The sequence below is a fragment of the Homo sapiens genome, chromosome 1, assembly GCF_000001405.40.
Source record: "Homo sapiens chromosome 1, GRCh38.p14 Primary Assembly".
NCBI lineage: Eukaryota > Metazoa > Chordata > Mammalia > Primates > Hominidae > Homo > Homo sapiens.
In genome coordinates this window covers 121,055,786-121,591,801 of record NC_000001.11, presented here as the reverse complement: position 1 = coordinate 121,591,801, position 536,016 = coordinate 121,055,786, and the positions used below count along the sequence as shown (strand labels likewise).

General features: G+C 40.3%; 3 protein-coding genes, 3 long non-coding RNA genes and 7 pseudogenes across 23 annotated transcripts, besides 17 other annotated features; 7 read left to right on the top strand and 6 right to left on the bottom strand.

The window, feature by feature from the left end:
• Positions 4,043–4,870: an enhancer, noted in NCBI's record as "H3K27ac-H3K4me1 hESC enhancer chr1:121328730-121329557 (GRCh37/hg19 assembly coordinates)". NCBI's record gives its function as "activates a minimal SCP1, AML or CMV promoter by ChIP-STARR-seq in naive H9 embryonic stem cells {active_cell/tissue: H9 hESC(naive)}" and the evidence as "EXISTENCE:reporter gene assay evidence [ECO:0000049][PMID:30033119]".
• EMBP1 (embigin pseudogene 1) lies at positions 19,914–72,690 on the bottom strand (annotated as a pseudogene). Its single transcript, NR_003955.1, has 8 exons — positions 72,343–72,690; positions 35,106–35,292; positions 34,783–34,871; positions 29,447–29,574; positions 26,889–27,165; positions 26,005–26,038; positions 23,601–23,655; positions 19,914–23,026 (listed from the first exon to the last, which is right to left on the bottom strand). The product of NR_003955.1 is annotated as an embigin pseudogene 1 (transcript).
• Positions 32,880–33,381: an enhancer, noted in NCBI's record as "NANOG hESC enhancer chr1:121300219-121300720 (GRCh37/hg19 assembly coordinates)". NCBI's record gives its function as "activates a minimal SCP1, AML or CMV promoter by ChIP-STARR-seq in primed H9 embryonic stem cells {active_cell/tissue: H9 hESC(primed)}" and the evidence as "EXISTENCE:reporter gene assay evidence [ECO:0000049][PMID:30033119]".
• Positions 33,024–33,224: a silencer, noted in NCBI's record as "peak398 fragment used in MPRA reporter construct". NCBI's record gives its function as "represses an SCP1 promoter by STARR-seq MPRAs in K562 erythroleukemia cells {active_cell/tissue: K562}" and the evidence as "EXISTENCE:reporter gene assay evidence [ECO:0000049][PMID:32103011]".
• Positions 53,763–54,472: an enhancer, noted in NCBI's record as "NANOG-H3K27ac-H3K4me1 hESC enhancer chr1:121279128-121279837 (GRCh37/hg19 assembly coordinates)". NCBI's record gives its function as "activates a minimal SCP1, AML or CMV promoter by ChIP-STARR-seq in naive and primed H9 embryonic stem cells {active_cell/tissue: H9 hESC(naive and primed)}" and the evidence as "EXISTENCE:reporter gene assay evidence [ECO:0000049][PMID:30033119]".
• MTIF2P1 (mitochondrial translational initiation factor 2 pseudogene 1) lies at positions 87,885–89,477 on the bottom strand (annotated as a pseudogene).
• On the bottom strand, positions 128,673–196,230 carry LINC02798 (long intergenic non-protein coding RNA 2798). 5 transcript variants are annotated; one of them, XR_007066532.1, is made up of 3 exons: positions 194,498–195,239; positions 163,738–163,820; positions 128,673–131,783 (listed from the first exon to the last, which is right to left on the bottom strand). XR_007066532.1 is itself a non-coding variant. In XM_047438024.1 (2 exons), the coding sequence occupies exon 1, from the start codon at positions 195,916–195,918 to the stop codon at positions 194,875–194,877; it is 1,044 nt and encodes a 347-aa protein (XP_047293980.1). In that variant the 5' UTR covers positions 195,919–196,230; the 3' UTR covers positions 128,673–131,783; positions 194,498–194,874. The 5 variants fall into 5 exon arrangements, 2 of the variants coding, with proteins under 2 accessions (XP_047293980.1, XP_047293977.1); XR_007066534.1 differs by lacking the exon at positions 163,738–163,820 and adding an exon at positions 194,015–194,181 and having other exon boundaries at positions 194,498–194,879; XR_007066533.1 differs by lacking the exon at positions 128,673–131,783 and adding an exon at positions 161,484–162,772 and having other exon boundaries at positions 194,498–195,370.
• Positions 171,514–172,015: an enhancer, noted in NCBI's record as "NANOG hESC enhancer chr1:121161647-121162148 (GRCh37/hg19 assembly coordinates)". NCBI's record gives its function as "activates a minimal SCP1, AML or CMV promoter by ChIP-STARR-seq in primed H9 embryonic stem cells {active_cell/tissue: H9 hESC(primed)}" and the evidence as "EXISTENCE:reporter gene assay evidence [ECO:0000049][PMID:30033119]".
• Positions 189,469–190,057: an enhancer, noted in NCBI's record as "NANOG-H3K27ac-H3K4me1 hESC enhancer chr1:121143605-121144193 (GRCh37/hg19 assembly coordinates)". NCBI's record gives its function as "activates a minimal SCP1, AML or CMV promoter by ChIP-STARR-seq in naive and primed H9 embryonic stem cells {active_cell/tissue: H9 hESC(naive and primed)}" and the evidence as "EXISTENCE:reporter gene assay evidence [ECO:0000049][PMID:30033119]".
• Positions 190,058–190,646: an enhancer, noted in NCBI's record as "NANOG-H3K27ac-H3K4me1 hESC enhancer chr1:121143016-121143604 (GRCh37/hg19 assembly coordinates)". NCBI's record gives its function as "activates a minimal SCP1, AML or CMV promoter by ChIP-STARR-seq in primed H9 embryonic stem cells {active_cell/tissue: H9 hESC(primed)}" and the evidence as "EXISTENCE:reporter gene assay evidence [ECO:0000049][PMID:30033119]".
• On the top strand, positions 193,897–231,646 carry SRGAP2-AS1 (SRGAP2 antisense RNA 1). The gene is made up of 4 exons (NR_104189.1): positions 193,897–194,039; positions 194,136–194,321; positions 228,914–229,050; positions 229,609–231,646. It is a non-coding gene; the product is annotated as an SRGAP2 antisense RNA 1 (long non-coding RNA).
• Positions 195,859–196,153: a silencer, noted in NCBI's record as "tiled region #13946; K562 Repressive non-DNase unmatched - State 4:PromP". NCBI's record gives its function as "represses a minimal TATA promoter and a strong SV40 promoter by Sharpr-MPRA in K562 cells {active_cell/tissue: K562}" and the evidence as "EXISTENCE:reporter gene assay evidence [ECO:0000049][PMID:27701403]".
• Positions 198,928–406,827, bottom strand: SRGAP2C (SLIT-ROBO Rho GTPase activating protein 2C). 2 transcript variants are annotated; one of them, NM_001329984.2, is made up of 10 exons: positions 406,678–406,827; positions 404,289–404,897; positions 306,807–306,999; positions 267,162–267,324; positions 226,447–226,509; positions 217,616–217,831; positions 216,848–216,976; positions 208,877–209,101; positions 205,195–205,296; positions 198,928–204,168 (listed from the first exon to the last, which is right to left on the bottom strand). In NM_001329984.2, the coding sequence occupies exons 2-10, from the start codon at positions 404,353–404,355 to the stop codon at positions 203,947–203,949; spliced, it is 1,380 nt and encodes a 459-aa protein (NP_001316913.1). In that variant the 5' UTR covers positions 404,356–404,897; positions 406,678–406,827; the 3' UTR covers positions 198,928–203,946. The 2 variants fall into 2 exon arrangements, with proteins under 2 accessions (NP_001316913.1, NP_001258801.1); NM_001271872.3 differs by having other exon boundaries at positions 208,877–209,098.
• Positions 229,182–230,027: an enhancer, noted in NCBI's record as "OCT4-NANOG hESC enhancer chr1:121103636-121104481 (GRCh37/hg19 assembly coordinates)". NCBI's record gives its function as "activates a minimal SCP1, AML or CMV promoter by ChIP-STARR-seq in naive H9 embryonic stem cells {active_cell/tissue: H9 hESC(naive)}" and the evidence as "EXISTENCE:reporter gene assay evidence [ECO:0000049][PMID:30033119]".
• Positions 242,002–242,864, bottom strand: LOC107985193 (uncharacterized). Its single transcript, XR_001738200.3, has 2 exons — positions 242,778–242,864; positions 242,002–242,050 (listed from the first exon to the last, which is right to left on the bottom strand). It is a non-coding gene; the product is annotated as an uncharacterized LOC107985193 (long non-coding RNA).
• Positions 312,455–312,749: a silencer, noted in NCBI's record as "tiled region #356 duplicate 1; HepG2 Repressive non-DNase unmatched - State 14:Gen5'". NCBI's record gives its function as "represses a minimal TATA promoter and a strong SV40 promoter by Sharpr-MPRA in HepG2 cells {active_cell/tissue: HepG2}" and the evidence as "EXISTENCE:reporter gene assay evidence [ECO:0000049][PMID:27701403]".
• Positions 312,815–313,109: a silencer, noted in NCBI's record as "tiled region #15698 duplicate 1; HepG2 Repressive DNase unmatched - State 14:Gen5'". NCBI's record gives its function as "represses a minimal TATA promoter and a strong SV40 promoter by Sharpr-MPRA in HepG2 cells {active_cell/tissue: HepG2}" and the evidence as "EXISTENCE:reporter gene assay evidence [ECO:0000049][PMID:27701403]".
• Positions 320,198–320,267: an enhancer, noted in NCBI's record as "active region_1606". NCBI's record gives its function as "activates an Ori minimal core promoter by ATAC-STARR-seq in GM12878 lymphoblastoid cells {active_cell/tissue: GM12878}" and the evidence as "EXISTENCE:reporter gene assay evidence [ECO:0000049][PMID:35858748]".
• Positions 320,368–320,417: an enhancer, noted in NCBI's record as "active region_1605". NCBI's record gives its function as "activates an Ori minimal core promoter by ATAC-STARR-seq in GM12878 lymphoblastoid cells {active_cell/tissue: GM12878}" and the evidence as "EXISTENCE:reporter gene assay evidence [ECO:0000049][PMID:35858748]".
• Positions 333,730–334,291: an enhancer, noted in NCBI's record as "NANOG hESC enhancer chr1:120765266-120765827 (GRCh37/hg19 assembly coordinates)". NCBI's record gives its function as "activates a minimal SCP1, AML or CMV promoter by ChIP-STARR-seq in naive and primed H9 embryonic stem cells {active_cell/tissue: H9 hESC(naive and primed)}" and the evidence as "EXISTENCE:reporter gene assay evidence [ECO:0000049][PMID:30033119]".
• Positions 356,148–356,922: an enhancer, noted in NCBI's record as "H3K27ac-H3K4me1 hESC enhancer chr1:120787669-120788442 (GRCh37/hg19 assembly coordinates)". NCBI's record gives its function as "activates a minimal SCP1, AML or CMV promoter by ChIP-STARR-seq in naive H9 embryonic stem cells {active_cell/tissue: H9 hESC(naive)}" and the evidence as "EXISTENCE:reporter gene assay evidence [ECO:0000049][PMID:30033119]".
• Positions 406,708–407,002: an enhancer, noted in NCBI's record as "tiled region #3361; HepG2 Activating DNase matched - State 9:DNaseU, and K562 Activating DNase unmatched - State 1:Tss". NCBI's record gives its function as "activates a minimal TATA promoter and a strong SV40 promoter by Sharpr-MPRA in HepG2 and K562 cells {active_cell/tissue: HepG2 | K562}" and the evidence as "EXISTENCE:reporter gene assay evidence [ECO:0000049][PMID:27701403]".
• FAM72B (family with sequence similarity 72 member B) lies at positions 407,462–424,156 on the top strand. 2 transcript variants are annotated; one of them, NM_001320149.2, is made up of 4 exons: positions 407,462–408,344; positions 410,454–410,531; positions 414,470–414,594; positions 422,967–424,156. In NM_001320149.2, the coding sequence occupies exons 1-4, from the start codon at positions 408,313–408,315 to the stop codon at positions 423,059–423,061; spliced, it is 330 nt and encodes a 109-aa protein (NP_001307078.1). In that variant the 5' UTR covers positions 407,462–408,312; the 3' UTR covers positions 423,062–424,156. The 2 variants fall into 2 exon arrangements, with proteins under 2 accessions (NP_001307078.1, NP_001094380.1); NM_001100910.2 differs by having other exon boundaries at positions 407,462–408,464.
• RPL22P6 (ribosomal protein L22 pseudogene 6) lies at positions 449,344–449,810 on the top strand (annotated as a pseudogene).
• Positions 473,176–532,039, top strand: H3P4 (H3 histone pseudogene 4; annotated as a pseudogene). 3 transcript variants are annotated; one of them, NR_160941.1, is made up of 3 exons: positions 473,176–473,608; positions 474,573–474,936; positions 530,876–532,039. The product of NR_160941.1 is annotated as a H3 histone pseudogene 4, transcript variant 2 (transcript). The 3 variants fall into 3 exon arrangements; NR_160940.1 differs by lacking the exon at positions 530,876–532,039 and adding an exon at positions 483,233–484,627; NR_160943.1 differs by lacking the exons at positions 474,573–474,936; positions 530,876–532,039 and having other exon boundaries at positions 473,176–474,247.
• Positions 474,510–484,627, top strand: H2BP1 (H2B histone pseudogene 1; annotated as a pseudogene). Of its 3 annotated transcripts, NR_160942.1 has the most exons (3): positions 474,510–474,936; positions 481,638–481,935; positions 483,233–484,627. The product of NR_160942.1 is annotated as a H2B histone pseudogene 1, transcript variant 2 (transcript). The 3 variants fall into 3 exon arrangements; NR_027337.2 differs by lacking the exon at positions 481,638–481,935; NR_160944.2 differs by lacking the exons at positions 481,638–481,935; positions 483,233–484,627 and having other exon boundaries at positions 474,510–475,004.
• Positions 493,537–501,513, top strand: LOC100996318 (uncharacterized). Its single transcript, NR_158169.1, has 2 exons — positions 493,537–495,209; positions 499,034–501,513. It is a non-coding gene; the product is annotated as an uncharacterized LOC100996318 (long non-coding RNA).
• Positions 493,968–494,227: a silencer, noted in NCBI's record as "silent region_1254". NCBI's record gives its function as "represses an Ori minimal core promoter by ATAC-STARR-seq in GM12878 lymphoblastoid cells {active_cell/tissue: GM12878}" and the evidence as "EXISTENCE:reporter gene assay evidence [ECO:0000049][PMID:35858748]".
• FCGR1BP (Fc gamma receptor Ib, pseudogene) lies at positions 494,641–504,457 on the bottom strand (annotated as a pseudogene). Of its 4 annotated transcripts, NR_045213.2 has the most exons (6): positions 504,377–504,457; positions 503,961–503,981; positions 502,894–503,148; positions 498,552–498,806; positions 496,844–497,128; positions 494,641–495,930 (listed from the first exon to the last, which is right to left on the bottom strand). The product of NR_045213.2 is annotated as an Fc gamma receptor Ib, pseudogene, transcript variant 4 (transcript). The 4 variants fall into 4 exon arrangements; NR_164759.1 differs by lacking the exon at positions 496,844–497,128; NR_164760.1 differs by lacking the exon at positions 494,641–495,930 and having other exon boundaries at positions 496,160–497,128.
• Positions 532,040–532,448: 409 nt separating the features above from the next.
• UBE2D4P3 (UBE2D4 pseudogene 3) lies at positions 532,449–532,959 on the top strand (annotated as a pseudogene).
• Positions 532,960–536,016: the final 3,057 nt, after the last annotated feature.

The window sequence follows — 536,016 nt, the reverse complement described above, 5'->3', positions numbered from 1 at the left end:
TTCCACAGGGCCATTGCTCTCATGTAGGAATACAATTAATTTTATATGTTTTACTTAGAACTTTTGGCATCGCTGAACTCATCAGTTCTAGGAGTATTTTTATAGGTCCCTTATTTTTTTTGTAAACCATTGTGGCATCTGCAAGTAGGAACAGCTTTATATTTTCCTTTCTAATTGATGTCTTTTATTTCCTTTTCTTACCTTATTGAGCTTCCTAGAACTTCCTGTAATATGTTGACTAGCAGTGGGACTGGAAAACACCACTGCATTGTTCTCATCTTAAGAGGAAAGCATTCTACTTTCACCACTAGGTAAGATATTAGCTATAAGATTTTTGTAAATATTCTTCATCAAGTTGAGGGTGTTTCTTTTCCTTATTTTCTGGGCTTTTATCATAAATGAGTGTCAAATTTTGTCAAATGCTTATTTTGCCTCAGTTGATATGAAAGTGTGATTTATCTCCTTTATATTGGTAATATGGTGAATTACAATAATTGTTTTGAAATATTGGACCAATTTTACATCTCTAGGATGAACTCCCAATGGGCATTATGTATAACTCTGTTTATATATTGCTGAATGCTATTTTCTAATAATTTATAAAGGATTTTTGCTCTGTATTCATGAGAGATATTAGTTTATACTTTTCTTCATTTTGTACTTTTATTTGGGTATAAAAGTAACATTGTTTCATAAAGTGATTTGCAAAATGTTCCCCCCTTTCATTTTCTGGAAGAAATTGTGCAGATCTTGTGTTATTTCTTTTTTAAATGTTTAATGGTATTCTCCTGTGAACCGATCCAGACTCAGATATTTCTTTTTTAGTAGTTTTTAAATGATGAATTGAATTTCCTTAATAGTTGTAGAGCTATGCAATTATCTTTTTCATACTGAATAATCCTTGGTACTTTATGTGGTAGTTGTATAGCCCATTTCATCTAAATTGTCAAACTTATGTGTGTAGAGTTGTTCATACAATTTCTTTATTATCCTTTTGATATCTATAGGGTCTATAATTATATTGCCTGTTTCATTTCTGGTATTGGTAATTTGTCTCTCTGTCTTTTTTTGCTGTCAGTTTTGTTGGAGCTTTGCCAATTTTATCGTTATTTCCAAAGAACCATCTTTTTGTTTCATTGATTTTCCCTGCTGTTTGTGTATTTAATTTCATTGACTTCTGCTGTTATATTCATAATTCTCTTCCTTTAGCTTGCTTTGGATTTTTGTTCTTCATTTTCTAGTTTCTTGGTGTGGGAGCTTAGGTGGATTTGAGGCTCTTTCTCTTTTTTAACATAAGAATTTAACACTATAAATGTCAGCATTGCTTTAGCTGCATGCCCAAATTTTTGATGTGTTAAATTTTCATTTTCTTTCTATCCCATTTACTTTTAAAATTTCCCCTAAGACTTCCGCCTTGACTCAAGAGTTATTTACAGGTGTGTCTTTTAACACCCAAGTGTGGATATATTTCTGTTATCTCTATTACTAATGTATAGTTTGATTCCATTTTTGTCACAAAACATACTCTATGATTTCAATTCTTTTATATTTTTTGGTGTTAAAGTCCAGGATATAGTCTATCTTGGTAAATGTTCTATATGTATGTGTGTATTCTGCTGTTTTTAGTATTCTAAACATATAAATTAGATGATGTTCATTGATGGTGTTGTTTTATATACTTGCTCTGTTCCTGTCTAGTTGTTCTAACAGTTGTTGGAAAAGGCTTGTTGATGTCTCCAAACATAATTGTAAATTTGTCTATTTATTATTTCAGTTCTATCAGTTTTTGCTGATGGTCTACCACATATTTTGCAACTCTATTGTTTAGTCTATATTTTCTTGGTGGGTCCTTTTATTATGTAATGTCCCTTTTTGTTCCTGGTAATTTTCTTTGCTCTGACATCCATTTTATGAGATATCAATATAGTCACTCTTGCTTGCTTTTGATTAATGCTTATATGGCAAATACATTTCCATCCTTTTACATTCAACCTACCTATATTGTTCCATTTGAATTGAGTTTCTTGTAGGCAGCACATAGTGGGGTTCTTTTTCATCCACTCTACCAATCTCTGTCTTATTGGTATAAGAAGCCTATTTAGATTTAGGGTAATTATTAATTTATTAGAACCTAAGTCCACGATTACTTTTATTTTCCATTTCTTCTGTTTTTCCTTACTGTTTTCCCTTCATTCCTGTGAGTTACTAGAACTTTTTTAGAATTCCATTTTGATTTATCCATACTTTCTTAGTGGTTGTTCTGGGTATTATATAACTGATTATGTAACTTTAAATATAATTTGTTACAATTTATTGATATTAAAATTTTACCAATTTGAGTGAAGCTTAAAAACCTTACCTACTTTTATGTCCCTTTATCTTGCTCCTTTATAAGTATCTTCAATATGTCCTTTACATTTACATTACATTGAGAACCAGATCAGTGTTGTAACTTTTGCTTTAATAGTTAAAAATTAGAGAAAAATTAAGAAGGGAAGACTGTCTATTATATTTGATGCTTCTACTCCCTCAAGAAAGTGTTATTTCTCCCTTCCTGATGTTCTCCAAATCCTTCTTTTATGATTCCCTCCCTCTTTGAAGAACCTTCTTTAACCATTTTTTTAAGGTAGGTCTGCCAGTTTCTTAGCTGTTTTTATTAAGGATATCCTGATTTCTATTTCATTATTCAGAGATTCTTTCATCAGATATAGAACTTTGGACTGCCTACTCTACTTTTCTAGGAGCATTTGGAAAATGTGATACTTCTTTTGTCTTCCATAGTTTCTGATGTGAAATCCACTGTCATCATTTGGTTTTCCCCAGTAGGTGAGGTATTGTTTCTCTATCTCTGCTTTTAAGGTTCTCTATCTTTAGTTTTCATAATTTTGATTATGGTGTGTTTTGACCTGGATTTCCTTCAGTTTATTCTGTTTGGGGTTTGCTCAGTTTCTTCAATGTGTAGGTTAATGGCACTTGTTAAAGTTGGGGAAATTTTCAATCGTTATTACTTTGAATATCTTTTCAGCCCAACATTTTATCCTCTCCTTCTGCAATACCAATAATACAAATGGTATATCATTTGTTACAAGTCTCACAGGGCCTGAGGCTCTGTGCATTTTGCATTTTTTTTCCAGTCTATATTACCTCTGTTATTCAGAATAGATAACCTTTATTTTCTTTATCTCTTACATCATCTATTTGTTTTCTGTCACTTTCTATTCGCTGAGGTTATTTTTCATTTGTTCCTAGCTGCTCATGATGCATTTTGATGATGGCTGCTTTAAATAATTGTTAGGTAATTCTAACATTTGATTCATTTTGGTTTTGGCATCTATTGGTTTTTTTCTTAATCAAGTTGAGAATTTCATGACTCTTGGTATGTTTTTTATTGAAACCTAATATTTTAGATATTATGAGATTCTAGATCTTATCTAAATTGGTTTAGTAGGCCTCCTCTGACACCACATTACTGGGGAAAGAGATACTCACTTCACCTTATTACTGTCAGGTAGAGTTAGAAATCTAAATTCCTCATTTTGCCTCCATTAAAAATCCAGGGTAAGAGGGGTACCTGGTTCCTCCACATCCAGAGTGGGAGTTCAGGCTTCTTAATAGGAATGAAAGGGGTTCCTTATCACCAGTTCAGGTGACAGTCTTGGCTCCCAGCTCCCTACTTGGGGAGGCTTTGCTGCTGGAGGTGGAGGTGGGGCCACAGTAGCTGTGTAAGTCAGAATCTTTTACTGTTTGTTTTATAAGACCTAATGTTGTTAGCTGTGCTTACCAGGAGTGGGGGAAAGCATATCTACTCAGTCTTTCCAGAAGTTGATCTCCCAATAATTGTTTTCTAATGCAGTCACCAAAAAACACAATTACTCACTTCCTTTAAGCTGGCCTCACATGCTTTAGAACACACACACTTATTTACCAGTCATTAATCATTTTAGCATATAAGTATTTCAAATAAGAGTCAAATAAAATACATAGTGAAATATTGTATATTCCCCTTAATATTTTTTCCTCTTAACTGTTAGAAACATTAAAATGCCCTACTTGGAATATTGATTCTCTTTTGTAGAAGTAGACATTTTCATAGAATATAAATTTTGAAATATTTTGCAAGCATTTGTGCTGAATCAACCTAAACTAACATGGCAAAATTAAAAAAAAAAAAAATTACCCAGAACAGCGGGAGTCTGGCAATATGGCCAAATAGGAAGAGCTTTGGTCTGCAGCTCCCAATAAGATCAATGCAGAAGGTGGGTGATTTCTGCATTTCCAACTGAGTTACAAGGTTCATCTCACTGGGACTGGTTGGACTGTGGGTGTAGCCAAAGAAGGGCGAGGTGAAGCAGGGTGGGCCATCACCTCACCTGGGAAGTGCAAGGTGTTGGGGAACCCCCTCTCCTAGACAAGGGAAGCCATTAAGGACTGTACTGAGCACTCTGGCCCAGATACTGCGCTATTACCACAGTCTTCACAACCCGCAGACCAGGAGATTCCCTTCGGTGCCTACACCACCAGGGACCCTGGGTTTCCAGCACAAAACTGGGTGGCCATTTGGGCAGACACCGAGCTAGCCGCAGGAGTCTATTTCTCATACCACAGTGGCACCTGGAAAGCCAGTGAGACAGAACTGTTCACTCCGCTGGCAAGGGAGCTGAAGCCAGGGAGCCAAGTGCTCTGGCTCAGCGAGTCCCACCCCCACGGAGCCCAGCAAGCTAAAATCCACTGGCTTGAAAGTCTCGCAGCCAGCACAACACAAGAGTCTGAGCTCGACCTGGGACACTCCAGCTTGGTGGGGGGAGGGGCATCCACCATTGCTGAGGCTTGAGTAGGCAGTTTTCCCTCACAGTGTAAACAAAGCCACCAGGAAGTTCAAACTGGGTGGAGCCCACCACAGCTCAGCAAGGCCTCTGAGGCCAGACTGCATCCTCTACATTCCCTCTCTGAAAAAAAGGCAGCAGCCCCAGTCAGTGTCTTATAGATAAAACCCCCAACTCCCTGGGACAGAGCAACTCTGGGAAGGGGCAGTTGTAGGCGCAGCTTCAGCTGACTTAAACGTCCCTGCCTGGTAGCTCTGAAGAGAGCAGCAGATCTACCAACAAAGCGTTCAACCTTTGTTTGAACTTCGTTCAAACTTTGTTTGAAAGTGGCTTTGTTTACACTCTGATAAGGGACAGACTGCCTCCTGATTGGGAGACACTTCCCGGTAGGGGCCGACAGACACCTCATACAGGAGAGCTCTGGCTGGCATCTGCTGGGTGCCCCTCTGGGACGAAGCTTCAAAAGGAAGAAACAGTTAGCAATCTTTGCTTTTCTGCAGCCTCCACCGGTGATACCCAGGCAAACAGGGTCTGGAGTGGACCTTGAGCAAACTCCAGCAGACCTGCCGCACAGGGGCCTGACTGTTAGAAGGAAAACTAACAAGCAGAAAGGAATAGTATTAACATCAACAAAAACGACGTCCACTCAGAGACACCATCCGAAGGTCACCGACTTCAAAGACCAAAGGTAGATAAAATCCAGGAAGGACAAAAAGGCTGAATATTCCAAAAATCTGAACGCCTCTTCTCCTTCAAAGGATAATAACTCCTCACCAGCAAAGGAACAAAACTGGATGAAGAATGAGTTTGATGAATTAGTAGAAGGAGGCTTCAGAAGGTGAGTAATAACAAACTCCTCCAAGCTAAAGGAGCATGTTCTAACCCAATGCAAGGAAGCTAAGAACCCTGAAAGAAAGCTAAATGAATTGTTAACTAAAATAAACAGTTTAGAGAGGAACATAAATGAACTGAAGGAGACGAAAAACACAGCATTGTAACTTCCTGGAGCATAAACAAGTATCAATAGCCAAATCAATCAAATGGAAGAAAGGATAACAGAAATTGAAGATCAATTCAATGAAATAAAGTGAGAAGACAAGATTAAACACACTGAAAAGAACAAAGCCTCCAAGAAATATGGGACTACGTGAAAAGACCAAATGTACATTTGATTGTTGTACCTGAAAGTGATGGGGAGAATGGAACCAAGTTAGAAAATACTCTTCAGGATATTATCCAGGAGAATTTCCCCAACCTAGAAAGACAGGTCAACATTAAAATTCAGGAAATACAGAGAACACCACAAAGATAATTCTCGAGAAGAGCAACTCTAAGACCCATAATTGTCAGATTTACCAAGGTTGAAATGAAGGAAAAAATATTAAGGCCAGCAGAGAGAAAGGTTGGGTTACCCACAAAGGGAAGCCCATCACACTAACAGCAGATCTCTCAGCAGAAACCCTACAAGCCAGAAGAGAGTGGGGGCCAATATTCAACATTCTTAAAGAAAAGAATTTTCAACCCAGAATTTCATATCCAGCCAAACTAAGCTTCATAAGTGAAGGAGAAATAAAATACTTTACAGACAAGCAAATGCTGAGAGATTTTGTCACCACCAGGCCTGCCTTAAAAGAGCTCCTGCAGGAAGCACTAAACATGGAAAGGAACAACTGATACCAGCCACTGGAAAAACATACCAAATTGTAAAGACCACCGGTGCTATGAAGAAACTGCATCAACTAACAGGCAAAATAACCAGCTAGCATCATAATGGCAGGATCAAATTCACACATAACAATATTAACCTTAAATGTAAATGGGCTAAATGCCCCAAATAAAAGACACAGACTGACAAACTGTATAAAGAGTCAAGACCCATTGGTGTGCTGTATTCAGGAGAGCCATCTCACATGCAGAGACACACATAGGCTCAAAATCAAGGGATGGAGGAATATTTACCAAGCAAATGGAAAGCAAAAAAAAAAAAAAAAAAGCAGGGGTTGAAATCCTAGTCTCGATAAAACAGACTTTAAACCAACAAAGATCAACAAAGACAAAGAAGGGCACTACATAATGGTAAAGGGATCAATGCAACAAGAAAAGCTAACTATCCTAAATATATATGCGCCCAATACAGGGGAACTCAGATTCATAAAGCAAGTTCTTAGAGACCTACAAAGAGACTTAGACTCCCACACAATAATAGTGGGAGACTTTAACACCCCACTGTCAATATTAGACAGATCAATGAGACAGAAAATTAACAACAATATCCAGGACTTGAACCAAGCTCTGGACCAAGCTGACCTAATAGATATCTACAAAACTCTCCACCCAAATCAACAGAATATACATTCTTCTCAGCACTACATCACAATTATTCTAAAACTGACCACGTAATTGGAAGTTAAACACTCCTCAGCAAATCCAAAAGAACAGAAATCATAACAAACAGTCTCTCAGACCACAGTGCAACCAAACTAGAACTCAGGATTAAGAAACTCACTCAAAACTCCACAATTACATGGAAACTGTACAACCTACTCCTGAATGACTACTGGGTAAATAACAAAATGAAGGCAGAAATTAATATGTTCTTTGAAACCAATGAGAACAAAGACACAACATACCAGAATCTCTGGGACACATTTAAAGCGGTGTGGAGAGGGAAATTTATAGCACTAAATGCCCAGGAGAGAAAGCAGGAAAGATCTGAAATCGACATCCTAACATCACAATGAAAAGAACTAGAGAACCAAGAGAAAACAAATTCAAAAGCTAGAAGAAGACGAGAAATAACCAAGATCAGAGCAGAACTGAAGGAGAGATATGAAAAACCCTTCAAAAAAATCAATGAATTCAGGAGCTGGTTTTTTGAAAAGATCAACAAAATTGATAGACCGCTAGCAAGACTAATGAAGAAGAAAAGAGAGAAGAATCAAATAGATGCAATATAAAATGATAAAGGGGATACCACCACCAATCCCAAAGAAATACAAGCTACCATCAGAGCATACTATACACATCTCTATGCAAATAAAGCAGAAAATCTAGAAGAAATGGATAAATTCCTGGACACATACACCCTCCCAAGACTAAACCAGGAAGAAGTTGAGTCCCCGAATAGACCAATGACAAGTTCTGAAATTGAGGCAGCAATTAATAGCCTACCAACCAAAAAAAGCCCAGGACCAGACAGATTCACAGCCAAATTCTACCAGAGGTACAAAGAGGAACTGGTACCATTCCTTCCTAAACTATTCCAAACAATAGAAAAGAAGGAATCCTCCCTAACTCATTTTATGAATCCAGTGTAATCCTGATACCAAAACCTGGCAGAGACAAAACGAAAAAGAAAATTTCAGGCCAATATCCCCGATGAACATCTATGCAAAAATCCTTGATAAAATACTGGCAAACCAAATCCAGCAGCACATCAAAAAGCTTATCCACCACCATCAAGCCAGCTTCATCCCTGGGATGCAAGGCTGGTTGAACATACACAAATCAATAAACATAATCCATCACATAAACAGAATCAATGACAAAAACCACATGATTATCTCAATAGATGCAGAAAAGTTCTTCAACAAAATTCAACACCCCTTCATGCTAAAAACTCTCAATAAACTAGGTATTGATGGAACATATCTCCAAATAATAAGAGCTATTTATGACAAACCCACAGCCAAATTCATACTGAATGGGCAAAAACTGGAAGCATTCCCTTTGAAAACTGGCACAAGAAAAGAATGCCCTCTCTCATCACTCCTATTCAGTACAGTATAGGAAGATCTGGCCAAGGCAATCAGGCAAGAGAAAGAAAAAAGGGTATTCAATTAGGAAAAGAGGAAGTCAAATTGTCTCTGTTTGCAGATTACATGATTCTATATTTAGAAAGCTCCATTGTCTCAGCCCAAAATCTCCTTAAGCTGATAAGCAACTTCAGCAAAGGCTGAGGATACAAAATCAGTGTGCAAAAATCACAAGCATTCTTATACACTAATAACAGACAAACAGAGATCTCAATCATGAGTGAACTCCCATTCACAATTGCTACAAAGGGAATGAAATACCTAGGAATACAACTTACAAGGGATGTGAAAGACCTCTTCAAGGAGAACTACAAACCACTGCTCAAGGAAAAGAGAGGACACAAACAAATGGAAAAACATTCCATGTTCATGGATAGGAAGAATCAATATCATGAAAATGGCCATACTGCCCCAAGTAATTTATAGATTCAATGCTGTCCCCATCAAGCTACCATTGACTTTCTCACAGAATTGGAAAAAACTACTTTAAATTTCATATGGAATCAAAAAAGAGCCCACATAGTCAAGCCAATCCTAAGCAAAAAGAACAAAGCTGGAGGCATCACGCTACTTGACTTCAAACTATACTACAAGACTACAGTAACCAAAACAGCATGGTACTGGTACCAAAACAGAGATAGACCAATGGAACAGAACAGAGGCCTCAGAAATAATGCCATGTATCTACAATCATCTGATCTTTGACAAACCTGACAAAAACAAGAAATGAGGAAAGGATTCCCTATTTTATAAATGGTGTTGGGAAAACTAGCCATATGCAGAAAGCTGAAACTGGATCCCTTCCTTACACCTTACACAAAAATTAATTCAAGATGCATTAAAGACTTAAATGTTAGATCTAAAACCATAAAAGCCCTAGAAGAAAACCTAGGCAATACCATTCAGGACACAGGCACAGGCAAAGATTTCATGATTAAAACACCAAAAGCAATGGCAACAAAAGACAAAATTGACAAATGGGATCTAATTAAACTAAAGAGCTTCTGCACAGCAAAAGAAACTATCATCAGAGTGAACAGGCAAACCTACAGAACGGGAGAAAATTTTTGCAATGTGTCTATCTGGCAAAGGGCTAATATCCAGAATCCACAAAGAATTTCAACAAATTTACAAGAAAAAAAACAACCCCATCAAAAAGTGGGCAAAGGATATGAACAGACACTTCTCAAAAGAAGACATTTATGCAGCCAACAGGTACATGAAAAAATGCTCATCATCACTGGCCATCAGAGAAATGCAAATCAAAACCACAATGAGATACCACCTCACGCCAGTTAGAATGGCAATCATTAAAAAGTCAGGGAACAACAGGTCTGGAGAGGATGTGGAGAAATAGGAACACTTTTACACTGTTGGTGGGACTGCAAACTAGTTCAACCATCGTGGAAGTCAGTGTGGTGATTCCTCAGGGATCTAGAACTAGAAATACCATTTGACCTGGCAATCTCATCACTGGGTATATACCCAAAGGATTATAAATCATTCTAGTATAAAGACACATGCATATGTATGATTATTGTGACAGTGTTCAGAATAACAAAGACTTGGAACCAACCCAAATGCCCAATGATAGACTGGATAAAGAAAATGTGGCACATATACACCATAGAATACTATACAGCCATAAAAATGGATGAGTTTATATCCTTTGCAGGGGCATGGATGACAACTGGAAACCATCATTCTCAGCAAACTATCACAAGAACAGAAAACCAAACACTGGCATGTTTTCACCCATAAGTGGGAACTGAACAATGAGAACATACGGACACAGGGAGGGGAATATCACACACCAGGGCCTGTTGCAGGGTGGGAGCTAGGGGACGGATAGCATTAGGAGAAATACCCAACGTATATGATAGGTTGATGGGTGCAGCAAACCACCATGGTACGTGTATACCTATGCAACAAACCTGCATGTTCTGCACCCCAGAACTTAAAATATAATGAAAAAAATTTAACAAGAACAACAAGAAAATTTGTTCTCTGCATCATTTTAACTTAAAATATCTATTTTTATGAAGTTCATTACTGCCTTTTAAATTGTTCAAATATATTTTGGGACATTTTGAAAATTCCTTTCTGAAAGACTTCTGGTTTGATGTGTTAAACTAGAGTCCCAGGTCTAGGTGCACTTTTTCACTAGGCTTGAGAAGGACATATTGTTCAACATGATTTAAATTACTTGTGAGTATACACAAAGAAAAACAAAACTAGTGTTTTCTGTTTAGTGCCTTTATATTCTCTTTTAAACCACTATTAAAAACAAAAAGCATGACAATGTTTTCCAATACTTAAATTTTTAATTCACAAAGTACTATTTTATTCAATTTAACTGCATATTAGATGTATCTTTTGAGTTACATGCAACAGAAAATGTTTTTTAAACATTCCTATATAGACATTTTCTGTGCTATTTACACAGTATAGAAAGCCCTCAGTGAGAATTTAGGCACACATGCTTACAAAGGAAAACATTATAATTATTAGAAAGTATGTCAAAACAAATCCATGATCCTTCACTTAAATAAAACTAAAGATTATGATATTTCTTTCTTTAAAAGCACAAAGACAGTTCATAAAATGCTATAGTTATAAACATTATGTGCTATGATTGTGCAGCATTAAATAGTATTGTTACATATGTAATAAATCTAACATTGTGCTACATTATTTTCTAAAGTAAATTAAAAATTAAATAGCAAAATCAGGTTTTTTTTGTTTTTTTATTATTATTATACTTTAAGTTTTAGGGTACATGTGCACAATGTGCAGTTTAGTTACATATGTATGCATGTGCCATGCCGGTGTGCTGCACCCATTAACTCGTCATTTAGCATTAGGTATATCTCCTAATGCTATCCCTCCACCCTCCCCCCACCCCACAACAGTCCCCAGAGTGTGATGTTCCCCTTCCTGTGTCCATGTGTTCTCATTATTCAATTCCCATCTATGAATGAGAACATGGGGTGTTTGGTTTTTGTCCTTCTGATAGTTTACTGAGAATGATGACTTCCAATTTCATCCATGTCCCTACAAAGGACGTGAACTCATCATTTTTTATGGCTGCATAGTATTCCATGGTGTATATGTACCACATTTTCTTAATCCAGTCTATCATTGTTGGACACTTGGGTTAATTCCAAGTCTTTGCTATTGTGAATAGTGCCACAATAAACGTACGTGTGCATGTGTCTTTATAACAGCATGATTTATAGTCCTTTGGGTATATACCCAGTAATGGGATGGCTGGGTCAAATGGTATTTCTAGTTCTAGATCCCTGAGGAATCGCCACACTGACTTCCACAATGGTTGAACTAGTTTACAGTCCCACCAACAGTGTAAAAGTGTTTCTATTTCTCCACATCCTCTCCAGCACCTGTTGTTTCCTGACTTTTTAATGATTGCCATTCTATTTGGTGTGAGATGGTATCTCATTGTGGTTTTGACTTTCATTTCTCTGATGGCCAGTGATGATGAGCATTTTTTCATGTGTCTTTTGGCTGCATACATGTCTTCTTTTGAGAAGTGTCTGTTCATATCCTTTGCCCACTTTTTGATGGGGTTGTTTGTTTTTTTCTTCGAAATTTGAGTTCATTGTAGATTCTGGATATTAGCCCTTTGTCAGATGAGTAGGTTGTGAAAATTTTCTCCCATTTTGTAGGTTGCCTGTTCACTCTGATGGTAGTTTCTTTTGCTGTGCAGAAGCTCTTTAGTTTAATTAGATCCCATTTGTCAATTTTGTCTTTTGTTGCCATTGCTTTTGGTGTTTTAGACATAAAGTCCTTGCCCATGCCTATGTCCTGAATGGTAATGCCTAGGTTTTCTTCTAGGGCTTTTATGGTTTTAGGTCTAACGTTTAAGTCTTTAATCCATCTTGAATTAATTTTTGTGTAAGGTGTAAGGAAGGGATCCCATTTCAGCTTTCTACATATGGCTAGCCAGTTTTCCCAGCACCATTTATTAAATAGGGAATCCCTTCCCCACTGCTTGTTTTTCTCAGGTTTGTCAAAGATCAGATAGTTGTAGATATGCAGCGTTATTTCTGAGGGCTGTGCTCTGTTCCATTGATCTATATCTCTGTTTTGGTACCAGTACCATGCTGTTTTGGTTACTGTAGCCTTGTAGTATAGTTTGAAGTCAGGTAGTATGATGCCTCCAGCTTTGTTCTTTTGGCTTAGGATTGACTTGGTGATGCAGGCTCTTTCTTGGTTCCATATGAACTTTAAAGTAGTTTTTTCCAATTCTGTGAAGAAAGTCATTGGTAACTTGATGGGGATGGCATTGAATCTATAAATTACCTTGGGCAGTATGGCCATTTTCACGATATTGATTCTTCCTACCCTTGAGCATGGAATGTTCTTCCATTTGTTTCTATCCTCTTTTATTTCCTTGAGCAGTGGTTTGTAGTTCTCCTTGAAGAAGTCCTTCACGTCCCTTGGAAGTTGGATTCCTAGGTATTTTCTTCTCTTTGAAGCAATTGTGTATGGGAGTTCACTCATGATTTGGCTCTCTGTTTGTCTGTTATTGGTGTATAAGAATGCCTGTGATTTTTGCACATTGATTTTGTATCCTGAGACTTTGTTGAAGTTGCTTATCAGCTTAAGGAGATTTTGGGCTGAGACAACGGGGTTTTCTACATATACAATCATTTCGTCTGAAAACAGGGACAATTTGACTTCCTCTTTTCCTAATTGAATACCCTTTATTTTCTTCTCCTGCCTAATTGCCCTGGCCAGAACTTCCAACACTATGTTGAATAGGAGTGATGAGAGAGGGCATCCCTGTCTTTTGCCAGTTTTCAAAGAGAATGCTTCCAGTTTTTGCCCATTCAGTGTGATATTGGCTGTGGGTTTGTCATAGATAGCTCTAATTATTTTTAGATACGTCCCATCAATACCTGATTTATTGACAGTTTTTAGCATGAAGGTTGTTGAATTTTGTCAAAGGACTTTTCTGCACCTATTGAGATAATCATATGGTTTTTGTCATTGGTTCTGTTTATATGCTGGATTACGTTTATTGATTTTCATATGCTGAACCAGCCTTGCATCCCAGGGATGAAGCCCACTTGATCATGGTGGATAAGCTTTTTGATGTGCTGCTAGATTCGGTTTGCCAGTGTTTTATTGAGGATTTTGCATCAATGTTCATCAAGGATATTGGTCTAAAATTCTCTTTTTTAGTTGTGTCTCTGCCCGGCTTTGGTATCAGGATGATGCTGGCCTCATAAAATGAGTTAGGGAGGATTCCCTCTTTTTCTATTGATTGGAATAGTTTCAGAAGGAATGGTACCAGCTCCTCCTTGTACCTCTGGTAGAATTCGGCTGTGAATCCAGCTGGTCCTGTACTCTTTTTGGTTGGTAAGCTATTGATTATTGCCACAATTTCAGAGCCTGTTATTGGTCTATTCAGAGATTCAACTTCTTCCTGGTTTAGTCTTGGGAGAGTGTATGTGTCGAAGAATTTATCTATTTCTTCTAGATTTTCTAGTTTATTTCCGTAGAGGTGTTTGTAGTATTCTCTGATGGTAGTTTGTATTTCTGTGGGATCGGTGGTGATATCCCCTTTATCATTTTTTATTGTGTCTATTTGATTCTTCTTTTTTTCTTTATTAGTCTTGCTAGCGGTCTATCAATTTTTTTGATCCTTTCAAAAAACCAGCTCCTGGATTCATTAATTTTTTGAAGGGTTTTTTGTCTCTATTGCCCTCAGTTCTGCTCTGATTTTAGTTATTTCTTGCCTTCTGCTAGCTTTTCAATGTGTTTGCTCTTGCTTTTCTAGTTCTTTTAATTGTGATGTTAGGGTGTCAATTTTGGATCTTTCCTGCTTCCTCTTGTGGGCATTTAGTGCTATAAATTTCCCTCTACACACTGCTTTGAATGTGTCCCAGAGATTCTGGTATGTTGTGTCTTTATTCTCATTGGTTTCAAACAACATCTTTATTTCTGCCTTCATTTCATTATGTACCCAGTAATCATTCAGGAGCAGGTTGTTCTGTTTCCATGTAGTTGAGCGGTTTTGAGTGAGTTTCTTAATCCTGAGTTCTAGTTTGATTGCACTTTGGTCTGAAAGACAGTTTGTTATAATTTCTGTTCTTTTACATTTGCTGAGGAGAGCTTTACTTCCAACTATGTGGTCATTTTTGGAATAAGTGTGGTGTGGTGCTGAAAAAAATGTATACTGTTGATTTGGGGTGGAGAGTTCTGTAGATGTCTATTAGGTCCGCTTGGTGCAGAGCTGAGTTCAATTCCTGGGTATCCTTGCTGACTTTCTGTCTCGTAGATCTGTCTAATGTTGACAGTGGGGTGTTAAAGTCTCCCATTATTATTGTGTGGGAGTCTAAGTCTCTTTGTAGGTCACTCAGGACTTGCTTTATGAAACTGGGTGCTCCTGTATTGGGTGCATGTATATTTAGGATAGTTAGCTCTTCTTGTTGAGTTGATCCCTTTACCATTATGTAATGGCCTGCTTTGTCTCTTTTGATCTTTGTTGGTTTAAAGTCTATCAGAGACTAGGATTTCAACCCGCCTTTTTTTGTTTTCCATTTGATTGATAGATCTTCCTCCATCCTTTTATTTTGAGCCTATGTGTGTCTCTGCACGTGAGATGGGTTTCCCGAATACAGCACACTGATGGGTCTTGACTCTTTATCCAATTTGCCAGTCTGTGTCTTTTAATTGGAGCATTTAGTCCATTTACATTTAAAGTTAATATTGTTATGTGTGAATTTGATCCTGTCATTATGATGTTAGCTGGTGATTTTGCTCATTAGTTGATGCAGTTTCTTCCTAGTCTTGATGGACTTTACATTTTGGCATGATTTTCCAGTGGCTGGTACCAGTTGTTCCTTTCCATGTTTAGTGCTTCCTTCAGGAGCTCTTTTAGGGCAGGCCTGGTGGTAACAAAATCTCTCACCATTTGCTTGTCTGTGAAGTATTTTATTTCTCCTTCACTTATGAAGCTTAGTTTGGCTGGATATGAAATTCTGGGGTGTAAATTCTTTTCTTTAAGAATGTTGAATATTGGCCCCCACCCTCTTCTGGCTTGTAGAGTTTCTGCCGAGAGATCAGCTATGAGTCTGACGGGCTTCCCTTTGTGGGTAACCTGAGCTTTCTCTCTGGCTGCCCTTAACATTTTTTCCTTCATTTCAACTTTGGTGAATCTGACAATTATGTGTCTTGGAGTTGCTCCTCCCGAGGAGTATCTTTGTGGCGTTCTCTGTATTTCCTGAATCTGAATGTTGGCCTGCCTTGCTAGATTGGGGAAGTTCTCCTGGATAATATCCTGCTGAGTGTTTTCCAACTTGGTTCCATTCTCCCCGTCACTTTCAGGTACACCAATCAGATGTAGATTTGGTCTTTTCACATAGTCCCATATTTCTTGGAGGCTTTGTTAGTTTCTTTTTATTCTTTTTTCTCTAAACTTCCCTTCCTGCTTCATTTCATTTATTTCATCTTCCACCACTGATACCCTTTCTTCCAGTTGACCGCATCGGCTCCTGAGGCTTCTGCATTCTTCACGTAGTTCTCGAGCCTTGGCTTTCAGCTCCATCAGCTCCTTTAAGCACTTCTCTGTATTGGTTATTCTAGTTATATATTCGTCTAAATTTTTTTCAAAGTTTTCAACTTCTTTGTCTTTGGTTCAAATTTCCTCCTGTAGCTTGCAGTAGTTTGATTGTCTGAAGCCTTCTCTCAACTCATCAAAGTCATTCTCCATCCAACTTTGTTCCGTTGCTGGTGAGGAACTGCGTTCCTTTGGAGGAGGAACTCTGCTTTTTAGAGTTTTCAGTTTTTCTGCTCTGTTTTTTCCCCATCTTTGTGGTTTTATCTACCTCTGGTCTTTGATGATGGTGATGTACAGAAGGGTTTTGGGTGTGGATGTCCTTTCTGTTTGTTAGTTTTCCTTCTAACAGACAGGACCCTCAGCTGCAGGTCTGTTGGGGTTTGCTAGAGGTCCACTCCAGACCTTCTTTGCCTGGGTGTCAGCAGCGGTGTCTACAGAACAGCGGATTTTCATGAACCACAAATGCTGCTGTCTGATTGTTCCTCTGGAAGTTTTGTCCCAGAGGAGTACCTGGCCATGTGAGGTGTCAGTCTGCCCCTACTGGGGGGTGCCTCCCAGTTAGGCTGCTCAGGGGTCAGGGGTCAGGGACCCACTTGAGGAGGCAGTCTGCCCGTTCTCAGATCTCCAGCTGCATGCTGGGAGAACCACTGCTCTCCTCAAAGCTGTCAGACAGGGACATTTAAGTCTGCAGAGGTTACTGCTGTCTTTTTATTTGTCTGTGCCCTGCCCCCAGAGGTGGAGCCTAGAGAGGCCGGCAGGCCTCCTTGAGCTGTGGTGGGCTCCATCCAGTTCGAGCTTACTGGCTGCTTTGTTTACCTAAGCAAGCCTGGGCAATGGCGGGCGCCCCTCCCCCAGCCTCGCTGCTGCCTTGTAGTTTGATCTCAGACTGCTGTGCTAGCAATCAGTGAGACTCTGTGGTCGTAGGACCCTCCGAGCCAGGTGCGGGATACAATCTCCTGGTGTGCCGTTTCCTAAGCCCATTGGAAAAGTGCAGTATTCGGGTGGGAGTGACCCGATTTTCCAGGTGCCGTCTGTCACCCCTTTCCTTGACCAGGAAAGGGAACTCCCTGACCCCTTGCGCTTCCAGAGTGAGGCAATGTGTCGCCCTGCTTTGGCTCACGCACAGTGCACTGCACCCACTGACCTGCGCCCACTGTCTGGCACTCCCTAGTGAGATGAACCCGGTACCTCAGATGGAAATGCAGAAATCACCCGTCTTCTGCATTGCTCACGCTGGGAGCTGTAGACCGGAGCTGTTCCTGTTCGGCCATCTTGGCTCCTCCCTCTGCAAAATCAGTTTTTATAAACAAAGTTTTTGAACATAATAAGCCAACACATAAAAAATAATATACATAGTTGTTGCAGGTTAATCATGTGATTAAAAGTAATTTTGACAATGTTATTCATGAATTATCTTCACTGACTTCATAAACAAATTTTATTGTAAAAGCATAATCACGCATTCATGATTCACTGAGAATCACACAGACATTATTATTATGACACATGAATCAGAAGATATGCAAGTCCAAAGAATTCTCCGGTGCATTCCATAGGCCAGCAAAAACATGACTTTGCCAGCTTCTCTTACAATTTGTGAATCATACTTTTGAATGCCAATAAATCTCAACCTATTAGATGCTTTTGGGAATTAATAAAACTTTAAGCTTACTAAACTGTCTCATTATAGGCAGTTTATAGTGAGACTCACCTGACATTTACTTAAAATGGCTATTTCCCTATGTTTTCTAAAAATGGCTATTTCCCTGAAAGTTGATTGTTTTATTTTTATTATTATTATACTTTAAGTTTTAGGGTACATGTGCACAATGTGCAGGTTAGTTACATATGTATACATATTTATCATTCACTTGTTGCAGATGCTACTGCTGTGTCTATGGCAGACTATCCATAATGTACTTAAATTCTCTCTGCAGGCTAAATGTATGACCAGAGAGTATTTTCTGCCTGTTGTCCTGGGGAAATCATAAATAGCACCTTCTTTCACTTTCAGTGGTTGGATGATAAATTTTATGGCCACCCTCCCAATTTATAAGTAAAATTACAAAAAAAAAAAAAAGAAAGAAAGAGTGCTAAGGCAAATAAATGTGTCTTTATTCCCCAGCACCACTATAGGGATACAAGAGTGGCAAAGCATGGGTTCTATAAAAATTCCGTGGAATTTATGATATAACTGACCAGTTGAAAGGAATAAAATTGATATTAAAAAATACAGATTATAGATAATAGCCTCATTTTCTAAGAAGCATGTAATTTGCAGGCCAAAGCTGTTCAACATAGTGGTTAATCCTAGGTTCTTCAGGAGGACTCCGTGAATGTGAATCTCAGCTCTAAACACTTACAGGCAGGGTGACTTTAGACAGCTTACCTAATCTCTCTAAGCTGGAGTTTCCTCATCTATAAAAAAGTAGATATTAACTGTTTTTATAGCATAGGACCATTGTGTGGATTAAATGAACACAACATGTCAAAGCATTTTGCACAGTGCCCATCATGTGCCATGCACTCAATGTCAGTTATTATTATCCTTAGTGAAGCAGAATTCAATTGGTAACAGGGCATGTAACTGACCTTCTGGATACAGTGCAGATACATTCCTAAGTATCATTTGAAAGAAGGGCCCATAGTTCCATTTTCTTTTTCTCAATACTAGAGTAGGATAAATTCATGGTTAATTAATAAAAATCAAAATAGACATTACATAAATCTGTATAACTTAAGAGTCTAAAATAACTGAGTCATTCTTCTATTTTTCATTCATTATTTATTCAGAATATAATACAAGTAGGTCACTTTGCCTTTAATTAATACTGCAACACATACTTGAACTTATTTCCACCTGTAGATGAACAATACTAATGAGGAATAAGTCCCCAATTCTTTGCATAAATTTGTTCAATTAGACAAAATGAAAGAAATGCTTTCAGTAATCAAAACTAAACTGTGAAACTGTGAAAATAATTCTACCTTTTAAGATGAAATTTTGAATTGGATCTGAGATATTCTGAAGTATACTGGCAGGGGAACGTGGAATGAGGTTAGTGGAGTGAACACAAACATCAACTCTCTACTGTATGATGTAAAGGAATACAATCGCTAAATTTCGGGGGGAACAGATACAGGGTCTTCCTCTGTCTCCCAGGCTGAAGTGCAGTGGCAATCATAGCTCAGTGCAGCATCAAACTCCTGGGCTCAAGTAATCCTCCCGCCTCAGCCACCCAAGTAGCTGGAGCTACAGGCAAGTACCATGCCTGGCTAATTTCTTTTTTATTTTTTGTACAGACAGAGTCTTACTATGTTGCCCAGGCTGGTCTCAAGTTCCTATCCTCATGTGATCCATCCTCCTTGGCCTCCCAAAGTTCTGAGATTATAGGTGTGAGCCACCATGCCTGGCCTAAAATTCCTTACATTTAAAAATCAATGCATTATCTTATTAGAATAAAGGATAAAAATAAGGTTTGCATTTGTACTGTCCATGAAACATGAAGAACAAAGGAAATTTAAATAAGTTGAAAGCAACACAATCTGTGTAATAGTTAGTAATAGTTTAGAATTAGAACTCGTTTTGCTCACAAGACACTAATTCATTATTACAGAAAATATGACTAGACCTTTATACTATTCTATGTGTTTTTCAAAGTAAAAGAAGCAAATACTGAAGCTATAAAAGCTTGTTTTTCTTTATTAGAATATTTTTTTCAATTCTGATTTGTCACAATTTAGATTGTTTTTCTAAGAATAAGTAGAAATTTACAAAATTTCATTTTTATTTATATATTCATCCATTCAACACACATTTCAAGACATCTGTATTGCACCCTTTCAGTGGTAGTTACAGGACAAAGAAAGAAAATAATCCAAGAGAGAGACCAACAAATGTATATTTATAACACAGAGTAATAAACACAAATAAATGTGGAGTTACTTAAGCATGTAAGATGGTACATGCTCTACTAGGTATGGGGGCTTCTCTAAGACACAAGATCAGATTAAAGTCTTGAAAGATAATCTGGGGTTAGTCAAGCAGGTAGAAGTGTGAAGAGCACTTTCTGAGCGGAATCTCCATGTACCAAGTCTAGTTCAAGAGACTGGATAGAGATTAGCAATTTGGAGAATGCAATATTAAGAAATGGCAAAGGTAAGCCTACAGAGATTCCAAAGTTGCATAGTGAGGTTTGTGTTTGAGAAAGTGGACTCAAGCAGCCATGCAAAAGAGGGATTAATAGAAAAGGAGACTGAGGTAGGAAAATCAAGGCATTAGCTGTTGCAGCTGGTGTGGGCAGAGTTGGGGAGGCAATGGGGTGGATTCATGAGCTATTAAAAAGGTCAAAGGAGCAGGGATTCATGACCCATAAGTATTAATTAATACAGAAGAAGAAAATATCAGAATGAGTTCTAGATTGGGGCCTGAGCAGCTAGATGTTGGGATAATAAAAAGACTGCAAAAGGAGAAGATTTACACTTTGGCAAAAAATGTATATGAAAGTATCTGGGAATTTTATGCCATCATTAAATCTACTTATTATGCTGAAAATCCTTGTTAGCTGGAAAGACTAAGAGAATTCCCCAAGGTGCCTAATATATAAACTTGGAGTAGTTTTCCTACTTCAGCTTTTATGTGGCTTATTATTTGCAGTCAATTTATAGTTGGTCAGTATTAATCCATTTATCATCTCTGTAAGATTGGTTAATGGAAGCAGATTAAAATCCAACAGTGGTAATTTTCTAGAAGACCTCTAGAGAGACTACAAAAAGCCAAAAAATCAACTTTAATTTTTGAGTACTTTTCCTATTTAAGGTTACTGAAATAAATTGTCTTTGCTAGAAAAAAATAAGCAGTATTGCCAATTAAAAATTCAATTTACTATAGAAATATTTCTGATTATTTTACCTTTGGGAAGCAATGCTTCTTGCTTGAAAATTGTATCAGCCTCAATGGTTAGTGGTTGTAAAATGGAAGAATGCATACTGCAGATGGGCTACGCATTTGTTTCCTTGTGTTCTATATTCCCAGTCACAAATATATTGCTTTGAATTGTATTTAGTCAAACAGCAGATTTGACTAATATTTCCCTGAATTCAAATAGTTTAGATTAATTAAGCTAACTGATTGGTTATCTACCATTATATAGATATCACCCGAGTAATGTTGTCAAAATAATAATTAATTAAACTAAAATAAATGTATGGCCCTGAGACCAGAATAAAATGAAAACCAAGAATAAAATAAAGTTTGCCATTACTGGGATGTATTCAAGTTCAGCAAACTTATATGTGTAGTTAAGATGCTTTACAACAAAATATTGCATTTTGTTATAGCAACGAAGTATTGAGCAGCTTCCAAGTCACTACCTTATGTGTATTATTCATACTAGTAATACTGGTAAACATTAGCGATATAATTTTCACTACCAAATTTTATTATATTTTTCTTAGCCAATACATGGAGCAAATTTTTATAAAGTATTTCTTTTCAAATCATTGAATTCCTCCTCCCCAACCTTTAAATCCCCTAGTCGCCAAGAATCTTGGGTTCCACACCACCACTTTTTGCTTCTGTTATTAAAGTTGTTGCCCTGTGAGCAGTGGGACACTACACCCATCAGCTCCAAGGACACATCATGGTCATTTACATTATCTAGTATCCTGTGGCATGATTTTAGTATTTCATTCAAGCACTGACAACTTTTCGTGTCGATTCAGATTTTATAAGATTTGATTACAGTGAGTTTATAAAATATTTCAGTTATATATGCAATAGAAATGAAGTATCCTACTTTTGAAGGTAAGTCTAAGGCATTCACAGCAATAAAAAAGAAGTACTTTAGTACTTCTGGACTTCAGTCAAGGGAATTATTATTGTAAAGCACTAATAATGCAGGTTTAGATATTTAACCAGTCATAGATACCAGGAAGCCAGGTGTTAAATCAAAGACAGCAGGAAACCATGAGCCACAAAAGCATCAGTATAGCAGTATTTTAAGTATTACAACTATACAGACCTGCACCCTAAAACATGAACAACGGTGTACCTTATGAAGTTCAAAACCCTACCTAAAGACTAAGAAGCACTTTAGCCTGGTGGGGAAAGCAGTGGTTATGAGTGGAATAAAGACTGGAAAATTTGCTTTTGTAGTGCAGAGCTTTAGAGCAAGCACAGTTTTATTTATTTGCCTTAAACCAATATTTCTGGATAAAAGGTATGTTTTTCTTGTGGAGATTATAGAATAACTATCATTAGCAAAGGCAGAAAGTATTCATTTCAACTTAGTAAAGACATATTTTTTCACTATCACAGAAAGATGACCTTTACATAAAAATTGTTACATATACTTCCATAGATACTAATAGTAAGCATGATTTTTTTAAAAAATAACTTTCTAAGACAAATGACAAAGGCTTTTTCATGAATTCTTTGGTTATAGACAGGTTTTGAGTGATTTTTGTTCTATGAAATATTAAGTGATTCTGCTGATATCTGTTCTGTGTGTCCTTTGGAGACCAGAATATAATTAATTTTATTCTGGTCTAACATATTTATTCTGATTTACATTGCTTTTATGTAACATAATTATAGAATGAAAATATACCTTTAGATCTGAGATAGCATATATCATTGATGAAGCTCCTGCTGAGCATGTTGCATAAGCTTTTCATCCTTTTAAAACTAAAAACTCAGAGGCTCTTAATAGGAAGGATAAACAAAGCTGAAATACGAACTCTGTATATCTTCCAATGATTCTCGACATGATGTTTTGTATTCACTGGCCCAGAGACTCCTGAGTTAAATAAAGCATAATCAAATATAATTAGTATGTTCTGGTTATTTTACAGTAACTTACTATCACTTTAGCAAAGCAAAAAATACTGGGAAGTGAGGGATCCAATCTACTACCAAAACAAAGAGCTCCTACTGTAATGTTGATGAACTAAAAATTTTGAATCTAATCAGCAAAGAAAGTTAGCTTATATGCATAAGTTTACACCCCCAAATACATGGGAATACATGAAACTAAAATAACAGAAAATCCAGAAAATTTGGGAGGAAAACAAATAAAGCTACATGAAAAATTGTAAAAGAAACTAGTCCATGGTGATAAAATAAAATATGTAGCCACTGCAAAAGATTTACTTCTAGATTGGTTGCTATGTGTCCTCTGGTGGAAAAGGAAAGTATTTATTTTTGTATAACTATACTGCATATTTTCCCCTATAATAGTGTAAACAAGCATATTTGAGCACATCATAAATGACCAGATCTTTTATGGAACTAAAAAAAGTAATTGATTAATAGATAGCCTATGTATATTGAATTTTACCTTTTATTTGGAATATCATTCAGAAGTAACTTACATTTTTTCTATGCCTGGGGACATTATTTTCTATACCATTGCTATCATCTGATTTCCTGTACAGAAAACAAAAAAGAAAATTACTAAATGCTTATATTATATAAAATTAAGTCAGTACATCACTGATATGGCTATCAGGTTAAAATGTAAAATGTCAATACAGACAGAATTCTTTCTTCCTAAAAATGTTTTACTTACAATGTTGAATTTATTTTTATGGCATTGCTTGAAGAGGAGCTGTTACCACAAATGATAGTGACAAAGGCTTGTTGATTTTATGCACAGGGAGAATTGCTTCTCCCCAAGCATAAGTGAGGACTTGGGCATAAAGACCATAACTTATGTGTGGTTTTGGAAACATGCAAGCTAATAGCCAATTAGGAGGTCAACCAACATGTGTGATATTGGTGCTATACATTTGTATGCTTATTACACTGAAATAGAGGTTTTAAAAATGGTTCTTTTTCCACCCAAAGTTTATCAGAGCAGGACTACAAATGTGGGCCTCAGATTCTAAAGATTGACGAAAACTAAATAACCAGTACGCATAATGAATACCTTGCCCTTCAAGGTCTTGGGGGCAGGCTTCAATTATCACATCATAATGCATATCATAAGACAGTGTTACTTATAATTAACTGATAATATTTTCTAAAAAAAAGAAATCCCACCTGAGTGCTTTTTTCTTTTGTGTGTACTCTTCAAAAGCAGAATAATGGCCACTAAGAAAACACCTCAGCAACTATTGCAAGAAATGGTTTGAGGGGCACCAAAAAGCTCATTGTTCTGAATGAGTTCAAGTGTCCTTGATATCTGTATACAATCTAAAGATAGTGAAATAACCTAAAGAAAAACTAAACACCTTCAGTGATCCTTATGGTGCTGTACAAGATGAGCAAAATGATGTACATTAACCCAATTTTCAGAAAAATAATTCATCTTTTACACTATAGATTGAATCCATTTTACATTGTTCAGAAGTGATGGTCCATTCCACACTGTTCTGGCACCATCCTTTCAGAGTGTGTTTTAAATCAGAATGCAACTTCCAAATGTGAGCTCAGAGGAATGGTTAGAGACAGTGGGAGGCACAGCTCAGAGAATAGAGGAATCCGAGCAAGGTATGTCAATGACTGTCACGTTTGTTATATGATGCTAAGAACAAGAAAAAGGCCAATACATGGAAACAGGAAAGATTAGAAGTTCAAATCAACATAAATAAGATGTCTACATTCTCCAGAAAGAGAAGGGATTCCCTTGGGAGAGATACAATTCCCTTCCAACTATGCGAGTCTATGATTCTAAGACAACACTGCTTTTCTCTATCTGGTGTTATAGGATTTCTGACGTAGTTATTTTGTGCCCTTAACTTGGAAGCTCATATCATATTGGTTTATTTTACCAGCCTATGTGAACAGAGTGAACATGATTATTTGAATAATGTCTACAAACATCTAAATGACAACTGTCTGCTCCACTCCTGCTATCCGTGCCTATAACACTCACTCCATAGAGCTCCTGTTGGCTGATAAACTCTAAGTGCCATTTTGTGTTAGTTATACTTGCTCAGGCCTTCCACGTCTCAGGTTTCTTGCAGCAACTTTAATCTAGCCTCGTTTTCCTGGCCCCCAGCCCTTGGCTCTATTGCTCAGGCTTTAATCCCAGTCTTAGACACCTCTGTCACTAGCCTCCATACTCAGTTCTCTGGCTTGGAGGAATCCGGAACTCCCATCTTTGCCAAACTAAATTACATCCCTGGTGATTTTATTTCCAGACCTACTCATGCTTAACTCTAAACAAAGGCTGTGTAAGAGAACCTGTGACATAATTTGTGTTCTCTGAATAATAATAACTAATAGAATTCTAGGCCAGTGATTTTCAACAGACAGAGGATCAAAACCATTTGTAGATGTCTTCAAGAAATACAGATGCCACAGACCCAACCCAAGAGGTTCTGGTCCAGGAGATTCAGCAAGGTCTGAGCAACTGTATTTTTAAAGAGACTCTTAAGTGATCAAAAATTGCCAGGCTTGAGAACTATTGCTTTAAAAAAATAATATTAAATACTTCCTGATGGTTACTGCACACCTGTGCACCATAACCTATGCTATGCATTTACACATATATAATATTCATTCCATCCAACAACCTCATATGGTGAGTACTATTATTAAATCCATTTTGTAGAGAAGAAAGCTGAAGTACAGAGAAGTGCAGGTAGTAAGTGATGAAGAAGAATTCTCACGCAGGCAGGCAGACTTGGAATGCCACTTTCCACCACCACGTGGGCATATACAGAAAATACTCCTCTGCCTTTTTTCCCCCAACTGCAAACATTTCATTCAATTTTATATTTCCCTGTATTTTACTCAAGCGAAAATTAATCTGTAAAAAATAATACTTACAGCTGTTCAATCTGCTCAAATTCTTTCCCCTCATCTGTGTAACAAAAGAAGAATTTGACTATGAAGTTGGTTTGTCATTTTTATGGAACGTATATGCTCAATTAAACCTCCTTCCTAAGTAAGAAAGTACTATGCTGTTTCTCTTGTTTGGAATGAAGGAGAGACATGCTACCTTAAACACCTACACCTCCTTTAGTTGCACTACAGACCTTATCTGCATTTCTGATCAAACATAGTTTAGTGGCCTGATATTTTCAAAAACATGACTGCTTAGTTTGTCATTATTTAAATCATTAAAAATTTAGTATAAAATCAGGAAAGAACACAGGATGTAAGGTCAATTTTCTCTAGGATTACTGCTTTATCAACCTGTAACCCATCAGGCACAGGCTGCAAAAATAGGAAATGACAGGATGGTCTCTCTTTAATGAGAACTCTGGAATGGTTAATAAAATATTTTTTAAATGATAATCTAAGTGAAAGAAAAATTGTTTCTTTGAGACTTTTTATATTAAGCTATCATAGATTTTCCGAATATTCCAGTGCCAGAATACATATCACCTAATTGGTACTTAGGTACCAGTAGCACCAAAAAAAAAAGGTGGGGGGTTGGGCAGGGGGCAGGGAAGAGAAAGAAAAAAGGCATTTTTAATACTAAGTTTTTTCAGGAATTGAAACAGGAAGACCATTGATATGTTTCCAGCTCACTGTCACCATTGTTGTAAACCTAAATACTGCTCCAAATAAGAAAATGAAGATTTTCCCCAAAAATCCTAAAGTCATTGCAATGTATCAAATCATAATCCATATCATAAGTAAATAATACTTATAATTAACTGATAATACTTTCGAAAAAAACAAAACAAAAAAAAAAGAAATCCCACCTGAGTGCTTCTTTTTCTTTTGTGTGTACTTTTCACAAAGCAGAATGGTGGCCACTAAAAGAATCACCTCAGCCACTATTGCAAGAAATGGTTTGAGGGGCACCAAATAGCTCAGCACCACAAGCTCAATGTGTTCTTCACTCTCGTCTAATTGGAATAGTGCATGGCACCAGTAAAATCCCCCATCTTCCTCCAAAAGTTGTGTTATCTTCAGCTTTGTTTCATTAGCATATGTTCCATTGATCACATATTTATTCATTTGAACACCAACAGGAACCTAATGTGAGGAGACATTAAAATCCATTCCTATCATAGTACATAAAAGATACATGATATAGTTTTTCAGTGAAAGCTATAAGATAATGCCAACAACATTGCTTACTAGAGAAAGGCATATTAAAATTTGTGAGAGGTTATCTATAACACACTTAAGTCTTATCAGAGTTTGATCTCCCAGGGAGCAAACAAAGAAAAAATGTATACATTGCGATAAGGATTTAGCACTGAATGTTTAAAACTACAAAGAAGCAAATAGGTCATCATAGCTAAGTATTATAGAAGAATTAAAAACAGAAAAATCCCAGTCATCTGAGTCTCACATTCCTATCCCTGCCTAGTGCTTTAGTCAAAGTACTTTTTCCTTCACAAGCACAGGCACATATTCAAACAACTACCACCCTGGAAGCTACTATTTCTGATCATTTCTATACAGGAAAATCGCTCACTCAGACAATGTGATTTCCCCAGGCTAGAAATGAAGATGAAACTTTCAGGCCTTTTGGAGCTGATGTAGATAGAATGGAGGGGACCCTCTGTGAGCCTGGGGTCTGAAGTGAACTGCACACCTTCTGTCTTTTCATATCTGAATTTCTTTCTCTCTCAGATAAGCTGGCTTCTAAGATTTGCAGGGTTTTCCACAGACTCACAAGGTGCCATACTAAGCTATTTGGGGCTGTTTTATTTAATCTATTTAAATTAAATTTTATTCCCAAGCCATTTGATGCTTTCCCTGCTCCATCACTCAACCGTACTATTCAATAAATGCTAATCTGCATACAAATATTCTCAGAGCTTATCCAAGGAAGAACTATCTGTGAGTATATTATTTGTGCAAAAAACAAAAAAATTACAGCAACCTGGCACCATGTGCACAACACTGCCTGGAATGTTTGGTACCGATTGGTCAGAGCTAATCAATCAAAGTACCATATTTTTAATAAGTACCCAGCTGATTCTGATGCACCTGGTTGGTCTACATTTTGAAAACGCATTTGTGCTCAAGTTTTGACCTGCGCCCTGTTCCCCAAACTTTTCTCACACTCTAATACGACTCATGCTTAGAGTTAAATTAAGAGGATAATGACTAGTATAGCAATGGACAAAAGCACCAGTATGTCTAAAATGACATTTTCAACATCTGATATAATTAGATGAAGGCTAATGTTTTTCACGTATTGTTGTACCACATACACATCAATAAATAAAGCTGTGTATTTCAAATACCACAGTTGACATTTGTTTTTACAAAATTATACTTTTTGAAAAAAAATTACATATACACAATGATTGCCTTTCCTCATCATCCATCAGAAGACAAGCAGGAGTAGGAATGGCTTCAGTCTGCATCTGTGGGATTTGGTTGGAACTATTTCATTGAAAAACTAAACCTGTTAGCACAGAGTAAGTCACACTCCCTTCTGAGTCATCTATCATCCTTCAATAGTCTATAATAACGCCAATTTTGTCTAAGAAGGAATTTAATATTTCATTGTAACATCTACACTGTCTCATATGTTCCTTCTACAATTATAGCTTGCCTTTAACAGGACTTTAATTGTAATGCTTATTAGTGCCAGGGCAGAGGAAGGGTGTCTCCTAAAGGACAATGTCCTAAATTTTCCTGCCATTAGAGGCGATTTGGGGAGAAGAAAGGAAACCAGGAATTATTTATAAAATACTCATGTTTTTCTTAATGTCAGCTCTTTGAATAGCGATTTATCTTAGTAAAAAAGCAATTAAAAGTATTAGGCTTCTCTCAGGTAGCTTGAAAAGGCCAATAACACTTACTGATAGAACCTAAGAGGTAAGATTAAGTTACAAAGTTTTCATTATTTTCTCAAATAGTGCCATTATTTTGCATTCTATCACAGATGTTTCAGGAGACAGAAGCCCAAAAAAGGTGTCTAGCATTTTTTCTAGTTACTTTCATGGAATGATTTTCAAAAGAGTATTTTCTAATGGGGTTATTCCTAAACTAGGCAACTATACACAAAATGTAATTTCTTTTCAAAGAATGTAATTAAATTGTTAAACCTAAAAAACAAAGTACAAGCTAATGAAAAGTTACGAGTATCTTCATATGTATAATGCAAACATGCCAAAAACCATCAAATGACAACTCCGTTTGTCACTGCTCTTTCTTTATGAACATAAGCTAAACAACAAGGTAACAAAAGTATAAATCATCTTAGGAATGCTGAGTCTGTTACAATCTTGTTATTTATTAAATAAATGTTTTTTGTTGTTGTTGTTTTCTTCAAATCAAGGAAATATCTTACCTTTACACTCCCATTACTACTGTACCAGGTCCAATTTAAAGGAAAACAATTTTGACATTTACATGTCAAGACAGTAGAATCCCCTACGTAAGAGATCAATGGCTTGTTTTTCCCATGAAGTTCAGGGACTGAGAATAAAATAGAGAAATGTATGTTACTGAAAGAATTTAGGTAAAGGAAATGTATTAAATGTGCAGATATTGTCTCCTTTCATTTTTTCATTACATTATTTTACATACTTTCAGTTATATATAAATGAAACTAATTTATAGTAGTTAGGGTGTAGTTAGTAGTAATAATAATAGTAGAGAGATTCAATATAATTGTCTCCAATGTATAGAAATGGAAGGTCTTCTATTATTGAGCCTAACAACAAAAGTATTGTTTCTTTTTGGATAAGTTACATGTTTTGGGTAAGAAAGAAGCTTCATATTTTCAAACCCCTGTTCTTTCTTCCCGCCTACTAAGCTACCTTAGAGTAATTACTTTCTTCAAAGTTTTGACCTCAGGTAGCATTTGAGTGAGAAGATAAAATTTCCAGGATAGGAAATCTTTAGTTGATACGAATTTATGAAAGGCCAGCAAAGAGTTAGAGAAAGTGGGAACAAGGAACAAAGGAAAATTAACAGAAAGAGAACAGTGTAAGAAAGAAAATAAGATTTAAAAATGCTTTCATGTGGTTTTGTAAAAAATATATATATACTAATATCCATTATGATAAATTTCCTAGTCAAGGAAGTTTGAAGTAGATTCCATTAGAAACAGAATACAAATGGGCACTGAATTTAGAAAAAAAATGTTTTAAGGATGTAAATAACTTGGTATATTAAAAGATAAGAGCATAAACAGTACAATGAAAAGCCTACAGGTGCAATCAGTTCCTTCTGATTGACCTTGAAGGATGTATTATAGAAGGTACACTTACACTGAAGATGTAGACTCAGCAACTAAGATTATTTTGCTAATTTTTTCTTTTACTTTTTGGAATTTTAGCAGGTTTTATGCTTCTTTTGGTTTTGTGTGTCCGTGTGTGTGCACATGCGTGTGTTTGTGTGTTTACTTTTTTCATTTATATGTTTAGTTTGCCAGTAGGGAAAGAATAGATGAAATCATGTCAACTAAAGACCTGCAGATAAGCAGAGATTGGAGCTTGGCTAAAATAGGGAATCTTTGCTGAAGCCACAAGGTTCCCTACAACCCGAGAGGAAGAGCAGCCACACTTCCTGAGTTCCATCTGAAGAGGCACAAGATGCATTAGTGCATTACTAGGGCAATGACCTCTACAGCCCTGTTAGGCTCACCTTAAAACAAACGCTGCTTTGGAGTGCAGGTTTTGCATTAGACACTAAGTAGTTAAGGACACAGTTTCCGCTTTCCCAGGTTGTTTATCTCTCAGATATCCCATTTCTCAATCTCTACATGTTTCGTTCTGGCAATTGGGTCACGCTTTAGCAGGAAAATATCCTTCCTTGACTAGGAAATTTATCATAATGGATATTAGTATATATATATTTTTTACAAAACCACATGAAAGCATTTTTAAATCTTATTTTCTTTCTTACGCTGTTCTCTTTCTGTTAATTTTCCTTTGTTCCTTGTTCCCACTTTCTCTAACTCTTTGCTGGCCTTTCATAAATTCGTATCAACTAAAGATTTCCTATCCTGGAAATTTTATCCAGGATAAATAGGTTCAAAATACCAAAATTTAGCCACAGGCTAAGAATAAAATGTGGAAGAAAGGTAATTCTTGGGGGAAAACCCGGCAGAATATACACTGCTTTTCAGTATTCCTCGAAGAGCCACCTGCTTGGGAAGCATACTGGAAGCTGCAAGGGGCTTTTCAAGAAAGTTGAGTATTCTATGAGATTTGATGAGGAACACATGACTATGTTATTAAACCATCCCAACTAAATATTAAGATCAGGCTGTAAATTGCAGGTAGCTGACAATGACTGAGTGACAACATGGAAAAGCTGAAACCAAAATTCTGTTTTCTTGCCATCTCTTCAGTTTTCTTGATTATCCCCTAGACTAACGACTAAAATACCATAAACCATGCTTTTGTTCTGCTATATATGGCTAATAACAGCAGTGTGGATTTAAATTATAAAATGCACTATGTTCAGGGAACATGACATTTGTTTGAACTATTCTGGGGTTTGGGGCCACAGCTTATATTTTGAAATATTTATTAATATAAGGACAGTGAGACAGTATTCTAATGTGCCCTGTTGACCTTTTAAGACTTTGCATAAAGTCGGATGCATAAGAGTGCTAGGGTTGGAATAAACCAGGTTTGAAGGTGGTGAAATTGCTGATTCAGGCTAGTTTCTAGGAAGATGGGGTTTGGATATACCCAGTGAAAGTAACAGCTCTCTGGAGTTGTAAAATTGGAGACTATATTTGTATATTCATGCACTAGAACAAATTGGCCTAAATGTCATACTGGTTCAAAGACTTTTAGGTATCACCAAATTAGGAAAAAAGATTACTCCATGTAGTAAAAGAATGCTAACTATACTTCAACACTGGGATCCAGGGCTGAAGTCCCAGCTGATTCTACTATGCTACCTTTCCATACTTTGAATTTTTAGATACTTCCAGGAGAAGACAGATAGTTGAGCTATGACAGGCTTCACTACATTTGGTAGTATCAAAATCTCATCATGACTTCCAAAAAGTTCTTGTTCTTTACCAATTAAATTTCTTCATACTTTCTACTAAGATATTTTAACATTGATAAATATTATGGAAGCTTTCAGCAACCACTCAGAATGTTTGATCCACTACTGAGAAACACTATAGACCATCACTCATCTTTCTCCTTCTCGGGTGGCAAGTTATCAGCAATATATTAGCAGTCACAAACTTCCAGTGTACACTTTTGCTGTCTCCTCTGTCCTAGCATCAACAGTGAAACACATAAAGTCAGCAGGTTTTTGTGCATTGAACTAATCAGTAATCTTGAGGGCCTTTTACAACCTTGTAGTAGTAAATCAACCAGCACCCTTAAAGACAGCAGCAGGGACTTTGCTGATGAATTGTTCTGAAGACTCAGGCTCATGCACTATAGGTGGCTCATGTAGTCAATGGCAGAAAAATTTATCTTTGGCTCAATTTAAAATAGAGAATAAAACAGCCTTTTCATCTACATGCAGTTGTAAGTATTCTAAGAAAAGATAATTCTTCTTCTTAGGAAAAACCATTAAGTAAACCATAAGGAGAAATAATATAATAGGACATTTATAAAAATATACACCATTTTATAAGCCTTTCAGAACTATTAAATAACTATAATATGAATAATGTACAGATGTCTTTAAATACTACTCAAGTAAAATTATTTCTCTAAGCAATATTCAATTTAGATGAATTATAGAGAATTTTTATTTTACCAAGGAAGATTTGAAAGGACCCAACTTATTAATTTTATAAATATCTTCAAGATATAATACATACTTAAAAGTTACGTTAATGTTAAATGGGCATTAAAAACAAATTAGCTAACCTACACTGCTTCAAGACAACTAGAAAAGAAAAAAAAGGAAGTATTCAGTGATTCTTTGCTTTCCTTAAAGCCTTGATTTAAATCCTAGGCCTTGAGTCAATGCTGCTGACACCAGCCAAAATCAGCTTAGTCATCTCAAAACAGCTGGAGAATCAAGAGGCCTTCCGTGTGAATACTTGCAATTCAGTGTATTGGTATGTTGAAAAGTAAAATGCTTGTTAATCTTCACATTAGACACAAGAATGATCACTTCCACATAATAATTTAAGTAATTATCAAAACTAATGAGAAAAATGTGTTATCTTCAATATTGAAAGCAGGTATTGCTAGTATATATTTCCAGAGCACAATGTCTTAGAAAAAAAAAAAATGAAAACAGTGTTTAAAGTTGAATATCTTGGGAGCATTTTAAGTCACAAGATTCTGTGAGCATTTCCTCAGAATTTGTAGGCCTTCTTTACATATTTTTTGAAAACTCAATAAAACATGTTCACTGAAATTTTGTGTGTTTAATATTTTTTGCTCACTGGGAAGAAAAAGAAAGAGAAAGGGAGGAAAAAAGGAAGGAAATGAACTCAAAAGGTGGGAGGGAAGAAAGGACAGAAAAAAGGAAAGGAAAAGAGAGATTAAGGAAAGAGGAGGGGAAGGGCAGATGGGGCAGGGGAGGGAAAAATGAAATGCGAAAGGAAAAGGAAACTGAAAGGAAATGTATATGGTGTTATCCAGTCCTTCACTAAGTTAAAGGCAAATGGAGGGAAAAAAGTTAAGAAAGAATATACATGACTAAAATAATCAAAGAATGATACTAGTTTCTGCTTTTGGAGAGACCAAGATATATAAATACAAGAATTTATTATATTCACCACACTGGAACAATTACAAAGCCATAAAAATAAAATGACTCTGTGAGTGCAGAAGGGATGCAATGAGGGACAAAGGAGTGAACCATTAGATCATGGCAATGGTGAAGCAAGCCATTCTGCTGTTGATGGAGCCTTGAGAATAGCATCCACATTCTGTCACAGCAGACAGTCGGGCTTTAGGAGTTTTAGGAAAAGTTACAATTTTCATGTTTCCTGGGAAATTAGTGCAAAGCAGAGTCCAACGTAGTTAATAGGGCAACAGATTGCATTTCCCAAATACCAGAATGATATTATGGTTCACTAATCACCACAAAATACTGGGTTTTTCAAAATGATAATTATCTAACTCAAACAACTAGTCTTTATTATGAGATTGAGACCTCCTTGAGTTTTGGTTTAATGATGGTAACAGTAAAATATTTTAATTCGTTTGTTTCCAAGGAAAAGAAATGTGGATGATATTCTGGGGCTTGTATATATCTTTAAACCTCCTTACTTTGTGAAATAAAAAGTAGGCAACCCTTTGTGCATCTCCATATTATTTTTAAGTTTTATGGATCCTAAAATCCCATGTCCTGGAGCTATGGATATAGAACATCAACCCACACTCTCAGAGGCTGGGACCACAATAACTTAGAGATGTGGAAGACTATTATAAAAGCTAGGAATTTAGAGGGATAAATAAAGAAATTCAGGCGACTGATATAATTCACTAATAATGTGGTAGGCTGGCCTTTTGAACTAAAACCTGTGCTTTAAATTGAGGAATAGAAGCAGGAAGGAAGTGGACTTGCGGGATACAAGACCATTTTCAAGGCTGCCTCTTGTGGCTCTGGAAAGCATATGACTTTCTTTCAGCTATATTATGTTTACTATTGTAAAAATAATTTAAAAATTACAGGATTGAGAAATCTAAGAACATAATGCTGAAGTTATTAACTATTCCTCAAGTTATTAATACTGACCTTTGAAATTAAATGTTCCCCTTCGTTCTTTTTCCTCTCAGAAGAAACAAGAATAACTTCCCATTTGTTTGCTGTTAATGATGGTGAACCTAAAGATAATTCAAGTTATTAATATAGGCTTAGTTCTCAAAACCTTCTTAATGAAAATGAAAAGACTTAGCCATTAATCAAAATTTAAAAAGAGAAATAATTCTGTAAATATGCAAATTAGAATATTAGCATAACATTCAAGTGGCTGCAGAGGAAAGAATGCTCAGTCAGCAAAAGTATTTAGAATTAAGCTACTTTTGGTGAGCAAGGTAGGTTAAAATTTGTATACTCACCTGTATTGGGTATATAAGGTGCTTCCTGTTGCACTGACAAGATAATTATTCTCAAGTTGTTCACTATCTTTTTTCCAAGTCACATTTACTGCATTCAAATCCCCGGATGTTGTGAACTGGCATGTGAGATTTACATCAGAAGGCCTTTCTAAAGTGATGTTTTTTTCTACTGGCATACTAGAATGTTCTATTAGCACAAAAGAGGACAAAATGTGAAAGTTATATTCAGAGGGATCTAATATATAAAACCTTTTAAATTATTAACAGTAGTGTTTTATTGACAATTTCTTAATGTAACATTCATTTGAAGAATTATTCCTCTATCAACATAGTTGGTTCCCTTTCTTATTCCCTTTTATATGCACACCTAAAGTTTTGATCCAACATTAACACAATTTAAAAAAAACCTAAAGCTGTGATAGTTATCTCCTTAAGCTCTGTACTGAGCAGAATATAGGGTAGAGAGTACCCTATAACATGTGCCATATGCTCTGACAATGTAAAAACAGCATAACTGTAAATACAAACACACACTCATGGGTGAGAATGGAATGCCTGTTTCAATAATTTTGAGTAATCATGTTGTTGGTAGTTATTATGAGAATGTTTTGTGTGTAACATGGATTTGAGTGATATATTATATTCTAACCATTCCTAGTCTTCTTCAGAACCTGTAGGGACTGGATATAGACATAGGTACAGGACAGAGAATTTAAATAAGCATCCAGTAGTTCTGAATTTTAACTGAATTTCAGTATCAGTATGAATTCATGAGGTGTTTATCTTTTTTTCTGACTTTCAAAATAGATATTTATTTTGGATTGATTAATTGATTATCATAAGAACACTTAACATTAGATCTTCCCTCTTAGCAAATTTTTTAAACTTGTACCTAAAAAGTAGTCTGAAAGGTCCTCAATTTCTCTTCCCATCTACAGGTGGGAAGAGAAGGAGCTAACCCTTAGAGAAGCTTTAGGGAAGTTGAGGTGTTTATCTTGAAAACAATACACACACACACACACCAAACACACACACGCACACACACACACACACTGAAGGGGTCCAGAATATGCCAGGATAGCATACAAATTATTTTGAGCAGAAGGCATTCGAGTTCCCAAAATAGCTACTCTGACTAAAAGCAGAGCCTTTCAAAGGAACTCCAAAAAACCTCCACTGTCATAAATCCCCTCCCTAGGAGCAATAGGGAGAATGGACACTGAAGATGAGAAGTCTTCACACCATACCTAAACAGACACTGTCACAAAACTATCATATCTTCCACCTGTTATCTAAAGGGCTCATTTATCTTTCCTAAAACTCATTTCACTTTTCCATAAGTGGCCTTTCTCCTCCTCTCCTTACCCTACTAAGATGGTATATAAGCCCCCACTTTTAACTGCCCCTTTGAGCTACATGTTTTTCTAACTTTTGTCCATATGTGATTAAATAAGCTTTTTGTTTTGCTAATCTATCTTTTGTCAGTTTAATTCACTGAGCCTGAAATTGCCGAGAATTATAGAGAAAAGGTTCCTCCCTGACAGTTTGGCAAGGAATATGGAATGGTTAAGGACTCCCCACCCTTCCACTCCAACCCCACTTCCAAAGCCTGAGATTTCAGGACCTCTGACCCAGCAGGTAAGTACAAGCTTTTTTTGCTTGCAGTCTGAAAAGTTTTGCCTATTTTATTTCATTAATTTCTTGGTATTTTATGGCATAATTAACATGTTAGTATTATTTTTAAAAACTCTATATCTTTTTATCTCTGTTCTTTTTAAAAAAACAGATTTTCTTTCTTGGACTTTCATTCTTTCACATGCACTTCTTTTTATTATTATACTTTAAGTTTTAGGGTACATGTGCACAACGTGCAGGTTTGTGCAAGGGTGCACTAGAGCAAGAGCAGTAAGAGTCTCTACTTGTCTTTTCTTTCTTCAGTTTAACCCTCAGGTTCCCAACCACTAACTCTCTAACAATACACACACACACACACACATACATACTTAGGGAAAATACAAAAAAGTTAACTTTAATTTTGAACAGTGGCAAATAAAGAAAAAATATTAAGCACGTACCTTGTTTGTCCTACACTAACTGTATCACTGGCTAACCAAACAGTAGAGAAAGTAAACGTTCTCTTTATAGAAAAATTCCAGCAAATGAATAAAAAAGAAATCATACAAATATACCATAATGATGCTGCAACCCCTAGTGAATCATGGATCTAGGCATTTTGCATCAACTGCTGCAATAATTTCAAAAACAGAATTATGTCTCTCTTGAGGAAGAATACCCCACTACCTAAGATATAGTCTTGTCAAAAAGGGTGCTGGAGGAGGTTCTTGAAACTGGTTAAGTCTCTGGATCCAATTCCCAGTTTACAGGAAATACAGATTATGGAGGAACACATTAACCTACATTTCATGAAAGTAATCAACAAAATCCAGATTCTGGGAAAATTCTACAAAATAAATGATCCGGTTTTTTCTTTTTCTTTTTTTTTTTTTTGAGATGGAGTTTCATTCTTGTTGCCCAGGCTGGAGTGCAATGGTGCTGTCTCAGCTCACTGCAACCCCTATCTCCCGGATTCAAGAGATTCTCCTGTCTCAGCCTCCCAAGTAGCTGGGATTACAGGTGCCTGCCACCATGCCTGGCTAATTTTTCTGTATTTTTAGCAGAGATGGGGTTTCACCATGTTGGCCAGGCTAGTCTCAAACTCCTGACCTCAGGTGATCTGCCTGCCTTGGCCTCCCATAGTGCTGAGATTACAGCCATGAGCCACCGCACCTGGCCTGGTTTTTTCAATAGATAAATTTTAAAAGGGAGAGAGATGTCTTTGTATTGGACGTCAGGTGCTATGTTTGGGGCACCTGAAGATTATAAGATACTCAAAAAACACCATTAAAAGAAAAGCAAAACTGAACTGTAACATTTAGGGATGCATATCTGGGTAATAAAACAATATAGAAAAGCCAGAAAGTGACTGCATAAAAATCAGAATAGTGGTAATTACTCTTAAGGGGAAGAGAAGGAGTTGTGTTTGGAAGATGGCAGTGCATCATATAAACAAATTTCTCAAGCTCTTCTCATTCTCAATAATGGAATAGTATGATTAAATGTAGAATGCAGAGCTAAAATGTAGAAAGAAAAATAATATAACTCAAATAAAATGGTCAGGTGCAGTGGTTCATGCCTGTAATCCCAGTAATTTGGGAGGCTGAGGTGTGTGGGATTGCTTGAGCACAGGCATTCCAGACCAGCCTGGGCAACATGGTGAGACCTCGTCTCTACAAAAAAAAAAAAAAAATGAAAAAGTTAGCCAGGCTTGGTAGTGCATGCCTGTGGTCCCATCTAGTCGTAGGCAGAGATGGGAGGATCTCTTGAGCCCGAGAGTTGAGGCTGCAGTGAGCTAAGGTGGCACCACTGCACTCCAGGCAGGGTGATAAAGCAGGGCCCTGTCTCAGGAAAAAAAAAAAAAAAAAAATTCTATCACTTTTAACTACATTTGAAACTTTACAAAATGCTTCCATAAGCAAGGACCAGATGCAAGGTTTGCAGATAGTGAAGTACAGCTCGTGCAAAGTGCTTTGTGAGCACATGCTTGAAATAACTGCTGGTATAATTGCAAAATTGCTGAATTGAATTTAATGCTCAAAAAGAAAAATAACATTTGATGTCTCTAGAATACATATATTACCAGAGACTACCTTATTCCTTGCAGTTCCCTTTACTGTGCTCTATTTCACTATCATAGCATATTTTAAACATTCTGCTAGCCACACCAAATAATTCCAACTACCTTTTAAATGTTGGGTGCCCATCAGGATTTTGCTCTCTGGTCTCTTTACTTCTCAATTTGGCACTCCTTTGTTGGATTCAACTATTAACTCTAATGCTCTTTACTTACAAAATTAGAATCTCCACTGAAGTCTTTTTTTTTTATTTTACAGCTCCAGGTGTCTACGGAGCATCTAAATCTGGATATCCCATGGGAACTTCAAACTCAAAATATCCAAGAGAGATCCATTAATATTCCCTTGCGCTGACCTGTAACACCGAATCACATGCAGTAGTATTTAGTTGATTCTACTGCTAAAATGTCAAAAAAATTTGCCCAGTTTTATCCAACCCTCCTATTATTGGCCTTCATTATCTTTCACCAAGACCAGGCAAATTACCTAATTTCTCTTGGCCAGCCTTTCTTGCTCCAACCAAAGCAAAACTCAAATTGTTTAACTGCCTTGATTCTATACCTTGCATTTCCAAATCAAAGTATCTTTGTATTAGACATCAGTTTCCTTATTTGTAAGGTGGGACAATAATATTTCATGAGATTGTAAAAAGTTCTTATCATAAGAAACGCCAACAGTAATATAATATAGCAATTAATAAAAGCCCGCTTACTTCTTCTCACCATTATCTCACTGGGGAATATTATAAAAACTATCATATATGGTGCTAAGGGTTATATGTTGATTAAATCATTTAATCTTCACAACAGCTTTATGAAGTAAGTATCAATGTTACAATTCCAACTTTAGAGATGGGGCAAAGAGAAGCTGACTATCTTGTCTAAGATCACACATCAAGACAAAGGCAACACTGAATCTCAGATTAGGTATGCCTGAGTCCAGATGGTGATAACCAACAGAATATACCAACTCTGAAACATATTAAATTCTCATTACAATGGAATTAACTTCATTACCTTCAAACTGTTGAACCAAGATTTTAAATAAAAGAAACTATTAATAGAAGATTAAAGAAATGTACAGTGTAGCTATATACCAATGTGAATGTAATGATAAATGAACAGTGCAATCAAAATATTTTAAAAATACACATTTTCAACTAAACATAGTTTTACATAACTTAAAATGCAACACAGTTTTTCTTAATGGTGCCATCCTCCAAGCCCTAATCGTTGTCTCACTGTTTCCTATAACACTTTGCAGGTGCTTCTGCAGTTTGCTTTCCTTCCTGTCTAGAAATCACAGCATCAAAAACATGCAAAAAGCTCTATCTTTTTACATATTTTGTGGTTAGCCAACAAACTAATGTGAGCTCAGTCAACAATGTTTCAACTTCCTTAATACTGCACAACTGCAATGCATTTTTGCTGCTTTAGAGTGCTGCAAAAACATATATGACATCTGCATTTCTAAAACGATAACAATTTGTTGTTTCTGCAACATATATTTAAGACTGTTCTTAAAACCATGTAGTAATTTATACCTGTCTAAATAATTTCTTATTTTCATAGATAACATTTTTAAAGTATATGGGCCTTTCAGCAATTTGCAGTCTTCAGAGAAATGACATTTAGATTTTCTTGGGTCTATTCAGGACCCAATCTTGTAAACCATTTCACTAGAAATAAAAATCTGTTTTGTTCTTTATTAAGAAAAAGAAAATATGGAAGAAGCCAATTAAAATTTATTGCATAGGACAGTGTTTCCAAACATGCTTTAAAGACAGAAAGTCTTACTAAAAACAGTTAAGTGAACTGTGACATACAGGACGGATCAGGTGGGACAACTCTGATAGAAGCCAAGATAGAAAATACAGAGCCCTATCAGCCTGACTTTTCATTATTCATAATGAGGTAGGAGGTGGAATGTGACTCTGGACCAGATTGAAGACTGACAGAAACAAGGAAGAGGAAACGAAAGCTCCTCCCCATAAGACACGCCCACCAGCACCATGACATTTTACCATTGCCATGGCTATACCCAGAAGTTACCATCCCTTTCCATGGCAATGATCCAGAAGTTACCTTCTGTTTTCTAGAAATTTCTGAATAGCCTGCCCCTTAATTTGCACATAATTAAAAGTAGTATAAACATGGCTGCAGAACTGCCCCTGAGCTGCTACTCTTGACACACTGCCCAGGGGGTACCCCTGCTCTGAAGGAGAAGTCACAGAGCTGTAACACCCCTGCCTCAATAAAGCTGATTTTTCTACCACCAGCTCGCTCTTGAATTCTTTCCTGAGCCAACCTTCTCAGGCTAAACCCCACTGTTGGGATTCACCTGCCCTGTAACAATTTCACCATAAAAGTCAATAAAGCTTCATGATGCAACCCAAAATGTCTATTAAACATCCAGAATCCTTACAGAAACAGAAGGCCACACTAACATGAGGCCAACACCCCTATATAAAAAGGATACAATGGATCTTATTTTTATCATTAATGTTGTGCGTCTTAAACATATGGGGTTAACTTATGAATAAGAATTATCAAAGTTTATATCCAAAATTTATAAAACATAATACTATTCCCTTGATTCTTGTAATTTCACTTCTCTCCCAAATAAGTCTCATATTGATTGAAGAATCATGATAGTTTATTAAGTGATCCTATCAACAAGTTATTTACATGCCATCTGATTAGTGCCACACCAATGTGATACAGCCTAAAACACATGTGCTTCCTGAATCCCATACACTTAAAATGTGAAATCACCAATGTGCACAGAGAAACCTGAAATTATATAAACCCAACTTGAGTAAAATGTAGTACTTATACACTTTGATACACGTTTTTATATGTATATAAAATCTCGAAGTAATCCCTGGAGACTCCCTCAAGACCTATGAACTATGTGGCTGGTGTTATATGAGCTGAGCCTATTTTCAAACTTTTAGAATTTTTTTTTTACACATACATCCTCAAAAGAAAGAGAAATACCAGAAAACGTGAATGGTTTCTACACAAATGAAGCCAGGTTTTCCAAAATAATTCATCAAAGATTTGGCAATATTTTGGAAAATGTGTTAAAATTATTTAAGAGGAGATGCTAGTTGAATTTCACTAAACAAAGCTTCTATCAGTCACTGTTTTCCTCCACTTCAATTAGTAACAGAAATTAAGGCATGTAATGGTTATTTCTCTACTTTCTAAACTGATTTAACATCATTTCAAAGAAAAACAAAAACAATTCTATTTGAATTCCAGAATTGCATGTCTCTTGTTTCAACAATGTAGTATTTAATTTGAGACAATAACATTGGGTAATAATCCAATAATTAAATATATTTTTCTACAGCACAGAGAACAACACTGCAACTATTGCGTACATCAGTTACAGGAAAACTATAGTAAATGGTTACATTGCTTTAGTAACCAAATACATTTGTTGCCACTGTTTCCAAATAATTAACATGAAGTTAATCCAACACTATAGCGGGGACCACTGATCATATTTTTGGACAACCAGAATCCGAACACCCTTCCCATCCGTGTAAGGTTTGGTGATAGGCAAAGTACTCACTCACTTCGGAAACCTAAGAACAGATATTTCTTCTCTCTGCCCAGCTGAGCACTAGGGTTTGGCCACTGTAATTATAACCTTCTACTCATGGCTTTAAAGTTAGAGGGAGGGAGTTAGGGACCTAGGCAGAACTGAAAATTAATCACAACAGCAATGGCAAGTGTCTAGCAGTGATTGTGCCTCATTATTCTTTCACTCACTCATTTAACACTTATTTACTGAACACCTACCACATGCTTTTCATTTATCCACTCGTTCAACAATTTTACTAAAAATATATTCCGTGCCTTTATTCTAGGCCCTAGTAACAAGAGTCCAGTGCCCGCAGAAATATCTTAAGCAGACTCTTCCAGTAATCCTTGCTGTCTGTCATCCTGAGGTCCTTGGCATTGCCAGAACTTGATTTCCAGTTTTCTCATCAATTCTGCTAGCCAAAATCCTTTATTCAACAAATTATTTCCTGCTTAACTGGCTATAGACTGTGTCTGGGCTTGAGATCATTAACCTAATCCATATACACCTATCAAGATTTACACTAGATACTTCATCTATGCACTCCTTCCATTCGATTAAAATTACATAGCACTGATGTCACTTGTCAGCTCACAAATATCTAGAACATATGATAATATTTGGTCCCCAGAATAAATTCTGCGAAGTGGTAATCATAGTACCAGTTCAGCACATCTGAAAGACAATACCTGAGGTTACACAGGGGACAAGATCCAGGCTGAGGTAGCAGTTCAGGACTCAGATCAGCCAGTCCCTGGCCCTGTATGCTCCCCTCCATGGCAAGTCCTGCCCTTTTGTTCTTGTAGCTATAAATCACACTTTAGTATTTTTTCCATCTCTTCTACATTTACAAATCAAAATCATCTCAAGCCATAACAACTTGCCTCCAATCCTTATATCTAATTTCTGCCTTCTCTACCCCAATAAAAAGCTTTCATTTATTCTGAACCATTTTGCACATATCCACTTCAACACAATGGAAGAAAGGAACAGCAAATGACAATGTCATATCATTTGATTCCCCAGTACAAGAACCATTTAAATTTTGAAATGGATTATTCTAATGGATTTCAAAATTATTTTAGTAGCAGAATTGTTTCAGAAATAAATCAGAGGAAAACGTAAGCAGAACCCCCACCTACACCACCTACACACACACACACACACACACACACACACAGATAACTGTATAAAACTGATAAAAAATGTTGCTACAATTAGTGAAGACTGGAGAGGGTGTGGAAAGCATTCAAGATTGGCCTCCTCATCCCTTCATCTTCTTTCCCCATCATGGTTACATCGCATGGAACAAAGGATTTAAAAGTGACACATGCACACGTATGTTCATTGCAGCACTATTCACAACAGCAAAGACACAGAATTAACCCAAATGTCCATCAATGATAGACTGGATAAAGAAAATGTGGTGCATATACACCATGGAATACTATGCAGCCACAAAAAGGAACAAGATCATGTCCTTTGCAAGGACATGGACAAAGCTGGAAGCCATTATCCTCAGCAAACTAACACAGGAACAGAAAACCAAACACCACATGTTCCCACTTATAAGTGAGAGCTGAACAATAAGAACACATGGACACAGGGAGGGGAACAAACACATTGGGGCCTGTTGAGGGAGGGCAGGGGGTGCAGAGCATTAGGGAAAAGAGCTAATGCATGCTGGGCTTACTGCCTAAGTGATGGTTTGATAGGTACAGCAAACCACCATGGCACATGTTTCTCTATGTAACAAACCTGCACATCCTGCACATGTACCCCAGAATTTAAAAAATAAAATACAATAAAAGTAACTGGATTTCATCAAAGGAGAGGTAAACACAAGCCTCAGTACACACCAGATCAAGATAAGGGCTCATAAATACCTAATGTAAACTGAAAAGCATGGCCTGCTACCTTGGTAATGAATTTCTCTAAACTGCAGGTGTTTACACCCTGATGCCAGTCCTTGACATTTAGTCTTACAATGGTTTATGTCTCATGGTATCAACTTCTAAGGTGCTAGCCATGCAGACACTCAGGGAGGCAGTACATATATTTTGTACACACCCCAAGTGACTGACTGTCTCAGGTCACATGCCTCCTTTGCAGAAAGGGCTCCTCTAACCTTACAACACTGCTAACAACAGACTCTCTCTATCACACTTCCTTTATATACTTCCTAGCATTTGGCACTGTCCAGTTTTGCCTTTCATATTAATTTGTTTACTTACTTATTCATTGCCTTTCCCACTGAAACATATACTGTATGACATGGGAGAAGGAGGGCAGAAAGGGAAGTCTGCCACGTTCAACACTGTAAACCAGGCTTTCAATAAATTTTTGTTGAAGTGGTTGTAGCTCCTGGAATATAGTACTTAAAACATGAATCACTTCTTTAGACAGATAAGGCACCTTGCCTTAGACTGAAAGTTGAAGCATATTAAAGTTCTGCCTCATGATTTATATGAGGAATTCTAGGCGGAAAGTACTTTACGGGATATGCAAGAAATGCATGAGAAGTTCTTGTCTCACACAGTTGACTCATCAATTGGCCAAAACAAATGTGTTTAGTACTTTTATATGCTGTATGTGATACGGAGGGGATTTAAAAATTACTAATCTAGCAGGGGACATATAACTCGAACATAAATAACTACAATTAACTACAACAGATAATCTAAATCAAATGAGATCTAAATCACAGATGGCAATACAATAGTATAAAAACATTAATTTTCCCCAAAATAAATCTACAGAGTCAGTGAAGAATCAGTCAAATTCCAAAAGTACTTTTTACAGAACCCAATTTTAAGAAGTGCAGCCATCAAAAAGTGGGCGAAGGATACGAACAGACACTTCTCAAAAGAAAACATTTATGCAGCCAAAAGACACATGAAAAAATGCTCATCATCACTGGCCATCAGAGAAATGAAAATCAAAACCACAGTGAGATACCATCTCACATCAGTTAGAAAGGCGATCATTAAAAAGTCAGGAAACAACAGGTGCTAGAGAAGATGTGGAGAAATAGGAACACTTTTACACTGTTGGTGGGACTGTAAACTAGTTCAACCATTGTGGAAGTCAGTGTGGCGATTCCTCAGGGATCTAGAACTAGAAATACCATTTGACCCAGCCATCCCATTACTGGGTATATACCCAAAAGACTATAAATCATGCTGCTATAAAGACACATGCACACATATGTTTATTGTGGCACTATTCACAATAGCAAAGACTTGGAACCAACCCAAATGTCCATCAATGACAGACTGGATTAAGAAAATGTGGCACATATACACCATGGAATACTATGCAGCCATAAAAAAGGATGAGTTCACGTCCTTTGTAGGGACATGGATGAAGCTGGAAACCATCATTCTCAGCAAACTATGGCAAGGACAAAAAACCAAACACCGCATGTTCTCACTCATAGGTGGGAATTGAACAATGAGAACACATGGACACAGGAAGGGAAACATCACACACCGGGGCCTGTTGTGGGGTGGGGGGAGGGGGGAGGGATAGCATTAGGAGATATACCTAATGTTAAATGACAAGTTAATGGGTGCAGCACACCAACATGGCACATGTGTACATATGTAACAAACCTGCACGTTGTGCACATGTACCCTAAAACTTAAAGTATAATAAAAAAAAGAAATGCATGTGAAAGAATGAAAGTCCAAGAAAGAAAATCTGTTTTTCTAAAAAGAACAGAGATAAAAAGATGTTTTTAAAAATAATACTAACGTGTTAATTATGCCATAAAATACCAAGAAATTAATGAAATAAAATAGGCAGAACTTTTCAGACTGCAAGCAAAAATCTATTAGTGGATCAGGAAATCAATTTAATAGTTATCACCAGATTTGTTTTTTAATAGATTGGAGTAAAAGAGAAATTATCAGAGTATAACAAGCCTATTAGGTGTAGGTGTAGGTGTTATTGGATGAATATTTTGTTTCATATGTGTGTGAACATGCAGTTGGTGCATCAGGTTACAAAGTAAAATGTACTTCTTACTTTGGGGAGTACTTTAATCACTTTGTAAAACAATGTAACAGTAGAGAAACAGAACAGAGTTTAGGAACTGAAATATGATTAGAGTGCTATTTCAAAGCTATCAGGAAAAGGAGAACGATTCAGTTAAGAGCATTGAGACGCTGGCTAACAGTACAAAATAATAACCATAAAATTAGTTCCTTCTCACATGCAAAACAAAACTATATCATAAATGGGTTAAAAAGTGAAAGGTGGAAAAGTATGCAAATAATAGGAAACATATAATGAAACTTCTTCACTATTAAAAAAACCACCTAAAAGTTTAAAGTGGGAAAAAATATTTGCAACTTCTATAAAAAGTAAAAATTCAGTATCCAAAATTTCTGCCTACCTCATTTAAATTAATTCAAAAAATAAAATATAAGCCTAGTATGTGGGTCAGGGGAAGGGGCCAACTGTCAAGATGTTTTGAAGACCAATCTGGAAGTATATATTAAAATAAAGATGTGCATAATTTCTAACTGAGCAATTCTACTTTGTGGTATTTATCACAGAGAAACATTCACAATTATGCCCAGAGAGATATATGTAGGGTGTCCCTTGCTACATGGTTTATAACAAAAAATATATTAGCCAACTAGGGTCCGTTAGGAAAAAAATGTGTAAGTAAGCTGGTGTATTTATACTGTGCATACAAGTTTTAAAAAAAACAAGCTAGATTCATATGCAATATGACTAGATCGCCAAAAGCTAATGTTGAATGACAAAAAAAAAAAATTTCAGAACAATACATATGGACTAATACCACTAAAACTAAAGAATACAAACAATACTACATAGTTTTTATGGATGCACACATACACACACACACACACACACACAGAGCATGGGAAAAAACACATTGAATAGAGTATACCACTGGAAAAGAGGAGAGAGAAGAGAGATAGAAATGGTGGGTAATTCAATGAGACTTGAACCTCATCAGTCAAGTTTTTTATTTCACCTCCTGAAGTTCTATTTGGATATTTTTCGAACCTGCTTTGGTCTTTTTAAAAAACAGTATAATATTCATTCTCATGTTTTTAATATTTCTTTTATTTCTCTACCTAGTATTTCTATAATCTGAAGCTCTGGAATGTCTAATCCTACTGCTCCTTAGCTCTGTTAGGGACTGTGTGTTTGTTTTTTATATTTTTGTTTTGTGACATGTTGAGACATGTAACAGCAGGGATTATGTCACCAGGATGGACAATGCATTCTTCCACAGAGGGTTTTTCATTGTTTTCCTGCGGAAGTACTACCTGCCAGGGTCATTTTTGTGTTATTTCTCAGCTCGGAGGCTCCTGTACAGTATAATGCAGGTAATGTAAATTTGCAATTTAAACTGTGTTGAGGACAGGCCCACGTCTTTAAATAATAAGGGAAATCTTTGGGGGTTTGGAGGTTTTCTTAAAAAATTATTTTTATTCATATTATTTTTAATTGGCAGATAACACTGGGAATCTTTTGGTTTAAATGCCTAACAAAACTTTAAAAGAAAGAAGCCAACTTGTCATCTTGTGCTGTCGGCTGATTTTCTTCCCTAAATCAAACCTTTCCCTACATTTACAGCCTAGGAAGGATAGTTTCCTGCAGGTTTTCAGTTCCAACTCTCCTCCTTGCATGAACTCAAGGCTTTCTTTTTTATATTTTTGTAGCTCTTAAAACTCAAATATATTGGCAACAAACACAGGAAACCTAACACAATATCAGTTAACGGGTTTCATGCCCTGATCACCAATTTTGATCAGTAGAAACTTCTTTACTTTTGTGTACATAGCTATATATTTAAAAGAATGTTTACTGTATTTTAGATATTCGTAGGTGTGGCAGGAGGGTTTTCAGATTTTCTAATTTACTCTAATGCTGAAAATAATGTTTTAATATTTTCAAAATGGAACTCATTTTTACTTACAGAATTAAAAATTAACAAAAATACAGTAAATACATATCAGAGAAGCAGGAACATATGTGCTTCTCTGATACGTGCTTTATTGAAGATGGGATCTTGGCTCCATTCTTAAAGAGAGGAAGGATTTGAACACCAGTAGGAGGGAGGGAAGAGACAGGTCCCACTTACAGAGTGTGAGGTCCTATGCCTGTGATTCAGCACCATTACCTAACTTTATGGTGAGATTCTTTACTAAATGTTAATCACAGGATCATTAAATCATGTGTATTCCCACGATAAGGGGATGGGAAACATGTGCAGGACTCTCATTTTTAATGTATAGAACAGTTGGGATAATTTTCAAATGGGGAAAATTTTGTCCCCCAGGGAATGTTTAGACAATATCTGGAGACATATCCAGCTGTCATAACTTAGCAGGTGTTACTCACATCTAGTGGGTAATGGCTAGGAATGCTGTTAAACAACCTACAATTCTGAAGACAACCTCCTACAACCAAGAATCTTCCAGCCCCAAACATCAATACCTCTGTTAATAAACACAAAAACAAAAACAAAAAAAAACTGATATAGAACAAAAGTTGATCACAGCCACTGCCACTTGTGGTGCTATGGGTAGATCCCTCTTCCATCTTCGCTTTCTCTGACTCTCTATGAATGTTAGGTCTCAATTTTTTTCTCTGTACATCAACAGTGTACATATCAAGTTTGATGAGTGCCTCTGAAAAATATCATAACATTTGCAGCATTGGAGTCATGCTAGAATCTTTTCTGCAACAAAGTATTTTCACTTCTTTTCTTCTTCTCAATCTTCTCAATCACCTGCCCCTAGAATCTGAGTGGTCCTAACCTAGACCTCTTGCTGGACGAGATTTAGACAATGTGGTTGGTTTTCCTTATCTTGACTAATCTTCCCGAATCTTACATTGTGCCTTAATTTGCACATCTGCACCTCTAATGTCTACTTATATTATCTCCTTAGCTCACAAGGACCTTGTGGGACAGCTGATCACATCTCAACATGTAAATAAAATGTGCCATTGGGTCAACACAGGAGAGCTGATTCCAGTGTTAACAAGTTGGTCAAGGGAACTCTCAGCTGTTTATTTTTATTTCAGTCTCTTCCATTAAACTATAACACACTGATTGAGAAACTAAACACTAATATGCAGAGAGGAAAAAACAAAAATAAAAATATATTGTGGCAATACAAACAATATAATGAATTCCAAATACCATGGGCATTGGAAAACTAAGTACAGTGATATAAAAATAGTCCATTATCAAAAAATCTGTTTTAAAACCCCTGAGAGCAGAAAAAATACTTTTAGTTTCAGTCAAGTCAATTACTTTCACAAATTTATGATTAAGCAAGTGCAATTTCTTTTTTTCTGTGGGGCAGGGGAGATGGACTCTTGCTCTGTCACCCAGGCTGGAGTGCAGTGGCACAATCTCGGCTCACTGCAACCTCCACCTCCCAGATTCAAGCGATTCTCCTGCCTCAGCCTCCCAGGTAGAAGGGAATACAGGTGCCCGCCACCACACTTAGCTAATTTTTGTATTTTTGGTAGAGATGGGGTTTCACTATGTTGGCCAGACTGGTCTCAAACTCCTGGCCTCAGGTGATCTGCCTGCCTCGGCCTCCCAAAGTGCTGGGATTGCAGGCAGCAAATGCAACTTCTAAAACAATAGCTTTATTACTAAATAAACCTAGAAATAGCAATAAACCTAGAAAACAGCTTTATTTTCATAGTTTACTACATCATTTCAAAACTAATGTCATTCTTCTTAAAATAAATATAATTGACTTAGTAATGCTGTTAAAAGAAACAAGTAACTGGGCATTATGCCCAGAAAGAAAGGCTGCAAAGCATAATGGTTAATAGCACAGACTGGGCACCAAGCTGCCTGAATTTAAAACCATAAGCTCCAACTCAGGAACTGTGATCCTGGTCAGTTCACTTAGTCTCTTTGTGCCTCTCTTTCCTCACCTGCAAATTACAAATAGTAACAGTACCCACCTCATTGAGCTGTTACAAGAATTAAGTTATTTAGAAATACAAACATGGTACATAGTCAACATCGAGTTTGTTAAGTAAATAATTAGCAATATTTTAAAAATATTAAATAAATAAGCTTTTATGAATCAAAGGCCATGTTTTCATTCTCCCAGGCACAAGAATCCATATGTTTTCCAGTCTCAAGAATCTTTGGATAAGTATGTATGTCAAGAGCCAGACCAAAATCTTTCTGGTCCAAAATTTACAATTAACGTATTGTATTTGAATCTCTCTACAAGACACATTTTATCCTAACAGACAGATTAACTTCAACAATGGCCAGAGGGAAAGAGAAAATAATAAGTAACAACATAGAAATGTTATAAGTATTGTTTATAGACAACAATGAATGAATAATGATAAAATCAATATTGATACATATCAATGTTATGAAAATATGAAAACACTCCATTTACAAATAGTAGGTTAAAAATCTTAACAGCAGTAAGAAGAAAGTCTATGGTTCATAAGGTAAAAATTGATAATCAGGAATTGGAGTTATCTTGTCATATTCAACTAAATTACAGTCCAGAGACCCAGTAAAAAAAAAAAAAAAAAAAAAAAAAAAAAAAAAAAAAAAAAAAAAAAAAACACTTGGGACACAAAGCACCTGCCCGGGGCTAATAATGCAAGCTAGCTGCTGAAATGACCTGGTATAACTTTAAGACCAGTTTTACCTAGCAGCTTCTGAAACAAACCGCCATGACTCTAAGACTAATTTACCCACCACCATCACTCACCATTCAGAGCTCGTCAGCTCCTAAAAACTTTGCTAGTGCTAATGAGTTTTCTTCCAAAACAATATATAACATTTCTCTCTAATAAAACCTCTAAGCTTCTCCTTGTTTTTCAGTCATACTGAAGACCATTCCACTCTCTGTGTATGCCCTGAACTCCAATTCTGTTCTACCAAATAAAGCATTTTGTTTAGAGATTCATCTTGATATTCTTATTTTACATTGACACTAAAAATTATAAATATATCTTCAAATTTAAATTCTGTAGTTCAGTAAAGGTAGTTTCTAAGACCAAACTTTTCGATGGGAAGGAACTAGAGCAACAACCTATATGGAAATGTAACCATTCAGAGCCCAACTCTGATATCTAATGTTTCTAAATTAATGTCAAATCTTTTCGTCAAAAACAAATCCAAAGTTAAATGAAGACATTATTATTATTATTATTATTATTATTACTATTATTATTTGACAGAGTCTCACTCTGTCCCCCAGGCTGGAGTGCAGTGGCTCACTGAAACCTCCAACTCCTGGGTTCAAGCGATTCTCCTGCCTCAGCCTCCCAAGTAGCTGGGACTACAGGTGTCCGCCACCATGCCCAGCTAATTTTTGTATTTGTAGTAGAGACAGAGTTTTGCCATGTTGGCCAGGCCGGTCTTGAACTCCTGACCTCAAGTGATCCACCCACCTTGGCCTCTCAAATTGCTGGGATTACAGATGTGAGCCACCCTGCCCAGAATGAAGACATTATTTTTAAAAAGACTATTGCAATAGAGGAAAAACCTCCAAACTTAAGATCTTCAAGCATCCCAAAAGTAAACAGAAAAGGCTATTTTTTAATATGAAGAGGGATAAGCAGTAAAGCAGGAACTTTTTTAGGGAAACTGGGCAAATGAAGGAGTGTACACAGACAGCATGATCGGGCTGCAGTCAGCCAATTATCAAGATGTTCTTCATTTTAATGCTTGCTCAGTCTTAGGGCAAGCCACGTTTCAGGGGTCTGTAAGGAAGAAAAAAGACAGACTAAAGTTTAATCAAGCCAAGGCAGAGGTAAGTAATGGATAATTGCAAACAATTAGTCTCTTTATAACAGTGGGAATATGGCTTTAAATAGCACTATTTAGAATAAAAGAATAGGAGTTAAACCCTCCAAACAGGTTAATTAAATAACCAGCCTAATAACAATTAAAAAGTCCATTTTTTGCTCCTGCCCTGAGCATTGACTGTTTCGTTTCCAGGCCCCAGCTGTACTGGTTGAGTAAGCGGTGCCCTGCTGCCAACATTGCCAGGCTGGTTAAAGAATGTGTAGATTGCTTTCTCACATGAGTCTCTTAAAGAAACATTTCATCTTAACAGAGGCAACCAACAACTACAACTTGCAAAAAGTAAAAGAACACAGGAAAGTTATAATAATTATTTTTTACAAGAATGAACTCCATACATTGGAATGGGGACATTTGGGAACAAACAAAAGCTGCACAAAGTCACAAAAATGCTCCCCCAAAAAGCTCAATGCAAACATTCCATTGTTATCAGATTGGGAAACACACAGCTGCACACACACACACACACACACACACACACACCTTCTATTCATATTAAACAGAAATAGAGAAACAGTTCATAAGACTAGAGGACAGTTAAACACTAGATGTGTATTTGGAAAAACCTAACTATTGATTTAATAATAGTTTGTGATGTTTTAAATTCTAATTATACAATTTTAATATTGTTCCTAAAACAGATTAATGACTCTTAGGAATTTAAAAGACTAAGATTACTTTGGAAACATGGAATCCAAAACTGTGAAAGAAAAAGCAGAGAAAGCAGGGCTGGGTTTAATTTTGGAGTTCCTTGGTTGCTTCTCCTTAGCACAGTGACTCATTTGATATCATCTTTAATTTCTCTGGCTAAAGGTTTTCCAACAGATATACAAATTCTCTTCTTGACCTAGAGTTATGTAATGGATGTACCAGCAGGAATTAATGAAAACATAAGAGTATCTGCAAATCAAAATTGATTCTCCCTTTTCTCAGGTATCCGTTTTCTGGGGAGCCATTCTTAGCCTTAGCATGTCTGGAATATTTTCCTCCTTTGTGCGCCCCCAGTAAAACGTTCTCACCACATTAGATTCCCAGCACGCTACTGGTATGTTTTCCCACCGGGCCAGGAACAGGGATTACCACTTCACAAAGCAAAGAGCAGTAGCTTTGTTTAAGAAAAATTGTGACACTCACCTCGGAAGTGGTTGAGCCTGTCCACCAGTCCTGTGATGCGCCCTGTAGTGAGCTCTGGATTCACAGGCTGGGGCATGTGCAGCAGCACGGACTCACTCCTGCAAGGAAGTAGGTTGAGTTGGTTAAGCTTCTGATGTCTGTGTTTAAGAAATAGATTCCGAGGGAGGAGCCAAGATGGCCGAATAGGAACAGCTCCGGTCTACAGCTCCCAGCGTGAGCGACGCAGAAGACGGGTGATTTCTGCATTTCCATCTGAGGTACCGGGTTCATCTCACTAGGGAGTGCCAGACAGTGGGCGCAGGCCAGTGTGTGTGCGCACCGTGCGCAAGCCGAAGCAGGGCGAGGCATTGCCTCACCTGGGAAGCGCAAGGGGTCAGGGAGTTCCCTTTCCGAGTCAAAGAAAGGGGTGACAGACGCACCTGGAAAATCGGGTCACTCCCACCCGAATATTGCGCTTTTCAGACCGGCTTAAGAAACGGCGCACCACGAGACTATATCCCACACCTGGCTCAGAGGGTCCTACGCCCACGGAATCTCGCTGATTGCTAGCACAGCAGTCTGAGATCAAACTGCAAGGCGGCAACGAGGCTGGGGGAGGGGCGCCCGCCATTGCCCAGGCTTGCTTAGGTAAACAAAGGAGCCAGGAAGCTCGAACTGGGTGGAGCCCACCACAGCTCAAGGAGGCCTGCCTGCCTCTGTAGGCTCCACCTCTGGGGGCAGGGCACAGACAAACAAAAAGACAGCAGTAACCTCTGCAGACTTAAATGTCCCTGTCTGACAGCTTTGAAGAGAGCAGTGGTTCTCCCAGCAAGCAGCTGGAGATCTGAGAACGGGCAGACTGCCTCCTCAAGTGGGTCCCTGACCCCTGACCCCCGAGCAGCCTAACTGGGAGGCACCCCCCAGCAGGGGCACACTGACACCTCACATGGCAGGGTATTCCAACAGACCTGCAGCTGAGGGTCCTGTCTGTTAGAAGGAAAACTAACAACCAGAAAGGACATCTACACCGAAAACCCATCTGTACATCACCATCATCAAAGACCAAAAGTAGAGAAAACCACAAAGATGGGGAAAAAACAGAACAGAAAAACTGGAAACTCTAAAACGCAGAGCGCCTCTCCTCCTCCAAAGGAACGCAGTTCCTCACCAGCAACAGAACAAAGCTGGATGGAGAATGATTTTGACGAGCTGAGAGAAGAAGGCTTCAGACGATCAAATTACTCTGAGCTACGGGAGGACATTCAAACCAAAGGCAAAGAAGTTGAAAACTTTGAAAAAAATTTAGAAGAATGTATAACTAGAATAACCAATACAGAGAAGTGCTTAAAGGAGCTGATGGAGCTGAAAACCAAGGCTCGAGAACTACGTGAAGAATGCAGAAGCCTCAGGAGCCGATGCGATCAACTGGAAGAAAGGGTATCAGCGATGGAAGATGAAATGAATGAAATGAAGCGAGAAGGGAAGTTTAGAGGAAAAAGAATAAAAAGAAATGAGCAAAGCCTCCAAGAAATATGGGACTATGTGAAAAGACCAAATCTACGTCTGATTGGTGTACCTGAAAGTGATGTGGAGAATGGAACCAAGTTGGAAAACACTCTGCAGGATATTATCCAGGAGAACTTCCCCAATCTAGCAAGGCAGGCCAACGTTCAGATTCAGGAAATACAGAGAACGCCACAAAGATACTCCTCGAGAAGAGCAACTCCAAGACACATAATTGTCAGATTCACCAAAGTTGAAATGAAGGAAAAAATGTTAAGGGCAGCCAGAGAGAAAGGTCGGGTTACCCTCAAAGGAAAGCCCATCAGACTAACAGCGGATCTCTCGGCAGAAACCCTACAAGCCAGAAGAGAGTGGGGGCCAATATTCAACATTCTTAAAGAAAAGAATTTTCAACCCAGAATTTCATATCCAGCCAAACTAAGCTTCATAAGTGAAGGAGAAATAAAATACTTTATAGACAAGCAAATGCTGAGAGATTTTGTCACCACCAGGCCTGCCCTAAAAGAGCTCCTGAAGGAAGCGCTAAACATGGAAAGGAACAACCGGTACCAGCCGCTGCAAAATCATGCCAAAATGTAAAGACCATCGAGACTAGGAAGAAACTGCATCAACTAATGAGCAAAATCACCAGCTAACATCATAATGACAGGATCAAATTCACACATAACAATATTAACTTTAAATGTAAATGGACTAAATTCTGCAATTAAAAGACACAGACTGGCAAGTTGGATAAAGAGTCAAGACCCATCAGTGTGCTGTATTCAGGAAACCCATCTCACGTGCAGAGACACACATAGGCTCAAAATAAAAGGATGGAGGAAGATCTACCAAGCCAATGGAAAACAAAAAAAGGCAGGGGTTGCAATCCTAGTCTCTGATAAAACAGACTTTAAACCAACAAAGATCAAAAGAGACAAAGAAGGCCATTACATAATGGTAAAGGGATCAATTCAACATGAGGAGCTAACTATCCTAAATATATATGCACCCAATACAGGAGCACCCAGATTCATAAAGCAAGTCCTGAGTGACCTACAAAGAGACTTAGACTCCCACACATTAATAATGGGAGACTTTAACACCACACTGTCAACATTAGACAGATCAACGAGACAGAAAGTCAACAAGGATACCCAGGAATTGAACTCAGCTCTGCACCAAGTGGACCTAATAGACATCTACAGAACTCTCCACCCCAAATCAACAGAATATACATTTTTTTCAGCACCACACCACACCTATTCCAAAATTGACCACATAGTTGGAAGTAAAGCTCTCCTCAGCAAATGTAAAAGAACAGAAATTATAACAAACTATCTCTCAGACCACAGTGCAATCAAACTAGAACTCAGGATTAAGAATCTCACTCAAAGCCGCTCAACTACATGGAAACTGAACAACCTGCTCCTGAATGACTACTGGGTACATAACAAAATGAAGGCAGAAATAAAGATGTTCTTTGAAACCAACGAGAACAAAGACACCACATACCAGAATCTCTGGGACGCATTCAAAGCAGTGTGTAGAGGGAAATTTATAGCACTAAATGCCTACAAGAGAAAGCAGGAAAGATCCAAAATTGACACCCTAACATCACAATTAAAAGAACTAGAAAAGCAAGAGCAAACACATTCAAAAGCTAGCAGAAGGCAAGAAATAACTAAAATCAGAGCAGTACTGAAGGAAATAGAGACACAAAAAACCCTTCAAAAAATCAATGAATCCAGGAGCTGGTTTTTTTGAAAGGATCAACAAAATTGATAGACCGCTAGCAAGACTAATAAAGAAAAAAAGAGAGAAGAATCAAATAGACACAATAAAAAATGATAAAAGGGATATCACCACCGATCCCACAGAAATACAAACTACCATCAGAGAATACTACAAACACCTCTACGCAAATAAACTAGAAAATCTAGAAGAAATGGATACATTCCTCGACACATACACTCTCCCAAGACTAAACCAGGAAGAAGTTGAATCTCTGAATAGACCAATAACAGGCTCTGAAATTGTGGCAATAATCAATAGTTTACCAACCAAAAAGAGTCCAGGACCAGATGGATTCACAGCCGAATTCTACCAGAGGTACAAGGAGGAACTGGTACCATTCCTTCTGAAACTATTCCAATCAATAGAAAAAGAAGGAATCCTCCCTAACTCATTTTATGAGGCCAGCATCATTCTGATACCAAAGCCGGGCAGAGACACAACCAAAAAAGAGAATTTTAGACCAATATCCTTGATGAACATTGATGCAAAAATCCTCAATAAAATACTGGCAAACCAAATCCAGCAGCACATCAAAAAGCTTATCCACCATGATCAAGTGGGCTTCATCCCTGGGATGCAAGGCTGGTTCAATATACGCAAATCAATAAATGTAATCCAGCATATAAACAGAGCCAAAGACAAAAACCACATGATTATCTCAATAGATGCAGAAAAAGCCTTTGACAAAATTCAACAACCCTTCATGCTAAAAACTCTCAATAAATTAGGTATTGATGGGACGTATTTCAAAATAATAAGAGCTATCTGTGACAAACCCACAGCCAATATCATACTGAATGGGCAAAAACTGGAAGCATTCCCTTTGAAAACTGGCACAAGACAGGGATGCCCTCTCTCACCGCTCTTATTCAACATAGTGTTGGAAGTTCTGGCCAGGGCAATCAGGCAGGAGAAGGAAATAAAGGGTATTCAATTAGGAAAAGAGGAAGTCAAATTGTCCCTGTTTGCAGACGACATGATTGTTTATCTAGAAAACCCCATCGTCTCAGCCCAAAATCTCCTTAAGCTGATAAGCAACTTCAGCAAAGTCTCAGGATACAAAATCAATGTACAAAAATCACAAGCATTCTTATACAGCAACAACAGACAAACAGAGAGCCAAATCATGAGTGAACTCCCATTCACAATTGCTTCAAAGAGAATAAAATACCTAGGAATCCAACTTAAAAGGGATGTGAAGGACCTCTTCAAGGAGAACTACAAACCACTGCTCAAGGAAATAAAAGAGGACACAAACAAATGGAAGAACATTCCATGCTCATGGGTAGGAAGAATCAATATCGTGAAAATGGCCATACTGCCCAAGGTAATTTACAGATTCAATGCCATCCCCATCAAGCTACCAATGACTTTCTTCCCAGAATTGGAAAAAACTACTTTAAAGTTCATATGGAACCAAATAAGAGCCCGCATCGCCAAGTCAATCCTAAGCCAAAAGAACAAAGCTGGAGGCATCACACTACCTGACTTCAAACTATACTACAAGGCTACAGTAACCAAAACAGCCTGGTACTGGTACCAAAACAGAGATATAGATCAATGGAACAGAACAGAGCCCTCAGAAATAATGCCGCATATCTACAACTATCTGATCTTTGACAAACCTGAGAAAAGCAATGGGGAAAGGATTCCCTATTTAATAAATGGTGCTGGGAAAACTGGCTAGCCATATGTAGAAAGCTGAAACTGGATCCCTTCCTTACACCTTATACAAAAATCAATTCAAGATGGATTAAAGATTTAAACGTTAGACCTAAAACCATAAAAACCCTAGAAGAAAACCTAGGCATTACCATTCAGGACATAGGCGTGGGCAAGGACTTCATGTCCAAAACACCAAAAGCAATGGCAACAAAAGCCAAAATTGACAAATGGGATCTAATTAAACTAAAGAGCTTCTGCACAGCAAAAGAAACTACCATCAGAGTGAACAGGCAACCTACAACATGGGAGAAAATTTTCGCAACCTACTCATCTGACAAAGGGCTAATATCCAGAATCTACAATGAACTCAAACAAATTTACAAGAAAAAAACAAACAACCCCATCAAAAAGTGGGCGAAGGACATGAACAGACACTTCTCAAAAGAAGACATTTATGCAGCCAAAAAACACATGAAAAAATGCTCATCATCACTGGCCATCAGAGAAATGCAAATCAAAACCACTATGAGATATCATCTCACACCAGTTAGAATGGCAATCATTAAAAAGTCAGGAAACAACAGGTGCTGGAGAGGATGTGGAGAAATAGGAACACTTTTACACTGTTGGTGGGACTGTAAACTAGTTCAACCATTGTGGAAGTCAGTGTGGCGATTCCTCAGGGATCTAGAACTAGAAATACCATTTGACCCAGCCATCCCATTACTGGGTATATACCCAAAGGACTATAAATCATGCTGCTATAAAGACACATGCACACGTATGTTTATTGCGGCACTATTCACAATAGCAAAGACTTGGAACCAACCCAAATGTCCAACAATGATAGACTGGATTAACAAAATGTGGCACATATACGCCATGGAATACTATGCAGCCATAAAAAATGATGAGTTCATGTCCTTTGTAGGGACATGGATGAAATTGGAAACCATCATTCTCAGTAAACTATCGCAAGAACAAAAAACCAAACACCGCATATTCTCACTCATAGGTGGGAATTGAACAATGAGATCACATGGACACAGGAAGGGGAATATCACACTCTGGGGACTGTGGTGGGTTCGGGGGAGGGGGGAGGGATAGCATTGGGAGATATACCTAATGCTAGATGACACGTTAGTGGGTGCAGCGCACCAGCATGGCACATGTATACATATGTAACTAACCTGCACAATGTGCACATGTACCCTAAAACTTAGAGTATAATAAAAAAAAAAATTAAAAACAAAAAACAAACAAACAAAAAAAACAGGTTGAGTTGAAAAGACCAGGCTAAGTGTAGTGGCTCACACCTGTAATCCCAGCATTTTGGGAGTCCGAGGCAGGAGGATCACTTGAGCCCAGAAGTTCAAGAGCAGCCTGGGTGACATAGTGGGACCTCATCTCTATTTACAAATAAATAAATAAATAAATGAAAATTTAAAAAAGAAAAAAAAAAAAATGGCTGACGGGCCACTTTGGGTTGCTATTTGTTTTCCAGCTACGGTTACCAAGAGGCATGCCCTCTATCACCTGACTTTCAGTTTCCTCTGCCTCTGTCACTTCTCTCTCCTTTTGAAAACTTTCATTAAAAAAACAAGGTTTCTATTTTCACCTCTCTCACTCTCCTCGAAGTTACTTTATTTGTTTATTTTATTTTTGTTTTTTTTTTTTTTGAGACGGAGTCTCACTCTGTTGCCCAGGCTGGAGTGCAGTAGCATGGTCTCGGATCTCTGCAACCTCCGCCTCCCCAATTCAAGCAATTCTCCTGCCTCAGCCTCCCGAGTAGCTGGGACTACAGGCGCCCGCCACCACGCCCAGCTAATTTTTGTATTTTTAGTAGAGATGGGGTTTCACCATGTTGGCCAGGATGGTCTCAATCTCTTAACCTCGTGATCTGCCCTCCTCAGCCTCCCAAAGTACTGGGATTACAGGTGTGAGCCACCGTGCCCGGCAGACGACATGGCCTACTGTTCCTTTTATTTTAGAGTACCAGACCTTACCTTCCAGGAAACTACTCAAATATATCAAAAAAGTCAGAGAAGGGGGAAAAAAGGCTTATTATTGTAAACTTGGCTGCATGATTTAAATTAAATCCCATTCAATTTAAATGAAACCTGAGCCATTTTTATTACACTTTTTAAAAATAATCTGCTCAGAAAGTTATTTCTAGTACAAGATTAGATTTCCAGTTCATTTTCTTATATGTATGAAAAATGTTATCATAGTGATCACTTTTGTTACTTTAGCTTTAGAACATTGCTTTTACAATATTGCCTAATAAAATAACGTACCTAGCAGAACCTAACTCTCCAATAGGCTGTGTTCCAAAGGTTTAATCACTTCTAAAACAGCTTTCGAAGTTTAATGCACTTTCTAAACGACCAGGGCACATGTATATCTATGTAACAAACCTGCACATTCTGCACATGTATCTCAGAACTTATAATAATTTCTAAAAAAAGAAAAAAAGTGGCCGGGCGCGGTGGCTCACGCCTGTAATCCCAGCACTTTGGGAGGCCGAGGCGGGTGGGTCATGAGGTCAGGAGATCGAGACCACGGTGAAACCCTGTCTCTACTAAAAATACAAAAAAAAATTAGCTGGGGGTGGTGGCAGGCGCCTGTAGTCCCAGCTACTCAGGAGGCTGAGGCAGGAGAATGGCGTGAAGCCGGGAGGTGGAGCTTGCAGTGAGCCAAGATCGCGCCACTGCACTCCAACCTGGACCAAAGAGCAAGACTCTGTCTCAAAAAAAAAAAAAAAAGTCCTTAAATAACATATTAAATCAGACTACCCTCTCACAATGATTATATAGGAAAATATGTCCTGAGTTTCTCACTGGGCTATCAAGTATACAAAACCTTTCCTCCAGTCACATCTAGTATTCATTCATTCATTCACTCATTCATTCATATTCATACCCATATTCTCCCATTCTCCCTCTCCTCCCATCACCCTCCTTCTCTGTCTTTTCCCCCTTTTCTCTCTTCCTCTTCCCTCCCACCCTCCCCAACTCTCTCTTTCTCTCTCTCACACACACACACACACACAAACACACATATACACACTGCTTAAAAGAAAAGCTCCCATAAATGTTATTTTCCTAATGAAAAATCCTTGTTTCTATTCTTGGGGCTAGCATACTTAGAGGTTAAAGACAAAATATTTCAGGAAGATCAAGGCAGATGCTATTCACTTATGGACAGGAAGCCAGGCGGGGGTGGATGAGAAGGAAACAGCTATTCTACTATATCATCTGTTCTGTGAAGCCTGCAAAACGTAAGCTTTGATATCTTTGCTTTCCTCTCCAGGGATACCCCACTGTACAGCAGAATACAATCTTAAGGGTTCTTATTATACTCTTTATCCCTGAAACAAGCCCATAACCTTTTTGAGATTTCCAGCATCATTTATTATTATGGTTCACAGTATCAGTAACAATAAGAGTGACATAAACTAATGAAAAAATTGCTGTCATTCTTATTCCTATTCCACTTAAGTAAATGAATATACACAGTATCTGATGCACACTTGGTACTGTTGGGGAATATGAAGCTGGGCAAGCTTGGTCCTTAAGGGGTTATATGGATCATAATAGTAGGGATTTGGGCCCACAATTTGAAATTGAGAGTCATTAAAATTTTGAGCAGCACCCATTAATGCATAGTATTGACTAAAACTAGCCAGTATATTTTATACAAATTGGCACATGAGATAGAGTGTGAAGCCTGAGCCTGGAGGTGGAAGGAGGGTGAAGATAATTCCAGGAAGATGAGCTCCAATGCTGGGGCTATTCTCCCTTACCGATCACTAGGACTTGTCTTGGATGGGCTCAACAGGGACCTGTGTCAGAATAAGGAGAGAAAATGAGTCTAAGTTTGGCTTTGGCAGAATCTAAGCTGATGACAGTTGAAGGATAGGAAAGGAAGGAAACACCAAGTTTCCAGAGGTAGGGAAGTCTGGGTATTTCCAGAATATACTAGCTGTTGAGGCCATTTCCAATTGCTGGCTCACATATTAAAAATACAATCAGACATCCATAAACCAAACACCACCAGTACCTTAACTTCATATTCCCTTTAAGGCATTAATCTTGATCAAGCTTCAGGTTCCACTGAAAAAGCCCCAAGTGCAAAAGAACACATATAACTGCTGTGTGGCTTCTGCCTTGGGAAAAGTCCCTTAAAGAGGCAATATACAGAAATGCCTTAAGTGGAAAAGCAGGACAGCCTACAGAAGGTATTAGGACAGTAAAAGAAGTTCTTTGTTTAGGCAAGCTATTTTTTAACCAAAAAAAGTGAGAATGTAAACCTTATTGCTTTTAGTTGGAGGACAGCTGGCAGGAGGCTGATTCAGCTAACATTGGGGTTTAAAGGAAATTGGCAGGAGACTCAGGCAGATGTGGTTTGAATACTTCCCTAAAAGGATTAGGCTGAGTCACAAAAAGAAGTATAAAATGAAGATGAAGGAATTTGGGGTCTTAATCCAAATTCTGTCACTGACTGTTACTTAGGGTTTCCAAACGCCATATGCCCAGCTCAGTGCTTTGAAAATATGCCTCCACTGTAAACCTCATCTGATAGGGAAAAAAATGAGGATCAGAAAAGTTGTATAAATATGAGTGATGATGCCAAGATCATAACATGCATTTCTCAAGTTATCAAACTCACCCTTTCTTAATCATTGCTAGAAAATTTCCATATAGCATTCTATATGCTATATGGAAGAGACAAAAATATCAACATGAAAGAGTAACATCAAATAGTTGCTCAAGAGATTAAAAGACTTTTTTCTCTCTTTGCAGGGCAGATGAAGCATGAGACTACTGCATCAAAGAATTGAGTAACATCTTAATTTTCACCTGTTATAATTTTCTGTGAAATAGCAAAATGGCCTCTACTTAAATGTTTTTCACATATTATATTTTAAAATATGTGTTTCTAGAAGGGCTTATAATTTATTCTATTAACACTTTCAAGTGAAATAAACATGCTATAATTCTACTTAAAGGTATTAAGGTAACATTTTCACATATTTCATTTTGAGGGCTTCATTTAATTGAAGTTGGGAAGAAAAATAAGTAACACTAGAAAACTGCATTGGGTCTTATGATTTGCTTTTTTAAATCAGGAAATAAATGCAACTACATCTCTGATTAAGAATAAACATTCTCTCTAAAGCCCCCAAAATCCCTTTATTATATGTTAAAATCTTGGAAGGGTCTGAACTTCATTAAGAAAAAAGTGTAAGAAGGAACTACTATTAAAATAAATATTATTCTTTATCTTTCTCATCTCTATACTGATTGCTATCAACATGCAGTACTTAATAAATCTTAATTTTAACATTCTGATATACAGCATTATAAATGTGCAACCCAATTACAGAAACACTGATAGGAATGAATATTATATATTATTCATAAAATAGAGATTTGGAAATAAGAATATATTTCTTCATGGAAGCAATATTATATATAACCATGTGATCCCATGCCACATTGTAAAGGCCACTTAAGCCATGATATAGTTAAACCTTATCTTTAAAATACCTAATTACTAAGTAGAATACTGATTATACACAACACATGGAGAATTATGAGTTTTAGGAACAGAGTAGCCTTATCCCCTGTCCATAAATGCAGCAGAAGGAGGAAAAAGGAAATAAGGCATCTCTGAGTCCTGGAAATTATACTCCAGAGCGATTCATCCAAAAAACAAGATAAACAAGGGGAAAAAAAAAAAAGCTTGTCAAAAAATTCTAGTTATCGGGGCCAGGTGCGGTGGCTCACGCTTCTAATGTCAGCACTTTGAGAGGCTGAGGTGGGCAGATCATGAGGTCAGGAGCTCGAGACCAGCCTAGCCAGCATGGTGAAACCCCGTCTCTACTAAAAATACAAAAAATTAGCCAGGCATGATGGATGTGCCTGTGGTCCCAGCTACTTGGGAGGCTGAGACAGGAGAATTGCTTGAACCCGGCAGTCGGAGGTTGCAGTGAGCTGAGATCACATCACTGCACTCCAGCCTGGATTACAGAGTGAGACTCCATCTCCAAAAAAAAAAATATATATATATATATATATATATATATAGTAATCCTGATGTAGACATTTATAAGTCAGACTTTCTAAGTCAGGGACAGATAATACTCCACATAGAGAACTCTTGAGCTCTTGATATTTTCTGCATAGTATGGAAGCTATTGGACAAGAAGCCTTTATAGACAAGGTTTTTTAAGGCTTACTGACAAGTACAATGTACACTTTTACCAGTCTTGTAAAACTATTTTAAAAACCAGATGGTATAGGAATGGAAATAAATTGATCTTTTTAAAAATATATAATTTTGGCAATAATATACATTTCAAAGGGCAGCATAAAAATTCTGTTTCAAATCACCTCTACATGGGTCACTAAGATACTTTAACAGTAACTTATGCCAAATAAAAACTTATTAAGAAATAAAACCCCAAAAGTTAATAACTAAGATTTCTATTCTTTCTAAAGACTATAGATTTGTTAAATGTTTCAATTGTTAGTCTATTCGATAAGAGTTGGGATTTTGTTCAGTGGCTCTCAACTAAGGGTAGTTTTGCCCCACAGGAGACATTTGGCAATGTCTGAAAGCATTTTGCTTGTCACAATTGGGGGATGATTACTACATTTATTTAGTAGGTTATATAAGTTTCCATAACAAATTACCACAAATTAGGTGTCATAACAAATGACTACAAATTTGGTGGCAAAAACAACAGAAGTGTAATCTTTCACAGTTCTGGAGGCCAGGAGTCTGAAATCAAGGTGTTGGCAGGGCCTTCCTCCTCTGAACTCTCCAGTGAAGAATCCTTCCTTGCCTCTGCCTAGCATCTGGGAGTTGCTGGCAACCTTGGCATTCCTCGGCTGGTGGTAGCTGCATTAGTCCAACACCTGCCTCTGTCTTCACATGATGATCTTCCCTCTGTATATGTCTCTGTCTCTATGTTCAAATCTCCCTCCCCCGCCTTTTTTTTTTATAAAGACCACAGTCATTAGGTTTAGGGCTTACTCTAATTTAGTATGACCTTATTTTAGTTCATTACATCTGCAAAGACCCTACTCCCAAATAAGGTCACTTTCACAGGTACCAAAGATCAGGGATTAAACATATCTTTTGGGGGTGTACAATTCACCCACCACATATATAGAGGCCAGGGATACTGTTAAATGTTTTAGGATAACAACTTTCCACGAAAAAGAATTATCCAGTGGAAAATGCCAATAGTACCAAAGTTGAAAACCTTGATTTTGAACAGATACATCGGCAACCCTGATTCTTCAATGTGATGATTCTTAATAATCTTCCAATGGCCCTGTGGCCCTAAATTCCTGTTCTGCATAGTTTAGGTGCAGACATTTTTAAAGTGTGAACATTTTTTGCCACCCTTCCCTCCCAAGAACACCCTCCTGCCAGGGGCCTATTTTGAGGACTTTTTATGAAGAAAAACCACATGCTGGATGGACGCTGAAATACAACCCAGGAAAACAGTTATAGCTGTTAGCTATCTCATTGTTTTTGGCTAAGTTACAAAAGCACTTTGAGCTTCAAGATCAATCAAACGAGGTATCTAAATTCCCTTTCAGGTTCTCAGAAGTATATAATTGTAAGGCTATTAAAAGCTTCTGGCTTGGGATTAGGGACACATTAGTACAATAACCTCAATAACTTCAAAAATGCCAGGAAAAATGCTATTTTCAAAGAAAAGAATAACAACTCTTTAAAGGTAACATTCTTTATTTCGATTCTAACATTATTTGAGATATTCTATGTTTAAATAGCGGCAATTTTTATTAGGAATAGAGCTTATTTTTAGCAAAGTGTTGTGAGGTTTGTTATCTTACATCAGCATGTATGTGATAAGTTGTTAATTTCTAACGTTCACCTTATATTGCGCAATATGTGAGACCAGCTATACAAAGTTAATGTCAAAAGATTACACTTTAGAACAAATAGCCTCAACACATGTGATTTGTTTCTGTTGGAGGGCATATACACCTTTGGAAAATGATACCTAAGAACCTTAACAGATTTCTCAACTATTGTTTTAGTTTAATGCCTATGTAAACTGAAGCTTTCTCAGGTAAACTAATTCTTTTTGTTTCTTTTCAAACAATCTCAAAGTAGCAGAAACATTTCAAGAACAGAACATTTTCTCCTCTGAACCATGTGAGAGTAAGTTTCTGACCTGATGCTTCATGCCCCACTTAAACATTACCATCTATTTCCTACAAAGGACATTCCCCATACCATCCCAATACAGCCATTAAAATCAAGAAATGAATATATACGAAGCACCATCTGGTCCCCATACCCCATCTAAGTTTCAGAAAAAAAGTCCCTACAATGGACTTGGTAGCAAAATGTTCCAGCTCAGAATCACCCATTGCCATTGGCTGTCACTTCTCTCTAATGTGGCTTCACTCTGGAACTGCAACAGTCTCTTCTGACTTTTCCATAACCTTGACACTTTTTAAAATTCCAAGACAGTTCTGCTGTAATATGATTATATTTGAGGCAGGCACCTTTGGCAGGAACATCATAGAAGTGATGCTGTGCTCTTCTCACCATATCGTCTCAGATGGCACACCATTTTTTTGGTCTTTGATCATCTGATCAAAGTGCTATCTGCCAAGCTTCTCCACTATAAAGTTACTCTTTTCCCCTTGATATTAATAAGCATATTCTGAAGAGTTACTTTGAATCTTTAGTACATTGTACCCCATCAAAGTTTTCATTGATTCATTTTTTAATTTGCATCAGTTGGTACTCATGAATCCCCATATTATTAAATGGGTTACAATCCACTAATATTATTATTTATTTTGATGCTCAGTTTTGTCCCAGATTTGTCCAGTGGGAACCCCTTCATGTTGGCCTCTGTATCTTTTTGACATGACTCATTATCCTTTGAGCACTCCATTGCTTTCTGGCACAAGATGTTCTAGGCTTATCTGCTACTTTCCCACACTAGCCCTGAAATCAGCCATTTCTCCAAGAAGCCTTGGTTACTGTTAGTAAAGAATGGTATTTAGAATCCAAGATCTGGGTGCTAAATATACTCATCACTACTGGAAATCACTGCTAAGAATACATGTGCACATATTCATATACACATACAACTTATAATGTATATCATATATATTTATGTATATGATATGCATGATATGTATTCATGATACATATATTTACACATATACTTGTTTAAATCTATATACCTATATAGACATAGGTAAAGAGATAGGGATTTAATGTCATGGATTCCCATGGATACTGCCAACTGCAATCCAACACCACAGGGTTCATTCTACTTTTTCTCTATCTTTATTTCATTCTTCTCTAGTGAAAAACCTAGATCCTATTATCTTTCCTAGATTTAATTATTTGATCAGTCACCCTGTATATTGCTAAACTCTCATTGCCACTGCCACACCTGTCCCCACAGAGATGTCTCCTTACCCACTCAGGCTCCAACCTCCATCGCTGGTCTGACCCTCCTACATGCTTTCCTCCACATCGTGTTTGGGATCAAACATCACCCATCTGCTGCTCCTGCACAAAAGCCTTGTTAACTTGCTGAACTCTGGGACCCTGTGTCAAGCTGCCCGCTGCAGGAGCACCCATTCACTGTGCTCAGGCCCTAATACTCCATACCAGGCTGCCCTCTTGCCTGGATGCCATCCTTACCAAGGTCAGCCTCAGATATCCTGATCTGGGCCCCTTGGGCTCCACCCACTTAGTGAGGATGTCTCCTTGCTCTTCCCCACCAAATAACTATAGGATCTATCGAGGGAAAGATGAGAGGGAGGAGGGAAGAGAATGAGGGTGACAGAAGATGAGGAAGAGTCAGTTGCCCTAATTCTTAACAAATGTTTTAAACATATGATTTTTTTGTGATGATAAATTTAGGGTAAAGATGTTCATGCATCACAAACATCACTATTAAACGTAGGCTTAGGCTGGGCACAGTAGCTCTTGCCTATAATCCCAACACTTTGGGAGGCCAAGGCAGGAAGATCGCTTGTGCCTAGGAGTTCAAGGCCAGCCTAGGCAACGTAGTGAAACCCCATCTCTACAAAAAATACAAAAATTATCCGGGTGTGGTGGCATATGCCTGTAGTCCCAGCCATGTGGGAGGCTGAAGTGGGAGGATCCCTTGAGTCCAGAAGGTCAAGGCTGTAGTGAGCCATGAGTGTGCCTTGGTACTCCAGCCTGAATGACAGAGTGAGACCCTGTCTCAAAAATTAAATGAATGAATGAATGAATAAATAAATAAATAAAGGTAGGCTTATGGTTAATCTGTTCCCTTTAAACAGATTTTGGTCTTTGATCATTTGATCAAAGTGTTGTCTGCCAAGCTTCTCCACCATAAAGTTACTCTTTTGCCCTTGATACTAATAAGCACATTCTGAAGAGTTACTTTGAATCTTCAGTACTTTGTATCCCATCAAACTTTTCATTGACTCCTTTTTTAGTTTACATCAGTTGGTACTCATGAATTCCCATATTATTAAATGAGTTGCAATCCACTAATATTATTATTTATTTGATGCTCAATTTGTCCCAGATTTGTCCAGTGGGAACCCCTTTAAATGTCCTTAAAGGTAAAAAACTGCTAGCATGTTCTACTGAGATATGGGCTAACAATGTCAGACATATGTGGGTGCTAGAATAATATTTGCTTCAAAAATATTTATTACTAGAAAGCTACTGTGTTTGGGGTGAGGGTTTAGTAGGGAAGGGGGTTCATAAAGGGAATGCAAAAGCCACGTCCTATGGAAGTTAAAAGGATCATTTAAAATGATTCTACTGCAAACATTTTTCAAAAGATAAACATGACCCATTTCTCCAATTTGTGCCATGTAATAGTAATAATAATGATATTTAAAAATTCCCACTGATGTATCCTTTACAAAGATATATTACATGTCTTATTTAATCAAAAAACCTTAGAAGAGTCCCTGTACCTAATTTTATTCCAGGACTCAAACCGTGTCAGCATGTCATTCAGTGCAAATCAGACATTTAAATGCGTAGGCTATGCTGTCAGTAGTTCTGAACTTTCACAGACATTTCCAATTAACTCAGAGAGACAACTGGATATTGTGTTTAAGCACTGTGTTTAAGCAAACAGGTACTGGATGGACCAATGCCAAATTTCCCGCTCTGCTGCTTAACTAAGTATGTGTACTTGGGCAATTATTAAACTAAGCCCCGATTTCTTCATCTTGAGCCCAGAAGGTCAAGGCTGCAGTGAGCTGTGAATGTGCCTCTGCCCTCCAGCCTGAGCAAAAGAGTGAGAATTCCCCAGGAGTGCAGAGGTTCTCAGAACTGCAATACTCTGAGATGAATTTTGAAAGGTGAATCAGGGATAGAAGAATTGGGGATACCCAGAACGGAGAAAAATGTCCTGGACAATTCTATTTTTTTTCAGCTGGAACTAAAAAAAATGCTAACTCGTAGGGCTATACATTTATAACTATTCTTATTATTAAAATTTGACTCAAAGTCTTAGGTTAACAGAAAACCTATGTCCAAGTGTGTAGGTCTATACATCTAGGTAAAAAATATCCAGTAAACCTCACAATATCCTTTTGCAAAGAGAAAACTGAATTTTGCAGAGATCAATACCGAATCTAGAAAACAAGCTGAGAGTGCCTGACAATTTTTAATTCTGGCTTAAATTCGATGCTAACTTCATAACTTTTGTCTTGTACATTGTTCCACAATTTTAGCTTAAGTGGAGCTAAAAGGACAGAACTTATACCATATACATAGAGGGACATCCCCTCCCCCATTCATCTTATTGATATACACCTTCATTTATTCCACTTTCATTTGTTTCCTACCTTTTTTTCTCTCTCTCTTTAGAGATCTTCTCTGCATATCAACTTAACCGTGATGCCTATGGAATAAGTATTTATCTAACAGTGCACTCTCTAGGCCATATCATTTTAAAGCTGTGGTTTTTAACCAGCTCAAAATCACATTTAAAGCTACATGGGGAGCTGATAAAACTTCTTAATGCCCACACTGAATCCCAAGCCAAACGAACCAGAGTTTTGTAGGGAAAGATCCAGGTATCAGGATTTTTCAAGCTCTCTGGTGATTCTGACATACAGTCAAGTAGAGAATCAAAGTTCTACAATGAATCCAGAATGCACTGGTTCTCAGAACCGCAATACTCTGAGATGAACCAGGGATAGAAGAATTGGAGATACCCAGAAGGGGGAAAAATGAACTGGGCAATTCTGTTTCTTTTTCTTTTTTTTTTCTTTTTTTTTTTTTTTTTTTTGAGACAGTTTTGCGCTGTCACCCAGGCTGGAGCTTACTGGCACCATCATCATCATAGCTCACTGCAGCCTCAAACTTTGGGCTGAAGCAATCTTTCTGCCTTGGCGTCCCAAGCACCTGGGACTACAGGTGTACATCACCACAACCGCACTTTAAAAATTTTTTTTAAATAAATAAGGGACCTTGCTATTTTGCCCAGGGTGGTCTTGAACTCCTGGATTCCAGCCATCCTCCCACCTCAGCACCCCAAAGTGCTGGGATTACAGGCCTGGACCATTCTTTATAAGTGGTATTATGGAAAAGAGATATGGCACAAGGAAATTTAGAACTGAAGCAACCCAAGATGTTCTGTCCAAGTTGTTAACAACTAGACCTTTTAAAAGGCATTTATAAAAATTAATAGTCTTACCTTTTGATTATCCTTCTTTCTCTATGGTGTGTTACAAAAATTCCACATATTACAAGCCCATGAAAATAAATTCCCATGAGAGTTTGAAAACTTTTTGCAGAATAATGTCCCAATTTTAGTTACTGGTGGCCAATATTTACCAACTTGAGAGGTGGTGTTTTATTACCCTTACTGGCTGTTAACAGTTATGACACAGAAACTTGCAATAGGTTGGATGGAATCCTTTCAATATGAAAAGTAATTATAAACAGGTGAAGGTACAATGGCAAATTTCGTGTTGGCTTTGGTAATGTTTTGCATATAATCCCTCTGTCAAAGTGTCTTAAATAATAAAACAAGCAAAAATCACACACACACACGCACACACACATTTTGTTTTCAAAGACCACGGTGTAAAATGAAGATACACACACGTTATCCTTTAAGTTGTGGATCTTTGGTTGGCTAGTTGGTTATGATGTTTTTTCCCCCGCTCAGCTCTAAAAAAACATCCTCGGCAAGGTGAGGTGGCTCACACCTGTAATCCCAGCACTTTGCGAGGCCGAAGCGGGCGGATCACCTGAGGTTGGGAGTTAGAGACCAGACTGACCAATGTGGAGAAACCCCGTCTCTACTAAAAATGTAAAATTAGCCGGGCTTGGTGGCGCATGCCTGTAATCCCAGCTACTCTGGAGGCTGAGAGAGAAGAATCGCTTGAACTCGGGAGGAGGAGGTTGCGGTGAGCCGACATCACGCCATTGCACTCCAGCCTGAGCAACAAGAGCAAAACTCCGTCTCAAAAAGAAAAAAGAAAAAAAAAATTCCTCAAAGCCAACCCACCTGACAAAAGGAGGGAAGGAGCTGATACTCGAGCCTCACTCTCGAATCAAGAAAAGGGAGTAGGCCTTGGGGAAATGTGGCTTTCAAAATTCATGCCACATTTGCACAAGCCAAATCGCTATCTGGTCCCTGCATCCACCCACACACCCCACTGCCGTCTTCCTAGGAAACACCAGACTCTGCCCTGATACCTACGCGCCCGACTCGCGGGGCGCTGTTTGTTTAAGACTCGCCCCCAAAGAGCGCGGGAGCGCGAGCGGCACCAGTTCCAGGGTTCAGCTCAGGTGACACAAACGTAGCCAATGGGAGGCTGCCGCCGACTCTCGCCACCCGCCCTCACCAGCATCCCCGCGCCTCTCCCCGCCAACCCTGCCCGGAGCGCCAGCGATGCCCTCTGCCCGCGGGGACCCGAGCCTCGCGCGCCCTCCGCCCTCCCTACCCTGGCCCCTGTACCCATCACACCTGGGGCACTGCCGTCCGCCGAGCTTGGGCGCGCGGCGGCGAGAAGGCACTGGAGGAGGAGAAGCAGCCGGGGCGTAGGCGCCCTCGCCCCCAGCAGGCCGGGGAGGGCGCGCATGGCGCCAGAGGGTCCGCCTCAGTTCTCGTGGAGACTGCTCCCTCAGCTCGCCGCCGCGGGTGTCCGGAATCCCTCCGCACACTCGCAGGTGGCCCGGCACCCGCAGCCAGTGCCGCGGGCAGGACGCTGAAGAAAAGGCGGAATGGGAGGGGCCCGGCCGCCTTGCCCTACTCCCCGAGACGCTCTTACCGCGCCCGGCCTTCCATCAGTTATGCAGCCCTCAGCCCGCTGCTGGCGTTCCCGGATGTGCGGTGCTACTCCCGGCTGCAGCCTCTCCGGCCTCCGCCCTCTAGGCTCTAGCAGGTCGGGAGAGAGCTTGGGCAGGTGATGTGTAGCCCATCGCGTGGGGAGAGGTTGAAACTATCCCTGCAGACTGGCCTTTGCACTTCATCTGAGGCAGATTTCACTAATTTTCGTTGATGGGACAGATGAGAGACACTTTCCTCCTCCCCGACCCCGGACATCTTTGGGCTTTCTTATGAGGGAGGCTTATTTTTGCGCAGGTGTAAGGTTTTATCCAGCTGCCAGACAACTTGTACTGATCTTTCTTTGCTTTGCCTACTAATCACACACACCCTCTCTTCTAGCCTGTGAAGACTTAACTGATTTTCTACGGATGAAGGTTTCAGTGTCCCAAGGCCCCATACCGTATCTGATTTTACTTTATTTTTGTTTGTTAAGCCTAACAGCTTCTGAGGAGCCACGTAGAGCTCAAGAAGCAAAAGCTACTGAGAGTAGATGCTATGTAAACTGCACAAGACGTTGACCTTTGTTAAATCCGAACACTGTTTAAGATAATGCTATCTCTTACCCACGAGGCTGTAGCTTGGAATATTCAGTGCTCTGAACCAAATTAAATAAATTAGTGCTTTATCCGGGAGGGGAGGAGAAATCTATGTTGTAACATTGAAACACATTGATTTGATTTCTCTCCAGGATGTTATAACGCATTAAAAGATATTTTAAATATTTTTCACGAGCTTTGTTTCCTCTCCCTTTATTTTTTGAAGTTCAGCTTTCACATTCGTAAATTCAAAATATATCAGCGTTAAAAAAAAAAAAAAGGATTGGAAATAACATAAGAGACAAATTTTGAAAATTGAACTATTTAACAAAACCTATGCTTATTCCAGGCAGGAATGGTTAATTTGTAATTGGTACGTATTACTAAAACATGTCCGTTTTTGTTTTAGTATTATATGCGCAAAACTTTGGAAACAGATGTAGATTCTTCAAGTTGGCAGTGAGAGAATATGAATAATACAATTCATTCAACCATATTATCTACCAGGTGCCAGTCATTGTGTTCAAAAAAGGCTAGATAGGCACGCATGCACGAATGCACGCATGCACACATGTACACACACACACACACAAATTAGACAACTATTTATCTGTGAATAACAAATCTTAGAAAAGCCTCTTCTCAGAAAATTATGGTCACAATGATTAAAATCTTTTGAATGAAACTTTAAAAGATGCCTTCAAGGACTAAATTGTATACACTGTTGACCCTCTGAGGGCATTGACTGGGCTTGCTAAACCCAAATTGCCTAATCAATGGCTGCTACATCACGCCTCTTTCTTTCTACCCTGCATCTGGTCTCAGGACTAACTGCACACGTTTCCCTATAATTAGGTAGAGTGTCAACACTAAGCACTTCTCACCTCAAACTAAACTCTGACTGACTTTTCCCAGTTAGTCTCATAAAATCCTTAGACACAGTATTCACCCGTCTTCAAATGAGCTGAACTTACTTAAACATTTTTTTTTCAGTTGAATCAGCCTATTTATGACAAGAAAAACTTACTTGCCCAAGTTGATGCTGATCCCCACTGTTGCTTTTGCTGTTAGAACAAAAAAGTTGAGAAAGAAATATAATTCTCATTTTGCTAAGCATTTTGAAAGTCTTTTCATCATTGTTCCTGTTCTATATTTAGATATTTGATATTTCCAGCCTTATGCACATTCCACTTTTTCAAATGCTCCATATCCTTTAAAACCAGCTTATCAACTGCCTTCCCTATATAACTTTTTCTGACCTTTCTGGTCCAAACTGACCTTTTCCTCCTTGGTGAAATAAATATTGCAACAAGCACTTTGATACTCTCATCATCATGAAGTGTATAAAGGGGGAATAAGGGTCCTTTGTTTTCTCCCCTTGAGTTGGGTGGGCTCTGTGACTCCCCTAACCTACTGAATATTGCTGAAGAGATATTGTGTGGGCTGGCCAGGCCTGGTGGCTCGCGCCTGTAATTCCAGCACTTTGGGAGGCTGAGGCAGGCAGATGACAAGGTCAGGAGCTCGAAACCAGCCTGGCCAATATGGTGAAACCCCATCTCTACTAAAAATGCAAAAAAAAAAAAAAAAAAAAATTAACTGGGCGTGGTGGCACATGCCTATAATCCCAGCTACTTGGGAAGCTAAGGCAGGAGAATTGCTTGAACCCAGGAGGCAGAGCTTGCGGTAAGCCAAGATTGCGCCACTGCACTCCAGCCAGGGCAACAGAGCAAAACTCTGTCTCAAAAAAAAAAAGAGAGAGCGAGAGAGAAAGATTGTGTGGGCTTTCTGTTCCAGACCACAAGAGCTTCCACTTCCTTTCTCTTGGAGACCTTGCTCATAGAAGACAGCTGCCTGGTGAAAAGTACTACGGTATTATCCTGAGACTGCCACACTGTGAGAAACCCAAACACCATGGAGGACCGCGTAAAAATAAAGTCAGATCAAGTAAAAAAGGAATATGCAGGTTATCATACATACAAAAGAATAGTTCACAAACCGGAAGACTTCAAATCAAAAGTAGTAAGAAACTTGACATGAGAGTTACAGTGCAGCTTATAAAGCATCAATGAGGAAGTGCATTGACCTCTATTGTGACTGGCTGTTAAAAACTTATATTCCTTTTTGGGCAAGTAGAGCTGTATAAGCTTATTTGTCTGTAACAAATTGGTTCAATTTCATCATACTAACAAGAAAGGAAAGCTTAACTTTTGTTAATGGTTAGAAATTGCATTTCAGGGAAGTCAGGATAGCTTAAATTTTGGTCATGTGGCTATGAGTGGTTAACCTAAGGATATACTGTGGCCTCCATTTTGATTATACTTTAACAAATCCCCCATACAGGACCTTAAATCATTGTTGATTGTTTCTTTTGCTGTGCAGAAGCTTTTTAGCCTGATTCAATCCCATTTGTCTATTCTTTCTTGGTTGCCTGTGCTTTAGAGGTCTTACACAAAGTATCATTGCTCAGACTAATGTCCTGGAACACTTCCCCAAAGTTTTCATCTAATTGTTTCATAGTCATAGTTCTAGGTCTTAGATTTAAACCTTTAATCCATTTTAATTTTATTTTTGTGTATGGTGAGATATAGGGGTCTGGTTTCATCCTTCTACATGTAATTACCTAGTTTTCCCAGCACCATTTATTAAACAGACACTCCTTTTCCTGTTGTATGCTCTTGGTGCTGTTGTTGAAGATGAGTTGGCTGTCAATGCATCGGTTTATTTCTGGGTTCTCTATTCTGTTTCATTGGTCTATGTGTCTGTTTTCTTGCCAGTTCTAGGCTAATTGGGTTACTATAGCTTTTTTTTTAATGTTTAATTTTTGTTTTAAGTTCCAGGGTACATGTGCAGAATATGCAGGTTTCTTACGTAGGTAAGTATGTGCCATGGTGGTTTGCTTCACAGATCATCCCATCACCTAGGTATTAAGCCCAGCATGCATTAGCTATTCTTCCTGATGCTCTCCTTCCTGCAACACCCCACCCCCAACAGGCCCAGTATGTGTCCATGCGGTCTCATCATTAAGCTCATTCAGCTGAGAATATGTGGTGTTTGGTTTTCTGTCCCTGCATTAGTTTGCTGAGGATAACAGCTTCCAGCTCCGTCTATGTCCCTACAAAGGATATGATCTTGTTCCTTTTTATGGCTGCATAGTATTCCATGGTGTATATGTACAACATTTTCTTTATCCAGTCTACCATTGATGGGCATTTGGATAGATTCCATGTCTTTACTATTGTGAATAGTTGGTTATTATATCTTTGCAGTAAATTTTGAAGCCAGGTAATGTGATGCCTCCAGCCTTTTTTTTTTTTTTTTCTTTTTTTGCTCCAAATTGCTTTGGGTCTTCAGGGTCTTTGTGGTTTCATATAAATTTTAGCATTTGTCCTATTTCTGTGAAGAATGGCATTGGTTTTTTAATAAGGATTGCATTAAATCTGTAAATTGCTTTGGATAGTATTGTTATTTTAGCAATATTAATTCTTCCAATCCATGACATAGAATATCCTTATTTAAATGTTTCGTTCAATTACTTTAATCAGTTTTTTATACTTATATTTGTATAGACCTATCAGTGTTGGTTCATAGATGTATATAATGGTTACATTTTCTTACTGAATTGACCTTTTAATCATTATGTAGTAAACTTCTTTATCCCTTTTTACAATCTTTGATTTGTAGTCTATTTCCTCTAATATAAGTATAGTTACTCCCACTCTTTTTTAGTTTCCAGTTGCATGCAATATCTTTTTTCACCCCTTCACTTTCAGTCTATCTATATGTTTAGAGGTGAAGTGGGTTTCTTATAGGCAGCATGTAGTTAGGTATTGTTTCTTTATCCATTCAGCCACCCTATGCCTTTTAATTGGAGAATCAAGTCCATGTAAATCCAGTGTTATTATTGATAAGTAGGGAATTGCTACTGCCGTTATGTTGCTTGTTTTCTGGTATTTTGAAACTCCTCTCTTCCTTTCTTCTTTTCTGACTCTCCTTTTGTGGTTAAGTGATTTTCTGTGGTAGTATGTTTTAATTTGCTGCTTTTTAATTTTTGTGAATCTATTATAGGTTTTTGCATTATGGTTACTATGAGGTTTACAAAAAACGTCTTGTAGATATAACAAGTTATTTTAAAGAGATGACAATTTATCTTAGATCACAAAGAATAGAAACAAACAAAGAAAAAACAAAACTTCCACATTTTAACTTCATTTCTCTCTCATTTTGAATTTTAATTGACTTTACATATCTTTATATTACCTATCTCTTAACAAGTTTCTGTAGCTATGATTGTTTTTGATAGATTTGCTTTTTGAGGCTTCATATTTGATTTATAAGTGGATTGCACACTACAATTATAGTATTAGAGTATTCTGAGTTTGTGTCCGGAATTTATTCCTTCTGGTGGGCTCTTGGTCTCGCTGACTTCAAGAATGAAGCTGCAGACCTCGTGGTGAGTGTTACAGCCCTTAAAGGTGGCACATACGGAGTTTGTTCCTTCTGGTGGGTTCATGGTCTCACTGACTTCAGGAATGAAGCCACAGACCCTCATGGTGTTACAGCTCATAAAGGTAGTGTAGACCCAAAGAGTGAGCAGCAGCAAGATTTATTATGAAGAATGAAAGAATAACGCTTCCACAGCATGGAAGGGGACCCAAGCAGGTTGCCACTACTGGCTCTGGTGGCCAGCTTTTATTCCCTTATTTGGCCCCACCCATGTCCTGCTGATTGGTCCATTTTACAGAGTGCTGATTGGTCCATTTTACAGAGTGCTGATTGGTTCATTTTTACAGAATGCTGACTGGTGTGTTTACAATCCTCTAGCTAGACACAGAGCTTTGGTGCGTTTACAATCCTCTAGCTAGACAGAAAAGTTCTCCAAGTCCCCACCTGACCCAGAAGCCCAGCTGGCTTCACCTGTCAATCCCCCCTCCAAATAGGACACCTCAACTGCTGTGGGAATTGGGCGATGACTACTTTAGCTACTTCCTGCTGGATAGGGGTGAAGAAGGGGGCCTGCAGTGGTAGCGTCCTCCAGAGGAGAACTCTCTAGGCCAGACAAAGGGCCAGTGAGTTGATCCAGGGGCCTCAGTAGAAGTTGTTAGTTGACCTCATTTAGGGTTCCATTTGTAAGACCTCTATAGCTTGATGGCATCCATCCTGGAGGTAACAAATTTGACAAGGAGGTTAAAAACACAGGGCCCAAAGGTAATAGCAAGATGGCTGAAACAGGACCTAGAAATGGGAGAAGCCATGTTGCCCAACTCCAGAGGTTGGTATGAGTTTGAAAGGCGTTGTCTGATTTCAGAAGCCTTTTCCTGTAAATGCCAGGCAGCATCTTCTTCTATCCCTGGCTGGTTATTGTAAAAACAACAGTCTTCCCCTAAGAAAGTGCAGAGTCCTCCTTTCTCAGCAGTGAGGAGGTCTAGGCCTTGGCGGTTTTGGAGAGTCACTGCTACCAGAGTCTATTTGGGATTGTAGAGTAAGGATAGATTTTGTTATTTTTTGCGAACTGTCTGAGAAATCCTTTGAGAGCATGTGGTAGTAGGATAATACATGTTACACTGTTAACTTTTAGCAAACTTTACTATTGTTGAAAACCTTGTAAGTTTGGGATTTCAATTATTCTTTGCTATTAATAAGACCTCGTTCAGTCCATATTAACTTAGAATTGGTATAGATGGCTCCTTCCTGATTCTGTAAGTACTATAAGGTTTGGCTGAGTGCAAACAACTGGCACGTTTGAGCAGACCAGTTATTAGGCAATTTTCCTAAATCTGCTTCTACAAGAGTTTCTTTATCACTTGCTGAATACCCATTGTGTCTTTTTCCCTTAATCACCTGGGAGGAACCATCTATCATCCACTTCTGAAGGGAGTACTTCCTAGGTCTGATAGGACCTTTGTATAGTAATTAAGATTTAGATCCCCTGTTAGGAAACCTGCTGGGTTAAGGATTTTTGATAGGAAGGCTACGGTTTTGATAGGAAGGCTATGGGTTGTCAGTGGCCTCAGTGTTTTTGGGCTACACCCTTGTTTACACTGACAACACGGTGGTTAGGAGTGTTATAGGGTTATGGAGAAGACCTTCAATTATCAATTATAGGTTTAAAATTTACCCTGGCTTTTAAAGGAATAGCATACACTGTTTTTTCTTTACTACTTCCATCTCTCTTTCTCTTTGACTTCTTCTTTGTCTCTCTCTTTCTCTCTTTCTGACTCCCTCTTTGTCTCTTCCTCTCTCTCTTTGGCTTTCTATCTCTCTCTTTCTCTCTCTCTCTGACTCCCTCTTTGTCTCTGTCTCCTCCTCTCTCTCTCTCTCTCTCTGACTTTCTGTCTCTTTCTCTCTTTCATTTCTGCTGGTCTTTGCCTGCCTCTGCCAGCTGCTTATGCTGCTGCTCTCCCCTCTCCTTCCCCTTTTTGATGGCTTCAGCAGTGTAAGACTGCCACCTCCTTGGGTTTTTGCACTGCATGCAATAACTCCATGATTTCCTTGTGGTATTTAATGGGGCTTCCCCAGAGGTTAGGAACTCCCTTTCTTTCCATATTGCAGCATAGGCATGTAGGATTAGATAAGCATACTTACCATCTGTAGCAAAGTCTCCCAGTTAGAACTGAGGAGGTGGGAGAAGTACCTGTTTACTGGCTGTCCCAGGATTCCTCAGATGGTAACGGACCTTGAGGACAGCTGTCTGGGACAGGAGATTAACACTGAGAAAGATGCACCAGTGTCCAGGAGGAAGTTAATTTCGTGGCACTCAATAGTTAAATGTACCCGGGGCTCAGTGAGGGTGATGACATGAGCTGGCGCTTGCCCTGGGCACCCTCAATCCTGTTGTTGCATCATCTGGTTGGGGATTTCTGACACAGAGAACCTTTGTCCTCTGGGGCAATGATTGCATAGGCATAATGGACATGGGCGAGGGGGCGGCTTGTTTCTCATTGGACAATCTTTTTTAAAATATCCTTGCAAACCACACTGATAACAAGCCCTACTGGGTGATTGGCCTGCTCCATTCTCTGTCCTGTCTGAACCACCAAGGTTTGTTTTTCTGAGGGCCATGACTAAGGCTGTGGCCTTTCTCTGATTTCACTTTTCCTTTTCAGCCTGTTCCTCTTGGTCCTGATTATAGAACACTAAGGTTGCCAGGTTTAATAATGCCTCCAGATTTTGTTTAGGGCTCAGGGCTCGCTTTTGGGCTTTCTCCCGATGTCTGTGGCTGATTGGGTAATAAACTTATCTTTTAGGATCAATTGATCCTTGAAGGAGTCAGGTGACAGGGGAGTATATTTTCTTAGGGTCCCCTGTAGCCTCTCGAGGAAGTCAGGATTTTCTTCTTTTCCCTGAGTTATGGTGGACATCATTGAATAATTCATGGGCTTTTTCCTAATTCTCCTTAGTCCTTCTAGAACACAGATCAACAGATGTTTGTGACTCCAGTTCCCATGATCTGAGTCTAGGTCCCAGTGAGGATCCATACTGGGGATGGCTTGCTGACTGGTAGAGAACTTGTCCCTTTATTCAGCTGTTATTCTATCATTTTCTTGACTAAGATACCAGGTATCTCCAAACTCTCAGGCTGCAGCTAAAGCCACATTCTTTTCATTAAAGGCCAGGGTTTGATCTAATAGCATGACATCTCTCCAAGTGAGATCAAAGATTTGCCCTAGACCCTGTAGGACATCTATATACCTATCAGGATCATCTGAAAACTTCCCCAGGTGTGCCTTGATCTGCTTTAAATCAGAGGGAGAAGGGGACATGTACCCAGGTTGGGCCAAATTCCCCTCCCCCTACAGCTTAAAGGGGACATAACCCATAGCCCGGGGGTTTTTGTGGTCCCTTGGAGATTTCTTTCCTTGTTTCCTTCTAGGCAGGGATAATAGAGGAGGCTTATCATTAATAGGAAGGGGAGTTATAGGGAGGCTAGGATATGGGGGTAAGCTGAGAGGTCCTCTTGTGGGATGTAAATTAGAAGCTTTGAATAGTTGTGGATTCTCCTTCAATGAAAAGAAAGCTTGGACATAAGGTATTTCACTCCATTTGCCTTCCCTCTTACAGAAAAGGTCAAGCTCGCTGACTTCAAGAATGAAGCTGCGGGCCTCACAGTGAGTGTTACAGCTCTTAAAGGTGGTGCATCCGCAGTTTGTTCCTTCCAGTGGGTTCATGGTCACGCAGACTTCAGGAATGAAGCCGCAGACACTCGCAGTGAGTGTTACAGCTCATAAAGGTAGTGCGGACACAAACAATGAGCAGCAGCAAGATTTATTATGAAGAGTGAAAGAACAAAGCTTGCACAGCATGGAAGGGAACCTGAGTGGGTTGCCACTGCTGGCTCAGGTGGCCAACTTTTATTCCCTTATTTGGCCCCACCCATGTCCTACTGATTGGTCCATTTTACAGAGTGCTGATTGGTCCATTTTTACAGAATGCTGATTGGTGCATTTACAATCCTCCAGCTAGACAGAAAAGTTCTCCAAGTCCCCACCTGACCCAGAAGCCCAGCTGGCTTCACCTCTCAAGTTTATTCATGAACATAATTTTACCAACATGCTTTATACCTTAATTTTTTTTGCACATTAATGGTTTTTTCTTTCAGAATGAAGAACTCCCTTTAGCATTTCTTGTAAGATGAGTCAGGTAGTGGTGAATTCTCTCAGGTTTCCTTTGCCTGGAAAACATTTTATATCATCTTCACAATAAGTTTGCTGGATACACTATTCTTGTATGACAGTTTTGTTTTTTAACTTTTATTTTAGGTTTGAGGATACATGTGAAATTCCTGTCATGGGATTTTGTTGTACAGATTATTTCATCACTCAGGTATAAAGCCTAGTACCCAGTAGTTATTTTTTCTGCCCCTTTCCCTTCCTCCCACCCTCCACACTCCAATAGGCCCCAGTGTCTGTTGTTATCTTCTTTGTGTTCATGAGTTCTCATCATTTAGCTCCCACTTATAAGTGAGAACATGCAGTATTTTCTTTTCTGTTCCTGTGTTAGTTTACTAAGGATAATAGCTTCTAGCTCCATCCATGTTCCCACAAAAGACATGATCTCATTGTTTTTTATGGCTGCATAGTATCCCATGGTATATATGTAGCACAATTTCTTTATTCAGTCTGTCATTGTTGGGCATTTAGGTTGATTTCATATCTTTGCTATCATGAATAATGTTGCAGTAAACATTTGTGTACATATATCTTTATGGTAGAACTATTTATATTCCCCTGGGTATGTACCCAGTAATGTGATTGCTAGGTCTAATTGTAGTTCTGCTTTTAGCTCTTTAAGGAATCACCATACTGCTTTTCACAATGGTTGAACTAATTTATGCTCCCACAACAGTGTATAAGTGTTCCCTTTGCTCTGCAACCTCACCAGCATCTGTTATTTTTGACTTTTTAGTAATAGCCATTCTGACTGGTGTGAGATGGTATCTCATTGTGATTTTGATTTGCATTTTTCTAATGATCAGTGATATTGAGCTTTTTTTCACATGCTTCTTGGACACATGTATCCCTTCTTTTGAGAAGTGTTTGTTCATGCTCTTGGCCCACTTTTAAATGGGATTGTTTTTCTCTTGTAAGTTTGTTTAAGTTTGCTATAGATGCTGGATATTAGACCTTTGTCAGATATATAGTTTGCAAAATTTTCTCCCATTCTGTAGGTTGTCTGTTTACTCTGTTGATAGTTTCTTCAGCTATGCAGAAGCTCTTTAGTTTAATTTGATCCCATTTGTCAATTTTTGCTGTTGTTGCAATTGCTTTCAGTGTCTTCATCATGAAATCTTTACCCATTCCTATGTCCAGGATGATGTGGTCTAAGTTATCTTCCAGGATATTTACAGTTTTGGGTTTTACATTTAAGTCTTTAATCCATCTTGAGTTGATATTTGTATATGGTATAAGGAAGGGATCTTCTCATATGACTAGTGAGTTATCCCAGCACCATTTATTGAATAGGGAGTCTTTTTCCCATTTTTTATTATTTTGAACTTTATTGGTTTTATACATTTCTTATGTAATTGTTTTACTCATATAACATTGTGTTTTTTTTTCCTCTGTGCATATTGCTTTTTTCTAACCTTTATTTTAAGTTCAAGGGTACGTGCACAGGATATGCAGATTTGTTACACAGGTAAACGTGTCATGGGGGTTTATTACACAGATTATTTGATCACCTTAGGTATTAAGCCTAGTATCCATTAGTTATTTTCCCTGATCCTCTTTCTCCTGCCGCCTTCTACCCTCCAATAGGCCCCAGTGTGTGTTTTTCTCCTCTGTGTGTCATGTGTTCTCATCATTTAGTTACACTTATAAGTGAGACCATGCCATATATGGTTTTCTGTTCCTGTTTTAGTTTGATAAGGATAATGGCCTCCAGCTCCATCCATGTTCCCACAAAAGGCATGATCTCATCCCTTTTTATGGATGCACAGTATTCCATGGTGTGTATGTACAACATTTTACTTAACCAGTCTGTAGTTGATGGTCTTTGCCATTGTGAATGTGTTTGCTATTGTGAATAGTGCTACAATGAACATACACATGCATGTGTCTTTATAATAGAATGATTTCTATTTCTATGGGTATATACCCAGTAATGAGATTGCCGAGTCAAATGGTATTTCTATCTTTAGGTCTTTAAGGAATTGCCACACTCTCTTCCACAATGGTTAAACTAATTTACACTCTCACCAAAAGGGTAAAAGTGTTCCTTTTTCTCCATAACCTCACCAGCATCTGTCATTTTTTGACTTGATAATAATGGCCATTTTAACTGGTGTGAGATGATATCTCACTGTGGTTTTGATTTGCATTTCTCTAATAATCAGTGATGTTGAGCTTTTTTTCATATGTTTGTTGTCCACATAAATGTCTTCTTTTGAAGTGTCTGTTTATGTCCTTTGCTCACTTTTTAATGGGGTTTTTCTTTTTCTTGTAAATTTGTTTAAGTTTCTTATAGATGCTGGATATTATATCTTTGTCAGATGCATAATTTACAAAAATTTTCTCCCATTCTGTAGGTTTTTTGTTTATTCTGTTGATAGTTTATTTTGCTGTGTAGGAGATATTTAGTTTAATTAGGTCTCATTTGTCAATTTTTGTTTTTGTTGCCATTGCTTTTGGTGCTTTCTTCACGAAATCTTTCCCTGTGCCTATGTCCTGAATGTTATTGCCTAGGTTGTTTTCCAAGGTTTGGTTTTTACATTTAAGTATTTACTCCATCTTGAGTTAATTTTTGTATATAGTGTAAAGAAGGGGCCCAGTTTTAATTTTCTGCATATGGCTAGCCAGTTATTGAATAGGGAATCTTTTCCCCATTGCTTGTTTTCATCAGGTTTGTCAAAGATCAGATAGTTGTAGGTGTGCAGCTTTATTTCTGAGTTCACCGTTCTGTTCCACTAGTCTGTGTGCCTGTCCTTATACCAGCACCATGCTATTTTGGTTACTGTGTCCCTGTAGTATAAAGTCAGGTAGTGTGACGCCTCCTGCTTTTGTTGTTGTTGTTGTTGTTCATTTGTTTGTTTGTTTTTTGTTTTTCTTAGAATTGTCTTGGCTATTCAGGCTCCTTTTTGGTTCCACACGAATTTTAAAATAGTTTTCTCTAATTCTGTGAAGAATGTCAATGGTAGTTTAGTGGGAATAGTACATTCTTCATGATAATGATTCTTCCTATCCATGAACATAGAATCTTTTTCCATTTGTTCATGTCACCTCAGATTTATATGAGCAGTGGTTTGTGATTCTCCTTGTAGAAATCTTTCACCTGCCTTATTAGCTGTATTCCTAGGTATTTTATTCTTTTTGTGGCAATTGTGAATGGAATTTCATTCATGATTTGGCTCTTGCCTTGACTGTTTTTGGTGTATAGGAATGCTGGTGATTTTTTGCACATTGATTTTGGATCCTGTGACTTTGCTCAAGTTGTTTATCACCTTAAGAAGCTTTTGGGCTGAGATAATGGAGTTCTCAAGATATAGGATCATGTCATCCACAATGAGAGATAGTTTGACTTCCTTCCTCTCTTCCTATTTGAATGCCCTTTATTTCTTTCTCTTGACTAATTGCCCTGGCCAGAAATTCCAATGCTATATTGAATAGGAGTGGTGAGAGAGGGAATCCTTGTTTTATGCCAGTTTTCAAGGGGAATGCTTCCAGCTTTTTCCAATTCAGCATGATGCCTGCTGTAGATTTGTCATAGGTGGCTCTCATTATTTTGAGGTATGTTCCTTCAATACCTAGCTTATTGGAGGTTCTTTACATGAAGGAATGTTGAATTTTATCAAGTCTTTTCTGCATCTATTGTGACAATCATGTGGTTGTTTGTCTTTAGTTCTGTTTATGTGATTAATCACACTTATTGATTTGAGTATGTTGAACCAACCTAGCATCCCAGGGCCTACTTGATTGTGGTGGATAAGCTTTTTGATGTGCTGCTGCTGGATTTGGCTTTCAAGTATTTTGTTGAGGATTTTTGCATCAATGTATATCAAGAATATTGGCCTGAAGTTTTCTTTTTTGTTGTATCTCTGCCAGATTTTGATATCAGGATGATGCTGGCCTCATAGAATGAGTTAAGGAGGAGTCCCTTCGTTTCAATTTTTTGGAATAGTTTCAGGAGGCCCATTACTTGTTTTTGTCAGCTTTTTCAAAGGTTAGATGGTCATAGTTTGCTACCTTTTTTCTGGGCTCTATATTCTGTTCCATTGGTCTATGTGACTGTTTTTATACCAGTACCATGCTGAAGGAGTTTTCTGGCTGAGACTATGGGGTTTTCTAGATTTAGAATAATGTCATCTACAAACAGAGATATTTAGACTTTCTCTCTTTCCATTTGGATGCCCTTTATTTCTTTCTCTTGCCTGACTGATCTGGCCAGGACTTCCAATGATATGTTGAATAGGAGTGGTAAGAGAGAGCATTCTTTTCTTGTGCCAATATTCAAAAGGAATGCTTCCAGCTTTTGACCATTCAGTATGATGTTGGCTGTGGATTTGTCACAGATGGCTCTTATTATTTTGAAGTATGTTCCTTGCACACTTAGTTTATTGAGTTTTTACATGAAGGGGTGTTGAATTTTATTGAAAGCCTCTTCTGCCTCTATTGAGATGAGCATGTGGCTTTTGTCTTTAGTTTTGTTTATGTGATTAATCATATTTATTGATTTGCATACGTTGAACCAACCTTGCATCCCAGGTATGAAGCCTATTTGAACATGATGAAATAGCTTTTTGATGTGCTGCTGGATTTGGTTTGCAAATGTTTTTGTTTTTTGTTTTGTGGGGATTCTTTCATAGATACTCATCAAGGATATTATTGGCCTGAGGTTTTCTTTTTTTGTTGTATCTGTACCTGGTTTGGGTGTCAGGATGTTGCTTCATGGGATGAGTTGGGGAGAAGTCCTTCCTCCTTAATTTTTGGAATAGTTTCAGTAGAAATGGTACCAGTTCTTCTTTGTACAGCCGGTAGAATTCAGCTGTGAATTCATCTGGTGCTGGGCTTTTTTGGTTGGTAGGCTATTTATTACTGATCCGATTTTGGACCTTGTAATTGGTCTGTTCAGGAATATTGTCTATTCCTAGTTTTGTCTTGGGAGGGTGTATGTGTCCAGGAATTTATTCTTTTCTAGGTTTTCTAGTTTGTGTACATAGTGGTGTTTTTCATAGTTTCTGATATCTGTTTTTATTTCTGTGGGGTCAGTGGTAACATCCCCATCATCTTTTCTAATTGTGTTTATTTGGATCTTCTCTCTTTTCTTCTTTATCAATCTAGCTAGTGGCCAGTCTGTCATAACTTTTTCAAAAAACCAACTCCTGCATTCATTGATCTTTTGAATGGTCTTTCATGTCTCTATTTCCTTCAATTCAGCTCTGATTTTGGTTATTTCTTGTTTTCTGCTGAATTTGGTGTTGATTTGTTTTTGCTTCTTTGGTTCTTTCAGTTATGATGTTAGATTATTAATTTAAGATTTTTCTGCCTTTTTGATGTGGACACCTGGTGCTATGAAATTCCCTTTTAACACTGTCTTAGCTGTGTCCCAGGGATACTGGTATGTTGTATCTTTGTTCTCGTTTGTTTAGAAGGACTTCTTGACCTCTGCTTTAATTTAATTATTTACCCAGAAGTGATTCGGGATCATGTTGTTTAATTTCCATGTAATTGCATGGTTTTGAGCAATTTTCTTAGTCTTAACTTCTATTTTTATTGCACTGTCATCCAAGAGTGTGTTTGGGATGGTTTTGGTTCTTTTTCATTTGTGGAAGATTGCTTTATGTCCAATTATGTGGTCAGTTTTAGAGTATGAACCATTTGGTGATGAAAAGAACGTATATTCTGTTGTTTTGGGGTAGAAAGTTCTGTAGAGGTCTATCAGGTCCATTTGGTCCATTGCTGAGTTCAGGTCCTGCATATCTTTGTTAATTTTCTGCCTCAATGATCTATCTAATACTCTCAGTGGAGTGGTGAAGTCTCCCACTATTATTATGTGGGAATCTACACCTCTTTGTAGGTCTCTAAGAACTTGCCTTGTGAATCTGATTGCTCCTGTGTTAGGTGCATATATATTTAGGGTATTTAGGTCTTCTCCTTGAATTGAATTATTTACTATTATGTAATGCCCCTCTTTGTCTTTTTTTTTTGTTTTGTTATTTACATTTTTAATGTAATTTTAAAATCCTGGATCCCAAAAAGTCTTGGCTCAAATTTGCTTTTCTTTATAACAAACAATTTTATTTCCCACCTTAAATTCTATATTTTCTTCATCTAAATTGATACCACAATCCATTCCAGTTTTGACAATTGAAACGTCATCTTTATGGTGTTTCAGTGAGGTTAATGATCCCTTCCAAATTACATGTCCTTTACAGGCTAATTTAATTTTTTTTTCTAACTGTCCCTTTTGGACTCTGCAGCAATCCACAGGAACTTTTTTCTTCCCTTCTGTTATAAAGAAGGTAGCTAGTATAGACGCTTCACCTACTGGGTGCTCTTCCACAGCGCAGGGTAATCTGCTGCTCACTTCCTCTTGCAAATCTCCAGCAAGACGGTAAATTATTTTGTGAAGTTTAATTTTTACTCCTTTTTTGCAGTTGACTGTTGGATAACATTGCCTGTATTCACATTAAAGCCATATATAACACCATCAAATCTTTCAGCAAGGTTAACATCATTTGCACTTATATCACCCACTCCAAAATGTACTAATTCTAGTTCACACTCGTGTGATGCATCATAGGTATCTATAATGTTCAAAATGGCCCCAACAGATCATCAACATCACTTTTAATAATCACTGGGAAGTACATTTGAATCTCTTTCCATTTTCTCTTTTGGCTTTAAGGATGTTTGTTCTTTTCTTTCTAAATACTTTAGAAATGATCTCTCCTTCCACTGCACACAGCCATACTTCTCACGGGCTTTCCAATGTGTTTCTTGATGTTCCTTTGACTTTTCTTCTATTATTTTCAGATCCTGTTGACTTTTCTCCTGTTCTTGTTCATACTTCCTCCAGTCAAAACTTCACATGCCCTTAGCTCAGGTTCTACTTCAAGAATTTCATCTCCTGCAGAAGGAAGGTCTCTCCAGCCTATAATTCCCTCTGCCATGCTGGGATAGGGCTCACAGATTGTTTTTCCATTTTCATCAAACATTAAGTGTACTTTTGCCCAACTTTTTCCAGCAACCAGAACAGAGTCTTCTCTTAAAATTCCTCTTTGAATTATAGCTGTAGTAACAGGACCTCTTCCTTTGTGACTCTATTACTGTTCCTTACACTGGACCAGTGGGGCTCTGCTTTCAATTCCAACATTTCTGCAGTTGTTCTTCTGCCAAAGCCATTAGATTATCGCCTGCAAGTGCAGAGACAGGCAGTGTTTGAACATCACCTCCATAATCTTCACACAGCACATCATAAGCCAATAGCTTTTTTTACACTTTCTCAGAATCAGCCTCAGCTTTGTCACATTTATTTATGTCAAGGACAATAGGAACTTGAGCATCCTTGGCATGCTGAATAGATTCTACACCCCATTATCTGCAGCTACAACCAAGATGACAATGTCAGTGACTTGAGCCCCTCTGCTCTCATTGCTGAGAAAGTAGCATGTCCCGGAGTATCAAGAAAAGTTATCTTTTCCCCCGAAGGCAGAGACACAAGAAAGGCACCAATGTGCTGAGTGGTACCTCCAGCTTCCATTGCTGCCACTTGAGTTTTTCTTTTTTCTTTTTGTTTCTTTTTATTATACTTTAAGTTCTAGGGTACATGTACACAACGTGCAGGTTTGTTACATATGTATACATGTGCCGTGTTGGTTTGCTGCACCCATTAACTCGTCATTTACATTAGGTATTTCTCCTAATGCTATCCCTCCCCTATCCCTCCACCCCACGACAGGCCCCAGTGTGTGATATTCCCTGCCCTGTGTCCAAGTGTTCTCATTGTTCAGTTCCCACCTATGAGTGAAAACATGCAGTTTTTGATTTTCTGTCCTTACAATGGTTTGCTCAGAATGATGGTTTCCAGCTTCATCCATGACCCTAAAAACGACATGAACTTATCCTTTTTTGTGGCTGCATAGTATTCCATGGTGTATATGTGCCACATTTTCTCAATCCAGTCTATTATTGATGGACATTTGGGTTGGTTCCAAGTCTTTACTATTGTGAATAGTGCTGCAATAAACATTCATGTGCATGTGTCTTTATAGCCACATGATTTAAAATCTTTTGGGTACATACCCAGTAATGGGATGGCTGGGTCAAATGGTATTTCTAGTTGTAGATCCTTGAGGAATCACCACACTGTCTTCCACAATGGTTGAACTAGTTTACACTCCCACCAACAGTGTAAAAGCATTCCTATTTCACCGCATCCTCTCCAGCACCTGTCGTTTCCTAACTTTTTAAAGATTGCCATTCTAAATAGTGTGAAATGGTGTCTCATTGTGATTTTGATTTGCATTTCTCTATGACCAGTTCTGATAAGCATTTTTCAGGTGTCTGTTGGCTGCATAAATGTCTTCTTTTGAAAAGTGTCTGTTCATATCCTTTGCCCACTTCTTGATGGGCTTGTTTGATTTTTGTCTTGTAATTTTGTTTAAGTTCTTTGTAGATTCTGGATGTTAGCCCTTTGTCAGATGAGTAGATTGCAAAAATTTTCTCCTATTCTGTAGGTTGCCTGTTCACTCTGATGGTAGTTTCTTTTGTTGTGCAGAAGCTCTTTAGTTTAATTAGATCCCATTTGTCAATTTTGGCTTTTGTTGCCATTGCTTTTGGTGGTTTAGTCATGAAGTCCGTGCCCATGCCTATGTCCTGAATGGTATTGCCTAGGTTTTCTTTTAGGGCTTTTATGGTTTTAGGTCTAACATATAAGTCTTTAATCCATCTTGAATTAATTTTTGTATAAGGTGTAAGGAAGGAATCCAGTTTCAGCTTTCTACATATGGCTAGTCAGTTTTTCCAGCACCATTTATTAAATAGGGCATCCTTTCCCCATTTCTTGTTTTTGTCAGGTTTGTCAAAGATCAGACGGTTGTAGACGTGTGGTGTTATTTCTGAGACCTCTGTTCTGTTCCATTGGTCTATACCTCTATTTTGGTACAGTACCATGCTGTTTTGTTTACTGTAGCCTTGTAGTATAGTTTGAAGTCAGGTAGTGTGATGCCTCTAGCTTTGTTCTTTTGGCTTAGGATTGACTTCGAAATGTGGCTCTTTTTTGTTTTCATATGAACTTTAAAGTTTTTTTCAATTCTGTGAAGAAAGTCATTGGTAGCTTGATGGGGATGGCATTGAATCTATAAATTACCTTGGGAAGTATGGCCATTTTCACGATATTCATTCTTCCTACCCATGAGCATGGAATGTTCGTCAATTTGTTTGTGTTCTCTTTTATTTCATTAAACAGTGGTTTGTAGTTCTCCTTGAAGAAGACCTTCATATCCCTTGTAAGTTGGATTCCTATGTATTTTATTCTCTTTGTAGCAATTGTGAACGGGAGTTCACTCATGATTTGGCTCTCTGTTTGTCTGTTATTGGTGTACAAGAATGCTGGTGATTTTTGTACATCGATTTTGTATCCTGAGACTTTGCTGAAGTTGCTTATCAGCTTAAGGAGATTTTGGGCTGAGACGATGGGGTTTTCTAAATATACAATCATGTCATTTGCAAACAGGGACAATTTGACTTCCTCTTTTCCTAATTTAATGCCCTTTATTTCTTTCTCTTGCCTGATTGCCCCGGCCGGAACTCCCAACACTATGTTGAATAGGAGTGGTGAGATAGGGCATCCCTGCCTTGTGCCAGTTTTCAAAGGGAATGCTTCCTGTTTTTGCCCACTCAGTATGATATTGGCTGGGGTTTGTCATAAGTAGCTCTTTTTATTTTAACAGATACTTCCCACCAATATCTAGTTTATTGCGAGTTTTTAGTATGAAGGACTGTTGAATTTTGTCGAAGGCCTTTTCTGCATCCATTGAGCTAATCATGTGGTTTTTGTCTTTGGTTCTATGTATGTGATGGATTACATTTATTGATTTGTGTATGTTGAACTAGCCTTGCATCTCAGGGATGAAGCCAACTTGATCTTGGTGGATAAGCTTTTTGATGTGTTGCTGGATTCGATTTGCCAGTATTTTATTGAAGATTTTTGCATCGATGTTCATCAGGGATATTGATCTAAAATTCTCTTTTTTTGTTGTGTCTCTGCCAGGCTTTGGTATCAGGATGATGCTGGGCCTCATAAAATGAGTTAGGGAGGAATCTCTCTCTTCTATTGATTGGAAGTTACTGGTTCCTTGTTTTGTTCATTTGAGGAGAACATGGTTTCCTGTTTGCTATTGTTTTTTGTGGATGTATGTCTGTGTCTTTGCACTGAAGGATTGGTTATGTATTCGTCTTCCTTGTCTGACTTGTTTAGGTTTTTACTGGATATATTTGCTTAGAGGTTGTTTATTGCCACGCCATTGCCTCCTTTTCAGTTCTAGATGGCACCTTAATCCCAGGTTCACCTCAGTTCTAATAAACAATCAGAGTGCTGCCCTTTGCTAATGGGAGAGGTCCAAAAGGGGATGTCCCAGCAATGTAGGAAGTCTAGTTAGGGGATCATGCCCAGGGGACATGTGGGACAAATTTCTGACAGTGTTGTGCTGCTGAATAGCCAATCTGATTTGGCATCTCCTTTGGCTGAGTGACACAGCAGAGTTTCCAGGGCTGGGGATGGTAGACATCGCTAAGCTCCTTTTGAAAAGTCTGCCCACCAATACTTCACCAGGGCTTGAATCATTTTATCAACTCCATGGTAAGTAAAAGAATGAAAATCTCAGAAGAATGACAACTTTAGGGATCCAGAAAGTACTAAACAGCTATCTGGGTGCCCCCAGAACCTCTCAAGGATTTCACAACCTGTATTAATCCAATCGTTTTTTTCTAAGACATATTTTTACCATTCTTGTAAGTTCTGAATTTTTTTTTTATGTCCTTTGGATGGATTTCACTCAAGGTGCATAGTTTATTAGTTGAGACAGTTTTGAAGTTTTTTTTGTTTTGTTTTTTGTTTGTTTGTTTGTTTGTTTGGTGGCAGCTTTAGCATGAAAATCAGCCCTGTAATTTCTCTGATATTCAGGGTCTCTTTTATAAGCAGGAGTTTTAATTTTTATGATAGCTACTTATGATGGCAGCAATAATGCAGAGATTAGCAACCTGAGACTCATTTTTGTAGGCATATCATTTGACGTTAAGGATCCCCTCTGTTTCTACAACACACTAAAATCACGGACTACTGCAAAAGCATACCTGACATCAGTCTAGATATTTACAATCTTATCTTTTGCTCTTTTACAATCTCAAGTGAGGGCAAATAATTCTGCAGATTAGACTGAATTAAAATGGGGAGATCTCCTTTTTATCATAGTTCATGTTGAATTGTAACAGCATGCCCAGCTTAGTATTTTCCTTCAAAATTTTTGGCATAGGAACCATCAGCATAGAGCAACAGTTCTGGATTGGTGAATAGAATTTCTTGTAAATCCAATCTCGGAGTCAAATTTTGAGAAATCAGTTTAACACAATTATACATCTCACTTTTGTTGGGTAAAGGTAAGATGGTAGCAGAGTTTAAATAAAGAATTGCAGCAAAGAATATGCAGATTTGAAGGTGATAGGAGCAGAATCACATAAAATGTTATCCTGCTGGCTGAGAAATGCTGGGCACAGTCACGATTTAGCAAGCTTTCTACAGCATGTGAAAGGTGTAGGCATAAGTTATTGCTTTGAACAAGTTCTGAGAAAAATTGTATAATTTGGCACCTGCAACTACTGCCTTTAAACAATTTGGATATGCTGTAGCAACCAGACATAACTGTACACTATACTAATCTACGGGCCTATTTTTTCCTACAAGTTTTTGAATGAGGACCCCTAGAGTCTGATTGTTTCATTCATGAATAAACAATGTGAATGGTTTAGAATAATTGGAGAGTCATAACACAGGAGGATTTTGCAAAACCTGTTTTAGTTCAGTAAGGGCCTCCTACTATTTTTCTTTCCAAAGAAAAGGGTCCCGATTGCTATTTTTAGTTAGTTCATGGAGTGGAGACGCCAACGTTGTGACCTGGTCTATCGTGAAATTCTGAGGAATCCTCTGAGTTGCCTTTTAGTCACAGGTCTAGGATAATTTTGAATAATATTTATTTTTTCTGGAGACAGAAAGATTACTTTTGCAGAGAAGTCGTGACCTAGATAATGTGCCACTTCTTGTGAGAATTGAAGCTTATCTCAAGAGGTCTTATGGCTCTTATAAGCTGGTTGTTATACGTATTTGGTCAATTTGTACGTCCTCTTTAGATGAAGAACAAAGAAGCAAATTACCTACATATTGAATCAAGGTAGAATGTCTGGGAAACTGCAGTGTTCAAATCTTGATATAAAATTCGTGAGAAATATGAAAGAGCCTTTAATCCTTAAGGTGTTACTGTCAAAGTACATTGTTGATTTTTCCAAGTGAAAACAAACAAATACTAACACTCTTTTTGTCTACTGGAATGCTAAAATATATATACAAAGTATAAGTCTACTATTGTGAACCACTCAGATTCAGTTGATCCCTTTGACAACGAAGTGTTTGGATTTGGTATCACTGGGAATCTTTTTTTTTTTTTTTTTTTTTTTGAGACAGAGTCTCACTCTGTCGCCCAGGCTGGAGTGCAGTGGCGCCATCTCGGCTCACTGCAAGCTCCGCCTCCTGGGTTCATGCCATTCTCCTGCCTCAGCCTCCCGAGTAGCTGGGGACTACAGGCGCCCACCACCATGCCCGGCTAATTGTCTTTTTGTATTTTTAGTAGAGACAGGTTTCACTGTGTTAGCCAGGATGGTCTTGATCTCCTGACCTCGTGATCCACCCGCCTCGGCCTCCCAGAGTGCTGGGATTACAAGCGTGAGCCACAGCGCCTGGCCGGGAATCTTGACATATAATTTTATTTGTAGCTCTAAAGCCCTGTACAAATCTCGGTCCCTGTCCATGGGATTTCTTGACAGGTAAGATAAGAAGGTCACAAGGACTAGTACACGAAATAATTACTCCTTGATTTATTAGGTCCTCTACTCTTAAAGTGAGTCCCTGATTTGCTTCAGGTTTCAGAGGGTATTGGGGTAACTTACAAAGCAGTTTAGGCCGGGTGCGGTGGTTCACGCCTGTAATCCCAGCACTTTGGGAGGCCAAGGTGGGAAGATCACCTGAGGCTAGGCGTTTGAGACCAGCCTGGCCAACATGGTGAAACCCCATCTCTACTAAAAGTACAAAAATTAGCCAGGCATGGTGGCGCATACCTGTAATCCCAGCTACCCAGGAGGCTGAGGCAGGAAAATCACTTGAACTCGGGAGGCAGAGGTTGCAGTGAGCCGAGATCACACCACTGCACTCCAGCCTGGGCAACAGAGTGAGACTTCATCTCGAAAAAGAAAATAAAGCAATTTAAAAGGGTCAATCACAATTTTAATGGATCTGATGTGTTTGATCTTTCCCACATCTGTAGAGTAGAAGCCCATAGAGTATCAGGAATTTCAGAAAGATGTATGTCTATACATTTATGGAACTTAATAGTTTCCTTAGGACAGCCAATTTGGGCCTGGAGAACCCACAAGGTTTTATTGTCTGATAAATCTTAGATTTGTAGGGTCATTTCTCCAGAGGATAACTTTATTGAGCCTCCTATTTAGGAAAACAGGTCTTTATGTAGGAGATTCAAAGGAGCAATATCACATAAAAGGAAGGCATGATTCTCAGAAAAAGGGCCAAGGGTGACAGTTGAGAATTCTGTTAAAGGAACCCTTTGAACTTGATTTGAAACTCCTGCCATTGAGATAACTTTTATTATCCTGAGAAAGTTCTTGATATATCATGGTGGACTCTAAAGTAGAAAGAGTTGTTCTGGTGTCACAGTACAAATTTCTTCAGTTAAGTTTGTTTTCTCCTCATTGATTTAAAGGAATTATTGGAAGCAGCTTACTGGGCAATTCCTTGGAACCCTATCAACATTAAGAGTTGTTAAAAGGATGTGGGGGTTGTTCCAATTTCCCCTTATTTAGCAACAGGCAGTCTTTTTGCCAATGCCCCTTCTGCTTCCAGTAACCCTAAGCATCTTTATCAATGGAGGCAAAATTGGGAACAAGATTTTTTAAAGATAGGCCAAATTCCCTGCAACTGTTGTAATTGTAGAGTCATTGGTTTGTTTACCTGATGGCTTCTTTTTTTTTAATCTAATATCCCTTCAACATGCTCTACTAGATGTTGCAGTTCTGTGAGAATTACCTCTCATTTTAGTTTAGATTTCTTCAGTAAGTCACTTATTTCTGTATGCAATCCAGGAACAAAATGGGCTAGTATAGCCACTTTATCGTCCTGGCCTTTAAAGCCAGTATTATGTGAAAACTGTCTACAGATGGGCATGATAATCTGCAGCAGATTCATTTTTTATAAGGTTAGATTATGACCCAGCCTATTCTCATTGGAAGTGCTTCAGTAATAGCGTCTAACAGTTGTTGGCCCATTTTTCTGTCCATCTGCGTTTCTTATTTAAAAGCATGCTTAGCAGGAGCCTCAGTATATCCAGATGTATTATCTCAATGGGGTTTTTCTAGCCATTTTCAGTTACTTCCTGTGCATACTATCACATGGAAAAATTGGTACAAATTAAAAGCATGGATTATAGACCCCCTAAAAAATTTTAAATTCTTCTATAAATTTGGTTGTATTTTTTTAATATCACAAAATCTTTTATAATGGCTCAGAGTTCTGTGTAAGATCAAGGTTTAAATTCAGCTGTAACAGGTACTCCTGGCTCATTTGAGTGTCTAATTTTTTAAAGGAAGCTGGTGTGAAGAGGTTTAGGTGGAAAAGCCAAAACATTAAAGGAGGTTCAGAAAAATCAATTACTGGAGGATAAAATGAAGCAGAGGGATTCACAGAAGGGTCTATAGAGTCAGGCTGAGTTTTAGCTTTTAAATTATTATTTGCACACTGGTAGACATTATTTTGGAGAGGTTATTGTGAGTCATTCTGTCTATTAAAAGCCTCTGCCTACCAGTCCAAGACTGCATTCCATTGTCTTTGAGAGCTTCTGGGTCATTTCTTTTCAAGAGTGCTTTCAGAATGAACTATTTTGTCTAAGTTGAAGATCACCCAAAGCAGCCACTGCAGCCTCACATTGACCTTTATAAAGGTCACCAATTTTTCACACACACAAAAAAGACACAAGATCCTGATCCATAGCTGTTATAAATATAGGAAGCAGGGGGTTCAGACAGATGTAAGGAAGGGATTATGGACCAGGTGGAAAGTATCTTTGCCTTGGATTTCCTCAAATGAATGTATCTATAGGGAACCTTGTACTTGTACTGCTGTCCAGAAACCCAACGGAATGGCAGGTTGTCTCCTGTTACAGACACAGGGAATAATGGGTTTTCTCCTCTTGCAGATGTAAGGATGACTTATCAAGAAACTTTCACACAGCACAGGTATGCACAACAGAGTTGAAGAGCTTGAAATGCAGAGAGTACATCTTGGATCTGAGAGTACCCTTGAGCTCCGTGTTCAGCAAGAAAGCAGTGAGCGCCATGGGCTCTGTGGTACTGGCATCAGGTTACTCACCTGTCTTGGAGCTTATCAACGATCTACTTTACATCTCATATTTGATACCAGAAACTGCTAAAAATAAAATCAGATCAAGTAAAACAGGAATAAAGGGGTTTATTGTGCCTACGGCATCAGGTTACTCACCTGCCTTGGAGCTTATCAAGGATCTAGTTTACATCTCATATTTGACACCAGAAACTGTTAAAAATAAAATAAATAAATAAATAAATAAATAAAAATAAAAAATGAGAAAATAAAGTCAGATCAAGTAAAACAGGAAGATAGGAGTTTATTGTGCCTACCAAAGAACATTTCAAAAACCAAGAGATTTCAAACTGAACGTGTTAAGAAGCTCATCTCACAAGTGTTACAGCACAGCTTATAGGTTTATAGCATCTGTGAGAAAGACATTGAACTCTATTGTAATTGGCTACGATAAATTTGTACCCCTTTTAGGGCACATAGAGCTGTAGGAGCTTATTTTTCTGTAGCTGATTGACTCAACTTTATCATACTGACATGGAAGAAAGGCTTATGGTTTGTTTACGGTTAGAGCTTGCATTTCAGAGAGATCAACATAGCTCACATTTTGTTATGGTTATGGTTGGTTGTTCTGAGTGTATATCCAAACTGTGGCCTTCGTTTTCAATTTTTTTTTAACATCCCTTAACAATGAGATGCCATGCAGAGAGAGAAAGAGAGAGGCCAAGGAGCAGTGAGGTGCCAGATTTGTGAGGGACCCTTCTTGGAGCTTTCAGGCAAGGCAAGCCTCCAGCTGAGTACCACACAGTGATCCAGTTGATGCCACTTGGAGCAGAAAAACTGCCCAGCTAAGGTCTGCCCAAACTTCTGGCCCACGTAACTGTGAGGTATAATAAAATTGCTGTTGTTGTAAGCCACTAAGCTTTGGGGTAGCTTATGTCACCACAGTAAATAATCCAAACATTCTCCTCTAAACTTAGATTGTCTATAGGATTAATGTGACAAGTAATAAGTTATAGCCTTGTGACTTGACCTCCACTGTTGGCTTAAATTTCAATTTAAATATTTTATTGTTATTCAGTTTGTTGTATGAGTACATCTTCTGTCCCAGTGAGATTACAATACTTTTTTATTACCTACAAATAGTCTTATATATAGTATTTTTGGTGAACTCTGCTTTTATTCTTTAGAAAATTAGTATAGGAAAAACTCACCTTTTTTTAACCGAAATTTGTGTTGTGTTTATATAATGCTACAAACATCTTTATTTATTTTTCCTTTTAGTATATGAGCCATCATTGAATAAAAGTGAGTGACAAGGTGATGGGAAAATGTGGAAATGAGAGTGGGAATGTGGATGTAGGTTATCTCTTATTAAAAATAATATTTGATTAAAAATCACTAGAGAAAAACATATGTCGGCCACTGAGTGGTATATAAAGTAATAAAATAAAGGTGAGAATTTACAAATGATCCATTAGTAGAAAACAAACAATAAAAAAAACCAAAAATACAAACACAAGTCCTGGGATAGTATAGCCAAAATTCTGTGATGACCCCCAAGATTACTGACTTATATAATATATATCATATTTTATAATATATATCATAACTTATATAATTCATTCCCCTTGAGCATGGAAAGGCCTGTGAATATATTGGGGTAGTCACTCCTTGATTAGGTTATATTTGATAAGGTTCCATTTTAGCCAGCTGGATGGAGAAATTCCTAGTGAGAGAGATGCCCTCATGCTTGTCTGGAAGAAGTAAATACCCACATTGTGAAATGCCTATGAAAAGGGGTAACCTTCAAAAGCTGAGCACCTTAGTCCTACAACCCCAAGGAACTGAATTCTGCCAACAACTAATGAACTTAGAAGAGGCCCCCAAAGTCTCAGATGAGATCACAGCCTGAGCTAACACCTTGATTGCAGTCTGTTGAGACTCGAGCATAACACCCAGTAACTGTGCCTGAACTCTTTACTCATAAAAACTGTCAGATCATAAATTTCTGTTGTCTAAAGCCACTAAGTTAGTGATAATTTGTGACACAGCAATAGAAAACTAATAGAGTATGATTCTACTTATACTGTAAAAAAAAAAAAAAAAAAACTAAAAAATGGTTCTATACTTGAACAACTTCAAGAATGAGTGTGGAAGGAAAAGAAGAAACCAGGTTCCTTGATGACATTATTGAACTGAGCTGCCAGCCCTGAGATGCTTACTTCCAGACCTTCTGTAAAACAATAATAATAATACCAGTAACTGTTAGTTACAGCATTGTTATTTGGATTTTTGAATAACGGACAACTGAATGCATTCATATTTGCTCTAGGACTTTCTGTGGCCTGCCTTAATTTAAATAAATATAAAGCCTTGTGCTATGCCTTAGAATTGCCATTTGAAGTCTCCACACGGAATTCTCTTTCTACCTTCTAGCTTTAATGGCTCATTCTTGCTATAAGAATAATATCCAGTATCTAAGGTCTTTCATTATGTGGGCCTTAAATAACTCTTTAACTTACCTTTCAACGTCTTCCTGCACCCAAACTCGAATTATCAAGAGATACTTGAAGTTCCTGCAAAGTCGGCTGTCCTATGTACCTCATTGATTTTACCTCTGATTATTTTGTTTCGTCTTCTTTTTTACATTTTGGCATAGCTTTGCCTGAAGCTCTGATGACTAGTTCTCAGTTCAATTCCTGTGCACCCTTCCCTTTGGAAAACTTTTCTGATTGTCCTTCTTCAAGAGCTTCTTCTCTGGCTTCCCCCAGCATCTTGCATACATCCTTATCCCAGCTCTTAACCCATTATGCTATAGTCATTTTTATCTCTATCAATTAACCCCCAAATGCTGAGGCAGTGTCTGGGTTACCTTTGTGTCCTATGTGCCATGGTATCCAGCACACAGCTGTCATTCCATTGTTATTTCTTACACAGAAGGAAATAATGAAATTCAAAAGCCACAAACAGGTATACTTTGAAAAGCAACCATCTCCTGGAGTATCTTTCATCGAGCTTCCCTGCCTAAGAGATAACAGTTATCAGTTGCACCTTCTTCCAGAGATCTTCCAAATCTATGCATACATTTTTGTTTTTCTTACCCTTCTCCACAGATGGCAGCATTCTGTGATTGCTGCCCCACACCCAGCTTTTCTACTTTAACAATATGTCTACTGTATATGTAACAAAATGTCACATATACAGCATTCCTCTTTACACAGCTGAATATTACTCCATTCTGTGGATGTTCAACTATGTATTAATCTGTTCTCAATTGACTACATTAACATTAAAACTCCCCACTTACAAATAATTCAAAAATAATTATTGTATATTTCTTGACTGGTTCTTATGAATGCATATGTAGAATATAATTGTAGCAATATTTCTTTGTCAAAAGATATTTGTGCTATACATTTTTTTTTTTTTTTTTTTTGAGACAGAGTCTTGCTCTGTCACCCAGGCTGGAGTGCAGTGGTGCGATCTTGGCTCACCGCAAACTCCTCCTCCTGGGTTCACACCACTCTCTTGCCTCAGCCTCCCGAGTAGCTGGGAGTACAGGTGCCTGCCACCACACTCGGCTAATTTTTTGTATTTTTAGTAGAGACGGGGTTTCACCATGTTAGCCAGGATGGTCTGGATCTCCTGACCTCGTGATTTGCCGGCCTCGGCCTCCCAGAGTGCTGGGATTACAGGCGTGAGCCACCGTGCCCGGCCTGTGCTATACATTTTCATAGATATTGCCATATCATTTTCCTTCAACACTGTAATTCATTTGCATTCTCACCAATGAGAGGGTTTGTTTTCCTATACCAATGACTACAGATCAAATTTTTAATCTTTATCAATCTGACAGATGAAAAATGGCATGAATTTACGGTTTACTTTGTATTTGTTTTATTATGAGCCAGGGTGAGCACTATTTATATATTAAAATGGGATGTAAAATCTTGCTGCAATCAACAAATCCAGTCTGGCTAGTTCAGCCAGAAATATAATACTTTTGGGAACACAAAAAACCATGCAATAAATGGCCTGACATGGATACCACTGGGGTCTCTTTCATCACACATGAAATGCCAGGTCTTAGTGCTCCTACATTCACTATTGCACCATCACTGACACTACCTGTGATCAGGTACTTGCCCTTGCAATTCCTGCTGCCACCTACACTAGCAAAATGGGAACACTGTTTTGCTCATCTCTAAATCAGTCTCATAGGGGTGTGTCTGTTGGTCGAAGTCTAGGTCAGCTGCCTGAGTGCTAGTCGCAAGAGAGGCTGGGTATCTGAGTTCTGGTTTTGATGGGAAAGACAGGATTCATGATATTAACATTTCCCCCAATATGCAAATGTTTTTCAAAATATGTAAAGAAGCCCTGAACATGTCAAATATCCACTCCAGAACTCCAAACCATTCTTCATACTCAGTCTTTGAAACAAAAGCAGATATTCCCCCAACATAGTACACCTTCCACTCATTTCCAATGCAAACATTCCCATTCCCAGCATCCCCCAGAAAAGGATGTCTCCTGTCTCTAACTTGTACAGGTGCATTCTAAGATCCTGGGAGAGAAGTTAGTAATATGTTTATTTCCCATATGCTTTTGTAAAATTTGCTGAAATAAACTACTTTAACTGAAATTGTTTAATACTACTATTTATTTCTACTACAAATTTTTCATTGCACTTAGTCACATGTCAGATGGTGTGCTAAGAAGAAGTTAAGGGTACATTTGTTAGGGATTTTTTATAATATAGTTTGTGTTTTGCAGTCACTTCTGTGTAGAGACAGGTTATTGCTAACCACCACAGTGTAGAAATAGCTTCAAGGCATACAGAACTTCTGCTGTGTAACTCACCCAGCACTGGGATTGAGTATTCCAACATGAAGGTGCAGTGTCACAAACCAGGTCCTGATATCCTGGTGTCACTTGCCACCAGAAGTAAGTACGGAGTGCAGGAGATACCAGGTTACAAATGTATGGAGCCAGGAGCTGGTTTGTCAAAAATTCTTCCAATCATCAGACCAGTTAAATTTAAGGGAAAGTTTCAATTCTCATCCACATTTAGACAGAACCGAAGTTTGTCCTATCAGGGATATATTTCACAATACAACATAAACAATTACAAATGGACCGTAGGTTATTTTTTCTTTTATGATGGTAATTGTGTGAAATAGAATGCTTCAGAAATGGAAGGTTAGTGGGAAGAACTAGAGCACCTGCCACACTGCAGCTGGTCTTGGCAGCATACTCAACACTTACAGTCTTCTTTTTATTCTGTTGGGGCTCAGAAACCAATACCCTAGAATATGGCACTTTGACATGCTGAACTGAAAAAGAAAGCTCTCGAGCTCTCTCTGGCCTTCCTTTGCCCTCCTGTCTCTCAATCCTCCTTCCCAAAGCACAGGAAAAAGTTGTTCTCTGAAGATCCCTTATCTGCCTAAAGTTCGAACCTGCCAAAAACAAAGAAACAAAACCAATTACTTTTGGTTTCTTCCCTGAGTTTTCATTAGCTAAATTCACATCACAGAAAGAAAGACTAAAGTCTTTAAACACATCTGGACAGACTTTTGTCACAAAACATTTTCTGTTCTGTGGGCCCAGTAGACTTTGTCCCAGGCCATTATATGTTCTTTGCGCCCATTAAATTCCCCTCAAAATTATTTTCTACCTCTTTAAAATCATCCACGCTTCTCCATCTCACTCTCCTCTTTAAAAAAAAAAAAAGAGATAGAAACTTCTATACCCCATTTAAATATTGATCAATCAGTCTATAATTCTTCCCTGTATGTGCTAATAAATTATATGCCATTTTCCTAGTAATCTGGCTTTTATAAATTAATTTTTTAGCAAAAATTCAAAGGGCAAATGGAAAGTTTTCGCTTCACTTCTACACAACTATCCAACCTGCTAGAACCTATCTGGCTTCAGTTTCTTACTTGGATGCATAACACAGACCCTCATTCCAGAGGAGCCAGAGCTCCTGGCCACTGTGCCCTTCTCAGTCCCTTTACTGTGTGTGGGTCATTCGAGTGCCAACCTTGCCAACATGCTGACTCCTTTTCTTTTTTCCATTCCTTGGTGATGATGAGGACAAAGTACTCAAGTGGCACTGATGTCTCAATGTTAATGAGACTCTTCCTGTTTTCCCTAGTGGAAGTATTTTCTCCTTGAGAACCAGGAACTTTAATTCCGCAGAAGCCTGAGTTGCAAGGGAAAGAAACACGAATTCTCTAATTTCCACTGCTTAGTTCCTGGGTTTATAAAAATTTGTTGTTTTAAATTATGCACTATATTGCAAGATAGCCTTCTATCCTCTCAAAGTCCTGTTTCTGAATTGTCACTTCAGCCATGTCTTCATAGGCAGCTCTGTACCTCCATCAAACTGACAACTTCTGGATGATGAAAATGTGATGTGACTGGTGGACCCCATGGTCATGTGCCCACTCTTACGCTTCCTTTGCTAGAAAATGAATCCCCTCGTCTGTCACAATGTTGTGCGGGACTCTAAGTCAATGCATCAAGCGTGTAGTAAGCCATGGGTGAGATGTGCAGGCTGAGATTCTGCAACCTGGAAAGACAAACCTTCACCAAAAGTACATGTCTATTTCTGTTAAAATGAATTACTGTCCTTCCCAAGGGTTGAAAGGGTCAAAGTGATCAAGCTAGTTAGCTCCATCAGAAATGCAGCACTGGCCTCTGCTATTGACAATTTGGAAATTCAGCATCAGCCAAAACTAGACCATCCTTGGTGTTGTAGGTTGAATTACGTCTTGCCAAAATTGATAGGTTGAAGTCCTAACCTCAGGAACTCGAATATGGTCTTATTTAAAAATAGGATTGTTGCAGATGTAGCTAAGATGAGGTTATACTGGAATAAGGTGGGTTCCTAATCCAATATGACTGTTGTCCTTATAAAAAAAAGAATGCTATATGAATGAAAAGACAGAGAAACAAACAGAACGACGATGATGTGAAGCCTTCAGAACTGGGAGACAATACATTTCTGTTGTGAGAGCCACCCAGTTTGTAGCAATTTGTTGTTGCAAACTAAGGAAACTAATATACTTGGCAAGTAGAGACTCATGCTGTTAACATCATTCTTAGCTTCCATCTCTTCCACCAAGTTTATTCATTTCAAATGAGCATTGTCCCAACACTGAGCCCACCCACCTGATGTCAACTGGCTGAGTGGGCATTAACAAGAAGTACAAAGACTTCACTCTGTGTGCCCATTCAGAAACGTTCATCGTCAGGCATTTTCCTGAGACCTCCTTTTTCTCAAATATTCAGTGTTTTCTATTCCAGGTTCCTGACAAATTGACCAAGCTATTTTCCACTGTCTGTGAGTTTGTTCATATGCTAATCTTGGGTTCCTTCTTTCTCCTTAAAGTTGGATGATCAAGTGAACCTCCTGAGGCTCTGCCCATTGGGAGTATTTCTCCTCACCACTGACTTACAAGGTCATCTCTGAGTGGGCCTGAGTGCAGCTGCCATCCAGGAAGCAAGCTCAGATTTATCCCTCCTCCATCAGCTAGTTATCTGGGCTTCTCAATATAACTATAATGAGTGCTGAGAGAGGTACTGTTGCAAATGCGGTGGGTGCCATGAGGCCCAATCTATCTTCTCATTCAGGTTATTGGGCCCTCTGACTCTGCTTATGCACCATCCTAGATACATCACTTCCATCCTCATTGCTGCTGGTTCTGCTCAACTTTAACACTTTGTGAGTCTTACAGTACTAATGGACTACTCTGGCCTCATGGTCTCTTACTGCACCCATCTAGAACTCCAGTGGAAACAAAAGAAGCTCTTTTTTGAAAAGTATGTAATCCTTTGGTGCAGATAACATGGCATTGCTCCAGTTCCCAAAATGTCAGCTATGTTTTTCCTATTTGGGCTTGCCATAAACCCCATGTAGCAACTTTTCCTACCAATAATACCTCTAATATCATAGGTTCTGCTCAGTTTTGTGGCCCAAGCAGCATGGCAGCCCATGAGTCTGCCTGGATATGTTGTAGAGACCTTCCCTGTTCTGGACAGTATTTCATGTCAACTACTATATGGGTCAGAGAAGTATTCTCAGCTATGGAAAATGCTGCACCTAACCTGAAAGGAACTACCAGACCTGTGCTTACTTCTGCATAGTGGACAACGAAGAATAAATGTTTCTTTTATTTCAGAAGGGTAATTCTAGCAGGCCATACATACTGGAGACCTAAAAATCAAACTGAAGTGATGAGCCCCTGAATCTCCATAGGATTTATTTCTCACCCTCTGGAGTTTAAATGTCTTACCACGGACCTTAATATACTAGCTGGTTCTTGCACATCCAATCTGATTAGCACGGTGTCATTGAAATAGACATTGATATAGACTCATGTGATAGTCATGGTGTCATTGAAATAGATATTGATATAGACCCATGTGATAGTCATGGTGTCATTGAAATAGATATTGATATAGACCCATGTGATATTCTGCAGGAGTTTGAGTTAGTCTGGGTATCTTCAGAATATATTATGACAGAAGGGAGAGAAGACAAACCTAGACTCAAGGTAAGATAGGAAAAGTACTGTTGTCTATTCCAAGTAAATATAAACTATTTCTGATTTTTTTTTGATAAGGAGGGAAAAAGATGCATTAGCTAGGTCCTGGAATTCATATGTTGAAGCTTAATCCCAGTACCTTTCAATATGGCCATATTTGGAGATAGGGCCTTTAAAAGGTAACTAAGGTTAAATGAAGACATAAGGTTAAATGAAGCCATAATGACACAAAATACACATCTATTATGCCCTCATAAAAACAGGAAGAGACACCAAGGATGTGCATATACAGAGCAAAGTCCATGTGAGAACACAAAGAGAAGGTGGTCATCCACAGACCAAGGAGAAACCAAACCTGCTGAAATCTTGATCTTGGATTTCCAGCCTCCAGAAATGTAAAATAGATAAATTTTTATGTTCTTTAAGCCACTCCATCTGTGATATTTTGTTATGGCAGCTCCAGCAGACTAACACAAATGTCTGTATTCCTGAGGCTGTGTTAATCTACTCTAGCAAGGGTACCACATCTGGCATAGCAGCTGCAACTAGGACTACTGCTTAGTTAAGTTTGCAATACTGCACTGTCATAGCACAGGAATTATATACATATTTGGGGGTGGAAAGGGTGGGCAGACTGATGAGTTAAATGGGATATGTTAGAGATCACCATTTCTCCATGCTTTAGGTGTTTAAGAATGGCAGTAATTCCTGCATGACCTTGAGACATAATATTAGTTTTGATTAACTATCTTGGTTGGGATTAGGGGAATTTTCAGAAGTTTCCACTTAGCCTTCCCTATTATAATAACTCTTGTTCTGGAGTCTAAGAATCTAACATATATATTATGCCAAAACCAAATATTTTTTTAATTATGCAATCAGAGACTAGATGAGTGATTGCCAAATGGGTCTCCAGACCCAGGGAACCCCAATGAAGCAAATTTGAACCAAGATTTTATTTACTACACAATCCTAAGTAATAATTCCTAGACAAAGGGCCTTGAGTTTTATTGGGGTAATTTCCTTTAGCCTCCTGGTTATCCATCCTTGCTTTCTTTTTATTGTACAGTTGAATACCCTTGTTGACTGCCTATTTATTTTGTTCTAAGGGTGTTATGTTCTAACTGTTTCCATAGACCTCTGTGGGTCAAGACCCTTGGCTGTCCCTCTAAGCTTTCCATTCATTACAGTAATTGTGTCCATTTAGCTTCTTTTGGTTAAGTGCCATAACCCATCTAGCCTCTATTATTTCTAATCACCACTGTTATTATCAATGAGCCTAGTTCTGTAACAACCGCTCTTACTTTGTTAGGGAGGAGAGTCACCACTGAACACTTTACTGTTGCTGTTTCTCCTCTCCCCAGGACATTTTAATTGCTGCCATAAATGGTATCCTCAGAGCCCTCCCAAGGAAGAATTGGAAAATTGTGGGTTTTTCTGGCCCTCACTAATATTTGACTCTAGCACACCTAAACCTCTGAAACTTTTATTTTTTTTCCACTACTAGATATGATAATTTATGCATGGGGCATAATTCATATTTCTAGGGACTATCCTGGTAGTGAATTTGTGCCATCTGCTTGAGTCCTGGACATTACATTAGTCCTTTATCCCAGAAGAGTGTTTTCCCAACCTAAACTCTCCTTTCACAGCCTTGTGTTCTCCCACTTGACATCCCTAATCAAGAATTCTCAGAATCCACCCTCATGTGTGCTTCTGCAGGCATATGCTGGAAATGTGAGTCATTTGCTGATGCAATACACTTGCATCTTGCTTGAGAGCTCATGCTTGATTATCTTTATTTTATCTCCAATTCATGAAAGTATGCTGCTGAACACTCATGATTTTATGACTTGATAGTTCAGATGATACTGTGTTCATGATGGGCTCAGCCTCACTCAAACCTGGTGTTTACTGAATACCTATATGTGTATGTGTTGTCACGCAAGTGAAAAGACACTCAATGATTTTCATGTTTGTATCTTAGTGAAAAGCAATGGCATTGTAGCATGTTTTCTTCATTTTGGTGAAGAAAGTCCAACATACCCCAGACTATGGTTGGCATGAAGCTCCTAAAGTTTGACTGAGGTGAAGCCACTTGTATTTAGGGAAGAGGTTATTTATCTTCTATCCTCTGGTGTGAATAATTTTACCACAGCATTTGAATACCTGCTACTTTCAGCTCACCAGATTCTATCAGCATAATGTAATTAGTATAGTAAACTACTGCAATGTCCTATTACAGTGATCGAAATTGTTACTCCTTCAGAGACCATTCCCACAAATATTCCCAGGCAGTTACTGTATTAAAAAATCACATTCTTGCAATTTGGTAGGGGACATGCTGGGATTCAACTGTGGTCATAGGTACAATATGGGTGAGGATTAAGGAGGATTAAGTTCTTTTTGTAAGGTTAAGTGCCTCACATAACTTTGTAACCAGATCTTTTTGCAAGTAAGAATCTGCTTTTTCATGAGGAGAAATAGGAGCTGCTTCTGCTAGTAAAGGATATTTCATTAAATTGGAGGATTTTAGAAATGCTCAGTCATCTGAATCTTCTCATATGTCCCCATTCTTTTTTATTTTAATGCATGAACTTCCCTCTCCCCCTCCCCCCTCTTTTTTTTCTTTTTTTAAATTATACTTTAAGTTCTAGGGTACATATGCACATCGTGCAGGTTTGTTACATATGTATACATGTGCCATGTTGGTGTGCTGCATCCATTAACTGATCATCTACATTAGGTATATCTCCTAATGCTTTCCCTCCCCCCTCCCCCTACCCCATGACAGGCCCGGGTGCATGATGTTCCCCTTCCTGTGTCCAAGTGTTCTCATTGATCAATTCCCACCTATGAGTGAGAACATGTGGGGTTTGGATTTTTGTTCTTGCGATAATTTGCTAAGAATGATGGTTCCCAGCTTCATCCATGTCCCTACAAAGGACATGAACTCATCCTTTTTTATGGCTGCATAGTATTCCATGGTGTATAAGTGCCACATTTTTTAAATTCAGTTTATCATTCATGGACATTTGGGTTGGTTCCAAGTCTTTGCTATTGTGAATAGTGCCACAATAAACATACGTGTGCATGTGCCTTTATAGCAGCATGATTTATAATCCTTTGGGTATATACCCAGTAATGGGATGGCTGGGTCAAATGGTATTTCTAGTACTAGATCCTTGAGGAATCACCACATTGTCTTCCAGAACAGTTGAACTAGTTTACACTCCCACCAACACTGTAAAAGCATTCATATTTCTCCACATCCTCTCTAGCATCTGTTGTTTCCTGGCTTTTTAATGACCGCCATTGTAACTGGTGTGAGATGGTATCTCATTGTGGTTTTGATTTGCATTTCTCTGATGGCCAGTGATGATGAGAATTTTATCATGTGTCTTTTGGATGCATAAATGTCTTCTTTTGAGAAGTGTCTGTTCATATCCTTTGCCCACTTTTTGATGGGGTTGTTTGTTTTTTCTTCTAAATTTGTTTGAGTTCTTTCTAGATTCTGGATATTAGCCCTTTGTCAGACAAGTAGATTGCAAAAATTTTCTCCTATTCTGTAGGTTGCCTGTTCACTCTGATGGCAGTTTCTTTTGTTGTGCAGAAGCTCTTTAGTTTAATTAGATCCCATTTGTCAATTTTGGCTTTTGTTGCCATGGCTTTTGTTGTTTTAGACATGAAGTCCTTACCCATGCCTATGTCCTGAATGGTATTGCCTAGGTTTTCTTCTAGGGCTTTTATGGTTTTAGGTCTAACATTTAAGTCTTTAATCCATCTTGAATTAATTTTTGTGTAAGGTGTAAGGAAGGGATCCAGCTTCAGTTTTCTACATATGACTAGCCAGTTTTCCCAGCACCATTTATTAAATAGGGAATCCTTTCCCCATTGCTTGTTTTTCTCAGGTTTGTCAAAGATCAGATAGTTGTAGATATGTGACATTATTTCTGAGGGCTCTGTTCTGTTCCATTGGTCTATATCTCTGTTTTGATACCAGTACCATGCTGTTTTGGTTACTGTAGCCTTGTAGTATAGTTTGAAGTCAGGTAGTGTGATGCCTCCAGCTTTGCTTTTTTGGCTTAGGATTGACTTGGCAATGTGGGCTCTTTTTTGGTTCCATATGAACTTCAAAGTAGTTTTTTCCAATTCTGTGAAGAAAGTCATTGGTAGCTTGATGGCGATGGCATTGAATCTATAAATTACCTTGGGCAGTATGGCCATTTTCACGATATTGATTCTTCCTACTCATGAGCATGGAATGTTCTTCCATTTGTTTGTATCCTTTTTTATTTCATTGAGCAGTGGTTTGTAGTTCTCCTTGAAGAGGTCATTCCCATCCCTTGTAAGTTGGATTCCTATGTATTTTATTCTGTTTGTAGCAATTGTGAATGGAAGTTCACTCATGATTTGGCTCTCTGTTTGTCTGTTATTGGTGTATAAGAAAGCTGGTGATTTTTGCACATTGATTTTGTATCCTGAGACTTTGCTGAAGTGGCTTATCAGCTTAAGGAGATTTTGGGTTGAAATGATGAGGTTTTATAATATACAATCCTGTCATCTGCAAACAGGGACAATTTGACTTCCTCTTTTCCTAATTGAATACGTTTTATTTCCTACTCCTGCCTGATTGCCCTGGCCAGAACTTCCAACACTATGTTGAATAGGAGTGGTGAGAGAGGGCATCCCTGTCTTGTGCCAATTTTCAAAGGGAATGCTTCCAGTTTTTGCCCATTCAGTATGATATTGGCTCTGGGTTTGTCATACATAGCTCTTATTATTTTGAGTTATGTCCCATCAATACCTAATTTATTGAGAGTTTTTAGCATGAAGGGTTGTTGAATTTTGTCAAAGGCCTTTTCTGCATCTATTGAGATAATCATATGGTTTTTGTCTTTGATTCTGTTTATATGTTGGATTACATTTATTGATTTTCATATGTTGAACCAGCCTTGCATCCCAGGGATGAAGCCCACTTGATCATGGTGGATAAGCTTTTTGATGTTTTGCCAGATTCGGTTTGCCAATATTTTATTGAGGATTTTTGCATCGATGTTCATCAGGTTATTGGTCTAAAATTCTCTTTTTTTGTTGTGCCTCTGCCAGGCTTTGGTATCAGGAATCATCCTGATCATGCTGGCCTCATGAAATCAGTTAGGGAGGATTCCCTCTTTTTCTGTTGGCTGGAATAGTTTCAGAAGGAATGGTACCAGCTCCTCCTTGTAGCTCTGATAGAATTCAGCTGTGAATCTGCCTTATCCTGGACTTTTTTTTGGTTGGTAAGCTATTAATTATTGCCTCAATTGCAGAACCTGTTATTGGTCTATACAGAGATTCAACTTCTTCCTGGTTTAGTTTTGGGAGGGTGTATATGTCAAGGAATTTATCCGTTTCTTCTACATTTTCTAGTTTATTTGCATAGAGGTGTTTATAGTATTCTCTGATGGTAGTTTGTATTTCTTTGGGATTGTATTTCTGTATTTCTGTGGGATTGATATCCTGTTTATCATTTTTTATTGCATCTATTTGATTCTTCTCTCTTTTCCTCTTTATTAGTCTTGCTAGCAGTCTATCAATTTTGTTGATCTTTTCAAAAAACCAGTTCCTGGATTCATTGATTTTTGAAGGGTTTTTTTGTGTCTCTATCTCCTTCAGTTCTTCTCTGATCTTAGTTATTTCTTGCCTTCTGCTGGCTTTTGAATGTGTTTGCTCTTGCTTTTCTAGTTCTTTTGTGATGTTAGGGTGTCAATTTTAGATCTTTCCTGCTTTCTCTTGTGGGCATTTAGTGGTATAAATTTCCCTCTACACACTGCTTTAAATGTGTCTCAGAGATTCTGGTATGTTGTGTCTTTGTTCTCATTGGTTTCAAAGAACATCTTTATTTCTGCTTTCATTTTATTATGTATCCAGTAGTCATTCAGGAGCAGGTTGTTCAGTTTCCATGTAGTTGAGCTGTTTTGAGTGAGTTTCTTAATCCTGAGTTCTAGTTTGATTGCACTGTGGCCTGAGAGACAGTTTGTTATAATTTCTGTTCTTTCACATTTGCTGAAGAGTGCTTTACTTCCCAGTATGTGGTCAATTTTGGAATAAGTGTGATGTGGTGCTGAGAAGAATGTATATTCTGTTGATTTGGGGTGGAGAGTTCTGTAGATGTCTGTTAGATCTGCTTGATGCAGCGCTGAGTTCAGTTCGTGGATATCCTTGTTAACTTTCTGTTTCGTGGATCTGTCTAATGTTGGCAGTGGGGTGTTAAAGTCTCCCATTATTATTGTGTGGGAGTCTAAGTCTCTTTGTAGGTCTCTAAGGCCTTGCTTTATGAATCTGGATGCTCCTGTATTGGTTGCATATATATTTAACATAGTTAGATCTTCTTGTTGAATTGATCCCTTTACCATTATGTAATGGCCTGCTTTGTCTCTTTTGATCTTTGTTGGTTTAAAGTCTGCTTTATCAGAGACTAGGATTGCAACCCCTGCCTATTTTTTGTTTTCCATTTGCTTGGTAGATCTTCCTCCATCCCTTTATTTTGGGCCTGTGTGTCTCTGCACGTGAAATGGGTCTCCTGAATACAGCATACTGATAGGTCTTGACTCTTTATCCAATTTGCCAGTCTGTGTCTTTTAATTGGAGCATTTAGCCCATTTACTTTGAAGGTTAATATTGTTATGTGTGAATTTGATCCTGCCATTATGATGTTAGCTGGTTAATTTGCCTGTTAGTTGATGTCATTTCTTCCTAGCATCAATGGACTTTACAATTTGTCATGTTTTTGCAGTGGCTGGTACCAGTTGTTCCTTTCCATGTTTAGTGCTTCCTTCAGGAGCTCTTGTAGGGCAGGCCTGGTGGTGACAAAATCTCTCAGCATTTGCTTGTCTGTAAAGGATTTTATTTCTCCTTCACTTATGAAGCTTAGTTTGGCTGGATATGAAATTCTGGGTTGAAAATTCTTTTCTTGAAGAATGTTGAATGTTGGCCCCCACTCTCTTCTGACTTGTAGAGTTTCTGCCGAGAGACCTGCTGTTAGTCTGATGGGCTTCCCTTTGTGGGTAACCCGACCTTTCTCTCTGGCTGCCCTTAATATTTTTTCCTTCATTTCAACTTTGGTGAATCTGACAATTATGGGTCTTGGAGTTGCTCGTCTCGAGGAGTATCTTTGTGGCATTCTCTGTATTTCCTGAATTTGAATGTTGGCCTTCCTTGCTAGATTGGGGAAGTTCTCCTGGATAATATCCTGCAGAGTGTTTTCCAACTTGTTTTCATTCTCCCCATCATTTTTAGGTACACCAAACAGATGAAGGTTTGGTCTTTTCACATAGTCCCATATTTCTTGGAGGCTTTGTTTGCTTCTTTTTACTTTTTTCTCTAAACTTCTCTCTTCATTTCATTCATTTGATCTTCAATCACTGATACCCTTTCTTCCAGTTCATCGAATCAGCTACTGAAGCTTGTGTATTCATCATGTAGTTCTCATGCCATGATTTTCAGCTCCATCAGGTCATTTAAGGACTTCTCTACACTGGTTATTCTATTTAGCCATTTGTCTAATCTTTTTAAAAATTTTTAGCTTCTTTGCATTGGGTTTGAACTTCCTCCTTTAGCTCGGAGCAGTTTGATCATCTGAAGCCTTCTTCTCTCAGTCTCCATCCAGCTTTGCTCTATTGCTGGAGAGGAGCAGCGTTCCTTTGGAGGGGGAGAGGTGCTCTGATTTTTAGAATTTTCAGCTTTTCTGCTCTGTTTTTTCCCCATCTTTGTGGTTTTATCTACCTTTGGTCTTTGATGATGGTGACATACAGATGGGAATTTGGTGTGGATGTCCTTTCAGTTTGTTGGTTTTCCTTCTGACAGTCAGGACCCTCAGCTGCAGGTCTGTTGGAATTTGCTGGAGGTCTACTCCAGACCCTGTTTGCCTGGGTATCAGCAGTGGAGGCTGTAGAACAGCGAATATTCCTGAACAGCAAATGTTGCTGCCTGATCGTTCCTCTGGAAGCTTCATCTCAGAGGGGTACCCGGCTGTGTGAGGTGTCAATCTGCCCCTACTGGGTGGTGCCTCCCAGTTAGGCTACTCAGGGGTCAGGGACCCATTGAGGAGGCAGTCTGTCCATTCTCAGGTCTCAAACTCTGTGCTGGGAGAACCACTACTCTCTTCAAAGCTATCAGACAGGGACATTTAAGTCTGCAGAGGTTTCTGCTGCCTTTTGTTCGTCTATGCCCTGCCCCCAGAGGTGGAGTCTACAGAGGCAGGCAGGCCTCCTTGAGCTGTGGTGGGTTCCACCCAGTTCAAGCTTCCCCACCACTTTATTTACCTATTCAAGCCTCAGCAATGGTGGGCACCCCTCCCCCAGCCTCACTGCCACTTTGCAGTTCGATCTCAGACTGCAGTGCTAGCAATGAGTGAGGCACCATGGGCATGGGACCCTCTGAGCCAGGTGCAGGATATAATCTCCTGGTGTGCCATTTGCTAAGACTGCTGGAAAAGCACAGTATTAAGTTGGGAGTGACCCGATTTTCCAGGTGCCTTCTGTCACTCCCTCCCTTGGCTAGGAAAGGGAATTCCCTGACCGCTTGCACTTCCCAGATGAGGCAATGTCTCGTCCTGCTTTGGCTCACACTCGATGGGCTGCACCCACTGTCCTGCCCCGACAGTTGAATGAGCCCCAGTGACATGAACCTGGTACCTCAGTTGGAAATGCAGAAATCACCTGTCTTCTGCATTGTTCAAGCTGGGGGCTGTAGACTAAAGCTGTTCCTATTCAGCCGTCTTGGAGCCACCTCCCATATGCCCCCATTCTAATTTTCACAGCCCAACTCTCTTTCAGTAAATACATTTCCTTTCACATAAGAGAACTACAGAGTATTCAAATTCAACTCTCTATAATGCAAAAACTCCAAAGTTAAACATTTTAGTTTGATTTTTAGTTACTTTAAGTTTTGAAGCTGCAAATGATGAAGTATTATTTTGCATTAAATAGAAACTTTTGCTTTTCTAACACTGACTTCAGCCAAGATTTCAGAACTTTACATGATCATTCTCTTTCTTTAGGCTCTCCAGCACAGTTGGAAATAAGCAGACAATCTCACAGTCCTTGAATTCTCAAGCTTAGCAAATTCCACACTTAGCAACACTTGATATCTAAGGCCTTCCCATCAATGACACTTCATTCTAAATGATATTTGAATCAGTTGCCTGGTCATTACATGCTTTCAAATGCCATTTGCTGTATCTTCCCAGCCTTTCTCCTTGATGAAGAAATTCCACTATGCCCCTGGAATAATCCCACTTTTTAATTTTTTGGATGTCCTTTTTCTTTGAGTACCTACATATTACCATGTCACTTGTGACTGTTAATAGAAAAGAAAAGAATCCATTCTGGCAAGTTTAGCCAGACAAGAAAACAAATCATCCTATGGGCTAGAGAAGAGCACAATTCTACCCAGCCAAGATCAACATTGTAAAACTACATTTTAAAAAACAAACAAACAAATGAAAAACTGACCTAAAGAGTATATTGCCTCTGTAGCCATTGCCTCCACCAAGCATAAGATGCCAGGAATCCAAAATATTAAAATTATCAGCTGGGTGCATTGGCTCATGCCTGTAATCCCAGCACTTTAGGAGGCCAAGGTGGGAGGATCACGATGTTAAGAGATTGATACCATCCTGGCCAACATGGTGAAACCCCATCTCTACTAAAAATACAAAAATTAGCTGGGCATGGTGGCACACACCTGTAGTCCCAGCTACTCTGGAGGCTGAGGCAGGATAATTGCTTGAACCCAGGAGGCAGAGGTTGTAGTGAGCCGAGATCATGCCACTGCACTCCATCCTGGCAACAGAGTGAGACTCCATCACAAAAAAATAAAATAAAAATAAAAATTAAAAAATTATCCTACAGCAAGCACCAATGCCTTTTTGTATCAGGAAGTGAACCTTGAAATCACTGCAACTCGCAAAAATCAGAGGCCTTTATTATCATCTATATTAGCAAAACTGGAAAATCCTCAGAGCCCATTTTCTCTTCATGTTAACTGATGAATCAGGGTGTTAAATGGGTGCTTGTGTGACTGTCAGAGGCTAGCTTACATAGTTGTGTTATACATGGGTGGGAAGACATAACACATAATTCAGTTAATTTCCCAAATATAAAAATAGGACAAATGCACATAATAGCATATGTATTTCTTTTTTAATGAACTAGCTGTTCAGGTCATTGATTTCCATTGTCTATTTAGTGTTCCATAGTAACATTTCCCAATTTGCCTTTTGTCTTGTGACATTGTTTATAACCAAAAATCATTTTGGTTTTTAGATTAACCAGTCTTAAAAAAAAATCTTATGCTTTTGTTTAAAAAATATAAAAAATAAAGATATCTTATGTTTTCTTCTAGTATTTTTTTGCTTTGTCTTCTTATGTTTGAATCTTTGATGCATTTGCAAACTTAATCTGATAATTATGACTCACTTTCCTTTCAAATTTAACCATCCTTTATTTCAGAATTTCACATTGCTTCCACATTTTTGTCAATAAAGTAATCCAGTCATTTAAATGAATTACTCATGTATTATTTTTAAATATTCTGTACTGTTTCTCTTATTTCAAACTGCCTCAAAGAAGTGACAATGTCTAATTAAAGCTATGTGGAAGGGTGGCTAACCAAACACACAAACAGAAAAGGAAAATTAAGTAATCTGAATATTTAGCCTGATGGAAGTAAAGGTTTCATAGCTGAACTGAATCTAACGAGAATCAGTTTGTGTTTGCATTTTAGAGACAAAGCAATTTATATAAGGTGAAATCAGAGATATAAAAGTCCTTATACATGAAATTTTATCTCAAGCTTTACAAGGAGGGAGTGGGGAAGGGATGAGGAAGGACATTTTTCACAATAATGATGTAAAAGTCTTAATTTGTATTCAAGTGTTTGAATTTATGCAGTTTTATCTCCAAATAGAGTCAATATATTATGTTACATGGCATTTTAACTGTTTTATTTAAACATTTAAAGGAATAAATTTTAAAAGTTATATAAAACTTGGCCAGGTGTGGTGGCTCACACCTGTAATCCCAGCACTTTGGGAGGCTGAGGCAGGTGGGTCACCTGAGGTCAGGAGTTTGAGTCCAGCCTGGCCAACATGGTGAAACCCTGTCTCTACTAAAAATACAAAAATTAGCTGGGTGTGGCAGTGCATGCCTGTAGTCCCAGCTACTAGGGAGTTTGAGACATGAGAATCATTTGAACCTGGGAGGTGGGGGTTTCAGTGAACACCACTGCACACTAGCCTGGGTGACAGATAAAGATTCTGACTCAAAAAAAAAAAAGTTATATAAAAGTAACTAGTCTCTATAATATAGTTTGGCTGTGTCCTCACCCATATCTCATCTTGAATTGTAGCTCCCATAATTCCCACATCATGGGAGGGACCCAGTGGGAGGTAATTAAATCATGGGGGTGGGTCTTTCCCATGTTGTTCTCATGAAAGTGAATAAGTCTCATGAAATCTGATGGTTTTACAAAAGGAAATTCCCCAGCACACACTCTGTTGCCCACTGCCATGTAAGACATCCCTTTGCTCTTTCTTCATTTTCTGCCATGATTGTGAGGCCTCTCCAGCTATGTGGAACTGTGAGTCCATTAAAATTCTTTCCTTTATAAATCACCCAGTCTTAGGTATCTTTATCAGAAGCATGAGAACAGACTAATACAATAAATTGGTACCAGTAGAGTGGGATGCTGTTGTAAAGATACCAAAAATGTGGAAGTGCCTTTGGAACTGGGTAACAGGAAAAGGTTGGAACAGTTTGGAGGGCTCAGAAGAAGACAGGAAAACATGGCAAAGTTTGGAACTTCCTAGAGACTTGCAGGACACAGAAGACAGGAAACTGTGGGAAAGTTTGGAATTTCCTAGAGATTTGTTCAATGGCTTTGATCAAAATGCTAATAGTGATATGAACAATAATGTCCAGGCTAAGGTGGTCTCAGATGGAGATGAGGAATTTGTTAGGAACTGGAGTACAGGTGACTCTTGCTGTACTTTAGCAAAGAGACTGGCAACATTTTGCCCCTTCCCTAGATATTTGTGGGCCCTTGAACTTGAAAAAGATGATTTAGGGGATCTGGCAGAAGAAATTTCTAAGCAGCAAAGCATTCAAGAGGTGACTTGGATGTTATTAAAAGCATTCAGCTTTATGTATTTACAAAGATATGGTTTGGAATTGAAACATGTTTAAAAGGGAAGCAGAACATAAAAGTTTGGAAAATTTGCAGCCTGATGATGCAGTAGAAAAACAAACAAACAAACAAACAAAAACATTTTCTGAGGAGAATTTCAAGCCAGCTGCAAAAACTTGCATAAGTAATGGGAAGCCAAATGTTAATCACCAAGACAATGGACAAAATGTCTCCAGAGCATGTCAGAGACCATCCCAGCAGCCCCTCCCATCACAGGACTGGAGGCCAAGGAAGAAAAAATGGTTTCGTGGGCTGAGTCAAGGGACCCCTTCTCTGTGCAGCCTGGGAACTTGGTGTCCTGCATCCCAGCTGCTCCAGCCATGTCTAAAACAGGCCAAGGTACAGCTTGGGCTATGGCTTCAGAGGGTGCAAGCCCTAAGCCTTGGCAGCTTCCATGTGGTGTTGAGCCTGCAGGTGCACAGATTCAAGAACTGAGGTTTGGGAACCTCTGCCTAGATTCCAGAGGATGTATGGGAACGCCTGCGTTTACACGCAGAAGTTTGTGGCAGGTAGGAGCCCTCATGGAGAACCTCTGCTAGGGCAGTGTGGAAGGAAAATGTGGGGTTGAAGCCCCCACAGAGTCCCTGCTGGGACACTGCCTGGTGGAACCGTAAGAAGAAGGCCAGCGTCCTCCAGACCCCAGAATGGTAGATCCACTGACAGCTTTGCACCATGTTTCTGGAAAAGCCACAGACACTCAACACCAGCCCGTGAAAGCAGCCAGGAGTGGGGCTATACCTTGCAAAGCCACAGGGGCAGAGCTGCCCAAGACCATGGGAACCCACCTCTTGCATCAGTGTGACCTGGATGTAAGAGGTCAGGAGTCAAAGGAGATCATTTCAGAGCTTTAAGATTTGACTGCCCTGTTGCAATTTTGTCTTGCATGGGGCCTGTAGCCTCTTCATTTTGGCCAATTTCTCCCATTTGGAACAGGTGTATTTACCCAATGCCTACACCCCCATTGTATCTAGGAAGTAACTAACTCCCTTTTGATTTTACAGGCTCATAGGTGGAAGGGACTTGCCTTATCTCAGATGAGACTTTAAACTGTGGACTTTCGAGTTAATGCTGAAATGAGTTAAAACTGGGGGACTGTTGGGAAGACATGATTGGTTTTGAAATGTGAGGGCATGAGGTTTGAGAGGGGCCAAGGGTGGAATGATATGGTTTGGCTGTGTCCCCACCCAAATCTCATTTTGAATTGTAGCTCTCATAATTTTCACGTGTCATGGAAGGGACCCCCTGGGAGGTAACTGAATCATGGGGGCGAGTCTTTCCCATGCTGTTCTTGTGACAGTAAATAAGTCTCATGAAACCTGATGGTTTTATAAAGGGGAGTTCCCTGCACATGCTCTCTTGCCTGCCTCCATGTAAGACTTCCCTTTGCTCTTCCTTCGTATTCCAACATGATTGTGATGCCTCCAGCCATGTGGAACTGTGAGTCCATTAAACTTCTTTTCTTTGTAAATTACCCAGTCTCGGGTGTGTCTCTATTAGCAGCCGGAGAACAGAGTAACACACTCTAAAATTAGATATTTATCCATTTATAGTGTTACTAATATCCTCATTTCTGTTTCATTAACTGTTGCAGAGAAAACATACTTTAGTTTTACCAGCATGGTGGGTGCTCTATATGTCTTCTTGAAGATGTGGCAAAATAAAGAAATAAATAGCAACATTGTTCTAGGTTCTGATACAAAGCAGCTTTGTTTTTATTCTGGACAATTAATGGTTGCTAAACAAAGTGGTTAAGTAATAAACCCAGGCATAGTTATTTATGGAAACTGATAACCAAAAGGGAAAGGCAGATAGATTAGCTTCCCTCAATGAAGAAAATTAGCAAAAGTAAAGAGGTCATGAAAAACAAAAACAGAAAAACTTCTGCCTGGAGATGAGACAGCTTTGCATATTCACACTGGTAAGAGGATGTTTGGAGGCAGCAGTTTTGAGACTCAGCACTATCACTTACTCTTTTGTGAAACCGAGAATAATCACTTAACCATTTACTTACTTTACAGGAGTTTCCTTTCCTGTAAAGTAGGTAAATAATACAGTCTGCTGGTGTTGTACAGTTCAAAAGAAAAGTTTTGGCAGTGCTACAAACTGTAAAATAAAATATGTGAATATTTGTTGTAAAGATTGTTGTTGGTGTTGTTACTATTGTTATATATTATATGAAAGTAATATTTTTTCCTTGACTAAAATGTGCAAAATGAATCCATTTGGAGCTGTGTCTTATTGTAAAGCGCAGCTCAGGAAGGACATTACCAAGTCACTCTAATGAGTTAATGAACAGATTTTAATGGCAAAACTTACAAGGTATGTGTTCACAAAAAAGAAAAGCATGCATTTCCCAATGCCTCCCTTGATTACACAAAGAGGCATGGAAAGTCAAAGTGCTCTATTAGACACCCAGTGTGGGGTCACCATTCAAGGACCCCATCCCACGGTTGATAGAGATGAACATTTTTCACAGGAGAATCAAAGATGGCTTACCAGCAGGCAGTCTGGATTTCAGCCACCAGCCACATTTTGGAGTGGTAGAGAAAACTATCCAGGTTGTGACCTTGGTATCCATGGAAAGCTAGATTTAGGCACAGCCGCCTTATTGGAAAGGCGAGGAAAGAAGAGTGAAATTCAGTGCTAGAATAAGGAAAATTGTGTGAAGTTCAAATTACAAACAGTGGAGTCCCTACCTTCATTTTATGCTGTTGGACAAATATTCCTCTCCCACCCTCAGAGAAAACTGGAGAGGGTAAAACCAAGGGTCTTTAGTCTTAGAACTTCAGACTTGATGATACGGGTACCCAGGACTGGATACATAATTTGTGGAACCCAGTGCAAAATTAAAATGTGAGTCCATCATTCAAAAATTACTAACAATTTCAAGATGGCAGTAGCAGATAATGAAATTAAGCATGAGGCCCTTCCCAGCATAGGGCCCAGTGTGACATCATGGGGGACTGACCATATAGGAAATGTACTGAAAATAAAAAGACTAGTGTTTACACACGCAATGAATGCTGAGTACTGAAGCCTTTATTAAATGACCATTACCTTTACTCTTGAGAGAGGACGTTGAAGGAATATTTTCAAGTGCTTATGAGCAGCCCAAGGGTCCTCAAAAGCATGTTACTTAAGATAACCTTCAAGTGAAGTTCAAAGTCAAAAAGTCCCACACACTTGCTCAGAATGATTAAAATAAACTTTTAATCTCCTTAATCATAAACAAAATGAACAACTAAAGATTGCCAAACACCCCAAACAATTATTTAATATGGAAAGAGAAACCAAAACAGAAGACATGATTTGTTAGTAATAAATATACAGAGAGAAGAAATTTTACAAGAAATTATAATAAAAATCCTGACAGTAAAAGATTGCATTGCAACTATGAAAAGAACTATGATGAGGACATCCAGGAGAAAAAAGGAGATCAGATTTTAAAACATCATAAGATAAATGAAATAGACATTTCAGAAAATAAAGTTGAGGAAGTCTCACCGAAATTAGAACAGAAAGGCAAAGAGATGGCTATGAGAACAGAAAAAAGGCAGTATCAATGGGTTAGTCCAGGAGGACCAACATCCAAATAACAGAAATTCCAGAAAGATAAAGAAAATGGAGGGACAAAAATCAACAATGAATAACTCAAAAATTCACTAAACTGAAGGCAATTCAAAGTGAGGCCTTCTGCAAGATTCTCAGCAAAATGGATAGAAATTAAAATGGCTTCAATTTCCTTAATGGAAAAGAAACACCTCCAACATTCTGAAAGAAAATGTTTCCAACCTAGGCCCTATTGAAATGTCAGTTAAATATGAGGATAGAATAAAAACATATTAAAGTATAAACTGTCTCAAAAAAAAATTCCCATGCATCTTTTTTCTCAGCAAGCTCCTGGGGAATGTATTCCCCAAACCTGAGAGAGTAAATCAAATTAAAGAGAAGGCTATGGGAATAGGAATCATCTTATGTTGAAGAGAGATGCCAGGATGATAAATAGGCTCCAGAAAATAGGGCACATTCAGCTCACATTGGAGCCATGTGACTTGCTGAGGGCTCCCCTGTGCATGCCTCTGCCTTTGTCCCTTGAACCTGACCTCATGATTCGCTAGGACAAAACAAGGCAAAACATCAGATAAGAGGATGGGGCCAGAAGCAACAGATCCAAGCCAGAAGAGAGGCAGAGGGAATTCAAAGCATAACAGAAAAGGAAAGTCCTAGAATGACAGCTCCATTTCTGGCCTAGAATGCAATCAGTCCAGACCCTCAGAAAGGGGCTTTCCAAGAGACTGTTTCCAAGAAAATAATTGAAATGTCTGTTTAGCTGATGTGATTGACCTTATTGAAAAGTGTACTTAAAGGCTGTTGAATGATTGGGGGTGTGCAGAGGAAATAGCAATAGAAGTACACAATAAGAAAAAGCATGAAGATAAATAAAAGGGGGGAACAAAAATATTCATAATAAACTAAAATTATCAGCTGTGAAAAATAGTTCCATAGGCCAAATACTGTAAACATTGAATATTGACTTAACAATAGAGCATAAGGTCAAGTGGAATATATTTTATAATACAAGGAAATAATTCAACATTAAGAAATATATTCATGCAATTTGCTATTTTATATTAATAGAGAAAATGTGTAATTATCTCCATATATGCTGGAAATATATTTGATAAAAATTTAACATCCACTTTTTATTAAGGTTACAACAAAAACTATTCAGTAAGCTAAAAATAAAAGGAAAGTTCTGTCATATTATTATAGTATCAATCAACAACAAAAACATATTTAAGGGTAAAATACAAGAGAAATTCCAATGAAAGTAAGATACAAAATGAATCATACTGTTACTGTTCAATATATTTTAAAGGGTATGAAATATTCTTGTTAATTTTTTTTTCTACTCAACATGTAAACCTTGATCCTATGATTTGGAAAATTTCCCACAAATAGAAGAACTCTGAATTGTGGAAAAACACACTTTTCCCAATTTCCCTTGCCACTTTGGCATGTGCATACGACCTGGGCTTAGCCAGTCAGATATTCAAACACAACCTTGAATTGGAAATAGTGCAATGGAGCAAGGACAGAAGAGAAGCCACTATGGCTTCCCAAGGAACAAAAAGGCAGTATTGTGGTGCTGGGAATGCCAGCTGTTGTTCAATAGCAATAGCAGTAATATGTTCACCAGATGGATTCATTTTGCATTTGGTTCTGACTGCTTAGTGTACTTGTTTTCCAAATGTGGTTCAATAGTTTTCCTTTGAACTACTTTTTATGTTTTGTCAAAATTAACCAGAGTCTGACTTATCCTATTGTTTAAAATCAAGTACTATGATCATTACATGGAAGTCCTGACAAATAAGAACTTAAATAAGATATTAGAAAGAAACCTAAATCTTCATTAATTGCAACTTATGTGATTTCCTACATAGAAAAGCCTGGAATATCAGTAGAAAAACTATTGGAATAAATGAAATAATTTAAGAAAGTGGCCAGTTATAAGATAAATTTACATCTTTTTAATTTACAGAAATAAATGACAAATACTTATTTTAAAATTCCTCTAACAAAGACAAAATAAGGGTATACTTATGAATTTGTTTAACTAAAGTTGTGAAGGAAAAGTTAAAATTTTCTAAGATCCAATAAAATGGAAAGATATTACAAGATGGAAACTATTCAACATTACAAAGATGCCAAATCTCCCCAAGTAAATCTTTAAATTTAATACAATTTCTATTTAAATTCTAAAAGAATTTTATTATAAAAATTGATTTTAAAATATCTGTAAAATGTAAATCAAGACAATAACCAGGGAATTTTTGAAGAACACTGAAGGAGAATTTGTCCTACTAGGTATCATAATATACTACATAGTTATAATAACTTCAACAGTGTGATATAAGTACAGGAAAAGGCAAATAGTCTAATGAAAGAGACTAGAGAGAAAAAGAAGGCACATATACACATAAGAATTTGGCATATAGCAAATAAAATATTTCAAAGCAGTTAAAAAGAGTTAGATTATCCATTAAGTGGCTGTTTATTTAAAAATCTATCTAGTTTGATAAATAAATTTAGATGTTTGTCTTATACATTTATCAGACAATAAATTCTAATTCATTAGAGTTCAAAGGATAAAACTACAACATTGTTCAAATGCTATAGAAGAATTTTAAAGTTATTTTTGGGATAGAAAAGCCTTCAGAGGCATAAAATTTAAGAATACAGAGGCCTGGCACAGTGGCTCACACCTGTAATCCCAGCACTTTGGGAGGCTGAGGCAGGTGGATCCCCTGAGGTCAGGAGTTCAAGAACAGTCTGGCCAACATGGTGAAACCCTGTCTCTACTAAAAATACAAAAATATCTGGGCGTGTTGGCGGGCACCTGTAATCCCAGCTGCTCGGGAGGCTGAGGCAAGAGAATTGCTTAAACCCAGGAGGCAGAGGTTGCAGACAGTGGAGATCGCACCATTGCACTCTAGCCTGGGTGACAGAGTGAGACTCAGTCTCTAAATAAATAAATACAGAAAAAGACTAAACGTTTTCATTACACAAAATTTAAAAGAAAGTTTATACATGATGAAAGATGCCACAAAGTAACAACAAAATGCAGATTAGGAGAAAATAGGTGCAATGTATCACTTATAAGGGGTTAATCAGCACAAAATATAAAACACCCACTTGAAAAAAAAATGTGGGATGGGGTGCAGTTGGAACAATACATAAATGAATTAAGGTTAGTCTTAAAAATTTGGATAATTAAGTAGTCTATTGCAATTTCATAGCTCTCTTTGCTAGGTTCCAAACACCACAAATCTAATTTTATAACTACCATAATGAGCTCCCGTGTGAACCAGAAATAAAAGGACAAATAGACCCATCAGCAAAATCACTGGCACAAAGACACCCAAAAAGTGACCTGTAAGTTCATTTGGATGATCGGGACCATAGGAGAGCCAGGTGCAGAGCAAATGCTGTGGGACTCAGTATCTTCCAGATCTTTGAGGGGATGAATTATATTTTCCATCTGTTTGTGGCTCGGCAGGACTCCGTAGCCAAGAAAAAAGAGTTCTATTGTCCTGGTGATGCTTTGAAAAGCATTTTGGAAATGCTGAGTCCTTTCTTGGAGAAACAAGTTCAACAGCATAAGTTTGGGGTAGGCCAGGGGAACGGTACTGAGGGTGAATGAGTTGGCCTCAAAAGCTCTGAGAGAATCTGGAGAAGTTTGTCGCAATGAGGGAGTCAAGAAACATGGTCAAACAAAAACACCTGCAGCAACATCTAGAACTTGTCACCGAGCTCTCTGCCATTGAGGGATCCTCTCCAGGACATCAATCAACTGGGCTGAGACAGCTCCGTTATCTGCAGGACCCAGTGCAAAATGTAAACGTGGGACCCCTTATTCAAAAAGCACAAAAAAATTTCCACTAAACGTACTAAACTATCAAGCTGTTACCTTTCTCCCACAGTCTCCACGTTGTTTTGTCATGTCTCTTTTATTTGCTATCTAATGTCATTCTAAGAAAAAAATTTTGATTATTACAAGGAATTTTACCATTCATCTTTGTATTGTGTAATACAAGATTTAGAATATAAGAGCATTTAATTTATATGTATAATTACTGAAATTATACAATTTATATTTCATAGTTCATATATGCATGTGTATTTTGCTCTTACCAAATTAAGAAGAAATTTTGCACCAAAGCAGTGGCACAGTTTTTATTTTACTTTTCGATACATGCACATTCTACCAACACTCTCTACCTTTTGCTACAGGCAAGTAAGAAAAGACTGAAAGGAAAAGGAACTATGGGCTGTCCTGTTTTTCCCTTTCCTTCTGTGTCATCATTTTTTATGTAAGTACTTGGCCAATATAAGAATGTAACTTAAGTAAGAAAGGGTGTAATAGGCTTCTTTGGGTATTCAGATGTCATGAAAGGCCACTGCTTTCTTTCTGCATTTGAAGCAAGGTTGTGTTCAAAGGAATGCACTGTCTCTAAAAGCCGTCAGTGTCCTGTTTCATCGCCCTCCTCTTACTCAGCCCCATATATAAAATGCTTACCTTTTATTTACTTTAAGTCTTACTGAATTTCCAAGCCTAGTGGTCCACTGAAATTCTGTGCATATGGCGCATTGCAAAGGCAATCTGCAAGTGGAGTGTCAAGGAAGCACAGCGTACATGTGCCCTGAATGTATCTCCTCTGCTCACGTGCATGTTCCATTATCCCATTAAACTCCGCTTAGAAAGCACAGTTTAAAGCAAAAGTTGTTAAGAATGTTCAGATAATAACAGCAGAGTTAAACCAGACTCAGCATCTTTCTGAGCATAGGGCTCTGTGTAACTGCACTGGTCAAATGCTCATCAGGCCTACTCTGATTTGCAGGATGAAGTCTGAAGACTGAAGTTTCTCCACACCCTGCATGTCAAAGTGCCTTGTACCACTTGACATATCAAGGCTGCAGCCCGGGTCCGAGAGAGCATGGCTTCTTTGTCACAGCAGCTTTTCCATATCTTAGAAGGCCTGGAGGAGCAGAGTGGTGACCACCTTCTTGATGTCTGAAATCTCTCACCTCCACTCCCCACCAGGCTGGTTCTCAAGCCACACATGAGGATAACATTGATTCCTGCCTTAGTTCTGTCTTTAGAGGGGCTTCTTGTGCCCACCTTGTTCTGTTCTCAGAAATTAGTCCTTCCTTCTATTCCTAAGACTTTCATAAACAATACAAAGTTTTTAATAGGAAAAAACAAGAAAGAGAAAAGGAAAGGATAAAAACAGTAATCTCCTGGAAGAAAAATTAATATGGTTAATAAATAAAAAATAAATAAATGGATGGATAAATAGATGATAAGTGATGTGTATCACCAGTGATAAGGGATATATAAATTAAACATCATTTGTCACTGATTTGTTAAATGTTAAAAAGATTGACAATAAACCAGCCTTTAAATTAATGCATAATTTATGATATTTGGATTCCTACATTGAAGACATGAATGTTTTTTCCTTTACTATAAAGACATTCATTTTAGAATAACAAACTTTAAACCTAAAGTCCAAGCTTTTTAGTTAGAGTCTGGAAATATAATTGACCACATTCCCGTGGTCAAATTAAAATACATCTTATTACCCAAAAAAAAAAAGAATGTAAATTCAACCCCCTGGTATGTTTCCAAACTCTCACACAATGCCATGCTGTTGAAGCATTCACAGTTGATGCTTTGCAAAATTAAAATTGTGTATTTCATCAGCGAAATTCTTTTGTTTTTATTGCTTTCAATTTTGTTTTGTTTTTGCTCTTAAGCATAAGCATGACTGGAAAGCACTAGTTACCATCTCGAGGAGTTTTCCAGGTACAGAAGTAGCAAAAGGGGATCAACCATTGAAGTCAAGTTGATATTTATTGGCTATAATTTTTTAAAAGACATATCTTACCACATTGAAGGCATGTTTTACTATAGCAAAAGCACTATCTAAAAAATATATGACAAACTAACAAAAATAACAAAAGTCTGAAAGTTTGCTGAGTAGAACCAAGACATCATATGAAAGAATTTTAAAAATTGGGATCTTGGAGAAAATGGCAGACAATACTAATAAACTAAACTCATCTGCTCCATTGAGCATTAGTAGTAATGATTTTTTTAATGAATAAAATCCTATATATTTGGTTTTTGACAAACCCTTTACAATTCAGATTCATGTAACATGACAAGAGAACACTTCTTTCCAACTTATTAGAATGCATTTTTTCTGTATTTTTTAAAGGAAATCATTCTGATATAACCTTTAATTTTACTATCCACCAATTTTCAGAGACCTGATTTTAGGAACAAATGTATCTGACATTGGCAATAGTTTAGAGAAAGGAATGCCTTCATATTTCATATTCTTTTTTTTTTTTTAAGTTTCACCATGAGGGTTTCGAATTCCTGACCTTCAGTGATCCACCCACTTCAGCCTCCCAAAATGCTGGGATTACAGGCATGAGCCACCACCACACCTAGCCAGGAATGCATTCATATTCTATTAGCATAAGTTCACATTGTTTTGACTTTTGTTAGAGGACAAAATGGAAAAAACTATCAAAATATAAAATATGCCAAATCTCTGACCCAGCAATCCACATCTATTGTTTAAAAATTGTTACAGTATATATTCATCCATTTTCATGCTGCTGATAAAGACATACCCGAGACTAGGAAGAACAAGAGGTTTAATGGACTTAACAGTTCTACAGGAGTGGGAAGTTCTCACAATCATGGCAGAAGGCAAGAAAGAGCAAGTCAACATCTTACATGGGTGGTGGCAGGCAAAGAGAGAGCTTGTGCAGAGAAACTCCTGTTTTTAAAACCATCATATCTCGTGAGACTCATTCATTATCACGAGAACAGTTCAGGAAAGACCCACCCCCATAATTCAATCACCTACCACCAGGTTCCTCCCATGACAGGTGGGAATTGTAGGAGTTACGATTTAAGATGGGATTTGGGTGGGGACACAGCCAAACCATGTCACACTAGTTTACAGAGGTTTATACAACGTTTATTGCAGTATCACATAACAGTTGACATCACAAACTCTGATGCCTGATTATCTTTGCATAATTCCAGTACCAGTTTAATAATTCTGTAAATTAGGGCACATTATTTAAACTCTCTGCTTCAGTTTCCTCATTGGGAACATATGGGAATAACAACCATTCCTAACTCATGAACGTATTGAGATTAGATGAGATTAGACTATTAGAGCTGTGCCTGACCCATAGTAAGTTCTTAGTAAATATCATCTGGCTTGTTTTTAGAGAATTAGTTACATGAATGACTGTATTATAACTACAGAATTCTAGGCAGTCTTTAAAAAGAGAAGTCCATTGCTACGTATGCTATAAAAGAATATCCACTATAACTTGCTGAATAAAGAAAAAATATGACATGCATATGAGCATTTTGCATATAAATTGTGTGTGTGTGTGTGTGTGTGTGTGTGTGTGTCTAGAAAAATTTCTAAGTAGCTAAAACCATATCTGTCAGTGCCACTTCCACAGTTGCACTGGAAATAGAGATAGAGTAGCCAAAGGCAGTCAATTTTATTATAAAGTACTGTATGGTTTGAATTTTTATAAAATTTAAATAAAGCAATGTTGTTTCATTGTAACACTGAAGAAAAATAAATAAATAGATTTCCAGCTGGGAAAAAAAAAAAAATTTAAATAAAGCCAATAAAATAAGATAAAAAATCTTTTCCAGCATACCCTGACCAATCCTGTCTGTCTTATCCTATGTAATACTAAAGCCTATCTGATATTCATTTGAAATCTCTTTCATTACCTCTCTTTCTTGACTGATGCTATAGATGCAGGCATCAGCACTTCCAAATAATGTAAAATGGTACATCGTATTATTACACAAGTATTGCTCTTGTCCCCACTTCTTGGTCTGAAATATTTCTCTTAGTTTCAGCTGAGTATAAATAAATAAAATGCTATACCTATTCCAGCCCAACCACCATGAACATTTCATGAAAAAACAAATGAACAAACAAAAACTAACCAAATGGTCAGCCAAGAAACATGGATTTAATTCTGGTCCTGTAAATAGAAAAAAGCAATGCTTTCCATCCTGACGTAGCCAAGACACATGACAAACAATGGAGGCCACGGTGAAGAAAAATTGCAATTACAGATTTAAGTTTATTCTCACTCTGTCATGATACTTTGCTTATGATTATTGCTACATATTGTAAAAGTGCAAGTACTGGTGTAAGAAAATAACAATGACTACCTTTCAAATGTGCATACTACCTTTCGGATGATTGAAAAAATAAGGTAAAAAACAGATATCATATCTTCAGATGAAAATATTGACAGATTACATTTATTTATTCAGTCATTTATTCAGCAAGTACTTATTGGGCACCAATGATATTCCAGGTACCATTCTAGGTTCAGGGGACAAAGTAATGCACTGAAGAAAGGTCCTACCCTGATGGAAGGGACAGAATGACAACAAATGGAAATATAATGTCTCTCAAACTGATAAAAACCCATACACACATTTAATCTTCGCAAGCTCATAAGTTTGGTGCTCTCATCATTGTCATTTTTCTGATTTTACAAGTGGAAAAAATAAGGAATAGAAAGGTTGTCACTTACATATAAGCAGTAATATAAATAGTTTGTGATAGAAATAATATTCAAACCCCAGAATTTGATGCCAGATCCTGAGGTCTTGATATTCCTGTTCAAAATCACATCACAAGGTTGTTCAGGGGACTAAATGAGATAATTTATGTTGAACCATTTTTTAAATTGTATTTTAAAAAAATATTGACATCATCATCACCATCAGCTATGGTATTTTTGTCTGGGCAAATTGCAAACTCCAAGGTTGGCATTGGAAAACAGCATCGGCTGTGCTAAATTTTTCTTAGGAATTTAGTGAAAGTCCTTTGGTATAAAACAGCCAAGAAAGCCTGTGTGTGATTCAAAGGTCCAAAAAATTCACTACATCATACAGAGGAGGTACAGAGAGACATACGTGTTCAGGGGCTGCAGTGAGGCCCAAAAACTTAGCATGGAGATTATTTGAGAGCACAGCAAGAATAATTCCACCTGATGCCATACCTTGTAGAAAGCTGCTTTTTAAAATGTTAATATAATAACAGTAAAACTAAATATCTTCATACCTCTATAAAGATGACCAAGAGAAATCTCTCTAAAAGAAAGAACTAGAAACTGAGCTATAATCTAGCTGTAAAATCACACCTCCCACATACAAATTATTTATTTCTCAGATACTGCAGCTTCTCTCACCATGGAGTCAAAGTGTAAATATCAATGAAGAATAGCCTTAACATTCAACATACATGTATTGTGAAACCTGAAGGATAATTATTATGAAAGATGGTAATTATCAAATTGAGAATGGAAGATGGAAAAGATGCTAAACTGGGCCAACTGAGTTAATAATTAAAAGGTTATTTTTATACAGCAATGATATACTTACCACAGGAAAAACAAACAGTGGATGATAATTGTCTTAGTGAGGGTTTTATCAGAGAAGCAGATCCACTATAAGTGATACAGAGTAAGGGATTTATTTCAAATTTAGAACGTATGCAACTGTGGCAGTGGTCAGACTGTCTATATAATGCCTCACTTGGCCTGAAATTAGCAGAGTTAGTGGTTGAAAACAACATTTCCTCCAGGAATCTCTTTCTGAGGTCCAGAACGTATTAGGTCTCTATAAAATTAGGACTTGTGTTTGTCTGCATCAGCAGAGAAAATGGAAATAATAATGGCTTTTAAAACTCAGGTTACTTCTCTTACATAAAGAGGTTCAGAGGTAGGAAGACCAACTTTCCATTGTCAATAGGATCCAAAACCCTCTTTCTACACCATCCTGGCACATGATTTTCATACTCAGATTTACCTCAGGTCACTATGTGGCTGCTAGAGATCTTGGCATCATGGTCATGCTAGAGGTCACAAAAAAATAGGATAGAAGAGAAAAATGGTGGTGGTCGTAGTGGGCTTGATCTCTAATTTGTGTCAGGTCTCATTAATCAGTTTTCATGGATGTCCCACACATCACATCTTCTTGCATCTCATAGATCAGAATATCATCACCTAGCTGCAAGGAAAGAAGATAAATTTAGTCCTTATTCCAGGTAGCAATGTGCCTAATAATAATAATAATAATAATAATAATGATTTAAGAATCATTATTTATGGATTCAAGTAATAAAGATGAAAATGTGAACATATTAAATATTAAATTAACTACTAAAGACTTACTTTGTATTTTTTAGACAAAAATACATCCAAATGCAAATTCTATTTTTTTTCTTGCACTCTAAACAACATTCTAGAACATCCCCTGAAATACATACAAATCACTTTGGAAGCCACTGATTTAGAGAATGGAAAAACGTTATTTGAAAGTGACAGATGATGACTAATAGTTCACATGTGTTGATTCCCAAGAGATGCATTATTTCATCCAGCATTTATTAATATAGATTATTTGGAACATTAATATTTAAAATATTATAATGCATATATAATAAACATGCATTGAATTTCTATATTTATTAGATACGATTCAAAAGATTTCAAAGAAAGATATTAAAGTTACTCATGTATAGAGTTAAATATGTCGCTGAATGATTCATGTCATATATTTGAGAGTGAGCACTAAAACACACAGACACTTTGGGTATACACACTGGCACACATACACAAACATATGCATACATACATCCATTTACTTATTCAACTTTTTCTCTAAAACTGAAAATGAATGCATTTTGAAAGGCTAATTTAAATTTCTCTCAGGTTGGCAGAACTAAAATTTATCTTTTGCTTATGATTACTATATATGCCATCTATAAGTTTTTTACAGAATCTTTATTTTTAGTAAATAAAACATTCTTTAAAGAATGTTTAATGTTTAATTCTTAATAGGAAAAAAGGAAAAAAGTGGGTCTTTATTTAACAAGACAATAAAATTTTAGAAACAATAAAACTATAGAATTCATAAAACTTTAGAAACTGTAAAAAATGTGATATTAAAAGTTAAACATTTTTACTTTAAAATATTACCAGAAATAGCTCCATAAATAAATAGCAAAAAAAATTCTTAATTAACCCTTATCTCATCTTAGAAGCTAAAGTTTTGCAACTTCTAGAGTAATTTCAAATAACTGATTTTACCCATTGATGGCCTTACACTACTTATGTTTCCTATTTCAACAGTCATTTATCTTTGAAGTGGCGTAGTTTGAAATGAGCTATTACTCCTTGGGGAAATTCTAGACTTCTGCCTTTCAGTTTCACTTCTCTAAACAACTCAACTTTATAGATGGGAAGATAGGCAACATCTTTTATATATAAAGGAAGAGAAAGAGAAAGGCAGAAAAGAAGATGGACTCTTGATAATCTGTTACTAAATAAGCTCTTTAGTGGAATTTGCTTTATTCCATAATTTACACTATTCTATTCACTTTCTACACCATTTCACGAGCATTGGTACCTGACTGGATTAACCTCTCTGCACTCACAATTATTGTTTATTTGACAGAAACAGCCACATTTTTCTCTGAAGTTTAAATTTCCCAAGGTTGCAAATACAGCCTGGTTCTTACACTGTGGAGGTGTGTGTGTGTGTGTGTGTGTCTGTGTGTGCACTCAAGCATGTGTGTGTCATATATGCAATTACTGATTATTCCCTATTAGGTAGGCTCTGCACTTTATATATCTACTACTAAATTTAAGGGAAGTAAATGCAAAACTATGTTATCAAAATTATAATATTTAACTTTCTATATTACATATATCCATCAAATAGCTATACTGCTACATTCTGCATTGTATATAAATGTATTTGGAATATAAAATTGTATTTTCCCTATATTCCCATCTAATGGGGAATTTCATCAACATTATATTAAGATAATCGCATACTATTGCACATCAGGTTTTAGGATTATTTGTAGTTATCTATTTTCTACCTTTTACTGGACTAAATTATAATTAGTCTCTAAAATGCTTTATTGTACTTTGTCTAGAGTATTTTCCTCAATCCCATTTTGTCTGCAGAAAAGAATATTCAGAAAATTTCAAAGAACAGAACAGTAATGCCCTCATGGCATGGAAAGCACATGAGATTGCCCTAAAATACACAAATTCATTTCAAGTCATACACAAATGCACATACATATGTATGTATATGTTCATATATATATAATTTCAAATTCATGTATATGACAAAATTTTCAATTTAATAAATATGTATACACAAAAAATGAAATTAGAAATATTAGAAATATTTGACTAAAAGTCCAGATTCCTCACAAAATAACACAATTCAGTGTGTATCACTCTTTAAAATATGAAACTATGTATACTACTTCAAAATTATCAGAACTTTTCTGCATATGAATCCTGTAGTGGTACTAAAATTGCAACATAATCCTTTCAAATAACAGTGGCTGTTCCATCTGAACTCTAACCTTCTCAGGCTAAGATCAAAACCTGAGCTTAATTCAACTCCTTTCTTAAATCAAACTATGTGCCCAAACAAGGCAAAGCAAAAATACACAATAGTTTGAAAACTACATATTAGTGAAGCACTCATATTGGTTGATTTTTAAAGATATTTTACTAGAAAATAATGTTAAACCACTGAAAATAAAGGCATCTCAAAATGTAACCACTGGAGCTAGGTATAATTTTAACATTATAACCAACTGTAATAATTTGGCTTAAAAATCAAGACTCAGAGTACATAATGTTCTTCTTAAACACTTCTACATTGTATTCAAGTCAGTATTGACTTTGAAAATTTTTGTGACTTCAGATTTTGTATAGTTGTTTTTCTTAGACTTTTCCTATCTTCTACATTTTGTTATGGAATAATTCAGAGCAATAGTCCAGGTTATTCTTGATGTGAGAAATAGTGACAAATAGCACAACTCTAAAAGCTGACAGTATCTGTGAAGATAAGCAGCCAGCAGCATTTTATCTTGGTGTTGGAACAGAGGCGAGGGTGTGAGAATATGGAAATTAACTTCCAATTTTGAGCCACCTCTATTGCCTTTGAAGAGATCCTTCTCCTCATTACTACCCCATACCTACCCAGTTTTCACAATATTCTTTTTTTTTAAGAGCAACCCTTGTTGATACATTTCTCTCATGTATACTATTGTATTTATAAGCTTATGATCTGATTAACACAGAAAATAAATGGATCAACAGCAAAATAATTGATAAATTGATAAACTCTTGGTGACTCCACATTGTTTTAATTGCAGACAAAGACATTAAGAAACTATAAAATTATAACATCAACATCTTTTCAAAAACAGCGGTTTGCTGAACACCCATCAAGTCAGAATATTTACTGGTATTTGATTTACAGGTGAAACAGAGGACAGCAGTAAAATGTGATCCAGACCAGGACAGATGTTTGTTGGTGCAATCCCAACTGTAGGTGTCACTAATATTCAAATAGTAGATTAGTGGCTTATACCAGACTCACAGATAGTATTTTTTATAGTTTTGGGCATGTTCATTTGACCATCAATTCATTACCATGTCCTCTAGTTGACAGTTCTCCAACCTGTTGCCCATCAAAATCAATTTTTGAAATGTCTTACAAGCACAGTTGTAAGTACAGTCTAATTCAGATCTACTTAATCAGAATCTTTGGGAAGAAAATGTAAAATTTTTCCCTCCTTCCTTCCCTTCATCCCTTTTTCCCTCCATCTTCTTTCCCCCGTTTTTCTCCCTCCCTCCAGGCATATTATATGACAAAAAAATTAATACTAGATAAAAGAGAGAAATAATGAAAATAAATAAATCAGTATTAAAAATATTTACTTAATAGAACAAAAGTAAATATTTGAATAATTTTTTGAATGAAAAATATGACTTATCAGCTCATATAAAAGTTGTACCAAACTGTTCAAAACCAGATATAATACCAAAGAAGATAACTCCATGTTTTTGTTTTTGCTTTTTTGAGACAAGGTCTTACTCTGTTGCCCACGCTGGAGTACAGTGGTGTGATCACAACTCATTGCAGCCTCGACCTCCGGGGCTCGAATGATCCTCCTGCCTCAGCCTCCTAAGTAGCTGGCACTACAGGCACACGCCACCATGCCTGCCTATTTTTTTCTATTTTTTGTAGAGACAGAGGTTTGCCATGTTGCCCAGGTTGGTCTCAAACTCCTGGACTCAAGCGATCCCGCCTCACCCTCCCAAATTGCTGGGATTACAGGTATAAGCCCCCACAACTGGCCAACAACAGCATTTTAGGCCTTTTAAAATAAGTATTTATTTCAAGGGTGAGAGGTTCCCACTATCATGTTTCTATGGCATTTTATTGAAACTTCTGAAGGTCCAATATGATTGGTTTAGTTGCCTACTTATATACATCTGTAATATGAATTTCTTAAAGGAAATTTAATAGTACTGAGTTTGTCTCTAATTTGGCCCAATTTTTCCTGCTCCTTCCTTGCTTCCACTGCCTAACACACATTTTCCCATCTGTAATTTGTCAGGGTTCTCCAGAGGAACAGAACCAATAGGATATATGTATATATAAAAGGGAGTTTATTAGGAAGAATTGGCTCACATGATTACAAAGTGAAATCCCACAATAGGCATTCTGCAAGCTGAAGAAGAGAGAAGTTGGTAGTGGCTCAGTCCAAGTCCAAAAGCCCCAAAACCGGGAATCCAACAGTACAGCCTTCAGTCTGTGGCAGAAGGCCTGAGAGCCCTGGGGAAGCTGCTGGTACAAGTTTCAGAGCCCAAAGACCAAAGAAATTGGAGTATGATGTCCAAGGGCAGGAAGAGCAGAAGCAAGCAACCAGCATGGAAAGAAAAAAGAGAGCTGCCTGCCTTGTCCTAGCTGGCCGGCAGCCAATTAGATGGTGCCCACCCACATTTAGTGTGAGTCTTCCTCTCCCAGTCCACTGACTGAAATGTCAGTCTCTTCTGGAAACACACTCAGACACACAGAGAAACAATACTTTACCAGCCATCTAGGCATCCCACAATCCAATCACGTTGGCACCTAATATTAACCATCATGCTATCTCATTCATCTCTTAAATTCCCTTTCTTCCTTCTAAATTAAGCTTGTACATTCAGTAAATAATTATTGAATGCCTATTTAGTGCCAAGAGTTGTGATTCCATAGAAAATACAAAATGGAATTAAGCTTTGTTTCTTCATCAAAGATATTACTGTCCTGCTGTTGGGAGTGATAGGTAAATAAATAATTACAGAAAGGTATAACGAAGATATGCCTGGAACCGATCCCCAATGAATATCAAGGGACAACTGTATATCATTACTATTTAGGCTTTAATGTGTCTACTTGACTGTGCTGAACTACATTTTCCAGCATTCCCTTAATTGTATGTTAGGGTGGACCACAAGGGAGACATTTGGCAGATCTGAAGAGCAGATAGGAAGCAACAACTTTTATTGCTAACACTTGTTGTTGCTGATCTTTGAAATGCAGCTAAAGCAGTATTGGGAGGAAAGTTTACAGTGCTAAAATCCTACATCAAGAAGTTAGAAAGATCTCAAATTAACAATTTAACAGTGTACTTAGAGGAACTAGAAAGAAAAGAATAAGCCAACCCCAAAGCTAGCAAAAGAAAGAAATTAACTAAAGTCAGAGCACTGAATGAAATTGAGATGCAAAAACTTATACAAAAGATTAATGAAACCAAAAGTCTGTTCTTTTATAGATGAAACAAGATTGATAGACCACTAGCTAGATTAACAAGAAAGAAGATCCAAATAAGCACAATCAGAAATGACAAAGATGTCATTACAGCTGATCCCACAGAAATACGAAGGATCCTCAGAGATTATTACGAACACCTCTGAGCACACAAATTAGAAAACCTAGAGGAAATGGATAAATTCCTGGACATGCATAACCACCCAAGATTGAACCAGGAAGAAAGTGAAAACTTGAACAGACCAATAACAAGTTCCAAAATTGAATCAGTAATTTAAAAAAACCTACGAACAAAAAAAAAGGCTTGGACCAGATAGATCCACAAATGAATTCTACCAGACATACAAAGAACTGGTACTAATTCTACTGAAACTACTGCAAAAAATCAAGGAGGATGTACTCCTCCCTAACTTATTCTATGAAGCCAGCATCATTCTGATACCAGAATCTGGCAGACACACAACAACAACAAAAAAGAAAACTTCACACCAATATCACTGGTGAACATAGACACAAAAATCCTCAACAAAGTACTAGCAAACCATGTTCAGCAGCACATCAAAAAGTTAATTTATCACAATCAAGTAGGCTTTATCCCTGGGATGCAGGATCGGTTTAACATATGCAAATCAATAAATGTGATTCACTCCATAAACGGAATTAAAATAAAAAACCATATGATCATCTCAAAAATGCAAAAAAAGCTTTTGATAAACTCCAACATCTTTTCATGATTAAAAACTCTCAACAAATTAGGCATCAAAGGAACATACCTCAAAATAACAAGAGCCATCTATGACGAACCCACAGCCAACATCAGACTGAATGGGCAAAAGCTGAACCATTCTCTTTGAGAAATGGAACAAGACAAAGATGTCCACTCTCACCACTCCAATTCAACATAGTACTGGAAGTCCTAGCCAGAGCAATCAGAAAACAGAAATAAAAGAAATACCCTTCTTGATATCAGCGATGGCTAATAATTTATGGCTAAGTCCTCAAAAGCAATTGCAACTAAAACAAAAATTGATTAGTGGAACCTAATTAAAGTAAAACACTCCTGCACAGCAAGAGAAACTGTAAGGAAGTAAACAGACAACCTGCAGAATGAAAGAATATACTTGCAATCTATGCATCCAACAAAAGCCTAATATCCAGAATATATAATAAACTTAAAGAAATCAACAAGTAAAAGATGAATAACCCCATTAAAAATTGGACAAAGGACATAAACAGATATTTCTCAAAAGACAACATACAAGCAGCCAACAAACATGTGAAAAAGTGCTAATCAACTCATTATCGGAGAAATACAAGTCAAAACCATAATGAGACACCAGATCACACCTGTCCAAAAGGCTTTTGTTGAAAAGTCAAAAAATAACTGATGTTGGTGAGGTTACAGAGAAAAAGGACACTCAGACACTGTTGGTGAAGATGTAAATTAGCCCAGCCACTATGCATTACAGAGAGTAGTTTGAATACTTCTCAAAGACCTAAGAGTTTAACTATCATTTGACGCAGCAATTTCATTAATGGGTATATACCCAAAGGAAAATAAATTAGTCTATCAAAGGACACATTCACCTGTATGTTCTTTGCAGCACTATTTACAATAGCAAAAACATGGAATCAACCCAGGTGCCTATCAACAGCAGTTTGGTAAAGAAAATGTGTACATATACACCATGGAATACTATGCAGCCATAAAAAATGAAATCATGTCATTTGCTGCAACATGGTTGCAGCTGGAGGCCATTATTTTAAGCAAACTAATGCAGAAACAGAAAACTAAATACTGCATATTCTAACTTATAAGCAGGGCTAGACATTGAATAAATGCTGACATAAAGATGGGAAAAACAGACACTGAGGACTACTAGAATGGGGAGAGGGGAAGGGAGTAAGAGCTAAAAAACTACCCATTGGATACTATGCCCATTACCTTAGTGAAGGGTTCAGTCATACCCCAAAACTCAGTGTCATGTAATACACGTTTTTAATAAACTTGCACATGTATTCCCTGATTCTAATATAAAAGTTGAAAAAGAAAAAAACATAAAAAAAGAATAGCATAATATTTGCATATAACCTACACACGTTCTCCCATATACTTTAAATCATCTCTAGATTAGTTATAATATCTAATGCATTGCAAATGCTACATAGTTCGCTATACTGTTGTATTATTTAGAAAATCGTGACAAATGGAAGAAGTCTGTATATGTTCAATACTGATGCAACCACTCATTTTTTAAAAAATACTTTTGATCAATGGTTGATGAAATCCATAGATGCAGAACCCATGGGTACAAGAACTGACTGTGTTGTTCACCTACCAGGCTACTTTAGAAGAAAGTATGCTACCTGTTTTCTCACATTTAATAATTTCACTGTATTTGGCAGACAATATCTACATTCAATGCTGGGTATTGCATTTTAAGAAGGTCATGGAGGAAATGAAATGTGATCTGAGGGTGCATTCATAATAGTCATATGAGGAAGATTCTGGTGACCCATGAGATTTTTAAAAAGTTCACATGTGGAAGATGTAATAGGCTTATTTGGCTTACTGCAGAGGATCAACAGTTAAAATGTCATGGAAAGGTAATTTTTTTTCTTTCATTTAAAGTCTAAAAACTCGTCTTAAATGCAAGCTCTACACAAACAGGGAATAGTGTATTTGTGTGTGTGTGTGTGTGTATGGTGTGTATTTTTAAAATTTCCAATGCTCAGTACATATCCACATATGTTGAAGTGATCAAAAATGTTTGTTGGATTAATCAATTAATTGATGGACAACTGAGACAGTTTCCTTGAAAAAAATAAAATTGAAGTAGTTAACTGTGAAATGGGCTATCCATATATTCCATAACTCCATTTTGTTACAGCATAAATGTGCCATCTCTTTATAAGCATATATTCTTGTAAAAAAGATGATGAGAAAATTTTAAAACATAAGCAATCTGCATAAAAGATTCAGAATATCTCAGATCTCTGAGAATTTACATTTTAATAAAATCATGAAAATAGCACAATGGCTAAAAATATTTTATTATTTCTCAGGCAATCTGAATTTGTCGAATTATAAAACTAGATGGAGGGTAAAAAATTATCTTAATTTTATTTTGTAGTAGTGTTTATTATTCCTGAATGATATAATTGACCAAAATATGATTTCATTTCTCATTTACTTTTATTGGCTTAGTAGTAACTCATTCTACATCAAAGACAAAAACATTGAGGATACAAAATAGTGGCTACTTAGGAATGTTTTTGGTTTCACATGTTTTTGGTTTCACATTTAGGTACCTAGCATCTTTTGAGCAACCCACTTGTATGCATATATACAACCAATGTTTGCATCACAGGTCGCCTGCACCCCTAGCAGCAACCTACAAATGCAGTGAGAATACCTATCAATTCTCCTAAAACAAAACAAAACATCCTGCCTTTTACTCATAATCCAAGGTCCCTTCTGCCCAATGCCCCAAATATGAAGTATTTTATTACAGTACGTGAGATGATTTTCTATTCAAAATACTTCCTGAACAGTAATAGATTTTCAAAATAAATTAGTAACATTCCATGTATTTGTAAGCATAACAATGTGAATTTAATGTTGTATATAAAAACAAAACTATCCTTCTAGAGCTTTCTGTATCCCTCATTTCAAACTGTTGTATTTTTCTTAGTTTTTTGAAATTTGGTTGCAGAAAATTGAGTTAGTTATACTCTGAAGAGTATCATCAGCACAATCAAGACCCTTTGCTGGTTGATATTGACTTTCCCCTTTCATCCCTGATCCCTGTACCCATCACTTTTCTCACCTCTTAGATTCATTTACAGCAAGTCCTTGAACAACATCATTTAATTCAATGTCACTTTGTAATAACCGTAATAAGAAAACAAATGGATTCCCACACAAGACCACTCTCCATGCAGAATTTGCATGTTCTCTCCATGTTTGCATGGATTTTCTCCAGATATTCCAGTTTCCTCCCACGTCCCAAAGATGTGCATGTTCTGTTAATTGGTATGTCGAAGTTGTTCCAGGATGGGCTGGCGTGGGTGTGTATGTGAGTGTGCCCTGTGATAGAATAGCATCCTGTCCAGGGTTGGATCCTGCCAGGATAGACTCTGGCCACCCATGCCCTGAATTGGAATATGCAAGTTAGAAAATAAATGAATGAATGAATGAATGAATACAAATTATTTTAAAATAAAAATTAGTAAACTATACAATAATCCTACAAATGCTCGACAATAAACAGTGAGGTACAAAAGCCCTCATGGAGCCATATTTGTGATTGTTTTTGAGCTGCATAGTGGTAGGACGTCCTGATTAAAACTTTCACTTTGCAACATTTATTCTTTGATTTAACCCATGACCGCTATGACTGCTGTAACTCACTGATTCACCAAAAATTAAGTAAATAATTACTTTACTTGTTTCTATTCATCTTTCTTATACGTATGTATAGCTCACATTTATTTCAATGTTTAATATAAGAAGTGTTTGGGGCCTTTATTTAGAAATTTGGTGATGTTTTTGTGTCCAGAAATATGCCAGAAATAGCAACTTAACTCCTGTTTATATCAATTAGCTTATGGTAAAATTGGTTCCAATATTCATCATTTTGCCTAAAGTCACAGTTTCCAAGAAGTTACCGACAACAGTAAGTGAGGACTTACTGGATATCCCCGCAAATTGTATTGAATTTTGGGAATGTCAGTGTTTTAAACTTTTTCCTTTGCCCTCTTCTTCCCCCCTGGATTTTCTGTCTTTTCCATGTTGATTTTCATGGATTCTTTCCCTAATCTAGATGTCAATCTAGAATATTTATTTATTTTATACATTGTAAATATCTTTTCTGAATTAGTCAACAACTGTTTAACTTTGTCTCTATTTCTTCATTAAAATAAACCTTTAATTGTAATGTAATCAAATCCATAATTTCTTTTTTTCTCCCTCCTTCCTCCCTCCCTCCCTCCCTCCCTCCCTCCCTTCCTTCCTTCTTTCCTTTATAGTTTATCCTCCTAGGGTCATACTCAACATGATTTTCCACTACCTCCAGGTAACACTTATATTCTCATGATTTTTTTTCCTTCTTAATAATTCTACTTTTCACTAATTTAATGTGTGGCATATGGCCTTAACTTATTTTTTCAATATTCTGATGCTATCTACCAAACTGTGTTTCCCCAAATCATTTATAGTTCAACTTTATTATAAATCAAATTAACACACATGTTTATAACTGCATGTTTGTGTCTATTTCTGAGCTCTCTGTTATGTCATCTTTCTTTCATCTGTGATGAATACCACACTGGTTTCATTATTATTATTATCATGACTTTGTACTTATATTGTGTCTAGCAAGATGTGTCCCCATTCCTTGCTTTTCTTTCTTTCTTTTTTATTTTTTTTTTGATGGAGTCTCACTCTGTCACCCAGGGCGGAGTGCAATGGTGCAATCTCGACTCACTGCAACCTCCCCCTCCCAGGTTCAAGCAATTCTCCTGCCTCAGCCTCCCAAGTAGCTGGGATTACAGGTGCGTGCCACTATGCCCAGATAATTTTTGTATTTTTAGTAGAGACGGGGTTTCACCATGTTAGTCAGGCTGGTCTCAAACTCCTGACCTCAGGTAATCCGCCCACCTCAGCCTTCCAAAGTGCTGGGATTACAGGCGTGAGCCACCACACCTGGCTGCTTTTCTTTAAATAAAAGTAACTAAACTATTCATAGACCTTTATTCTTCCATGTATATTTTTGAATACAGTGGCTAATTTCTTTAAAAAAAAAAAGGAAGTCTGAATTTTGTTTGAAAATAAGATGGCATCTTCTTGAAAATTGTGGCCATGCATATTTTAGATCCTTATCTGTGTGGTCCATTAATTCTGCTGACTAGGTTTTAGTTTATTGCCTTTCTTTTACAACACTGGAACAATCTCTGGTCTCCTCAGGGGCGGGGGTTTAAAATCCAGGCCCTAGCTTGTATACAGCTGATGAGGTTACAAATGGAGCAGGATACAGAGGGCCTCTGGTTTAACAATCAAGACTTAACCATTCTGGTTTAATTTTCTCCCTCCTCCCAACACTGCCATGTGGCTGGCTGACAGGCTGGGGTCTCTGCTCTCCCTACACCGAGTGTCTTCCAGTGCCTACCAGAAGTACTCCTTTCCGATATTAACTCTTCAGTGTTTGGCTAATGCAGCTACTCTCTCATTCTGAGTTCTGCTTCTTCTTAACATTGTTAATAATGATACCATCACAGGTCCTGTTTATTAGTTCAGATTGTCCATAAAACTTAATAGTGCTGGTAGTTTGCAGCATCAATAAAATACATTTTCAGACTTCTGTTTCCCAAGGTGTGTATATGAGACTGCTCCCAAAATTCCTGGCTTGCCACACAATGCAGTAAAAGCAAGGTAGGAAATTTATCATGCTAGAAGAAACTACTTGCTTCCTCTCACAGGTTAGAGGATGATTGTACACACTTTGTAATAAAATATGACACACAAAAAAGAGATTTTCATCCATGGGAAGAAGTAAGAATTAAGTGTGCAGACTGGGGATTTACTTACTTCACATCCTTGCACAAATTATTTAACCTCAGTTTCCTCATCTACAAAATGGAGATACTGATAGTACCTATCTATAGGATGGTTGTGAAATTAAATATGTGAGTGTGTGTGTGTGTGTGTATTCATCAATTTAATTAATATTATATATTTACAATTTCTACAACTGTGCTTGGCACATAGTAGGCACCTCATAAATGTTAACTATTGTTATTATTACAGTTGTCTTCAGAGGTTCCAGGGGCTTGAAAATTCAGATTCCTGAAATCCACTATTATTATATATTCTTTCCCCCTATTTTCTGCCCTCTAGTGGTAATTTCAAATATGATTTCTGTGCTTGATTTTATTTGGAATTCTTGTTAAATAAAGACCCACTTTTTTCCTTTTTTCCTATTAAGTGCAAGTTATTTTAAGTTCAGTCTTGTATATGCAGGACTGCAAACAATTTGTAACCGTTTCTCATGGAGTTGGTAAGGGATAGTTTGAATCTTGTAAAGGAAACTTTCTTTTAATGCCTATTTGTATTCATTTCTCTAAGACACCTCCATCCTAAAACAATCCCTTTCTCTAGAAACAAGAGCTCTTCTTTCACCTGACCTTACCTATGAGATTCCACCCCATTTTAAGTCCTGTAAAAGTAATCAGGTATTTTTACATTAAAGATATTACTTTCTGAAAAGTAAATATTTATCTCCAAAAATAACAATGTTCCAAAAATGGAATGTTAGCATCCATAGCTATTGAAAACTTTAATCGAATAATAATAACAATCCTTACTTAAGCTATTCATTGCCTCAGAAAATATGCTACGTCCTTCCATTTCTTTAACACAGCCTCTTTCCCAATATACTTATACTTACTCTGAATGTAGAGATAAAGATGAATATTCTTAACTGCTTTATAGTGAAGACAGATATTGTCAATTAGTGTAAACAACAACTGCCAAACCCCCTCCCCATTCCCCTTTTCTCCCAGTCTCAGAATATAAATAATAGCAAAGACTTAACTGGCATTCTGAAGAGCAGATTTGTGGTGCTTTTACAACATATATTTTTATACACAATTTTAAAATATCATCTTGGGCCATATAGCTTTATCAAATAGATATATAATGAAGACAGCTTTACTAAACTGTAAGAAATTAACTGAGTTATCAGGACTTGAAGTTTACATTTATAAATCAGGAAATTGAGTCATAAAGAACTGAAGAAGGACTGCACTGAGTAATAAACTATAAGATTTAGTGAGTGGATCAAGTATTCAAATATGATCTTGAACTACTTAATGTATCTACGTATTATTTTGTCCTTGATCAGGATAGGATCATAAATATGAGAGGGGGAAAGAACCCCCAGGCTATGTAAGTCTGTTCAGTTTGACTGATAACATTCGTTTCATGCTCCCTAAATCTTTCTCTAAGTAGTCTTTCCTTGAGCTTGGTGTAGAAAGATGCTTAATATAAATAAAATTTTATTACCTTCCCCTTCTGAGTTAGTGAAATAATGAAGACATGTTCTCCCGATGTCAGAAATGTAAGATGTAAGATTGCAATCACACCTTAGAATCAGAAAGCTAAAAGTGGAATAAAGGGAAAGCCTACCTACTCTCTTCAGAAAGGAGATGCTGGAGACACCCTAGGCATAGACAACAATGACTTTTCAGGAATATACCTAAACCTGATACATAAGCAGCTATTATTGAGCAACAGCACTGGTATTAGAAATTAATGTCTTGGTACCAATTCATATTAACTGTTTTAAATCCCAAATGCTTTATGCACAATCAATATAAGCTAATATAACTGTGCTAAATTTCTATTACTTATTAAGATTTATTTGATAAACTTAATTTCCTTTAATTCCATTGAATGGAAGAGCTGGCAAAGGCAAAAAAAAAAGAGGAAGAGATTTTGAGATTTTACAAGAATTCAAAGAAGGAAGTGGAAGAAACAGAAAAAAAAGGGAAAAAGCAAGTGGCCTAATCTTCTCAAAATAATAAAGCTAAAAGAAAATGTAAAAATTAATGCATTCAAACACATTTTATTAGTACCTTTTATAAGTAAGGTAATGTGCTAAGTCCCAGAGATAAAATAAGCAAAAAGACTTCAAATAACTTGCCTTGTGGAGTCAGTTAACATTTACCAGTGGTAATAACATCTGAGGTGAGTGCTGGAGAATAAGTGAGAGACAGAAAAAGAGTAGTGAAAAGAGTGTTTTAGGTAGAGGGAAATATGTGCAAATGCTGGGAAGTAAGAAAAAGAATGCACAAACACAAGTGAATGAGCAGGTTAAAGCAGCTAAAAGTAATTCAGTGTAGTTGGAGATTAGAGTTGTGGGGGCAGGGAAGAAAGTGATGGAGAAATCCAAGAATAAGGATGAAATCTGGGGCCAGATATTAAAAGATCCCCTAAGGTCTGTTGAAGAGTTTCTACCTTATCACACAGAGATGGGATGGGGTAATACACAGGGGGTTTAAATATTAGTTAACATGTCCGTGTGTGTGCATGTGCATGTGTGTGTAAAATGGATTGGAATAAACGAGACAGAAGAGAAAAAGAAATGAATGTATTCAAGTTATTTAGGAGAAGGAATATAAACAAATTGGGTATTACTTAGCATAAAGTATAAGGGAAAGAAAGGGAGAAGCTATTCATCTGGGGCATGGGCAGATGAGTGAGTGGTGCATCCCTGCCCCTAAAATACAACACACAAAGAGAAGGACAGCTGGTTCGTTGGGAAAATGGGACAGATGTGTTTGGTGATTAAACATCCACTCCACCTTAACTTACAGATGAGGAAACTGTGGTCTTTGTTTTAATTGAAAAAATTTTAAAAGTACCATGCTAAGATGCTAATACTTACAAGGCTTTGGCCTATTAATTTACAGGAAGTCAGGAGATAAAGTATAAATCCTGTCTTGTAATGCAAATCTGCCTGACAGGCCTTGCTAAATTCTTCTTTTTACACACTACTTTGCCATTTATTCATCCATAAACATGTGTTTATCTTTTACTATGGGCTGGCAGCATTTTAAGTGCTGGAGATATATGGGGAGCAAAACCAAAGACAGTCTTGCTTTATGAAGCCCATGTTCAGTCCAATGTCCTAAAGCGAAACTGTAGAATGAAAGTACAAAGGACATGGGGGAGCTGTATGAATCAAAGATTCAGTGCCATAGAGCTATGAAGCAAAATAATAGTAATAATGATACTGCAATCTATTTTTTCCCTCAAAAAGTGAGCCTTTGCTTCAGATTTTATTATAACCAAAAGACAAAAATAATGCCCCTGGGAAGGCAACACCTGAGCTCACCACTGGATGTATATTAAACTGTACAATGCAGTGGGATGGAAATGTTATATTTTAACAGTTCTAGTGAGTGATATTGCTTTTAAAAAAAATCTCAATTTAAATGTATACACTATGCACACATTTCCAAAGTTATCTTCTGGGAGAGTTGAAGGATATACAGTATATACTCATACCTTGATACACTCACCATGACTAAATGTTTGTTTTGGGCTTTGTGAAGTTGTGTGATGAGTGCCCTAACATATTTTTTCCTCTCAACTTTAAATAACATACAATATTGTGATTCATGCATATATCCAATTTTCTGGTAAGTGTTTTATGGTCTCATATATGTCCTCCTTAGAGTGTAGCTCACTTGTAAGGCTTAAAATCATGAGATTTTTATGTCTTTTTTTTTTGCTTTGTTTTTGTTTTTGTCTTTTTTTGTGGGATATTTAAAAGTGGGTTACATATTTTAAAGACCCTGACAAGAAGCATCCTAAGGGGCCCCACTGCATCAAGTATTAGAGTTCTCCAGAGAAACAGAACACATAGCATGTGTGTAGTGTGTGTGTGTATACACACACATATATAATATTGCATATAATTATCATATATCCTATTTTATATATTCTTATTGTACATATATTTTATATAAACACATTTATTATAAGGAATTGATTCACACAGTTATGGAGACTCACAAGTCTCAAGATCTGCAGGGTGAGCCAGCAAACTGGACACCCCAGAGAGCCGATGGTGTAGTTCCAGTGTGACTCCAAAGGAAAACTGGAGACTGAGGAGAGTCAGTGTTATAGATCAGCCTAAAGTGTGGTAAGATTGAGACTCAAGAAGGGTCAATATTTCAGTTCATGTTGAAGTAAAAAAAAAAAAAAATGCCAATGTCACAGTTCAAAGAGTTAGGCAGGAGGAATCTTCTCTAATCAGGGGAGAATCAGTCTTCTTATTCTATTCAAGCCTTCAGCTGATTGAAGGAGGCTCAGACACATTAAGGAGGAAAATCTGCTTTACTCAGTCTACTATTTCAAAAGTTAATCTAATCCCCAAAGACACATTCACAGAAACACGCAGAATAATGTTTCACCAAATATCCGGGAACCCCGTGGCCCAGTCAAGTTGACACATAAAATCAACCATCACAGTGACATCATTTCCTTTGGCTTCTCAAGCTAATAAAAATGCCATAAACATTAAAAGAAAAGAGAAAGAGTTGACACAAAAACCAACCCACTGACAAATATTTACTGCATATTTTCTGTGTGATCAGTGGGACTGCTTTCCAGGGTCTGGTGAGCTGGCTGTAAATCTAATCCATGCAATAGGACATTAAGGTAGGAGGACATGTTTCACTGGACAGTTGGGTAGGATTTAAAGAGGAAGACGTAAGCAGATAAAATAAACAAGAATAAAAGTAAGGATAAACATGACATCTTAGGAAGTTTATTTTACCTGGACAGAGATTGCCCATAGAACAGTGATGAGCAGTAAAGATAGATAGATGTGTGGTAGTCAATTTATAAAAAGGCTTGAAATAGGTAGTGTACAACTTTATTTGTATAATGCTTTGCACTTTTAAAATTGCTTTGACATACATCGCCTTTTTTATCCTTTTAACAATTTTGTGAGGTAAATAGTATCATTATTAATTTTATTTTAAAAAATTTACTATCATTTGTAGAGACAGGGTCTCACTATGTTGCCCAGGCTGCTCTCAAACTTCTGGGCTCAAGTGATGCTCCCACCTTGGCCTCCCAATGTGCTGGGATTACAGGCATGAGCTACCATTCCCAGCCCATTATTAATTTCATAGTGGAGAAGGCTTAATATTGTGCGGGTGTTAAAACTATCATCGGATTCCTACTTCAGGCCCTTTTCCCATTGAAGTTGCAATGGGTAACTATTACAGTTCTTGAGCAAGCGGTGCCAGTATAAAAATAGTGCTATAGAAGGTTTGAACATGGTTTATAAGTTGCATTGAACAATGAGACCTAGGAAGCCAAGAGGGCAGCAGTAATGCCTTGTACTTTTCTGGGCATTAAGCATTACCATGGAATAAAGGAACAAATGAAAATTGGCATACGTGGAGTCATGTTTAAAGGAAGAAATAATAAGCTTTAAAGTGTGAGATCTATGAAAATGCATGTAGTAAGATACAGAATACAGGCATGGAGACAAGAGGAGATAGATACCCACTTCAAAAACTTTAAAAGATATATTTTATCTATATTTAAGTTTACATTCAGCTTAGTTTTAAAGCTAACCAAAATGTTCAATTTCATTTTCCTCTTACATAGTCTTACATAGTCTTGTGGAATCCCCCACAGTTCAGGGGAAACAACTCTCAGAAGAGTTTATTCTCATATATTTATGTCATTTCATGGAACAAGGAATAGATTCAAACAATTTCAATAAAAGGAAGGGTATTTGTTTCTATCTTAGTTTGTGCTGCTATAACAAAATGCCTGAAACTGGACAATTTGTAAACAACAGAAATTTGCTTCTCACAGTTCTTAGGTTGGGAAGTTCAAGATCAAGGGGCCAGTAGGATCAGTGTCTGGTAAGGGCTGCTCTCTACTCCCCAGACGACACCTTCAACACTGTATCCTCTGGAGGGGATGAATATTGTATCCTCACATGGAGGAAGGGATGGAAAAGGGGAGGCATCTCTCTGAAGGTGTTTGTAGAAGGGTACTAATCTCATTTATGAAGGCAAAGCCCTCAGAGCCTACTCACCTCCCAAGGGTCTCATCTTTTCATACCATTACCCTGGGGGTTAAGTTCCAACATATGAATTTTGAAAGGAAACATACATTCAAACCATAGCAATTACTATGTCCAAAGCACTCCTCTTTTTCTTCTATACCTCCTTTTCTTCTTTTATTTTTAATTTTTGTGGGAACATAGGAAGTGTATATATTTTGATACAGGTATGAAATGTAAAATAAGCACATCATGGAGAAGGAATTACCCATCCCCTCAAGCATGTATCCTTTGGGTTACAAACAATCCAATTACACTCTTTAAGTTATTTTAAAACGTACAATTAAGTTATTACTGACTATAGTCACCCTGTTGTGCTATCAAATAGTAGGTCTTGCTCATTCTTACTATTTTTTTGCACCCATTAATCATCCTCCCACCCCTGAGCCCTCCACTACCATTCCCAGCCTCTGATAACCAGCCTTCTATTCTATGTGTCCATGTATTCAATTGTTTTAGTTTTTAGATACCACCAATAAGTGAGAACATGTGATGTTTGTCATTCTGTGCCTGGCTTATTTCACTTAACATAACGATCTCCAGTTCTATCATGTTTTCACAAATGATGAGATCTCATTTTTTATGGCTGAATAGTACTCCACTGTGTATAGGTACCACACTTTCTTTATCCATTCATCTACTGATGGACACTTAGTTTGGTTCCCCATCTTGGCCATTGTAAATAGCGCTGCAACAAACAGGAGCGCAGATAGCTCTTCGATATAGTGATGGTCTTTCTTTTGGATATATACCCAGCAGAGGGATTGCTGGATTGCATGGTAGCTCTATTTTTAGTTTTTTGAGAAACTTCCAAAATCTTCTCCATAGTGGTTTAGTAATTTACTTTCCCACCAGTTGTGTACGTCTGTTCCTTTTTTTTCCACATCCTTGTCAGCATTTGTTATTGCCTGTCTTTTCTAAGCCATTTTAAGTGAGGTGAGATGATACTTCATTGTAGTTTTTATTTGAATTTCTCTGATGTTTAATGATGTTCAGCACCTCATCATATGCCTATTTACATATAATTGCTTGCTATTTGTATGTCTTCTTTTGAAAAATGTCTAATCAAATCTGTTGCTTTTTTTTTTTTTTTTCTTTTGAGACAGAGTTTCTCTCTTGTTGCCCAGGCTGGAGTGCAATGGCACAATCTCAGCTCAGTGCAACCTCCGCCTCCCGGGTTCAAACAATTCTCCTGCCTCAGCCTCCCGAGTAGCTGGGATTACAGGCATGTGCCACCATGCCTGGCTAATTTTGTATTTTTAGTAGAGACGGGGTTTCTCTATGTTGGTCAGGCTGGTCTCAAACTCCCAACATCAGGTGATCCGCCCACCTAGGCCTCCCAAAACGCTGGGATTACAGGCATGAGCCAACACGCCCAGCCATCTGTTGCTTATTTTTTAAGCAGAGTATTAAGTCTTTTCTTATAGAGTTGTTAGGAATCCTTACATATTCTGGTTGTTAATCTCTTATTAGATGGATAGTTTTCAAATATTTTTTCCCATTCTGTGGGGTGCTCTTCACTTTGTGATTGTATCCTTTGTTGTGCAGAAGCTTTTTAACTTGATGTGATCTCATTTGTCCATTTTGACTTCGCTTGCCAGTGCTGTGGGGTATTACTCAAGAAATTTTGCCCAAACCAATGTCCTAGAGAGTTTCCCCAAAGTTTTCTCATAGTAGTTTCATAGCTTTAGGTCTTCGATTTAAGTCTTTAATCCATTTTTATTTGATTTTTTTATGTGGCAAGAGATAGAGATCTAGCTTCATTCTTCACCATATGGATATCTAGTGTTCCCAGTACCATTTACTGAAGAGACTGTCTCTTCCTCAATTTATATTCTTGGCACCTTTGTCAAAAACGAGTTCACTATAGGTGTGTGGATTTGTTTCTGGGTTCTCTATTCTGTTCCATTGGTGTATGTGCCTGTTTTTATGCCAATACCATGCTATTTTGGTTACTATAGCTCTGTAGTATAATTTGAAGTCAGGTAATGTAATTCCTTCAGTTTTATTCTTTTTGCTTAGGATAGCTTTAGCTACTCTGGGTAATTTGTGATTCCATATAAATTTTAGAATAGTTTTTTTTTATTTCTGTGACATGGATTGCATTGAATCTGTAGATTGCTTTGGGTAGTACGGCCATTTTAGCAATATTAATTCTTCCAATTCATGAACATAAAATACCTTTCCATTTTTTGATGCCCTCTTTAATTTCTTTCATTAGTGTGTTATAGTTTTCATTGCAGAGATCTTTTATTTCTTTGGTTAATTCCTTGGTATTTAATTTTATGTGTGGCTATTATAAATAGGATAACTTTTAAACTTCTTTTTCAGACTGTTCACTGATGGCATATAGAAATGTCACTGACTTTTGTATGTTGACTTTGCACCCTGCAACTTTACTAAATTTATTCATAAGATTTAAAAGTTTATTAGTGGAGTCTTTAGGTGTTTCCAGCTATAAGATCACATCATCTGCAAACAAGAATAATTTGACTTCTTCCGTTCCAATTTAGATGCCCTTTATTTCTTTCTCTTGTCTGATTGCTCTAGCTAGGACTTCCAGTACTATGTCAAATAAGAGTGGTGAGATTGGGCATCCTTAATGTGTTCCAGATCTTAGAGGAAAGGCTTTCAGTTTTTCTATATTAAATATGATACTAGCTGTGGGTCTGTCACATATGGTTTTTATTATGTTGTGTACATTCCTCTTATGTCCAGTTTTCTGAGGGTTTCTTTTTTATCATGAAGGAATGTTGAACTTTATTCAATAGTTTTTCAGCATCAATTGAAATGATCATATGGATTTTATTCTGTATTCTGTTGATACGATGTATCACATTGATTGACTTGCATATTTCGAATCTTCCTTGCATCTCAAGGATAAGTCCCACTTTATCGTGATGAATGATCTTTTTAATGTATTGTTAAATTTGGTTTGTTAGCATTTTGTTGAGGATTTTTACATGAATATTCATCAGAGATATTGGCCTGTACTTTTCTTTTTTTTGATGTGTCTTTGTCTCATTTTGGTATTAGGGTAAAAATGATCTCATAGAATAAGTTTGGAAGTATTCCTTCCTCCTCTTTTTTTTTGGAAAAGTTTGACTAGGATTAGTGTTAGTTTTTCTTTAAATGTTTGGTAGAATTCAGCAGTAAAGTCATTGGGTCCTGGGATTTTCTTTACTGGGAGATATTTTATGACAGCTTTGACCTTGTTATTTGTTATTGGTCTGTTCAGGTTTTAGATTTCTTCTTGGTTCAATTTTGGTAGGTTGTATGTATCTAGGAATTTGACTATCTCTTCTAGATTTTCCAATTTATTGGCATATAATTGCTCATAATAGCCACTAATGATCCTTTGAATTTCTGCAGATTCAGTTGTAATGTCTCTTTTTTCAATTTCTGGTTTTATTTATTTGAATGCTCTCCCTTTTTTTCTTAGTCTAACTAAAGGTTTGCCAATTTTGTTTAACTTTATAAAAAAACCAACTTTTTGTTACATTGATCTTTTTTATGGTTTTCAATTTTATTTATTTCTGCTCAGATCTTTATTATTTCTTTTCTTCACTGATTTTGGACTTGGTTTTCTCTTGCTTTTCTAGTTCTTTAAGATACGGCATTAGATTGTTTATTTGAAGTTTTTCCTCTTTTTTGATGTAGGCATTTATAGCTATAAACTTCTCTCTTAGCACTGCTTTTACTATATCCCATAGATATTGGTATGTTGTGTTTCCATTATCATTTCTTTCAAGAAATTTTTCAATTTCCTTCTTAATTTCTTCATTGCCCCACTGGTCACTCAGGAGCATATGTTAAATTTCTATGTTTGTATAGTTTCAGAAATTCCTCTTGTTATTAATTTCTAGTTTTATTCCATTGTGATCAGAGAAGATGCTTGATATTATTTCAATTTTTAGCATGTTTTAAGGCTCGTTTTGTGACTTAACATATGGTCTCTCCTTGAAAATAATTCATGTGCTGAGGAGAATAATGTGTATTCTGCAGCTCGTGGATGAAATGTTCTATAACTATCTACTAGATCTATTTGGTCTATAATATAGATTAACTCTGATATTTCTTTGTTCATTATCTGTCTGGGAGATCTGTCCAATGCTGAAAGTGGGGTGTGGAAGTCTCCAGCTTTTATTATATTGGGACCTATGTCTCTCTCTCTCTCTCTCTCTAGGTTTAATAATATTTCCTTTATATGGGTGCTCCAGTGTTGGGTGCATATATATTTACAATTGTTATATCATCTTGTTGAATTGACCCCTTTTTCATGATATAGTGACTTTCTTTGTCTCTTCTTATAGTTTTTGTCTATAGTTGTTGATGTAAGTACAGCTACTCCTGTTCTTTTATGGTTTTCATTGGCATGGAATATCTTTTTCAGTTCTTTAAGTCTATGTGTATCTTTAAAGCTAAAGTGTGTTTCTTGTAGACAACAGATCATTGGCTGTTGTCTATTGATTGGATAATTTAGTCCATTTACATTCAATGTTATTAATGATAAGTAAGGACTTACTTACTCCTCCCATTTTGTTATTTATTTTCTGTGTCTTTTTGTGTGTGCGTGGTCTTCTCTTCCTTCTTTCCTTCCTTTCTCTCTTCCTTTAGTAAAGGTGATTTTCTCTGGTGATATGATTTAGTTTATTGCTTTTTATTTTCTGGTATCCATTGTATGTTGTTTGGTTTGAGGTTACCACGAGGCTAGCAAATACTATCTTATAAACCATTATTTTAACCTGATAACAATTTAACGCTGCTTGGATAAACAAACAAGCAAAAAGAAAACTAACAAAAACTACACTTTATTTTGTTGTTTTATTTATATCATATAGTACTTCCTTTGTCTTTTTTTGTTGTTGTCGTTGTTTTGAGACGGAGTTTCACTTTTGTTGCCCAAGCTAGAGTGCAATGGTGCCATCTCGGCTCACTGCAACCTCCACCTCCTGGGTTCAAGTGATTCTCCTGCCTCAGCCTCCTGAGTAGCTGGGATTACAGGCATGTAACACCACATTTGGCTAGTTTTGTATTTTTACTAGAGACAGGGTTTCTCCATGCTGGTCAGGCTGGTCTTGAACTCCTGACCTCAGGTGATCTACCCACCTCGGCCTCCCAAAGTGCTCCTGGCGTGAGCCACCGTGCCCAGCCTGTACTGCTTATGTCTTGAAAAGTTGTTGTAGTTATTATTTTTATTGGTTCATCATTTAGTCTTTCTACTTAGGATAAGAGTAGTTTACACACCACAGTTACAGTGTTATGATATTCTGTGTACTTACTATTACCAGTGAGTTTTATACATTCAAGTGATTACTTATTGGTCATTAATGTCCTTTTATTTCTGATTGAAGGACTCCCTTTAGCATTTCTTGCAGCACAGGTCTGGTGTTGATGAAATCCCCCAGAAATCCCTCAGCTTTTGTTTGTCTGGGAAAGTCTTTATTTCTCCTTCACGTTTAAAGGAAATTTTCTCCAGATAAGCTATTCTAGGGTAAAAGTTTTTTCCTTCAGCATTTTCAATATGTCATGCCACTCTCTCCCAGGCTGAAAGGTTTCCTTGGAAAAGTCTGCTGCCAGACATACTGGAGCTCCATTGTATGTTATTTGTTTATTTTCTGTTACTGCTTTTAGGATCCTTTCTTCATCCTTGATCTTTGGGAGTCTGATTATTAAATGCCTGGAAGCAATCTTCTTTGGGTTAAATCTGCTTGGTGTTCCATAACCTTCTTGTACTTGGATATTGATATCTTTCTCTAGGTTTGGAAAGTTATCTCATATTATCACTCTGAATAAGCTTTCTACCCCTATCTCTTTCTCTACCTCCTCTTTAAGGCCAGTAACTCTTAGATATGCCCTTTTGAGGATATTTTCTAGATCCTGTAGGTGTGCTTCATAATTTCTTATGCTTTTATCTTTGTCTCTTCTGTGTATTTTCAAATAGCTTTTCTTCAAGCCCATTGATTCTTTCTTCTGCTTGATCAGTTCTGCTATAAAATAACTCTGATGCATTCTTCAATATACCACTTATACTTTTTACCTCCAGAATTTCTGCTTGATTATTTTCAATTATTTCAATCTCTTAGTTACATTTATCTGATAGAATTGTGAATTCTGTCACTGTGTTAACTTGAATTTCTTTGAGTTTCCTCAACACTGCTATTTTGAATTATCTGCTTGAAAGGTCACACATCTCTGTTTTTCCAGCATTGATCCCTGGTACCTTATTTAGTTCATTTGGTGAGGTCATGTTTTCCTGAATGGTGTTGATGCTAGTAGTTGTTCTTTGGTGTCTGAGCATTGAAGAGTTAGGTATTTATCGTAGTCTTCATTGCCTGGCCTTATTTGTAGCTGTCCTTCTTGGGAAGCCATTCCAGATACTTGAAAGAACATGGGTGTTGTGATCTAAGCTGTGACCTAAGCTTTAAGGGGCACCCCAAGCCCAGTAATGCTGTGGTTCTTGCAGAATGGTAGAAGTACTGCCTTGACAGTCTTGGACAAGATTTGGAAGAATTCTCTGAACTACTAGGAAAAGTCTCTTGTTTTCCTTCCTTACTTTCTCTCAAACAGAGTCTTTCTCTCTGTTCTGAGCCACCTAAAGCTGGGCTGGCAAGACACCCCTGTGGCTACCACCACTACGACTCCACTGGGTCAGACCTGAAGCCAGCAAAGCACTGTCTACCCGAAGCCTCCTGTAGCCATTCTCTGGCAACTGCCTATGTTTGTTCAAGGCCCTGGAGCTCTAAAACTGCCAGTGTCAAAGCCAGCCAGGCTCGTGTCCTTCCCTTCAGGGTGGCAAGGTCCCCCAGATCCCAGATGGGTCCAGAGGTGCCATCTGGGAGTCAGGGACTAGATTCAAAAACCTTAGAAGTCTACCTGGTATTCTTTTCTATTGTGGCTGAGCTGGCGTTTAAACCCAAAAGATGCAGTCCTTCCCACTCTTCTCTCCCCTTTCCAAAGGCAGAGGAGCATCACCCCCTAGTCACCACCACCCTCAGGCCAAGAGGAGTTCTGCCAGACTACCACCAATGTTACCAATGTTCCCTGAAGGCCCAAGGGCTCTTAAGTTAGCTTGTGATAAATGCTGCCTGGCCTGGGACTCACCCGTCAGGGCAGTGTCCAGGAATGTCATCCAAGAGCCAAGTCCTGGAATTGGGGATCCCAAGACCCCACTTGGTTCTCTGTCCCTCTGCTGTGGCTGTGCTGGTACCTAAGGTACACGACAAAGTCCTCTTTACTTTTCCCTCTGCTTTTCTGAAGCAGCAGTTTTGCCCCATATGCACCACAGCTGGTAATGTACTGAGTCTCACCTGAAGCCAGCAAATTTCAGAGGCTCACCCAAGGCCCTTGATGTAGTGCCTGGGTATTGCTGCTGATTATTCAGGGCCCAAGGACTCCTCTGTTAGCAGGTGATAAATATTTCCAGGGCTGGGTCCTTTCAAGGCAGTGAGTTCCCTTCTGGCCTAGGGTTTGTCTAAAAATGTCAGATGGGAGCTAGGGCCTGGAACGGGGGCTTCACTACTCTGACTGGTGCCTTATCCTGCTGTGGCTGAGCTGGTATCCAAGATGCAAAACAAAGTCCTCCCCATTTATCCCTCTCCTCTCCTCAAGCAGAAGGAAGGGTCTCTTTTGAAGCTGTGAGCTGTGCAGCCTAGGGTTAGGGGAGGGGTGATGCCAGCACTCCTTTGGCTGCCCCAGCTGATGTCTCAGTATGTCACGTGCCCCCCAAGTGCACTGTCTCTGGACCTAGTTCAGCACTAGGTCTTGCCTAAGAGTTGCAGTCTTTATGGTCTAGACTGCCTTTCAAGTTTACTTGGAGACATGTAGTGCTGTAACCCTAGGTGGCAAGGTTTGGGGGAACTCAAATTTGGACCACTAAGCTCAGGAATTCCCCTCTGGCTAGGGCTGGTTTAAATGCTCCTTTCATGGGTGGGTGTCAGGTGAGTTTGGTCTGGTTTTTCTTTTTACTCTAATAGGACAGAACTGAGTTCAATGCCTCACAATTATGTGTCCCCCCTCCCACAGCACCCAGAGATGCTCTCGACAACACGCAGCTGCTGGGGTGAAGGGGAAGTGAAGGATGGGGGTGGAGGAGGGGTAGCATTGGTGATTCAAGGCTGTTTTTGCTATCTTTTCTGCCTTTTTCAGCAATATGAAGTTAAAACCAGGTACTGTGAGTGCTCACTTGATTTTTGGTTATTATGAAGGTGTTTTTTTCTGTGTAGATACTTGCTAAGTTGCTGTTCTTGTAGGGGTAGGGGGATGATGGGTGGAGCCTTCTGTATCACCATCTTGACTATGTCTCTCTTTTCTCACAATAATAACCTTCCTTATTTTACTGCTAAATGTATCTCACAAACACCTTTGGACAATGTTTAGATATAGACTCTTTTTGTTTGTTTTTTGGTTTTTGGTGCAGACAGAGAAAGTTGGAAAATAGACCCTTAGCTAGAAAGGACTAAGAGAGAAGACTATTCTGAGAATTTAAAGATCAAAATGAAATAAATCATTAAATATCTGCCTATTTTTAAGTTACACGATGAAAACAAACTCATTTGACTCTTTCTGTCTCCTTTCTGGTTTGATACACAAGCACATGCTGTCTTAGAAAAAGGAATTGCCTAAATGAATAATATAAACTTTATTCTTATAGACTCTTAGAGCAAATCCAGTCAACTAAGAGACTCTATCATCATCATTAGAGCAAGAGTCAAAAGGGACATTGACTTTTACAGGTAGAGTTTATACTGACCAATTCTCTGATTTATTTTGTTTGACAGTTAATGTAGTGCTCTGAGAATTTAGAGAAGAAATAAAATACTCATTCTTTATTTCTTATGTAAAGATTCAGGGAATGAAAAAGAAAGCACAAGATAAATATGACATAGTTTCTACTCTTCAAGAGTTTAAAATATCTTTACTTATAAAGTGAGTATAAGAAGAGTTTTGCTATTTTTTAAGCCAAACCTACTGCATATGAACAACAAGTACAAATTAACAGTTTATCTAAATTTATGGTGTAAGTGCTGGGATGACTTAGAAAAGTCACAACCAATATCAAGCGGGGTTGAGGAGAAAATGTACTTAATGCACTTTAATATGGAGCTGTCTCATAGAAGGGAACAGATCTGAAATTGCAATGGAGAAGGACAAAACAAGCTAGTTGAGTGTAAGAAACAGCTAGAATATTGAGAGGTGTGGGTGGGATTAAGGACTGCTGCATGATTAATAAATATTCTCAAACTCAGTGGAAGTAAAAAAAAAAAAAAAAAGAAAAAGAAAGGAAAAAAAAGAAATGCCTTTGGGCAATATATCACAAGACTTCTACAGAATCAATATACTTCAAAATGAAACTGAACAAAAAAGCCAAAACTTACATATTTTTCACCAACATAGAGAAATGGAGATTCTTTCTAAAAGTATGACATTTTGGTTTTTTAAAGAAAGAAAGAAAGAGAGAAAGGGAAAGAAAGAGGAAGGAAGGAGGGAAGGAAAGAAGAAAGGAAGGAAGGAAGGAAAGAAGAAAGGAAGGAAGGAAGGAAAGAAGGAAAGAACATTTAACCCAATTAGGTCAAATATTTTGTTACAGAAATTTAGTTCAACTTCAGAGGATCTTTCTTGTTTCCTATTCCCAGGAAAAATAAGTAATACAACTGCAAGCAAATCTTAACATAGAATGTATTTTCTTCCTCATTGCCTTATGCCTAATTTAATCATGTGCAGATCATCTATTTCACCTACAAAACAAATTTGTTTTGACCTTTTTTTCAATATATTTCAGAAATAATACACTATTTGGGATTTGTATTTGATTGGCTATATTTAAATTTTTTTGAAAAACTACTTACTACATGTGAAAAATATTCCCTCCTCCCATTGTAAGCTAAATTTAAAATTGTTCAGGTGGTGCTGTCATCATTATGCATATATGAAAATCGTCACTTTTTTTACAAGCCTTATAATTTTTCCTAAAATACTGACTTTCTGCTGAGATGCTTCAAATGTAGATATACCACATTTCCGTTTTCCTTTACCCATCTGCTAATTATAAAGATCAAACTATAAGTTTTATCTAAATAATTAGAAGCAAAGTCTATACATTAAGAATGTAGAACCTGAAGAAGGAAGAAATGAGTAAGTGAATAAATGATGAATTGTTTTGTGTCTGTGTGGATTTTGTGTCTATGTGAATTTTTTCGTGTCTATGTGGACTTTTTTCTAAGTGAACTCTGAACAGCTGTTTTATAACAGGGATGAGGGAGAAAACCAGGGCAGACTATCCATGTAGCAATAATTGAAATAGCTAATATTTACTACATTCCACCCTCTTTTCTAAATATTTTACACACATTCACATGCTTAATCCTCACAAGGACCAGAGGTAGATGCTATCGTCATTCCCACTGTGCAGATGAGTAAACTGCGGCATTTAGAGGTTAGGCAATTTTCTAAGGTCATGGAACTTATAAGTGGTGGAGCTGGGATTCGAGGCTAAGGCATGTGACTCCAGAGGCCAAAATTGAAACCACCACTCCAAAAATGAAATATACAGAGAAGGAAGCCTATTACTGAGTACTGATCATACAACCATCTGACGACATGCTACATTCATCTACATTGGTGCAAAGCAGGTGTCTACCCCAGTTAACTCACATTTCTTCTTAACTTTCTGTCAGCAACTAACAAACCCTAGCATATAAATTTTACATTTTCTAAATCATTGTTCTTCTCTTATATGGGAGACCTGCTTCAGTTTTTGAATTTGTTTCTTCTTGATGAATAGGTAAATCAAACTAACCAGCAAGGACTCATCTTTCAAGATTCTCTGGCTAGGACTCTGAAACCATATTAACCTAACTCTTCGATATAGATCATCTCAACTAAGTATCATTTCCAGGAAGCTGTGCATCATGTTGGGTGCTTTCACTGTGTCTGAAACTTACTAGTTGACATGTCAAAACCTTAATTATCTTTAAAACTCTTGCTAGGATGCAAACTCCTCAATGAGATCTTCCTTCCCTATATTGCATCCATCCCTTCTACATGCTATTAGTACTGCATCGTCACTACGGATTTGCATTTTTTATATGTTGTTCTCACACTGGGTTCTCCAGTAAGTAAGTAAGATCATTAAAAATAATCATGGTATTTTGGAATGCCCTGGTCTGAGAAAAGTGCCTGGCATATATTAGAAGCATCGCAAATGTTTATGAAACCACATTGAAATGTGACTGCTATGTCAGCATTGTTGCAGGCTGGCAGGACTTTATCCAACTACCTGTACAACTTGCTTTTTAGCTAGAGTATGATTTAAGTCATACACATTGAGAAAAAATTCCTGTCATATTTTCCCCAAATTGTCCACAAAGCTATATTCTTCTAGTATATTTTGTCTCCATATACTCTTGTGACATTTTTAGTTTTACTTTAAGTCACATTTTTAATTGATTTATTAAATTTAGGAAGAAATCTACAAATTAAAAGCCATTACATATGTACAGTGGCACATTTTATGTGGTGCACATTTTAAAAACATTATATTTTAGCAGTATAGAAAACAGCATCTAATTTTATCAAAATAAGCTTGCTAGTCATTGTCATTCCCATTAAGAGGATAAATTATCTTTTCAAATAATTCTTAAAGATATACAAAATGCAACTTCAATTTTTAGCAGGATGGTTGATTAAGATAACTAGAAACTCTAAAAGTGTAAATAACTAAATGTAATATATAACATGGTTAACATATAACAAAATGGGTTGGTAACAATTAACAAAAAGTTTTAAATGCATAGCTACGTTTTCAACAAAGAAAAGGAAACCTGTAGGTACCAGAAATAAGATGGAAACCAAAAACCAAAGGGTAAGCATGCAAGCAGAACCTGAGGCGATGTACTTTTCCTCCCAGTATTTTCAAAACTCAAGTTGTATTTACAAGATGAGACAGAGGACAAGCATGGCCTATGCAACCTATGCATGGCAAAGAATGGGAACTGAGAGAATGGAGCAGAGCAGGTACCCTCAAAAGTCTACACATTTGATAGATGATTAAATTTTCTAATTGCCTAAAATCACAGGAAGATAGCAAAGAAGTTTGTCTGTCTCTGTCTAGGCTCTATGTTTTAGACGTATATATCTCCAAAGAGAAATTTTAGTCCTATGGCTATCCCAGGTTTGAGGTTAAAATGAATATACTGTTAATTTTAACAATATACATCATATTATTCCTAAGACAGGGATTACCATTAAACCACCTGGTAAATCTACTTCAAAGCTGTTTCTTAAAGACAGGCCACAGTGTTCTCTCAGATAAAATGTAGGGAAAAGCCTCAGTAAAATAAAGTAGCAATTAAAAAAGAAAACATGGAAATCGCAGAAATAAATTACCATGAATTAGATTAAGCAAACACTATAGAAAGATTAGAGTCTTGGCTGGGCACGGTGGCTCACACCTGTAATCCCAGCACTTTGGAGGGCTGAGGTGAGTGGATCACAAGGTCAAGAGATTGAGGCCACCCTGGCCAATATGGTGAAACCCCGTCTCTACTAAAAATACAAAAAGTAGCTGGGCGTGGTGTGCACCTGTAGTCCCAGCTACTCAGGAGGCTGAGGCAGGAGAATCACTTGAACCCAGGGGGCGGAGGTTGTGGTGAGCCGAGATCGTGCCATTGCACTCCGGCTGGTGACAGAGCAAGACTCTATCTAAAAAAAAGAAAAAAAAAAAGATTAGAGTCTCAAGAATGTGAGATATAGAAAGATAATTTAAATGAGAATATAGAAAAATACATATCAGTGTACAACTTTTTTTAATGCACAGAGGCATAAACATGGCTGCACCAACAGGTAATTTTCCTATAGGGGTATGGGGAGGAAGAGATCAGACTAGACAGGAAAAGGAGGATCAAAGGTAAATAGGTAAATTAGGGTAAATGAGGTCATGATCTATGTAAAGGAAACAGTTTGAAGAATAAGAATATTGTAAAAATAACCCAATTTTGGTGCATATTATAGAATCCTGAGAAATCAGGTTGAGTGGATAGAATGAGTCAATTTCAGTAGGGTAAGCTAGGCTGAAGTAAACATCTTGGTTGGTTTCCAACATCCATCCCATTACTTCTCTACTAAGTAGCTGTATGATTTGGGAATGCAATTCTATTCAAGGTGGGCTTGACTGGTCCACCCATCCCCTCCCCAAATCATGTCTGACCTATAAGACTTTAAACCCACCCACAACTTATTGGCACCTTGTGCCAGTGTAGGCCCTCTTGCTCTATTTCTCCCCACATTGTTTTCTGGAATTTATAGTATCCAGTTGAACAACAAAAAAAGACAAGCACAAGTGAAGGGCTCAAAAATATTCCTGCTGCCTTAAAAGCAGTACATGTGTAGTAGCATAACAGACATTTAGAATTCTGATTGGTGTAATGCAGAGGAAGGAAGTAAAGATAGGATGAGTAATGTGTTCATAAATGTTTAACAAAAGGGGAGAGTCCTGATTTGTAGCCTGTGATGATCCCATCGAAATGGGAGTAAACACTCTCACCATGGCTGATTTCAAGATTTAAGTAGTTTAACAAGCAACTTTCAAAATTCCTGATAATGCAGCTCTTGACTTGACAAACCATTATGAGCAGTCTGGCTCTCATGCACCATAGCTCTCAACCCACCTTTAGAAGATAGCAAAGTACCACTTCAGATGTTCTCTCACCAATGGATTATCCATCGCATTTTTCCAACTGGTTGTATTAGCCTATGGATGACAAATATTCTTCTCAGATTCTAGCAGTAGAGTTACTGTCATCCTAGGTGTTAATGGTAGTGTGAGCATTGTCTTTTTCTTATTTTAATAGAAAGTTTGGAAACAAAAAAAAATACAGAAGCTATTTTAAGTTAGACTCCCAAACTACAAAATACTAATAATATTTATAAATTTATTCATTAGTTTAACAAAAATGTATTAAGCTCTTTCTAGGTACAGTTTTAGGTTGCAAGGGTAGAGCAGTGGGGGAAAATTAAAATAATTAAAACCAACTAACCAAACAATTTCTTCTCTTCTGCTCCCCTCTGAGTTCTTCCCTAATTTGGTTTATAAAATATCTCATTTCTTTCCTTTATGTAAATGAAATATATGGCAGTATATATACACATAATTCTGAATTTGAATTCATAAGTGATGGAAGGAAATAAATGTGCTTGAAAAAAATATGACAGACCATAGATAAACATCCACAAATAGAACTAAAAAAAAAAAACTTGCGTAAGTTTTTGCAAGTCACAAGAACAGCAACCCATCTAGTAAATAAAACAATTGCAGCACTTTTTGTAATAGAAAAATATCTGAAAGATCCATCAATTGGAAAATTGATAAATAATTGTGCTGGATCCATATAATAAAATGTTGCATAACAGAGAAGATGAATAAATCCAAGCTATAGATACCAATATGGGTGAACCTTACAAATTTAAAGTTGAACAAAAACAAATGCCAAAAATATACACAGCACAATGTTTTAAATATATAATTGTAAGACCTTTAATCTATGTATAAGTACACATGTGTGTGGATAATCAATCTTACATTCATGGCAATAATAAAAAATTTCATAAAAGTGGTAGCCTCAGAAGTTGAAGAAAGCATGATGCTATTAAAGAGTTATAATCGGCTTTAGCTGTTTTCAGATTGATTTCTTTTTAAGCTGGATAATTAGCATACAGATTTTTTTATCCTACTTTTTCTTTTGGAACACATGAAGTGTTTTATACATATTTTATTTATTTTTTAAATTAATTTTTCAAATTTATTTTTTAGACAGGGTCTTGCAGAGCCCTGGGTGGAGCACAATGATGCAATCATAGCTCCTTGCAGCATCGAACTCCTGAGCTCAAGCAATTCTCCCACCTCAGCCTCCCAACTAACTGGGACTACAGGCATGCTCCACCATGAGTGTCTAATTTTTTTTTTTTTTTTTGGTAGAGCCTGGGTCTCACTCTGTTGACCAGGCTGGTGTCAAAACTCCACTCCTGGTCTAAAGTGATCTTCCCACCTCAGCCTCCCAAAGTGCTTGGATTACAAGTGTGAGCCACTTAGCTGGGCTGATAACATATTTTAATAATAGATTTTAAATATATTGACTAAATTTTTGTAGCTTCACAAGTATTTGTGTGGTTTGAACATTAGTAAACAGTGTATTATCTTATGCATAAAAACCTTCATTAGTAGTTCTTCCTTTCAAGTTTGGGAATTACTTGAATTAAATATGGAAGCTCCATATTTAATTACCAATGAGTCAGTAATGTTATTAAGGATTTTCTACCCAATTTCAAATTGTAACTTTCAGAGTAATTCATGTGCAAAAAATCAGAATTAATAATTGAGAATTGGAGACAGGAGTAATCTCACCTAGGATATAAAGAATGGTGACACAAATACAGTCTCTCTTTGTTATCCATTATCTGCATTTTGCCCCAGGAAGACCTACCCAGTTTTTCATGACCAAGATTTGTGATGTCATCTGAGTGTATACGCTGGTGTGTATGTGCACAAGCACGTGTGTGCAAATGTATGTGTATCCAGTGAAAAGTGCCTGGTATAATTTTTAATTATAGAAATGAATCCAAAGCACAGAACATAAATTGTAATCAAATAGGATAGTTTCTCTGAAACTAACTTCTATATTGATTAAAGACTCAAAGATATTGAGCTTTTGATCTAGAAATCCCTGCTTTGCCAACCTTAGAATGAAATGTAAACACTGCTGGATGGAGGTAAACACTGCTGAGATAACTCTAAATTAGCCTACAGGGAATATTTTTTTCTCCCTTCATTGAAGTTTAAGGTCAGATCTAAGCAAAAATTTATTTGCAATAAAATGGGCTTGGGGAGAACAAAAACGTAGTCAGCCATAGATTTTCCAAATTCTAGACCTCCTTTGGTCACTGACCAGTTTTGTAACCTTATTTCTCTAGTCTTACTTTCTCATATCTCATCTTTTCCCATTTGTATAAAATATCTGGCATTTTATGCATAATTATGCAATTCATCCTGATTATATTTACCTGTGCTAAATAGACCTGGAATGTTTAATAGAATTTGTTTCCCAAGGCAACCCATGACTTTACATGTGCCCCAGAATTTTCCTCTGAAATAATGAAAGTTTCCTAGCATTACAAAAACTGAAACAAGGTATTTTTTTCTGGTTTATTCTTGATGAAAAAATAAAATAAAATTAGAATACTTGGGAACTGAAAGAATCAGGAAAGTACATGCAGATGTGCTTGCCCTAAAATGAAAACAAATTTTGAGGAGAAATGGAGAAGCAGCATATAAGGTTTTACTGATGCTCGAACTTTTCTTCTTTGCTAAGACTATGCAGTTTTTTTCTTAGAACCGTATAACTAAAGGGGTTTTATCAAACACTAGCACAAGTGTACTTTAAGGAAACGAAACAATTATAAAACTCTACATGGAAAAGTGTTGATATGTCAAAAATTGTAAGTTAAGTAAGACTAGTTTACTTACAAATGCTGTAGCATTTCATACATTGTATAAGGCCAAGCCTGGTGGCTCATGCCTGTAATCCCAGCACTTCAGGGGGCCAAGGCGAAAGGACTGCTTGAGCTCAGGAGTTGGAGACCAGCCTAGGCCACACAGGGAAACCTTTGTCTCTACTAAAAATAATAATAATAACAATAATTTAAAAATCAGCTGGGTGTCGTGGTACTTGTCTGTAGCTCCAGCTACTCAGGAGTCTGAGGCAGGATGACTGCTTGAGCCCAGGAGTTTGAGGCTGCAGTGAGCTATGATGACACCACTGCACTCTAGCCTGGGCAACAGAGTAAGACCCTGTTTCTAAAATGTAAATAAATAAAAATAAAATGTAGTTCACTTATGAGAATTATATCTCCATTTAAACTTTATTAAATCTGTATTGGTTAAGGTGTTGTACAGCTTTGATTTAAAACTTATGTTAGCACAACATCTTGCGTACATAAAAATGATGTTAGATGTTGCAGTGGTTCTTTCTGTTTTTTCATTTTTAACTGAGGACTGTGTTGCAAATGTGAACAAACCAGAACCTCAATATTGGTTTTGCAGATTAATACTCTGAAATGTACAATTCTGTCATTTGATGAAGTAGTATAAGTGGACTCAGGGTGGATACAGAGTATAATAATGACATTAAAAGTAATTTAATTTGAACCTTCATGAGAAAGGCCTGTAGATTGTTTTCTTTAGGATAAATCCACAATTAGTTTCCAAATATCATTATTAGCTTGAAGCAATAAACCCCTTTCCCAAAATAGTCCAGAAGGAAAAATTTTCCTTTCTTTTCCGACCACCACTATGCAATTTCAAAAAAAAAATTGAAAAAAAAATTGTAACGTTATGTTACAGTTTCAAATGCTCAATTGCCTTCTAGACTGTTCTAATTCAGAGCATAGAATCCACTGTGTGCACCTGTCCAGATCCTCACATTCAAGTCTGCTTTGATAGCCTGCTCATTGGAACACTTCCACATCACTGTCCCTCTGGGGCCTCATCTGCTTACACTGCTGGCTGTCTCAGCCTTCCCAGGTGTCAGCTGGGCTCCAGCACAGCCCTCACTTCCTAGTCACAAGGGGACCTGCAGCAGCCCAAGTGTCCAGACCTACATTGAAGGGACACATAGGGGCTGTGGTTCTTCCCATCATGTCCATAATCAGATGAAGTTCTGTGGAATGCCTGAGACAGAACTTCCCGAGCAGCTAATGACACAACTCAGAAGTGTGGGGTGTGATGCCTCATTGTTCAGCAGCGAGAGACAGAAGAAAGAGGTTGACAAATCCAGTTTCTCAGAAAGAAACATTTAATAGTGTAAACTAAAAATAAAATTCTACACCCCCCAACAGACTGAATGGACCGTTTCTTGGCCAAGTTGGACCCCAGAGAAACCTTGAAAACTGAATTCTCAGCCATGACAGGATAGGAGGTTGGACACCACTCATTAGACCCCCTCCCTTACTAATGGCTAACCACCATTAGGCTTTCCTTCCTAGGGGCTAAAAAGAAAGGAGCCCTCTCAAAGGACTCTACCACAGATATCAACCAACCACCTGAAAAAAGACCACCGACCCCGGAGTAGTACTGACCAGTCTATGGAGAACGGGCCGTAAGGATTTTCATGTCCTCTGCTTCATCTTTTGGCGTCAGAGGGCCGAAAACTCTACCCTCGGATCATGCTAATGCTGCTGTTTTTTTGTATGTGGGACCCATGAGGGCTGAGACGCTCAACTGCACATAAGCATAGTTCTCCTTTCACAAATATACATGACTCCTCCCATACCTTATGGAATGTGTACACTTGCCACCCTGCCCAACATAGATTCCTGTTCCAGTTTTCCCTCCCTGGAAGTGTCCGTTTCTGGTTTCTGGCTATAGGCTACAATTCCCAGCCTGTCAGAATGGCACCCTGAAGGCTGCAGCCCTTTATGAGAAATAAAGCTCTCCTCTCCAAATTTATGAACCTTGTCATTCTTCAGTTGACAATTTACGAACCTTGTCATTCTTCAGTTGACTTAGGAATATTAGCCATATCTCTGGTGGTGGTGAGAGGATATGGTGGATCCCTGCACCATTCTCCCTCAGACCCAGGGTTTTTTTTTTTTTTTTTTTTTTTTACCATAGGGAAAGGGTAACGTGCTTCAAAAGGAATTTGTAAGACAATTGAAGTAATTTGCTCAAGGACAGAATTTGTGGTAAGTCAGTCAACACATCTGAGTAGCATTCAAGATGGAGTTGCTTTACCTCCACACAAACTTAGAGTAATGAGAAAAATAAAAAAGCCAGCAGATAAATTCCTGTCCTGTCTTTCTATCTCACACTTTCCTGAGTAGCAGGGGTTACCTTACGACCTGCGTGGAATACGTCCTTAGTGTTAGTGAGGAAGCAAAAGGTGCTTTGTTCTAAAGCTGTGGATTCCTGGACGATGTACTACATTTTCTCCTCCCCTGAATCACTTCTTTTTCCCTCACTGTTGCTACCCTAACATTGCTTTTTCAAGAAAGTATTAGGACTTAAGCTTTGACCCAGGCTATATGTTTTTAGGGAACTTTAAAACATTCACTTTAGGCATATGTAATCTTAAACACATAAGAAATCTAAAATATGAGAATAATTAAAAGACTTTCAGTATAATTCCCCCGAATATCCATAGTTTTCACTCCTTAACAACAATACCCCAAATTAAAAATATATATATGGCAAAAGTCTCCTTAATGCCAGTCAATTAATCTAGTTCAGAAGAAAGCTTTATTTTTCTCATAGCTCTGTACCATATAATATAAAATGCTAATAATTTAATTTTTTATTTTATTTGTATTTTTTTTTGAAACGGCATCTCGCTCTGTCGCCCAGGCTGGAGTGCAGTGGCACGATCTCCGCTCACTGCAAGCTCCGCCTCCCAGGTTCGCGCCATTCTCCTGCCTCAGCCTCCAGTGTAGCTGGGAGTACAAGGCATCCACCACCGCGCGCGGCTAATTTTTTTTTTTTTTTTTGTATTTTTAGTAGGGACTGGGTTTCACCGTGTTAGCCAGGATGGTCTCGATCTGACCTCGTGATCCGCCCGCCTCAGCCTCCCAAAGTGCTGGGATTACAGGCGTGAGCCACCGCACCCGGCCAAAATGCTAATAATTAAAAAACAAAAACAAAAACAAACAAACGAAAAAAAACCTTAGTGAGGACTGGTGAAAAATAAAATAAGTCAATATTTTAAAAGAAATACAGGAAACATTTTATTTAGTTTACTATGGAGAAAAGATCCTATAAACAATAATGATAAACGTTAACAGAAACAAATCCATTGACTGTTTTTTAAAACAAATTTTACTGAGGTGTAATATTCATATAAGAAAATGTACTCATTTTTAAAAATGTACCCACTTTACAGTTTAATGAGTCCTGACAAATACGTATATCCATGTAACCACCATCACAATCAAGATTTAGAATATTTGCATCACCCCAAAGAGTTCCCTTGTGACCTTTTGCAGTAACATTTTCCTACCCTTACACCCAGGCAACTGCTGGCCTCATCAGCTTTCACTTCCTGTCACTACACAGTTTTGTCCATTCTAAAATTTCATGTAAATACAATCATCACACACACGTTATGTATGTATGACATGTTATGTACATGTGTACATGTTGTGTATATATCTGCTCTTTCTCTCAGCACGTTTTTGAGACTCATCCATAGAGTTGTGTGTATGATTTTGTCCTTCCTATTGCTAATATACTATTGTATTCAGGTACCACATGTTGATGCACATTTGCATTACTTCTCATTTTTGGCTCTTACCAATGAAGCTGCTATGAACATTCATGTGCAAGCTTTTCTGTAGATATATATTTTTACTTATTTTGGGCAAATATGTAGTAGTGGAATTGCTGTATCATAAGGTAAGTGTACGTTTACTTTTATAAGAAACTGCCACATTATTTTCTAAAGTAGTTGTACCCACAAGCAATGTGCAAGAGTTCCAGTTGTTCCACGTCTTTCCCAACATGACATTGTTAGTTTTTATAGCTATATGTATTTATATGGCTAGTTTTATCTCCTGGTAGTCTTATTTTGTATTTTCTTTCTGAATAATGATGTTGAGCATCTTTTCATATGCTATTGGCCATCTTGTATCTTTTTTGCGAAGTGTCTGTTCAAATCTTTTATCCTTTTTTTTTAATTGCTGTGTTTGTCTTTTTATTCACTTTTAAGCAATAGAAAGCTGGCAGAATCTACTGGGCATCTTGTAATCTGTAAATATGCCAGGAAATTTTAGTTAAATTTATGAAATAAACTGTTGGCAATAATTTATTACCTCATTTTCTGCTTCAATCTTCCTTTTTCAGGAAACTTCATCTATTTTAGCTTTCTATCCATCCTTGGAACAGGCCCAGACTTTCTCCTCACTTCACATTGCTCTTACAATTAGCTGTGCTTAGAATTCTTCCTCCCTATCCCCTGGCTCCTTCTCATTTTTCTAGTCTCAGCTCCAATGTCATATCCTCAAACGTACCTTCCCTGACCACCAAAACTAAAATAAGGACTTTTATACCGTTTCTTATCATGGCACTCTGTTCCATCACTTCTCACAATCTGCAGTAATATATTTTTATTTGCTTATTTGTGTGTTGTTTTGTTCCCCCACCAACTTGTGCTGCATGAGAGCAGAGATTATATTCAACCTGTTTTCCAAGGAATCTCCAGCACATTGCACAGTGCAAGGTTCACAATGAGTGTTGAATAGATATTTGTCATTGAATGAATTAATATCTTAATTCTCTATGAGTTATTAAATTGAAGGGTGAATAGGTTTAGAACAATCATTCCCTATAGTTCTTTTGTAGTTTTTCACAACTATGAGTAATTCACAAATGCAGATAACCTTGTAATTCCTTCTTACTTTCTTGTTCATCAGGAGATTCTTGTAGTAGAAGAGGCTTCATAAGCCTTCCTAGATAAATGTATGCAAAAATGGATATTCCAAGGAGCCATACAGATTTGTCCTTGACTTTTTTGGAACTCCATATCAATGTTGAAACTTTTTAGAAGTTTACAACTTTGGGAACTACCCTAGAGGGATTTTTGGAATAACAAGGTTAGCCTACGTGTACTGGGCTATTACCGGGCTCATTGGGAGACTAGGCAGATTCCATAAGGAAGAAAGCATGCCCAGGAGAAGACAATGAGGAGTGGTGGGTAGCCTGGTGAGCACCAACACAAGTGTTGTCATGCAGAAATGCAGGATCAATTTTTCCTAATCTTTGAATGTGAGAATGAATAAATGAATAAAGATCTTGGTTTACACTTAGTAATCATATAAATACTGGCAACTTATTTAATCTGTATGTATCTTAGTTTCTTTTTCTTTAATGTGTCATTAGTAATATTTAATTTATAAGCTGTTTTCTGGATTAAAGAAAATGCTGGTAGAATGCCTGATATATATTAGAAGCTTTATCTTGTTGTTTGTTACATTTCAAAATTCTTCAGCTTATATGCGTTAGAAAACAAGCATTTTCTAAACATACTGTATTCCATTCTCTATTCAAAGTACATACTTAACAAATACTCACTGCTAGCAATAAAAGCTTAATGTGGTGGCAAAAAAATAAGGAGCAATTATATAACCTAGAGGCTGCAGCAACAAATAAAAGAAAAATCTAAGAGAAAGAAAGAAGGAAACAAAGAAACAAAGGAGGAGAAGGAAGGAGGGAAGGAAGGAAGGAAGGAAGGAGAAAGAAGGAAAGAAAAAAGGAGGAAGGAAGGAAGGAAAGAAGGAAGGAAGGAGGGAAGGAAGGAAGGAAAGAAGGAAGGAAGGAAGAAAAGAAAGAAAGAGAAAGAAAGAAAGAAAGAAAAAGAAAGAAAGAAAAAAGAAAGAAAGAAAGAGAAAGAAAGAAAGGAAGAAAGAAAGAAAGGAAGGAAGGAAGAAAGGAAGGAAAAGAAAGAAAGAGAGAGAGTCCGGGCATGGTGGCTCATGCCTGTAATCCCAGTACTTTGGGAGGCCGAGGCGGGTGGATCATGAGGTCAGGAGTTCAAGACCAGCTTGTCTAAGATGGTGAAACTCCTTCTCTACTTAAAAACTACAAAAATTAGCCAGGCATTGTGGCAGGCACCTGTAATCCCAGCTACTCGGGAGTCTGAGGCAGGAGAATTGCTTGAACCCGGGAAGCAGAGGTTGCAGACAGCCGAGACTGCGCCACTGCACTCCAGCCTGAGTGACAGAGAGAGACTCTGAAAAAAAAAAAAGAAAGAAGGAAAGAAGGAAGGAAGGGAGGGAGGAAGGAAGGAAGGAAAGGAAGGAAAGGGAGGAAAGGAAGGAAGGAAGGAAAAGAAAAGAAAAGAAGAAAAGAAAAGAAGAGAAGAAAAGAAAGGGAGAGGAAGGAAGGGAGGGAAGGAAGAAAGGAAGGAAGGAAAGAGGAAGAAAATGAGACATATAATAATTCAAAGAAAAAATACTTTTGTGACACAGTCAATAGAGCAGATATTCACACACACTTAAAAAATAATTATTTTAAGATATTAAACATTCTCCAAAGAATAACAAGGTTATATAATTCGTGCTTGATAAAAAACGAAGACTGGCCCTCTCCCTCTCCCTCCCCATCCCCCTCCCCCTCTCCCTCTCCCTCTCGCTCTCGCTCTCCGTCTCCCTCTTTCTACGGTCTCCCTCTCTTGCGGAGCCTGGACTGTACTGACATGATCTCGGCTGGCTGCAACCTCCCTGCCTCGGGCTCCGGTGATTCTCCTGCCTCGGCCTGCCGAGTGCCTGGGATCCCCTGGAGCAATACTACTGATATATTTCTATAGGATGCCTTGTTAAGTGCTTACTGCTTTTAGAAAAGGTACCTGAGCTGATGCCCAAGATTACATTAAGAGTGGAAAGGTATTAATGCCCCTTAAAAACATTTTTTACAGCCTAGCAGGAAGAAAAATCACTTTACTCCCATATTACGCTTTATGTATTGCTATTGTCATTGCTAATTACAGTATCCCAATAAAACATTTGTTTATGAACTCCCTTCAGTTTAGTTTCATCTGTTAGTAAGATTTATTTTCCTCTTGCAGTAAAATTTCTTTCTTCACATTAAAATTTTATATAATTTGATTAGATAAAGGATATGGATGGATAATCAAAATAAATAATGGCAGAGAGACTGGTCAAGTTAATGCCTTATTTGCTTTATTTTATTCTGTTTTGACATAAAAAATCAAGCTCTTTTTTCTTTCTAAAATTAAGAAAAGCTTAAGAGGTCTAAATCTAGTTTAGCCAGACACATCCACTTATATCTTTAACAATTTTGAATGTGTTTTGACAGATATTTCTTCTTTCTTCACCATGTAGATTATAATTTACAGTTTCGTTTCACAGCAGTTAAATATTACAGTCATTTTCAAGGAGTGAAAAAATTATCATAAACTAGCTACCTTTACACTGTCATACATGAATCATTTAGAAAATTTAAGGAATTTATCCAACTGCATTTCTCATAAAACACGCCTAGAAAATTGATTTAGCTAAGTAAAACAAAAGAAAAATAATTAAATAAAGCATGCTATGAAATACCATTGTGACTAGGCAATTTGAGGAAAACTTATTAAATCAAATTTTGTTTAAACACAACTTCTTATTTATGTATTTATTTATTTATAGACAGGGTCTCACTGTGTCACCCACACGGGAGTGTAGTGACGCAATCATGGCTCACTGCAGCCTCATGCCCCTGGGCTCAAGCAATCCTCCCACCTTAGCTTCCAGAATAGCTGAGACTACAGGCACCATCACGCCCGGCTACAAATGCATCTTCTTACATAACATTTTCCAGCATTCTACATATATAATCTGAATTAAAGACAAAGTAGATTATTCACATAGAAGCAAAAAAAAAATGCTGTAGTCTGTTAACAGTTGATTATCAATGCTTGCAAATCATTAAAAAGCTGTATTTCATTTTCTCATTAAGATTTAGAATTATTGTCCGAAATATGACTGGTTAGTATTTTTAAAAGGTAAAATCAAATAACTACTTTAATGTTACATTGTAGTTATTGAAATAGCATAACCTGTGTTTTTTTTATATTATCAAATGTATTTTGTCGTATTTTCAAAGACAGAGGAGGAAGTGGGGGTGTGGAGGGTGAGGTGGAAGAAGGAAGACGGAGGAGAGGAAGAACAGAAAATAGAAAAGTGACTGGCGATTTCATATAAATTTTTAAGTTGTATTATAGAACTTTTTAAATTGCTCAGCCTTCTGTCTTACAATGAATATAATCATAACTGTAGCAGAATGATAGCTCTGTAATTCATACACAAGACAGGGATGCCATACTTCACCTAATCCAAATTGTTTTGAAAGACCAGATCTTGCAGTGATTTGCAAATGCGGAAAATACAATTTTGCTGTTGGCCTTTCCCTTTGCTATACTCTTCAATAGCTAAACTTCTGGTTGGCACTCAAAAATAAAAAAAATGCATATATACTGAATGCAAATAAGAGTGCCTTTGAATTTGGAACAAAGAAATAGTCCTAACGTTGTGACTGACTACTCAATTTTGGCCTTTATTCTCAAGTAAGCATTTGAGACACTTTGCAATCTCAACATATTAATAAATAGGTTGAAGCAACATATTTTAAAATAGTTTGACATTTCTAACTATCTGAGTTGTAGCTTTAGGCTTTAGCACAAATTACTTAAAACATTGAAGTGATCTCTGCTTGTTTTCTAATACACTGTCCAGAGTGATTGTTTAAAACTATACATCTTATTTTACTTCTCAATTTAAATTATCTAATAATTTTCCAAGGCAGGATCTCAGCTCACTGCAGCGTCTGCCCCCTGGGCTCAAGCAATCCTCCTACCTCACCCTCCAATTAGCAGGAACCACAGGCACGCAGCACCACGCCCAGCTAATTATTGTATTTTTTGTGGAGATGGGGTTTTGCCATATTGGCCAGGCTGGTCTTGAACCCCTGAGCTCAAGCAATCTGCCCATATTGGCCTCCCAAAGTACTAGGATTATAGGTGTGAGCCACAGTGCACAGCACAAATTTCTTATCATTATCTTAACGGAGCCTGCAAGAAAGCTCCAGGTGCATTGTTCTCTCTTGTCCCCTTATGCCAGCCACAGTGACCATCTTCCAGTTCTTCTAAAGTTCCAGGATAACTTGGGCTTCAGCATCTTGGAATTCTCTGCTCTTTGCAGATGTGTCTCCACCCCCTTTCTAGCTAACTCCTTATTCACCTGTTAGCCCAAACTTCACTCCCTTAGGGAAGGATACTCTGGACACCCAGATTAAATCAATTCCTTCTGTCACATACTCAATGAGGTCCCCATATTTTCTGTCATACCATTTACCATAGCTTAACTTGAGTGAGGACAGATTAATTACCAGTTACACATCACACTGTAAGATTCATGAGTATAGGCATGATATCAGTATTATTCACCATTTTACCCTCACAACCTAGCACTGTACTTAGGATATAGTAAGTGCTCAAGAAATATTTTTGACTGAATGAATAGATACATTGTATGGTAGAGATTTTTCTTTTTATATACTGGTGAAAATGAACTATAATCACAAATAAAAATAACTTTCATTGTTCCATAATTTATATACATGATTTCAGATATTTCCAAGAGTTGTATCTGGTCACAATGGACATGAGATTAATTTTTCTGAAAATGCTGGCATCATGTGCCCTTTCTATGCTCCTTCTTCTCCACCGTACTTAGAATTTTAAAGTAATATTAGAAATTACAGATGAGAAAATGTGATAAGTGGCTTACTTTGAATTCCCTGACAAGCAAATCCTGAAAAAGGAATTCAAGAGAAAATAGTTCCATGGGAGATGACTCCAGGAAACACTAATAGCAGAGTGAGAAAGTGAAACAGGAAATGGAGACAACTTTAATAACACAACAGCAACAACTTAACTCAATGACAAGAGTGTATCATTAAGCAAGTTACCACTTGGGGTTTTGGGAGCCAAGTAGAAAATATACCTCAGCCTTGTCCTGACTGCAGGGCAAGGGAGCTGGGTATTTTTAAATCCTGTTGAGTGCTGCTCCTGAAGGGTGAAAATTTCCTCATACTTCCAGCCTGCTGCTGGCAACAGCAGAGTGGCCTCAGGCTGCCAGAGAAAACACTCAGACAAAGACACATAAATGCTGTCCTTGGAAGTCTACTGGTGTGGACTGCAATACTAAGAGCTTAGGTGACATGGGCAAAGCGCAGAGTCGGCTACAGTAGGCTTTATAAATAGTTCTCAGTACACTGCACTAAATTCTGATCATCCCAAAGACTGAAGTACTCTATAATCTTGTTTTAATTATGATATTTCTGAATAAAGTGTTTAATTGTTGGTAGTGCCTTTTGAAACAATAATATAAATAATAAAATTATAATAGAAGTAGGCTGCTATAATTATAGCAATGAGCGGCATTGCTAAATTTATACAGAAACGGTAGCCCCTAAAAATATTTTGTGAAAGGAATTACAACACTATTTTAAGGGTGGCTCTAAAACATTAATTATAAAAATCTTCCCAGGTATATATGAATACAATTTTTAAAATAATTTGGCCAGGAGTGAGCCACTTCTCTTGTTCTATTTTCTTTTTCATCTCACATGTTAGAATTGACCAAACTTGGTCTCCAAGAGAAGGCAAACAAAACAAAACAAAATGAACATATTGGTCCTAAGGAGATAAAATGATCTGAAGTAGAAGAACATCAGAATAAAGACCCTGGTCATCTTGTGGTGTTTTCATGTAAATGTGATGGATATTTTATAGAACTTGGAATTATTGTACTGGAGTTCTCTTAAGCACTTTACATGACACCATTAACTTTCCACACAAAAATAAACTGCCATAAGGGATTGATTTAATGCTTATGAATGAGGATTTCAATCCCTTTATAAAAGTAAAATAATATATAAAATTTATGTGGTAATTTTCAACAAATAGAATATTTTACATATACTTATTTTTCTCACAATATCTTTAGATAATATTGCTTCCATCTCTAAAGGATTTGGAAACAAGACTATAATGTCAAAAGAAAGTCTGTTAAAAAGAATGTAAGAATCTCTAAATTTAAAGATGCACTTCCACAACGGAAATAAGTGCTGTAAACAACAACTGTTATTGCAGTGCTTTCACATTCATTGCGCAACTAATTCTCAAAACATTCCATTTTAAAGGTAGGAAACTATGTCTAATATCAAACATCTAGTTATGGCCTCTCCCTCATTCAAAAGAAAGAAAAACCCATTAGATAGGAGTTACCTCGATTTCCCACAAATAAATCCAGTAATCTTGTCTCCTTCTACAGTCCTCTTCTCCTTCTTCAAAGTAAAATAAAGAAACTAAGCCTCTTCCTGTGGAAGGTCAGTGTCTTCACTGGTACTTCAAATCAGCTTCTCTTTCGTCTTCTCAGAAGCCTGACATTATCAATTACCCTTATTCCTTGCCCCAACCACATCAGCTTTTAAATATTCCCATGGCTTCTCAATATTTCATTTCAAGCAGAATAAAACAAACACAAACAAAAACTACAAAAAATAAAAACCCAAAACAGAAAACCTCACCCCTTAAATTCTTCTACCCCTACCTCTTCACAGCCAAATTTCTTGAACCAGTGGCCAATATTGAGTCTCCATTTCATCCCCACCCATTTCCTTCTCTATCCCCATTCTCTCCCCTGTTAAGTTTGTAACCCAACAAATTTTTCAACCTCATTTTAATTAATATCTTTATAACTTTTTTTTTTTTTTTTTTGGAAACAGAGTTTTGCCCAGGCTGGAATGCAGTGGCATGGACTTGGCTCACTGCAACCTCCACCTCCCAGGTTCAAGCTATGCTCCTGCCTCAGATTCCCGAGTAGCTGGGATTACAGGCATGTAACACCACGCCCAGCTAATTTTTGTATTTTTGTTAGAGACGGGGTTTCACCATGTTGGACAGGCTGGTCTCAAACTCCTGACCTCATGATCCACCCGCCTCAGCCACCCAAAGTGCTGGGATTACAGGCATGAGCCACCGTGCCCGGCTCCTTGTAACTTTTGTACCTGTGGACTGCTCCTTTCTTCCCCCGGCTTCATTGTTTTCTGTTCATTCTTTGTCTTCTTCTTGTATTCTGGCTGTAACTACTCAATTTCTTTCTCAAATGTATCCTCTTATACCTACATATTAAATACTTCAAGAGCAGGTATTTCCTTCGTCTCTATATGCTTTCTCTCAGCAATTCATTAAGGCCAAAGGCTTCAATTACTATCCTTATGTATTGACTCTCAAATTTACACCTTCAGGATAGATATCTTTTTGCTTTAAATTAAGATATCCTTTTTTTCTTCTATATGTCTTCCATTTAACCTGCCCCAAAGTCATCATTTAACTCTAAATAAATAAACGACAAAAAGCAAAAGCTAAACTTACCATCTTGTCCTCTTTCAGGATTCACTAGCTTAGTAATTGGCACCACCATCCCTCCAATTTCACAAGCCAGGAACCTAAGAGTCACTTTTCACCCACCCCTTGTACTTTCTTTCAGCTGTCGTACCCAATCCTTTCCCTAACTCTATTAACTATACCTCCTAAACGTATTCCAAATCCATTTATCTCTCTCCATTTCCAATGCCATCACCCTAGTCAAAGTAATATAGTGAGTAAAAGTAACTGCAGTTTTTGCCATTAATAGTATGTATGGCAAAAACGGCAATCACTTTCGCACCAACTTATTACTATTTTCCGCCCTGACACACTGACAGCTGACAACTCCTCTATTCTGATACAAAAATCTTTTCAGCATATGACCATGCTCTTCTCCTGCTTAAAACCCTTTAATATTTCCCCATGCATTTTAGGATAAAATTGCTTGATGTGGGCTACCAGACCCTGCAAGCTCTTCTCCCTGCTTGGTTAATCATCAGGTTTCACTCAACCCTTCACATGGAGCTCCAGTCTCTCTGGACTTTCAGTTTCTTGAATACTTTATGTTCTGTTGCCCCAGGTCCTGGGCACTGGCATTTATCTCACCTTAGGAGACCTCTCCTTGCCTAGGTTTTCCTACTCATTCTTCAAACCTCAGTTCATACTATTAATCCCTCAGAAAACTCAAACCTGCTCATTCACATCTACTCTCATATTCTTAAAAGGCTCACCCTTCCATTATCTCAAGATTGTTAATTACATAATTTTTATAATTATTTTATTAACATTTGTCTTCTCCCATTAGACTATGAGTTCAATGAAAGTAGGAAACATGACTGATTTTATTCTCCATGGCCCTACTAACAATTCCAGCAGTTACTCACTATTTGCTAAATATATAAATAGTCATGCCTGGGTCTTGACTTTAATGTGAAACTCTGACTGTTATGTTGTCTGTAGAGACTTCTCCATTGCAGAGAAACCCATCATGTTTAATAGATCCATTTGCATTTCTGTAAACCACATACAATGTATTAACAGTCATATTTAACAACAAAAATAGACTTACTTTGAAAGCTTAATCCTAAAACCTCAGCTCCTTATGAAATTCTGCCATGTCAAAGAAAAGTATCTAGTTTTCTATATGTATGTTATTACTGATCACTTTCTTTCACTTGCCAATTGAACATACTCATGGAAAACACTTATTTTCCCAAAGCAAAATAGAAGATTGTACCTGGGAATCTTGTAAGTAAGAATAGATGTTCAAGTAATTCAGTTAATCGTGATTCTTCAGTTGTGGAGACATTTGTTATGTGGGACACTGTCAGAACTTCTAGTCTATGGCCACACCACCCCAAACATGCTCAATCTCGTCTGTCATGACTTATAGTGAGAGTGAGTTCTGTAGACAATGCATTGGAAGGAATAAAAAACTGTCAATTGTCTGTTTTTTTAAACCGTAAACATTCTAGATGGCTTTCTAAATGGCTACATTGAGAAAGCAACCTTAGATTTAAGAAAGCTCTAGTTTGAGCAAAAAAAAAAAAAAATTACCTTTCTCTCTCTCTCATTATGGTAGTGGCTATCTTAGATTTGATCTGACATCTAATACAGTACTTTACCAAATGACTTTACCTTTACTTATTAAATGCTGCTGCAGTGACACAATTCAGCTGCACCCTTCACCATGCATAAAAAAAAATCCCGAGGCTCACTTTATTTGATCGCTGACCACTCTGGAGACTTCCCACAATAGCTCAAATCTCAGTTATTCTTTATCTTGTGCCCTTGAATACCAAAATGTAAATCAAACTCACATATATTATCCTGTCTCACTTATGGCTGCTTTACAAGCACAGCATGGAGTCATTGTTCAGCATGGTTTACAGGTACAAACACAACTGAAATCAGTACTGGTTAATTTTCTGAGGGTAATAAGAATATTGAACACATGAATTGCTACTGAGTATTTTTGCATGCTAAAATATCACTGCGTTTTTCATAATATTTTATTCCGTACCAAATAGGAATGAAATGCAAGTCTATCTTTTATAGTTTTATACAAAGAAGCGGAGGTCTTATGATAATAAGTTAATGGTTTCTAGCAACCTGACATGTATTTTCTGTATTTTTCTCTTAAATGTTTTGGGGGTTTTGGAATTTTCTACCTAGAAATAGTCTATAAGTGAGAAATGAATTTGTTCCAAGTTACAGGATTCTGTTTTGTTCTCACTAATGTTTAATTTTAATATTAGAACTTCATCAGAAATGGTAGTATATTAAGATATTTCTTCACAAGTATTGGCTATTGCTAAACTTGGAAATAAACACAAACTAATATATTAATAAAATATACAGTCTGAAGAGCTTGTTAAATTTTAATACTATCATTTATACAAAAAACACAAATATATAAACATTATGCTATTTGATTTACTTAGTAATACAATAAACTAGGCCGGGTGTGGTGGCTCACACCTGTAATCCCAGCACTTTGGGAGGCCGAGGCGGGTGGATCACAAGGTAAAAAATTAGCCGGGCGTGGTGGCAGGCACCTGTAGTCCCAGCTACTTGGGAGACTGAGGCAGGAGAATGGAGTGAAACCGGGAGGCGGAGCTTGCAGTGAGCCGAGATCACGCTACTGCACTCCAGCCTGGGTGACAGAGCAAGACTCCATCTCAAAAATAAATAAATAAATAAATAAACAAACTAGAAAAATATTTAACAAATATTAATATTTACAGTAAGGCTAGAAATGAGAATTTTTAACAGGCCAAATTTCCACAAGGCTTTTATTACTCTTACTGAAAAAGAATGACAATTAACTTTTACAAATGTAATCACTTAAGCCAAACGTGCTTGATCTATTCTCCTATCTTAGTTTTGCTGACATTATAATTTCTAGTTATTATTGTTATTTTGTTTATACATTATCAGTAAGTAGAGAATCAACTAAAACTAATGACTGATTTTTTCCCATGGTTGTAGAGTTTAAATTTATGAGTCCCATTAATCTCAATGTCAGAAATCAATAAAATTCTAGTTTTTAGTCTAGTTAAATGCTTATGTGGATATCCTAAACATTTGCCATATTACTACATGGTGTTAATAATCAATAATTCAACTTCCCTGAATAATGTTATTGAACACTAAGGTATCATAATTTGGCTATGCCATTGCCCAGCTGCTAGTATTTATATAGCTTGTTCCAGTTTCTTTATTGGGTTGTTTTTCTGTATTAAGGAACACAGAAATTAATAGTTTTCAGCAAATTACTGTTTAGAAGACTTATTTGAATTCATAAGTAACTTTTTAAAAGTTAATTTTATTGAGATTAATTTATATATGATAAAGTATACCAATTTTAATTGTATGAGTCAATAAGTTTTGACAAATGCACACTTCCATATAGTCACCAATATGCAGATAGAAAAGTTTCATCACCTTGGAAAATTCTCTTGAGCACCTTTGCAGTTAACCCCACTCTCCTCCCCACTCTCCATCCCAAGGCAACCACTTGTCAATGTTCCATCACCACATATGAGTTTGTCCTGTTCTAAAATGAAATATAAATTAATCATACAGTATGAGTTTTCATGTCTGTCTTCTTTGGCTCAACATATTTTTTGAGATTTGTCCATGTTGTCATATGTATCAGTAGTTTTTCTTTATTGCTGAGTAGTATTCCACTGATGAATTTGTTTACCTATTCATGTGTTAAAGGACATTTGGGTTCTTTTCACTTCGGGGACACTGGAGAAGAATAAAGCAGCATTCTTCCACAAGTCTTTTTACAGACATAGATTTTCATTTCTCTTGGGCAAATAAGAGTGGAATTGCTGGGTTCTAGAGCAGGTGTATGCTTAATTTTATAACAAACTGCTAAGCCATTTTCCAAAGTACTTGTAGCGTTTTACGTTTTCAAAAGCAATATATGACAGTTTCAGTTGTCCCATGTCATGTCACTCTTTTGCAGGACTGCAGCACAGTGAGACCATGCAACTTTGTGTCTTGAAGACCAACCCCAAGATTTCTGAGTTCAGAAAACAATGAAAATAAGAGACTTTTAAATATGAAATCACAAGGTAATATAAAATCCTTCCCTTTACAGGCCTGACCCCAATATTTGATTACTCAGTAAAATACTCATGTAAGAGGATTATTTGGGGAAGTGCATTTTTTTGCACTGAAGCTTCCTTAGATGTAAAGCCTTCATACCAGCTCAGAGGTTCAAAGCAGGTTTCTCTTCCTCAAACCAAAGATTATCTTTGGTTTGGAAGATTGCTTTTTGACCTACGCTGACCTAGCCTCAGCAACTGCACCAGGTGAAATGTTCTCCATCTATTGCTCACCTGCAAAGATTTTGTCTCTCTAAAGTAATTTAGTTCTTTTAGATTTATTTGTACCTGTGGAACAGAATTTTTACAAAATGGTGGTTTTAAACAAAAGTGCGAAATGTTTGGTTTATTGGGTAACATTGTTTCAGTGGGAGTGAAGGAAGATCTTTCACATCTTTTTATGTCCTAAACATAAGCCTAACTCTTGCAAAAATCTTTTTGCAAATTTTAAGTATCTCTTAAGGATGTACTCCCAGAAGACCATTACTTCTGTAATTACCATTACCATAAGTCAAGAGTTATGAATGTTTGTGACAATTGCCAAAAAGAATAACAGATAATATGATAATAGTATTATTTGTCAAAAGAAATACTATGTTCCCTTTCCATAGAATTTGTTACTCTACGAATTGAAACAGAACTCAATGAATTTCATTGTATCCATTTTGTTGAAATATTTGTGTATTGATCTCAAACTTATTTGCATTATATACTTACCTCCTGTCACCACCCATTCATTCAACATTTATTTATTCCAAGAGCAGTCTAAGTAAGAGAATGACACTTTTCTCACTTTTACAGGCAAAATGAAACAAAGGAGTGTAACTGCTAATGGGCATGGGATTTTTTTTTCTTTTAAAAATGTTCTAAATTTGATTGTGGTGATGGTTGTACAACTTTGGGAACACAATAAAAAATCACTGAATCAAAACTTTAAATGAGTGAATCGTTTAATGTGGATGTTATCTCAATGAAACTACTACTTAAAAAAATAAAATAAAAGGAACATTAATGTAAATGAAAATTCCATGGTATGACTCTAACAACCAAATTCTCATCCAGCTGAAAACCAAAATATATTTCTTGGGGCAACTTCTTTTTTTTTTTTTAATTTAATTTTATTTTTTTTTTATTTTTATTTTTTTAAATTTTTAAAATTTCTTCTTTTTTTATTTATTATTATTATACTTTAAGTTTTAGGGTACATGTGCACAATGTGCAAGTTAGTTACATATGTACACATGTGCCATGCTGGTGCGCTGCACCCACTAACTCGTCATCTAGCATTAGGTATATCTCCCAATGCTATCCCTCCCCCTTACCCCCACCCCACAACAGTCCCCAGAGTGTGATGTTCCCCTTCCTGTGTCCATGTGTTCTCATTGTTCAGTTCCCACCTATGAGTGAGAATATGCGGTGTTTGGTTTTTTGTTCTTGCGATAGTTTACTGAGAATGATGATTTCCAATTTCATCCATGTCCCTACAAAGGACATGAACTCATCAATTTTTATGGCTGCATAGTATTCCATGATGTATATGTGCCACATTTTCTTAATCCAGTCTATCATTGTTGGACATTTGGGTTGGTTCCAAGTCTTTGCTATTGTGAATAGTGCCGCAATAAACATACGTGTGCATGTGTCTTTATAGCAACATGATTTATAGTCCTTTGGGTATATACCCAGTAATGGGATGGCTGGGTCAAATGGTATTTCTAGTTCTAGATCCCTGAGGAATCACCACACTGACTTCCACAATGGCTGAACTAGTTTACAGTCCCACCAACAGTGTAAAAGTGTTCCTATTTCTCCACATCCTCTCCAGCATCTGTTGTTTCCTGACTTTTTAATGATTGCCATTCTAACTGGTGTGAGATGGTATCTCATTGTGGTTTTGATTTGCATTTCTCTGATGGCCAGTGATGGTGAGGATTTTTTCATGTGTTTTTTGGCTGCATAAATGTCTTCTTTTGAGAAGTGTCTGTTCATGTCCTCTGCCCACTTTTTGATGGGGTTGTTTGTTTTTTCTTGTAAATTTGTTTGAGTTCATTGTAGATTCTGGATATTAGCCCTTTGCCAGATGAGTAGGTTGCGAAAATTTTCTCCCATTTTGTAGGTTGCCTGTTCACTCTGATGGTAGTTTCTTTTGCTGTGCAGAAGCTCTTTAGTTTAATTAGATCCCATTTGTCAATTTTGGCTTTTATTGCCATTGCTTTTGGTGTTTTAGACATGAAGTCCTTGCCCACGCCTATGTCCTGAATGGTAATGCCTAGGTTTTCTTCTAGGGTTTTTATGGTTTTAGGTCTAACGTTTAAGTCTTTAATCCATCTTGAATTGATTTTTGTATAAGGTGTAAGGAAGGGATTCAGCTTTCTACATATGGCTAGCCAGTTTTCCCAGCACCATTTATTAAATAGGGAATCCTTTCCCCAATGCTTGTTTTTCTCATGTTTGTCAAAGATCAGATAGTTGTAGATATGTGGCGTTATTTCTGAGGGCTCTGTTCTGTTCCATTGATCTATATCTCTGTTTTGGTACCAGTACCATGCTGTTTTGTTTACTGTAGACTTGTAGTATAGTTTGAAGTCAGGTAGTGTGATGCCTCCAGCTTTGTTCTTGGCTTAGGATTGACTTGGTGATGTGGGCTCTTTTTTGGTTCCATATGAACTTTAAAGTAGTTTTTTCCAATTCTGTGAAGAAAGTCATTGGTAGCTTGATGGGGATGGCATTGAATCTATAAATTACCTTGGGCAGTATGGCCATTTTCACGATATTGATTCTTCCTACCCATGAGCATGCAATGTTCTTCCATTTGTTTATATCCTCTTTTATTTCCTTGAACAGTGGTTTGTAGATCTCCTTGAAGAGGTCCTTCACATCCCTTGTAAGTTGGATTCCTAGGTATTTTATTCTCTTTGAAGCAATTGTGAATGGGAGTTCACTCATGATTTGGCTCTCTGTTTGTCTGTTGTTGGCATATAAGAATGCTTGTGATTTTTGCACATTGATTTTGTATCCTGAGACTTTGGTGAAGTTGCTTATCAGCTTAAGGAGATTTTGGGCTGAAACAATGGGGTTTTCTAGATATACAATCATGTCGTCTGCAAACAGGGACAATTTGACTTCCTCTTTTCCTAATTGAATACCCTTTATTTCCTTCTCCTGCCTAATTGCCCTGGCCAGAACTTCCAACACTATGTTGAATAGGAGTGGTAAGAGAGGGCATCCCTGTCTTGTGCCAGTTTTCAAAGGGAATGCTTCCAGTTTTTGCCCATTCAGTATGATATTGGCTGTGGGTTTGTCATAGATAGCTCTTATTATTTTGAAATACGTCCCATCAATACCTAATTTATTGAGAGTTTTTACCATGAAGAGTTGTTGAATTTTGTCAAAGGCCTTTTCTGCATCTATTGAGATAATCATACGGTTTTTGTCATTGGTTCTGTTTATATGCTGGATTACATTTATTGATTTGCGTATATTGAACCAGCCTTGCATCCCAGGGATGAAGCCCACTTGATCATGGTGGATGAGCTTTTGGATGTGCTGCTGGATTCAGTTTGCCAGTATTTTATTGAGGATTTTTGCATCAATGTTCATCAAGGATATTGGTCTAAAATTCTCTTTTTTGGTTGTGTTTCTGCCCGGCTTTGGTATCAGGATGATGCTGGCCTCATAAAATGAGTTAGGGAGGATTCCCTCTTTTTCTATTGATTGGAATAGTTTCAGAAGGAATGGTACCAGTTCCTCCTTGTACCTCTGGTAGAATTCAGTTGTGAATCCATCTGGTCCTGGACTCTTTTTGGTTGGTAAACTATTGATTATTGCCACAATTTCAGCTCCTGTTATTGGTCTATTCAGAGATTCAACTTCTTCCTGGTTTAGTCTTGGGAGAGTGTATGTGTTGAGGAATTTATCCATTTCTTCTACATTTTCTAGTTTATTTGCGTAGAGGTGTTTGTAGTATTCTCTGATGGTAGTTTGTATTTCTGTGGGATTGGTGGTGATATCCCCTTTATCATTTTTTATTGTGTCTATTTGATTCTTCTCTCTTTTTTTCTTTATTAGTCTTGCTAGTGGTCTATCAATTTTGTTGATCCTTTCAAAAAACCAGCTCCTGGATTCATTGATTTTTAGAAGGGTTTTTTGTGTCCTATTTCCTTCAGTTCTGCTCTGATTTTAGTTATTTCTTGCCTTCTGCTAGCTTTTGAATGTGTTTGCTCTTGCTTTTCTAGTTCTTTTAATTGTGATGTTAGGGTGTCAATTTTGGATCTTTCCTGCTTTCTCTTGTGGGCATTTAGTGCTATAAATTTCCCTCTACACACTGCTTTGAATGCGTCCCAGAGATTCTGGTATGTTGTGTGTTTGTTCTCATTGGTTTCAAAGAACATCTTTATTTCTGCCTTCATTTCGTTATGTACCCAGTAGTCATTCAGGAGCAGGTTGTTCAGTTTCCATGTAGTTGAGCGGCTTTGGGTGAGATTCTTAATCCTGAGTTCTAGTTTGATTGCACTGTGGTCTGAGAGATAGTTGGTTATAATTTCTGTTCTTTTACATTTGCTGAGGAGAGCTTTACTTCCAACTATGTGGTCAATTTTGGAATAGGTGTGGTGTGGTGCTGAAAAAAATGTATATTCTGTTGATTTGGGGTGGAGAGTTCTGTAGATGTCTATTAGGTCCACTTGGTGCAGAGCTGAGTTCAATTCCTGGGTATCCTTGTTGACTTTCTGTCTCCTTGATCTGTCTAATGTTGACAGTGTGGTGTTAAAGTCTCCCATTATTAATGTGTGGGAGTCTAAGTCTCTTTGTAGGTCACTCAGGACTTGCTTTATGAATCTGGGTGCTCCTGTATTGGGTGCATATATATTTAGGAGAGTTAGCTCTTCTTGTTGAATTGATCCCTTTACCATTATGTAATGGCCTTCTTTGTCTCTTTTGATCTTTGTTGGTTTAAAGTCTGTTTTATCAGAGACTAGGATTGCAACCCCTGCCTTTTTTTGTTTTCCATTTGCTTGGTAGATCTTCCTCCATCCTTTTATTTTGAGCCTATGTGTGTCTCTGCACGTGAGATGGGTTTCCTGAATACAGCACACTGATGGGTCTTGACTCTTTATCCAATTTGCCAGTCTATGTCTTTTAATTGGAGAATTTAGTCCATTTACATTTAAAGTTAATATCGTTATGTGTGAATTTGATCCTGTCATTATGATGTTAGCTGGTTATTTTGCTCGTTTGTTGATGCAGTTTCTTCCTAGTCTCGACGGTCTTTACATTTTGGCATGATTTTGCAGCGGCTGGTACTGGTTGTTCCTTTCCATGTTTAGCGCTTCCTTCAGGAGCTCTTTTAGGGCAGGCCTGGTGGTGACAAAATCTCTCACCATTTGCTTGTCTGTGAAGTATTTTATTTCTCCTTCACTTATGAAGCTTAGTTTGGCTGGATATGAAATTCTGGGTTGAAAATTCTTTTCTTTAAGAATGTTGAATATTGGCCCCCACTCTCTTCTGGCTTGTAGGGTTTCTGCCGAGAGATCCGCTGTTAGTCTGATGGGCTTCCCTTTGAGGGTAACCCGACCTTTCTCTCTGGCTGCCCTTAACATTTTTTCCTTCATTTCAACTTTGGTGAATCTGACAATTATGTGTCTTCGAGTTGCTCTTCTTCAGGAGTATCTTTGTGGCGTTCTCTGTATTTCCTGAATCTGAACGTTGGCCTGCCTTGTTAGATTGGGGAAGTTCTCCTGGATAATATCCTGCAGAGTGTTTTCCAACTTGGTTCCATTCTCCCCATCACTTTCAGGTACACCAATCAGACGTAGATTTGGTCTTTTCACATAGTCCCATATTTCTTGGAGGCTTTGCTCATTTCTTTTTATTCTTTTTTCTCTAACCTTCCCTTCTTGCTTCATTTCATTCATTTCATCTTCCATCGCTGATACCCTTTCTTCCAGTTGATCGCATCGGCTCCTGAGGCTTCTGCATTCTTCACGTAGTTCTCGAGCCTTGGTTTTCAGCTCCATCAGCTCCTTTAAGCACTTCTCTGTATTGGTTATTCTAGTTATACATTCTTCTAAACTTTTTTCAAAGTTTTCAACTTCTTTGCCTTTGGTTTGAATGTCCTCCGGTAGCTCAGAGTAATTTGATCGTCTGAAGCCTTCTTCTCTCAGCTCGTCAAAGTCATTCTCCATCCAGCTTTGTTCCGTTGCTGGTGAGGAACTGCGTTCCTTTGGAGGAGGAGAGGCGCTCTGCGTTTTAGAGTTTCCAGTTTTTCTGTTCTGTTTTTTCCCCATCTTTGTGGTTTTATCTACTTTTGGTCTTTGATGATGGTGATGTACAGGTGTGTTTTCGGTGTGGATGTCCTTTCTGTTTGTTAGTTTTCCTTCTAACAGACAGGACCCTCAGCTGCAGGTCTGTTGGAATACCCTGCCATGTGAGGTGTCAGTGTGCCCCTGCTGGGGGGTGCCTCCCAGTTAGGCTGCTCGGGGGTCAGGGATCAGGGACCCACTTGAGGAGGCAGTCTGCCGGTTCTCAGATTTCCAGCTGCGTGCTGGGAGAACCACTGCTCTCTTCAAAGCTGTCAGACAGGGACACTTAAGTCTGCAGAGGTTACTGCTGTCTTTTTGTTTGTCTGTGCCCTGCCCCCAGAGGTGGAGCCTACAGAGGCAGTCAGGCCTCCTTGAGCTGTGGTGGGCTCCACCCAGTTTGAGCTTCCTGGCTGCTTTGTTTACCTAAGCAAGCCTGGGCAATGGCGGGCGCCCCTCCCCCAGCCTCGCTGCCGCCTTGCAGTTTGATCTCAGACTGCTGTGCTAGCAGTCAGCGAGATTCCGTGGGCGTAGGACCCCCCGAGCCAGGTGTGGGATATAATCTCGTGGTTCACCATTTTTTAAGCCGGTCTGAAAAGCGCAATATTCAGGTGGGAGTGACCCGATTTTCCAGGTGCGTCCGTCACCCCTTTCTTTGACTCGGAAAGGGAACTCCCTGACCCCTTGCGCTTCCAAAGTGAGGCAATGCCTCGCCCTGCTTCGGCTGGTGCAAGGTGCGCTCACCCACTGGCCTGCGCCCACTGTCTGGCACTCCCTAGTGAGATAAACCCGGTACCTCAGATGGAAATGCAGAAATCACCTGTCTTCTGCGTCGCTCACGCTGTGAGCTGTAGACCGGAGCTGTTCCTATTCGGCCATCTTGGCTCCTCCCCCCTCATCTCATCTTTTCATCTCATCATTTCATTTCATCATTTCATTTCATTTCATCTTTTCATCTCATTTCATTTCATCAATTCATCATTTGATCTCATTTCATTTCACTTCATTTCATTGTTTCATTTCATTTCATCACTTCATCTCAATATTTCATTACGTCATTTCACTTCATCTCATTTCATCATTTCATCTCATGATTTCATTTCATCTCATTTCATTTCATCATTTCATTTATTTCATCATTTCATCATTTGACTTCATGTCATCATTTCATATCATTTCATCATTTCATCTTTTCATTCCATCATTTCATCATTACATTTCATCGTTTCATTTCCTCATTTCATCATTTCATTTCATCCTTTCATCATTTCATCTCATCATCTCATCCTTTCATTATTTCATTTCATCATTTCTTCTCATTGTTGCATTTCGTCATCTCATCATTTCATCATTTCACTTCATCTCATCATTTCATCATCTCATGATTTCATTTCATCTCATCATTCATCTCATTTCATCTTTTCATCTCGTCATTTCATTTCATCATTTCATTTCATCTTTTCATCTCGTCATTTCATTTCATCTTTTCATCTCGTCATTTCATTTGATCATTTCATCAATTCATCATTTCATCATTTCATTTCATTATTTCATCATTTAATCATTTCACTTCATTTCATCATTTCATATCATTTCTTCATTTCACCATTTGATCTTTTCATTTCATTTCATCATTTCATCATTTCACTTCATCATTTCATCATTCCATTTCATTTCCTCATTTCATTTCACAATTTCATCATTTCATTTCATCATTCCATTTCATCATTTCACTTCATCTCATCATATCATCTTTCATTGCATTATTTCATTTCATCTCATCATTTCATTTCATCATTTCACTTCATCTCATCATTTCATTTCATCTCATAATTTCATTTCATCTTTTCATCTCATTTCATTTAATTATTTCGTTTCATTTCACCTTTTCATCTCATCGTTTCATTTCATCAATTCATCATTTAATTTCATTTTTTCATCATTTCATCATTCACTTCATTTCATCATTTCATCATTTCATATCATTTCCTCATCATTTCATCTTTTCATTTCATCATTTCATCATTTCATTTCACTTCATTATTTCATTTCACTTCATTATTTCATTTCATTTCATTTCACCATTTCATGTCATCACTTCATCATTTCATTTCATCATTCCATTTCATCATTTCATTTCATTTCATCATCATTTCATCTCATTATTTCATTTCTTCATTTCATCATTTCGTTTCATTTCATCATTTCATTTCATCATTTCATCATTTCTTTTCATTTCAGTGATACATGTATTTAATTGCTAATGCGATGCCCAGGAGACACCCTATTTCCCTTTGTAAAACACCTCCTTCAACAAAAGGCAACTTCTCATGGCTGGCTAAGTCTACAGGGATACCAGCCTCTCTTCAACCACCCAATTTCATTTAGAACCTCAAACAGCACCTCAGTTTCATAAAAACCTAAAACATAAACACAACACTTGGTTGTAAGTGAGCCGACAGTTTCTTGTCTCTTTCTCTGCTCAAGGCTTAAGGCCGTGTCTCCCCAACTACATTCAGTGGAAGAAAAGATCCCATGGACAAATAAGTTTGAGAATTGTTGTTGCAGGAATTCTCAGAACTTTCAAAACACAAATCCTCATCCGCAGGGATCTTCAGGAGGGAGATGGCTGATGCAGCACAACTTTCTTTCACAGGAGTATCTTGCAGAATACAGTATGAGATACAGAAAGGCTGCATTGAGTCTTTTTAATGGCCCGGGCCTTGGTGGGGGTGGGGTAGGAGCTCTCCAGATAGCATCTAATGAGTAGGAACATTCAGGTGGCTTTTTTTTTTCCTTATTGGCAAAACTGTGTGTACACCATGAATGAAGCTGGTCTCCCTTATCCACGTCAAAACTAAACCCAAATTAATTGGCTAAATTGGGACTCAACACCTCCAGGAGCCACGCGGCAGAAAGCCCCAACACACTTTAAATTAGCTTACCTCATCATATTTCAGGAAAGCAAAACGCTTATGACCAGTATGCTGCTAATACAAGTCTACAGATAATGCTGTATGAAAAACTAGTTTTCCCAGTCATAGCTCGCATAGTCCACATTTTGCATTACACTTTCCCCCCCTTTTTAAAATTTTAAATACAGGTCTTTTTCTCTTCTTTTTTTCAATTTTAATTAAATTATACAAGACGGAGTCTCAGTATGTTGCCCAGGCTGGTCTTCAACTCCTGAGCTCAAGCGATACAACCATCTCCGCCTCCCAAAGTGCTGAGATTGCAGGCCTGAGACACTGTGCCTGGCCTTAAACACAAATCTTAATTCATTCTTACAATTATTCCGAGGTTACAAAAATGGAAGGGGAAGAAAAATGGCAAGTAGGTAGGCTGACTTCGGCTTCATTATTTGGAAGGACAGTTTGCTCGGTTAAAACACACTACTGCCTACAAAGGCCAAGACAACAGAAAAATACAGACTTACATAAATAGATTTTATATGTGACAGCAGTTTGAATGGAGACTTTTTCAATGCAATGAGAAACAGCTGTGCTTGGGAATAAATGACAACGAATTTTTTTTATCTCAACAGCTGTCCTGAGAGCATGTCTCTACATCTCTACCTGCATTCTGGATTCAGGGAGAAAGCCAAAACGGACGACAAGACACTAGATCAGCCGTGTCCAGCCCTTTGACTACAAGGACTTTTCCACCTATCTGTGGTGGTGGGTAGCATGAAAATTATGCACAAACCTTTTTTTTTTTTAACCCCATCAGCTGTTGTTAGCATTAGTGTATTTTATGTGCGGCCCAGGAGCATTCTTCTTCCAATGTGGCCCTGAGAAGCCAAAAGACTGGACACCTGTGCACTAGATCAAAAGGCTACTCCTTCTGGAAGCAATTGTAAAGAATTTCTGACATTATCTTGACATGAAAACCAATGGGTAGTGGGACAGAATGCAAAATCTTGAAGAATTTTTCTTGTCTTTTTTTTTTTTTTTTTTTTTTGAGTCACGGTCTTGCTCTGTGGCCCAGGCTGGAGTACACTGGTGAGATCAGAGCTCAGTGCAGGATCAAGTGCTCCTCCCGCCTCAGCCACAGTAGTAGCTGGGACTACAGATGCGCACAACCACCCCTGGCTAATATTTTATTTTTTGTAGAGATGGGGTCTCACTATATTGTCCAGGTTGGTCTCAAACTCCTTGACTCAAGGGATCCAGGAAAGGATAACAGGTGGGAGCCACCACACCTGGCTATGTGCATGAACTTTTAAGACAAACACAAGGCCCCACAAAAGTTAAGGTTTTTCCCACCTAATTTCCAGGGGGATCTTTTGGTGCAAGGCTGAGAAGCCCTTAAAAGTACACAGACAACTCCAAAGATTCAAGACAGTTCATTCGGGCTGAGCCAGCCCACTGGGCAGACTGACCTTCCAAAAAGACCCACCCATGACATACACCAGATGGCTCTCCAAGAATCTCTTCAGTCCTCAGGGTCCCTAACGTACTGGACAGAGCTAGGAAAGCAAACCCATTTGCTTCTTCCTGCAGGAAACCCCTTGAGGTTAAGACCCCACAATCACATGAGGATGGAGTGGCTCACCCTCAGTCAACAGGCCAGACTCAAGGTGGTATAATGTCTTAACCGCGGGTGCGGGCCTCCAGGTCTGACTCCCAACTCAGTTCTTCTTTAATAACCACACTTTGTTAATTTTCCTTAACAGGGGTTCCTGGCAAGTCATTTCTCCCTCGGGCCTTCGGTTTCCTCACCTACAAGATGAGAGGGCTGGACCAGATGGAAATTCAGGGGGTAAGGGGATGTCCTCACGCAGCCCACCCCCACCCCCACGGGACCCTGGAGCCTCCATCCCAGTTCCCACCACGCACCCGCTCCACAAATCCTGCCCAAGGTGAGGGCTGGTCCTGGGTCCTCTGGCTGCCGCATCAGCGAGTGCAGGAGGGAGGGGAAGCCTCCAAGGGGGTGACGTGGGCTCAAAGATGCAACTCGGCCAGGAGTGAACTGGGGCCCCCGAAGGAGGTGTCCGGGCCGCTCCTGGAGCCCAGCCCGGGTCCCCGAACCCCTTACCTCCAGGGTCTGTATCTCCTGCTGGGTGAGGTCGTTAGACACAGCGCACTTGGTGCACAGCCCGCACAGGCTGCCAATGAAGATGACGATGAGCTTCTGGAGCTGCCCGCACTGCTGCAGCGCCCGGCTGGCCGCAGCCCCTGTGCCACCCTCCGTGGCCGCCGCATCACCCCCACCACCGCCCTCCTTCTTCTCTCCCACCGCCTCCACAGGCAGCGCCACTCTATGCAGGCCACAGGGGCCTAGGCAAGGAGCCCGGGGCGCCGGCGCCTAGGCAAAGAATCCCTGAGCCAGGAGAGCTGGACCAGGAGCACCCCTCGGCGCTGCCCTTGCCAGGACGCCAGTAGAGCTGGCAGCCGAGTCTGCCGCTCCTGCCCTCAGAGCCGTGGCGGCGGGGACAAAAATCCTCGGTGGCGGGGGCAAAAAGTCGCGGTGACAAAAAGCGGCGGCGACCGGGGCAAAAAGTCGCGGCAGCAAAAAGCCGCGGCGGCGGGGGCAAAAAGCGGCGGCGACAGCGGCAAAAAGCCGTGGCGGCGGGGGCAAAACGCCGCGGCGGCGAAAAAGTCGCTGCGGCAGGGGGGCAAAAAGCCGTGACAGCGGGGCGCAAAAAGCCGTGGCGGGTAAAAGGCCGTGGCGAGTAAAAAGCCGCGATGGCAAAAAGCTGCGGCGGGCAAAAAGCCACGGCGGCGGTGGGGCAAAAAGCAGCGGCGGTGGCGGAGGGGCAAAAAGCCGCGGCAGCGAGGGGGCAGAAAGCCGCGGCGGCAAAAAGCCAAGGCGACGAGTGTGCAAAAAGCTGTGTCGGTGGTGGGGCAAAAAGCCGCGGCGGTCAAAAAGCCGAGGCAAGGTGGGGGCAAAAAGCCGCGGCGGCGGAGGGGCAAAAAGCCGCGGCGGCGGGTGTGTGGCAGAAAGCCGCGGCGGGCAAAAAGCCGCGGCGGCGAGGGGGGCACAAATCCGCGGCGGGCAAAAAGCCGCGGCGGCGGGGGGTAAAAAGCCGCGGCGGGCAAGAAGCCGAGGCGGGGTGGGGGCAAAAAGTCGCGGCGGCGGGGGGCAAAAAGTCGCGGCGGCAGGGGACAAAAAGCCGCGGCGGGTAAAAAGCCGTGGGGGCAGGGGGGAAAAAGCCACGGCGAGGAAAAAGCCGCGGCGGCGGGGGGGGCAAAAAGCGGCGGGGTGCAAAAAGCGGCGGGGTGCAAAAAGCGGCGGGGGACAAAAAGCCGCGGCGGCAAAATTCGCAGCGGCAAGGGGTCAAAAAGCCGCGGCGGGCTAAAAGCCCTGGCGCCGGGGGGGCACAAAGCAGCGGCGGGCAAAAAGCCGAGGCGGGGTGGGGGGAATAAGCCGCGGCGGCGGGGGGGCAAAAAGCCGTGGCGGCGGCGGTGGAGGGCGAAATAATGGAGATGGAGTGGAAGGCCGGCACAGCTTGGCATTGCTGGAGTGCGATGTGATAGGAAATGAGCAGCCAAAGACAAAAAGATGTAAGTAGGCTTGACTCATTGAAGCTAAGAACCCAGATGTTATCTTGAGGGTATTAACTAATAAGCAGTTTAAATCAGAATGACACATTCTGATTTGTTTCTTGTACGTTCACATTTGGCAGGCATAGATACTGTTTGAAGAGAGAAAAGTCAGTAGAGAGAGGTAACAAACTTAAATATGTGCCAAGTCTAGAAACAAGAGACCAGGGGGATAGGGACCTTTCAAAATAAAATGCAAGATTTGAAAACTGATTGGCTGGGGGATGAGGAAAAGGCAGGTCTTTAAGGTCCATCCCTGTTTTGCTTTAAGTTGTTAGGGGGTGGTTTTATCACATGTTGTAGAATATGTCATTTCAGTTTTGAACATCTTGAGTTAAATTGTCCTAGCATATCTTATGAATTTGATTTTCTTCCCTGGGAAGCTAATATTTCAAACACTTAAAGAGTATATAGATTTCCAACTTGTATCCAGTTTATAAAACTATCTCTAGGCTGCTGATTTCAGGAGGAGGCTTATGAGTATTCTCCTTGCAGAGAATATATCAGGAGTTAACAGCAGCTTCAATATTTGTGGATGACCAGTTAACTAAGCCACCTCTTAGTGTCTTTAGTTGGGAAATCTTAGCTGAAGATATTCAATAATGAACCAAGAGTGACTAAGAAATTCAATATTTAAGTATATTTCATTGTAATTAATTTGAATTGAAGTAGCCATATACAGCTAGTATTTACTATATTGAACAATGCAAATAAGAGGAAAAAATTAATAACCATCTCTAATACCACATGCCAAAATCCTCATCAATTTATTCTAGCTAAAGGAGTTGATCAGAAGCAGTAGTTGAAAGCACCAACTAAACCAGCTGGGGTTAGTTCACTGTCATTCTCTCAGAACCATCTCTCCTCTGAACAAAACAAGTACAAGAGTTCATTGTGAATCTGCATTCTCCTTGCCTATTTTAAGGTTTTGATGTTGACGCAAATTTGTGAAATCCCTCCTGTGGTGTGATATTTCGTTTTCCTTGCTTTGTGTTAGGACAAGAATGCTTCAGCTCTTAATTTAAAATTATGTTTCTCCCTCCTAGGTTGAGTGAACTTAGAATGCATTCTCTGACATATCCAAGATTTTGTTAATATGAATTTCGGGAAAAAAGCATACTTAATTAGCTAAGACGTCTTATTCTAAGCTTGACCCTATGTTCGACATCTTTTGAATTTCTAGTTGCATGGGCTGCTCTCTGACACTGGTTAGTGACCTGGAAGCTCTATTAATGTTAGGGGAGGTGGTGTATGAGCATTAGAGGTATCCTTGCAAGGAAAGACTTGTCTTATCTCAATACGTCTTTTTTTTTTGCACAGAAGAAAGTCAATGTCTGAGTCTTCTAAAATCTTCCTATTTCCAAATTGCAGATTATGATTGATTCCTAAACAAAGACCTAATTTTTGACTCAGAGACGTGGCAAGCTAGTGAATCACCATTATAATTTAACAATCTTCAAGATAAAATTATCTCTGATATTTAGATTTTGCCCAATTATTAAGATATTTGGGTGTTTAGTTAAGAATGGAAAACTCTAGTCTCTTGAGCAGAGACTATAAAGGCCTCAGATGATCATTTTTAATTTTATGCTCTTTTCTTTAACACCTTCAACACAGTTGGAAGCAGCCGATATTCCCCAGAGTTGTTGTGTTTTTTAAACCAAATGCATGGTTCAGTGGTAGAAAACTGGGCTGATCCAAGCTGTTTTCAGTAAACACTTCATTTCAGGTGACCCATTTCATATTAAATAATCTCTAGATCCTGTCTTCGAAACTAACTAGATCAGATAAACTACCCTGGATTTTCTCTTTTTAGGGTCTGAGAGCTGCAGTCACTTTTGTGAAAATGATTACAATGACAAGATAGAGTTGTAGATGGGGAAAATGTTTTGACTAATTTAAGCATAGTGGTATTTCATATGAGAATTTAAGTTACACACATTTGAAAATTATAATGGAGTCTCTTGGCTGAGCTTTAAAAAGAAATAGCGTTTAGGCTAAAAAGGGAACTGCTACCTCTCCTAAAATCAGAAAGATGTTACAGTAATTCTCCATTCTCTAGAATTATCAAGAAGCACCTTTGTGATGATTTACTTTTGCTCTTGCGAGTGTGAGCCCGTGTAGTCGTGGAACCATCAATTAGAATGGTGGCTTTCTGATCCCAAAGTCACTCATTCTGAAAACAATATTTTTCATAAATTTGAAAGTGAGAAGTTTTGATCTTGCCATTCCCAAGTAACTCTCTTAATAAGAGGCATCAGCATGCTTCAGTGACAGCTGTCACCTTCCATTGCTGAGAGTCATCTTTGAGTTCTCTATTTCACTCCCTACACTCCAATTTAGCTGCAGTTCTCTTGGCCAGTCCTATGAAATACATCCATGGCCTAACGACTTCTCACCACTACTACCACTCATGCTGACAGCATTCTCACCTAAGTCACTACCTTTTTTCGCTGGATTAGAGTAGCCTCCCAATTTATTTGCTCACATAACCTATTTATTCTACACAGTGCACCAGATACACCCCTTTGAAATGCAAACACAATCATATTATTCTCTGGTGAAATTATCTCATATATTCCTATCGCATTTAAAATTAATTCAGAATCATCCCATGATTATCAAAACCCTACATGCTCTTCCACAACATGGTTTACTTCCAAGATATCTCTTCAACATTTTTTTCACTGTACTGAATTGGTGACTAATAGTCATATTTTTGTTTTTGCTCAAAAAGTCTTGACTTGTAAATTTTTCAGTTTCTCCTTTATCCACAGGTAACTCTTTCCTGATAAGGCGAATTGCTTGCTTCCTTGAATTCTGCTCTCAAAGATACCCTTCATTTTCTACCTAATATTAATAACTTTAATCATTCATTATTCCATTACTATGCTCTATAGTGTATACAATTTCTGTTCTTTGTCATGTTATTAACTAAATTATTTATTGGGTCCAGTAACGTATTCCATAAATATTGTACACATAAAAATTGTGTTATTTTTATTCCTGTATGCTCAGCTGCCCAATAACAGTCTGAGGATTAACATATTTGTTAAATGCTCAAATACATTCTTTCACAAATATTAGTTTAATAATTTTATATTAAACTCCCTCTATACTTACAATATGAATTAGATAATTCAGAATAAACATTCCATTGGAAAAAGCTACACAATTTGTTATAAAACATCCTTAAAAGCATCAGAAAATTAATACAGCAATGAAGAATTACAGGACCAAATTAAGAATGGTATGAAAGCCTGTTTGTGACGCTTATGTTTGGGTTATCTCTTTATTTGAGTGACTATAAATCTCAAAAGAGAACTAAAGGGAGAAATAACCATATCTACTAACATGCTAAGGGTACTTAAACATCTCTTAGTAATTGAGAAAATTGAAAGAAAAGAAAAAAGAGAAAGGGAGAAAGAGAAACAGCGAAAGGGATAATGAAGGCGAGAAAGAAGAAGAGAAAGGAAGAGGAAGAAAAGTAAAAAGGAGGAGGGGGAAGGAAGAAGGAAGAAAGGTGAAAAGAAAGAATGGTAAACTTTTTAACAACATAATTTATCCTTCTAGAATATGAATGTTGGTCTATTTGATGATGTCCCACAAATTCATTAGTCTCTGCTCATTGTTTATTTTTTATTCTTTCTGTTTCTCAGAGACAGTATTTTCCATTTTCTTCTCTTCAAGTTCATGGCTTCCTCTGTGTGTGCAAATATACTCTTAAATCCCTCTGGTGATTTTTAAATTTTTATCATTGTAGTTTTCCACTCCAGAATTTGTTATCTCTTTGCTGATATTCCTACTTTTTAATATTTTTTCTGATTCCTTTATTTCTTTGTTTATGTTTTCCTTTTGACATTTGAGTATAATGAAGAGAGTTGTTTTAAAGTCTTTGTCTGGTAAGTTTGATGTCTGGGTTTCCTTAGGGATATTTTCTGTCACTTTATTTTGTTCCTTTGAATGAGCCACACTTTCCCATTCTTTGTATGCCTTGTAACGTTTTTTGAAAACTGGACATTCTAATAATTATAATTACTATGTGGTTACTCTGTAAATCAGACCTCCCCCTACAAACACAGTAATGTTTTGTGGTTTTAAATTTTCTTTACTTATTATATTGTTAAGGATTTTTTTTTTTAGTGAAATTTTCCAAAGTGATTTACAAAACTGTTTGGTTTATAAGGTGTGGTCACCGAAGTCTTTTTGTTTCCTTAACAAATGTTAAGCTAATGTTTTGACAGTGATTTTCTGGTATGTCAGGAACCAATCAAACAGGCATATACAAGAAAAACAAAAAGAAAAGCAAGTAATCATTGTCCAGCAAAATATGTCTGTAGGCCATGCAGACTGGCTTTGTGCTGGGTTCTTTAAAGCCGGCACAAAGTGTGTGTTCACTCTTGCACTGAGTGAAGTTCAAGTTCACTCTTGCACAGAGCTTGCACTGAGGGGAGGGATCGGCCAAGGTAAAAGTGTAGGGTCTTCTTATGACATTTGTCAGCATGTGGCTTAACCTATGAATACGTGTGACTTTGTAGACTCTCCCATGTACGTGAATGAGGCATGCGCCACCACGCCCAGCTAATTTTTTTGTGTTTTTAGTAGAGACGAGGTTTCTCCATGTTGATCAGGCTGGTCTCAAACTCCCGACCTCAGGTGATCCACCCGCCTCGGCCTCCCAAAGTGCTGGGATTACAGGCGTGAGCCACCACGCCCAGCAGATTTATTTATTTTTTAATCTTTCTTTTTTTTTTTTTAGGCAGAGTCTTACTCTGTCACCCAGGCTGGAGTGCAGTGACACGACCTTGGCTCACTACAACCTATGCCTCCCCAGTTCAAGTAATCCTCCCACCTTAGCCTCCTGAGTAGCTGGGATTACAGGCGCCTGCCACCACACCCAGCTAATTTTTGTGTTTTTAGTAGAGACAGGGTTTCACCACATTGTCCAGGCTGGTCTTGAACTCCTGGCCTCAAGAGACCCACCCGCCTCAGGCTCCCACAGCGCTGGGATTACAGGCATGAGCCGCCATATCTGGCCTATTTATTTTTTAATTTTTCAAATGAGAAGGTTGGGTTAGGTAATTTTTAAAAATCGCTTCAAGTTTCTTAACTCCACAATTATTTTCCTGAGACTCTTGCAAGCAACTGATCTTTATAGGTCATGCCTCAAATTCCCAATTGATGTCATCTGGGCAAATCAGTCCAATGACAGCCACAAGTGGTCAGAAAGCTTTCTTAGCAGCCCTCTTGGTCACTAGGCACACTACCTAGGAGTCAAGCTGTGACAAGAGGCTGCTTCTTAAACTTACAAAAGATAGGATCTTCCAGGATGTGCTGCTCTGATGTTTTTGAAGGGCATAGAGAAACACACGGGCAATGTTTGCAGAGGCAACAGACTAAAGAAAGCACATCTATAGTTGTATTGGCTTTGTGTGGGTTGTATGGTAAACAGGTAGTCACCCTGCTTAATGTGGGTATCCCATTTTCCATAAATGTCTATTTCACCACCCCAAAAAGCCCTCTTATCATGAAATTAATCATCTGATGCACTTCAAGTACCAGTCACAAAAATGATGAACTCAGGCAGAATTCCACTGCTAGACAAGCCCAGACAAAAACTGTTACTGTTAGCCAAGGAAATTTGCACACAATTTTGATAAGTGGCACTAAAGCCACATAAGACAGGAAATGGGTTAGAGGACATCAATGTATTGAGACAGAAAGTGAAAGGGTGGGCAGGATTTGCGAGGTTACCAGTTTGAATATGGCCATTCCTGCTTTTACTAAAGGTCAATTTAGAATACAAATGTTACAGAATTCATTTAGAGCCAAAAAGTAATTCTGACAAAGACTGTCTTAAAATGCAAGATTTTTAGGTCCAAAATTTCTTACGTAACCTAAAAAATGGAAATCTTCACAATGTAATGAGATTGGGTCATTTAAATAGTGTTATATCTAACCAGTCCAGACAGACCAGCTAAACAATCCTATTATTAAAAGCCTCTAGAGAGTGTTCAACAAACTCCTTAGATAATGAAGCTTGGGGCAGCAACACATCCCTCATTATAGTCAGAAAGTTCTCTTAACATGTGAGCCAGGTTATTGCGTGCATTTATGTTTTCCCACATGCTGCTCTTTCCTCAAGGAATGCGATTCTCCTCCCCGACTCCCTGCCTGGTTCGCTCATTCTTCAAGATCAAACACAAAAGTCACTGTGTGTGTGATGCTTCTCCAATTCCACTCATCCTGGCTGCCATTCATGCACTAGTGCATGTATGCATTTTTACATTTTTTAAATTACAAAAATCAACCTATTATAACTGCTTAGATATATATGAAGTAAAAATGAAAGTTCTCCCTTTACATGACCCATCCCCCATCATTTCCCTCTTTATCTTATACTGTCAGCATTCCCAGCTTGTAGCACAGTGTCTGGCAATAGTAAATCCTCAAAAAATGATCAATGAATAATTTAATAATGATTAATAAATAAATTAATGATGATGGTGAAGATAAATTTTTAGCATTTATTGAACGCTAACTACAAACCAGGGAGTGTGTTAAATATTTTATAAAAATCAATGAATGAGCTAAAATGCCATTCTGTTATTTTTTTGTATAGGTTTTAATATTTTACTCATAAATATGCTTAAAGAATATTATAATTATATGACTTAGATTGTAAAACAATATGTACAGCAGTGTCCTATTTTTTAGAATAAAATTATAAATATGTGCTCACATATGTGTTTGTGCATGCATAGAAAACAGATTAGAAAGGAATATATTCTAACACCATTATCTCTAGCTGGTAGAATTATGGAAAATTTTTATTTCCTTCTTTTTGCTTCTAAATTTTATATAATGAGCATATTTGGCTTTGTATAATCATTTTTAAAAAGTTGTTTTAGAAGAATAGTACTGATATATCATTCCCTTTTAGCAGTTTTCTCTAGGATAAAAAATAAGAGGAAGTCTGAGCTTAACTAATTAAAAAAACAGATTTCTTTAAAAAATATTAGCAAATCATTAGTGTTCTTACTGGAGAAAGGGCAGTGTTCAAAGAAGAATTAAACAAATCATTCCAGTTGCAGGAAAAATTCAATTTACTGCATGCAGACTGTTTCTTGACTGAAAAGTTAATTCCTTTCATTCAGAATCAGTATGCATATTCACTGGCTATATTTCATCTCACATCTGCAAACTTAATTTTTCCTTTCTTGGTCATCAGAAGATTAGGAAATAAATTTTAGTCCAGGCAATAGATCCTACTTGGCAAGCTCAAAATAACTCAATTATTAAAAAGCAGCACACAAAGACCAGTAGTGACTTCCAAAGGATTGTTAACAATACTTAAAAAAAAAAAAAAAAAAAGAAAAAGAAAAAAGGGTCCAACTGTCTAAAAGAAGACTAGAGATACATGAATAAGAAAATACGATGTTTTGGAATTATGTGCAAAATAGTAATGCTGCATATTACCCATCCTTTAAGTTTTAGCAATAATTAGAAAAAATAGTTTCCCAACAATAAAAGTTATAAAATAATGTCATCATATCACCTAGAAGAGATTATAGATTTTTATAAACAAAATATGTGTTATTATGAATATTTGTATGTACTCTCCAAGAACTAAAAGATGAAGTTCCCCTTTCAGGATCCCCTGTGCCTGAGAAGGAAACTTTCCAGTGAAAGCCTACTAGCTAGTTAAAAATTTCTTAAAAAAGAAAATCTTCTTAGTTGTATACTTGGGAGCATCCTTTCTCTTGGGCGGATCCCTGTTAGACATATACAACTTTTAATGTTTGCACCTTTAAGTGTAGGGATGGTCTCTGAGTATGCCCACATTCGTATCTAAGATATTCAATGCCTGTCCTTCAGACACTTAACAAGGACTCTGAGTTCCAAATCTCCCTTGAGTGCTGCAGTGCATGCTGACGCTCTTTAAAAGCCATAGCACTCCCTTACTGTGAAATAAAACTGCTCTGTCTCTTGCTGGTTGGCTCTCCTCTTAGCAATGCTGGGCTTGCTCATGAAGGTTTCAGAGACCGTGGACTTGACGGACTCCATGGAGTTGCTGTACTGGAAGCAGTCAGACACATCAAAGTCCTCGACAGTCACAATGTCCTGGATGGTTTGCAGGGTGGCCTCCATTGTCTTCTTTACCTGCCACGACAAGGGCCAACAGGATGCATGAAGGGTGGGTTGTTAAACAGCAGGTGATGGAGAAGCTTGAAGAGAGTGGGCTGGGGAAGGCCACAGGATGCCATCAGAGTGTGCAGCTCTGCTTCCCACTGGACAGTGCTAAGTGAGAGGTAAACATCACATGGACTCTGCTACAGCATGCTACTCTCTACAGTGAAAACCTAAAAGCCACTACAACCCTTCATGCTATGTACTTGACCCAGATCTTTTAATGTTTACTTTTAAAATTTAATATTAGCATTATTATAATATTATATAACAACATTATAATAGAAGTTTTAAGGGAAAGAGAATAAAATAAATCTAAACCAACCCCCTCATACAAACAGCTAATTAAAATGTGTGATGGGCCTAGTACTGCAAAGCCCCAGGTTCTGTTTCATGACCTTCAACAAACTGATGAACTTGTTTGCTCATTTGCAAACTAAGTGACCTATCCCTACTTCTTCCTGATCTTCCTGCAGAAAGTAAGACTTACTGAGACACAAGGTAAGAAGCCATCTGAGCTCAACAGAAAGCTGGATCACCCGCCCTTTTGAACCGCTTTTTGAAAGCAAATACACTGAGCCCAGAAGAAACTCACCCTTTCCTAAGAGGATGGAGATGTTTGAAGTGTCAAAGTCAAAGGCCTCTGTTTGTTTGAACATGCTGGAAAAAGCTAGGCATGAGGAGGTGGTTTCAGAGACACAATATTGTTCACACAGCTGCCAAGTGCCATTTTGATTAAATGTGTAGAGGGGAAAAAAAGCATTTCGCAAAAGCTCAAAATAGAGCACAACCTTTGGCAATGCAAGAGCAACTTCCTGGAGTTCAAGGGCAGGATGTAGCAGAGGGGGAAAGTCCAAGCCTACATTTGGCTAGGAAATGTTTGCGGCCGCCCGGACATTCTCTGCATGCTCCTTCCACCTGCTCCCAGACGGGCAGCAGCAAAAGTTTCAACAGGGAAACTAAGAGTGTGGCTTTGAGCCTCCTAAGGAAGAAACTCACCTCTTCGTTTTCAATCTTTAGAGTGGATAAGCGAGACTGCAGTTGTTGGCATCTCTGTACCAGCTCACTCTGGACAGGCTGCTGGGCACAGAGCTGGGAAGCCTAACAAAAGAAAGCAACACCAGGTCAGAAAGAGGATACAGTCCCTTTGGCAGTTCCAGAGTTCCCATTACTGGCAATGAAACTACCCATATTCAAGGTATAAGGCTCGTGGTTTCTATGTTGAAGCAAAACCCAAAGCCAACTTGTGTGAGCCTCTTCCAGGACCAAACAGTACATGAAAGGAATGGGTAGGGGGATCTGTTTGGAGCCCGGCAGGGGTAGGTCTATGTAGGGTCTGCAGCTCCATGGAAGGCTGAGGAGGCTGGAGAAGAGTGCCTCAGGCAGCTCCGGCTCCAGAAACACAATGCTTTGGCACAGTGAAGATTTCCTGCCAAAGGTCCAAGTGGCCACCTCTCTGGCCCCTCCCTCATCCCCCTTCATACACCAGAGTGAAAGCAGGAGAGAAGTGGGTCAGGAGGCTAACTTGCCACTGCTGGCAGCCAGCATGTGTTTACAAATCCAGGCCATGCTTGAGAGCTTTGATTCAATGAGAAAGCGTGAAGCCAGGAACAAGTTCGTTGCCTATGCTAGAGGGCCCGAGAGGGTATGGAATCTGAAGGAGCTTGGCATTTTCCAAAGAGCCATCATTTTACCCCAGGCCTTCCCTAGATCTGTAAGAGAGGAGTCTGACCTTCCCGCAAGGATTATTGCCAATTAGCTTTCCCCTGTGTGAAGGAATGGCTGTTCCACTGTCTCCCATTGGAGATGTGGTTATGGGATGAGGTCATCCACAGTCCCCTGGATGACAGATGAGAGCAGAAGGCTGAGAGAGTTGGGAGGCAGGACCCATGTGGAGACAGCTCCTGTCACCTTGTTACCGTTCGTCCTTTAGCCTCTTGTCTGCAGAGAGACATCTGGATAGAAATGGCCTCCTTCCTCCTCAGCAAAGAGTGGGCACATTCACATGCCCACGGACCATTCCCTTGCTTGAAAAGAAAAAACCTTTCTTCAAATGGAGGGGGCTGGGACTTGACCTTTTCCTCCATTGGCTTTTAAGCTCCCAACTGACTTGACCTCTTCCCCCAGCTGAGAGGCTGGCCTGAGCCAACTCTCAGATCCACAGAGAGCTGACTTCACTCTAACTCTTGGATAAGCAGACACAATGGAGAAAGCTCAGTGGCCAGAACCGGTTAGCGCCAAGAGTGAAATTCTCTGGCTGCCTGATGTCACCAGTCAGGCATCCAGAGTCCCACAGCCTCTGAGGGCACCAAAAATGGAGCCAAGCACCTCCTCCTAGTACATCTGAGAGCACTTGGCATCAATTCATGTGCTGTGCACCCCAGAACACCAGTTAGTGTGGGACCTTGGCCAATTTTAAGGCTTCCGGTCAAAATGCTACCCAATCTTTGGCCCTAGTTCAACGACTTCCAGGCAGCTCCCTCCTGTTGCCTCCACAATCTGCAGACAACCCACACTGATGGGGATAGACTGGCTGCAGAGGCCAAGAATGACCCACCCTCTCATCTCTTTTTATTTCACTCATATGAAGGCTAGGCTAGAATGCGGAACCTTCACAAGCTCCAGGACTGGTCCTGGCCCCTGCCTGGCTCAGCCACTGATCAGCTATATTACATAAAGGGAGGGCCCTGGCAGAAGAGTGAGCTAGCAGAGAGGAATCATGGAGGGAAAAACCACCTCCAAGCCTGTTCCTTTAAGAAGTAGCAGAGCTGATGATGATGTATGCTTTGACAGTGGTCCGCTACCAGGGTGCAAGGTAATACACTTCAGCTGCACTCCGGAGTATGGAAATAAGGCTCTGACAGGGGGAGAAGGGGGCTTGAGCACCCAGCATCTGGATTCCTCCTTTATGGAGACAAGCTGTTTGGCTCAGAAGGCAACTCAGTCACTAACACCAGAAAATGTATCACTCCACTCAGCTGGTCCCCAAGTTCCACTGATCCCTGGGAAGGAACCTCAGTGACAGCTGGAGAAGGTGCTTGGAAGGCAAGTTTGACCAGAAGCCAGGGCAGGTGAGGAATGGGGCTTCCTGAGGCTTGGTGACACCCCTTCCCCCAATTCTAATTGCACATGCTGCCATCTCACTTCTCCATCTGTTCAGACACTGACATTTCCTAAGCCACAGCAATGGAAATGAACTGTAAATGGTTTGATTTTCCCCAAGAAGGAAAGGAAGGAAACCAACTCCACATTTCTATCTCCAGGACAGCGTCTCACTCTCCATAGAGGCCAACTGATGACAGCAAATCCTCTGGTTCCACTGCCACAGCTGTCATTCTGGAGTGGGGATTTCTAGAGTCTGGATGCTAATCTTAAGGGAAGCATCATTCCTGAGGAGCACACATGTTGCTGTTTTTTGGTCCCCGGCGTCCACTCCTCCTTTTTTTGGTAGCTTTGGTCTAACTGCCCTCGGCGAGGGGAACCTCCCACTCCACAACTCAGGCCACGTGCTTTGCATGGACCCAGGCATAAGCACTTTACCCAATCAAAACCAATGAGACACACAAACTTTATGGGGGCTTTGAGGAGGGAGGCAGAGACTCTTTCCACTAGATTTCAACCTACCAGGGAAGGCTGGAAATGCAGTCACCTTGCCTCCATGGGAGAATGGCCTGTCTGAGAATGGAGTTAACACACAGGAAGTAGTACAGAGACAGCAAAACAGTGTCTTGGTAAAATTCCTCCTCCTAAAGCCAACTATACCCAAAGGTCCATCTTGATCTTTTCTATCGCATAAGCCCTATACAACCTCCTTCTAATTTCACCAGTAGGAGAAATGGTGGCTCTTATCCACAGGAATGAGGTTCACTCTGACTTGTACACACAACCACACAAGTGGAACCAAAAGATTCAGAACTATGAAAACCCAGGAGCTTCTCCTGCCTCTCACTTTAGCTTTTTTAGGCCCTTTTTATTCTAGTCACTGGAGGCTAAGAGTCCAAAACAAGGCCCCCATGTTCATGCTCCCCTGTCTGGGCAACCAGCATCAGGCCTTTGGGATAGCATCTTAGCTCCTTTCCTTCCTGCAGGTACCCATTCTTTTTTATTCAATACCCAAACAAAACTATACACTTCATCACAGTCTTCTAACTTCAGGAGAATAAGATTATTCAGAACTCTGCCAAACGCCAAAAGATCACAGCATTCCCTACCTAGCCCTCGCTTCCCCACTAAAGCCTCTAGGATGTGGCCCCACCTCAGCTCTCATTTCTTCTAGCCTCACCACTGGGAGCGCCCCCCTCCCTCACTTTCCTTTCACCATCCTGAACTGTTGGTAGTTTTTAGAATATACCTGCTGTTTTTCACCTTCTTTGATCCTGCTGGGCCCCTTTGGATACCCCTCTCTATGCATAGTTTGAACCCTCCTCAAGCCTTAGCGACCTTATTCCCCAGACTGTAAGCTCCCCGAGGGCTTTAATCCCCCATGTCTGCACCCAAGCCCGAGTGTCTGACAGCAGGCACTCACTAACTGTTTGCTCAATAAGTGGAATGTGCCTCACCCACCTGACAAAAAGCCGGGCCCAGGCCTCTCCCACCCCAGAATAATGTGCCTTCTGTGTAATTAATCTAGACAACTCCACTCAAGCCCCTTGAGGGTGGGGGTATAGGGAAAGGGCCTCACCATATCCCCCATGTGGGGCTGAAACTCAAACTTCATAGGGGGGCAGAAGACGTTGTTGTACATCTCCATGAGGCGCTGCTTGTCACTGGTGGCATCCAGGTTTTCTACTGCATTCTCGATGGCATCCAGACCCTCATGCTTCGACTGTTCCAGGTTTAACTCAGCAGAGAGGAAGGTGCGTAGAGCCCGGTTCAGACTTGCATGGTAGCCTAAGTCACAACACTGCTGTGGGAAGGAGAAGGCACATGAGCACACCATGGACAGCCCCAAGGCTTGGCAGAAAAGGAAGGTGGTCCAGAGGGCAGATCTGACCACATCAATAGGCTTGGCTGTGCAGTAGAAAGACGGCTGACATTCCGACTTCCAAGGTCTGGGTGAGAGTTCTCAGTTCTTGACTCCCAATTCAACGGTTAAACACACCCTAGAGGGCTGTGAGGTGGTTAGGAGGAAGAAGACTCATAAGGATAAAATGACATTATTTAATTAAGCGCTATTTCATAAACATGAGAAGAATTGAGAGTTAAAGAGAATCCTCTTTCATTTTCAGGTTTATCTGGGGTTGTCATTATAACAAAATTCAACAATAAAAATACAACCTGCCACTCACTGAGGGTTACTGTGGTTAAATCACTATATAGCAACCAAGCCAGGCCATTTCAGGGTTCTGAAAGCAGGAGTATTGCAACAGCAGCTAATGTATGCAAGCTCAACTCTAGATGGGAGAAGGAGAGAATGGGGAGCTGACTCTGTGGGTCATCATCCCCACCAATGCCCAACATCCTAGGACAGGCCTTAGCTGCAGACTAGGGTTTCTGACATGCCTCCTCCTTCCTGGCATCTGACAACAGATGGCCCTGCACTACAGAAATAGCATTTATAAGACTAAAAAGCTCTACGCAAAAGTGTTACTGGAAAAATTCATGCCATGTAAAGGATTCTGATTTTTTACAACAAAATGCAAAAAGAGGCAACTGTATAAAAAAAGCACTGGCGCAGAATCAAGCAACCTTGGAAAAGCCACTCCCCTTCTCTGGACCTGTTTCTTCCATAGTAAAATGAACAGATTTGGCCAGGCTAGTGGCTTTCAAGCAGTAGACCAGAGCTGGCACTGAAGCTGCCCTTGAGAAGTGAGTAAAAGGACAGCCCAACTACTAGGACTTGGAGTCTTCTATTCCTCCTTCAACCAAGCCAACCCTGCTCTTTTTTCTATTTAATATTTAGGGATTCTATGTAAGGTTTGGTTTGAAGAAAGAATTCTTCTGTTAGAGAAAAGTCTGAAAATCCTTGGACTAAATGTAATCCCTAAGGCCCTCTTCAGCAATGGCATTCTGTAACTCTGTGATAATATTCCCCATCCCTCCCAAAAGACCCAGAGATCCCAATTCCTTGGCCATCCATCATCCTCTCTATTGCTTAAGCAGCTCTGAGGTCCGGGTCCTGAGAAGAAACCTCAAAGAAGAATCTATGCATAGAGTAAGGCCATCTGCCTGATTGCCATTTCATTGCACAAGCAAGCATCAAATTAACTCTCCCCACAGCCTTTTCCTCTCATCATGATCACATTGGAAGCAGCTACTATTGGGGAAGAAAAGGCATATGATGTGCCTCCTCTTTCCTGGCATCTGACAAGAAGCTCAGTGAGAACATCAGTTGGGTTGGGCTCTGGGTTCAGTGCCAACAGGCCCTGGCAGCTGCCTGGCTGCAGTGGAATAACAGCAGTTACAACTTAACTAGAGGCAGAGGATGGAAAGACATTAAATTCAGTTGGGAGGGAAGAGCAAATGGAAGCTAGACAAAAGTGGCTCATTAGGACGCTGCACGGGCATGGGCTCTCTGGGAGATGCTGCTGGTCTCACCAGGCTGCCCTTGAACCTGTAAACCTTCCTGACTAGCTCTATGTAGACCCTGTTGATGAGCTCTATGCCTATAAGTCTAATGAACAGAAGTAACACGGCCCACAGAGTGTATGAGTGTGGGTGGAGGGGGTGTGGGCAGGGGGTAGAATCTGGGAGAGAAAAGTTACCCTTCAAAAAACTTTTACCTGTTTTTGGTAATTTCCCTTTCCTCTCCATTCTTACTACCTCTACCCCTATTCATACCCTCACCGTCAGCATCACTGTCCTAAACTGTGACTTTAATTATGGCACTTTCCTGTTGAAGAACCTAAAATACCTCTCATTTTTTTTCCCCAAGGTAAAATCCACCTTCCTCAGTTTTGAAATTTAAAAAATGCTTCTATTTCACTAAGTATGCTTACTATACGTCAGTCCATGTGCTAAGTGCTTTATATACATTCTACATTTTAATCCTCATAATAACCCCAATGAGGTTGGTATAATCTTAATTTTCCAGGCTTGAAAGCTGAGGTTCAGTGAAGTTAAACAATTTGAGCAAGGTTCAATAGCCAGAACAAACTGTAATCTGTCTTCAATCTACCCATCCAACATCAACTCCCTTTATTTTCTTCTTCAGATTCATCTGCTCTAATCCAATGAGATACTCTCTGTTTAGGGTAGAGTATTAGTCTTCAAATCAGCTATATGGCCATAAGCAAGCTACTTAATCCTTCTGGGCCTCAAATGAGGATAACACCAGCCACACAGGTTGTTGTAGGCTAACAGGCAATATATTTACAGATATTTGGTACCATGTAGACACTTTTAAAAAATACTAATATAGCTCCAAATCCACTGACCTCTGCCCTTCAGCTCCCAGAATGTCCTTTTCCTTAAATGTTTCCTATGCCTCTCACCTGTTGGAATTGGACCAGATCTTCAAGATCCAAATTAAATTCTTAGCCTCTGGGAAGCCAGCCAACCCTGCAATCCTAGACTCCAGTGACCCTGGCCTCTACTTAGAACCACACTAATCTGCAGCTTTCATATGACAAGGAATACGCTTCTTCATTCTATGACTTGCCATGTCATATCACCCCAACCAGACTAGCTTCTCACTCTTCTTTACATCCCTCAGCATTAGGCCTTGCTCACAGCAGGCATTTAATAAATTTCAGTTGACTGATTGATACCACAAATACAGATTCCAGCCTCTCAGGAAATAAAACATTTAGGCTGAATACTGACCTAAGTCAAGTGGGTAGATGGGGCCAGTGAAGCCATTTGTTTTGCTTACTCTATGGCCAAAGGGAGGCTGGGAGTTTTCCCAGGCTGGCGCACTGCCTCTGTTTATATAACTATTCTGTAGCTTCTTTGTGCCAATGAGTGAGGGTCTGAGTCACAATGTGCCCCTGGCTCCTCTACACCTCTAGCCAACCAGGCAGATTCGGAAGAGGTTCTCCAGAGTCTTGACTATCTATATACCTGTAGGGGAAACAGTCAGAAACCGAGCCTTCAGCGAAGAAGCAATATCTGGCAAGGTTGGGTAAATGAGATTTGAATATTTCATCCTGTTCCAAGAAGAATCCCAATAAGTACAGGAAGCACATTATTTTGCTCACAGTGGGGACAAAGCAGGCTTTCCATGGCTTCTGATGAGTTCTGTGGCCACGCTGGACTCCCCTGGCCATTTCTGGGTTATATAAATGTTTGATGAAAAATCTCTCAGGGGAAATCAAATTTTTGTAAGAAGTTAATGACAGCCCATCCAGATGTATGATGACTTGAGTTGATAGCTCATTAACCCTTTCCCAGCTGATATCTTCACCCAGAGACTCCACAAGGCCTGGAAAGGAAAAATGGGTGTTTCACAGTTCAGGTTCACACAAAAGAGAAAAATAACTGTCCTTAATGACATTTCTTACTGAAACAGCCAAGTTCCCTCATGTCCGACTTGGGTGCACATGGTGTCAAAGACCTTCCATACATGTACACGGCACTTACAACACTCCAGCTATGCATGAGGACAATGCCCTGTTCTTCATTCATCCATCTGCTCCTGGGTTGAGAGAGCCAGAAGAGTATGGGGGAGGAAAATTACATTCCAGTGAGCCTACCATTCTTAGATGCCATCAAATGAGCTCAGAACGTCTTTTTGGCCTGAAGTCAAGGTTTCCCCAGTGTGGCAGATGCCTCACGTGGATTCCTACAGTCTGAAGTTTAAATCTTGTACTATACTATAAAAAGAAGTCGGAGGCTAGTCCTTGGTCAATGTAATGGCATCAACAAAAATAACTTCTTTTCACTTATCCTCAATGCCTTATGCACACATTTGGCTTCAGAACCACTAGGAAGGAGGCAGAAGGCTGTACATGACACAGATGGCAATGGACTGCAACAGGATTCATCCCGTGTCTTAAAGCAAGTAATGAATAATGTTAAGATCAGGATGCCAATATCCCAGGCTCCTCACTTAGTCCTGCTCTAACTGCATCCTTTTGGCCCTTTTTATCTCATAGGTCAGCAAGAAAAAGAAAGACACTACCGATACATGCAAACAACATGGATGAAATTCAAAAACATCATGTTGGCAAAAGATGCCAGACACAAAAAAGGATAATCCCATCTTTGTGAAGTTCTACAATGGGCAAAACTAATTTATGGTGAAAGAAATCATAACAGTGGTTGCCTTGGGGTGGGGGATTGGCTGGGAAGAGACAAGAGAAACTTTCTGAGGCAATGGAAAGATATCTCTTATCAAAATATTTTTTCTATATCTTGACATAGATTACAAAGATGTACAAATTTGTCAAAACTCTTGAAACTGTAACACTTAAGTTTAGTTACTGTATGTAAATTATACTTCAAAACCATATTGAAAGGTACAAAAAGAAAAACCGATCTTAGCTTAGATGATCATCTTCCTCCTCTTTCTATTCCTTTCTTCCTTCAGTAAACACACTATGTGCTCAGCTATATATTAAGCACTGGAGGCTACTAAGGTAAAGAAAACTCTTGGTTCCTGCTCTCACAGAACTTAACAGATGAGACTGAGATCTTCCTCTGTTCATAGTACAATGGCTCACTAACACTTTTTTGACTCCCAACTCACAATAAGAAACACATCTTCTATTGTCACACACTTCCCCATAGGATGTACAAGTGTGTACATACATATCTAACATAAAAGTTTCACATAATCTTACCAATGTGATGTACTCTAATATTTTCTTTCTTATTCTAGTCTCATCTAGTCATCTGAAAACACAGGTTAAACCAATAAAAGTGATTTCCTGACTTTCTTAAGGGATCTGACCAATGGTTTGAAAAATGTTGTCTTACAGCCTATGACTACCTCTAGGGTGAGAACTACTATAATCCATTTTTACCCCAATACTGAGCACGTGGCTTCTCCCTAAATAAATATTTACTGAACATTTATAGAGCAGAATAATACAACTTTAAAAAAAATAATGAATGTGTCCATATCCCAGGAAAAACAACAAAAACCCAACCAACCAACAAACTAAAACAAGACACAACCAAAACAGCAGCAAAGAAACGAGGCTGAGGCAGGCGGATCACGAGGTCAGGAGATCGAGACCATCCTGGCTAACACAGTGAAAACCCGTCTCTACTAAAAAAATACAAAAAATTAGCTGGGCGTGGTGGCGGGTGCCTGTAGTCCCAGCTACTCGGGAGGCTGAGGCAGGAGAATGGCGTGAACCTGGGAGGTGGAGCTTGCAGTGAGCCGAGATCGCACCACCGTACTCCAGCCTGGGCGACAGAGAGAGACTCCTTCTCAAAAAAAAAAAAAAAAAAAAAAAGAAACATGAGAAACTTTATTACTACCTATGTAGCCTTTTGATCCCAGTGATCTAGACCCACACCCTGCCAAGTACTAAGGCAGCCTCTTTTTCAATGGCATGTCACACCACATCCTGTGAAATTAGGCTCTTAGCAGACGTTTTTTTTTTTTTAAATGATGAAAATAAGGTACAAAATACCTCGCTTCTTGGACTGATTTTAAAACACTTGGTTATACCTGATGGAGAATCTATGGATTGCAAAGGTTGTGGCTGATACAGCAGTAACCCCTCCCTTCCCCTGAGATCAGTATTTCGGTGAAAAAGGTAGGGAAGTTGCCTTGAGTACAAAAAAAGAGAAGAGGGCTAACCAATAGCAGCGGTGTGGCAGACAGCACAGTCTGAATTTTTACCAAATGCGAGATAAATAGCAGAAATTGTGCATAAGAAAGAATGGATTCTCTTCCTTATGCTGAGAACAGGCCTCTCTCCCAACAATGAGGAGCTCTTCCCCTGAGGAGGAGAAAGGATCTTGTTTAGGGCTTTGACCTCCATTGAAGGACAGTGTTCAGATTGTCATCAACAAGCAGAGAGAACAAAGAGGTACCAGAACAGGGAGCAAGGCTCTACTAACCCAGTGAGACAATGACACCTAGGGCATTAAGTGGCTGAAATCTACTGAATCAAAAATCCTCGGCTAAAGGGAGACAGGAATCTGTATTTTAGAGAAGTTCCCCAAGCAACTCTTACGTGAGGCCAGATTTTAATACCAGGGAATTAGTCCAGTTCTTCAGTTAGCTAGAGGAGCTTGGGAGTGGGTGAGAAACAAAGCTGGGTTCCAGAACAATTCAGTGACAAGCCTAGATGACCCAGGTGGTGATATAACAGCAAGACTCGGACCCAAATCCCATATGATGTTGTGAGGTGTGGCAGGTTTGCTTGTGGAGAAACCAAGGCAGGAAAGCAAGAGTGGTCGGGCCAGAGTTTTGCAAAGCCCAACTGCTGCCAACAAGACCCTGAAACAAATGGCAGGCCTCCGAGATGAGATACACTTGAAGCCCCAGAGACTGGGATGCTAAATTGGCTGGCTCCAGATGCCTCACTTTGATGACTGGAAGGAGAGGTGAGAAAGGGTGTAATTACATAGCTTCACTTAGGTGTGGCTCAGGACCTGGGCCAGATTGCAGTCTGTAGGTGAGAGGGCTTGTAAGACCCAACTGTAAGGGGAAGCAGCAGGAAAAACAAGGCCAAGAATAACTCACAGGCAAAAAACAAAAAGCTTATCTCTGCGCTTGCCCCTTGCAAAACACATGTGCCTATTAACCGCTTTCCTCAATCCCCTTTGCATCACATATTTTTAAAAATGGGCCAGATGTCAGGGGGAGCTGGATACCTTCCTGACAGGACCCTAATTTGCAGCATAACCTTGGACAAGTGAGTCTCGTAGTCCTCTGGACCTTGAGCTTCCTTATCTAGCAACTGGAGACAGCAATGCTTACCCATAATGGTGATGTGAGAGTTAAATGAGTTAACACCGAGAAACCTTAAATGCTATACAAATATAAGGGATGGCATTGTAACTCTTTAGTTAAGTTCTTGCCACTCACTTCTGTGCAAGAGAAGCTGATGTAATAAAGTATTTCCTAGGTCGGGTGCAGTGGCTCACACCTGTAATCCTAGCACTTTGGGAAGTCGAGGCAGGTGGATCACCTGAGGTCAGGTCACCTGAGGTGAGGAGTTCCAGATCAGCTTCACTAACATGGTGAAACCCCATCTCTACTAAAAATACAAAAATTAGCTGGGCATGGTAATGCATGCCTGTAGTCCCAGTTACTGGGGAGGCTGAGGTAGGACAATTGCTTGAACCTGGGAGATGGAGGTTGCAGTGAGCCAAGATTGCACCACTGCACTCCAGCCTGGGGGACAAAGCAAGACTCTATCTCAAAAAAAAAAAAAAAAAAAAAAAGGAAGAAAGTATTTCCTGGCAGATAGACGAGTGTAGTGGTTATGAGCCTGGGTTGAGTCATCAGGCCTAGGTGCAAATTTTGCCTCTGTCATTTGTTAACTGACTCTGACTAAGTCATCTAAACTCTCTGTTAATCTGTAAAAATATAGATAATAATGCCTTCCTCCCAGAATTCCAGTTAGGATTGAATAAGTGTGAAGTGTTTCACATGGTGCTTGGCAAGCACTCTGATGGATCATGGCTGCTATCTTCCTAATTGTTCTCAAAATGCACCAGATTCCTGAACAATAGTATCGGGAATGTCTGACGAGTATTCTGAAACCAGAAAAGAGGGGCCCTCAGGCCCTTGGCTTTAAGCACTTACATCAATAAGGTCAGATAGGTCATGGATGTAGTACTTGAAGACAGATGCATTGGTTGCCTCCAAAGCCAGCAAGTACTCATTCTGGGCTTTGATGGCCTTCAGCTTATTCTCCGTGTACTTGGCTTGGTGCTGAAAAGGAAACAGAAGTTCACTTTTACCTTTTTTTTTAAAGGGGGGCTTGTTCTCTAAAAGATAAAAGTACAGTGTATTCAAGAACTACAATTGTGTTGCTACTCCCTATGCGCATCTGCCTTAAATTGGGTTCTAATTCTGTTTAATGAGATTCAAGGGCACAATGTAGATCAATTCAGGAAAGGTTAATGAGGCTCCCTACTTAAGATGCGTGCCCCGCTTTGATTCTATCTTCAAATATCATTCTTCATTCTTGCAATGCCACTCTGAAGGAGGTACCACTACTCTTGCCCCTGAACACCTGATACCTGAAACCAAATCCTAGGTTTACAGTCACCCCCAACCCCTCCAAAGCAATAGGATATTGAGCTCTATTTGGAAAATGGATTGGGAAAGGTGACTGCTGTTTCTTGGTTTTCTGCTAGAGGCTAGAATCTTGGATCCCACGTGCCCAGTTCTTCCAATACCTAGTATTCCTGCCAGGGCACAGAGCAAGGCCTCATTTTCAGTCATTAGGCACTAAAAGAACCCAGAGCTTCCTCGTCTGCTCTTCCCAGTGACTATTGGGAAATTCCTATCAGCCATGCCTTACCGAATGTTGCTTCCCAGCATCTACAGCTGTGGGAGCCTACATACCTTCTCCTTCATCTTCTCAATCTTCTTCACTGAGCTCCTCCGGACATGTTTCTCCTCAATGCGAACGTTGGCCGTGGAGTCAGGGGAGCATGGGGTCTGCCGGTCCTCCTGCTTTACCGATTTACCAATTTGCTTCTCCTCCTGCTTCTCCGCCTCCTTTAGTTTGCTCTGAGCACTGATGCTGTCGGCATTGTACATGTGATATGTCTTCATGACCTGCAAGACATCGCCCACCCCCACCCCCAGAGGTCAAGCCAAGGGGGTCATTTCTCTGCTTTACAGACTAACAGACTCAGCTGGAGCTCTCCCCCATGAAGCAATATCCTCACACCCCTAAGGGAAAAATCCAGAAGTGTTTGGTTCAGCAAACACAGATTAAAGACCACTCCAAAGCACAGGAAAGCAATATGTGAACTGAGCCAACATTTCCTCTTATTGAAATAACTTAATGTCTATCCATCATGTATTATTTATTTCTATTCATTATCATTTGTAATCATTTCTCTTTAATATTGGCCAGGTGATTTCTATCACTTAGTCACCTCATAATACTGAGTAGATGGGAAACAACACCACCACTCTCAGGCCCCAAGGGCAAAGCCTTTCTGGGCTGGTCAGGAACCCCGAAGAGGGCAGTGCAGCCTATGGAGTAGCCTATGCTTTCTGTTACCTTTCAGATATAAAATAGGGAAGAGGAAAAGCTTCCAAAAGCTCCTTTTACCGGCCTGGCATTCTGGGGATCTGTCTGTTCTGCTTTATCCAGATCAAACACCCTCTCACAGCAACTAAAGCAGCAGCAGCAATTGCAATGCCAGTTATCATTTACTGAGCACTTAGTATATTCCTGGCTTTATGCCAAGTACCACACAACACATTTTCTCATTTCATCCTTAGGACAATTCCACAATCTAGACAACAACCCTATGAAGACTGTAAGCCTTCAAAACAATTCAGGTAAGAGTCTGGGAAGGAATAAAATCCATATCAAGTATAACTGGAATTGCCACAGGAGGGAAGTAGTATAAAAGGTGAAGGATGATTTTCCATCAAAGCAACCATCTAGGAGTCCAATCCTTTCTCTTAACAGGGAAGCCAGGAAGCCTAGAACTCAAGCTTGTTTCCAATCCTACTAAACATACTACTTCCAGCCACCTAGTGCCTGCTCTACTCTGTGGGAACTTTCTGTTTCCACACAGGGAGTTCACGAGTGCTGAAAGTGTGATGCCATAAGATTTCTTTGAGAGGGATAATTAGAGAGTAGAAGTTGGGTGTGTGTGTGCATGTGTGTGTGTGTGTGTGTGTGTGTGCATGTGTGTGTGTAACACAGGAGTGCAAAGGTACAATATTATTAATATCTACCACTTAATAAACATTGTGTACCATGGGCTTTACGTACATTACCTCATTTAATTCTTACAATAACTCTGTGAAAGACACTGTTATTATTTCTATTTCTAAAGATAAGGAAATAAGGCTCAGAGAGATTAACTATCATACCCAAGGTCATACAATGAGTAAATGGTGGAATCAGGATTCAAACCCAGGTCTGTCAGACTCCAAAGACCACATTCTTAGCCATTAAGCAACACCGACTCTCCTCTGGATAGGACTGGAGCTGAACTGGTTGGGAGGAAAGGTTAAATATGGTCAAGATATTCCTGAAAAGAGAAACTGGTTCCATGTATGAACCTGAGTTAGAGAAGTGTCTCAACCTGGGGCTATTTTGGCCCCCAGGGGAAATGTGGCAGTGTCTGGAAATATTTTTGATTGTCACAACTTGGGGATTGCTACTGGCATCTAGTAGTTAGAGGTCAGGGATGCTGCTGAACATCCCATGCACAGGACAGCCCCCACAACAATTAATTATCTGGCCCAAATGTCAATGGTGCTGACGTTGAGAAAATCTAGCTTAGAAAGACTTTGTGGGTATACTAATCTAGGCCCTACGATCAGCTAGAGGCAGACGAAAGAATAAAGAATACTGGGACACTGACAAAATCAAAGTACATTAGAGTCTAAATTATGTCTCATTTTGAATGCAGAATGTTTTAAATCAGTTTCACCTCATTCTGAACCTAACACTACTTCCCGTAAATTTTACCAGGATAATACTCTTCATATTTTCTATACAGAAGAAAAAATACTTAACAACTAATGGTGTTTAAAAGCCTTTCTAAGTAATTCAAACAGACCCCCAGCTTTCCAGGTTAACTAAGAAGTGGAAAAGAGGCATCTGTTATCTCAGCTGAAGAAGTGTAGATAGGAGGCTCCTCTTTTTTTTCTCTTTTTTCACCTGAATCTGACCATGGGATTCAAAAGCTTAGTGAGAAGTTACAAAAGTGAGTGCTTTTTTTCTTTTTTAAAGTGATTTCCTATTTCATGAAGGTGCATGATAAAGAGAAAACGTTATGAATAAACATGAGATAAAAAAGAGGTCAAAGAATAGCGCTACCAAGTCAACAAATGAAGTAACAAAAATCAACAATTTACAATGTTACTTTCCCCTAAAAAACTTAAAGAACTTTCTTGTTAAAAGAGAGTAAAACGCTACTTTGCCTAAGAAACTATACATTCTTCACGCTAAGCTCTACTTCTTTTGTGTTTTCTTCTCACAGTGGAGAAATATGTCATATACACAATGGTAGTTTTACAAAGTGGTTGCCCAAATGACTGAATGACACTGAATCTCTCTTCTGGGTAAATACTGGAGAAGCTTTATTAGTGCCTTCCAGCTCAAGAGAAAACTGAGGTACCTAGAAGCTGAAGCTTAAATAAGTGATGCCAAAACAATTGAAAAAATAGGAAAGTCAAGACAGGACTTAGAAATGTATATAGATACAGATATACATGTTAAATATATATTTATAAATATATATTTATAGTCAAGATAGGACTTAGAGAAAGCCAAGATAGGACTTAGATATATATATCTATGTACATATACATATGTAAATATATGTATATCTATATATCTATGTCTTAGACATATAGCTACTCATATATGTATATATAGATATGTATACATAAAGATATACATATACATACTTCTATCTATATATAGATAGGCAAATGCAAACTATGGGGAAAAACTGAAAAGTCTAAATTCTCAGTTCTGCAAAGAATATTCCACTTTACTTTGAAAAACTAAACACTGAAATCACATATTTAGCTCTGCTCCCTCTGACAGCCACACTAAAATAATAGGAAAAAAAAGGTTCTAAAATGATTATCATTTAGGTATAAATTGAGAAAAACAAAAAGAATGGAAGCTGAAGCCGAAAAGCAGGTAGGCAAGCAGTAACTCATCTACTTGAGTCCTAAACCAAAACTAGAGTGAGCCAGGAAGCAGCCAGATTTATATCACAGAAGCCCGAAGAGAAATAAGTAGCAGTGGGATGAAGGTAGAGCTAAACACAAAATAAGCTATTGAAAGTCTGAGAACAGGCCGGGCATGGTGGCTCATGCCTGTAATCCCAGCACTTTGGGAGGCCCAGGTGGGCGGATTACGAGGTCAGGAGATTGAGACCATCCTGGTTAACACAATGAAACCCCGTCTCTACTAAAAATACAAAAATAAATTAACTGGGCGTGGTGGCGGGTGCCTGTAGTCCCAGCTACTCGGGAGGCTGAGGCAGGAGAATGGCATGAACCTGGGAGGTGGAGCTTGCAGTGAGCCGAGATCACGCCACTGCACTCCAGCCTGGGCAACAGAGCGAGACTCCATCTCAAAAAAAAAAAAAAAAAAAAGGAAGTCTGAGAACAGTGAGGCCCCAAGATCCCCTCTCCCATTGTAGTGGAAGACTAGATGAGAGGTTTATTCTGTTAGAGAGGGTCCATGGACTAGGGGATACAAGGTTCAGCTGAGGATAGGGGTATACTGAACTTCAACAGGAGGATTAGCTGAAGTCTATGTTAAATTTTGAGATGGTCTAGGCCTCTTCACAACTCAGCTCCCAGACATGAGTGGGAGATCAAAAGTGTGATCTCTCGGCAATGTGACCATCCAAGATAAGAGACCTAGAAATACTAAAGTTGGGGCTTCCACAAGGACACAGCCCAGTTAGAACACCCTACTGTGAAGGCCACAGCTGACATAGAATCTTTTAGTGCCTCACTTTAAAATGTGAATAGGCAGCTAAGAATGACCACGCATTTAAAGGAAATGTCTAATATGAAAGACCAAGACCAAAACTAGCAATTTAGAAGAAATATTATACAACAAGAAGAAAAGTTTGAAAACAATATATCCATAATAGCCCTGGAGAGATAAATGAGAAATAAAACGATACTGCATCATGAAACAAAAGTTGGATGCAACAAAAAAGGGAACATGTAGAGAACAAGAAAAGAGTTCTTGGCAATAAAGATTCAATTCAAGTATCTCTTCAAGGAGCCTGACTTCATCCCTGTCCTCTGTGCAGACATGTAAATGAGTTCTTGTCACTTCATTTTTCACTTGATGCTTTACTTTTCTGTCTCTCCCTATTAAAACTAAACGCCTTGAGGTCAGAAACATCTCTTATTTGTTCTTGTCTCCCTAGTGCCTAGTGCCAGAGTCAAATAGGCAAGCAGAGTTGAGGGACTATTAAGTGCCATTGTTTCAAGGGAACAGGTGCTAAATACCAGTCTGAAGTAGCTCTGCCAGCACACAGCCGCTGCTCCAAGCCAAGGGGATGTAAACTTAGGGGGAGTACAGAAGCATAAGGCCTCTGGAATAACAACAGCCCCAAAGTGTCCCAAAGCCTCTTTTTTCTCAATTCTAGAGCTTCCTTGACTCTTCATACTCAGCCAATCCACACTGGCTTCAGTGCCTCCATGTACACTCCTTCCTGTGGGGGTTTGCTGGGTTTTTCCAGACACGACCTCTGAGTACAACTGAGGCAAAGAATCCCAGAGTTCTTTGGGAAGCAGTGTGTTCTGACTTCAAAGGCATTCCCGGTGCATCAGTCAGAAAATGAAAACCACTTATGCCATGGCTTACATACAAGCCAGCTCATTATGGGGGGAAAACACGTGGAGAAGAATGCTCGCTAGGATTGCTCTCTGAATAGCAGCTGTGGGAAGCAGGCCCCAGCACAGAATGCCAAGTCAGGGAAATCAAAGGCCCTTCAGGCAGAAAAGAGGAAGGTGCAGAGGGGCAGCTGGCCACTCATGGCGGCATTCTGGGCCCGGTGCCCAAAGGCATCTTTATTTGGGAACACCTGGGTCCTGCTCCTTGGATCATCAAGGTTCAAAGGTACTAAAATTACCAACCCTTGGATAACTAGTCCCCTAAAAAAAGGTATTCATGGGCATTAGGAGCAGATGTGAAGGACATGAAAAAACTGGGTGGGTTTCTTATATCCTTGGTTTCCTTTTTCCAGTGACCCCAAATAACTTCTATTGCCTACAACGTCATTGAAATGAGAGGCCCTTCCCTGCCTTCCTGACAAGCAAATAATGGGAAAGCTCCTTCTAAGAAACTCTCCCTTGTTCTCTTCTTGACTCCTCAAAGGTGTGCATACAGCAAGCAGCTTCCCAAAGCTAGCATGTAACAGTCCCAGCTTCCCACCTGATAAAACCACTCTCCCATGCAAGGTGACCAATTAACCCTTTTTAACCTCGAACTTTTCCAGTTTCAGCACTGACAATTTCATGTCCCAGGAAACTCTTCAGTACTAGGCAAAGAGGGACAGTTAGTCACCGTAATCCCATGGTGCCTTATTCAGACCAGTCCTAAACCTATCTTAATCTCCAGAAGAAATAATTCTATTCTCTGAACTGCTATTTTTTTTTTTTTTTTGAGACAGAGTCTTGCTCTGTCCCCCAGGCTGGAGTGCAGTGGCACGATCTTGGCTCACTGCAAGCTCTGCCTCCTGGGTTCATGCCATTCTCCTGCCTCAGCCTCCTGAGTAGCTGGGACTATAGGCGCCCACCACCATGCCCGGCTAGTTTTTAATATATTTTTAGTAGAGATGGGTTTTCACCGTGTCAGCCAGGATGGTCTCGATCTCCTGACCTCATGATCCGCCCACCTCAGCCTCCCAAAGTGCTGGGATTACGGGCATGAGCCACTGTGACCGGCTATTCTCTGAACTTTCTCTTTTTTTCCTTTTTCTTTTTTTTTTTTTTGAGACAGAGTCTCGCTCTGTTGCCCAGGCTGGAGTGCAGTGGCACAATCTCGGCTCACTGCAAGCTCTGCCTCCCAGGTTCACGCCATTCTCCTGCCTCAGCCTCCCCAGTAGCTGGGACGACAGGCACCCGCCACCATGCCCAGCTAATTTTTTTTGTATTTTTAGTAGAGACAGAGTTTCACCGTGTTAGCCAGGATGGTCTCGATCTCCTGACCTCGTGATCTGCCTGCCTCAGCCTCCCAAAGTGCTGGGATTACAGGCATGAGCCTGGCTCACTGAACTTTCTAATGGCCTACAGACTCTGGAAACCTATTTGATCCTTAGCTATAGCCTAATATTTCAGGAAGTATAACTCACCCAACTACTCCACCCCCTAGGATATAGAAATACCAGTGCATGGAGTGTATGCAGACACCAAGGTCATAGAGGTTTGGGGTATCCCTCAAGCTCATACAGCTAGTAGTCAAGACAGGGTAGAATCTAGGCTGCTTAATTCAGGAGACTCTAGTCACTAGACCAGCATTTCTCAATCTTGTGGGTCAGAAGATTGTCAATGTCTCTATATTGACATTGTGGGTCAGATAATTCTTTGTTGTGGGAGCTGCCCTGTGCACTGTAGGATTTTAGCAGCACCCCTGGCCTCTAGATCATTAGATGTCAGCAGCACCTTCTACTCCTCCAGTCGTGACAATCAAAAATGTCTTCAGGCATTGCCAAATGTCCTCTCGGGGTAAAACTCCCTCTGCTTAAAACTCCATTTGGACCAGAATGTTTTGACTTCTCTGAAACTTCCTAGTGCCTCTACTCTTTTTTCCCTCTTTCCATTGCCTACTAGAGGAAAACATCACATTTTAATTTTGGCCTTTAACAGATTATGAAGGTGTATTCCAGCTCACCTTATGGCAGGGGATACCACACTCAGGCAATTCTCAGTTTGAACATCAATGGGAAGATGTTATGCTGTATGTTGACCATGGCCTCACAATGGCCAGTAAAGTAGTTGGCCAATATTGGGCTGTCTTAAGTCTGCAGTCAGAGGTAGCAGCTCGGCCCTCTGCAGACCAGAGAAATAAGTTCCAAGGTTTTCTTCCTCACTCAAACACAGCTTACGCCCTTTCACTTATTTTTTTTTTTAAAGCACAGCATATGAAGAGACATAGGACCCTGGGTAAAAGCTAACAGATCCTTAGACAGTAGTCTTCTTCTGCTGCCTTGAGTCCCACTGAAGAAGTGGCAAGGTTTGTTGGTTATCCAAACTACCCCTCCCCAGAAACAGCTGCAAATAGTAGAGGGTCAAGATGCTTACAGGAAAATAAAAGAATTTATACAATGACTACATGTGTCATTTTCTATCTTAGGGAATTCTCTGCTAGGAGAAAGGAGTAATAGCTCTTCTTGGCACTTAGAAATTGATCTAAAAGAGCAGAAGTAAAGCATTAAAAAGACAAGGTTCAGGAAACCCATCCAGTCTGAAAATGGCTCACATCGATGTGTTTCTATTTTAAAAACCTCTTAACTTCATTTGAGAGAAATGAAAACTTGGGAGTTGAACGAAAGGTACCATCTATCTATGCTTGGCTTCAGAGCAGAAGTGTCACAGAGTAGAAATTCAAAACAAACTGAACATCGCTGGAGATAAGTCAGATGACTACTCTACCCTATTTACTTGCTTAACAGTTGCCATGACAAAATGGCCACACCTAGGCTTCTGGATCAGCAACATCTGATCCCAAATGCCTGTCATGCATGTCATCACTGCCTGTTCTGTGAATTAAAAAAAAAAACAAAGGAAGAAAAGAAAAGAAAAAACGCAGCAAATAAGCAAGTAAACATCAGAAATCAGTATCACCTTCAAACAGGATGGAGAAACCCTGGAGAATGACATAGTAGGCTGGCACATCCAAGCTGGAGAAGGGGCCCCTGAAAGGCATTAGCTGTATAACTTAAGTATTCCCTGTATAACAACAGGAATTTCCTTGGTGTGTATGTGTGTGAGTGTGTGTTTGTTTTCATTATAATTAGAAAAACATGGCTGGGGAACAACCACCACCACCACCTCTCTGCGCATGAATTAACACGCACCAGCCACAGGCATCATGTGCCTGAAGCGCCAGTCATCTCAGAACAGATTGTGTTCTCTTCTTCAAGCCCGCAGCCTGCCTCGTCACTGAGGTTTGGCTTTATAAAACTCCAGGAAGCCAGTGCAAAGCTCTCTCTGCTCAAACTGGTCCCTCTTACTGGGGGCATTTAGGACTCTGTGCTGCCCTCCAGAGCATTTGTTCTAGTCTCAAAGCCATACATCAATCCAAGATCTGATGAAAAACCTAGAACAATAAAGCCTTTCCGACAGGCACATATTAATAGTGCAATGCAGGCTACGTTCCTTGCCATTAGTTCAGGGTCCCTGGTTTGCTGCTAACGGGGTCCATTGTGCCAATGACCTAGACTTTGGCTGGTCTCTAGTAACTATGCCCCAAATAAAGCCAGGGTGAGCTTGCATAGCTGAGGAGAAAACTTATTTTGAGGAAGTATTTTTTGACTCATTCCGTTTTGAAAAGACGAGTGTGAAAAAAGAGATGGGTGGGGTCACCCCCAGTGGGGACCATGCACTTGTCCTTCAACCTCAGTTCAGTTCTGTTGCTGATGTACTATGGCTGCAAGCTGCCAAATGCTGCTTCCCTCTGCTTGTTAAAGAGCCAAGCAACCCATCTGATTTACCGAGTAGAGCTCGTTCAGGACCTTCATCAAATCATCTTGGAGCTGCTGGCCGACTTCTTTACTCTGCAAGGAAAGAGGAATGAAGGTTAATTGGGAAACAGAAGAGAGAGGAGGGAGCAACGAAGGCAAAAGCCACACTGGCTCTACAAATAACCCAGACTCAATTAAGGCCCATTATTTAACCCAGCAAATCAGATAACCACTCCAATCAGACCCAATTATGGTCAGATTACTCAAAGAGTTTTAATAAAATGAAATGTGCCTAGCAAAGGCAATTGCGTAGAGGGAAAAAGGGTGGTAGCCTTTGGTTTTTCTATTGGTCCCCAAAGAGCAGGCCTGAAAGCCACATCCTACCTAGCAACTGTTGTTAGGTGGAACATGGTTTCTCAGATACTTGCAGTCAAGCATTCCAGAAGATTTCAAAGGAAAGTAAGATGTGTAATGGGATGAAATAGGAAAAAGTATATAAACATTCAGGGACTTCAAAGTCCCTAACTAAATAGAAAACTCCAAGCAGGATGGAACTATATTTCTTACTTGCTTTATTTCTACCCAAAACTCACAAGGCAGCGGTATCTCAATATTGACTGCCTGCGAGATTAGCTGTTACTAGATGCTGAAAATATATGTTAAGGGGTCTCCAACTAGTTAATCTTGAGCAGTGATGGCTCCTGGGTTCTTTGCTGCTGCCACCCAGGGCTGACATCTAACTACATAGAGCAGTAGAAATAAAGAATGAGGGCTGGGCACGGTGGCTCACACCTGTAATCCCAGCACTTTGAGAGGCCGAGGTGGGTGGATCAGCTGAGGTCAGGAATTCGAGACCAGCATGGCCAACATAGTGAAACCCCATCTCTACTAAAAATACAAAAATTAGCCGGGCCTGATGGCACACGCCTGTAGTCCCAGCTACTCAGGAGGCTGAGGCAGGAGAATTGCTTGAACCCAGAAGGTGGAGGTTGCAGTGAGCCGAGATTGCACCATTGCACTCCAGCCTGGGTGACAAGAGTGAGACTCTGTCTCAAAAAAAAGAAAAGAAAAGAAAAGGAAAGAAAGGAGGAAGCAGGAAGGAAATTGTCACACCTTCTATACTAAGTGTTGTATGCCAAACCTAAGAGAGCTAAAACTGATTGGCAGCATGGGTCATTGAGAGGGAAAGCCCTTGTTTTATCTTTTGCCAGCTCCTTCTAGATCTTTCCTACCAGAAATTCGGGTATCAAAATGCCATCCTAACAGAAGTTATAATACTGTTTCCCATCCCTCCCACCATAGCTGCTAGCTCCCAGGCAAAAAAAGGAAGGACTTTCATGTCAGATACACAATCATTTAAGATCTTGCTTTTTTTCAAGGTACATACATCTCTACTTAAAAAATACTTTTTTTTCTGATTACAAAAGTAATGTATATTTATTATAATAAGGAAACTAGAAAACCTCAAAAAAGAAAACAAAAGTAACTCTTAAATTCCTACCACTAAGAAATCACCACTCTAAGTGTTGTTATGTATTTTTCTAATCTTTTCTAGTTTTACAAAATTGGGATTGCATTATAAATCCTGTTTTGTAACTTATTCACTTAAACATATGTTGTAAACATTTCCACATGTATTATTGTTCTATAGCATTATAATATGTTCTATTGATGTAGCTCCCATTCTTGGACATTTACTTCACTTCTAAATTTTTGTGATAAAAAATGCCATATCACATTACTTTGTATATGATCTAATGCACACACCTTTCATTATTTTTTCCTAGAAATAACATTGCTGGGTCAAAGACTACCATTTATACCACTAAAATGCCTTTGAGAAAAACGGTACCAATTTAAAATACCACCAATAGCATATATGAATGTTTATTTCACATTTTTTTGTCTTGACAATTTGATGTGGTATCCTATTGTAATTTGCAATCCTTTGATTCTAATGAGCCTGAGCATTTTTAAAAATGTTTATCAGTCATTTTCATTTTTCTTTTATAATCTGCCATTTTCTTATTAAGGTGTTCTCTGCCCATTTTTCTATTAAGGTATTCATTATGGAATATAACCTATGTGTGGCCTCTGTCATGAGTAAGCATGAATTTTTACATCTGATAGTGGGGAAAGGGGTGGAAGGAGCCCTAAATTAGCAATCACAAGATTCTCTTTCTATTCCTGGCTCCTGCATTACCAAAGAGGTAACTCTGGACAACCTGGTTAACCTCTCTGGCCCTCTGTTTTCCCTTCTATAAAATGAAAAGCTTCTGCTAAAACATTTCTAAAGTCTTTTCCAACCTCTGCCATTCTATGATTCTACATGATCTTCTGCCTGGCTTCTAGAGTCCATATTAGCTTCAAACATCCCTCCCTTTAGTGTATGGCTGGTTGGCTAGAAGATAATGAGCAAGTTCTCCTCGGGGACCCAGATGCTCTACAAAATGGACGGGTTCAGGGGATCTTGCCAGTCTTAAATTTATCATTCCAGGGTCTCTCATCCAATGACCTCAACTGCTGGAAGAAGCCACAAGAGGGAATGCCTTTCATCTGTGATCTCACATACCAGCCTGTCCTTTCCATTGAGAGGAAAGCTGAGCTCCACTGAAGCAACAGAGGCCCAAGGAGGTGAAGTGAGGCAACATGACTCACTCTGAGCCCCAGAGTCAGCAACAGGGTCAGGAAGTGACCATGAGTATCACTTCCCACCGCCCTGCCCTCCTGCCTCTGGGCCATCTCCTCCTGCCAGCCTATCGTTTCTTAACTCCTCCTTATGTTTGAATGGCAGAGGTTAAAGGAGAAAGCTCCTATTCCTCTACCCTGTTGCTTACCCATGACTTAAATAACCTAGCCCCAGAGTGGGGGATGGGGGAAGAAGAGGAGGGAAAAGTGTAACCAAAAAAAACAGCAATTAAGCCCAGGCAGATGTTTCCTTTCACGTACTGATTAGTTGGGAGGACCACTCAACTATTATCCCTGTTTATTTGAACAGGCTGCTGAAGTGATCTGACTTACTGCTCCCTCTGGCTGAGGGTTGGGCTGGGAATACATGTGTAGCGAGCCCACTTAAAATGTGCAATACAGCCTCTAGCAATCAGGAGAAATTCTGACACTAGGCCAGAGGCAGGAAATTGCCAGTGTCTCTCCTTTCACAGATGATAAAAGGCCATTCGTTCTCTGTTTCAGAAACCTTAACTGTGTGCCTTTGGGGGAAAGCGTGGCCCCAGGAAGGGCTTCCGTGCTGGCCACTGCAGTGGGGTTGACAGAGCTGGTAAGCCACAAGGGGGCCCCACCCAAAGACAAGGGGGACATTTATTCCTGGGAACAACAAAACCTGATGAGGCCGAGTACATGACAATGAAGACTGTAGAGCTTTTCCGTTCTCTATAAAAAGGCAAGGGGTTTCTAGACAGGGAAGAAAAAGAATTTACAGAGCAGTCTTTGTGTACTAACATACAGCCTGCATCTCTTTTCTTTAAAATTTCTTGGAAGAGAATGAGTCATCTCAACATTGCAGGAAACCAAATAGAAGTTGGGGGAAAAAATTACTTTGGACAAAGTTTTTCTCTTAAATGTTTGCATAGTAATCTTTGCCTGGAAAAAAAAAAAGATGCCTAAATTTAGAATAGAGATGTGGTACAGTTAACAATTCTGGTTCTATCGGATGGGAAGTGTGATGGTGTGCTCAGGCTGGGATCTCTTATTTTGAAACTCACCACAACCATTTGGCCAGAGTGCTTCACTGGCCTCCACTCTGACTGCTGCCGAGGGGCTGATCAGAAGACAATGAGATTGCAACAGCTTCTACCAGTTGTATGCTGACAAAATGGGTAGGAAAGCTTCCTTTTTCCAACAGATAACAGCATTGGAAACAGAACTGAAATGCACTGTGTCATCTCATCTCCCCAAGACAAGACTGTAATGTTCCAAAGCCTCCTTGCTCACAGAAAGGATGTAACAGCAGATATGTACGGAAACATAAGGATCCTAGGCATCCGGGATGCCTGGCCACTGGTCTGGTCACTCTTCCTTAGACCTCTTTAAATCAGTACATTTCCTGAGCTTGGATGGGTTTGTCTATTAGTGTTTCCCAAAGAACACCAATTATGAAAGAGGTTTCAGACCTGTTCTCAATAGGGAGGTTACTTGTTACCGATTCTCTAGTTATTTAGATCAGCACTCATGTGCTTTCCAAGTTGGGGGTGGGACTGTTGTTAATTGGTTATCTACATTTCAAAGCTGTATTTTTTGACAGGCACAAAAGTACCCCCTATTTGTAAGAAAGAAGAATAAAAAGAGGAAGGCATGTCTCTGCCATGTGGCGAGAGCTCATTTCAGCCCCATCCCAAGGCTGAGCCTGTCAGCAGGTAGGAACAGTAGGGCCATTTAGTTCTCTGCCATTTAGCCTGTGTCAGCAGTTTTCCAAAAAAGAATCCAGTTTTCAAGGGCACATATCTCCCCAACAACCACTACTATCCCCTCCCCACCCTAAAGATTGTTCAGAGACCAACTGTTAAAAAAAAATCCAGTTTAAAACTGAATTTATGTTACAGATTTCAGAGGAAAGGAACATGACCCTGTATTAAGCTCTGGCAGCAGAAGCACCACCATACATAAGGTGGTGGTTTCAGGGGCATTCACTAACCACTTCAAAGAGGCCACATTTCAGGAGCTGGCACTTTGCCTGAAATGCTTTTGGTGGGGAGGAGAGGGCTAAAAGGAATGACTGTTTGGTAGCAGGGCCAGTGCTAGGTGATGGTGGGCACTGTGTCTGGTCCTCTCTCTCAGCTAACTTGGGCCACCAAAATAGGTGGTACAGTGTGAGGCTGTATGCCGAGGCTCTGGGGGTTCAGGGGGTGATGATCCAGCAGGTCAGAGCTCAGAAATGACTTCTAGATTTCCCCTCCACCATACTACCTGCATATATGCAAGCAGGGCTCTTTCTATTCAGCATTCATTCATCGGTGAGGATACCATGAGACGGCTCTGAGAAAGACTGAACTCCAGTTAGGACCTTAAACTATGAGAAGCCCAAGGATGTATAAAACACAAATATACTTAATTGCAAAACTTTTATAGAGAGGTAGGCTAGGAGATACCACAACAGGGACACCAGAGGTGCTTTTGCCTTCTGAAGATAGGTAGACTAGGATGTTCAAAAAATACATTTTTTATTGCAATACAGCATAATAGGTGTCTATAATAAAAGTACTTATGTGTCCGGAGTTGGTTCCTTCTGGTGGGTTCTTGGTCTCACTGACTTCAAGAATGAAGCTGTGGACCTTCGCGGTGAGTGTTACAGCTCTTAAGAGTGCTGATTGGTGCATTTACAATCCTTTAGCTAGACACAGAGCACTGATTGGTGCATTTTTACAGAGTGCTGATTGGTGCATTTACAATCCTTTAGCTAGACACAGAGCGCTGATTGGTGCATTTTTACAGAGTGCTGATTGGTGCATTTACAATCCTCTAGCTAGACAGAAAAGTTCTCCAAGTCCCCACTCCACTGAGGAAGTCCAGCTGGCTTCACCTCTACTTATGTGCTGTCCACTATGATATTTCCTATTCTTTTATCTTCTTTTTTTCTTTTCTTTCTTTCTTTTTAGATACAAGGTCTTGCTCTATTGCCCAGGCTAGAATGCAGTGGCCTGACCATAGCTCACTGCAGCCTTGAACTCTTGGGCTCAACTGTCACGTGATCCTCTTCCCTCAGCTTCCCATGTAGCTGGGACGACAGATGTGTACCAACACGCTGGTTAATTTTTGTAATTTTTGTAGAGATGGGATCTCACTGAGTTTGCTCAGGCTGGTCTCAAACTCCTGGCTTCAAACAATCCTCCTGCCTCAGCTTCCCAAGTAGCTGGTAACAGGTATGCTTGGCTAATTTTTAAAAAAATTGTTTTCAGATATGGAGTCTCGTGATGTTTCCCCAGGCTGGTCTCAAACTCCTGGCCTAAAGATCCCTCCACCTCAGCCTCTTAGAGTAGCTGGGATTATATTCTCGAGCGACTGTGCCTGGCCTTTTCTATTTTTTTATATTGGTCATAACTCACTACATTTATTTTACAACTCATTAATGAGTCATTATACACAGGTTTAAAAAGACTGGTTACATACAAAAGTCTGTACTTGAGGAATTAATAAAGAAAATAGTGGTTTAAGGACTGGAGCCCACTAACTTATTTAGACAGGAGCTAAAATAACTTGCCGTCTTGAAGTGGCTGATCAGATGTTTCAAAGCAGGTTCAATTATTGAATGCTGGCAAGGGAGAAATGGCTGGATTTTAGGGAGTGAGCAATAAAGAGTCCATCAGCAAATATTTATAGAACATCTATTAAGTGTCAGGCACTTGTGGTCTGAATGCAAAACAGAAAGTTTAAAAGTTTACAACCTGTTGAGAAAGATGGACATTAATCTAACGTCTGGGCCCATCAGAATGCAATTCTTCCAATCTCAAAGGTATTACTAGAAATGGAATATCTTAAGTTAGTTTTTTTAGTTTAAGATCAATTTTTTTTCCTGTCCCAGCCAAGAGGTTTCCACACCATAACCTAATTCCACAGCAAGCTAGATATTGAATCTAGCTTGCCAAAAAAAAAAAAAAAAAAATCTGATTTCAAAAAATCCAGCTATTACATAGTAAATTCTTTTTCTTTGGATTTGTCTTTCTAAGTTACTAATGGATATTTCAGGTTATAATGATCCAGCTTCAGTATTAGTGACTCCCAAAGCAGTCACATTCCATTTTTAAAGAACCCCTTGAGCTTGTAAGCACCATAAAAAACAATTTCACCAGAAGCTCCTTCACTCAGGAGTTAATGGATATAAACTATCCTAGTGACAAGTTATATTTTAAAAGAAAATGTCAGAAACTTGACTAGTCTAAGGCCCAATACCTGTTTCAGGATTCCTCTTCTGGAATATGAATAGTTTTTGAATTTGATTCCTGTTTAATTATCTGAAAAACTTAGTCTAAAAAAATCTCAAAGCAACTACAATATGAAACCATCTAAAGCTAATGGAAGAGATAGGTTTTACCTTTTTAAGCATTTTTCTGAATCCTCTGTGGTACCCAGCCCATTGCTTTGTGCACAGTGGCCATAAAATAATCAGTTGCTGAATCAATGAGATCAAAGTTTAAATACTATGCTTTCACATAATGACAAGAACTAAACAATATAGCTGCATTGCATCATATAAATTATTAAAAGTGGAAACTCCATCAGAGGTTAGCCACAATGAGCTCCCTTTGGTTATGGTTCACCAATGAGCCCTAAAAGTTGAAATGACTTTTCCAGGGTCAGTAGCCTATCAAGGACCACATGCAGTATTAAAAGAGAGCTGAACATGCAGGCTCTGGAGCAGGAATTGAATCCTACTTCTACTCCCCAATTGATGACCTTGGGTAAATTATATTTAAACCCTCTATGCTTCAGCTTCCACATCTGTAAAATAGGATAATAAGAATAGTGAGATAATCCACATAAAGTGCTTTAAACAGAATCTAGCACCTAGCCTGTTCAATAAATGTTGGCTAATATTAATATTAGAATCCAGCCCCCTCAACACTCACTTGAGTGTTCTTTCCGCTGCACTATGCTGCCTCCTTACGTACTCTCAAACATGTTAAAGATGCTATGTGGAATTGCGAAGGTCCTGGAAACTACTTCCCAGGCAGGATTGTAGCTGAATTCCTCCAATGGGCTCTGTGGGCCCGAAGGGAAGAACGTTCTCTGTTTTTCCTTATGCCTGCTGTTGCATAATCTTTTTCTTCCCCAGTTTCAGTAAGAACTAAATGACTCTGTAAGAAATAATTCAGCTTTCCTGAGGAAAGAAAACAAAAAAACAAAACTCCCAAAACAAAACAAAGAAAGATCATAAAAAGTGCTTAGCAGAAAGGAAGAAATGATGAAGGTAGGGGTGGCAGAATGAAAATAAGGAGGATACAATTACCTTCTATTCCTCCAGATAGATTAAACAGAAAAGATCCTTCTTGGCTGTACAACTAGGATATGGTTCGACTGTGGGCATAAAGGAAACATCCAAAGGAAGGAGCTCCCCACTACCTAGGTCACAGAATACCAAAACCACCCATCAAGTTCTGGTTCAGTGAAATCCAGGACCTCTCTCCTCTAGGACAGAAATGGCTTTCTGAAAGCCATTTCCTTACGGCTTTTCCAGAAGCTCTGGAATGTGTGAGCAGTAACACTTGATAACCCACAAGTAATGCTAGTGGCCCTGGGAGGAAATCCATTCCTTGGCATGATGTGAACTTCATGGACTCAGCTCCTACCCTCTGTGAATGCTCACTAACAAAGCTCACTTTGGTCCCTGACCAAAGTCTCTTGTCAGGGACAGGCATACTCGGGACAAGGGTGGGAGTTCAGGGGAGTTCAGGGTGGGGTCAGGAAGAGGCTAATGGCCCTCTGCTCTCCCAGTCTGAAACACAGTCCTATAATAATCTGAATGTTCTTCCATGGTTGTTCCAATCTCTTTGAATGACCTATCCTAATACTAAGAAAATAAACTCAAAACAACATCCCTTAAAACAGACAATCAAATCTAAGCTTTCATTTCTTAAACTACCACTGTGATCTTTGTCTTGGCAAATTTCCATCTTTTACCCTTTTGGATAATGATTTGGGTGGGGGCGTAATGTCTTCAGGCCCTGATCTCTCATGCCAAAGCATTTCTTGAGGTCATTCTGAAGATGAGTGATCACCCCATTTCCCAAGCAGGACACTAAAAGCACAGAGTAGAAATGGTATCTAGGTGACTGTGGGTATCCTTGAGTAGACTGGGACATAAGGGACAAAAGACACAAAAGCAAACAGGCAACACGAGAGCTCAAATCTCTCAGCAGCTGTAAAATGAACTAAGGAGGAAAAACAATCAATGGCTTGGAACTGGGAGAGAATCGGGGGAAAGAGCCAGAATGATAAGGTACTTGAAAACATATGCCCTTCTACAATAAGGAAATCTATGAGCTGGGGGATGGAAAGAATGCCTGTGTGGCTCCCAGATGGCTGAGCCAGGCGGAGGCTGGAAGAACAGGAGTTAATAGAGCTCATCTGAAAGTTGGAAGTGTGAATGCCAAGAGGAGGAGGGCAGCCTGGTAGGAAGTAAAACAGTCAGCAGCACTCGTACAGGAAATGCCTGGGGCACTGGGAAAATCGCTGATTAAATACTTTTAAGAAAGAGGAACCCAGCAGCAAAGCCAATTCATCGAGAGATCTGTGTAGTTTTAGAACACTGGGAGTAGCCTTTAGAATCGAGAGGAAGAGGCTCCAGTGAGTTATGAAGACAGCATTTTCTTGACACCTCAGGTGCCAGGGTTGGACCTAAGAGGAGCACAAAGCCAACTTTGGGAGAATGAGTAGAGCCCTTTACTGACAGAAATTAGAATGCATTGCCTAGGGACTGGGATGAAGATTTGAGCCTGTATCAGCTTTCTTCAGCTACAATGGTGGTTTGAAGCCTCTTGTCTTTGTCCACAGTAAACACATGGGTAGCCATTCCCATTAGTCATGGCCTACATACAGTTGAAAAAAGAAAAATCAATATTGTTGGGGGAGGATACCTTCCCTCTTGGCCAGTACCCCACTCCTACTGAAAAATCATGGAATTGTGAGAAAAAGAAGGTAGACTTTGGAAATGGAGATTTCCAATCTCCAGCTCTAATTTCTCCCCTAAGCTCTTCGATTTTTCCTCCCCATTTCAGGTTTAAACTTTGTAAATGTTCCACGTACACTTGAAAAGAATGTGTATCTGGCCGGGCGCGGTGGCTCACGCCTGTAATCCCAGCACTTTGGGAGGCCGAGGCGGGCGGATCACGAGGTCAGGAGATCGAGACCAAGGTGAAACCCCGTCTCTACTAAAAATACAAAAAAAAAGTTAGCCGGGCGTAGTGGCGGGCACCTGTAGTCCCAGCTATTCAGGAGGCTGAGGCAGGAGAATGGCGTGAACCCGGGAGGCAGAGCTTGCAGTGAGCCAAGATCGCGCCACTGCACTCCAGCCTGGGTGACAGAGCGAAACTCCGTCTCAAAAAAAAAAAAAAAAAAAAAAAAAAAAAAGAATGTGTATCTACCCGCAGTTGTCAGGCGCAGTATCCATATATGTCATTTAGGTCAAGTTTGTTGTATTTTTACTGACTTTTTTGGTCTAGTTGTTTAATCATTCACTGAGACAGGTGTGTTAAATCTCTCATTGGGGTGATGATTTATCTAGTTCCCATTTTAATTCTGTCCCATTTGATTTACATATTTTAAGCCTATGTTATTAAGTATATATTTCTTCCTGGAAACTTAGTCTTTACTAGGAAATGTCTCTCTCTCTTCTTTTTTGAGACAGAGTCTCGCTCTATCACCAGGCTGGAGTGCAGTGGCGCCATCTCGGCTCACTGCAACCTCCGCCTCCTGGGTTCAAGTGATTCCCCTGCCTCAGCCTCCCAAGTAGCTGGGACTACAGGTGTTCACCACCATGCCTGGATAATTTTTTGTATTTTAGTAAAGACAGAGTTTCACTATTTTGGCCGGGATGATCTCGAACTCCTGACCTCAAGTGATCTGCCTGCCTCGGCCTCCGAAAGTGCTGTGATTACAGGAGTGAGCCACCATGCCCAGCCTGGAAATGTCTCTCTTTATAACGAAAAATACTTTTTGCATTGAAATCTACCTGGACTGCCTGGGCACGGTGGCTCAGGCTTGTAATCCTAGCACCTTTTGAGGCCCAGGTGGGCAGATCACTTGAGGTCAGGAGTTTGAGACCAGCCTGGCTGACATGGTGAAACGCTGTCTCTACTAAAAATACAAAAATTAGCTGGGCATGGTGGCGCATGCCTGTAATCCCAGCTATCTGGGAGGCTGAGGCGGGAGAACTGCTTGAACCCAGGAGGCAGAGGTTGCAGTGAGCTGAGATTGCACTACTGCCCTCCAGCCTGGGTGACAGAGCAAGACTCAGAAAAAAAAAAAAAAAAAAAAAAAGAAAAAAAAAGGACAGAAAGAAAGAAGTGGGGGGGCAGAGAGAGAGAGAAAGAGAGAGAGAGAAAGAAAAGAAAGAAAGAAAGAAAGAAAGAAAGAAAGAAAGAAAGAAAGAAAGAAAGAAAGAAAGAAAGAAAGGAGAGAGAAAGAAAGAAAGGAATCTACCTGGCCTGATTTTATTGTAGCTATCTTTTCCTATCACTTTGCTTTAAATCTTTCTTTATCCTTATATTTAAAGTGTATCTGTTCTCTTACAAGCAACATACACTCTAGTTTTGCTTTTTAAAAATCTGTCTTTAATTTGCATAAGTCAATTTACACCTTATATTGTGGTTTAAACCCACCAACTTGCTAATTGCTTTCTATTTGTCCTGCCTCTTCTATTTTCCTCTTTCCTCTCCTTTCCTACCTTCTTTTTTTCTTCCATTTACAAAACATTCAGAAAATTCACTCTTGTTGGCATACAGTTCCATGTGCTTTGGCAAATGCACAGAGTTGTCTAACCATCACCACAATTAAGACACAGAACAGTTCCATCACCCACCAAAAACCTCTTGTATCCTGCACCTTTAGAGTCAAACTCTCCGCTACCCTTAACCACTGGAAGCCATTGATTTGTTCTGTATCTCTATAGTTTTGCCCTCCCCAGAATTTTTCTTTCCTTCTTTTGAGTTACTTTTTTATTAACTGAATTTGTCCCTTTCTTAGATTGGTACAATACTATTCTTTGAGTGGTTACCAAAAATTACAACATATATCCTTGAATTGCCAACACCTAATACAAATTACTACTTTTACCACTTTCTGAAAATATCTTTAAACCCATTTCCCTACCCCCACCCAGACACAGATTCTATTGTTGATTTCATTGTTGTCATTTATATTAATTTTATACATATTTAAAACCCCACAGGGTTGGCCTGGTGTGGTGGCTCATGCCTGTAACTGCAGCACTTTGGAAGGCCAAGGCAGGAAGATCACTTGAAGCCAGGAGTTCAAGACCAGGCTGGGCAACAGATAGACCCTCTCTTTACAAAAAATAAAAAATAAGCCAGGCATGGTGGCACACACCTCTTGTCCCAGCTGTTATACTTGGGACGCTGAGGTGGGAGGATCATTTGAGCCCAGGAGTTCAAGGCTGCAGTGAGCTATAATTGTGCCACCGCAGTCCAGGCTGGGCAGCAGAGCAAGACTCTGTCCCTCCCACCCACACATCTAAAAAAGGAAAACCCCACAGATGATTATTAGTGTTGTTTTTAACAGTGATTATTCACTTAGATCTATATTTTTTTTCTTTTTTCTTTTTTTTGGAGATGGAGTCTCACTCAGTTGCCCAGGCTGGAGTGTAGTGGCTTGATCTCGTTTCACTGCAAGCTCTGCCTCCCGGGTTCACGCCATTCTCCTGCCTCAGCCTCCCAAGTAGCTGGGACTACAGGTGCCCGCCACTATGCCTGGCTAATTTTTTTGTATTTTTAGTAGAGATGGGGTTTCACCATGTTATCCAGGATGGTCTCAATCTCCTGACCTCGTGATCTGCCCGTCTCGGCCTCCCAAAGTGCTGGGATTACAGGCATGAGCCACCGTGCCCGGCCAATCTATATTCTTATATATAGTTGCTGTTGCTCCTCATTCTTTACTGCATTTCTAAGATTCTATTTGGGATCATTTTCCTTCTGCCTAAATAATGCCATTTAGTATTTCTTTTAGTGCAAGTCTGCTGGCGATATATTTTCTCATATTTTTCTTGTCTGAAAACATCTTTAGTTCACCTTCATTTTTGAAGGGTATTCCTTTCTACACTTTCATTCCACTGTCATCTGCTTTCCATTGCTTTTGTTCAGAAGTCAGCTGTCAACCATGCTGTTGCTCCACTGAAGATAATACGTCTTTTTTACCTCTAGCTGTTTGTATTTTCTTTGTATTTCTCCTGTTTGGGGCTCATAATGCTTCAGTCTGTGGCTTGAAGTCTTTTATAGTTTAGGGAAATTCACAGCCATTATCTCTTCAAATATTGCTTCTATCCCATTCTCTTTGTTCTCTTCTTCTGAGACTTCAAGTAGAAGCATGTTAGGCCTACTTACCCTATCCCATAAGTCTCTTATGCTCTTTTCTGTATTTTCCATCTGTTTATCTCTCTGAGCTTCAGTATGCATTGTTTTCTGACGTTTCAGTTCATTAATTATTTATTCAGCACCATCTAATCTGCTACTTGATCTACACATTGAGCTCTTTTAGTTACTGCATTTTTTGTACTAAAATTTGTTTGATTTTTTAAATTATTGAGATATAATTCACACACTGTACAATTCACCACTACAAGGTACACAATTCAGTGGCTATTAGTATATTTGCAAGGTTGTACAACCACCACCACTAAGTCCCGAATATTTAATCATGCCAAAAGAAAACTCAAACCTGTTAGTAGTCACTCCCCATCTCTCCTTCCCCCAGCTCCTAGCAACCACTAATCTACTTTCTGTCTCTATAGATTTGCATACTCTGGACATTTACTATAAATGGAATCATATAATATGTGGCCTTTTATGTTTAGCTTCTTTCACTTATAATGTTTTCAGGGTATATCCATATTGTAGCATGTATCAGCACTTCCTTCTTTTTTATGACTAAATACTACTCTATTGTATGGACATGACACATTTTGTTTAAATTGTATAGGTATGCCATACTTTGTTTAAGTTTGTTCCATAAATCACTTCATTAACATTTGGGATGCTTCCACTTTTTGGTTATTTATTTATTTATTTATTTATTTATTTATTTATTTATTTTGAGATGGAGTCTCGCTCTGTCGCCCAGGCTGGAGTGCAGTGGCGCGATCTCTGCTCACTGCAAGCTCCGCCTCCTGGGTTCACGCCATTCTCCTGCCTCAGCTTCCCCAGTAGCTGGGACCACAGGTGCCTGCCATCACGCCTGGCCAATTTTTTTGTATTTTTAGTAGAGGCAGGGTTTCACCATGTTAGCCAGGATGGTCTCGATCTCCGGACCTCGTGATCTGCCCACCTCAGCCTCCCAAAGTGCTAGGATTACAGGCGTGAGCCACCGTGCCCAGCCTGGTTATTTTGAATAATGCTGTTATGAACATTTGTGTATAAGTTCTTGTGTGAGCATATGTTTTCAATTCTCTTGGGTATACACCTAGATGTGGAATTGATGGGTCACAGGTTAATTCTATGCTTAAGTTTTGGAGGAATTTTCAGTTTTCCATAGCATCTGCACCATTTCACAATCTCACCAGCAATGTATGAGGGTTCTGATTCCTCCATACCCTCTCCAAAACTCTTCTTTCCTTTTCTTTCTTCCTTTTTAAAATTATAGCTATCCTAGTGGGTGTGAAGTGGTGTTTCATTGTGGTTTTGATTTGCAGTAGCCCAATAAATAACAGTGTCAAAAATGTGCTTGTTGGCCATTTGTGTATCTTCTGTGGAGAAATGCCTATTCAAGTCTTTTGCCCATTTTTAAACTGGACTGGTCATCTTTTTGTTGCTGAGTTGTAAGAATTCTTTATATATTCTGAAAATTAGACCTTGATGAGATATATGATTTGAAAATACCTTTTCTCATTCTATAGCTGTCTTTTCATTTTCTTGACAGTGTCCTCTCAAACACAGAGGTTTCTGACTTTGATGAAGTTCAATTTATTTATTTTTTCTTTTGTTGCTTGTGCTTTGGTGTCATATGTAAGAAATCATTGCCTAATCCAAGATCATGAAGACTTACACCTATATTTTCTTCTAAGAGTTTTATAGTTTTGGCTTTTGCATTTATGCCTTTGATCCATTTTGAGTTATTTTTTTTTATTATTTCCAGGTTTGTTTTTATAATTTAATCTCATAAACATATTAAACATAGTTAATTTAAAGTTTGCATCTGTTAACACCATTACTAGGATCTCCTGTGTGTCTAGCTGTTTCTCTTAGCTTTTGGTCACAGTTCTTATTTCCTCATAGGCCTAATTATTTATAACTGAGTGCCAAACATAATAATGAAAAATGATGAGAGATATATTAGGTCTAGGATGATAGTATCTTCCACAGTATCTTCCTCTAGAGAGGATTTAAATTTGTTTCTAGCCACTGGCTATCCTAAATCACCTTAATCCAATTAGAGGTTAAGATAATTTGAATCCAGGCTTCAGTCTCTATGAAACTGCCTTAGTCTATTTCTGGCTTATCTTTCCTTCTTAATTGTATCCCTTTGGTGTCTCAAAGCCTGGGGAATTTTACCAAGGCTACCCATCCTGGGCCTCTGGGCCTTAAATTTCCATATTTGTCCTGCTAGCCCTACAAGTCTATTAAACACTCTGCTCAGCTTTTTGACACTCAGTAATATTTTCTAAAATGGCAGAAGCCTCTTCAAGGAAAGCAGCTCCCATGAAGCAAAAGGATTGGTCTGAATTTTCTTCTAGAAAAGCTTCCATTTCTAGAAGCACAACTCTAAGTTTAAATTTTGAAAACAGATTATCTTATGTTTATTTGTAGCCCTCACCAGGCCCAGTGCAATTCTGGAAACCTAATAAGAATGGAAATATGCTTTGTTTGATACAATGAACAGATACTGGTGATAGTGAAGGCTTGCCACACTTACGTTTTAAGTTGTTCATTTCCCAGGACGTGGTAACCAAAGCATTCTGGTAAAACAAGAGAGAAGCAAGCCTGAGGTTTCAAGTATGGTTTCACATTACTTCCTTAGGGACTTTTCAAAAACCACACTCCATCAAACAGAAAAAGGAGGTTAAATCTACCTCAAATAAAGGACATCTCTGAAATTAGCTGAATGATTAAGAATCCAGATACTAATCTCAGAGATCCTCTGGTGACCACCAAATGGAGGAACTCTACAAGAAATTCTAAAAATTGGCACGTATAAAAGCTCTATATGGGGCCATCTGGGGTCTGAGAAAGATTTGGGCATCTAGTTCCTGAGACATATGTGAAAATGTCAGCTTCACCAGCCACCTCAAATTCTGTAACAGCACACTGGCTTTTCCTAAGTGGCACTAGCATAAAAAAATTGAAAGAAGTAATCACTGACTTCGAATTCTCTTTCCAATAAGTGGCCATACGCTGTTCATTTCTCCTTCATGATATGTCTGGCATCTGTCTCCTTCTTTTCATTCCTCCTGTCACTGCTACCACATCTCAGGCTCTTATTACCCTGTCCTGGAATTAGAGGCCCAGTCTTTTGGAAATAGCAGCAATATTTTATCATTTCCCTATGAGTAGGTCTTCCATCGTTCCCTAGTGCTCTCAGAATGAAGTTCAAACTCCAAGTTTGGCATTCGAGGCTCTTTTCGGCTTTGTTTCAAGCTGCTCTCCTCATTAACACTCTGATTTAGCCAAACTATTTTTACTCACCACCCTCTGAAGAGTCCTCACACATTCCGGTGCTCTCCTTCATCCTGAAGCCTGTTCTTCCATATGGAATATCCTTTGACTCCAGCTCCCCCTCCATGCTCACAAACTCCGTACTTTTTCATCTTTAATTACTGAAATCATTTTCATTCACTAAAAACCCAGCTCAAATTTCACCTCTCTACATCTCTCTGCACAAAAAGCACTTAGTACTTACAGACGCTAAAGCTTAGAGAGGTCAAAAAATTTGTCCATGAGAACAACTATTAATTGGTGAAGTTGGAATTGAACTCATAAACTCCTTCAATGCTATTTTGTCTTATCTGTATTCTCCTAATCTTATACAATGCCTTGCATATAGTAAGCACCTAATAATTACAGAGCAAAGACAGGGGGAAGAAAGGCCATAAATTTTCACAGCAAGAAAGACATATACAAAAGAATATTCTTGATGTATCAGTTTTTAAATTCATCAGATATATACTGCAGAAAAGGTTGTGATTCCATCTGTTAAAAAGAGAATCATACAAGCAGAACTATAAAAATAAGCTGCTAGAATATTCTGGTTAAAGGAAAGAAATCTAAAACTCAATCAGCTTTAAATCCATTTGCTACATTGGGATTGTTGGCAGTTCAAAGGGCAAATGGCAAAAGCATGTCTCACCACGCACCCTGGCCACAGTGCAGATGGAACTCAGCCAAGGGGTTACCCAGCTAGAAAGCATTACTGCTTTCCCACTGACCAGGGCAGTCCTGTGGAAGCCTTCAACAGCCCATGTGTTCTTTGCTTTGGTCTTGGGACTTAAGGATAAATGAGATGAGGATGGTGGGTAAATGACAAGGGTAGGCACTGTCTTGGGGGCACTGCTTCTCATTCTTGCCCTACAGAGTTCAGGCAACAGTCTTCTTGGGGAGCCCCAAGGAAGGGGGTGGAAAGAGGCTGAAGACAATGGGGGCTTTCAGGAGTCCCCTTAATACCCAGAGAAGCAAGGAGCAGAGCAAAGGTTCAAACACCCAGGGGAAAGGAAATCGCTTCTTGATCCCTTCCAAACACAAGGACCATGATCAAAGAATTGCTTGCTGTAGTTATCGCAAAAAGAAAACAACAACAGGCCTTCCTGCATTCCTGCCTTTCCATGCCAGGCTGTCCTCTCCCCATGATCGTCCCCACCCCCCAAATCCTGGGGACAATTGAGCTGTGTCTCTGGCATGTGTGGAGCTGCAGGTCACGGCCATATTTAACGAGAACATTCATTCTCCACAGGCGCTACAGGGCTCCTCAAAACACCCTTTGTGTCACTGTGCCTTTCTCTCCACAGCCCTTGACACTAATTTAATCAAGATGTCCTTCTAGCTTGTAGATGGGGTGGACTCGTCAGTTCTGCATTCCTCCTGGCATTAGGGCTTTGCAGCCAAATATGTAGACTTAAAACCAGCAAGTTGAGATGGGGTCAGGGTCTCCAAGCCAGAGCATGCAGACCTTTTGGGTAAACCCTAGGCATAAAGAGTGGACTAGCTCTGTGGTATGTTTTTATAATTTTTAGTTAACCCTAAATATTCTGGAGGAGTTGAGAAATATTTTCTTAGGCAAGTATGTAGACATTTAGAAGCATTTTTTTTTAAAGCAAGAAAAAAGACAAAATTTTATCTCTATATTTTTGGACTCATCAGTACTGTTTCTAGAATGCAGAACTAGAAAAAATAGCTCCTTGTCACAACTATGCCTGTCCTTTTTCTCCTAGTCTGCACTCTCCATAATTTTGCAAAATCTGAAAACTTCAGTTCTTTCCCAAGAACCAGATTTTAATTCAGATTTGCCTTCCTTAGCTGTTTCTCTAGACCACAGTCAGTATCCAGAAGAGAATGTCAAAACTGCGGTAGGGAATTTAACCAATAAGGAAAATAAAAAAATAAACCATCTAGAGCCCTGGGTCCCCAACCAGGTTACCTGATTCCTGGTCTAATGTTCATTTCCTATGCTGTGGTAGCTCCCAAAGAGGGCATCACTGCTCATCAGTACCCCTACCCCGGCCCTGAGTTGATTTGTGGACACCAAGCCAAACATTTGAAGTGTGAGTATTATGGGCCAGAAGGAGTCAAATGCATTTGAGGAGGGCATGAGGCAGGCCCAGGGAACTCAGACAATCTATCTTAGGAGCTGATTTGAATGTGTGTTGAAATTCTTCTGTCAACCACAGATCCAACTGTCATGACCTCCCGCCTGGGACATGTAACTATTCCTTCCATCATCTGCCTGCCAGTTTAATCAGCTCACATCAGCAGCGGCAGAAAAATATTCAAAGGGCTATTGTTTCATGACCCACAAGGGCATTTTCAGAAACCCAGTAAGACTCCAGAATATAAGAGGGGTGTACCCTCTATAGATTTTGGAGCAAAAAGCTCAACTCCCTATCCTTAACTCTTTCTTCTCTCGCCTAGGTCAAGTAGGCCATTGACCTGGGGTCAGGAACAACCCTAAGTTCTTAGACCAATTTCAAAGTTATCTTTAAGTAATGTTATAAACCAAATTAAACTCCCAGTCATGAAAAACTGAAAGGCTCTTTCCAGCTCCCTCACAAAGCTATAGTGCAAAAATTCACCACCCTCAAATCAACAAACATATCTTCCATGTTGTTTCTTAAAGTAAGAACTGAGCCACTTCCCTTTTCCCCTCTGTCTTGTTGCCGGCTTGCTTATTTTCTCTCTTTCTCTGGAAAAGTCAATAAGAAATGCTTCCCTGATACTGTCAAATCATAAGAACATGGCCTACAGCTCTAGGTTTTGTATTAGGGCAAAGAGCAGGCATTCTGAACCCAAGAGAGGATACTGCTAAGCCTGAAAGTGGCAAAAGTTTGGGGAAAGGGCTAATGGAAGCAGCCTCAGGGCTACGCAGAACACCATCTCATTTGCTCACATCCTATAACCAAATGATGAGCACATCCACACTGGAGATTAGAAATAGCTCTCAGCTGAACAACAGGAATTTGGTCCAGGAGAAGCAACACCTTGTGAAACATCATTTAATGAAACCTACAATATGTTTAATAAAGTCAGCTATTCTTAGAAGAGCAACCCAGGGCCGGGTGCAGTGGCTTATGCCTGTAATCTCAGCAGTTTGGGAGGCCGAGGCGGGTGGATCACCTGAAGTCAAGAGTTCGAGACTAGCCTGGCCAACATAGTGAAACCCTGTCTCTACTAAATATACAAAAATCAGCCAGGCATGTTGGCACATACTATAATCCCAGCTACTCAGGAGGCTGAGGCAAGAGAATCACTTGAACCTGGGAGGCGGGGGTTACAGTGAGTCAAGATCGCGCACTGCACTCCAGCCTGGGCAACAAGAGCAAAACTCCATCTCAAAAAAAAAAAAAAAAAAAAGAAGAGCAACCCAGAGGTTATATAGATGCCTGTTAATCTATAAAAAATGTGATATTTTCCCCCATTTCAGAATTTTTCCAGCATTTAAATCTATAGCACAAAATGTAAACCCTGCTTATTGATTCCAAACATAGCCTAAATGGCTCTTCTGTCTTCTCTACTCCTCCTCTCACTGCCTTAGATCAGGGCCCCGCTCTTGAATGAACTACTGTAGTAACTTTTTCCCTGTTCTCACATCTCTCTCACATCCAAACATTTCAGAGTAATCTTTCTAAAAGGCAAATCTGTCCATGGCACTCTCTTGGTAAAATCAGCTAGTAGAATTGTTTCAGTTAACAAGCATGCTAAAAATTAGTAAGCAAAGGATGAGGAGAAATAGGATATTTACATAGTATCTTCACAAGACATTTATTACAGTGCAAAGGGGACACCCATCCTCACCGAGTAATTAAAATTATCACCATCAGTAATGGGGACAAATCAACGGCAAGTGCCTCCTGATATAACGCACTAAGAAAAATATGACATCGCTTCTACGGTGTTCTTGCCAAAATTGCTTAAACTGAATCCAATCATGAGGAAACCAAACAAACCAAAATTGAGGAACATTCTACAAAATAACTGACCAGAACTCTTTAAAACCATGAAAGACAAAGCAAGACAGAGGAACTGTCAGAGATTAGAGGATACTAAGATGACAGTTCACCTCGACATCATGTGTGATCCTAAACTGAACCCTGAACCAGAAATTTGAATTGGACATTAGCAAGGCAACAAGTGAAATTTCAGTAAGATTGAGAGATTATAGTATTACCTCTGTGTTAATTTCCTGATTTTGATCATTGTACTGTGATTATACGAGATTTTTTAAAAATCTCGCCCCCAAATATTGGAAAGATGGGATTTTAACATTTGGGGAATTTGGGTTAAGGGTACAGAGGAATTTCTGGACTACTTTGCAATCTTTCTTTAAGTCTGAAATTATCTCAAAATAAGAAGTTAAAACAATAACATTACAGGGGCTTCTGCTTCACTGGCTTCAGGGTATAAGCCCTTTGATGTGGCAGGCAAGGCCCTGCCCACCTCCTCAGCCTCATCGCTTGCCACTCCCCTACAAGGGACCTGTGTGCAGCCATCCTCACCCACACCACCTGTAGTTCCGGAACGCTTTTCACCTATTATACTTCCTTGCTTTCTGCATAAATGGTTTTATCTCCCAGAAATCCCCTATGCTCCCCTCTCCTACACTCCCATTCTTCCTAAGATACAAAGGACATCATAAGGCAAACCTCACCTCATATTTCCCTCCACCCAAGAACCCATTATTACACTGTATCATCATAGCTTATGTGCATGTCTATTTCTCCCACTAGACACTGTATTCAATATCAGGGGCCACGTCAGCCATCTTCATATTTTCAACACATGGCCCAGAAAGTCAGAAATCTATCTGCCCCAGAGAGTCAGAACTCAATTCACTGTGTATTGAGGAAACATACTGTTTCCACTTAGAACTATCATAATAGCCCAATGGTTTGCCAAGCACTTTCATAGAAATTCCCTCACTTAATTACAGAATTTCAGAGATAAATCTTAGAGAGATTAGTCCAAACCATTATCTTACAGATTAGAAAACTAAGTCCTAGACAGGTTACAAAGTTAGGCGGCATTCACAGTCAAAGTTAGGCTGTGAGTCAGTGTGAAACGTAGGATAAGATTCTCATTCCCAGATCAGGAATTTTTTTTCTTTAATTCATAAACTACAAGAGCATCTTTCCTCCAACCAACAAATACCACAGGATGTGTACAGGCAGAATTGTCTGGGCCTGGTGTGGTGCTTGGGGAAAGCATTTAATAAACACTTGCTAAAACGAGCTGAATCACCAGGGAGCAGCACCTCAATTCCTTATTTCACTCAGGTTGAACCTGAACAAGGTGTGACTCTAAGGTCTAACCTAACCTGACTACATCTTGTGAGGAATGCGCAGCCAGAATACACTAGTCTTAAGTGAGAAGGCCTGATTTTCCAACTAAGAGATCTCTGATTCAGAGAGCAGGATCCTGGCTTTCCTCCAGGGCTGATGGGAGGATGAAGCAGACACTGCATAGCCCTGAGCTATGTGGTATCAGGCCAGAGGCAACAAGCTCAGATCACTTCCTTACATCTAACCTGGGTAGGAAGCCCATCCAGTGTGTCAGAAATCATCTGCTCTGATTACAACAGCCTTTTTAATCTTCCTGGCCCAAGAGGGGATACGCACTGATAACTTTAATAATGCCAGCAGGTACAATTAATTTCCATTCCCACTATTTCCCACTCTTCATATGAAGGGGATTGGAAGGATGGAATTAGATTCCACTGGGGCTTCAGCCTGCAGCTTGAGACAGACTGCCTGACACTCAGCAGGGAAAACCTCATCTTGTGTTTCATCAGAAGGACCAATGCTGATATATCAATGTTTGAAAAATCTGTGTGGCCTTAAGCACAGGGGTAATTCTTTTGTGGTTGGGTAACAATGACTATAAAATTAAATTAAATTAAATAACAAAGCCAAGACAGGATTTGATATGAGTCTAATGAACAGTTATTAAGCAAGATTTAATCAAAATGATACTGAAGTATTTTCCATTGTTTCCAAGAAGAATATCTATTTTATCAGTCAACACGTCCTGCATTTAGTGTATCTCTAAAGTAAAGTTTTTGTGACTCTTTCAAGAATTTTTCTTAAATTAAAAACTTAAAGTCAGCTAGAAAAGGATATCTTGATTTATGTAACATTTCTCTTCCAAAGCAGTTTCCTATCCTTTGTCATTGTTATCCTCACAGGATCTCCAGGAGGCAAAGTGGGCAAGAAGTATGCTTCTTGTTCAGTTTATAGATGGGCACATGGGAGTCTGGGAAAGTCAAATTTTTGTGTAGGATTCACAAGAAGGTAATGCAGGAGTTGGAAGTAAATTTGTTTTTAATTCTCTGTCTCAGGCTTACCCTGTTATATTCCTTCTCCTTATTAGCTGAAACGGCAAGAAAAGTGCTTAAAATTTTAAAGGAGGTTAAGTTGTAGGCACCACAGTTTCCCAAGATTCTAAAACCCAAATCTAATGACATTTGTTCAGTTCCCATTCTTCCTGACCCCTTCACAGAACTCATCATTGAGTCTTCTTCTCTCTTAAGTCCTTTGAGCCATATTACTCTCATTTTCCTTTTGCCCATTTTAATTTGTTCTTCTCTCTTCTTTGCTAGCTCTTCAAAGTCTTCTTTCTAGGCCTCAACTACCCTTTACTCTGAATACCCTTTCATGACCTCAACTGGTCTTTTGTGTGGTTAATTTTCAAGTCTTCTTCTAGCTCTTGCCCTCACTAAACCTTCCCTTTACCATGTCTAAAGCTGAAGTCAGAAATATGGTATGTACTGGACAGAGCAGTGAGTAGAATTTAGAAGACCTGGTAGTTTCAGTCACATCTCAACTACTACCTAACTGGGTAAACTAAGGCAAGTTACTTCTCATTGGCTCTCAGATTCTTCATGAATTACAGGGCTTGACTAGAATCAGTGGCTCTTCCACACACTTCCCTCAATAAATGGCAATTCCAACTTCGAATCGTTCAGGCCAGAATGCTTGGGGTCATCTTTGACTGCTATTTTTTTCATACACCATATCAATCAAGCAGCAAATCCTATTGGCTCCATCTTCAAAATATATCCCAGAATTTGACCACTTCTCACCATCTCCAAAGCTCCACCCTGTTTCAATCCACTATGATTTCCTGCCCTAATTATTTATAGAAGCTCCCTTAATTGGTCTTCCCTTGCTGCTTCCACCCTACTCCTCCTAAAGCACTCTCTTCACACAGAAGCTGGAATAATCCCATTTAAACAGAAGTCAGACTGTATCATGCCTCTCCAGTCCTCCAGTAGCCTCCAAGGCCCTTCCTGAAGAAACCTGCTCGCTGCCCCAGACCACATCTCCCACCACTCTTCCTCTTGCCTACTCTGTACAAGGTCTCCTTACTGTTTCTCAAACCAGATAAGCGCATTCCCATCTCATGGCCTTAGATGTGCACTATTATCTCTGCCTGAAATACCTTCCTCAAAGAGCTAAACAGCAAAACCCCTCATTTCCTCCAAGAATCAGTTCCAATGCCAATTTATCAGTGAAGCCGTCTCTGACCACCCTATATAAAAGAGCAATATCCCTTGTACCCCATCCTCTTTGCCCTGTTTCATTTTATCATCATCTGATATATTATATATTTACTTTTTTATGTATTATCTGTTTCAACTATTAGAATATAAGCTCCATGAAGGCAAGAACTTTTTGTTATCTGCTATATTCCAGTGCCCAGCACAGTGCCTGGAACATGGGAGGCACACTGTAAATATCTGCTGAATGACTAAGTGAACTGCTGAATGACTAAGTTGAATGACCTCCTCCCACCTCATGTCAGGCCACTCAGTCCTGTCTATAATGTCTTTCCTCTGCCTTCTGGTAAATCTAATTCTTTTAGTTCCTATTGTCATTATCCAAGTTTCTATTATCCCTCTGAATTATTGTAGCAGGCTCCTATATAGTTTCTTCCATGCTAAACCACACTGAGTACTGCTGCCAATGCCACTGGAAATCATGGTTTTCAAGATTTCATTGCCCTGCCTAAAATTGTCAATGGCTCTCTTTGACCTGTAGTTTGAACTCCTTGGACTGGCATTCAAAGCCTTCTATACTCAGGCTTCAAGCTATTTCCACATATTTCTCCCATTGCTGGTCAAAAGGAAGTCTCTGCTGTCAGACTGTCCTCATGAGTGACATCTCTAATGGGGACAAAGAGGCAGGAAAGGAACTTGGAATCAGATAATATGGAAATCCTCAAAAGATATTTCTGTAAGATAAGAAACAGATGGCTAATTGAGAATCCTGGCAGCAGGTAATTAAAAGAACATCGGCCCAATTCTTTCCCCTCTATGAAGCTCTCCTGACTTACTTTTCATGAATCTGTTTTTTTTCCAAGATCCTATAGACAACAAATTGTCTGTACGACTCATTACATTGCTATCTAAATTGTAACCTGCTTTGGGAGTCTATGGTCTGTCTTTCACCTGAGATGTAAGAAATCTAAGATCTTGAACCATGTTTTAAGCTTGCTCTGCAGGCCTTTTATACTGCCAACTTGAATACCGAGCAATTACAGACAATAAAATAATATTATTAAACTCAACTGAATGGGTTGGTAGTGGTTATTTGTGGTCCTGAATTTGAGTAAAGCAATACTTTTTTTTTTCCTTCAGTCCCTGAAAGCTCAGGTAGACTATGTGGTTTTCCTTTCCTGAGAACTTAAAGGTCCAGAAAGACCACTGACTCTGAGAGCAGCAAAAAGAGAATGCTTTTTCTACTCTCCACCCTCAAAATGAACATCAAAAGAAAAACAAGGTCATGGGAAGAGGCAAGGCAGGAAGGGATGCAATGCTTATGTGGTCAGAAGGCTTGGATTATCTTGGCTTTGGAGAAGAGATGATTAAAGTTGGAGACTGGATCGCCCAGTTTGTTCTCTGTATTTCCTTTCTAGCCTATATGATAATATACCGCTAAAAAAAGATTAGCTTAGAGATTGCAAAGACCACCCTAGCTGGGCGAAGGCACAAGACACACGCTCTTCTGCATGAACACAACCAGATACCTTCTGACCATAACATAACTTTGCAGAGCACTTTGTTCCCAGGTTTTACTGATGCCTATAGCATTCTGAGAAGGAACAGTGAGGGTATGAGTAATTTCATTAGTGTAAAGATGAGGAAAGTGAAACTCAGCATGGTGAAAGAACTCCACTGAGCCAGCCAGGGCCCAGGCTCAGGCGTAGCACTGATTCTCAACTAAGCTCTAAGACAATGAGCAAGACAGAAGAGGAAGAAAAAGGGAAAGCAGCAGGGGGAAAAACCCTCTCTCCTTACCTTATATTAAATGGAAGTAGGGTATTTCCAAATGAAAGCCTTGGCTACCTAGTCATCCTAAAAACAAGTGATTTCCAAAAAGACAACAATGAGATTTTTAATTGCTTCTAGATGTACAAGAACATAGTCCAGGGGAGAGTCAAGACAACAGCCAGCTGGTCGTGGTGGCTCACGCCTGAAATCCCAGCACTTTGGGAGGCCAAGGCAGGCAGATCACTTGAGTTCAGGAGTTCAAGACCAGTCTGGCCAACATGGTGAAACCCCACCTCTACTAAAAAAACACAAAAAACTTAGCTGGATGTGGTAGCCCACGCCTGTAATCCCGGCTACTAGGGAGGCTGAGGCACGAGAATCACTTGAACCCGGGAGGCGGAGGTTGCAGTGAGCCAAGATCACGCCACTGTACTCCAGCCTGAAAAAAAGAAACTCCATCTCCAAAAAAAAAAAAAAAAAAAAGACAACATAGCCAAAGAACCATAAGGAATATATGAAAAAGCTATGGGACAGCCAGACTACAGACTGCTATATGATCATATAGGCAACATTTAAAAGAAGATGCAATGACATGATAAAAATGCTTCTCCAAATGTTAAATGAAAAAAATTACACTAAGCTTAATATATAATGTAACTCTCATTTTTAAAAAAATGTGTATAAAAAAGATTGGAAGGAAATACATCAAAATGTGAATCATGATTCCAAGTAATTATTATTTTCTTTTTATTATGTTTTTACCCACAATATCTTGAAAAAAACACGTTACTACTTTTTAAAATTTTTTCTTTTCTTTCATAGCCTTAACTGAAGCTCAGTATTACTTTAACAATTGAAAAAACCCTAAGCTGAAGGGTTTTTTGTTTGTTTGCTTCCAAATTAAAGGAAAACTGAAATAAAAAATAGAAGATGTTACTTCTCAGTCCTGTCCCTGGGCCTTACTAATAACTACTTAGCTTACCAAGAGGATGATTCTGGGAGCTCTTGAGACCATGAAGAGGGATGGTCTGAGGTTCCTATGGTCTTTTAAACAATTAGTGCAAAGAATTCAAATTAATCTATAACTGGAAGTTTCATATTGAGTAAATGCTGGGAGAAGCTGGATGTAGACCCAAATGATTTGTAGAGAACAGAGAAAAAGGAAAAAAAAAAAAGAAAACAAAACAAAAAACCCCAAGGGCTGGGCTTAAAAGCAAAGAAAGGTAGGATCTAGTAGAAAAACTAAAAGACCAGAGAAAGTCCAGTATTGTAAGGAAAGAAGATGAAAATGAAAAAAAACTGAAGACGCCGTGTCAAAAGGAGGAAAACTTAAATTTTGTCCTCACTTTAAATAAAAATCATGCTCAGACAAGCAGGGAGGAATTCAAAGGAAAAGTCTTGACAAAGATAAATAGGGGAGTCAACAGAAGCCTGTCCTGCAACAAGGGAGGCTAAAGTCAAAGGTGCTACTCTCTCTCTGGACAAGCTGGGCAAGAAGCAGAATCAGAATAGCACAATGGAAATTCTGACCTGACAGAAGCACAGCAACGTATGACTGCAGAATGCATGAGTCATTAATTCCCTGCACAAGCACTGGTTCTTTAGCTTACCAATATGACTGCCACCTTCCTACATGCAAGGCAGCAGAGCATGATGATGTGAAGAGATCAGGGGAAGCCAACTGCCTAGGCTTGAATCCCATTTCTCCCATCAACCAGCTGTATAATCTTCAGTAAATTGCTTAAACCCTTTGCCCATGCTCTTATCTACAAATGGGGATGATAAAACCAGTACTCATCTCAAAGTGTCGTTGTGATGAGATTAAATAGGTTAATACATGTAAAACACCTAGCACAGTCCCTAGGCATGGTTAGCATTCATTTAGAATTATGCTTTTTTTAAAAAAATTATTGCTGTGATTCTTAATAATAACAAATTGACACCTAGTCAGCTTGCACACTATTCGTGTGTGTGGTTTCTCCCAAGACTAATACGTTTTTACAAACTACTATTTGCATGGTGCCTGATGAGCTGTATTAACAATCCTCTCCTTTTCTCAGAGAGGCATTTTTATTTTATTTATTTATTTATTTATTTATTTTTTGAGTCGGAGTTTTGCTCTGTCACCCATGCTGGAGTACAATGGCACAATCTTGGCTCACTGCAACCTCTGCCTCCCAGGTTCAAGCGATTCTCCTCCCTAAGCCTCCTGAGTAGCTGAGATTACAGGAATACACCACGACGCCTGGCTAATTTCTGTATTTTTAGTAGAGACAGGGTTTCAGCATGTTGGTCAGGCTGGTCTCAAACTCCTGACCTCAGGTGATCCACCTGCCTCCACCTCCCAAAGTGCTGGGATTACAGACATAAGCCACTGTGCCCAGCCTCAGAGAGGCATCTTATAGTCAAGTAAGAGAGGTACAGAGATGACAAAAAGTAGCTTGTCTAAAATTATCAACTGATACTAAAATTATCAGATGAATGACTGAACTGGCACCCAATATTTGTAGGCTGGCACCATGAATAACACCTTACAATCAGGTTTCTATCATGTGATTTAAAAAATGTAACTAGAAAATGGAAGGGTCAGACTATCACAGCCCTATTCTAGAGGGTGCCAATATTAGCATCACTATCGGTAGACTAACTAGATGTTATGTATTTCCTGCTCTGATGCTACATGAAGTACTAACATCACTTATTATGCATTCTAAGTCACTTGAATCCACTTGGACCTTTAGAACCAACTTCCAATTTACAGGAAATATGGGATACGGGCAGAAGCTTAACAACACAAGTAAACAACCAGACAAATCTAGAAGATGGGAGATTTTGCAGGACATCTGGCTTGGTCTCTTCAACAAATCAGTTTCATGGAAAGAAAATAATACTAGATTAAAGTACACTTAAGGGACATAAAACTGTGTGCATTAGATACTGGCTTGGACAAACTAGTTGTCAAAGAGATTTTTTGAGTAATTAATTAAATCTTTACATGGCCTGGGTATTAGATGAGACAAAAGTTTATTGAAATGTAAAGGAGAAAGTTCTTGACTAAAACAGTAGATTACAAAATAGTATGTACAATAAATCTGTTTTTTATATCATATTTTTGCTTTCTGTATTTTTAAATTTTCTATAACATATACATCTACTATAAAATTTAAAAGATTATTCAAAAGAATAGAGAAAAGGAAGGGAAGGAGGAAACAAGGAGAGGGAGAAGGAAAGAGGAAAAGGAAGAGAGAAAGGAGAGGGAAGAGAAGGCAGAGGGGAGAAGGAAGGGGGGGAGGGAGAGAGACAGAGGAGGGAGAGAAGGAGAGAGAGAGAGAAAGAGAGAGAAAAGGTTTTGAATTCACTATTCTTAAAGCCTGGCTTGTGACCAGGTTCAACCATACACTGGAAAGAATAACTTCCCATTATAATGTTCATAGCAGCATTATTTATAACATACATAATAGCCTCAAACTGAAAACTATCCAAATGCCATCAACAGTTGAACAGATAAAACTAAAAGTCTCATGTCCTAGGAACCCCCTCAGCCCAAGGCAAACAGGATAGTTGGTCATCTTAGGTGCTGCCCACTGTAAGGAAGATAGAATTTGGCATTCAAAGCCTGCCTAGTTAGAGGGGCTTGATAAACATCTTGGGTTTCCCATGGAAACCCCAGAAAGGCCATGCCTTAAGTATACAGTATTTTCTAAGACGAAGGGCAAAACCAAAATATACCCACTGTAATGAAGTATAAAGCCAAGCCCCCACAAGATCAAGGTGATCAACCAGTAATTTAATAGCCTCCTAGAATAAAACTTCATACTCTTCAGAGGAAGATAAGTACATCTAGAGTTTCTATGACATATTATCTATGATGTCCAATATGCAATAAAAGATTAGTAGGCATGTAAAAAAAAGTCAAGAGGAAAATCAATAAACAGACCCACAGATAATGTCAATGTTAAAAATAGCAAACAAGAATTTTTAAGTAATTGCCAACTATGTTTTAAAAATATACATACAATAATTGGGAGGCTGAAGGGGAAGGATCATTTGAGCCCCAGAGTTCAAGCCTAGCCTGGGAACCACAGCGAGACCCCATCTCTAAAAAAATTAGCCAAGCATGATGGTACACACCTGTAGTATCAGACACATGAGAAGCTGAGGTGGGAGGATCACTTGAGCCCAGGAGTCTGAGGGTACGGTGAGCTATGATCACACCACTGTACTCCAACCTGGGTGACAAAGTGAGTCTCCATCTCAAAAAAAAAAAAAAAAAAATCTGAAATAAAAAAAATTCATTGGATGGCATTTATAGCATCTTAGGTGAACAAAAGAAAGAATTGGTTGTTTTATTTATTTATTTATTTATTTATTTATTTATTTATTTATTTATTTTTTGAGATGGAGTCTTGCTCTGTCTCCCAGGCTGGAGTGCAGTGGCACAATCTCAGCTCACTGCAAACTCCACCTTCCGGGTTCAAGTGATTCTCCTGCCTCAGCCTCTTGCAAACTCCACCTTCCGGGTTCAAGTGATTCTCCTGCCTCGGCCTCCTGAGCAGCTGGGATTACAGGCACGTACCACCATGCCCAGCTAATTTTTGTATTTTTAGTAGAGACGGGGTTTCACCATGTTGGCCAGGCTGGTCTCAAACTCTTGACCTCAAGTGATCCACCCACCTTGGCCTCCCAAAGTGCTGGGATTACAGGTGTGAGCCACCATGCCCAGCCAAATTGGTAAACTTTAGAAATCATCTAAACTAAAGCATACAGAAAACAAAAATTTGAAAAAAATGGACAGAACATTAACAAGCTGTGGGACTGAATCAAGTAGTCTAACATACATGCAATTGATAACAAAGCAAAACAGGAAGGAGAGATGGGACAGAAAAAAATATTTGCCAAAAATTTTTCTCAAATTGAGGAAAAATTTGATATTTTTCCTACAATTTCTACAAATTAGATATTTGACAGATCAGGGATTGTCTGGATATTATATTTAACCAAGCCAAAGGAATACAATGAAAACCATGCTTACACTCTTATGATAATCAAAGAACTAAAAACCAAAGATAATGAATAAATATTGGAAGCAGCCAAATAAAGAAGGGCTGGGCATGGCAGCTCACGCCTGTAATCCCACCACTTTGGGAGGCCAAGACGGAAGGACTGGGATTGCTTGAGCACAGAAGTTTGAGTCTACAGTGAGCTGTAATCATGCAACAGGACTCCAGCCTGGGGGACAGAGACTCCATCTCTTTAAAACAAACAAACAAACAAACAAAAAGATGATATATTACATACAAGTAAGCAATAATAAGAACCTAAGAACCACAGCTGATTTCTCATCAGAAATAATGGAGGCCAGAAGGCAAGTGAATTACATATTCAAGTTGTTGAAAAAAATTATCTGATTCCATTTACACAAACAAATTTTTAAATGGGCAAATACTTATATTGTGTTAGAAGTCAGGATAATGGTTACCCTTCAGAGAGTAATGACTTGAAGTGGAGAGAAGGAGGGTTCATGGGATACTAGTAACATTCTTTCTTCATCTGGGTGCTGATTACATAGCTGTATTCAGTTTGTAAAAATTCATTGAGCTGTACACTTTATAATATGTGTACTTTCTCTAAGTATTTTATACTTTCATAAATAGTTTAGGAAAAAAACTTTGCAAAAATAGATGAAAGGTTCAGAGAAAATACACATCTAGGGCCTACTACAGTGGGAGGTATTCACAGTGTGAATTTTACGAAAGGTTACTATTATTACTTTGTCATCATCATCATCCCACAGAAAGTTTTGAGAGACCTAAATAAACCAAAAACCCCAAGCTCCCTTGGGAGGCAAATCTTACTCCTCAATTTGATTTTCAAGCTCTTTTAAGCACCTAGCAGCATAATGCTGTGCATGCAGTATTCACTAAAATACTTATTGACTGTATAATCTCCTAATTTAGGGTAGTATTCCAATACAAGGTTGCATATGGACACTTTTATTTTTTGTCTACTGCACCTCTCTTTCCCATATTCCATTTCCCATATTCCATTCCTCGTCTTCAGATTCCCTTAATAATCCTTTGATTTATACAAATCGAAGTACTATTATACTTTTGAAAGTTCTAAATATAGCACCTTGAGCTCTTTTAGAAAAGGCAGATACCTAAGAACTAAAACACCAAAAAGGCAAACACACAAACTAACCTAAGCAAAAGACTACAGACATCTTTGATGCACACATTCCCTTTGAGCTGCACCTTCCTAAGTCTAAATAAAAGCCTGGACCACCCAGAGAGCAGCCTCAAGGGAGAGCACACAGATGCTGCTGACCCAGTGTCACAGAAACCAAAGCTAAAACACCCCCAACAGCACGAGCTGCAAAGCTCCCCTCGGTGTTGGCTTTGGCAGCAAACCTGACGCCCCTTATCAGCAGAGATACCTTTGAAGTAGCTGGCAGCCTTCCATCCCCTACTCAAATAAGCTCAGCTTCACATTCTATTCTTTTCTCCAAAGAGGATCTTTTCATCAGATATGAGAGAATAAAGCTCAATTAATTAGAACAGATTTTTGCTACCAACAAGATAAACTGGGCAACTGGAACAGCTGTCTGTAAAGCACTGTGCAAACGCTGTTAGTGACCATGCTATAATGTGGAGGAAATTCAGTCCAATCACAGATACTGAGTTCAGACGAGCAGGAGGGATATGGTAGACGGGGAAGGGAGGGAGGGTTAAATCACTCATCTACTCCTTCTCCCAAAGAGTTAAACCCTTTCTTAAGGGGGCAGAGCACAGGGACACAACCTTTGGAAAACCATTCTTTTCCTCCATTCATTCAATCCACAGCACTTACCAGGGACATTCAACTATACCAGCATTGTGGGTCACCACTTCTCCTCTTCTTATTTATGACCATCACACCACCCAAAATGCCTTCTCACAGTTTCATCATCCACTCTTCTCACACATGCCAAACAGCTGGACTCAAGACACGCCATAGGAAATCCTATCTCAGTCCAAACGGATACCAAACAGATAGGTAACATGCACTGCTTTTAGTTTTAAATCTCATTTATCCTTTTTAACTACCAGATTCATTTCCTTAGTGCCAAAAGAAATCTGACTGTTGTGGCAATTCTCTTGTGACTGATTCACTAATGGCAAAAGGACATGTTTAACATCTCCAAGACCCTGGAGAAAAGTATTAACTGAGTCTCTTACATTCCTTCCTCAGCACTCTTCTTGCATTCCCCACTTCCTGCAGTGTGAAGGAAGCCAGATTCACCCTTTGTCACCAGATTTATTTATCTGAAGCTAACTTCACCCTTCATCACCCTCCAAGAATAAAGTAGGAAACCACAATGGGTTGCCTAGAGAAACTAGCCTAGATGCTTTAACACTGTCTGTTGCAGAGGCAAACATGGCTCACATACAGATAGACAGGATCTTAGGGCATCAGATATTCTCTGTGCTCTGCAGTTTCCCCAAGATGGAAAACAGTGCAGCAGTGATTCTCAGCCCTAGCTGTAGGCAACAATCACCCAGGCCCTACTCCAGAGATTCTGACTAAATCATGCTGGGGTAGGGTCTTGGCATGGGTATTTTTTAAATTAGATCAACTTTATTGAGGCATAATTTACATAATAAAATGTACACATTTTAAGTGTATAATATGATAAAGTCTGTCTAATGTACCACCATGGTCAAGATTATGTAACATTATAAAAATGTTATAAAGCATTGTTTAAAATGTTATATAATGTAGGCTATAAAAACCCTACAAACTCCCTTGTGTCCCTTAGCAGTCAATCCTTCATCCCCATCCTGGCCCCAAGGCAATCAATATCTATTCTCTATCACTATAGATCAGATTTGTTTTTTCTAAAATTTTATAGAAACAGAATCATACAGAATGTACTCATTGTGCTTGGCTTCTTTTTATCAACATAATGTTTTTTGAGCTCATTTATATTGTATCAGCATTTCCCTTCTTATTGCTGAGTAGTATTGATATATGGATACACTACAATATGTTTTTCCACTCATCTGTTGATGGACATTTGGGTTGTTTCCAGTTTGGGCTATTATGAATAAAGTACCTAAGGCAGCTGTAACAAATTACTGCAAACATGGTGGCTTAAAACAACATACATTTGTTCTCTTAGAGTTCTGGAGGTCAGAACTCCAAAACCAATTTCACTGGGCTGAAACCAGTGAGTCAGCAGGGCTGCTTCTGCTCCGGAGGCTCTCAGGAAGAATCCGTTTCCTTGCCTTTTCCAGCATCTAGAGCTGTATTCACTGGCTCATGGCCACTTCCTCCATATTCAAAGCCAGTGGCATAGCATCCTCTCTCTATGACTCTGTTTCCCTCTGCTTCTATCACATGACCTTCCTCTCTTTTATCTGTAATCTCCTTCTTATGAGGACACTTGTGATTGCATTTACAGCCCACCCAGCTAATTAAGCATAATATCCCCATCACAAGATCCTTAAATTAGTCATATCTGCAAAGTATTACATGCATAAGGTAACATTCACAGGTTCCAAAGGTTAGAATATGGACCTCTTTTTTTTTTTTTTTTTTTTTTTTTTTTTGAGGGAGGCATTACTCAGCCTATCACAAAAGCTTTATGAATATTCAGGTGCAAGTCTTTGTTTAGACATATGCTTTTATTTCTCTTGGGTAGATGCCTATAAATACCTGGAATTACTGGGTCATATGACAAGTACAAATTTAATGTCATAAGAAACTGCCACTATTTTCCAAAGTGGTTGTACCACTTTCACACTCTCACTAGCAACATATGAGGGTTCTGGCCAACTTCCTTAACACTTGGTATTGCCAGATGTTTTAATTTTAACCATCCTAGTGAATGTATGGTATATCTTCTTACAGTTTTAACTTGCGTTTCCATCACGAGTGATGATATTGAGCATATTTTCATGTGTTGATTAGCCATTTGTATATTTTTATTAGTGAAATGTTTATTAAAACCTGTTTCCATTTTTAAAAATTTGGGTAGTTTGTCTTATTACTGAGTTCTCAGAGTTCTTTATTCTATAATCTGATATAAGTCCATGTCAGATACATATTACAAATATTTTCTCCCAGTCTGCGTCTTGTCTTTCATTTTGTAAATAAAGTCTTTCTAGGAACAAAAGTCCAAGACTTGATGAAGTCTGACTTATCCTTTATAAAATTTTATGGTTCATGCTTTTTATATTCTAAGAAACCTTTGTTTATTCAAGGTCACAAAGATTTTTTTAAAACTCCCCAAGTAACTTTCATGCCCAGGCAAAGTTGAAAGCTACTGGTCTATAGGGAATCTGACTTGGCTTTTTCAATTTAACCTAAATTTTTGCCATAGAAACTTAAGAGTCCTAACAGCAAAGCAGGAGTACAGTTCACTGCAGTGCTGTAAAAACAAGGATGCAACTGAGCCTTAGCACTGTCTGAACTGACCAGCTTCCAAGCTTAAGTGTGAGCAGCTGTGAAGGGCTAGAAACAGTGATTTGAGAAAGCAAAGTCAGAGGTACTTTTAGTGTGTTCCAGCTAAGTAAAAAGAGAAAACAGGATTATCCTCTCTCCTGTAGGAAAAAGCACACCCAAGTTTATTTCAGTTTAAACTAAGCAAGTGGGAAAAATTATTTCTGTTCTTGGTGGGCTTCTTTAGAACATGCCCCTCATGGAGACCACAGGGAGATGGGAGTCAAACTTGGCAGTTTTTGCCCATGGTTTTTGAAGCCACCGCATTAAACAAATGAAGGTGGCAGCAATAATATTTGCCCAAACCCTGGTTCCAACAGAGGTTAGACAGACTGAGCTTTCATTACATGAAAGGAGATGTCAGGAGCACCAAACGGGCTCAATTTTCCCTCTTGTCCTAGACAAAGTCAGACTGTTTTTAAGCTGTGAACAGGAGGCTACTTTCTTCAGATGTTATATTTAGCTAAAGGAATCTCCAACATGGCTTCATGCAAAATGTAAAATATGTCCCAGCAGACATTACCACAAACCAGAGGGCTAGCAAGGAGCCTCCCTTAAGGGGGTTCAATAGCATAGAGGGGCCAATTGTGCAGCCACCCTGACATCCCTAAATTAGCTAAATTAGCTGTGAGCCAGATTTGGGGCCAATTCTCACATTTAATGAGTCCTTGTTTCCCTCTTACAGGGGGCAGAGATATTTTGCCCCTGAGGAGTGTAAACATGCTGCCCTATTTCATTCCCAACTTCCAGCTGCTTGCCCCAACCCCAGGTAGGAAAAACAATCCAATGTTGATGTTCAACATCTCCATACCCTTTGAAGGTTTATGTGCAAAAGAAAAATTAGGTTAATTCTATAACTAAGTGAAATATCTGAATTCAATGAAACAGAGAAAATCCAGGATTTTCTCTTCTCTGTACAACATACTTAGAGAATCCTAATACAGTATGTAGATGAAAACGTTGGATTCTAGAGCCAAGTGACTGGAGTTAAACGTTAGCTTCATTTCATTTTTCTTAATCTCTCTCTCTCTTCTTTTTTTCTGAGACGAAGTCTTGCTCTGTTGCCTAGACTGAAGTGCAACAGCATGATCTCTGCTCACTGCAACCTCCACTTCCCGGGTTCAAGAGATTCTCCTGCTTCAATCTCTTGAGTAGCTGGGATTACAGGCACTGGCCATCTTGCCTGGCTAATTTTTGTGTTTTTGTAGAGACGGGGTTTCACCATGTTGGCCAAGCTGGTCTTGAACTCCTGACCTCAGGTGATCTGCCCACCTTGGCCTCCCAAAGCGCTGCGATTACAGGCATGAGTCACCACTCCCAGCCCTCTGTTTTGTTTTTTGTTTTTTGTTTTTTTTTTTTTTTTAAACAGACAGGGTCTGGCTCTGTTACTCAAGCTAGAGTACAGTGGCATGATTATAGATCACTGCAGCCTCAAATTTCTGGGCTCAAGTGATCCTTCCCGTCTCAGCCTCCTGGGTAGCTAGGCCTACAGGTGTGTACCACCATGCCTAGCTAATTTTTTTTAAGTGGGGGAGGGAGGTAGAGACAGAGTCTTGCTATGTTGCCCAGGCTGGTCTTGAACTCCTTGCTTCAAGCGATCCTCCCACCTCAACCTCCCAAAGGGCTGGGATTACAGGCTTGAGCCACTGTGCCTGGCCTGCTTAATCTCTTTAAGCCATAGTTTCTTCCTTCATAAAACAGCGATGATGACAATAGTAACTACTTTATAAAATTACGGTAAGGATTAAAGGAGATAATACATATAAAGTGCTTAACATGATACCTGGCACATAGAGGTTCAAAATATAATGACTTCTATTATCATAATTTTTGCAGTGAATCATTAAGTTTTATAGATTAAAAAAAGATTTTTAAAAATGTTGACTTTTGCTAGTGACAAACAGACCCAAATTCACATAAAGCACAGGTGTGTACAGCCATACCACAAATTAAGGTATCTTTTCTAAGCCTATGTCCCCAGAGAAATGGGTCCTTTTGCCACTGGAACCAAATTTACTGGTAAAACATATCTATTTTATGTATTTGGATCCCAATTTGGTATTTCTTCATTGCTGACATTGTAGATATCAGCACCTGAAATAATCCTTCATTCTTCAAGAAATCTGGTCTTCATTTGCTTAAGCTAGCCCTCTCCACACCTATATCCACTTTTGTTTGTCCTTATCTGTGGGATTAAAATTTACCTATCACAATTTAACAAAGGTAACCTAACAACCAGAAGGAAGCCCCCAGTGTAGGATCCCCTTATCGTCACAGAACTGTGGTATCCTGAATTTGGAAGGCACCATGGAGATCACATAGACCACACTCTTTTTTTAAAGTTTAGGGAACTGAGGCACAGAAAGAAGTCATTGTCCAAGGTCTCAGAGTTAAGAGCAGAACTAGGCCCAAGAGAAAGGGTCACTTGGAAAAGGCATCTCCTCTGATAGCACAAAGCAAATCCCCGGGAAGATTCATGTAACTACAGAATGGCTGAGGACATTCCTTAGGACTCTTATCTGATACTATATCTTAACCAGTAGGATTCTAATTCATGTGCAAGGACACTCTAAACAAAAGAGGTTAAAAAACTGGGGTGTGGTATGAAGAATGTTTGTTTGCCCATTACTAGAAAGCAGAGAGGCTCTTTACCCAGCCAAAAGAGAATGAATCAATTTTTTTTTTTTAGGAGTCAGGGTCTCTCTCTGTTGCCCAGGCTGGAGTGCAGTGGCATGATTACAGCTCACTGCATCCTCAAACCATCAGGGTCTCTCTCTGTTGCCCAGGCTGGAGTGCAGTGGCATGATTACAGCTCACTGCATCCTCAAACTATCAGGGTCTCGTTCTGTTGCCCAGGCTGGAGAGCAGTGGCATGATCACGGCTCACTGCATCCTCAAACACCTGGGCTCATGCAATACTCCCACCTCAGCATCCCAAGTAGCTGTGGCTACAGGCACAGGCCACCATGCTCAGCTAACTTTTAAAATTTTTTTAGAGACAAGGTCTTGTTATGTTGCCCAGGTTGTTCTTGAACTTCTGGCCTCAAGCATTTTCCCACCTTGACCTCCTGAGTTGTTGGGATTACAGGAATGATCCATGGTGCTTGGCTCAATCTATTTTTATGATCTGCCAACCAGCTCCTAATTTAAGAGTTTTCTGCCTACATGGGAATGCCCCAAGGGAGGGAGAAAAGAGATTACTCACCCTGTGGGATAGTAATCATTGGCCATTCAACAACCCTGGGCATGTCTCTAATCAACTACAATTTAATTGATCCAAAGTTACAAAGATCAAGAGAAATTCCTATGATCTGCAACTATACACAACAGTATGAATAAATCTCACAAACATAATATTGAAAGAAACCAAACAAAAAAGAGTACATACTGTGCAATTCTACTTATATAAAGTATGAAACCAAGCAAAGCTAATCTCTGCTGTTAAAAGTCAAGACAGTTGTTATCCTGGGGGATTTAGGGTGGGGAGATGACTAGAAGGGAATATGAGGGGGTTTCTAGGGTACAGAAATGTTCTGTTTCTTGATCTGGGTGCTGGTTACACAAGTGTGAATTCAGTTTGTGAAAATGCATATAGCTATTAAATTATAATAGGCATACTTTTCTTCAGTGAAATGTAATATATAAACAGTCCTATGAGAAATAAGTTCTTCCTCACGCTCTAGCATAGTAATACACGGCTTAAGGAAGTCAACCCTGAGCCCATGGCTAGGAATATCATTCACAGACGAATTTTCTTCATGAATGTCATATGCCCCACACCTTGTATACATGCCATGTACCTACCTTTGGTGAAATATGCATAGGGCACTTGAAGAGCCAGGAACACTCGTGACTTTGCTATCTGGCTGCCTTCAGTATAAGCATCTCTGAGATCTGGAGAGGCTATTAAATTATCTAGCCTGGTTTTTCTCTAACCTTCTAAGGCTTGGTAAAAAGGGAGCTGAGAGACTGGGTGAAGTCTAGCTAGGTGAACAGATCTTATAAAAGTTGTTTTCTCAGATGAACAAAGAAAACGGAGGAGGAAACTATCAGTCAAGCCCTTTCCTTCTTGAGATAGTCTAAGTGGCTGTCAAGGTCATAGAGACGAGCTGTCAAAATTTCACCTAAATAGGTTTTAATTTTAGTCACACACATGCATCACCAAGTATTGCAGAATAATTCAAATTAATGACAACCAAGCTGAAGCTGATGCTGGAAACCATGGAGGAGATGGTGAGAAGTACCCTCACTCCAAAATGAGGTGTGGCCCCAACCACAGCACAGCCGGGCTACTAATAATAGCCAGTGAGCTCTGGGAGGAGTTATCTTTCTCTGCCTTCTTTTCGTCGTCAGATGATTGTACCCTCAATATTCTGTCTCTAAGACACAGGGAAAGCACCTTCACGGATGCAATTAGGTAGATGGAAGATTCCAAATCAGTTATTTGATCAGGCTGGTAATTACAGAAAAAAAATGGGGTATTAATTCCAGATCTAGTGAAATCTGGAAAAATTCCTGAGAACTGGAAAGCTGATGAAGAGCTTTGACTGTATCGACTACAGTCCTGTTTACCAGTCTTTTCTCTCATACTTTCAAATTTTAATAATGGATTTTGTCACCTGGAAACTGATGAATTCTAAATAGCCCTCTATAATCTTTTTCTACCTATAACTTTTAGGAAGATTATTTGCCTTCTGGAAAGTCTTCCGGGGATGTCAATGCTTGAATGGTAGACATGGCATATCATATACAATGGTTGGGGCCTTCACCGCTGTCTGTAACCCAACCTCATGAATAAATGATTCCACTTTGAGCTCAAGCTGAGACAGCTTAGAAAAGAGCTTCCTGGATTTTCAAGAGGCTAGTTCCATCGTTGACAGGTAAGGTGAATTGGCTCCTTAAGATTATCATGATTATTTTGAGTTTTCCTTTGTCAAATTGTTCAACCTATACCCAAGGAAGTACGATAACAATTGAGTTTCGAAAGCATTCAGAGACCCAAAGACAAAGACATACCACGATAAGAATAACCACACTTTTGAGTCTACCTTGGCCAAGATAAGACCCTGGGAAGAAAACTAAACTAAAAACATAAACGTATATGAGTTTGCTAAATGAACTAGAATAGGAAAACATAAAATGACAGTGTTGGCCCCTTAAGCTCAACAGCTTCACAAATCACTTTAAGAAAACTTCCCAAAACACAGTTTTTGTTAATAGATGCAGATTATGAATTATAGTACCAGCCCTGGGTTTATACCTTGCAAATGGTTCCTTTCCCAAGGCTACTATTAATTCAGCTCAGAAAGGAAGAAAGGAATGCCAATTCAAATATTTTTTTTCTCCACAAGTATGTGGTAGGGAATGACTAGTGGAAAGCCTATGAAGTGGGCCAATAAGATATTCTTTCTTTTATTTTTTCTTTCCAACTTTTATTTTAGGTTCAAGGGGGGTATATGTGCAAGTTTGTTACATGGGTAAATTGCATGTCATGGGGGTCTGGTGTACAGATAATTTTGTCACCCAGGTAATCAACATAATATCTAATAGGATTTTAAAAATTGTGTCATTGCTCCACCCAAGAACCTCTGTGACTAGAAATATCTCTGTACCTTTTTAAAGAGTCTTCCTGAGTCCTCGCTGACTTGTACAAATCGAGGAATGATATTATTCAGGTAGATGTCACTCAGGGTGGTATGGTCCCTGCTTTCCCACTTCACCTGGTTTAAGAGGAGATTCCAGCAGTTGACTGGAGAGAGAACATTCTGATCCTTCCTGTGAAGAAACATCAAGGAAAAGAAGTCATTGTTGATACACAGCCAGGGCAACATCTACAACTATAGTCCGTGTCCTAAAATCACAGCAATCAAAGCCAATCCAGAAATAAAGATATTTTTCCTGAAGCTCACCTCTCTAGTTTTCTCCTTTTCTAAAAACTCAGTGGAGAAAAAAGGAGAAAATAAGGACAAGAAGGAGAGGGAGGGAAGAGGGGATGTACAAGGAGAAACAGGATTATCTGTTAGGCACCTACTATGTTCTAAGAACTTGGTGAATGCTTTATACGTATTATCTCATCTCATCTAAGCTCTATCATTTCATTTTAAGGAAAGAACTACCATTATCCCCCTTCAACTGATTAGAAAACTGAAGCTCAGAGAGGTTGTCACTTGTCTACAGCGAGTAAGACTAACACAACAAGTAAGAGGGCACCAGGGACTAGAACAACAGTTCTGCATTGTCTGGCTAGACCAGGTCTAAGGTGATTCTGAAGTCCATCATTTTAGCCACTAAGTCATTTGGTTTGTCTCTAGGGTTAGAAACCAAAGTTAGAGATTTTGTCTAGACACAAAAATCACTACAGCACTACAAAATCCCCACAAATGTATCCATTGTAGGATTTAATAAAGGCAAATTTGGAGACATATGCCATTAAAATGTTACTGAAAACTCTGGAGTTCCACAGAACACATCTAAGGAAGTTTTGATTTCATTTATTGAGCCATGATCTCATGTCCCATACAATCAAGAACACAAACCATACCTGAACATGTGTTCCTAAAATGTCTACAGCTTGAGTGGAGCAGTAAAGTGCTAAACCAAGGTGCTCATTCCCTTTTTTTTTTTTTTTTTTTTTTTTGAGACAAAGTCTCACTCTGTCACCCAGGCTGGAGTACAGTGGCACAATCTTGGCTCACTGCAACCTCCGCCTCCCGCTTTCAAGAGATTCTCCTGCCTCAGCCTCCCTAGTAGCTGGGATTATAGGCACCTGCCACCACGCCCAGCTAACTTTTGTATTTTTAGTAGAGATGGGTTTTCACCATGTTGACCATGCTGATCTTGAACTCCCGACCTCATGTGATCCACCCACCTTGGCCTCCCAAAGTGCTGGGATTATAGGAGTGAGCCACTGCGCCCGGCCCTAGATGCTCATTTCTAATGAAAACATTGTGATCCAAAAGAATTATTGATTACCAACTCAGCATTAACTTAAGCAACAGAAAGTTCTACATTTGGAAGTTGGATTTCTTTAAGGAGAGAAACAAAAGTAGGAATAATTTGCAGTACTATTTATCAAGGGATACTGTACACATATCTGGGCCCTTTATACATGTTGTTTGACTTAAACCCCACAACTACCTGATGAGGTGGGTGTTATTAACCACATTTGGCAGATGAGGAAAAGTAGACTAAAAATTTTTAAACACTTTGCCCAAGGTCATATAGCTAAAAAGTGGCAATTCCAGAATTCAAACCAAGCCTATAACTGCAAAGCGAGTACTCTCATTCACTGCAAATAATAACTATCTGTTTCTTTCCCCCTTTCCTCTCTTCCCCGCTCCAGTCAGACTCCTACTACAAAGAAAGTGAGTTGAGAGTAGCTTGGTTATTGGGTCAGTACTGCCTCCATTCAGCACTAAAGGCCAGGCACTTGTGATTTGTAAACCATGAAGTTCAACTTAGAAGGCTTTTCCAATTCTATAGTAGTAACTATTAACAAATAATCATGCCATACTTACTTGGACTTCAGAACACATCAGACAAATCAAATATCTGTCTAACCCAACCAAGAAGTTACTTCAAACCAATTAATATTAGAGTCCAAATTGAAACTGTTCTAAACCTGTATCCGGGTACCACTCACCCCCTGCCCCAGGCATCACTCTTCTGTAGCCAAAATCACTAACTCTTAAGCGTGCCAATCACTGTGACAACACTTACCTTTTTAGGGAAACTGAAAGATTTCTATGGAAATCAAAAATATACCAGCTGAGAGGAAGAGAGACACATAATTAATTTACTCCTTTCAAAATGTTTAGTATCTGGGGAAAAAAAAGTGAACTGGAAACAATCCTAAATTCAAAATGGTAAGATATTTGAACACATGCATTCCATAGCATCTGATGTTTCCATTGCAAGAAAACTTTCAAAATGATTCCAATTAGATTTCAGTTACAAAATTCTAAATAACCTAATTTACATTTTAATCAAGTGGTGTCTCTCGGCAAGATACCCATGTCCTCAGTAAGCATGCTTTTTAAAGGGGCAGATCTCATGAGACTTTACATTGACAATTGGTTTCAATCTATTTCTTAAGGAAGAAGATGGATTGGGGGGGTCTATACTGGTTCTTTCCCTATAGCACTTTACATACACACAAATAATGCCACAATTCAATTCCACAAATGTACACACATTTGTATCTTAAATGAACAAGGCATGGTGTTAGGTGCTTTAGTGGTTATAAAAGTGCAAATGCTGCAATATAGTAAGGGAGACAAAGAAAGACCTATAGTAAAGTAGAACTTTAATGGTGGTACAAACAAAAGGCCAGCTAGCTCAGAAAGGTAGACCTCAGATCAAAAGAGGAAGCAGAGGAGGCAAAATCAACCTAACACCATGGGAAAGGATGCAGAGCACATATCCCCAGGGTGTCCTCAAAAGAAAAGATGACTGAACAAAGATGGGTCAATAAACAGGATGGCTGGAAGTAGAAATCTTTTAAAATAAAATGCCTTATCACTTAATGCTAATAAGTTTTATTGAGAACTTGTAAGGTGTGGCTCACGCCTGCAATCCCAGCACTTTGGGAGGCCAAGGCAGGTGGATCACTTGAGACCAAGAGTTCAAGACCAGCCTGGCCAGCATGGCAAAACCCCATCTCTACTAAAAATACAAAATTACCTCAGTGTGGATGGTGCACACCTGTAATCCCAGCTACTTGGGAGGCTGAGGCAGGAGAATCACTTGAACCCCGGAGGCAGAGGTTGCAGTGAGCTGAGATCATGCCACTGCACTCCAGCCTGGGTGAGAGCAAGACTCCATCTCAAAACAAAAGAAAAAAAAGAAAAAAGAACTTGCAAGGTGCTATAAGTACTTTTCACATGTATTTATTTCCATCCTTACAGCATTTTGTGCGATAGTTACAGTATTAGTATTGGTTTCAGAGAGCAGGAGCTTTTAAACTGTGTTCTGAGATACTCTGGAATTAGCAGAAAATCACATTTCAATTTAAAAAACGGTGACACATCCATTCAAATGAGCAACCCTCACTGACATGAGCAAGAGACCCAGGACCCAGTTTCCCTGCGTTAGATACCACTGCAATGTCTTGCAGGCTGCTAGCATTGTTTTATGTAAACCCTGGAAGAAAGAATCACTGTATGCCTTGGAACTTCTGAACAATATGCTATTAATTAGAATACATGTAGCTTTGCATAGGTTTATTTTTTCATTCACGCCTGTGTGTGCCTCCTCCAATAAAGCTGTACAGGTGAGCCTATAACTTGACACACAGCAGCAAGGTTCAATCACATGCCATAGAAGGCTCAAGGGCCTAGGCTGGGTTTATGTTAGACCGTGGTTGGGTAGCGAAAATCAACATGCTTAATATCATACCATCTCATCATCAGTTGTTGCGATGCCTATTATACATGTTGGGGCTTATCCAATTAATATTTATGAAGGGGAATAGCTGCTAGGTGATGATAGTGACTCAACTTTAAAACAAAAGTATCTTCTTTTTTCCATCTAAATCAATTTAAAGCTCAAGATTACAATAACTTATCTATGCTAATCAGAATTTTCTTGATATTGGACTACCTAAACCAAAACCAGATGCTGAAATGAATATAAAACTATAACTGATTCATAATCCTGATCTCAATATTTTTAGTTCATAAAAACAGCCTCATTGTTCTCATTGACTGACAGTATAATAAGTACTCTATAAATTTGTACTTTAAAAGCAGATTTATACCAATAAAAATACTGCTTTGATCTGTTTCATATATTGAGGCTCTATGCAAGATTTTTATTTTAAAAAAGGAGTCTATGCTTAAAAAACCAGCACTAGATCCTGTTGGCTGTTTCTTCCAGGAGTTCTCAGCCTCTCCTACTATTAATGCAGCTTTTCACACAATATTTCTGGTCCTTTGAGTCTGTAAGCTTTCTCAGACATATTCTTCCTTTCAACTGAGGTGTTTCAATTAATTCATTTATTTATTTTTGGGTAGTGGTAGAGCAAGTAAGGTAGAGAGAAAGTGGGAGGAGGGGATCACAAATATACAGACAATTTTCCCAGCCAACACGAACAAAGATGAAACCCACTTCAGGCTGGAAAATAAGCACGGCAACGAGACGTGATTTCATAGGGAGCATATTAAGGCTCTGCTAGAGTGGTTTCCTGCTCCAGAAGCTTTGCAGCCTCATTTTATTTGGGACCGCTGAAGCCAAGGGAACTTCGTTTGGTTAGGAGATTGAAATTTGTCTTTATATCTTTTCCATCTATCATTTGTTTGCACAGTCTCTTTACTTTCCCCACCCCCAGAGCCTTAGGTTGTATAATACTTGGGCCTTTAAAGGAAAGGGTCTGCATCCCTTAGGAATGTGCTGAGCAGCTGCAAACCTCCTCAAACACTAATCCCTAAAAAGCAGACAAAATACCTAGGAGTATTTTTCTTACTTAAAATGTTTTTCAGGAGGAAGATCAAGAAAACATCATACTGTACTTGAGAGGGAATGACTCTGGAGTCGAAAGGAGACCCGGAAAGTCACATGCTGCCTGTACATCTGCAGAAGACATTATCACTGTAAATGCACTGAAAGAGATAAACCTGCATAGCTGAATCATTAGCTTCGAAGACATTAGCCCAGCTTTTCTCCCTCAACTTGGACTATTTATGGACGTTCAACAAACTTAGCAACAAGCGCTTAAAGGGATTTCTCTAAAATATCCATGGTGAAGAGCCAAGTCCATAAAGGTCCAAGTTGGCCTCTCTATTATGGTTCTTTTCCATATCACCTCTGTTTGGTTTTTATCATCTCATCTATAAAATGGACACGTGCCCTATTGGTATACATCTCACTCCTCAAAGATCTTCAAAGTATGGCTGTAAAATCCTAGACGCTCTCCTGACCTAAGGTGCCATTTAATTAATAATTGCTACATTCATGGCTGTGCAGATGGAATGCATGGCATGAGGCTGGCATTGCTGGAATATAGCTTGAGCTTCTGCATTGCTATAACGAGGTGTGTTTCCTTTTGGGCCAATAGTCTCTAAGTTGCTCACCTCTCAGGGCTGTTGTGTGGATCAAATGAAATGATGGATGCAAAAGAACTATGCCAATAGTTCAGCACTATACAAATGTGAAGAAATATTATTATTTTTATTTCCAAACAAACTAGGACTCAGCTTTCATCAATTTCCAACATGCTTCTCACCCGGCTCTGGGCCAGGGCCAAGATTGCTGCCTGCTGAAAATGCACAGCCTTCAGCAAATAATGGTTTGAGTAAGACAGCAGCAACAGGCAATTAACAAAGCAGCCATAAGGCTCTGGGAAGACGTGAGAGAGATACCAACAGGAGAGCAGATTTTAATCTCCCACTGTCCTTTCCCTAAGGGACAAGGTAGAACAATCAGTCCTGCATTCCACACTGGGAACTGTGTGCTGAGGTTGACAGAAAGGAATCCAAAGGGAGCACAGATTGCCCAAACCCTAGATGCTTCAGCAACTTATACTAAGCTCCCATCCCCTGTCTCAGAATTCCTATCAAACCTGCCAATCTGCATAGCGAGATGGCAACTATCAATACATCTAAGCAGAATATAATTTCTCGCTTTTAAAAACAGACCTATCTGTGATGATAGACAAAACTTAAAGAGTTAAATACATCATTCAATATATGTTATTGAACATACAAGTATGTGGTGAATAAAAAAAGGTACATGCATGATAAAAGGAATCATTTAAGTGATGGTTGGACAGGGAACTTGTGACAAGAAGGAGGTTGGATTTTTTAACCTAAATTCCCTCCTGGCACCTTGATTAAAATGAAATGAACTGAGGCAGCCAAAGAGATTATTTTATTCAGATGAGTGTTATTAGCCTTTCTGGCTTATTTTCTCTATTATGCATTTTGCTGATGCTGACAGAAGCAGGCAGGCTGGATAGAGAGGCAAAGCTGCAGCGGATTTATGGTCTGACAGTGTCATGCATAAAATCAGACCCTTGCTGACCCAGATAAGCCAGAGGATGGATTGGATTTGCTGGGGAAGGTGTTAAAAGAAGGAGGGGGTAAAAATCACCAAGGTAGGAAATGACTTGAAAACGATTCTGCCTGTAATGGTGGATGCTGGTTTTGTGACCCAGTAGTACAGCGGCAGCCTGAAGGTATCTTTCAAAGACAGACGGGCAGGCAGGGGGCGGGCACACTTCTCCGGGCTTATCACAGCTTTGGCTTCAGCGTTGCCAGCAATGAGATCAGAGGAGGAGAGTTCAGAGACAGAGAAAAGTGCCAAAGGCAAAAATAATATAGTCTACATATGGAGAAATGAACTTTTAAATTTTCAGGGACAAGTGAGTACCACAAATTGTCTTCGGTAGCCTAGACAGATGATTAGAAAGGATTCAAGCAGTGGTAGACCCACCTTCTCAAAATAGCCTAAATTGTCCCCTATAATCAGGTTTGGGGGAAGGACTGTATGAAAATAAGATTCTTGTGGCTCTGGATTAGTTCCATGGAGCAGAACCACACCCTTGAGAGAACAGCATGCCCAAGAGCCGGACCTTAGGAATCTGCTTTGAAGTAGAGAACTGGACTAGCACCATGTCTGACATCTATTAAGTGCTTAATCACGATTTCCTGAATGATTATAGGACCAAGGTTCTTGTGGGTTAGGTCAGAGAACTAGGAATGGCCCCCAAATTTAAGCTATCGTAGACACTAACTGGAAATGTCTCCATCAATTTATGTTAAGTGAGAGATTCTGCCTTCCTTTCAACCACCCCTATGGCACGGTGCTCACAGCAGAAAGGAGGCAAATGGAGGGTCTTCATATCTCTTAAGATAGATCTATGGATCCCATAAGACCAGACACGGGGGTCTACACAAGATTTGAATCTCTGCCATCCACATTTCTTGCCTAGTTTCTGATATCTTATTGTCCAGGCTCCTTCTCTGAGTCCCTGATGTCTTCTTATTTCATTCATTCATTTAACAAATATTAATTGAGCCTCCTATTATGGGCTAGCCACTATTCTAGGAATAAAAGGATCAAAATTCTTTTTTCTGACCTGCTTCTCCCATGTTTGCAGACTTCCTGGATCCAAGACATGGCTTTCCTGCTCCTAAACTGTGCATCAGCCACAACCCACATCTTATCCTGGTCTTGTGGCTTGTGTGTACATTGGCTTGGATGAACCCACTGCAAAACCCTGATTTGGCTGACTTCGAAAATCTGCCTGCCCACCAGCTCTCTCTATAGCTTCTGTAGACCTGGGGGACCTTCCCTTTGTTTACATCCCATGTGTTAGCACTAGCATTCCCAGAACTATAGGGAGGAATGAATAAAGAGGCTTTTAAACCCTCTTGGTACAATCTACATGCTACAATGCCACCCCAATATAATCCATAGAACTAAGGGCCTAGAAATGCACTTAGGTATTAAATATGCTCCCTGAAAGCCCCCCAAAATAGGCTGTGATCACATCAAAGGCCTGAGCTGACTCATTCACTCAGTTAAACTAAAACACCATAGCAAGGGTAAAAGACAGAACAAAGGTGTGATCAATGACCGAGGAACATAAAATTTATACGTTTCTCAGCTTAAAAAGAATTCGTAACCATCAATATCATGTTGACAGTTGGATCCACAAAGTCCATAGAAAAACCTGTGAACAACTCTACAATTATATCTTTGATTTTTTCTTCTCTAGTTAATTAAGATGTCACCAGAAGCCCTATAAGTAATTATAGCACATGACAAACATACAGAGAAAAAAAAATACACACAGATGTGTTAGCAGATTTTTAAAATAAATGAAACCTTGGGAAATGACTGAGGCAGACAGTCTGGCTCACCCCTGGTAGTTCATTCTAGAGAAATAAATACCTGTCTGTGCCAAAGTGGAATGACGTCACTCAGAAATCCACACACTTTTCAAAGCAGTAACCACCCCCTTAAGAGCAAGCATCTCTCTGGCACCAGGCATGAGCGGAGAAGTTTGATCTACAGCCAGAAACTCCTCCTGGCTAGCAAATTGTACTGTAGTATGCCAAATAGCAATAAGCCACTGAGAAGAAAGGGTATCCATAAAGATCTCCCCCTCCCAAATACCCGTCCCTGGGACAATGAGTCCCCTTACATGGCTCATAACAACAATGAAAAGGAGGGAAAAAAAATAAAATTCTTGATTCTGTGAAACTATAGATCTAAATGGAATGAAGTCTACACAGTCATCAGATTGGCTGCATGTGTCATTATCAGTTCTCATGTGTTATTTGGATATTTATCTTGCCTTTATTAGAAGGAAGTCTCTTTTTGTGTGGGGGTGCAGGAGGAAAAACCCCCAGGCCCAGTAAGGAATTCTCTTGAGGACAGGGTATATTTAGAATGTTTAATGAACACCTATCACCAAGAATAGGTGGGTCCTTAATCAGTATTGACTAACAACAGATGCCAGAGCCAAAGCAATCCTGTAAATGTTGAGGACAGAAAGACCATGATTCATTTAATGACTAGTTAATATGTTCAGCCTCCACCAATCTTGCCAAATCAGCTGCTCCAGTGTGTATCTGTGCTCACTCTCTGGGTGGCTACTGAATGACCAAATTTGTATGTCCATTGGCTTGTGTGCTCTAAATTACAGCATATTATTAACCATGTTGATATTTTACTGGCAAAACTTTAAAGGGCTGAGTGGTATAAGAGAAGCCCTAGTCAATTTCCAGGTTAGTAGATCAAATTAGCGAGTTCAGGTCCTTAAGGAATCTGGATGAACAATGTGAAACTCCATCTACACTCTGTGGAAAGCGCCTTGAACTATGCTTAAGACCCAGAGTCTAGGCTTAGCTCTGCCACTTACTAGCCAGATAACTTTGGGCAAGTCACAAATGCATTCTGGGTCTCAAAATCTCTTCACCTGTTTTAAAAAGTAAATGGAAGCCAGGTATGGTGACACGTGCCTGTACTCCTGGCTACTCAGGAGGCTGAGGTGGGAAGATCGCGTGAGCCCAGGAGCTTCAGGCCATAGTGCACAATGATTGTGCCTGTAAATGACCAGCCTGGGTAACATAGGACCTGTCTCTTAAAAAATAAATAAATAGAGACGGAGGTAGAGGGAGGACACAGAGCCGTGCCGCCTGCACCAGAGACCTTCGCCTCACCCCGCCAGTTCCTCACCCTCGGGGAGCAACATGGATAATCTCAGTGATACCTTGAAGAAGCTGAAGATAACAGCTGTTGACAAGACTGAGGATAGTTTAGAAGGATGCTTGGATTGTCTGCTTCAAGCCCTGGCTCAAAATAAATGATTCAGTGTAGGGGGGAGGAGCCAATATGGCCGAATAGGAACAGCTCCGGTCTACAGCTCCCAGCGTGAGCGACACAGAAGACGGGTGATTTCTGCATTTCCATCTGAGCTTTGAAGAGAGCAGTGGTTCTCCCAGCAGGCAGCTGGAGATCTGAGAACGGGCAGACTGCCTCCTCAAGTGGGTCCCTGATCCCTGACCCCCGAGCAGCCTAACTGGGAGGCACCCCCCAGCAGGGGCACACTGACACCTCACACAGCAGGGTATTCCAACAGACCTGCAGCTGAGGGTCCTGTCTGTTAGAAGGAAAACTAACAAACAGAAAGGACATCCACACCGAAAACCCATCTGTACATCACCATCATCAAAGACCAAAAGTAGAGAAAACCACAAAGATGGGGAAAAAACAGAACAGAAAAACTGGAAACTCTAAAACGCAGAGCGCCTCTCCTCCTCCAAAGGAACGCAGTTTCTCACCAGTAACGGAACAAAGATGGATGGAGAATGATTTTGACGAGCTGAGAGAAGAAGGCTTCAGACGATCAAATTACTCTGAGCTACGGGAGGAAATTCAAACCAAAGGCAAAGAAGTTGAAAACTTTGAAAAAAGTTTAGAAGAATGTATAACTAGAATAACCAATACAGAGAAGTGCTTAAAGGAGCTGATGGAGCTGAAAACCAAGGCTCGAGAACTACGTGAAGAATGCAGAAGCCTCAGGAGCCGATGCGATCAACTGGAAGAAAGGGTATCAGCAATGGAAGATGAAATGAATGAAATGAAGCCAGAAGAGAAGGTTAGAGAAAAAAGAATAAAAAGAAATGAGCAAAGCCTCCAAGAAATATGGGACTATGTGAAAAGACCAAATCTACGTCTGATTGGTGTACCTGAAAGTGATGGGGAGAATGGAACCAAGTTGGAAAACACTCTGCAGGATATTATCCAGGAGAACTTCCCCAATCTAACAAGGCAGGCCAACGTTCAGATTCAGGAAATACAGAGAATGCCACAAAGATACTCCTGAAGAAGAGCAACTCGAAGACACATAACTGTCAGATTCACCAAAGTTGAAATGAAGGAAAAAATGTTAAGGGCAGCCAGAGAGAAAGGTCGGGTTACCCTCAAAGGGAAGCCCATCAGACTAACAGTGGATCTCTCGGCAGAAACCCTACAAGCCAGAAGAGAGTGGGGGCCAATATTCAACATTCTTAAAGAAAAGAATTTTCAACCCAGAATTTCATATCCAGCCAAACTAAGCTTCATAAGAGAAGGAGAAATAAAATACTTTACAGACAAGCAAATGCTGAGAGATTTTGTCACCACCAGGCCTGCCCTAAAAGAGCTCCTGAAGGAAGTGCTAAACATGGAAAGGAACAACCGGTACCAGCCACTGCAAAATCATGCCAAAATGTAAAGACCATCGAGACTAGGAAGAAACTGCATCAACTAATGAGCAAAATCACCAGCTAACATCATAATGACAGGATCAAATTCACACATAACAATATTAACTTTAAATGTAAATGGACTAAATTCTCCAATTAAAAGACACAGACTGGCAAGTTGGATAAAGAGTCAAGACCCATCAGTGTGCTGTATTCAGGAAACCCATCTCACGTGCAGAGACACACATAGGCTCAAAATAAAAGGATGGAGGAAGATCTACCAAGCCAATGGAAAACAAAAAAAGGCAGGGGTTGCAATCCTAGTCTCTGATAAAACAGACTTTAAACCAACAAAGATCAAAAGAGACAAAGAAGGCCATTACATAATGGTAAAGGGATCAATTCAACATGAGGAGCTAACTATCCTAAATATATATGCACCCAATACAGGAGCACCCAGATTCATAAAGCAAGTCCTGAGTGACCTACAAAGAGACTTAGACTCCCACACATTAATAATGGGAGACTTTAACACCCCACTGTCAACATTAGATAGATCAACGAGACAGAAAGTCAACAAGGATACCCAGGAATTGAACTCAGCTCTGCACCAAGCGGACCTAATAGACATCTACAGAACTCTCCACCCCAAATCAACAGAATATACATTTTTTTCAGCACCACACCACACCTATTCCAAAATTGACCACATAGTTGGAAGTAAAGCTCTCCTCAGCAAATGTAAAAGAACAGAAATTATAACAAACTATCTCTCAGACCACAGTGCAATCAAACTAGAACTCAGGATTAAGAATCTCACTCAAAGCCGCTCAACTACATGGAAACTGAACAACCTGCTCCTGAATGACTACTGGGTACATAACAAAATGAAGGCAGAAATAAAGATGTTCTTTGAAACCAACGAGAAAAAACACACAACATACCAGAATCTCTGGGACGCATTCAAAGCAGTGTGTAGAGGGAAATTTATAGCACTAAATGCCCACAAGAGAAAGCAGGAAAGATCCAAAATTGACACCCTAACATCACAATTAAAAGAACTAGAAAAGCAAGAGCAAACACATTCAAAAGCTAGCAGAAGGCAAGAAATAACTAAAATCAGAGCAGAACTGAAGGAAATAGAGACACAAAAAACCCTTCAAAAAATCAATGAATCCAGGAGCTGGTTTTTTGAAAGGATCAACAAAATTGATAGACCGCTAGCAAGACTAATAAAGAAAAAAAGAGAGAAGAATCAAACAGACACAATAAAAAATGATAAAGGGGATATCACCACTGATCCCACAGAAATACAAACTACCATCAGAGAATACTACAAACACCTCTACGCAAATAAACTAGAAAATCTAGAAGAAATGGATACATTCCTCGACACATACACTCTCCCAAGACTAAACCAGGAAGAAGTTGAATCTCTGAATAGACCAATAACAGGAGCTGAAATTGTGGCAATAATCAATAGTTTACCAACCAAAAAGAGTCCAGGACCAGATGGATTCACAGCTGAATTCTACCAGAGGTACAAGGAGGAACTGGTACCATTCCTTCTGAAACTATTCCAATCAATAGAAAAAGAGGGAATCCTCCCTAACTCATTTTATGAGGCCAGCATCATTCTGATACCAAAGCCGGGCAGAGACACAACCAAAAAAGAGAATTTTAGACCAATATCCTTGATGAACATTGATGCAAAAATCCTCAATAAAATACTGGCAAACCGAATCCAGCAGCACATCAAAAAGCTTATCCACCATGATCAAGTGGGCTTCATCCCTGGGATGCAAGGCTGGTTCAATATACGCAAATCAATAAATGTAATCCAGCATATAAACAGAGCCAAAGACAAAAACCACATGATTATCTCAATAGATGCAGAAAAAGCCTTTGACAAAATTCAACAACCCTTCATGCTAAAAACTCTCAATAAATTAGGTATTGATGGGACGTATTTCAAAATAATAAGAGCTATCTATGACAAACCCACAGCCAATATCATACTGAATGGGCAAAAACTGGAAGCATTCCCTTTGAAAACTGGCACAAGACAGGGATGCCCTCTCTCACCACTCCTATTCAACATAGTGTTGGAAGTTCTGGCCAGGGCAATCAGGCAGGAGAAGGAAATAAAGGGTATTCAATTAGGAAAAGAGGAAGTCAAATTGTCCCTGTTTGCAGATGACATGATTGTTTATCTAGAAAACCCCATCGTCTCAGCCCAAAATCTCCTTAAGCTGATAAGCAACTTCAGCAAAGTCTCAGGATACAAAATCAATGTACAAAAATCACAAGCATTCTTATACACCAACAACAGACAAACAGAGAGCCAAATCATGAGTGAACTCCCATTCACAATTGCTTCAAAGAGAATAAAATACCTAGGAATCCAACTTACAAGGGATGTGAAGGACCTCTTCAAGGAGAACTACAAACCATTGCTCAAGGAAATAAAAGAGGATACAAACAAATGGAAGAACATTCCATGCTCATGGGTAGGAAGAATCAATATCGTGAAAATGGCCATACTGCCCAAGGTAATTTACAGATTCAATGCCATCCCCATCAAGCTACCAATGACTTTCTTCACAGAATTGGAAAAAACTACTTTAAAGTTCATATGGAACCAAAAAAGAGCCCGCATCGCCAAGTCAATCCTAAGCCAAAAGAACAAAGCTGGAGGCATCACACTACCTGACTTCAAACTATACTACAAGGCTACAGTAAGCAAAACAGCATGGTACTGGTACCAAAAGAGATATAGATCAATGGAACAGAACAGAGCCCTCAGAAATAACGCCGCATACCTACAACTATCTGATCTTTGACAAACCTGAGAAAAACAAGCAATGGGGAAAGGATTCCTTATTTAATAAATGGTGCTGGGAAAACTGGCTAGCCATATGTAGAAAGCTGAAACTGGATCCCTTCCTTACACCTTATACAAAAATCAATTCAAGATGGATTAAAGATTTAACCGTTAGACCTAAAACCATAAAAACCCTGGAAGAAAACCTAGGCATTACCATTCAGGACATAGGCGTGGGCAAGGACTTCATGTCCAAAACACCAAAAGCAATGGCAACAAAAGCCAAAATTGACAAATGGGATCTCATAAAACTAAAGAGCTTCTGCACAGCAAAAGAAACTACCATCAGAGTGAACAGGCAACCTACAACATGGGAGAAAATTTTTGCAACCTACTCATCTGACAAAGGGCTAATATCCAGAATCTACAATGAACTCAAACAAATTTACAAGAAAAAAACAAACAACCCCATCAAAAAGTGGGTGAAGGACATGAACAGACACTTCTCAAAAGAAGACATTTATGCAGCCAAAAAACACATGAAAAAATGCTCATCATCACTGGCCATCAGAGAAATGCAAATCAAAACCACTATGAGATATCATCTCACACCAGTTAGAATGGCAATCATTAAAAAGTCAGGAAACAACAGGTGCTGGAGAGGATGTGGAGAAATAGGAACACTTTTACACTGTTGGTGGGACTGTAAACTAGTTCAACCATTGTGGAAGTCAGTGTGGTGATTCCTCAGGGATCTAGAACTAGAAATACCATTTGACCCAGCCATCCCATTACTGGGTATATACCCAAATGACTATAAATCATGCTGCTATAAAGACACATGCACACGTATGTTTATTGCGGCATTATTCACAATAGCAAAGACTTGGAACCAACCCAAATGTCCAACAATGATAGACTGGATTAAGAAAATGTGGCACATATACACCATGGAATACTATGCAGCCATAAAAAATGATGAGTTCATGTCCTTTGTAGGGACATGGATGAAATTGGAAACCATCATTCTCAGTAAACTATCGCAAGAACAAAAAACCAAACACCGCATATTCTCACTCATAGGTGGGAATTGAACAATGAGATCACATGGACACAGGAAGGGGAATATCACACTCTGGGGACTGTGGTGGGGTTGGGGGAGTGGGGAGGGATAGCATTGGGAGATATACCTAATGCTAGATGACGAGTTAGTGGGTGCAGCGCACCAGCATGGCACATGTATACATATGTAACTAACCTGCACAATGTGCACATGTACCCTAAAACTTAAAGTATTAAAAAAAAAAAAGGAATGATTCAGTGTAGTTGTAGTGCTAGATATATTATATGGAATTATCAGCAGTTTACCAGTTGGTTCTTTATTAGTACTCCTGATGTCTTAAACAAAAATGAATAACTGTTTATCTTTTAAAAAAATAAATAAATAAAAAATAAATAAATAAATGGGATAAGCAGGGACAGCAGACCTGCCCTGCCTAACACACATGACTTTTGTGAAGATCCAATCAAACAAGGTGATGCCCTTAAACAAACTTTATAAACATGAAAGTGTTCTACAACTATATATCAGTATCAACATCTTTTCTTATAATTATGACAACTATCATTACTCAACAGCCCACACAATGAATTCATACCCACAAAACAAAGTGACTAGAATCATGTCTGAAAAGACAAATACATCTCAAAATTCCTTTTATAATAAACTTGTTTCATAAATTCCCTACTTCATTAGTATACTAAATAGGAACACTTCCTTTTTTTTTTTTTTTTTGAGACAGAGTTTCACTCTTGTTGTCCAGGCTAGAGTGCAATGGTGCGATCTCGGCTCACCGCAACCTCCGCCTCCTGGGTTCAAGCGATTCTCCTGCCTCAGCCTCCTGAGTAGCTGGGATTACAGGCATGTGCCACCACGCTCGGCTAATTTTGTGTTTTTTAGTAGAGACAGGGTTTCTCCATGTTGGTCAGGCTGGTCTCCAACTCCTGACCTCAGGTGATCTGTCCACATTGGCCTCCCAAAGTGCTGGGATTACAGGTGTGAACCACCGCACCCGGCCCATACTTTTTTTTGCAGAGATGGGGTCTTGCTATGTTGCCCAGGTTGGAGTACAGGGGCATGACCATGGTTCACTGTAGCCTCAAACTCCTGGGCTCAAGCAATCCTCCCACCTCAGCCTCCCAAAGTGCCAGGCTCACAAGTATGAGCCACCTCACCTGGCCAGGAATACATTTTATTGCTATTAATTTATCATCTGATTCTCTGGAAATTCCCAAACTCAGTGAATCTTCTGTGCCTAATGTAGCTGAGACTTTAAACGAAAGAATCATGTGCAAAGAGAAAAGGCCAGAGTGTACAAAAATAGAATCATGGAATTTCAGAGCTAGAAGGGACTTTCAAGATGGTCTAGAGTCTAGACCAAGCCTGTCATTTTCTGAGTGAGGAAACTGAGGCTCAGGGAGCCTGAGGTCACACAGACAGTGGTGGAGCAGGGCAAGAATCCAGGTCTCCTGACTAGTAACTGTTTTCTTATTTCATTGTGGTGGTTATTACATTTCATTCAAAAGCCCTTAGCATCTCAAAGGGCTGGTGCTGAAAGAGTTAATGGACAATGCTCAGAGCCCCAGAGCGCAGAGCTATTCTAAGACAACACATAACAGGAATACCAAGGGTCCATGAACCCAGAGGGAGCAAAACTGCTGCTGCCTAATGGCGCCTGAAAGCATGTTGACACACTGCATGTGGTTACACATGAAAGGCAAGTGAATAGGAAAAGCAGTTTTGAATCCCACCCCATTCTAATTTTGGACTGGCTCTGGGCACCTACTGGAGGACTGGGCCACACCCCAGTCACTCTGTAAAATGACCCTTCAGTTCCTTCACTCTCTCTATTCTGTGGCCTCAGTTAACCCCTTCTCTGCCTTCTTAAGGGCCGTAAGAGACATCAGTAAAAGAGGACTATCAAGGAATTATCAAGATCCAGAAGTAAACCTAAGTGATTGGGGTCATCCTGTAACGAGAAGATTCCCAGTCTGGAGTCAGATGATCCCCACTAGTATCTACCATCCCCAAGCATGTGATCTGAAGCCTTCAACAGCCAGGTTCATAAATGCAAAAGAGAGCAGTTTCTGTAAGTGTGAGGCTTCAAGACCCCAAATCACCTTGCATCAGAATCACCTGGAATGCTTGTTTAAAATGTGGATTCTTATGCTCGTCTGCCAGAGATTACAACTCGTGGACTGATGCCCAGGAATCTGCCTTTCAAATCAGCATGTCAGGTAATTTTATGCACACCAAAAAATTTAAAAAACAATGCTCTTAAAGCAATGTTTTACAAACTGTGGGATTCAACCCATTAGTGAGGTTTAAAAAAATCAACGTATAGGTCACCAACTAGCATTTCTCAAAAAATTAAGTAGGCAACAGTAGAAGAGAATAACAGAAAAAAGTAGCCTGGATGCAGTGCCTCACACCTGCATTCCCAGCACTTTGGGAGGCTGAGGCAGGCAGATCACTTGAGGTCAGGAGTTTGAGACCAGCTTGGGCAACACGGTAAAACCTTGTCTCTACCAAAAATACAAAAAACTAGCTGGGCATGGTGGTGTGCACCTGTGGTCCTAGCTACTCGGGAGGCTGAGGTGGGAGGATCACTTGAGCTCAGGAGGCAGAGGTTGCAGTGAGCCAAGATGGCGCCATTACACTCCAGCCCGGGTGAAAGAGTGAGACCCCATCTCAACAAAAAAAAGAATAACAGAACAAAGTAGAAAATCTCAGAGTACATCACACAAAGCAAAGATAAGTATTGTTCTGTGAAAGTATTGTTCTCAGCTATTTATGTGTATATAAGTATATTCCAGCTTGTAGTATAAAATATAGAGATTCATGATCAAAATGTTTTAAAGTCACTGTTCCAGAGTAATGGTCTTAAATTATGGGAGATAATTACGTATTCCAGATCCCTTTGAGAATCGTTTTTTTCTTTTTTTCTTTCAGTTACCATCCATAGGACTCTGCTTGATACTTTTTGAGAATCTGAGGATTCTCTTCTAAAGCAGAGAAGGAGGGAGGGAGGGAGGGAGGGAAGCGGGGAAACATTATAATTTGCATAGATAAATCCAGCATGTACCTGAACTTCTAGAAGCCTATCCCTCAAGGGCTTCTCTTGAAGACAGTTCCTACAATGTCTGTTCACAGTGGGCACCCAATAACCACTGTACCATGCCAACAGCTTTCTCCCCATGCTCTGTAAATGACCCCAGTGTCTTCCTTATATACCTGTAAGATAAGTGGTCCAACTACGATGATTGTTTTCCTCTTATTTTTAGGGTGACTAGGAATGCCAAAGCTAAACAATGTCCTACAGAACACTGGGAGAAAGCAGTTGGCAAATTCCCAGAATGAGGATTCTGAAAGCAATGGTGTGGGTCCAATGTCACTGCTTTCCAAGGAACACACTCCCTGTCTACAGGGAGTGTCTACTCACTCCCGACAAGGGCAGACAATGGCACTGGCACAATTGTGCACCCCCCAGTGATAAAGTCAATAGAAGAATATCTACTTTATTTGCAAGCTGGTGAATTATTTGACCTACAAATGTACCCACAGACACAGAGGTCCCAGCCTTACCTTCTCTATATGAAAAGGACATAAGGACATAAGGTCCCTAGTCCTAGATGGAAGATTTTAAAAGGGTATAAACATCTAGAAAAACAACCAACAGCCCTAGCTTGATTATCAACACAGTCCCATCCTGATGGTTAAACCTGTCAGTACATAGAAAGAGTAAAAATGAGAATAAAGGTTTTAAAAACCAGCCTTTGCTAAGTGAGGAATATGAAGAAGAGATGGAAAGTGGCAAGGTATAATGGGGGGACAGGGACGGTGAAGAGAAATGGAAGAGTTGGGGAGGAAGGACCATTGAGAAGATAGAGAATCAAACCCCAAAACTATTCTAAAATTTCCTGATGCTTTTCAGTAATTTGTTTTCATGCAGTGGAAATTGGCACAGCATCTAGGATACTTTGGGCCCATCTGTTTTTGAACTTAAGCTGTACACAAGATTCAGAACAGCTGGAATCAGCAGCACTGACCAGGTTATATGTGTCTGGAGGAAAGAGAAATAAAATGAGTGTGTGGGAGATGGAGGAAGAGGGTTAAATGGGGCAGAGGAAGGGGATTCTGGAAGCCATTCCCAGACAGACAGGAGAAAATGGCCAGGTCATCAGAATTGATGCAAAAGAGCTATTAGAGAGGCCAAAGCATGTAACTGAAGAAAGTCCAGGAGGAGAAATTTCAAGGATTTCAGAACAGGGCACTAGCAAACAGTCTCGCAAAAGGACGTAAAAGTTTGCAAGTTTGGGTGTCAATGTGCAGTGCCCCGGGGCTTCATGTCTGAAAGGCCAGATCAACATTATCCTAAGGTCTTACATCAAGCATATTACATGAGCTGCTGGTAAACAGTACAGACAATCATGGCCTACAGCTGAGCAGATGCTGATGCTGATGCTGATGCTGGATTCTTGGTTCGCTAAATGCAAAAGAGGTGATCAGGGAGAATGGCAAGGAGAACCTAGGAGCAGGCTTAGGAGAAACTGGCAAGGGTCTCAATCCATAAGATGGCTTGCTTAGAGACAGGGCTGGCCCAGAAGTAGGGGAAAATGGTTGGTTTGTTCTCAGTGCATGTCTGGCCTATGTCCCCATCACTGACTTCTGCTAAAGCCCTGACTTAACCTATGGATACATGGGTCTCTCACTTCTCCTGAATCTGCGCCATCTTTTTTAGTCAAGAGAAAAGGTTTGGCAGTGAGAAATGTCAAGACCCCATTCCGGAGAGGAAAACATTAAATACAAACAAATAAATAAACCAAATTATATTTCAAACAAATAATATAACTACATTGAAGGTCTGGAGGTTGAGGGATGCTATGGTTTGAATCTGGTTTGTTCCCTCCAAAACTCATGTTGAAATTTGATTGCAATTGCAAGTGGTATTGAGAGGCTGGGCCACTGGGGGTTGTCTGGGTCATGGGAAGAATCCTTCATGAATAAGATTAATATTCTCATGGAAATGAGTTCTCACTCTTGTGGGACTGGATTAGTTCCTGAGAGAGTGAGTTGTTGTAAAGCAAGCTTCTTCCTAGTGTTTGCTTTCTTTTCACTCATTCCCTAGCCTTTCAGCTTCTCCGCCATGTTGTCAGGCAGCACATGGCCCCCACCAAGAGCTGAGCAGATGCTGATGCCACATTCTTATACTCTCAAGCCACCACAGTCGTGAGCCAAATAAGCTTCTTTTCTTTATAAATTACCTGGACTCAGGTATTCTGTTATGGCGACACAAAACAGACTAAGATAGGAAAGAAAGAACTAGTCAGCTAACTTTTGAACATTGTGTCTTGGCCCTCAAGGCTAATAACAAAAAGAACTCTAAACCAGTATTAAAATCTAGTCAGTAGTCTTCTTTTTCAGAGGCATGGGTTAGTAATTCTTTTTTTTTTTTTTTTTTTTTGATATGGAGTCTCGGTCTGTCACCCAGGCTGGAGTGCAGTGGCACGATCTCGGCTCACTGCAAGCTCCACCTCCCGGGTTCACCCCATTCTCCTGCCTCAGCCTCCCCAGTAGCTGGGACCACATGTGCCTGCCACCATGCCCGGCTAATTTTTTTTTTTTGTATTTTTTAGTAGAGACAGGGTTTCACCGTGTTAGCCAGGATGGTCTTGATCTCCTGACCTCATGATCGGCCCGCCTCGGCCTCCCAAAGTACTGGGATTACAGGTGTGAGCCATCGCGCCCGGCCTGGGTTAGTAATTCTGAAACAACTTTCTGTACACTCTAGGACTGAGCAATTAAGTGAAAATGTGTGTTATGGATAATAGGAACCAGGTTTCTCACTGTTCAGAGAACAGGAAAGGGGAGAAAGTTAAATAAAACATGTGGTATTGGATTGGAATGAAAGATACTGATATGATCTCATAGGCTTTAATATATATAAATATACAGACAGATAAAGAAATAGCTATTTATAGAAGTACATGGGTGTGTGTGTGTATGTGTCTATGTGTACATACATATATCTACTACCTCTGTCTGCTGAAAGGGACTATAAATAATGGTACTTCAGTTACAAAGAGCATATTTAGCATCCATGGCTTCTAAATACCATTTCCCACTAAAAGCAACCGAGGCTCTCTGAAAAAATGGTCAACTCCACAGTAAAGGCAAGGAAAGTACAAGTTAAGCCTGGAATATCTTGTTGTGCCACAAAGTAAGGAAGTGCTCAAAGAACGATGGGGACATATCAATAAGACACAGAAGCCAGCTTGAAGGGACTCCATTGGCCAAATATAGAACAATATGAACATTAAAATAAAGATGGTAAAGGATTATAACCTGTTGAATAAAATAATAATCCACAAGTCCACACTGATATAAACCAACAACCAGACCAAAAAGTGGGGGTGATGGAAAAGCTCTTCCTTACAGTAGAATTGCAACTGATAAATGTAGAAGGAATGATGAAAACTGGAAAAATGACTATTTGGTAACCATCATAATAGAAAGTGATTCAAGCAAGAAATTATAATGGATGCTAAAACTAGTGAGTATAAGAGTTGAAGGGTAAGCTGATATTTACATGGTCTCAAAGTATCTCTCCACAATATATACATTAATTACAAAGCTTATAGAACAACTTCATGGTGGAGAAACCTAGCAGACACAACTGTAACCAAATGATCAAATTTAACATCATCAGTTATGGCACAAATCATCAGGAAGTGCTTCCTGATATGATGCACTGAGAAGAACGTGACATTACATTTTATGGTATTCCTGCCAAAAGTGTGTGACTTGAATCTAATAATAAGGAAATTATCAGAAATTGCCAGAAATATCAAATTAAGGGATATTCTACAAAATAACGGGGCCAACGTCAATGTCTTGAAATATAAAGACTTGGAAATCATCCCACATTAAAGGAAAGTAAAGAGATAAGACAATTGAATGAATTGCATAATCTTGGACTTTCGTTTGCCAAAAAAGGCCATTTTTAGAACAACTGGTAAAATCTGAATGTCTATTGATTAGATAATAGTATTGTATCAATCTGTATGTCCTGATTTCGATGACTGCACTACGATTATGCAAAAGAACATCCTTATTTTTAGTAAATACACCCTAAAGTATGTATGGATAAAAGGTCATCATGTCTGCAATTTACTCTCAAGTGTTTCAGAAAAACAAAATATGTGTGTGAGAATTGAGTATGAAAAGGGTGAAGTATAAAGCAAATGTAGTAATATGTTAACATTTTGGGGCAATCTGGATAAAATGGTAGTATACAAAAATTCTTTGTGCTATTCCTGCAATTTTTCTGTGAGTCTAACATTATGGCAAAATTTTAAAACTGTTTACAGATTGCATTCTGGAGAAAAATGAAATCATTTCTCCCATCTCTCCTTTGGCAGTAAGTGTATATTATTTTGTGTTATCTTTTTCCCATAAACTCTCTGTCTTCCACATGACACCATGAGCTTCCTGAGGGAAAGAACAGGATCCTACACCTCTTTGTGACCCCAAACCTGCAGAGAACCTATTGGTCATTAGCGATGAGAATGAAGTCAAGTGTTTATTACTGATTCACATATAATAAAGGTGACTAACAGGGTGGCTCATAACCCAACAATTCTGTCTCCTCAACCTGGAAGTCTACGCCTTATCAGAGCACATACAAATGTATATAAACAAACTTAAAATATTTCACATTAAGTAATAACTCCCATGGGCTAGAATGGTAGCTTATTCTTCTATGTATATTTAATTCCTTGTACAACTCTTGGCACAGAATAAATGTTCAATAAATGTTTGCTGAAAGATTAAGTGAACCTCACATACCAGGATTGGTGTTCACCAAATTCGTACAAATGGACAAAACAGCCAGAAGTGGACTTCTTTTCCAGAAGGAATAATAGTACAAAGATGGGCCGGGCGCAGTGGCTCACGCCTGTAATCCCAGCAGTTTGGGAGGTCGAGGTGGGCAGATCACCTGAGGTCAGGAGTTCGAGACCAGCCTGGCCAACGTGGAAAAACCCCATCTCTACTAAAAATATAAAAAGTAGCCAGGCATGGTGGTGCGCACCTGTAATCCCAGGTACTTGGGAGGCTGAGGCACGAGAATCTCTTGAACCTGGGAGGCAGAGGTTGCAGTGAGCCAAAATGGCATCATTGCACCCCAGCCTGGGCAACAGAGTGAGAGACTCCATCTCAAAAAACAAAAAACAACAACAACAAAAAATTGTACAAAGATGTTCTTAGCTTCCAAAAGAATAAGCGATTTTATCAAAGATTTTCAAGCCAGTTGTTTTTTGCTAGAGTGGCTCAAAAACATTCCCAGATCTGGTAAATCGCTTTTTTTCATCTGATGTACGATAAGAACCTTTCTAAAGTCTTCGTCAATTTGGTGCCAAGGAAGCCTACCAAAGATGTATTATATTTTTTCTATTATGGCTTCCCTGAACTATGCTGTAAAGTAGAAGGTTTCCTAAGCACTTATCATCTGGCTGGAAACTCGGTATGTGTGCTTGGGGACTAGGGGATGGGGATCAAGAAGAGGCAGCACTGAAGTCTTCATAAGCCATATTCTCATCACTCACCTCTGTTTTTTGTTGTTGTTTTTTTTTGAGATGGAGTCTCGCTCTGTCACCCAGGCTGGAGTGCAGTGGCGCGATCTCGACTCACTGAAAGCTCCGCCTCCTGGGTTCACACCATTCTCCTGCCTCAGCCTCCTGAGTAGGTGGGACTACAGGCACCCGCCACCACACCCGGATAATTTTTTGTATTTTTAGTAGAGATGGGGTTTCGCCGTATTAGCCAGGATGGTCTCGATCTCCTGACCTCGTGATCCGCCCGCCTCGGCCTCCCAAAGTGCTGGGATTACAGGCGTGAGCCACCGCACCCGGCACCTCTGTTTAATGAAGTAATGAACATCTAGCAAAACCAACACTGAGAAAGTATCAGGTTAAAATCCAAGACAAAGCCCATAACAATAACCCGTTAATCAGTATATCATAAAAACCTGAGTTGCGTCCTTCAGAAGGCACTAAGGGAAGTGCACCTGTGTGCTCTTCCTGTGTGTTTTTCCTCCTATGTGATATGGTTTGGATGTCTGTCCCCCCCCAAATCTCATGTTGAAATGTGATTCCAAATGTTGGAGGTGGGGCCTGGTGGGAGGTGACTGCGTCATGGGGGTAGATCCTTCATGAATGGTTTAGCACCATCTCTGTGGTGATAAGTGAGTTCATGCTCACTTAGTTCACAAGAGATCTGGTTGTTCAAAAGTCTGGGACCTCCCCCGACTCTCACTCCCACTCTCACCATGTGACATGCTGGCTCCCCGGTGCCTTCTGCCATGATTGTAAGCTCCCTGAGGCCTCACCAGAAGCAGACACCAGCACCATGCCTCCTGTACAGCCTGCAGAACCATGAGCCAATCAAACCTTTTTTCTGTAGAAATTACCCAGCCTCAGGTATTTATTTACAGCATCGCAAAAAATGGCCTAATACACTGTGTATTTGTATGCACATGTATCTAGGACTCTGTGGTAAGAAAGGACACACATTTCCACCCATTACCGGAGAAAACAGGAGCAAGAACAAGACTGACAAATCCAGTCAATGTATAAAAAGGAGTGAGAGAGGAGAAGGAGGGGAGGAAGTCAATACACGTAAGAAGCCAACCCTTTCTTAACTGTGCCTGCCTTCCTGGGTTCACCTTGCTCTGTTTTAGAGTCCACACAATAGCCTGTGCTTTGTCTTCAAGGAAATCGATGAGGCATCATTTCTACCTGTACACTGCAGAAATCAATTCTGTATAACTTCCTCCTTTTGCTAAATCCCTGAGATGCTGCCTATAAATTCAAAGAATTTCAAGCATCAACAATAACCCCTACCCCCACCCTAGAACTTAGTTATGAACATCTGTTGTTTACAAGGGTTCGGGCTGAGAGCTGCCAGACTTGTTCTGCAACCTCTACTTTACCACAGAGGCTGCCAGGGAGGGATGTCTGAATTTCATGCAAGGATGCCCTGTCCCGACTGCTTAAGCAGGAATCAGCAAACACAGCTCAGCATCCTACTGTTGAAGATAATCCTAGTTTGTTCCGATTCATTTTCTAATCCTGGCTCTTTAACCAGCTGCACCCTAAATATATTAAGACGCAGAACTGTGCTCATTGATTCTCCCTGAATTTAAAACCCAAGGAGCAACGACAGTGGAGATGTATAAAAGGAGGAGCTAGCAGAAAAGATGAACCTATTTCAACTCTGAAAAACCCAAATCCTACTTTTTTTTTCATTCTCTCTAAATCTTTCGTTAACAGTGAGTCCTTCCCATGTCACACTGTTTCTTTTCAACATGTGATACTTCTGTGCAGTGTAGGAATTAGATATTAAAGTCTTTACTTCAATTAACCAGGGAACAAATCTAATTGAGAACATAACTATACTATCTTTTACCTTTCCCTGACTGAACCAAGTACAAGTCCCTCCTGAGTACTCCACCTTTCTTCTTTTCCTGGTGACTACTGGAACCTGCTTTAAATGGGGTGCTATTTTTAAATTCCTGTGCACATGTGTTCTTATTATTCTCTCTCAGCCTGCCCGATTTCCCCCATTTCAATTATAAAAACACGTATGGCAGAGACTGTCTTTTCTTCTTATCTTGTAAACCCTCCCACTTAACACAGTCAGCTCCCAATAAGATGACACAGCTTTTGCCTTGAAAAGAGAACTGGATCAAAGTAAATTCATTTAATTGGCTGCGAATTCCTGAGAATTAAAAATCCCAAGAACACATTGCCTAGTAGTAGTTAGACACATTGCTTCCTGTGTCTGCTACAGAATTATTATGGGGCTTACAGGAGCAGAGAAAAGGAAAACTAAAAGCTCCCCGCACACTAGCACTGTTGTCAAGGAACGTGATCACTACTGTCTTTGCTCCATGGAGCTGAACGCCTGAGGTATGGCCTGCTGACATTCCAGTGGCAAATCCTAGGAGACACAGGAAACTCTCAGGAGTCTCCAACATCCTCCCAATTGCTCATAAAAGCATATTTTGCTTCTAACCTGCCCTCTTATCATTCCCTACCCTAAAAGGAAGATATAAAGCCATTTATGCAGAAGCTTGGGAGCTTCTGTTTGGCCTCATGAGACAAACAACCCAGTAAACCACATACTGTTATGTTCATGACTAAGGTTTGTACTGCACTGGCCTGCTGGCCTCGATGGTAGATACTGCAGGAGGCTGAATAGGACTGGCCTTCTTTTATTTGCCCAAGTCAAAATTGGGACCTGTGGGCCTCAACAGTATATCTTTATAGAAACTCAGCAATTTGGCAATAGGGCTAACTATTAACTCCAAAGGATGAGAAAATCAGAGAGTGGTTGTATGACAAATGTCTTCCTCTTCATGATTATGAGCCTGGATCTAAAAGTAACCCACCAAGGTTGAACTATATGACACCTTACAGAACAAAACATACAATTGCTGAGTTTTTATAGGGACTGACCATGCAATTACACAGAGTCACATAATTGCCTATGTCCTGCCCAATGTAGCTATACCATAAAAATCAGGGTAGGGGATGAATTTGTCATTCATGAGGGCCCACAGGTGTCTGAAGAAAATGGAAACTGACATATTACCCAGCCAGGCTTAGGAATACTTAACTCTGCACAAGGAATGACTAGTGTATCTAATATACCAGTGTTTTACCCAGTACAGCTGTGCTCAGGCCCAAATCCTGAGGATAGGGATAATAGTTGCTACTATTTACATTTACTATGTGCCAAGCTGTCCTAAGTGTTTCACATATTATTAATTCACTTAACCAGCATAACAACTCCATAAGGTAGTTATGAATATTATCTTCATTTTGCAAACGAGGATACTGAGGTGATTAAAACCTTTCATCTAAAATCACACAGCAAGTAAGTGGGAGAAATCCAGGATTGTGAACCCAGGAAATCTGGTTCCCAGAACTTGTGATCTTAACTATCAGGGCTGACTCTTCTGTGGCTGATCTTAACTATCAGGATTGACTTTTCCTGATAATTATTATCAGCTACCATTTATTGAGCATCCATTAAGTCACAAACATTAGCTAGTGCTGTATATACATTATATATATCCTTAGAAGAATCCTTCAAGGTAAGTATTACTGTCAACATTTCACAGGTAAGAAATTGAGGCTAACAGGGGTAAAGTGACTTGCTTAAGGTCACAAGCTAGGAGTAGAAGAGACAAGATTCAGACCCAAGTTTTTCTGGCTCAAAGCTCTGGTTTTTCCCACACAAAGTCACAAAGCTTCCCAAAGAACTTTTAACTGAATTCTTTCTCTCTTCCAAAGACTGGATCACCCTGTCTTGCTGATTCCCAAATGGCCTTCTTGCGTCTCTTCCATTCTGCTTTACCCATGTGTGAGAAGTCCTCCCAACTCTTCCTCCAAAAAGGACTCAACAATGACCTAAGGTTCTACATGAACTGGGCCCATGCAAAACACACCAAAGAACCTTCTGTTAATTTCTGAACAAAGGCATCTTGAGCCATGGAGAAGGGAAGCCAACCCTTGCAACACCAGGTGCTACATCTGGGCAAAATCTTTCCTGAGGGAACAAACAGCTCCCAAATATGTCCAAAATGAGTGAGTGACGCACTGGTCCCAGGAAGTCAGGGGTTCTCCCTCCCGGGAGCTTCATGTTTCCTGGTACTTTCCTTCTCAAGGTCACTCCATAAGTCAATGAGGAACCTTCTGGTCTTCCACCCTTTTCCGATTTGCAACCACAACTATAACATTTTCCATGGCCAACTGACTCTATGCTTTTCAACCCAATGCTATCCTGTGAGACTGGTGAATGACTTTGAACTCAACTCCAGGGGAGGAACCCATCCGCAGTAGTGATGTAACTACAGAGATGGCGCACATTCAAATACTGGGCCTGAAGCCGAGAACACAGACTCTACAATAATTTTTCTTTAATTAATTGTGTAACTAACCTCCCACTGAAAGGAGTATTGCAGGTTGAATGTCTACCAAATTCTTAAGATACCTAGGCCCTGCTCCCTCACATCACTTCCAATAGTGACACAACTGATAACCAGCCAAACAAGAAAGTTTACTTTCTATGTCTACCTCCTTGATATTCTGCTAATTTAATATTAGTGAAAATAGGAGATTGTCTTATTCTTCTCTATCTCCAGTACTAAACCCAATTCCTGATACATAATTAGGTTCCCAAAATGTATACTCAATGATACACAAATAAATATATCATTTAAATTCCTTTATACACTCTGTAATCTGAGTATCACAGATGATACAAAGGAAGTTTCCCCTTTGTTCTTCTAAACTCTTACTATTGGAAATCACAAATATTTCCACAGTTTCAACCATCCCCTCTCTGTGCATGTGTGCAAATCTCTACCAACAGCCAAAAAATCTCTTTAGCCCTGCATACAGCCATTCATTTTGTCAACTACTAGAAATTTTAGCTTCAATACTCTTCCAACACCTTAAACTTAAAATCCAAAACCAAATTTCTCATATTTTACTCCTTCAAAAACAATTCTTTCTCCTAACTTCTGTTAAAAAAACACTAGATTTCAGCTGGGCACAGAGGCTTATGCCTGTAATCCCAGCACTTTGGGAGGCCAAGGTGTGCGGATCACCTGAGGTCAGGAGTTCAAGACCAACCTGACCAACATGGAGAAGCCCTGTCTCTACTAAAAATACAAAATTAGCCTGGCGTCATGGCGCATGCCTGTAATCCCAGCTACTCGGGAGGCTGAGGCAGGAGAATAGCTTGAACCTGGGAGGCAGAGGATGCAGTGAGCTGAGATCGTGCCATTGCACTCCAGCCTGGGCAACAAGAGCGAAACTCCATCTAAAAAAAAACCCAAACAACAACAACAACAACAACAACAACAACAAAAACAAAAAAGCCCCTCTCTATTTCTTTTAAAGATACCATTAATTTATCAATCACCCAAGTCAAAAAGACACTTTACAGACCTCTTTCTTTTATGGCTTCCAAGCTCACTTGAAACCTGAATCCCATCAGTCAGCAATTCCTGTAGATTCTTCCTGCACCAGGTGCTTTCCATCTGTCTCTAGACTGTAAGCTCTAGGAGTACAGGGGTGGGTATCTGGCATGTGTCTGGCACATGGTAAGAAGATATATATTTGCTAAATGGACAGAAGGATAAATTCCCCTTCTTTTCATTCCTACCATCCCAACCTAATTTAGATCCTTATGATCTACTGCAGCAACTGGTTTCCTTGGTCTCATGTTTCTTGTCATTTAGCAAACTACCACTAGGTTAATCTTCCTTAATCAGAATTCATACCTATTTAAACCATCAGTGGTTTCCAGTGTCTATTGTATAGAGCCAAATCCCTAATCAAGAGTCAAGGCCCTCCACAATACAAACTCATCTACCTTTGTCCACTTCTTCCACATCCACTTATTCTCCCAGCTAAACCAGTCTACTCACTGTACCTCAAAAGTGCTTTGTTCTTTCTTCTAGCTGTGCCCCTTTTTCCTAGAGTATCTTCCCCTCCCTCTCAAGAGCCATTTTCTTTAAAGCTTTGTTCAAATCTCATTTCCTTACTGAAGTTTCCTGTCTACACCAACTGAGCCTCATCTCTTCTGCAGCATATACTTAGTACTTACTACATATAGCCTTATGTTGAAGATTTGTATTCTTGTATTTGAATTTAATTTCTCCCTGACTAGATTATAATTTCATATGGGAAAGAACTACTCCTTTTATTTCTTTGGATCTCTGTCCTCTAAGAGTTTAGAACAAAACCTCTAAAATAGTCAACAAATATGTGTTGAGGAGAGAAAGAAGCTGGGAGAAACGGTGAAAAGATACTGACAGTGGGTTATAAAATAGCAGAAGGTCTCTGCAAGGAACACAGCAGGACAGAAATGTAGAAGTATTGCTCTAAAAACTCAACAGAAAAAAAAAAGCTACCTAAAAAAATGAGCTATTAAAAGCAGGAGATCAAAACCAAGTGAGCTATGACTGAAAGGTAATTTACAGGAAGTCTATTTAAAAAAAAAAAAAAACAGCCAATGCATTATCAATTAGAGTCCTGCTGGGCCATATTAACACAGATTCCACTTAAAAGAGACAATCAAAGGCTCAGCAACAAATAGGAATACATTTATGCTCTTCAAGGAGCCAAAGAAAATGCAAGAACATCTTCCCTAGAAAGGCTTCCTACCCTCGCATAATACTTTACCACTGCTCTTAATCAAACCAGGCTGACAGAATTTCAGACATTAGCAGGGTCTTCCCACAATTCACAGGGATGGGGAAAGCCATGTTACCTGTCTTAAACAAAGCAGAATAACATAGGGTCAAATAATCGCTACAGTTCTATCTGCAGCATCTCTCATTCTCTGGGGGAAGGAGAAAGAAGGAGAGGGATGGAACCAGAGGGTCAGGCTGCCATGGAGTCAGAACTGTACAGGCTTTAATGAGGATGTCTGCACTGAGCGCAATGTGGGAGAGGACAAAAGGTGAGCAGGAGCAGAGCAGAGTAGGAAGCAAAGCCAAAGGCTGACAGCGTAATGGCTTCCAGGGGAGGAGGTGTCCAAAAGATGAAGAAAGCAGTTCAGCAGCGTCCATCCCTAAATGCAATCACTTAGAACTGTAAGAAAATACCCAACCTAACGCAGTATGAGTGGCTGAAACCCAGCCAGGGTAAGAAAGTGGCCTGGAAAAGGGTGAGATGAATCCATGTGGACTGAATTCAGCCCTGGCCAACCTGCTGCATCCCAAGTTGAATAGTTTCCACGTCCCTGAGATGGGTCTGTTCAGAGTTGCTGCTGGCAGCTGCTCTCCTGGCAGTACAGGAAGACAAATTCATGGCATTGCTAGCCCAACAGCTGCTACAGCTCCGGGGGAGGTGATGAGTGCCCACTGAGATGTTCTGGGCAGAGAATGAACTATTCTGGGACCAGTCCTAGAGTCAGCAAAATCAAGGCTACAGTTCACCGACTGAAAATACAGTACTATTGTCACTCCAGAGACCCAGGAAACCAAGAGCACTTTCTCTGTCCCAGCTTCTTTGAATTCCATTAATTCTTGTCCTCACACTTGGCCCCATCTTGTCTATTTCCAAGGGTATGACCTCAGTTTCAGCCCACATTAACCTCACCACTGGACTCCTTTCTTAACAGGTCCTCCTCCTTCCAGTCTCTCTGCTCCAATTGATCATATGCATCGTTGCCATAGTTACCCTTCGAAAGCACAGCCATAATTATGTTCCTTGCTCAAAAACTATCAATGGTCCCCCATGCTTACAGAATAAAGCCCGAACCCTGTCGCCTGGCATTCATAGACCTCTTTAATCTTCTGGCCCCTATCTTTTCCAGGTTTATTTCACTATCACATTTATAATTCCTGTTCTTCAGCAAAACAGATAAGTTATCCATCAGCGTTTGTTCTCACTTCTGTTAGCCTTTTCTAATACTGCTCTATCTAAAATGCTTCCTTTCCCATCTTTTCACCTTCTTTCTACAACTTCTCCATTGTCTCAACTGTATTAAACTTAAAGGATCAATGCCTAGCATTGGCACTTTAATTTTTTTATCTCCCATCCATTGAACTTGACCTCCCTAAAGCCCTCTCCAGTCCTCCAATCAGAAGAAATCTGTCTTCTTTGTGCACCTGTGGCACTCTGTATGGATGGGTGGCCATGGTCTTTCCTACACTTGTCCTTTCATACACCATGGCAGATGCTGCTGATTGTCCCCCAATATTTCCCCTTCTTCTATATTAAGAGAAACTCTACTTTATAGTCACCCAGAACAATAACTACACTTCCCAGCCTCCCTTGCAGTTCAGCATAACCATGTGACTAAGTTCTGGCCAGTCAGATATGAGTTGAAGAGCTGTGTGTGCCACTTCCAGAGTGCACCTTTAAAAAATAAGGCCATACCTTCCCCTCGTCCTGTTGCCTTTTCCTGCTGGCTGGAATGAGAACATGGTGGCAGTGAGCCATCTTGGGTCATACAGAAAAGGATAACACTCTCGGGATGGAATAAGAAGCCTGACAGCCCTGGATGGCTAACACCTAGACTATGACATCAGAGAAAAATCAACCTCTATCTTGTGTATGCCATTATTACTTGGGGTCTATTACATCAGCCAAACTTATATCTTTACCAAATCAGACATGCCTAAGATGCCTTTCCTATGCCAATGTCAAATTTTCAGTTGCCAGCAAATGTTTCAAGCTTGTCTTAGTGCTGCTGACTGCCAGGTACCAATTCTGTTTCAGCAGGATGGTTGTCTCTGCACAGCAATGCTTGTGCTGTGCACACATTTTAACACTTGGTTATCTTTTGCAACACAAAAATGAGTGGAAATGGAAAAACAAAAGTGCTGTTACTAATGTTGCATTGAGAAGTAGAGGTCTCATCACTGTACTACTAAGATAAGGGCAGAACTCATCAGCTACGTGGACTCTTTAGGTATTCACTGAACTTGAGCAGGCAGGCCATGAGTTTAATGGCGGAAAAACAAACAGAACTAAAGACAAGGTATACAATGCTAAAAATATATCAGGTGAGGGATAATTTGGAATTTCACATATACACTTATTTATAATAATAGAACCTACCTACCCCACATAAAACTGTAGTTAGACATTCAACCATTTGACTTCTGTATACACTTTTAGGAATAAATTATGCATGAAAGTAGGATGTTGCCTGAGCCTCTCTTATTGAGTTTCTCACCACCTTGCCTGTATTAAATGCATTTGTACATATGTTCTATCTCCTCTTCTACCAGGCTGTACCATATGAAATTGCCATTTTGCCTTACAAAAAAAACCAGCAATTTCATATGTTTCACCCTAAGAGATTGAAAACATTTGGGTTTGGGGCTTGTTTTAGTCATCTTTGCATCTCTCACAATACCTTATACATGAGAGAGTATCAATAAGAAATTGCTCTTACAGATCTTCTACTTAAAACACTTCTAGTTCCATCAGACGCCACTTTCCCACCTTACCTTCTACCCTTTGCCTTAAAAAACAAAACTATTCTCTCTCTCTTCAGGTAGCTTTTGCTTCTCCTCATAGTAACTTTTACTACCAATGCAAAACTTTTATTGTCTAAGCCTGGGGTCCTGGATTTAGCTCTTTGTTCTCCTCTTTCTCTTCCCTGAATTCATATACTTTCATCTCTCCCACAATCACTTTTACTCCGAAGATTCTGCTAGCTATCCCCAGTCATAACCTCTTACCTCAGCAGTATGCCGTCTCCACCTGGATACCTGATGGCCTCGTACTGCTCTACACCCAAAATGTTCAAAGTAGGATCACCATTCAAAACAGATCTTCCCTCAACACCCCCACTTCTATCGTGAATGCCACAATTCTTCTAGGTCACCAGGGTAGAGACACTGGGTCACCTCTGACCATTATGGTTCTATGCTTTATCCAGTCAGTTATCCAGTCCTATTTAGTTTCTTGAATACCTTCTGAATATATTCCTACTTCCTTTCCACTCCCCCCACTTTTTTTTTTTTTGCTCTTACTTTGTGTGTAGATTACCCCAAAACCTTCATCCTGGCCTTCTGTTTTCCTCGTGTCTCTCTCCCCACCTAAGAACCCAGAGGACCCACTAAAATGCTGCCACACCCAATCTGAACTTCTCTGCTTGCTATCAAAGGGCTATCATTTGGGGTCTACTCTACTTATTTAACCTTATTTTCCACTGCTCTTGAAAATAGCTGTGTTCTCATATCTCTACTAAAGCTCTTTTCACATTATACTATTTACATAGCTCTTTTCCCTGTTAACCAGGGATTTTTTTTTTTTTTTAGACACAGGGTCTCACTCTGTCACCCAGGCTGGTGTGCAGCGGTGCAGTCATAGCTCACTGTAGGCTCCAACTCCTGGAGTGAAGCGATCTTCCCACCTCCTGAGAAGTTAGGACTACAGGCGTGCATCACCATGCTGAGCTAATTTTTTATTTTTTGTAGAGATGGGTTCTTGCTATGTTGCCTAGGCTGGTCTCAAACTCCTGGCCTCAGGAGATCCTCCTATCTTACCCTCTCAAAGTGCTGGGGTTACAGGCATAAGTCACCATGCTCCGCTTAAACAGGAATTCCTAAGTTTATGTTAGTTCCTATAGGAATCAACACAGAGCACAGTACTCAGTAGGTATTTAAAAGTAATTTGTTGAATAAGTAGACTGATTGTTACCCAGAATACGATCAGGCAGGAAGCTATTGGAGTAAACCAGCTATAAAGTGGAAAAGTTGCCCTCTTCCAGGTTCTTGTGCCACCTTGTATTAAATACTTTCCTTCCACAACACTTACCCCAACTTTAAATTACATATCTAATTGTGTGATTTGTTAAATGCCCATTTCTTCATCTAAGTGCTAAGTGCTAAGTGTAGCAATTTGTTCCCTGCTACACTCCAAGGCACAAAGGAGTTCAAGGAATGTGCAATGGAAATCAGTTAGATGAATGTGTTAGGAACCTTCCCTTTAATAAAGCTGGATCCCACACTAGCCCCTACACCCTCTCATCACCAAATATTCCTGCTTCCTCTCACCTGCACTTGCTGTTCTCTCCTCTGCCACACAAATCTACCTCTCAAGCCTAGGTCCCACCTGCTTCATGACAACTTTCCAGACTATTCCAGAACCTTTAACCATCTCTGACCTCTCATCAGATCTATGTTGTACATAACACCAATTAATGAGATCATTACTGCTTTATGCTCTAATTGCTTCCTGTATTCAAAATCTTCTCTCCAACCACATAATGACTCCCTAAACTTCTCTTGTATTTTCCAATGCCTTGTACAAGCACAGAACTGGTCAATCAATAAATACTCACTGGTTATTTGAGGAAAAAATGTTGCCAAGCACCATCTTTATCAGAAAATAAATCAATTCTTCTAAACTTGGAGAAATCACCCTATTCCTAGTATGTGATCTTAATTAGAACAATTCAGATTGAGAGGTGACAGCATGCTGGCAGTCCTCAGAGCCCTCGCTTGCTCTCGGCACCTCCCCTGCCTGGGCTCCCACTTTGGTGGCATTTGAGGAGCCCTTCAGCCTCCCCCCTGCACTGTGGGAGCCCCTTTCTGGGCTGGCCAAGGCTGGAGCCCACTCCCTCAGCTTGCAGGGAGGTGTGGAGGGAGAGGCACGAGCGGGAACCGGGGCTGCGTGCGGCGCTTGCGGGCCAGCTGGAGTTCCGGGTGGGCGTGGGCTTGGTGGGCCCCGCACTCGGAGCAGCCAGCCAGCCCTGCTGGCCCCGGGCAATGGGGGACTTAGCACCCGGGCCAGTGGCTGCGGAGGGTGTACTGAGTCCCCCAGCAGTGCCGGACCATCGGCGCTGTGCTCGATTTCTCGCTGGGCCTTAGCTGCCTTCCCGCGGGGCAGGGCTCAGGACCTGCAGCCCGCCATGTCTGAGCCTCCCACCCACTCCATGGGCTCCTGTGCGGCCGGAGCCTCCCCGACGAGCACCACCCCCTGCTCCATGGCGCCCAGTCCCATCGACCACCCAAGGGCTGAGGAATGCGAGCGCACAGCGCAGGACTGGCAGGCAGCTCCACCTGCAGCCCCGGTGCGGGATCCACTAGATGAAGCCAACTGGGCTCCTGAGTCTGGTGGGGACGTGGAGAGTCTTTATATGTAGCTCAGGGATTGTAAATACACCAATCAGCACCCTGTGTTTAGCTCAAGGTTTGTGAGTGCACCAATCGACACTCTGTATCTAGTTGCTCTAGTGAGGACGTGGAGAACCTTTATGTCTAGCTCAAGGACTGTAAATACACCAATCGGCACTCTGAATCTAGCTCAAGGTTTGTAAATACACCAATCAGCACCCTGTGTTTAGCTCAAGATTTGTGAGTGCACCAATCGACACTCTGTATCTAGCTGCTCTGGTGAGGATGTGGAGAACCTTTATGTCTAGCTCAGAGATTGTAAATACACCAATCGGCACTCTATATCTAGCTCAAGGTTTGTAAACACACCAATCAGCACCCTGTGTTTAGCTCAAGGTTTGTAAGTGCACCAATCGACACTCTGTATCTAGCTGCTCTGGTGAGGACGTGGAGAACCTTTATGTCTAGCTCAAGGACTGTAAGTACACCAATCGGCACTCTGAATCTAGCTCAAGGTTTGTAAATACACCAATCAGCACCCTGTGTTTAGCTCAAGATTTGTGAGTGCACCAATCGACACTCTGTATCTAGCTGCTCTGGTGAGGATGTGGAGAACCTTTATGTCTAGCTCAGAGATTGTAAATACACCAATCGGCACTCTGTATCTAGCTCAAGGTTTGTAAACACACCAATCAGCACCCTGTGTTTAGCTCAAGGTTGGTGAATGCACCAATCGACACTCTGTATCTAGCTGCTCTGGTGGGGCCTTAGAGAACCTGTGTGTCAAAACTCTGTATCTAACTAATCTGATGGGGAGGTGGAGAACCTTTGTATCTATCTCAGGGATTGTAAATGCACCAATCAGCACCCTGACAAAACAGGCCACTCGGCTCTACCAATCAGCAGGATGTGGGTGGGGCCAGATAAGAGACTAAAAGCAGGCTGCCCGAGCCAACATTGGCAACCCGCTCGGGTCCCCTTCCACACGGTGGAAGGTTTGTTCTTTTGCTTTTTGCAATAAATCTTGCTAGTGCTCACTTTTTGGGTCCATGCTGCTTTTATGAGCTGTAACACTCACTGCAAAGATCTGCAGCTTCACTCCTGAGCCCAGCGAGACCACAAGCCCACCGGGAGGAATGAACAACTCCAGACGCGCTGCCTTAAGAGCTGTAACACTCACCGTGAAGGTCTGCAGCTTCACTCCTGAGCCAGCGAGACCATGAACCCACCAGAAGGAAGAAACTCCAAACACATCTGAACATCAGAAGGGACAGACTCCAGACACACCACCTTAAGAGCTGTAACACTCACCGCGAGGGTCCGCGGCCTCATTCTTGAAGTCAGTGAGACCAAGTACCCACCAATTCCGGACACAAGATGACTTGGAGATTAACACATCTGAACCTTAATTTGTAACAAATACGTCCATAAGCTGAGAATATGATATAGTACTAAAAATCAAATGCTATTTTAAATTTAGGATGAGATTACCAACAGAATAAATCCAACTTTGAATCATTTTCTAAAGCAAATGATTCCTCCCCTAAGTCTTCATTTATCACATACTAAAATAACATTTTTTTATCAGATGATTCTCTTATCATAAAGAGAATAAGACTTGGGAAAGATAAGAAACTCTGAGGAAAAAAACATCTGGAGGAAATTTTCATTCTGGCTTATTTTGAGATGTCATGTTCTCCTCAACCTTAACCCCATCTTCATTGCACAGAGCTGGCTTTTAAAGGATAATTTGTGTCCTGTATTATTAAGGCAATAAACAAAAATAGAAAATGGGGAAAATAAGATACACTTGGCACTAATTTCAAATTCATTCATTCATTTATTTATTCCACAATATTTAGTGAGCATCTACTATACACCACATATTATACTAGGCACTGTGGGACACCAGAAGATCAAACAAACTTATACAGTCCACTCAGAGAAGATAACAGAAGGTAGATAGTGCTGAATGCCCTAAGAGAAGAACAAATAAAATGCTGTAAGAATTCAGAAGATGGAGAACATTCTTCCTTCTGGGAGAATCAGGAAAGTTTCCTGGAACAGGGAGCACCTGAGATGGGTCTTAAGACATGGGCATGGCTTAGACATGCAAAGATGGAAAGACTGACCACATAACCTCAAGTAACAGGATGCCAGTGACCCACTGGAGTGAATGTTCTGTTTGGCTCGGGTATAGTGGAACAGAAACAAGAAATAAGGTTGGAAACCTGTTTGAGGCTTTCCAGATGTAGAGGGGCTTAAAGACCAAGCCAAAAAGCGTGCACCTTTGTGAATGGAACAGCATTTCCCAAATGTCAATGTGCACACAAATCACATGCTATGTTGTGGGATCTTGTTATAGTAGGACTGGAGTAGGACCTGAGATACTGCATTTCTAACAGTACAGATGATGCTGACACTGAGAAACTACAATTTGATATCAAAAACATAGATGGGCTGGGTGTGGTGGCTCACACCTGTAATTCCAGCACTTTGGAAGGATGAGGTGGGAGGATCACTTAAGGCCAGGAGTTTGAGACCAAACTGGGCAACATAGCGAAACCCTGTGTCTACAAAAATTAAAATAAAATAAAAATAGCTGGGTATGATGGTGCACACCTGCAGTCCCAGCTACTCAGGAGGTAGGCTGAGGCAGGAGGATCACTAGAGCCCAAGAGTTTGAGGCTGCAGGGAGCCAAGATCACGCTATTGTACTTCAGCCTGGGTGACAGAGCAAGACCTTATTTCTAAAAATAATAATAATCATAATAAAAAGAACATAGACAATGGAGAGACATTGAAAGTTTTGCAGAAAGAAATTCTCTGATCGCCAGTGTGTTCCAGGAAGATTAACTCCGATCACAATGGAGCAGGCAGATTGGAATGGAGAGAAACTGTAGACCAAGCTTGTCCAACCTATGGCCTGTGGGCTGCATGGGGGCCAGGATGGCTTTGAATGCAACCCAACGGAAATTTGTAAACTTTCTTAAAATATTATGACTTTTTTTGCAATTTTTTTTAAGCTCATCAGCTATTGTATTAGCATATTTTATGGGTGGCCCAAGACAATTCTTCTTCTTCCAATGTGGCCCAGGGAGAACAAAAGATTGGACACCCCTGCTGTGGACTGTGATCCTCAATGCTGGCTGTTCATTAGAATCACCTGGGAAGCTTTTACACCACCCTGTTACCCAGGCCTCACTCCCAGAGATTCTCATTTAATTGGTCTGGAGTGGGGCCCAGATTTCTGTATTTTTTTTAAAGTTCTCCAGGGAATTCTAATATGCAGCCAGGGTTGAAAATCTCTGCTATAGAAGATATAGTAAATACTGCAATCATTCAGGCAAAAAAGATGATGATCTAAACTAGGGCAATGGCACTGGGAACCAAGTGAATGGGCCAGCTGTATAAAATAAACTAAATGTAGAAGAAATAGACCTTAGCAGCTACCTAGACAGGGATTTAGATATAATGGCCTCAACATCATTTATTTCTTCTAATTAAAGACAGTTTGGTGAAATGGTTAAAAATATAGACCCTGCAGCCCAATTCCAGCTCTACTATTTACTAGGGGTGTGTGAGTGTGAGTGTGTGTGTGTGTGTGTGTGAGAGAGAGAGAGACAGAGATTAAGATAGACCCTGAGTTAAGCCCCTTAACCTTTTTATGCCTCAGTTTCCTCATCTATAAATTGGGGATAATAACAATAACCATCATATGGAGTTGTTGGGATTAAGCAAACTAACATATATGTAAAGCCCTTAGTAACATGCCTGGCAACAGAGCTATAAACAAGTTTGCTGTTATTATTAGCATGGTTCATCATCTACTCTCATCTCTATGAAATGTTGAATTGCACATAAGACTGATCTGGAAAATGAGAAGTCCTTGAGGGCTTTCAACCAATCTGAAGCCAGGGGCTCCTGAATTCAGCTGGATCTAAGTGGCATACCCTGCCCCCCTCCACCCTGGACCCCATATTCCAAGGTCTCAGAGAGTAATAGCCACAGAGCCCCTACTTGAATTGCTGGTCCTTGGTGCTGCGTGTCTTGGCCAGGAAGTGTTCTGCCAGCTTCTCCAGGTTGCGGGAGTAGTCCATCTCAATCTCTGCCTTCTTTCGGAAGAAGTCCTGGAGGTCCTGCAACAGTTGCACCCGAAGCTCACACTGCTGGTCCAGGCATTTCATCTGCTCTGTGAGCTGAGCACGGATCTCTACAACAAAAACAAGAGAAGACAGTCAGAAAGACAGCCCTAAATAAACCACCATGCATGCCAATATTCACCCACCTTCCACTTACTTATTCCCCGTGCCCTGGGAAATTGAAAGCCCTGAACAAAAAAGCCTAAAGTCTAAACTGGCCATAGGATGTGAGGCACCTCCAAAAATGCCAACCCTTTTTACACCATTAAAGAACATTGTGAACCAGGAATCTGCTGAATCACTTATGAGAAGCTGCTTATTAAAAATAATAACATTCCTATCTACCATTTATATTACTATGTTTCTAGTGGCACAGAGCCAGAATCTGGGTTGTCTTCTGGCAGAGGGCCCAAATGAATTATCACCCCAACCATCCTATGAGGCAGGTACTACCTCATCCCCATTTTAAAAATGAGAAAACAGAGTCTTGAAGAAGTCAAACTTTTAAGTGGTGAAGCTGGGATTCAAACCCCAAGAGACTGACTTTAGAGACCATGCTCCTACTTTTTGCATTTTTCCCCATCATTTCAAAATGTTGTTTACCATCTTCATGAAGTAGGATGAAGGTCAGGATATTTTAATGGAGATAGGAAGAAAATCTCCCAAGGTCAAATGGTAGCAATCAAAACAAAAGAAGCACAAGAACTTCTGGGCAGGCAAACCATTCACTGTCAATCAGATTTCACAGTTTCCAATATCACAGAATGAAAATCATTTTTTAAGAAGACTTGGAAAGAGTTTTTTTCACTAACAAATATCACTCATATCTGTGTTGCTTAATCTTCATAGATGCTGTAGTGCCTCTATAGTGTCATAGCTAGAAATACTTCTGGTTAAGCTCTAGCATGCAGATTTCTGGCTGGTCAGGGTCCTTGTATGGAGCTAGCAAACACTCTCTCTGGAACTGCTGCAAAGGCAGCTATAGATGCAAACAGATTTGCCTCAAATGCAGCACTGCATTTGTTACTGACAAGAGACCTGGCACTCACAGGAAGCAGTATGCCAAAGCCAGACTGATTTTCAGCTCAGAGAAGGCTTGCAGTGTGTATCCTGCTGAAGTTATGTCCCAATCCCCATCTGAGTCAGAATGGAGCCATTTCTTTCATCTTTTCCCTCTGCAAGCCTGCTCAGCTCCAAATGCATTAGGATGTGACAGTGACTCCAATCCCACAGAAAAGGAGCACCTATATTATGCCTTTCCTTATGTGTGCCCCAAATTCATTCCCAAATAGTACAGTTGCAACAATGCTTTCTGTCTATGCTATGTAATGCTATGTAATGCATCATTATGGGGAGAGGGGGTCTAGAGTTTTCATGTGAGCTGCAGATAAATCAGAGGCAAATCAGGATCAGAACTATGATGCTGAAATGTTCTTGAAGCAATGAGGATGGGTAAATGGTGCGTTTAGCTTTGCCTTAAAGTAGTCGAGGCTCCACAATCTGTCCCCATCTACATTTTTGTTTCTGTTTTTACAAATATCAGTATGTCCTTTGCAGATGATCTCAGGTGATCTGTAAGCGCAATTCTCACCCTCTTCATCCTCATCTCTCTCCCTGTCAACCACCAATGCCAACCAGCCCTGCAGTAACCTCACCTGAACTGAAACTGAGCTCCGGAGGATTGTTTCAAGCAGACAGAAGGCTGTGCAGAAAAGCTGCCTACCTCATCACTCATCAAAGCTCTCTTGTTCTGTGTTTTACAGAGTCTGATTACAAGGGTATTGGGGGTAAAGATCTGCAGAGGTTATGTCAGGCATCTGGTTCTTGCCAGGGATTTCTGGGTCTCTTAAAGGGAACAGCCCTTGTTGAGACTATTCCTGTAGGCATCTGTCCCCCTTCAATATATTAGTGAAAAGCTGATAGTAATAGCCATTGGGTGGGCAGACTGTACATTGAGAGGGCATTCAGAATGCTTACTAATATTACTTAAATTCCATCCGTTCAGTAAGAACCAAGTGCCAGGTGCGGTGGCTCACGCCTGTAATCCCAGCACTTTGGGAGGCCGAGGCGGGCGGATCACAAGGTCAGAAGATCGAGACCATCCTGGCTAACATGGTGAAACCCTGTCTCTACTAAAAATACAAAAAAAAAATTAGCCAGGCATGGTGGCAGGTGCCTGTGGTCCCAGCTACTGGGGAGGCTGAGGTGGGAGAATGGCGTGAACCCGGGAGGCGGAGTTTGCACTGAGCAGAGATCGCACCACTGCACTCCAGCCTGGGCGACAGAGCGAGACTCCGTCTCAAACAAACAACAAAAAAAAGAACCAAGGCGTTTTTAGGGTGGAAAGGCTTTCCAGGTACTGAATCAGTAACAGATGTACAGGGGATATGGATGGGCAGTAAGGCTGTCAGGTCCCTCTGAGTCCCCTGTAATGCACTTAAGAATTTACCTCAGTAATCTCACTCACCAGGGGAATAGAAAGGAATAGTTAGTTGGATGACACCCACCCTCTGCCAAAAAAAGAGAGGACAAGGCAAAGTCCCATGAAGTTCCAGAAGTAGGCCACTCCAGAGTTAGCCTGTCCAAGGAACAAGTACTTAATAGGAGGCCTCTGAGATATGTGATTTAATATAAGAAACCCCCAAGCACATCCAGCCAGCAAGGAATTCCAGCCTGATTTTGCAGGTGCCTCAATGAGGGCAGCAGAGTATATGCTGCATCACAGGTACTCCCTCTGGAACCCTGAAGGGATGGGAGCATGTGTTTATTGAATACATTTTATAGGCCTTTCTATGTATCATCTCATTTAATTCTCACAGGTAGTCTGTAAGGTATCCACAATTATCCTGATTACACTAAGGAGAAAACTGAAGTAAGACTCTTTAAGTAATTTACCAAAGGGTCAACAATTATGCAACAGGAGCTGGAGCTAAATTAAGGTTTGTCTGACTTGTCAAAGAGGTTAATAGTAGGTCAGAGAAACAAAAACAAGAGAAATAGAACACCAGTTTGGAGTCTCTGAAAGTATCTCTGTGTAAATCACAGTGACCATGACTCTTAACTCCTGGAACATCGCCTTTTCCACTTTCCAGCTGAGGGTTGATTCAGGCCCCTAAGACAAGTTTGGACTTGCCCACCGACTCACCAGCTAGCTCTGTTTCAATCTGTCCACAACCACACTGGATCCCTTCCCCACTTCCTAGATCTACTCTACAGGACAGCTTAGGGGGAAGTGCTTTTCTTGTCCTGTGAGTACACCCTGAGGTCTACCAGGAAGCCCAGAGGACAGAGACAGTAAGAAAGCAATATCCCCACCCCTGATCCAGGAAAAAAAAGAGGCTCTGTTAATAGATACCACCTGCTAGTGTGGTTTATTTGTGATATGACACCATGAGCATCTCCCCTCCCTCACAACTGGCCAAAAAGAAGAAGAGGAAGAGGAAGAAGAAGAAGGAGGAAAAGGAAGGAAGAACAGGAGGTGGAGAAGGAGAAGGAAAAGGAGGAGAAAAAGAAAGAAGAAAGAGAATGAAGAAGGAAGAAGGAAAAAGAAGAAAGGAAGCAGAAAGAAGAAGATGCCTCCCTTGTTACCATCTTCAAAGCATCCATACAGGCATTAAGGGAAATTCTAACTACTCTCACTCTTAGGCGTACAGCTCCAAGACAGAACAGTTGTTCTATCCAGGGAAAAATGTGCTGCCTTAGGCGCTGCTGCTGCTGCTACTCCTACAAAGACAAACAATGGTCCCCAAGAAGGCAGCTATGCTGGCCCCAGTCCCCGTTCATGCACACAAGGGGCAGGAAACAATGGGCCACTGAATACCAGCACTCCTGGGCCATGTGCCCAGGCTGAAGGCCCCTCTGAACCCTGGCCTATCAACAAACAAAAGGGCAGAAAGAAGAAAGAGGCAATTTAAAAACATAGAGGAACTCCTCACAGTTCCCTCATGTGCTTAGGCGATCATGCATGTGCACATCATGTGTACACACTCAAAGACTCACACCACTCATACCACTTACACCATGCTTCACGATACCAACTCAAGAAGGCTTTACACATCTGGTTTACAGTTGGATGAGAATTCTTGGGAGCTATGGAGATGGTGGGGTCCTTGCCAGTTCCTTCCCTAGAAATACATGGAAAGAAGTCAAGCTCTCACTTTCTAGAAGCAGCTATATCTTAGGGGTACAAAAGAATTCCCTGGCTATTCACAAAGCCAAAGTACTAAGGTCGCCATGAGTCACCTGGAGTGATATATACATCCAAACAGCCTCCCCTGAGTGCCCAGTAGAGCCCATTTATTCAGCAAATCTTACTGAGCCTTTCCTGTATGGAGGCACTGTGCTAGGTGATGGTGACAAAGGAGGAAAAGACAGGTCTAAGCTCTGTCTAAAGAGGCATGGCTTGACAAAGAAGAGAAAGGACAAGAGAACACAAAAAGTCTTATTGTTTCTGCTTTAAATATTCTTTATTATAACAAAGCTGTGGTAATAAGCCCCAACCTGAAGATCTAATATTTAAAAATCATCAATAGCGGAAAGAAATCACATAACAGGGCTAAGAAAAATCCAATGTCCTCTATCATTTTTTCTTATTATGTTTTTTTAAAAATGACACTTGAATAAAAATTGCAGCTTCCCTTGCAAGAGGAACCCAATTTTTTTAAAAGGTTCCTGAGAATCAGAGTTGACCTCTGGTTGATATTTCATGCAGAGATTCAAGACAAATTTAAACCTCCCTGTTTTGAAATTAAGATAGTGATGATTGTTGCTCAACCTTGTGAATATGTTTAAAAAATTGAATTGTACACTTTAAAAGAGTGAATTTTACAGTATGTGAATTATATCTCACTGAAAAAAAAGATTAAAAAATTCAACCCCACCACATAGCATATTCTGTTGAGCACCATCTGCCAGTGAAGGGGAAAATAACCCAACAAACAGGAGCCAAAAGGAGGAACGGATTCTTGGTTTCCATTTCCCCGTGTGTATGAATTAAACACATTCTGCATTGACTATTCCTAAAGCAAATCTTGGAAGCTGCCCCTCTGGGCCGTAGGCTTGGCCATGACATTGAACTCCACTGGCAGATCACCATTTCCAAACGATGTCAGATAAAGACCTGCCAGGGAGTGTTTTTATATGTGAATTCAAATCCAGCATCACCAGACACACCCATGAAGCTTCCCCTGGGAAATGCTGCCTCCTTGCCCATGCTTGGCCACAGCTGAGACACTAACTATACTCGTCCTAGTATTTAGAAAGAGGCTTATTTCCTTTTTAGAAAGATGCTGAAGGGTCTCAATAAGCATGCAACTGGCAGAAAAACTAGCCCTAATAGGATACTGATCATTTAACAAAAACAGGCAGGGCCCTGCCACACTGACAATCATGTAGACTCCAAATTACAACACCTGCCAATGCAGATGACACAGTCCTCTGAAAACTGCCCTCACTTCAGAGAACATCCAGGGAATTCAACAGTCAGCAGAGTACAGGGGGTGAGGGAGTGGGGGTGTTCAGCCTATTGCTTTGAATCCAGAGATCCCTTTCTTTCCTCCTTTCAAAATTCATCTTCTTCTTCAGGAATTTTCTCTGATTAAGTCATGAATACCACATTTCTAAGGAGAAAATGGGGGAGGAAGGGCAGGCCAGGAGACAGATGTAATCTTTCAGGAGAGTCACACAGGCATGTCCTTCCTTTCTCCTTGATGTGCCAGCACCCAGGGGGCAGGAGCTGCATCTCCCACAGGCTCTGTTGCCAGCACGTGGAGCAGATCAGCCCGCGCTCCCCATTGGGAACCTGGTCTGACTGCCAGTCTTTTTCCACCCAATCTGCCTCACCTGCTTTTAGCCCCTTCACAAACACATGATGTCACCTCAGCCATCTCAGGAATATTAATTCCTAGTACCTTTCCAGAGAATGTTACATAAGAATACAATTGAGGCTTTCAGGCGCTACCCTCCATATCTCTTACCAAGACTTCTTATCACAACAGTAATCAGCCCCTCTCAAAACTGTTCCTCAGGAAACAAAATACCAGAATGCCCTGCCAAGTCTTGCTCTCTACTCTGCTAGTTTGCCTTTCTATGAACTTAGTAAAGGGAGGACTCAAAAATCCTTGCTGGACAGATGTGAGAACCAAAGCTCAGAGCAGCAAAGGGGATTGACCAAGATCACACAGCTATTTAGTTGCAGATCCAAGACTGAAATCCAAGTCACTGAGTTCCCAATGTCCTTTCCTACTTTTACTTACTCTCATTGCAAACATCTATTTGAGTGCCTTCCGGGTGCTCTGGGAATACAGACAAAAAGTTCTTCCTCAAAGTTAGCAGGGTAGTGGAGAAGAAAGAAGAAAAAAACGGTAACAAACAAGGTTAAATAATAATATAAACAAATGAGTATGCGCACAGAGCAGAGAGAGAGACACAGCACCACCCTCAATGTGTTATATGTGCTATAACACATCCTCAGTGACTGACATTACTTACCTATGAGTAGTCAGTTTCCAAGAAAAGGCCATCAAGATACTTTCAGTAAACTAGGAAACAGCAAATATTCTTCCTCAAAGAGTGTGACTGATAGTCTTTTTCTGCATTACTTTACTCTATTAAGTAAGGCACAAAACAGGCCAGGCACAGTGGCTCACCCCTGTAATCCCAGGACTTTGGGAAGCCGAGGTGGGCCGATTACTAGAGCTCAGGAGTTCCAGACGAGCCTGGGCAACATGGCAAAATCCCAGCTCTACAAATTTTTTTTTTAAGTTAGCTGGCGGGGGGAGGTGGTGCATGCCTTTAGTCCCAGCTACTTGGGAGGCTGAGGTGGGAGGCTTGCTTGAGCCCAGGAGGTCAAGGCCACAGTGAGCCGTGATTGTGCCACTATACTCCAGCCTGGGTGACAGAGCAACACCCTGTCTCAAAAAACTAAATACATAAGGCACAACCAACCAACAAATAGCTATTATGTTTCTGAAATAATTGTTTTTCATTCCTTATATCCATGTTTTCCCCACTCTCGGTCCACATGCTTTCAGTAAAACTGATCCCACCCCTGCCCTCTCCAAAGATAGTGTGCTTTCTCAAATCCAGGCCTTGGCTGGGAGATGGAAGACCTGGGGACAAAGAGAGTGTGACACTGCCACTGCCATCTTGCTACCGTGAGTGGAAAGCCCATTTGAGAATGGAGTTGGCCCAGAGAAGCAGAGCTGAGAGATGGGGAGAAGGAAACATGAGTATCTGAATGAAGTCACGATGAGAAGCCAGCCCTATCCCTGGACCTTTCAGTGACACAAGTCAATTCATTCAATTTTCGCTTAAAACACTTTGCCTAGGCCAGGCATGGTGGCTCACACCTGTAATCCTAGCACTTTGGGAGGCCCAGATGGGAGGACTGCTTGAAGCCGGAAGTCTGAGACCAGCCTGGTCAACATAGCAAGACCTCATCTCAAAAAAATAAAATAAATAAAATAAAAGATACATAAAAAAGAAACAAACAAAAAAACCACTTTGCCTTGGATTTTTGGTCCCTTGCAAAGGGGCGGTAATGGATAAAGTGAGGATTTCTGAAGTATGAAGTTCCCTGTTCTCAAGAAATTACAATCTAATTGTGAAGACATGATCCAAATATACATTTCAAAATTTCACATAACAATTCATATTACATAATTGCACAAGATATATAATTATATAGTACAGAAATTATGTTATTGTATACTATAAGGACATGAAATTAAGAATAAATACTACAATGAAAGTGTTGAAAGCTCAGGAAGATCAGTGGGGAATCCCATTACTATAGTCAGGCTTCTGGAGGTAGTCTAAACTTCTTGAAAAGAAGAAATTTGGTCGAGCACAGTGGCTCACACCTGTAATCCCAGCACTTTGTGAGGCCGAGGCAGGCAGATCATGAGGTCAGGAGTTTGAGACTAGCCTGGCCAACATGGTAAAACCCCATCACTACTAAAGATACAAAAAATTAGCCAGGCATGGTGGCACACACCTGTAATTCTAGCTACTTGGGAGGGTGAGGCAGGAGAATCGCTTGAACCCAGGAGGCAGAGGTTACAGTGAGCTGAGATCACACCATTGCACTCCAGCCTGGGTGACAGGGAGAGACTCCATCTCAAAAAATAAAAATAAAAAAAAAGAATAAATTTGTCTGTTCAGTTGACTAATGTACTTGTGGGACCCAGAACAACACCTAGCATTATAGTAGGCCTCCAAGTTTGTGGAGGGAAGGCAGGAGAGGAGAAAGAGAGAGAGAAAGGGAAGGAAACAGAAATCTGAAGTAGTATTCTGAGGAAGAGTAGGATTTCAGTAAATGAAGGGTGAGGAGAGGATATTCCAGAGTAAGAGAAAACGTACACCAAGAGATAGGAATGTTTGAGCGTGGCCTCTCTGTGGGGTAGGGAGGAAGATGTCCTTACTGGAACAAAAGGTGGCACTGAGGCTTGGTCAAAGATAAAGGTGCAAGAGGAGGAATAGCTCCAAAGGCCAATAGAGTAGTTTGGATCTCAAGCAGCCAGAAATGGAGCTGGTAAAAGTTTGTGTCATGATGAATGTAATAAATGGAGTTGAAGCAAGATCACAGTGAAGGAAGTCTGCTGGATGTAGTCCTATGCTGTCTAAATGAAGAAATGGAGTGAACATTAATGAGCAATACAAGCTGAATGGTAGAGAGGTCAAAATGAGTAGGAGAATTCCATGAGTGGAAAATCCCTGCACATACCAACACCAATCATTAGCAATAACACGTACTTTAGAGCCCATGACTCTATAGTATGATTCCAAACCATACTTCCCTTCACAGTAGTCAGCAAACTGGAGCCATAAGAGACATCCTTGGGTTCAAAGGTAAGACAGTAATCTTGGTGGGAGGAAGGGGGTAGTGGGGGCAGTTGTGACTGGAACTCTGGCCTCCCTGGCTTTCCTTTTGACTGTAGTTTTCTCTGATGGACTTTAAACATGGCCATCTTCAAAACTGTCTGCCCTGTGCGGTAGATTATTCCAAAGCTATGAAAGAAAGAAACACTCCTCCCCTTACATTAACTCCACACTACCTAAAAACAATGCATGCACCTTTGGTAACAAAGAGAAACCAGCTAGTGGGAAAGAGAAGAAGAAAAATGGCCCTACAAGTTTCCAAAAGACGTTCAGTCATCCATTAACTTTCCAGCCCCAAGTGAATGCACAGAAGACAATCTCATAAAGCCAATGAGAGGGATATTTCAATATCATCGTGACTACTTTGGCAGGCTGCCTTAGTTCTTTCAAGTGACTCAAAAGCAAGTTAAAGACAAAAGGATCCCAAGTGAAAAAGCTGCCACATCAAATGCCAAAGTAGTAATTTTAGCTCCTAGGTCTTGCCTGAGATGTTTAAGAAACAGAATTCTCAAGGTCCAAAATTTAGAATTAACTTGTACCACAAACTAAAGATGCAGGATGTGAAGACCAGCAGCTCCTCTGGGAAATGTCACCTAGTCTGATGCTCCTGATTCATTGCTAGTGACAAGCTGCAAGTCAGTTCCCAAGGACCACGATAATCAACCAACAAACCCAGCAAATATTTATCTAACACCAACTCTGTGGGAAGATCTGGGTGATGAATCATTGGAACACACATGAAAATGTAAGATATTTACACAAGAAAATGTAAGACAGTCTCTTACTCTCAAGGAGCTTACAATTGAATTGGAGAAAAGGAGGACTAAATGCAAAAATATTTAAGAGTATAAGACTGGCATCCTAAGTGCCAAAATAATGGTCCCAGACTACATTAAGAGAGGAAGAAATCAGTAAAATCTAGCATGGACCTCTTGAGACCTTGGGTGGGGGGGATTTAAACAGAAGCGAGGGGGATGACAGATGAAGGGCTGTAGTTAGCAAAGCAAAGTCAAAGAGGCTAAAATGGGCAGATGAAGCTCAGGAGGCTGTGAGAAGCCTTGTGACTTGAAGGTTCACACAGAAGAGTATGAAGAGAAGGGGTAAATAAGCAGGCCAGGGCCAGCAGAGAGGGTCCTGCATGCCTGATGAGCAGAACAGATACAAACACAGTTCTAAAGGGCTCTGTAAACTCTGGACAAAGCAAAATGAGAGTCTTGAAAAGCAGGACAGCCCAAGAAGAGTCAAAGCTCAAGGAGAGTAAAAATCCAAGAAATTTCCTACCAAACAATTCCTGAAAAGACCAAATGTCAGTTCAAACATGTCCACTCTCTTAGAGGACAAAGGCACACTGTATGTTCTCAAGGCTCCAACACAATCGAGTTGAAAACAAACCAGATCAATATTAAAATCCAGACCCTACGTTCCTGTAGAGCTGGCTCTGGAGAGTTCACTTCATTTTGTGCAGGACCCAGCTTAGCATAAGTACTGGCACATTGTTTCAAGTTTAGTTCAACAAGCAGGGACCAAGCACCTATTCGTTACCAGTGAGAAGGACAAACAAAAATGATTAAAGAAGACCAAGAAGTTCAGTTGGCCCGTGAAATGCCTACAAAGCATCCTACTGGAAAAGGCAGTTGTATTCTCCTTCTGTTCTCAGGAGAGGTCAAGTCTAGAAATAGACACTTGGGAGCCATCAGCAAATATTATAGATGGCAGTTAGGAAGTTAACCAGCAAAGTGAATGCAGCTGTCCATAGACAGCATGTAGAATTAAAAAGATGTAGGCTTAGGATATCCCCATTTAGGTGGAAAGCAAAGCAAGGAGAGATAGGAAAGTAGATTAAGAATGAAGAGAGATGTACAAAAGTGTCAATAACTATGGAGTATTTAAATAAGACAGCAAGGCAAAGAGCTCATTAACCTTGGCAATGAGAAGTCTATCATTATTGAGGGCCTGCTCTGCCAGATTCAGTTTATGCATCACCCCAGATGAACACAACTACCTTGCTGCTGGCTGAAACAGTCTGCCCAGTTCCTGTTGCAATGGCTGTTCCTGGGCCTTCATATGTTGTTGATGCACCAGCCTGACAGTGCATTGCCTTCTACCCCTGCTGCGTGACTCTCAATCCCACCCAGGCTTTCTCTCCTGCTACTGAAGCATGAGACTTGGAGTGACCTATTCAATCAGCAGTCATGTCAACAACAAGTACAGAGAAGTGGAGGCTCCAAGAATCAAACTTTGACCTACAGGAGATAGAAATTGAAGAATGAAATATTTTCCCTCCTTGCCCCAGTGGACTGTTCAGAGATGCAGTAGCTTCACATAGTTACGTGAAGATGTCCCACAAGACCAAGCAATCATCCTCTCATGAAGCTATAGTCAACTTATAAGCAATCTCTTGTTATGTTCTCCCTCCTTCCCTTTCTCCCCATTCCTGCTTCCCTGGGATGACTCTTGCAAATGAAGTGTACGCTTTTGCCTCTCCCTCTAATTTATATTTTCAAGGACTCTAGACTAAGACACCTACCTTGTGACAGGTACTGTTCTGGATGTTGGGTAGACAGTCCCGTCCTTGACAAAACTTATTCCAATGAAAGAATCTGCCCAGCAGATCCTTCAGAATAGATAACCATTTATTTTTCAACAACTCAATATACATGTGAAGTGACTGGTTGGTTATAAGAACTGATTTAGTTGACCACAGTTTTTTTTTATGGAAAGGTAAACTGTCCCCACAAAAGTTATAGGCAGACACATCTTATATATTTACTAGTAATCACATATCCCATTTATTAAGTGCTTATTATGTGCCAAGTAGGCTCCTATTGAGTCACTATTCAAGTATAAAGGTATCTCACTTAATCCTCAAAACACCCCAGGGAGATTAGTTCACAGCAAAGCTGAGTGATTAAGAGGATAGACCGCATTCAGAAAAACTTGGATTTTAATTGTAGTTCTGCCACCTGGTACCTGTGTCTCCCTGAACAAGACACTTAATCTCTCTAAGTTGTTTTCATTATCTACAAAATGGAGTTTGTAATAGCAGCCACTCCACTGGATTGTTATGAAGAATAAAAGAGATGGAGAATATAAAGTGCTTGCTACATGCCTGATGCCTAGTAAGCCTCCATTAAAAGGCAACCACGATTCCTCCCATTTCACAAAGAGGGACCACTGAGGTTCAGAGAGATCAGTTAACTGCCTAAGCTCACTCAGACAGTAACAGATCACAACAGGATTTGAACCTAGATGTGTTTAATTCTTAAAATCAGTGCTCTTAACCACTCTCCCCCATCCATTTGTTTCTAATGCTGAGATACGGCCTCATGTGGTTGTCTGTCATAGTGGAATCTTTTAGTGCTAGGCTGGCAATGTTGATTGGTTAACAAAAAGAATCCCCGAATTCCTTCACCTTCACCAAATTAAGAATCCTCATTCTCGCTGTCTTAACTCTGAATGTTTAGGTGTATGTGTTGGGAAAGAGGGGGAACCACCTTTTTACCATTTCTTCTTGAAGGCAATAGCAGGAAAAAGTCCATGCCATCATCTAGAGATGCTATCCACTGGAGAGGCCGCAGAGAAAAGTCTGACCCTGGAACTGGACTGCCTGGGCTCAAAATGCCAGCTCCACCACCTACTAGCTATGTGTGACCTTGGGCAAATTACTTATCTCTCTATGAAAGAATGTCCCTATTCTGTAAAATTTTGTTAATAACAGTATCTACCTCACAGAGTTTTTATGAGTTAATATTTGTAAAGTTATTAGAATAATTCCTGGTACATTATACTGTAAGCACTACATACATTTCTTCTTCTTTTTTTTTTTTTTTTTTGAGATGGAGTCTCGCTCTGTTGCCCAGGCTGGAGTGCAATAGAGCAATCTCAGCCCACTGCAACCTCTGCCTCCCAGCCTCAAGCAATTCTCTTGCCTCAGCCTTCCAAGTAGCTGGGATTACAGGCACCTGCCACCACGCCGGGCCAATTTTTTTGTATAGAGACAAAGTTTCACCATGTTGGTCAGGCTGGTCTCAAACTCCTGACCTCTGGTGATCCACCTGCCTTGGCCTCCCAAAGTGCTGGGATTACAGGCATGACCCACCGTGCCCGACTTATATACATTTCTGATAATACATAAAATCTATCCCATAGGTTCTTTGATCCTTTAACTTTTCGATAAAGAAGGTACAGAAAGTGATAGGAATTGAACAAAACTAGTGGCTTCAAACTTTGGCAATCCAACACACATGCACACACACATACACACACAACTGAAAAGTGTCATGAAACAACATTTATCCTTAGTCATGAACTCTGATATTTTCTATAACTTTTTAAATGCTGGTTGTGGCTCACTAATTTGCTTTCATGATTTAGTAAAAGGTCTCAACCTGCAGTTTGAAAAGCTGTGGAATAAACCACATGGCCACCAAAGGCAGAACTAGAACAGTCTTCAAACCACTCAGCTCCTTCTTCATGGGCTATTATTAAATCAGAAAGGGCCTAAGTTTCACTTATTGCTGTAAAAGAAACTGTACATTCCGTATCCTCCTCCTTTGCCCTCCACAGTTCACGTGAGCACTAGAAATTCAGAGAACACCCAGGAACCAGTGGGCACTTCCTATGTATGCAACTCATGTTACTGTTGCCCAATCTAAGGTGCTGCCATTCAACATCAGGGAGAGTCCTGTGGCCTGTTCTCTTAGTTTCGTCTTCCTTATTTTGAGGCCCAGCAACCGTCATCATTCACTGTACCTTTGGAGCAAAGAAGTTGCTGATCTAAACACCACAAGGCAATGTTGTTATATATTTAGTAAAAAGATTATAAACAGACTAGATGAAACTTATTAGTGGTTAAGTTTAAAAAAACAAAACAAAACACCAAAAAAAAAAACAGTCCAGCTGGGCGCGGTGGCTCACGCCTATAATCCCAGCACTTTGGGAGGCCAATGCAGGCAGACCACGAGGTCAGGAGATCGAGACCATCCTGGCTAACACAGTGAAACCCCGTCTCTACTAAAAAAAAATACAAAAAAAGTAGCTGGGCGTGGTGGCGGGCGCCTGTAGTCCCAGCTACTCAGGAGGCTGAGGCAGGAGAATGGCGTGAACCCGGGAGGCGGAGCTTGCAGTGAGCTGAGATGGCACCACTGCACTCCAGCCTGGGCGACAGAGCGAGACTCCGTCTCAAAAAAAAAAAAAAAACCTCCTTATCTCTTAAATATTGAAATATTCAAAGATAAATTATATCTGCTATTGTTTCAAAGTAATGGAGGAGAGTGGGAATGGGTGAGGGATACAGATAAAACAAAATTGGCCCTGAGCTGATGATTATCAAAGTAGCATGATGGGTACATGAGAATCCATAACACTAGTCTCTCTACTGTATATATTTGAAATTTTTTATAATAAAAAGTTTTTAAATATCTAATTAATGGTGTGTAAAAAAAAGGCTTAAGAGACTCACAATAAATGCAGAGGAAGACAATAAATAAAACAGAAAAAAATATCCAGAGAACTAAATCTGTGAATAGAAAAGGCCCATAATATATCATGAAATGAACACAGAAAAATCAACAAAGACTTATAATGTTTAAATTTTTGCCCTTCAAGGATAAAGAAAGAGTTATTTAAGAATCAATGGATTGCTAACAAAATACAGCAGAAACCCAGATTGGTCTCAGACTTCTCCACAGCAATATTCAAGGCCTGAAGATAAAGTAGCCATGTCTTAAAAAATTCTGATAGAGAGCAACTGTGATCCAAGAATATTAGGAGAAGCTGAGTCATCACTCAAGTGTAAAAAAGGTTCAGACATCTCTCTTCCTCTGCAACTTGAAAGATCTCAGCCTATGTAGCACCCACGAACTCGTCTTGAGAAACAGAAATCTTGCACCCAGTAGATCAATCAAAACAAAAACCACAGGAACAGGAAAGCCACGATCAAAGAACAAGTGGCTACATATGGCACCAAGACCAAAAAATGGGAGCATGCAAGTTGGAATGTAAATGTTAGAAAATTGCCAAGGCAAAAAAAGAAACAACAAAAAAAAGATAAGCTATAAAAATTGAGAGATAGGAAGAGTAGTGCAAGGAAGTTTAAAAACACGAATTACCTAATTCTTCCAGACAATCATCTAAAGTGAAGATATAACTAAAAATGTCTTTAAAAATATTAATAGTGACTTTAGCCTCCTAACAGTTTTCATAATCTTTTTTTAACCTTAGAGAAAACTTTTAGGAACTATTATCTTTGGTAGAGAAAAAAGTACAGCAGCTCTTTCACTTTCATTTCAGTTTTCTTTTCTTCTGTTAAATTCAAGTAAAAAGAAATGCAGTTATTTTTATTTTTATAGTACATATGGTATAATGCCATTCTTATAAAATTATTTCACCCTCACCAGCCACCCTTCTGTTTATGTGTACCAAATGTTAACACTGGAAGAGAAAGTCCATATGCACCATTACCAAATCCAGAGCCTTCCCCTCCTACCTGCCTGCCCTGTCTCAGCCTCTAACCTAGGTTTATCTTTCTACCTGCAAACCAGAACCCACCCCTTCTTGCTTACTCAAGCCCTTTCCTCCTAAAATTATACACTCTTATTTTCCGTATCATCATTTTCCATCTCTACTGGCCCATTACCAGCAGCAGTCAAACACACTGTATTTTCTCCCATCTTATTAAACAAACAAACGCATATTTTCCTTGATCTCTTCCCTTCTCCCAACCCACCTACCTTTTCATCGTGGCTTCTCTTTACATTAAGACTCAAAATGGTGTCCGTACTCCCTGCCTCCACCTTCTTTCTTCCCTTTTTCTCTTAAGGCCACTGTAACCAGGCTCTTGCTTCTACCACTCTTGTGGTGGGTGGTAATGACCTGCACATGGCTAAATATTGCCAACTCTTGAGACTCCACCACCACCATCACTGGCCTGAGAACACCACACTCTCTTGATATGCTACAGACACACATTCTGTCTCCTTTGTTGGGCCCTCTCCTTTTCCAACATCTAAATGCTGAAATGCCCCATGCATGATTCAGTCATAGGATCTGTTTTCTATCTCTCCTTGCTTCCTATCAGATCCCATTCCATTCTATGTCTGGTGATTCCCAAATCTGTATCTACAGTCTAGATCTCTCAGTCAACTCCAGCCTCCAACTGACTTACCATTTCCTCATAGCCATCTAACAGGTACCTAGAACTTAACATGCCCGAACCTGAACTCTTGACACCCCATCCTGACCACACCCCAGCACGTTCCCTACCCCAGTAACGGTACCACCATTCACCTGCCAGGCCACAAATCTTCAGAGTTATTATTGACTCTTCTCTTACAAATTCCCAATCCAATTCATGAGCAAATCCTATCAGCTCTACCTTCAAAATGAGTCTAGAATTCAACCCTTCCTATCCCTTCCACCTTTTGAACAGTGCAACTCAGCCTCATTTTGTTCTGAATTGCTGTGGTAGCTCCTAACTGGTCTTGCTGCCTCCTCCCTTGCTTCCCTGCAGTCTACTCTCCACACTGCAGCCCTGCTCATCATCTTTCAATGGCTTCCCAGTGGAGAAAAGGTAATGGCTTTCCAAAACCTTACATGGCCCAGTTCACCCTTACTCACTGGCCCCCAGCTACACTGGCCTCTCTGGTCATAGAACATGGCAAGCAAACACCCACCTCAGGGCCTTTGCATATGCTTCCCTTCGCTGGAAGCATACTTCCCCACAGTCACGTGGTTAGCTCTCTCACTTCATTGAGCTCTCTGCTCACAGCAGCCTTTGTGACCACTCCATCTGAAAGTGCCCCGACACTCTCTATGCTCTTACCTCATTTTAATTTTTCTTCATGCCACTTGTAAATCTATTTAGGTGTTTATCATTTTCTCCTCCCACTAGAGTGTAAGTTCCATGATGGTAGGGACTTCACTTTGTTCCCTGCTGATCCCCGATGCCACAGTGCCTCACATAGAGTAAGCACTCAATAAAGGCACATTGAATGAATGAATCAAGAGCTGTTTTTTGGGTGATGGGATTTGGAACAATTTATTGCTGGCTTCTTTTTACTTTACAGTTTTGCTTGAATTTTTTATAATGAGTATTTACTTTTTTAAAAAAATAAGCAAGAGTTATTCCTTTAAAAATTAAAAAAGGAAACCCATCAAAAATCAAAGGAGAGATGCATTATCTAGTCACCTCTGCTATATTTTGACAAGTGTTTTTCCTTCATTATTTATGATAGCTACAAAAGGATTCACAATGTAATGCCCACGGGGAATTTTTCATAATTAATGAAACCTCTTTAGAATGAAACCTTTACTGGAACAAAAGTTTTAATTGCCCAGGGCTGACCATGGAGTATGAAGACAAAGCTCCTGAGTAAGAATAAAAATTTGCAAGGTTTTCCTAAATTTTACTCCCCACTATAATATTTTTTTCAATATTGCTACCATAATCCAGATGCCAGAATCCAGGATCTGTTGGCATCCTGAAACCCAAAAAGTGTGATGGGCCAGGTGTGGTGGCTCACACCTGTAATCCCAGTACTTTGGGAGGCTGAGGCAGGCAGATCACTTGAGGCCAGGAGTTCAAGACCAGCCTGGCCAACATGGCAGAACCCCATCTCTACTAAAAATACAAAAAGTAGCCAGGCATGGTGGTGCACCTGTAAGCCCAGCTATTCAGGAAGCCAAGCCATGAGAACCGCTTGAGCCCACAAGGCAAAGATTGCACTGAGCCGAGATCACACCGCTGCACTCCAGCCTGGGTGACAGAGCAACACTCTGTCTCCAAAAAAAAGTGTGATGATCTTTCGTAATGTTTAAATACAAAATAAGAATATCCCTTTCAAATAAGCTGACACTTTTTGAACATGTAATAACCAGGTTCACAGAATCACAGAGGCCAGTGAGAAGAAGATTTAAAAGTACCCGTGTGAGCCCCAGTGACACATGCACCACCAGGAAAGTTTCCTGTCCCTGTCCCTCCAACTAATCCACAGCAACACAATGTCAGCAAGTGGCACAATCTGCCTCCCCTGCCTCCAGGCAGCCATGGGGAAGGTGGAGAGCAAAAGGACCATTCCCTGTGTCACTGATAAGTGAGGCTCAATGTGAAATACAAGGCATGAGAGGCGCCCAAAGGTAGGCGACAAGCTCAGTATCTCCCCTGTATCTTTCTGTCTCAGGTATAATCTGCATCTTCTGCTCTTTTCGTGATAAGAAAAGGAACAGCAACAGCATGTCTACTATGCAAATGTGGACTACTAATCTGGCATCATGGAACTTAATGTAGAAGTTTATGCAACCCTGAGCAAGTTTCAAAACCTGGTCTCCTAACACATATGTCTAAGTTTTCTAAGGCTCCTGACCAAGCAATAGACTGTGAACACCCCAGAAGTTCAAGCAGGTCTTCCAGGGTCTTCACACTGCTAACCGCAATCATGGCAACTCCTTCGTTTCCTTTTTTAAAAAATCAACAACCTTATTGTTTTCCCAATTATCCCTTTATAATTGGGCAGTTTAGAGCCTCAGATATATCAAGTGAGTATGCACAATGATTAGGGGTGATGAGCTAATAAACATCATTATCTAGGCCATGGTGGTTTTGCAACCACCACTTAGGCCAAGATGGTATGAGCATTCTACAGTTTTTCACTGCTCTTATTCTTTGTCATATATCATAAAATGTACAGTCATAGTGGACTGTGGATTAAAAACAAGAAGTTGGCTGGGCATGGTGGCTCAAGCCTATAATCCCAGCACTTTGGGAGGCCGAAGGGGGAGGACCACTTGAAGTCAGGAGTTCCAGACCAGCCTGGCCAACATGGCGAAACCCCATCTCTACAAAACAATACAAAAATTAGCCAGGTGTGGTGTAGGCACCTGTAATTCCAGCTACTCGGGAGTCTGAGGCATGACAATCACTTGAACCCAGGATGCAAAGGTTGCAGTGAGCAGAGATTGCACCATTGTATCCAGCCTGGGCAACAGAGTGAGACTCCATCTCAAAAACAACAACAACAACAAACGAACAAACAAAAAAACCAACAACAAGAAGTCTAAGACATTGATAAAACCCAATTGTCAACTAGAAGCATAAAAAACAGTACCAAGCCATCCAATTCACATCTAGATGATTTTCACCAGATCACTAGGTTACATTTACCTGATTAAATCTTTAGTATTTCAAAATCCAATATTAAAGACATAAGATATAGAGATAAACATATCCAAATTGGCTTTGTAACTGTTAGAGGAAAGGCATTCCATAGCTACAAGGTGTTACTCCCTTGTAGATATGCAGTTGAAACTCTCTGTGGTAACCGCTACCATGTAGAAACAAAACTTAAAAATTACATGTAAGAAGCAGTCATTCTAGAGTGTGAAATGCAAAAATTCCAAACATTAGGTCAAGAATGCAGGTTTCTCTTATTTTTAAAAAATGTGTTAGCAAGTAATTAAATTTCCAACTATATTTTTAATGTATATTTGGTCTCAAACTAAGCACTATATTTTATTATAAATTTTAAACAAATCACACGCTTACATAATTCATTTAAATAAATTAGTGTATATCACCTATTAAATGAGAAAACATCTTTATATAAAATGGACGCTATTAAATTTTAAAGTGTATATTAAAATAAGCTGTATAATAATTTAATAATGTTGATGTAAAAGAAAATATTTTACATAAATTTGCTTTATAATAGTCTATAAAAGTAATGACATTATTTTTTAAATTCCTGAGGGGGTTCACAAAATTATATTACTCTGAAAGAAGTTCATTTTTTTTTTTTTTGAGACAGAGTCTCACTTGGTTGCCCAGGCTGGAGTACAGTGGCATGATCTCGGCTCACTGCGGCCTCTGCCTCCTGGGTTCAAGCAATTCTAGTGAGCCTCAGCCTCCCGAGTAGCTGGAATTACAATGGTGTGCCACCATGCCCGGCTAATTTTTGTATTTTTAGTAGAGATGGGGTTACACCATGTTGGCCAGGTTGGTCTTGAACTCCTGGTCTCAAGTGATCTACCCGCCTCAGCCTCCCAAAGTGCTGGGATTATGGGCGTGAGCCACCATGCCCTGCCCAAGTTCATAAATTTTTAAATGTTGGGAAATACCAGTCTAATATAAAAGTCTTTTTAGTCAGACTCCAGTAATTTAAACCAGCTTCTTGGGCCTGCCTTCCAAAGGAATCTAGTCTACCAGAGAAGACAGACTACCATAAGAAGTAATTGCAATGTAAAAAGCCCATTATCGGGGAAAAAGACGATGCTGTAGGAGTATACAGAAATTGGTCTAGGGCTCAGCAAGGGGCTTGCAGAGGAGCTAGATGTAAAGGATTGGAATTACCTATGGGAAGAAGGCAGGAAAAGTACTCCAGCCAACAGCATGTTCAAAGGCCCAGAGGCAACAGAAAAGAAGCTGCATGCAAGGAACCGAAATAATCGAAGAAATTCAGGGTAACTGAAGCATAGAATTTAAATGAGAAGAGGAAAAAAAGATGAGACTGTTGAAAGAAGCAGGGGTCAAGCTCTGGTGAGTATTGCAAATAGTCTGAAGAAGTATGGAATTGTTCCTAAGAGCAATGGGAAGCTATTAATGTGAACACAGAGTGGGAATTAGATAAGCAAAGTACAATGTTTTTAATGACATAAGTGTTCCCCTCCAACAGAGAGCCAAAGTAGAAGGGAAATGTGAGACTTTTCATTTTCAGAGGGCTCAAGTGTTCTAAGAATCTTCTAATAATGACTCCCTCAAGCTGAATCTTCCAAATAAAGCAAGATGCAAATACTCCCCCTCAAAATGCTGACAGCCTGGTGATCCAAAGGCTAGCAAGAAAATGACCACATGCCCTGACCTTGCAAGTAGATCAGTCTCATCATTTAGATATTACAGACAGCCCCAGAATCACTGTGTGAGTCAGAAGATTTGGGCCTCTGAGTTTCACTTTCCTCATCCTAGAAACTGTGGTAAGAATTTATCCCCTGCCTACCCACCTCACACCATTTAAAGGTCACTTTTCAACCACATGCCTCAATAACATAAGTGGAAAAGATTCTACCAACTGCATTGACTCAATCCACCAGAAAAAGACAACAAGAAGCAAGAAAATGCTTCATAACGTACAGTATGTCTAAAGTTATCAAGCTGCCTGATCATTTCACACCTCTGAAAAAACATCCTACTGTTCAAATCCATAGATGGGCATATTCAGAATTTGCTTGAGGCAGGAACAAAATTCAGAGCCAAGTCAGCTAGCAGTAAGAAACACTGAACTAAATAAAAGAACCAAATGAAAGACATTAAAACTTAGCATTTGATTCAATCTGGTTCTAGGCTTAGGTTGGATGCAGCTGACAAAAGTGAATCAGCCTGGAGCTGGTGAACTCAGGTTCTGGACCCTGAACACACTACATGACTTGCTTTGATAGAACTTCTGTAGAATTTGTCATGATTTTACATGTCTCAAAAAGTTATTAGTAATTTTAAAAATCAATGATAATGTAAAAGCAAAGTGTTACAGGTTCCAACAAAGAAAAGCACTGAAGTTTTTTTTTTTTTTTTTTTTGAGACGGAGTCTCACTCTGTCGCCCAGGCTGGAGTGCAGTGGTGTGATCTCTGCTCACCGCAAGCACCGCCTCCCGGGTTCAAGTTTTTTTTGTTTGTTTGTTTTTTGAGACAGAGTCTTGCTTTGTCACCCAGGCTAGAGTGCAGTGGTGTGATCTCAGCTGGCTGCAACCTCCACCTCCTGGGCTCAAGCGATTCCCATGCCTCAGCCTCTGGAGTAGCTAGGATTATAAGTATTTTAGTAGAGACAGGATTTCGCTATGTTGGCCAGGCTGGTCTCAAACTCCTGACCTCAAGCGATCTGCCCAACTCAGCCTCCCAAAGTGCTGAGATTACAGGCATGAGCCACCACACCCAGTCTCAAATTCTTATTACTATGTTTGCCAGTATTTTTTAAAGATATGATAAAAAAATGGTTTTAAATTATTTTACAGGTCTCCAGGTTCCCTGGGCAGGTGTGTATTATGTCAACTTGATTTAAAAAATTTTTTGACATTAGAATACTTTTAGAGGAAAAGACACAAAATAACACAATAGCTTGACTGGATGAACCTGATTCCCTTGGAAATTTCATTTTCCTTTTCAACAAAGTAGTCTTCCCCAAATTTTAGAAAAAAAAACCCGTATCCCAGTTCTTTATTATTAAATGGCACATTTCTCAGAATAAAAGGCTGAAAGCATAGTTCCTCTAATTCATAAACTGGAGCATTTTACACTGTATTATGACACTCAGTACAATGTACAATAATTAGCAATTTACATCTGTCTTCCCTGCCAGGTTAGGAGCACCGTTAAGTCCAAGACCATGTCTTATTCATTGTTATATCCCAGCACCTAGCGCAGAGCTGGCATAAATGTTGAACTAAAATAAATGGAAATGAGTTGTGCTTTCCCTGTCTTTAACAATGAATCTTTGGCGGATTCCAACAAAGCCTCAGAGTTAACTATGTGTAGATCCTGGGTCAGCTAAGGCTCACAGTAAAGATTTCTGCCTAATTGCCTCTATCTCCACTCTTCCTTCCCCTTCCCTCTCCACCTCCAGAGGGGAGTTCCCGCTGGAAATTGCACAATTCTTTGTGCAGAGAGAAACAACAAGCTTAGTTCCTGTTGACCTGAAGAGCATAATGTTCTGGCACAGGATCTTCCACCTTCATAGAAGAGTAACAAACTCAATTGGGATTATTTTTCTAACTAAAACTGTCATTTGATGTCTTCTTTTATCTCACCAAGATACAACCTTCTGAGCCACTCATCTTCTATCCTCATCAGTTCCATAATAAGCAAATACAACTTTGGGACAGTCTGAGACAGCGTTTTCTGAATTTTTTCTGACCACAACCCATAATGAGCAATACATGTTATAATGTGATCCAGTATGTGAACACATGCACACTCACCCAAAAAAGTCTGACACAACAATATTTACCCTTTTTGCATCCAATTCACTTTACAATTTTTCATTATTTTTCTATCCTATTCCATTTACATTTTGAAGAAAGCTGGTGAGTAGTCAGCTAAAATGGCTCCACAACCTACTCTGCAAAGGAGTTGCAATCTGCACTTGGAAAAACACTGGTCTATGGACAGGGCTCTGGTCAGTGTTCTCAATAACAGTTTGGAGACTTTAAGCAGTAACACGACAGCTTTCAAAAACAAAACAAGGGCTGGGCGCAATGGTACGTTCCTGTAATCCCAGCTATTCAGGAGGCTGACGGGAGAATTGCTTGAGCCTTGGAGCTGGAGACCAGCTGGGGCAACATAGTGAAACCTTGTCTTAAGAGGAAAAAAAAAATACAAAATCAGGTACACAAAATGAAATTCTCATCCAAAATAAACCATTCTATATCCTTCCTTGAAAAACCACACCAACGCTGGACTTTGTAGCACAAAGACTTGTAAGGAGGTCGGGGCTAGACTAGATCCAGATATGCCTAATATTCAACTAGGCCAAAAGAACTGCCCCCTCGCCCGCCAATGAAATGAAATGCCTCCAAAGTGATCCTCTGGCTATGTACATCCGCTAGCATGCAGGTGGGTAATGAAGAGAGTGGAGACAACCAGCCGATTTCTTCCTGGACTTTCTGAGTTTCAAAGTGCTTTCACTTCTATTATTTCATTTAATGAGATGCTGTCAGAAAGTTCATTTCCAGAACTGGAAAGTATTAGGTGGTAGAGAAAAGCATTTCAGGGCCGAGCACGGTGGCTTATGCCTGTAATCCCAGCACTTTTGGGAAGCTGAGGCAGGAGCATCACTTGAGTCCAGGGGTTCGAGACCAGCCTGGGCAAAATAAGGAGACCTTGTCTCTACAAAAAAAAAAAAAAAAAAAAAAAAAAAAATAGCCAGGTGTGGTGGTGCATGTCTGTGGTCCCAGCTACTTGGGAGGCTGAGGTGGGAGGATTGCCTGAGCCCAGGAGGTCAAGGCTGCAGTAAGCCATGATCACACCACTGCACTCCAGCCTGGTGACAGAGAGACCCTGCCAAAAAAAAGAAAAAAAAGAAAAAAGTGTTTCAAAATGCTGTCTGGGGTAAGAGGGTTAACAGTGGGAAAACATGTTCAGAAATTAACTAAAATAATGTCAAATATGCCAAAAATCGTAAGTATTTGAGATTCTTGAAGCAGACGAAGGGAAAGGTTGGGTTGAGAGTAAGCTATATAAGTATTCCTGTTCTGTATGCCAGAGAATGGGGGGTGGGGGCGCATGGAATCTCATCAATTTACCAAGTCCCAAAAAGAGTAGGTTCCAGGTCTCTAGTAAGGCTTCGATGCCAGGTTTTGTATATTCTCCCTTATAATCAACTTTCCCCTCAATTCTTAGAAAGATCTTATGGAGTTCAGAAGACGATAAAGATGGAAAGTTGTAAGTCCTGAGAGATATAATTGATGTAGATATAGATATTTACAGAATAAAAGCCAACAGCCTATCATGGTATGATGTAATCAGGCATCTCCTCCCTTCCTCCTAAAAACCTCTCACCCTCTCCTCTCTGACCTCATCTCCTAGTACTTCCACCTCATTCCCACCAGAGCACTCTGCTTCAGCCACAGTGGCCTTCTTGCCATTCCTCAAATACACCAAGCACACTTGAGCCTTAGGGCTCCACCTTAAGGCCTTTAAACTGGCTGTTTCCTCTGCCTGAAATGCCTTTCCCCCAATATCCACGTGGCTTACACTCTTACCTCCTTTAAATTTTTGCACAAATGTGACCTATTCCATGAGGCCTCATCTAAAAGCTCCCTACCCCTTATTTTAAAATGCAACCTGGGCCAGGCACAGGTAGCTCACACCTGTAATCCCAGTACTTTAGGAAGCTGAGGTGGGAGGATTGCTTGAAGCCAGGAGTTTGAGACCAGCCTGGGCAACAAAATGAGACCCTGTCTCTAAAAAATAAAAATTAAAAATTAAAAAATTAGCCAGGCATAGTGGTATGTGACTGTGGTCCCAAGTACTTCAGGAGGCTGAGGCAGAAGGATCCCTTGAGCCCAGGAGTTGGAGGCTGCAATGAGCTATCATGGTGCCACTGCACTCCAACCTGGGCAAGAGAGAGAGAGACCTTGTCTCTTTAAAAAAAAAAAAAAAAAAAAAAAAGTAGAAGAAGAAAGAAGAAAAAATTTTAAAAAGCAACTCCCCTCACAACTACCCAGCATTCTTGATGCTCCTTACTGTACTTATTACCTTCTAAACACTAGCAATTTATATATTCATCATGTTTATTGTTTGTCTCCCTCTTCCCCAACTGAAATGTTAACTCACAGAGATCTTTATTGTATTGACTGAAATAAAGCATCTAGAGTAGTGTCTGATACATGATCATCAAAAAATACCTGTTGCACAGATGAGTGAATGAATAAATGAATGAATAATTGTAAAACATATAAGTATATCTTCACCTACTTGGTAGTGGCTAAAAGAAAAAAAGGGTCTTCTACTCTATTTTCTTCTCTTTTTTTTTTTGAGACAGTCTCACTCTGTCACCCAGGCTGGAGTGCAGTGGCATGATCTTGGCTCACTGCAAACCCTGACTCCCTGGTTCAAGCAATTCTCATGCCTCAGCTTCCCAAGTAGCTGGGATTACAAGCGTGCGCCACCATGCCGGCTAATTTTTTAAATTTTTTTATTTTTGCATTTTTAGTATTTTTCACCAAGTTGTCCAGGTTGGTCTAGAACTCCTGACCTCAAGTGATCTGTCCGCCTCAGCATCCCAAAGTGCTGGGATTACAGGCAAGAGCCACCACTCCCAGCCAGAGGGCCTTCTACTCATAGATAAACAACTGAAATGCAAATGTTCACGGACAGCATTACAATGGTCAAACTACCAGGATAAATTAATAATATCAGATCCTCCTCTGTTTTCATGAGGGAGAAGTTATCTGCAAGGTAGGATTGGCAGCCACCACAAAGGAAGGGAAAAGAGCAAAGACAGGAGGGATTTAAGACAAAAACAGCAACTTTAAAAAGTTCACTACTTATCCATGAGTTATTTCTATTAACCTTTAGCAAAGCAGGAACAAACAAGTTTTAGGAAGATAATTTTGTCAAGCTTCTGAATACCATCATCTAGACTGATTTATTAAGAAATATGTCTTTACCTATTTAATATAGACTTCCTTATAGAGCAGCATGGCTCTGAAGCATGAAGAAAAACAATTTTGCCTCATTTTGGCAAGATCCGAAACCAAATTTATCCAATAGCCAGACTGTGAAAGTCACCAAAATTTTGGGTGTGACTATTGGCCGTAAAGAGTGATAGATGGCCTGAACAACATGGAGAAATCTCGTCTCTACTAAAAATACAAAAATTAGCCGGGTGTGGTGGCACATGCCTGTAATCCCAGCTACTCAGGAGGCTGATGCAGGAGAATCTCTTGAACCCAGGAGGCAGAGGTTGCCGTGAGCCAAGGTCATGCCATTGCACTCCAGCCTGGGCAACAGGAGCAAAACTCCGTCTCAAAAAAAAAAAAAAAAAGAGTGATAGATGACCATTTGGGGATGTATCCTAAAAGCCAACAGCTTGGATATCCAATCCTGGAACTTCAACAGGACTAGGCAGCAAATACTCAGCTGCTGTGCAATTAACAAATTCAGAATCCGCAGCTTGCTTCCCTGTGGGAAGGGCACCACCCTAAAAACAAAATAAAAGAAGACTCCTCATCCATCTACTCCTCAGTTTCACTGTGGAACTCATGCCCTGGAGAGAGGTAGGTTTATTTCTCATCTGCAAGCAGAGTTCCCAGCCTAAGGAAAACCCCAGAAAGGATTTCAGGCCACAAGGAGGCAATTTCAGAAGGATGAGGCCATAAAACAATTATAGAGGAACGGGTTAATCTGTATCTGGTCATAATCCATATGCCCAAAGCAACATCACTACAAGGTAATCTCACATCAGTCACTGGCTTTTCAACCCAGGCAATTTTCTTCACTCCACCTTCCCACCCTTCCTCAACTCCACCCCCTACCCCACCCCCCCACCCCACACACAAAAACAACAACCAAGTTTTATATAAGGGAGGGGAAGTGGAAAGAAGGCAGAGGGTTAAATTTCTCACATCTAAGGCTCTCGGCAACCTGAATTTACTGAAGCCACTCTCCCAGGAGGGGGCATATTGTGACCAAGCTTTCCTGCTTACCTCCTGCCATCTGCAAAATTAAATTAAATGGTCCTTCGCTTCTGAAATCCTGCCATCAGTGACCAAAGGGAACATCTGAGTATACCAGTCAGAGATCATGGCTTTTCTTTTTTACCAATACACACAAATCATTATGAGATTAAGTTTCTGAATGGCTAATGTGCATCTTCATAAAGAAGCTAAACATTCAGTCTAACACCCACATGGAAGGGGTTGAAAGGGACTAGAATTGCACTTGCTGCTGCCTTGGAAGATGATTAAAAGCAGGACAGGCAGAAAGATGATGGCATTTTCACCTCACTTTCACGGAGTAGGGATATTGGGGATGGACATAGGAAGTCAAGCGCCAAGAGCTAAAGGGTAAGAGAAAAGGGCTATTAGAAGGCAATGGGGCCTGGCATGGTGGCTCACACTTGTAATCCCAGCACTTTGGGAGGCCCAGGCTGGTGGATCACGAGGTCAAGAGATCGAGACCATCCTGGCAAATGTGGTGAAGCCCTGTCTCTACTAAAAATACAAAAATTAGCTGGGCATGGCGATGCGTGCCTGTAGTCTCAGCTACTTGGGAGGCTGAGGCAGGAGAATCACTTGAACCCGGGAGAGGCGGAGGTTGCAGTGAGCAGAGATCGCGCCACTGCACTCCAGCCTGGTGACAGAGTAAGACTCTGTCTCAAAAAAAAAAAAAAATTTAAATTTAAAAAATTAAAAAGAAGGCAATGAGAAGACCCCTGGAAGGGAAGAATATCCCCTCCAGTCTCCTCACCCCAAAGGAATTGCTCTCTAGGGGGTTAAACCCATAGACATTAGAAAGCCTGTGGTCACCACACTACAGATGACTGCTCTAAGGCAAATAGAGATTTAAAGCAAAGCAGGGTATTCCTGATACTTTTTGACCTTTTTGCTCTGCCAGTTTCCATTTTCTGACCCTAAAACCCAGACAAAAGATTCTGATGTCTTTAGCCATCTACCCCCCACCTTCCCCTGACTGAACAATTTGATTCGACAATTATTTCCACACCTACCTAGTCTGATTTCCAACACGACTAAATTTGGAACAATGGAAGCAAGTGGGTGAAAAGGAACAAAGAAAATAAAATTCAGGAAATGACAATCTTCAGAGTAACAATATATAATTTGAAAAGTAACTCAGACCAGGAACAGACTTTATTTGAATATAAAATTACATACAAATCATATTTAATTCAAACCACTTCAATCCAACAAATCTTCACTGAGCACCTACTACTATGCCCTGCGGGGAAAGACAAAAAATACTTGGTCAGAGCCCCATCCAGTCTAAAACACAGCAGGCTCCCATTCCTGCACAAAGAGACTTTGGGGAGAACCTGTAAAGGCTCTTGATTAGGGATATATCATAAAGAACCTGTGCCCACCTAAAGATCACTCTTAACAGCATTTTTGGACCCATTTATCACCTCCACAACTCCAGAATGGACAAAGAGGAAAGTTACAGGGACTGAGGTGGAGAGAAAAAATAATACGATTGCCAGCAAAGCTCAGGAATATACGCTTTTTGATGAGACACCCAGAAGGGAGAGTAAAAGAAAGAATCTTTACATCATATTTTTCTTTGAGAAATTACAATCCACAAGAGAGGTTGTTCACCAAGATTTTTTTTTAACCACCCTAGTTTTTTGTTTGTTTGTTTTAGACAGGGTCTTGCTGCGTCACCCAGGCTGGAGTGCAGCGGCATGATCATAGCTCACTGCAAGCTTGAACTCCTGGGGTAAGGCAATCATCCCACTCCAGCCTCTGGGATTAGCAGGGACTACAGGAACACACCATCACACCCGGTGAATTTTTTATTTTTTATTTTTAGTAGAGATAAGGTCTCACTACATTGTCCAGGTTGGTCTTCAACTCCTAGGCTCAAGTGATCCTCCTGCCTTGGCCTCCCAAAGTGCTGGGATTACAGGCATGAGCCACCATGCCCAGCCCATAGTAGTTTGTTTTTGTTTTTGTTTTTGAGACTGAGTCTTGCTTTGTCACCCAGGCTGGAGTGCAGTGATACAATCTCGGCTCACTGCAACCTACGCCTCCCGGGTTCAAGTGATTCTCCTGTCTCAGCCTCCTGAGTAGCTGGGATTACAGGCACATGCCACCACACCCAGATAATTTTTGTATTTTTAGTAGAGACGGGGTTTCACCATGTTAGTTAGGCTGGTCTTGAACTCCTGACCTTGTGATATCATAGTTTTTAATAAGCTCATTTCTCTTTTCCCCTATCTTGTTCTGAAAGACATAGAATTTTCAGAGGGAGAATTAGGAATAAAAGTATCTCTTGATCTGGGATCTAGGAAAAAATACTAGGACATCAGAATCAACGGAATGAAGGGATAGAAAAAAAAAATCCAAGAAATTGGGAACAAGGGAAGTCTGCAAAGCTCCTGGTCCCACAACGTCTACACTCCCAAGACCAATATCCCATTGTAGAAGCACTTATTCTGAAATCATAAAAACAACTTCAACCCATAAATTCTCATCTCTCAACACAGTGACCACCCACAGACGGATTTTTACGAAAATGAAGAGTTCCCCTAGAAGCCTTAACTCTGAGGGTCATCAAAATTAGAACAATCTTTTTTGAGCTTACACACTGCTGTCCTCAAGGGTTGCTCTGGGGTCAGTCTGAAACTGAAGTGATATCAGACCTCTCTGACACTTATTTCTAGTGTCAGTATCTGCCAGCAACTCACCAAGAGCAAAAGTCCAGGGAGCCCCTTCAGGGAGAAAGTTTCTCACTCTGGATCCCAATTCTACTCTGAAAAATTCAACTGTACAACTAATATTTTACAACAAAGAGGTTCCATTTTAAAAACCCAAGGACACAGAGGGACAGCCAAGGTGACAAGGCTCAAATTCTGATAGAAAATATAAATCCCCAGATATCCTCTTCCCCTGTTCAAGGGCAAAAGCTGACCAGGCCTAGGGAGGAAAGACTCCTGTACAGTCTGGTACACACCACTCCTTCTGCTCATTCCTCCCAGCAACCACTCTTGTTGGGAGATGAATGCAGTCAAATGTTCTCCAGTGATGCAGAGCATTCTCCCATTCTTCAGGGCTTCAAAACAAAGCCAAAGAGCTGCCTGCTGTATTTCTGTACTCTTATAACACAGTGAGATCCAAGGACTTCCAACCATCTGTGTGCCAACCCCCAGCTACTCTAAGACGTAAAAAGTGGAACAAAGGAGTTTGTGGCTGCAAAGATGGAGAGAAAATGATGGCTTAAAAGAAAGGCATATCGTTTTCCTTGATAATTATTTTCTTCACTTTGCTTTTCTGTATTTTCCAAACTGTCTATGATAAACATGTTGCTTTTCTAATTAGAAAAAGCAGGAAATGTTATTTTAAATGTTTTTTTAAAATCAGCAGAGCACTATCCTGAACGCTTTAACGCAATGGTCTGGGGGTACCTATAACACGCCTTGGGGAGGGCAGGGGATGGGAGGAGGAAAGAGAAAGAATGAATGAAAATCCAGTTTTTAAAAAGAGGAAAAGAAAAACTAGGGGGTTGGGGAAAGATGGGGATTTCCTATGCATTAATGTGCACACTTAGACTAAAGAAAAAAATTGCTGGGCACAGTGGCTCACGCCTGTAATCCCAGCTCTTTGGGAGGCTGAGGTGAGTGGAGGAGCTGAGCTCAGGAGTTCAAGACCAGCCTGGCAAACATGGTGAAACCCCACCTCTACCAAAAATGCAAAAATTAGCTGGGCATGGTGGCGCATGCCTGCAGTCCCAGCTACTCAGGAAGCTGAGGCAGGAGAATTGCTTGAACCCAGGAGGTTGAGACTGCAGAGAGCCGAGATCGTGCCACTGCACTCCAGCCTGGGTGACGGAGTGAGACTCCATCAAAAAAGAGAAAAACGAAAAATAAAAAAATTAATTTATAGCAGTAGGCACCTGGTTAGTATACTGCACAAGAAAGTACTCAAAATAGAGAATCATTATTTCTGGGTATGTTCTGAGAAGGAAGATTTCTACTTGGATATATTTTACCCCTGGGCATGTCCAGGTTATAAGGCCCAGGTAGATAATACAGTTCTAAAGACTCAGGGTTTCTCTACTGTCTCAGTAACTCGCCTCCTGTTTCAGGAGGGCCAGAAGCAGCTGCTGGTCACTGCCAAGCAGACAGGACAGCAGCTCTGTTCCCCCTTGCAGTCCTCAGTGCTCTGAAGCTCACCCTCCATTCTACTCTCCTTCTGGCCTCCTGGAAGACTAGGGTCTTATAGGTTCTTCCCCATGAGTCTTACGAGAGAGCCTTCTAATGATAATTCACTGTTACCTGGGCCTGGGCTCATAGGAAGCACACGCCACAGTGAGGGGAGAAACAGATGCCCATTTCCAACAGAAACATCTGTTCCTTCCAGCTCAGGAAAATCTGTTGGCAGAGAATCATGTGGTAAGATTTTTTTGTTAGGAAAAAAGCTAAAATGCACACCACAGAAAAATGGACCAGTGCTATTAGGATACAACCAGTCCTCTATGCTTTTTTTAATTTTTTTTTTTTTTTTTTTTTGAGATGGAGTCTCGGTCTGTTGCCCAGGCTGGAGTGCAGTGGTGTGATCTCGGCTTGCTGCAACCCCTGCCTCCTGGGCTCAAGTGATTCTCGTGCCGCACCCTCCCAAGTAGCTGGGACTACAGGCATGTTCCACCATGCTAGGCTTTGTATTTTTAGTAGAGATGGAGTTTTGCCATGTTGGCCAGGCTGGTCTTGAACTCCTGGCCTCAGGTGATCTGCCCACCTCGGCCTCCCAAAGTGCTGGGATTACAGGCATGGGCCACCAAACCCAGCCATTCTCCATGCATTTTAAAGTAAGGGAACCAAAATCCTGCTTCCTGAAATCTTGCCCATTGTTACGAAAATCTGAGTGCCACACTTTTGCCCACACAGGTGCAACTCCCACTTAGATACAGCTCCCTGACCAGTCACTGCTCCAGGGCAAAGTCCAGTGTCACTGAATGAAAACCATGAGTTCTAGAAAGGAAGTTCATTTGAGTTTTTCACTAAGTAAAGGTCCATAACCATCCGTGTCGGTCAAGACCCTCCCTGCCAGGCCAACATAACCTGGAAACTGGGAAACCCTGAAGAGAAGTTACATTCTTTTAGACTCAAACAACACCACCACCCCAATCCACACCCTGGCCTTTTCAGAAATCTACAGGGGCACTTTTTGTTTGTCAGTGTCTAGGGAAGTGCTACTGGCATTTAGTGCAAAGGGAAAGGAATGTAATGTCCTAAATGTGTGGAACAGTCCCAAAATGCATCTAAAATGCCAATGGCATCTCTGCTAATAATCACTGTATAGAAATAGTTTGGTTTTATTGGTTTCGTCTGTTTTCCTAAATAGGTATAACAGTCATTCACCTGGGGGAAACATTCTCAATACAAAACAGTAAACAATGACAAGTAAGTTTCCCTCTCATCCCTACCCTTCCCCAAAGGTCTATACCTCTGAGGAAACCATTTTCTTATATATCCTTCAAGAAATACTAACTGTGTAAACAAGCATCTGTGTATATGCCCCTTCCCTTTTTAAAACGTGGCACGTGTGCCACATTTTTTTCATTTAACAGTGTGTCTTGGAGATTTTTCATATTAGTACATATCAATCTGCCCCTTCTTTCTACCAGCTGCATAGCATTCCACTGCATAGCTATGCTTTTGTTTATTCAACCAGTCTCTTTTTTTGGTGGTACCTGCCATTGTTTCCAATTTTTTGCTGCCATAAACAATGCTGTAATGAATGTAGATGTGGGTGTATCTACAGAATAAAGTGGTAGAAGGAAACCAGTAAGTCAAAGGGTATATACATTTTAAATTATTTCTAATACTGCCCATTCAACAATATAGGAGACTTCTTGCTACTCTGTACTCAGAATGCAATGTATGAGCAAATGTTTTTTATCTAATATGTGAAAAATGACTACATACTGTACTTGCAATTTAATTTGTATTCCTCTATTATGAATAAGACCTGGCATCATTCATTTCCTATGTTCATAGGTTTCCATGTTGCAATAAGTCTTTGCGGGTGTTAGTAAGTTATTTAGTTAGTCTGTTTGAAACAACAGTTCATGTTCTTTACTCATTTTTTCTTTGGATTACTGATCTTTTTTGACTTTTTGTTGACTGTGTGAACACTTTATAAAGGAAATTAGCCCCTTCTCATGTGTTGCAAATATTTTTCCCAGTCCATCTTTTGGTTTTATGATATTATTTTTAACCATGTAGAACTTTTAAAATTTGTCAATCTTTTCTTACATAGCTCCTGAATTTTCAGTCAGGCTTACATTATATTCCATGGTTTAAAAATATATACCTCTATATTTTCTTTTAATATTTTTATGGTTTCATTTTGTACATGTATATTTTAATCAATATAAAATTTACTTCCATATAAGGAGGAAGACAGGGATCCAATTTAATTTTTTCCCAAATGGCTACCCAGTTGTCTCAAAACCAGTTATTGAAAAATCCATTCCTCTCTCCCATCCCACCAATTTGAAATACCATGGTTTACTCTATGCCAAATGCCTTTGTGTATTCGGCTGTACTTCTGCATTCTCTACCCTGTTTTTCTAGACTCTATTTTTAATTTGGAGATGGCAAAAACAAATCTAGGGAGCAACCTTGAAGTGTCATAAAGAAAAGAAAATGGCCTTTAGAGCCTAGAGGCAGTGTTCATAGAAATTGGAATTAAAAATCATTCTCTCTGATGACTCTAAGTCCAGCTATTCCATGGGACTTTACCCCAAGCCTCATCTTCTGCTTGTAAATAGTTTATATTTTTAAATGTAAACCTTTTATTAAAATGTAACATAGATACAGAAAGGAACACAACTCTTAAGTATCCAGCTTAAAGAATTTTCACAAAGTTAACAAAATCATGCAACCAGCACCCAGATAAAAAATAGAGCATCGCTAGTGCTCTGAAAGCCCCTTTGGCTTCCCTTCCAGTCATTACCCTTCCATAAGGGTGACCATGATATGGATTACTATCACCATAGATTGGTCCTGCCTCTTTTAAAATTTCATATAAATGGAATCATATAGGATGCACTCTTGTTTCATGCCTCTTTCACTCCTTACTATGAGATTCATCCATGTTGTTTTGTAAAATTCATATTCATACTCTCATTATATATGTAGTATTCCACTGTATGAATACACCACACTTTGTTTATTCATTCTACTTCTGAAGAGCATTTTGGTAGTTATTTGGGTCTTATAATTAACACTGCTAAGAGCATCTCTGTATGCCTTTAAGTCATCCTACTAGTTTTATCCTTTCTGAATCCTTTTGTTTTAGGTATGTCTCTTCTACAGAGCAATGAATTGGTTTTGCTTGAAAGTCAATCTGAAAATATTTTCCTTTTATTAGGTGATTTTCAGCTCATTTATATATTTATATTACTGATATATTTAGTCTTAAGCCTGTCATATTATTTTATATTATTTTTACTGTTTCTATTATGTTAAATTCACTCTGTGGTTTGTTTTCTTTGCCCGTTTTTCTATTTAGGGGAGTCCGCATTTTTGTTCTAGTGGTTATCTTTATACTAATACTTTTTATAATGTCCTTAGCCCCCTTTTGTTCTTACTCTCCTACTATCTGGTTTGTCAGCTTTCAATAATGAATTCTTTGACTCCCAATTATTTATTAACTTTGTGACAGTCTGATTCTATTCTCCCCTTTTTATCTGCCTTCCTCCATTCTGCTCCCATTTTTATTGGCTTTATTTCTATTTTTCAGAACATATATCATTTACACACATTATTCTTCCACCCTTTCCTTACCTTTGCTTTAGTCTTATATCTATCTTAAAATATATTCCATGTTTGAATACTATACAGCCATAAAAAAGGATGAGTTCATGTCCTTTGTAGGGACATGGATGAAACCATCATTCTGAGCAAACTATCGCAAGGAAAAAAAAAACCAAACACGGCATGTTCTCATTCATAGGTGGGAACTGAACAATGAGAACACTTGGACACAGGATGGGGAACATCACACACAGGGGCCTGTCATGGGGTGGGGGGAGGTGGGAGGGATAGTATTAGGAGATATACTTATTGTAAATGAAGAGTTAATGGGTGCAGCACACCAACATGGCACATGTATACATATGTAACAAACCTGCACATTGTGCATATGTACTCTAGAACTTAAAGTATAATTTAAAAAAAAAAAAAAAAAATATATATATATATATATATATATATATATATATAGTCCATGTTCATCATAAGCCCTTTTGTTAAAATTTTCCCAAATCATATTTGCATGGAAGAACTTGTCACCTTCATTTTAAAGGATATTTTCACACTGTAGAGAATTTTATTTGTATGTTATTTTCCTTATTTTGAAGATATAAATCCATTTTTTTCTGGATTCCTTTTTTTCTATTGAGAATTCATCCATCACTCTTTTCTATTCACTCTGCATAAAACCCATCCACTAAATTCTTACTTTCATTTATTATATTTTTAGTTTTATATTTGTCACTTTATCCAGTTTTGAATTTCCAGTTCTCTGCCAAAATAATATATCTTGTTTTTATCTTACCCTTAAACATATTTTGAAAAGTTATTTTTAAATCCATACCTGATGACTCCATTATCTGGATACTCTGTGGATCTGTTTCTATTATTTATTACGTCTCTTAGTTTCAAATTATTTTGTTATGTTACCTCATATGCCTGGCTGTTTTTAACTGCATACTGGACATTTTATATGAAAAAATATAGAAATTAGAGAAATAATTTAAGACTTCTCCAAGAGGATCGTCCTTTGCTTCTGAGATGGAGCTAAGAAAACTGGCCATCCAATCAAGATCCTTAACCCAGTCAGGGAATGAGAGGGTATGAAGCTGGGCCTCAGTCTCTATGAGGGCTAGTCAATTTTCCGTTCATACTCGATCCTAAAGTTCAGCACCTCAGAATAGCAACCCAAAGCCAAAGATATTTGCCACGGCCCACTCTCCTTGGCAGGTCCTAAATTTTGAGCCTCTAGCACCATGAATGTTTGAAAGTGGCCGGGCTCGGTGGCTCACGCCTGTAATCCCAGCACTTTGGGAGGCAGAGGCAGGCGGATCACGAGGTCAGGAGATCGAGACCATCCTGGCTAACACGGTGAAACCCCGTCTCTACTAAAAATACAAAAAATTAGCCCGGCGTGGTGGTGGGCGCCTGTAGTCCCAGCTACTTGGGAGGCTGAGGCAGGAGAATGGCGTGAACCCGGGAGGCGGAGCTTGCAGTGAGCCAAGATTGCGCCACTGCACTCCAGCCTGGGCGACAGAGCAAGACTCCGTCTCAAAAAAAAAAAAAAAAAAAGTAAGTTTTGCTGGAAAGATTTCTAGCCTCTCAGCTGCCTCTTTAAGAATCAGAAGATATGCCTCTAGGGGAAAGTTTGTCCCAATGTCACTCTCGAATTTCCTTGTTCTCCAAGATCTTGGCTCCATAATATCCTACTGCTTTGTTAGCTCTCCACTGACTTCAAACAGATTACCAAAATTTTGTCCCAATTTTGGATTATTCCCTATGGAATTATATTGTCCATGATATCCAGAAGAAGACCTCCAATGAAGAAACCTGGAGGAGGGACAAGCATAGCTGGTAAGGCAGCTTGATGATTGTCATTAAGGATGCAGGGCTCCATCTATTTTTCTTCAGTGAGTTAACACAGCACTTCACATCACAAGATGGCAGCTGAATGTCCAGGCATCTCATCATATTTTAAGCAATAAAAAATACAGAAGGTCGGGCGTGGTGGCTCATGCCTGTAATCCCAGCAGTTTGGGAGGCAGAGGCGGGAGGATCACCTGAGGTCAGGAGTCCAAGACCAGCCTGACCAACATGGAGAAACTCCATCTCTACTAAAAATACAACATTAGCCGGGCGTGGTGGCACATGCCTGTAATCCTAGCTACTCGAGAGGCTGAGGCAAGAGAATCGCTTGAAACCAGGAGGCGGAGGGTGCAGTGAGCCGAGATCGCACCATTGCACTCCAGCCTGGGCAACAAGAGCAAGACTCCATCTCAAAGAAAAAAAAAAAGAAACATAGAGAATGAAAACAATGGGCCATGCCAGCCAGGTCTGTTTCCTTTCCCATATTTTTTAATAAAAAGAATGCCTTCTTTGAGTTATGTTTGCCCTATTCATAATAATTTGCCTTCTCTTTTATAACTGGAGACTCTGAAGAGTCACATAACCTCTTTAGGTCTTAGTTTCAGTCAAATGAGTGACCTGCACTAGATGATCTCTAAGCACCTTCCAGCTCAAACATTCTTAGATTCTATTAACTTGCTTATCTTCTCATTATTTTTAGGAGAAAAGTAGAAAGAAATAGGAGAGTTTACCTATTTAAGAGGCAAGAACTGAAGTCTAAGGATGTAGAATGTCCAGAGCTTTATCCCCTGAATGGCAGAGGTCTCAATTTAAGTTAAATCAATATACCAAAACCTAGGTTTAAAAATTAAGCTGGAGAGAAAAAAACACGTTCACTTTATGAAAAATAATTCTAATCTTCTGGCAGGTTTTGTTATAATGCTTTTCTAATGCCTTGAAATTATGATTAGATTTACAGTAATTCAATTTGCACACAACTTTCAAAAATATCCACATGCTCTTTTGTTCATCTCTAATTACTATTATTTTTCTGAAACAGACCAATACACTATTCTTGGTGATTCCTAACACCAAGAATATCAAGCATTCCTTCTCTCTTGGTATTTCTGTGACCGTCTTTCTAGGACTTTAGGAGCAATTTTCTAAGTGCCTCTCAAGCCCAAATCTTCAGCTATTAATGAACATTCAAAGAGAACATCTTTAAATCCCCAACTTGAATTTTTATATTTTTACTTCTTTAGAGGTGGAATGTTGAGACATTCCATATATTTGGTTAAAACAAATATGAAAAGATTCCTTATTTTTCTCCACCCTTCCTTACATTCCTCATGACCAACCATCCTCCCAAAAGGAAGCGGGGTACAATTTGTCTACATTATGCCAAATATTTCAGCTTTTTAGTTTCACCATGGAAAAAGCATTAAACTCAGCTGAATTATTCATGAGATCCTAGGTAACATGATCATTGTTTTTGGCCTTTGGCTTCAATACTTTCAGCCTTGCAACTCATTTTAGAGTTTCTGAATGGGGTTAACAAGGGACTTTGCTATATACACATCATTAAACTGTTGGCATGTGTCCTGGCATGGAAATTTACACTGTATCAATAAACCCATATATTTGCAAGGATGTGTGTGTCTTCAATGCTGTTCTTACTTTGATCAATTTTTCCTACTTCCCTGGAGTTTCACCCAGATCAGATTTTTAGAGTATGTGCCAACATGAGATGACTAAAATATTCGAGACAGAAAGAAAAATCTGAGCCCCAGTTTAGAGATTCTCAATCTTCCTCCAGGGATGATCATAAGACTGGCTTGATGGATGAGGGGCAAATGTCACCATGCACATCACTCTGAATTCCCTTCATTGCAGTAGCAAAAGCATGTTTCCCAGTTTGGACATAGAATTAAACAGCCCATACTCTTCCAGTGCCCAAAGTTTTTGAATGAATTGATTCTTCCTTATAACTGTCATTTAGACATGCCTCCTCTCCTGACCTTCTCCTATTCTCATTGCTTTGGTTTGCCCCAAAGAAAAGGAAGAAAAGAAAAGCAGATAAAGCTCTCCTTTCCCCATTACAACTCCCAAGTAACACTTTTCTCATTTCTTCCCATCAAGGCAGAATAGGTGCTGCCCACCCTCGTACCAAGAGATTTCTTACGGTCACACAAAGTAAATCATCATTGCCAACTGGCACTGAACCTAATGTTCCTCAATGATCAGACCTGAGCTCTATCCCTATGTTTCTTCCAGAAAAGTTATAACCATTCTCAAAGTTTTCACTGGAGAGCATTTAAGATTTAAGGAAATATGTCATCATTCTATTTCCTTCCAAAATTATATTATGCAAGATATAAACATTATGCATCAATTTGCATTCCACTTCTCCCCAGTGTGAGAGTCTGGTTAATACAATTAAACTGGATCAGTACCTACTAAGCAACTAGATCTCTGGAAAGTCTGAATGCTGAAGATGGATGCCCTCGGGGAGGGGCTTAACACAGCACATAAACAAAGCTCAGATTTCATCTTCCACTAAACCCAGCAGGACACTAATGAGTTTCTAAAGATGCAGAGCAAACTAATATCATTCTCGGTTGTCATTTATTTTGGAGTACACTAGTTATTTAATTTTGTCACATGCTACCAAGTAATACAACACATTGCTTTCTTGCCTTCAGTGTTATCCCCTTTCCAAGGCATAAGAAACTACTCTAGAAGTATCCAGAGTCTTAAGACATATAGGGAAATATTAAAAGTCATTAATATGAGTCCTGGGGGATTCCCATTTCCTTCTCATAGCCTCTTTGTTCTTTGGAGATTTTTCTATCACATGATCTTGTTTATTTTCTTTTATAGCACTTATCTCAATATTTAATTATCTTAGTTTATTTATTATGTCTCCCTCATAGATGTAATCTCCATTAGAGAAGAGACTTCTGTGTTGTTCACTGTTATATCCCCAACCTAACAGTGCCCAGCACAAAGTTAAATACTCAATACATATGTATTAAATGACTATTAAGGCAGTAAGAATGGGCTGGGTTCTGCTGCATGAACAACTAACCCCCAAAATTTCAGTGGCTTAACCTCACAAAAGCTCATTTATTTTTTATGCTGTGTGTCCAACAAGGGTCAGGGAGGGGCAATCTTTCCATCATTGTAGTTCAAGAGCTCAGATTGACAGAGGTTCCACCTGCTCACAAACTTTCACCATCACCAAGGCAAGAAAAGAGAGCACTGAACTGTCCCATACTGGCAACTGCTTCTGCCCAGAATTGCCATGTATGGCCACATTTTGCTGGCCAATGCAAGTCAAATGGTACCCCTAACTTGAAAGGGAAGGAAGGAAATAGATGTGAGTAAGCACTGGAAGCCTGTAAAAAATTAAACAGCGACTCCAGAATCTTGCTGTTTTAAGGGGTTCATTTGGTCCAGCCCTGTTTCCAGGCAAGGCTGCAATCAGAAGGTAACAGATAACAGCAGATGTACTAAACAAGCAGACAAACTAACAATGGACATTAAGTACATCATACCAAGAGGCTTTTCAAAATCAGTAATCAAGTGGCACTATCAGGAGAACCTTTATAGGAAAAAAAAAAAGTCTTAATTGCCCAATCAAAAGGAAATACTTGTATTCCTTATGTCATTTACCTTAGGAACAAGGTAAATGATTCAGGTACGCTCTGTATTCATGCTCTTTTACTAAAACCTTCTTGGGGACTAAACCAACTGTAGGAAAATATCCAACAATTTGACGTCATGTTTTCAGAAGACAAAAAAAAAAAAAAAACCCACGATAAAACCCTGTTCACTGAAATCCCATTCATACATTTATTTTTTTACCAAAGTAATACATGCGAACAAAAGCAATCAACTGGTGGCAGCATTTAGGCCCACTAAGACACAACCACCCATTACCAAAGAAGGCCTGCACATCATTCTGACTCATGTTTGGAACTTTCTCTAGAGCACATCTCTTGGTATTTCCTGCAGATATACAGCAAGCAAGATTTCATTCCTGCCAGACAAGCTTTTTTTTTTTTTAATCTCCACCAGTCAGTCTCTTACAGTGAGATAACCTCCAGTCACAACTCTCTCTCCAAATGAATTCCCAAGTTGCCATGGCAACTAACACCTTCCTCCAATACTGTCAATATGCTTCCCAACCCTAAAGGCAGCCCTCTTGATTTACTGCCAGAAGTACCAATCTCCTCATGTAAAAGAGAGTGCCTTCCTTTGCTCCAAAACTATCATGAGATTCTTTAGAAGACCCTCTGTTAATAATATTAATAGTATCAGCTACCACCTATTGAGGGCCAACTTTATTTCTATTATCTCATTTAATCATTTCAAAAAAAAAAAAAAACAAAAACACTGCATGGTAAATATCACTCTCTTTACTTTACAGATTTAAATAATTATAAATCGGAGGTTATATAACTTGACCAAGAGGCAGAACCAGGATTTGAACACAGAATCTTCTGGCCCAGATTATCTCTGAGGCTTCCTCCTTTGACACAAGATCTTTTCCAGCTCAGAGGAGTAACTTCATCTGTCTTGTTCTCTCAGCCTAACCTTGCTTCTTTTTCTAAAAGTGCTTTCTACACTTCAAGACAATTTAGTTTGCTTTAATAACAACACTGCTCTAAATCCAATGGCACTTAAAGGTGTGTTAATGCTGATTAAACATTAAGAGAGAAAAGACTTCATTCTCCTGCTCTTCATCTCCAAGGGCTTTGGTGGGGAAGAATGAGATAATGGGTGCTAAGGGTTTTGTACTGAGAATGAAGGTATACAAGATCAATACCCAGCAGATATTGAGGTGTCCACAATGTGACCAAGTGCCAAGGAATGTCCATAAGGGTAGAACTGCAGCCAAGTCTCCTGGATTTGCTTCCTTGGACCCCTTCCTCGGGCCCCACGCCTACCCGTATGACCACATCCTCACTATTCTCCCCTAAACACAAATCGAGGGACATACAAAGCAAGCACCGTACTTACTTCTTAGCCAATCCGTCCCCTCCCCCATCCCCAACACACAGGGAGACTTTATGTTAGCCTTGTAAATAAGAAACACCATTCCACAGTTATTTTTCCAGTCTGCCTTTTTTTTAACTGCTCACCTGGCAGAAACTGTTATTCTCCTGGCCAGCAGCTATTTGTAAAACTGGTCTGCCTCCTTATTTTTATACCAAAGATACTAATTCTTTAGTAGAAACGGGAGTATTCCAAATAAGACAATTAGCAAGTCACCTAGAATTTCCACCCACTCCACAGAGGCACACAAACAAGAGAATTAACCCAATTTGTTGTCTATAATAAACAGGACATTCTACCCACCACAGAGCCCCAGAGGTTTGTACGAGATTACTAACTCCTAGTAGTAACGGCTACAATGGCCCAGTTCCCTATTTTATTACTGTGTGCTGAAATTTTAAAGGCGCTCCTCTCCCACCCCCATCTTCCCTTGCATACTTCTGCACATCAATCCATTAAGAATCTGAAGTGTAATTTATCTTATTCACTATTATCCTGTTAAATTGCTCTACAGCTGCCATGGCAGTAATTGCAGTGATCAGTGATTCAGACTTCTTAAGCAAAGGGTCTTAAGTAGGTTTCATTATTAAAATTTCCAAAGGTTTTATTATTGAAATAAACCTGAGATAGAACAGTATGCCTCCATGGGGCAGTCATACTAATGATTCTTAAGTTATGAAGGGATGTCACATTCATCATCAATGTTGCACTCATGAATACGAGTAATTGGGAATTTATCAACCAACAAAACCAACTGGCATTCTAAGAATGAAGAATAATAATCTCATTTTAAGTAGCATATGCAGTGCTGTGCGACCCTTTAAAAAGCTGCCTTTGTTCACTGAAGTATTGCTTGTAATAGCAAATACCGGAAACAACTCAAGTGCACATTTGTAAGGAACTGATTCAATAAAGTAGGAGGCAGCCATCCACACAATGGAATACTATGCAGCTCTGATATACGAATGAGAAAGCTTTCTCTGTACCAACAAGGAAAGATCCCCAAGACATACTGTTAAGGACAAAATAGTACACAACAGGTTAGATAATGATTTACCTTTCATGTAAAAGAACGTGGAGGGGTAAGAACATATGTTCATATCTCCTTTTATTTACATAAAGAAACACTGCACAGATATATAAGGAACTATTAAGAGTGACACCCACAATAAGGAGCAGGGGTTCTACAGGGTGGACCAGACAGGAGTGGAAATAATACTCGTCAACATATGCCTTTCAAAAAAATTTTTTTTCATATTTTAAATTTACCTTTACTACCTATTTATTTGGTTCAAGGCTCCATTTCGTCCACTTTGGGACTAGGTAATCAGGCTTTAAACTACTTACCTCTGCCTGTCAGAAGTCACTAACCTCATGACAGGAATAATTTAGGTTAGAGGAGTAGCAAAACTATTACTCAACTGTTTCTTTAGAAAAGGAGAAACTCATAAAACATGGGACCCTAAAATTTGAATATTATATGTAAGACGGGGTTAAAATGTGTTCAAAAAGTGTCTTCTAAAAATGTACAAACAACAGAGGTGTGACAGTATGCTGAAAAAAATATGAGGGGGGTGGAAGAGCGGGATAGAGAGTGGTCCTCCTTCCCTACTCCCTTTACAATGTTGATTTCATCCTTGGGTTTTCATAATGAACTTCTGTAAAGGGGAGATTTGCATCCAGTTTTAAGACCATTTTCAGCACAAGTGCTTTTTTATTAAGTATTTCTGTGGTTCCCCTTCCCCAGACAAAAAGGAAAGGGGAAGCTATTGTTCAGGACTTCTAATGGGTTTATCTAGCTTTGTGGGTTAAAAGAACCCACAATATTTAATAAATTTAATAATATTTAATAAATTTATTAATATTTAACAATGTTTAATAAAACTTAGCCACTTACCTAACCCTTGGGTCAGAGAGTTCTTGCTCTAACAAAACACCAAGAACAACTAGACACTTCTACCTACCCATAGCCTCAACTAGATAAATGCAAACATGTTGGCTCACTCCTGTAATCCCAGTACTTTGGAAAGCCAAAGTGAGAGGAACACTTGAGCCCAGGAGTTTGAGATCAGCCTGGGGAACATAGGGAGACCCTGTCTCTACAAAAAATAAAAAATTAGCTGGGCTTGGTGGCACGCACCTGTGGTCCCAGTTACTTGGGAGGCTGAGGTGGGAGGATCACTCGAGCCCAGAAGGTCGAGGCTGCAGTGAGCTATGATCATGCCATCACACTCCAGCCTGGGTGACAGGATGAGACCCTGTCTCTTTTAAAAAAAAAAAAGATAAATGCAAATATGAATCACCTACAGAATTAAAAGGCCACAAATGTTCCAACCTTAGCAGAGAGTCTGGGAAGAAACCTCCACCACTGCCCCAGTCAACCCAACTAAGAGAAAGAGGTTGGCAGCCAGAGGAACAGATAAGGCAAGGCTTCATCTGAGCCTATCAGCTTCTGCAGAAAAAATATGCCATGGTCATGGGATGATCTGACTGACTGACTGATGCAAACTGTCCACACAGCTAGTTTACCTTTGCCTCCTCTCTGGATCCAAAATGTAATGGAAATGAATGCCTTATGAAATCCAACCCTGACCTTCTCATCACACACCCTTCTTAGGAGAGCCCACACTAGCTAACGACTCCAGAATTCTGGTTACCATAAGTCTAGGCATCATGCCACCGAGCTCTGTCTTTCCAACTACCTTTTAGACATCTCTACCTGGATGTCCCGGGAGTCTCATGTCCAAAGATTAATTCCTTCTTCCTGGCAGTGTATGCTCTTTGTATCTCCACTTCTCCTGTCTCAGTTAATAGCCTGTTGATTGATCAATTTCATTCTAGGTTCATGGAACACCAACCATGCACCAAGATCCCTGAACCAGAAGCCTGAAGGGCATCTACAGTCCTCCTTCTGTCCTACTCCTATTTCTATTCACCTTGTCAACAATAAGCTGCACTGATTTTTTACCTCCTAAATATTTCTCAAAACCTCACTTCCCCTTCATATTCACTGGCACTCCCTTATTCAGCATCTCATCATTCATTCAACAATATTTAATGAGTATAAAGCATACCTAGGTGTTTTTAAACAGAACAAAAACGGTGTGATCTTTGCTTTCTGGTGGCTCAACATCTAGTTATTTCTTATCTGAACTATTCAGATATACTCTTGTCTCCTACCATTAATTATCTCAACAGTAGCCAGAGTGTCTCCTCAAAACTTAAATTAGATCATTTAATTCAGGGATAGTAAACTCTTTCTATAAAGGCCAGATAGTAAATATTTTAGGCTTCTGGGCCATATGTTCTCTGTTGAAACTACTCAACTCTGCTCTTGTATGACTGTTCCAATATGGCTTATTCATAAAAATAGGCAGCAGGACAGATTTGACCCATGGGCTGTAGTTTGCTGACCCCTGATTTAATTAATCACAGTGCTTCTTACTCCACTGGAATTAATCCAGATTCCTTCCCATGGCTTAGAATGTGCTCCACCCTCAACTGACTATTACTTGCTCCTCTGGGCTCCACCATGCTCCAGCTACTCTGACCATCTTTACGGTGCTTACGCACCGTGCCAAGCCTGTTCACATCTTAGGTCCCTGCACTTGCCGTTCTACCCATCAGGACCACTCTTGCCTAGGTCTTCTCATAGCTGCCTCAGCTCAAATATCACCTCCTCAGAGAGGCCTTCACTGCCCATTCCCATTAGTACCCATCCCAATGCCCAAACACTCTAACTCCCATAGCTCTATTTATTTATTTTTTCAAATTACTTATCACCATCTGAAAAAATATCATTTGTTGCATGTATATATATATATATATAGTATATATATATATAGTATATATATATATATATATAGTATATATATATATATAGTATATATATATATATATATATATATATATATATATATATATATATATATAGTCTGCTTTCCTACCACCACACTACTCTACCACTATTAGAATGTAAGCTCCATGAGGGCAGAGACTGTCTTATTCACTCACCCCCTAGGTTCCCAGCACCTGGATCAGTGCCTGGCACTTAGCAGGGGCTCAGTAAATATCTATTATCTAAACTGTTATTGCCTCTAGTCTCCCTCCCTCCAACCCACTGGTATCTTCACTGCCACCAGTGATCTTTCAAAAATACAAATGAGACCAAATATAGTGGCTCACACCTGTAATCGCAGCACCTTGGGAGGCTGAGGCACAAGGATCGCTTGAACCCAGGTAGGTGAGGCTGCAGCAAGCCATGATCACGCTACTGCACTCCATCCTGGGAAACAAGAGTGAGACCCCATCTCAAAAAAAAAAAAAAAAAAATAGCAGTGTGTAGTGGTGCACAATTGTAGTCCCTGCTACTTAACAGGCTGAGGCAAGAGGATCACTTCAGCCCAGGAGTCTGAGGTTACAGTGAGCTATGATCACACTACTGCACTCAAGCCTGGGTGACAGAGCAAGACTCTGTCTCATAAAAGAAAAAAAAAAAGTAAAATGCAAATGAATCATGTCACTCCCCTGCTTAAAATATTTCCATGGTTCCCCACTGGCTTTAAGATACAAATGCAAATTATGTGGCAAGACCACTATAGCTCTTATCATACCTTCCCACACTCTCGCAGTAGTAGACTGTGAGCTCTAAGTGGTAAGGACCAACTCCTGTTTATCTTTTTATCTCAGGTACTCAGCATAGTACCAGGCACATTGTTGGTGTTCCATGAATGTAGAATGAAATTAATCAATCAACAGGAGTACAACAACTAGCACAATGCACGATTCTAATGTGGTAACTCAATAAGTACCCAATTTAAAGGCAAGGAAGCAAGATTTTACACAACACTCTTCCTTTCTTTTCTTTGGAAGCAACTTGGGTGGGGGCTATGCTTATAACTCTGAATCTAACTTTGGATTTTGTCACCCAGATTTTACCTGGCAGGCAGCCACTCACCACTTTCTAAAAGAATGGCAGGAGAAGGCAGGGAGCTAGGTCATGCAAATCTATCATGCTGTTTCCTGTGATCAGCTCTGGTAAAAAGGTTAGGAAAGGAGACATAACATGAAGGCTAAAATGCAACTTAGGGATTCTCCATGTATTCCAAGTGTCTACATTCTCCCTGTCATCTATTAGCAAAGAAAACCCAATGCTGGTTCTTTTGCTGTACAAAATAACCTAAGAGGTTCAGGGACTTTCTTTAGAACTGCCTCACCAATAGAATGGGAATTGTTACTTCTAGAAGAATTTCCATTAGCCCTTTAAAATCCTTCAACATTCATTAAGGCCAAAGAGATTTCACCTAATTTAGTCTGACGGGTATGTGAACAGTCTTTCTAGGGAATACAGACTCCCAAATTGTTCAGCTGGGAAGTAAGGAGGGAATTTATTACTCAAAATCAAAGGGAAATGAAAAGAGGGCAACCCGGAATTCATTACTCCCCTTCTTGGTAGGGGTAATGGGTTCCAGAGTCATTCTGTTACCTTTACTATGACCTCCTTACTTAGCATCTAAAAGCTTCTGGTGTTGGATGCAGCCAGGTAGGTTCTCTTCTAATGTAATAAAATCTGCTTCAGCAAAGCTTATACAGAGTCATCTCCAGACTCCAGAAATAATAGACTATAAATTACTGGATCTCCCAGTTGATACAATGAAGTGTAAGTTAGCACAGTCCTGAATGACCACTCTACACGCTACTCTGAGTGGCTCAAAGTGAACTTTGACACAAAGACTGGAGCGAACACATAGCACAGCTAGATCCGGGATTAATTCGCTTGAGCCCAGCTCCTCACTACTCACCTATGAGTCCAGTTCCAGAACCCAAGTAGAGGATGGGGGAGCAAAGCTCCTAGCTTTTTCCCTACTGTCTGCATCTCTTTCACATATCTTATCTTCTTGAAGAAGTTAAACAGGCTCAACTAAAATAACTAAATGATGAAGCCCTATACAGACAATCACCAGAGATTCACAAAACTGCATTCAACACAGTTACACAGACAACTTTGAGGATGACTTGATGTACCAGCGATTTACCACATTTGGGACCATTCAAAATTCCTGTCAAGGATCTGCCTATATCAACATGGGAATCAAGAACCAACCATTCAAATGGGCCCTGCTGCCAAGCCTCTTTATAATGCCATCTCTTCATATTGTTCCATTTAACAAAACTGCAGCCTATCATCTAACCTTAAATCCCTTTGCCAATGATACAGAGCCAGAGTATGCTACTCCCTAGAGCAGGAACTCAACATGATGACCTACTAAACACCATTCAGAAGATGCTGAGACTCATGAATTGCAATAGGAAAAAAAAGACAGAGAAGTAGTCAGCCAGGTACACGCTGTGTCAAAAGTGCACTACAACCCCCAACCCCATTCTGCTTAATCCTAGCTGGGCTGACACCAACCTGACGAGACAGGCCAATAAGATCTCGAACTGAAAGAGGAACTCCTGAACTGGATTCTTTAGAACCCAGGAAGCAGCAGAGTAAATCATTAAAGACCAGATAAGATCTTGATGAGGTGAGGGAGGGTTTCAGTTAAATGGAATGCTGGTAGAACACAGGGCCCAAAGGAGAAAAGTTAACCTGAGCCCAGGTGGAACCTTGCTTACTAGAGTATTAAGCATGAGTTGGGACAACTATTCTAACCAGAGAAATTGGCTCCAGTGAGGGCAGTTTGGCAATCCAAGGTATGGCATGTCTATGGCTGGCAAAATTCAGGGTGACTGAAGCAAAAGTTTCAAAACCATAAAGACTACAACGGGGGTAGAGCACAAAATTCTCAAGAGATGAATCTTTGTAAGAGTGAGGCAGAACTACATGGTGGTTTTCGATCTGTTGATGCCCAACAAGAGCTTCTACTGGCTATAAGCAGGGGTGCAGGCTGTAATCGCAGGAAAGGAGGTTCACAAAAGTAATTCAGTCCTAGAGCCCAAACTGTGTTCTCTACTAAAAGGAATCAAGACCCCCTAGAGAAATGGCTGACTCCATGTATGGTGCAGGATATAGATCCTGGAACACCTTTTTTTTTTTTTTGCCAGAAAACAAGGAAGCCATCCAAGTCCAACAGGATCACGTCAAAAGGCCATGGGAGTCAACTTGAAGAGATACTTATTAACCTGAGACAATATGAGCATCTAAAACAATTAATAGTGACTACAATGGGCTCAAATGCAAACAATAATCTATGAGCTCATTACGATATTCAGGAAAAAAAACTATTGGTCACTACAGTGGAGGTTACTAGTCACTAACTCATTATTCTGAAAAATGACTTAAAATGGGAGATAGGGTGGAGAATTAGGTATTTATCCAGTTTTTCCTGTACAAATGTAAATGTTTAGGGAGATTGAAGTAGATGAAACAAGTCTGGCAAAATTGAGATAACTGTTTAATCCGGGTGTTGGGTACATGGAGGTTCATTATATTTCTTTCCCGTATATTTTATATTTGAACCCCCTCCTAAAAAAAAAAAAAAACAGAAAAAGCAAGACAGAATGTGAGCTAAGCAGCTTAGGGTTTAGGCAAGGCTTCTGCCTACAAGAGAGACTAGGATATGAGGGGTAATATTAGTCCTGATGGGCCAAACCAACTGGAGGGATATAGGGAGGTGCCAAGTTGCAGAGGTATCATGTTGCCCAGCACTTGATCTAGAATCCTAGATTCTAGGTCTGGTTAGTAGCAGATTTACTAGGTGGTAGATCTGAGGCTACCTATAGAACTTCCTTTGCAGTCATAATTAGCTCAGAAACTACAAAAGGGCTTGCTCTTGAAAATGGAGCCTTTGTCTATTTCATGCTGTTATAACAGAATGCCACAGACTGCATAATTTAAAACAAAAAAAAAAAAAGGATCGATACCATCCTGGTTAACACGGTGAAACCCCGTCTCTGCTAAAAATACAAAAAAAATTAGCCGGGCCTGGTGGCGGGCGCCTGTAGTCCCAGCTACTCGGGAGCTGAAGCTGGAGAATGGAGAATGGCGTGAACCCGGGAGGCGGAGCTTGCAGCGAGCCGAGATCTAGCCACTGCACTCCAGCCTGGGGGACGGAGCGAGACTCCGCCTCAAAAAAAAAAAAAGAAAGAAAGAAAAGAGAAAGAAAGAGAGAGAGAGTGAAGGAAGTGAGGGAGGGAGGAAAGAAAAGAAGAAAAGAAAAGAGAAAAGAATTTCTTACAGTTCTGGAGGCTAGGAAGTCCAAGGTCAAGGAACCTGCCTCTGGTGAGGGTCTTCTTGCTGCATCATCCCATGGCAGAAGGCAGAAGGGCAAGAGAGAGCGAAAGAGCAAGAGGGCAAGAGGGGCTGAACTCTCTTTCACAAAGGCTAGCAAAGAAGTATGCACAGGTTAAGGGAAAAAGTCACAATGAATCCTGTAGTACAGACTACTTTATCAAAAGCAGCTAAAAAAAGATCTCATTAACTCCCCCAACTCATCTCCACCCACATCTAAAGAGCCACACACAGCACCACCAAAGGCAGCAGAATGAGAACAGCGTTCTCCTCGACAGACCAGCTGTGAGTATCCAGACAGACACCCGACCTCAACAGCTCCAGAGCAGCCCCAGAACAGCCCCTCCCTAACCACCACTCAAGTAACCAGCTGGGAAAGTATTCAGAAAACCCGCATCCTGACACACCACTGCCAAACAACTTAAACAGCAAAGAACAACCCATCTAAACAGCAATGCCGGCTGCCAGGAAAAGTTGTGTAGGGACAATGAGTAGAGGAAAAGCAGATCCCTTGGGGTCCACCAAGAGACCCAGTCTCTCAGCTTCAGCACTTCCAAATGCACAATCCATACACCTCTAGGGCCTGTGGATCTCCACGAGGCATATTGTCTCCTTCCATCTCCTCAAAGATAAATGAGCAGGCAAGCTGGCCAGAAAACCACTCAGGGTATTACTCTTTAAAGAATCTTTATAGGGTCAAAGAGGAATGGGTCTACAGGCTATATGTATTCCCCAAAGATTCTCAGGATGATGTCAGAATCCCTTTCCAGATGTGTTTAACACTTTGTGGTCACTTGTATTCCTGCCACTGAGCGCCAGTGCTTTGCTAATTTGAACTGATTCCAGCTCACACTGACTCCAGCTTCCTGGATCTGATTACATTTAGCCAAGACTGTCATCCATACTGTACCCTTTCAAAGAGTCCTAAAAACAGCTCTTCACCTACTCTTTCAAGACAAGTAATAATATCTGCCAAAGAATGGGGAAAAAAGATGCAGAAAAAGAATACAATTAGCATACTACCAAGAAAGCAAAAAGCGAAGGGAGAGGAGAAACTAAAAAATTACATGTGGACTCACACTTATTTCTAAAGCTGTGCTAATATCTTTTTGCTTGCGTCTAAGGCACCAATTTTAAACTGTTACTGGGGGAAAAAAAAAGAGAGAGAGACAGAGAGAAAGAAAAAAGCAGGCCTAAATCTTAAAGTAAAACTTTTAGCATAGAAGATAAGAATTGGTGAGAATTCCATTCCCGGTTATTTACCCTATAGGCTAAAGAGCTGCCTCTGCCTCTAAGGATCAGGGCATTCTGTGTTTGATGGCAGAACCTAAGTCAGAATCCAGCACAATCCCTGACAAGTGAGAACCTCAGGGTAAGTTGTCCTGACCTTGAGATTGCTTCTCTACCTCTTCAATTAAAAAATATATATAAGGGCCGGGCACGGTGGCTCATGTCTGTAATCCCAGCACTTTGGAAGACTGAGGCGTGTGGATAACCTGAGGTCAGGAGTTCGAGAACAGCCTGGCCCACATGGCGAAACCCCATCTCTACTATAAATAAAAAAATTAGCCAGGCATGGTCGTGGGTGCCTGTAATCCCAGCTACTTAGGAGGCTGAGGCAGGAGAAACACTTGAATCCAGGAGGCGGAGGCTGCAATGAGCCAAGATCGCACCACTGCACCCCAGACTGGGCGACAGAGCAAGACTCTGTCTCAAAAAAAAAAAAAAAAAAAGAACCAAGGGGGAGATCCCTCTTGCCACCTCAGTTGTTTGAACTCAGCTACTCAAGGTCCACGTTGTCCAGATCAAGGGCTCCCATGAGTGACAGTGAGGCGGATCTGATCACTTAGAGGGCTAAAGGTAATCCTACAAAACCTGAAGATGTACAAGGAGAATGCAGCTGCTGCTCAGAAACTCCACTAGCCCAGCTTGAAAAGACATCATCTACAGGGTAATACCCAGTTCTCAATTCTAGGCCTCATAGTTTTGCTGAGTGTCTCAGAAAACTGTCCTAAACTTTTCTGGCCTTTCTTATTTTGCCCACCTAATGTAAGAAAACTAAGCTAAAATAAATTTTGTCACCAAACCAAAATGAAGCTCTCCAGGTGGTGTAGCTACTATAGTCAGGAGACTTGAACTTCCCTTAACCCAAAAATGGCTATCTGGAAGTCAGCATCCTCAGAGTACGTTTCAGATGCAAACTAGAAATATGTCAGTGTAAACTATGAAAGTGCAGAGCCTTTGCTTCAGTAAAACTAGATGCAGCAAAACCACGGGCTTTATGCATGACTGGTATTGTAAGAGAGGCCACAGGGAGTAGAATTAAATATGACACCTCCTTGACATATGATCAAAGCTCCTTCTAACCTCAATTTGGGGCACCATATATCACAAACCAGACAGCAAGAAATTAAGTAAATGTAAGTCTTTTTTTTATGCCATCCCAATTACATCTTGCTCAGTTCACAAACATGTTCCAGCAAATGCTGGAGGAGTTTTTCTCTCTTTAGGAGTCCTCCCTCACTTTACCCTGTTTAACAAAAGACCTCACACACTTAGAAAGAGGATGGAGGCAGGCCAGCTTCAGGACATGCTGCACAGGGAGGACTGACTGTCCCAAAGAGGGGGCTCTACACCCCTCTGACAACTCCACAATAGACCAGCTACACACAAATGCCTGAAATAAGGAAGTCCATCAAGAAAATGAACAGTTGGCGAGATCAAGGCTTCTGGCCCAAAGGGCCTGCAGCTGGTCTGGCCATTCATCAAAAAATCTGAATTTAAATGGAGACACATTCGACTGTGACATGTAATAAAAGAACTGGAGCAACAAAGGGTCTTGATTTTGGTTTCCTTTCCACCCTACACATCTCCTGCCAATGGAAGAGTGAGCGTGCCTGTGGTGCTCCTGACACATCTGGGGTAGTTCCCATTCACAGTGCTCACCCTTTGGGACTTTCCACACATTACAGGGTCATCGTCCATCTATGCTAACCTAGAATGTCCAGATAAAAGCTCCTGTTTAGAGACTGGAGAGAAAATTGTCAACTCTGAAAGCCCACAAACTGTCTCAGCCAGGGGGAGCACATGCAGGAAAGACTACAGAATCGTATGTCAGAAGCCTAATTTCAGATTGACCCCTACAGCTTTATGACTGTGAGTAATTCACTTACTTTCTCTAGGCTCTGTTATTCTCACATCAATAATGAGAAAAGTGGACCAAACAGTCCCCCAGATCCCTTCCAATCATAACATCTTCTGACTTTATGATTAAAGAGTGGTACTAATAACGCTAAATCTGTGGCTTAACCCCAATAGGAGTCTTCTGGGATTATACTAAGAAAAACTATCCCACACAGACAGAGCCATTCTGACCATGTCCCTCCCTACACTGACCATCATACAGATATGTGCCACTGGTATGAGAAGTCCTTTTTACAGAGGACATTGACTGATTAAATAATAGGCTGATTTATTCATTCAACCAACAAATATTTACTGAGCAGCTTCTAGGTATTTAGGGATACAACAGAACAAAACAGACAAAATCCCTTCCCTTATGGAGCTTACGTTTTAGTGAAGGAGGAGGGGGAGTCAGACATCAAATAGGAAATATGAAGTGGGGTATATTTTATGCAGAGTAGCCTAGAGGGTCTTGATAAGGTGACTTTTTTTTTCTTTTTCTTTTTCTTTAATTATACTTTAAGTTCTGGGATATATGTGCAGAATGTGCAGGTTTGTTACATAGGTACACATGTGCCATGGTGGTTTGCTGCCCCCATCAACCCATAATCTACATTAGGTATTTCTCTTAATGCTATCACTTCCCTTGCCTCTCACCCCCCGACAGGCCCTGGTGTGTGATGTTCCCCCCACTGTGCCCGTATGTTCTCATTGTTCAACTCCCACTTATGAGTGAGAACATGCGGTGTTTGGTTTTCTGTTCCTGTGTTAGTTTGCTGAGAATAATGGTTTCCAGCTTCATCCATGTCCCTGCAAAGGACATGAACTCATTCTTTTTTATGGCTGCATAGTATTCCATGGTGTTTATGTGCCATATTTTCTTTATCCCGTCTATCATTGATGGGCATTTGGGTTGGTTCCAAGTCTTTGTTATTGTGAATAGTGCTGCAATAAACATATGTATGCATGTGTCTTTATAGTAGAATGATTTTTAAACCTTTGGGAAAGGCCTTTGATAAGGTGACTTTTGAGCAGCAATCCAAAGCAGTGAGAGAGTGAGCCATGCAGACACTATGGGAAGAATGTTCCAGGCAGAGGGAACAGCAGGGCCCTGAGACAGGACAGGGTCAAGCATGCCTGGCATGTTAAAGGAAACACCATGAGCCCAGTGTTTATTAAGAGGAGAAAGAGCAGGAGAGTAGTAGGAAACACAGTGAGACAGGTAGTAGAAGCCAGATCATGTAAAAACTGGAAAGTCACTGGAGAATTTGAACAGAGGGGTAAACATGATCTGAATTCCATTGTAAAAGGATTGTTCTAGCTGTTATATTGAGAGTAGACAGAAGGAGGCAAGAATGGAAACAAGGAAACCAGTTGGGAAACTACTGAGATAATCCAGGTGAGAGATGATGGCAGATGGACCCAGGGCAACAGCAGTGAGGAGTAAAGAGGGACAGAGTCTGGGATATATTCTGAAGTTGAATCAATAGAACACTGGAGGACAGGATGATCTTGGAAAATCTTGGGACTACTGCAGAACCTAATGAAGCTAAACGGTACTAAATTCCAACATCCACTGTGAAATCCCAAGATTAGGGATTTGTTCATCTCTGTCACGTAGTGTCCAACCCAGTACTTGGCACATAATGAGGACACAAAAATCTTGAATGAATAAATGTGGAACTGAATATATTACAAAGCCAAAAGATCTGCAGTTTGATAGGTCTTTGGGAGACCAAAAAGCATCTGGTCCTCGACATATTTCACCAACAATGAATACCCCTCCCCTGAGTGAATCCATTTATTTTTATTAAAAGTTCCTCTTTATAACTTATTTCACAGTAGTAAGCAATGAAGCTGACAAACAACTTCACATAATACAGCTAAGAATCTGAACAACTTGGTTATTTCCCTGAGAGGCCGGATGCAGTTACCAAACCTTATACCACCTCAGCAACTCCCATCTAAAATACAGGGACAAATATTACACAAACAGTAAGCTTATGCTCTTACAGATAGTAAATCATGAGGGTAACTGAAAAGGTATGCTTATGAATAATAATATTATAATAAGCAAGGAATAAAATAAGCCAAATCTATACTATTCCTATACGAGAAGCCAATGGGCTACTCTTGAATGTGCTTCACTTCCTCTGTGAAGCTGAGAACAAAAATGCCTAGATTTTTTTTTCCCAATAGCACTGCTCTGAGAAAGGTAACAATTCCCAACTGCAGAAGCTCCTCTGTCAAGATGACCCTTGAGAGTCCCAAAGTTCTTAACCCACAGAGACTGACAATGTACAAAATACAGAAGCAGAAAACCGAGTATAGGAAAAAAGGTACATTATAAACTACATTCTGGCAGCAGTTTCCTCGGTTAAGTCATTGATCATCTTGAAGGGCTAAATTAAAACCCAACATTAATCTGGCAGTAGGTGTAAAAAACATCTTATTTACCAAAATAGAAAAAGGAGGAAGAAAAATAAGACACGTAAAGTGTTTGAGATCAAATTACATTGTAAGGGAAGCTGCAATATTTGGAGACCGAGACCTAGACAGATTCATCAGCTGAGTTGGAAATCATTTGATGTGACCTTGGACTAATTATTTAACTTCTCTGCCTCTGTCTCTCATCTGTGCCTGAGTCTCCCCTCAATGTGAAGGAGAACAAATGATTTCAGCCCCCTCCTATCTTAACAGGGATGTTATGAGTCTGAGATCACAGAGGACACTGTCTTTAGTAAGATAATTAAGGACCAGGCTGCTCTTAGAAACACCCCCACAGTATGGAGGCTCCCTCTCCCTGGCATCATTTGGCTTCAGAGTTGGGCAACCAAATATGCCCACATAACATGACAAACTCAGGGTTTGGGGCCAGCATCTTGACAGATACTGTCAGGAGCCCTAGATGTGAATCCATTCTCACATACATAATTACTATATTCAAGTGTTTAATAAACATTTAGTAATGCTTTTAAGTCACCAGTATCTTCACAAGAAATGACCATATTGTTGCCCATCTATTAGAAGAGATGGTGTTCAAGGTATGAAGTAGTAGAAGGTTCGTGATCATGAACCCCTGGGCAAGTCAAGATCCTCAATTGCCACCTCTATAGGTGGAAGTATAGGCCTAACAATACTAAGGATTAAAAGTGAAATGCTGCTGGCGCAGCCCTGGGCTCACAGAAGCAGCAAAACAAGCACTAAAGCCCTCCTCCCGCCCACGGTTCTGCTCAATAAATAACAAGTGCTGTTAATTCTTTAATTGTGGATCCGAGGAAAATGAAACAGGGTTCACCCATAAACATCTTATCTGCCTTGATTCCCCCTGTAACTCCTTGACTGGAGCAGAGTAAACAGGCTGAACTTTAATTAGGATCGTAACATGAAAATGATCCCAGGTAAGCCAGGCTCATAAACTCCAGACAATTGGGAGGAGACTGGTTTCTAATGGACTGCTCCATACCTGGCCTAGTCAATGACAGAAGCAGACCCGGTCCTTTGTCCCAGCTTCCCAAAGAAATCCATTAGCCAGGCCCACATGGCTTCAGTTCAGATGTGGGGTCGGAGGCTTTCTATTCCGGTGATTGTGGTCTAAGAATAGAACTCCCAAGCACAAGGCAAATGGATTCACAAGAATTGTGTTCATCTACTATCCACATTACCGTCTGAGGACTATTTAAAGCACAAGGCCAGAAAGCCCCTCTCTGAATGGGAGGACCAACGAGGGGAAACAGGCAGGGCATGTTTTTAATATAGTTCTGCTACAACTTGCAAATATAGTGTGACTTGTAGAGCCCCAGTCTGAATGCCAGGATCTTGAGATACACATCCATCCTCAACAGCTCAGATATATCACTTGGCTCCCTGTCAACCACTGAGTAAGGAATGTCAAGTCCATTTGACAAATGGGCAAGTGGGAAGCATGGAGGGACAGATTTATACAGTGCTAAGTCCACTGCTAATAACAGAAACAGTTAAAGCTGATTGTGTGCTTCTACGTGCCAGGTCCTTACTAGGCATGTCACCTTCACTCACTCTAACTTCACAACGTCTCTATAAGATAGCCAGTTATTTTGTGCACATTTAGCAACAAGAACACTGAGGTTCTGGGAGATTACGCAATTTACTCTCATGATAAAACTTATATGTGGCATAGCTAGGATTTGAACCCAGGTCTCTCTGACATTAGCACTTGTTTGGGGTTTTGTTTGTACCATGCTGCTTCTCTTGGTTTCCTTCTGCTAACTTAAGAATGCAAGGAGCCTATAATCCAAAACCATACTCTAAACATTAAATCTCATAACTTGTAACTTATGTCACCGATTTGGTGAGCAAACAGAATTAAGTAGTCCAGGGCCAACAGCAGAATCTTCAGGGACAGAAACCAGATAACTCCAATTAGGTGGGCTAAATGGATAAATTCCACATCAAAGGAACCTTTACTAGGAAAATATCCGGTGACCTTCAGCCTCTGATAAGACTTCATCTCATCATTTCTCCTGTCCCAACACCCCTACACTTCAACTAGCTTCAAATATTCTGTATCCACACCAAAGACTGATTCAACACTTTGCAATCACAAACCCAAAGGCAAGTTCTCTGGGATTGCATCAGTATGAAGATTTTATTTTGCAAAGTTACTTCCCTGACCAGCCTCCCTGCTGCAGACCTCTTCAAATTTCCCAGATTAAGAAGACATTCGAAGTGACAATTCCAGGCCTTATCATGTTCAACAAACTGGTCACAATGTGTCAGATGAAGGGCAAGATCAATTCTCTGGGCCTCTTGCTTCTACATCTCTTATAGAAAGTTACCATCATCAAAATCTTTCGCATCACTCAAATCATCAACAATAGTTAGAAGAACAATAACACACACAAAAAAATTAGTAGCAAAGATAAGCCAGTACAAGTAAGTGTGACACAGTCCAAACCAACCTGGGCACATTCTCACAATCCCTTGGAAATGACTTTACCTGAAGTCTACGTGACTCATTTAACTCGGCACTAAGATGGAAAGGTCTAGGGCTCTACAGAAGTTCCTAGTAGGAAAACTTCATTCTTTTCCAAGCCAGGTCTCCAGGGCCTGGCTCTGACATGGTTACCACTTCCACGGAGAAGCTGACAACAGCTGGTCACATTCTTTTCTCTACCCTATTCCTCCCCATCAGGTGAAGATAGCTAACTGCCATGTATCTTATCTAAGGAGGCTAACTTGCAGCAATGATGTGGCATGACAAGTGAAAAGTAATGGGGATCTTGAACAGTCAAAGTACACAGTTAACATAAACAAGAACATGCTGTTCACCAAGTTAACAGTTGTCAAGTCTACAGCCAGTATTTTCCCTATATTCATTTCTCATAAATCTATATCAAATCAGGAGAGGTGGTGAAATGAGGCTCTAAGCTTCCATGCACCAATCTTAAGGAAAAAAAAAAAAAGTCTTTTCTTCTAAGAGGGGCGCCCTGGCTATAACCTCTTTTGAGGTGGCTGAATGGGCTTGGTGTTCTGAGTAAAAAAGAAACAAAAACAAATTTTTTTTCCCATTTAGAGAAATGGAGAAATTAAATGGTTTATATACAGACCCGATCCCTTTCATAAAGTTCGCTTGGAGGTAATACCACCATTTCAGGCCCTCTTTGAAGAAATACCATCTCATGTTGGGTTCTAATTAAAGATATGCTGTTTTGCCGGGCGTGGTGGCTCACACCTGTAATCCCAGCACTTTGGGAGGCCGAGGCAGTTGGATCACCTGAGGTCAGAAGTTTGAGACCAGCCTGGCCAACCTGGTGAAACCCCGTCTCTACTAAAAATACAAAAATTAGCTGGGCGTGGTGGCGGGCGCCTGTAATCCCAGCTACTCGGGAGGCTGAGGCAGGAGAATCACTTGAACCTGGGAGGCAGAGGTTGCAGTGAGCTGAGATCACACTCCAGCCTGGGTGACGGAGCATGACTCTGCCTTAAAAAAAAAAAAAAAGTTTTAAAACATTAACCTGTAAGTTGTCAATATTAAATAATAAGCATTTAGGGTAAGGGCTGGATGTATAATACTATACTAAGTCAAGAAAGTTCAAAATACAGATCATTCAGTAACAGTGGCAGTGACAAAAGAGATCCTGGCTAATGCCACCACCATCCTAATCCTGTGGGAAAATGCCACCAGGAAACATTTCTATCAACCACACCATCAGATTGGGAAGCTGAGTAATTGGTCCAACTGCCAGACATTGATATATTCAAATCAATTAATCGGTAGTCACCAAGTGACTAAAAAGTGGACAGCGCTCCACTGTGTGCTACAGTATACATCAGGCATTTCTAGTTCTAGTCCTAGTCCTGCTCTTAACTTTCAAAGGCAAATCAGGTTCAACCTCAATGTGAAAGAATAAACAATAAATCAGAGAGCATTTATTATAAATTGCCAAAGAAGGTTTAGTCCAGTCAGCCAAGGTGCCCCTCTATTTCTCAAATGCTAAACCCACTCAGAATGAGAGGAGCTGCTCCATCAACCGAGTAGATCCAGATGGTCTCCGTGGAAGAAGCAGCACAGCTGAGAAGCCCACTGCTCAAGACTACATCTGCCCTTTCTCTCTAGATCCCTTAGAAAACAGAGTCACCCCTCCTCCATCTCAGTCTGAGACACACAAAGAATGAAACTTTCTACAAAAGAGGAAGGTCTGAAGGACACTAGCAACTGTCATGAGTTTCCCTATGACTCGAAGCCTCTTGGCTCTAGCATAGGGCAGCCATAGTCCACATTCAGAAGCATCTTGTTTCCTGTTCTCTAGGTTAGAGACCCAGCTAAGAATAGCACCCCATTCATGCTGCTGTGTACACATCCTTTTCACTTGCTATTTTCTCTCACACACGCATGAAGCCCGGGTCTTGTACATTCTCTAAGGTAAATGCAAATATTTATAAACGGGCACAGAGTAGTGGTTTTATTCCCTGTCCAGTCTACAAACAGGCACTACCTAGAAGAATTCCACTCCAGAGCTGAGTGACACAGGAGTAGCTGGGCCACAGGCTCCCTCTCTGAAGTTCCAAATAGAGACTCACACTCGGAAATAGTAACCTAGTGGAAATACATATAGGATGCCCAGTACCTGTGCAGAACTTCACCTCTGTGCATGACCTAAAACCAGAAGTCTGTAAAATTGATCTCTTTTTATTACATGGAACCATGTGAAATTATCAACAAAATGGTAATTTCATATGATTTAACCTAAAAGAATCCTAAAAAGCAAATCAGGCATTTAGCTAACAAACAAGAATGCAAAATCAATTGTTTCCCAGGTGGTTCCACTATGGAACACCTCGTAAGACAGGCCGAGCATTGATAAGAAACATCTATTCGCTCATGGTTCCATGTTTATATCCATATTTGTTCCTGGCCCTCGAGAGCTCACAAAGGAACAGGCAAGTGAACAGGCAAATACCGCACAGTATGGAAACTACTACTCTACAGAGACGTGCAAAATAAGAACCCTATATATAACTCAATTACAACATTTCTCAATTACACTGAATTCTGCCTGTTTGTTTGTATGTGAGCCTCACCAGTGAGATGATGCACGCTCAGAGGCAGAAACTGTATTTCTTTGTCTTTAAATCCCCAGCATACAGCACAGCTCTTGCACATAGTCAATGCTAAATGAAGTTTGTCCAAAGACTCAATGACTTAGAGGCCAAGCGGCCTCTGTAAAAATGAGGTGAGTAGTGACATTTCCATTAATAACTTTGAGGTTTTTATATTTTAGACCAGACTATTAATTATAGCATTGGAAAGAGAATAACAGACTCCTGATTACAGAACTACAAAGAAAAGCAGACAGGGGGTGGCGGGGGGAGACTACACTTTATAATCAAAATAAATCTGAAAATATAGACTAAAGTCTGCCTCTAACTGGGAGTGTGGCAACATCTTTTTGTCTCTCAATTTAATATCTTTTTATTTCAACTGATTTTCCTTACAAGTACAACAGAACCATCAAGTGCAAAAGGAGTAAAAGGTGTTCTGCAAACAAAAGCAAAGGGGACAAACCCAAACCACCACAGCTCAGGTGTGAGGGGTACTTGCCATGTGTCTTTTGGAAAAGAATGTCCACTGGTGGATGGGAGGAGATGGGCACTATGCCCTCCAGGAACTTGGATACCTTTTATGAGTTCAAAAAAAGCCAAAAAAACAATCAAATTCATATGGATACCAAGATAGGTAATTAAATGTTGAATTAAAGATCAACACGAGGGCAGAGATTAGGCTGACTTCCAGGTGGTCAGAGTTGAAGGAGATAAAACACACACACACACACACACACACACACACACACACACACACACAAACTCCTCCCAGCATTAAAAAATAATAATAATAAAAAAGTCATTTGGGTCACCTTTTAAATCCATAAAGCAATCATTTCTAAAAGAAACAGCAGGTACAAAACTAGCCTCAAGAAAAACCCTCATCTTTCAAAGCGGAATATTCTGACATAGGTTCGAGAAGACTTTCCCTCCCATCAAATAACCAAAGCTTTGGGAAAGGGCAGCACAGAGCTCTCCCTAATATGAAATATTTTATCTATACATTAATTTCTAAAGAGACACTGACCCAAGCACCATACTGCTTCGGAAGAAGAAGTCTTTATCTTAATGAATTGATCTCATCAATTTAGCTGTACATTTGATCCCAAGACCCTTTGTGGACCTGATAACCCTGGGGAGGCCCTTAAGTGAAGCTGTCCCTAGGGTGGCCCACTTCATCACAGAGACCAGCAGACAGGAAAGGGCCATTGGGGAGATTCTTATTTTATTATGTAAGTCAGAGGAAGCCACGTTTAGCTCCTCTGCTCTACTGCAGCATCCCTATTTGTACCTGGTATAACCAGCAGAGGTAGAAAAGGAAGTCTGTCTGCATAAATGAAAACAAGGGCTAGCCACTCCCGTCTGATGGTAGGTGGTCCTCCACTAGTACCTAACTATGAACACCCACAGTTAAGTTTCTTTCTCTTCTTCTCTCTCAAACCCATTTCTTTTGTTTTTTAGGGGTTTTTTTGTTAGCTTGTTTTTGAGACAGGGTCTTGCTCTTTCACCCAGGCCAGAGTGTAGAGGCATGATTACAGCACCGTAGCCTCGACCTTCCGGGCTTAGGTGATCCTCCTGCCTCAGCCTCCCAAGTACCTGCGACCACAGTTGGGCGCCACCAAGTCCAGCTAATTTTTAAATTATCTGTAGAGATGGGGTCTCCTTATGTTGCCCAGGCTGCTCTCGATCTCCTGGGTTCAAGCAATCCACCCACCTCAGCCTCCCAAAGTGGTGGGATTACAGGTGTGAGCCACAGCGCCAACCCAAACCCATTTCAATTTACTTCCAAGGAATGGAAGAAGTAACATAAATGGCAAAGTGCAAAGGTCAGGTTCAGCAGCCCTATGGGAAAAGCATAGGCTTTAGAGGCAGACTTTGGGATCCTGGATCCCAGTTCCTAGGACCTGTGTGACCATGAGCACATATCTTAATTTCTGAGCCTTAGTTTCCTCACTTCTGAAAAGAGGACAATAATATCCACCTCACTAAGGTGGTATGGGATAGTTGCTATGTTTGTTTTGTTTTTGTTTTTAAGCCTCTAAGGCCAGAGGTTTTGTGAGTGCTGGATGACTTCATTTCTAGCTCAGGCAAGCAGAAACTGGATATGAAACTGAAGAAGAGTGACATCCACATATGGCCTAGGTGTGAACAAATTCTGTTTGCTTGCATGCTTGCATGGCTAGGACGCTAGCATTTCAAGGAGCCAGCTCCATGAGTTTACAGCCAAACTGGAGAACCATTCTATAGTGATGAGTACAGCACATTTACACAGACATGCTCAAAAGCACTGCAAAATTCTCTCCCTAGTCTAGAATTCCTGAGTTGGCCAACTCTACACAGTTCAGAATAAAACCCAAAGACTGCCAAGACCAGTCAATGTTTTTTTTTTTTTTTTTTTTTTGAGACGTTGTCTCACTCTGTTGCCCAGGCTAGAGTGCAATGGTGCGATCTCAGCTCATTGCAACCTCTGCCTCCCGGGTTCAAGCAGCTCTCCTGCCTCAGCCTCCTGAGTAGCTGGGATTACAGGCGCCCACCACCATGCCCAGCTAATTTTTTTGTATTTTTAGTAGAGACGAGGTTTCACTATGTTAGTCAGGCTGGTCTCGAACTCCTGATCTCGTGATCCGCCCGCCTTGGCCTCCCAAAGTGCTGGGATTACAGGCGTGAGCCACCGTGCCTGGCCCAATGTCTTTCTTTTTAAGGAACATAAAGTAATCCAAAAAAGACCCAGAGATTTCATTCTAATATGAAATCAGTCTTGCTAATAAAGTTACTGCCTCTATCAAAATCTATAATCTTCTCAAGATATCTGTCAAAAATTGTAACTGTTGCAGACATGTGGAAAAACTGGCCACACAGCAGCATAAACTCCCTCTGGCTAAAAAGTACATCAAAAATCTTTTCATTCGGCTGAGAGCAATGGCTTATGCCTGTAATTCCCAGCACTTCGGGAGGCTGAGGCAGTCAGATCACCTAAGGTTGGGAGTTGAAGACCAGCCTGGCCAACATGGTGAAACTCCGTCTCTACTAAAAATATAAAAATCAGTCGGGCATGGTGGCGCATGCCTGTAGTCCCAGCTACTCGGGAGGCTGAGGCACAAGAACTGCTTGAACCCAGGAGGTGGAGGTTGCAGTGAGCCAAGATCATGCCACTGCATTTCAGCCTGGGCGATAGAGGAAGACTCTGTCTCAAAAAAGAAAGAAAAAAAACTTTTAACTTCCAGGCCAGGGTGTCTTTATATCAATTTAATGCCAACCACAATACTAGCTACGGCTCTTCTTTGGGGAAGGGGGACTAAAGAAGGTGGCCTCCAACTGCTATCTCTTTCCCTTTGCTGCTGCCTCCTTCCAACCTACAAAAAAGGAAAGAGTCTGACATTCAGAATTAACCTTGCAAAGAAATTCTGTTTGCCAGCCCACAGGCATTTTGTTTGTTTGATTGGTTTTTCTGCTGTTGCCACTGCTGTCACCTTCCTGACCAAGAGGCCCACAGACTAGCACTTTTTTAGATTCATTTCTGGCAGTGAGTGGGTTTGTAAAGATTGCATTTGTAGTATCTGCTGGGTCCCAAAAGTGTGGAAGGACAAAAGACCATAGCCTTCTCTTAAATTCAGCTCAGAACCAACCTCGCACCTCAGCTAGAAAAATCACTTCCATCAACACTGCTCCCAAATGGAGCCCTTCCACCCTCTGCCCAGCTTCCAAGCCCAGGCCCTGAGACCCACACTGCTGTTTGTTTCGGCACCTGCAAGCAGCTTGTTCACAAGCATCCAGACTACAGAGCAAGAGGAGTTTCAGAAGGGCCCTCCAACAAGTGAGTGGCCTGGGAAGAAAAGTGACAGGCAGGGTCTAATGTCCCACAGTAGCTTGTTTTCACTGCCACTTTGGCTTTACCTACCATGGCCAGCAGCTATTCAAACACTCTGCCCAATGCCCAGCCACAGGATCCTATTAATTCTCTTCAATTAAGAGAGGACCTACCCTGGTTCCCAGAAAGCCAAAAGTAAGTGTCAGTTTCTCCCTCTAGGCAGTCTCTAGATTTAAGGGTTCCTTTCACCTCGCCTAGAAGGGCCCTCAACCTTGAAAATAAGAAGCAGCACTATGAAAACAAACTACCCATTTCTCAACTGTTCAAAGATTAGACCTTGTACCACCTCCTTGCTGGCTCCCAAAGAGACCTCATCTATAAATGGAAATAATAACACAACATGCCTTGTTGTGTCTTCTTTCAGGGCTGTAGATATGAACTAAGATAACATACACACTTAGCATACTGCCTGGCACACAGTAAGCAGTTGATAAATATTACTTAGTACTGATATGATTTTTATTATTCTAAGAATGAGTTGTAGTTATTATTAAGAGAGTAATCTTTCTAAAATACATATTGTTCCAACCCAAGCCTAAAAGCTCCACAGTCAATTTTCAGTTTTTCATGCAAACACAAGGAACCAGTATGGCAAAAATCCTAAAAAATAGATACTCTATAGGTTCTCATTTGGATTTTGAGTACATTATGTGCAGTAATACATACATATATCCATCTATTCAATAAAGAGCTGTTTGGCACCAACAAATATATAGCACTGAACTAAGACATATATATGTCTAGTTAGTACTTCTGAGCACCTACTATAGGCCAGACACTATATCAGGAGACACTGGAGATACACACATAAGTAAGAAAAGGGCCCTGCCATCCAAAAGCTTATAGTTTAATAGAGGAATTATGATAACAGGTGCTAAGATAAAAATCCCATAGCAATCAGTAGAGGCAAAAAGGAGAGAAACATACGGGTGATACTTTCTTAACTGACTTGCCAGCTTATGTGACATACCAACTTCTCTTCAAAATAAACTGGCTGAGTTGCATAGCACACTGGAGGCTGGTTGTGTATTACTCACATCTACTCCCACCAGCCAGGTTGGCTGCTTCAGGGTCAGTAGTTAGTTCACGCTAGGTATACTTGTTATTTTAATTACATATTAAATTCTTATATAATACAAACAAGTGAAATATGAGTATAAAAAAGTTATTTCTATGAAAAAGAGGTTGAATGCTTGGAAGAAATTTGAAGGCAAGTTGCTAAAAAAAATTCCTCCTGAATTAGATATGGGCAAGACAACAGTAAAAGGTTGTAGTGGTGGAGCTTAAAAATCTGGAAGAATTCTGCCCTTCATTTCTCAAATGTATTTAAGAACTTGGTTCACTTAAACTGGAAATCACAGATCAAATGTTAAGTGTATAATTTATGAAAGAAAGTCAACTGAACTCTACTTGAAAGATCCACACTTTAAGAAAAAGCCCTGGCCCACATAAAAAGATTTGTGAATACGTGTACATTCACTTTTTTTTTCCCCCTCTGAGACAGGGTCTCACTCTGTCGCCCAGACTGGAGTGCAGTGGTGTGATCTCGGCTCACTGCAACCTTCGCCTCCCGGGTTCAAGAGATTCTCGTGCCTTAGCCTCCCGAGTAGCTGGGATTACGGGCACCTGCCACCCACCTAGCTAATTTTTGTATTTTTTTTTTTTTAGTAGAGACGGGGTTTCACCATGTTGGCCAGGCTGGCATTTACATATTTTTAAGTTAAAATAAAATGCTAGCTAGATGATGACATGTGCCTGTAATCCCAGCTACTCAGGAGGCTGAGACTGTAGGATGGCTTGAGCCCAGGAGTTAGAGACCAGCTGGGGCAATAATAGAGAGACCCTGTCTCAAAAAAAAATTAAAATAAATAAAATGCTTGAGAACAGTTTTGTCTTCGTTTTTAAAGACTCTCTGTTTTAACTGACTTTTGGAATTAACTGACCAATTACTAGTCCAATTGCCCCAGATAAGAAGGTGTTTCCAGTATACCTGCCTATTTCTCAGGCTGATAGCAAAATGAGTTTATATTCATGCAGCCCAATCCAAGCAGGTAGCAGAAAAGGCTGCCTTGGGATTTTATAAAATAGACCTGTTAAATACTTCTCAAGTAGATCAAGTGCAGGTGGAATACTAAATTTTAGCCATATTTCAAAAGACTGAGATGCTAATGCCTGTGAACATGCGCTATACACTAACTACTCATGGCCTGAAGCACAGACCAAAAGGTGAATGATATCCCAAATGCCACCTCAGTTTTGGTCACAGGTCTGGATACAACTCATTGGTTGATCCAAGCATCTGATGTTCCACCTTGACATGTGATGCTATCTCTGGAAAAAGAAAATGTCGCAGGTGTTGAGAAAAGGTACAAGTACCAACTATCAAAGAGGAGTAAGATCCCTTCCCAAGACCCCTTTATAGTCAGTCTAATACCTTTCGGTTTATTTGCCTAGAATGCTGGACTTCTATACCACATAACAAGATTCCACACACTGAAACAGAACCAACATCATTAGCTTCTTACCAGTGTTCTGCCATCGAGATGCAGTCTGTCAAGAGAAGCAGCACAGAGTCTCATGTCAAGAGAAGTCTGCAGCAGCAGAAAGACAACTAAAAAGAGAGACTTCAGTGGAATTTGAGTCACCTGACATTAGTCTTAAAAAAGATATTTAAAATACAGAGAATCCCACTGATGGAGGAGAGAAAAATAACCCTCTTTTTTTCTTTAAAGACAGGCATTGATATGAGCGAAAGGAAAAGAACTGGGGAAGTCTTTGTATATTGAGAGCTCAGTTTATTTTTACTCTCTGCCAATAGAGGCAAGGTAATTCTATAAGCACCATTTAACTTTCTCACTACAAACAAAATAGAGTAAGTCGTATTAACGACTTACTTGCGCTCTAAACTTCCAGCTCCAGAACACTTTTTTTCCCCTGAAAATTAAATTGATTCCTACAGAATGGTACCCAAATGTGTGATTTCAAAGGCAGACCCCAAAACTGATGGGATCCTCAATGAGAGGATGAGGAGGCATTTTCAGTTTCAACTTCAACTTAATTTCTTCATTAGGGGTAGGCCTAGACGACTTCTAATTAAAATCCCTCTCTTTCCCAAACTCTATGATTTCAAAGAAACAAAAGGAAATGAGTTTCAACTATAGCTGTCAAATTTTAAGTCAGGTATCAGCAAGAAATTCCTAACTGGAAAGCTGTCAATCAATGAAACAGGTTTCAAAATAGGTTGTGGAATCTTCTTCCCCAGAGACAGTTAAAAATAGGCTAGGCAGCCATCTGTCTTGGTGGGATACAGCCCTTCCAGGAGGCTGGCATCAGAACAAAACCCTTCTTCCCTCCCTCCCAGGGAGTCCACTAATGAGAAGTGATTAAGGGCTATGAAGAATAAAGGAAGGAGACAGCAGCCCAACCAGGCCCATGGGCTAGGCGGTTGAGATTTCCTGTAGAAAGGGAAGATACAAGCTGCAAAGAGGAATATACAAGGGGAAAAAGACAGGAAATAACCACAGGGCTGTGAGCATTTTGGGGAGGGCTGCACCAATCTGCTTCCCAGCTGCAACAGCTCAATTTGGTCCTGGGGACTGGGAGCTCAGCCACAGCTCTTTGGGGAGGGTATTATTCCCCTTCCTAGCTCCCAAACCCATGTATACATGAAGCCTAAGTGGAAAATGGGAACTGTCAAATAAATCCAAGATTTCCCCAGGTGACCAGCAGCATCCATGAAATAGCTCCAAAAAGTTTTCCTTTAAAATACATTGTCTTTTTTTGTTCCTTGCCACTTTCCTTGGCCATCTATAATCTTACCCATTTCCTGCAGTTCTTAACATTTCTTTCATTACTATGGAAAGCTCTCTTGGGGCACAAAAACGAATAAAACCTTCATGGACCTTTGGAAACCTAACCCCAATGAGAAATGGAAGAGACAGCATTGCTGTGGACTGTCACCTCTGCAAAAGTGGGACTGTCCCTCTTTGCAGACATGAGCAGCTCTCTGCCCCCATCTTTGTACAAACACTTCAGATATACACACTTGGGGCTTTCAACTAAGTCTCTGTTCCTGCTACTGTGTCTCCTGAAGAATACTGGAGTCAGCCATGCAGCACTGTGACATGGGGATTCAGGTACCCAGCTTTGCTGGTAGACAAAACACAGGAAGCCCACTGTTTTCTAAGCTCCCCATAGTTCAAGAGGCCCCTGCAGGGGAAAGAAGATGGCAGTAAGGTCAAGGAGTCAACATCAAGGACTCATCAAGCTGAGGTATGCAGCAAAGTAAAGATGGAGGCCAGGGATGGCCAACAGCTGTTAAGAGTTAGACACTGGGGAGTACAGGGCAAAACCAGTGCCTGAGGCTCAGTGCTCTCAAAAAGAATTTTTTTCTGGTTGAGGCTGCCAGCTAAGGAGAAACCTGAAGCTCAAGCATGCAGTCTGGTGATTTTTTCCCCCTTCAGCAAAGCCAGAAAAATTTGTAGAGATAACTAGAAGAAAATCAATACCATAGGGCCCAAGATTTAACAGGAGCCTTTGCAGAGAAGAAATCTGAGTCTGTCCTGTCCTTGCAGCTGTCTTAGATCAGAGGAGATGGAGCTTTTACTCTAACAGAAGATATCAGACTTATTGAGAACAGGAGATAATGGATAGGAAAGGGCCCTAAAAACTCAAATAGCCCAAAATGAATGAAAGAGATAATCATAATACACAGGGCTACTCCCAAACTGGGTGGCTAAATAGGAGCAAATAGAAAAGTAGAGACCACCATTCTGGATCATATCCTGTGGCCACCTGAGGGGCTTAGTGAAGGCACCTATCTTCCATCTTGCTGGTATGGAGGCAAAGCTGGCTATGAAAAGGAGCAGGCTCCCAACCTGCCTTTGCTGGATGCCACACAGCAACGCCGGGGAGCAACTCTGGTCCAGCACCTGGGTAAACAATGTGACTCTCCGGAATGTCCCGAACACTACAGTCAAAATCTAGGATTTAGGAACAGTATAATGGGGGATATCTCCCCTCAAAACCTAACTCAGTTACAGAGGGAGGGATCTGTCTAGGACCCGATCTGCTATGAAAGTTTCTATTATAAAACTTGGGGTTTGCTCATTTTTCAGAACTGGGATCTTCAACACCTTTGGGATTCATTCATCAGATATGGAATTCAGACTGCTTAAAGCCTTGGGGAACTGCAACTAGGCAGCAGAGAGCTAGCTGGTTTCTAAGGAGATCGAGACTGAGCAGACGATACAGAAGTAGAGCATCCTCTAGAGGTCGCCTAGTCCACCACCCCACCACCTCCTGCTCATTCCCACCCCTCCCCAGCAGCAGGCTACCAGGAAGCAAGAGCAGACAGGTGAGCTGGTGTCCTGTTTTTCAAGCTCTCCTGGGAAGGAGAACCCACATAATTTTTCTATAGCCTGGAGCTGGTAAAAGAAGGGAAGGAAGGAACTAACAATGGAGTAAGCAACCCACTAACTTCCCATTCACTCTCATAACTCAACATGATGAGGCAGGCTGGCTGCCAGCCAGGACTCTCTCCAGAAGGATATGGCTGAAGGGCTGTCAAGTCCGAGTGTGGGACAGTGAAAAGAGCATTGCATTAGACATCAAAAGACAGGGGGAATTGGGGAAGGAAAGAGGAAGATTAAAGCCAAGGACCGTGAAGGGACTTTTTGGGGTGATAGAAATGTTCAACCTATTGATTATAATTGTGGCTACACAAGTATATACCATTTGTCAAAACTCATTGAACTATAGGTTTCAAATAGTGAATTTTATTGCACATAAATTATACCTGAATAAAGTTGTTTTTAAAAGAAAAAACATGCATTCTAAATTCTGATCCTGCCCTATTAACTGTGTGACCTTGGCCATGTCACTTAGCCTACCTAATGCTTCAGTTTTCTCATATTTTAAATGGGATTACTAATTTCTGACCTGCTGGCCAGGTGAGATGGCTTATGCCTGTAATCCCAGCACTTTGGGAGGCCGAGGCTGGTGGATTACCTGAGATCAGTTCGAGACCAGCCTGGCTAACATGGCAAAACCCCATCTCTAGTAAAAATACAAACATTAGCTGGGCATGGTGGCACACACCTGTAATCCCAGCTACTTGGGAGGCTGAGGAAGGAGAATCACTTGAACCCAGGAGGTGGAGGTTGCAGTAAGCCAAGATCATGCCACTGTACTCCAGCCTGGGCAACAGAGTGAGACTCTGTCTCAAAAAATAATAATAATGATAATTTCTGACCTGCTTAGCTCACAAGATATTTAAGATCAGATGAGATATGAAATAAGACCCATTTTTAAAAGCACAAAATGCTAAGCAAATAGGAGGTAACTATAATTAGGTTGGTTCCACAATACTTGGGATCTCCCTGGCTATGTATTTTCTGGTGATCTTGAGAAGATTCTGTTTTATTTAATTGACGATGGTTCAAAATCTTTCCTCTGGAAAACCTTGACTGGAGTGTTCTTTCTCCTTGCTTCAGACTATCTGCTTGCTCACCTCTCCACTATGTAAACGTAACTTACTGTGAGCGCCCAGGCCATCTGGCTACTACAGATAAGCACCCCAGCCCGGGAGCACAGACGCTGAACGCAGCCGCCTGACCAGAATGCAGACACCAGGGCAGATACCATTCTGAAGCTATGGACTCTTCCCTTTCTGGGGAAATCAGTGAGTTGATATTTTCTATGTTGCCACAGGGAGCTCTTTCTGGCAAAGGAAACGGAAAGAAAACGCAGGATCTCCTCACCAAAGCACAGAATGGGGAAAAACACCAAAGCCTGGGCAGTTGGGCAGTTAGGTACAAATCTACCAAGTGAGCAGACTTAACTAAAAGGGATTGTGATGATCTACTCCAACAATTTCATTTTTAAAATTAGGAAACGAGGCCGGGCATGATGACTTACATCTGTACTCCCAACACTTTGGGAGGCAGAGGCAGGTGGATTGCTCGAGGCCGGGAGTTCAAGACCAGCCTGCCCAACATGGCGAACCTCTGTCTCTACTAAAAATACAAAAATTACAAGAGCATGGTGACACACGCTTGTAATCCCAGCTACCGGGGTGGCTGAGGCACAAAAATCATTTGAACCTGGGAGGCAGAGGTTGCAGTGAGCTGAGATCATGCCATTGCACTCCAGCCTGGGCAACAGAACAAGACACTGTCTAAAAAAAAAAAAAAAAAAAATTAGAAAACTAATTATCAGAGAGGCCAAGAGTTCAAGGCTAAGCAAAATTGTTAAGTAGGTCAAACTGGAGGTGCTTCAACCTTTTGATTTTAGCCCCATATACCTGCTTACTTCCCCCAGAGTGCCCTCCCTCACTAAACTGGCATCTAGTAGTCTTAGACCCTTATCAAAACCTTGTAAAGAAACAAATGGAATCTCATACTAAAGTATAAATAAACAGCTAGTCTTTTGAGTGAGATACAATAAAAGAATGTTTTAAAGAGATAAAGCTACCAGTAGAAGAGATGTCTTCAGTCTATCCACCTTCAGGGACCTTGACAATAGCCCTAAAATCATACCCAATAGGTGGTTTTGTACCCAGCTGTTGGCAAATAGGGTACCAAAGCTTGAAACTCTTCCAGATTATTTCAAGTGGGCTTACAAAGAAGTTCAAGTGGACCTGCAGAGTAGTGGGTCTTATCTCCAAGCCCGAGCTGTAAGTAGCAACACTATTCTTTAGAAAGGCATTACATATCTTGCATAAATGAGAATCAGAGCTCCCCATACAATACTGCCACTGCCACTCTTCCTTGCAAATGCTCCTTTTAAGTCCATACATTAAGAATACCATTCTGGGCTGGGTATGGTGGCTCACCCCTGTAATCCCAGCACTCTGAGAGGCCGAGGCAAGCAGATCACGAGGTCAAGTGTTTGAGACCAGCCTGGCCAATATGGTGAAACCCCATCTCTACTAAAAAATACAAAAATTAGCCGAGCGTGGTGGCGGGCGCCTGTAGTCCCAGCTACTTGGGAGGCTGAGGCAGGAGAATTGCTTGAACCCGGGAGGTGGAGGTTGCAGTGAGCCGAGATCGCACCACTGCACTCCAGCCTGGGCGACAGAGCGAGACTCCGTCTCAAAAAAAAAAAAAAAAAAAAAAAAATACAGCTCCATGAAAGCAGGGACTTCCTCGGTCTTGTTAATAACTCTATCTCTAGCACCAGACCAGAGCCTGGTACATAGTAGGCATACATAATCATGTGTTGAGTACATGAATGAATTAGTGATTGAATGAATGAATTTTTTAAAATGCACTGAACTGAATGTCTCTGAAGACAGTGTAGGGCCCTCTGGTACCACAGAGGCTGTGTCATGGGTCATGCCAGTACTCACAAGAAATGTCAACGCTGGCATACACTTCACCAACAGGCAGATATATCTGTAAGATGCAGGGGTAAGTTCAAGTGCTTCCATGAGGCATTTCCGTAATTAATTATTAGCATTCATAGGCTAGATACCTATAATACCAACTTCAGCATCGATCTAAAGGAAACCTATTCATTTAAACTGACAAAAACATGCTGTCATTTTCATTTCCATTACAAAGCATGCCAATGCAGTAGAAACATTTTGATTGACTGAATGGCTTTCTCTCAATCTGCACGGCAACTGATCAGTTTACCAAGGGACAAATAGTTCAACAATTCAAGTCAAAAGCAGAGAAACCTTTTTTCTTTACTTATGAGGCATAAATCAGCTATTTAAAATATATAGAAATTACAAATACTTAAAATTATCTTCTGGGAGATCCTAAATAAGGTAAGATGTGTGTGTGTGTGTGTGTGTGTGTGTGTGTGTGTGTGTGTGTGTATGTGTATATATATATCTCTCTCTCAACATGTAACCAGAAGAACTGCTGCAACTGCCTGTTGTAGACTGCCTCCACAGCCCAGTAAGTGATGTACCACTTCATCTCCATCAAGACCTTAATTCCTGCCCCTAGAGAATAAATGAGGTAACAAAACTGGAAGCACTTTGAGTCTCTAAAAGAAGCTATAGAAATCCTGAAAGAAGAAAAGACCAAGTACAAATAGTCTCTGAGAGGACAAAAAAAAAAGTGTTGCATAAAAAGAGAGTCAAGGTGTTAATTGCTGAAGAGTCCTTCAGGTTGAAGAGAAGGATCCTTCACTATCCTGTATCCTGCAGCCCCTTCCTTCTTTTCAAGGAACTGCAGAGATTATGTCCGCCATTCCTATCAATTTGTTTATTCAGTGGCCTTTTGACAGCCAAACTGCTAGGAGCTGCTCAGTTGCCGCACAGCCAAGCAGGCCTGCACAAGTTTCCACCACACCCAGGCTTCAGCTTGGTAGAAAATGAAAATGGTCAAGAGTTTTAATGAGTTGTTAATGATTTAAGTACTCACAGTGATATGCTTGCAAGATAAGACAAAAGGAACTTAGGAGCAGTGAAACCAAATCAAACCAATAATACATTCAACAGTGATGAATACAATTACACAACCTCTGCATACATTTAGGGAGCTTCCGAAACAGAATTTGGACTGGAACATCCCAAGGTCTAGCCTGCTTCCTCCACTCAGAAGCCCACCCATACCCTTGCTAAGAAAGTATTCTACTGTTTTCTTTAAACTCTCCTGGAATTCTATAGGCTTCCTTCATAATTTTACCTTATTGCTCCACAAAAACTTGGCTTCTAACGTCAACCCTACCTCTCATCTGCTTACTGAGGACAGGACGAAACTTGAGTTGTTCCCTGCAGACAAAAGTACAACGGTTGACACTAAAGATCACCTATTTGAAGTAAAACTGGTTTTAAGCAGGTTAATGAACCCCAGGCTTACAGGTTCTTGCACTTGGTATATTTTTCTAACACACCCCAACAAGATAAGAGATTGGAAAATGGCTCCTTTGGCTGGTTGAGAAGGAATGTAATCTTTTTTTTTTTTTTTAAAGCGCTGATGGAATTACCCTGCTAGGGAACCAGCATACATATGTCATTCCTTTGTACAGTATTTTTACAAGTATTTGATTTTGTTTACCCTAATTTATCCAACTCGGGAATAAAAAGGAATCTCAGATCTATGAGAAGGACCTCCAATTTCTCATTCTCAGCTTCAAAACAAATTAGTCAGTTTAACATTAGTCAAGACACAGGTTGCTGTGAAATAAGAATGATTCTAGGTCATGATTAAGATCGTTCTCCAAACTATCAACAAGACTGTCTAATCACCTGTTATGAACCCAACACTGTTAAACAGCAATGGCATGTACAAAAGAAGTATGAAATAAAGTTCCTGTCATCCACACCTAACAATCTAGAGGCAGCCTTCAATTAATTTGCTGATAGGGTGTATTGCATAATAAGTTTTATATATTTGTTGTTTGAAGTTCAAACACATTTCGCCATAAAAGGCATGCTATCGTGTTTCAGTTCTCATGCTGGTAGAAAACTGTTTTAACCTCTAATGTAATTGAGATATCAAGTACCGTATGTGAAATGAAACATGATATTAAAAACTGGTGTAACATTAGAAATATCTGACATGTATCTGGTGCTTTGTGAGCTTGAAAGAGTTCTTCATCTACATAAACTTCACATCATAGTGTATTATGTGATGATACACGGTCATATTGTCAACGGTTGAAGAAATTGAGGCACAGAAAGCCTAGAAGCTTATACAGAGTCACACAGCTACTAAGTGGCAGCAGGACGCTCACGTTGGCCTTCCAACTCTAAATCCCATTCTCTTTCCACTAGTGTAAAACTGAATAAGAAGCAGGTGTGAAGTGTTTTGTTTTGCTTTGTTTTTTAAGACTCATGGCTGAGAAAGAGGAAATTTTATCTGAGAAAGACAGGGAGGTAAGTGAAAACTTTTAGTGATTCAAAAGGAGGCTTAGGGGCACTTTTAGAAGCTTTCAAGGTTGACGAAGCTGGTGTTTATGGCTTTCATTTCACTTGGAGCCTCGTGGCCAGGCTTTTCCTCCTTTCAGATTTCTCACTGACTCTTTTCAAGTTCGACTGCCCTGATTAGAGTATGTTTTGTTTGGGATTTAACTCATGAATAGGAATACACCAACAGCAAAGAAGGGTTGGAACAGATTTCCTTGAGGTTACTGGACAAGCACTGGAAAAGAGAAGAGGAATGAGGAAGAGAAAAGTACAGATAAGATAAATTGCCTGAGGCAGAGTTAACTACACAGCAACCCTTGAAAGGAAGATACAGGGAAAAGGGGCTGAGGGAGGGTATTATTCTATGAAAGAGACATGGGACAGATATTGAGACAGCCCTCACCACTGTGCCATCAGGCCAGGGCAGCAGCAGCTGCAACTCAACTATGCGTAAATAGGTCTTTCCCTTATATGAAGGTCTACAGTTGAGAAGACATCTGTGAAATTAGCAGATGACGGCACAAATAATCCCACATATATGCCTTTCAAAAAATCTCTCTAACCGAATAAAAATGCAAGGAATTTCATTCGTTCATTCATTCATCCAATACACATTTATTATATGCTAAGCACTCTGCTAGATGCTAGAAAACAACGATAAACAGAAACAGTCCCTGCTCTCAAAGAGCTCATAGCTTAGCAGACAAGAGATGTGTAAACAAATACGTGCAAAATAGTGTGATTGGTATGACCTCATTTTGTTAAATAGCGAATACAGTATTGGCACAGTCATACTTCAAGCATGAACAGAGCCCAAGAGGTTCCCCAATGTGCTCAACCTGGCAGACTTGCTATTTATCATTTACCCATCCGTATTCAGAGGCTCGCACTCATGCTTAGGCCAAATCTCCATTATTAATCACATATTTACCAGCTAAGTCACTTTCCTAATGTCTACCCTACCCAAGTCACTGTTTTGTTTCTAAGAAGGAGGAAGGTGCGTGTTCATCTATCTCGCCCAAATTGTGTAAGGGCAACCTGAACTTGGGGCGGTGCAAAAGGGGTTCACTGTAACACGGCACGTCATTTCAAGTATGGCCCAGAAAGCAACAGGTGATTCACTTTAACAAACATACTTGAGCCAGTGTTATATAGGTCAAGTCTCATCAAAACAAACACCAAGAGATGGTCCACTTTCTTCTGTTGCAGCAAATAAAATCTTAATATATATTTGTTTGGGTTATGTAATTTGCAAAGCTGATACACAAGCATTACTTCATTTAGTCAACACAGCAACTCCTAGATGTAGGAATTATATGTTCATCCTATATCTGAAGAGGCTTGAGGCCAGGAGAGGTTAGAGACTTACCCAGGGCCACATAGTTGATGGCAAGGGTCAGAGCTACCACTGGTACCCAAGCCTCTGACCTCCAGCTGAGTGGTCTTTTTTCTACCAAACTGTGGTGTAAAACTCTCAAGCCAACTGTGGGTAATCTCTGTTACACAGAAAGAATTTATAAAGGAGGAGAGTAATAACTCCTATAGTCTCCTTGGATTGAACACATTGGATGAGAAGTACTCATAGGCCACTCTCCTCAAAATAGAAATAACACTAAAAATTCAAAGCCTTTGGAAGTGAGAATAGAATACATTAAGTTCAACTGCCAATATCTGAAATATAATTTCCTATAAATGGTTTTAGCCTGATCCCCTCTTTCAACATATCCTACAATCAAAATCTCCAATCAAATCCTCTATCAAAGCGCCATCTCCCCATTCCAAAGTTATTCAAATTAAGGAGATCAACCACTTCTGCCTCCACACCCTGAAACAGCACCAGCACCACCTAGTCATGTTTTGCTGAACTCAGCCTCTCCCACACTCCCCAGGCTGCCTTTAAAAGAACTTGTTCATTAGCTGGCTCTTCAGTCACCCATGGGAGGTCAGGTGGTGGAGGGTGCTGGCAGGGCTTGACTTGACTTTTCTTTCATTCCCAGCTGACCCTCATAAGGGGCCTCCAACCAAACTCGGAGCAAGGCAGCTCAGAACTCCAGTTTTCTCTCTCCTTGTTTAGCTGTGCTCTTTCCCTACAGGGCACAGGGAAAGAAAATGCTATTAATTCCTGCATACAAACACGAAGCCCCTTCAAGGGAGAATATTTCTGAAAGTGAAAGGTAAGAAGCTGCAAAAGGAGGTCAGGTATTTGGCACGTAAAAGGGGTGTCATCTATTTCACAGTTTCTCTGCAACATTCCCAATTTAGAAGAAAAGAAAATGACAGATTTAATGAAAGGCGGATGGGGGTGGCATTGTCACTTGCCTAATGAAATTCCTGCTTGAATGGAACTGTCATCTCAAACTCAGGGTATCTAAAATAATGCTCATTCTCTCACCAACTGCTGCACCTCTTCCTGGCTTCCATATGTCTATTTCTGCCATTGCCACCATCGTTCTCCCTGTCTCCCAAACTAAAAACCTCAGGCATTCCTGACTCTTACTTCACCCCTAGGCCCCACACCCATCTCGGCAGCTCATCTTCCCATCTTAGTGGTATCTCTTGATTACAGTGTGGTCAAACATAATATCCAAGATAAAAGAACCAGCAGGCTTTAGAGTTGGACAGACCTGAGCTGCAGTCCCCATTCCATCATGGGTCACCATCACCTCGGATCATCTGCCTGACTCAAATTTCTTGTTCAGTAAATGGGGACTCGCAATTCCCTCACAGGTGACTCCAGTAATTGATCACATTTAACAGCATGTTTGCAGCACCCACCACAAGGCCTGGTATGCTGTGTGGGCAGGAACAAGCCTCTTGCCCCCAGCCAGGCAACTCAGAGCAACCAGGGAGTCCCTCTGAAATGACTTCATCACACTTCATCACTCTTCAACTCAGAGTGCCCCCACTGATCTTTGTTGCCCCAGTATGAAGCCAGACTCTGGCTGATCTTCAAGGTCATCAAAAACTATCCACTTCGATCTTACTCCTCTGTCTATAACTCCTCTGCTCCAGCCCAAGAGTCTACTCCCTCACTCAGCACACATTTATTGGGTGCCTACCACATGCAAACATGGTGCAGGAGGCTGGGAATGTTGAAATGACAGGCTGCCCACTGTCCACCCTCAAAGAACTCACAAGCTTTCTGGTAGTGAGTGTAGTCTGGGGGAAGGAGCATGGGGGTGGGGGTGAGGGTGGATAAAACCATCATTGTATTAGGGTGTAGGAAGTGATGCAGGAGCGGTAAGCACGGTGGGGGCTGTGGGAACTCCACTGAGGGAAGACACACTGCCTCTGTTCTTTCCTCCTACTCTCGACTTAGCCAAATCCTAGTCCATAAATCAAGGTCTTATTCATTCTGGCCCACACCTCTCCCATCTCAAAATTCCTCAAGTTCTTATCAACACCACTCATTTTCAGTCATCTGCTGGCTGATGTCATTTCTTGTATTGCTGTGGGTTATTTTTTTTTTTAACTACTTTCGTATAGGTAGGCTTTTTTTCTCCATGGTTTCTATGATCACAGACAATAAGGACTAGGCTCTAGACAGTTCTAAGTCTCTCACGGAAACTACATACTCATTATTTTGTGGAATAGTTGATATATTTGGAACTACTGACAACTGCAAAATAACACATTCCTTTCCCTTTGAAAAACAGGCACTTCCCTCGCTGCTAGGTTCTGAGTTCTGTGTTGTCTTACACTTTTCATCCAACCCAAGATGAGAGACGAAACCCTTGCTATCTCAAAAAACGATCCAAAATGTAATTTGTTTAAAAATGGTAGTTTTTAACTTTTAAAATTGTTCCATCTAAAAAGTTATTCAAATAAAATCTTAGCGGGACACCCAATATCGTGAACATAAAAGCAGAGCTATTCTGGTTGGAGCTGTGGGGACAGCCTAGTGCTGCTACCTCAAAGGGGAAAATATTTGACTCCCTCATCAGCAACCCCTGATGCACATCCAGCGGCAGCACCGCTACAGCATGATGGAGAACTCATCTTGCCCACAAATATGTATAATAAACTTAATGTATGTACAAATGAGACATTACAAATCAATGGGGAAAAAGATGAACCCTTTAATAAATATAGCCACATGGAATATAAAATAAAGTTAGATCCCTACCTCACGCTGTTCACGAAAATTTACTCCTTGTTTATTCAAGACGTTATGTGAAAGGCAAAATGTGTAGGTGAAAATATAGAAGAATATCCTTATGATTGTGTGTGTTTGTCTTTTAAATAAATCAAAACAGTAAAGAAAATTAATTTCTTTAACAAAAAGTAAATTTGACTATATTAAATTTGGAATTTCTTTCTTTTTTTTTTTTTTTTTTTTGAGACAGGGTCTCCTTCTGTCACCCAGACTAGGGTGCAGAGGCATGATCACGGCTCACTGCAGCCTTGGCCTCTAGAGCTCAAGTGATCCTCCCACCTCAGCCTCCTGAGTAGCTGGGATTATAGGAGTGCATCACCATGCCCAGCTAACTTATTTGTATTTTTGGTAGAGACAGAGTCTTAATATGTTGCTTCAGCTGGTCTCAAACTCCTGGACTCAAGTGATCCTCCCACCATGGCCTCCCAAAGTGCTGGGATTGCAGGTGTTAGCCACCATGCTTGGACTTGGAATTTCTTATATATCAAATAATTCAATTAAAAGTAAGATGATAAACTAAATCCGGGAGCAGGTATTGCAACCTATAATCGTCAACAATGAGTAAACAGAATATAAAAGGAACATCTACACATCAATTATTAGAAAAAGCAAGATGGCCTAAAAGAGTTGTCTCTAGATTGCCATTTAAGAACTACTCTGAGGCCGGGCACGGTGGCTCACGCCTGTAATCCCAGCACTTTGGGAGGCCAAGGTGGGAGGATCACTTGAGGTCAGGAGTTCAAGACCAGCCTGGCCAACACAGTGAAACCCCGTCTCTACTGAAAATACAAAAATTGGCCCAGCGTGGTGGCACGCACCTGTAATCCCAGTTACTTGGGAGGAGGCCATATATTATCTCAGTTTATCTATACAACCACCCTGGGATGTAGGCAGAACATATATTATGCCAGTTTCTTGATAAGGAAATTGAGACAACTTAAATGATCAGTCCAAAGGGAGAGAAATATACATGTATCTTCCCTAGTAAGATGCAAAACCTACTTTTCTATCTTCTAATGTACAATCTTGCCATTACAAAAAACTACCTCCATCTTTTTTTTTTGGAGACAGGATCTCCAAAATGTTGCCCAGGCTCATCTTGAACCTCTGGGCTCAAGAGATTCTCCTGCCTCAGCCTCCAGAGTAGCTGGGACTATAGGTACACATCACCATGCCTGGCTTATCTCTATTTTCTAAAAAATACCTGTATACACAAAAATCTATACATGAATGTTCAGAGCAGCTTCATTCATAACAGCCTAAAATAGGAAACAACCCATATGTCCGAACCATCATACATTCATACCATAGAATACTGCTCAGCAATAAAAAGGGATACACTATTGATATGCACAACAACCTGAATGAGTCTTCAGAGACTTGTGCTGAGTGAAAAAAAAAGGCCAATCCTAAAAAGCTACATGCTAATGGTTCCATTTTTATAATATTCTTGAAATGACAATATTATAAACATGGACAAGAGATTAGTGGTTGCCAGCAGTTAAGGACTAAGGACTAAAGTGGGGTGAGATGAAAGAGTGAACTGGGAGGGGCAGGACTAGAAAAGGACAACATGAGTGATCCTTGCAGTGATGGAACTGTTTAGAATTTTGACTGTATCAATGTCAAGGTCCTGATTATGATATTGTGTTATAGTTTTGCAAGATGTTAACCATCAGAGGAATCTAAGTAACAGGTATGTGCAATCTCTCTGCATTATTTCTTACAACTGCATGTGAATGCATAATTATCTCAAAATAAAATATTAAAAAAAAGAAAAAAAAAAAGGCCGGATATCATCCTGCCCTGTGTTGTACAATTCTGAGGTTAAATGAGATAAAGTATGGCAAGGCACTTTGACTGCCTTGTGCCCTGTAAATACTAGGTAACATCATCATCTTCCTCTATCAACCAGTCTCATCAGCATTACTCACTGTTAGACTATTCCTTATCCACATAGCCTTCGATATCTCTCTACTATGACCCTATCACTGTACTTGTGTAATCCGATCACCCCTCTTGCTATTGTTTGAATGTCCCCTCCAAAACTCATGTTGAAACTTAATCCCCATGGTGGGGCCTTCAAGAGGTGACTGGATCATGAAGGCATGTCATCCTGAATGGATTAATAGATTAATGGGTTATCTTGGCAGTGAAACTAGTGGCTTTTTAAGAAGAGGAAGAGGGACCCGAGCTGGCAAGTTTACACACTCAGCTCCCTCTCTATGTGATATCCTACGCCACCTTGGGACTCTGTGGAGAGTTCCCATCAGCAAGAAGGCCCTCACCAGATTCAGCCCTCAATCTTGGACTTCCCAGCCTCCAGAACCGGAAAAAAAAAATTGTTTCTTTGCAAATTACCCAGTTTCAGGCATTGTGTTATAATCAACAGAAAACGGACTAAGACATTTCTAATAGACTGCAGCTCCTTGAAGGCAGAAACTTTTTTCTGTATCTCTCTATGCCCACAGCTTAGCATAGTATAAAACATATAGGCCAGGTACGGTGGCTCACGCCTATAATCCCAGCACTTTGGGAGGCTGAGGCAGGCGGATCATGAGGTCAGGAGTTCGAGACCAGCCTGAACAACATGGTGAAACCCTGTCTCTACTAAAAATTTAAAAATTAGCCAGGCGTGGTGGCACGTGCCTGTAATCCCAGCTACTCAGGAGGCTGAGGCAGGAGAATCACTTGAATCCGGGAGTCGGAGGTTGCAGTGAGCCAAGATAACATCACTGCACTCCAGCCTGAGTGACAGAGCAAGACTCTGCCTCAAAAAAAAAAAAAAAGACAACATACAGTAGGTGCTAAATAAATGGCTGCCAGGTTGAAATTAGCTCATGATCTTCTTGTTCAATACAAAGTGTCCCAACACTGGAGGAAGTGAGGAGGGGAGGGGACAGGAAAGAAGAAGACTCCAGTAGCTATAAGCCAACACCTTGAAAGTTTCATCAATAGCCTCCTCCTTCCCAAGTTGCTGAGAACCCAAATGAAGCAAATGTCTGTATAGAGGGTGTGGCCACAGCAGCAAAAACATGAGTTCAATTCATCAAGTCTCTTCTTTAAACTATTTCAAGTTCTGCAAATGAAGGAACTGACCATTTATAGATTGGGTCACTGGAACAAGATGGGAAGGTGGGCTGCGGTATACTATTCTGGAAAGGATTTTAAAGGTTAGCTGACAGCCCTTTTCCTGAAATGATTAACACTGAAGAATTGTCCGAGGGCAGAATGTATTTAAATACTCTGTCAAGATCTCTCAGAGATCTGACACTCTTGGCCTAGGCAAACATATTTGGCTAGTGAGGTGGGGAGGGGGTTCCCATGCCCTGAAAACAATGCTAGCTCCTCACTCCTACTCCAAATAGTTTCAAGCATAAAAAAAGTACACGCAGTTGCTTTGCTGCTCCTAACGTTATCGGATAATTTTTCAAATTCTTACTCAATTACATATCACGCTCTTATCTTCAATCTCCACAGGCCAAATAGCCTTGCTTTCACATCATGCCCACTAAGCCTGCAGAACACAAGTATCCCTCCCAAGTAATTCCAGCTCTCATAAACATGAGATCATTTTACATTAAGTTTTGTTAGAGTATTTGTGTGTATGGTGTTTGTGTGCGTGCGCGCACACGCGCATGCCTAAGTGTGCATATGCCTTTTCTTCTAATAAGAGTAAGGAGATTTAACACAAGAGAAGGTTAGAAACTTGGGAGGTTTCTGTCTCTGCTTAATGATTAACTCTTTTGCTACTGAATCCAGAAGAGCTGGCCTTTCTGGACTGGCAGTCCCACTCCCTGGCCAAAACAGCAAAAGAAAGCTCATACGCACACATTCACTCTTAGAAAGAAGTAACCAGCACAAATCGGTTTCAGCTTTGGCAGTGAGAACACTATTGCAGTTTTAAGGAGAATTAGGTGTTTCCATATTGTGTTGTTACTGGCCTTAAAATATCCAGATCAAGAACCTCATTAATCAAAGTAACACGTCATCTACCCAAAATGCTTCAATGTTTGATTTAAAATTGCTGACAGCAAAGAACTGAGATAACTTACATAACCACAAATCACTGAAAAAGAGAGATCAGGAGATACAGCACAACGGACTCTAAAAATGGCTAAAAACACAAAGCCTAATTAATGTCATTTAAAGATGAAACCTTTAAGAAGAAAACAAAGAAAAAAAAAAAAAGATGAAACCTTAAACCAGAAGTAGAAGAGGGGAGTAGGAAGAACCTGTGCTATCTATTCTCTGGTTTCTATCCTTCCCCCAGGATAATAATCAACATCTAGACTCTATGTGACAACTCACTTAACAATAGCCATTTTTTGTTCATATGTCCTAAAAATCATGAAGCTAGGAACTAGTAATCCATCTTTCCACTTTCCAGCTGAGAAGCTGAGAATCCCAAAGGTGGAATGACATCTTCAACATTACATAGCTGGTCCTCCATTACCCTACATTTCTTCCTCCCTATGAATGATATTTTTTAAATGCTGTAATGATAAAAATATGAGCTGTCATTATTATTAATAGTACTCATTTAAAACAACAGACTATTACTAGCCTATTCATTAGGCAAAAGGAAAACAAACATAAACATGAAAACATTTCAATTCCACATTACAGCATGCTTCATCACAATCCTCAAAGAAATCCTTAGTTGACAAAAGGCCTAATACATAAAGAGCAATGTAAGAGGCAAGAGGCCACTCCACATCCTAAAAGGGCCTGAAGTCACTTCCCGAACAACCCAGATGTCTAGATCAACCCTATACCAGTTCCATAACCACACTGCCTCCCCCAGGTTTGTCCCAGACCAGATGTCAGAGATTAAGAGCCTCCCACTTCCTTATTTCTTTAATTTTCATTAAGGACAATCAATCAACTTCCTTTTTCTTTTAAATTTAAGTACTGCACACAACAACATAAATATCTGTAATACTAAGAGTTACACAAATTCCATTTCTGACCTACCAACATGGATGGGGAAAACCATACAAACCAGTTACAGCAGGGAATTTTCTAACTCTAGAAGTCTCTGAGCTTACTGGAAGTCCAAAGTTTAATAGTTATCCTGATTAAAACATCCTGATTAAAGTGATCCAGTCACAAGTTCACCTGTAGGCCCATCAAGTAACTCTCTCTCCCCTCGATTTTTCTCCAGCTGTGAGGCACATCTTCCTATTAGATCGTGATACTTCAACAAGTATCACTTCAACTGCTCTCCAGGCCAGCTGCCACTCTGGTACTACCTACCACCTGGGGCCTACCCTCCATAAGTGTGCAGCAGCCATGCAGGCATGGCAAGTTCTGGGGGTGGAAAGAATGTCATTCAGAGAATATAATGGTTTTTGTACTTCAAAGTGTGTCTACTTAAAAGGGACAAATCATCATCTTCAACATCTTTTTTGTTGTTTGTTTTTGAGACGGAGTCTTGCTCTGTCACCTAGGCTGGAGTGCAATGGTGTGATCTGGGCTCACTGCAACCTCCGCATCCCAGGTTCAAGCAATTCTCCTGCCTCAGGCTCCCAAGTAGCTAAGATAAATTACAGGCACCTGCCACCATGCCCAGCTAATTTTTGTATTTTTAATAGAGACGGGGTTTCACCATGTTGGCCAGGCTGGTCTTGAACTCCTGACCTTAGGTGATCTGCCTGCCTCGGCCTCCCAAAGTGCTGGGATTACAGGCTTGAGCCACCCAGCCAGGCCGATCTTCAACGTATTAATAAGCAAAAATCATGAACCCTGAAAGCTGGAAGGACCTTAGAAAGTTTCTAATGTTTAACCCCTAGTATTTTAGATGAGAATACCAAGGCATAGGGAGGTACAGTAGGTATGTAACAGAAAGACATTTAAAACACTGCATTAATTCTTTATTGTACCAAGTTACTAGGAAATGAGGACAATCAACTGAGTGTGTACAGCATCTCATAGTTTCAACTGAATTCTTTCATTTCAGCTTCACACCAGTGTTAAGTCAGCTTGGGTTCATAATCTGTCCTCATCACTTACTAGCCATGTGCTTCAGAGCAAGTTATTTAACCTCACTGTGCGTCATCTGTAAAATGGGGATAATAATAGCAGCTACCTCACAGGACTGTTGAGAAATTCATGAGTTCATATATGTAAAGCACCTAAAACAGAGCTGAGACATAAGAAGCACTTGATAAATGCTAACCATCATCATCATCATTATTATAAGGGCCAAGAATTGTTGTTCCCATCTTACAGGGATTTTATAGGGAAACTAGGGATTTTGAGACCTTAGGTGAGTTATCTCTAAAATCATGGCAGCCAATGACAAAGCTAAACTAGAACCCAAGCTTTCTGCCTCCCAATCCAGCACTTTCCCTTAGGATCATTCTGCCTGTGTAGAATCCTGTAGCTCAACGCGTAACAAAGTACTGTATTGGCCCAAAAGAAATGTTGCTCCAGAATAGGTACCTCAGTCAAGATGTCTTCCCAAAGAGCAGCTTACTCATCTGACAAGCTCTGGTGCAGTATCTCCACCGCCTACCAAAATAATAAACACACGCACACACAAAATCTAATGGGGAAAGGAAGCAGATTTCTAAGGGATTTCAATGTTTGGAGAAGAGTTGGCAACAGCCAACTCTTCAGAAACAAGACATATTTCTTAAAGCTTATGGCATGGCTTGTCATGGCCAGCTCATGCTCTTAAGTCCCTTTGTTTTCTGTGCTTTGTCCTCCTGTGGAGCCCTGGCCACCCAGCCACCCATGGCTGCCAGGGTCATCTTCTCCAGGGAGAGTATTCAGATCCTGCCCACCATGCCATGATTCTAAATGCAAGATCTGGGCTCAAACAGCAAAGATAAGGTCCCAACTTTCACAGTGATTTCTGGGTCACCTCTCCACTGATTAATGCATTTAGAAGATATGGTTAAGAAAAACAAACAAACAAACAAAAAAAAAAAACAAAGAGAATATGCCTTCTTCCTAAAGGATGATATCCTAAAATATACACCAAAATGGAGGAACATGTCCCAACTGTTTTTCCTTCCTCACGAATACATATTTCAAGTTCAGAACCATTCATTCACAACGTATAAATAAGGTCAAGGCTATTTCATACCAAATGACTTGAAAAACCATAAGGGACCATTTTCCTGCTTGTTCCTTAGGACCTCTCCTTCCCCATTTACCAAAGATCTCACAGCTGCTTCTAACCAGGCAATAGCTCTCTCCACACCGTGCTTTGAAAAAGGAACAAAACAGTTCCTTTTTCAGGTCAACCCAGTTTTAACTCCAGGTCAAGACAGACAAACTTTCTCAAACTTAGACTTTTAGTGCCTGATTAAAATGGTGAATAAATCCTGGACAAATGTACAATGTGTTTTTGCTTCAATTACAGAAAGCCTTATGTTTGTTTTAAACTCTCGGGAATTTCAGTGTTAACATTTTTCTTGGTTTCCAAGGTGAGAGATGTGACTGAAGAAATTTGGTCAAAGCAAGTATAGCTCTAGGGCAGTGACTCTAAAGAGGGCAGTGATTCTAAAGAGGGCTGTGCCAGCAATAAATTTAAGGAGAAACACACCCCCGTGGGGGAGGATCCATAAGGCTATGTAGTTTGTACTTGTCCTTGTATAATGCAAATATATTCACAAAGTTTAATCTATATCAAATTTCAAATAATATTAACATAGGGCATGGGTTTCTTACTGGAGTCGGGGAGAAATGCAGAAGCGTGCCATCATGGCACTATCACATCCAAACTCAACTCAGAAGACAGTTCAATTCAACTTATAAACATTGTAGTGCTTACTATGTGTCAGGAGCTGGACATGCAGAAATGAATAAAAGACCATTCTTTCCTGAAGGTGCTCAGTGAGTTGTAAACAAAGAGATGTAAATGAAGAGATCGCAATGTAATATGATGAGTGCAATAATACAAGAGTGTACAAAGACACTGCAGAGGAGATGCTGAGAGCGTACTGATGAACTCTGTGCAGAAGGCAAGGGGAGATGCTGAGGAATCCTGCTTGGGATCCCGCACAGGGGAGCAGGGAAGGCTTCCTGGAGGGGTGGCATCTGAGCTGCTTTAAAGGATGAATAAGTTTTACAGGTTCAAGGAAGAGGACCCATTCCAAAGAGAGGGCACAGCATGGATACAGCACAAACCATGACACAACATGATAAAGAAAGGAAACTAGAGGCAGTTCAGCTGTAAGGCAGTATAAAATGTAAGCAGGGTAAGTGGGAAGTGATTAATATTAACAGTCTTTTATGCTACGATGTTAGCAAAAAAAAATGAGTTTTTAAAAATCACTCTGGTGACATTGTGCAAGATACAGTGTCAAGATACAATTAAACTATTTCTAAAAGATTATTTGTAGTAGTTAGGTCATCCATTCATTCAGTACTACAGACAATAAGTGTTTACTGAGAGCCACCATTTGAGCTACAATAGTCTTCCAGACACGTTTCCTATCTGAAGGGACCTTATAATAAGCTATTTATTTAGCATTTAATATTTGCCATACACTGAGCCAGTACTCTTAACACAACTGCAATTAATAGCAAGGCAGGTCTCATTATCTCCACATCACAGAAAAGGAGGCTTGGAAGAGAAGTTGAGTGACTGCAGCAAGGTCACACAGCAAGGAGGTGATGCTGACAAGACTCCAACTGAGGGCTGGTTCCAGAGCCTGTATTCTTTGCATTGCGCTACACAACTTCAAAACATTCCTACGTTCAGAAGTCTGGTAGAAGAAAAAAGAATGAAATACAAATATTCCAAACATAAGGCAGTATGAGATCAATGCCATATGAGATCTATTAAGAGAAGCACTGTGTGGGTGAAATAGAGAGAAGGGTTATTTCTGGTCAGAGCAATTAAGGAAGCAATCCCAGAAACGTTGGGCTTTACCAGAAAGGTGAGATTTCTTTCTTTCTTTTCTTTTTTTTTTTTTTTTTGAGATGGAGTTTCACTCTTGTTGCCCAGGCTGGAGTGCAAGGGCACGATCTCGGCTCACAGCAACCTCCAACTCCTGGGTTCCAGCCATTCTCCTGCCTCAGCCTCCCAAGTAGCTGGGATTACGGGCAAGTGCCACCACCCTCAGCTAATTCTACATTGTAAGTAGAGACAGCGTTTCACCATGTTGGTCAGGCTGGTCTCGAACTCCCGACCTCAGGTGATCCACTGCCCCCAGCAGAAGGATGAGATTTCAATAGGTGAAGATACGGGACTGCGCAGCGAAAAAGGGGCATTTCATGAGCAACACGTAGAACTTAGACTCTGGCGACAACCAAGGTTCCTATTCCATTATTCACCAGCTGCAGACCCTGGAGAAATAACTGAATGTCCTACACCTCACTTTTTTCATCAGTAAAATGGGATACTAGTAACATCGTTTTCCTAAAGTTGGAGTAAGGATTATGGAATAATCTATATAAAGTATTTAGCATAATGCTTAGTAAGTGGTAAATATCCAACAGACAGCAAATGTTAGCTAGTAGTCTATGTGTTTAAAGAATGGTAAGCAGTCAAGTTAGGCTTCCAGTCCTCTTAAAGCAAAATAAGAAATGTGGTCGAAACAATAGGTTGCAGTCAGATTGAGAATGAAGTTCATGTCTACCTTAGAAAGTTGGTCTGTATTTAGCAGGCAATAGGGAGTCAATCATTAGAAGAAAGAAGCCATATTAAGAACATTCTGAGTAGATCTCCAGTGGGAGCCCCTAGCCCCTCTCCTTGACATCTGGCTTATTTGTGACCCCTTCTAAAAAGGCATGAGGCCCTAGGACTAGTTCAGGCCAGATCTATTTTTTCGTTTGCTTGTTTTTTGTTTTTGAGATGGAGGCTTGCTCTGTCACCCAGGCTAGAGTGCAGTGGCATGATCTCGGCTCACTGCAACCTCTGCCTCCTGGATTCAAGCGATTCTCCTCCCTCAGCCTCCTGAGTAGCTGGGATTACAGGCACCCACCACCACGCCCAACTAATTTTTGTATTTTTGTAGAGATGAGGTTTTACCATGTTGGCCAGGCTGGTCTCGAACTCCTGACCTCAGGTGATCCATCTGCCTTGGCCTCTCAAAGTGCTGGGATTACAGATGTAAGCCACCACACCCAGCCAAGCCAACTCTATATGGAAACAGACACTGTCATTTGTCCACTCCTAACATGGCCATGATTTTTTTTCTTTTCTTTCTCACTCCATCCTGTACCTTCCCTCCTAAAAGCAGAGTAATGGCTGAGACACAATTATTAGCCTGACTTCCCTTGGAGATTGTCTTGGTTAAACAAATTTTCCAGAAACTAATCTGGGTAGCTTAGATCATTATTTATTTGTTACTTTTTAAAATTTGTTAATACCAGGCTTTCACTTAGTTATCTTGAAGTTAATGCCTCTTCTATAACATAATTATTAGCTCTATCACCTAGGCTAGACTGCAATGGTGCAATCAATCATGGCTCCCTGCAATCTCGAACTCCTGGGCTCAAGCAATTCTCCTGCTTCATCATCCTAAGAGAGCCTAGGACTACAGGTATGTGCCATCACACCCAGATAATTTTTTTTTGAAATGGAGTCTCGCTCTTGTTGCCCAGGCTGCAGTGCAATGGTGAGATCTCAGCTCATTGCAACCTCTGCCTCCCAGGTTCAAGTGATTCTTGTGCCTCAGCCTCCCGTATAGCTGGGATTACAGGTGCCTGCCACCACACCCGGCTAATTTTTTTATTTTTAGTAGAGACAGAGTTTCACCATATTGGCCAGGCTGGTCTTGAACTCCTGACCTCAGGTGATCTGCCCACCTCCCAAAATCCTGGGATTACAGGCGTAAGCCACCGTGCCCAGCCAGTTTTTTGTTTTTTGTTTTTTTTTCTTGCAAAGATGGGGTCCCACTATGTTTCCCAGTTTGGTCTTGAACTCCTGGGCTCAAGCAATCCTCCCACCTTGGCCTCCCAAAGTGCTGGAATTACAGATATGAGCCACTGTGCCTGGCCAATAGTACTGGTTTATTAATACATTATAACGAAGAAACTTTGGGGGTAATGATTACATTCACTATCTTGATTGTGCTGGTTTCATGGGTATTATATATGTCAAAGCCTATCAAATTGTATACCTTAAATATGTGCAATTTATTAAATGTCAATTAAATCTCAATAAAGCTATTAAAAATATGGTAAAAGTTTAGTAATTCATGTAATTATTAAAAGGTGTACAACTTTATAATTAATAATATACTAATATACAAGCTAATGCACATATTAAAACCTTAAATTTAAAAAATTTATCAGGACAAGTGATTATATAGAAATGTATATACAGGCTTGTAAAACTTTGGTATAGTGTACCTTTTAAAAAAAAAATAACCAGCCTGGGCAATGTAGGGAGACTTCATCTCTACAAAAAATTTTAAAACTAGCTGGGTGTGGTGGCATGTGCCTATAGCCCCAGCTACTTCGGAGGCTGAGGTGGGAGGATCACTTGAGCCCAGGAGGTCAAGGCTGCAGTGAGCCGTGATCAAGCCACTGCAATCCAGCCTGGGTGACAGAGTGAGACCCCATCTGAAAAAAAAAAAAAAAAAAAAAGAAAAAAGAACACCCCTATGTTACACCTATGTTCACAGCAGCATTATTCAAAATAGGCAAAAGGTGGAAACAACCCAAGTGTTCATCAATGAACGAATGGGTAAACAAAATGGGGTATATACATACAATTAAATATTATTCAACCTTAAAAAAGAAAGAAATTTGGACATATGCTACAACATGGATGAACTTTGAGGACATTATAGGAAGTGAAATAAGCCAGTAACAAAAAATATATACAATATGATTCCACTTACCTGCAGTATCTGGAGTTATCAAATAGAGACAAAGTACAATGGTGCTTGCCAGAGACAGGGGCAGGAGGGAATAGGGAGCTGTTGTTTAATGGGTATAAAGTTTCAGTTTTGCAAGATGAAAAGAGTCATTTAGATGGATGGTAGTGATGGCTGCACAACAATGTGAATGTACTTAATGCTACTGAACTGTACTCTAGAATGGTTAAGATGGTCAACCTCCTGTGTATTCTACCACAATTAGAGAGAGTAAGGGAGATATGAGAGTTCCTACACATTATTGTAAAATCAGTAAGGGTGTTAATTTTGTAATTTTTTAAAATGCTTTTAAGTGCTGTTATTACTTATGTTTAAACCTAACAACTTCCAAGGCAACTTTCCCAGATTCCCCAAAAAGTCAATTCTGGAGCTGACACCAGGTTAAAACTGCTAATTTTATTACTACCAGAAATCTACATATCAACTGCTTTTTCCCTGCAATATGACATATTTTCCTAATGTAGCTGTCAGAGGTCAAGGGTATAAGGTAAGCACAATTCCCATGAAGCATTCTCACTTCTGGAAGGACAACTCTACAGGTGCCACTGGGTAGCCCAGTTTATCTGGAGTGAATAATGGGAGTCAGGGTCTGGGTACCTGCTGATTTTAATAGTGAGGGCGCCTACATACTGCAGCCAGGTCTATCTCTGGACACCTCATAGCAGAGAAATCATCAGAGCCTGTCTAAGTTTTCAACCTGCATGATACATAACGGATGTGGCCACAATTACCAGATAGGCTTCTTCAAAGGAAATTTCTGTTCTCATTCCCCAAGAACACCTGAAATTGAAAAAGCTAAGGACCCCTCATGAACACTGTTTCCAACTACTGCTTCTTTGCACAGTACACTGCATCCCCTGGCTCCTTGCCTACCACCTTCCTCTAGGGTCTTTCAATTGCAAGATGCAGAGTATGGTACTTGAAAGTTTCCAAGAGTTTCATTTTCTTCCAGGAGTTCACCTTACTGCTGCAGAGTAGCTTTTTTTGTTGTTGTTTTTTCCCCTGAGCAAGGGACAGGAGCCCTCAATCATCTTGTGGGAAAATGATAGCATCTGCTTGAGGATTCCAACTAAATGTTTTACTGCAGCTTTTCAAACTGACTATATTTAACTGATTATATTTAAAACTGATTAACTGATTATATTTAAAGCTCCCTTGGGGAATGGGAGCTGTGAGGAAAGAAGCTTTGGAGAAGACCTTTGTTGGCATGAATGAAAAATTGCTCAGACCTCCCAAGGGAAAGAGCTTGTTTATATACCAGCCATCAACATTCCCAAGTATATATACATACACAATATGACTCCAGTTTTAAATTTCATCTCCTGCTCTTGAAGGGTCCTGAAAGGGTTAAACTGTTCCAAGCAAAGGCCTGCACTTTTTCTATCAAAATGCTCCAGATGGAAATTACAAAATTTCGCTTCCAGCTCTGTGGTGCACACACACTGTTCTCTTAAGACATTAAAAAAAAAAAAAAAAAAAGACAAGACCCCTAATGTTCTCGAGAAAGAAAATGTGACTGCTCAGCATACAGTGCCACCCTGTTTCAGACTATTTCTTCTGGAATATTTGCATGAACTGTCAATCTCAAGCTTTCTGGGAGACTGTAAAAACTCAAGGTATAGAGAGGGTAAAGGAAAGGGGCCTTAAATAAGGAAAGAACAATAGCTGGGACTGTATACAGTCATTACAGTCATGTGTATTCACCCAAATACCACCCAGATTCACAACCCTGGTAACCATGCCCTGCACCTTACCACCTTCGCTGCTCCAATCCCAGCAACAAGCTAACAGGCTAGAGGCCAAAGGCTTCAGTTTATGACCATGAATCTGACCAGGGTTGTAAAGAATTTCCAGAGATTAATGTACATCAGCCCTCCCCATACCTGCAGGTTCCATATCTGCAGATTCAACCAAATGGGAATGGAAAATATTCAAGAAAAAAAAAAACAATAAAAATACCAATACAACAATTTAAAATAATACAAATTTTAAAAGCAGTATAACAACTATTTACATAGCATTTACACTGTATTAGGTATTATAAGTAATCTAGAGATGATTTAAAGTATACAGAAGGATGTGTGTACATAGGTTATACGTAAATACCACACCATTATTTATCAGGGACTTGAGCATCTGCAGATTTTGGTATCCTGGGGGAAGTGGGGGTAGTCCTTGAACCAATCCCCTGAGGATACTGACGGACAACTACATATGAAAGCATAATGTAAATTGGAAAGAGCTATGTAAAAAGACTAAGAATATTATTGCTTTCAAGTCAGACATTGAGAGGCATGAACTTTCCAAGGAATGTGGGCACCCACAAACCAGAAACAATGATGGTTTTTAAGAAGAAACTACAAGGCAGGTTGACTAAGGAGGCACACCCCTCATAAAACCACTCTGGGGTAGGGTTGGGGCTGAAGCCTCAGGAGTTCCTCAGGGCACATGCAAGCAGGTGGTTTATAGGGAGGCAAAAATCAAGGGATAGGGAGGGTCCCAGAAAGTCCCATGAGATGAGGGTCCCATTTAGAGTCCATTTGACTCAAACAATTCTGATTGAAAAAACAGGACCTGGGACTCTGGTCAAAGACAGGCCGAACCACAGTGGCCAATAATTAGTTTACTTGTTCACTGACAGAAAAAGAAACTGATGTCCAGAGGGTTTAAGTGACTGACCCAAGATGTTTTGTTACGACTAAATGATCTTAAGCTAGAACTTAAGTTTCATTCCTTACTTATTTCCTATCATTTAATAGCTGGCACTTTGGGAGTGAATATGCAATGCAGCCTCAATAGTCAGCCCAATTCAGCAAAAGAAAGGCTCACAGAGAAGTAGACCGTACCATTATTGAGCACTTACAAGTGCAAGATACTGTTCTAAATAATTTATATATCTCATCAACAACTCACTACTATCTTAGGAAATGTATTTTATTTTACCTATTTTCCAAATAAGGAAACTGAGGCTCAGACAAGTCATGTAACTTGCCTGAAGTGAAAGGCTAGCTACTGGCAGAACCAAGATTTAAACCTGAATCACTTTGACTCTAAAAATTGCACTTAACAACCAAACCAAACTGCATAGCTGTTACAGCAATTTTCTTTTTATCTTGGCATCTGTAAGAGAAGTAAGTCTGGCAGCACCATGAGTCCCATATAACACACAAAAAGCTGACACTCATAATAATTCTGACCCAGGGCTTCTAGCTAGTGGGAGGCAGAGCCAAACCAGATCGCAGGCCCTTTGTCTCCAAATTCTGTGCTGTTCCATAGAGAGCCCAGCTTCCAGAATATAAGCTCCACGAGGGTAGAGACTTTTTCTTCTTCACAGCTGTATGGCCAATCGCCAGAACACACAGCAAGCACTCAATAAATAGTTAATGAATAAAGGAATGAAGTCAAGCTGCCATGGTTTGGCTGTGTGACCTTGGAAGGGCTTCTCATCCTCTCTAAGCCTCAGTTTCCTTATATGGTGAATGGAAGGTGACAATAATATCCATTTCCTGGGTTGAGTTAAGGATTAAACCAGACCATTCATTTAAAGCACTTGGGATGGACTGGAACATAATGAGCAACCAAAATGTAATCTATTATCATTATCATTATTACTATTATTATTCATTGACAGATTTGGGCTCCTTAAGAATTTTTTATTTTTTTCCACCCTGGTCAGATGATGTTTCATAGTAAAGATACAGAATAGAGAATTGAGAGTTGGTAAATCTGCTTCTAGTTTCAGATCTGCCACCATCTAGCCGTGTGACCTTGGACAAGCCTCTTCAGTTCTCTGTATTCTCCTCAGCTGTAAAATGAAGGACTAAACTATTCAAATCAGTTCCATAAGCATTCATCAGGCACCTTCTCGGAGTAAGACATCATGCTCAGCCACCTATAAAATTCTATGATCCTGAATAGTATCAATGGGAAAATATCAGAGCAAAGCAAAATAGTCTGTTTGTGGCAAGGTTGAAGAGAGAACCCAAATAGCCGACTGCATTACATCATCTCAATGAGCAATGTTTGTAAATATCCAAAGTGTTTAATTTTGAGACACTCTTGAGAAATCCTTTGCCAATAAGAAATTGGCAGATATGGTTCTATTAACACCTATCAGCCTTGAACCTTCCAAAAATTAAACATTTAAAGTCACTTTGCACCTTAGTCAAATGGCGTGCTTCTGGAGAGAAATCTGGGAAGATCAAAGTTATTAACACTCCCGATGGCAACAGTTTAAGAATAGGATGTGTTAAAAAAAAAAAAAAAAAAAAAAAAAAAGACATATCTGGTTAAAACTGCAGGGGGGATTCCAAGAGCAAATGCAATGCATCTGGACAGGACATGGAGGCCAGTGGCCTATTGTTTACAAAAACAGGCCTGGATTATGAACAGTGACAAGAGGCCAAGACCTCAATAATAACTCACAACCACACCTCTCTCAATCCCAGTTCAACTGAAGCTATCAATCAGTCAACTCCCCCACCTCTGTAATAAACCTACCAATATTTGCAGCCAAGTGGATAGAAGGCCCCTTAGGGCACCTCCAGCACTGACCAAACTAATGACGTAAAAAAGATCCTGTAGGTACAATGAGGACTTCAGACTACCTTCCAACCTTCCAAGAGATAAGGGAGCTGCCCATTTCAAACTCTACGCCTACCCCCACCCCCCAGCAATCATTAGAGGGGAGCCATGGCCCTTCCCAAGTCCTCTCTGATAGGAAAAGGTCTCCTTGCACTGGTGCAGGGAAAGGAGGGGCCCCTCCCTCTGTACTCTGAAACAAAGGAAAACCCAGAGCTCCAACCATGTGGTGTAACATTCAAGGCCACCCACCTCTTCCACTCCCCAGCTAAGGTCTCAATGGGCTGGAGCCACATGGCTCTTTCCAGTGACTGACCAGGAAAGGACAGTGCCTTGCACAAACACATGCTGCAGCTCTTTAACAGGCAGGAACCCTTCCTATGGGAATTGCTGGTTTAAAAAACGCTATCTGAGTAAGGGCTCTTATTCATGAGTCAAGTCAGTCGACTAGATGAGAAGACAGGTCCTTGGTTTCTCCTAGTCCACATTTTGCTTTACCCTTCACATTTTTCAGGAGAGGGAAATGGGGCTTTAAAAGCATGTCTTCCGGAGCAGAGGGCCACAGCACAGAAGGGTTAAACAATTATGTCTTCCCATTTTCCAGAATCAGCACCAACCAGCTACCCTAACATCCTCCCAACTCTATTCAGATTTAGGTGAGGGCGGAGACCGGGTGTGGGTGGCCTTATTCTCTGATCTCTGATTGTATGCAGGCCGACCAGAGACCAGGCAGGTACAAGGTACACCCAAGGTGGCAATGGACTTTTGGTGCCAATGCCATTGCAAATCTCATGTTTTAATATAGTGCATCCGAAAAACCCCTCCTCTCCCAAGGCTCTCCAAATGGTACACCTTCCCAAGGTTGCCTTTCTGTCTGGACTCCTCTTCAATCTCTGAAACAAATGTCCAAACACCTGTCAGATTTCAGTTGTCTTTCAAGGAAACCTGACCCAGAGAACCGGAGGCAAACTGCCTTTCTCTAAGAGCCTCCTGCCCCTCCCCCCACCCTGTCCGGCTTGGGGGGAAAGGGCTGCCAAAATCATGGTCAGCCCCACAAAGATACTCCTACAGCCCACTGCAAAAATTCCTTTCCAGTGTCAATGGCCCCCTGGCATTGCCCATCCTTTGGAGGTTCAGACCCATCTATGAAACCACCTCTGGGGTCAGCCTGCCCCCATCTGCTCCACCCAAAGAAATGAACAACCTGCAAATCACGGTGGAAATACACGCCTCACCAGTCCACAGAGCATTTGCAGTGTGCTATTTTTCAAAACCCTTACCTTTGACCTGAGTATCGTACTCTGCTATGATCTCCTTATCCTTTTTGAATTTGGCTGGAGACGTCATGTTTTCCTTCTTTCTTCCAAATTCGAATTGTGAATTGATAGATCCACGGAAAAAATCCAACCACCTAAATCAATACCTCCAAGACCGCTTCTCTCGAGGGCAGAAGGGGCCCCCCACGGTGGTCTCCAGCGCTCCGTGGAGCGCGGGCTGCGGGCTGGGCAGACGGCTACGGCGGGCACATGCAGACGGTGGGCGCTGAGGCCGGGTGCGGCGGCGGCTGGTGCCTGTGCTAGAGCCGGAGCCGCAGCCTCAGCATTAGCCGGGAGAACTGCAGCGCCCGGAGGCTGGCCTGGGGTCTGACATCAACGACACAGGCGGGGAGTGGAAGTCCTTCCGCACAACATGGTGTGGGGCTGCGGGGGTGTGGACGCGCCCAGCTGTGTCCCCGGGAGGGAGTGGGTGCTTTTCGGGGTGCCGGGGGAGGGCTGGGCGTGCTTCGCGGTTTTTTGTCGTAGAGGCTCAAAGATGCTGCAAATCAAATCCCAAACGGGAGCCGCAACAGCGCAGACTGGATCGGAAGTCGTTTGCTCCGGTTCACTTGCCTGTAAATGCAGGAAAAGGGGGAGGGGGCGATCAGCCAGAGCGCAGATCCTAATCGCGGCGGGGGTGGGGTAGGGGACGTCGTTCCGAGCCCGCCCTGGGCCCATTCCTGTCCGCTTAACGTCTCCCCGCCCGCAGAGCCTGGCGCTACGAGGTGGGGAGGAAGGAAGCTCCCTCCGGATTTTAAGGCTGAAAGAAAACACTTTGGAGCAGCCGCCTGCGCGGGCTCCGGGCGGGGACTGCAGGAACGCGGGGCACCGGGCGGGGAATGCGGCACCTCGGCGGCCTCCTGAGCCCCGCCAGCGCTGGGCAGCGGCCAGCCCGAGGGAGCCCTCCCGACCTAGCCCCCGACGTGGCCCCAGACCCCCGGCCGGGGCACCTCCCTGTACATCAAAGGGGATCAAAGCCGGGGAGGGACAAGCCACCAGGGCACAACTTTTCTTCCTCTCCCGCCCCTCCTCCCAGTTGTTTTGTTTTTGGTTACTAGCTTCTCTTGGCAGCAAAATGTTGATGGGGTGGGGGGGGCAAATCTGCAGGAAAAAGCCTGCTCGGCACGGGACACATCCAGGAAAACAATGTGGTCAGCTGAAGCAGGAAACGGGTTAGAGGATAGGGTCGGAGCCGGGAAAACCGGGGGGCGGCGAGCGGAAGGCAGCCGTCGCCTCCCTCAAGCTAGGGACGATAGTGACTATAAATGCCACCCCCAATATTTTTTTGACACCCAAGCTCAGAGATCCCAGATATCCCACCCAATCCCAGGCTGGGGATGGGAGGAGGTCGGTGAGGTCGCAGTCCTGACTCCTCGCACCAGGCGGTGCCCGAGAAGATCCGGCCCCGGACGAGGCCCAGGGGGCTGGAGGGACGCAAGCGGGAGCGCGGAGCCCGGCGACTAGCTCCCTCGCGTGCCGCAGCGGCGACCCTTTCTACTTGGTCTTTCCTTTTCCTCCGAGCGCCGGGAGGAGGAAGCTCCCGCTAGCGTCTCCCACTTCCCGCGGCTGGAGGAAGGGGCCACGCTGAGGAAACAAGACAGGGAGCAGAGGCGGCGGGGTTCAGGCGAGCGGGAAGCGGGAAGCGAGAGGCGGGTGTGAGATGGGGTCCTGAGGCTGGAAGGGAGCCCGGGGACAACTGGAGTTGCACACGCTCGGAAGGCGGGAGGCGGCAAGGAGAAGGCTGCCTTAGAGGTGAGGGGAATTGGGGCATGATCATGGGCCGCGATGTTGCGTGAAGCGCAAGGATGTCAGGAACTGTGGGGGCCGAGATGTGGTCTAGGGATGGGAGTGGGCGAAGAGAAGTCCATCGGGGCGGGCCGGGGGGTGGGACTCGGGGAGAGCCCCGGAAGCTGCGCGGAACACCCATCCTCCTGGGTCCTAGGCTGGGACCCGGGCTGTCCGCCAGGGCTGGGAGACACTGGAGGAGGCCGGCCGATGATTACGCGCGATGCCAACGACGACTGCCCTACGGTGGACCGCGGCTGCCCGTGTGCGGAGGAAAGGGAGAGGCGGCTGGGTGCTGGCTGCGCTGCGGTCCGTGAGCCAGGACGGAGTCCCAGGCTGTACAGTGATGGGCGGAGAGACTCGCAGTCCTGAGAAGTATTATGGGCTGTACTGGGAGATTTGGAGAGGGTGGAGGAGGGGCGGTCTGAGGGATTCCGGGCGGCACCGCTAAGGCGATGCCGCGAGCAGCATCCGCGCCCTCTCCTTCCCGCCCCAGCCCGGGTTTGTTCAGTCAGGGCTCCAGCCCGGCGGCCGGGAGGAAGAAAAGGAAGAGGGAAGGAGCCTTTACCTGGCTCTGACGCGACGGGTCCCAGGCCCCCGGTTCCGCTTCCCACTCAGAGCTCTCCTCCCCTCTCTTCCCCGCCACCCGTTTCTACGCAGATCGGTGCCCCAGTCCCTGGAGGAGCCTCCGCCGCCTCCGCCAACTCCGCAGGACCCCGCCGGGAAGTAGAGCCCACCCCTTTACCAATCACCGCCCGTTTTCTATCGACCGATGGGGCCCATAGCCAATAGGAAGAGCTGATACCGAGAGGCCCGGAATGAGGGGGAGGAGCTGGCAAAACTTGGAGGTGTGACTAGCACTGCCGAGGCGTGGTCACAGATTAAGCTCCACCCCGGGTTGTTGAACCCCGAAGTAGAACTGATGGGCGGGATTAAGGTGGAACCGACGACCAAACACAAACTCTTGAGCTAAGGCATGGCCAATTGGGCCGGGGTAGAGAGGAGGGGTGTTGCGGGGAATTTTAACCAATAAAGAGTAGAGGCCGGTGGAGACTGTAGTCCCTCTTCCAATAAGAAGCGGGAAGGGCGTGTCTTGCCACTTTCACTAGGGCTAAGGCAGGGTTTGCCGAAACCTCCCGAAGCCGGCCAATGAGATCGGAGGCGGAGCCAAGCTCAGCCGACCAGAAAGCCGAATTGATCTCAGCACCGTTACTGGGGCGGTGCCTACGGTCTTCAAGCCACTAAGCTCTCGTGAGGGGAGGCCCCGGAGCCTTCCAATGAGGGACTGGGGCTAACTCTAGTTCTTCCAATCGGTGCGCGGCGCTGGCAATTCAAACTGATACCGGGTTGGAGAGGCAGGAAAAGCGGAAGAGGGAGCGAAAACCAACGTGTTCGGTGACAGACCCCAGCGCCGACTGAGCCTCTAAAGCGACTTCAGCTCTGCCCCACCAACACCACCGCGCGCCCGGGAACAGCCGCTCCGGGAAGAAACCTGAGGGGACTGCGGGGGGCACGAGGGACAGCTGAGGGAAGGGAGGACGCGAGAGAAACAGCGCAAGCACGCTGAGGGCCGGGGGTTGCCAGGAGAGGGGCCCGCGGACCCGCAGAGCGGAGGAAGGTCCGGGAGAAAAGGGGCGGGACGGAGGAGAATCCGGGATCGCCTGGCAGAAAAAGAGAAGGGAGTTTCTGAATCCTGGGAAGAGGAGGCGTGGGTAGGGATGCTTAGCCCGAGATCCGACAGCAGGGAACCGGAGCGCTCCGGGGGAGGGGCTTAATGCTGGGGAAGGGATGTCTTAAAAGAGGAGAAGCTTTAAATTAGACGATCGGAGAAGGCTGAGGGAATTGCTATGAAGGGGCGGGAGCTGAAGTGTAGAGGACTCCTTTAGACAGCAGAAAGGGAAAGCCGTTGAGAAGTTCCCTTCAAACTCCACCTGCCTCCTCTCCAATTCAAACTCCACTCCCTTCTCCAAAAGTTAAAAGGAAAGCCAAGTTTGCCACGCTCCCCTGTTCCTACTCAATAAATACTTCTTCTACTCCGCCACCGGGAAAACAGAAAAAAAAAACTAATTTCCTTCCCAATATTAGGACTTAGAAAAGCTCTAGGTCCCGCAACTTGAATTTTAGCCTAGGGGAATCAAAATAGTAGGAGCATTACTCTTGTTTCCTTTTTCAAAATCCCACACCTCATCCTTCCTGCGACGCCATGTCTACCAACATTTGTAGTTTCAAGGACAGGTGCGTGTCCATCCTGTGTTGCAAATTCTGTAAACAAGTGCTCAGCTCTAGGGGAATGAAGGCTGTTTTGCTGGCTGATACTGAAATAGACCTTTTCTCTACAGACATCCCTCCTACCAAGTAAGTCATGCTAGTGGCGGGCAACGGTAGCTTTTAACTAAATGGGAACACTTATGGCTTGGATCTGTGGGAGTCAACAAGGAGGTTATCATTTCGGTGTTTCAGCCACTCCCACCAGTTTGATGATCCCCTTGGAATATATCTAAGTGGGCAGACTGTCTGGACAAAGTCTGTGGTTTAGCCAAGGTGGTCAGTCCTGATGTAATGCTTCTAGTTCAATTGCAGTCATGCGACCACACATCTCTTAAGTTTGATCCCTGGTTCAGTGCCCTGCCCAACCATCCTATTTCACTGAATCAAGTCCGTGGCGTAGACTTTAGGTAAATTCAGGCAAAATTTTCTGTACTGTTGGAGAGGAGAGGTCATTTAAGTTTTTCATTTTTATCCATGAAATTTTGCACCAAAAAAAAAAAAATCCGTTTTCTATCATTATTTGCAATTGGCATCCTAAATCAGATCCGTTGTTCATCAAATTCAGTTTTCTTTCCTCAAAACTCTCTCTCTCTGAAAGAGATGTAAATAGATTTTTATGGGATGAAAAATAGAGACTTAGCCTTAATCCTTATCTCCAATAAAGACTATTTTGGACATTACACATTTGTTCCCATAATTGAACCCTTTTAAAATCTGTTTGTTTTCAGCCACTAACTGCTTTTGGGTGTAGAGTCCTTAAGAATTTGCTTCCTATTTGGTAAAATAGCCATTTTATTTTACTCAAATAAACCTCTTTCTAGCTCTAAATGGTACTTTCCCTTTCCATAATCAACATATATATGCCCTACATGAATCTTCAAAATTTAGTTATTTATTGAAATTTTATTATTAAAAGGAAAGTAATTATCCAAAATATGAGTGGACAGTTATTCTCTAAGTCTTTGGATATAGAGCCAGAGGAAGCAGGTTAATAACCACAATTCATTTTAAATGAATTTCATGATAATGATAGAAACTTTACAAGTTTTTTGATTTACCCAGGTAAAGCTGTGTACTCTTCCTTTCTTGAAATCTTTTCTGAATTGGTCTAAGTGTAATCATGTCTAACAGCAAAGCCAAAGGCTCTCATTTATTGCAGAGATAAATGTGTTATTTTAAAATCTTTTTAATTTTTTTAAATTCTAAGTTAATATTTTACATTTGTGTGTGTGTACATCGTATATGTATTTCAAAAAAGGGAAAACACTAGAAAATAAATCATAGAACCTACTGTTACAAAGTTCTGTGATTCATTGTCCACTGCTTTTTCTTTTTAGTAGCTCATACACAAATCTAAAATATTAACCCATTCATCTTTGCAATAGCTATGGTAAGTAATAGGGCAGTCATAAGGAAGGCTAGGTGAATTGTTACAGGTTAGACCCAAGTCTAGAATAGAATCATGTTTTTCCTATTTTCTACCCTTCTTTGTAGGGGTTAAAATAATAATGAATTAGCGTGCTAAGATGTATGTGAATCAATGAACACATAAAAATTTTTTTAATGGAAAATTTGTCAGATGTTTATGTTGAGCTCACAAATATGAACTGACTCTTTAAAAATATACTATAGTTCTATGTTAGCTTTCAGCTCTTTGGATTGACAAAATTTGTGCTAAATCAAGCGTAGAATTACTATCTGATCCAGCAGTTCTGGGTACATATCCAAAAGAATTCAAAACTGGATCTTGGAAGAGATATTTGCACACCCATGTTCATTAACAGCATTATTCACAATAGCCAAGAGGTGGAAGCAATCCAAATGTCCATTGATTCTACAGATGAACAGATAAACAAAATGTGGTATAGGGCGCCTATAGTTCCACCTACTCAGGAAACTCTGGTAGGAGGGTCACTTAAACCCAGGAGATTCATTACACAGCAATGTGATTATATTTAACACATCTGCTCTGCACACATAAAACTTGTTAAGTTGGTAAATTTTGTTAATTTTTTGCCACAATTAAATTTTTTGTAAAGTACATCTGACTGTCTTTTTATACCTTTCTCTCTCCAGCGCAGTGGACTTCACTGGAAGATGCTATTTCACCAAAATCTGCAAATGTAAACTGAAGGACATCGCATGTTTAAAATGGTAATTTGTGGCACTATTCTGGATAGCTCTGGGTTTGGAAGATGGATATTGACACCAAAGCATAGAGAAAGGTTCAGTGGGCTGCAACAAGGACTGGTATAAAGCATGCAATGAGCCATTGAAAAATTACTTATTACTTAGAGCTATTTTTTAAAAGGGTTTTCTGATGCTTCACATTAGTATATAATTTTACAGTTTTCAAAGTGTATTCACAGTATCCGCTTCAATTTTCAGAACAAGGCAATGTAGGTTAGGGGGGAGAAACACCTGGATTTACAATAATAAAAACCATGTTTGAGGTCTGACCCTACCCTTACTCTCTATGTGATCTTGAGTGAACTCCTTTAGCCTCTAAACTGCTGAACCTCTGTTTTCTTATTTAATTTCTAGGTTATTACTCCTTTCTTTGTTTTTAGAGGGGTCTCATACTGTTGCTCAGGCTGGAGTGCAGTGGCATGATCATAGCTCACTGTAGCCTTGAACTCCTGGGCTCAAGTGATTCTCCTACCTCAGCCTCCTGAGTAGCTGGGACTACAGGCAGGCACCACCAGGCCTGGCTAAGTTTTTTATTTTTGTAGCAATAGGGTCTTGCTCTGTTGCCCAGGCTGATCTCAAACTCCTGGCCTCAAGTGATCCTCTCTCCTCAGCTTCCCAAAAGGCTGGGATTACAGGTATGAGCCACTGCATCCTACCTTAATTTCTTTCTTTCTTTCTTTTTTTGAGAAGGAGTTTTTGCTCTTGTTGCCAAGGCTGGAGTGCAATGGCGCGATCTAAGCTCACCACAACCTCCACCTCCCAGGTTCAAGTGATTCTCCTGCCTCAGCCTCCTGAGTAGCTGGGATTACATGCACGCACCACCATGCCCAGCTAATTTTTTTTTTTTTTTTTTTTAGTAGAGACAGGATTTCTCCATGTTGGTCAGGCTGCTCTTGAACTCCCAACCTCAGGTGATCCGCCTGCCTCGGCCTGCCAAAGTGCTGGGATTACAGGCATGAGCCACCCCACCCAGCCATTCTGTCTTATTAAGATAGAAATTTAATAATCTTCTGTGTTTACCTTATCAAGTTATTATAAAGAGCAAATATGAATGTTAAAGTGCTCAATAAACTATAAATTACAACAGCTGAGAGCTATTACTATAATCTTTTGAGAAGTAGACGTGTTATTATTTTCATTTTAGGAGGATAAAAGTTGAAATTTTCTCATTTAGATGGGGTTTGTATTTAGAAGGGGTTTGTATTATAAATGACAATCCTAATAATTTAAATTGGCAAGCTCTTCTTATGTGCTATTTGATTTCATTCCTTTATTTAAGCTATACTTGTATTGAGGAACTAGTATGTGGTAGTCATTGTTACAAGGGCTGGAAATACAACAAAAACTAGATGAAGTCACTGGCCTTTGGACATTATTTTCTTCTTTCTTCTTTTTTTTTTTTTTTTTAAGACGGAGTTTTGCTCTGTCGCCCAGGCTAGAGTGCAGTGGCACGATCTCAGCTTACTGCAACCTCCGCCTCCCAGGTTCAAGCGAATCTCCTGCCTCAGCCTCCTGAGTAGCTGAGACTACAGGCACGCACCACCATGCCCAGCTAATTTTTCATATTTTAGTAGAGACAGGGTTTCACCGTGTTGCCCAGGCTGCTCTCAAACTCCTGAGCTCAGGCAGACCACCTGCCTTGGCCTCCCTAAGTGCTAGGATTACAGGCGTGAGCCACCGCACCCAGCCCACACGGCTAATTTTTGTATTTTTAGTAGAGACGGGATTTCGCCATGTTAGCCAGGCTGGTCTCAAACTCCTGACCTCAAGTGATCCACCTGCCTCGGCCTCCCAAAGTGTGAGATTACAGGTGTGAGCCACCGCACCTGGGCAACGACATTTTTTTTGTTTTGTTTTGAGACGGAGTCTTGCTCTGTTGCCCAGGCTGGAGTGCAATGGCATGATCTTGGCTCACTGCAACCTCCGTCTTCTGGGTTCAAGTGATTCTCTCACCTCTGCCTCCCGAGTAGCTGGGACTACAGGCACGTGCCACCATGCCCAGTTAATTTTCGTATTTTTAGTAGAGGTGGGGTTTCGCCATGTTGGCCAGGCTGGTCTCGAACTCCTGACCTCAAGTGATCCACCCGCCTCAGCCTCCCAAAGTGCTGGGATTACAGGCATGAGCCACCGCACCCGAAGAACAACATTTTCAAAAGAAAACCAAAACAGGAAAGTTAATTTTAATCATATATTTTGTCTAACCCAATGTATCCAAAATATTATTTCAACATGTAACCAACATAAACTACTAATGTAATATTTTATATTCCATTTTTTGGTCTTACTCTTTGAAATCTGGTGTACATTTTACACTTAACAGCACATCTCAATTCAGGCCAGCCCCACTGCAAGTGTACAACAGCCACATGTGGCTAGTGGCTATTATTCTTGACAGCATAGATCTGGACCTTGGTATGGAAAGGTTTTTATTTTCATTTTTGGCTATTGAAGAGGTTTTAACCAGGGAGCAGAATGATCTGATGTAGCCTCGCTAGACTGTTAGCTCTGTGAGAACAAGGGCTTTGTTTTGTTTACCAGTGTATTCCTAGCACCTAGAGCAGTGCCTGAAAGATAGCAGATACTCAATAAATGTTAGTTTAAGTGATGAATCAATGGATGAATGAATGAATATAGGCGGTAATTAAAGTCATGGAATTTACTTTTGCAATATAGTCTTACAAATAACTGGCACTCCTAGTCCAAACACAACTTTTGTTTTCATTTGTTTGCCTTTCAAGCAAGTTATAATTAGAAGACATATTTTAGGTGGAATGGTACCTTTTACAGTAATCTTTATTGGGTCTCATAAAAATGACTGACTCACAAATCTCACAGAGTAAGACTAAGCTTGAATAAGAATTTTTACAACTCAAGGTATAAACAGTTCATGTTGCTATTTTTTTTAAAGTACTAGCTAAAACATTCCCTGTAGGTTCACTCTATTTAATATGTGACTAGCTAGTTAAAAAAAAAAAAAAATTGTGAAAGACTGAGGTACTTATAATCAGCTGGATAATTCTGAAAACTGTAAAAACTTTTGCAACTTTCTCTGGAGGCTGTAGATTGCTTTATTTCTGAGTTCCTTCAAAAACACTGAGACTAAAATTAGAGCAGCCAGATTGTATTTGGTTTACAGGGACTCATGCTGTCTTCCTACCTCTCCATCTGTTGAAACAGTTTTTAGGTGCTGGCATGAAACTAGAACATGTAAGAACCCAACTTGCCACAGTCCTGGGATAGCAAAAACCTTTACCCACAGAACTGAGTTAATTTAATTTATTTTGTCTGTACAGCACATCAATTTGGGTGGTTTATAAAACAAATCACAACATTATGGCATCTAGAAGCTAACTTCTGAAGGGAGAATGCATAAAATAATACTAGCAGGACAAGCATGGTGGCTCATGCCTGTAATCCCAGCACTTTGGGAGGCCAAGGCAGGTGGATCACCTGAGGTCAGGAGTTCGAGACCAGCCTGGCCAACATGGTAAAACCGCATCTCTACTAATAACACAAAAGTTAGCTGGGCATGGTGGCACACGCCTGTAATCCCAGCTATTCTGGAGGCTGAGGCAGGAGAATCACTTGAACCTGGGAGGCGGAGGTTGCAGGCACTCCAGCCTGGGTGACAAGAGCAAAACTCAGTCTCAATAATAATAATAATAATAATAATAATAATAATAATAGCAAAGAAATGTGAGAATATTTTACTATTATTCACTTAAAGACTGCTTTCCCACTTGATGGTAGAACTGCACCCCCATCCCATCCCAAAGATCTCAGCAATGAAAGTTGTTAGGAAATGAGATCTAAATTATATGGTCTATTTATATAAGCAATATGAAAAGACTTATCTGGCTAGTTATTACATGGTATCTAGTAACATTTACTTTCTTTTCTAGTGGGAACATTGTAGGTTATCATGTGATTGTTCCATGTAGTTCCTGTCTTCCTTCCTGCAACAACGGACACTTCTGGATGTTTCACAGCCAGGCAGTTTATGATATTAACAGACTAGACTCCACAGGTAAGAAACAATTGACTTGGACATTCCTGTAACATTTCTCTATCAATACCTGAGTAAAATTCCCAATAGATCATTTCAGGATTCCTTTTAGATCTTCTTAGCTGGATTAGCTAGAGTGAAACTTCAATTCTTTTTTCCCAGACATTCACTTATGAAAACTATTAGGCAAAATTCATTGTCATTTCTATGTTCATCCTTGTACTTAAGGCCTCAAACTTGGCTGAATTTCTTGGTCTTTTAAAATGAATATTATAATTGCTCTTAACTGCTGCCTTGATACATATTCTGACTCCAGAGAATTTTTGAAGATTTTAGATTTGATAGTCTAATGCATGTGTGTGTCTGTGTGTGTGTGTAAGAAAGGGAGAGGCCAAGCCTAGGGCAATGGGAGTTGAGAGGAGGAGGACTAAGTAACCTCTGTATTTAGTGATGCTTCAGAATAAAAACAGACATTTCGACATCTATGTTAATACGTTATGACAGAATTTTAGTCAAGGGAAATATTTGACACCAAAGTATAAAGTATGTTGTACAGGCACAAGTGGAGATATTGTAGGTTCAATTCCAGACCACCATAATAAAGCAAGCAAATATCACAATTAAAGCAAGTCACACAATTTTTTGGTTTCCCAGTGTGTATAAAAGTTATGTTTACAATATATTGTAGTCTATTAAGTGTGCAATAGCAGGACATTTAAAAAACAATGTGCATACCTTAATCAAAAAATACTTATTCGGCCGAGAGCAGTGGCTCATGCCTGTAATCCCAGCACTTTGGTAGTCCAAGGCGGGAGGATCACTTGAGCCCAGGAGTTTGAGACCAGCCTGGGCAGCATGCTGAGACCTCATCTCTACAAAAAAAAATACAAAAATTATCCAGGCATCGTGGGGCATACTATCGTCCCAGCTACCCAGGAGGCTGAGGTGGGAGGATCACTTGAATTTGGGAGGTAGAGGCTGAAGTGAGCTGTGATCATGCCAGTGCATTTCAGCCTGGGCAACAATATGAGACCCTGTCTCAAAAAAGAAAAAAAAATGCTTTATTGCTAAAAACTGCTAATGATCATCTGAACCTTCAGCAAGTCATAATCTTTTTGCTGGTGGAGGGTCTTGCCTTGATGTTGATGACTGCAAACTGATCAGGGTGGTGGTTGCTGGAGGTTAGGATGGCTGTGGCAGTTTCTTAAAATAAGACAACAATGAGGTTTGCCGCATGGATTGACTCTTCCTTTCACAAAAGATTTCTCTGTAGCATGTGATGCCATTTGATAGAATTTTACACATAGTAGAACCTCTTTCAAAATTGGAGTCAATCCTCTCAAATTCTGCTACTACTTTACCAACTATGTTTATGTAATATTCTAAATCCTTTGTTTTCATTTCAACAATATTTACAGCATCTTCATCAAGAGTAGATTTCACCTCAAGAAACCATTTTCTTTGCTCATCCATAAAAAGCAACTCTTCATCCATTAAAGTTTCATCATGAGATTGCAGCAATGCAGTCACGTCTTCAGGCTCCATTTCTAAGTGTAGTTTTCTTGCTATTTCTACCACATCTGCAGTTACTTCCTCCACTGAAGTCTAAAACCTCTCAAAGTTACCCATGAGGGTTGGAATCAACTTCTTTCAAACTCCTGTTAAGACTGATATTTTGACCTCCTCCCATGAATCAGGAATGTGCTTTTCCAGGTTTTCAATGTACTTTGCCCAGATCCATCAGAAGAATTACTATCTATGGCAGCTATAGCCTTATGAAATCTATCTCTTAAATAATAAGACTTGAAAGATTAAATTACTTCTTGATCCATGGGCTGCCAAATAGATGTTATGTTAAGGCATTAAAGCAATATTTATCTCCTTGTACAATGCCATCAGAGCTCTTGAGTGACTAGGTGCATTGTCAATGAACAGTAATGTTTTCAAAGGGATTTTTCTGAGCAGTAGGTCTTAACAATGGGCTTAAAATAGTTAGTAAAACATGCTGTAAACAGATTTGCTGTCGTCCAGGCTTTGTTGTTTCATTGACAGCGCACAGGCAAAGTATATTTGGCATAATTCCTAAGAACCCTAGAAATTTCAGAACAGTAAATGAGCATTGGATTCAACTTAAAGTCACCAGCTGCATTATCCTCTAACAAGAGATTCAGCCTGTCCTTTGAAGCTTTGAAGCCAAGTATTACTTCTCCTCTCTAGCTATGAAAGTCCTAGATGGCATCTCCTTCCAATAGAAGGCTGTTTTGTGTATATTAAAAATCTCTGCCAGATGCAGTGGTTCACGCCTATAATCCCAGGACTTTGGGAGGCCGAGGTGGATGGATCACCTGAGGTCAAGAGTTTAAGACCAGCCTGACCAATATAGTAGAACTCTGCCTCTACTAAAAATAAAAAATTAGCTGGGCATGGTGGTACATGCCCAGCTACTTGGGGGACTGAGGCAGAAGAATCACTTGAACCCAGGAGGTGGAGTTTGAAGTGAGCCGAGATCGCACCATTGCACCAAGAGTGAAACTCCATCTGAAAAAAAAAAAAGGAATAAGAGGCCGGGCGCGGTGGCTCACACCTGTAATCCCAGCAGTTTGGGAGGCCAAGGCGGGCAGATCACCTGAGGTTGGGAGTTCGAGACCAGCCTGACCAACATGGAGAAACCCCGTCTCTACTAAAAATACAAAATTAGCTGGGCATGGTGGCGCATGCCTATAATCCCAGCTACTTGGGAGGCTAAGGCAGGAGAATGGCTTGAACCCGGGAGGCGGAGGTTGCGGTGAGCCAAGATCACGCCATTGCACTCCAGCCTGGGCAACAAAAGTGAAACTCCATCTCAAAAAAAAAAAAAAAGAAAAGAAAAGAAAAATCTGTTGTTTAGTGTAGCCACCTTCATCCATAATCTTAGCTAGATTTTCTGGATAACTTGCTGCAGCTTCTACATCTGCACTTTTTGCTTCACCTGAACTTGTATGTTATAGAAATGGCTTCTTTCCTTAAACTTTATAAACCAACCTCTGCTAGCTTCAAACTTTCTTCTACAGTTTCCTCAACTTTCTTGCCCTTCATAGAATTGCAGAGAGTTAAGACCTAGCTCTGGATTAGGTTTTCGCTTAAGAGAATATCATGGCTGGTTTAATCCTCTATCTAGGTCACTAAAACTTTCTCCATATCAGCAATAAGGCTATTTCACTTTTTTATTCTTGTTTTCACTGGAGTAGCACTTCTTATGTCCTTTAAGAACTTTTCTTTGCAGTCACAAGTTGGCTAACAATTGGGCATAAAAGGCCCAACTTTCAGCCTGTCTCAGCTTTCAATATGTCTTCCTCACTATGCTTAATCATTTCTAGCTTTTGATTTACAGTGAGAGACATGCCACTCTCTTTCACTTGAACACTTAGAGGTCATTGTAGGGATATTAACTGGCCCAATTTCAATATTGTTGTATCTTAGGAAATAGGGAGGCCCCAGGAAAGAGAGAGAGAACAGCTGGTCAGTGGAGCAGTCAGAACACACAAAATATTTATCGATTAAGTTTGCAGTCTTAAGTGGGTGTGGTCTTAAGTGGGTGTGGTTCATAGCACCCTGAAACAATTATAACAGTAACATCAAAGATCACAGATCACCATAATATATATAATAATAATGAAAAAGGTTGAAATATTGAGAGAATTATCAAAATGTAACAGACACAAGGTAAGCATATGCTGTTAGACTTACTCAATGCAGGATTGCCAAAACCTTCCATTTATATAAAGCCCAGTATCTATGGTGTACAATAAACTAAAGCACAATTGAGGTATGCCTATACTAATTATTTTAGCAAGGCCAGGCATGGTGGCTCACACCTGTAATCCCACACTTTGGGAGGCCAAGACAGATGATCACTTGAGGTCAGGGGTTCGAGACCAGCCTGGCCAATATGATGAAACCCCCCTTGAACCTAGGAGGTGGAGGTTGCAGTAAGCCGAGGTGGCACCGCTGCACTCCAGCCTGGGCAACAGAGTGAGACCCTGTCTCAAAAAAAAAAAAAAAAAATTATTTTAGTAAGAAAGTACACTACCAATTCTTTTAAAAAAAAAATTTCTTTTTCCTTGTGTTAAGGTGCTGAGGCACTGAAATACTAATTCTTTTTTTTTTTTTTTGAGACAGAGTTTCACTCTTGTTTCCCAGGCTGATGTGCAATGGTGTCATCTTGGCTCATGGCAGCCTCTGCCTCCCGGGTTCAAGCGATTCTCGTGCCTCAGCCTCCCGAGTAGCGAGATTACAGGCATACGCCCAGCTAATTTTTTTGTATTTTTAGTAGAGACAGGGTTTCACCATGTTGGTCAGGCTGGTCTTGAACACCTGACCTCAGGGGATCCGCCTGCCTCAGCCTCCCAAAGTGCTGGGATTACATGGGATTACAGACGTGAGTCACCATGCCTGGCCTGAAGTACCTTTTTTTTTTTTTTTTTTTTTTGAGATGGAGTCATTCTGTCACCCAGGCTGGAGAGCAGTGGCGTGATCTCGGCTCACCGCAACCTCCACCTCCCGGGTTCAAGTGATTCTCCTGCCTCAGCCTTCTGAGTGGCTGGGATTATAGGTGTGCACCACTACACCTGGCTAATTTTTGTATTTTTAGTAGGGACGGGGTTTTGCCATGTTGCCCAGGCTGGTCTCGACCTCCTGACCTCAGGTGATCTGCCCACCTCAGCCTCCCAAAGTGCTGGGATTACAGGTGTGAGCCACTGCACCGGCCAAAGTACCAATTTTTAAAGGGGATTTATATAATACTTTTTATATTGCCTGGAGCCATTGAGTTTTGTTATAAGACACATGTTCTCCATGTCTAACATCTATTTACACAACAGACCAAGTTGATTTTAAGGAACTTTTTTTTTTTTTTTGGAGACAGGGTCTTGCTCTGTCACCCAGGCTGGAGTGTAGTGGCACAATCTTGGCTCACTGCAGCCTCGACCTCCCAGGCTCAAGCCATTCTTCCACCTCAGCCTTCTCAATAGGTGGGACCACAGGTGTGTGCCACCATCCCTGTCTAATTTTTTGTATTTTTCGTAGAGACCAGTTTTTGCCATTTTGCCCAGGCTGGTCTCGAACTCCTGTCCTCAAGTGATCTGCCCACCTTGGCCTCCAAAGGGCTGGGATTACAGGCCTGAGACACCTCGCCAGCCGACTTTAAGTAACTTGACAATCTAAGTTGACACTAGCATTCTTAGGTTCCTAAATGCATGTTTTAGTCTCCTTTAGAACTTAAATGTATTTTTTAAATATATGATTTGCCTTCACAGACCAAAAGATCACGAATTGCAAGATAGGTTGTCAAGGGTCTTTAAATCCTCCAATTATGTTTAGATTTTTGTAGATTTGATTTTTTTATCTGGGACTCAACTGTGGCTCTCAATCTATCATTTATGGGGTCTTAATTTAAAACTTTGGTATGTTAAGAAGGCCATTTTCATGTAAGGACTTATCTGAACTCCCCTAAGTGGGATACAGTCTCCTAATTTAAGCCTCCAGTTTTATATTTGTGTTGCCCATGGGACACATTAAAGGAAGTTTCTGCTTTGATAGTATTTTTCCTGCTTTACAGAATTCAAAACACAGGGTGGAGATTTTTCAAGTTTGATTTACTTTTTAATATTGGTCAATTTTTCAAAGATAAAAGCCCCACATTCTTCCATTTGCACTGAATCTAATCCATAAGAAACAGATGTATCACAGGATTTCCTTCCTCCCTTCTTAACAGAGAAAGGAAGGTGCTGCTTCTGTCAGATCCAATCTCTTAGTTTATTTTTCCTCCTTTGAACCAATTGTGCTGAGCTGCTTCATGTCTCTGAGTACTGACTCCAAGAATATCAAGCTTCTGCTTTGTAACCCTAATATTGTGATTTCAAGCAAGATTTTCTAGATGCTTGGTATCAAAGCAAGTTTCTAATGGCGCCACAACTGTCCTTGAATCACCTGAACCAGCAGTGTCAAAGGAATGCATAGACAAGCTTTATAAATTCTATAATGTTTAAACTGAAAAGGACTCCTGGAGGTCTGTTTTCTAGGCTAGTCTTCATTTAGAGACCTGATTTCCCAGAACTTTCTGGAGGAGCCTTGGGAAACCTCAGCTCAAATTTCCTGAAATTGGCAAATGCCCTCAGAGTCAAAATGGCTTCAGCCCTCCATTTACATTTATGGGTTCTAATTTTCACTTTGATTTTTGCCTCGCAATTCCTTACAGCTCTTCCTGTCAGCTCTTCCATGACATTTACCTGGAGCAGAACACCATTCATTCTTAGGGTGGGGGTGGGGATGGGGTAGCGTTTTCTATTATAAACAATTCAAACACAAAAAGATTATAGAAAATAATAAGATACACATCTGTATCCCTACCAGCATCAGATACATGCTAAATTCTTGCCAGATTAGATTCCAGTATCTCCCTCAGTCAAGGTAAACAGTTAATTATTTCTACTGTTTCAACAATGTCACACTACACATCCCTGTGTATGTCGCCTTGAACCACCTATGCAAGATGGGCAGCTGAGGAAGGGATGAGCAATGGGCTGTATTTGCAACATTTTTAAAAATTCACAAAATGGAATACTCTCCAGAAGTAAAAATAAATGAGCGAAATCTACACAAGTTAACATGGATTAACCTCAAAAACATGACGAGTGAAAAAGCAAATTAGAAAACAATATGTAGTGTAATAACATTCTATACAAAATTTAAATCCACTAAACAGTAATATATATTGTCTATGTTGCATGCATTTGTAGTAAAACCATGCATGGTGTACTAGCAGTGGTGAACACTGGATTCAAACCAAATCTCCAAATCCTGGCTCATTCCATTCCGCCATGTGGCTGCTATCTCAGTGTATATGGGGTGGGTATCCTGAATTGCTGGATCCTCTTTGTGTCCACACTGATAACTGGACAGCTTAAGATTTGTTTTTCTGGCCAAGTGTGGTGGCTCACATCTGTAATCCCAGCACTTTGGGAGGCCGAGGCGAGGGGGATCACCTGAGGTCAGGAGTTCAAGACCACCCTGACCAACGTGGTGAAACCCCATCTCTACTAAAAATACAAAAATTACCCAGGCATGGTGGCATTTGCCTGTAGTCCCAGCTACTCGGGAGGCTGAGGCATGAGAATCACTTGAACCTGGGAGGCAGAGGTTGCAGTGAGCCAAGATTACACCACTCGTCTCCAGCCTGGGCAATAGAGCGAGACTCCGACTCAAAAAGAAAAAAAAAAAGATTTGCTTTTCTTGTGAAGTTAATTGGCTATCCTAGAGGTCAGTTATTTTCCATTTAGTGTTTTTAACTAATAATGTAATATATGCCCAGAGTAATAAACTTGTCATTATCCTCTACTGTATGTTTAGTCATTTACTGTATACCTGTGCTTCATTCTTCAATATGAAATCTGACTATTCTTTCTCAGTGAAGTTTTTGATTATTCTTTTGTTTATTATAGTGACTGCTGCAACCTGGCCCTAAAGTTCAGTTTAAAGCTCTGCCTGTGGACTGAAACCCACTGGTACCAAGGATTGCAGTTCATATTATAACTGTCTCCGAACCCTTGCTTTTTTTCTGAATCAGAAAAATGGCACCAGCTACTTCTCTGCTTATTGAAGGGATGAGGAGGCTTATTCAGGACTTCTCCCTGAACCCTCCAAAGAGGCATTTAATCTAAAAGGATCTTGTGAGATCTCCATTCTTAAACATCATTAAAATAGATCAGAAAATTATCAGTGTATAGTGATTATGTTATAATGCAGCTGGAGGCAGAGTTTGAGTAAATGGACTCCTGAGAGCCTTTTGAGCTGTAAAATTCTAGAATTCAAGCCCTTGCTTAAAAGGATTTAAAGAATGTTTATGTCCTAGCCCTTTAAAAAAAAGTGTTTGCCAGGCATGGTGGCTCATGCCTGTAATCCCAACAGTTTGGGAGGTCAAGGAGAGAGGATTGCTTGAGCCCAGGAGTTTGAGACTAGCCTGGGCAACATAGTGGGAACCTGTATCTACAAAATAAAATTAGCCATGTGTGGTAGTACACGCCTGTAGTCCAAGTGACTTGGGAGGCTGAGGTAGGAGGATCACTTGAGCCCTGGAGGTTCAGGCTGCAGTGATCTGTGATTGTGAACCGTGATCCTGCCAGGCACTCCAGCCTGGGCAACACAGAGAGAATTTCTCTCAAAATAAATAAATAAAATTTATGTCCTAGATGGATAATATTAGGTAATTTTATTTGCAGTACATTCTTCAATAGCTACTCTTTTTACTGCTAACACTATGGTTTACATAAGAATATTAACATATAAAGTTTCGTAATTTGTGTTCTGAGTTATAACAGTAGTAAGCATTAAAGAATTTTATGATTTTTTATTTTCAGGTGTAAACATCCTACTTTGGGGCAACTTGCCAGAGATAGAAGAGAGTACAGATGAAGATGTGTTAAATATCTCAGCAGAGGAGTGTATTAGATAAATGGAATTATGATATATATGATATACAAACTTTTTTCTATTTAAAAATATATTAATGGATCAACTTTAAAATTGTTAGTTGCCAGTGATCTTTTTTGGAAAACAAAAATGGGGCATTTGTTGATTTATTTATTTTCCGTCTCTAATTAGTTACCTCAGTTTGATTGAAGCCAGTGGAGTTGTGCTTTTCCTCTACTTCTACTTCCTCTCCCCCACCTTTTTCTGCCCAGTGTAGGTGTATTCTTAAATTCAGACGGGAAGATTCTTTCACATATCACTCAGTTACCTCCCAATCTGGGGGAGTTTTTCTTACAACTTGATACCAGATACCATTAATTTTACATTCCTGAATAAAGGCCTAGTACCCACGCATATTTCAACCATGCATATATCAAGTTCAACTGAGTTTTAATAGGGGATTAAAAAAACAAGCTGTTAGGTTTCCATGGGCACTGGTTCTCATAGGTTCTATTGGTGATAACTGCTTTAACATGGAGCAAGAGTTTGTGAATCAGGAAATAGAATAAATTAAAATTTAAAATATATAGAGGAATCCTCTTGATTGCTCAGCATGATGTTAGATAAATGAGTTTGTCAGAAAATATCAGTATACGCTGTTTACCAATGTTATTTATTTACATTCTTCTAAAGCCATTATGGATATTGTATTATGAGAGCTAAACCTAAATAAGTTATCCTGTTCCCTAGGACCTTCTCTGTAAATAGTGAATTTTAGACGAGTAGTCTGTCCTAAATCTTAAATAGAAAAAAAACTAAAGCGATTTGCTTAAGCCATTGTACATTATAAAGAGCTGTTTTGTTTTGCTTTGCTTTGCTTTGTTTTGTTTTTTTAAAGCTGCATTCAGAGCCACAAAGGAATAGGAAAGTAGGGTAGTGTTGGATTCTGGTTTTATGTAACTCTAAAATAAATGTATCTCTTTAATATCTCAGTTGTAGGGATTTTGTCAATACCAAAGCAGACTGAGTTGTGGTTTTGTAAATAAAGTTTTTTCTAAAAATGACCATTCTTCCTTTAATTTTTTGTTATGCCCACATATTGTATGTAAAAATATAAATAAATAGTACTTAAAGTATAGAATATAAGGCTAATGTTTATTGAATACTTACCATATGCCAGACACTGTTCTAAGTGCTTTAGATGTTTAACTCCTCACAACAAACCTATGAGGTAGGTACCATTATTATTCCTTTTTTTTAAAACTGGTAAATCAGGTGAGACAGAGAGAAGTTAAGTAATTTGTTTAAGGTAGCATAACCGGTTAGAGGTGCTCAGACAGAAGACTGACTCCAAAAGCTCCTGCTCATATGATTTATTTATGGTCTTACTTAGCCGGGATACCTGCTGGGTAACTAACTGCATTGTTATGTGCCCTAGATGAGGGCAGAAGTGACTGATTTGAAGGTTGAATAAACTCATGCAGGGTCTTAGGGTATAAGTGACCTGAGGGCATTGAAAGAATCATTTGCCATAAACCAAGATAAAAGGTGCTTCAGGAAATGCTATTACTCCCTCCTGGAAAACGTTTCCAAAAATCTTTCACACCAACCATTAACACTGACAGAAGGCCATCAAAAGAACCAATGGAATGAGTATGGAATAATTTGTTTTGCGATTTGGTTTTTTGGGGGTGTGTGTGTGTGTGTGTGTGTGTGTGTGTTGTAACCTCAAGTTCTTAGGTGAGCATAATCTATAAGAGAAAAAATATATATATACTTCTTTGGTTAACTTGCTCAACTAGAGAAGAAAAGTTTAATACTAGACTAGGAAATGTGGCAAATTTAAAATTCAATAGAGTTCATCTGGTTTCCGTTCAGCTCATGCCTTCAAAGGCTATGGTTGACCTAGGGTCTCTCTGAAAAGCAAAAGCAAGACAGAGGTGCACTGATTGAAGCAAGCCCCAAATGTGATTCTACTCCAGCTGGGGAATATTTCAAATTACTCAACTACCTTTGGTTAACTGGATTATGGGAAAGCCAATTCTAAACAGAAAGCTGATTAATAAAGTTTTATCTAAAGAAATATATTCATGACACTAATGTGGTTTGAGGGTTTTTTGTTGTTGTTGTTGTTTTCTTTAGAGACAGGGTCTCGCTTTGTTGCCCAGGCTGGAGTGCAGTGGTGTGATCATAGCTCACTACAGCCTTGAAGTCCTGGACTCAAGCAATCCTCCTGCCTCAGCCTCCCCTGTAGCTAGGACCACAGGCATGCACCACACCTGGCTAAATGACACTGGTTTGTGGGGCTTTTTTTGTTTGTTTGTTTGTTTTTGAGAGAGGGTCTCGCTCTGTTACCCAGGCTGGAGTGCAGTGACATGATCTCAGCTCACTGCAACTTCCACCTCCAGGGTTCAAGCGATTCTCATGCTTCAGCACCCCCGAGTAGCTGGGACTACAGGCATGCACCACCATGCCTGGCTAATTTTTGTAGTTTTAGTAGAAGGAGTTTTGCCATGTTGGCCAGCCTGGTCTTGAACTCTTGGCCTCAAGTGATCCACCAGCCTCGGCCTCCCAAAGTATTGGGATTACACGCATGAGTGTGAATCCAACACTGTTTTTGGGATTTTTTTTTTTTAGATGCAGTTTCACTCTTGTTGCCCAGGCTGGACTGCAATGGTGTGATCTTGGCTCACCACAACCTCCGCCTCCCAGGTTCAAGCAATTCTCCAGCCTCAGCCTCCCAAGTAGCTGGGATTACAGGCACGTACCACCACACCCAGCTCATTTTGTATTTTTAGTAGAGATGGAGTTTCTCCATGTTGGTTAGGCTGGTCTCGAACTCCTAACCTCAGGTGGTCTCCCGCGTTGGCCTCCCAAAGTGCTGGGATTACAGGCATGAGCCACTGTGCCTGGCCTGTCAACACTGTTTTTAAATAAAAGCAAATTACATTCACTCTGGTAAGACCAAAGCAGAATCACATACATGGATTTAGGATACACCTTCTACTCCTAGTATAATTCCTAGGCCTAGAAGATCCATCTATTCTTTGGTCCTCTTTTAATATTTCATTCAATTCAACACACCTGTATTATTCTCCAATAGTGTGGCAAGAATTGTACAATGACATGCTCACACTTGCCTTCAGGGAGTACACAGTAAGTTGAGGAAAGGATAGAACTCTGTGAGTCCATTTATTTCATTGGGTTAAGTGATTTAACAAAGGCATGCTTAAAGTGCTATGACCCCAGAGATGAAAGAGCAATCATTCTGAGTAGCAGGAGAGAGTGGGAATTGAGCAAGAGAGCATAGGAATTGAGAAAGCTACTGAGAAGAAATGATACTTGAGGCAGGCTTTGAAGCAGTTAGGAGTTGCCAGCTGGGATGAGAGTTTTAAGCAGAGGGAATAGTGTAAACAAATTGATGGGAATTTAAAAGTATCTTGTTTATTTGGGAAGTTCTAAGTTGTCCCCCATACCTTCCAAGACATGTAATAAAAATTAATTCGGCCAGGCATGGTGACCCACACCTATAATACCAGCACTTTGGGAGGCTGAGGAGGAAGGATTGCTTGAGGCCAGGAGTTTGAGACCAGCCTGGGCAAGATAGTGGGAACCCATCTCTACCAAAAAATACAAAAATAAGCCCAGGGTGATGGCACAGGCTTGTAGTCCCAGGTACTTGGGAGGCTGGGGCGGGAGGATCACTTGAGCCTAGGAGGCTGAGGCTGCAGTGAGCCATGATTGGACCACTCTGCTCCAGCCTGCGTGACAGAGTGAGACCCTGTCTCAAAAGTTAAAAAATAAATAAATTTTTTTTAAAAAAAGAATTAATTACAAGGTGAAGTTAACAAGGAAGGTTATATGTTATGAAGAATATTCTACTATACGATTGTAAGTTTAGACTTGGTCCAGTAGCAATGTGGAGTTATTGAAGTTTTTAAGCAGGAGAATAAAATGATCAGATTGAGGATGATGGCTCTGATGGTAAAGTATAATCAAGTTTAGCTTTCCTAATGTCCTTTCTTTGATGCACTTAACAATTTGACCATGGAAATTAAACTTACTGCCTTTACCCTAAGAACCCATGTAGTTCTTCAAGTTCTCGGAATTTCTTGGGTTTCATGGAGCCTCTGGTCTGCAGTAGGGCATTGCCTTTTTTTTTCCCCTTTTCCATTTTGTCATTCTTGCAGTTCAAGGAAGGGGCAGTGAGTCATCAGCTCACCCACCATGACATTTCTGCTACTTTATCTTTCTCCTTAAGCTAGTTTCTCAACCTCAAACTTAGCCTCTGAGGAGGCATCTTGGGTGGAGCCTAATCTTAAAGACATACATTTTAAATAATCAATGGTTCTGAAAACCAGGTCCTTAAATATTAGCAATTGAGAGAGATTACCCAAAAAGAACACTCTTTTGACCTCTGAGTCACATGTGGCTGGTTAAGAATAATCTATATTGTTTAACTTTAGTGAGGAAGTGACCATGATATATAAACCATGATCTAGAAGACAACTAACCACAACACAAATACGGAGTGAGGGGAGGTAGGTGAGAATATGGATCAAATAGTCTTGATTCAGTAGTGAATTGCTCGATGAAAGCTTTCCCTATTTTAACATTCCTGCTTATAAAAGGAAATAGTTTCCTTTTCTGCCTTTTTTTTTTTTTTAACTTTAAAAGCAGCCTAAACCATAGTTTCTTTCTTGCCTGGTATTGAGCGTATGCCAAATCTACCCTAAACTGCACAGATGGAAAAAATTAGTCTATGTCTGTGGTACCTCTGGGGTTGAATATTTTTAGTACCGAAATATTTAGCTAAAGATTCCTTTTTCCAACACTCTCAAAGAATCCCTTTATTGTCATCCAATGGAAAAACTTACTGAGATAGAAATTAACTATATCATGCTTTTGTATATTCCTTTACAGTTTATTAAGAGCTTTCACATGCAGTGTCATTTACTCCTCAGAATAACCTTGGGAGCTATCATTCCCATTTTACAAATTAAGAAAGAGTCCAGGCATGGTGGCTCACGTCCGTAATCCCAACCCTTTGAGAGGCTGAGGCCAGAGGATCACCGGAGGCCAGGAGTTTGAGACCAGCCTGGGCAACAAAGTGAGGCCTAGTGTCTACAAAAATTTTAAAAATTAGCCAGGTGTGGTGGCGCGTGCCTGTAGTCCAGCTACTCAGGAGGCGGAGGTGGAAGGATCACTTGAGCTGGGACATCAAGGCTGCAGTGAGCTGTGATTGTGCCACTGCATTCCAGCCTGGGTAACAAAATGAGACCCTGTCTCAAAAAATAATAATAATAAGTAAATAAATAAATGAGCAAATTAAGAAATAAAATCCTGATTGCAATACCCAGAGAGCTGGAAGAATCTGAACTTCAATCAGGCTTCTCATCTTAGTTTAGGGTTTTCTTCTACCTCCCTGACTCTAAACTGCTGTCCATTTTTCCCTCACTAGCTATAAAACTTAGGAGAAATTTCCTTTGACTTTCAACCTCAAAGCCCAGTTATTTTTCATTAATCAGTTAGTTCAACGAATATTTATTCAGTGCCTACTATGGGCAAAATAGATGCTGGGGCTGCAGAACTAAGCAAGACAGAATTGCTGCTGTCATGTGGAGCTGACTTTCTAGTTGAGGGTAAAGAAGAAAATGAGTTACCATTGATAGAGGGCTTACTGTGTGCCAGGCATTGTTCCAAGTGCTTCACATGTAACCCCTAACTGATGGATCCTATCCTCCCCATAGAGATCAGGAAACTGAGGCACAGAGAGGTTAAAGAACTTGTTCGTGGTCACCCAGCTAGCAAATGACACCACTCTAAGATTTGGAAAGCCCAGAATTAAGTAGCTTAATAACTGTGCTTTCTTTTTCTTTTTTTCCTTTTCTTTTTTTTTTTTTGAGATGGAGTCTTGCTCTGTTGCTCAGGCTGGAGTGCAGTGGCGTGATCTCAGCTCACTGCAACCTCCACCTCCTGAGTTCAAGCAATTCTCCTGCCTCAGCCTCCTGAGTAGCTGGGATTACAGGCACATGCCACAATGCCCAGCTAATTTTTTTGTATTTTTACTAGAGACGGGGTTTCACCATGTTGGCCCAGCTGGTCTTGAACTCCTGACCTCAAGTGATCCACCCACCTCGGCCTCCCAAAGTGCTGGGATTACAGGCATGAGCCACCGTACCCGGTTCTTTTTATTTTTCAATGCAGTTGTCTTCCATTCAAATAAATAAAACAAATAAAAATTTAAAAATTAAATACAAATAAAATGTAAAAATAAAAGTTTTCCATTAGCAATCTTCCTGTACACATCTTTTCCTATTAGAGCTTAGTTGATTTTTGTTTTAAATTGAGATGGGGACAACAACATCACCCTTTTCAGTAAGGGAGATTTGGTTTATCTGTAAACAATAAAAATGCTAGTCTTATACACTATAGAGAAAGAAAAAAATTATGCAAAACTCTTACTTTGCAACTTTGCTGTTCTATCTAGAAACAAAGTCTTTTTTACAAGTCCAGATTTTTATCTTACAAGCAACAAAAGTTTACAGCAGAGTAAATAAGCTCTTTAAGCTATTTGTATGTCTCAAATATTTCATAATAAAAAGTGAATTAAATGACTGCCTTTTGCAAATTGCTCTAATCTCAGCCTTCTTTATAAGCTTGTATTTAAAAATCTATTCATATGGAATTTCAGAAGCAGCCTTGCCTTAAATGAGCACTACTGAATCTTCATAACAAGATTATGTATTTGTTATGTGGAAAGCAAAAATAGGTATCAAATTCATATTCGAATTTTGCATTTTGAGACTTACAGAGGAATGGGTTGACAAATAGCTGACGATTAATTGGATCTGCTAAATATGGGCACCAATGAAGTGTGCCCACCAGAATGCATCTCTACACCTCCGTTCACACAAATCACTTCCTCTGGAAAGGCGCCCGTGGTAAAAGTAGGCATATGGGAATGATTCACTTGGGGAAAGTTGTACCCAGAATATCAAAACAGTTTGCTTTCTGTCGCTATATTCTTGCCGTAATTTTTCTACCCAAAGGAACCACCTGCTATTATGGCTGTGACACCTGAAAAGCTTTCTGTATATTGCAGGAGATTGCTCATGTGTGGGTGCGTTTTCAGGCTGTTCAGTGGTATTTTAAAAAATAGTTCTTTGGGGAAAATATTCTCAGAGACTGGAACATTGCCTTGTCTTATCAAAATTGCTCTGTAGTCATGTTCACAAATACCTTCAAACATTGAGCTACAGATGGAATTCAGTAGAAGACATACTGAGCTAATTTCCTTTGTGTGACATTACTCAGAGAAATCAAGCTGTCAGTATCCTGAAGAACAAGCCCTCAAAGTGAGATGGTGGCCAAAGCCATAGGAAGCAGAAATGACTGAAGGGCTTGCCCTTCAAAACCTTCTTCCCATTCTCCCAAATTCATCTTTTCCAATTAAAATTTATTACAAAAAAAACCCAAATAGACTCAGCTTGTCTGACTTGGGATGGTTGTACACTTATAGTAAAGATGGTAAATATTGGGCTGAAAAAAATCCTGAATCCTAGATCTTTCTTGATATTCCAGAATATATTCATAAAAGAGAATTACTGAAAGAGAGTTTTAGGCATACAGAATTTCATACTTTGGGCGAACTAGAGACAGTCATTTCTAAGTTATGCCTTTGCTTTATCAAACTTTAGTTCAATCATTTAACAAATATTTAATGAGCATCTCTTTTGTGTGAACACTATTGTGAGTGTTACGCAGTGAACAAAGCATTTTTTAAAAAATTCTTTCTTCTATGCCTACCCACAGTGCCTAGGCCAAAAAGCTAAAAGTGGGCTGGGTGCGGTAGCTCATGCCTGTTAATCCCACACTTTGGGAGTCCAAGACAGGAGGATTGCTTGAGCCCAGGAGTTCGAGACCATTCAGGGCAACAAAGTGAGACCCCAGTCTCTAGAAAAAATCAAGAAATTAGCGGGGCATGGTGACATGCACATGTGGTCCCAACTACATGGGAGGCTGAGGTGGGAGGAAGGTCTGAGCCCAGAAGCTCAAGGCTGCAGTGAGTCATGTTTGCACCAATGCATTCCAGCCTAGGCAACAGAGCAAGACCCTGCCACAAAAAATAAACATAAAAAATAAAAAAGCTAAAAAGATTCTCTTGCAGCTAGGGGTTTATATAATTTACTTTTTGCTAGTTATATGCATTTGCATAAGTCTTGATTTCAGAACAAACTTCAGTGGGGAAAAGGTGGTCACAGCACTTTATCCATTTTGCTATCTAAAATTGATCTGTGGTATGATTCTGAAGCCAACAGACTTGTGGAGACTTCCTGATGTCCAGAGCATGACTAAGATAGTGTGTTTCTGAAGCTAGAAAGTGGTTGATGGCTTCTTGATCCTTAGCTTTCAGACTATGGTAGGAACGGCGATTCTTCTAACAGGCCAGTTCTGTGGTGTTATTCTGTGAGTCATTCCTGGAGGCCACATTTACAGCCTGCCCCACCAACCCTCCAATGGTTTTGCAATCCCTAAATTTAGTGACATTTCAGTTATCTCTTGCTGTGTAATAAGCACCCCAAAAACTTAGTTTGGCTGGGCAATTCTGCTGATCCTGCCTGGCTCCACATATGTGGGTGTATTCAGCTGTCAGTGGCCCTACTTTGTCTCACTCATATGTCTAGGATTTTGGCAGGGATGCCTTGAAAGGCTGAGACCTCTCTCTCCTATGGTCTCTCATCATTCAGTAATCTAGCCTGAGCTTCCTTACAGGACGGCTGCTTTCTTCTAAGAGGGTGAGAGTGGGAGCCGCAAAGCCTCTTAAGGCTAGGTCTGGAAGTGACACAGCATCAGTTCTGCCTCTTTCCATTGGTCAGAATTAAACCGAGGGCTAGGCCAGATTTACAAGGAGAGAAAAATAGACTTCATCTCTTTATGGGAGTTGTGGCAATTGCAAAAAGGTGGGTGAAACAGGAAGGATTTTTGTAACATCAATCTACCACAACTGTTTTGAATCCCTTTCTGCTTCAAATAGCTAGAATGGCTTCTGTTATCTGCAAATGAACTCTGGCTGATACAGAAAACATGCAGTGGGACCAGATAAGAGGCTGCTATCAGAAGTGTGTACATTAGCTGATAAATGAGACTTACCAGCCCGTTTCTGGATTATTGTCAGTTTCTTTACTGACGATACCCTATTCCATCCCAACATGTCCTTGTTTGAATTGATTGAAATCTTTCATTTATTTCCACTAATGCCAAATGTGTAGCTGTGAGTATACAATATAATATATCAAGTCTATAATATAATATATATTATATAATCAAAACATCATATTTTGATAGCAGCCTCCTATCTGGTCTTTGAGATAGAGGAAGATTTGGGGCATATTTTGAAAGTAGAGCTGACAGTACTCTGATGGATTGGAAATGAATATGAGAGAAAGTGAGGAAGATGCCAAGGATGCAGTCAACAGTGACTTCAAGGTTTTATGGTAATCATGGTGCTATTTATGGAGATGAAGGACAAGTTTGGAGAGAAAATTCAAGAGTTTGTTTTTGAATATGCCTATTAAATGTCAATCAGGCAGTAGGGTATAGGATTCTGGAGTTTTAGGGAAGAGGTGTGGGCTGTGGATATAAATTTGAGAGCCATCTGCATACAAAAAGACATTTAAATATGAGAGACTTGATTTGATTAACAAGGGAGAGGTGTAGGGAGGGAGATACTGAGCACAGCACTGTTTAGACTATGGAAGATAGATGAGTAGGCTCCATTTCAGTGTATACAGGAATCCCTGGAGACACTTGCTAACAATGTAGATTCCAGGGTCCTAGTCCCATAAATTCTGATTCAGGTCTAATATTGAGGCCTGGCAATCTGCATTGTCAACAATGCAGCTTATCCTGAAGTGGGTAATCTGGGAATATCCTTTGAAAAACACTGAAATAGACTACCAACATCTATGAAAACATTTACGGGTGCTTAAATTTCAGGATGTTTCTTTTCTTTCTCCCCATTTCCTCTCATCCATTATGCATGAAAGACTTCTGCAAGATGCCAAGAGGGGAACTTGGGCTTTTTCTTTTTTCTAATTGCCTTTTACAGAGTGATGGAAAGTTAACTACGAACTCCTGCGGGGAAAAGAAGAGACGATCTAGGCCTAAAAATCGTGTCTACTCTCCAAGAGAGGTATATTCTCCTTTAAACACCCAATTTGATGCCCAGTGGTAACACTTTATGAAGCAAGACCAAGAGCAAAGTCAACATTTCTTTGTTCCTTAATTATAAGCAGCATGTGCACCTTGCATATCTCAGCAAGTGATAAACAGTCATACTCCCCCAAATATTGAATGGAGGGTTGAGAAGATTAGATGAAAAACAAATGCTTAACAGCCTGTGGTAGATTTTGCTTTCCTATCTCTCAAAATTAATGCTGATTAAGCCTCTGTAAAGGGAAAATGCCCCTCCCTGTTTATACCATCATTTATACAAGACTGAATTCTTATTGACAGTGAACCTGTATTTCTAAAATATATAAATATGAAAATATGTTCACTCCTATCTAGTCTGAGATTGTGAATCAAATGTTGTGTTGGTGGTAAAATTCTACAGACATAGTCTCCTCTTTTGCAGTTCAGTGGTTGCAAGAGGGCCTGAAGCTGCAGTAGCCATGTGCTGTAATAATGATTGCATTGATTAAGTGCCAATTACTTCTGGAGACTTTTCAAAGGCCTCTGCTGCAGAGTTGAAACTAGGCTTTCTGTCTGATATTAGATACATCTCTAATGCTAGGTGATGGCTGGTTTGGGATCTCTGGCAATTACTTCTGTCATGTACTGTAATCAACAGCGTGCCTACTATTATAACAAGTCCCCACACCCACTGTGAAGCATTACTCAGACTCTCTTTCCCTTAACCCCCACCCTGCTCACATGAACCTGAGCTTCTGATCCATAGATGATTAAGTTGCTCTGGTGAATCACCCTCAGTGGGATGGGACAGCCTTCCAACCAGAGCCAGATCTTTACCACAACCAAGTGCTTGTCTGGAGGGATGATGAATCCTACGGGCCCAGCCAGAGGTCAAATTACCTGTCTAGCTATTCTGCTGGGTATCAGTCTTCTGGTAGGCATCCTATTTAGCACATGCTTCCATTAGCAAATATTTAGGAAGGACCTATGCTTGCATATAGTTCCCCGAAAAATTATTTGCAACTAAGTTTTGGATCTAATCACCATCATTGGCTGATTTTGCCACCATCTTTGAAATAGTTGGCAGACTGTGATAGAACATTGATGGACTGAAAGTTGAGCTAAAAGAGTGACTAAGTCACCAACTTGCTGTGTGACCTTGGGCATTTATTTCAAAACAAGGGGATTGTGCAATACATTTTCTGAGATCCCGTCCAACTCTAGCACTCGGTGGATTAATTTCATTTTTGCAGTGAGCTTCTTATTCATTTGCCAGAGGCAATTGAACTAATTCACTAGGGCTGCCATTCAAAGTTCTTCAAACTGGGTGACTTAAGCAACAGAAATTTATCTTCTCACAGTTCTGGAGGCTGGGAACCCAATATCGAGGTATTAGCAGAGTTGGTTGTTTCTGAGGGAAGTGAGGAAGGAATCCATTCCAGGCTCCTCTCCTTGGCCTGTAGAGGGCCATCTTCATCTTCATATGGTGTTCTTCCTTTGTGTGCATCTGTCTCCAAATTTCCCCTCTTTATAAGGATAGCAGGCATATTGGAGTAGAGATGCCCTAATGACCTCATTTTAACTTGATTACCTCTATAAAGACCCTATCTCCAAATAAGGTCACATTCTGAGGGACTGAGGGTTAGCACTTCAACATATGAATACTTGGGGGACACAATTCAACCCATAACAAAAAGTAAGTATTAAATATAGGTAAGGAATAAAGAATAATGCCTTGGTAGCCTTTAAGGCTGGTAACTGACAGGGACATGGTCAGCCAGCAAGTAAGCATAGATTGTCAAATTTATGTTGTAACTCTAATGGCTTAAACCTACATTAACACTAATTTTATCTCCACATATGGATATTGTGTAAGAGTCAGCTCTGAATTCTCTTCTACCTGAAATTTTTCAGCGTCGCCCTGCTTTCCAGTGTTATTTCATCTGTTTTTATAATTGGATGTGAAACTTCTTGAGAAAGGGTCCTATGACTCTTTAACCAATTATTGTTCAAAGGAGTACCCAAAGTGTTAAGCAGGTAGGTCATTGTTTAATTAAATGACTCTGTTGAGGTTTGAGTGTGTTTGGCCCTCAGAGGATATAATTATAAGTAGAATATGCTTTCTTGTGCTGATATGGGTCTCCTGATTATATAATGTTATTTATATATTAAGAAGAGAGAAAAGGAATGCATTAGATTTTGATGACTTACAGCTACACATCTGGCATTAATGGAAATAAATGAAAGATTTCAATCAATTCAAACAAGGACACTTTGGGATGGAATTGGGTATCGTCAGTAAAGAAACGGACGATAATCCAGAAACTGACGATAATCCAGAAACTGACTGGTAAGTCTCATTTATCAGCAAATGTACACCCTTCTGACCACTGATCTCTTTTCCAGAGTCTCTCTAGCCTGGAAATCCACTAGGTGGAGCAAAGGATCAAGAATTAGCTGCCCAAGAGCTCTCACAAGCAAATATCAACCAGTACTGCAACTATACCTTTTCCTCTATAAAACCTAGACAAAGGCTGGGGGAAAATTGAGTTTCTGAAGCTGCTTGAGATCAAATGTTCCCTGTTCATTAAAATGGACAGTAGCTCAAGGAATAAAGAAACTCAGATTTGCTGAGCTGGACCTGATTACTAAATACACAGGAGGCACACCCATCTTGGACTATTTCCCCATGGCTTGGCTCTTATTACATATTTCCTTTCTGCTTTCATTGGTGGCAGATGGAATTTGGAATAGACTTCTTATCCAAGCTCCTGTATTTGAAATATCCTGTGCTTAGATCATACATCTTTTTCCCGCCTACTCTAGGCATCCCAAAGTTCTCGTATCAACCTGGTTTCTATTTAAATATATTCTCTTTGATTCCTGGCCCTTGGATTCTAACATTTCCTTCCTTGGATTCCAATCTTGTCTTTTTTTCTGCACTTATGTGTCGGTTAGCTGAGCAGAAGCCAGGTTCTTATTTGAGGATTTTTAAGGTGTAAAAGGAGACTGTCCTTGTTTCCCTATCAGTTCTTTGTCCCTTGTGCAAAGTGTACTCTGTCTGCCTTTGCATTCAAACTGCAGTTGTTAACTGTCCTATATCTCAGTCAAAATCTGCTACCAATAGAAGGCATGGTTCATTACAATCATCATTCCATAACACGCAAGTCCAAACACTTGCAGAGGGAAACTTGAGGTAGGAGGTAAATTCCAAATCCAAAGTTATTGTTTTTCATGGCTATGACTCTGTGGCAGGATAATCTATTGAAATATTAATTTCTTTGTCTACTTTCCATACTTTCTCTACCCCTTTGATCTAAGTGAGTTAGGTAGGCCCTTAGTAATTTCTTACCTTAGAGATATTTTGCAGAATGATCTAGCTGTCTGTAGATAAAACCTGAACTCAATGAAGATAGTATTATCAATGTCTTTGAAGGCAGCAGGAAAAGGAAAGGAGAAAATTTCCCAAGAATATAAGGAAGTTTTCAGTCTATGGGTGAGGGTGAGTAGGACTACACATGGCCGCAGGAGAGTACTGGACTGCAATGGACATGTCAGTGGTAACCAGTATGTATTGACAACTGGCAGGATCTCTGCCAGGCTTTGGTGCCATGTAAGATTCCAGGACCTTGCAAAATCCTTGCAGTGGCGAGTCCAAATAATGACTGAGATTACAATTTCTGCCAATCAAGCTGGATGGGGACTCAGAGTCAGAGTTAAGTAGGTGAAAAGCAAATGAAGAAGTGAGATATTTCTTGTACATCTGAGTTTATCTGAGTTTCCTATTGACTGCACTCAATTAAGAGTTCATCATGGAGGTCTGTGACCTCAGAGCAGTATAGAATGGTGGGTAAAGTATGGTCTCTGGAAACAGGCTGCCTGGGTTCAAATCTGAGCTCTGCTACTGATTAGGTATGAATCCTTGTACAAGTTATTCAGCCTCTCTCTACCACAGGTTTCCCCCTGTGAAGTGGGGATGATAATAGCACGTATCTTACAAGGTTGTGGTTGAAAAATCAGTACCTGACATATAGCAAAATTGAATGTAAACTGTTATTTCTATAGGGTTTTTTGCATCACTATAACGGTTGTTGAAATTTAAATTAATTTTTAAAATACACAATACACACAAATGGTACAAAAGGTTTTGAAAGAGATACAATGAAAGATAAAGGTGTACAACAAAAAATTGTTCCCTAATTTTCCTCCCCAGATGCAACCTGTGTCACTAATTATATATTAAACAAATGAAACTCCTTACATATGTTTCTGTACCTTCCCCCTCTTAACAATACATTGTGAAAATTGTTCTTTGATAGTATTCCATTATATCGATATATTCTAGATTATTAACTTATTGAACTAGTCTTCCTCATGGACTGGTTTTTTACTCTTCCAAATAATACTGCAATAAAATCTTTGTACCTACATCTTTGAGCATGTCTGGAATATCTGTGGGATAAGTTCCTAAAAGTAGAATTACTGAATTCAAGGCTCTGTACATTATAAAATCTGATAGATACTGTCAAATTGCCCTCCATACAGCAAATTATACTCCCGAGGCCAAGGCGGGCAGATCATGAGGTCAGGAGTTTAAGACAAGCCTGGCCAACATGGTGAAACCCCATCTCTACTGAAAATACAAAAATTAGTCGGGTGTGGTGGCAGGAGCCTGTAATCCCAGCTACTCGGGAGGCTGAGTCAGAAGAATCGCTTGAAACTGGAAGGTGGAGGTTACAGTGAGCTGAGATCGTACCACTGCACTCTAGCCTGGGCAACAAGAGTGAAACTCCATCTCAAAAAAAAAAAAAAAAGAATGCCAGTGGAGGAGGTTGTTCACTTTTCTGATGTTTGCCAATCTGTTAAGTCCTCTTATAATTTGTATTTGCATTTATCTTAATAATGAGATTGAACATATTTTTCATATTTTAAAATCGCATTTCTATTTCCTTTTTGAGAAACAATCTGCTATAAAAAGCATTGTTCAGAAGTGACAATAACATATCTGATGGTTATATGAAGATCCTTCCAATCTCATCACCAGGAAAATATGTTTCTGCCATCAAAAGCTTCCTGACAGTTCCGTTATGTGATGTACTCTGAATTCTTTGTGGTTATCCCTCAACTCCACTGCACCAGGGAGCTAAGAGAAGATTTTTGTTTTAGTATATCTGGTAGTGAAAGGCACTCAGGGATCAAAGGATGAAAGTGATAAGATGCTTCCTTGGACACAGTCTTAGATGCAGTCACTTCCTCAGAGAATATGGAGAATCCAAAAGCAAAAGAACATGAATGAATCTTTGCAACCAAGACACCCCAGTAACATCTTTCAGAGGTGAGAGAAGCAGAATCAAATTTTTAAAAATGTCTGAATAATTTAAAAATGATTACCTTGTGCTGTTATACCTACTACAGTTTTTCTGTGAAAGTGAAAAATAAGTGAAATAAGAATGGTTCAATCAAATGTCAGCCATTTATCAAAAGAACCTCAGGGAAACCATAAGCTCCTTTTTCTAGGCTGTTATCTAGAAAGGGAGAGACACCAGGAGAGCTGCACAGTCAGAGCTAACAATAATGCAAGGAAGAAGGAAAAAAATGATCAGAGGGGGCTGTTCTGTCTGACACATAACTATTTCTTTTCCAGGAAGGAAACAGTGCTAACTAGGAAGCCAAATCCAAATTTAGAGATTTAATTAATTTTCCATTTGAAAGTTACAGTTAGGATAATCAGTGTCTACTTGTGGGACACCCTCTCTGCCACCCTAAGCATCAGCACACCTGTGTGTGTAATTGACCTAGAAGGTGGGCTGTTATTCCAACCATAAGATGGATAGAATCTAAAATTTTGGGTATCATCTAGTTCATCATTTTACAGATGCAGGAATCTAAGATGAGAGTCAAGTGGCTTCTCCAAGTCTACGCTGTGGAGAGTGGATACCACTGCTGAAAGGGAAATGTAAGCCCTTCACCTCATCATACTGTAGCATAGGGCTCTTTGCATCAGTAAAACCAGCTATGTGGCTTCTGCAGGGTTCCTATTCAAATATATGTTTACATATAAATCTATATTAGTCTGCCGGGTTGCTGATAGCAAAATACCAACAAATAACACACCAATACCAAAATGTCAACAAATACCAACAACAAACAAAATACCATAGACAAAATGTCTGTTAAACAACACACATTTAGTTCTCACAGTTCTGTAGGTTGGGAAGTCCAAGATAAAGGTGCTGACAGCTTCAGTTCCTGGTAAGGGCTCTCTTCCTGGCTTGCAGTCAGCTGCCTTCTTGCTGTGTCCTCACAGGACATAGAGAGAGCCCTGGTGTATCTCTCTCTCTCTCTTGTTTTTTCTTTCATTTTGAGACAGTCTTGCTCTGTCACCCATGCTGGAGTGCACTGATGAGAACCATAGCTCACTGCAGCCTCAACCTCCCGCCTCAGCCTCCCAAGTAGCTGAGACTATGGGTGTGTGCCACCACACTGGGCTAATTTTTTATTTTTATTTTTATAGAGATGGCGTCTCACCATGTTGCCCAGGCTGGTCTCAAACTCTGGGCTCAAGCGATCCTCCTGCTTTGGCCTCCCAAAGTGCTGAGATTACAGGCAAGAGCCACTGCACCTGACTCTTTCTCTTCTTAAAAGGGCACTAATCCCATCACGAGTCTCCCACCTTCATGATCTCTTCTAAATCTAATTATTTCCCAAATGCCCCATCTCCAGATACCATCACGTTGGCAGTTAGGGCTTCAACATATGAATTTGGGAGGGGAGGGAACACAATTCATTCCATTGCTCTTCCTCTGTGTGTATTCGTTGTTGTTGTTGGCCTCCTCCCCCAAGGAAGAAAGCTCCACAGATTTCGTCTGTTTCACTGACTTTAGTATACTCATCAGCCAAAACAGCAGCCACACCTATATTCAATAAACATTTATTGAATGAATGGATTTACTGAGTGCTTGCTCTATGCCATACTCTGTCCTAAGCACTTTAGATTAACTTTTAGAATCCTTATAATGGCCTTATAAGCTAGGTACTATTGCTCCCTTCATTTATACATGAGGAAACTCAGACATGGAGGGGTTAAATAGTTGCCCTGGTTTCATAGGAGACAGAGCCAAGGTTGTGAAATAAGGAAGCCTAGCTCCTTAGCTCATTTTCTTTTCTTTTCTTTTTTTTTTTTTTTTTGAGGTGGAGTTTTTGCTGTTGTTGCCCAGGCTGAAGTGCAAGGGTGCGATCTCAGCTCATTGCAACCTCTGCCTCTCAGGTTCAAGCAATTCTCCTGCCTCAGCCTCCTAAGTAGCTGGGATTACAGGCATGCACCACCACCCCCAGCTAATTTTGTGTTTTTAGTGGAGGCAGGTTTTCACCATGTTGGTCAGGCTGGTCTCGAACACCTGACCTCAGGTGATCCATCCGCCTCGGCCTTCCAAAGTGCTGGGATTACAGGCATGAGCCACCGCACCCGGCCCTTTAACTCATTTTCTTATCCATTACACGATGCACAGAGTATTATTTTCCCCCAAAGCTACTAGGAGGTGCCGATAGAGTTTAAAATTTGCATAAATGTAAAGTACAATGTTGGCTAATGTGTTGGCTTTTTTCCCTAATATTTCATAGTTTCTAGAAATGTTTCTGATTATAATACCTAAATTCTTGCATATAAAAGCTATCCTGGTGAGGACAGTGTTTCCCCTGCACTGTTGTTATCCAGGCTTATATTCTAGGTGTGTATTACTGGGTCTAGTCCTGTGTTTCTGGTAGCCAGGGGACAGGTTCCTTCCTACTCAGATCCTTCCTAACACAGTATTACCATTGACTTATTTTTCCATTCTCAGAGGCTGCTCATCATTGTAAAAAGTGATAATAAGTAAGGTTATTCATGGCACATGGACTTGGGGTGGGGGCAGAGGGCGGTGGAGAAGATCTTTAGAGGTGTACCAATAGCAAAACATGATACAGCTGTGTTTTGAGATAAAATGTCATCTTACTGGTCAGGATGGAAATTCCAAGAATATTAAATAAATTTCAAGTTTACTCTGGGTTGGGCACTTTTATATTTTATGTTATAATTCTTACTTAACCTTGAGATGTGGGTATGGAAAAGAAGCTGACGGCTCATAGCTAATAAGAGGAAGAACCGGAATTTGAAACCACGTCTGTGTGACTTCAGATGTCTGCTATTTCACTGGCCTGTTATTGCCTTCTTTCCAGGGAGAGCACCATCCCCTAAAAAAGTGAGATGGCAACGCACCTCATCCACTCTTTCAGGTAAGTATTTGCAGTTCTTAGGGATAGGAAGTGTGTGTGACCAAATCAGGAAGCGAATTATGCTACCATCATATCACAATCTGATCAAAAAGTAAAATTCATCAATGTACCAGTCATATCTCTAACCAATCTCCAATTCTTTTTTTTTTTTTTTTTTTTTTTTTTTGAGACGGAGTCTCGCTCTGTTGCCCAGGCCGGACTGCGGACTGCAGTGGCGCAATCTCGGCTCACTGCAAGCTCCGCTTCCCGGGTTCACGCCATTCTCCTGCCTCAGCCTCCCGAGTAGCTGGGACTACAGGCGCCCGCCACCGCGCCCGGCTAATTTTTTGTATTTTTAGTAGAGACGGGGTTTCACCTTGTTAGCCAGGATGGTCTCGATCTCCTGACCTCATGATCCACCCGCCTCGGCCTCCCAAAGTGCTGGGATTACAGGCGTGAGCCACCGCGCCCGGCCTCCAATTCTTTTCTGTAGCAACTGCATAGACTCTCTCTCTCTCTCTCTCTCCCCACCCCCCCAGCATTGAATGGTTATCCCAGACTGAAGTGCAGTGGCACAATCATAGTTCACTGTGTCTTCGAACTCCTGGGCTCAAGCAGTCCTCTAGCCTCAGCCTCCAGAGTAGCCAGGAATACAAGCATAAGCCACCACGCCCAGCTAGTTTTTATTTTTTGTAGAGATGGGGGGTCTCACTATGTTGTCCAGGCTGGTCTTGAAATCCTGGTTTCAAGCAATCCTCCAGCCTCAGCCTCCCAAAGTCCTGGGCCCTTTTTTTTTTCCTTTTTTAATAGCTTTATTGAGATAACTTACATACCATAAAGTTCACGCATTTAAAGCGTACAACTCAATGGTTTTTAAGTATATTTAAAGAATTGTGCATCATCACTGTAATCTAATTATAGAATATTTTCATCACTCCCCAAAGAAATTGTGTACTCATTAGCAGTCATTCCCCAGTCACCACCTCCTGAGCCCTAGACAACCACTAATCTATTTTCTGTCTTTAGATTTGCCTATTCTGAAGATTTCCTATAAATGGTTTCATGCGTTATGTGGTCTTTTTGTGACTGATTTCTTTGACTTAACATGATGTTTTTGAGGTTCATCCACATTGTGGCATATATCAATACTATATTTCTTTTTGTTGCCTGCAAAGTCTCCTTTTAAAAAACCCTTCCTTTACCCATAAATGTGTTTTGAGTTTGGGCTGACCTCTCCAGTGAGCCCAGCCTTGACCAGAGCCTGTTTCCTGGCGAACCAGCTTCCACATGTGACAAGGACAACGTCAGAACAGGACAGACCAACCTTGGGTTCCTTTCCTGGCCGCTGCCAGTAGAAATCCCAGAATTTCTTCGAAGGACAAGGTGTGGCTCTGTAGATGGCAGGCAGGGAATGACATCAGGATCTGTCGTGGCAGGGGCCAATGGCACCAGCTCCTCACTCTGTTTTGTTTTTGTTTTGTGTCGAGTTTAGATTTTTAGATTAAAGGTTTTTACTCAAAAGCTGCTTCTCCTCCGAAAACCATTTGAAACTTTATACAGCTGGCTGGCTCCAGAAGTTTCTGCAACCAGAAAGCTTGATTCTGCTGCCACCTGCTGTCTGAAGCCAGAAACAACTTTGGATAAGAGACCTTGTTCAGAACATGTTCGAGTAAGGCATGAGTTGCAGTTCTGAAAAGGCTTTTTCCCAATGCTATGCTTATATATTTAGGTCTCTTCTTTATGTCTGTATTTTTCTGTTTTCTGCCCAAACGTTCTGATCCCTTGAAAACCCACCAAAAGAGTGTTCCACTAAAGCTTTGTCAATATGAAAAGACCCATACAAGCTTTTTTCCTTTCTTTAATCCGGCCTCAGGTGCTACGATTGTTCATTTCTTTGCTTCTTTCCCTCTCTTACGTCCTTCTTGCCTTTCATAGGCATTTGTTTAGTGTTTATTATGTAGCAGTTTTTGTCAGGGCTGTGAAGGTATAAAATGTGAAAGACTTGGGTGATTGCCTTAGAAGAAATTACACTCTGGGTGGTGGTTATGCCCAGATAGCCAGGATGGCCTGCTGAGCGGTGAATCCCCTAGACTTTTTTCCATGAAAAAAAGGCATAATTCTGCACATATTTTTTACTTTTTTTTTAATCTTAAAATACTTTTTGGCGATCCTTCCATGCCACACAAATCTATTCTACTTTATATAGAATTTCTCTGTATTTATGAATCATGGTGAATTAAACCTTTCCCCTATCAGTGGGCATTGAGATCATCACTGTTTTACTTTTACAAACAATGCGTAAGGGAACTTCCTTGTACATGTCTCTTGGAGGTACCTTTCTAAGTATTTCTTTAGGATACACACCTGGAGGTAAACTTACTGAGGCAAAGGTATCTATGTTTTTCGTTGTAATAGATACTGCTAAATCATTCTTTTCAAAAAGCTGTCCAATTTACGCCTCCACCATCAGATTCAGATTTCCCATTTACACACAGCAAGATGGACACTTTATATTTTCAGGCTTTAGTTTTGGCCAATCTGATGAATAAAAATTGGTATTTCATTGTTTTAATTTGTCTTTACCTGCGTACTTAATAAGATTAAGAATATATTTTCATATTTTTATTGGTTATTTGTATTTTCAATTAATTGTTGATATCTTTTGCTCACTTTTTGTATATTGGTTTGTCTTTTTTTCTTATTGACTCTTAAGGTGCTCTCTATATATTCTGGAATTTTTTTTTTTTTTTTTTTGAGATGGAGTCTTGCTCTGTCGCCCAGGCTGGAGTGCAGTGGCACGATCTCGGCTCACTGCAAGCTTCGCCTCCTGGGTTCACGCCATTCTCCTGCCTCAGCCTCCCAAGTAGCTGGGACTACAGGCGCCTGCCACCATGCCTGGCTAATTTTTTATATTTTTAATAGAGACGGGGTTTCACCGTGTTAGCCAGGATGGTCTCGATCTCCTGATCTCGTGATCCGCCCGCCTCGGCCCCCCAAAGTACTGGGATTACAGGCGTGAGCCACCGCACGGCCTATTGTGGATTTTAATTCATTGTTGGGTTTGCTGCAGAATGGGCACTGTATGTACAATTTCTTGTTCTCACAGCAACCACGGAAGGTAGGTTTTGTCATCCTTGTGAAAGAATTGTCCTATCTGAGCCTAAATGTCCACTGGGCATGTGGGGCATGTGATCACCCCTGTCCCAAGCATATATTTGTATGATCTGATGGACAAGAGACTTTTGTGTGTGCACATATGCATGTGCATGTGTGTGTGTGTGAGTGTAAGAATGGACAAAGTTCCAGTACAGGTGTCTTGGAGGCAGTGGGAAGAAGAGAGGGAGGGAAGGGAGAATGGAAGAAGAGAAGGGAGAATGGAATGGTGTGGTGCCTAGTCTCCCAGCCCAGCCTCAGTTTGGTAGAAGGAGCTGTTGGGGCGTCAGGGGCAGGCAATGGTGTTTTAGGGCCCAGGTGACAAAGCACAGTGCAAAGTGGGAGGAGAGGCATTTTTCCTGTTTCTCCTAGAACACAGCAGAACCACTTGGCAGGCCTGCTGAGCAGCAGCAGTGAAGTGTCAGGAAGGTGCCTCCTCCTGGCAGGCATGGCAGCAGTGACAGTAGCCAGGGGTCCTCCCCAAATATCTTGTCAAGAGAACGTGGGCATCTATGAGAGACCTCCTCTAGGCACCTAGAAATAACAGAGGAGATTCTGTGGTTATGCAGCCAGGAATCAATTGGTCAGCATATTCTTGTGCTGGCCTGTTACCCATGGGCATAGGTGGCCCTGGAACATTTAGCTTACATGTATGGGAGGACATTGAAGCCCAGAGAGTTTAGGTAACTTGCCCAAAGTCTTCTAGCAAATAAGTATTGAAGAAGCCAAACGTCCTACATCTTTGTAACTTTTTTTAAAATTAAAAAGTAAACTTTAATGTCGAAAATGCAAACTGTAACCTTTCAAATATGGCTCCCAAGAGGGATCATCAAGCAAAATCAGAAGACATGATTCCTTGAATATTTTTATGAAGCTGGACCTGAAAAGGATAGAGCATTGACAGATTCTGTGTTAAAATCAACTCCCCACAACAGGACATGTAAAGTCCCAGGAGGCCCATTAGGGGAAAGTGTCACAATTCCAGATTTTTTATGGCTGTGCTGTAGAAGAGGCCTTCCCCACCCACTCTACCAGTCAAGCTGGGACTCCTGCCTCTGCAGGTCACAGGGAAATCAAGCTCAATTAGACTTTCCCCCAGATTCATTCAGATCCAGATGTTATCAAGACCCAAAGATTAAATGCACCAGGCTTGATTCAGAAATCTCATAGATCACTCATTCAACCTGTCAACCAACAATCACCGAGTTTCAAGGTCTCAGGCACTGTCCTAGGCTTGAGAAGGATAAATAGATAAAACCTACTGGTTCTGCCTCAAGAATTTTACAGTCCAGTGAGGGAGGCAACAGATAAATGGATATTTACAGCTCAGCAGTAAGTGCTATGTAGAGGGGAGCCCAGGACCATGAGATCCTAGAGGAAGGTCAGGTAATGAAAATTGGGGAGAGGTCATTTAAAAAAAAAATCTTTTGTTTTTTTTGAGATGTAGTTTCACTCTTGTTGCCCAGGCTGGGGTGCAATGGCGCAATCTCAGCTCACTGCAACCTCCAACTCCAGGGTTCAAACGATTCCCCTGCCTCAGCCTCTGAATAGCTGGGATTACAGGCGTGCGCCACTATGCCTGGCTAATTTTTGTATTTTTAGTAGAGACGGGGTTTCGCCATGTTGATCAGGTTGGTCTCGAACTCCTGACCTCAGGTGATCCACCCACCTCGGCCTCCCAAAGTTCTGGGATTACAGGCGTGAGCCACTGTACTCAGCCAAAAAATTTTTTAAATTGTGTATACTTGAGGTTTACAGCACAATGTTATGGGATACATATAAATAGTAATATGGTTACAGTTATGAAGCAGATTAATGTTTCTATCATCTCAAATAGTTACTTTTTTGTGACAAGGGCAGCTAAAATCTACTTATTTAACACAAATTCCCAATATGATACAGTTTTTTTTAACTTTAGTCTTCATGTTGGACCTTAGATGTGGAGACTTTTCATATTTCGTATCCTTTGACTTACAGTGCCTCATTTCCTCTCCCCACCACCCAATCATGGTAACCACTGTTTCATTCTCTCTGTGTATTTGAGCTCTTTTTAAAATGCCATGTATAAGTGAGGTCATGCAATGTTTTTCTCTCTGTATCTGGATTATTTCACTTAGCCTAATGTCCTCCAAGTCCACCCATGTTGTGGCAAATGACAGGGTCTCCTTTTCTTTTTTTAAGACTACATAATATTCCATTGTATGGGGGGAGCTTCAAAAGGTTCACGGAAAAATGGAATTAAAAGATAAAAATTGAAAATATAAACTATTTCTCAACATAATCTCCATCAAGTTCAAGATGCTTTTGAAAGCAATGATACCAGCCATTTAGTCCATCTCTGAAGAACTGAGGGTCTTGGGAATTTAACCACATCAATGCAGTCGTTTTTACATTATTAACTGAAGAAAAATGGGTGTACCTTATAGGGTTTTTTTAAGAATAGGAAACCAAAAAATGTCAGAAGAAGCCAAATCAGGACTGTAAGGTGGATGCCTAATGATTTCCCAATGAAACTCTAAAAAGATTATCCTTGTTTGATGAGAGAAATGAGCAGGGACATTGCCATGGTGGAGAAGGACTCTATGGTGAAGCTTTCCCAGGGAATTTTCTGCTAAAGCTTTGGCTAACTTTCTCAAAACACTCTCATAATATGCAGATGTTACTGTTCTTTGGCCCTTCAGAATGCCAACAAGCAAAATGCCTTGAGCATCCCACAAAACTGTTGTCATGACCTTTTCTTTTGACCAATCCACTTTTGCTTTGACTCGACCATTTCCACCTCTTGGTGGCCATTGCTTTGGGCTTTGTCTTCAAGATCGTACCTGTAAAGCCATGTTTCATCTCCCATTACAATTGTTTTGCTTTAGGAGCTTGATGTCACTTCTTTAAAATTTGGATTGAAAGCTCTGCTCTTGCCTGCAGCTGATCTGGGTGCAACGGTTTTGGCACCCATTGCGTGGAAAGTTTATTCAACTTGAATTTTTCAGTCAGATTTACGTAAGTGGAACCAGTTGAGATGTCTCTGGTGTTGGCTATTGTTTTTGCTGTTAGTCATCAATTCTCTTCAATTAGGGCATGAACAAGATTAATTTTTCCCTTGAAAATTGATGTGGATGGTCTGCCACTATGGGCTTCATCTTCAACATTGCCTCATCTGTTTTTAAAACAAGTTATCCATTTGTAAACTGCTGATTTCTTTGGGGATTGTTTCCATAAACTTTTTGTAAAGAATCAGTGATGTGATCATTCTTTCACACAAGCTTCACCATACATTTGATGCTTGTTCTTGCTTCAATTTTAGCAGAATTCATGTTGCTCCGACAGGGGACTCTTTTCAAACTGATGTGTTGTCCTTAGTGTCTCTAACTAGATCCTGACCAGACATGTTATAAACAAGTTAGTACTAGTTTATTTTGTTGTGAACAATTTTGAAATCCATACATAGTGTTTTCTTTGTTTGTTTTTTTGTTTTTGTTTTTTTTCTTTGAGACGGAGTCTTGCTCTGTCGCCCAGGCTGGAGTGCAGTGGTGCGAACTCGGCTCACTGCAAGCTCCGCCTCCCGGGTTCACGCCATTCTCCTGCCTCAGCCTCCGGAGTAGCTGGGACTACAGGCACTCGCCATCACGCCCGGCTAATTTTTTTTGTATTTTTTAGTAGAGACATTGTTTCACCGTGTTAGCCAGGATAGTCTCGATCTCCTGACCTCATGATCCGCCCGCCTCGACCTCCCAAAGTGCTGAGATTACAGGCCTGAGCCACCGCGCCCGGCCACATAGTTTTTTTTTTTTTTTTTTATAATACAGACTTTCCATGAACTTTTTGAAAATACCTTGTATGTACACCACAAAACCCATTTTCTTTATCCATCCTAAATGTCAATGGGCACTTAGTTTGTTTCCTTATCTTGGCTATTGTGAATAACATAACAATGAACAGGGGAGTGCAGACATGTTTACAAGGTGATGATTTCCTCTCCTTTGGGAATATACTCAGGAGAGGGATTGCTGCATCATATGGTAGTTCCATTTTTAATTTCTTTAGGAACCTCCATACTGTTTCCTATAATGACTGTACCAATCTACATTCCCACTAACAGTGTACTGTGGACCTGAAACCATAAAACTCCTAGAAGAGAACACAGGGGAAAAACCTCTTGACATTTGCCTTGACAATGATTGTTTTTTGAAACGGAATCTCTCGTTCTGTCACCCAGGCTGGAGTGCAGTGGCGCAATCTTGGTTCACTGCAACTTCTGCCTCCCGGGTTCAAGCAATTCTCCTGCCTCAGCCTCCCGAGTAGCTGGGACTACAGGCACGTGCCACCACGCCTGGCTAATTTTTGTATTTTTAGTAGAGATGGGGTTTCACCATGTTGGCCAGGCTGGTCTCGAACTATTGACCTCAAATGATCCACCCGCCTTGACCTCGCAACGTGCTGAGATTACAGGTGTGAGCCACTGCGCCCGGCCTGATTTTTCTTTTTCTTAATATCACATCAGAAGCTCAGGCTACAAAAACAAAAATAAATAAAGGGACTACATCAAACTAAAAAATTCTGCACAGGAGAGGAAACAATCAACAAACTTGAAAAGCAACCTATGGACTAGGAAAATATAATTGCAAACCACATATCTGATAAGGAATTAATATCCAAAAAATATAAGGAACTCTTACAACTCAATAGCAGAAGAACAAATAACCCAATTTTAAAAATGGGCAAAGGGCTTTTCTGCCTCCACTGCCACCATGGCGCCCGTGAAAAAGCTTGTGGTGAAAGGGGGCAAAAAAGAAGCAGGTTCTGAAGTTCACTCTTGATTGCATCCACCCCATAGAAGATGGAATCATGGATGCCGCCATTCTACCAATTTTGAGCAGTTTTTGCAAGAGAGGATCAAAGTGAACAGAAAAGCTGTGAATCTTGGAGGAGTGGTGACCATCGAAAGGAGCAAGAGCAAGCTCACCGTAACACCGGAAGTGCCTTTTTCCAGAAGGTATTTGAAATATCTCACCAAAAAATATTTGAAGAACAATAATCTATGTGATTGGTTGTGCATAGTTGCTAACAGTAAAGAGAGTTATGAATTACGTTATTTCCAAATTAACCAGGACAAAGAAGAAGAGAAAGATGAGGATTAAATTTTATTTATCTGGAATATTTTGAATGAATTCTTGAATAAAACTTGGGAACCAAAAAGAATGGGCAAAGGATCTGAGCAGACATTTCTCCAAAGAAATGGGTCACACCAGCTCATTGCTGCAGCAGTGGTGGAGTAAAAAAGGTAGGTAAGGAACGTGAGCAGTATGTGGGAGGTGTCTCATGTACTTTACTAGGGAGCTTGAAGTCTTCCCTGAAGGTAATAAAAATCCAACAATGCAATAAAATTTATTTTTCAAGTTCACCCTGGCAGCACTATGGAGAAAAATTTAGAAAAGATTAAGATGAGAGCTAGGGTCTGTAGATTAGCTTTTAAGGGTTGTCTGTTATATGTAAAATTTTGTGCTTGTGTGACCCTGTGATTCTTCTGTGGAGAGGTTCAGAGTTATTGTTGGATTCTCAAAGGGCTCCATGGCCCAAATAGAGGAGGGTGATCATTAAGGCATCTAATGCAACTGTGATGATGAGAACATGAACCAAGACTGTGGGTGTTACGGCCAGGTGTAACTGGCATTTCTCCAGGCATATCATCCTGAGGGTATGGTTGGGGTACAAAATGCTGCAAGCAGGATTATAGTCAAGCACTGCATAGTGACATTTCAGCCAAATGGACCACATATATGATGGGGTCCCAGAAGATTATCACGGAGCTGAAAAATTCCTGTAGCCTAATAACCATGTAGCTGTCATAAAGTCCTAGCACAATGCATTACTTATGTGTTTATGGTGATGCCCAGTATAAACAGACCCACTTGCTGCCAGTCATATAAGAGTCTAGCACATACAGTTATATACAGTACATAATACTTGAGAATGATAATAAATGACCATGTTACTGGTTTATGTATTTACTATATATTTTGTTGTTTTAGAGTGTACTCCTACTTATTGAAAAAAAAAAGGTAACTGTTAAACAGCCTCTGGGAGGTCCTTCAGGAAGTATTCCAGAAGAAGGCATTGTAATCATAGGAGATGACAGCTCTATGCATGGTATTGTCCCTAAAGACCTCCGAGTGGGACAAGATGTGGAGGTGGAAGACAGTGATATTGATGATCCTGACCCTGTGTAGGCCTAAGCTAATGTGTGTCTTTGTGTCCTAGTTTTTAACAAAAAAAAAGAAAAAATTAAAAATTTAAGATAATAGAATAAAGCTTATAGAATAAAGATATAAACAGAGAAAATATTTTTGTACAGCTGTACAATGTGTTTGTGTTTAAGCTAAGTGTTATTACAAAAGAGTCAAAAAGTTTAAAAAATTAAAAAGTTTATAAAGTAAAAAATTTACAGTAAGCTGAGATTAATTTCTTATTAAAGAAAAAAATGTGTTAAATTTAGTGTAGCCTAAGTATAGAGTGTTTATAAAGTCCACAGTAGTGTATAGTAATGTCCTAGCCCTTCACATTCACTCACCACTCACTCACTGACTCACCCAGAACAGCGTTGAGTCCTGCAAACTCTATTTATGGTAAGTGCCCTATACAGGAGTATACGTTTTTATCTTTTATACTTAGTGGAAAAAACAAAAACTGTTGTTACTCTCCTCTCACATCACAACCACAAAAGACTCCTGAGACCAAATGTATGGCGGTTTCTCGCCACCACCAAGCAAGCAGTCGATTCTACAGACACGCTAGCTTGGTGTCCTCCAGTTCAATTCATTCTGATGCTCTCTACCTGGAGATAGTGTCAGATCATACAGTCCCCAAGACTGCCCCTACTTCACATACCTGTCAGAAGTCTGGACCTCTGGAACTTCTGACCAACTGGCTTTAAGTTGAGATTCCTACATCCTCCTCTTTTGGCTCAATTAATTTGCCAGTGCTGTTCACAGCACTCAGGGAAACACATTTATATATTCTTTATAATACACAAAAAATTATATATTATAAAGAATACCACAAAGCATGCAGATGCAGAGACGCACAGGGCGAGGTATGGGGAAGGGGCTCGGAGCTTCCATGCCCTGCTTGGGTGTGCCACTCTCCAGAAACCTCCATGTGCTCAGCTACCTGGAAATACTCTGTACCCAGTCCTCTTGTGCCTTTGTGGAGACTTCATTGGGTAGTCATGATTGACAACCATGCAGAAATGGGCAAGAAGGGTATGGTCTAATACTAATAGACTGAGTGGAGAAACCCAGCAAGGCCTGTCTGTTCAGATTCTTCTTGGCATCTCTGTGCAGCATTTGTTCCTCCTGGGTGTGAGGCAGGACTCCTTCTGAATTGGGGGTTCTTATGACCTACAGTCAGATAGGGTAGGTAAGAGAATTTCTTTATGGTCAGCTCCAAGAGAGGTGAGAGAAGAGTCCTGCCTTGGGGAGAAAAAGGAGGGCAGGAGGTGGTCGGAAGGCCAGAGAGACAGACATTCTGTTTTCTGAGGCCTGAAGCACCCCAACATTATATAACAAGGGCTATGGGAGTTATGAGTCAGGAGCTGTGGACGAAAGCCAATATGTATACCAAAATATCACATATACCATATTTTTACTGTACCTTTTCTATGTTTAGATATGTTTGGATACACAAATACTGACCATTGTATTACAATTGCCTACAGTATTCAGTACAGTAACATGCTATACGTGTTTGCCACCTGGGAGCAATAAGCAACGCCATACAGGCTAGGTGTGTAGTAGGCTCCACCATCTACATTTGTGTAAGCACATACTATAAGGTTCACACAATGACAAAATCACCTATCAATGCACTTCTCAGAATGCATTTTTAAGTGGTGCATCACTGTATTTGGGGACTTTCTCCTTCCCCACTTATATTGCTAGAGGGTGAGGAGAGGCAGAAGTCCCTAGGGTATCTTTTAGCTGATGTCTTCCATTCTGTTTCCATGTAGCTCCTGACTTTGAAGGTGCTGTTTTGGTATCCTCTCTCCTCCTAACGTATCAGGCTGTCTGAAGCCATCACTGCCCCCGAAATCCACGAGCTACTGTTCTGTCCATCAGCCTCTATACCAAGGCCTGGCCTCAGGGAGCCACCCTCCACCATGAAAATTTTCCACCTCTTCTAGGTACATGGCAGCACTATTCTTGTGCCTGTATTATTTCATTCAAACAACAAATAATTGAGTGCCTACCAGGTATCAGGTACTTTGTTTGGCACCAAACGACAGTGAACTACAGACATGGTCCCTACCCCATGGAAGTTATAGACTAGCAAAGGAAATTGCCTTGTAACCAAGCAATGACAATGCACACTGTAAATGCTGTGATGATGGGGGAAATACAGGATCTGTCGGAGCACAGAGGAATGACATCTAATGCAGACTTAGGAGATCAGAAAAGGCTTCCTGGGAGAAGTAAGATCTAATCTCAACCCTAAAGGTTAAATTTGAGTTAGCCAGATAAACAGAGAGAGAAAACCTGGCCCAGGGAATATACCTTTTTTTTTTTTTTTAATTGAGACAGGGTCTCACTCTGTCCCCTAGGCTGGAGTATAGTGGCATGATCATGGCTCACTGCAGCTTTAACCTCCTGGGCTTAGGCAATCCTCCTGCCTTAACCTCTTGAGTAACTGGGACCATAGGCATGTGTCACTATGCCAGGCTAATTTTTTTAAATTATTATTTGTAGACACAGGATCTTGCTACATTGCCAGGGCTGGTCTTCAACTCCTGGGCTCAAGCAATCCGTACAATATGGCCTCCCAAAGTGCAGGGATTATAGGCATGAGCCACCATGCCTGGTCTGCAGCTTTTATTTTACTCATTTTATGCATTCTTCCCCTAATGGAAGCATAGTTCAAGGGGAAGAAGCCTGCCCTAGCGCTGTTGTTTCTAGGTGCAATTCACAGTATCCACTCCCCTCTAATCCTGTGTCCTCACTTCCCCACATCAGCTGGTACATCCTATCTCCCTCTCCTCAGGGTAAGGCCTTCCCCTGCAGCTAACACTGCTTTGGGGCTGGACCAGAATGAGACCTGCAGATACTTGGGTTGTATTTTCTTTAAATAGTTCCTCAGTGCCCTGTAGAAAAAGGATAAAGAGGAGGACCATCAGCTGCAAAGCCTCCAAAATCCAAGGGGCTTTAACTCTGGCCCCAAACTTATAACCTCTCTCCAAAACAACAGCCTCATAGTTCACTTGACTATCCTTTTTAGAAGGACCATCTGTTGTCATCCAGGCATACCCCTTGGGGTCTTACCTTCCACCCCCATCCCCAAGTGGCTCATCAAGGTATTTACTCCAACCCTATTGAGTACTCTCTGTGAGATTTCTGATTTAAAAAAATTTTCGTCTTTGAAGTTCTATTTCCAGTGATATTTTAGTGCACTAGTCATGTTTTACCCCTCGTCATAGATTGACAGCAAAGAGAATTGTTCAGCTGGTTGGTCACCCCTTAATGTAGGTTCTCCTTGAGGAATTTGAGAAATGAAGAGGTTATAAAGCAGCACCCACATGTCCAACACTATACTCTTCCCATAGGTTCCTCTACTTGTGATATAATTAGCTCTCCCTGGTGGGTCCATCTCTCCCCTGCACCCAGACTGCACCCCACGCCACCCCCTACAGGCCTAGACCTGTCTGAATTAGTTGAGTAAGTATAGATGAGGCTTACATGCTGGTGCCTCAGTTGACTTGTAACCCAATAGAGAAGGGACAGGGATTTATGATTAAGAGGCCAGAGAGGAGGAGCTAACAGCTCCTGGGTTTTAAAATATCAACAATACTAATACTATAACATTCCATTGTAATGTTCTCTATAATGTTCAAAGATCTTCGAATCTTTTTTTTTTTTTTTTTAAAGACAGGGTCTTGCTATGTTACCCAGGCTGGAGGGCAGTGGTGCAATCATGGCTCACTGCAACCTCGACCTCTAGGCTCAAGTGATTCTCCTGCCTCAGCCTCCTGTGTAGCTGGGACCACAGGCACCTGCCACCACACCCGGCTAATTTTCTGATTTTTTATAGAGACAAGGTCTCACTTTGTTGCCCAGGCTGGTCTCGAACTCTTGGCCTTAAGGGATCCTCCTGTCTTGGCACCCCAAGGTGCTGGGATTACAGGTACACAATTTGGTGAGTGAAAGAAGTGAGGTCCTCTCAGCCTTTCCAGACACCATCTACACCACCACAGGCACTGGCTACTTCAGGTTGGGGACCTTTTGAGGATGAGTCGTAGATAAGATGGGCTCCTTGCTAACATGTGTCATTCATTGCCTCAAAGGGTGTCTATTCAACAGCAGGAGCCTCCGCTTCTTCTTTTATTTTTTTTTCTCAAAAAAAAAAGAGGGTCTCACTCTGACACCCAGACTAGAGTACAATGGCGAGATATCAACTCACCGCAACCTCCGCCTCCCAGGCTCAAGCGATTCTCCTGCCTCAGCCTCCCGAGTAGTTGGAATTACAGGCCTGCACCACCATGCCTGGCTAATTTTTTGTATTTTCAATAGAGATGGGGTTTCATCATGTTGGCCAGGCTGGTCTTGAACTCCTGACCTCAAATGATCCACCCGTCTTAGCCTCCCAAAGTGCTGGGATTATAAGCATTAGCCATCATGCCCGGCCCAGGAGCCTTTGCTTCTAACTCCTATAGGGCTGCTGAAAGATTAGTTCCCTGTTTTAGTATTTAATCTAGTCCCTTGTCTCCATTTTATGGGTTGGTAAAAGGAAAAGTAACAATCTCAACCTGCTGTTACTTTCCTTTAACTAAAAGGTTGCTGATTACAACTGGAATACTATATGCATTAAGATAAGGTCTCAACAGTTTCATTTCTACATGAACAAATAAGATTAAAAGGTTTCAGGTTGTTCTTTCTAAGCACCTTTAAGCAAATAATACATTGTGGTGTGTAAAGTCTCCATTCTCTGTAAATGAGAAGCCAAATCAGATAGGCCATTACAGGGTCCACCGGAGTCCCCTTGCACTTGAGTTTGTGGCACAGGTCCAGGGTTGCTGTTCAAACCTGCGTGGGACACTCTAGGGCCAGTGTGGATTTCTTGCGCAGGGAGTCCTCTGGTTTCTTGGGTTGGGTTAGTTCTCTGGTTTCTTGGGTTGGGTTAGTTTTACAGTTTTGTTGTGTTTTATTGCAGGACTGGGAGGCAGCCAGTCAAAATGGTCTCTAGCCATCTAATTGTTGATCAGTTCAAGCATGTAATACAATTTCAACATCAAACAGACAAAGATGAGGTGGAGGAGTGACTGATTAGATGATCTCAAGCAGCAGGGACAGTCCAGGATTAGCTACTGCCACTCCAGTTGTGACTGTGTCACAAGTAGATTCAGGAAGCAACAGGAAGTTGAGATTCACATACCTCCCAGAGAATAGTAAAACAGTGTTTCCTATCCAGTGGGTCATGATCCGTGACAGGTTTACCATGTTACCCTGGGGGATTTACATCCTTAAAAGTGGAATTAATGTCTACTTTGTTTTGTAAAAATCTGTAAAATACATTGGTTTCTCAAATACAAGATAGAAGAATCAAATATCAGGCCTTGAAAGTAGTTTTTTTCTTGTTATATCATGTAGTAAATTTCAATGTGTATTTTAATATGAAAACCCCAAACCGAACACTATAGAATATGTCTTTTCAAGACTTATTTATTGACTAATCATCCTTTTTCATGCAATTAATTTAAAGTAAATTTGAGGAGCATGCATCATTTTTTGAATGGGGAGAAACATAAAACTGGCTCAGTGTTCTAGTAAAGCATTAGAGTAAAATGAACATCATAAATGCAATCCTCGATCATGTAATGAATTAAAGAAAATATTTGTTTTTAAAATCATATGTTATTATATACTTTGTGTGATAGCATTTGTCATTCTTTTTTTTTTTTCTAAGCTCTCTAGTTGCTTTGAATACTCTTTATATTTGGGACTCTCCCATCTAGTGAGTCTGCCTTTTGAAAATAGAGGCCAAATTTTCCCAGATTCCCTTGAAGTGAGGAAAAATTGTGGCACAGACTCCACCAATCAGTGCTCCTGCATGTGATTTCAGTGTGGAAGACTGAAGTCATGAAGACGGGGTCCTGAGGGAATCCATTCAGGTGACAGCAGAGAGGCAGCAAAGATACATCCAGTTTCCAGAGAGAATCAAGGCAGGGGCTTGGCATAGCATCCCTGCCCACTATTCAGCCTGTGTTGAGTGGCAGGGACAGCGGTAGCAGTATTGGTTCTGGCTGCTCAGCCTCTATGCTTGGTTTTCTGGTTGTGTCTCCTAGAGATTATGCTAATAGCCTTTTAATACAGTGGTCCTTCAACATTTTATGTGCGCACTCCCAAAACAAATGTAATGAAGCTGGCTTTCTAGAGTGTTCAGGTCATTACACAGTAGTTTACAGCTTAGGAACATTTTGTTCTACATAAGTAAATGTTCTACTGTTAAAAATGTAGTTTAATCTATCTTGTGGAAATAAATAGCAAAAGGAAAGGCAGGTGTTGAAGCTCTGGTAAGTGTGCTGATTACAAAAGATACAGTAATTATTATTTAAGTGCATTATTTTCAGTTGAATTCACAACATATCTCCATTGAATTAATCTAAATCTAGTAAGTACATACTTTGAATGACTAAACCCACAAAGTGGTTGATGAGGAACAGCAGGAGAATGTGTCCAAGTAAAAACTGAGTATGGTTTTATGACATCAATAAGCTTTTGGCCAAAATTAATGACAATTTTTTTACAAGTCTAAAGGAGCATTTATGGAAATATAGAATGCCACTACCTACTTTCAATTGCTTTTGCTAACTTGAAGATATAATGTTGATCTGTTGGAAGTAAATGTGTGACCTCACCTTCTCTTTGAAGTAATGCAAAATAGGCAGGGCATAGTGGCTCACACCTGTAATCCTAGCATTTTGGGAGGCTAAGGCAGGAGGATTGCTTGCGCCCAGGAGTTTGAGGCCAGGAGTTTGCAACATAGCTAGACCCCATTTCAAAAAAAAAATAAAATAAAATACAGTAAAATAAAAATGTAACAATGCAAAATACTCAGCTGACACATGGGTGAACACAAGTGAAATTTTATAGCATGTTGTTATTCTCTGACATGCTTCAGACAAAATTTAAATATCTTAATTCTAAGATGGATAAAAAGACAGGAAGGAAAGGAGGCAGGGAGGTGGATAAGGCACAGAGTCTTGTCATAAGTTTGTCTCCAGGATGGAATGAGCTCTGATAAGTTCTGTATTTTGTACTGAGCCTCTCTACTTTGCCCTCTCAGAACTCTCCTATAGTAGCAATGCATTATTTGATCATAATTAGGCAATGCAAAAGGCAAGACCCTTCAACAAAATTTGCCATAACCCCTGCCACTTCACTCCTCAATGTACATGAATTCAGGATGTCCCCAAATACCTTGTTTCTATATTATGCTGCACCCTTATCAAAAATATAAACACAAAAACATGTAGCCTTAGTGTAGGATTACAATTTCTTGACTAAAGGAGGCTTCCATATATTGAGTTGTTCTACAATATTATGCTGCAGGTAATTACACCCCAATGGAATGCCCCATAATTAAATTCAGGAAGCCTTAAACATGTGATAATCATTTATTCATTCATTCATTTTTAATAAAATGGAGAATGGGAATTGTGAAAGAGGAGGTGGAAATGATGAGACAGTATGACACCTTGACCTCACATATGCAATAAGACATATTAATTTTAAGAAACAGGCTGGGCGCAGAGGCTCACGCCTGTAATTCTAGCACTTTGGGAGGCCAAGGTGGGCGGATCATGAGGTCAGGAATTAGAGACAAGCCTGGCCAACATGGTGAAACCCTGTCTCTACTAAAAATACAAAAAAATTAGCTGGGTGTGGTGGCACACGCCTGTAGTCCCAGCTACTCGGGAGGCTGAGGCAGAAGAATTGCTTGAACCCGGGAGGCAGAGGTTGCAGTGAGCTGAGATTGCGCCATTGCACTCCAGCACTCCAGCCTGGGCAATAGAGGGAGACTCCATCTCGAAAAAAAAAAAAAAAAAAAAAAAAGGCTGGGCACGGTGGCTCACACCTGTAATCCCAGCACTTTGGGAGGCCAAGGCAGGCGGATCATGAGGTCAGGAGATCGAGACCATCCTGGCTAACATGGCGAAACCCCGTCTCTACTAAAAAAAAAAAAAAAAAAAAAAAAAAAAAAAAATTAGCCGGGCATGGTGGCGGGCGCCTGTAGTCCCAGCTACTCAGGAGGCTGAGGCAGGAGAATGGCGTGAACCCGGGAGGCGGTGCTTGCAGTGAGCTGAGATCGCACCACTGCACTCCAGCCTAGGCAACAGAGCAAGACTCCGTATCAAAAAAAAAAAAGAAAGAAAGAAAGAAAAAAAAATTGGTGATTTAGGCATTTGGAGAATGCATGCAATAAAGGAGCTTCTGGCCTGAGGAGCTATGGGGTTGATGTTAGGTTTCAGTAACATGGAGAATGCAGAGAGAAGAAATTGCTTTTATTTTTGTTTTTGTTTTTTTGAGAGAGTCTCTCTCAGTTGCCCAGGCTGGAGTGCAGTGGCGAGATCTCTGCTCACTGCAACCTCCGCCTCTCAGGTTCAAGCAATTCTCCTGCCTCAGCCTCCCAAGTAGCTGGGATCATAGGCACCTGCCACCATACCCAGCTAATTTTTTGTATTTTTAGTAGAGACGGGGTTTCACCATGTTGGCTGGGCTGGTCTCGAACTCCTGACTTCAAGTTATTCACCCACCTCGGCCTCCCAAAGTGCTGGGATTACAGGCATCAGCCACCACGCCCAGGCAGAAATTGCTTTTGAAAGCAAAAAGATGCATAAAGTCCCTCCCAACATTAAAAATTGAGATTCCTGTTCTCTACCTAGGAGAACACATCCACCAGTTGTTATTACTCTCATCAGTAAAGGGTCTCAGCTGGAGAAACTTGTGAGTAAGCCCTCAGCAAATCGATAAGGAAAACGAAAGGCAGGGAATTTGATGAGATCTTCCCAGGGGTTAGGGAGAAAAGAAGAGGGCTGAGACAGGCACCCTGGGCAAGCAGGAACATTGATGGGAGTTGGTAGATTAGGAGAATACCAAGAGACAGAGGATAGCTGGAAAGGGATGAGGACCACCAGAAGAGAGTATGTCCCAAGGAGGCAAAGGAGGTGTCAACAGGGTCATATTGGGCACTGAAGTTCAGAAATAATGATTATAACTTAACATTCCTTAAGCTCAGTGACTGCTGACTATGCTTGATATTTTATGTCTTACACATCACCACAACAATCCTGCAAGGAAGGCAGATGTTTTATCATTCTCACTTTACAGACTAGGAAGCTTTGAGTATTTTGCCCAAGTTCCCCAAACTATTAAGTGTCAGGGCCAGGGACTTTGTCCAAAGTGCTAGGTCTTCCAAAGTTCATGTGCTTGGGCAGAAAACAGCCACCAAGAAGCTTGTACTGGAAACTCAGAGAGGAAATGACAGGAGGCATTGTGACACACAGGGTTGAGGGCCTCACTGCTTCTCCTGACTTCTCTACCTTTTCAGACAGCATTCTGCTCAGGTTCTAACAAGCTTACCCTCTCCTACCTGTTTTAGCAGTTCCTCCCAGATTCATTTATCCTTCCAGTTCCCCGTGAAATTCTGAGTGCCGTCAGAATGAGCATTTTGCCTTGTTCATCTCTCCAAGTCAGCATCCTGGAGCATAGCAGATGATCAGGAAATGCCTGATTGCCCTAATTCCACTGGCCTCTGAATTCTCACTCAAAAGGGCATAATACCCAGGCCCCTCCTAGGTTTCAAAGAATTCTCAGGAATTTGCAGGCCAGAAGCAAGTATAGCCTGGACTCTGGAAGGAACTTCCTCCAGGTTGGCCCGAGAAGAGGGAGAGGTAGCTGCCCTAAGCTGTACCCCTTGCCTACAAGTTGCTACAGTCCACCATCAGGATAGTTGTGTAGCCTTAGCTGAAGGCAGAGTTCCCCTCAGTGCTCGAAGATAAATACTTTAGAAAGGAGTGCACATCTGTGGTAGACTGAATAATAGCCACACAGAGATATCCACATCCCAATCCTTGGACTCTGTGAATATGTTACCTTATATGGCAAAGGGACTTTGCAAATGTGAACAAATTAAGGACCTTGAGATAAAGAACTTATCCTGGATTATTGAGATGAGCCCTTAATATAATCACATGAATCCTTAGAGAGATGAGAGGGTCAATCAGGGAGAAGGGGGTGTGATGACAGAAGCAGACATTAGAGTGATCTGTCCAGGTGCTAAAAAATGCCAGTTTCTAGAAGCTGGAAGAGTCAAAAAGTGGATTATATACCTGGAGCCTCCAGAACAAACCAGTCCTTCAGACATTTGTTTTAGCCCCTTAAAACTTATGTTGGGCTTCTGACCTCCAGAATGATAAGAGAATAAATTTGTGTGGTTTTTTTCGTTTTGTTTGGTTTCATGTTTTTTTTTTTTTGAGACAGAGTTTCGCTCTTGTTGCCCAGTCTGGAGTGCAATGGTGTGATGTCGGTTCACTGCATCCTCTGCCTCCCAGGTTCAAGCAATTCTCCCGCCTTAGCTTCCTGAGTAGCTGGGATTACAGGCACGCGTCACCACACCCGACTAATTTTTGTGTTTTTAGTAGAGACGGGTTTTCACCATGTTGGTCAGGCTGGTCTCGAACTCCTGACCTCGGGTGATCCACCCGCCTTGGCCTCCCAAAGTGCTGGGATTACAGGCATGAGCCACCACACCCGGCAAATTTGTGTTGTTTTAAACCACTAAGTTTATGGTAACTTATTAATGCAACACTAGGAAATGAATACACCGTTCTTACAAAAGTCACTAGGCTCTTTTTATTTGACAGGGGCGGGGGGGCGGGGGGAGATCTGAGTGTCATCAGGAGCAGAGTATAAGGTATACTTGGAGGGAAAGAGGAAAGGAAGTGGGCAGCAGAGGTACAAAGGAGATCAGGAATGGGAAGTCGGGGGCCCCACAGTGAACCTTTCCTTACGGCTGACTAGGCTCCTTCATGGGCCTGCCCAGCCTCCTTCACCTGCTCAGCCCAGAATTTGTAGAGAGATCTGTCGTCTTTGCAAGTGGCACTGAGCTCTCCTAGACAATTGCTGGCCTCCCCCAGCCATGGACCTCTGTAGAGCTCCCTGGGGTCATCCAGGGCAGGAGGGTGACAGGCTGGCTTCACCGTGGTCATATAGCAGAAGTGGCAAGCTCTTCTTGCTCTTGAGGAAAGCTCACACCTAGATTGTTGCAAGGATGTTGTACAGGTTGAGCATCCCTAATCTGAAGATCCGAAACCCTATGCTCCAAAATCTGAACAATTTTGAGCACTAATGTGGTGCCTCGGTGGAAAATTCCACACCTGACCTCACACAACGGGTCATACAATGCACAGTATTTCCCCCAAGGAAATAAAAGGCCCTCCCAGCCCCTTTCCACTGAGATATATCTTTTCTGCACATGCCCGGTTTCCCCAACGTGCACACACCCACAAAGGGTCATAAAATGGCATGTGTGCAGGCCAGTGTCGTCAACAGCACGTTCCCCATAATGCCCCATGTAGGAGCCAAGACCTACGTGCCTTACTCACTGTGGGGTTTTTTTGCTTATTCTCTGCTCTGTGGTATAAAGATATTGTTGAAAATATCAAAAAGGCCTGCAGATACCCCATGAGTAACAGTGATTTTAAAAGAGAAAAAGCAAGGCCAGGCGCGGTGGCTCATGCCTGTAATCCCGGCAATTTGGGAGGCCGAGGTGGCTGGATCACTTGAGGTCAGGAGTTCAAGACCAGCCTAACCAACATGGTGAAACCCCGTCTCTACTAAAAATACAAAAATTAGCCAGGCGTGGTGGCACATGCCTGTAGTCCCAGCTACTCGGGAGGCTGAGGCAGAAGACTCACTTGAATCCAGGAGGTTGCAGTGACCCAAGATTGTGCCATTGCACTCCAGCCTGGGCGACAGAGCAAGACTCTGTCTCAAAAAAAAAAAAAAAAAAAGGGAGAGAAAACATTTATGTTTATCTATAGTACAGAAAGTCAAGTTGTTGGAGAAAATGGGGCACAGTGTAAGTGTGTATAAGGTATTTATGAAACATAGATGGATTTTGTGTTTAGTCTTGGGTCCCATCCCCAATATATCTCATTATATATATGCAAATATTCCAAAATCTGAAACCCGAAACAGTCCCAGTCCCAAGCATTTCAGATAAGGGATACTCAACCTGTGTTAGTTTCCTAGGGCTGCCATAGCAAATGACCACAAACTTGGTAGCTTAAAACAACAGAACTGTATTCTTCCACAGTTCTGGAGACCAGAAGTCTGAAATAAAGTACCATGCTCCCTCTAAAGGCTCTCAGGGAGAATCCTTCCTTGCTTCTTTCAGCTTCTGGTGGCTTCTGATGTTCCTTGGCTTGTGGCAGCCTCATTCCAATCTCTCCCTCCATCTTCACATGGCTTCTTACTCATCTCTGTGTGTCCGAATTTCCCTCTCCTTTCTCTTATAAAGATACCAGTCATTGAATTTAAGGCCCATCCTATATCCAGCATGATTTCATCTCAAGATCCTTAACTACTTACGTCTTCAAAGCCCCAGTTTCCAAATGCGTTCACATTTTGAGATGCTGGATAGACACGAACTTTAGGGAACATATTCAACCCACTACAGGTCCTGAGCACTAAGCCTTGTGGGAGGACACTCTGGAAGCAGGTCCAGACTTCCCCGGTCTTGCCTCTTCAGAACCTGCGCACTCTCCACCTCCAAAAGGCCCTTCTATCAGTCACTTACACCTGAGTATAAAACTAAGCATGATAGCGGTGCAATTTTGACCAACCCTCCCGTGTTCATGAGTGTAGGTGTTGGGGAACAGGTTGTGTCTCCACCTGGGGAACTCACAGCTTCAGGGGCAGGACAGGAAGATGTTGGTGGTCCTTGGCCAGATGCTTCCTATAATAATGAAAAGCCTGAATGGTTGGGCAGCTGGCAGACTGTGGCCTGCATTTACTTGCCTGGGAAAAGCTGGAAGGAAAGAAGACATGAGGCTAAAATAGAGGCTCAGTGTCTTAGTTTCAATATCTGTAAAACAGTAACAATAAATACACATACCTCATAGGATTCGTGCAGGGATGAATTGCTATACAGTCCATACAAAGTACTTAGAGCAGAGTCTCAACATGACAATAAATTAATAGTTATTAGCAATTTCATTATTTTTATGATAAACGTTACTTGATATATATCCTAGATCTTTCCCTTGGAAATATTACCATCATGCTGGGAAATAAGACAAGCACATGGAAAATAATGGGTAAATTATCTAGTCTCTAGATGCTAATTATGTAGAGATTCTTCTAGACTATGTGGCCAAGGCAGCAGAAATAACTGGGTTCCTAGGAGCTTTATAACTCACAAAAACCTTTCACTAACAGCCTCTCGTTTGAGTCCACAACAACCCTGGAAAGAAGAAAAGGCTTTTTCCTTATTTTAAAGATAAGGAAGTTTCTGGTAAAGATTAGACACCGGGGAACGTGAGTTACTCGGCTAAAACATGGCCAAGGTGGAATTTGAGCCTAGGTTTTGTGTTTTGCTTTTCTTTTTTTGTATTAGATTTGATGCTTTAGGAGAAAGTGATACATGGAATAGATACAAATAATATCAATATGTGTACAGTACAGCCCACTCTCCTGACCTCAAGTCTACAGTAAGAAATACATTCACATTGGCCGGGCGCTGGGGCTCATGCCTATAATCCCAGCATTTTGGGAGGCCGAGGCGGGCGGATCACGAGGTCAGGAGATCGAGACCATCCTGGTTAACACGGTGAAAACCTGTCTCTACTAAAAATACAAAAAATAAAAATAAAAAAAAGTAGCCAGGCATGGGTGGCGGGCGCCTGTAGTCCCAGCTACTCGGGAGGCTGAGGCAGGAGAATGGCGTGAACCCAGGAGGCGGAGCTTGCAGTGAGCCAAGATCTGCCACTGCACTCCAGCCTGGGCGACAGAGTGAGACTCCGTCTCAAAAACAAGAAAAAAGAAATACATTTACATTGCCTCCCAGTCACATTCACAGGAAAATAAAAATTGCAACAAGTTTCACAAAATGATAATTACTATTGGTGATATTTTCCCGTTTTATGATTCTTACAAAAGGGCAAAATGAAAGGAAAAGATGATCTCTACCAGGTAAATTAATTGCACTATGGATTACAACTTATAGTTGTGGTTTTTTGGGAGGTTTTTTTGTTTTTGTTTTTCTGGAATTTTTTTTTTTTTTTTTTTTTTTTTGAGATGGAGTCTCGCTCTATCGCCCAGGCTGGAGTGCAGTGGCGCAATCTCAGCTCACTGCAAGCTCTGCCTTCTGGGTTCAAGGGATTCTCCTGCCTCAGCCTCCTGAGTATCTGGGACTACAGGCATGCGGCACCACCCCTGGCCAATTTTTGTATTTTTTGGTAGAGAGAGGGTTTCATCATATTGGCCAGGCTGGTCTTGAACTCCTGACCTCAGGTAATCCACCCGCCTCCACCTCCCAAAGTGCTGGGATTACAGGTGTGAGTGACCGCGCCCGGCCTACAACTTACAGTTTTTAAAACTGGCTAGAGAAAACTACAAAGAAGAAAGTTAAAATCATCCGACTGATTTTAAAAGTCTTCATATTTCTTCTGAATCTTTCTGTGTATGCACATACAACCTGTCTGTCTTTGTGAGGAGGTGACCCCCATATCCAGAGCCAGAGTGGAAGGTATCCTGTGACAGATGGTGACTTGAAATGTAGGTTGAGGCCTGGTGCGGTCGCTCACGCCTGTAATCCCAGCACTTCGGGAGGCCAAGGGGGGCGGATCCCCTGAGGTCAGGAGTTTGAGACCAGTCTGGCCAACATGTTGAAACCCCGTCTCTACTAAAAATACAAAAAGTAGTCTGGCATGGTGGCAGGCACCTGTAATCCCAGCTACTCGGGAGGCTGAGGCAGGAGAATCACTTGAACCCGGGAGGCGGAGTTTGCAGTGAGCCAAGATCGTGCCATTGCACTCCAGCCTCGGGGACAAGAGCAGGACTTCGTCTCAAAAAAATAATAAATAAATAAATAAATAAATAAATAAATAAATAAATAATACATGCAGGTTGAGCTTTGTGGGAGCCAAGAGGGAAAGGCCAAGGCCAGCTGAGCAAATAAAGGAACCCTTCCAGGAGGAGGTGATATCTGAGCTTGGTTCTAAAGAATATTTAGGATTCGGGACATGTTTAGATTGGGGGTTTGGAGAAGATGATGTAATCCAGGCAAGAGGGGACAGCAAAAACAAAGACAGAAGAATTGTTCCTGGACCACATGCAGCATGGGCAAAGGTCAGTCATGAGAAGTAAGCTTTAGCAATGGGGGCCAGTTTAGGGGACCCCAAATGCCAAAGTAGGGAGGGAGTGCTCTATAAACAATGTTGGAGCAAAGGATATGAACAGGCAATACACAGGAGAAGAAATCCGAAAACTATCAAGCTCAGGTAGAGATGCTTGAACTTATGAATACCCAGAACAATGAAAACGAAAGCAATGCTGAGATACCACTTTACACCAGGCAGTCTGGCAAAACTTAGAAAGTTGGATGACCCGAGGATTGGGCCTGGATGTGGGCTCAGAGTCCAGCTACCTTGGTATTGGAAGTCCGGGACAAGCATTCTGGAGGGGAGGCTGACACTCCTTAGTTCAATTAGATATAAATAAAACTCTGAACAGAACTGCTGGTTTCTGGCTTCTCAGCAGTTCTGTTCCTGAGTTTTTATCCAAAAGAAATTCTTATATAGGTCCAAAAGGGAATATATACAACAATGTTCATTGCAGCATTTCTGGTGGTGATGGAGAATTGGCACAAGCCTAGTTGTCCATTGCTGGGAAAGTGGGGAGATAAAATGTGGTGTTGGAGCAACATGAAGTTTAATGCAGATTGACCTCATCTCTACAAAAAAATAAAATATTAGCCAGGCACAGTGGCATGCACCTGTGGTCCCAATTGCTTTGGGAGGCTGAAGTGGGAGGATCACTTGAGCCTGGGAGATTGAGGCTACAGTGAGCTATGATCATGCCACTGCACTCCAGCCTAGGGGACAGAATGAGACCCAGTCTCTAAAAAAAAAGAACATGGATGGCAAAGAGATGCAGGTTGGGTTCTATAAGGGTTGAAAATAAAAGGTAATTTTTTTGGGAAATCAATATGAAGTTTATTTAGGTTTCTTGTTTTTCCTGTTTTCCCTGTGAGCCAGATGACTGACAATTATCCCAAAATTTATATTATCAAAAATGGATACCTGCTTCCTAGCATTTGGAAAAATAAAATAATATGCCCCTGACATGAATTAATGAATTACCCCTCTAATTACAAAGTACAGAATTCTCTCTTTTTTTTTTTTTTTTTTTTTTTTTTTTTTTTTTTTTTTTTTTTTTTTTTTTTTTTGAGACAGAGTCTTGCTCTGTCTCCCAGGCTGGAGTGCAGTGGGATGATCTCGGCTCACTGCAACCTCTGCCTCCCTGGTTCAAGGGATTCTCCTGCCTCAGCCTCCTGGGTAGCTGGGATTACAGGCACGTGCCACCACGCCCGGCTAATTTTTGTAGTTTTAGTAGAGACGGGGTTTCACCATGTTAGTCAAGCTGGTCTCGAACTCCTGACCTCGTGATCTGCACGCCTCGGCCTTCCAAAGTGCTGGGATTACAAGCGTGAGCCACGATGCCCGGCCTGGTTTTTTTTTTTTTTTTTTTTTTTTTTTGTCGTTGTTGTTGTTTTGTATGTTTGTTAATTTTTAACTTTTATTTTAGGTTCAGGGGTACATGGAAGAGTTCAATTTTTAAAATATAGATTAGGCCAGGCGCGGTGTCTCATGCCTGTAATCCCAGCACTTGGGAAGGCCGAAGCTGGCAGATTATGAGGTCAGGAGATCAAGACCAGCCTGGCCAACATGGTGAAACCTCGTCTCTACTAAAAACACAAAAATTAGCCAGGCGTAGTGGTGCGCGCCTATAGTCCCAGCTACTCAGGAGGCTGAGGCAGGAAAATGAGGCAGGAGAATCGCTTGAACCGGGGAGACAGAGGTTGCAGTGAGCTGAGATCACACCACTGCACTCCACCCTGGGGACAGAGCGAGAGTCCGTCTCAAAAAAATAAAAAATAAATAAAATAAAATATAGATTAAAGGGGGGGAAAATAAGAAATAAAGTAAGATATAAAACACATTACCACTAACATGCACTTCGAGAAGCAGAAATTCGCTAGGACTGAGAAAATCAAAACCTGTTCTGCCATTCATTAGGCTGCACTAACAGAGATAAAGCTAGACTAGAAATGACAGAAAACATTCTTCTCCCAAGGGCATGCTACAGCTATAAAGGCTCATAACTCCCCTCTTTGAGTGACCACTCCTTTCTTATTCACTGAGGAACTTGTACTCAAAATCACAGACTATCAGAACTTTGGCTGCTTGAAATCCTATCAATCAGTAACAATGCAGTATCCCCCTCCTGTCTGGAGGACCTAAGCCACCTTGACACAAAAAACCAGCAGTAATTTTCAACCCAGGTGCAAAAACTTCAAGTAAGGGGTTTCTGAACACAGCATTCCACCTCTATCTCAACTTTGTAGTTTCTGAGGAAACAAGACCCTGGATCTACTTCAAAGTCCCATCCTATGCCTACCCTTTCACACAGCCCTGCTTTGCTTTGAGCCTATGAAAACTACACTCCACTCATCCCCCAAAATCAATGATAACTCTAATTTTCCTCTTGTTTGGTGAGCACCCTCCTCCCACCACCCTGCCACCAGTTTCTCTGTTGTGTGTTCTCCCTCATTGTAACAAGTCAACAGACTTGGCTTAGGTAGACTAAGTAGTGGTCTTGGGCTAATTGGGATAGGTTGAGTTTTTACTTAGAATTAACATAACTCATTTCAGCATTCCTACGTTGTCGGAGGTGGTTTTGTTTTGTTTTTAAGACAGGGTCTCTGTTGCCCAGGCTGGAGTGCAGTGGTGTGATCATAACTCACTGCAGACTGCAGCCTCAATCTCCCAGGCTCAAGCGATCCTCCCACCTCAGCCTCCCAAGTAGCTCAGACTACAGGCGCGCACCACCACGCCCAGCTAATTTTTATATTTTTTGTAGAGACAGGGTTTTGCCATGTTGTCAGGCTGGTCTCCAACTCCCAACAAACTTGCCCGCCTCGAGCTCCCAGATGCTGGAATTACAAGCATGGGCCACTACACCCCGGCTCTTGGTTGTTTCTAATCTTTTAAATTACTATCAATGTTGCATCAACATCTTACTTATTTGATATTAGTAGTGTAGTATAGTGACTAAAGGAAGACTCTGGAGTTGAAATCTGGTTTGGCACCGACTGTGTGACTATGAGAAAGTTTCTTAACCTCTCTGTGATTCCTCCATCTCCCAATCTGTAAATGGACATACTTATACTACCTACTTGACAGGGTTTTGTGAGGATAAAATGAGTTAATACATGTAAAGTGTTTAAAACATTCTTGGCACCAAGAAAAAGTATGTAAGTGTTAGAAAAAAATATGCATATATAGGCCGGGCGTGGTGGCTCACGCCTGTAATCCTAGCACTTTGTGAGGCCTAGGCGGGTGGATTGCCTGACCTCAGGAGTTCGAGACCAGCCTGGGCAACACAGTGAAACCTTGTCTCTACTAAAATCCAAAAAATTAGCCGGGCATGGCAGTGTGCACTTGTAACACCCCAGCGTTGGCAACAGATATCTTGTTCTCCCTTGGCTGCTTCAGGGTAGAGAAGAAACACGTTTGCCCCTTTCTGACTCTGTCATAACTCTTGCAGAATGTATCACAGTATTTTACATCTTTCTTTCTTTTTGAGGCAGAGTCTCGTACTGTCACCCAGGCTGGAGTGCAGTGGCGCGATCTGGGCTCACTTGAAGCTCCGCCTCCCAGGTTAATGCCATTCTCCTGCCTCAGCCTCCCGAGTAGCTGGGACTACAGGCGCCCGCCACCACGCCCGGCTAATTTTTTTTAAAAAAATATTTTCAGTGGAGACGGGGTTTCACCGTGTTAGCCAGGATCGTCTCTATCTTCTGACCTCGTGATCTGCCCGCCTAGGCCTCCCAAAGAGCTGGGATTACAGGCGTGAGCCACCGCGCCCGGCCTATTTTACATCTCTTTACATCTTAGTACTTCTTCGTCTTGGCTGTTTGTTCCTTACTGGCAGTGATTTTTTTTTGGGGGGGTGGGGTGCGGGGGACGGATTCTCCCTCTGTGGTCCAGGCTGGAGTGCAGTGGAGCGATGTCAGCTCACTGCAACCTCTGCCTCCCGGGTTCAAATGATCTTGTCTCAGCCTCTGGAGTAGCTGGGATTATAGGCGTGGTCCACCTCCCCCACCCCTGTTTAACATATAATCAAGAAATAACCATAAAAATGGGCAACCAGCAGCCCTCAGGGCTGTTCTCTCTATGGAGTAGCCATTCTTTTATTCCTCTACTTTCCTAGTAAACTTGTTTTCACTTTATGGACTGGCCCTGAATTCCTTCTTGCCGGATATCCAAGAACCCTCTCTAGGGGTCTGGATCGGGACCCCTTTCCTGTAACACATATTCCAGTGGAATACGTTACATAATAAAGGCAGAAATTGTAAAAAATTTGAGCTTACAGTACAGGTAGTAAGTATTAGGGACCAGTAGAAAGGAGAAGGGTGCCAAGTTTTATCAAATGAGCAAGATATTTAAGGAATGAGTTTATCTCATAATGGGGTAAGGAAAAAAGCTGAGACTCTCATGGCTTCTTCAACTTGGTCCAGGGCTGCAGACCATTCAAGAGAAATTCAAATCAGGCATAGGGCTTCATCAACCTACAAACCAATTCAGCCGGTCTCAGCTTATGATACTTATAACCCTGAGGATACTTGAAGCCAAAAAATGAAACATAAATTATCTTATTGGAACGTCTATGTTAACTTAGTCCGTTACTTTTGTATTAAAAGTAAACACATGTACATACAAAACATTATGTGCCTAATAATTCATTTATTAATATTTTCTTTTGCCTGCTTATTTCTTGTTAGGTAAATTTTAATCTTCTCTTGTCTATTCCCCCGTGCTACCTAATGAAATTTCTGTTCTCAGTATTCAAGCTGCACAGCCTTATAATTTCTGCTGAAGGACACTTCAAAACTTTTAGGAGGAATATTCCGTCTTTGTTACAACTGAAGGAAAGCAGAGCTTCTTTTGCACCATAAAGCTGTTTCTGATATAGTGGTGGATTGAGACCTTTCACAGAAATGTCACTCTAGTGTCCAATGTGGGGACTAGGTGAAATTGAACTAACAATTGATCTGAATTCTGTTATTAAAGATGACTTTTAAGGCAACTATACATCTGATTGTTTTATTTTGAGAAATGATACCTATAGCCATTAAAGTCTGATTGAATGCCATTTTCTTATTTAAATGAACACATCCTACATTATGGTCAAGACTGCATACATCATAGAGAAAGTATATTGCAAAGAAAAGTGATGCTTGGGTGGGCTGCTTTGGGCTATCATCCAGATTCCATGGGGTAGTTTTCCCTTCTAATGGGAATAGTTGGGTGTAGATGTTTGAGAAATACTAGATGATGTGATTGCATGATGGGAAAACGCTTTTGTGCTTTAAACTGTGTTGGCTGGGTGCGTGGGGCTCATGCCTGTAACCCAAGCACTTTGGGAGGCCGAGGAGGGTGGATCACCTGAGGTCAGGAGTTCGAGACCAGCCTGACCAATATGGTGAAACCCTGTCTCTACTAAAAATACAAATAAATAAATAAATTAGCTGGGGGTGGTGGCTTGCGCCTATTGTCCCAGCTGCTCAGGAGGCTGAGACAGGAGAATTGCTTGAACATAGGAGGCAGAGGCTGCAGTGAGCAGAGATCCTACCACTGCACTCCAGCCTGGGTGACAGAGTGAGACTCCATCTCAAATGAAAAAAAAAAAAAAGGTATCCTCTAAGCCTAATGAAATAGAAAGTTTCATCATTACAGTTTCATTCTTTTGCTTTAGAATATTACACAGGCTTTGTTACTTACCCAGGACAAGCCATAATTTCTCTGAGACTCAGTTTTCTTATCTGTAAAGTGAGAAGAGTAAGATCTATTTCACAGAGTAGGGATTAAATGATAAAGTGTATGTAGAAGAACTTTAAACACTGAGTAGTGCCTGCTGTCTGTAAGGCATTATTACAAAACTACCACAGAGAGGGATAACATTTGTTCACATCAGTTACACTTTTGTACATTTTAGATCTCTCGAGAGGAGGATGCTTCTGCCCATGAGAGACTCTTGAAGATATTAATTAAGCTCACAGATTTCTACTTTGTGTTTAGTGTTCAGGAAGTCCCCTTGAAATCACTTTTACTTTACTTTGACTTCAGTAGGAAGATAGTTCATAATGACACCATCAAAGTAAGTTTTAAGCGTTTTGGGCCTGCTTTTCTCAGGTTTGAGTTTTTATAGTTTGTAATGTTTTTTAGTAAAATAAGCATATGATTAAAAGTTTTATATTAACTACTACAACTTTTAAGTATCAGTTGCTTCTACATAACCACTATGATATTTACTGTTCTGAACAATACATACTTCAAAGCACATGAAATTGAAAAAGCAAAGCATGTTTACTCTCTTCATAGAGAACAGAAAAAAATATTAAACTTTTAAGCATTATAAAATACTTTATTGAATAAAATGTTAGCAAGTCAGCAATTGATGAATAATTTGCTTTGAAACTTTAACTTGTAATCTGGCTAATAAGCACTAATTTACAAACTATTCTACATTGTAAAGGAGAAATGAATTTCTGGTGTTGTCCTTCTTTGATTTAGAAGCTTAACATCTGCAGGACCTAATTGGCCATTGATGTGAGGGTGAGGAAGAAGGAACCACATCGCAGGGAGAAAAGACTAAAGGAAGGCAGAGGCTCTAATATCAGGTCAATATAGGTCAGCACACTACCCACATGAAATGGCTTTGGCTGGGTTCCAAGGTCAAGTAAATAAGATCAATTTTTTCATTCCTTCAATTACATATTTTTTTTGCTAAGCTTCGGTCATTCATGGTATACAATGCATCTAACTTGCTGAGCAAAATGCCAGACATGAAATAAATGTTAGCTATGGTAGAAGAGCTACAGTAACAGGTAACCTGAAACAGGCTGATAGCTCATAGAAGGGCATGCTTGAATTCGGGGAAAAAAAAAATCTCTGTTAAAATGGGATGCAAAACACTTTATACATTGCTTTTACAAAAGTTAGACTAATTTAAAGGAAAGTCTTCAAAAGCAATCCGTGATCGATAAAATTACAGAAAAAAATCAGGAAAGGGGGAAATAATAAGGGAAGAAAGATTAGCAGAACAATCTTCCGCCCCAGTAAAGAGGATTGAATTTTAACCAATGAGATCACAAGTTTGAAAATTTCCTTTTCAGGCCCAATCAAGAGGAGGCTATGTCTATAAATATGACTGCCTAGACCCTCTCGTATCAATGAGACAGCATGGCCCGTACTAAGCAGACTGCCCGCAAGTCGACCGGCGGCAAGGCCCCGAGGAAGCAGCTGGCTACCAAAGCGGCCCGCAAGAGCGCGCCGGCCACGGGCGGGGTGAAGAAGCCGCACCGCTACCGGCCGGCACCGTGGCTCTGCGGGAGATCTGGCGCTACCAGAAGTCTACGGAGCTGCTGATCCGCAAGCTGCCCTTCCAGCGGCTGGTACGCGAGATCGCGCAGGACTTTAAGACGGACCTGCGCTTCCAGAGCTCGGCCGTGACGGCGCTGGCGCTGCAGGAGGCCAGCGAGGCCTACCTGGTGGGGCTGTTCGAAGACACGAACCTGTGCGCCATCCATGCCAAGCGCGTGACCATCATGCCCAAGGACATCCAGTTGGTCAGCCGCATCCGCGGGGAGAGGGCCTAAGGTATATTTTTAAGTGGTCGATCTAAAGGCTCTTTTCAGAGCCACTGCCGTTTTCATCAAGAGCAGCTGTACCGGCTCTCCATCTGATGTGCGTCTGCCTTGCGCAGCAGTCAGGGGCCAGGGGCACTCGTGGTGGGTGACGTTACAGAACCCAAAGCCCAGCCGTGAGTTGGCCGGCAGTAGAGAAAGCCGCAGAGGCATGGTCCTTGTGGTTCCGGCCGAGCCTTTTCACGCTGGTTTAAGGCTAGATGTCCGGCTCCCAATTCTGTGGGTAAAGTTTTGCATGGGGGCAAGAGACTATGGGGAGTTTCTAGATGTGGAAGATCCTGAGTGTAAGGGTGGGGCGAGTCCCTTAAAAATTATAAACCCGTTTCCTGGTTTATTTAGGAACTATAAGCTTAATTAAAGCTCAGCATCTTCCTCATTGCATACTACAGGCGGTGTCCAAGCCAGAATAGTAATTTAAGCGGGCGGGAGTAAATATCTGGCGATTTTTAAAAATGTGTGGGTGAGGTAGTATTTCAAGGAAGAGAAAAAAATTTCCACAAAGTATAGAATAAAAATGCAAAAACGAGGCAAGAGAGTTAACTTGTCTAGCTGGCGTTAAGATTTCTTCCGTATGCAAGTCTAATGGAAAGTGAAAACCAAGAAAAAAACCTCAAGCCGTTGAAACTATCGCTTCACCTAGCTTAAAACTGGTTAGTGTGAAATGGAACATTCTGATTGGATAACAAGACTTTTGTTACAGTGACCATTAAGGAAGCAAGACTAGAATCTATTATTTACATAGACTCCACCCCCTCTGACGACACCGTTGTAAGTTAACCAATTAAAGCGCAGCACTTTGCGAGTCTTCATTTGCATACAGGCTCTATAAGTAGCGCATAACCAGCCCGTTTTGCGGTAGTTCGGATTACTTCTTTAAGTGTCTGTTCTCTTTTTTCGCGCAAAAATGCCGGATCCAGCGAAATCCGCTCCTGCTCCCAAGAAGGGCTCCAAAAAGGCTGTTAAAAGAGTGCAGAAGAAGGACGGCGAGAAGCGCAAGCGCAGCCGCAAGGAGAGCTACTCCGTTTACGTGTAGGAGGTGCTGAAGCAGGTCCACCCCGACACCGGCATCTCGTCCAAGGCCATGGGCATCATGAACTCCTTCGTCAACGACATCTTCGAGCGCATCGCGGGAGAGGCGTCCCGCCTGGCGCACTACAACAAGCGCTCCACCATCACATCCCGTGAGATCCAGACGGCCGTGCGCCTGCTGCTGCCCGGCAAGCTGGCCAAGCACGCCGTGTCCGAGGGCACCAAGGCGGTCACCAAGTACACCAGCTCGAAGTAAGAGTGTGCAAGGGACGCAATAGATCAACCACCTAACCCCAAAGGCTCTTTTCAGAGCCACTTCAGTAATTGAGAAAGCAGCTGTAAACACTTGTCAGAGCGTTTGATAGCTTTTGGTCAGGTAGGGAGTGTTACCATGGTCACGGATGCATTCGGGTTTAGGACTAAGGAGTTTCCTGTAGTCCTGTAATGAGTTGGCCCTCAGTCATCCCCGTCTAGTCTTACTGAGTTGCTTGTTATCTGTGCTACGAGATTAGAAAGGTTTGACTCATTCTGGGATATTTGGGAAGGATGGAGGGAAGGAGGCGGGGGGTGGTTCTACACCCCTTCAGCCTTTAACCTGTATCTTTAAAGTCGTTTTCCTTTTTGTTTCTGAAAGTAATGAACGAGATGAGATTTCCCATACAGATGAGAAACCCTCGGTCCAACCTCTTACTATTTCTTAGTGTTTTAATCTGTTTTCCTTACCATATACCTACAGGCGTCTGTCACAAACTTTGTCTAATATAGCCATGTGCTTTCGTCCCTTAGCCTTTTTGCAAGTCCTGACTTAGCCATCCTCCCCTAACTTCCATTCCAGTGACTTCAAACAGGGAGATATATTGCCACCACCCCACCCCCTGTGGAGTATTTGGCAATATCTGTAGATGTTTTGGGTTGTCAGGTGTGTGTGTGTTGGGGGGGAGGTGCTAGAAGTATCCAATGGGCAGAGGCCAGGAGTGCTAAGCATAAGGCACAGGACAGTCCTCTGGGGGGACAAAGAGCTACCTGGCCTGTAATGTCTATCTTTGGTGATTGAGAGACCCCAGCGCCCAAAGACATCCCTAACCTTCAGGATTTAATCCTCTTCAGTCAAACTTTTCCTTAACCCTATCAGCCCATGTTTTTCTTGGTGAAAGCTGAGCACTTCATAGGCTGTTTACAGGTCCTTCTCCACAGGAAAATACTTCCTCCAGGACAAGAACCCTGTCTTGGTTCCAAACTTTCCCAATTATAAGAGTCACCTTTGCGCTTGTTTTTTTTTTTTTTTTTTTTTTTTTTTTTTTTGAGACGGAGTCTCGCTCTGTCGCCCAGGCCGGAGTGCAGTGGCGGGATCTCGGCTCACTGCAAGCTCCGCCTCCCGGGTTCACGCCATTCTCCTGCCTCAGCCTCCCAAGTAGCTGGGACTACAGGCGTCCGCCACTACGCCCGGCTAATTTTTTGTATTTTTAGTAGAGACGGGGTTTCACCGTTTTAGCCGGGATGGTCTCGATCTCCTGACCTCGTGATCCGCCCGCCTCGGCCTCCCAAAGTGCTGGGATTACAGGCGTGAGCCACCGCGCCCGGCCTTGCGCTTGTTAAACCTGCTTCCAGGTGCTTCTCTTGAGGTTTCCTGATTCAGCGAGACTGGAGGTGGGACCTGACGAAGTGGTTGGTTTTTAGTGTTCTCAGGAGTGTGGATGTTTTAATAGGTGTTGGGTCCTCATGTTAATCGACCTGTGGGTGTGTCACAGTCTTTGTGTCACAGATGTTCTGAGAAAGGAAACAATTTGAGGATGAGTGGAGGGGAATTTGTGGTGTAGAGAAGGCCACAGTTAATATGTGGGGTGAATTTCTGAAGACCTCTAAGTTCAAAACTTGAATAACTCAAGACTCATCCTGACAAAAGCCAGTGGATGTTTCTTTTGCCAAATAAAATATACCCTTGGTGCAACTGGAAAATCTTAGCTTATAATTAACTTGACAGCCTTTGAAATTAAGCCATTCTTGATAAATCTTGGGGGAATTAACAACTTTGTGCTTAAAATGAATTTTACTAATTTTTATGATGTTGAAGTTCAAATTTACACCCAATTAAAAGATATAAAATGCGGTATACATGATTATTTTTCCACTAGAAAATAAAGATTCCCAGTTTAGTCATCTTTTTCTGATCACCAGACAAGAGGTCAGGGAAAGATAACTGAGAATCCAAAATTTCCGTTGAAAGTAAAGAAATCATATATAGCACATTCTCTGGTAGGAAAGGTTACTCAGTAAGTGAGACGGCCGAGGTGGTCTATTTTCTATACAGTTGGGCCATAAGAGAATTTATCCAATCTCCTCCTAGCTTAGGGTCCTGAAGTCAGGAGTTCCTTTTTTCTTAAGGATTAGGGACCATGTTTTTCAGGGCCTTTTGAAGTTGTTAAAGCATTGTCAACTGGCTCAACTACACAAATGCCATCATTTATTACCCACTGACCAAAAGATTAACTTCCAAATCCTCATCCTGACACTAAAGGCCACCTATTATCTAGCCAAAACTTACCTTCTTCACTTGTTCTCCCCAGTCCTCCAGCTTAGCCTAAATGTTCTACTGTCATGTAAAGCATCTTAACTTTGTCTTCTGTGCTTTTGTTACATTGTTCTGAGTTTTAGTACTCAGTCCTCTGGACTACTTGAAGCTTTTTATCAGTCTGTCAGTTCTTTTAAACTCTTGCTCAAATCTCACTCTGAGAAGCTTTTTCATCTCATTGTAGTTCACAGGGAAGTCTTTCTCTTAAGGCCTCATTCCTTGCATAACGAATAATTGTGTAGCTTTGTAAACTGTAGGCTTATTCCTCAATTTCTTTTTCTTGTTTTTACATTTTCTTGTCTGTCTTCTGCTAGAGACATGCTTCTCGGTATTTATTCCACAAAGGCTATCCCAATGCCTACTATAAAATAGCTTCTCAATGAAAGTTTGTTGACTAGTTGCCAGTCAACAGAACACTAGAAAATTGATCTGAGAGTGGTGGGTTCTAGTAAATACTCTAGTAAATATTTTTCTCTACTTTTTTTCTAACTTTTTTTCTTACTCCTTTACTATGGATACTCTTTTTAATTATTGCCCTTCATAATTATTGGCCCAGTTGAAACAACTGTTATAGATTCAAAAATCCTCAGAGTGGTAAAGTACTACACTTGGTATCTTCCCTTGAGCCAATGTATCTATGTAGCTAAAATGATGAGATTAGAGTGGAGCTTTCTCACCCTGGTTTGAGGTGCTGCAGAAATGGTCTGCTTTTCTAGTGCCTTGAAAAAGGATGAGAAGAGAGGTGCATTCCAGAAGACAAAAGGTGTGTAGTATCAGGATAAGGGGCTTTAAATATCAGATCCAGAGAACACTGCACATGTAGAAATGGGCTTGGCCTGGGTCAGGGCATTGAGATTGGTTACATAATCTTTTCAAGGATTGGTGAATGAGTTGGAGTATGTGTAGAAACCTACAAAGATGACAGTTTAATCTCATGTCATAATTTTTAGACAAATAATGTATTTTAAAACTGGGTGCAGTTCCTAAAGCTGTTCTAAAAGTCAATGCAACTGAATTTGGAATGTAAGCATAGGACAACAGATGGGAAATAAGTACATGACCTCTGTGGGATAAAGTGAGAGTTATCAAAGAATGTCAGTGTTTATAACAAGGAACAAGCTTGTTTTGGAGAATTACTAGATATTATGGAAAATTTTTTTCTTTTCTACATTTGGTTAACTATAGCTGAACTATAGCAGATCATATGACTTGGCAAAAATAGAAAACTTGATAAAAATCTTCTAGGCCCCACAATGTCAACATGAACAAACTTCTGAAAAGTAAAAGTAGACCGTGTTTTCTCAGTATGTGTTATCAAATATATGTTGAACATATAATTTTTGCCCCTCAGCCAGGTTGTAATATTTTCCTTTAGTTTATCTCTTTAATAATTTTTTGTTAATCCATTTTATTTTGAAAAAATAATGAGCTAGAGGATACAAAGATGTAAATGAATCTAAAAGAGAGAATTAAACTGGCATAAAGATAAATATAATTCAAGCAAGATATGTTATTCCCAAAAGAAGAGAAAGAAGGAAATGTTATGTGAATGGAGAGTGAAAGGTTGCCTCTGGTTGGAGAGTTCAGGAAAATTCTGTGAGAACTTACATGGTGCCAGCTACTGTGCTAAGTGATGGAGAAACAAAGGTATCCATTCCTCAAGTCCATAAGATTCAACTGGAGTTTTCTGTGTGACGAGTATATCATGTATCCTCTGAAATTATTTTTTAAGTTTTAGTTTTACCCAATTTTTACTGTAACCTCTTTCGACTTTTTAATTGTCTGATTTGGGTAGATGGAATTCTCATTCCATTTTTATTCTGTGATTAGAGGTTATTAATTCCTCACCCCTCATCCAGGTTGTAACATTTCCATTTACTTTAAAATATTGCTTAAGAAAATTTGTATTTTACTTCAATTGAGATTTTATTTTTTAATATTATTATATTGAACAGCTTTGGCTATCCCACCCTCCTACCTGCAGAGTGCAAAACAATTTATGCACATCACACTCAGTTTACAGCATCAGAACACTCTTGGAGCATTGTTCACCATGGTCCTAGCTTGATTTTCTTGGGGTGTGATTATTCTTTCTTTTCTCTCTTTCTCTCTCTCTCTTTCTTTCTTTTTCTTTCTTTCGAGATGGAGTCTTGCTCTGTCACCTAGGCTGGAGTGCAGTGGCACAATCTCGGCTCACTGCATCCTTTGCCTCTCGGGTTCAAGCGATTCTCCTGCCTCAGCCCCCCGAGTAGCTGGGATTACAGATGCCAGCCATCATGCCCAGCTAATTTTGTATTTTTGTAGAAATGGGGTTTCACCGTGTTGGCCAGGCTGGTCTCGAACTCCCAACCTCAGGTGATCTGCCTGCCTTGGCCTCCCAAAGTGCTGGGATTACAGGTGTGAAACACCACACCCGCCCCCCGCCATGCCTTTTTCTTTTCCCAGACAGGGTCTTGCTCTGTCACCCAGTCTGGAGTGCAGTGGCATGATTACAGTTCATTGCAGCCTTGACCTCCCAGGCTCAAGTGATCATCCCACCTCAGCCTCCTGAGTAGCTGGGACTACAGGTGCATGCCACATGCTTGGCTAATTTTTAGAGTTTTTTCTTTTTGTAGAGATGGGGTCTCACTATGTTGCTCAGGTTGGTCTTGAACTCCTGGATTCAAGTGATCCACCTGCCTTGGCTTCCCAAAGTGCTGGGATTATAGACTGGTGTGACTATTAGAGTGGTGAGTGAATAAGCTTTTTCTTATTTTCCAAATGCAATTTATCAGAAAATCCTCTTGGCTCAAAATATGTCCAGCATCCAACCACATCTCACCACCTCCACCACTGTTTCCCTGCTCCAAGCTTCCACCTCTCTTGGATATTTGCAATGGCATTTTAAATGGCCTCCTTGATTCTGCTCTCTCCCTCCTATATTTCCCACAAAGCAGCTAGAGTACACTTTTTGAAACATAAGTCAGATCATATCATTCCCATACTCCTCCTCAACAGAAAACCCTCCAATGGCTTCAGCATCAAGGCCCACATTCACTTCTCTGACCCTCTCTCTTACCTGTTTTGCTCCATTTCATCATAATTTTCTCCTTGTGCTTCCTTGAATACATCAAGGCCCTTCTATCTCAGGATGTTTGCACTTGCTATTTCCTTTTCTTAAAGGCTCATCCCTAGATATTTGCATGACTGGCTTCCTAATTTCTTGTAAGCTTTTGCTGAGAAGTTACTTTACCAACTGTCATTGAGGTCTTCCCTGAACATCTTAGGTAAGATAACAAGCTCCCCTCCTTTTCTTTCCTCACTTCTTGGTATTCCTTATCTCGTAACTTTTTTTTTTTTGGGGGATGGAGTCTCGCGTCTCGCTCTGTTGTCCAGGCTGGAGTGCAGTGGTGCAATCTCGGCTCACTGCAACCTCCACCTCCTGGGTTCAAGCGATTCTCCTGCCTCAGCCTCCCGAGTAGCTGGGACTACAGGCAAGTGCCACCACACCCAGCTAATTTTTTGTATTTTTAGTAGAGGTGGGGTTTCACTGTGTTAGGATGGTCTCGATCTCCTGACCTTTTGGTCCACCCACCTCGGCCTCCCAAAGTGCTGGGATTATAGGTGTGAGCCAGTGCGCCCGGCCTCTCATAATTTTCTTAATTTTTCTCCATATACCATCTGAATACTAATGTATTTATTTATTTGTTTATTTCTGAATGAGACTGATATCCATAAAAATGATCTTTCCTTGTATACTCTAACTCCCTGCTTTCTGGGCGCTTGGCTTCTCAATTAAAGGCTAATTTACCAGCTTCTCTTGCATCTGGGTTTGTCCAAAGTTTGGGGCCAATGAGATGTGAATGGAAGTTGCATGTATTATTTCTAGTTTGTGCCCTAAAAAAGAATATGTATGTGTTACCCTTGCCCTCTTATCCTCTCCACTGGCTGGGGTGCAGATGTGATGGCAGGAATTGGGGCAACTACTTTGGACCCAGAGGCAGAAGCCCTGTGATGAGGATGGCAGAACTGCTCTATTAGCCCTGGACTGTTACATGAAAGATAAATAAACTTGTATCTTATTCAAGCCACTGTTTTTAAAGACTTATTTGTTGTATTACTCAGATATAGTCTAAGTTATTATATCATTTGTCTCCCCTCCTACCTCCTCAGAATAAGTCCTATGAAGGTAGGTGCTTTGTTTCATACACTGCTCTATCCCTATTATGTAGAACTATATCTGGAATACATTAGGCACTCAATATCTATGGGATGAATGATGGATTCGAGAAACAGAAGTAATTGAGTACATGGGAAATGGGATTGTGTTTATGACAGGTGGAGCTCCAAGAGTTGAATTTAACAAGAAATGATTGAGTTTGAAATATTTTGCCCTCTAAATTAGGGACAGCACAACACAGAATGAGGATTTGGGTGAAGTTGCAACCACCGAGTTCCACATACCAGTTTAGAAGCCTCAGAGTATAAGTCATTGGGTATTTAAGGACCTTACCTAAGCTAACTCAGAAGCATTATGAAGGGCAGTATTGACATTAACTGCCAGGAATCTCCTAAAAGAGTCAAGGGATTATACATGAGTCATAGAAGGATACTTGAAGATGGACAATTATAGTCCCATCACTTTATGGAAGACTATGAGACCCAAATAAGAGAAATCCCAGTGGTCCACGAACTTAGCTCTGGTAAGTCCCCAATAATTATTTAAATTATTTCAGGTTCAATATCACTGATTGCTGTCACCATTTTCAAGGCTAATATCTAATCTGCTTTGGTTCTGCTAAGATCTCCCTGTTTTTTTGTCGTTGTTTTTTTCCTCTAGAAAAAACAGAAAAGAGAACTATCTCCAGATGGATACAGAAGAGGTGGTAAAAAGAATACACATAACGTGGCTCTCACATGATCACATATCACGCTGAAGGCTCTCAGAGGCAACTGAGGTTGGAGATCATTTTTAGGGTCTTAAGTTCAGAGCTGTATCTGTAATATCAACAACAGATATTCTGGCTCTTACCAACTTGCCCATTTCTCCTCTTAGCACTGTAAGAGTAGTTCTTGCTGAGAAGGCACTAGCCTGTAGTGGCGATGAACATCAGCTTTGAGTATAGCTTCCCCATGTAAGGACTGTATGACCTTGGAAAACTTTCTTTACTTGTTGTGATAAATAAACTTCCTTACAGCAAATTGATCCTCAAGTTATTCCCCTGTAAAGTGGAAAAAATAATGGAAACTACCTTCTAGGCTTGATATGAAGATTAAATGAGGTAATGTACCCAAAGCACTTAGTACAGTGGCTGGAACATGGTAAATATTTGATCAGTGTTCTTATTATTGTTATGGTTAGGAAGGCGCTAGCAAGAACACCATTGTACTTCCAGAGCACATTCCATTTTCCAGCAAGTGGTGCTTTAATAGATTTCTAGTGACTTGAGAGTGACTTCCCTAAGCATCTTGCATTAAGGAAATAAGACCTTCTGTATTCTAAAAACACCATCCAATAAGGGATTTTCACAATTTACTTGTAGGACCTTTGTTACGTAGAACCTTCAGTGTCTGCTATGTGGCCCATTAGGAAAATAATAAATTAGGAAACAAAAGACTTTATAGTGTCTGTTACTAGTGCTCTATAAAGGCCGATATAACATTTGGCAAGTACCTTCTTTTTCTATCAGATGATGCTTTTAATACTTCATGTCAATACTTTCAGAAAAAAGTGAAATCATTTCATTAAACACTTCTTTCCTATTTCTGATTTTTGAGTTGAAAGCTCTTAATTTTGAGGATTTAACATAAGAAAAAGTCAAGGGAATAGAAATTATCTAGAAAACTATTAGCTAGCATAGAGAAAAACAAGACTTACAGCCAAAAGAAGAATGTGCAAATAATTTGGGAAATGTTTAAATAGAAATTTAAAAATGGGGTTGGTGGAGTCATGTTGATGATTTTGGAGTTAATCATTTCTGCTTATTAAATTGTTTCCAGCATTTTCTAGCTGAAGTTACTGTTGTTGTCAACTACTCAGCATCCAAAATTTTCACAAGAAAACAAGGTTTTTTCTCTTCAAATTACAGTCCAAAGAGTGGCAAACAAGAAAGATGACAGAGTCCGAAGACCTTAAGATTTCTTTTCTTTGGTCAAGAACTCATTACACAATGGATGATACATCTTAGGTGGTCCTACTAAAAAGAGACACAAGAATCTAGAGACTATCTCACTGTCAACCAATCCAAGGAACTTTGCTTTAGATGGCCAAAGCCAGAAACAGCAAAGTAGAAGAACTACTAGAGCTTTAAGCAGTTCCTTAGTATTTTTCCTTGGCTTATCCAAGCCTGGATACTGGTCCACTTTCCCAAAGTTGGTAAAGAGGTAATACAGCTTGGGATTGATTGGATATTGAGACAGAAAGAGAGGGGGAGAGAGAGATATCTAGGTACTGGAGCAGCACTAGGCACTCAGAAGAAGGAACACTTGGAGCAAAAAATGAAGGATATAGATTAGTGAAGTGAAGTCAGGAGCAAATGATCTCAGTTGCTTTACATGATCAAAGGACAATAACTGCAAATTGCCAGAGGGTAGGTGAAGCTCCATATCACTTTTTAATATTAGTGTTTTAAACACCTAGGAATAGAATATACCTAAAGATAATAGCTTGATTTCCCCACACCCACCTTTGCAATGTTTTGATTTTGCACAAGTCTTGGTTTCTAGTTTGTGGGATTATCATTTTTCATTGCATTGAAGGAAAATTCTTTAGGCCAGGAGGGAGTCTAAGACTTCAGACACAGCACAGATACGATCCTGGGCAAGGGTCATTCAGTGTTCTTAAGAAAATTCTAAATCCTAAGGTGTGATGGTTAATATTAGGTGTCAACTTGATAGGATTAAAGGATGCCTAGATAGCTAAGTATTGTTTCTGGGTGTGTCTGTGAGGGTGTTGCCAGAGGAGATTAACATTTGAGTCAGTGGACCAGGAGAGGAAGACTCACCCTCAATGTGGGTTGGCACCATCCAGTCGGCTGCCAGGGTAGCTACAACAAAGCAGGAGAGAGAAGGTGGGCTAAGCTGGCTTGCAGAGTTCTGGCTTTCATCCCTCTCCTGTGCTGGATGCCTCCATCCATTCCTCCTGCCTTTGGACATCAGACTCCAGGTTGTTTGGCCTTTGGACTCTTGGACTTAACACCAGTGGCTTGCCTGGGGCTTTTGGGCCTTAGGCCACAGACTGAAGGCTGCACTATGGGCTTCCCTACTCTTGAGGCTTTTGGACTCAGACTGAACCACTACTGGCTTCTTTCTTCCTCAGCTTGCAGACGGCCCACCGTAGGACATTGCCTTGTAATCATGTGAGCCAATTCTCCTTAATAAACTCCTTTTAATATATCTATATCTAATCTATTATCATCTATCTATATCTATAGATATATGTCTCCCCTATTAGTTTTGTCCCTCTGGAGAACTCTGACTAATACAAAGGGTTAAGTCTTAAACTACTTATAATTTCTCTCTGGAACTGTATTTCATCTAGTTTGGAATGTTTACTTACTTAAGACCCATATTATATGTAGAATAATGAGCAGGAGAAAGGTATGCTGATTAACTTGTATATATATTAGCCATAGGATTAGTTCCAGCAAAGGAACATACTTGCTTTTTTTGGTTTCTTCAATCTTCTCCCTGTTACATTATGAAAATTTGATGATTTTACTTATTTAAGTGTCTTTGTAGGAGATTTTTCGTGGATCTTTTTAAGTGTTTGACCTCTGATTTTCATAATTTTTTTCACATTAGTATCAAGGTATTAGGTAATGGAAATTATTCTTAAATAACTCCCGCCTGCCCCCCTGAAACAGCAAGCATCTATAGAGAAGAAGACAGTTTTCAGATTAGCAGGAGAGTTAACCAAGTAAAACTTGAATTTTGATCCTTAGCCTGGAGAAAAAGGTAAGAAACTTTTTCATTTGTCTAAGAGAAGTTTATTTCATGGTGTTTATGATTGTGGAGATGTGTTTGTGGGGGAAAGTGGCATATTAAATTTTTCTAGACTAGTATGTGCAAATAATTTATAGTGGGGAGGGGGGAATTTGAGTCTCAAAGATAAAAGCATAGTGAAACAGAACTGTGACTGTTCTTCCTGGCATGAGGAAATAACATATGAATTACAAGCATGCTTGAGTAATGTAGATTGAGTTGATGGGTAGAAATGTGGCCCCTTACAGCACAGAGATGACAAAGTAAATACATTTGGCCCTCCTGGCAGGGTAGAAGTATAATGTGTTCCCAAAATCACCCGGATATGCCATCGTATAGTGTATTAGTAAAGAGTTCAGGCTACTGAGACGGACCACCTGGAGTGTAACTTGGCTCTGCTCTTTAGGATGTTTTTAATCTGTGTTTTCTCATCTTAAAACTGGGACTATAGTAATGCTTACTTCATAATGTTTTTATGAAGGATAATTGCTTAATGTTTCCTACTAATAAACAATTCAATAAATACTAGTTGGTGATTGTAGGGAAGTCCTGTTAAGTGCTCTGCAAGTTTCCCATCTCTAATGCACAGGTGAAAAATAGCTACTGATTCAAGATTGTGTCCTGAAGATATGTTGCTTTCTTCTCATATTCCACCCCAAATTCCTAGAAATGATAAAAAATTGACAAAGATGGCAGATGGAGTAACAGTGAAGAGTGCCAAGGAGGACTTCTGCAGAAGACAGGAGTGGACCAAAAAATGATCCACATGTTTTGGAACCAGGAGACAAAAGTTGGTCTTGGGGCAACTGATAGGATGACAGTTCAGGTACCACAGTAGGAATATCCACCCATCTCCTTACCTTGGTGACTGAAGTCTTTTTATTTATTTTCTAGAGACCGGGTCTCACTCTATTACCCATGCTGGAGTGCAGTGGCACAATCTCAACTCACTGCAGCCCCAACCTCCTGGGCTCAAGCTCTCCTCCCACCTCAGCCTCCCCAGTAGTCGGGACCACAGGCATGTACCACCACAACCAGCTAATTTTTGTATTTTTTGTAGAGATGGGGTTTCACCATTTTGCCCAGGCTAGTCTCAAACTCCTGGGCTCAAGGGATCCACCGACCTTGGCCTCCCAAAGTGCTGGGTTTACAGGTGTGAACCACCATGTCTGGCTGGTGACTGACATCTTTGACCCCAGCAGTGAGTGTGGTCATTTGGTTCAAGGAGGCAGGAAAATGTGCCAAGTAACTGGGCGCTCCCACATCTTGGAAATTTAAAATTTGATTATTGACATAAAAATTCAACAAGGGATAAATCCAGAACAGGATAGATAAAGCCAAGAGAAAATAAATAAGCTGAAAGATTGTGCTATTATGAAATATATATTTGGTCTTCAACCCCATTTCCTGACATACAACTCCTAAAATCCTTAGAAACACCAAAGTGTGATGTCGTTTTGCTTATTAATGAGTTGACTGATGTCTGGCAGCCCCTAGGTAGCTTCAGGATGGGGGCTGGTGACCAGAAAGAACAAGGGGAGGATTAGAGAGTTGGGACTTTCAGCCCACCTCCAACTTCCGGGGAGGGGAGAGGGGCTGAAGGTTAAGCCGATCACCAATGGCCAATGGTTTAATCAGTGATTCCTTTGCAATGGAGCCTCCATAACGACCCAAAAGGACAGGGCTTGGAGAGCTTCTTGATAGCTGAACATGTAGAGGTTCCTGAAGGGTGGCGCACCCAGTGGAGGTGCATGGAAGCTCCATGCTCCTTCCCCCATACTTTGCCTTATGCATCTTTTCATCTGTATTTTTTGTTATAAACCAGTAAACCCAAGTGTTTCTCTGAGTTTCATGAACTGCTCTAGCAAATTAATACAATGCAAAGGAGGAAGCCATGGGAACCCCAGCTTGGAAATGGTTGGTCAGAAGTTCTGGAGGCCCAGACTTGGAACTGGCATTTGAAGTGGGGGCAGTCTGGTAGACTCAGTCCTCAACCTGTGGGATCTCCTGATAAATAGTGTAAAAATTGAATTGGAGTACACTCAGCTGGTGTCCACTGCAGAACTGATTGCTTGCTTGCTGTGTGGAGAACCCCCCTCCGCCGTCAGTCTTCTGTGTTGATTGTTGTAGTGTGAAAGCACAGGAAACACATAGTTTGAGTTTCTCCCGCCTCATCGTGATCAAGATAAGCCAGAAATTCCTCCACAAAGCCATATAAAAAGATGCATGCAGAGATGAAAGAAAAGTTAAATGATATGAAAAATAGATCCAGATGTTCCAAACTCATGTAACAGGATGAGGAGTTAGAGAGGAGGGGAGAATTGAGAACAAGTAAGAAATAAAATACAGATCTACCAAATAAGATTTGCTGATTGTGCACTGCACAATTTCAGGGGCTGTCATTTGAATAGTAAGATTTGCCAATGTGTAGTGTACAACCTACTATTGTGTAGTATGCAACCATAGTCATGAGAAAATAAAGGAATAAAAGGAGGATATTTCACAGGATCTAAATGCATACATACATCCTTAGATTGCAAGGTCCTATTAAATTCTGAGCATACAGGATGAGAAGGACCCTCACCTAGATTCACAGTGACAAAATTTGGGAACAAGGAGAAATTTCTAAACATATTCAGGGAAAATGCTTATGAAGAAATGGAAGTCAAATTTACATCCAACTCATTTGGGCTCCACTGGATATAAGAAGACACGAAGCATTATTTTTTAAAATCTAGGGAAAATAATTTTGAATTCAATTAAACTATCATTTAAGTGTGGGTGACTTTTCAGAATTCTATTCCAGCAATAATTTTAAAAAGATCATAAGGGAAGATGTGAGATAATGGAAGCAAAGGTGGTCATGTATTTGGTAAAAGATATTGCTAAACAAAGTGAAATTAGATTCTAGAAAATTAAAAAGAAAACCTGGAATTCAAATTCCAGGTGATGTAGAAGGGTGGTAGGGAAAGCAAGAGTGAAGAGAAGTAAAACAAGCTAAGTAAGATTTATGTTATAAATAAATAGGATATAGATATTACTGTAGAAGTTAGAAAAATGTGGGCTTACATGGTGGGTCACACATGTAATCCTGGCACTTTGGGAAGCTGAGGCAGGAGGATCACTTGAAGCCAAGAGTTCAAGATCAGCCTGGGCAACAAAGCAAGACCCTTGTCTCTACAAAAAGTAAAAATATTAGCCAGGCATGGTTACATGCACCTGTAGTCCCAGCTACTTAGGAGGCTGAAGCAGGAGGATTGCTTGAGCCTAGGAGGTCGAGGCTGCAGTGAGCTATGATTGCACCTTTGCACTCTGGCCTGGTGACAGAGCAAGTTCCTCTTTTTTTTTTTTTAAAGTCGGTTTAAAAATACATTTATATATGGCACTAGAAGGGTATATCATATTCATAAAAGTAGTGCTCCATTAAGGAATGACCATGAATTGTTTGCATTTAACAAGGATACATACACATATGTGCATATAAGTCAACAATCACAGTGATAAGTTTAATATACCTTTCTTAGGAATTGACAGATCTAGTTGACTGAAACTTATTGAGGATATGGAGAATTTGAAGAACACGGTTAATAAGATTAATCATAACTATAATTATGCCTATACCATCTTATATTCAAAATAGGAAAGTTACATTATTTTCAAATTCACATAGAATATTGACAAAAATTGGCCATAAGTGAGATGGCAAATTAAGTCTCAACAAGTGCTGAAAAGCTGAAACCATATAGGACCAGGGCATAGTTAACTGATTATAAAACAATAAAATAATCAAACATGCCCTCCTTAAGTTGTACTCTTAGGAAAAAGCACATGGGTTAAAGGGGATATCAGAATAAAAATTATACACTCTTTAGAAATAACAAGAGCACTATAATTCAGCCATACCCTGAGACTTCACAAGCTTTGGTCCCAGTAAGCTAGAATTCAAATCTTAGCCCTATATTTAAATAACTCCTTGAATTGCCATTTCTTATCCCAATTATCTGTCATTCCACTGTGAAATATATTTCATGGCAAATAATATTAAAACCTACATGAATCAGTCAGGAGAAAATTTGTAGCTTTAAAATGCATTTAAGAGAAAATAATTGGTAGGCAGATCGCCTTGGCCTCCCAATTATTGCCTCTGGAATTGGAGACCAGCCTGGACAACATGGCAGGACCCTGTGTCTCCAACAAATACAAAAATTAGCTGGATGTCGTGGTGCACGCCTATAGTTCCAGCTGCTAGGGAGGCCGAGGCAGGAGGATCGTTGAGCCTGGGAGGTGGAGGGTTACAGTGAGTTGAGATCATGCCACTGCACTCCAGCCTGAGCAACAGAGAGAGAATTAAGCTTTTAACTCCAACGCTAACAAAGGAACACAACAAAAACCTGTGGAAAGTAGAAGGCATAAAGTAAGATGAAAGCATAGTCAATGAAACAGATCATACCTTCCTATTCCACCAAAATGGAATTTATAAAACCAAACACTGTGTTCCCTGAAAAGAAAATTAAGAGTTAATCCTTCCGTAAACTTACTATTGAAAAAGCACATAAGTAATACTAGATATAGTAGATATTAAAATGATGTGTATTTTTGATATATATTTGCAAATGTAGACAAAATGTTGACTTTTCCATACAAATTACCAAAGTTGAGCTAAGAAAAGTAAAATACCTGACTAAAGAATTAACTATAAGAGAAACAGAAAAAAAAATCAGATATACATATCCTTAAAAATAGCACCAAGGCCGGGTGCGGCAGCTCATGCCTGTAATCCCAGCACTTTGGGAGGGCGAGGTGGGTGAATTATTTGAAGTCAAGAGTTTGAGACCAGCCTAGCCAAGATGGTGAAACCTTGTCTCTACTAAAAATACAAAAATTAGCCGGGTGTGGTGGCGTGTGCCTATAATTCCAGCTACTTGGGAGGCTGAGGCAGGAGAATCACTTGAACCTGGGAGGTGGAGGTTGCAGTTAGCTGAGATCATGCCACCGCACTCCAGCCTGGGTGACACAACGAAACTCTGTCTCAAAAAACAAACAAAAGCAAGCCCAGACAGCTTTACCAAACACTGAGGAGAGAATATATTATACAAATTGATCAAAATAATAGAATAGTATTAAAAGCCACTGAGTGTGAGGCAATGACAACAGATATTATGAAGGCTAAATGAAATAACCCATGAAAGGTAAATAAGCATTTGTTAAATTAAAATAATAAAGTTGACTATTAAGTGCCATGATATAGATTTCACAGTGGAATGAAAGGATAAAATAATTGGAATAAGAAATTGCAATTCAAGGAGCTATTTAAGTGCAGGACCAAGATTTTAATTCAGCCATATCCTGAAATTTTACAATTTTTGGTCACAATAAACTAGAATTCCAGGTAGAAAATGATTATTTTCTAAAATAAAGATGGTACTTATAAACCTATATAAATGCTCATTTCTCCTCTTCGAAGTATTTTTCTGCCCTTCCAGAAGAACTGGGCCTTGAAGTCACAGCCAGGCTCCAGAGGACTGCTGTTTCACTGGATATCACGCCATTGCTTCTTCAAAATTATCTTCTCAGAGAATACCATATTTGGGGAATTTAATTTACTTCTCGAGAATCCCTAACCCAATTATTTCTAGTCTTCCTTAGAGATTTTCTTTCTCCATTAACTCCCATATTATGTCTGGGAATCTTTTACTTTCACATATGCTCCCTCTCCACAATTTATTCTTTTTTTATCTTCTTTAAGTGTTAAGGAGTAGTATACATGTGTGATAGGGAGATGAAGGGGAAAGGCAGAAAACTGAACTTCTTACCCTCATGGAAGTTTTAACCCCACATTTAGAAAAAACAAGAAGTGGAGAATAAAGGGAGAAGGACAGCAAGCAATTTTATTCGTTCCCATTTTCCTGCCAATGTGCATTAACAAAGAAGTCTGTACCTAAAAGACCTTATGCAAGACCAGATTTTCACATTACTAGCTTTGTGTGTGTGTGACATCCTGCTTTCCGTTGCCAAGCTTAATGTATATGTGTCTTAGGGTCTTTCAGTTTTTATACTATTATGGCTATGTTGTGGTAAACTGAGGAAAGGAGAGGCCAATATGGAAAAACAGGAGGATTGTTGTTTATTTTAGGTACGCACGGCTCAGCAGGTTTGCATCTAAAAAGCTGAGCACTGAACAAAGACAGAGTGGGGTTTTTATAAGCGGCCTTACAGACACAAAACAAAAGCAGTTAATCATACAGTGACAGGTCACATAATCTATAGCATAACATAACTTGTGACCTTGCATAGCTGGTGACCTTGTAGTTGCATCGAAAGAAAAACAAAAACTGGCTAAATACAGACATTTGTAAATAATGCTTAAGAGGCCTGGGGAAAGAGTAACAGTAAAAGAATCTTTCTCTTTTTCTTCCTTCAACCTTGCTCTGGAAGGGAGGGGTGTCTGGAGCCTATTCCTTTGACCTTGGCTATTTGGACAGCGTTATCTTATAACTGTCCTTGAAGTAAGCTTGCTAGGCAGAGGAAAACTTGTTTTCTTCTTTTTAACCCTTGTCTTGCCACATTCTGGGCCTTAGCTTTTACTTTTCTTGGAGTGAATAAATGCAGTACTTATTATTTATTTGTTTTAAATTTCTGCCTCAGCTGTGAGACTGGTAATAATCATTTATTTATTTATTTATTTACTTATTTATTTTTGAGACAGGGTTTCCCTCTGCCACCCAGGCTGAAGTGCAGTGGTGCGACCTTGGCTTACTGCAGCCTCTGCCTCCTGGGCTCAATTGATCCTCCTACTTCAGCCTCCTGAGTAGCTGGGGCTACAGACGTGTGCCACTGGCTAATTTTTGTATTTTTTATAAAGATGAGGTTTGCCATGTTGCCCAGGCTGGTCTCCAACACCTGGCTCAAGTGTCTGCCTACCTTGGCCTCCCAAAGTGCTAGGATTACAGACATGAACCACCGCACCTGGCCAATAATTACTTCTGAAGATTCTGACAATACCATTTACAATAACACAAAAATGAAGGACCTAAGAATACATCTAACACATCTAGAGAGAATATTATAATATTGTTGTGAGACATTAACAGTGACATAAATAAATGAGAGTTATACCTTGTTTATGGATTGGAAAGTCAGTGTTGGAATGATATCAATCCTCCCTAACCCTCTCCCTCCCGCCCCTGCCCCAAAAAGATCGACAGATTTAGTGCAGTCCCACTCCAAATCCAATAGTTTTCTCAGGAGAATTTGACATAGTTGATCTCTCTTTCTTGAGACGTTTTATTCTCTGTTTTCCCTCCTACCTCACTGGTACTCCTTATCAATATCCTTTGCTACCACCTCTTCTACGCAACCTCTAAAATGTGGCATATTTCATGGCTCAGCCTTAGACCTTTTTCTATCTGTACTTCCCCCTTACATTGTTCTTTCTAGTCCCCTGACTCTAAATACCACATCTATATGATGATTGGCAAATTTGTATCTCTAGTCTAGGATTCTTCATATATCCATTGCTTTTTCAAGAGTTACTCTTAAATGTCAAATAGGAATCTTAAAATTTCCAATATGAAACATTTGCTTCTTGCTACCCCGTTCCCCTCCTCCACCAACTTGCTGTCTCAATTCTGTCAATGGAATATTTATTGCTTTGACCCAAAATCTACGTGTTCCCCCCGCCTTCTCTTTCTCACATTCCCTACATCTAATCAATAAGAAACTTTGTTGACACTTCCTACAAAACATCTTCCAAATGTGACCACTCTCAATAGCTCCACTGTTACCATGTTAGTCCAGGCTGCCGCTGCCTCTCACCTAGACTCCTAACTGGTCTCTTTGCTTCTACTGTTGTCTCTCTACAGCCCGGGGAATCTGTCTCCAACTAAGCCTGGTGGCAGTGAGGACCGTCAGCCCCCTCCCAGCCAGCTGTCGGCTATACCTCCATTCTGTCTGGTTCTCAGGGCTGGAATCGCTGGGCAGGTCTAGCTAATCCTTGGCCCTCCTAGGAAAATATTCCTAAATCCTGAAGGCATTTAGCTAGGAAAGATCCAGAATGGACCCAACTATTCCTGTTTTACCCCAAACCGGTTGGTCTGCTTTGGGGATTACTTCTCAGGCTAGGAACCTCTGAGTGTTCTGAAACGGGCCTGAACTCTTACAGAAGCTCTTGTGGCCCTAGGATGAATTTAGAGGTCTCCATACCCAGCCTGGAAGGTGAAGAACTACCCCTAACGACCCACCCTCCCAACCTAATGCCGGTTCTGCTCCACTTGTCCACTCTGGGGAGCTGTGCTTTGGCTTGGAAGCTCTCGGATTGAAGGATGGGCCCAAGACCCTCACAGGTGAAGCCTCGGTAGGTCCCAGGGAGAAGAAAGATATTCCTCCACCCCACCACCCCTCTAAGTCCGACCCACCTTTCTCCCCGCCAGCTGCATCAGATCCCTCCAGGGGCTCATTGTCAGTCCTGTAATCTTTTCGTCCGTGATAGGATGGGCCGTGGGCCCTTGTGAGTGAAGCTCGGCGGTTCCCGAGTCCATGTGGGGTGGCCCCTGCGGAGCCTGGAGCCTTCTTGCCCGCTGGCTTGCTGATCCCGCTGAGCCAGCTCCCTTCCTGCTTTTGACGGTGAGGGAACCAGCTGGGAGGTCCTCCGAGCTGGACGGGGAGGCGGGCGGCCTCTCCCACTCCCCACCCGCTCCCTCCCTGCCGCCGCCGCCTCCGGCTGCTCTTGCGACAAGCCAAGAAGCTGGGGCGCCTGCTGGGAGCCCAGCGCCGTCCTCCCGTTTCCTGTGATCTACCAGTCCTCCTCTCCGCGGAGGCTTGGCCGGGCGCACCTGAGGCCGGCAGCATCCCCGTGGCTTGGCGGCAGCTGCAACCTCCACAGACGGCCGCCAGGTGGCGCCACGCCGGGGCCCGAGAGCAGGCGGGCCCGGGGCGGGGTTGGAGGGACTCAGCTACGCGCCTGGGGAGGCCGCGGGCCCTCGCAGACTACCGAACTTCCATTCTGCCGCCGGGTTTTCACACCTGCCGGCCCCGAGGAAACAATGACGTTGGGATTTTGGGGGGCCGCCCCTTGACTCGGGCGAATGGGACACGAACGGCGACCCCTTGCTCTCTTCCATCCGCCTGCCGCCGTTGCTGCCCACCGACTCCTACAGCTCATTTCTCGCTCCTGCAGGCTCCAGGAATGCAAATAATTTCTCACTGGGTTTTGGCGGGGGCGCGGAGCTGCGGAGAAGCGCGCGCCCGACAGCTTTCGCCGCAGCTGGGTCCCCGGGCGCTGGCGGCTGCGGCCCCCAGATACGGGCGGAGGCTGCAATATGCACATGCGGCCACAGTGTGGCTCCAGGGGCCCGCCGCGGGACACGCTCGGAGCGCGACGCCCCATCCCATCATTTACGGATCAAACCAAATAATCTAGAATCAAGTTGCTGTGTGTGTCATACTCCTCCTGTTTTTTTTCCCTAAACTTTTAGTAGAGTCATTTACATAGTTCAGTTTTTACCTCAGCTATGTTACACAGTGGCAGGAAAATATTTTGTCTCCAAACTACAGCCCAAGTATGAGAGCAGCGTATCCTGAAGCTAATTAGTAACCAGAAAATCAGGAAGGTAAAGCAAATCTCTGGAGGCAAGATCTGGACTCTATGATATCGCCGCTTCTCCCCACTTGAAGCGTCTCTTTGCAGTGCCGCACTTGGAGATTTGGACTTAATCGTTAAACAAAAAGAACAGTTACATTCTGCCTTCCTACAGGGCAGGGGCCTAGGACTGGCAACATTTTTGTTGTCTCTAGAAATAGAGGGGTTATGAGAGAGCCTCAAAAGAGAGGGCAAGAATAACACATCCATTTCTCATCATGAGTTACCCCCTTGTATGCCTAGAACGCGTATGGAGACATTCTCTTTTAGTAAAGTCAAAGAGAAAAGCCATGAACTAAGTATCCTGAACACAGAGGCGTGAGCCCTCTCAGTCTCACAGTCCCTTAGGAGTCATTTGTAAGTACTATTTCCTTCCTTATTGTCTATACTATTCCCTCTTGTCTCCCTGAAATCTACCCACTCCTGGCTGTGTGTGTGTCTCTTTCTGTCTGTTTCTCTGTCTTAATCTTCTGTACATATGCACCCACTCACCTTTTTACCTTGTTCTGAGAAATAAAATACTATTTTTCAAACTATGTAATAGGATTATCAGGCTAGGCTTGACTTGTAAGTTTTTCAAGAATTCTTTAGAGTAGGCCTCATTTCAAGTCATCTTTGATGACCACATTTCCAAATGTATCCCAGTTGAAGTCAGTTCATTTATTTGCTTTAAGAGTTATATACCATGAGACACACAGTTCTGGTGTTGTTGAACTTTTGGATGTTTGTACGCAGTGCTCACGGGGAGCAAGTGGGCAGGGGACGGTCCAGATCGATGGCCACCAACTGAGCCGCTGCTACGTGGCCCCCTGGGGCTCCTTCCGGTGCACCCCTTCCTGCAGCTGTTCTTCTTTTTGTTCCTGACATTTCAGCTCTTCTTCTAAATGTCTGTCTTCTTGAAGGCTGGAAATTACCTTCTTCTCATGACCAGAATCCAAAGAGATTTCTAAATTCCACTTTTTCTTTCTTTTCAGTTCTTTACGTATTGTCACCCAGAGAACAGTGTTCACTAAAAACATTATTCCCACTGCCAGATAGAAAAGGACATGAAACCAGACAGGAGTTGGTAACTGGAGGCCTGAAACAGAAAAAGACAAAGAGAAGAGATACTATTTAGAGACCAGAGGGGTCTGGCTGAGTTATGTTTGGAAGGGAAGGTTGGCTGAGACCTGATGTGCCTGTCCTTAGGGAGGCACTGGTCATTTCAGGGAGCAGGAAGGAACTGGCGGTAGCTCTAACTGGCTATATGGTGTATAGACAGGGACAGGCTCCTTGGAAGAGCTTAATTGCTGGGCCCTGTCAGTGGACTTACTCCCTAGTTCCAGAGACAACTGATATCTCTGTGCCATTTAATACTTGAAATGAATTTGGGTTGAAGATGAACTTTTTTCCCCCCCAAGGAGACTTTGTTCTAGAGCTCACAATCCCTCTGCCTCAGTTAAACAGAGATACTTGGGGAGGTGGTGATTTGCAGTTTACAAAATCACTGTCTGATAAATCCACCTTGTGAGCTCCTTGAAGCAAGAACTATACTCAAATGTCTTTATATCCCCAGACGTATGACAACAGATAGGAAGAACTTGATAAATTGTTGGTGAGATTGTTGGTGAGGAGGAGGGAGGCAGGGAAGCAGGGAGAGAGAGAGAGAGAGAAGGAGGGGTCATGGAGTGGAGGGAAGAGTGGGAGGGAGGGGAAAATAAAATGAAGGAGAAGAAAAGAAGGACAGAGGAGAAAATGAAGGAAAGAAATGGAGGAAGGAAAGAAATAGAGGAAGGAAAGGCAAAGGAAAAAGAAAAAGAAAGGAAAGGAAATTTAACAGTTTGCGAGGAGAAGAGTGATGTTGTGAATCAAGGATGGAAAGGCCTGCTTGTGGGCTTTTCCTGAAGAGACTTTCCCCTCTTGTCTGGGCCAAAAACCCTTGAACAAACCTCAGTCCCATGGGAGATAAGGGAGTCCCTTCTTCTGTGCCAGTGGCTTCCCGTCATTCTCACCAAGCACTTGAAGCTCCAACTCAGGGCTGTGCTTAAGGACATTTCCATCCTCTGTGGCAGCCTCGCACCAGTATAACCCAGAGTCTTCTCTTCTAGCAGTTAGTATTTGGTATTCAGAGGATGTGTTCCTGCCTCGCAGGGTCTTGCTGCCCATGTAGAAGGAGAAGTAAAGCTACAAACCAGGCCTCTGCAAGAGCAACTTTGTTTCACAGCTCAGGGTGACCAGATTCCCCTCCAGGAGTGGGGATGTCACAGATGCATTCAGCACTGGAGCTGGAAATAGCTCTAAGGAGAAAGTTGATGGGGGACAGGGTTGCCTGTTTAGCATCCAGGTCCTTTTCACAAAAGACATGCCCTTTACCCCCTTGGGAAACCTGGCCCTAGAAAATGAATCCATAAGGCATTAACCCTTTTTACTTCCAGCAGAGAGCCATTCTTGGGGTGTCCTAATAGACATAATTAGGGTTGCCAGCTTGCTGAGTCCTACTGAGGATACCTCTATACCAGTGGTCCCCAACCTTTTTGGCACTAGGGATGGATTTTGTGGAAGGCAACTTTTCCACAGCCGGGGGGTGAAGTGGGGACGGTTTTGGAAGGTAACTGTTCCACCTCAGATCATCAGGCACGCACAATTCACAGTAGGATTCATGTTTCTATGAGAATCTAATGTCACCACTGATTGGACAGGAGGAGGAGCTCAGGCCGTAATGCTGGCTCATGAAGAAGCTCACCTCCTGCTGTGCAGCCCAGTTCCTAACAGGCCACGGACCAGTAAGGGTTGGGAACCCCTGCCCTACATGGTCCATCCTTCCCTGAATGACCGTGTCATCTGGTCAATAACCATGCCCTTTTGGCAGTGGTCAACTAGGAGTGAACCCTGACTCACACACTTGCCATTTCAGTGACTTTATTATCATTATTATTATTATTATTTGAGACGTAGTCTCGCTCTGTTGCCCAGGCTGGAGTGCAGTGGCGCTATCTCGGCTCACTGCAAGCTCCGCTTCCCGGGTTCATGCTATTCTCCTGCCTCAGCCTCCCGAGTAGCTGGGACTACAGGTGCCCGCCACATTTCAGTGACTCATTATTTTTGTTCCTGACTTTAAAAGATAATCTGGGACAATAATTTCTTTCCCACAGGAGTGAACTTTTTTTTTCTCAGACAGAGAAAGGTTGCTAGTGATTGTATTAAGAGGAAAGGCCGTGAAAGGGTCAGAACAAGGCCATATGCAAACTGCTTAGCCTGCAGATGCTCAGGAAGAAGTGGCACCACAGAGGCTGCTTTGTCCCTGAGAGGTAGATGGACAGTATAGCCCGTTCCTCATGTTTTCCAGGTTTCTCTTTCTATGGGGCTTCCATGAGATTCCATGGTATTATTTTCTAACTCTCCTATCTACCTAGAGTGAGTCTGTATTCTTTACAACTAAAATAATGATGGATGAAATGGATCACCATTATGCCCTGACATTGACATTAGCTCCTGTGATTATTGATGGGGGTTGCGGTACACTGGAAAGAGTATTGGACTAGGACCCAGAGACCTCAGTTCTGGTTCCAGCTACTGGTCATGGTGTGGCCTTTAGTAATGCAGTTTACCTCTCTGGAGCCCAGTTTCTTCACTTGTAAATTAAAGTGAGGAGTTTAGAATATTTATGATGGTCCCTCAGGGGGAGGGACTATCAGTTCTATGACTATTCCAATACAATACCTTTCACAGTGTATTGTGATATTCCTGCTGATGTGTAGCGATGCTTTCCCATGCCTGAGCAATGGTAGGTGCCATTGTGACTTATGTTGGTTTTCAGAATGGTGAGGTTAGAATTCCAGTGGAAAAACTTAAAGGCTTTGCCATTTCGATAGTAAAGCACATTGTACACCAGCTTATCCTTCCACGCATGACACCTCAAGGCCAGAGGTTCTCCTTCCATGAAGACTCTGCTGGAGACCTGCAGTAGTAGCCAGCCTGAAAAATATGAACCCAAAATGTATGTATACAGTGGAGGAGGTACAAGGAGGCCCAAGCTTGGCCCTGTGGGCTTCCTATTTTTTCTCCTTGCAACATCCAGCCTCAGAGCTCTGCTAAATCTCAGGCCTATATCCGGTTCCTCAAATATCTTTAGCTTTGGTGGAAAGAAAAGCAATCTTTACTGGCAACTGCATACACAGCCCTTTCTTATCTTCCCTTTCCAGATCTCAGAAGTTGGTTGAAACAAAAACAGTTCATACAGCATGGTAGGCAGAATTCTAAAATGATCCCAATGACTCACTCCCTTGCATAATCCCCTTGAGTGTGGGTGGAACCTATGACTTGCTTCTAGCCAACAGAATATGACAAGGGTGATGAAATGTCACTCTTGGGATTGCTACATTATGTAAGACTCTATCTTAGCAGTCTGGATGGAAAGTCTCCTCCTGAACTTGAAGAGGTAAGCTGCCACGCCAGGAGAGGGCCTGCAAGAGTGCCACAAGGCAAGGGCCTCTAGGAGCTGAGAGTGGCCCCCCACTGATGGGCAGCAAGAAAGCAGGAACCTCAGTCCTACAACCACAAAGAACTGAATTCTGCCAGTGACCTTGTGAGCCTGGAAGAGCTGCAAAAAGAAACACAGCAAAGTCAACACCCTAACTGCAGCCTTGGAAGACTCTCAGCAGAGCACTCAGCTAAGCTGTGATGGGAGTCCTGACCCATGGAAACTGGAAGATCTTAAATGTATGTTGTTGCTAAATTTGTTACACAGCAATAGAAAACAAATACACTCCAACTCTTGACAAATTTGTTAATAGGACCACGCATCCTGAGACAAACACACAGAAGGGCAAACATCCAGATATAAACATCCTACTACATTGATATGAATACTCACATATGTAAGATCAATGATATCACTAGCAAAACAAGCTCCAAGTCAATGGGTTTTTCCTTTCGACAAACACCTCTACACATAACCAAAAATGCTTCAACTACTTTTCTTTTCTCCAGAGGCAGTTGGTTTGGCTAAGTAAAAATGGGGTTCTTAGGAGACTAAGGCGGAAAAGAGACAATAGTGCCTTTTTCCCCTCCAGAACTTATCTAAGAATGGAAGACAGGTGTTTCTATGCTATACATAGCATGAATTTTACAGTCATGGATACTGATATAATGCTTCCAAATAGAATTAATTCTCTTCCCTCCCTTATTCCCACCCACAGCCAGCAGATGCTGAAAGACTGCACTGCCCAAACACTGCCATCTTTGCTTTATATATCCAAAAGAGTGGGAAATGCTGTCACATCTCCATCAGAAACTGTCAAACACTAGTAATGGTAGAAAATATCTGAATGACACAATTAATAGGCTTGATTTTGTGGATGCTCTACTTTAGAAAGAAAATTCATATGCTTTTCAAACACACATGCAATATTAGAAAAATTAAGTGTGAACTAGACCACAAAGCAATTTTCAACAAATACTAATGAACTGATACCATGTTTAACACAAATTCTAACCAAAGTGCTATAACATTAGAAATCAATAACAAAAAACTACCCTCCAAAAAACATCTAAGTAATTCATGAATAAAATAATGTATAATGGAAATTTATGAGTTTTTAAACTTAAGTGGTAATGGTAGTATTATATATCAAAACTCAAGAGATGCAGCTTTTAGCAGACATTACTAATTTCCTACTCAACAATCATTCCCCTACCTTCATGACTTTGGTGTCAGCCATATGATTAGGGCTCGGGTCCACCAACCAGCTGCATTTTCTTGGTCTTAGCATATACTGATTAAATTGAAATGACTAAGAGTCAGTGAGCTGCAATTGAATTCCCCATGGCTGACTGTGGCGAAACATTTTAAAATAGGGCATAGACAGCACCAACCAAAAATGTTGGTGTATTGTACTGTAGTAAAATTAACAAGTCTTGTTCATTGAAAACAAACAAAACTTTAATATTATAGTGAAAAGAAAAGCCACAGAGTGGGAGAAGATATTTAAGACTCTTGAAAAAGGACTTATATCCAGAATATATAAATAACTCCTATAAGTCAGTAAGAAAAAGACAGACAATAGAAAAATTATCAAAAAGACCTTACAAAAAAGGATACCCAAATAGGTAATAAATGTGAAAAATGGTCAATATCATAGTCATTAGGGAAATGCTTAATTTGCATTTGTATATCCAAAAGAGTGGGAAATTGTAACATACCTCCATCAGATACTGTTGAACATTAGTAATGGTAGAAAATATTTGAAACATGTAAACAAAAATATCCACAGCATTACTATTTGTAAGTGGTCAAAACCAGAAGCAACCCGAGCCCCTCAGCAGAATGGGAAAATATGAAATATACAGTAATAAGAACAAATGAACTTCAATTTACAACATGTATACAGTTCACAATCATAATGTTGAGAAAAATAAACCAGACACAAAAGAGTACATCCTGTCCCATACCGTAGCCCTTTATATGAAGTTCAAAAACAGGCAAAAAACCTATGGTGCTGGAAGTCAGTGTCAGGGGTGGACTAGAAATGGGCAAGAAGGAGTTTCTGAGGTGCTGGAAATGTCTAAAATAGATCTGGATGCTGTTTACTTTGAAAAAATTTACTGTGGCGTACATTTATGGCTTATTGTACATAAGTTATATTTCAATGAAAATTCACATTAAAATGTAATGTAAAAAAGATATGATTCTCAGTAAGTCACTGATGCTGAGTGTCCTAGAGTCTGTGTAGAGGTAAAGAAAATGGACTCTTCCCAGCCCTAGTCCTTTTGTTGTCACTTGAACCATGAAACACTTCTGCTTGAATTACCCAAAGTGTCTTGTTGAAACAGCTCTGTCAGAGGTTGCAGTGAGCCAAGATCGCACCACTGCATTCCAGCCTGGGCAACAGAGTGAGACTCTGTCTCAAAAAAAAGGAAACAGCTCTGTCAGCTTCCCTAACCTCTCCATCCTAAGAACTTATTTACAGAGACCTAAGGGACACATGAGGAACATCAAGCCTTCCCTCAGACATTCTCAACATTTCCTTGGCTAAAACACATTTCCTCTAACAGCAACCATGTCTGCATAAAGGCAATTTTGCCTCCAGTGTGGATTAACTTTTGCATTATCATTTTTAAAGAAGTTTAAACTCATCACTTCTGAATAACTAAATAATACATTTGGTTATTTTGTCTTGCATATTGAATGAAGCATTTTTCCCTGAAGAATATTGCAGTCTCCGTCTCTTGATGAATAGAAACTCCTTACAGGTTTAAGTGGGTGGTGGGCTTTTCTGCTTCCATTTATTAAAATATGACAATAATTCCATGTCCAGAATATTATCTTACAGATACCCTATGAAATGTGCCCCCGGAATGTATGTATAAAGATAATTATTGCAGCAATGCTTGTAAAATCAAAAGAGTGGAAACATCTTACAAATTTGCCAATAGGCAGAATGGTTAAATTAATTCTGGTACAGCTGTGCAGCAGACATTTTAAAGTGGATTTCTATTAATATAAACAGAACTTCAAGGTATTTTAAGTGATAAAAGTAAGATATAGGACAATACTTAGAAAGTGTTCTACCACCCACAGCTTTAAAACTATATATATGTGTGTGTATATATATATAGTTTATATATAATAATGCTAATATATACATATATATGCATAATATGTATATATATATTAGCAGTTTTGTTTCTGTGGAAGGTGACTGCAGATCTAGGGTTTTGGGTGGGAGGAAGATATTTCATTATTCATTATTGCTCATTTGTTTGAATTATTATTATTTACTATGTACAGGCATACATTTGGAATAATGATACAATCTTAGGGCCGAAGTCTTACTCTAGACATCCTACTTAGAGCTGGCCCAGCTGAGGTACTGTTGGTACACAGTTTAAGGACCCTGCTGTGATGTTTTGAGTATACTGATTTAGTTTCACCTGGTAGGTACATAGTGCTGAGACCTGCACCCAGATAAATCGACACACACACACATCTGGCATCCAGAAAGGAGAGAACGCAGAGGAAGACCTTGTAGTTTCCGGCCCTCCTGGTCCAAGTCATAATTACCTCTGTGGATTTCCAGCTGTATGGGGTCACTTCGCCCTGAGAGACCTCTCTGGCACCTGTATTCACCACTGTCATTGACACTGGCAGAGGTGATTCTGTAGCTGGGGGTCGAGGTCTGAGTGGCTGTGCCATTGAGAAACCACTGTGTGGAGCTGCTCCCAGGCAGATGGAGCACCTCACAGTGCAAGGTTATGGTTTCCTCTTGGAACACGCTGACCCATGGAGGCTGCAAAGTGATCACTGCCTTTGTGGTGTCTACTTGGAGATTACAAGAAGAAAAAGAAAAAGATCAAGTGGAGTAAAGGGGAGGGCTCTGAGCAACTGGTGAGGCTTTTGTGGATAGCACAAGGGAAAAATACATATTTAGATTTATTTGAAAAATAGGCAAGTGGAAACCTACAAAAGCCAGCCTTTAAGAGTGTCCTCCTGCTGCAGAGACCTCTGTTCATTGTTATTAAATCCTCATCTGGGTGTTGGGAATCTGGGGCTCCTGAGGATTAAATTACTGATGTAGGTTTTTCTGTTGGGAGCAATGAAGCAGGGTTTTAGACTTGGGCAAGCCAAGCGGAGCTGTTTTCCTTATCCTCTGAGCTATACTGTCTCTGAGAGTACGTTGCAGGGCTTCAGCAGCTTGTACATTGGAAACGGAGGTTCAAACTCCTCTCTTTGAAGCCTTCAGTATTTGCCTGGCTCTTTCTGAGGAGAAAAAACCCACTCTGCTTTCTTGTAAAGGGGACTGGTTTAGGGGATGTTGGGAAACCCAGCAGACTACTTCAGTGTCAGCAGACTACTTTAGTGTTTGTGCAATTCTGGCCCTTTCCTGCTGTTATATATACATTCAGGCATTTCGCTCAGAGGAAAGAGCTCATTCAGAAAACTTTAGAAAGAAAGCCTACAAATCATAGTTTTTATGAAAATCATGCTCTGAATATGGGAGATTTTACATAATTTATAAATCTTTCTTCTTTCTCTGCTTTCTCTATATGCTCTTCTGCAGGTTAATAGGACCCATCCTTTGGAAGTAGGAAAGTGGCATAGAAGGAGAAGCTGAGTTAGAGATCACTCACCCACTTGCCCATCAACTGGAACTGCAAGAGATCAGAGAATAAAGATATCAGTTGGTCCAAGGAAAATAATGAGGAAGAGAGAATTGGGGAGACAGAATTAATGTAGACTCTGAGGGATCAACTCAGATCTCTTGAGTTTCTATTTCTCTTTCTCAAAATCCAGTACTAACAGAACTGAACAAGCTACAGGTGGTTATCAAGGAAACTTCACTGCGGTGTGTCCAGGCTTAATGCTACCTCAGGGTTGCCCTTCCCATCCTTTTCATAAAATAAGCTCTAATAAACAGTGGAAGCACAGATACAAGTTGCTTCATACTCATGAGTTCTACCCAGAGTTACCACAGGAAGACAAAACTCTTGACTCACAACAGCCACAGCCTGTACCCTTCTAACTGTCCCCTCTGAGTCCAACTTACCCCAAAGGAGCAGAGTTGTCAAGAACCACATGTTGTCTCCAAGCTGGTGGGAGTAGTGAAATCTGTAACATGCAAGATATTGAAGAGGTTCTGCTGGTGGCTCCAGAGCCAAATTAGAAAAGAGGAAGGAAATTGCCTTTTCTGACCATTTTCATCATGTTCCTTTTCTGGGAAATACATCTCAAATTCTTGAAACATGCTTTTCCCATGCTCATACCTGTTAGCCCATCTCTCCCAGTTTGAATCTCTGATTTTCAGGTTATGAACTCTCAGAATCCAGGGAAAAGGCTAAAGTTGTATTGACATTCTATTCTATTTTTACCCTCTACCGTTTCTGTTTCTTAGGGTTAGAATATGGCAAAACCTCACTCTTTATAATTGGTTCAATGCCTGGCTAATGCCTCCAAACAATCATTTGAATCCAGAAGTTTCTATATCAGCCTCTATGAGGCCATGGGAAAAGTTACTCATCTACAAGAGCTGCCCTAATACAAACCAGCCTCTGCTCCTCTAGGGGACACAGACAGGATCAATCTCCCATTTTGGTTAAAAAAGAAAACAAACTCTCTTCCTGAAAGACATCATGAATTTGGAGTGTTTATTTTGGCTAAATCCAAGGTAATTAATTGTTTAATGTGGATGCTATGGAGAAGAAAAATAACTCATGCACATGGATAGCAATATCTTCAAGAAAAGAGTTTCAGAGTACAAGTGGGGAGCTCTGTGCCACCAAACTGAGGTGGCTCCTGAGACAGAGTTGTAACCCCATAAAAAGATTTTTAGGTATTGTGGTAAGAGAGAAAGAGAGCTAAATGGAAACTAGGATGAATTCAATGAGTGCAGAGAGACTTTGGCAATCTTACTAGCAGAGAATGAAAAATGATGACAAATCATGCTGTAGATTGGTGTACTGGCCCCAGTTTCTCACCGCTCCCTGAATCTACACTCTCTCCACAGCCTCATGAGGGTACATCTCTGACTCTTGACTGTGGCTCATCATGAGACTTTCATTGGCCAGCGAAATGTGAATGGAAATGACATGGTGCTAATTTCAAACTTAGCACTTAGGAAGCTTCACACATTATCTCTCACCCTCTTGTTCTCCTGTGATTGCTGAGACAAGAACATTTTTTAGCTAGTCAGCCACCGTGTGAAACAGAGCTGTCCTAGACATTGTGGCTTGAGGCAGACCTGCCTCACCTGCCCTGCAAACTTGTAAGTGAGAACTAAATGCTTACCTTTATATGCTACTGAGATTTGAAGATTGCTATACAAGCAAGAGCTGACTGACACAAATGAAAAGCAAGGAAGAAAGGCCGGGAAGAACTCAGGGTGTTCTGAAGAGATGAGAGAAGCCTCAGCTTGTTAAAATTTATATTCAAAGCCTATATCTGTAACTATTTTACTATTTTGTCTCCAAAGTTTTCTACTGTATGCATGTACCATAATTTATTTCACCAACTTCTCTTCATGAACATGTAGGTTATTTCTAATTTTTTACTGTGTGACCAGTAAAAAAGACTGCTTACTACCAAAATAGTCTTGTGACTACCTTTAAACATTTGACTTATTTTTTCCTTAGGACACATTCCTAGAATCAGTAGTGCTTACTCAAAGGAAATGCGCATTTTTTCCTTTGGATAAGATGCTATCAGATTGTCTATGATCATTATCCTCATCACTGCATAAATTTTAGAGTGCTTATTACAAGCCAGACAAATATGCTTGATACATGTTTTCTTATTTAAGCCTCACAATAATCCATGAGTAGACACTAGTATCTCCATTTTACAAATGATAAACCTAGTGAAAGAGGAAATCAGTAATTTGTCCAAGGTTGTGAAAAATAGAAGCAGGATTCAAAATCAGACAGTTTGATTTCCTTTACATACTCACTGATGGAGTATAACAGTGCCCACCCCATGCCTTGTGATTCCTGCTTTGTAGTAAAATAGCTACTTCTTTGAAAAATAAGTGAAATCATTTCATTGATCAGGATAACATGAGGGAATTAGGATTGTTGTGTAAGAGGAATGTAAGATCTATAGCCTGGAAGGATAAAATACTTTCTTTCTAATAAGTATTGTTGTTTCCAAATGTTGAGGAAATAGCCATTGATGTAGGTTTAAATTCATGTAAGAAGAGCTAGAAAAATGGGGCAAACATAGTAACAAAAGCAGAGTAGTCTTCTAGCATTTGATGGACAATGAAAATCATGATGCTCTGTTCTCACTTATATGTAGGAGCTGAACGATGAGAAGACACGGACACATGGTGGGGGAACAACACATACTGTGGCCAGTCGGGTGGGGTTGGGAGAGAGAGAATGTCAGGTAGAAGAGCTAATAAATGCTTTGCTTAATACCTAGGTGATGGGTTGATCTGTGCAGCAAATCACTATGGCACACGTTTACCTATGTAATCAAACTGCACATCCCGCACATGTACCCTGGAACTTAAAATAAAAATTCATGGAAAAAAATCATGATGCTCAGAAGAACAATTAGGAGAATTTACATCTATATATGACATTTGTATTTCCATATATTAATACTTTTTTTTTTTTTTTGAGATGGAGTCTCGCTCTCTCACCCAGGCTGGAGTGCAGTGGCACGATCTTGGCTCACTGCAACCTCCACCTCCCAGGTTCAAGCAATTCTCCTGCCTCAGCCTGCCCAGTAGCTGGGATCACAGGTGCACACCACCATGCCCAGTTAATTTTTGTATCTCTAGTAGAGACGGGGTTTTACCATGTTGGCCAAGATGGTCTCAATCTCTTGACCTTGTGATCCGCCTGCCTCAGCCTCCCAAAGTGCTGGGATTACAGGCATGAGCCACTGCGCCTGGCCACTGATACTTTTATAATGCCATCATACTCATAGGCTTCATTCTTTTAAAATCACTTTACAAATACAATTTTCTCAAAGGTAGATGCAAAATCTTATTTGCCAATTTTAAGAAAAATTGCTCTCTACTACAGAAAATGATTTATGAACAATTATTTGATATGTTTTTTTTAAAAGATGAGATAGGCTGGGTGCAGTGGCTCATGCCTATAATCCCAACACTTTGGGAGGCCAAGGTGTGTGGATTGCTTGAGCCCAGGAATTTGAAACTGACCTGGGTAATATAGTGAGATCCTGTCTCTACTAAAAATAAAAAGAATTAGCTGGGCATGGTAGTTCATGCCTGTGGTCCCAGCTACTTGGGAGGCTGAGGAAGGAGGATTGCTTGAGTCTGGGAGGTTAAGGCTGCAGTGCGCTGTGATTGTGTCACTGCACTGTAGCCTGAGTGACAGAGCAAGACCCTGTCTCAAAAACAAACAAATAAATGCTAAGATAATTTAAATCTCATAAAGAATTGACCAATAATTTATTTTATTTTCATCTCTTTATGAGTAAAAAACAGTAATGCTTTATTTCCTACTCAATTCCTTCTTTGATGATCATGTGTTTTAGAAACTATTCAAATGTATCTGCTAAATTTTAAGTAAAGAATTGCATATAAGTAATTGTCTATAGTACAATTTTGCTTAATATGTTTTGTATACTGTTGTAACAGCTCTTGGACAGGTGAAATGTATAACTTTTATGTAGTTGCTAATGCTTGAGGTGTTTCTCAAATATTCATATAAAGTTTACCCAATTTTTTTCTTCAACTGCCATTCATTATAGAAAGTCCCCCAGTGGTTCAATTTTAAGTTTCCACTAGGAACTCATTAATTTTTTATTCTTAGTTATTCTTACTACTCAATCTTTTATTTTAAAAAATTATCATCTATGATTTTATAGGAATCTTTACAGTTAATTTCTGGAGATATTATAATTTATCTTTTATAAGTTATTTCAATTTGGGATGACCTTGTCCATTTCCTCTTCCCGACTTCACCTTCTTGTGTTGTCATGAATATATCTATCAAGCCCTTTGCTTATTTTCCTATGTGCCCTTGAGATTCTTTCCTAAGCTTTTAAGGGATCAACTCGTTATAAATCTCAGTCTGTTTGCTTTTGCACATGCAGTTTTCATCTTTCCCCAGATAGCAAGGTCACTCCATTTTGATTTTCTTCCTGTATCACAGCAGCAAGAGGAAAAGGATGGGAAAAGGGTTAAAACATTTATGTAGCTTGTGTTCCTAAAAATAGCTATCATCTGAAATGGAAAAACTCTTCACATGAGCTCATTCCCCAGCTTTTAACTGCCTAATAGTGTGAGTCAGGTGCAGACACTGAAGCGCTATTCTGAAAGACCCTCACTTAGTATATAAATGTGAGAGGCTACAGTGGCTTGTCAGATCATAAAGTATGAAAGCTCATGATCTTCCCTGTCACCTAACCCAGCACCATTTTTCCTTGACCATCTTGGTGTGTCAGAAAGGCACCTTCAGAGTCATGGTGACAAGGACGGGGGAGCTGGCTGAGATGGAGGGCTCTAGGTAGAAGAGGTAGAAGGGTCAGAAAGGTACGTGAGTTAAGAGGTTGGCCACAGACTCTTCCTACTTCTTTGCCCTTGTTCCGCCCCAGGGCTCTTCACTTTCTTTTAGAACTTAAAAAAGTTGACTAATATTTTACGCAAATGAAAAAATGTGTAATATATATGTGTATATGGTTAATGATGCAAAATAAGAAAATGAACATTTATAAACCCACAACCCAAATTAACAACAAGAATATTATTAATGATATACCAGATTTCCAGCCAAGATGGAGTAGCAGAGACTGAATTTATCCTCTCACCTGAAACAAAATTAAACTAAACAAAATTAAACAAAACAACAAAATACATGAAACAATGTTTTTTTGAAACTGTGGACATCAGGCAACAAAAGACAGTCACCCCTGAGAGATAGGGAAGAAAAAAGATGAGCCCTGCAATTGCCTCACCTACTGCATTGAGAGGGTCTCCAGGCTGTGGTACAGGGGAACTCAGGCAGGTCCCAGTGGAGTCCCAGAATTGAGGAGACAGAGCTGAGTCTGGAGAGACCAAGGTGGCTAGAACTCATGGATCCAAGAAATGGAAATGAAAAAGCTGCACACAGAGAGAATTCCAGAGATCTGCTGAGGGTCCCCACCAAGTATTCAGCAGAGTAGTAATCAGTGTGCTGATCTAGAAGGAAGGGGCTGAAGCACAAGATATAATTTAAAGAGTTTACTTGAGCCAAAGTGAGCACAGCTGCCCAGGACACACTTCCAAGTTAACTCAGGGAGTGCTCAATCAGCTTTTGTTACAAGCAGGTTTTTAAAGGCAAAAGTAAGAAGAAGTGGATGGATACAAAGTTCTTTGATAGAAATTTTCATTGGCTTACAGAGATGACATGGATTAGTTATTGGTTATACACTGTTGAACTATAGGATATGAGTCGTGGTGTCCAGCATATGGTATTTTATGGCTGCTTGGCATCAGTTAGTCTGGAGCCCGTATAGCAAGTGGCTTTACAAGATAATCACTCAAGGGGGAGTGATGTGACTGCAGTTTCATTCCAATGCCTCTCCAAGCTTGATAATTTAAAGGGGCTCACATTCCTCAGATAAAAAGTTTCTTCTTCTTCTTTTTCTTTAATTTCACAGGTGCATGTGTGTGAAAAAACTACCCCAGGAAAGAACCACTTGAAAGCATTAGCTAGAACAGTACCCAACACTCACACAGGGCTGGAAATAGTGCCAGTTCCCAAAAAAGGAGAGCACAATTCACAAGGCATGTGATAGAGAACCCAGAAGGGTCTTACCTCAATTAAGACATGGAAAATAGAAAAACACTAAAATCCAACTTCTAGAGATGAAAACCAGTATGCTGGATGGGATTGAGAGCACATTAGACCACAGAAAACAAGATTAATGAATGCAAAGACAGAGCAATAGAAACAATCCAAAATGAAACAGAGGGTTAAAAAAAATGAAAAGAGAATCAGTGAGGTGTGGGACAACTTCAAGTGGCCTAATATATGTGTAATTTTGAAAGGAGGGGGCCAGCTGGGCTTCCTGAGTCAAACAGGGGCTCAGAAAGCTGTAAAACTCACTCATTTTCTGCATCAGAACTTACTTCGGTCCTGAATGAATAATATTAAAGATATATGCTTAAAATATTCCTAACACCAGGATTTGTGCATGTGTTTTCTTCCCAAAAAAAGCTATAAACAGCAAAAATTTTGCTGTAAGCTTCCCTGTGTCCTCTCTCCCTCTCTCCCTTCCCCCTCCCCTAAAACTAAAAGGAATATTAAATGCCTGTTTTTCTATGACCAGCGAACTTTATCTATACTCCCAATTCCAATTCCTTGTAAACATACTTTATAAAGTCCTGTAAGATTGTTTCCTTTGCCATACTGCTGCAAGGTCATAAAATAAGTAAAACCTAAGTTACAATTCTGGTTTTCCTCAAAATCTAAGACATGTCACAAAATAATTTACTGCCTTTGTTTCTCGCTCTGATAACATCTTCCCTCTACACGTATTTCCCGCCTTAAAGAGTTTCAAAAGCAACTGCATCATCGACCTCTGACTACCCGCTCGAAACCCCTTCCACGCTGAAAAGCTTTGTACTGTCACTCTGCTCAATAAAGCCTACAGCTTTTTTTCTCTTGGTCCGTGTTTCCATCGCCACGGGCAGCCGCCACACCAATTGTTTGGTCTGGCTAAGGCAAAAATCTTTAGCGTTACAATTGGAGTCCTTGAAAAAAGAGGAAGGTGGATATGTCAGAGGCGTTTGAACCAGAGCAACTCCATCTTGAATAGGGGCTGGGTGAAATAAGGCTGAGACCTACTGGGCTGCATTCCCAGGAGGTTAAGGCATTCTTAGTCACAGGATGAGATAGGAGGTCAGCACAAGGAACAGGTCACAAAGACCTTGCTGATAAAAGGATATGGTAAAGAAGCTGGCCAAAAGCCACTAAAACCAAGATGGTGATGAAAGTGACCTTTGATCGTCCTCACTGCTCGTTATATGCTAATTATAATCCGTTAGCCTGTTAAAAGACACTCCCACCAGCACCATGACAGTTTACAAGTGCCATGGCAACGTCAGGAAATTACACTATATGGTCTAAAAAGAGGAGGAACTGTCAGTTCCTGGAATTGCCCCCGCTTTCCTGGAAAGGAATAAAAATCCACCCCTTGTTTAGCATATAATCAAGAAATAACCACAAAAATAGCCAACCAGTAACCCTTGGGGCTGGTCTGCCTATGGAGTAGTCATTCTTTATTTCTTTACTTTCTTAAATAAACTTGCTTTCACTTTACTCTATGGACTCACTCCAACTTCTTCCTTGCATGAGATCCAAGAACCCTCTCTCGGAGTCTGGATTGGGACCCCTTCCTGGTAACAGATAGAAAAAATATTTGAACAAAGAATGACCAAAAAGTTTTCAAACTTGATGAAAACTTGTAGGAGACAGGCATGTGCCACCCTAAAATATGACTTTTTGGCATAAGGATTATTTTGAGCTGATTATTTTGAGAAACAGTAGACACAGGAGAATTCTAAAAACACAGTAGAAGTTACCCTTCTGTAAGGGAAATTTACATTTTTAAAAGAAATCTCCATTTCTAAGGCTATCTCCCTCTCTGGGCTGGGAAAAGAAGGAGGACTAAATCACAAAAGGCTCTTATCAATGGAGAAGGCACCAATTTAAATCTGCATAATAAACCTTACTCTTGTTTGATTTTCCTGAACACTTTCCCATAGCTTGCTTTCCCAACACCCTTCTTTCTTTCTTTTAGTTGAAGATGCTACATAAGCTAAAATTCTAGGCCACCTCTTTGAGAGTTACTCATTTTTCCCTGATTATCTGCTTTTCTGTTGTTAATCTGTCTTGTTATAAAAGTCCCAGCTGAGAACTCAGAAGGGTAGAAGAAAAATTATTTTTTCTCCCCTACACTATAAATTTATAAATCCAAGATTCTCAATGAACCCCAAGCACAAAAACAAATAAAAACACTCCCCAAACAACAAAAACCATGAAGAAAACAGCGTAAGGATTTAATAATCAAATTACTGAAAGTTAGTGAGAGAAAATCTCAAAAGTGATCGGAGATAAAAAGACATGCTACACACAGAGGCACAAAGAAAACATCAGATTTCTTGTTGGAAATAATGCAAGTAAGAAGACAATGTAGCAACAACATCTTTAAAAGGTACTGAAAGAAAAATAAGGTGTTATAGATGTGTAAATTTTTAATTTTATAAGATGATGCCAAGTTAATTTCTACATGGCTATACTACTTTGCCCTGTCATTAATAGGATATAAGGATTTCTATGTCACTAAATCCCTTGTCAACACTTAGTATTTGTCAACAAAAAAGTCAAACTCTGTGAAATATTTGAAGAGATTTATCCTGAGCCAAATATGAGTGACCAATGGCCTGTGACACAGCCCTCAGGAGATCCTGAGAACATGTACTCAAGGTGGTCAGGATGCAGCTTGGTTTTATGCATTTTACAGAGACATAAGACATCAATCAATACATGTAAAATGTACATTGGTTCAGTTTGGAAAGGCAGGACAACTGGAAGCAGCAGGCAGGGGTGGGGTGGCTTCCAAGTCATAGGCAGATTCAAAGATTTTCTGATTGGCAATTCGTTATTATCAATAGAAAGGAATATCTGGCTTGTGATAAGGGGTTGTGGAGACCAAGGTTTTGTCATTCAGATGAAGCCTCCAGGTATCCAGGCAGCAGACTTCAGAGAGAATAGATTGTAAATGTTTTTTATTTTATTTTTTTTTATCAGACTTAGAGTCTGTTCTACCAGTAATTCCAAAAGGGAGGAGGGTATGATGAGGCATGTTCAGCTCCCCCTTCCCATCATGGCCTGAACTAGTTTTTCAGGTTCACTTTGGAATGCCCTTGGCCAAGAGGAGGGGTCCATTAAGATGCTTGGGGGGTCTTACAATTTTATTTTTGGTTTATATAATGTAAGAAGACTTCTTAGTCCCCATTTCCATTTTTGTAGTTATAAAATAGTACTCTATGGTAGACTTAATTTAGATTTCCCTGATTACTGATGAGGTTGAGTCCTTTTTCATATGTTAATTTACCATTTATGCAGTTTCTTCCATGAAATATCTGTTTGTGGCTTTTATTTTGTTCATAGTGTGCACTTTTGTCTATTTCTTATTGGTTTATAAAGGTTTAAAAATTTAGTCTGATACAAACCCTCATGGCTTACTTCTGTTGAAATTATTTTTTTCTGATTGGCAACTCATTTCCTGACTTTCTTTATGTTGTCTTTTCATGTACAAAAGTTCTTAATTTTGATGAGGTTTAATTTGTCAGTATTTTATTTTATGATTAGTATTTTTGTCTTGCGTATGAAATCTTTGCTGATTCCAAAGTATTTTCTTCTAAAAGTATTAAAGTTTTGCCTTTTACAATTAAGTCTTAAGTCCATGTCTGTAGGTGATGTGAAGCAGGTATCTAATTTCTTTTTTTTCCCTTGTGTATAAGCAGTTGTGTCAGTACCATTTAAAAGACCTAATCATCCTGTTTTTGATATGAACTGACAATTCTATCACAAAGTTTCATATATATGTGTTTTTAGAGCTTAGGCTATTTGACCAGCAATTTGCTTATCTTTGTCTCAATACCACATTGTCTTAATATTATAGCTTTATAATACATCCTTATATATGGTAGTGCACATCTCCTTAATCATCTCAGGATTTTCATAGTTATTCTTGGATTTTTGCTCATTAATGTACACATTGAATCAAGTTGTCAGCTTTCTTAGTATTTGTTGGGATTTAGATGATTTACATTGAATATGTAAACAAATTTGAAGAAAATTTGTACTTAATGACATTGAGTCTTCTAAACCGTAAACTTAATGTATCTATTAAATTATGTGGTCTTTCTTAATAACTTCCCATAAATTGCACAGTTTTCTTCATAAATGCCCTGCACAAATCTTACGGGATTTCTTTCTAGGTGTGTGCGTGTGTGTGTGTGTGTGTGTGTGTGTGTGTGTGTGTGTGTGTGTGTATCTTTGTTAATTCAAATGGTAATTTCTAAAAGTTTATTTTTGATATAATGGAAACACAGCTGATTTAGGGAACACTGATTTTTATATCCAGATACCTTACTAATGTAAGTCCTGGGAGATAGCTATTTGCATGAAAATCTTACACTTTGGGGGATCAGGAGGAGCATGTGCAGTGGTTCTATTCCTTGAAAAAAATTTTTTTTGAGACAGGGTCTTGCTTTGTCTCTCAGGCTGGAGTGCAGTGGCATGATCATGGCTCGCTGCAGGCTTGACCTCCCGTGCTCAAGCGATCGTCCCACCTCCTGAGTGGCTGGGACTACAGGCATGCACTACCAGGCTTGGGTAATTTTTATATTTTTTGTAGAGTCAAGGTCTTCTTATGTTGCCCAGGCTGGCATTGAATTCTTGGGCTCAAGTGATCCTCCCACCTTGGCCTCCCAAAGTGCTGGGATTACAAGTATGAGCAGCTGCGCCTGGCCTGAAAGGTTTTGCACAATGATTTTGTTTCTTAGGGTTTTATCCAGTCTGTAAGGGTAATAGTGATCCTTACTCATAGTCTTGTTCTTTGTCACCACAACTTAGTTTCTCTTCCTCCAGTCACCTCTAGGCTGATTCTTAAGAAGTGAAAACAAGACTTATTGGAAAGACAGAGTAACAGAGAGAGAGAGTGAATGAGTGTGTGTGTGTTTTCCATCTATCTAAACAAGCCTGGAACACTCCAACATTTCAACATTTTACTTAGATGAGAACATCTTACTGTTGTCTCAATTTTGTACATGAGATAAAGCTACAAGAGGTTAAGTTACTTCATCAGGGTCAAAAAATTAGTAAATGGTACAGTGAGACATAAACTAGCTCCATGTCTAGTTCTGTGCAGTAGTGATATAAGAATTATAAGGTTTAACAGAAACAGAATTGTTGCTAATTGTCCCTGAGTATGCTTCCCTCTACACTGTAACTCAGCAGTCTTCTCTCAGGCAATTAGCAGCTTTATTATGTGGAAGAGGAAGAGGCTAAAATTCAGTCAAAATCAGGTCCTCTGGGGAAAATTAGTCTTTTGCAGTAGGGGTGTAGAAAGAGAGTCAAGAAATAAAGCATTGTTGGCTGGGCACGGTGGCTTACGCCTGTAATCCCAGCACTTTGGGAGGCCAAGGCAGGTGGATCACGAGGTCAGAAGTTCAAGACCAGCCAATATGGTGAAATCCCGTCTCTACTAAAAAAATACAAAAATTAGCTGGGCGTGGTGTTTTGTGCCTGTAGTCCCAGCTACTTGGGAGGCTGAGGCAGGAGAATTGCTTGAACCCGGGAGGCAGAGGTTGCAGTGAGCTGAGATTGTGCCACTACACTTCAGCCTGGGTGACTCTGTCTCACACACGCACAAAAAAACATAAGCATTGCTGAGCCTGGTGGCTCATGCCTATAATCCCAGCTACTTGGGAGGCTGAGGCAGGAGGATCACTTGTGCCCAGGAGTTTGAGGCTGCAGTGAGCCATGATTGCACCACTGCATTCCAGCCTGGGTGACAGAGTGAGACTCTGTCTCTAAATAAATAAATAAATAAAAATAAAGCATTATATCCTCATAGTGGCTTAGCATTTGGTAGGAGTAGCAGATGTTGTACATCTTCTGACTTTTCAGAGGGTGAGCACCGGCTTCTTGTAGTCAAAAGGGACAAAGGGGAGACCATTCTCCTTACAACTATAATTTACCATACTAAGGTAGAACTCAATAAAGACCCTGTTTAAGATACCATTAGCATTCAAGACTGGATCCTCTGGCCTCCCTTCTTCTCACCTGACTCTATGAAGATGTTGTAATATAGGGTTAATGCGTAGTTTGTGTCAAGGTTTTCTTTTGAACAATTTTCCTAGAAAAAGGGGGGATAGCAATGCTTGTGCCCACTGCTGAGTCACAGAGGCTTGAATCAAATCCCTTCAGCAGCAGCCTAAGTAAACGATGACAAATGCTAACCCAGGAAGGACTGAGGTGGTTTCTAAGTTACGACTAGATTCTTTCCCATTCTACTACTCACTTCTAGATCCAAGTCCTGGCTCTTTTCACTTTAGAGACATCCTGTTTCCTACATGGCAGTCTTCAGTGCTGTCTCTGCAGTTTCAGGAACTATGACCTTTGATGCTGCTGGGGCTCAGAAAACAATACCCCAAAATATGGCACTTTGACATGCTGAACTAAAGAAGCAGCCTCAAGGTATCTCTCTCTGACCTCTCCTCACCCTTACCTACACCTCACCCCCATCCTCTTACTTTCCTGAAGCACTAGCAGGGACTCTCTATGGAATTTCCTCAGCTGACTAAGAAAGATTCTTTCCAAAAGAATTGCTGGGCACGGTGGCTAATGCCTGTAATCCTAGCACTTTGGGAGGCTGAGGCAGGAGGATCACTTGAGGCCAGGAGTTCAAGACCAGCCTGGCCAACATGACGAAACCTCATCTCTATTAGAAATACAAAAAATTAGCTGAGTGTGGTGGCATGCACCTGTAGTCCCAGCTACTCAGGAGGCTGAGGCAGGAGAATTGCTTAAACACGGGAGGCAGAGGTTGCAGTGAGTTGAGATTGTGCCACTGCACTCCAGCCTGGGTGATAGAGCAAGACTCCATCTCAAAAAATAAAATAAAATAAAATAAAATAAAATAAAATAAAATAAAATAAAATAAAATAAAATAAAATAATAAAATAAAATAAAATAGAAATGCAATTGCCTTAAAACTCCCTCCCTAGGAATCTCATGAAATAACCAGGAAAGATTAACCACAAGAGAAGAAACTAGTAGTCCTCACCTTGCCCTGACAGACTTTTCATGTATTCCTCCAAGGGCAGCTCAGAGAGAGTACCTGAGAGGCTTTATCTGAATAATAAAACAACCTTTGTTCACAGTAAAGTTCTGTCCTTCACATTCTGGCCACTGACCCCAGAGCTCAGAGGAACTTTGTCCCAGATCACTGTTCTTTGGGTTCATTCATTCCCCCTGAAAACCATTTACTGCTACACCCTTCATCTCCCCTTTCTCTATGAGGAAGGGTGTATAACCATTTGGACCTTACTGGGTTGTTGGGTAACCATCCTCCTTTAATTCCCCTGAGCTATACATGTTAAATACATTTTGTATGGCTTTTTCTCCTATTAATTTGTCTATAGTCCATTTTCAGCAAACTTTCAGAGGATAGAAGGGGAAGCTTTTTCTTGGTCCCTACAATGTCAAATTAAACAGATGAGACTAGAAGTCTGGGAGTGCAAGGACTTCTTGGGATCACATCATTGTTTTCCCTGCTTTGGTTAGGAATACTGTCTTACTAGTGCAAATCGATGGCAGTTGGTTCAGTTCAGAAAACTCACATGTGGAAAGGCAATTTCCTGTGTGTCACATTTGTGGGAACTTCACTTCCCCAAACCAGTGAGTTTAAGGGTGATTTCTCTTTCATTCACTTGTAGATGTCATACTCTCTAAAACATCTCCTTTCTCATTTTAGTGATTTCCAAGCTGTCTCTTCAGTCAAATGGACTTATTTCAGTTAAATTACAAATAATTGCTGCTAGGATGAATCCTGACTGAGAGTAATCAGTAATTCTCTTCCTGTCCATCCTCCATCACATTTAGATAAAAATTCAATAATGTTTTTAAATCCCTGTGGGTTGGTTAGGAGAGGTGGGAGAAGATGACAGAGAGATGATGGAAAGGGAATTTAGGTAATGTTGCTGTATTTACTCACGTGCTTCCTTATTCCCTTAGTCAACTCAGTTTCATAAATTTCTTCAGGATCTTTTTCAAGAAGATCTTTCGATTTTTTTTCAGCCTACTCTAATTACTCCTTGTCTATGTTACTGTTCCTATTTGTACAGAGCTCAGACTACCCTATCATGTGTTCCTGCTTTTTCATTTCTTTTTTTTTTTGAGATGGAGTCTCACTCTGTCACCCAGACTGGAGGGCAGTGGTGTGATCTCAGTTCACAGCAACCTCCACCTCCCAGGTTCAGGGGATCCTCCACCTCAGCCTCCCAAGTAGCTGGGATTACAGGCCTGTGCCACCACGCTCGGCTAATTTTTATATTTTTAATAGAGATGGGGTTTCACCACATTGGCCAGGCTAGTCTCAAACTCCTGACCTCAAGTGATCCATCTGCCTTGGCCTCCCAAAGTTCTGGATTGCAGGTATGAGCCGTCGTACCTGCCCCATGTGTTCTTTTTTATAGTCTATTCATTATATACATGATATATTTACTTCCCCAATTGTGGTGTAAGCATTTTTAGAGGATGCTTACACCACAACTGGGGAAGTAAATATATCACGTTCCTATTCTATTTGTATATTGCTTTACAAAGACATTCAGATAACATATGCTTGATAATGAATACATAAATAAATGTATATTATTTACATTTAGCATCTTCTCTTCCCTCAGTCTTTGTGTATCCTGAAGACAGCTTATATGCAAAATTAGAAGTATGGAAGTTATCAGAGTCTCTCCTGGCAGTTTCTGTATCTGTGTGTCTTGTACACAAACATTTGCTTAATGACTTTATGTTTGAAAATCTTACAACTAAGTGAAAATATGTGAAGTGAATAAAAAGTTTTTGTTATTCTAAACAGAAAAATTAACCCAAGATACCCAAAAGATAGAAAACATATAGATTAAACAAATTAAATTTATGTAAATAATAGATAAAAATAAAATAAATACAGTTTTCACATATGAATTTTTATTGTATTCATCAAAGGAGGAAGAGGAGACTTGGTTATAGGTGATGGTCAATAGAGGAGGACTGGGAGGGGATTATTCTTTCAAAGTCAGTGAAGATTCAGTGCCAGACCAGCATTCAATATCAAATTTAATGTGATTAATAATTTCCTTTACCTTAAGGCTTTGACCAAATAAAAGCTAAACACAAAAAGGCTTTATAGAATATTGAAATGGTGAACATGTACAGCAGATTGAAGAGTCATAGAAGATGCAACCCTCTCATTCACTTTGCTTGGCATGTGTATGAAAAACAGTATTTTGGGTTCATCTAAATATGTCATTGATTTGGTTTGGCTGTGTCCTCACCCAAATCTCATCTTCAACTGTAGCTCCCATTATCCCCACATGTCATGGGAGGGACCCAGTGGGAGGTAGGTGAATCATGGGGCCAGTTACCTTCATGCTGTTCTCATGATAGTGAATGATTCTCACGAGATCTGATGGTTTTATAAGGGGCTTTTCCCCCACTTCGCTCTGTACTTCTTGCTGCTGCCATGTGAAGAAGGACACGTTTGCTTCCCATTCCACTGCGATTGTAAGTTTCCTGGGGTATCCCTGGCCATGCAGAACTGTGAGTCAATTAAACCTCTTTCCTTTATAAATTACCCGGTCTCAGGTATGTCTTTATTAGCAGTGTGAGAATGGACTAATATAGTAAATTGGTACTGGGTAGTGGGGCACTGCTGTAAAGATACTTGAAAATGTAGAAGCAACTTTGGAACTGGGTAACAGGCAGAGGTTGAAACAGTTTGGAGGGCTCAGAAGAAGACAGGAAGATGTGGGAACGTTTGGAACTTCCTAGAGACTTGTTGAATGGCTTTGACCAAAATGCTGATAGTGATATGGACAATAAAGTCCAGGCTGAGGTGGTCTCAGATGGAAATGGTAACTAGTTGGGAACTAGAGGAAAGGTCTCTTGTTATGCTTTAGCAAAGAGACTGGCAGCATTTTACCCCCTGCTCTAGAGATCTGTGGAATTCTGAACTTGAGAGAGATGATTTAGAGTATCTGGTAGACGAAATTTCTAAGCAGCAAAGCGTTCAAGAGGTGACAGAGCATAAAAATTTGGAAAATTTGCAGCCTATGTGGTAGAAAAGAAAAACCTGTTTTCTAGGGAGAAATTCAAGCTGGCTGCAGAAATTTGCATAAGTAATGAGGAACCAAATGTTAATCGCCAAGACAGTGGGGAAAAGGTCTTCAGGGCATGTCAGAGACCTCCCTGCTGTGTACAGCCTAGGAACTTGGTGCACTGTGTCCCAGCCACTCCAACCATGGCTACAAGGGGCCAAGGTACACCTTGAGTCATGACTTCAGCGGGTGCGAGCCCCAAGCCTTGGCAGCTTTCACATGGTGTTGGTCCTGCAGGTGTGCAGAGGACAAGAACTGAGGTTTGGGAACCTAGATTTCAGGGGATGTATGGAAATGCCTGGATGCCCAGGCAGAGGTGTGCTGCAAGGGCAGAGCCCTCATGGAGAACCTCTGCTAGGGCAGTGCAGAAGGGATATGTGGGGTTGGAGCCCCGACACAGAGTCCCCACTGGGACACTTCCTAGTAAAGCTGTGAGAAGAGGGCCACCATCCTCTAGACCCCAGGTTAGTAAAACCACTGACAGCTTGCACCATGCACCTGGAAAAGACTCAGACACTCAATGCTAGCTGTGAAAGCTGCCAGGAAGAGGGCTGTACCCTGCAAAGTCACAGGGTCAGAGCTGCCCAACATCATGGGAGTCCACCTCTTGCATCAGTGTGATCTGGATTTGAGACATGGAGTCAAAGGATATTATTTTGGAGCTTAAGGATTTAATTACTGCCCTATTGAATTTTGGACTTGCCTGGGGCCTGTAGCTCCTTTGTTTTGGCCAATTTCTCCCATTTGCAGTGGCTGTATTTACCCAATGCCTGTACTCTCATTGTATCAAGGAAGTAACTAACTTGCTTTTGATTTTACAGGCTCATAGACAGAAGGGACTTGCCTTTGGATGAGATTTTGGACTTGGACTTTTGAGCTAATTATGGGATGAGTTAAAATTTTGGGGGACTTTTGGGAAGGTATGATTGTGTTTTAAAATGTGAGGACATGAGATTTGGGAGGGGCCAGGGCAGAATGATATGGTTTTGCTGTGTCCCCACCCAAATCACATTTTGAATTGTAGTTCCCATAATCCCCACATAATGAGAGGGACCCAGTGGGAGGTAATTGAATTGTGGGGGGTGGTTTCCCCCATGCTGTTCTCATGATAGTGAGTTCTCACGAGATCTGATGGTTTTATAAGGGACTTTTCCCCGCTTTTGCTCTGCATTTCTCCTTGCTGCTGCCATGTGAAGAGGGATGTGTTTGCATCTCCTTCTGTCATGATTGTAAGTTTCCTGAGGGCTCCCCAGCCATGCTGAACTGTGAGTTAATCAAGTCTCTTTTCTTTTTAAATTACCTAGTCTCAGGTATGTCTTTATTAGCAGTGTGAGAACAGACTAATACAGTCATGCAATTCAAAGTTGTTTCACACAATATTCTCTGACTACAAATGGTCATGTCAGGTAAATTGGTGAGTAGTACTGTGTGTCATTCAGGGTCTAAAAGGAAAATGGGCTGGGCATGGTGGCTCACACCTGTAATCTCAACACTTTGAGATGCCAAAATGGGAGGATCACTTGAATCTAGTAGTTTAAGATTAGCCTGGGAAAAAGAGTGAGACACTGTGTCTAAAAAAAATAAAAATTAGCTGGGCATGGTGGCACACTCACTTGAGCCCAGGAGTTTAAGGCTTCAGTGAGCTATGATTGCACCACAGCACTTGAGTCTGGGTAACAGAGCAAGACCCTGTCTCAAAAAAAAAAAAAATAGAAAATGAACAGTATACCAGAGGGAATTTAACACAAGGAATTATACAGGTATTGGAGGTCTAAGAAGGCAAAAGGGGAACTGATGTAACACAGAGATAGTAAGTGTAGAAAGCGAAGCAGTGATCAACCCTAGGGTTGTAGAAACAAAGGTAAAATGGTTGGGTTGTTAGAACTTGGTAACTTGGATGAAGGGCCACACATAACTGGGAGGATGGCTTCTGAGAAGGAGGTTGCTGGTGGCCTTGGAACTCAGAGGAAGTACCTAGTGTAGCAGGGACTCAGACCTCTGAAGAAGAGGTGTCCACTGGCTGATGCTCATGCCTTTGAGAGGGGGCCATGAGGCTGGCTCCGGGATTGTAAGAAAAGAAAAGAAATGAAACTGGAAACAATGACCACTCTCAGAGTAAAAAATTATGGCTGGGATGATGCTAATTGAAACAAGAAACAAAATAGGAAGCAGCCAGACCTATATCCCTCCTCCAGCCTTTCAGTCTCTTTTTAACACCCCTTACTGACAGAAACTAATAAAGCCAGCAAGCAAAAAAAAGATGTGGTTTGCAGAGTCCTCACCTTAGCATCAAAAAGCAGATTACAGAGGGTGGGCCCCTCTTTGGCCACTTCCCTACATGCTCATTCATACACATCCTTCTATATAGTGTCTGCTTGAAACCATGATGTCAAAATATAATTTCTTATAGCATGTTTATTTATTTTGGGGTGACAAATCATTATAATAAAAAAGGAGTTGTCCAAAAAGTGACATAGCTTTATAATAGCCATTATGGCAAAAAGTCATTAATTGAACAGTCATTACATGAGGGGATCAGGAACTAAAAATCAACGCTCATTATGGTCATAATGTAAAGAAACATCACAGGAAATCATATATATCCACCATTCATGAATAGAGGAAGTCTGAGACCTAAGAACAGGAACTGGTCCAAAGGGGTAACCTGGAGCTGTATCTTTTTAAAGACAAAACACCCTCCTCCAGGCTTAACAGAGCTTGAAGTGTGAGAACCAGGAAAAGAGGAGTCAATCTCTGGGAACTTAGCTAATATCTACTTTCATGGACACCCCTACAGTCTAACTTTCATTCATTCATTTAACTATTATATGTTGAGTACATAAAATGTTCTAGGCACTAGAGTGGTGAATGAGACTTAATCCATGCTCTGATGGAACTGATTCTTTTTCTTTTTCCTCGCCCAGGTTGGAGTGCAGTGGTGTGATCTCGGCTTATTGCAACCTCTGCCTCCCTGGTTCAAGCGATTATTGTGTCTCAGTCTCCTGCGTAGCTGGGATCACAGGTGTGCATCACCATGCCCAGCTAATTTTTTTATCTGTGGTAGAGATGGGGTTTCACCATGTTGGCCATGCTGGTCTCAAACTCCTGGCCTCAAGTGATCCATTCACCTGGGCCTTCCAAAGTGCTGGGATTATAGGCGTGAGCTACTGTGCCCAGCCAGAATTTACTCTTTAGTGGGTGATTACAACAATTAACAGGTAAAAAGTAAATATATAAAGCTTAAATAAAGATATCAAGAAGTAGTAGGTACTACAAAAGAAAATAAACAGAAAAATGAACGGAGAATAGAAATTTAAACTAACCAGTAATAAGGGAGATGCAAGTCAAGACAATTAAATGTCTTTTTCACTTCCCAGATTGGTAAAAGTATAAATTATTGATAATAGCACCTTGTAAAGGATGAAATAAAATGGATATTTTCATACACTGTCAGTAGGAGTAAATTGGCAAAGCGTTTCAGGGGGATATTATTTAGTAGTATAGAAACAAATTTGAATTTTGCACATTAGGTTAATATATTAAGTTGAATCATATGAAATTGCCAATATTTGACAAATTTTGGCCTAAAAAATGAACTTGAAAATAGATCAAATGAAATTATCCACACTGAAACACTAAAAGGAAAAAGAGTAAAATGTTTTCAAAATTTCAAGAACATACTGGTCAAAAGGGAACTGAACCAAACCACAATTTATTTTTCTTTTTGGTAGCTCCAAAATGAAAGAGGCTGTCTGTTATCCACTGGTTAGATAAAGTAAGCATTTCCCTTCTACATAGGCGATGAGGGGATGGGTCAGATAATTTCAGTTTCTCCTTTTATCTGGTTTTTCTATCTCCTGAGAGAGCATCCTTCCTTTTCTGATTCTCAATCCATGTACATAACTCATCTGAGGGATCTTTATAAGCTTGTAAGTCATAGACATGACTGTTTCCTTTCAAAGTCCAAGTATTTTATTATGTGTGATGTCTCTGGAGTCTATTTGCCACCTAAAAATTGAGAATATGGTCCCAAGCCATCATTTCTGGATATCATTTGAAGCAGGAAATGTGACAACCATTCAAATAGGAAACAATGACAATGACCATTCCCAGAGTCAACATTAGATAATGCATGGACCTGTTGCATGGGATTTATGATGGTCAGGGGTGACCGAAATCAGGTTTCTTGGGTTCCCTCAGTCTAAGATGTCCTTCCAGTTGGAAGGGATCCCCAAATCATTCTACGGCATGGTCACAACCACAAAGGCACCTCTAGGATAAAAAGTGGTGGATAATTTCTCTACACTTCCTCGAAGTTCTGAGTAAGTCTCATCCTGTCCTTTTGAGTTTGAGTCACTTTGGCAGCACAGTCACTTTCCTGTGCTGACTTAGATCCTTTTATTTAAATCCCTGTTCCTGTCACTTGAAGGTGCTTGATGGAAACTGAAGCCCTTTGTTTATTAATTCCATGTGACCTGTTCTTTAGTGGGTAGTTAAACATTTCAAGGACACTGAAAAATACCAAAATACCAAAGAGTGTGCTGTCAGTTGTAGAGGAAACTAGGCTATGCCATCTGATTCAGATAGTTAAAGTTGGCATTGATAGTTCTATGGTAACATTCTTGATTTCCATTTGTGAAAATTTTAGCCCAATTTCTGGCCAATATACACAAATGTATATCTCTATTAGACTATTAAGAAAAATAATAAATGTTTAATTTTATATGATGTGGCTTGATTCTCTTTCACAAAGTAAAATCTGAGCATGTGTGAGATTACCAGCTGGGGGTTGTTAGATTTTGAGACCGGAGTTTTTGATCTTGTGGCCTAGAACCGATTGGTCACTGGATGACTTAAGAGGGAAAAGAAAAATTCTGCATTGCTAATAAAATCTGTATTTGTGGTGACCTGACAGTTTCACAGTGGGGGGACTGATTTGTGCTCCAGCTCATGGCCTCATCAACTTAGTTTCAAGTCAGAGCCATAGCAGTAAAATATGACTTTATTTTTTTAAGCATTTAGTATATTTTAAAAGTTGATGATACATTTCTGGTAACACTGACTAAGCTATTTAGGTACTATATAGAAAACAAATATTTTTAAAAGCATCAAGATGATGATTAACACTGAAGAATTACGAGGCCTGAAGTAAAGGAAAAACTGGAACCCAGAGCCGTAAGCAAGCAGAGAAACCATTTTTTGGCTAAGGACATTTCCTGACGTGCATATTAGGGTTTGACAGCCTTCTGTGACTAATGGGACAGAAATAGAAGACCAGAGTCTGCCCAAGTTGGGGAGTTTATCAGGAGAATAATCCTACAATAAGGTAGGACCTTACATTTCTATAATCTTGGGATAAAAATGAACTATAAAAGAAACATCCCTTATGTTACACAGTTTAAGTTCAGAGCATCTTTCACACCTTTTACTTGATTAAAGGTGGTTCTGGGCTGGAAGTACCCCCAGGTGCTGGGCAAGAAAGCTTTCATTGTAGATCTCAGATTATTCCAAAAATATTTTTCCAGATACAAGATATGGCACATACTCAAAAATAATAATGAACCCAAAGAAACTAAACCAGGTGTGAAAACCAGCAGACATGTCAGGCAGTTGAAATCAAGCCCCCAAATATTAGATATATTAGAAAGACTGCAAAACAATGATGTCTACATTATTCATGAAACAAAATTTGGAAGAATTTTGCCCACTTGGATGTTTTCTTAGCTTCAACTTAACGTTCAGGCTCACAAGAATCTCAGAGGCCATACTTGGCACCAGATTAATCCGAGAGACGTAGGATAAGAATTATAGCTTGCTATCAGGGCAGCAACAGGCATGATATTTCTATAGGAGCAGTCCCTGCAGCAGCAGTCCACACAGTACCTAGGAGATAGTCTCTTGACTCTCCACCCCTCATTGTCTACTTGGGGACAGCTGAGGTGCATGTGGCACCATCCTGGAGCCATTATCTCTTGTTAAGAACTTAATAGAGTAGTTTCCAATGCCCATGCCAGGTGTATGCAAGTTATAGGAGTCACTGCATTCAGAGAAGCTCAAAGTCTGGCTTCTTCCAGATACTTAGTTTTCCCAGTCCAAGTGTAGTCCATCAGTTAGGAGTCTTTTTTATGATATGCAATGTTTGCTTAGTAACATAGTTGACATTTTGTCATTAGAAGGCTCTAGGTGGACAGAGCTGGAAAGTTAATTAAGGTCAAATTATCATGCAGAAGGAGAAAAGGGTTTTGTTAACAATTTACACACCAATTGGAAACAACAAAAAAATGACAGAATAGATTTAGAGAGAGGCAAACAGAAATTTGGAAAAAAAAAAACAAAACAAAATTAAGAGCTCAATGGAAGAGTTTAACAGGAGAGCAGTCACAGCTGAAAAGAGAACTAGTAAAGTGGGAGATGAGGAAGAAGAAAAAAATTCAGAATATATAACAAGGAGAAAAAATAATATTTAATACACAAACACAAAAATATAACAAATAGAGTGAGAAAGTCTACTTTATTTTTAGTTAGAGGCTCAAAAGTAGAAGAGAGAGAAAATAGAGGCAATAACTGAAGAGATAATACTTGAGAGTTTTCCAGACAAAATGAAACTCAAAAGTCAACAGATTCTAGAAGGCCTACCAATCAAAGAAGATAAATAAAGGGAACTCCATACCTAAAGACAGAGTAGTAAAACTGCAGACAATAAAAAAAAAAACAAAGACAAAAATAGCAAAGACAAAAAACAGAGGAAAAAAAGGAACATTACATTCAAATAAGCAGCAGCGAGACAATTGGCTGCCTTCTGAAAAGAAACAATCAAATGCAAATATCTTCAATATGCTGAAAGAAAATAACTGCCTCCAGAATTACATACTTAGTAAAAATAATCTCCAATAATTAAAGCAAAATAAAGACACTTTCAGAGAAAAATAGCTGAAACAGTTTTTCACAAGCAGACCAACACAAAAGGAAATTCTAAATGATGTTTCTCCGGCAGAAGGACCATGATTACATATGGAAATTCAGAGACATAGCAGAAATAAAGAGTAAGATAGCAGCACATATGTTGATAAATCTAAATTAACATTAACTACATAAAATATATGCCTAGTCTTCTGGGGTTTAAAACTATTAATACTTAGACCTAATAAATGATAACAGCATATATATAGAATGAGACTAAATGGAATAAAAGTATTCCAACATCCATATATTGTGCAGGAAGAGGATAACGGTATCAATTATTACTATGTTTAATAAATTAAGGATTAGCTGGGCACGGTGGCTCACACCTGTAATCCCAACACTTTGGGAGGCCAAGGTGGGCGGATCATGAGGTCAAGAGATGGAGACCATCCTGGCCAACACAGTGAAGCCCTGTCTCTACTAAAAAAATACAAAAATTAGCTGCACCTGTAGTCCCAGCTACTCGGGAGGCTGAGGCAGGAGAATCACTTGAACCCGAGAGGCAGAGGTTGCTGTGAGCCAAGATCGCGGCACAGTACTCCAGCCTGGAGACAGAGTGAGACTCTGTCTCAAAAAAAAAAAAAAAAAAAAAAAAAAAAAATAAGGATTAAGATTGTAATTTTTAAAGTAACCACAAAAGAATAGAAGCAACTTAAATACAATTAAAGGAAATACAATAAGGAAGAAAGTGAAGCAAAGCATATAAAAAAGTAAAAAAATATAATGTTATAATAGTTAAAAATAACCAATCCAAAACAGACAAGAAAAGACATAGAAACAGAACAAGCAGAACAAACAGAAAAAAATAAAGATGGTAGATTTAAAATTAATATATATCAACAATTACATTAAATGTAAGTGGACCAAATTATCCAGTAAAACAAACCCCCGAAATACTGCTACACTGGATTTTTAAATTAACTATATGATATATTTAGGAGTTGTATCTAAACCAGAAAGTGAGAGAAAGGTTGGAAATGAAAGGCAAGAAAAGGAGCTTGACTGAAAACATTAACAAAAAGGTGGCTATATTAATAGACTCTAAAGCAAAAAACATGACATCAGAATATATCTCTTAGAGAATATAACCATTCCTTTCTAAATACTTTTTATGCTGACTGGTTATCATAGGTGACAATATATGTTAATCTGTCTGCACCATTTTGTTAAGACAAAAAGCTTTGGTATTTTCTTCTTCACTCTCCAACTATAAAGCTATAATAAACTAATAAATCTTTAAATATTCCTTATCTTTAAAATTTTTGTATAAGTGATTATTGTCATGTTATTTAGTGCAGTGGTTTATTTTCATCCTTTCTTCCTAATCTCCAAGTATTGCCGGGTACTTGAGCTTTTCCAATGCACACGTATCAAAGCCAGCACGAGTCCAGAACCTACTGCCTCTGAGAGCTGATCCATGGTAATTCTTTTCCCAACATCCTCTTGGTCTCTAGGACTCTAATGACCAAAGGAAAAGAGATTGCTGTTGCTTGGCTACTATGTTGGTAGATATGATTTAAGGCTACAGGTATGTCCAGATTTACACTGTGGAAAGGTCACTCAGGATACAGTGTGGCAAATGGGTTGGAATAGACAAGACTGGCTGTAGAGAGGCCAGTTTTTGATCTACTTATGTTAATGGAGGTGATGGATGGACCAGCGTAGTAACAAAGTGGGAATGAGTCTGTATAGAGTCCAATAAATTTAAATACTATAATTCTTTGGAAATGAATTGTCGTGTTGGGAGATTGGGAGTGTTTAAAGAAGATATCAAGATCTGATTTGAGGAGCAGGATGCATAGCAGTGAGGATAAGTGTCTAGGCAGGGGTAGAAGCAGGTTTTAGTGATCTGTTGAAACACCCACGACAACACACTACTCTTTGGGAGATGCTGGCTTGGGGCTGATCATTGAGGTAGAGGGTAGTATATGATGCTGACAGGGAACTCACTGGTGTGTTGAGTTTTAGCATCTGTGACTCTGAGATGCATATGAGGCCTCTTGTAAATTTTGGGGTTGAGAGTAGAAAGTACAGGTTTGTATTTTAGAAAGAGATTTGGGAATAAATGTAGCTCTGGTTGACACAGACAATATGTGAAGGTTTGTTGGCCAGAACTAGTATGTGTCTTGGGTGTTGGGCAGAGAACAGATAGAGCCAAAGCTCTGCAAGGTCAATGTGAAGGGTGATTTCCTTGTTGGGTTCAAGTTTATGACTCAGCCTGGACCTAGCTTGGCTTCTCAACTAGAGAAGAAGCATGATTCCATGTCATACACAACTCCTGTCTTTGAAAAAGTCATAATGACTCCCAGACCCAACATGTGGGGCAAACTTTCCAGATTTTTCTCTTCAGTTTAATCTTTCCAGGGAAAATTGGGGAAAGAAATCTCTCTATTTGAACTTCATCAAAAGACCAATATGTTAATATTTCAGCCACTAATATGTCTTTAAACCATGTTACTCCTTAAACAGCTATTACACGAAAGTGTATTAACTGAGGAAACTGGGTTCTCCCAAACAATGAAACACTGACTGCAAGCATTATTCATCTTTTTATATCATAAATTCCTTCAAATATTTTAAACATTTTAGAAAGCAAATAATAGTATTATAATGATTACAAGACTGATCATTACTCTTTTACAAAAAACGGCCACAAATAACTAACTCCATTAGCATTACCTTCTGTCCTTTCATTTCCTCTTTCTTCATCTTCTTTTTTTGCCTATGATATTCTGGTATAGCATATTCCCTCTTTCTTCTAATTCTAATTCTGATTCTGCTTCTTATTTCTTCCCTAGATTAAAACTTTACTTACCTATGCTGCCAGTTAGTGCTTCCTTCCCAGAGCCACTAAAGCAACAGTTTGAGGTTGAGGTCCTAAATTGAAGATTTAGGATCAGAAACAAGGAACCTGGATGAATTTCTGATGTTTTTCTATAGGAGTCTGTTACGCAGTTGGAAGGAGCCTTTTTCGGAATTAAAGTTTGATCAAATAAGCTATTTTAATATTTATAGTTTTGTCTAGTAAAAGTATTCTGTAAAAACCTTGGTTTTGGATGTCTACTGTTAGCTTTTAGTCAATACTACAAAAAGCTTCTTTTGGAACAATTTCTGTCTTTTTCAGTATTGTATTTCAATTGTTTCTCCAGGACCACACATAAGAGCCGGATTTGTGGTCCAGTGGTAGAATTCTCACCGCCTGCATAGGAGACCCTGGTTTAATTCCTGGCCAATGCAACAAGTTTTGTGCTTCACTTCTCTATATTCTTTATACTTCTGCCCTGCACAGGCTATCCCATGTTTAAGGGCCTTGGTTGTGGAGGCTTTTGACTTATGACAATGGTAACCCAAGTGATGGCCAATACCTGAAGCATAAGATATTCAGGAAATGATCTAATGATCTAGGGACCTTGCAGTTAGAGTCAAGAGCCATTCCTGTAATCCCAGCACTTTGGCAGGTCAAGGCAGGTGGATCACCTGAGATCAGGAGTTTGAGACCAGCCTGGCCAACATGGTGAAACCCAGTCTCTACTAAAAATACAAAAATTTGCCAGGCATGGTGGCACACACCTGGAGCTACTTAGCATAGTCTATCTTTGAAAGTGGCAAGTGTTTCTGGTAGTTTGATGCAGTTTTGAATATTGGTATGTAAAACTTTTGTTACTTTCATCTATTCTCCAGGTAGATCCCTAGAATCCCAAAGAACCATCACGTCCCTGATTTGCATGCTAGACCTTGGGCTGACCGCTGGGTCACGCCTCACTATGGAGCGAGGAACAAGAAGTGAAGTCCCCTGAAGGAGAGAAGCTGTGGGGAGGAGCAGTCACCTTGGTGGTGTCAGGTGTCGGCAGTCCAAGAAAAGGGGAGGCACGTGGGGAGGAATCCGTGCGGAGATGAGGGGAGCAGTGGAGACGTGGCTTTGGGCAGAGGTGGCGAGTGGACCCTCAGGCCTGTACCCTGGACACCATGAACAGAATTAGTTAACATTGTCACCCACCATGGCCTCCGTGTGTTCCGTGAGCCCATTTGCTTTCCCAAAGGGATTCCTAGCAATGTGTGTCAACAGGTGTTGGCCTGATTTTTTTTTAATTTTTATTTTTTGAGACTGGGCAGTGCAGCAGTGGCTTGGTCTTGACTCACTGCAACTTCCGCATCTTGGGTTCAAGTCCTTACCTGGCAATACTGTGTTGAAGCCATTGAAACTGTCCCTATAAACTTTATAAAATTAATCAGGGAAGAAGGGAAGGGGAGAAACAAAAATAAACAAGCTTGCAGCAATTTTGCATTACTCTTGAGAGCAGCCTGCTCTTGGACCTGCTTCCTCACAGTTGTTTGGTGCTGTTTGTGCTAGAATCAGGCAGGCCCTAGATTATAGTTCTCCTGAACTGTTCTATAGATAACAACCTGAACATTATGAAATGTTAAGTTTCCCATTAGAGATATTCTTTCAGATCCTGTGTACCAGTGAAACTACTGATGTCAGCTGGTCTGAAGGACCCCACTGAGGAACTGACTCAGTATGCAGTTTCCAAATCCTAATGATTTCATCCCCCTTCCCCTGCCCAATCAACAACCTTAATTTTCCAACCCCTCACCCTCCACAATCCCCTTAAAAACCCTAACGCAGAAGTTCTTGAGGAGATGGATTTGAGGGTCTACTCATATCTCTCCCCTTGGCTGCCCTGTGATCATTAAATTCTTTGTTGCAAACTGCTGTCTTAGTGTATTGGTCTATTACTGCACAGTGGGCATATGAACCTACTGCTCTTATAACACCAGAGTTGTTTTCTACTTTGTTTTAACTATTCTGGAAATCTCTGTATTTGTTGAATAAAATTGTAATGCGATATATAATGTTTTGTTTTTTTTTTTGTTGTTTTGTTTTGTTTTTTTAGCATTTTTTTTCTCTAAAGGAGAATCAGGCTTTCAGGTGAACAATCTAGGAGACTTGATTTACAAAAATGAAAATGACATTACTTATGTGATGAGGCACATTGAAAGAGCCCATAAAGTGGCAGCAAAAATTAAACCAGGATGATCAACTTCAAGACAATATCCTAGTAAAATTATTAGATTTTAAAGATAAAACATACTCAGGTCTCCAGGCATCACTGTGGAACAAGTTACAAAAGCAACTGAATTAGATGGGCACTAACATACAAGGCAAGGTAACAGTGAAGCAGCATTTTCAAAAAACTTATATATAGAAAGTGCAGTGTGGCTGGGCCACCCCAGCCCCCAGCAGTGGGGTAGGATGGCACTAAAGTGGATCCTGAAGGAATTAACCAACTTGCAGACGAATCCTCCTGCCCAGTGCTCCACGGGGCCTCTGGGTGATAATTAATGACAGTCCTTGCCAAGGAGGTGTTTTCTTCCTGACCATCCACTTTCCTACGGATTGCCTGTTCAAGCCCCCAAAGGTTGCTTTCACAACCAAAATTTATCACCCCAATATCAATAGCAATGGCAGCATCTGCTTCGACATCCTATGGTCTCAGTGGTCTCCAGCATTGACTGTCAAAAGTTCTCTTGTCCATCTGCTCACTGCCCTGCATCCCCAACCTCAATGATCCTCTGGTGCTAGAGATACCCCACACCTACAAGGCCGACAGAGAGAACTACAACAGACTAGCAAGACAGTGGACAGAAAAATATGCTATGTAAGTGCCTAGGTGATTTTACGGGAGACATTGTCTCCCTTGAATTCAAGGTCTTCCCTTGAAATTCTGGGCTGTGGGCTGGGCCATTCAAAGTGTCATCTGTTCTTCAAACAAATTGATATAGGAGTTAAAAAGAAATTATTTAGGCATTAGGGTAAGGAAGTCCTTGGTAAGGTTCCCTTTTAATGAAAAGCAGCCCCCAAATAATTTCTTTTCTAACAAAAAGCAGCCTGTAAAATGGAGCTGCAGACATAGATAAGCAAGCTGGAAGCTTGCACAGGTGACTGCTGGCGGCTGTGCCAATAGGACAAGGCTACCTGGGGGGTAGGCATGTTCAACATGGTGGCTCCATCTTCCCTTTTCCTTTCTAACCACGTGTACAGTAAGGAGCAGACAACATGGCGCGAGTAAAGTAGAAAACCCATTTGCATAAGAAGAAGATTAGGGTTGGGTGGCCAGCTTCTTCCAGCGCTATGTAAATGTCACACCTGGTCCAACCAATCTTTGGGCCCTATGTGAATCAGACACTGCCTCCTCAAGCCAGCCTATAAAACCCTGTGCACTTCACCACAAAACCAGAAGTTCCACTCTGGCAACCCTCTCTCTCTCAGGAGAGAGAGCTATTTTCCTTTCTCTTTCTTTTTTTTTTTGAGACGGAGTCTCGCTGTTGCCCAGGCTGGAGTGCAGTGGCGCAATCTCTGCTCACTGCAAGCTCCGCCCCCTGGGGTTCACGCCATTCTCCTGCCTCAGCCTCCCGAGTAGCTGGGACTACAGGCGCCCGCCACCTCGCCCGGCTTTCACCGTGTTAGCCAGGATGGTCTCGATCTCCTGACCTCGTGATCCGCCCGCCTCGGCCTCCCAAAGTGCTGGGATGACAGGCGTGAGCCACCGCGCCCGGCCCTTTCTCTTTCTTTTGCCTAGTAAACCTCCACTCCTACACCCACTTCTTGTGTGTCCACATCCTCAGTTCCCTTGGTGTGAGGCAACAAACCTTGGGTACTTACCCCAGACAACTATGCCACTTCAAAATGTTGGTCACCCACTCTCTCCAGCTGCAGCATGTTGGTGCCATTCTCAACAATTGTGGCTTTGACAATGCCACATCTTTGATGCCAAATCAGCAGCCATAATTGTTATGATCTGCAGCCTTCCCGGTTACACTGGAATCTCTCTCTCTGCCCCAGTTTATCTGTTGGTCTTTTGGGGAGCTAGGCCCTGCACCTCTCTCCTACCCAGCCTCAAATCGTGCCACTGCTCACAAAAGTACCACACCAGGTCTTCAGCCAGGCCCCTCACCACATAACCTTTACGTTTTAGAACTCAGTGCCATCCTGGGTAACCAGGGCTGAGCAGGGTTTCCTCACACCCTGTCTGCTGCACAACCACAGCCTGAGGAGGCTCAGCTCATGCTGGAGGGAATTGGGAACAGTGTCAATGGGAAGTGAAGGCCTTGCCCTGAGGCTTCCATCAGTCTTATTCTCCATTTGCCACATGCTGGCATTTCTCCCCTCAAACCAAGAAGCGGCAAGAGGAAAATGTTAAGATATAAGGTACATAATACCCCATAAGACATGACTATGTTTTTAGAAGCAAGAGGAAAATTATGAAACCTCTAGAGGTTTGGGTTATGTTTATCCATATGATGAGGATTTTCGCCACCCCTGCTCCTCCCACTAGGAGCCTACACTAAGTTCAAGTGTGAGCCATTCACAAACCAGAACACAAGGAGGGAGAGAGACTCCTTGGGTGGATCATGAGGTCAGGAGATTGAGACCATCCTGGCTAACATGGTGAAACCCCGTCTCTACTAAAAATACAAAAAATTAGCCAGGCATGGTGGTGGGTGACTGTAGTCCCAGCTACTCCGGAGGCTGAGGCAGGAGAATGGCGTGAACCTGGGAGGTGGAGCTTGCAGTGAGCCGAGATAGTGCCACTGCACTCCAGCCTGGGTGACAGAGTGAGACTCCATCTCAAAAAATAAAATAAAATAAAATAAAATGAAATAAAATAAAATAAAATAAAATATAAAATAAAATGCAATTTACTCATTAAAAAGAAGAAAGTGCAAATTAAGGATATTATATCCAATGAAACTCTCTTCAAGGTACAAGGTACAAGGGAATGGCTTTGCTTAAACTTTACATAGGTAAGGCTCAACCATACTATGACTCAAACCTTGACCAAATGCCCTCCTGGACCATGGTAAGGGAAATAGTCTTGTGAGGCATTATCATAAGACTATTTCTTACTCCTCTCTTTTGGGGGCCTCCTTGTCTTGCAGCAGGCTACCAGCAGGCAGTTTCTCACCTGTTTCTGGTAAGCCATGGAAATTTCCATCTTGCCCCGATCCCCTCAATGGTACAGCTACAGACTGTAACTGCCTAGCTGCAATATAAAATTGGCCCCTTCTTGACAGAGCAACCCACCACTTGGGTTGTCATCTAGTAACTCCAGTTTTGTGTCATGCTGTGGAATTATGGATGTGGGGAGCTGACAACATACTAATCTTTCTTATGCATAGATATCCCCTATTACTTATGCTGTGTGCGTAAGTCCAAGTGTGAGCCATTCACAGATTTGATGCCCAACATGGGACCAGTAAGGTCACAATGCCTTCTAGGAGAAAAAACAGAAAGAACCACATGGGGCCAGGTTAGGGGGCTTGAGAAGGGCCTCCAGGATCTGGTAGCAGATGTTCTCTCCCACGTAGTAGGTGTGAGAGGAGAGTAACAGTCCTCCTATTGTTCTATGTGTTAGTGAATATTTGGAGGCTGAGCATTGACAGGGAAGACTGAAACCAGCCACCCAAATGGCATTTTTTGTTGTTTAAAGTTCATTGAAACTGAATGGACAGGCTGGGCATGGTGGCTCATGCCGGTAATCCTAGCACTTTGGGAGGCCGAGGCAGGTGGATAACCTGAGGTCAGGGGTTCGAGACCAGCTTGGCCAACATGGTTAAACCTCATCTCTACTAAAAATAGAAAAAATAGCCAGGCATGGTGGCAGGAGCCTGTAATCTCAGCTACTCAGGAGGCTGAGGCAGGAGAATTGTTTGAACCCAGGAGGTGGAGGTTATAGTGAGCTGAGATCATGCCACTGCACTCCAGCCTGGGCAACTCCGTTTCAAAAAAAGGAAAAAAAAAAAACCCAAAAAACTGAATG

What these genes read in the sequence shown, in the direction of transcription:
- LINC02798 (XM_047438024.1), bottom strand. Translation starts at nt 195,918, where the DNA reads ATGCCAAGCTGTGCCGGCCTTCCACTCCATCTCCATTATTTCGCCCTC.
- SRGAP2C (NM_001329984.2), bottom strand. Translation starts at nt 404,355, where the DNA reads ATGACGTCTCCAGCCAAATTCAAAAAGGATAAGGAGATCATAGCAGAG. An exon ending in GTACGATACTCAGGTCAAAG is followed by an intron (nt 307,000 to 404,288) that starts GTAAGGGTTTTG and finishes TTTTTGTTGTAG; the next exon opens with AGATCCGTGCTCAGCTCACA. An exon ending in ACCAAGGACCAGCAATTCAA is followed by an intron (nt 267,325 to 306,806) that starts GTAGGGGCTCTG and finishes GTTTCTTCACAG; the next exon opens with GAAGGATCAGAATGTTCTCT.
- FAM72B (NM_001100910.2), top strand. Translation starts at nt 408,313, where the DNA reads ATGTCTACCAACATTTGTAGTTTCAAGGACAGGTGCGTGTCCATCCTG. An exon ending in GACATCGCATGTTTAAAATG is followed by an intron (nt 410,532 to 414,469) that starts GTAATTTGTGGC and finishes TTTCTTTTCTAG; the next exon opens with TGGGAACATTGTAGGTTATC. An exon ending in TAACAGACTAGACTCCACAG is followed by an intron (nt 414,595 to 422,966) that starts GTAAGAAACAAT and finishes TTTTATTTTCAG; the next exon opens with GTGTAAACATCCTACTTTGG.